Source organism: Copadichromis virginalis, linkage group LG7 (assembly GCF_057382275.1).
Source record: "Copadichromis virginalis isolate Kocher_CV1m ecotype Utaka linkage group LG7, C_Virginalis_male_GT1.1, whole genome shotgun sequence".
NCBI lineage: Eukaryota > Metazoa > Chordata > Actinopteri > Cichliformes > Cichlidae > Copadichromis > Copadichromis virginalis.
Genome location: NC_140624.1, coordinates 64,988,970 through 65,441,473, shown reverse-complemented (window position 1 = coordinate 65,441,473; position 452,504 = coordinate 64,988,970). Strand labels below are relative to the sequence as shown.

General features: G+C 41.0%; 22 protein-coding genes, 2 long non-coding RNA genes and 1 pseudogene across 41 annotated transcripts; 18 read left to right on the top strand and 7 right to left on the bottom strand.

Moving 5' to 3' along the window:
- Positions 1-10,606: 10,606 nt before the first annotated feature.
- Positions 10,607-23,249, top strand: LOC146706582 (carbohydrate sulfotransferase 6-like). Its single transcript, XM_085464785.1, has 2 exons — positions 10,607-10,837; positions 20,088-23,249. The coding sequence occupies exon 2, from the start codon at positions 20,167-20,169 to the stop codon at positions 21,361-21,363; it is 1,197 nt and encodes a 398-aa protein (XP_085320911.1). The 5' UTR covers positions 10,607-10,837; positions 20,088-20,166; the 3' UTR covers positions 21,364-23,249.
- Positions 23,250-31,711: 8,462 nt separating this feature from the next.
- LOC146706581 (carbohydrate sulfotransferase 6-like) lies at positions 31,712-34,337 on the top strand. 3 transcript variants are annotated; one of them, XM_085464782.1, is made up of 2 exons: positions 31,712-31,822; positions 32,208-34,337. In XM_085464782.1, the coding sequence occupies exon 2, from the start codon at positions 32,292-32,294 to the stop codon at positions 33,528-33,530; it is 1,239 nt and encodes a 412-aa protein (XP_085320908.1). In that variant the 5' UTR covers positions 31,712-31,822; positions 32,208-32,291; the 3' UTR covers positions 33,531-34,337. The 3 variants fall into 3 exon arrangements, with proteins under 3 accessions (XP_085320908.1, XP_085320909.1, XP_085320910.1); XM_085464783.1 differs by having other exon boundaries at positions 31,712-31,869; XM_085464784.1 differs by having other exon boundaries at positions 31,712-31,876.
- Positions 34,338-49,533: 15,196 nt separating this feature from the next.
- LOC146706580 (uncharacterized) lies at positions 49,534-50,815 on the top strand. Its single transcript, XR_014921771.1, has 2 exons — positions 49,534-49,931; positions 50,212-50,815. It is a non-coding gene; the product is annotated as an uncharacterized LOC146706580 (long non-coding RNA).
- A 7,882-nt stretch (positions 50,816-58,697) lies between these two features.
- Positions 58,698-113,727, top strand: spire2 (spire-type actin nucleation factor 2). The gene is made up of 15 exons (XM_085464781.1): positions 58,698-59,169; positions 88,656-88,699; positions 89,479-89,871; positions 92,022-92,102; positions 92,203-92,367; positions 93,041-93,127; positions 93,634-93,751; positions 97,146-97,312; positions 99,919-100,141; positions 105,254-105,381; positions 106,072-106,209; positions 106,297-106,364; positions 107,320-107,347; positions 109,061-109,158; positions 112,518-113,727. Exons 1-15 carry the CDS (start codon positions 58,872-58,874, stop codon positions 112,822-112,824), a joined length of 2,343 nt encoding a protein of 780 aa, XP_085320907.1. The 5' UTR covers positions 58,698-58,871; the 3' UTR covers positions 112,825-113,727.
- A 5,035-nt stretch (positions 113,728-118,762) lies between these two features.
- Positions 118,763-152,833, top strand: sntb2 (syntrophin, beta 2). The gene is made up of 7 exons (XM_085464780.1): positions 118,763-119,589; positions 135,506-135,728; positions 140,957-141,167; positions 144,561-144,703; positions 146,002-146,198; positions 148,402-148,592; positions 150,079-152,833. Exons 1-7 carry the CDS (start codon positions 118,860-118,862, stop codon positions 150,169-150,171), a joined length of 1,788 nt encoding a protein of 595 aa, XP_085320906.1. The 5' UTR covers positions 118,763-118,859; the 3' UTR covers positions 150,172-152,833.
- A 3,186-nt stretch (positions 152,834-156,019) lies between these two features.
- vps4a (vacuolar protein sorting 4 homolog A) lies at positions 156,020-166,842 on the top strand. Its single transcript, XM_085464778.1, has 11 exons — positions 156,020-156,275; positions 157,927-158,038; positions 158,122-158,266; positions 158,354-158,415; positions 158,579-158,698; positions 158,810-158,966; positions 159,572-159,720; positions 160,450-160,531; positions 164,232-164,451; positions 165,044-165,184; positions 165,713-166,842. The coding sequence occupies exons 1-11, from the start codon at positions 156,255-156,257 to the stop codon at positions 165,812-165,814; spliced, it is 1,311 nt and encodes a 436-aa protein (XP_085320904.1). The 5' UTR covers positions 156,020-156,254; the 3' UTR covers positions 165,815-166,842.
- A 1,883-nt stretch (positions 166,843-168,725) lies between these two features.
- cdk10 (cyclin dependent kinase 10) lies at positions 168,726-179,485 on the bottom strand. 2 transcript variants are annotated; one of them, XR_014921583.1, is made up of 14 exons: positions 179,278-179,485; positions 178,209-178,281; positions 178,042-178,113; positions 177,794-177,896; positions 176,045-176,126; positions 175,790-175,857; positions 175,308-175,360; positions 173,698-173,767; positions 173,448-173,507; positions 172,950-173,073; positions 172,421-172,560; positions 172,225-172,277; positions 169,151-172,128; positions 168,726-168,916 (listed from the first exon to the last, which is right to left on the bottom strand). XR_014921583.1 is itself a non-coding variant. In XM_085464779.1 (13 exons), the coding sequence occupies exons 1-13, from the start codon at positions 179,365-179,367 to the stop codon at positions 172,034-172,036; spliced, it is 1,083 nt and encodes a 360-aa protein (XP_085320905.1). In that variant the 5' UTR covers positions 179,368-179,485; the 3' UTR covers positions 168,726-172,033. The 2 variants fall into 2 exon arrangements, 1 of the variants encoding a protein (XP_085320905.1); XM_085464779.1 differs by having other exon boundaries at positions 168,726-172,128.
- A 6,891-nt stretch (positions 179,486-186,376) lies between these two features.
- On the bottom strand, positions 186,377-190,875 carry LOC146706575 (charged multivesicular body protein 4b-like). The gene is made up of 8 exons (XM_085464777.1): positions 190,813-190,875; positions 190,527-190,680; positions 189,508-189,604; positions 189,258-189,375; positions 189,019-189,145; positions 187,405-187,532; positions 187,038-187,164; positions 186,377-186,926 (listed from the first exon to the last, which is right to left on the bottom strand). The coding sequence occupies exons 1-8, from the start codon at positions 190,873-190,875 to the stop codon at positions 186,832-186,834; spliced, it is 909 nt and encodes a 302-aa protein (XP_085320903.1). The 3' UTR covers positions 186,377-186,831.
- Positions 190,876-191,616: 741 nt separating this feature from the next.
- Positions 191,617-200,318, top strand: chmp1a (charged multivesicular body protein 1A). The gene is made up of 7 exons (XM_085464776.1): positions 191,617-191,755; positions 193,101-193,120; positions 193,219-193,296; positions 195,922-196,068; positions 196,215-196,343; positions 196,498-196,691; positions 198,835-200,318. The coding sequence occupies exons 1-7, from the start codon at positions 191,749-191,751 to the stop codon at positions 198,854-198,856; spliced, it is 597 nt and encodes a 198-aa protein (XP_085320902.1). The 5' UTR covers positions 191,617-191,748; the 3' UTR covers positions 198,857-200,318.
- Positions 200,319-211,565: 11,247 nt separating this feature from the next.
- slc10a3 (solute carrier family 10 member 3) lies at positions 211,566-214,054 on the top strand. Its single transcript, XM_085464775.1, has one exon. The coding sequence runs from the start codon at positions 212,022-212,024 to the stop codon at positions 213,435-213,437; it is 1,416 nt and encodes a 471-aa protein (XP_085320901.1). The 5' UTR covers positions 211,566-212,021; the 3' UTR covers positions 213,438-214,054.
- Positions 214,055-222,513: 8,459 nt separating this feature from the next.
- On the top strand, positions 222,514-251,166 carry fanca (FA complementation group A). 2 transcript variants are annotated; one of them, XM_085464773.1, is made up of 42 exons: positions 222,514-222,742; positions 222,966-223,078; positions 223,349-223,445; positions 224,366-224,520; positions 225,010-225,105; positions 227,852-227,925; positions 228,089-228,198; positions 228,480-228,590; positions 228,790-228,853; positions 229,243-229,355; positions 230,100-230,176; positions 230,833-230,974; positions 231,183-231,316; positions 231,464-231,574; positions 232,574-232,669; positions 232,815-232,874; positions 233,132-233,220; positions 233,631-233,691; positions 233,794-233,843; positions 233,986-234,056; positions 235,722-235,820; positions 236,590-236,723; positions 236,812-236,882; positions 243,094-243,193; positions 243,312-243,499; positions 243,744-243,834; positions 245,111-245,308; positions 245,462-245,535; positions 245,974-246,102; positions 246,327-246,405; positions 247,254-247,423; positions 247,581-247,686; positions 247,800-247,859; positions 247,948-248,052; positions 248,239-248,354; positions 248,717-248,873; positions 249,451-249,513; positions 250,007-250,100; positions 250,205-250,280; positions 250,506-250,662; positions 250,750-250,848; positions 250,962-251,166. In XM_085464773.1, the coding sequence occupies exons 1-42, from the start codon at positions 222,682-222,684 to the stop codon at positions 251,052-251,054; spliced, it is 4,344 nt and encodes a 1,447-aa protein (XP_085320899.1). In that variant the 5' UTR covers positions 222,514-222,681; the 3' UTR covers positions 251,055-251,166. The 2 variants fall into 2 exon arrangements, with proteins under 2 accessions (XP_085320899.1, XP_085320898.1); XM_085464772.1 differs by having other exon boundaries at positions 246,324-246,405.
- Positions 239,038-242,764, bottom strand: LOC146706572 (uncharacterized). Its single transcript, XR_014921582.1, has 2 exons — positions 242,617-242,764; positions 239,038-239,664 (listed from the first exon to the last, which is right to left on the bottom strand). It is a non-coding gene; the product is annotated as an uncharacterized LOC146706572 (long non-coding RNA).
- Positions 251,167-251,825: 659 nt separating the features above from the next.
- znf276 (zinc finger protein 276) lies at positions 251,826-260,323 on the bottom strand. The gene is made up of 12 exons (XM_085464774.1): positions 260,187-260,323; positions 257,920-258,216; positions 257,317-257,632; positions 257,175-257,221; positions 256,664-257,086; positions 255,166-255,247; positions 255,000-255,080; positions 254,325-254,444; positions 254,133-254,208; positions 253,563-253,680; positions 253,153-253,252; positions 251,826-252,451 (listed from the first exon to the last, which is right to left on the bottom strand). The coding sequence occupies exons 2-12, from the start codon at positions 258,173-258,175 to the stop codon at positions 252,181-252,183; spliced, it is 1,890 nt and encodes a 629-aa protein (XP_085320900.1). The 5' UTR covers positions 258,176-258,216; positions 260,187-260,323; the 3' UTR covers positions 251,826-252,180.
- Positions 260,324-273,980: 13,657 nt separating this feature from the next.
- LOC146706569 (eotaxin-like) lies at positions 273,981-275,145 on the top strand. Its single transcript, XM_085465271.1, has 3 exons — positions 273,981-274,112; positions 274,672-274,795; positions 274,923-275,145. Exons 1-3 carry the CDS (start codon positions 274,052-274,054, stop codon positions 275,011-275,013), a joined length of 276 nt encoding a protein of 91 aa, XP_085321397.1. The 5' UTR covers positions 273,981-274,051; the 3' UTR covers positions 275,014-275,145.
- A 3,522-nt stretch (positions 275,146-278,667) lies between these two features.
- LOC146706568 (C-C motif chemokine 4-like) lies at positions 278,668-280,380 on the top strand. The gene is made up of 3 exons (XM_085465270.1): positions 278,668-278,834; positions 279,562-279,685; positions 280,126-280,380. The coding sequence occupies exons 1-3, from the start codon at positions 278,774-278,776 to the stop codon at positions 280,217-280,219; spliced, it is 279 nt and encodes a 92-aa protein (XP_085321396.1). The 5' UTR covers positions 278,668-278,773; the 3' UTR covers positions 280,220-280,380.
- Positions 280,381-283,144: 2,764 nt separating this feature from the next.
- LOC146706567 (C-C motif chemokine 4-like) lies at positions 283,145-285,586 on the top strand. 3 transcript variants are annotated; one of them, XM_085464769.1, is made up of 5 exons: positions 283,145-283,336; positions 283,463-283,490; positions 283,607-283,708; positions 284,892-285,015; positions 285,136-285,586. In XM_085464769.1, the coding sequence occupies exons 2-5, from the start codon at positions 283,481-283,483 to the stop codon at positions 285,236-285,238; spliced, it is 339 nt and encodes a 112-aa protein (XP_085320895.1). In that variant the 5' UTR covers positions 283,145-283,336; positions 283,463-283,480; the 3' UTR covers positions 285,239-285,586. The 3 variants fall into 3 exon arrangements, with proteins under 3 accessions (XP_085320895.1, XP_085320897.1, XP_085320896.1); XM_085464771.1 differs by lacking the exon at positions 283,463-283,490 and having other exon boundaries at positions 283,613-283,708; XM_085464770.1 differs by lacking the exon at positions 283,463-283,490.
- Positions 285,587-286,953: 1,367 nt separating this feature from the next.
- Positions 286,954-298,321, bottom strand: LOC146706566 (uncharacterized). 2 transcript variants are annotated; one of them, XM_085465269.1, is made up of 3 exons: positions 298,278-298,321; positions 290,659-292,018; positions 286,954-288,130 (listed from the first exon to the last, which is right to left on the bottom strand). In XM_085465269.1, the coding sequence occupies exons 2-3, from the start codon at positions 292,012-292,014 to the stop codon at positions 287,996-287,998; spliced, it is 1,491 nt and encodes a 496-aa protein (XP_085321395.1). In that variant the 5' UTR covers positions 292,015-292,018; positions 298,278-298,321; the 3' UTR covers positions 286,954-287,995. The 2 variants fall into 2 exon arrangements, with proteins under 2 accessions (XP_085321395.1, XP_085321394.1); XM_085465268.1 differs by having other exon boundaries at positions 298,045-298,315.
- A 10,817-nt stretch (positions 298,322-309,138) lies between these two features.
- Positions 309,139-309,599, top strand: LOC146706565 (parathyroid hormone-like). The gene is made up of 2 exons (XM_085465267.1): positions 309,139-309,221; positions 309,315-309,599. Exons 1-2 carry the CDS (start codon positions 309,139-309,141, stop codon positions 309,571-309,573), a joined length of 342 nt encoding a protein of 113 aa, XP_085321393.1. The 3' UTR covers positions 309,574-309,599.
- A 592-nt stretch (positions 309,600-310,191) lies between these two features.
- On the top strand, positions 310,192-333,311 carry LOC146706564 (BTB/POZ domain-containing protein 10-like). 2 transcript variants are annotated; one of them, XM_085464768.1, is made up of 8 exons: positions 310,192-310,358; positions 320,877-321,118; positions 321,205-321,508; positions 321,786-321,888; positions 324,897-325,017; positions 328,177-328,374; positions 328,694-328,804; positions 331,493-333,311. In XM_085464768.1, the coding sequence occupies exons 2-8, from the start codon at positions 320,938-320,940 to the stop codon at positions 331,945-331,947; spliced, it is 1,473 nt and encodes a 490-aa protein (XP_085320894.1). In that variant the 5' UTR covers positions 310,192-310,358; positions 320,877-320,937; the 3' UTR covers positions 331,948-333,311. The 2 variants fall into 2 exon arrangements, with proteins under 2 accessions (XP_085320894.1, XP_085320893.1); XM_085464767.1 differs by lacking the exon at positions 310,192-310,358 and adding an exon at positions 315,012-315,354.
- Positions 333,312-334,736: 1,425 nt separating this feature from the next.
- On the bottom strand, positions 334,737-365,683 carry LOC146706563 (basic helix-loop-helix ARNT-like protein 1). Of its 4 annotated transcripts, none has more exons than XM_085464763.1 (20): positions 365,532-365,683; positions 357,151-357,329; positions 353,794-353,857; positions 351,688-351,835; positions 351,236-351,256; positions 350,981-351,013; positions 349,646-349,675; positions 348,911-349,068; positions 348,462-348,541; positions 348,254-348,346; positions 347,867-347,984; positions 347,338-347,487; positions 343,153-343,399; positions 342,329-342,435; positions 342,075-342,225; positions 341,874-341,953; positions 341,646-341,754; positions 340,291-340,384; positions 338,993-339,086; positions 334,737-338,911 (listed from the first exon to the last, which is right to left on the bottom strand). In XM_085464763.1, the coding sequence occupies exons 3-20, from the start codon at positions 353,837-353,839 to the stop codon at positions 338,754-338,756; spliced, it is 1,917 nt and encodes a 638-aa protein (XP_085320889.1). In that variant the 5' UTR covers positions 353,840-353,857; positions 357,151-357,329; positions 365,532-365,683; the 3' UTR covers positions 334,737-338,753. The 4 variants fall into 4 exon arrangements, with proteins under 4 accessions (XP_085320889.1, XP_085320890.1, XP_085320891.1 ...); XM_085464764.1 differs by lacking the exon at positions 365,532-365,683 and adding an exon at positions 365,210-365,468; XM_085464765.1 differs by lacking the exon at positions 351,236-351,256.
- A 6,361-nt stretch (positions 365,684-372,044) lies between these two features.
- On the bottom strand, positions 372,045-379,370 carry dkk3b (dickkopf WNT signaling pathway inhibitor 3b). Its single transcript, XM_085464762.1, has 7 exons — positions 379,062-379,370; positions 378,335-378,460; positions 378,098-378,178; positions 374,634-374,726; positions 372,812-372,956; positions 372,381-372,531; positions 372,045-372,285 (listed from the first exon to the last, which is right to left on the bottom strand). The coding sequence occupies exons 1-7, from the start codon at positions 379,254-379,256 to the stop codon at positions 372,264-372,266; spliced, it is 813 nt and encodes a 270-aa protein (XP_085320888.1). The 5' UTR covers positions 379,257-379,370; the 3' UTR covers positions 372,045-372,263.
- A 5,247-nt stretch (positions 379,371-384,617) lies between these two features.
- On the top strand, positions 384,618-386,574 carry LOC146706561 (E3 ubiquitin-protein ligase CBL pseudogene; annotated as a pseudogene).
- Positions 386,575-392,547: 5,973 nt separating this feature from the next.
- Positions 392,548-421,906, top strand: far1 (fatty acyl CoA reductase 1). 2 transcript variants are annotated; one of them, XM_085464761.1, is made up of 13 exons: positions 392,548-392,673; positions 403,984-404,085; positions 405,237-405,353; positions 406,000-406,175; positions 407,875-408,054; positions 409,717-409,894; positions 410,236-410,280; positions 410,578-410,705; positions 410,796-410,863; positions 412,695-412,866; positions 415,821-415,950; positions 417,169-417,296; positions 418,054-421,906. In XM_085464761.1, exons 2-13 carry the CDS (start codon positions 404,014-404,016, stop codon positions 418,211-418,213), a joined length of 1,554 nt encoding a protein of 517 aa, XP_085320887.1. In that variant the 5' UTR covers positions 392,548-392,673; positions 403,984-404,013; the 3' UTR covers positions 418,214-421,906. The 2 variants fall into 2 exon arrangements, with proteins under 2 accessions (XP_085320887.1, XP_085320886.1); XM_085464760.1 differs by lacking the exon at positions 412,695-412,866 and adding an exon at positions 413,380-413,551 and having other exon boundaries at positions 392,549-392,673.
- Positions 421,907-425,463: 3,557 nt separating this feature from the next.
- ovch2 (ovochymase 2) lies at positions 425,464-441,230 on the top strand. Of its 5 annotated transcripts, XM_085464757.1 has the most exons (18): positions 425,464-425,958; positions 426,581-426,681; positions 426,799-426,896; positions 427,774-427,871; positions 427,973-428,145; positions 429,110-429,205; positions 429,290-429,468; positions 429,630-429,831; positions 431,308-431,340; positions 431,431-431,521; positions 432,013-432,146; positions 433,626-433,769; positions 434,130-434,254; positions 434,345-434,438; positions 434,517-434,648; positions 435,973-436,032; positions 436,889-436,943; positions 439,949-440,006. In XM_085464757.1, the coding sequence occupies exons 2-17, from the start codon at positions 426,582-426,584 to the stop codon at positions 436,921-436,923; spliced, it is 1,794 nt and encodes a 597-aa protein (XP_085320883.1). In that variant the 5' UTR covers positions 425,464-425,958; position 426,581; the 3' UTR covers positions 436,924-436,943; positions 439,949-440,006. The 5 variants fall into 5 exon arrangements, with proteins under 5 accessions (XP_085320883.1, XP_085320881.1, XP_085320882.1 ...); XM_085464756.1 differs by lacking the exon at positions 436,889-436,943 and having other exon boundaries at positions 425,470-425,958; positions 429,377-429,468; positions 439,949-441,230; XM_085464753.1 differs by lacking the exon at positions 436,889-436,943 and having other exon boundaries at positions 425,470-425,958; positions 439,949-441,230.
- Positions 441,231-441,804: 574 nt separating this feature from the next.
- On the top strand, positions 441,805-448,875 carry cyb5r2 (cytochrome b5 reductase 2). Of its 2 annotated transcripts, XM_085464759.1 has the most exons (9): positions 441,805-441,956; positions 442,096-442,242; positions 442,839-442,911; positions 443,288-443,394; positions 444,355-444,484; positions 444,606-444,689; positions 445,037-445,122; positions 445,229-445,328; positions 448,515-448,875. In XM_085464759.1, the coding sequence occupies exons 1-9, from the start codon at positions 441,942-441,944 to the stop codon at positions 448,685-448,687; spliced, it is 915 nt and encodes a 304-aa protein (XP_085320885.1). In that variant the 5' UTR covers positions 441,805-441,941; the 3' UTR covers positions 448,688-448,875. The 2 variants fall into 2 exon arrangements, with proteins under 2 accessions (XP_085320885.1, XP_085320884.1); XM_085464758.1 differs by lacking the exon at positions 441,805-441,956 and having other exon boundaries at positions 442,060-442,242.
- Positions 448,876-452,504: the final 3,629 nt, after the last annotated feature.

Below are 452,504 nucleotides of genomic sequence, written 5' to 3'. Positions count from 1 at the left end.
CTTTAAGCTTTGGTGCTTGGAGGAGAAGCAGTGTGTGTGTTGCTGGTTGGCTTGACCGATGTTTTTGTAGCAGTCCAAGCTCCTCTGTGTCTCTCCCCTTTTGGCCATTCAGGGCTTTGCACAAACAGCAGATGTTTTTATTCAGTGTGCGTACAACATGGACAGCCAGCAGACTGTGAGCAGAGTGGTTTAGAATGGCCAACTTCACTTTCAAGCCTTTTAATATGTCACCAAGTTCTCACTGTTAATTGCAAAATTCATGAAACACCCCCCATTTTTTTATTTGTTGATAAGATAATGGGAAATTGGAGCAGCGATTTATTGATACATCTGCAAACATACATGGAAATACAGATTATAAGGCAAAAATAGAGTCTGTATAAATCTAAGTTTGAAAGTCAATATTTAGTATGACAACTTTTTAAACCAATTATATAGATAGTTTGGCTTCTTGACAGCATTGAGAGAATTCCTGATCAGGCTTCAGTAAACAGTAGATGAATTGGATCAATTGACCTCTGATTACCTCTGTCTCTGATGTCTGTTATCCCCATTTTTTTTAAGGACAACATTTTCAGATAACCCTTGTGCACTTGTCCGGGTTCCTTAAAACTTTTAATGATACAGGTGCAGAAACACTGTTGTTATTTTGGGCATTTTTCATAGATTTAACTAAATAAAAGGCAACAAATGATGTTTTCTGAGATACACTGCTAGTAACAAAATGCCTAAAGATACAATTTAAAATTGGTTCTTTGCTAAGTTGTCTGTTATGTGTAGTAACCACACTGATTTCTACACACACTGATTTCTACACACTGGAAACCACACTGGTTTCCACACATCAAGAGACTGAGCTAGGAGCCTTTTGATGGTTGAATGATTTACAGATCGGTGTTCAGTGGATTTAAAAAAGTATTTCCTGAATGCTTAACTTAAGAACACTTTTACACATTACAGGAAAATCTGGCCCATTGGGAACAAAATATGCAGAAACAAAGGGTGGCTCGAGACATTTGCACAGTACTGTATCTTTCACACTATTAGCAGGCTCTGTAGTTACTTCATTTTGACTTTGGGCGTATAGGCTGCAGTACTGCACTCTCTTCCTCCCTGTGACTCATCCTCCAGGGAGAAGTTTTTTAATGTGTGCATGTGTGTTTATGTGGTTCTGTGCCTGTACCAGAGCATTAGCTCATTTAAACCAATCAGTCAAAGTTTGTGCTGGACGAAACGATTTAGTAACACCCAAGCAGCTCAGCAACTTCATCTCAGAAAGATCATGTCTTAACCATTCTGTGGGTACTACCTTTTATTCGTTCTCAAGGTCAGATTATCTGAACATATAAGTCTTGGCTCACTTCCTGTTGATGTCATTATCTTTATCATAAACGTGCTGCATGCTCTTAAACAAGAAAAGAAAAGGTGTTTTATTATCAACTAAACTTTACCCAAGAGACACAGAAAGGACACGCTGCTGCTATATTTGGTTAATGTTTCATATTAGTCAATTAGATTCATTATTATAAGGATGTTTTTGCATCACCACAACAGCACAAACATAAAGTAGAATATGTGACTGGAATATTATACCTGACGATCCTAACTTAAAGCCTTAAAAAAATCAAATGGGTGCGTTTTTCTGACTAGGATGCCTGTTTAGCTTAAGAGAGGTGGACTGCTGTCCTCACAGCCTCACAATTTTTGCTCTTTATTATTTCATTCATTATGCTGATGATTTGTGACTTTCTATGCACTGACAAAGTACAGGAACATATTTAAAGGAAGACGTTAGCAAAGAAAAGTGGGATAGTCAAGGAGATGAAGAAAGTTGGCAGGAATGCTGAGAGGGTAGGTGTACGGCAAAGAGAGAGGGTGCCAAAGGATAAAGGCTTATGGGCATTGCATGTGAGGCTGGGCACTGAGGAAAGGACTATAGGCACAGACACTGAGCTGGAAAGGATGTGTACTGAGTTAGGGTGGTTTCGGATAGAGATCATAATGTACTAACAAGTGAAGAGAGTGTGCTGAGAAGATGGAAGGAGTACTCTGAGGAGCTAATGAATGATGAAAATGAGAAAGAGAGGAGGATGGATGGAGGAAAGTGAGTCAGGAAGTGCAGATTTCACATATTACACTATGAAGAGTGGAAAGGTGGTTCAGATGGCATGTCTGTGAAATATGAAGATCTTTAGGAGAGATGGCTTCTTTTAAACAGATTGATTAACATAATTTTGGTCAGAGGATTCCTGAAGAATAGAGAAATCCAATTTCAAGTTCAAGGGTGACGTGCAGAGCTGCAGTAACTTTGGAGAGATAGGGGTAGAGTCCCAAGAGAGGAACTGCGGTGCTGCATGAGGAAGTCAAGACTGACAGAGAAGTCTGTAAGGACGGACCTGTAGGAAGAAAACGCACAAGTGTTGAGGCATGCAGTAGGAGTGACAGATGGATTCAAGGTCGGGGTGGAAGTACATCAGGGATCGGCTCTGAGCATCTTCTTGTTTGGAGTGGTGATGGACAAGGTAAATTTAAAATACCTGGGATCGACCAGCCAAAGCAACAGACAGTGCACGCAAGCGGTGATGAAGAGTGTTGGGTGATTTGTAACAGAAGAGGTGGTAGTGAGGCTGGTATGAGGTAGGGTTTGGAGACAGTGGTACTAACACAAAGACAGGAGTGGAGCTGAAGATGTTAAGATGGGAGTGATCAGGAGGGAGATTAGAAATGAGCACATCAGAAGGAAAGTTCAGGTTGAATGCTTTGGAGACAAAGTAAGTGAGGCTGGGATGGTTTGCACATGTGCAGAAGAGGAATAGCTGATTGGGCAAATGATGTTAAATATGGAGCTGCCAGGTCAGACAAAAAACGGGAAAATCCAAAGCAGGTTAATGGATGCAATGAAGGAGGATGTGTAAGGGTTGGTATGAGAGAGGAGGATCGTAGCGCTAGATTGAGATAGAGGCAGATGGTCCAGAATGGCGACCCCTAAAGGGAGAAGCTGAAATTAAGAAGTTTTGTTTCTACCTTAACTTTAATTTAATCTGTAATTTCTGGCTTTGTGCTTCAATATTGCAATCTGTTATTTTGCTTTTTATAAAGAGTCAACATAAATAAAGTTAGTATTGTGATCTTATTAGTAACAGTAGCTTAGTGTTTCTACAACCCTGTTAAATGCAATCTGTTTCCATGGGCGTATATGCAGCATCTTGTGGGAATCTCACCAATAGATGTTGAAATTACTAAGGATGGGCCAACAGGTCCATTCACAAAACAGGGTCGTAGACCATTGTTTTTTGGGAATGCAGGGACAAAGTAACAAAGAGCCATATAACCAATAACAGTGCTGGCTCACTTCAAACTGGAAGTCTCCTGTTTGAATGAAAGAGCACTCTTTTTAACACCTTATTGCAACTGTTACAACTAATTCCACATCATTGCCCAAAGTCCCTCCTCCGCCTCCATCCAGCTCTTACTGGTCACCAAAAAGCTTTTCTTTCAGCTGCAGAGAGAAGGAAAACAGGATATGAGATGGGTCATACAGGAAACAGGTGCATCCCTTGTTTGCATCTCTTTTTTCAGTGTTTCATTGCTTTTCCCAAGTTCCACTTTATTTTGCTCTAGAGACAGAGCATCAACATACAGATTTCTAATTCTTCATCCCAATGAAAACAATGCCAAAATAATCTCAAAGTTTTATGAAAACACTCCCAGCTATTAAAGTTTTATTATAATCAAGAAGAGAACATGTGGCAAATTTTGCTTATTTTTCACATTTTTGCTTTTTTTTTTTAAATTATTTTTATGTTATTACCATTTTTGTCAGAGCAGCAAAGTAAGAACTTCTGCTTCACTAAATGCCACAAGAAAGGAAGACACTGTGACAGCTGGCATAGCGTGAGAGGCCTATGACCGGTTGCCAGTGTGCTGCAGGGCTTGCAAAGAGAAACAGACAACCATTCACTCCTAAGGCCAGTATAAAGCAGCCAACTGACCTAACCAACACACATGTCTCTGGGAGGAAGAATGAGAACCTGGAGAAAATTCATGCATGCACAGGGAGAATGTGCAGAGTCATAAAGGTCCCCAGCCTGGAAGTGCAGCCTGTGCAGTGAGGCAACATTGGTGCCATTAAGGTACCAAGCAAGTTATTTTCATTATCAAAAGGAGGAAGTGGGGAATTAAAAATCAAAATCATTTGAAATGTGCAAATTTGCTATGATTTTCACTTTCTGTCTAGGTGATTTTTGTCATTATTTATGCTGTTAAAGTGGTGGATGTTCATGTTAAACATAACCACCAGACTGCTTTAAACAATCAGTTTTAGACCGTTTTTGTTGAAAGGGAGTAATGAGCTGAAAATGTACTAAAGTACCAAATCTGAGGAATCTACCTGGTTGGTTGGCAACAGGCAGGGTTTGAAGGTAAGCTCAATTTAGAAAGCAAACAAACAAAAAAACAAAAATGCAGGCATATTTGTTTTGGTTTTTTTTTTTTTAAATATTGTATTTCTGTTCACACATGTGTGCAGTGTTGGTTTAGCATAATGATTATGATCGACTCAGTGCTTTTATTTGGTTGACTTCCATTTGCAAACATTTCTGTCTTCTCAGGGTTTCTGAAAGGTTATGTAAGCATGAATCTTTTTAATGGATTCTTATTGCAATGGAAATATCGCTGCATTGTATACAGCTAACTCTGTGCTGCAAAAAAGCACACCAGAGACCTGTATTTGCGGGCAAGATATGCACTTGGTGAGGTTAATTTAGGTTAAACCCTGGTTTTCAGTGTTCCAAAGGTACTTCACTCTCTGCCATGGTAACTTTGACCTAGATCTTGCCAATAATATTCTTTTCATATGAACATGCTCATAGCTCATAGGGTGACTGGAAAATTCTACTAGTAGTTCTACACAAGCCCAGGGGAAGAAGAGGTTGGTTTGTGAGTCTGGAGGTGTGGGACAATCCAGATAGTTTGCCCGAAAAAGAAAACACAGAATTTTCCATCATTTCATAAAAACGAATAAAAAATCTGGAACATGTTACTCATGACAATTAAAAAAAAAAAAAAATCCAAGAATGCATATCAAAATATAGGCTCACCAACAGTAGATTTCTTAAATATCAGCAAATGATGAACAGCATAGAGAAAAGATTTAATCCCTGGCAACCAGAGATGGGCAGTAACGCGTTACTTGTAACGCGTTACTGTTATCCGATTACTTTTTCGAGTAACGAGTAAAGTAAGGGATTACTATTGCAAAAACGGTAATTAGATTACCGTTACTTTCCCGTAGGAACGCTGCATTACTGCGTTACTAAAATCGTGAATTTTTGCGAGAATGTCTCATGACAATGACGTAAGCGAGTGCGACGTTCGTGACAACAGCTGTGTGCAGATCAACAGTGAATAATATATGGAGTGCGGAGAGAGTATGAGCGTGCAGCGTTTAAAGCGTGGAAGTACTGACCTTACTTTGAGTTTGATTCCATATAAAGTGACAAAAACATTAGCGTCCGCTGTGCGTGGGAAGAAAACTTCTTTTTACAGCGAAAAAACCCTAAACCTCCGAGCAAGCACCGAGTGCGCAAAGACGTAATGGGAAACTCACAGAGAAACTCGCGGATTCTTCCACACCGCTGCGGCACACCTGCACCAGGGTAAACCTCCGCCTACCCCACTCCTGCTTTACAGGTGAAAATAGAGCAACAGGACCGCTAGTCTTTGACTTTATTTATTTTCTGCTGTGTTTTACTTGCATCTATTTGAAAGACTGAGTGTAAACACAAAAAAAATTATTTTATGTGCTGGAATGTGCAGAAAATAGGTTTAAATGTTAAACTAATTTCTTCCAGTCAGAGAATGTTGCATATAATTTAATGTTTGCTTCATGCGTAAAGTTAAAAGATTAAAACTGATAAAACAAGTTTTAAAAAGAGACTTTTCCATTTGATTACATTTTGTATGATGGATTATGCAGAAAAAGTAGAATTGGGCTGAAAGATCTATCACTTTATCACCTCTTCAGGTTGTAAATCGTGTTTTTAAAAAGTAACTAAGTAACTAAGTAATTAATTACTTTTGAAAATAAGTAATCAGTAAAGTAACGGGATTACCTTTGGGGGGGAAGTAATCAGTAATTAGTTACTGGTTACTTTTTTCAAGTAACTTGACCAACACTGCTGGCAACTGAACTGAACTGTTACCCACACAGGTAACAGAATTTTTAAATTGTTGAACCCCTAAATTATTAGCAACTTAAAGAAAGTCTAGTCACCTTCATTCCAAACTCCTTAGGCTATTTATAGAAATAATGATGGACATGAATAAATAAACAGATAAAAGAAAAACACAAACAAGAGAAGCATATAGACAATTTATGGAGCTCATCTTGGAAAAGCAAATATGTTTGGCACAATAATGCAAACCAGACATCACAAACTGCCAGGGTTTAAAATAACCCCAGCCGGTTTCAGATTAGCTAATGACAAGTCAGCTACATTGCTGTAGTAAATATTAACATAGCTCTACATGTTGAATTACTATTATGTCCAAGTTAAGAGACATATATGTCATGTTAAGTTGTGTGCGGCAGGCAGAGTTGCAAACTTCTATGCAGACTCACAGCAAATTACTGTAAATTCCAGTTACAGCAACTTTCATGTAAATGCAAGTGAGGCAGGATATTTTTACTGCAAATGTATTTACAGTAATGTAAATACATTTTGTTGGCAATAACATACTGGCATTCATTTGCCAGCAACCTGTGTACTGTCCTCAGTGTTTTCCATGCTTCCAGAAAAACAATGCACAGTATTTTCTAGTATTCATTTGTTGTTTTACACGATATTATCACAATCTGGGCAATCAAAACAATATGTGAAACATAACTTTACCCCACCAAGTAGCAATGGTACAGTATACATTAAAAGTGATTCAGAAACTGTAGCTGAAGATAAAGCACAGAATCAGTGACTTCTTTACTGGTCCCTGAATGGGACACGCAAAGAATTCACAAAAGCTCAGTGATCCGAACCTGTAAAATCTATGTAGGCCTACCTGCAAAACAAAAGGATGGTCAAACTTATAAGGTGCAACAAGCACAGATGCTGGACGAAACAGATGCTGCTTTACTGTGTGATGGTCCTGAGTCTGCCGACTCAGTGTTTTGTGTTTCTTTATGCTTTTGTTTATCCTGAGTATGTATTCTGTTATGATTTACCGTTTGTTAGGTTTCTGTTCTGTGCTTACCCTGGTCCCACTTCTGTGTTCTGTCTGTCTATGCTGTCACACTGTCTGTTTGTGAATCTGTCTGTTTAGTTAGTTCAGTGTCTTGTCTGCTTCTGTGTCTGAGTTTCCTGTTTTATTCTGAAGGTCCCTGTCTCGTGTGAGTGTGTTCAGTTTACGTTTCCCCTGTCCCGTCAGCTCTGACTTCTTCCAGGTGTGTTGCCCTCCTGTCTCGTCCCCTGATTACTGCTGTGTGTATTTAAGCCCTGTGTGTTCTCCTGCCTGTTGTCGGTTCATCTGTGTTCCACAGTGTCCTGTTCCCTGTCTGCGGCTCTCTGCCACTCTCCCCATTTCGTATGTTCTCAGGTTTGTTGTTTAGTTTTTCCAGTTTAGGTTTCTTTAGTTCCCTGTCATCCCTCACTGCTTGTTTGCCACTACACCACCCTGTAAATAAACATCAGTCATCGCCTGCATTTTGGGTCCTCCTTTCCTCCAACACCACACAGCTCGCCTCGGCAGCCGTGACATACTGGCTATTAAAATTGCTTTGGTTCTCCTATTATCGACTGATTAAACCAATGACTGTAGAAAATACATTTAGACAGTCGTTGGATTGAACTATATCAAAGTTTACTTTAAGGCACAATGCTCAACGACACCTTGGTTAAGTCCCTTATCAAAACGGAGGATGGACACTTGAAATTGTAGCCTGCTAGAAAAGTTATGATGAGGGGCCCTTGCAGACAGTGAGACATTGTAATGAAAACTTAAAACCCCCACATTAATGCAATGCGAGCTCAGCTGAATTATTCAGTAGTCTCCCACTGAAAACGCTACGTCCAGATGAACAGAATCAATGTTTGGAGATTCAGTAGAGTTCTGCAGCTTCGTGCTTCTGCAGCCATGATGATAACCAGCATAACTGGGGAGGACACTGAGCCGATGAGCCAGTGCAGAGGAGGAGCCCTCATTTATCTACCCGTCAGCTTGTGCAGCTAGTTTTAAAGCTTGACTGTACTGAAAATAGCAAAAACAAATAGGATGGAAATGTTCTGACGACAATGTCAACTTTCCTCACGCGTCCTTGAGTTTAGATCTAGTTTTGATCTAGTGTCTCTCCTGTTTGCAAAGTTATTTTTGAATAGGAAAGTGACTTGAAAGTGTGTATTTGCCAAAAACTGGACAAATGGACATCTGTTTTTGGTCTACATCTTTTGATTTATTCAAGCTACTGTAATAAGCCCTAAAGTGAGCTCAAACGGGGACATCTGTGCCTTTCCAATGATACCTCATGTTTTTGAGTCGCCTCTACGTTCAAATAGGCAGGGCATCACAAAAAACGTTAAACTGGAAGATACTTGTTTGCTGGTTCTCAGGAGGATATGTGAAATATATGTCAAATGTATCCCTCGTGAATGATATCAAAATCTCGTTCACATTAAAAATGTCTTTTTAAAGCGTAATCTGACCAAGAGGACAGCACAAATATAACAATATAAAACATAACAATAGTTCTGTAAACATGTTTTCAGTGGCCAAAAAAGATCGGATGGGTTAAAATGTAAGTAGGGGAGAGCGGGGTAAGTTGTCACACGGGTAAGTTGTCACACTGTTCATAACTCCAACACTAGAGGCTCTATCTCAAAAATGAAATAGCCACTTTGTGTGACTTCTTCTTCTATAGTCAACCTCCTGTTCACATGTGGTCAATACTGCTCTAATCTGAGGTGAGCACATCTTTTTTATTTTTTTGACCTAAAAGGAAAAATAAATCACTTTAAATTTTCTTCAGTACAACTTTGTTAGGTATAGATGTTACAGATTATTATTTTACACAAAATAGAGGAGACATTAACGTGTCTTTTGATACTTCAGCTGATGTGCTATGTTGAGCTAACCCTGACATTTAGCCAAAATTAGCATAAATGTCAGTTTGGGGCAAGTCGTCACATGTGACAACTTGCCCCAGTACAAATAAATGCTCCAAAAAATTGTGATATTGTAATTCATTTGTATTTGTAATAAGGTTTTTGAAGAAAGGAAGGAGAGGCAGGAATTAAGGAAGGAAGGAAGAAAGTAAGATGGTTCGAAATTATCAACGAAAGACAGAGCGTGGCAGAACACCACCTGACATTATGTTAAAGGCAGTCAGGCAGGTAAAGATGCAGAACAAATCAATCACAAGTACAGCAAAGGATTTTGACATAAATTACCGCACTGCAATTACTGACAGCGGACTACCAACTCCAGAGGACATCCAGCCATATCCAAAAGCTGGCCGCCGAAAACCATCCAGCAAAGGAAGAAAACGATGCAAATCAGCAATTCTAACCGACACGCCAGTGAAGCAGCAACTAGAAAAAGAAAAGAATAAGGCTGAATCTAGCAAAAAGCTGTTTCAAAAGAGGGACGCGAGGGGGGAAAACATCTGGACCTATGAAGAACAACGCAGCTAAAAGAAGAAAAATAATTCAAGAGTCATCATCAGATGATGAAGAGTGCTTCTGCCTTGTCTGTGTGGAGCCATTTTCAAACAGTCGTCCAAAAGAGACCTGGGTAAAATGCGTGAAATGCAACAAATGGGCCCATGATGCTTGCACCTCAGGCCAGGCAATTTATGTGTGCCAGAATTGTGACTATGAAGTTGAGTCTGATTAATCAGAAATAAGGCATCTGTTTTGTTCAGAGGATAAACATGTTAAGTAAAGCAAGTTATTTGCAGCATTCCATTCAGTTATGATGGATTTATGTGCAAGCCAGAGAACATTTGAGTTTAAAGGTCAAACTAAAGTTTTCTTTCTACTTAATGTTTTGATTAAAATGTGTATTGGATTGAAATAATTGTTTTTTTCCAAATTCTCTTGGCATAATTGTTCAAATTTCCAGTTTTGGTTTGAATTTAACAATTAAAATCAATAATCATAATTAAGTATTTGTGTTCATATTTTAAGATAATCTAGTGTGACAACTTACCTGCCGATGGGGCAAATTGTCACAAGTGCACATTCTCCATTCAACAGTCTACAACTCCGTAATGAGATAAGATATGAAAATGTAATGAATACATCATATGTGCCCGAGACTTCCGTCTTTCATTTGGTGAAACATTTATTACGTTGTGATGTATGGTGCTCAGTAAAAGTTAGTCAGTGTGAAGAGTGTGACAACTTACCCCGCTCTCCCCTACAATAAACACAGAGTTATAAAGGTAGTGGCTGCATTGCAGCTGGTAACGGAGATAAAACACTGGGACTGGACCACAGGGCAGTTCTGTAGCCTACTGCACCACACACACGAATAAATGTTGGGAAGGATGTCTGCCATCGATGCGCCGTAAATGTCGCCTTTATAACTGTTCCGTTACACCCATCCACGCACCCACCCACCTTCCACCACTCTCCTATCTCTGTGACCAGCAGCCCCCGCCCAGCCCTCTGCCAGCCCGTCAGCCCTGCACTGCCACCGGCCACGTCTCAAAACTGCGCCTTGTGCACGGCCACTACAAGAAAGTTCTCCGAGCAGCTGGTGACCGAGGGCGGCGGAGGAGAGGAGAGTTCAGAGGACTGTGGACCGGCTCCGTTGTCAGACAGCGCGACCGACAACAAAATAAAAGGTGAGACTTTTTTCTTTCTCTTTGGTGGAATAAGAGGTAAAAAAAAAAAAAAAGACGAATAAACTACAACCCGCTCGCTTCTCTACGGTTACGACCCTCTTTTCTGCCCATCTTGGCGATTCTTTTACAACCATGTCAATAAATTCGTCTTTAAGACCGAGCAACGCAACAATGTAACGAAACTCCAAAGATCAGAATCCGTGACCACCCAGGTAGGCGCAGGGGACTCCATTACCCCCCGTTTATCCCCTCAGAGTTAGTTTGGTCTGTGCCGTTACACAGTCTTCTGTAATGTGATTACAAGTGCCAGCTACAAACCTCTTCGGCCGTTTTTATTCTGTACAATATTTACCAGATTCCACGGGGTTCATTTGAAGGCAGTGAATGAATGAAGTAATTAAAAGCTGCCAATATTCATGTCACGTTTGTGCTTCACAGACAGACATTATACGGGCCACACGCTGAGCAGCAGTCTAAAATGTGAGACTCTATCTGTCGTACAGATGAATATATAGCTTTTTTTTTTTTTCAAAAACATCAGGTGTAAAGCTATTAAATTTGTCACACTGCCTTTCATTTAAAATTTTTCTCTTCCCCCCAATTTTGAAACAGAATTTGACATAATGTTTATATATATATAAAAGAAAGAATGGTGATGGGTACTCCTGAGGCTGAGTGTTTGAACTAACTGTAAACTTATAGAGGTAATATGAGGAAGCCTGCTCTGCTCAAGTGCCCGTGTCAATCATCCTTAAATGTGGGCTTTCCTCTATAGCGTTTCCAGTGGGTAGTTGATAAGATTACTTCAGCTGATCTGCAAACACACAAATCACTATTCAATGGAAGAGATAACAATAATAATAGTAAGTGGATTAAGAGCACTTTGTGATAGTGACAGTGTAGAAATCCACAGCAAAAATATAAAGTTACCAAATAATGTCTGAAAAAAAAAAAGATGCATCCCAGCTGACTGGTGCATGGGTGCCACTGACCATTACTTATGTGTGCTTTCGTATTAGTGTTAAACTGGTTAAATATTCAAAGGGAGTGGAGATAAAAGACAAAGCAGTATTGATAACACGAAAGGGGGAATCAGTAACGGCCAAGAACAAAGCAAACCAAGAACACTGGCTTTGTTATTACGTTGTTCGTACTCTAAAGGAAACTACAATTTAATTTTTGAGAAACACATCAAGGGACTGTGACATCAGAGGAAATACTGGATGTGTCTATGAGTGTTTCAGGTTATGAGAAGAAATATGAGTCATAATGTCAAAGGTGTTTCTGACGGAGGATAGCTGAGAGACTGTTTCTATATAAGCACATGCTTAAGGAACATTTACAGAAAATAAACAAATTTTATGAGCTGATTTATTTATGATTTAGTTCAGTTCATTTCATTTTTATTTCAAACGTGAATTCACAATCATTACAAAATATCATTCCATTCTTTTGTTTGAAACGGAGTAGGCAGAAGTATACACTTATTAGTCCCTACCGCCTCAAATTTTACCTCTCATTGATTTCATTTTGTTTTAGCCTTAAATTAAACAAACAACATATGAAGCAAAAGTAAATCAAAACAAACAAACAAACAAACAAAACAAATAAACAAGCCCCACCACAGTATAGTTACTTTCATATAAATAAGGACTGAGTGGCAACGTTTGCAGATTCACAAATGATGAGACAAACAAACTAAAACACTATTACGAACAACATTACCGCCCTGGGTTTACCCCGTTTTCTTCATTCTTATATTTGTTAAAAATCAGTTTTTTATATTTCACTTTAAACTGGTTTATGTTGTTACTTTCTTTAATTTCTTCTGTTAGACTGTTCCATAATTTAACTCCTGCTATTGAGATAGACATTTTTAAAAGTTGTTCTAACACTTTGTATTTTAAAATTCCATTTCCCTCTTTTGCAAACACTTTATTTCTTTCTTTTCTATCTTATTTGCGCTGTTTTAAACGCCACCAAGTCTTGAAATTTAATAGCTTGCAAAAAATTGGTGGCTGGTGATTTGCTGAATATCAGCATTTATAACAGCTGATAAATGTAAATGCAAAAAGAAAGAAGAGGTGGAAAGAAAACACACATGAATCATGTTTTCAGTGTCAATGTTTGTTTCAGGTCTGCTTACAGAAGAAAACGACCAGGTCTTTACTGCACCCTGCTGTCAGAGCAGGGGAAGGAGACTGGTGTAATAGGAGGCAGGTGAAATGAGAGATTATTTTAATATTAACCAAGATTATCAACACTTTATGTTACAGTGAGTATAGTAAAAGCCTCCCAGCATGTGTTAAAGTAAACAGAGCGAGAGAGAAACCAACAAAGAAAGCACTGTTGTTGGAGATTTTCAGTTGAGTCACCCCACTTGGCAACGCTTTGATAAGCAGTAAAAACCACTTCAAATATGTAAAGCTGTTGATGCAGTATGCTTGGAATACCTCCCGACTGTTGAACCTGTGCTGCCAGCTTCCTCCATGCTATATTAGCTGTGCTGCTGGTAACAGGAGCAACGCTTCTGCTATGTAGAGTTATAAATGCAGAGCAACAATGAACTGAATAGGACTGAACCTGTGTCCAGTATCAGATTGTGCATCCATAGAAGGTGAACGCAGAGTTTCATAGGAGAAAACCCCCATAAAATATCAAAATATACATTTTTGAAAGTACAGACAGGGACAACGGGCACTTTTCACGGTTTTTAACATTTGGCTTCATTTTAGCTGTTTGCACTTAAGAAGTTTACTCTTTTCCACGATTGGCTGATGGGCCAAGAGCACCCACAAACTCTCCTTCTCCTGGGAACAAACTAGGGATCTTTTGCTTGTTTGGCCAATGTGTGAACAACTACGTCAAAACTGAGCAAATGTTTATTTTTACTTTTCAGAAACAAGTACGGTTCAGGTTCACAAAGACTACAGAGTATGTGATAGGCCAGCTTGAAAGGCTCATTGATTTTGTTTATACACATATCGGCTCAAATCTTTTGTCATATGTTTAAGAAGCTTTTTAGAGTTGGATCTGTACACTTACAAGATACAGAGTGGTCTAAAGAGCACTCTGCAGCTCTTATATGCATTCCATTACCAACTACAAACATCAGAAAGTACAATTAAAGAATGGCCACCTTCAGGCAGACTTCATGAACAAAGCGAGTGATTTAATTTAAGTGGATTGTTGAGGTTTGGCTGACTCTGTGGTTTATTTATCCACTGATCAAGCAGCTGCAAGACACCCCGAAACAACCCTGAGAGCCTGTGTTCTTTCATGCACACAGAGCTGAGCAGGACGAGCAGCGAGTGTTTTCGAGTAGCCGCTTTGTCAGAAATGATAATCACAAGGAAAGGTTGCAGCTGGCGCAGCTCGCCATGCAGGTGCAATAATGTATGCTTCTTAGCAGACGAATATCTGGATCTCTTCGGTGTTGCAGCGCTGTAGTTCACGGTGCTGCTTGCCAGCACTGTTCTCCTCACAAAGACAGCAAAGTGTCTCCTGCACTTGGACTCACCACGTCTCTGCTGGCAAACAGAAAGAGACGCATCTGTTCCCAGACTCAGTCTCACTGCAAACAAACAGTGCACGAGCAGCTGCACGCAAGGCGTCGCACAATGTCTGCACACAAGACGCTGCAGATCCATGTTTACACAAGGTGCGTGTGTATAATATCACACAGTCATAAATTATATAAATCCAGATGAAGATTGGGGTATTAAAAGCATTTACCTTTTGTTTACTTCTCCATTGTTCAGTGTGCTGTCTAATCTGTTCAAGACATAAACAGGAGAGAAAGTCTTAACATGTCAGCACCTTCATGAGTAATTAAATCTAAGAGGCGGGGTAATACCTAATGTCAAGTATGTTCTTCATGCAGCCTGATCAGGGCACTGCATTCAGATCAATTTAAAGGCTGCGTGTGCAGGCTGCTGGGATTAGTTAGTGCTAGGGAACTGTGGCAACGTTTACAGTAATGAACTGTGCTGAACTTTTGCTCAACTGTGAGGTGCACATGGTTGAACCTCACAGTTGAGCATACATTTGAGACTGTCAAAAAAATGTCTGCTCAAAAATGTTTTAGCCACTTACTTTAGCACTTGTACTGAGCATGCATGTCTTTTACAAAGAACCAGAAGCAGTCAACCATCAAGCTCAGATTACACTGTCCCCGGTATCAGTTTTCCAACATTTTATTTGATCTTTTATCTTTTTCCACGCTCATCATTGACTTTGCCCAGGTTTGGGTGAACAAAAGTGCATCTTCAGTGACATTTTGCACTCGTTAGCTGATGTGATTTTAGCAAAATTCTCTGCTCTGTGATTCCAAAGTAAATTTTGGACAACCTGCACTAATGCTTCCCAGGCTACTGATTCACTTGGCTCCGGTTTCCATTCAAACTCATCGTCAAGTATCAGTTCACAGATTTTAGAACCAACAAAAAGACCTTCATTAATTTTGGGCTTACTTTTCTGCAGAGCACACTTACTTTCTTTAATTTTATAATGAGTCGCTGTTTCTGTCCAGTCCAGCTGTCCAATACTTGGAACATAACTAAAAAAACGGGAACTTGCAAGACGAAAACAGATTTAAAATCAGTAAATGAAATTTGTCAAAGCACAGGTGAAAGAATCCCAGCAGCAAAATGCCAGTGTCATTTATCATCCTCTTGTATGGAATCATATTTATAAACTTCATTTGACTAGTGCCCTGGTCAGCTGATTCGTCTCCCTACAAACAAAACAGTTCTACTGAAGTCACAGTACAAAAGAATTTGACAATTTTGAGAATAATCTTTTTTTCCCACTGCGCCATCACACCTGATCTGCTCCACCAACACACTTGTAGCTTCATATGTGGTTTGTCCCGCTTTAGTTTCTGTGATCCCAAACTTAAGACATATTGCCATCGCTCCTTTAATTGTGGGTTGAGAAATTCATCTCCAGTATAAATGTTCTTTATATTTCTAACAGAAATGATGTTGATCTTGGGCGGCATTCTGCAGGCTTGTCCCTGTTTATCCACTGTGTCTGTGACACTGCAGGCTCATGTTAGCATTTCAAATTAAAGGGCAGATTACAGCCTCAGGCAGTTTTGCATGTGATGGATCCGTGTCACCTTATGTCTGAGTGCACAGTGCTTGCTGTTTTCAGCAGTTAAATATCATTTAACAGCATCTTTGAAAGCCAATCGGGATTTTCGTTTTTTTGACGATTCAGCACTTCAGTCTTACAATGCTAAATTGTGCAGCATCACCTCGGGGAAAGTTTCCACTTTTCCAGCTGAGCAGCCTGTTGAAATTTAAGAGAGTACAAAGTGATCTGAAACTTGACATTACCTGGCATTATTGCCTCTACATCAGATCTGCGCCCACATGCAAGTATGTGGACGCGCATTACAGTTTAAGCAAGACATTCATCCAGATATTTTAGTATTTAGTGATAGCTCAGTTAGAAAATAATACAATAAAATCCTGCCTTTCAGTACAAGTGAGTAAATATGGTTTGAAAGATTTCTTTTGCCAGTTGTCACAAGTTGTTAATTTTAAGATTTTTTTTCTGCATTTATCTGAAAGTTTAAGAGGAAGGTTACTCAACAGGTAAGGGGTTCTTATAGGGAAAGGATCAGCAGCTAACAAGACTGTAACTTTCTCAGGTTTCATCTTCTGTTATTAGCTAAATGTCGAGCTTAGCGTGTGTTTTTCGGTGGATGAATAAGTGCTTGTCTGAAAATATTTGAGGATTGAATCTTTGACTGATACTTTCATGCACCAGGGGGGGCTGGAGCCTATCCCAGCTGTCATAGGGTTGAGAGGTAGGGCATACCCTGGAATCTGAAAGAGGGCTGACACAGAGAGACACACAGCAATTCATACCTATGGGAAATTTGGAATCACTAATTAATAATTAAATAATTAAATACTAATTCCCACGAACTTTGGACTGTGTGAGGAAGCCAGAGTACCCAGAGAAGACTCACACAAACATTGAGAAAATATGCAAACTCCACACAGAAAGGCCCCAGATACACGAGTCAAACTCAGGCCCTTCTATCTGTGAGTAGCAGGTGGCTAAATGCCCTGACACCTGATAGTTTCAATAAATGAAATAGATTTTTTAAATATATCACCAAATCCCAGCAACAATCACCTCGAGGCAATTTGTATGTAAGGTAATGACTCTACATTGATACAGAGGAAAATTCCCAACAGTCAGACGACCCAGAGAAACAGAGAGAGCAGGAATACAGTGGCGTGATTAATACCTGTGTAAAGTTTCAGTGGTTAATGTGTGAGAGTGAATGAATAGTGGCATTGTAAAGCGCTTTGGGTGCCTTGAAAAGCGCTAAATCCAATCCATTATTATTATTATTATTAATGTGTGATGTTTAGGTCTGATTTTTTCACCATGTTCAAAATCAGCCCATGTGATTCAAAATGTTTAAGAAGGGTGGTTCACATCAGTTACCAACTAACTAGGTAGTTATTGCCACACTAGGATTTCACTATCACTGTTTCACTATCTCGAGGATCAAAAGTTGATTAGCTCGTGTCCCAGCCTGTTCAGACATCTTATGACATACTACCATGATTTGCTTTATCATCAGGGATCTTGCTCTTCTTCCTTCTTCCTGCACTCGGCGAAAGAAGAATGCTGCCAGTATTTTCAACTGTCATCAGGTGACAGCATTCCTGTCATAAGCCGCCGGTGAGGTGACACGCCTCACATGTTAGCATGTTGCGTGACATTGGAACATTAGGGGAGAGATCAGAGTTTTGTATAGGGTTGGTTTAAAAGTATCTAAAAAGTATCAATAGAAAGTGTCGCATTTAAAAGTAGCCAAAAGTTATAACTTTACTAAAACCATCTCATATGCAATGAAGTAACAATAAAACTGGTCCCTTTATTTTCTATGAAAACACATTTAATGTAAATGAACTTTTTTTTTCTTCAATCCTTAAAAATGTACACTGAACAGCTACATAAAGGCCGCTTGCTACAGTGGCATGATGCAGGAAAAATCATTCAGTGAAGCCGTGCCAGTGTTTGCATTTTTCTCTCTGCACTAACCCGAGCTCTCTCTGCATTCCAAACCAGCATGAAGTTCTCCTGCAGCAGCGAGGGACACAAAGTCCAACAAATGTCTCAAAATCCACCAATTAAGATGCAATCATGCTTCTAACTTGTTCTCTGGATGACAGCTTTGCTTGTAAATGTCACTGAATTCTCAGCACAGTCTTTGTTTTTAACATGTTTAGTCCAGTGGAAATGCTTCAAAGATTTCAAGATAGGCAGGAAAAAGCACAAAAGTCATTTCCATATTCTGTCAGGTCTCTCATATATGAAAATTAATCTTGTATATGAGGATTGCCCTGCAAAATTGGTTAAATTGACAAATATTGTAGAACACATCATAAATAAATAATAATAATAAAAAGCAAGCAGAATGGGAGGTGGTTCTTTGGGATTCATGTGATTTTGTAATGGAAACTGAGTCACTTAAAATAGACTGTGACGATGGATGTATACTCGTGCGTATGTGTAGAAAGAATGAGGTAAAAATGCACTGAGCTAATTACAGACACAGAAGTACAACAGGAAAAATTTGCAAGAGCGTTTTGCAATCTTATCTGCTTATCTGTTTTATCTGCACTGAAAATGAAGGTGCGAACATGAATGGGTAAAAATAAACCTGAAAAGGTAATGAATGATTCAAATACCTTTTCACAGTTTTTGCTGAGATTGTGCCGGAAGGTCTGACTGTGCTGTGTGTAGCACGTGACTTTGTCAGGTACAGTCAGTGCATGATGTGTTCCAAGTGTGAGGAGTGTATCTATCAAATGAACCTATCTTTGGTTTATTAGCTGTCAGTACACTTAATAATATTAACAACACATTATTTACAAAGTTAGATATAAACATTATATGGGCTATAACAGATATAAGCTAGTGACTTAGTCTGACTGGCTGAGTGTCATTTGAATCCTTTTAAATTGTTGAAACTTGCTCAGCTTGTAATTTGACGCACTGACATTAGCCATAATCTTTGCAGACATCTCTATAAAATGTCTAAGGTGAGACTTTAGATGAAAACAAAACTGTAATAGAATAAGAACGCAATGGATTTCTAAGTAGTGCTCTTAAAGGATATTGCTCCACTTCTTTGACCTGAGTTCACTCTGCACTAGTTTATTGTTAGGTTCTTCATCTATGTAAAATGTTTCTTTACTCAGGGATTATGGGCTTAAAGCTCATTAAATCATCATTTCAGTATCTCAGATTATGTTTTGTCAGACACATGATAAAAGTATTTAAAATTTACTTAAACCATATTTACAAACTCATTACTTGGTTGGGACTTATTTGCCAAGAATTTCAGCACGTGTGGTGTGGCAGGGAGGCGATCACATTGTTGCACTGCTGGGGTGCCAGGTCAGGCCAGTCACACACAGTAATGATGTTTTTGAGCTGTGGGCAGGTGCTATGTCATGTTGGAAAAGGGAAGCAGCATGTCCATAAAGCTTGTCAGGAGATATAAGCATGAAGTGTTCACACATCTCCTGGGAAATGCTGTGTTGGCTTTGGACTCGATGAAACACAGCAGACCAACCACCACCACCAACATAGAGGACATAGTATCTCAAACCATTCAAAAACCTGGACTCCTGTACCTAGGCGCTATGAGCCTGAAATGAAATACAAAAATCTTTGTACAGGATGTCGATGATCATTTGGGTAACTGTTGCATCGGCAGTTGTCCCCATGATTGTGGTTTTAGTGCTAAAATAGACTGAGAAATACACGCCATTCATATGCAAACTTTGAATTAAATATGCTAACACTTTGAGATAATAGATTTCTGATTTTCATGAGCCATAATCATCAAAATTAAAACAGTTTAAAATACTTCCACTATACATGTAATTTTTTTTAGCATTTAAAGCTGCACAAGGCCTCATTTACTGGAGCAAGTATAACTAGTCTCTAAGTAAAATTAATCTAATTTATTTATTATTTGAGCTTTTCATCAGATAAAAAAACTGATAACAAAAGTCATATTTTCTTAATCAATGTTGTGTCACTATTAATGTCCCAAAGTCAGCTAATTTATAAGAGCGTATGGGCTCTCTCTTCTTGACACATGCTTGATAATAATTTGCAAGAGATTTTGAGTGCTGCATAAACATGATTGTCAAATCTTGAATATGAATTTCTCTCTCTCTGTCTGTCTTGCTTTTTCATGCAGCAAAGATAAACACCTCAACACAGGACCAAAGAGAGGATTCAAACAAAGGACGACTGTCTGACAGCAGCTCACAGCCACGATGCCGCGCTACAGAGTGAACTGCAGCACCATGATGTTTCTGGTGATTTTACAGGGGGCAGGAGTAGTGCTGTTCTTTAGCTGGTACACCCAACTCAGCCCCTGTGACCCACAACCCTCCAACGCCAAAGTCCATGTTCTGCTGCTGTCATCGTGGAGATCAGGCTCATCCTTCCTGGGCCAGGTGTTCAGTCAGCACCCGTCTGTCTTCTATCTTATGGAGCCTGGCTGGCATGTGTGGACCAAACTGCAGAAAAACGGTGCAAGGGCGCTTCGAATGGCAGTGAGGGATCTCTTACGGAGCGTGTTCCAGTGTGACTTCTCAGTGATGGAGTCCTACCTTCCAGAGTACCCCAATGTGTCGTCTTTGTTTATGTGGAGTCACAGTCGAGCTCTGTGCTCGCCACCAATCTGTTCTCTTACGCCACGTAATCAGTTCAGCAACCAGACTCTGTGCCTAGAGAAATGTGGTGCTGAGGGATTGCAGGGGGTAGAGCAGGCGTGTGACTCTTACTCTCACGTGGTGTACAAAGATGTGCGGCTCTTTGAACTGGAATCACTTTATCCACTTTTGCAGGACTCGAACTTAAATCTCCGCATCATCCACCTGGTCCGAGACCCACGGGCAGTTGTGCGGTCTAGGGAAGAGTCAGCCAAGGCCTTTATGAGTGATAACGCAATCGTCTTGGAACAGAAACGCATTAAGGAAGCAGAGGTACAGTATCAGGTCATGCAGGAGATTTGTCGCAGCCATGTGCGTATCAACGAGAGGGCGGTCCTGAAGCCCCCTCCGTTTCTAAAAGGCCGCTACAAATTGGTTCGCTACGAGGACATGGCACGCAATCCACTCGAGGAGATCAATGCCATGTATCAGTTTGTAGGTCTGGAGATGACCACAGAGCTGGCCACATGGATCTACAAGGTGACCCACGGAAAAGGCAAAGGCTCTATTAAAGAGGCCTTCAAGATCACGTCGAGGAGCGCTACCAACGTCTCCCAGGCTTGGCGCACCATGCTGCCATACAACAAGGTCAGACGAATCCAGGAAGTGTGTAAAGGGGCCATGTCGTTGCTCGGGTACAGGACGGTGAACAGTGAAAAGGAACAGAAGAGGCTTGACATAGATCTCCTGGTGCCACGGGAACCCTATCAGTTCAGCTGGTTGCCTGATAAAACACAGCACCCTAACAACAATTAGAACTGGAATGACAAAGACTTGTTAAAACAGGAATAAAAACAGACTTTTTAAAGAATGGACTACTCAAAGGACCGGATAACGGTACCACCCTGCCCTGGTTCTCCTGGTTTGGAGGCCGAAGTGGGGACACCAATAATACCAAAACTGAAACCATTAACTCTGGGGTAAACCAAGGTCAAAAGCAAGAAATCAAACTAATCAAAACTAGGTCTGGTGTCAGCTGCTGTCAGGGGATGTATGGAGACACAGTTTTTGAAGTGGCCAGTTGACAGTGGGGGCCAATCAGCAGATGCCATTTTGAAGCCAGCCCAAAACAGCTCACCCAATCAGACAAGGGACATGTATAGTCTCTTAAAGGCACAGACCACACACAAAAACAGTCCACAGACTCACTGACAAAACAATTTATGACAAAACGATGTAACATAACCAAAATCCTGATTTATGATGTGCCACATTAAACACACAGAGCCGGCCATTGGCCGTTGCATGCCACATTGTTTTAAGCATATGCATCAAACCATTGTCTCCTGAAGGCTTGATTCATGATGATGATGATGCTATTTGATGCTTTCTAGTGGCTACTCTTGCTCTTCAAATCCCTTATGTGCACCTCAAGGACAACCAAGACGCATAGAACAAATAAATACAAATGTTTCCTATGCAAAGTCTTTAATGGTGCAACACGATGCATAAATACTGACCAGCCTCCAAGTATCACCAGCACCTGATGTGTTAACGCACTAACAGCACTTAGAACTGAAGGGCTACTCATTTGGCACCTCACATACTTTTCTCATGCTGATAGTGTGAGAAAAGTTAAGAAGCTGCAGAGAGCCGTGAGAAAATGCATTAGCACAATGAAACGCACCTACCCTCTCTTAGCAATGTGCATGTTATTAATACGGTACAGCCAGGAAACTCACTAACTGGACTCAAGCTTAATTCATCCTGCAGTAAAAAGTAATGGGCGGAAATCACCAGACACCCTGCAGTATAAAAAAACAGGTATTGACAAAAAATCATGTTTTTTTTGCTCCAAAATGAGTCAAGCACGCCAACGCTGTTACTAAAACCTGCCATAAATGTTGCTTTAAGATGGAGTCAGTCTCCTGTTACTCTGCAAATGAATGTCTGACACATCAAAATATATTGATGTAACTGACAAAAGTCTCACAGCATGGGATAGATTATCTGTTCCTTCTCAGACCTGCTCTCAGCTCAGAACTAACAGCGTTATTTTGCATCCTGGCTCCATTTAAGTGCCTGAGAATTTAAACATTATTTTTTTTGCTCCCACTTGAAACTCCTCACTTCCACAGTGTATTGTAGCTATGAAGGTATACATTCATGAAGGAGTGGAATTAACATGTTTACTTAAACTGGATAAAAGTGCTCAGTGTCATTATTTACATTTGTTTACGGGATCTGTCTGTTTTATTGATTAATACTTGATTACACTGAAATGTCTTTTAATGAGTAGCAAATGTTAAATCACGTTGATTTATATCTTTACAGTAAGAGAAAAAGGATAAATGAACTACTGTTAATCGTGTTTAGGGTGCTTTGTAGTAAAAAATGTACATTAATTTTTTTTAATGCATAAAAAATTGTCATGGGTTTTTTTTTTTAAAGATGGACTTCAGCTATAACTTGGTGTGAGTTTTGTGTTTCATATATGACTTAGTGTTCTGATTGAAACAATATCTTCACTTGTACATTTTTGGAAACTTGCTATGAAGTACAGAAGTGTTTTACATCATGGAGTAAAATACATAACAAAATATTGTTTATTTGAGATGATATGTACTCTGATTTAAGGTTTATTTCATCAATGGGAACTTTAAATGGGTTATTCTACTCATTAAAACACTGGTTAGAATCTCTTTTGCACTGGTTTGGGTCTCTTTTCCATAAGCAAAGATAAAATCTTAAATACACAGACTCAAGATCTCAAAAGGAAACTAGTGCTCTCCAGTTTGAAGGGATGGGCGGTCCAGCAAGCTCAAAGCAGAGCAAAGAGTAGTGGAAAAATTAGAGGCATATTTTGACGTGAAACTGAACATGCGTTGGAGAATACCACCACTAATCATGTGACCATAGAGCCCTGTACTAGGAAGCATGTTCTCAGAAGAGTAAAGAATAAAAATAGTACCGTTCACAATACATAAACAACATAGTTAAAATAAAAGGTCACAGCCGGACACTGTCAGGGCCTAACATTTACTGTGAGATGCAAAAATTTACACATGGGTTACTCTGTTTCAAAACAGCCAACGTTCAGAACATTTGCTGTTCGACTGTCTCTGTTTTACGTTCGTGGTAGAAAATGTGAAATGGCTGTTTAAAATATTAAAAACAATTTCAAGCTGTCCTGGAAAGTTGCATATTTGAGCACAAATAATTAAAATATCTTTCTTATTTATTTAATATTTCATTACAATACAAAATTAAGGATATAGAATACTTTTCAACAAGAAAATGGCATTTATTGTAAATAAAATGCCATTTTCATTCACTTGTTGATTCTAGTAACCATGGCAGGTTATCTTTGACAGTCTTTGAGATATTCATGTTCAATCATTGTAGAAGATTTCACTATGCAAAAAAGGCCTGAAAGCGGCTCAGAAGACCCTTGAAAAACATATGGATCTGAGAGTATTTGATTTTGCAAGATTGTGCAAGAGAATGTGAGAATGCTAGTTGAATAAATGTACATTTCACCATATTGTTGTTCACATAGGAATCTGGTTTAACACGAGAACAACTGACAGGAGTCAGCAAAAGGTCCCCTGTCACTGGTGGGTGTCTTTTTGGGTTTTTAACACTTTGCCTGGAAACAGGTGTAACAAGTATATTCTGGCATGGTGACGGATGTACGTACCTGCTAAAGAAAGTGGAGTTGCATACAGTCTCACAGAGAATGGTTTCCTGAAGTGTTCTGAAACATTCTATGGCAGCAGGGTTTAAGTCTGAGGAAGAAGGAGCTCTGCTACCTCGGTACTGTGGAGTGGAGCGAGTGCAATCGATTGTCCATCATTCAGTGGTGCTCATCGACTCAAACCTCCAGATTCTGGCAAAAGAATGGTTCCAGCTTCGTTGATCCTGCTGATGCTGTCCACGAACTATTGAATGGATTTTGAAATTTGTTTCCATACCCTACCATCAGGGCAACACTTCACACTTTCATTTCACAACTTGATAACACAATGTCCTTACAAAACAGTTTTCATTGTCCTATAGCCTGAAATCTTACATCAAGCATCCGTACCAGGGGCGTCAAACTTCTGGCCCGCAATACCATTAAGCTCCTTTTCCATTAGTACCTACTTGGATTGACCCACCACGACTTGACTCGGATCCATTTGTTTTCCATTACAATCGAGTGCTACCTAATGTGTGTGGTCTTCGTCATAGCAATGCTGACGAGGGTCCTGTGACATAATTAGTATGTGACATGAATGCTACAACAAAGGTGGATGTCGAGGCAACGATGTAACTGTTGCTCAGTCTGTGGTTTTTTGTGAGACTGGATGAACAGAGCATTGTTTTTGTAGCCATTTTCCTCGTTGCTGGATTTCAGAAATAGCAGCTTTGATTTTTGTGAATAACCCACTGAGTGATACCACTGACCAGCCAATTGGTGGCACGCACTCTGGGTATGATGTCATATTTTAGTACCTGCTTGAATTGCTTGGAACCCCAGCTGAGCAGTTACTATTCTGTTATATATAACTGGTCTGCAAGATATTTTCATATGTCAGCTATAAATGACCCTTTGGTATTTGCATGTAACTGGCCTGCATGATATGCCCATGGAAGTAAAGTCCCACATGGATTCTCAGCAGGGCTGAAGATTCGGCTCCCACATACAGTTCAGTATTGAATATTACATAAAATAAACTCTATAAAAAGTGTCTTTGAATGGCAGATATGCAGAAATGTGTGCACTTCGCAAAGAGCCATGGCTTAGTGTCCGAGAGTCTAAATTAGTCTCACGGGCCTGAAAGTGCACTAGAAGCTAATTATAATTACAATTTATAATTCTTAACTTTGATCTGATGCTCACCACAAACAGACACCAGCAGAAATTTTGGACTTTGGACAGCAAATTTCAGGACAATTATGACATAATCTTTCAGAAAACGAGCTTAACAATGCCAAGTCACTTAAAATATTAATTGACTCAGATGACTCTCTGATTCTGAGAATCAACTTTGCTGCCCTTTGAAATCATTGGAGGATAACAGCACTGTGGTTGCAGATAAGTATTTCTAATAATCGCCAAACTGCCTATAATTATTATTTTTTATTATTTTAATTATTTGGTCTTTTGCAGAATGATACCTAGACTACCTAGACCTTTGTCATATCAGACAAAGAAAAGCAGATGTTGATAAGTCAGCATATCTGCTTGTAAAATAGCTGAAATAATTAAGTGATTATCAAAACATGCATTGTCTTCCACCAATCATCCCTCTTGATAAAAGACAGCACATTAAATGTTGTTACAGAAAGTATAACCGGTATAATGGGAAGCTTCAGAAAGTCAGGGGTGTTGAGTGTTTAAGTGTGTGCGGGTTGCAAAAACAATGAAAAACCTGTCAAATCCTCTCTTACAGTGACACGCAGCTTGTTCTGCTACATGCTCTTGTTTGGTGACGTACCACAAACTTGGACAGTCTTTCCAGTTGTTTTGCAATTTCGATGTGAGCTCATGCTTTAACGGTAACTGCAAAACCTGATGAATGACTTCTTTGTAGCTGCACACACGTATGATGGATATTTCCCAAACTCTGATTTCGACAGACTTACGCGCTCTAAGAATCAGTGTCCCACTGTGTCATGCTATCACGACTGCTGCAGATGCACTAGATATTGTTAAATTAATAGTTAACCTGACCTTGGTTCTTACTGCAGTAAGCCTTGATGTGGGTATTTACGTTTTCGTGATCAGACTGTATGACAGAACTGTATGGCTGTTGTACTCACTGCTGTACCTTTCTCAACTTCCTCCATGCATATTGACAACTATTTCAATCAGAAATTTCACATTTGGATGCATCACTCCATCAGACCTGTTGTCACTGATTTTTGAGTCCAGTTCTTTTGGCATCCCTCAGCCTTTCGTCCCTGTTCCACACAGTGACCGTTCGAGTGAAATCATTTCTGATGATGCGTCAGTGAAAAGTAGATGAATCAACCGAAGGGCCAGACACATCACTCAGGTCTGGCATCTAGATTTCTTCCCCCTGTGTCTTAAGGACTTAAAGACTACTAGGTGTCTTCTGTAGACAGGTTTTCTGCTATTAGCTCTTACTTGTTCAGTGTGTTTAAGAAAGCCAGTACTTGTCCTTAACTGTAAAATCAATAAAAAGTAGTAAGGTGTCCAAAGCAGCGGTTTCCAGCATATGTCGGATACATTTACATCCGTAAATGTTTGGAAAGTGACATGAAGTTGTGACTTTACTTCGTACACCATCACTGTGAATTTGAAATCAAACGATATGTTATTGAAGTCAGTTTCCACTCAAAAGTAATCGTACAAACTATGATTTAAGGCACAACAAAGAAGGGAAAAAAGTGTTTGTACATATGTTATGTGCTCCTGTTACGTGGGGTGGCTTTAGCTCAGGAGGTAGAGAAGGTAATCTACTGACTGGAACGTTGGCAGTTTGATCCGTTAGCTGCTTTGATCTATATGCCAAATATCATTGAGCAAGATCCTTTTAAGAGTAAAACAACTGAACACAAACAGACAATTCCTGGAAGTAGAAACACTGGCATAGAATAAATGTGTCATTCACTGTAATGACACACTGTGAGAGAATGAAGTGTGCTAGCTACTATTGCTACTACTATTTCACTTTGTAAAATGAGTCAATCAAAAATTGTATAGGCCTAATGACAGCAATAAATATTGAAATGGATCCCTGTCTGTTTTTAAGAACCTTGACAGCGTCACACTGTAAGAGGATGAGGTTTTCTTAACAGAGGATATCACTGGGATGCCATGGTTTGCTTGAGTCACTAATAAACATATCGTATTCTTATTTTCATGCTTTCTCTGAATATCCAGTCTACAAAGCTGTATCCACTAAGAGAGAACCTGGAATATGTGTTTCGTTTTGCAATATAATAAAAGAATTTCCCTAATACCCACATTCATGGGACTATATGTTTCTGTGCAATTTACTGATGTTCCCTATGCAGTCAATCATGAAGTTACTGTATGGAAAGCAAGACAGTAAATACATTCAATGACTGCATGTGAGTGTGTTTTAGTGTGTCTGTGTGTGCGAGATGATTTAAGGTTTATTTCATCAATGGGAACTTTAAATGGGTTATTCTACTCATTAAAACACTGGTTAGAATCTCTTTTGCACTGGTTTGGGTCTCTTTTCCATAAGCAAAGATAAAATCTTAAATACACAGACTCAAGATCTCAAAAGGAAACTAGTGCTCTCCAGTTTGAAGGGATGGGCGGTCCAGCAAGCTCAAAGCAGAGCAAAGAGTAGTGGAAAAATTAGAGGCATATTTTGACGTGAAACTGAACATGCATTGGAGAATACCACCACTAATCATGTGACCATAGAGCCCTGTACTAGGAAGCATGTTCTCAGAAGAGTAAAGAATAAAAATAGTACCGTTCACAATACATAAACAACATAGTTAAAATAAAAGGTCACAGCCGGACACTGTCAGGGCCTAACATTTACTGTGAGATGCAAAAATTTACACATGGGTTACTCTGTTTCAAAACAGCCAACGTTCAGAGCATTTGCTGTTCGACTGTCTCTGTTTTACGTTCATGGTAGAAAATGTGAAATGGCTGTTTAAAATATTAAAAACAATTTCAAGCTGTCCTGGAAAGTTGCATATTTGAGCACAAATAATTAAAATAACTTTCTTATTTATTTAATATTTCATTACAATACAAAATTAAGGATATAGAATACTTTTCAACAAGAAAATGGCATTTATTGTAAATAAAATGCCATTTTCATTCACTTGTTGATTCTAGTAACCATGGCAGGTTATCTTTGACAGTCTTTGAGATATTCATGTTCAATCATTGTAGAAGATTTCACTATGCAAAAAAGGCCTGAAAGCGGCTCAGAAGACCCTTGAAAAACATATGGATCTGAGAGTATTTGATTTTGCAAGATTGTGCAAGAGAATGTGAGAATGCTAGTTGAATAAATGTACATTTCACCATATTGTTGTTCACATAGGAATCTGGTTTAACACGAGAACAACTGACAGGAGTCAGCAAAAGGTCCCCTGTCACTGGTGGGTGTCTTTTTGGGTTTTTAACACTTTGCCTGGAAACAGGTGTAACAAGTATATTCTGGCATGGTGACGGATGTACGTACCTGCTAAAGAAAGTGGAGTTGCATACAGTCTCACAGAGAATGGTTTCCTGAAGTGTTCTGAAACATTCTATGGCAGCAGGGTTTAAGTCTGAGGAAGAAGGAGCTCTGCTACCTCGGTACTGTGGAGTGGAGCGAGTGCAATCGATTGTCCATCATTCAGTGGTGCTCATCGACTCAAACCTCCAGATTCTGGCAAAAGAATGGTTCCAGCTTCGTTGATCCTGCTGATGCTGTCCACGAACTATTGAATGGATTTTGAAATTTGTTTCCATACCCTACCATCAGGGCAACACTTCACACTTTCATTTCACAACTTGATAACACAATGTCCTTACAAAACAGTTTTCATTGTCCTATAGCCTGAAATCTTACATCAAGCATCCGTACCAGGGGCGTCAAACTTCTGGCCCGCAATACCATTAAGCTCCTTTTCCATTGGTACCTACTTGGATTGACCCACCACGACTTGACTCGGATCCATTTGTTTTCCATTACAATCGAGTGCTACCTAATGTGTGTGGTCTTCGTCATAGCAATGCTGACGAGGGTCCTGTGACATAATTAGTATGTGACATGAATGCTACAACAAAGGTGGATGTCGAGGCAACGATGTAACTGTTGCTCAGTCTGTGGTTTTTTGTGAGACTGGATGAACAGAGCATTGTTTTTGTAGCCATTTTCCTCGTTGCTGGATTTCAGAAATAGCAGCTTTGATTTTTGTGAATAACCCACTGAGTGATACCACTGACCAGCCAATTGGTGGCACGCACTCTGGGTATGATGTCATATTTTAGTACCTGCTTGAATTGCTTGGAACCCCAGCTGAGCAGTTACTATTCTGTTATATATAACTGGTCTGCAAGATAATTTCATATGTCAGCTATAAATGACCCTTTGGTATTTGCATGTAACTGGCCTGCATGATATGCCCATGGAAGTAAAGTCCCACATGGATTCTCAGCAGGGCTGAAGATTCGGCTCCCACATACAGTTCAGTATTGAATATTACATAAAATAAACTCTATAAAAAGTGTCTTTGAATGGCAGATATGCAGAAATGTGTGCACTTCGCAAAGAGCCATGGCTTAGTGTCCGAGAGTCTAAATTAGTCTCACGGGCCTGAAAGTGCACTAGAAGCTAATTATAATTACAATTTATAATTCTTAACTTTGATCTGATGCTCACCACAAACAGACACCAGCAGAAATTTTGGACTTTGGACAGCAAATTTCAGGACAATTATGACATAATCTTTCAGAAAACGAGCTTAACAATGCCAAGTCACTTAAAATATTAATTGACTCAGATGACTCTCTGATTCTGAGAATCAACTTTGCTGCCCTTTGAAATCATTGGAGGATAACAGCACTGTGGTTGCAGATAAGTATTTCTAATAATCGCCAAACTGCCTATAATTATTATTTTTTATTATTTTAATTATTTGGTCTTTTGCAGAATGATACCTAGACTACCTAGACCTTTGTCATATCAGACAAAGAAAAGCAGATGTTGATAAGTCAGCATATCTGCTTGTAAAATAGCTGAAATAATTAAGTGATTATCAAAACATGCATTGTCTTCCACCAATCATCCCTCTTGATAAAAGACAGCACATTAAATGTTGTTACAGAAAGTATAACCGGTATAATGGGAAGCTTCAGAAAGTCAGGGGTGTTGAGTGTTTAAGTGTGTGCGGGTTGCAAAAACAATGAAAAACCTGTCAAATCCTCTCTTACAGTGACACGCAGCTTGTTCTGCTACATGCTCTTGTTTGGTGACGTACCACAAACTTGGACAGTCTTTCCAGTTGTTTTGCAATTTCGATGTGAGCTCATGCTTTAACGGTAACTGCAAAACCTGATGAATGACTTCTTTGTAGCTGCACATGACGCATTGTTTCTTCACTCACCTTTTTCACTCGCTGCGTGTTTTTACGCCTCTCTTTACGCATTTAATCATTGGTTATTCACCTCTGCCTCTCTTTCACCGTGTCTTTGTCCTGTTTTCATCCACTCACCCCCAACGGCAGTAAGTGGCATTTTTGCTGGTCTAGTTCATAAGATCTGCTGCAGACCTCGGAGAAAATAATAATCATCGCTTATAAGAACTCACAAATGTCACCGAGTTCCTTAAGGGAAATTGCCAGAATTCTCGGAATGGACGTGAAAGTACAAAGAAATGGGGGGGCGAGGAAAATATAAATATATATATATATATATATATATATATATATATATTTGTTTTTTTGTGTTATCGTGGCTGCTACGTTTGCATGTCCAATGTCTTGTTTTGCGTGTGTGTGTGTGTGTGTGTGTGTGTGTGTGTGTGTGTGTAATGTCTTACTCATATTGTTAAATAACGAACAGGATTCACAAGGTTATATATAAATTAAAGACATTACCTGACCTGTTCTTTATCTTTATGACTTGTAGGCTATCTTTATGATATTGTACCTACAATTTAATCAATCCAGCCCTTTAGGCCAGTTAAAATATCTTTTTAACTCTTGAGCATATATAAAAGTTGCTGTGTTAAAAACTGATGCAGCCAGAATGTTGTTTGTAGCTCAAGATGAATTGATACCATTCGTGAGTGAGGCATTAGACACTTTTCATATATTATAATTCAACAAATAAGTATTTTACAGGTACGGGCAATCGCTTTTTGGGAACATCCGAAATTACTGTTTGGCAGATGATCATATTTTGGCACACCAGAAGATATAAAACACAGACAGAACCACAAGATAATTAACACATAAAGAGCAAATGTCTTAAACGATGTCGGCAGTTGGGTAAATGTAAATTACGGCTTTTTAACAGTTCTGTTCCAGCTTTCGAACATCCCCCAGCTGACCTGTTATGCCGGAAGGTGACGATAGCATCGGCTGTGGCAGTCCCCTGCCACACCGTCAACTCTGTACATGCAAGACTCCGCCCAAAATCTCCGCTTTTTACACGCCCGGGGACTAAAGAAAATAATTATCCGAGCAGCAGCATGTGACAGAGGAAGCGGAGAAGGAGAGGAGAGCTCCCCTGGGATACTCAAAGGACTGTGGACACGCTCTGTTCTGCGATGCTACGGTAGATTCTACAGCCCAGAATACTGGATAAACTTTAATTCCAACTGGGTACTGGGTACACACACACACACACACACACACACACACACACACACACACACACACACAGTGAGAGACAAACAAGGGAAACAGAAGGAGTATGCAAGATTTTTTAAGCTAAAATTCTGTGCTGATGAAATGACCCTTACAAAAAGTATCACTGGTTAATGTTTGCCGTTTCGGTTTAGTTTCTCCACCATATACAAAATTGTATCATGTGATTTAAAATGTTTAAGAAGGTGGTTCACAACCAGTGGCATGCCAGGTTTTCCAGCAAAGACAGGATTTGCAAACAAATTGGTATTTTATAAAAAATAATTAATATTATTTGTGTATTTTTTATGCAGCAAAAGAGACACGGCTTAAGACAAGATTGAAGAGAGAAGAATTCGCACAAAGCACCACTGACTGGACAGCAGCTCACAGCCATAATGTTGCACTACAGAGTGAACCACAACACCATGAAGTTCCAAGTGATCCTATGTGGGGCAGCATTGTTGCTGGTCAGCGGCTGGTACATGCAGCTCAGCCTCTATGACCCACAACCCTCCAATGACAAAGTCCACGTTCTATTGTTGTCATCATGGAGATCAGGCTCATCCTTCCTGGGCCAGGTATTCAGTCAGCACCCGTCTGTCTTCTATCTTATGGAGCCTGGCTGGCATGTGTGGACCCAGCTGAGGCAAAATGGTGCACGGGCACTTCGAATGGCCTTGAGGGATCTCTTACGGAGCCTGTTCCAGTGTGACTTCTCAGTGATGGAGTCCTACCTTCCAGAGAACCAGAAAGAGTTGTTTATGTGGAGTCACAGTCGAGCTCTGTGCTCACCCCCGGTCTGTCCTCTCATGCCACGTAATCAGCTCAGCAACAAGACACACTGCCAACAGAATTGTAAACCTCGGGACCTGAAGATTGTAGAGCAGGTGTGTGGCTTTTACTCTCATGTGGTGTACAAGGAAGTGCGCATCTTTGAGCTAGAATCCCTCTACCCACTATTGCTGGACCCAAACTTAAATCTCCGCATCATCCACCTGGTCCGAGACCCACGGGGAGTGATGCGGTCTAAGGAAAAGGTAGCTGAATACTTAGCGAGTGATAACGCGATCGTCTTGGAGCAGAAACCCATCAATGAAGCAGAGGTACAGTATCAGGTCATGCAGGATATCTGTCGAAGCCACTTGCTTATCAATAAGAGGGCGGTCCTGAAGCCTCCTCCGTTTCTAAAAGGCCGCTACAAACTGGTTCGCTACGAGGATGTGACGCGCAACCCAGTCAAGGAGATCAAATCCTTGTATCAGTTTGTAGGTCTGGAGATGACCACACAGCTGGCCACATGGATCTACCAGGTGACCCACGGAAAAGGCAAAGGCTCCATTAAAGAGGCTTTTGACATCACATCGCGAAGCGCCACTGACATCTCTCAGGCTTGGCGCACCATGCTGCCACACAACACGGTCAAACGAGTACAGGAAGTGTGTGAAGAGGCCATGTCTTATCTCGGGTACACGATGGTAAACAGTGAAATAGAGCAGAAGAATCTCTACGTAGATCTGCTGGTACCACAAGAACAGCTCAGCTGGTCACCTGATAAAACACAGCACCTGGACAACAGTTACAACAAGAATGACAAAGACTTTCTGACAGATGGACCGCACAAAAAACTACATTAGGGTACGACTATTAAAAACAGAGAACACTGTCATAATGTCCATTTTTAAAGCACGGACACTGTAAGAAGACTGAAATGTGAAAAGGCAGCACAGTATTCTGTTAATGTACATTTAGTGTTTGCGTGCCACGATCACATGACTTTTCCTGAAGTGTCTCTATAAGTAGACAAAACTTATAGTTATTTATTTATTCATTGCTGCAAAAAGAGATTGTAAAGTACACCAACCAACCTGCCATAAATGTTGCTCATCTGATATCAGTCTGAAAACAAATGAGTCAAGTTCACAGTTATACATCTTTTAATACAGCAACCAACTCTGAGAAATTAATGAAAATCAAATATCTCTTGCTGTCTGCACAGACAGAATAACATCACATATAAACATCATAGAACATTTAATCTGTGATGGTACATTTAGGCTTGACGTTGAAATGACTTGAATGAGTAGCAAATGTTAAATCATGTTGATTTATCTCTTCAGAGTAAGAGAAAGTGGGTAAATTAACTACTATTAATTGTGTTTAGGGTGATATCTGGGAAAATGTTGATAGTGATTTTTTTGAGCACATGAAAAATTGCCAAACACTTACGCTAAAGATGGACTTCAGTCACAACTTTGTGAGAGTTTTGGTTTTCCTAAATGACTGAGTGTTCTGAATAAAACAATATCTTCACTTGTACATTTTTGGAAATTTGCTATATTTTGCAATATTTTACATGATAAGCACTCAAATTTGAGGTTTATTCAATCAATGGAAACTTTAAATGGCTTATTCTACTCATTAAAACACTGGTTTTGAATCTCTTTTGCACTGGTTTGGGTCTCTTTTGTATCAGCAGAGTTGAGGTTTTAAATACACACACATAAGATCACAGCACTCTCCATTTCAGAGAGACTTAAATGGACAGGTAGTTCATGAAGCTCACAGTACACTGAAAAAAAGGCCATGTTGGATTGCCTTGATTCAATAGTGGACATTGGTTGCACACAAATGTTTTGCTTTGGCAGAAACTTAAACAACTGAGTTAAATCAACACAACTTTTTCATATTCAATAAACCTGTGCATTTTGTGTTCATAAAACGCGATTGAAACATGTTTAGATGAAGTAAGTTGAGCTCTTGGAATATTTTAATCCTTCACAATTTTGTCATTTTATTTCAACAGTATTCAATAACTTTTACCCCAATACTACTTGGTCACTTAAATACTACATGTTGTCTTCATATTACATAATGTTCAACAAAGTGTAGATCCTGGTTACCATAAAAATTGAATGGGTCTTCAACAACTATCCTTCTATCTTTATCCTGGTTGCAGGGGGGCTGGGAAATAACCCTGAAGCGATAGGTTACAAGGCAGGGTACACCCTGGATAGCTCACCAGTCTATCACATAGAAACAAACAACCATTTGCACTTACATTCACAGGTAATTTAGAATCACCAGTTAACCCTAATAACTGCATGACTTTTAATTGTGGGAGGAAACCAGAATACCCAGAGAGAAACCACTGCAAACTAGCCAGAATGTAGATTTGAACCCAGGACCTTCTTACTGTGAAGCAACAGCACTAACCACCATGCCAACAATCTAGGAAACACAGGAAAGCTATGATTTCCTGTATTTGATGCAGATTTTTTTTTTGTTTTTGTCCTTGACAGGTTAATCTACAATAAATAGCAATAGCATGCACGTGGTGTGTGTGTAGTTGTCTGCCTCTTTTAACTCCAGTGATTTTCCTGCAGTTTGAGATCTCGTTCGATCTTGTGAATTTTATGAGTTCAGCAACTAACCACTCTTACTAGACTGTATCATGTCATCTCAACAAGAACAAATTAAGTTGTTGAATTTCGTACAGATCCTTCATGATTTAATTACGTTCATAGAAACACGAAATTATTGCGTTCAAATTACAAGTTAGACTTTTTTAATGTAACAACCACCCAATTTACTTTTTCGGTATACCAGAAAAAGTAGAGGTGGCTGCTCGACTTGACTGACATGGATGCCTACCTGCTCTAATTAAATGGGTTGAAGAAAATAGTCATGCTGTGAGTGAGACAATGCAACGACGACAAAGGGCTACGCACTATATTGCGCGAAAACATTTTGAATGACCGTCCCATTACATTAATTGATGATCGCAACAAATATCCCACTTACGCCAAATCATTCTTTTACTGAAAGGAAAACCAGTTCTCCCACCAGGAGTTTTCAAAAGGATTGAGCAATATCTAAGAAGATGGAAACAAATTCAATAATTGGGCCATCTCTTCTGGAAAAGATGGACTTGAGAATATTTGCCATTGTTGCAAGAAAGGCAAGAATGGAACAAAGAAAGAAAAAGCCTTTCATCTGGAGACGATGTTGCGTAGTTCATCCCAAAGCACCACGTTGTCCCCACATTCCTTTGAAAAGTGCTTGAGGTGTATCCTGACAAAGGAGGACTCGTTTGATCTGGGGTCTAAAAAACTAAGACAAGGATCGTTGAAAGGCTCTTGACCAAAGTTCGCCACCTTTTTGAAGTCAATACAAATTACGATGATTAATTTGCAAAAGGTTTCGTTCTTTCTTCGTTAAGTATTTGATGCCTTTGTAATTATTGAAGTAATGGCTCTGTTATTTTTGTGAAATGTGAAATTGTTATGTGCTCTGCCAAAGAACAATTAGGGGCCGGTGTGTTAGAGCCATTTCATGTTTTTGGTGTTATTGCAACTTGTCAGCACAAGAGGGAGTAGTAACGCTACTTGCCACTTTATCATGACAGACTTTGCTGTAGACAGGTTTGCTGCTTTTGGCGTCACTTGTCATGTTTCCTCATATGTATCACACACTACAGCAAAATATGGCTCATCTATTAATCCTTACCGTGAAAAAAGAAAAACAAATTTAATGGAGTTACAGGAATATGCATGCTTGTCTTAGAAAGCCAGTACTTGTCATATACTGTAAAATCTATGTATATCTGTAGTAAGTTGTCCAAAGTGGGTGTTTCTAACATATGTAGGATACAGTTACATGCACAAGTGTTTAGACAGTGACATAATTATTGTAATTTTACTTCTGTACGCCATCACTATGGATTTTAAACTAAAGAATCCACTTGTGATTGAAACACAGACTTTCAGATAAAGGTGTTTAACAAAAGTATTGCATTAACTGATTCTGAATTTCAGCAACTTTTAACCTACATTCTCAGAGTCTCAAAAGTAATGATACAAAGTATCACTCAAGACAAAACAAAGAAGGTTTGGATTGAATAAATATGTTTCTATTATCAGGGGTGGCTGAAGCGCTGTAGCTCAGGACATAGCGCATGTTATCTACTGATTAGAACGTTGGCGGTTTGTTTGCTGGCTGCCCTTGGGCATGATGCTTCCCATACTGAAGAGTGAAACAACTGAACACAAGGCAGTTATTAGTATAGAATAAATGTCAGTCAGTACAGCGACTCACTGTGAGAGAATGAGGTTTACTGTAGAGTAATGTGTGCTATTATTAGTTATCTGGGAAGGTTTTTCAACTGCAGTAAAATATCTTTCTATACTGTGTGAAAGACTTGTCTGTGATTCTATATCTGAGCTTTTTGTTTCTATTTCACTTTGTAAGATGAATCAGTCAGAAACTGTTCCTGACTATTGGCAGCAATAAATAATGACAAGTACTCCTGTGTATTTTAGTCTATTGTTAGGAACCTTGTTGACTTCACATTTTAAGGGGGTGATAAGCAGCTTTTCTCATCAAAGGATAATTTGCATTGTAGTACCATCCACTGGCTGAGTCACTAATAAGTATCATCTTGTCATCCTTCCTCATCTTTGTTAGCTCGATATTCAGTGAAACTAAGGAAGAACCTGGAATAGTTGTTTAGTTTTGGAATACAATAAAACTACTTTTTTAATACTCATTGGACTGTAAATGCAACAGAAATAATCTTTCCTAACACACAGCAAAAAAAAACTAAACAAACAAACTTGGAAATACCATGCAAGGGATTTCCTTTCTGTCTTTTCTTTTACCCATTTTTTCTGTTTGAGCAGTTTACTGATGTTCCCTTAATATAGCATATGCATAATTTATTGGGTATTTTATTCACACCAGTTTAAGATTGTGATGTCAATTCAGAACAATGTGAGGGCTTGATGATCAGGATGAGTGCACCAAGTGCCCTCTGAATGCCAGCATCACCCCCAGGCTCTTCCAGCAGCCACCAGGCCCAGGATCCTCCAGCAGCCACCAGGCCCAGGATCCTCCAGCAGCCACCAGGCCCAGGATCCTCCAGCAGCCACCAGGCCCAGGCTCTTCCAGCAGCCACCAGGCCCAGGCTCTTCCAGCAGCCACTAGGCCCAGGATCCTCCTGCTCCACCAGGCCCAGGATCCTGCAGCAGCCACCAGGCCCAGGCTCTTCCAGCAGCCACTAGGCCCAGGATCCTCCTGCTCCACCAGGCCCAGGATCCTCCAGCAGCCACCAGGCCCAGGCTCTTCCAGCAGCCACCAGGCCCAGGATCCTCCAGCAGCCACCAGGCCCAGGATCCTGCAGCAGCCACCAGGCCCAGGCTCTTCCAGCAGCCACCAGGCCCAGGCTCTTCCAGCAGCCACTAGGCCCAGGATCCTCCTGCTCCACCAGGCCCAGGATCCTCCAGCAGCCACCAGGCCCAGGCTCTTCCAGCAGCCACTAGGCCCAGGATCCTCCTGCTCCACCAGGCCCAGGATCCTCCAGCAGCCACCAGGCCCAGGATCCTCCAGCAGCCACCAGGCCCAGGCTCTTCCAGCAGCCACTAGGCCCAGGATCCTCCTGCTCCACCAGGCCCAGGAGCGTTAAGATGCCGCCTAAGAGGAGCAACATTAATGAGGAGGAACTGGAGGACATAAAGAAATCCCTAAACTTTATGTCTGAAGAAATAACAACAATTTCAAAACAACAAAAACTGATACTCAATTTAATGGATGATATTAAAGAACTAAGAAGGCAGAGCGAGGAAAAGGACAAGAAGATTGCTATGCTGGAAGGACGGGTGTCAGATCTGGAACAATATTCAAGAGTAAATGATGTGATAGTGACAGGACTGGAAACCAAGCATCAGACATACGCACGGGTAGCAGCAGCAGAGAGAGGGGAGCCACCCGAGCAAGAGCTACGCTCTTTGGAAGAGCAGGTAATGGCCTTCTTTAAAAGCAAAGGTATAGAAATGGACAGTAAAAATATTGAGGGATGCCATCCTCTTCCGAGAAAAAATCAAATACCTGCCATTATCATTCGTTTTGTTAATAGAAAACAGAAAAAAGAACTGCTCAAGCAAGGAAGAAAGCTAAAAGGTACAAATGTTTATTTAAATGAACACCTAATCAAGAAAAATGCAGACATTGCAAGACAAGCAAGAATATTAAGAAAACAGAAGAAAATACAGTCAACTTGGACGTCAGACTGTAAAATATTCATTAAGTTAAATGGAACACCAGAGCAGGCTAAGGTTCTAGTCATCAAAGAGATGACGGAACTAGAAAAATATAACCGATAAATGCAAAGCAGTGCTAAATATGATGTGACCGTCCAAGTGCACAACCAACGCAGATGTCTGACAATTTTCAACTAACAACTCATATAGATATTGAAAATAAGACATTGATGTATGACAGCAACATAGATCCTGATTGTAATTTCTTTAACAATAAGACAAATGAATGCAATTATTATACAAATGAGCAACTTAAAAAGGAATTCAAGGTAGAACAGGGTATAACAATGGTTCACTTTAATAGTCGAAGCTTATATGCAAACTTTCAATCCATCAAAGACTACATAACACAGTTTGAACAGCCATTCAATGTGATAGCCATATCGGAGACCTGGATAACTCCTGGAAAAGAAGAAGACTTTAAAATAAATGGATATGAATTCCTTCATGTAGACAGGATCAACAAGAAAGGAGGTGGGGTGGCACTTTACATTGATAAAAACCTAAAGTACAAAAGAATGGGAAGAATGACAACTGTTATTGATGGAGTGATGGAATGTTTATCAGTGGAAATAATTATAGAAAAAAGGAAAAACCTAATTGTCAGTTGTATATATAGAACACCAGGATCTAAGATTGAGATATTTAAGGATAATATGGAGGACTTATTTACAAATATAAATCAGAAAAGAATGTTTATTTGTGGGGACTTTAATATTGACTTATTGAATCCAAATCATAATAAGAGTACAGAAGAATTTATTGATTCCATGTACAGCATAGGTTTATTTCCACTGATAACAAGACCGACCAGAATAACATCTCATTGTGCAACTCTATTAGATAATATATTTACAAATATAATAGAAGGAAAGATAAAAAGTGGGCTGTTAATCAATGATATAAGTGACCATTTACCAGTCTTTGCATCGTATAATTGCCATTATAAAGTGAACAACGATGGACATAAGATTATTTACAAAAGAATAAGAACAGAGAAGACCTTAAATTGTCTTAGAAATGAACTTTTAAAGCAAGATTGGAATATTGTATATGAACAAACAGAAGTTAATAAAGCTTACGAAGGATTTTTAAGAACATTTAACACATTACTTGATAAAAACTGCCCAGTAATTGAAATCAATAGGAAACACAACTATGCAGGAAGACCATGGATGACAAAAGGACTACAAAATGCCAGCAAAAAAAAGAATACCTTATATCGAGAATTCATAAAAAAGAGAACAATAGAAACTGAAATGAAGTATAAAACTTACAAAAATAAATTAACTAATATAATGAGATCCTGTAAAAGAGAGTATTACATTAAAAGGTTAGAACACAATAAAGATAACACAAGAGATATATGGAATGTATTAAACAGAATAATCAAAAATGAATCAAGGAATAATGATTACCCTGGGTACTTTATAGAAGGGACAAGAAGTATTAATAACATGGAGGAGATAGTAAATGGCTTTAATGAATTCTTCGTAAACATAGGGCCAAAACTGGCAGAAGAAATAAAGGTTGATGGAATAGAAAGGGACACTGGTGAAAATATTGAAAGGAATAGTAGCTCAATGTTTTTAAGAGCAGTGGAAGAGAAAGAGATTTATGACATGGTTAGAGGACTTAAGAACAAAACCAGTACAGACTGGAATGATATTGATATGGTAACGGTAAAGACAGTTATTGATGGTATCGTAAAACCATTAAAATATATATTCAACTTGTCGTTTCAAAAAGGAGTTTTTCCACAAAAAATGAAAGTTGCTAAAGTTATTCCCATTTACAAAACCGGTGAAAGACATCATTTTACAAACTATAGACCAGTGTCAATACTCTCCCAGTTCTCTAAGATACTGGAAAAACTCTTCATAAAAAGATTTGACAGTTTTGTGGAAAAATATGAATTAATGACAGATAGTCAGTATGGGTTCAGAAACAACAGATCAACAGCTTTGGCACTGATAGATTTAATGGAAAAGATAACGGAATGTATGGATAATAAGAGGTATGCGCTCGGAGTTTTCTTAGATCTAAAGAAGGCGTTTGATACTGTTAATCATGAAATTCTATTAAAAAAACTGGAAAAGTACGGGTTTAGGGGAGTGGTTTTGGAATGGTTAAAAAGCTATGTAGGGAATAGGCAACAATATGTACAAATAAATGAATATAAATCTAATTTGATGGATATAGCTTGTGGAGTACCTCAAGGTTCAGTACTGGGTCCAAAAATGTTTATTATGTACTTAAATGATATCTGCAGAGTATCGGAGATTTTAAAGTTTGTAATATTTGCAGATGACACAAATATACTGTGTGCAGGTGGGGAATTGCCACAGGTTTTGGAAATGATCACACAGGAATTAACGATATTAAAGAAGTGGTTTGATATAAATAAATTATCATTGAATCTCGATAAAACCAAATTTATGTTGTTTGGAAACCAAAAGAAAAACATCGAAGTAGAAATATGTGTTGACAATGTATATTTAGAAAGAGTAAATGAAATAAAATTTCTTGGGGTGATCATTGACCACAAGCTCTGTTGGAAGCCACACATTACTTATGTTCGGGGGAAATTGGCACGGGGCATTGCCGTCCTGGGAAAAGCAAAGCATATGTTGGATCAGAAAGCACTGCACATTTTATACTGTGCTTTACTACTGCCATATATGAGCTACTGTGTAGAGGTCTGGGGAAACACATACAAAAGTAACACACAAACAATAACTATAATACAGAAAAGGGCCATTAGATTAATAAATAATGTAGGGTACAGGGACCATACAAATGCACTCTTTGTCAAAATGCAAGCTATTAAATTCCAAGACTTGGTGAAGCTTAAAACAGCGCAAATAATGTATAAAGTCAGAAATAAATTGCTTCCCAAAGAAATCTGTAAATTGTTCATAGAAAGAGAAGGTGGGTATAACTTAAGAGGGAAATGGAATTTAAAAATACAAAGTGCTAGAACAACTTTAAGAACTATGTCAATCTCAATTGCAGGAGTTAAATTATGGAACAGTCTAACAGAAGAAATAAAAGACAGTCAAAACATAAAACAGTTTAAAGTAAAATATAAAAACCTAATTTTAAATAAGTATAAGAATGAAGAAAACGGGGTTAACCCAGGATGGTAATGTTGCTGGTAATGGTGTTGCGGTTCTTTTTTGGTTGTTTTTTTGTTTTTTTGTTTTGTTTTGGTTTGTTGTTTTTCCATAACTTGTGTATCTGCAAATATACACATTCTGTATTTTTCATATGAAAGAAACTATACTGTGGTGGGGCTTGCTAATTTCTTGTTTTTGATTTATGTATGTTATGTTTTGTTTTACTTCATATGTTTATATGTTTCATATGTTGTTTGTTTAATTTAAGACAAAAAAAAATTAAATGAATGAGAGGTAAAACTTGAGGGGGTAGGGACAAATAAGTAAATACTTCAGCCTACTCCTTTTCAAACAAATAATGGAATGATATTTTGTAATGATTGTGAAGGCACATGTTTGAAATGTTTGAAATAAAAATGAACTGAACTGAACTGAACTGAATTTGAGTAAAAAATGTTGTAAGATTTAGAGCTTTAATTTTACTCATGGTCTAGGGCTAAGGTTTTACGGTTCACGTTGGAATTAGGGGGGTAAGAAGAGAAAAATAGAAACACAGAAAGAAAGGAAGAAGAAACACAAGGGTAAAAAAAAAAGATTTATGAAGTGGGGCAAATTCTTGCAACACCACAGTCGCTGGATGATCTGCTAAGAATATGCTTTAATGCAGGAACAAATAACAAGCTTATGTTTCAACTAGGGTGCCTTCCTCTCTTTTGTGCTCGCGTTTATTAACATTTTTGCCAACCTAGGACTGTCTTGTCAAGGAGGGGTCCACTGGGGTGGTCAGCAAACTTGGTAGCGCCCCTGTGCAGAAGAACAACACAAGACATTATTTAGAATCAGAATCAGAATCAGAATGGGTTTTATTGCCAAATGTTGAGCAGGTTTACAACATTAGGAAATTGCTGCATGAGATCATGAGCCTTCCCAGTAACTATGTTAATGTGCCATGTGTGTAAATCTGTTCTTTTTTTAAATGGCGCATTGCAACATTCAGGCATTAATCTAACACACTAACATGGATTTATCAACGGCTGTATTTTCAGACATTTCAAGTTTCAAGACGTGAGTCTAACCATTGTATGGTCATCTTGATGCATGCTCTATCATCCAGGTAAGTAAATCTCTGAAAGTTGATTCTGTTCATCTGGATGTAGCGTTTTCTGTGGGAGAAACGTTTTTCCTGTGCAAGGCTCCAGATGCCTTCATTGTGAAGCAACTCCAGTCCGCCGACAGGTCTCGCACGCAACAGCTGCTGCTCCGACGTGCTAAGGTCACTAGCTGGGTTACGCCATGTCGGACGTTCTGTGAGGCGCTTTTGTGATATTTAATTGATTTTTTATTTCTCGCCGATATCTGATCCAGTAATTTAGGTCAGGATCGGACCGATACTGGATACTGTATATAGGATCAGCCCATCTTTCACCCAGACTGCAGGAAAGGCCCCCCAATCACTAGATCATACCAGAATGAAGACAGGTCTGAATTTGCTCATTGTGTTTCTGAAAGACGTTTTTGACTTTTATAAAATCATTGAAATGCACGACAGAAACAATCCCATTTTTAACAAAAGTACTGCATTAACTGCTTTATGATCAGATGTTTTGAGGCCTCAGACATAATGATCATGTCTGGAGAGATGTTTTTACAATGTACTGTGGGAACTTTAGCCGTTTACCCAGGTCAGCCTGTAGCTGCCAATCAGAGGCTGTGTTGAGGAGGCCAATTGTACAGACTAGGATTCAAGAATACGCTGAACCAGCACACTGAAGACAGCATAGATGGTTTGCACTAGATCTTCATATGTATTTTTTGTAAGTACGACAGAGAGAGTATGACAGAGATATGCTAATTGTTGGATGAATAATGATCCACACAGTCGATGTTCCCCATGATTTTAGATAACAAATGGTTGTCTGTCTCTGTGTTAGCCCTCCGACAGACCTGTACTCCGCTTTTCACCCTGTGACAGGCTTCAGCCTCCCACCGGTGACCTTGAATTGGATAAGCGGAAGAAGATGGATGGATGCCATGTTTTTTGTACTACAAATCAAACATTAAATAACAGTCATCTCATGATTTTCTTCAATATAGATACACCATAAATAATAGTAATAATAATAACACACACAAAGTTAAAAAGTAGCACTTTTTGAAGGAAAATTCCACAAGAGACTCGTGTCTAAATAATGTACCAAATTACTGTAATCATAAACCACCTACACAGAAAAATAGTACACCCACCACAGCACAGCAAACTAACCTGTTTATTCAGCACTGAACCGGTTTTCCTGCAACCTCGGAATATCACAAGCAACTATAAAGCTCAGTTTGTTTTGCAGGGTGTTTAACAAAAGGGAAAAAAAACATAACTGCATATCATACAGATCAAATATCTGATTTACAAAATGAGCAACTGATGTGTAATATTTAACTTTACAGTTTATTTAATGCTCTTGAGCAGTCCTTACCTTTAAATACAACCTGTCTTGTTCCTCTCCTGTTACATGGAGTAGAAGGCAGCCGAGAGATATTTGTGCAGAAATGTGGGAAGTAAAAAGTTGCCAGAAAAAGAAATGCTCAAGTAAAGTATAGATACCTGGAAATTCTGCTTAAGTACAGTAATGGAGTATTTGCCCTTTGTTACTTCCCACCTCTGGCTTTGGCATCTCTACGGGCGGTATTCCGGCACGGACAGTGAGAAATACATGTTGATTTGTTTTACTTGAGCTTGTTGGTCTGTATGTATGAATTTGCTGGAAAGTGTTGCAAAGGCTTTTTAAAATTGTATTTTATTTTCACGAGTTCATCAAAAGCTTATTGACAAAGAATGTTTCATTTGAGTGGAGGGAAAACATTTGAGTGAAGGACATTTTCCTTCAAAAAATATTGTGGATTGTTTTATAAAGTTTAATAAAATATGAATTATTTTCATCAAACTCTTGAATTTGGATATCATTTCCAAAAATTCACTAATTCAGATATTTCCCACCAGAAGTGACGCATCAAAACTTCTAGATGTGATCGACTAAAGTCTCCCAACATGGGTTAGTTTACCTGCCCTTTCTTAGACCAGCACTAAGCTCTTAATTGCATTGCATCCTGGCTCCATTTAAGTGTCTGAGGCTCTTAAATTGCTCTTAAAGTGCCCTTTGTGCAACACAAACATGTAATTTCTGTCTGTCAAGACACCAGCATTAATGAAATGTGTCAGTCAGTGTAATGATTCATTATGACAGAATAACAAGTACAGAATAACTCATTATTACATGTTTGCATTCTGTTTCTATTTCACTCTGTAAGACAAGTCAGTCAGAAACTGTATAGGAATAAGAAGGAAGATAAGATTAATTGATAGCTGTATTTACAGACATTTCACTTTTATTTGTTACACATTCAATAGAGCAAAGTCCCTCACTCTGTGCACACTTCTGTGAAAAAGAAGCTCGGTTCAGTTCATTTGTGCTCTGTTTTATGAAAATCCCAGTATTATTCTGGGACCTGAAGCACACAGTGTTGCAGACACGTGAATTCTATAATTTGTTTGAATATAGTCCAGACATTCATTTTCCTCCCTTTGGTAGTACTTTTTTTCTTTTTTGAGGTGACAGGGATTAGATATGGCACTTCTTACAGGTGACTCTTATTACCGGTTAAGATGTTATTTTTAAAGTTGAACTTCTTTTGTTATAAGTAAAAAACAGCGTTAATTCTGCAACAGTGTGAACAAAGCCAATTAATAATGCTGTCAATAAATATGCAGTAAAACATCCATCTATCCATTCGCTTCCGCTTATCCTTTTCAGGGTCGCGGGGGGCGCTGGAGCCTATCCCAGCTGTAAGAGGTGGGGTTCACCCTGGACAGAGGCAGGGCTAACACATAGACATAGACAACCATTCGCGCTCACATTCACTCCCGCATTCACACCTATGGGCAATTTAGAGTTTCCAGTTAACCTATCTCCACTAAGTGGATGTCTTTGGACTGTGGGAGGAAGCCAGAGTTCCTGGAGAGAACCCACACAAACACGGGGAGAACATGCAAACTCCACACAGAAAAACCTCTGCCTGCAGTAAAACATAATAGTATAAATGAAAATACAATCAGAGAATCAGAAAGGGTTTTATTGCCAAATGTTGAGCAGGTTTACAACATTAGGAAATTGCTGCGGTGCTTCAGTGCAAACATACTGTCATAAATTACGCTTAAATAGACATGAAAAAATAAAAATAAGAATAAGAATTAAAAGTGCTACGTAGAAAGATATATACATGAGTGCAGGTGGTGATCAGTGCCAAACATGGAATGATGCAGTGAACACAGCGTAGGGTTATGTGTTAGTGGTGGGAACAGTCGTACGTTTATTGTTCATGTGTCCAACAGCAGAGGGGAAGAAACTGTTCTTATGGCGAGAGGTTCTGGTGCGAATGGACCGGAGCCTCCTGCCTGAGGGGAGCAGGTCAAACAGACTGTGTCCAGGGTGAGAAGGGTCAGCTGAGATCCGAGCTGCACGCCCCAGTGTCCTGGAGGTGTACAGGTCCTGCAGAGATGGGAGTCTGCAGCCAATCACCTTCTCAGCAGAGCGCACAACACGCTGCAGTCTCTGTTTGTCACTGATAGTGGCTCCAGCGTACCACACGGTGATGGAGGAGGTGAGGATGGACTCGATGATTGCAGTGTAGAATGGACTACTTGCACTAGGGCATGTGACGTATTTCCGTTTCCAAATACTACCGCTTGGGCGTTTCCGGTATGTTTGTTTATCTGTCGGTAGCTATGCTAATGTCCCTTCAGAATGAGTATAAAAAGGAAAGTATTTAAAACAGAACATTTTCAAAAACAGGAGAAGAAATACTCCGAGCATTGCTGTGTCTTATTTTGTTCGGCTTCAGCCAAATTTAACGGCATACTAAGTTTTCATGGCTTTCCGACCCATTCCGACTTGAGAAGACAATGGCTGGTAAACATACGCCGGGATCATTTCACGATTACCTCTCACACCAGGCTCTGCTGCAGACACTTTGCCAGTGATCAACTCATAGAGCCAACAACCCTCGATGGTCGAAGGCGGCTTATTAAAGGTGCTGTACCAACACTTTTTGAGTGGAATGGCTATAAAGTTGAACCACCGCGGCGTAGTGTTTGGGAGAGAACGGAGCGACGCCCTGAACTAGTTCGTCTTACAAGAGATCATGACTACTGCTCAGTCCCCGAGCCGTCTGCATTGGACATACAGTGGGGCAAAAAAGTATTTAGTCAGCCACCGATTGTGCAAGTTCCCCCACTTAAAATGATGACAGAGGTCAGTAATTTGCACCAGAGGTACACTTCAACTGTGAGAGACAGAATGTGAAAAAAAAATCCATGAATCCACATGGTAGGATTTGTAAAGAATTTATTCGTAAATCAGGGTGGAAAATAAGTATTTGGTCACCTCAAACAAGGAAAATCTCTGGCTCTCACAGACCTGTAACGTCTTCTGTAAGAAGCTTTTCTGTCCCCCACGCGTTACCTGTATGAATGGCACCTGTTTGAACTCATCATCTGTATAAAAGACACCTGTCCACAGCCTCAAACAGTCAGACTCCAAACTCCGCCATGGCCAAGACCAAAGAGCTTTCGAAGGACACCAGGAAAAGTATTGTAGACCTGCACCAGACTGGGAAGAGTGAATCTACAATAGGCAAGCAGCTTGGTGTGAAAAAATCAACTGTGGGAGCAATCATCAGAAAATGGAAGACATACAAGACCACTGATAATCTCCCTCGATCTGGGGCTCCACGCAAGATCTCATCCCGTGGGGTCAAAATGATCATGAGAACGGTGAGCAAAGATCCCAGAACCACACGGGGGGACCTGGTGAATGACCTGCAGAGAGCTGGGACCAAAGTAACAAAGGTCACCATCAGTAACACACTACAACGGCAGGGAATCAAATCCCGCAGTGCCAGACGTGTTCCGCTGCTGAAGCCAGTGCATGTCCAGGCCCGTCTGAAGTTTGCCAGAGAGCACATGGATGATACAGCAGAGGATTGGGAGAATGTCATGTGGTCAGATGAAACCAAAGTAGAACTTTTTGGAACTCAACTCGTCGTGTTTGGAGGAAGAAGAATACTGAGTTGCATCCCAAGAACACCATACCTACTGTGAAGCATGGGGGTGGAAACATCATGCTATGGGGCTGTTTTTCTGCCAAGGGGACAGGACGACTGATCCGTGTTAAGGACAGAATGAATGGGGCCATGTATCGTGAGATTTTGAGCCAAAACCTCCTTCCATCAGTGAGAACTTTGAAGATGAAACGAGGCTGGGTCTTCCAACATGACAAAGATCCAAAACACACCGCCCGGGCAACAAAGGAGTGGCTCCGTAAGAAGCATTTGAAAGTCCTGGAGTGGCCTAGCCAGTCTCCAGACCTCAACCCCATAGAAAATCTGTGGCGGGAGTTGAAAGTCCGTGTTGCTCGGCGACAGCCCCAAAACATCACTGCTCTCGAGAAGATCTGCATGGAGGAATGGGCCAAAATACCAGCTACTGTGTGTGCAAACCTGGTAAAGACCTATAGTAAACGTTTGACCTCTGTTATTGCCAACAAAGGTTATGTTACAAAGTATTGAGTTGTATTTTTGTTATTGACCAAATACTTATTTTCCACCCTGATTTACGAATAAATTCTTTACAAATCCTACCATGTGGATTCATGGATTTTTTTTTTTCACATTCTGTCTCTCACAGTTGAAGTGTACCTCTGGTGCAAATTACTGACCTCTGTCATCATTTTAGGTGGGGGAACTTGCACAATCGGTGGCTGACTAAATACTTTTTTGCCCCACTGTATCTGCATCAGCTGCAGAAGACCTGTTCAAAGACGTGGAGACTCTGAGGAAGGAAATACAGGAGTTACGTGTCCAGCGAGAATTTGGGTTACAGCTTTTTGCTGGCTCCAACACTGACATCCGATTCTATACCAGGTACACCTAAGTTCTATTCAAGCTAACTGTTTAAAATATACCAAGGTCACCATCAGTTAAATTTCAAGTGTTTCCAGTCTGTTACGTTTCGGTGTTGTCAGTGTGTTGTTTTTGGCGTGACTGTTATGCGTTTCCTGTTTTACTTTGAAAGTCTGTGTTATCTTAGTGTTTTCAGTTTACGTTTCCCTGTCTCGTCAGTTCTGAGTTGCCCCAGCTGTGTTTCCCTCTTGTTGTCCATTTTCCTGATTGCTCCCTCTAGGTATTTAAACCCTGTGTTTCAGTGTGTCATGGTCGCGATCTCCCCCGTGTTGTAAATAGTTTGGTGTTTTGTTGTAAATAAATAGTTTGTTTTAAATAGCTATACTTTCGTTTTGGGATTTTGGTGGTGAGCTTTAGTGGGGGGGTTTTTTGTGTTTTTTTTTTTTCTTTATTTTTACTTTTTTCGTGTTGCACTCCGGTTGCCTAGGCCGGGGTGTAACAAGTCTTAATGAAACACAATAGAAATTTACTTTTTCTCTGCTGACTGTACGTTTCATGTAGATGCTTTAGTATTTAAACGATATCCTAATGCTACAGATAAAATACAACACCAAATAGACTCTTAATCAGACTATTTTATACAGCATACCATTAGCATATTTGTCACAGTTTATTTTATGCCAATGTTGGATGTTAATTAATGATTGACACGATGTATGTCTCTCTCGTGAATAGATTTCCAAGCTATGCTCATTTGATGGCATTTTGGTTTTTGATTGAGCCTTGCAGCTATAAAATGATCCGGGTTTCAAGAGCCAAGTCAGCTGCCAATCGGAACGAAGAAGTGTTGACACCTGCACGCACATCAACGGTAGGTTATGGGTTTGTTGGTAGTTAGAACTAGAGGTGTAATGTTATTGTATTTATGTACAATAACATTACATAATGTACAATAGCATACATACACAGGTGTATGTATGCTAGACTCAGTATCCTACATACATACACCTGTGTACTACAGCACCTCATTGTTTACCCCATGGTACAGTATGGTATGCATAACCATTACAAAACATTTAGCCAAGAAAAGCATAATTTTACTAGTTCATAGCTTAAGGAGTAACATTTTCCCTTTTGTTTTCACCTTCCAGAGGCAGCTGCTACAGCCAATTGATGAGTTTTTTCCTTTTCCTGGTTTTCCTGTCAGTTGGTTTGAAGGAGCGGGACCTGGCACACCGATTTAACATACACCAGTCCACAGTTAGCCGCATTATTGCAACATGGACTTCTTAGCTGACAATACTTAATTACAGAACTGGTACTTGAGTGCTGATAGTTGAGTTTAAGTTACTGATAATTCAAATTCATTGCAAATGTTGAATGTTAATACTTTTTAATTATACTATTATATTACTATTCAGATTCAACAAAATTGTTTATCAAAATTATAAAGTAAATCACTAAATCGTTTTAAAATCATAAGTGACTTTGTGCTTTTGTAACATCAAAAATACCATTTGTCATTTTCTTCATTCAGTTGTGTTATTGTCTAAATGTATATCAGTATGCTAGGCATGGAGTTTTAAATACCATGTAAATAAGTTCTACACAAATTCAATGTTTTGTGTGTTTTTAAAAAATGAAATTGATGCCATTGCTTAAATAACAGTTTATTGATTTCACATAAAAGTAACATGTAACAACAAAATAATTCATGAAATACATTGCAAATAAAACATCAGTTATTTTGTTCCAGCAAGCCTGAAGGATCTGTTTTTCTTTTTGCTATGTTTTCACTGTTCATTTTTCCAAACACAGGTATCTTGGCATATATATGTAAAAAAAGAAATAGTCTGCCTTTCCTCTGGTTGCATTGTGCACATCTGTATCCATGTATATTGTTTGCACTAGGTAGTCCTCTTGTGCCCACACAACAAAGTCACACCACTACATCCCACTGATGAGCAGTTGAACAACAACTAAACTAAAAACTAAAAGGTGTAAAACAGTGGTGCATAAGTTAGAGACTGGGATATATATGTACATGACTGAGTTAGCCGTCTTCAGAAAGTGTAATGTTGTATGTAAATTAATACCTATTGTGACTAGAGCTGGGCGATAGAACGATAACGATATGTATCGCGATATAACTTTTACTCGATAGAGAAATTAAGCTATCGCGATAGACCTCGCCGCTCTTGTCCTCTTAAAAAAAAAATTTAAAAAAAAAGGTCAGCCAATCTAAATTAAGTAGCGCAGAGCCGAACCAATCACAGCCGCAGCGTCACGTCGGTGACTTGTTACGTACAGCACAAGTGCCAAGCCGCACGTGTGTTTGTTTGGGAAGCAGCCAGCGGGTAATGGAGCCAGCGCGTAATGGAGGAAATGAGTGTGCCGACTAGAAAAATCAACCGAGCGTGACCGAAGAGAAAACAGATGATGGTTCCAATGCCGGAGAGATTGTCGAACGGAAGAGCCATAGAAGTTCCGTAGTGTGAAGGTATTTCGGCTATTTCAAGTCTGACAAAAAACAGAGTAGCGTGCACTGTAAATTGTGCCGAAAGCAAGTCTGGAAATACAATAAACTGGTGCATGAGTCACACTGTGCGCCACGTTATTGTTTCGGTGAAATGAATTTCTACAATACTGTTACTGTTAATTCTACTCTCTGCAGTGTTTAAATGCTTACATATACACACAGTTACTGTCCGTCCACACATACGACTCGGTTCTGCTTCTATGCCCCAGCTTTGTTTACTTTTTCCCACCGAGGCTTCTAGACTTCTGATTGGCCAACATTTCTGCACGGTTAGGAATCTAGCGCCACCTGCTGCTTTGGCATGTTCATAGCAGCGTTTTCCTTCATTTCTGCCTTTATGTGTGGACGGGATTATTTTTTAAAACGAAAACGGAAAATCTCCGTTTTCAAAAATACCCGTGTACGTGTGGACGTAGCCTCAGTCTCTGACTGGAAGCGCTAATTCGTCATTCGGCTTTTGTCAGACTAAAGTAACTGTTAAAACTGTTTGAAAAGCTCAGCTATACAACAAGGAGAGATTGAGAATTTCCTTTTAGTTCTCAGTTTATTTGATATTGACAAAAGTTAGTCAGTTTTGTCTGTTCTTCTGTAAAACAAACTAAGATTTATTTTTAGAATTAATATTTTGTTTCTAAGTGGAATTGACAATTTAGTAGTCTGTTTCGTTTGTTCTGTTTTGAAACTTAAACGCTTTAGCGGCTGCCTTTTGTGTAGTTTGCAATATTTGCCTTTATTTATCTGAAAAAGTCTCATGTTCCTTAAGTACATCTACCCTGTTGAACTTATTATGGGAAATAAATATTTAAATAAAAACAAGCTGCTGATTATTTCACATTTTACTTGTGAGCAACAGCACATTTAAATCTTACAAATATAGTTATTTGGCTTATATCGTGATAGATATCGTTATCGCCTGAAATGAAAAAAACATATCGTGATATGAAAAAATCTCATATCGCCCAGCTCTAATTGTGACACATGTATGTATGAACAAATAGCAACATGAAACCAAATTTTACAAATCTAATTACTGTACTCCAGTCTGGGCCATCCTATTTGGTACCGGCTTAGTGAAGATCATGGAGTTGATGGGTCCTGGCTTCACACCCTAACAGAAGACACATTTACTATGGATGGTGTTGCTGTTCATATGCAAACATGGACTAATTCAAAAACTTTAACCTCATTTAAATTATCACTGTCCGTGGCTTGTGCCATTGCTTTTCAGATTCCGTGCAGCTATGCACAGGGGGGACAACCGGCACGCTGAGTTGTGAGTAGTGTGCTGTTTGGAAGAGCAGTGCCACTGTGTGATTGCACATAACAGCGCCTGCCACACAGGAGCACTGACTATGTGTCAGTATCACCAGCGATGAATCCAGAAGCTTAATCTAAGAAGAAAGAACAAAAATTTAAAAATGTAACATCTTCATGGAAGAGCTGAACAGGAACATAGTTCAGTGTTATGGTTACTGACCCCTACAGGCTTACCCTCCTGAATGCTTAGTGTTTCCTTCTCTCCCTATTAAAACAACTTAACCATCCTTGATAACTGTAATAACTTTGATTGTGTATATTTGCAGTATTAACTTGGTGTCAAATGTTTCTGATCACCCAAACACATGATTTAACTATCTGACTAGTCAAATTAGGAGTGATAAAGCAGGGAGACAAGGAAAACATTCAAGCTGATGGGCCTTTAGGAATGAACTTAACTAATGCTTGTGAAGAAGAACTAATGCAGAAGGGCTGATGGCGCAGGGCAGCTTGTAGCTTGAATGTGGTGGATGACTGGGTATGTAAAGTGCTTTGGGGTCCCTAGGGGGGACTTAGTAAAAGCGCTATACAAATACAGGCTATTTACCACAGGCATCCAGTATCCGTAGTTTCAGGTGCTGCTCATCTTGTATAGACAATTGCCAAAGATAAAAGTCTAAGGGGGTCAGATCGGGAGACCTTGGGGCCCATTCAACTGGCCCACGACGACCAATCCACTTTCCAAGAAACTGTTCATCTAGGAATGCTCGGACCTGGCACCCATAATGTGGTGGTGCACCAGCTTGCTGGAAAAACTCAGGGAACGTGCCAGCTTCAGTGCATAAAGAGGGAAACACATCATCATGTAGATGAAGCATGGACCCACTATCGTTGTACTCCATATACCACACCAAACCATCACTTTTTTGTTCCAACAGTCTTGGAGGGATCCATCCAGTGTGGGTTAGTGTCAGACCAATAGCGGGAGTTTTGTTTGTTAACTTCACCATTCACATAAAAGTTTGCCTCATCACTGAACAAAATCTTCTGCATGAACTGAGGGTCCTGTTCCAGTTTTTGTTTTGCCCATTCTGCAAATTCTGTGTGCTGATCTGGGTCATCCTCGTTGAGATGCTGCAGTAGCTGGAGTTTGTAAGGGTGCCATTTGTGAGTAACTAATATCCACCGAAGGGATGTTCGACTAATGCCACTCTCCAGTGACATGCGGCGAGTGCTACGCTGAGGGCTCTTGCTGAATGAAGCTAGGACAGCCACTGATGTTTCTTCATTAGTGACAGTTTTCTTGCGTCCACATTTTGGCAAATCCAACACTGAACCAGTTTAACAAAACTTAGCAAGCAGTTTGCTAACTGTAGCATGGGAGATGGGTGGTCTCGTAGGCTGTCTTGCATTGAAATCTGCTGCAATGACCCGGTTACTGCGTTCACCAGATATCAACACAATTTCGATCCGCTCCTCACGTGTTAACCTCTTCGACATGTCAATAGCTGTCAACAAAGAGAAACTTGTAAATAACTCATGAAAGAATAAAGTTACGTTGAAACCGAGCACACCATTGTTTTTCTTGTGACATTACCAATAAGTTTGATGTGTCACATGGCCCTCTTCCTATTGAAAAAAACAGAAGTTGTATCCAAGATGGCCGACTTCTAAATGGCCACCATGGTCACCACCCATCTTGAGGAGTTTGCTCCCTCACATATACTAATGTGCCACAAACAGGACTTTAATATCACCAACCATTCCCGTGTTATTACGGTGTATCCATATAAATGGCCCACCCTGTACAGTTTCCCTATACAGATATAATTCTGACTAAATTAAAGCTCATAAATTGTTTACTCTCTTTTCAGACGTAAGAGTTGAATGCATCATAGCTGGAGTTCATTTCTTATCTAGCTTTTTCATTTCAATATTTTTTACTGTCCTTATTGTTAGTAGCAGTAGTAATAGTGGTACTATTAGTATTTTCCATTCAATTCACCTTCTTCAGACAGTCTTGGAGTTGTGACCAAAGAAAACCAGGATCAATCTATTTCTACAGGTCATGTGAGGAATTAAAAACAAAATCTTTTTATTCACTGATTCTTTTCTTTCTTTTCCTGTGTGACAAATTTAGGCCTACCTTCTTTACCCTTTAGTACTTCCCTCATCAGCCCCTTTCCTCATTCTTCACCTGGTTAGAGGTTGATAAGCAATTCCTGGCTAACGTCAGGGGCTTTCCTGTTCCATAATAATTGGTGTTGGCCCTGTATACTTCAGTGGCCTTTGTTTGTTGTCCTTTTGGTTGAGCCCTTGTGGCTGTGGGTTTTTCTTGTGTGCCGTGGTTTGTGATCACTTTGGTAATCACTTGCTGTGTGGTGGGTGAGTCCTGGGATTGGGGAAAGACCTGTAAATTATAGATTGCTTACTAAAGACTAGGTTGGAATGTATATAAGTACATTTAATGACAACTTATAATAAACCTGCTTTCAAATAAAGATTTTGTGTTTTAAAGTATCTGGTTGTTTGACCATTGTTGTCCTCTGAACACCGGACCAAACCAGTTTGACAGAGATCTTTTTGGAATATCTTATCAATGCGGATCTTCACCAAACTTTATGGCTTTTTCACTTGGACCAACCTCCACTAATTATAGGAACCAATCACAGCTGAGCATCTACCCACAAAAGTAATTGTACAAATATGATTCAAGGCACAGGAGGACCGGGTGCGGGGGGGTGCACATATTTTGTGGTTGTCATTGTGAAGAGTCAAACATCTGAGCACAAGCAGGAATGATCAAGTATTAAAAACACCAGGACAGATTACGTCACTGTTTTATTTTTTAGTGTCCTGACTCGTTTTGAGATAAAGTGTGGAACAATGTGTGTTATTCATTACATGTTAGTGAAAACTTGCTGTGTTTTCTGTTTTTATTTTACTTTGTAAGACGAGTCAGTCAGAAACTAAATGAGACTAATGACAGCAATAAATGTTGCCATACACTCCTGTGTGTTTGAGTCTGTTACTAAGAAGTTTGATGGCTTCACACTGTGAGAGGATGATAAGGGTGTCTCATTAGCCTTTAACGTACATTGCAGCGCCATCTGCTGGCTGAGTCACTAATAAATATAATTTTTATTTTGTATTCTTTTTCTGAATATCCAGTTAGCAAAGCTATATTCATTTAGAAAGAACCTGAAATATGTGCACAGATGTGCAATAAAATAAAACAACTTTCTTGATACCCACACTCACTGGACCATAAATGCAACAGAAATAATTTTTACTACAGAGCAGCAGTTAAAAGGAAAAAAAAAGGCCTGAAACATGTGCTGTCTGTACAATTTACTGATATTTAAATATGTCATTTGCAGGTTTTATAAAGAAAATTTTAAAAAGAAAAACTAAAAATAAATAAATGGTTCTTTGATCATTCGTCTTCTCTGAACACCAGCCAGATCCGTTTGACAAAGGTGATGCCAGCATTACCTGCTTTATATTACCAAGAAATCCAAGTTATATTACAATGGTATTAGCTGAATAATTAAACAGAACTCAGTGGTTTATTATTGGTAAATTTCGACTTATTCATTCCAAAATTCAATTCAATCCAATTTTATTTATACAACGCCAAATCATAACAACAGTCGCCTCGAGGTGCTTTATATTGTAACATAGACCCTACAATAATACATACAGAGAAAAACCAAGAATCATATGACCCTCTAAGAGCAAGCTCATTGGCGACAGTGGGAAGGAAAATTCACTTTTAACAGGAAGAAATCTCCACCAGAACCAGCCCTAACTATATGCTTTAGCAAAAAGGAAAGTTTTAAGCCTGATCTTAAACGTAGAGATAGTGTCTAACTTTTCACTGCTTTTCAAAAGACTTGACAGAGTCCGCTAAACAGAGCTGGAGTGGTAAACTGTTGTTGTCTTATGGAAGTTATTTAATAAATCAACATTTTCTCAATTTTGAGTTAGAAATTCAGTGATAATTACCTGAAATATTGTGTTGTGAAGGGCAAAAAATGATTTGTTTGTTTTTTGTACTTTAGTGGCTTGCAAGCTTCAATAATAGAAGAAGTAGAACTGTGGCAGCTACTTATTTTCTACAAGTGTTTGTTTTCACCACTCAAAAAAACATGATTTTCTTTCTGGTTTAAATCTAACATGATACATGAAAAACAACAACAAAAAATATGCATTTCAAAAGAAAAATATTTGAAAAATATTTATTTTATATTCCAAAGTGGTTAGCATTTGAATTTGTTTTATTAAAACTATTAAATGATATCAAGTTGCTTTCATGATGCCACTTGGGAGAACCCTACACCATTTATATTAGGTAAATACATGCAATGCCGATGAGCTGGCATATGAGAAGTTGGGAGAAAATCAAGTTATACTATTTTGAAAAAAAGGAATAAAAAGAGTCTATAATTTAGAATGGTGGGAAAATATTGAGCTAGCCTTCTTAATATATATATATTAAAAATTCCCCTCTCGCCCCTGCGTGTGGTCTATCCTTTAAGCTCGGGTCCTCTACAAGAGGCCTGGGAGCTTGAGGGTATCTTAGCTGTTGCTAGGACTGGGCTCTTCTGGACAGAGATCTCCGATGTTGCTCCGGGAATCTGCTGGAGCCACTCGAAGAGCTTGGGAGTCACTGCACCTAGTACTCCGATTACCACTGGGACCACCGTTACCTTCACCCTCCACATCTTCTCGAGCTCTTCTCTGAGCCCTTGGTATTTCTCGAGCTTCTCGTGTTTCTTCTTCCTGATCTTGCTGTTATTTGGAACCACTACATCATTATTTCATCTTCTTCTGTTTGTCTACCACCACTGTGCCCAGTTGGTTAGCCACCACCATTTTCTCCACCTGTATCTGGAAGTCCCACAGGATCTTAGCTTGGTCAGTCTCCACCAATCTTGGGGCATCTCACATTTTGACCTCAGGACTTCCAGGCCATATGTTTCTGTATACTATGCACTTGGTTATGGCATTCCATGTATGCCCTGCCTGCTAACAAACATTTGCAAACACACATGGAAATACTGTATAAAGTAATACATAAAGTTTAGCTGACTCTGTCAGGTTTGCAATTCTAACAAGCTTGAAAATCAGTTGAACATTATTCTTCATCACACTGTGGCGCTCAACTAACATGCCAAGTCCTGAGGAGGCCAATCCATGACTAAAGATGTTACATTGTGTGTTTTTCTATCTCGCATACCTTTGACTCCATTGCCATTGTGTTTGCTGTGTCATGCTGAAAAATGAAGCCATTACCAATTATTACCAATCTGCTTTCCACATGGAATTGCATGGGATATTAAAATCTAATGGTACATTTCTGTGTTCAAAATTCCATCAGTTTTAACAAGATCTCCAACACCATTGACTAAAATGCTGCCTCACAATTTCATCACTCCATCAGACCTGCCACTCATTTTTAGTCCAGTTCTGGGTAATCTGGAATACCTCAGCTATTTCCCTTCCTTAAGAAGAGCTTCTTGACTCCCACTTAGACTATTTCAGATGAGATTTCATTGAAGAGTAGATGGATCTGCTGAAGGGCCAGATGCAATGCATAGACATTCTTGGAAGCAAAATAAAACAAAATGAGATGTGACTATAGACGTTTATACAATATTGTACAGAAGAAAATAACTAAAAACTAACAGATCTTAATTGTATTGCTTATTTTCTTTTTACTTTATGCGCATAGGTCTTCTGATTGGCTTTTTACAAAACAAAACAAAAACCCTTTGAAACACCGGTTCCAAAATATTTTACTTTGAAAAGTTATTATTGTTTGAAAACGTGATCCGGAAACGCTGCGCTTCCGGTGGCGAAGTTGACGGCATCACTGCGATAACGAGGCGCAGCTGCGGTACTTGAAGACGTCTGAGCCGCGGACTGCACAGCAGACTGGGCCGTGAGACGGTCAGCATCAATGGCTCCGGTGCTTGCGGAGTAAAGAATGGGCTCCACGGCATCGCAGCCATGGCCAGATCCACTAACAGAAGCGGCGAGGATGGGGACCCACGGGTGACCGCCCCCACGGACCGCGACGCTTCCCGGGACCTGGCGGAGCCCCGGGAACTGTCTCTGGAGGAGGTGCTGAAGTCCTACGAGCAGCCCATCAACGAGGAGCAGGCATGGGCGGTGTGCTACCAGTGCTGCAGCGGGCTCAGGGTGCCCCGCCCGCCGGCAGGGAGAGTCAGCCGGGTGAAGGACCCGTCCTCCATCCTCCTCCACAGGGACGGAACCGTATCGTTACAGCGGGAGCAAGGATATGACGGTAGGAGAGGCGGCCGCGGTTACTCCCAACTTTCCGCTATCTTGATAACTAAAAGCAAGTGGGGAAAAAGTGCATTTTAACAGGATAGACCAGTTGCCAGAAGCAGCATGGCCTTTGCAGGTTTACCTGTCGTTAGTTTTAAATATTAAAACCCACTTTTGAATTCGGCGTAGTTTAATTTCCATTTTTGTAAAAAAATTAATAAATAAATAAATAACCGCTTTTTTTCATCCGCACCGCAATGATTTCTCCCAGTAAACTACTCCGCCTCAGTGAGCAGCGCTTGTGTTTATATCCAGAAGTGTACTAAAGTGCTCCATGCTTTGTTCACAATAATAACGCGGAACTGAAGAGTGTCTAATATTGTTTCATATAGTATCATTATGTCGTATTTTATCTACCAGGAACACAAATCTAAAGCATTTTGTCCTAAGTTATTCGCATTTAATACAGAGTTTGGCTCACAACGTCTTGCTCAGTAACGGACGCCGCGGTGCTAACCTGTCCCGTCTCAAACAGCATCAATCCCTACACTGCTGACCCTCAGCTGGATTATTTGGTCATTTGCGCAACCCCGAGCTTCACTTACTTAAACTGCCTTTGTGTTTTTATATTTTACACCATCTAGATTTTGTCGCACTACTCGTGCCAGCAAGGATGACTCGTATTATGCCGGTAAATGATAAATTATTCATGGAGCACCGCTTTCCCCTAGCATCTCCTTATGCAAAGACTGTTTTGGAGACATCAAAGGGTGGCTAGAAGCCCAGAGGATTTTAGGCAGCCTTCCTCTTGTCCCCTCCGTGCTGAAATTAGCCCGTACCTGCATACTATCCTGCTGCATGTAAAGTATTTATGTCCTCACTGCAGTTCAAGAGGAGGCTGCACGGAGACACTTAAGTCAAAACTCAATTTAATCCGAAATAGGCAAATTTGTGCTCAAACTTTTTTCACCTCTCACTCCAAAAATCTTATCTTAGGCAATGGCGACACAATATCTCCAGAAATTCATATTTTGTGCTTAAAGTCATGTCTGTAACCTGTTTATTTTGCAATTAGGCAAAATACAGCAAGGATATTTCTTGCCAGCAGCCCTGAGAGAAGATACTTTTACATTTTAACATATGACTGAGAAATGTGGGCAAAAGAAAAGAATATTGGATATCAAATCTCAGGAAAAACTGTGAAATGCTGAGTTCCTTTTTTGATAAAGTCTCCAGGTGAATATACAGTAGCAGCTGTTGTAACAGCTGTTCAGAGATCAAACAGGGAGGGTCTGTGTGCATGTTTGAGGATGGCACTTTACTTTTCTTTCTGCCATTTGTTCAAATGTCATATAACATGCTTATTAGTTAATCATGGGTCAGTCATGGTTCTGATGTTTACATGAGAAATGATCATAAAGAAAAAGTAAAGTTAATGTAACCTTTTTGAAAAACACAGCATTAATTTGCATAAAATGGTTACACTGTTTCAAGGAACACCTTTTAAATATGAGCTCATTACACCATCATCCTGAACTGTGACCTCAATAATAAACATAAAGTAGGATTATCGCTTTTTTTTATCAGATGTTATGGCAGTGCTGTTGGAGTGAACTGCTTTAGATTTAGAAGCTGTCATACAGGTGTGGGGAACGGGCAATCAGCGGAATGTGTCATAAATAATAAATAGCAAGCCAAACCCCTTGAACTGGTTGAAAATTGACTTCTAATGATTGTTACTGTGGACAGATCTTGATGACGAGGCATTAGAAGATGTGACTGCAGTAAAACAATAAGGGAGAAAACTTTTTAAGACAAGATTCCTCCTGTTGGTAATGGAGCTAACAAAATGCAGCGTGGTTACAACAGTAAAGAAGGGGGAAGGTAGAGTGTCTGACTAGGACTGGGCGATATATCGAGTTTTTAAAAAATATCGATATATTTTCATACGAGATATAAGATGTGACAATATCGTTTATATCGATATAGTCTATGTTACGTTATAATTATACTTGTGGAGCCGCAAGTTTGCCTCTCTTTTGTCCACTTTTGTCTCTATGCAACTTTACTCGGCCTCGCCTCTCCTTCACTGAACACAACTCCCCCTCCTCCCCCATCGCTTCACCTGCAGGCAACGACAAGATGGACACGGCAAATCTCTGTTAACGAGTTACCGCGAATCGCCCCCGTGCGTGGGGCTGGACTGCATCAACGTGTTAGCGAGCTAACCGCACTAACGACATGCATGGCCTAAAATCCTTTCATTTTCTCAAAAATCGACTGTTCGCCTTATGTATGAATTCTGGTTGTGCTTACTGACCGCGAACCGATTTTAGGTGGTACACGGCGCTCAGCAATCTGTCAGTGAATGTTTTAGTTAGACTTTGGTGAGCTACGGAGCTGCACCGCTTGATGGATTGTCAGAGCATTACGGCTACCGTAGTCCGGAGCGTCGCAGAGTAATACGTACAGTGCAATATTGTTATTTAGCAATACACAGTTATATTTACAATAGTTCACTGAGGAGGAAAACTATGTTTTTAATCAGAATAAGGGAATAAGGAGTCTTTTGGCCACCTCTCACTGCTTGACTCATATGACGGTGCAGCTTTTTGGCTTCAGGATAGACCAGCTAATCGAATCTCAAGGTGGGGCTGTTTTAGAAACTAAAGACGACCTGTGGCAACACTAGTGAGTCTAGAAGATTGTTAACTGTTGTTGTGATATGACGCTATATAAATACAAATAGATAAAATCTATGTCTGCAAAGGACAAAGCTGAAAATCAGTATTGGATATGATCCTTGAGGCCAACACTGCATCAAAAGCAGGCGTGATTCTGTCATGAAAATCACTGCATCGGCTCATGAACACTTACAGAAATCACTGACCATGAACATGGTTCACCAAGCTGTGTACAATGCAGGTTAGGTTTCTGCCATGCAAAGAAGAAGCCATATGGGAACATGAAGTGTCTTGTCTGGATCATGTTGTTTAAAATGGACATTCTGCGGTGAGACAAAATTTGAAATTCTCTTTGGAAAACATGGATACCACATTCTCCAGACTAAAGGGAGAAAGGCCATCCGGCTTGTTATCAACAATCATTTCAAAAGTGCATTAGTGCCTATAGAATTGTCAGCTTGCATATCTGGATAGCCATCATCAATCCTGAAAGATATAAACACATTTTAGAGCAACATGTGCTCCCATCTAGATGATGTCAGGTAGGGCTGCTCGATTATGGCAAAAATGATAATCACGATTATTTTCACTGAAATTGAGATCTCGATTATTTGACGATATTTATTTAACCCTTTAAGACCTACCATAGAACCAAGTCCGCCAGAGCTTATATTATTTTTTTTTACATGCTGTAGTGCCATTTTTGGGAGCATTTCAAGTTGTTATACATAAATACAACTGTTATAGCCCATATTTTAATAATATGTATGCATTAAGTCCAAAGTAACTACATTAATAGCAAAAAAGTGCAATAAATCGTTTTTGGGTTTTTTTTACATATATTTCTACTTGGAGAAATTTAAGAGGTTTATCCCTCAAAACTTTAAATACAAAAAAATTGCAAAAAATAGTTTACAACAACAGGAAATTTATTTTGAGTGTCTTCATAGTTTTATTTTGGAGATAGAGCAATTTTTATATACTGCAGGAAAAACGAAAAACAATCCTATGATACAAATTTGCAAAGAAAACAGCATGTGCATCAAAATAAACTATTTCCAGCAGTGCAATATGAGTCCTAAGCATCCCAGAAACTATTCAGAAAAGTCAAACATGACTTATAAAAACACCAGTATAGGATTTTAAGGCCTACAAGTAAAAAACTACATTTTCCGCGAAAATGACGTCACTTCCGGTTTCGGGCAGGAAATGGCGGACATGCGATAGTTCGCGTTGATGTCTTTTTCAATGTCGGAAGTGTTACGAACAGCTGATCAGATCGGCAAAGCGTGTTTCTGGAGTATTATGTTTTTGTTCCTGCAAGCGCTTTTTATGCAATTTTTGCAAAGCTTTATGTGGAAGGAAACCGTGACCAAGGACAAGCTGATGGCATAAGATGTAAGTACAACTCCTCTGGTTTCATATGCAAAAAAAATTATTGCGCTAGCTTACGCGGTTCAGGTTCTACAGGGATTTAAAAATAGTTACACAAAACGGAGCGTGCTGCTCTGACCGGCTTTAAAGGGTTAACAATAACAATGTATTGAATAACGACTTTAAAAAATAATATAAAATAGTGTGCAAATACTGATAACAGTGCAAATGTTTGCAGTATAAGGAATAAATGAAAAATGTAAAGATCTATGTTTAGTGAACTTTGCAGTGTTGCTCTGTGGTGCAGCTATGACACCGTAGCAAAGTTTACACTATGTCTACTTGATCCACGTCTGACTCCGCGAACCCATAATGTTTCCACACCACTGAAGTTTTTTTTACCTCTCTTTTCAACCAACGGCAGTCACTCTCCTCTCCAAATAACTTCTGCTTAGCTTTCCGAGCTTCCCTCGGGTCCTCTTAATTGTTGTGACGCGTGTTCGAAACGCAGAGAGGTGCGCTCGATTTGCTGCACAGTGGTAAACTTGACTTTTTAGAGTTTTTTCTTTTCTTTTCTTGAAATGGGGAATTTTTCGGTTTAAACTTATGTTTTCTATGTTCTGTTTCTTTTAATAAAAATATGAGTTTATGAGATCTGCACATCACTTTATTTTGTTTTTATTTTACACAACAGCAGTTCAAACTTTGGCATCATGAACCCTCAGATGTTTAGCTCCCATTAACTGAGAGCTGGCTATCCTTGCAGCCTGTGTTGGTTTACGCTCTGCTAGTCCATAAGTAAACGGTCCAAATCAAAGCAGTGATGCAAATCCCTAAACCAGCATGAGGTGGTGAGTTTATTATAGTCTGTCTGCATTATTAATGCAGTTCGTTGGCTACAGGGACATTTTCCTTTCTTTATGTGGCCGTATTCACCCAGAACAGCATACTACACCATCTGAAGTCCAAACTTTACTTTGTAATACTGCCCTTCAGACGTGGAAAGCTGCAGCAAAGCATCCTGACTACATTATAGTCCCATCTCCATGCTTGGCAATTACTGTCATGTTGTTGTTGCTGCTGCTTTTGTTTTACTCCAGATGTAATGAGGCCTCTGACATCTAATCTGTTCCACTATTAACTCTTCTGTCAAAATTTAGATGACAAAATTTACTTGATATTCTTTTTTTTTTCTTTCTGCAATATACAAGAAAATGTCAAAAACAAACTGCTTTGATTTCTGAGAGGTTTAGTTTGTTTTATGTATTTCAATAGTCACCTGATTCCTTGACTGTGAAAAGTGTTTGGTTTTAATTTGATGGGTAATTTATGTGGGCGTAATTTAAGTAATCTACCTCTTTGCTTTTAGCACTGTCAAATTGTTTCCATTTTATTTCTTTCGGGTAAATGTCAGCCTGTTATTTGCTCGTTGAGTAAGTTGTGTGTAAATGTCATTTTATACTTTGATATCAGATATTTGATATATTTGATATATACTTTGATATTCAGCTCTATATATCATTTACATTTATCTTTTGAAATACATTTTGAGAAGCAGTGACTGGGATGCCTCCTAGGTGAGGTGATTTGGGCATGCCCAGCTAAGAGCAGACTACAAGGGAGACAGAGGGTTCACTTGAGAGATTATGTCTCTGGCTGGCTTTTATGGCCTCGGTGTTCCCCAGAGGAACTACAGGCGGTGACTGGGGAGAGGAGAGGTGTGGACATCTCTGCTAAGACTGCAGCCCTCGCGAATTATACTTGGATAACCATGGATGGAACAGTGAAGAACACTGATCACTGAATGGTTTTCAGAGGCATTATTGTGCCTATGTGATGATTTCCTTGAAGAATTATGTATATTTTTTGTGCAGTGCTATCCGAGGGCCCAACCTTGTCTGCATTCCCTATAGTTGAATGGGACATAATTAAATAAATTATACAATCCTCAAATTGTTTGCAGTTGTACATTGAGACACATTACAACTAAAATGTGGCACTATTTACTCACACAGTCTTCCCGATCCCAAACCCTTCCTATTCCTTACCTGTCAAAGATGCAGTCTATCTGGAAACAACAAAGTTTGCTTGTTTGTCAGTTTCTTTTTCTAACATTAAACTACTTTTCCAGTGTTCTTTCCTTTCCTACCTTTTCTGAAACCTATCACTGGATTCAATTTATTATGAGTAGTGTATTTAGGAAGAAAAGAAACCAATAAAATACCTCTTTCAGCAGCTCATATGTGATCATCACCCCAACTTCTTGTAGTTTGTAGTTGAAATACTCTGCATTCCTTTCAACTAACCCCACACCCCACTCTGGGACCTAAAATTACACCTGGACTTAAGAACCACTGCCTTCAAATATTTGGCCCCAGTAAATGGAAATTGTGATTTTGTCATCTTCTCTGTGTTGCCTTGAAAACTTGAGGTTTGTTCTTGACCTTAAACTCAATCACTTAAAAACAGGAATGTCAGTTTAGTAGCTGTTCGGGAGATTTTTATCTTCATTAGTCAAACTCTCTTTCCAGAACGAGCTGATTCACCTTGAGACAGGGAAAACTGGTGAAATCCAATAGAAAGCTATTTGGATTTGATGAATCCGATGCCTGCCAGACACAAGAAAAAATAGTTGAGCTAAAGAACATTGTCTCTGAACTGATCTGCTTTGATAGTCTGACTGTTTTACCTGCTTCTGTGTGCTGGAAATATAAATGCACAGTAACGTTAGCATTCACGGCACATGGCCTCAGCTGTCTCAAATAACAATTTCCTGGAAATCTAAACCCCATCAGGTAGTGCGGCAATCTGCAGAGGAGGAGGTTAATGTGAATCCTGATATGAACTCAGACTGATGTTGTGCTACACAGCATTTTAATGTAAACACACACCTGATGTAAAAAAAAACCTGAGACAGTGAGACTGCAACGGAGGAAAACATCCTCGCTGATATGCTGCAAATTCACTCTGTTTATCAAATTCAGTTCTGACATCTGATACGAACAGTGAGAGGAAAATTAAAACCTGCTTCCCTCTCCTGACCTCGACCTTTAGTTGAAACGTCATTGATGGCTCCTGTTGGTGAGATGAGCTGTTGCACCTACTATCCCTGCAGAAGCACAAATCTAAAGTGAAACACCCAGAAGATGAACTGACTCATGGTACTGCAGCAAGCTGATGTCAGACTGAAATGTTCTTTTCCAAATGCATGAGGAGTGTTCATGAACCAGCTGCCATCTGGAACGCAGTTATTGCTGACATGTTGGGGAGAGCTCTGCAGTTTGGGTGGAAAATTCTTGTTTGGCTTATTATAATTGTGCTGGCAGATATCTTAGTTACAGCTTGAAGTTCTTTTGAATTGAGTAGCAAGAGTGTGAGATTGTAAGAATATAAGTATGTTTTTGGTAACTTCTGCATCTGATTCTGGTCAAAAGCTTCTGCACTCTCGTCATGGACTCGTAGTCCATATCCATTGCCCAATCGACAGGAATCAAATGGGCATAATTTCCTCTGGAGGCAACACAGCCCCAGAGCATGATGCTACCACCACTGTGCTTAACGGTTTAACGGTGTAGTTTTTTCTAAACACACAGTGTATTTTTAACATTTAAGGTAGTTTTAATGTCAATTTTAATTTTAATTGTAGTTTAACACACACACATGTATATTTATACAGAGATGGGCAGTAACGCGTTAAAAGTAACGCATTACTGTAATCCGATTACTTACTATTGCAAAAAAACTAATTAGATCACGGTTTCCCATAAGCAGGCTCCGTTACCGCTTCACTAAACTGTGATTTTGTTTGTTTGTGAGTGTCTCAAATAAGGCTGCCACGAATGATTATTTTGATAGTTGACTAGTCACCAATTATTTTTACGATTAGTCGACTAGTCAGATCATGCATCCATTGGACGTGAAACGTATCGCTTATTGCACCAGCATGCATCTGCCCTTATAGAGATAGAAAATGTGACGTCATTTCCGGGGTAAAACCGCAAAGGATTGTTGGTACAAGTGGCAGTGGTACTAGCGCGCATGGATTATTACAAGACAACAGTCACACAGAGATAAACAGAAACACAAAGAATGGCAATAAGTTGTTTTTTTATTTACTGCCATAGCCGGTAGCATGAGAGACGCGGGAAGCCGACGGGTAAAGAGATCGGTTTTTATCAGATTCCGTCGTGGAAGACAAATTGTTCAGGTCATGTTTCCGAAGTCACAAAGAGGTGATGGATGGCCTGGATTGCAACTATTCGAAGACCAAATATAATGTTCCAGAACACTCCAACTCACATGTTAGTCTGCTCCAAGCATTTCCACGAAGGTAAGTCTTTTGTTGTAATTAATACGTAATTTATCATAACATAATTGTTGCTGTAGGTTACAAATAAGTCTTGTATTGATTTGAACTGAATTCGTTGCGCTATGCTGCTTTGTTCACTGTGGCTTTGCGGGCTAATGTTTGTTGTGTTTTGTAGGCAAACCAGCCTACAAAATGCTGGAATGCAATCCAGACCGGGCACCCTCTATCAACCTGGGTCATACCGAGTTTAAAGCACTACCACAGCGAGATTTGATCGGTTAAGAAGCAATCAAGTGATGAATAACTGTTTTCCAGTATGTTGTTTTGAAATGGTTTTCTTTGTTTCTTTTGCAGTGCTGATTTGTTTTTCACCAAAGCAGCTAATAAAGCATAATGGAATACAATTTTGCCTCTTTCTTTTAAGATTCTATAATAAAATGAAACAATAATGCCAGTTATATATAAAGACAATAAATTTAATTAATTATTAATGTTGTATAATACTACAACCTGAAAAGACAAATAGATTGCGTTGGCCTGTACAGGAGACAAAGAAAAAATTTTAACAACAGCTGTGAAATGAAATAGTCTAAATCAGAAAATAGATACACCAAAGTAAACTGGACCTGGGCTCTTTGCAGGGAAGTTACTAAACATTTCGTGAGCCCAACACTCACACTTAGGACCATATCATTATAAATATGAGCGTGATGAAAGTTGGGCAGCACGCTAACGTCTTTAGTCCACTCTGTATGCTCGTATGGGTCTGACCCTTTCACTCCTTAGATTTTTTTCCTCGTACCTTTTTTTTTGCCTTTTTACGGACTTGCTGTGTTCTCCTTCGTTTTGTACAGAACTGTTTTGGGGGCAAATAAAATGCAAGTAGGGATTAAAACCGCAGAATTAATGATTACCGGTGCTGGAAATGCTAGCACTCGATGCAGTGTTTTGATTTTGCTGCCACTCGTACCTACAATGCAATGCACGAAAGTCACATGGTCTGTCGATCTCCATATAACTATCATTAGCTTACAACTCGAAGTGCTTAAGGTATGTGCCAACTAAAAATAAAGAGCAGATTATAGTTTATTGAACTTTTAATGAAATTTGCCGATTGTCTCGGTGGAATTTAATAAACGCAGCCGTCTGCTCTTTGCTATCTAAAATATAACAGGACACTGGAGTAAATTCTCGACCATCTCATACTTCTGTTTAATCAGTTTTCTGTTTGACGTTTATTCAGCTGTGTGAAAACAATAACTTTAATCTCAGCCAAATCGATTTACTCAGGAACAAATAAAATTCTGAAAAAAAGCCAAACTATAACATTTTTAAGTTATCTAAGTGACTTATATATCATGTTTAACCTGAGTAGTGAAAGACTGCAGGGGTTTTGAAAACAATGTGCCGGGTATTTGCTGTTCTCACGGGCTCTAGTGAGCCTTGACCACCTAGTCAGCTGTTGAGCTGGTGGGTAACAGACGTCTCCGTAAACGTTGAAGCACTTTTGCAAATATGTAATATCTTGATAAATCGAGCAGATATTTGAAGTTTACACAGCTACATTTTGCCTGAAAATACCTGAAAAGTTTATTTTGTGACCCAGAAAGAGTAATGTTAAAACTAAGTAGCAGTCGCCATTGTTGGAAACTGGAATTGGCTGGGTCGCACTCTGAATTCTAGGATAGGTTGGGCCATGAAGAACACACCCGACCCATCCTTCAAATCTGGGCAAATGAAGGATGCATTTGGAGGAGTCTTTGAATTTGGACAGCCTTTGTCGCGTCGCTCCTCCAAAGGATGCGAACCCTGAATTTGGACACAGCTATTATATCGGAGACTGCTTCTTCTACTTCTTCTTCTTCTTCTTTGGCGTTTAACGGCAGCTGGCATCCTTGTAGATGCATTGCTGCCATCTTCTGTTTCAGTCTGTTATTACACTCTTAAATCCTGCTACATATTCCTGGGTCTGGATCTTACGAAGCTTCAAACGACGCGTTGACTATTAAATTAGTCGTCTACGATTTTGATAGTCGACGTAATCGTGAGTAGTCGACTAATCGTGGCAGCCCTAATCTCATAACTATATATATGTGTATATATATATATATGTATATACAGTGGCTTGCAAAAGTATTCGGCCCCCTTGAACATTTCCACATTTTGTCACATTACTACGGTGGCCCCTAGAGACAAAACACTTGCAAACTCCAAAACACGTGCAAACTCCAAAACACGTGCAAACTCCAAAACACGTGCAAAATCCAAAACACATGCAAACCCCAAAACACATGCAAATTCCAAAACACGTACAAACTCCAAAACACGTACAAACTCCAAAACACTTGCAAAATCCAAAACACATGCAAACCCCAAAACACATGCAAATTCCAAAACACAACGGAAGTGCTCCAGGACGCTAGGGGCAGTGTTGAGCTTTTGTTACCTAGTAACTACACAAGCCAGGAAGTACCAATGACCGGATTTGGGGTCTGCAGCCTTAAAGGCTGCATTTTAAGGCCGATTACGTCACAGTGACACGACGAAGGCTGTCCCAATTCAAAGGCTGCTCGAAATGCGGCCCTCAAATGCGTCCTTAATTTCCCTGAATTTTAAGGATTGGTCGGTGTAGCCTTCATGGCCCAACATATCCCAGACTTCATAGCGCAGCGGTGGTGTGGATAATTTTGCCGAAAAAAAACGGCGGAAGCGGAGCGGACGAAGAGTAAACTTTCAGAAGTAAGTCGTGAATATTATGTCACTTATTTATGCGCAAATGTTTTTATAATGAAGAACATTAAAACATTAGTGTTGGCCACATGTCAGGAAAGTTATGTGACATTAGCGACGTTTGTACTAACTTGGTTTTAAAGCCTTTACTTCAAAATATACGCCGTTCAATAGTTGACTTTAATCTTACAGAGATTGTGATGATTTTATGGATAATTAAAGTCAGTCATATATCCACAAACACAACAAGCTGAAAGTCAGTGAATGCTGCTCGGTTTGCAGTCCTGAATATCACGGCACAAGCAGGATTCACTGCACTGTTAATGGTAGCTATGTTATATTGCTGCCTCTGTTCAGTGGTGTCGAGCCAAACGGACTTTAACGTGTGTTTGAACGAGCTGACAGTTCACTCGTTAAGCTGAAAGAAAGATGCTTTAATCACAGGAGTCACACATGTGTCCACTGTACCATCTGGGAACTCTTTTTGTTTCGTAATAACACAAACTAAATCCTCCTTCTTTTGTGCTGTTTTGTAGCAGTGTGTACACCTGAGACTGTCACCTGTCTGTCTGTCCTGCACTCTCTCTCTGTTGATTGTGTAAAAAAGGAAGAACATGTATTTATAAGTTACACTTGTGTTTGAATCCTGCAGCTTATCACACATTTGATTTCTATGTGTGACACCTGCAAGTGTCCAGAGTGAGGACAGACTGAGGGACCCACTGCTGCACATCATCTGTGAGGCTTTGCACCCCTGATGATCCACCAGGACAAACTCAGCAGTGTGTGAGGAAGAGGAGGAGGAAGAACCAGCAGCAGCTGACAGATGGAGAGAATAGACAGACTGTTCCCTGTTTGTGAAGGACTGATAGAAAAGTTTAACATAACTTATTGTCTGTCCTGAAACAGTCTTATTAGGTAATGTTCAAATAATTTTATCATTCCAGTGTTTTCAGTGTGGGAGAAAGTACTCAGGGCCTTTAAGTTACACACTATGAAAGGCAGCAACAAGTTTAATGTTCAGAAAAATAAAGTATGTATCAGCAGCAGAATAGAGCTAAAAATAAATGTTTGTTTCACTTCTATGAAGCTTTGAGTATTTTGGATTAGTAGCACTGCTGTGTTTGTTGCATCATATTGCTGTAATTGTTTATTTGCTTTATATATTCTGAGGTAAGTTGATCTGTAGTGTTACATCATATTCTATAAGGATGTTATGTGTTTGTATACCTTCTGCCCAGTTTGACCCATTTAGTAGAAGTCCGCCTGTTTAAGGCTCTGATATCTATTCTGTATGACTTAAAGCAGTTATGACATGGTCTGATTTTCTCACCCAATAAAGGAATATTTAATGTATCAGTCTACTCTTCATTTTATCAGAAACAGTTATCACAGCTTGTACATTTTCTTTTTACACATGTATGTAAGCATTGAGCCAAATTTAGTAATGCCAACATACTGAAGGAACAACATTTGTCTCTTATATATGATACACCTATATATGCACTGTCAATATACATTTTGAACCAGCTGCAGACGTCAGAGTAACACCTGACTGACCCCCACATAAAGTGCTTAACAGTAGTCCACAGGGGAAGAAATAAAAGCATGGATCACGGTTTCAAAGTGCTGCCTAGAAAGAAAAGATTTTACTCTTGCCAGTCGCCTTAAATGATAAAAACTGGACTGGTCCAACTTAAAACCAAGGGCAGTAACAACAGGTTTAAAATAAACTTCCAGGGGTTCCAAATCAAAAGAAGAGGACTCACAGGGGCCACTGGGTCCAAACACCAACAAATCTGTTTTCTTTTCATTCAAATTTAAAAAGTTTGGAGCCAACCAAGCTTTAATGTCATCTAGGCATGTCAAGAGAGGTTTTATTCAGATACCATCCTTCTGCTTCAGTGGCAAATAAATTTGGCAGTCATTCGTATATACTTGTCTTTGAGTGAAGATTTAAGGTGATAAGACATGTAAATAACTGCAACTTGAATCTGTACTGAAGCTCAGTATTTGACACAGAGTTCATGTTCACTGCTGTAATAGCTAATAATGACTAATATAATAACTATAATATTGGCCATATTATATTTACATTACCAAAGTGATATGACTTTAGTCTCATGAACAACATTAGCTAATTGTTATCCATCCATCCATCCATCCATCCATCCATCTTCATCCGCTTTGTCCGGGGCCGGGTCGCGGGGGCAGCAGCCTAAGCAAAGAGGCCCAGACCTCCCTCTCCCCAGCCACCTCCTCCAGCTTATCCGGGGGAATACCAAGGCGTTCCCAGGCCAGCCGAGAGATATAATCTCTCCAGCGTGTCCTGGGTCTGCCCCGGGGCCTCCTCCCGGTGGGACATGCCTGGAACACCTCACCCAGGAGGCGCCCAGGGGGCATCCTTGTCAGATGCCCGAACCACCTCAGCTGGCTCCTTTCGATGTGGAGCAGCAGCTGCTCTACTCTGAGCCCCTCCCGGATGGCCGAACTTCTCACCCTATCTCTAAGGGAGAGGCCAGCCACCCTTCGGAGGAAGCTCATTTCTGCCGCTTGTATCCGCGATCTCGTTCTTTCGGTCACTACCCACAGCTCGTGGCCATAGGTGAGGGTAGGGACGTAGATCGACCGGTAAATTGAGAGCTTCGCTTTTACACTCAGCTCCCTCTTCACCACGACGGACCGGTGCAGCGTCCGCATTACTGCAGCTGCAGCCCCAATCCGTCTGTCGATCTCCGGCTCCCTTCTCCCATCACTCGCGAACAAGACCCCGAGATACTTGAACTTCTCCACTTGGGGCAGGAACTCATCCCCGACCCGGAGTGGGCACTCCACCCTTTTCCGGCTGAGAACCATGGCCTCAGATTTGGAGGTGCTGATCCTCATTCCCGCTGCTTCACACTCGGCTGCGAACCGTTCCAGTGCGAGCTGGAGGCCCTCACCCGATGAAGCCAACAGAACCACATCATCTGCAAAAATCAGAGATGAGATTCTGAGGCCACCAAAGCGAAAGCCCTCCGCCACTTGGCTGCGCCTAGAAATCCTGTCCATAAAAATTATGAACAGAACCGGAGACAAAGGGCAGCCCTGGCGGAGCCCATCACCCACCAGGAACGAGTCCGACTTATTGCCGGCAATGCGAACCAAGCTCTTGCAACGGTTGTATAGGGATCGAATGGCCCGTAGCAATGGGCCAGACACCCCATATTCCCGCAACACCTCCCACAGGACACCCCGAGGGACACGGTCGAATGCCTTCTCCAAGTCCACAAAACACATGTAGACTGGTTGGGCAAACTCCCATGCACCCTCAAGTATCCTGGAGAGGATAAAGAGCTGGTCCAGTGTTCCGCGACCAGGACGAAAACCGCATTGTTCCTCCTGTATCCGAGGTTCGACTAACGGACGAACTCTCCTTTCCAGCACCCTGGCATAGACTTTCCCAGGGAGGCTGAGGAGTGTGATCCCCCTGTAGTTGGAACACACCCTCCGGTCCCCTTTCTTAAAGATGGGGACCACCACCCCGGTCTGCCAGTCCACAGGTACTGCCCCTGATCTCCACGCAACATTGCAGAGGCGTGTCAACCAGGACAGCCCTACAACGTCCAGAGCCTTCAGGAACTCGGGGCGGACCTCATCAACACCAGGGGCTCTGCCACCAAGGAGTTGTTTAACTGCCTCAGTGACCTCGCCCCCGGAAATTGGCGGGTCATTCCCCTCATCCCCAGACTCTGCTTCCTCCTCGGAAGACGTGTCAGTGGGATTAAGGAGGTCCTCGAAGTATTCCTTCCACCGCCTGACAATTTTCTCAGTCGACGTCAGCAGCGCTCCGCCAGCACTATACACAGTGCAGGTAGAGCACCGCTTTCCCCTCCTGAGACGTCTGACGGTTTGCCAGAATCTCTTCGAGGCAGTCCGAAAGTCTTTTTCCATGGCCTCTCCGAACTCCTCCCACACCCGAGTTTTTGCTTCAGCCACTGCCCGAGCCACATTCCGCTTGGCCTGTCGATACCTGTCGGCTGCCTCCGGAGTCCCACAGGCTAACCAAGCCCGATAGGACTCCTTCTTCAGCCTGGTGGCTCCCTTCACCTCTGGAGTCCACCATTTGGTTCGGGGATTACCACCACGGCAGGCACCAACCACCTTGCGGCCGCAGCTCAATGCAGCAGCTTCGGCAATGGAGATGCTGAACATGGTCCATTCGGACTCAATGTCCCCAGTCTCCCTCGGAATGCTGTTGAAGCTCTGCCGGAGGTGTGCGTTGAAGATCTCGCGGACTGGGGCCTCTGCTAGACGTTCCCAGCACACCCTCACTACGCGTTTAGGTGCACCAGGTCTGTCCAGCGTCCTCCCCCGCCACTTGATCCAACTCACCACCAGGTGGTGATCAGTTGACAGTTCAGCCCCTCTCTTTACCCGAGTGTCCAGAACATATGGTCGCAGGTCAGCTGATACGATTACAAAATCGATCATCGACCTACGGCCTAGAGCGTCCTGGTGCCACGTGCACTTATGGACACTCTTATGTTCGAACAGGGTGTTTGTTATGGCCAAACTGTGGTTAGCACAGAAGTCCAATAACAGAGCACCGCTCGGGTTCAGATCAGGGAGGCCGTTCCTCCCAATCACGCCCCTCCAGGTCTCGCTGTCGTTACCCACGTGAGCATTGAAGTCTCCCAGCAGGACAACAGAGTCTCCAGGTGGAGCACCCTCCAGCACCCCCCCCCCCCCCCCCCCAGGGACTCTAAGAAGGCTGGGTACTCTGAACTGCCACTCGGCGCATAAGCGCAGATGACAGTCAGGACCCGTTCCCCGACCCTAAGGCGCAGGGAACAAACCCTCTCGTCCACCGGGAAAAACCCCAACGTACCGGCAGCAAGCCGAGGGGATATTAGGATACCCACCCCAGCCCGCCGCCTCTCACCAGGGGCAACTCCAGACTGAGACAGAGTCCAGCCCCTCTCCAGGGGACTGGTTCCAGAGCCCAAGCCATGCGTAGAGGTGAACCCGACTATATCTAGCCGGTACCTCTCAACCTCACGCACTAACTCAGGCTCCTTCCCCACCAGAGAGGTGACATTCCATGTCCCTATTGCCAGTCTTGGCAGCCGGGGGTCAGTCCGCCAGGGCCTCCGCTCCTGGCCGCCACTCGGCACACAATGCACCCGACCCCTATGGCGCCTCCTGCGGGTGGTGGGCCTGCGGGAGGATGGGCCCATGTCTCCTCTTCGGGCTGTGCCCGGCCGGGCCCCATGGACTAAGGCCCGTCCACCAGACGCTCGCCCTCGGGCACCCTCCCCGGGCCTGGCTCCAGGGCGGGGCCCCGGTAACCCTATCCCGGGCAGGGTAAACTGTTCCCTCGGTGTCCTTTTCATAAGGGTCTTATGAATCGCTCTTTGTCTGGTCCCTCACCCAGGGCCAATTTGCCATGGGAGACCCTACCAGGGGGCAAAAGCCCCCAGACAACATAGCCCCTGGGATCCCTGTGACACACAAACCCCTCCACCACGATAAGGTAGCGATTCAAGGAGGGGAGCTAATTGTTATTTACTAGCTAATCTTAAATGACTGTTCAGTACAGAAATGAAGCCCAAAAATTATGTTTTACTGTCCTGTGGTCTCAGCCTCAGATACTTATCAAATCACACAAAGCTCTTGTAGAAACAAACAAACAAATGAAAAAAATATGTTCTCCTTCATTTCTGTCAAACAAAGTTGTATGACACGTTTGCAGCGGTTAGTATCATGGTTGCTAGGCAACCTGGAAAGCGCGACGGAGACTAGACCGTCCCATACAGCCCATGTGTTTGCAACAAACTTGCCGTTTATTTTGCAAATCGAGCTCAACACTGCCCCTAGCATCCTGGAGCACTTCCGTTGTGATTTGGAGTTTGCATGTGTTTTGGATTTTGCATGTGTTTTGGAGTTTGCATGTGTTTTGGAGTTTGTACGTGTTTTGGAGTTTGCATGTGTTTTGGAGTTTGTACGTGTTTTGGATTTTGCATGTGTTTTGGAGTTTGCATGTGTTTTGCAGTTTGCATGTGTTTTGCAGTTTGCATGTGTTTTGGAGTTTGCACATGTTTTGGAGTTTGCATGTGTTTTGGAGTTTGTACGTGTTTTGAAGTTTGTGCGTGCTATTTGGAATTTGTAAGTGTTTTGGAGTTTGTACATGCTTTGTCTCTAGGGGCCACCGTACATTACAGCCACAAACATGAATCAATTTTATTGGAATTCCACGTGAAAGACCAATACAAAGTGGTGTACACGTGAGAAGTGGAACGAAAATCATACATGATTCCAAACATTTTTTTACAAATAAATAACTGAAAAGTGGGGTGTGCATAATTATTCAGCCCCTGAGTCAATACTTTGTAGAACCACCTTTTGATGCAATTCCAGCTGCCAGTCTTTTAGGGTATGTCTCTACCAGCTTTGCACATCTAGAGACTGAAATTCTTGCCCATTCTTCTTTGCAAAACAGCTCCAGCTCAGTCAGATTAGATGGACAGCGTTTGTGAACAGCAGGATTCCAATAAAATTGATTCATGTTTATGGCTGTAATGTGACAAAATGTGGAAAAGTTCAAGGGGGCCGAATACTTTTGCAAGCCACTGTATATATGTGCGTGTGTGTGTGCATATGTGTGTGTGTGTGTGTGTGTGTGTGTGTGTGTGTGTGTGTGTGTATGTATATATATATAGTCAGAAGGTCTTCATATAATGGCTGCTGAAAGACATTCAAGGGTCAGGCTACAGGGTGAGATTAAGAGGGATTCACTAAGTGTACTTAAGGCCAGCTCATAGTCAAAGTCCGCATATTGCTCTTGTCAGATAAAAAGGTTGCACCACTCAAATGTTTAACTACACTTTTCAAGAAGTGAAACATAAGGCAGTTTTTCAGCTTTCTGACCATGCGCTGCTGAAACATGAAACACGCAGTCCTCCCATTATAGTGCTCACTCTGTTCTTCATGCTTTAGAGCATGCACCTGATATTACCTCAGTTCTTTGTACACATGTAGAGTTACTTCAGTGATTCATAAAGGGGCTTTATAAATAAAACAGAGTTGCACTGACGTGATTTTCCCGTGGTGGTTATTGTACTATAATAAATCCACTTTTAATGATTTGAAAAGTACAAAGGACAACCGAGTGCTACACCCTACCTGACAGCATTATAGTTGGTAGTCCTTGAAGACTGCTGGTCCTTATCAAAGTTAGGACTATACCATCTGGTTACCAGGCTCCGGGATGTAGTCGGTGTGTCTGGTCTTGCTCTGGAGTGGTTTCAGTTATACCTTTCCAATAGAAATTTTAGTGTTTTTGAAAATCAGTTTATGTCATACTCTAAGGACCTGGCATATGGGGTGCCGCAGGGTTCAGTTCTGGGACTTATTCTTTTTCTCTTGTACATGTTACCTCTAGGACTTATAATTAGGCAGTTCCCCTTATCACTTCTATGCTGATGATATTCAGCTCTACTGCTCTTTTAAGCCGATGGAAGTCCAAAAACTTTTCTCTTTAATAAAATGTTTAGCTTCCATTGAACAGTGGCTTGGAGACAACTACTTGCAGCTGAACTCTGAGAAGTCAGAAACATTCATTATTGCCCCCGACAGCCAAATAGCTATAATCAAACAGCATCTTGGTTCTCTTGGCTCCTCTGTCCAGCCGAGTCTCAGGTATTTTGGTGTTATTTTTTTATTCCGCCAAGTCCCTAGAGCAACACTCTCGTCAGTTAATTAGGAACTGCCTTTGTCAGCTAAGAACTATCTCCAAACTACGAACTTTGTTGTCTAAATCAGAGTTAGAAATGGTTATTCATGCTTTTATTTTATGCTTAGATTACTGTAACAGTCTTTTTGTCTCTTTGAGCAAAAATAATCTTGATCGTTTCCAGTCAGTCCAGAATGCTGCTGCAAAGTTGTAAACAAAGACACGAAAAAGAGAGTACATTACACCAGTTTTATGCCCATTACATTGGCTTCCAGTAGAGCTGGGCGATATGAGATTTTTTCATATCACGATATGTTTTTTTCATTTCAGGCGATAACGATATCTATCACGATATAAGCCAAATAACTATATTTGTAAGATTTAAATGTGCCGTTGCTCACAAGTAAAATGTGAAATAATCAGCAGCTTGTTTTTAAATATTTATTTCCCATAATAAGTTCAACAGGGTAGATGTACTTAAGGAACATGAGACTTTTTCAGATAAATAAAGGCAAATATTGCAAACTACACAAAAGGCAGCCGCTAAAGCGTTTAAGTTTCAAAATAGAACAAATGAAACAGACTAAATTGTCAATTCCACTTAGAAACAAAATATTAATTCTAAAAATAAATCTTAGTTTGTTTTACAGAAGAACAGACAAAACTGACTAACTTTTGTCAATATCAAATAAACTGAGAACTAAAAGGAAATTCTCAATCTCTCCTTGTTGTATAGCTTAGCTTTTCAAACAGTTTTAACAGTTACTTTAGTCTGACAAAAGCCGAATGACGAATTAGCGCTTCCAGTCAGAGACTGAGGCTACGTCCACACGTACACGGGTATTTTTGAAAACGGAGATTTTCCGTTTTCGTTTTAAAAAATAATCCCGTCCACACATAAAGGCAGAAATGAAGGAAAACGCTGCTATGAACATGCCAAAGCAGCAGGTGGCGCTAGATTCCTAACCGTGCAGAAATGTTGGCCAATCAGAAGTCTAGAAGCCTCGGTGGGAAAAAGTAAACAAAGCTGCGGCATAGAAGCAGAACCGAGTCGTATGTGTGGAGGGACAGTAACTGTGTGTATATGTAAGCATTTAAACACTGCAGAGAGTAGAATTAACAGTAACAGTATTGTAGAAATTCATTTCACCGAAACAATAACGCGGCGCACAGTGTGACGCATGCACCAGTTTATTGTATTTCCAGACTTGCTTTCGGCACAATTTACAGTGCACGCTACTCTGTTTTTTGTCAGACTTGAAATAGCCGAAATACCTTCACACTACGGAACTTCTATGGCTCTTCCGTTCGACAATCTCTCCGGCATTGGAACCATCATCTGTTTTCTCTTCGGTCACGCTCGGTTGATTTTTCTAGTCGGCACACTCATTTCCTCCATTATGCGCTGGCTCCATTACCCGCTGGCTGCTTCCCAAACAAACACACGTGCGGCTTGGCACTTGTGCTGTACGTAGCAAGTCACGCGACGTGACGCTGCGGCTGTGATTGGTTCAGCTCTGCGCTACTGAATTTGGATCGGCTGACCTTTTTTTTTTTTTTTTTTTTTTAAGAGGACAAGAGCGGCGAGGTCTATCGCGATAGCTTAATTTCTCTATCGAGTAAAAGTTATATCGCGATACATATCGTTATCGTTCTATCGCCCAGCTCTAGCTTCCAGTAAATTTTAGAATTCAAAATCTTAGCATTGACTTTTAAAGCTCTGAATCATGATGCTCCTGCCTACATTTCTGATCTTTTAGAACCCCACGCCCCTCTCTGGAACCATGAGAACATCTAAGGCTGTTGGTAGTCCCACGAACACATTTTAAGACCAGAGGAGATAGATCTTTTAGATAGTCTTTTAGTGGTCTTAAATGCCATAAATCTGTTAATCTAGGCCTCGTCTTTTAACAGTTAACACTGTTAGAATGAGATTGCGGATACAAGCAAAAGAAATGAGCTTAGTATGAGGGGTGGGCAGGCTTTTCCTTAGCGATAAGGTGAGGAATTCAGTGATTTGGGAGGGGCTCAGAGTAGAGACCGCTAGTCCTTCACATCAAAAGGAGACAGATGAGGCCGTCACCTTCTGGGTAAGGTGGTCCAGTCAGGTATGTCCTACTGGGAGGAGGCCTCAGTGTAGACCCAGGAGAGATTACATTTATCAGCTGGATGATTTATTATTTTTAATATTATATTTTAACTTTTATTGAAATCGTTTCATTCATTTTCAAGCAACGTGCATCATTCATAATGCAAGACACAATGCACCACACTTTTCAGTCACGATTTAGTCGTTTTTCTAAAGTTATTTTTTGTCATATTTTAGTTATGCGTGAACATCTTTTGTAGTGGCTTGTTTTGTTATGATATTTAACATCAGTTTATTTTAAGTGTTTTTCTTCTTCTTCGCTGTCTGTCTGGAGTATGTTCATAATGCACGATGCGAGGTGAGGCATGATTCATTATTGAAGAATGTAATTAATGGTTCCAGTGCCTTTGGTCAAAGTCAAAGTAAACTTTATTGTTATCTCCGCTATATCCAATGCAGCATATAGAGAGACAAGACGACGAGGCTCCGGTTACATCAGTGCAAAAAAACCTAATAAATAGATATAAAAGAAGTAAGAAAATAAATATATTTGTTATTACAGAGGTGTGTTATTAGTTTTTGATGTTGTTCATTAAGCGGTTCTCAAATTTAACTTGATATCTAAGTACTTCTTAGCTTTAGACTAGTCAGTTAGTCTATTTTCCCCCCCACTTATTTAGTTGAATAAGAAATTAGTCGCCAGGAATATCCCTATTTATGATATACAGTATAAAATCATCACCATAAAAAAGGGTGCAATGTTGGTCATAAAAGTTATAATCTAATAAAATTTGACAAGTGTTTTGGCGCTCCATAGTAGCCCTCCGTACAATACAGGAACCATGTACCGTATTTCCCAGACTACAAAGCGCACCTGAATATTAGCCGCACAAGCTAAAATCAGGGGAAAATCCTGTTTTGTACATACATTAGCCGCACCTGACTAAAAGCCGCAGGTGTTTCAATGTTGACTTATCATATATAAGAGAATATGCACAAAAGGAATTGTCAGGAAAGAGATGGCTGTTTGGAGACACACCCCTTTTATTAATATTTTGAAAAACAAGTTATGGGTACATATTTGCACAACTTTTTAGGTATATGTAAAAGTAGCAGTAATTACAAGTACGAAACATGTACTGTGCTTCATAAACGAGTAACAAATGTAGTACATAACAATAACCTACAGCACATCAGAAAAATAGATTCGGCCTACCTTTTAGGCTCAGGTGCAGTGACACGGCTTTAACAAGAAGAAAAGTCAGTCATTCACCACCATCTTCCTGCGCACTAAAACCACCAAAGTCCTCTTCTCCAGTGTCGAAACGAACAGGCTCAGGATGGCTTCGTCATCCACTCTCAGCTCCTTTCCTTCGTTGTCACTTTCAAAACCAAAGAAATCCTCGTTGTCAGTGTCAGAGTCGAACACCCTCAGAAGGGCCGTGGCGGTGTCCTCCTCTTCATCATGCAGCAGTCCAGCCCTTCGAAATCCGTTGGTGATCATGGATGTTTTCACACTTTTCCACGCTGTCAGATTCCACCGGTGGAGTTGAGCATAACTTGCTTTTCGCAAGTTTATCATCCACACCTCCCGCTGAACGCGTAGCGCTACTTTGAGTTTGTTTTTCGCGCTACTTGTACGGCACTATGTTGCCTGGCGGATGGACATGTGACCAACATACCACTCTTGAACCCCGATACTGTGTGTCTGATCACATGCCCTTCCGCCAGGCAACGTAGTGCCGTACAACAGCGGAACAAACAAAACAAATTGTCTTACGATATGACAAAAATCATGGACAATCCATAGAAAAGCCGCACCTGACTAAAAGCTGCAGGGTTCAAAGCTGGTGCAAAAAGTAGCGGCTTATAGCCCGACAATTACGGTAATAATTAAAATGTGAATAATCAAATGTGTCATTAATTAATTAAAATTTGAAATGCATAATTACCCAAGTTCTCCCCATGTTTGCATCGGTTCTCTCCAGGTACTCCGCCTTCCTCCCACAGTCCAAAGACATGCTGGTAGTGGGAGCCCACTACCCTGACAAAGATAAGCGGAAGAGAATGGATGAATAATTATCGAATTTATTTATATTTATTATTTATTTTGTTTTTCAATTTTAATTAACAAATGTCAGATTTAATTAATTATTCCAAATATGAAAAAACTGAAACTATGACAGTAAAACACTAACTCAGCTGATGTGTACAGAAACATTAGGTATTGGTGATGGCATCCGTCTTTAATATACAGTCTGTTTTATGTCTAGTAGCAATCTTGGAAAAGATTCACGTCTAACGTAAACAGTTCTACATTAAATATCTCGACAATGATTCAGAGCTGCATGAGGACCAGGTGATAAACATGTGAGGACTGGTCAATAAGCTAGCAGCTTTACTCCTGAGGTGACCAGCTGATCAGCGTCAGTTATCAGTTGTGCAAAAGATAAGATTTATTAATGCCAAACATGTGTATAGATATTGTAGTCTTTATGCAGTTTTGCTATATTATCTTTACACATTGGATAACAGGTATGTGGTGCGCGTAGTGTTGTTTTTTTGTTTTGGGTTTTTTTTTTTGCTGTCTGTTTTCCAAAAGCAAATTTTAGGCTGCATCTGTAAATTTCATATTTCAAATGTACTTTATGCATTTATAATAAGCCCTGCTCTTCCTAACCCAGCTGTCTTTCTGTCATTTTATGGTTTCTTTTGAATTTGGTCTCTCAGACCTTATTTCTATGGCAACAGATGGCAAAGTCCATCTTTGCAGAGTGTGTGTGTTTGTGTGTGAGTGCATGTCTCTGTTTGTATGTGACTGGGAGTGTGGGTATCAGGCCTTTTTTTTTTTTTTAGGAAACATTTTCCATCATTAGCTATGAGACCATGTGTGACTTACAGCTAATGAGAAGGAACACTGTGGGTTCACCTTATGGCAGTTAGACACCACAATAACATGATCTAATAGTTGTGGTAGTTAAATGGAAATGTCTAGGATGTTGTGTGTAAGTATATCTGTTTGTTTAACATCTAATTATTGATTTCATGTGCTTTCACTAACTATATTTAGCCTTTAATTTATCCAGGTAAAAATGTCATTGAGATGAAAAATCTCATTTCCGAGAGAGTGTGTGTGTATATATATATATATATATATATATATATATATATATATATATATATCAGTCATGTACTTGTTTTGAGGCTGTGGCTCAGGTGGTCGAGATGGTCTACGAAAGATTACCAGTGCCAAAGGAAAATCCCCAGCATCCCCCGATTCATCCATCAGAATGCGAGTGTGTGTGCATGAATCAAAGTTTGTTTTCCTTGACCACGAGCATTTGAACAAGCTTACAAATCCAGTAGCATTGCTGAAGACTGATGGTCTGAGTTTCAGCTGTCATGATGTGGCCATTAACTAACATGAACTTGTAGCTAAAGCTGTTCAGGTAAACATGGGAAGCAACTGGTTATTTGATTTGATTTGATTTAATATTCCTTTATTAGTCCCACAAGGGGAAATTTCATAAGGCTGCCGACCTATTGCACGCAATGGCGGCGCCATCTTACCCTCTGACCATACATACATTACACAAAAACGTCACATGGGGAAGACAGGTCAGAGAGGTATAACAATGGAAAATGCACCACATGAGGAAAGATAAGGAGAGAAAAAATAACTCCCCCCAGACTGAGCTCCAACAGGGAGATCAGTTTGAGAACAGAAAAAAACACCTCTGCACAAAGATCATGAAAAAACCCTTAATACACCAAAGAAACACATGACAAGCAACAGGGGTGGGTAAAGGGTGAGAGACAGCCCAATTAGACAGTACATGGCCCACAGCCTGTGTGCTGGTCTCCTTGATCCACCGCCAGCATCGGAAGGGAATAAGCGTCGAAGGCGTTTGGAGGGGGGATGAGTGTATGTCTGCATGTGTATATATGTCTGTGTGCGTGTGTGTGTGTGTATGTGTCCAGAGTTCAGCTGAGACAGTGTCCTTCGCCCTGCCAGGCTAAGTAAACAGTCTTCCAGCCAACCCAGGTGGCCTTGCATGGAATGGGAAGAACAGTCTAAACACAGTCGTTATCAGCAAGAACCCTGTAATCATGGTTCCGAATAGGTAGATATCTTCAGCACTCAGGCTCACCCAAGCCCAAACTTCTCATTGAGAAAGGGGTGTCAATTGCATTCAGAGACCAGTTGATCAAATCCATAATTCTCTTTTAGGTTTTAGAGAACAGACTGTGAGAGAGTGTTCCAGGGAAAAGTAATACAAAAAACACGAGACTAGACAAGGACATAGGCTAAGCAGGGAAGCTAAGGGAGAGGAAGAGGAGGAGAGGAGAGAAGTGCGACTGCCTTCATCAAGAGCAAGAACCTATTGCATAACATATTGTTATGGCTAAAGCTGATGCTAACCATAACCAAGCCCCAGAGCCAAGAATTTGTAATGCCCCGTCTCTGCTATATATGCATATGGCTAACTGGGTTATTGCATTTCCCTGAATCTAAGCTGGAGGGCTCTTGGAAGCGATTTCAATGCACAATTATCTCCCCTTTTGTGTTTATTGGGTTGTAACTGTGGGAAACAGATGAAGGTATCATTGGTTACACTGTGTGACCCCGGTCAAGTATTATGCAAACCTGTCTGACAGGTTTACTGGGCTTCGTGCTATCGTCTCACCCCTGCAGATAGGCGGTGGTGTGGGGTGTGCATCACAATGGAGAGTTTCTTTTGTCGCCAAATGGAAGCAGCATCTATGTCTGCTCAAAGGAACAGAGAAACTCTCTGTTTGTCTAAGGTTCACATCACGCTCTAAGGGCTCTTTGTTGTTGACATCAGTGAATGCTGTGGCATGCTGACTCGCCCCTCCCACGCATCGATACCAATACTGCAAAAACATCCCTGAAAGGAAACGGCACAACACATCCTGCTAACCAGGATGCGTCGTGCCATAAAATAAAAAGCTGAAAAGTTGGTTTTAATATTTTATAACAAAATAATAACTTGCAACCTTGACTTGAAACATGATTTAATAAACATTCACTGGGAAGAAAGCAGGGCTTGTTAAACCAGAAACAACAAAAACTATTGTGAGCACTACTACAATGTGCTCCTTTCAACCCTTTAGGTTAAGCAATGGCTAGGTGGTGTAGTGCTTTTGGTGGCAATTTGCCATCCGTTTCCTACTTAACCTGTTTACAATGCACTTTTGTTGCTTATTTTTATTTACATGTTGAAAATAAAGCCATCAAAAGACTTTGAAATAAAAAACATACAAGCCACTTTCTCCGACATTTAGGCTCATAAACATTTTTCTTTCAAAATTTTTTGGTGAACTTTAACCTAATTTTGCTCTTTAACAAAATATCTTCAGGTATAACATGCTCTCACTCACAGTTTAAAGAAAACCAGTGGAATTTATTCCTCAACCTGAGATGAATAAAAACAAGCTCCGTGGAAAGTAGTCTAACTGTAGTCTAACTGAATCCATTTGGATAATGGGAACTGTGGGTTCCATTACCAGCTTCATCATCTTTCATCTGCTCCATTTAGAAGTTACCACAGTGGCTCATTTGCTTCCACCTCACGCTATCTCCATCGTCCTCCTCTGTCACACCAGCCCTCTGCATGTCCTCCTTCACTACATCCATGAACCTCCTCTGTGGCCTTCCTCTTTTCCTCCTGCCTGGAAGCTTCATCTTCAGCATCTTCCTCTGCACGTGTCTAAAAAATCTCAGCTTTGTGTCTCCAAACTGCCCAGCCTGAGTGGTCCCAGTTATACTCTATCCTTATTGGTTCAGGAATCATTGGCGCTGGAAGCTAAAAAACCTTTCATGCTTTTGCCATCGTACCTGCATGGAAAACAAAAGCTTATTGGGAAGTGTTTACAGCTTTCAATTATTTTGTTACAAACTCAAAGTCTTCTTTGTTTGTAGTTTTCAAAAATTACTAATGTGCTCGACTATTATATCATTTTAGCACATTCACTCTTCATGCTGTCCTCAGCAGGGCCGAGGCACAAATAATGTTAGGGAACTCCAGTCACCTGCTCGAAAAGCTCTTGGGGTAAACTATTTTTGTATTTCCTAATCAGAAATGTGACGCTACAGTACTCTCAGTCAAACTGACCCTGCTTAAGAAAGCTCTTAACTGAATTTGTGTCTCTAAGTACTAAAGAAAGGTGCTTCAATGTTTCCTTTATTGCCTCCTTCAGCAAGGGGGGTGCTTCACCATCCTTTATCAGAGGAAAAGCAATAAAGCCATGCAATCTTTTATGCAGCTTTGTGGACTGGTGCCAGCTGAACTACCTCCAGATCAACGCCAGTAAAACCAAGGAGCTGGTGGTAGACTTCCGCAGGCACAAGCATTCTCCACTGCAACCACTGAACATCCAGGGTATGGACATTGAGGCTGTGGACAGCTACAGGTACCTTGGTGTTCATCTGAACAACAGACTGGACTGGACTCATAACTCAGATGCCCTCTACAGGAAAGGGCAGAGCAGGTTGTACCTGCTGCGGAGACTCAGGTCATTTGGGGTGGAGGGCCCACTCCTGAAGACCTTCTATGACTCTGTGGTGGCTTCTGCTATCTTTTATGGTGTGGTCTGCTGGGGCGGCAGCATCTCTGCTGGGGACAGGAAGAGACTGAACAGGGTGATCCGAAGGGCCAGCTCTGTTCTAGGATGCCCTCTGGACCCAGTGGAGGTGGTGAGTGACAGGAGAACGGCGGCTAAGCTGTCATCCCTGTTGGACAACGTCTCCCACCCCATGCAGCAGACTGTGACAGCACTGAGCAGCTCCTTCAGTGGGAGACTGCGGCACCCACGGTGTGGGACGGAGAGATTTCGCAGGTCTTTCCTCCCCACTGCTGTCAGACTCCACAACAAAGACTTTAACTGAACAAACACACACATCCACACATGTGCAATAACACTAAGTGCAATAATCTTTTCTGGCATCGTTGTATTTTTACTCAGTTGTATATAGCATTCGTATTCTATTTTTATCTTATTGTATATTTTTATTCTATTTTATTCTACTGTATATAGTATATTATTTTATTCTATTCTGTACAGCTGTGTACTGTATTTATTCTTATTGTATTCTAATTTTTGCGTCATAACTTTTGCACTGTCCACTTCCTGCTGTGACAAAACAAATTTCCCACGTGTGGGACTAATAAAGGTTATCTTATCTTATCTTATCTTATCTTAGCTCATCATGCAAACTGCTCTGCTGCTGTATTTCCCACCTTGTTTGAAACCATCACTAAACTTTGAAAAACTTGATAAACACACATGGTAATGTTTCCACTATGTTACTTGTTCCCTCGTGTGAAGAGTGGGAGTGGTCTTATGTATTTTCTGTAAATAAAGATCATTAGAAAAAAAAATCAAGCTCTAGTGGAAGTCAGATTTCATTTCTTGTCTTAATTTTTGTATTTCCAGATTTCAGAATCATTAATTTTACTCAAAGACACTGGATGCCTTGATAAATGCAGCAGTTAACAGCATCACCTCTTCAGTAGAAAGTGGACATTTCTTAATATTTTCATTCACATTTTTGATTAATATATAATTTTTTTAAACCTTGATAGATATTTTCTCAGGCTTCTCCACATTTATGTAGTCTGAGAAGCAGCTGGACCTTAAAATTGTGCTTTTTCGTAATCAATCTTTGTGACGTTGTAGTTTGAGCAAAGTGAAGCAGGGACAGGTGCAAATTGCTTCATGTGCCCATTAACCATGTCTCTGGTGTGTTATATGACAAGTGACGAGCATTAAATGGAAGTGAATCGGGGTGAAAAACGGCTGCTGCAGAAAAGAGTCCTATCCATCTCCATAATCGTACAGCAGAGTGCTTTTAAATATTTATACTGGAAAGGGAAAAACTCAAAAATTACAAATAATAAGTGAGACTGGTTTTGTCCTTTTTTCCTGCCTGAAGGATGTTCCAGAATACTCAAATTTATGTAAAACTAATTTAAATGATAAAATCTGTGCTTTGGGACATTTTAACGAGGCTACATCGGCAAGGGGGGGAACCTGAGGGGTGTATTAAAAAAGTGAGATGCGAACTGCTCAGAACAAATCTTAGTTTGGATTCAAGTTTCAAAAGTTAAGCTCAGTCATTAAAGCTAAATAATGGGGCAGCACCACAGAAGAGAGGTGGGGAAAAAAGTTTGTAATAGCATAAAATCAAATCAATAAATGAGCCAGATCCACGACGCAGAGGAGAATTAGGACAGAACGCCTTAATGTGGGTTTACTTGTTGAGAAAATCAACATCTCGTGTTTTGCACGTGGAGACTGCTTTATTTGTTTTACATTTAGGTGGTATATGAGGTGATATTTTTATTTAGTTTGCTGTATATTAAAATATTGTACAAAGGATTTACTTTATACAATTTATTAGCATTTTTTTTAATCATATTGGAAATGAAACTTTTTAGATGGGTGAAGTGTATAAATCAATATTGCATTTTTTCTCTGTTCTTTAGAGATTGAAAAGGAGTAGGTGTAAAATATTGCAAAATCTTAACCTTTGCAGATTGGTTTTATTGGTTTCATCTTTTTGTTTTTGTCTCTTTAGATGACACTGATGGGCCTCCTCGTTCTCCTGCTACAGAGTGCCAGGTGAGAAAGAAACTCTAGACATAAGTTACTGTCAGGCTTTTCAAAGGTGTGTAGTACTTTTTTGTCCCTTGTCCTTGGGGTCAAAGTTGCTGTTACTGAAAACAATGGTAGATTCAGTTCAAATCAGTTTTATTATATAGCGCCAAATCACAACAACAGTCACCTCAAGGCACTTTCATATTCCAAGGTAAAGACTCTACAAAGTTAAAAAGAAATCCTATCAGGCTGTCTGAATGTTATGGGCAAGCATTTGGCGACAGTGGAAGGGAAAAATCCCTTTCAACAGGAAGGCAGGGATTAGGACAGTGAGACAACATCGCCACCTTCAGGTTAAGTTGTAATCACAATTTTACAGTGGACCCACTGTAAAAATTAAATAAATAGATGATAATGATAATAATTACAAATCTATAGTAGTTGGTGGGGAAAAAAGGAAATTTTATTGTCATTAATTGTTTATTTAATACTAGTGGGGGATGTCTTTACCACGAAAACTGTAAAACTTTAAAAACTGTAAAAATTCAGTGAAAAGTCCAAAATTGACGTCCCTTTTCACATTTTCCAAAGTCATCCAGTGGGCCAGATTGAGTGTTTGCGGTGCTGCTTCTGGCCTCTGGGCCTTATGTTTGACATCCCAGCTTCGCAACAGCAACATGGGTGAAGAATGCTTAAAAGGGAGTCTTTTATGTGAATTAGATTATATTTATCTGGACCTGTAAAACAGTTATTAGCAATACTTTTAACTGACTTTCTGTGTTCCTCCTCATTCATCCCTCCAGCTGGTCCACCTGCTTGGCGTGGCTATCTACCGAGCCCTGGATTGGGGGCTGGATGACACTGAGGAGCGCGAGCTCAGCCCACAGCTGGAGCGCCTCATCGAACGCATGGCGGCAGGGGATCAAAGCGGAGGGGGCTACAGCACCGCCGGAAACGCAACAACAGATGAGGGGTACAGTGGACAGGAAGAGGAGGAGGAGGAGGTAGAGGAAGAGGAGGACCGGGAGGACATAATCAGGCCGGTGTGTACGTTCCGCCAGGTGATGGCGCTGTGTGCATCTCGACTGGCAAACCCAAGTCTGGCTCCGGAGCACTACCAGGCCGTCTGCAGGGCTCTGTTTGTTGAGACCCTGGAGCTGCAGACCTTCCTCGTCAAGATCAGAGATGCAAAGGAGGTACGCTGAGTTTGTTATCATCTCGTCATTTTATGTTTTGTTTTTTGTATTCATAGGATAGACTGGAATGTTAAAAAGAAGAAAAACAATAAAGAGTTGACTCAGCAGCGTAATGCAATCTCAGGTTTCAGCTGTCCTTGAAAGCATCAGGTGTGTGCCACCTGTAAACAGGTGTAAACAAGAATAACTGACACGCCACAGCTGCTGCTTCAGTGGTGTAGTGTTTGTGTGTGCCCTCTAAATGTGAAATTCTTACAGCCTTTCTCCATTAATATTCCTGTTTACATCCTGCAGACTGATAAATGACTGAAGAAGCCGCCTCCACAGTTTCCTCCAACTACTCAACCTTAAATCTGACTTGCGGCGTGTCACTGCAGTGTTTCTGCTTTTTGGTCGATATTTAGCAGAAACATGGTGCAGAAAGCTGTTTACATGAGTACATGCAGATGGTAGACTGACACTGTGTCATTCTAGCAGATCCAGATGAGGCAGAGAGCCTTCAGTCCAGAGTCGTTGTTAGTTAATACCTTTCTGTTTCAGCAGCTGTATCTCCGCCTGATTTTACCCTCCAACCCAACCCAAAAATTTTTAAAAAGGCAGGAGACAGGAGTCAGGCAGGAGTCTCCTTGAGCTGAGACTTTTGCAGATGACATTGTGATCTGTAGTGAGAGCAGGGTACAAGGCGCAGAGATGGTGAAGTTTAGATGAGTTTAAACACTTGAGGTCGACCATCCAAAGCAATGGACAGTGCACAAAAGAGGAGAAGAAGAGAGCATGAGACGGGTGGATTTGGTGGAGTGTCAGGGATGACTTGTGACAGAGGGATATGAGCAAGAGTGAAAATAAAATAATTTTAAAAGGGTGTTAAAATTGGAGCTTCCAGGCAGGGGGAAAATAAACCTCAGAGGAGATTCATGAATGTAGAGAAGGAGAACATGCAGAGGGTTGGTGTGCCCGAGGGCGATGTGAGCGATGCTAGAATAAGATGGAGGCAGATGTTGCAACCCCTAAAGGGAGCAGCCAAATGAAGAAGAAGAAGACAACTGTCTGAATAATTTACTCAGGCGGGGCAACAAAAATGATATGAATGGCTTCATATGTATTGTTAGCAACTAACATTAGTGATGGTTTATTAATTAGCATTCACCCAAAATGACACGCTCACAGCTGTCCCATCAAGAACATATGGGAAGACTAATGAATGTAGACTTTATTCCGAGTCAGTCAGTGCAATATGCTGTAATTCTGGTTTCCACAACTTGATATATTATCAAGTTTTTGACTTGCTTACATCTTGATAGGTTTTCTGAAAAATTCCCGAAGCATCTCTATCACAAATACTTCAATTGATACTTTCATGTACACTTATTAGGTGCTAAAACAGTTGAAGTATTAGTGGACTTGCAGATGTTGAAAGCAATTAAAATGTCACATCAGCAGCTGAAGTGTAAACACTTCTGACAAAACACTGACAAATTGATTTGTGGATGCTTTTAAAATAAGTTAAAGTTATTCAAAGAATTCAGGGGGGGAAGAAGCAGGATGAGCTGGAACGTTTGGTTTTCATGGCCTTTATAAATGAATTTCTGTAAATAAGCTTTGGGTAACTGGATTTGTCTCCAGTGTCATATTTAACCATTTTATACCTTTTCTAAATTTGTAAAGTCAACAGAATCTCTGCAGTAATTTATGTTAGGGCAGGGCTATATGGCCAAAAATATTTATCACGATATACATTTGAAAATTTGCAATAACAATATAACTGACAATATAATTGACGCGAGACAAAATACAACTCCACAACTTTATTAGTGCAAAAAAAACCCCATCAATGTATTTTCACTTAAACAAGCAGCTGTTTTTTATGTGCATTAAAGTTATATAAAAAATTAACAGTGCAAATGCAAATTCCTTGCTGACAGTTTAACCAAAAGGCATTTCCAGTGGAAACTCGTCGACATATCCTGAGCATAACCATGTATAATATCCACAAAACTTAAAAAGAGGTTATACACACACAATAAGGTAATATTATGTTGAAGCACAGACCTGCTTTACTTACTATAGGTGGATGTGGGCATGTTTTAGAGGTAAAAATCAGTCGTCATGGACAACTGCTGCTGTCTACAAAAAATGTTTTTGTTGCCCAGATGCTGAAGAAGATCTCATCAGAGGAATCTCTGGAAGACAGATCTACGGCTGAACTGGACACTCTGAAACACAGAGACTGGGTGAGGGGAGAATTCAGTCTGTGACAGGGAGGACAGCAGTGTTGTTGCTCTGACACATGCACATGAGTGGTGTTGTTGTTTGCGTATTGCTTAATGCCAGGCCCGTCTGTGGGTGCAGCTGATGAAGGAGCTCAGGCAGGGAGTGAAGCTGAAGAAGGTGCAGGAGCAGCCGTTCAACCCGCTGCCCACCGAGTTCAGCCTCACGCCGTTCGAGATGCTCATGCAGGACATACGAGCTCGCAAGTTCCAGCTACGCAAAGTTATGGTGAGAGTTCAGACATGATGTAAAGAAGCTGAAATCAGTGGAGCTGTTTTTGCAGAGTAAGCACTTAAAGCTCTGAAATGTTTTCACTGGAAACTTGATAGGAGTCATCTCAGGGCAGACAGGAATCAGACTAGAGGCCTTTTTCAGGCACCTTACTGCATCATGCATGTATTGTAAACTGGCTTCACTGCAGAAAGAAAATGTTGTATGGGAGGCATGCATGTGGCAGTGAATCATCTCGAGGCCTTCTCCACAGGCAGATGCATAATTCAGCTTTACAATGCAAATATTAATAAAGGCCTTTCTCAGCCTTCTGCTGTTTTGGCAGCAGCTGCAGTTTTTTGAAAATACCAGCAGATTACAGCATGTGCTGTGATTGTGATTACAATTTCTATTTAACTTCTATACATTATAATGAGTATAGTATGGTGAGAGAGTCGGATATTTCTAATGTTCTGTTATAGTTTATAGGCAGCTTTCGATTCCAGAATATGCTCCTGGATGTGTGGAGTCTGTTTTATCTGCTTTGACTATGTGATGTTTATAACATGTTGCAATGTACTTTGATCAAGAGGCCAAAAAAGAGTCGCTGCTATCCATCTTAGCCTTCTGTCTATCTTGACAAAAGTTAGACTTAGGAAGTAAGCTCTGCATTGTTTCCTGGCTTATTCAGGTGGACGGTGATATTCCTACTAGAGTGAAGAGAAATGCTCATGAACTGATCCTGGATTTCATCAGATCAAGACCTCCACTTAAACCAGTAAGTGGGTTTAGGGGTTTTTTCCTCTCTCTGCGTTCTTGGCTAGCTTAGTGTTAGCACGCTGTCTGTGCAGGTGCTTGCAGAGAGCTGAAGTTATGTTAGCAGTGTAATGCTTCTGTCATGGATGCAGTCTCCACTTTACCATCGTGCGCTCGTGTTTTTGTGCAATAAAAATAAAAACTACCTCCAGTGGACAATGTTTAGTTTAGGTTTTTTTTCTTAATGCTGCCCTCTTTGATACATGCTAATAAATAATACTTAGATGTCCAGTAAATGTCTTATTTTTGTTTGGAAGTTTATTAAGCCTCATTTCTAACATTCACTGATATCATAGCACAGTGCTGTTTTCTTCTGTGTGGTTGTGTCATAGTTTTTAAATTTCAACATCTGGACATGGACTGCATAACCTGTACTGAGTAATCAAAATCTCTCTTCAAAGTACAAAAGTAATAAACTTATATTTATTTCTCACTCGTGGATGTGACCTAATTGCCTCTCTTCTTTAGGTTTCAGAGCGCAGCCTCCCTCCTCCTCCCCCACAGCAGCAGTCCCTCCATGACCGGGTCCTGGCTGAGATCAAGCAGGAGAGGAAGCTTAGACCAGTAGTTCCACCCAGCTCGAGACGTAAGGGAACAATCTTTGATGTTGGTGTTGATAGATAAAACAAAATAAACAGAACAAAGAATGCCACTAATCAAAAGGAGGTTCAAAAGCTCTGCATAGATTTGCATTTAGAGATTGTTGTTAAGACACAAAGTGCCAAAGGAGACCTGCGAGTCCTGGTTCACAGGCTTAAAGCGTGTGACACAAGTAAACCTAATTTCTGCTGTTTGGTATCCCTCCACTCAGTTTGGATAAGCTGGGAAAAGAGAGTTTGGACAGGTTTCATATTGCACATTTCACCATAGCATTTGCTTTTGCCCAAAAGAGATACCAGGTACCAAGAACTGGGTGATTAAATAAACTTTTATTTTCAGTTTGATGTTTGGCGAAAACCAAACACACGCCATCAGCACAAATACCTCAAACCAACTTCAAGCACGGGATGATTTGTGCTCATTTTGCATCCACATTTTGCCCGGGTACTCTAAAAGTAAAGAATCAAAGTGCTGCGGTGACCCAGTCAAAGTCTAAACCTCGACCTGACTGAAATACCACAGAGAGCTGCGCATAAAAACCTCAGTGAGCAATGCTGTAAAGAAGATTGGGCCAAAATTCTCCCTCAATGGTGTAAGAGACTGATAGTCACAAAGACAGCAATTACAGTTATTTGAAGAGGGAAATCCATGTTGTTATAATTAAGACGTAAAAGTAGTGACTGAGGTCACAAACCGACCAGGAAAGTGCTTACAGGAAATAGGTCAATGATCAAGTGAGCATTTTTTCCTTTCCTCATGGACGCCTGCATATTCTCTAGTTCTTTTTATGGCCACATGAGTCGCCCCCTGCTGACCATTAGAAAGAATGCAGGTTTAAGGCACTCCTGCCAAAAATGCCTGTACCGACCCAAGGCCTTCTGCAGGTCTTTCCCAACTTTATATTTCACACTCCACCACTGCACTGTTTAATAAAGGCAAAAATATTTTTTTTTAAAATAACCCTTCTCCCACTCTGCAATCCATATCCCAGCAAACAAACACATGGTTTAATTTTTTAGACCATATTTTAGAAGCAGTACACTGCTAATAGTCTTTAACAAGAATGTAAATATCATGGAGAGAATGTACGGTCAGGTATTTTATTAGGCATCAGGGACCTGTGACTGGGTCATTCCAGCAGTAAAGATAAAACACAGATCGTTTTTACCATGTAAAGTGTGATCATTAAGTTAACTTTAACATTGAGTTAAAAAACAAACAAACATATTCATAGTCTCCTTGGACAGGGCTTTAATAACCTGCTGCTATTGTTGGGTCACTCCCTGAGTGTCACCATGAGCCTAAAACCAAGGCACCGAGCAAGTATCAGCTTCTCTGTCAAGCTGGCCCTATTTTCGTTATAAGGACCATCACAGGGGACGAGAGTTGGGACTCTGTAATGGTTTTTAAACCCTGTCAATGACCTAAAAACTGAGCTCGCTTGTGTAGAGTCCAGCTGTACCATGCAAGCTGCAAGCTGCTGGATAGAAAGACCTACAAAGTACTTCTTTGATAAAGTGGTTGCATATTGTGTTTTGTTGTTCTGACTGGATGCACTTGCAGAATAAAGCACTCACAAGTACATATTAAACTACTGCCTAATCTATTGTTTGTATATAGATTAAGTAATGAAAGTTTATTTATATTGTCAGAAACCTCATCAGTCCTTGCAAGTGCTCAATAATGTTCTCATTATAATGAATATTATATTTAAATTTAAGCCTGTCTACAGCGTGTGTTTGTTGATCTAGTTGGCTTGCAGCTGCATGCAGTTGCCCTTTCAGAGGTGAATACAGTTGCATTAAACTGATGAAATAATTGCATCATAGTGAGTCTGGACATTCTGTACTGTAGCTTTTGAGAGTCACAACAATACTTTTCTATTTAGAGCTGCAGTACACATGAAGGTCATCTCACGTTTCATAAATATTGACCTGCTATTTTCAGATCAAGGTCAGCGTGTTTTAGTGTGCGGACTGTTTATAAAGCAAGCTGCCTTGCAGAGACTGAAATTAGTCAACTGGGACTGGCATGCTTTTATTCAGAAAGAGGAATCGAATGTCTTGACTTGTATCTGAAGGGAGTTTTTTATGCTGATATGTCTGTGGGTAAAATACAATTTAAGAATTAAAGTCAATCACTTGCTTTGTGCTTTTAGAGGACTTCCAATTACTGCTGTGTAAATGCAGACTTTAGAGTTATTTTCGAAACCATCAACCATCAAACCAATGAATTTAGCAGGTTTTGGCTGATCCACACACATTTATTATTATTTTTTTCCTTTAGTTTTTACTTATACCACCTTAAAAGTTTATGGAAGCATGGATTGACTGGCTACTTGGAAAAGTCCAGTATTTGTGTTATTTTTATCCTTTTTTTTTGGTCTCCTCAAACTCCTACAGGATTTTTTCAGCCATTTAATAGTGGTCTGCTTCTGCAGGGACTTTATAAAGAAGTTGTACTCTCAGTTTTGTGACAGAAAGGTGTTGATGCTGTTAATTGTTTTAGCTTGCTTTATTGTATATTTACCTTAAATGGACCAAAGTGCTACGCATTAGACCTACCGGAGCTGTTTGGACATAAAATCCATGTCGTGAAGCTCCCAGTGGACAGCTTTTGTGCTGATGTTAATGCCACAGGAGGAATCTATGAGGGAATAAATCTGTTGCAAGTGTGACGTACTGTTATAGTATTCAGTGAACTCTTTTTAATAACCCATTCTTTCACAAATGTTATTCAAAGGCAGACTCCAGGTGAGGTGTTTGATCTTATATGCCTGTGCCAATGAGGCTGAAAACACCTGAATTTAAAGATTAAGAGGTGAGGTCCATATAGTGTATTTGTAGGAATTTCAGTGTGAATAAATTTGGATAGGGCTAAAATTTAAATTAATCACAGTTAACATGATTCACTGAGGTTTGTGGCAGGTGGTTTAGGACAAATTGAGCCATAATATTACATCAGAACAGCACGTCTCATGTCATTGTTTGTATCCACTGGCTGTTTTTTTTTTTTTTTTTTAAATTTTGTTGTTTTTTGGGTTTTTTTGTATTTTTAATGAAGGAAGAGCAATTTCAGAATTGGCTCAGGGGGACTGTCAAAGTTATGAGTTTGGTGCCAAGGCTTTTGCTCCGGCCTGGAGCTTTTCACTGAGTCCTCACCAAGAATTTGCTGTTCTTGGAAGGTCGTGATGCCTATGAGTATTAACCCTTTCTGACAATATGAACAAAACTGAAAACAGAACCTTTCTGCAACTTATGGAATAAGGCGGAGCTGCTTCATTGCACTGACTCCAAAGTGGTACACAGGGTGCATCTGATTACTCCCTTCTGATCTCAGCACACCTGAGATTTTCTGGTTTCTGGTTTCTCTTCCCTCAGCATTTGGCTCTCTGCCCTGTCTGGCTCAGACGTGTCCCTGCAATGTCAAATCCACTTCATGCATCGACCTATCCGTGTCGGAGCTCGGACCCCGGCCACCAACCCGTCCTCGCATCCTGCTCAAGGCCCCGACCCTGGCCGAGATGGAGGAGATGAACATATCAGAGGTGAGCTGGAACTCTGTGATCTTGAAGGGGAATAGGAAAGTGGGCTCAGTGTTGTTTTTAACAGCAGCACACGCTCTGTTTCCCAATCTAAGTGGGTTAAGATTCCTCTCTGAGGAGGAAAATGAAACAGTGACTGGGAAGAATCGCTTTCTCTTTTGCACAAAGACTCAGCAACTTGGGAAATTCTTTCTTTCTCTCTTCTTGCTCTTGCTGTGTTACATCAAACATTAAAGCTCCCCTACGCTTTAGCACTTTAAAAACTATCCTCACATGTGCATGGGGGGAGATATCTGCAGGTCAAAACTGACTGCTGCTTAATCCAGAGGGAATGACATGTTTACAGTCTGCCTCCTCAGTCCTTTCTTTCATTTTCACCTTGCTTTCACATTTCATATTATACTACTGCTACGTGCTGCAAGTTTTTGGTTAGGAAATGAGGCATTGGGTATATGTCACAATCTCTCTCCTGCTTCTTTCCTTGCACCGAGTACATCTGTGACGGTTTAACGAGTCTCTCAAGCGTTTTAAACCTCGTCTGTGGCCATCCTGTAAGGCACTGCAGACAGCAACTACTTACTGTAATATCTCAGCTGTTCCAAACTAATTTAAAGTAGATTATAGTTTAAGCTGTGCAAACATTTCCACAGGGGTGATGTTTTCAATGTTACTCTGTTTGAATTGACCAGGAAAATGAGTCAGTTTGGATGGGATTAACATTAGCCCGGGATTCTAGGATTCCTGGAAATTTGACTTTTTGTCCAAATAGGATTTTCATTTAAAACTACAGGATGTGCTTCAGAGGAGGGGCCTCCAGAGGTTCATGCAGCTATTTTGCTCATTTCCAGTTTCTCCCTGTGGCTCTGACAAATGAGTTGAACCTGAACAGAAATTCAGAACAAAGGGCCTCCACCAGCCCCCTGGTGGAGGCCACCAGTTTGAGCACCCTGCCCTTAGAGCAGGGGTGTCGGACTCCAGGCCTCGAGGGCCGGTGTCCTGCAGGTTTTAGATCTCACCCTGGGTCAACACACCTGAATAAAATGATTAGCTCATTACCAGGCCTCTGGAGAACTTCAAGACAAGTTGAGGAGCTCATTTAGCCATTAAATCAGCTGTGTTGGATCAAAGACGCATCTAAAACCTGCAGGACACCGGTCCTCGAGGCCTGGAGTTCGACACGTGTGCCTTAGAGGGAAGACTCACAAGTGTCCACACGATCTGCCAGTGCCACACATCCCATTTACTGTCTATTTAAGCAGTTGTGTTTAGAGCTCCTCCTTTAGCAGTGAGATCTAGTCTGCAATACCTCTACAAACGCATTTTTGTGGCATTGTTTTCCTAAAGTATCATGCTTGTTTGGCTTTAAAACCTGAGAGCAGAAATGTCCACATGACACTTCCATCCAATTACATCAATACATTCCATCATCCTATAATTAAATATTTTGTCCTGATGAAAGTGGAAGAGACCACTGACGCCCACAGGGTACAAGCACACGAGATCCTAACCCAATCAAAGCACCAACTGTCAGAATATGTTTTGTAATAATAGTAGTTTTCCCTCTTTAAGACTCCCATAGACTTATGGCATTGTAGGATTTTGCTTTAATTTATCAAGTGTGTGTATATAAGGTGTGTCAGCTCATACATTAATATCAGAATGCTTATTTAATCCCACAAAACTGGACCCAATGCTGGCAGGCTCTCTTATGGTCTGTAATTGATACTCAGATTCAGAGAGCAACACTATGTTATTAAATCTCCTTAAATATATTTAAAAACGTGTTTTTAGTAACCTGTTGTCAAACTTTAGGGTGCAGCTCTCCTCACATCTTTCTTCCCACTCTGGGGTAAATTTCCCAGACAGGCCTGCATAGTGGTGTTAAATTTCTGTTTGACAGGCAAAAACTAATTTTCACTTCCTCCATTTTCACTCAAAAGCTAAATGTCACACTGAACTGATAAAATGCAGGAGAATAAAGAGGGATCCTCCTGCTTAAAAAAAAAAAACAAAGAAAGAAAAAGAAGGTCATTTCAGGTGGAATTGCTACTGAGGAGTCTCCCATATTCCCATACAATATCCATCTGAGCTTAACGAATTGGTGAAGTAAACCAGTACTAAGTTAATAACCCGCCCTTGTGGTGCGTCTATAAAACTTCGCAGACTGTATATTGCTTGGACCCAAATGGGGTCCTGACCTTTAGGTTGAGAAGCTTTGAGGAAGACTAAAAGCTTCATAATTAAATTGAATGTTTGAAGGTTTTCGGAGTGAATCTGCTGTTCCTCCGTGTCAGCTGCTTCCTTTTTGGCGTTTTCCAGCCACATATCAAATTCAGTTTCCTAAAAACAGCAAATAACATATTAGTTAGCTTAGTTTTGCAAGGTACTGGATTTATTCTGTCCTGGGAACACACAGGATCCTGCAGGAAGAGCTGGAAAACACTGCTCAGGATAGATGCATCCTAAACTGTGAAGAAAATTGAGAATTAAAGCTGATAGATCATTATTATCTGGTGACTTCTCTTTACTTTCTTCCTGCTCATCTCCCTGGTCCCTCACTTTTCCTCCCCACCCCGAATCTTTCCTCACCCACCACCTTTCCACCAAAGGAGGAGGAGTCTCCAGATAATGGGGAGCTGCGGAGGACTGAGAGCTCCCCGATTCCTCTGAAAAGAGATCGGTCCTTCTCGGAGCACGACCTGGCTGTGCTCCGTGGGGAAATGCTTCCTTCGCTCTCTGAGTCGGCCCAGCTGATCGGGGTGGTCAAGCTGAGGGTCGACAGGCCTCGATCCAGGACTCTAACCAGCGCCGGTGCTCCTCCTCATCACAGAGGTCAGAATGTCCTCTATGCTAGTACTCAAATGCGTAATTCTTTATGTATCTAGGTGCTCTCTGGGTTTTTTTTTCCAAACTATGTTGGTTACACACTACTCTCTAGAAAAACACTAATTGAAATTAAACTTTAAATGAACAGGTGCGTCTGAGTTGACAGGTACTGAACTGTTACCATATAACGATAGACCCTGACGAGCTGTGCTGTCTCATTCAGAGGACTGAAAAGAAGCTGCAATCAGTTTTCAGTGCAGGACCACAGCTTGTTGTGTATTCAGCCTGCACTGAGCAGTGTGGCAGTGCTTCACAATCACCACCATTCAGAAGTTGTCTGTGAATTAATCCCAGCCAAGCACTGCAGCAGCTCATTTTAGGGGGTTAGAGCTTCCTGTTTGAAATAAAATCACTAGTGATATAAGCTGTTTTAAGAGTCTCCTTGTTATGAAAGTCTTCAGACTCTGACCCATAGGGGGAGACACAGGGCCAGTTTTTGAGCCTTCAAGGAGAAAAAAAAGTGGGATTAAGCAGCAAGTTTCTAAACGTGACAGAGGACAAGTCCTGGGGTCTCATTTATAAAAGAGTGAATTAGTATCCAGATTAAAAGCATACAAAAATCAGATACGTGGATACATTCAGGCAAATGTGTGCACGTGGATCAGCTTTGTATCCCACCCTCTAAACACCTACATTCAACCATAAACACCTCATGACTTTTAATACGTAAAAATGAGGCCGCTGATTGGTTCTTAAAATCACATTGACCTCTGGCACTCACCCACCCACGATATCATCTGATCAAAATCATCATTTGTAAATGTGATTTATTCATGTTTGGTTTAACTGTAAACTTAGCCTACGTTACTCATAATGAGGACGTGCAGTGTAATGATGTGCAAGAACTGCCACTGGCTTTATTTTCAGACTGTGCATATGTGACGTGCTGATGATGAGCCAGGTGAGGATGGCCAGTCTCCACTCGGTCCTGTGGGTCTGTGGGCAGTCACGTCGCCTGCAGAGTTTTGTTACTGAAGCTGAATGGAAAATCTTTGAGTCATTCTAAATCACTCTAAAATACTTTAAAGTTGCGCGATGTTATCTTGCATTTAACCAGTGAAGGTAATTGTTGACTTGAGGTGAAAAGCACTCTGTGTATTGACATGTCAAGCTGCCAGACTTCCCTGAATCCTGCCATCGTTTCACCTGCTGTGAGCTACATGATGTGGAGAGCATGCAGTCCGATCAGCTCCTTTTTTTGTGGGGTCCGTCATTAAGATGGAATATACGATATATCATAGTTTTAGTAGCAAAACATCACCAACTAAACTTCTAGGATTTTGAACTACAACAAGCACTGGTTACCTGGATCTTTTATCTGTTTTCTTATTGGCTAAACACTTAATGTCATCATGTGGGATAGGTAGCTCATCAAAACAGGTTATACTATATGAAATTCTCAAACTGAAAACATTTTTCTGCAGTGAATCATCAGGAAACAGAACGCGTCCAAGGAAGCTGTGTTTGTTTCTGTTACTCTTCGTCACCTGCATAAAATCTGTGCAGTCCTGCTGTTGAAAATGACAACAAATCCCATGATATTGATGCTCGGAAAAAAAGTTCTGACCAAAACCTTAACCGTGACACAAATCTGAAAGAGTTTATCAGCCCTGGAAACTTAATGTGGCTTTGTCTGCTCAATATCTGGCTCACCTCTCTGTATTATAACAATAATACTATATTCAACAATAGGGAACGTGTACACCATACAAGAAATATGAGTAAAGCAGTACAAAATAAGATGTAATATTGCGTAGTTCAGCGGTTAACAAGCACGACAGAGTTTAGCGCATTGCACAGTGTGGTTGAAACCTGAGATATATCAGGCCTGCCTAACGTATCTGTATACACACATTACAGGGAGTGCAGAATTATTAGGCAAATGAGTATTTTGTCCTCATCATCCTCTTCATGCATGTTGTCTTACTCCAAGCTGTATAGGCTCGAAAGCCTACTACCAATTAAACATATTAGGTGATGTGCATCTCTGTAATGAGAAGGGGTGTGGTCTAATGACATCAACACCCTATATCAGGTGTGCATAATTATTAGGCAACGTCCTTTCCTTTGGCAAAATGGGTCAAAAGAAGGACTTGACAGGCTCAGAAAAGTCAAAAATAGTGAGATATCTTGCAGAGGGATGCAGCAGTCTCAAAATTGCAAAGCTTCTGAAGCGTGATCATCGAACAATCAAGCGTTTCATTCAAAATAGTCAACAGGGTCGCAAGAAGCGTGTGGAAAAACCAAGGCGCAAAATAACTGCCCATGAACTGAGAAAAGTCAAGCGTGCAGCTGCCAAGATGCCACTTGCCACCAGTTTGGCCATATTTCAGAGCTGCAACATCACTGGAGTGCCCAAAAGCACAAGGTGTGCAATACTCAGAGACATGGCCAAGGTAAGAAAGGCTGAAAGACGACCACCACTGAACAAGACACACAAGCTGAAACGTCAAGACTGGGCCAAGAAATATCTCAAGACTGATTCTTCTAAGGTTTTATGGACTGATGAAATGAGAGTGAGTCTTGATGGGCCAGATGGATGGGCCCGTGGCTGGATTGGTAAAGGGCAGAGAGCTCCAGTCCCACTCAGACGCCAGCAAGGTGGAGGTGGAGTACTGGTTTGGGCTGGTATCATCAAAGATGAGCTTGTGGGGCCTTTTTGGGTTGAGGATGGAGTCAAGCTCAACTCCCAGTCCTACTGCCAGTTTCTGCAAGACACCTTCTTCAAGCAGTGGTACAGGAAGAAGTCTGCATCCTTCAAGAAAAACATGATTTTCATGCAGGACAATGCTCCATCACACGCGTCCAAGTACTCCACAGCGTGGCTGGCAAGAAAGGGTATAAAAGAAGAAAAACTAATGACATGGCCTCCTTGTTCACCTGATCTGAACCCCATTGAGAACCTGTGGTCCATCATCAAATGTGAGATTTACAAGGAGGGAAAACAGTACACCTGTCTGAACAGTGTCTGGGAGGCTGTGGTTGCTGCTGCACGCAATGTTGATGGTGAACAGATCAAAACACTGACAGAATCCATGGATGGCAGGCTTTTGAGTGTCCTTGCAAAGAAAGGTGGCTATATTGGTCGCTGATTTGTTTTTGTTTTGTTTTTGAATGTCAGAAATGTATATTTGTGAATGTGGAGATGTTATATTGGTTTCACTGGTAAAAATAAATAATTGAAATGGGTATATATTTGTTTTTTGTTAAGCTGCCTAATAATTATGCACAGTAATAGTCACCCGCACACACAGATATCCCCCTAAAATAGCTAAAACTAAAAACAAACTAAAAACTACTTCCAAAAACATTCAGCTTTGATATTAATGAGTTTTTTGGGTTCACTGAGAACATGGTTGTTGTTCAATAATAAAATTATTCCTCAAAAATACAACTTGCCTAATAATTCTGCACTCCCTGTAATTTATACATGGGCTCTACTGCTGTTGGTCACCGTAGAGTCTGTCCTTCTAAGTCTCTACTTCACATCGTGGGAGGATGTGTGTTGTCTGAAGTTAATATAAATGTATCAGATGGTATCGGATATATTGATAGCTTGTATTCAATTATTAGTTTGGCTTTGATTCACCGCCTCAACATCTGTGTCAGCAGGTTTCAAACGTCTCTGTGCATGGGTCAGATTTGTTGTACTGTACATTCTTACATCAAGTTTGTCTTTATAAAAGACCCCGAGACCCTGGTCTGTAATAGATATGTGAATTCAGAAGGACAAACCAAGCAAAAACCACAAACCTCCCTTGATCACCTTCTATCATTAAAAAAGTTTAAAACTTGGACATTTTTAATGTTTCTTTTAATGTGAATGTACAGACAGTAATAGCTGTCTGTACATTCACAGACATATGAAGAGCCACAAAGAGACGTGTGTTGATGAGCCTCCTGATGGCTTTCTCTTCATCACTGTATTTGAATGAAGAATGCCTCCAAACAGACATCAGACCCACCATACTGAGTGCAGGGGATACTGAAGTCTTTTTTTAAGTTTCCACCTCTTCTGCCTCGAGGCCTGGAAGGAAAGCAGCAGTAAACAGTCATGACAAAACTCAGCATCTACTAATTACCGTTACGGCTACAAAACCAAAACTCTAGGAAGAAATGTTTATTCGATTCCCAACCCTCGGGGTAATGAAATGATTTAATGGTTTGGGAGACATTATGTCACCACTGCTTCCAATCTCCAACCTCGCTGAACCACCGTTACCTCACAGAACAGCTGTGTCAGTTCACCGCGCTGCAGCCTTGACTTGGATTCATGGCTCAGAGATGGATTGTAATCAAATCAAGTGATTGGGTGAAGGAGGGTAGAAGCTAATGGCTTTGAATTGTGTGCTGCATGAAAGCCCCGGGAAGGATGTTATGTGTTTGATAGCCATGATTCGTGCATTAGCAGCCTCGGTGTCCATATCCAGAGGTAATTGTTTGAAAAACGATCCTGACTTTGATCCACTCTGCAAAGCCATCCACAGTGCTTATGTGCCATAAACATTACACTCAGCTGGACAATAGCAGGATTTTTAATTTGCAGTGCACAGCTCTGCCAATAGAGGACTCTCCAGCCTCAAGTGTGCCAGTGAGAGGAGGTAAGCCTATAAGCCGGCTGTCATCGGCAGCTGATCCAAATTATATGTGCTGATCATGTTTACTGGCCTGTTCCAGCCCTCCCATTGCCCTGTTTACTTTCCATTAGAGACAAATTGACACCTTCCATTTGCAGGATCGAAGAGGCACCCAGTTTAAACTGTGTGAGGTCTGCTGTGTTAAGAGCAGACCTCTCACCGTGATCTGAGTTACAGATGTAGCAGCATGGGCCAATCGCTCCACTGAAATCAGATTAATAATAGATGACGGCGTTCCAGTCGGATTGACAAACTCTCTGAAGGCCTGAGATCCGAGACGGGCCTGAATGAAAGAGGCTGATGTGTAATTCATGGATTCTTCAGACCGCGACTCGTGGCTTTCTCTCATTCACTTTCTACTGTCCTCAGCTCATCATTCCCTCTCTGTCTCATTCACTTTTCATTCATGTCCACGTGCCAGCCTCCTTCCCGGTTCACGGCTGGGTGCCGCCCTCTCCGGCCCGCCTGTCTCTGAGCTCAGTCGATGAGACTACAGAGGGATCCGAGACCGCGTTTGAGTCCAGAGCTGGAGACGAGCACCAGTGGATGGTGAGATGAAAACACTGGAGGATGGTCCTCGGCTTCATGTGACATCACTGCAGAAATATTCATCCTGTCAAGCCAATTTTATCTGTTACTGAGCTTAGATTGGCGGGGTTATATCTCCATTTTTTTACTGTATAAAGTGCTGCAGTATCGATAATATTGATCTAAATCAACAGCAATGACTTTATTTTGAAAGTTGCCATATTATTTTTCAAATGAAGGCTAATCCTTGCAGAAAAATGCCCGCCCCAAAAAACCTTTGCATGGGTGTGTACTGCTCCCTTCACAGATATGCACAACATGTATCCGTGCAGTAGAAAGGGAAGTTGGAGGCTCAGGTGCGAAACTGTGCAGGAGGACACGAGACTGGCAGATAGTTCAGTTTTGTAAAAGGAGTAGTACATACTGTTGTGTTGAAATGTTACATTTCTGGCAATTTCCTGCAAGGTTTAGTTAATCTTTTGAACACAAGTCTTTCATGTGTATGAAAAGACTTGTGTTCAGGAGCTTAAACTTTTCTTTGACTGTTTCACACAAACAAAACTGCAGATGATAACATTTTGGCTTTGACCTCAGCCGGTTTGTAGTTTTCCTCTGTAATCTCTTATCTATAGCTTTTTCTTTAAAATAAACCGTGGACAGGAGCTCAGAATGATGGGTTTCCTCTCTTTAACTGCTCTCGGTTGTGTTCAGGATGAGTTCAGCCACCCTGTTGAGAGCCTCGCCTTAACCGTGGACGAGGTCATCAACGTGCGGCGAGTACTGGTCAAAGCGGAGATGGAAAAGTTTCTCCAGAGCAAAGAGCTCTACAATAACCTGAAGCGGGGGAAGGTAACAGTGCAGAACTTCTCTCAGTGCAGTGTTTCTTTGTGCTGTTGACACTAACGGGATTCACTGACTGTGAGTGTGTGTTCTCAGGTTTGCTGCTGCTGCAGAGTGAAATTCCCCCTCTTCTCGTGGCCGTCTACCTGCTTACTGTGCAAAAGGTATGAAGGAAGTCTTTCATTCTCTTGTTGATGTTTAAACGTTTGTTCCAAGGTTGCAGCTGAAACATGAGTCTCCACAAATCAATACCCGGGCATATTTACAGTCCATGCGGAAAGTATTCACGGCACTTCACTTGTTCCACATTTTGTCAAATTACGGGCTTATTCCAAAGTGCGATTCATTTTTTACCTCAGAAATCTACTCACAATATCTCATAAAGACAAAGTGAACAAAGTTTGCTGTGATGTATGAAAATAAAAGAACTAAATATAACATGTGCATAAGCATTCAGCCTTTGTGGTACTCAGTTACACGCTTAGCAGACATATATGTGGGCAGTTTCTTCCATTCTGCTTTGCAGAGCCTCTCGTGCTCCATCAGGCTGGATGGGGCACGTCGGTGCGCAGCCATTTTCAGATCTTGCCAACGATGTTCAATTGGCTTCAAGCCTGGGCTCTGACCGGGTCACTCAAGGACATTCACACAGTGGCCCTGAGGCCACTTCTTTGTCTTGGCGGTGTGTTTAGGGTGGTTTTCCTGTCAGAACATGAAGCTTTGTCCCAGCCTGAGGTCCAGAGTGCTCTGGAGCTGCTCATTCTTGCATTCATTTTTCTCTACTCTCCCAGTTCCTGCTTCCTGCCACGATGGACACCACTGTGCTTACTACGACCTTCAGTGCCACTGATTTTTTTCTGTACCCTTCACATTTATGCTCCCACTAATCACTACTGAATTCAAAGGTTTTCATGCAAGAGATTGGAACCAGGGACCGTGCTGTGACTGTGCTGCACCTCCAAATGCTACAATTAAGGATTATTAGAACAAGTAGCATGAGAACAGGTCTTACCGGGGTGGGGGGTTTATAGCCATCAGAGCAGCCTGTTCCCGCTTAAGCAGTAGGAAAGTGTGCAGACATGTGTGCTGTAGTAGTAAAATCTTTTCTTTTTCTCCCAGATCTGTCTGCAGCTCCTGCAGTGCAAAGGTAACTTTCTAACTTTCAAATCTTTTCTTTTGGCTCTGTTTTTATTCAGCTGTGTATGACTTTGTACTCAGCCTTTTTAGCCTCGCTTTTCATGTCATTACTTTTACTGCTGTAGTTTTAAATTTTTCTGTTCATACATGTTATGTCATTTAATACCAGGTCTTTTTAATTAAAGTATATAAAGTTATATAATGTTTTCACATCTGAACTGTCATTCTTACACACTGTGAATTGTTAAGTTAAAAAATATTTCTACAAAAAATGAAAAACAAATTTTATTTTTAACATAAAACAGTGTAATAGATATAGATTTAACCGCTCTCTGCATCACTCTGGTGTGAGGACTCTGGCATCTGGACTCCCTTTAAAGCCGTTCTAGTCAACTTTCTTCTTATTGGCTGCTCCTCATAAACAGAAGGTTTTGGCACGGAGTGGGTGGAGCTTCTGCACTCACAGACAGAGCTGTGTGCAGTGAGTGTCACCATTATATTCATAATAAAATTTGTTGTAATTTTTTTTTCATATAAACACAAAAAGAAAGGCAATGTTAGTTTGGTCGATTACACTCTTGGTTGTATGCTTCTTCTTGGCAAATCTTATGTCTTAAGTCTTAAAACTGTTGGAAACACGATTGTAGGTCGAGTAGCAGAGTAGAGTATGTGCGTTGGACCTATGAGAAACTCGCTAAATCTTCTCTGCCAATGCCAAACTGCTTATTCTGCCATTAGCTCTTGTTTTGAGCTTCTGGAGACCGTCAGATGTCTGACTGGCGCCTGATTAGCTTCGTTCAGCATTGAGTTCAGACTCTGCCTACGGCCACTGGATCATCAGAGTGTGGAGTGGACTGATAGAGTAACAGCTTTTAATGGAGGCAGCGCACTGCTGTGGGGTGGTATCTCCCTCACTGGAAATACAAGGCTTGTCATCACTGCAGGCGATCTCAGTTCACAGAGATATCTAGATGAGATTCTGCAACGTCTATGATGTCTGGGACTCTATGCTCTACAGAGCGGGGTTCATCAGAGGCTACCTCTGTTAGGGGAGTGGAGAGGATGAAAAGGCCATTTAAGGGGAAATAAGCAGGCTTTGGTAATGGTATAAGATTTATTGCCAAGAAGCATTGTTACAACAAAGAACTTGCATTTAAAGGGCTACATTTTAATGAGAATAAACATATGAAGTCATTTATGCTTCAGGTTGACCTGTTAAGTAAAGCTATGTGGAGCTTTTACATGTAAAAAGAGAAAGAAAGAGGCTGCTGGAGCTGCTGCAGAAAGGGGTTAAATGACATGTTTTAGTGCTTATTAACGCATTATTTGAGCCTGGTTGTCATTTCTATTGACGTCACTTCTTCTTCTTTTGTTCGTTTGCTGGTTTTGATTTGTTGCCTCAGTCCCGGGCCGTGTTGGATGTGTGGTTCTGTGCTCTGTAGGTTTGGATTTTGTGTGATTTGTGTGCTGTGGCTAATTTGTGTGTGTTGTTTTTTACAGTTGTGGTTCGTTTTTATTGAAATATGTGCATTTGCTTATTGTTGCTCTGTGACTGTACGGCTCGTGGCCTTGATGTTCATGTGTTTTGAATCTCTATTGTCGTAGAGGCTAGAAATACTTGTAATGTGAAAGTCATCTGCAGTGCCTCCCACCACAGGCTCTCTCGGTTCTCTTTCCTCTGCCTGATTGTTTTTCCTCTTGGTCTGCCTCTTCTGTGCTCCAGATGAAGATTCCCTCAAAGAAGATGGCCCACATTCCTGTGTACACTGTGGGCTTTCACAGCACTCCAAAGAGCCATGGACAAAAAAGCCAAGTCTACAAGTGAGTCTGTGTTTGTCTTCAATAGCTGAGTCTGTTTATTGTAGAGAAGATTATAAAGCTGGCTGAAAATAAAACGACAGTTTTCTTCTGAAGTATGCACTGAGGACCAGGAGAAAGATCAAAAGAAATGTGAAAAGCATACCTAACATACCTTCCTTTCCAAATCTAACTGATGAGTTTCCTATGGAGGCTGTGCCTGTTGCAGAGCTCTTAAAAAAGGGGTGCAGTTTGCACCGGCGACAACCACTATCCCCTAAAATCTACATGAGAGGGGGATTTGGGAACGGCTATGATAGCCAAGCAGTAGAGGCCTGGCAGGGGCACACACCGCCTCGATCTCTGCCAGACATGGCCTTTTTTAATTAAAAGCTTCGTTTTTCTAACATCAAACTCTCTAAAATGTCCCTAGATGTCGATCTCACATCTTTGGTGTCTGGCACCTTTCACTGGCAGTGCCCTGATCTGCTCTTTTATTATTTTATTATATATATATATATTTTTTTTTGGAATGGCAGTTCAGACAGACCCGCTGACAGTCACACCATGTGGGGAGAAGAACCACAGGAACCTCTCAGGAACTTAAAATACTCAAAATAGCAAGTCACTGTTTCTCCTTTGTTAGCACAGAGGCTTATTCTCTTCAAACACTTTTGTGTTTTAGAAAGCAACTAAAATATGTTTGAGTGGTGTGGCTCAAAATAAGCAGGTGTTAAACGTAAAGTTCCTGTTGGAGTGTCTGCTGCTGCAGATGTTTGCAGCTGCTGCAGATGTTTGCAGCTGCTGCAGATGTTTGCAGCTGCTGCAGATGTTTGCAGCTGCTGCAGATGTTTGCAGCTGCTGCAGATGTTTGCAGCTGCTGCAGATGTTTGCAGCTGTCACAGCCTTCCACATCTTTCATTTCAAAAAGTAGCATCAAGATGATTTCAGTAAACAAAAAATAAACCAAAAACTAAAACTGGATGTGAAAAACAAAAATAAAAAATAAAAACTAGACTTAACAAGATCATTCCAGTTTGTTTTATTTTGTTAACTTTGAAAACTGACTAAACTCAAATAAAAAAATATACCAAGGAAATGTTTTAGTATCTGTCTGATGATCAATGTGTTAATATAGACTCTGGATGTCTATACATGATTATATATATTATATATATGCTCTTTGTTTTGATTGTGATACCTGCACTGATTTGCCCTCTATACATGTATAATTAAAAAGACTAAAACTAACTGAAACAAGAAAATCTGCTGTGGCAGACAAACTGAACTTAACCCTCTCAGGCTCAAATTAAACTTTGTGTTGCTAATGCACAACCAAGTCCTGCAGTAACATGCAGTCCTTCTGAGTAAAAAAAACTCATAAAATATGTATGTGGGGTAATCAGGTTGTTAGTTTTTAACTGGTGCAAATCGGCAACGCCTGCCTCGAGAGGGTTAAAACAAAAATTCTAAATAAAAACTAATGAGAAAACTATAATAACTCTGGTTGCCATTTTCTGATAACATTAACTTAGAATTGGAACTTCAAGGCTCCCACTCTCCCAGGCAATGCCTGCTGCCCCTCTGCAGGCTTCAGGAAAGAAAGGAAAGAAAGCCCAGATTCAAATGAGGAGCTGGCAGAAGAGAAAAATTTTTCAGGTTTTGTTTTATTTTTAAATGTGAATAATGCAGTGCTACATAGAATACTAAAGAAGCAGAACAGGTCCTTTTTAACATGTTTACAGCCTTAGTTTAAGCTCGTCAAAGCTGATAAGGAAGTTCAAAGGTTTAATCCCTGTAAGGCCTGGACCCTGAAACAATTGCCCCAAAATTCAAATTTTTAAAAAATAAATTAAATATTAATTTAAATATCTGAGGTTTAATTTGTATCATATCTGCTACTTCTGGCATTTTTGTGCAACTTATTGCACAGACAGATACATGGGTCTCAAAAAGCCATGTAGCAAATATGAAACACCTGGCGTAGCTAAGCTAGGTTAAGTACTACCTTCTGAGCTGCACACCTTTTTGTTTCCAAACCTGAGGCCAACCTGACATTTGGACTCCAACACACCAGTTTCCCCACAGTGTTGTCATCCGCTCACTGCTCAGGTTCAATCCCGAGACAGTGGACACCTAGACGGAAAAACAGGTCAAATCTATTTAAGTCTGCCTCTAACTCAAGCCAATGACTGCTAACCTTCTCGAGCCTAAGCAGCACCAGCCTCTGTGCTTACCTCAACCAATCGCAGATTGCCTACTCAATCCAATCACCAACTTCCACCTACCTCCCCCTCTCTCTCTCTCTCTCTTTAGTTATGTAATCAGTGCAGTGCCTCTTCCAGGGCCTCTAAGCAGCCATTATGTAATAATTACCCAGCTGTCATCAAAATCCTCGCTGTTTTTGGCCCTGTGAAGACAGAAGTGGAAGAGAGAGTGGACAGAGAGAGCCAAACAGCGAGCTGACGAGAGAAATGGGCCACTGGCGTGGTGCTGTGCTGAGCCGCTCTCTAACACCTGTCACCAAGACCCGACCATGCGGCTCCGTGCACAGAAACACACAGAGTTTTGTAACAGCGAGTTGTTTTGTTTTGTTTTTTTTCAATCAGAGAAGCTGACCTTAATCTCCTCGTTAGTGACTGTGATGCCCCAGCGCTGCTGCATGTCTGTGTTTATATTTCAGCCACTTTGGGTAAGCTTGGAAAGATCTAGTGTAGCTCCGTCTTTCCAGATGTTCAGCTGATGTGTCTCTGCTGAGCAGTCATTGTTGTCAGTTTGGTTTTAAAAGTGCTGCCAATAAATAGATAAATAAAAAGAGAAATAAATTAGTGGCTTTTTCTGAAGAAGAAAAACTTAAAGTAGTACTGTAGCTTTTCCACAACATGTGTGGTTTATTAAATATCTAAAAAAGCATTTTATTTTTGTAAGTCATAAGGGAGGGGGGGTCAGCCCTCAGTTTTTTATGGCTTGTGAACTAAAACATTTTTGTTTTGGGGGTGTGAGGGATGGCCCTGAGTGCTTATTGGATGTGCAGTTAAATCAGGGGTGTCCAACTCCAGGCCTCGAGGACCGGTGTCCTGCAGGTTTTAGGTGTCCTTGATCCACCACAGCTGATTTAAATGGCTAAATTACCTCCTCAACATGTCTTGAAGTTCTCCAGAGGCCTGGTAATGAACCAATCATGTGATTCAGGTGTGTTGATCCAGGGTGAGATCTAAAACCTGCAGGACACCGGCCCTCGAGGCCTGGAGTTGGACACCCCTGAGTTAAATTATTGTTAAAGAACCATGTAGTCATTATGGAAATCTCCCTTAGTTTTATATTCGGCTTTCTTTGAATGCCTCACGTCTGCTCTAATAAAACTGTTCCACCCTTTTCTGCAGGTCGCTGCGCAGCTTATCCCGCCGCTCAGTGGAGGAGGAGTTCCCCCACCTGTACGCTCACGGCTGCACACTGCGGGACGTCTGTGCTGAATGCACCAAATTCGTCGCCGATGTCATTTCCTCCAGTCGCCGGAGCCTGGACATCCTCAACAATACTCCCAAGAGGGAGGCCAAAGCTGCTGCTGCTGCTGCTGCTCAGAGACCACAGCTGCAACGCCAGTCCCAAGTCGAGGCGTTCCCTCAAGCAAACTCTCACCCTCCACCTTTCCCTCAGCCACAGTGTCTCCCTCCCCACTCCCAACATTAAGAGCAGCTCCACCACGCCGAGACGATCAACAATGCAAGCCAATGAGCAGACTGATGGACACTGTGCACACATTCACAGACAAACTAGGCTTCTAGTGGGTTCATGCACAGCAGTAACGACTCAGCGAGCCATCTGATTGGCTCCAATAAATCGTAATGAGAACACTCGATCCAGTGAGGTGCTTCAAGGTTCTTTAAATATTACTGGGTTGAATGGTTGTGCTATGATATATAAAGCTTAAAAAACAAATTTTCTCGGGCTGCATCTCGAGCCTTTTTAGTAAGAAACTAGAGACTCCAACACACCACCGCCTCACCCGTCACACAGCTGCATTATCTTCCTTATCTTACCCATCACAAATGCACACATGCACAGAGCTCTTGACCTTTTAAGGTTTGAGTGAGTAGCTCTCTCTGTTTCTGCCTTATCAACAGCACTACGACACTCCCCGACGCTCACAGCTGCAGACTGAGGAGAGGGCAGATCGGGAGAGTGCCGGGGGGAGGGGGGTGCTGTAAGAGAGAAGAGAGAGGGTGGAGGTGAGGTTGAAAGCTGCACAGCAGAGAGTCAGCATCTCATTTTAGCGCTCTGTGGTTGCCTTGTTTTTTGTTTTGAATGTAACTTAGAGAAACAGAATTGTAAATTTAAAGCTTGTACACGACCCTCAGCGTTTATGTATAATCATCCAAAAAGTTCCCGTTCCAGCTGGATGAGGCTTCGACAGCGGCGACACTGTGAATGTAACGGGGTGAAGCTGCAGGCTGCACCCTTAACTGACGCAGCGTGACGATGCTCATGTGAAACTCCCGCCCCCCTTCACTCCCCGTGGACGCTTGCAATCTGCTCTGGTTTTGTAAACACTAAGAAAACCTCGGCTGCAATAAAATCTAACGACAAACACGACCAGCTCCGAGTTTTTCTGTTTGACGTGTTCAGTAGACCCGAGCTTCACGAATAAACACAACACGCTGCTTCATAATTCAGGAGTAAAGTGCCTGTTCTTGAGCAGCAGGTGGGTAAAAGACCTTGTTGACGGATCATTTATACTTTAAAAAATTAAAAATTGACACATCTGTGGTTCTAATGCAGTACGTGAAAGGAATAAGCAGGCAGGTAGAGATTATTTCACTACAAGTTAACGGAAGATTCTGAATAAATGAGTGGGACCACAGATACACACTACATTTATGTAATAGAGAGAATACACACACTCTGCTGAGGCGCAGGTACTCAGGACTGCATCACCAGCTTGTAAACGCATCCAAACACACATCGTCAGTGTGAACTAACCCTTTTATGTTCAAGTAGTGCTTTCAAGAAATTTAATTTGAACCCATTTAGTGGACTAAAATTGCTACTCTGAGGAATTAATAAAGATCACAGAATCACAGAAATCGTGTGAGCAACTTCACCGTCCTGTCATGTGACCTGAACATGTCCCTGTAAAGCAGTAAACGTCACATGGATGGAGTTACTTTGATAATACTTAAGTATCAATTTATCTAACCGGTCATCCACTTCAATCCATTCACAGTCACATCCACACCATGAGTGTTTTGAGACTGTGGGAAGAAACCAGCGCAGATGCAGGCAGACTGGCTGGCAGATGTGCTCCAAAGTTAAACTCTACAACAAACAAATGCCAGCTACAAAGGAAAGAAAAAAAATAAGGGTTCCATTGTGGCAGGTAGTTTTCCATTTTTTCTCACAGTTTTCTTTCACCTGCTCATGATGCTCAGCTGTTTACAGTACATACATGTAAATGCTGGCCTTAAAGTGCACCAACTCTCAGACTGCAGTGCATTTGTCTGATTATTCTCTCAGAAGTCACGAGGAAAAGCTGGAATTGTGGCAGAAGAATCACTGTTGGGGTAACAGAGGACGAGTGAAGCAGTTTGATGCGGTTTCAATAGGACAATGTGAATAATGTGACACGGCCGTGTGGATCTATGGGACAGAAATGAGGAAACAGCTTGTTTCACGACTTTGACGCTCCAGCTTGGAACATGTAAGGGAAAACAGATGGGCGGCTCTTCCTCAGATGCTGTAGAACAATCACTGCTCTTTACAGATGTGGAAAAACGGACAGAGTCAGCTGAGTTATCCTTCGCTATATTCTAAACAAGCGGGCAAGTGCATGTGAGGTGTACTTCCTGAGGACAGCACAGGCCAGATCCGGTGACTGTCATGCTGTGGGAGGATTGTTCTGGCATGGTTTGGATCCAGCTTTGGGATTGGACAACCTGGGACTTCACCTTCAAACCTTCAGTCCACAGGTGGAGTGTCTCGGGAAAGTTGCAGAGACTCGAAGCTCTAAAAACCTTACCAGAAAACATTTTCTATGTAAGACAAAAGTAAATCCAAAATTCAAATTAACAACTTTAGTATTACTTAAAGACTGGAACCGCTGAACAACCCACCTGCTAACTGCGGAGATCTCACTTGAATAGAATAACATGCCTGAAGGCAGTCGGTGCAGCAGTCCTACAATAAACCCTGCCTTCATGACGGTTATAATGTTGAACCCTTTTTTGAAAGCGAGCGTATTGTTGTTTTATCTACACACAGAAAGATCTATGGAAACATGACTGATGTAGCAGCTGAGCTTCTTTCATTCAAAATTGATGAAGGTAAATCAAGTCACAGATGTGACTCTGCCGGTGGCAAAGAGCACAGACACAAGGGTGGAGAAGTCATGTTGTGACACTGTAGGTCTCACCAACACAAATATTTTTGTATTTACCTACACTTAGTCCAGCCTCTGCTAACAACTCGGAAACCTCATGTAATTTGTGATTATCTTAATAACCAGGAACATCTGATTACAGTAACCGGATTAGCTGCTGTAAAAGGAAAATGTCTTTAATGTACAAACGTTAAGAATCCTGTCATACTATCACTGATCTCCATCAGGCCAGAGGGTAATAATGAGAACAGTTAAAATAATAATGATGACTTATCATACTGTGATCACAAGTGATGTGGATATGGAACATGAGGAACAAAAGGTTTTTCCTCCACAGCGCATTAAAAATGTCTTTATAATGGAAACTAATGATGCTCTAATGTGGAACCCACTTTGGTTCAGATTACGGATAAAACAGCAGATTATAAATGACAAAAGTAGCTATCAAGATAAAATGATGATCTTACCACAGTCTAATTTTAATAATAATAAACAGAGTGCTTTTTAAAAAATAATTAAATTAATGGATTAATAAAGTATTCTGAATCTGTGGGAACCGTAGCCTCAGTTTCCTGTTCTCAGCTGACAGGAGAGGAACCTGGTGTGGTCTTCTGTTTCTGTAGCCATCTCCTATCAAGGTTTGACATGTTGTGTCTTCGGGGATGCTCTTCTGCATACCTTGGTTGTAACAAGTAGTTATTTGACTCACTGTTGCCTTCCTGTGTGGACATTCTCCTCTGACCATTGCATCAACGTGAACTGCTGCTCACTGGATATTTTCTCTTTTTTAGACCATTCTCTGTAAACTCCAGAGATGGTGAAGTGGAAAAATCTCTGGCATCAACACCCATGCCACATTCATAGTGAACAGAGAGACATTCCTGTATTTTATTAATCAAATATAAATAAAAACATATATCAGGTTTTGATGCATATTATTTATTGGTGTTGGAGTTTATATAACTTAGCTATATTTTTGCTCCTGTAGTTACGGCTATCTGACTATGTGAGGTAGTACTGGGACTATCAAAGTAGACATTAGGCAGCAGGATCCATTAATAGAGTCACTGCAGTGAGTGAACTTAAGAAGGCTTTGTCCCCACTACTCAGTGGATCCATAATGGCTTTATGGACTCCCCGCCTCTGCCATCATGAATAAATAATCTACAGGTCTACGTGTCCATTGGCTGCGTGTGCCTGTCATCCAGCTCTGAGTTTACTCTGACAAGCCGCATGAGTCCAAGCTGCTTTATGGGGACTAAAAGAGGAAGGTGGGTGATTATACTTTCAGAATAAAAGCGTTCAAGTATGTGGTCCACCTAATGAAGGCTCTGGGTTTCAGGACACCTTTATTATCACGACAAGTTTAAACTGTTTTACAAGTTTTGTCTTCAGTGGCTTATATTTTTTTTATATTTACATAATTCATGCAATTAATTTAAATATTTTTATCTTTCATATTGGCTCCAAATGCTCCCAAACAATAACTGAAAACTGACTTTGGACTTTTCAAAGTGAAAATATTAACTATCTTATATTCTGTACTTCTAGTAAAATTTTGAATTTTTTGTCAGATGTTTCTCTCACACAAACTTAAGCTGTAATTTTGACCTAGTAAGTCAGAAATTAGACTGCAAATGACTGGTAACTAAATTTGGATTTTAAAAAGTAAAACTTTTTTTTAATTCTTGGTTATTTATTATTTAATTATTTGTCATGAATAATAAATAAATAATGATATTGTGTAGTAAGTCATGTGTTGATGTTCTCCTGCAGTTGTAAGACCTGGTGAGGATTATTATTATTATTATTATTATTATTATTATTATTATTTAACATTTCCTGATATGCAAAATCTTAAAATTGTCAGTTGGTGTACTTTCTTCTAAATTTGGACTTAATTTGGCGCGTCACTGCAACCCCCCCTGGCTTCTGCTCCGCGGCTGCTGAGTGAACCCTCATCTGGGACTCTCCTCAGCTCTTACTGGGACAGTGGCGCGGCTGCCCCTTTGTTGGTCTTCCATGGTCTCTTGTGTTCTGGGGGCCTCTGGATGTCTGGAGTTTTGATCAGCTCCATACCTGCTTCATGCCCTGGAGGACGGGGCTGTGGCCCCCCCACACCCTCTAGCAGATCATTACATGAAGGAACCTTTTAAAAAACAAAAAACAAGCGCGTCCATGCTCACAGGTGTACACACGGTTGATCACACCCACAAACTACACCCTTTTTGGCTCCTACCTCAAAGCACACTATGTTCTGTTGATCTTATGTGCTGCACAATAATGTTTAATATTTAGTATTTACTGTCATATTCCCATATATCATTGTGATGTTGTTTATTCTATTACTCTTGTTCTCTTCTGCTTGTTTTCTTTTTTCTTTCTCAGCAGGTGACCCAGGTGATTGATATATGCATTTTTTTTCTTTTTTTCTTCTTTTTCTGCTCATTCTGTTGGTTTTTGGTTTTTGCCCTTCTCCCCCGTCCCTCTTCTCAGCTGTTTCTCTTTCCCTCGTTCTTTCTCCCCTTCTTTCCCCCAGTCAAGTCTGTCCCATGTTCAGTAAGTGAAAATAAAATAAACAATAAAAGGTGAATCAAATGGACCATTATGGCAAGGCTGGGATGGTCAATTTGGTAAAGTAAATCCGTTGGGCATCTTTCTTTGCCTTTAGACAACAATTCTGATGGCAAAAGAGCCAAACGGGACAGGCAAAATAAATAAATAAATAAATAAAAATAAATAAATAAATAAATAAATAAATAAAAAAAAAATAAATTTGGACTTAATATGTAAATCGTTTTGACTTCAATTTGTTATGTTTTCACTTGGGGTCTTAATTGTGTGATTTATTTTTATGTTTTATATATTTTCTTTAAAGAAATATGATGAATTTTAATCTTAATTCCTTGCTTTTTCTTGTGGACTTTTGCCCTTTTTCTTTTATGTCAGTGGTTTTAGTCCATATTTTGAGCCTCGTCTTCTCTTTCTTGGTTTCCTGCACTGGCAGGAGCCGTCTACTCTGACCGCTTTTTTTATTTTGAAAGGGTTGACAGGAAGCTTTCTCGTTTCAGTCGCTCTAACTTCCAGTGGAAGTTGGACATCCTCAGAGCCTGAACTCAACAACAAGCTGGCACATCACAGCCAGTTGTGCTTTTCCTCTTCTCTCTCTGTGTTCTGGGAGTCCTTCTGTCTCCCCCCACCTCTGCCTGCAGTCACGGCGGGAGTGGGTGTGTCAATGCGGGCCCGTGGAGCCTAGTCGCTGCTTGTGCGCGCTCTGAAAAAGAGGAAAAAGTTGATGATGAGTTTAGTGTGAAAGCGGCCCGCCTCGGAGCAGGCTAACCGTCCCGGAATGGCAGTTTGGACCCGAGCAGACAAAAACGGACAGCTGGACCTTCTGCTCCGTGACCGCTGGATCCGAGTGACCGCCGAGCTCACCCGAGAAACGCTCACTTTGACGGCCGACGCGGAGGCAACCGGCCCCGGGACCAATCACTGGGACTACAGCAACTCTTCGGCGGGCCTGCGAAATGGCATGTCAAACGGAAACGACCCGGGAACAAGTCCCGGGAACCCCGGCCGCGGTCATTCCTCGGGTCAGGACCAACTCCAGAACCAGAGCCACGGGGGTCGGGGGCGCAGTGGCAGCCCGGGGCGCGGGGGGGTCAGTCGGGGTCAGTACGACGGCGGTTACAGCATGAACAGCCCTGGAAAGTACCCGAATAACGGCACTAACTCAGACTTCGGGAGCCCCGGCTCCAGCTACGGCAGCCCCGGGTCCAGTTTCGGGTCGAGACCAGGCGACTTCCACGTCAGCCTGGACGGGTCTTCGGAAGCTGTGCGCAAAGTCCGGGTTGTCAAACAGGAGTCTGGCGGGCTGGGGATCAGCATTAAGGGGGGGCGCGAGAACAGGATGCCCATCCTCATCTCAAAGATCTTCCCGGGGCTCGCCGCAGACCAGAGCCGGGCTCTCCGGGTGGGCGACGCGATCCTGTCGGTGAACGGCAACGACCTCCGGGAGGCAACGCACGACCAGGCGGTCCAGGCGCTCAAGAAGGCAGGCAAAGAAGTCACGCTGGAGGGTAAGTTGGCCCACGCGAGAGCGGGGATTTGAAAGGGCCGAGATTAGAGTCCTGTGGTCAGGCTGCACACCTCTATCACATCTCCAGGAACTTTCACAGGTTTCAGTTCAGCTCCGGGTCTTCGTATTCCAGCACGTGTTCGAAAGGTGAGCGCAGTTTCCATACTTGGATTAATAGCTTCAAACCATTTGTGGAAACACGTCACATGTTGGAGCACGCAAGTAAAAAGAAAACTGCACAAGTCGCCAGTTACACAGCAGGACTGAGTTTTAAAAAAGCACTTCTGGAGTAATACTTTTAATTTAATCTGCACACCACATCGCTCCCTCATGGCACTGCGTGGTGCAGAGTGCCATAAACTCTTTTTGGATCGCTCCACACACGTCCTGTGGGTTTGTAACTTTCACCACACATAATTGTTTGCATAACACATTATAATATAGACATAAACACACACAATCCCAGTTGATCTATGACTAGGAGGCGTGGAGGAGGAGGAGGCTGTGGAGGAGCAGGGCTTAAGTAATATCAACAGAACAGAGAGTCTTTGATTAGTGTAAACAGGAATGTAACCACAGCTGTGGTCACAGTCAGAGTTGGATACATTGTACTCTGTGTCTGAACAGTTGTGGATTACTAAAGGATGAGAAGTCAGAGTAAACACGAGCAGAGATTTGTCTGTGGTTGAAGGTGCTGGTCGGCAGAAAGTGATAAACAGACTTGATCTATATTATTATTGTAATGTATCTGCCTTACAATGTAAACTGGCTTAAGTCGACTGCTGTTGCGATTTAGCGATATAAAAATAAAATTAAAAATAAATCAATATTCTATCTCATATGAATGAAAAAATGCATAAATGTAAAGTCTCAGAAAGTGCACACACGTCCTCAAATTGGAACACTGAGGAATTTCTCAGTCTAATTCCTGTTTTCCACATTTAAAATGTGGAAAGTCATTTTCTTTCTCATGCCTTGAGAAAGAAAATGACTAAAACACCATCTGCACCTGTACGAACATGTTATCTCTGCACACGTGTCAGTTAGAAAAGAAAAGGCAAGTACTAGAAATAACATTTCGTGCACCTAAAATAAATACGAAGCTATAATGTATAGGTCAATTTTGATAGATTTGGAAAAAGGTAAGTAATGTGATGAATAAAATTATGGCAAAATAAATTAAAGGGTAGAAAAAATAAACTATGTATACATATATTAAAAATAAATATATATTTGTAGAAGTTTGAATTAAAACATAAAACGTGCGTGGATTTTTGGTTTGTCTTAGAAATTTAAATATTTGCATGTACTGTACTTTGCAAAAGTCTTGAGCCACCGTTCAGTTCTTTGTGTTTTGCTGGGAAAATAGGAAATACATGCAAACATGCACAGTAACACAGTCTATAAGGCTGTGTTATACAATCCTAACAAGCTTGAAAGTCACCATTTTGTGTGACCACCTTTATTTTTCAGCACAGCCTGAACTCTCAGCCAAGCTTTCTTGTAATTTCTTTAAGTAGTCTTCAGGAATAGTTCTCCAGGGGTCTCGAAGGACATTCAAAGTCTTCTTTGGATGTTTGCTTCCTTTTGATTCTTCCGTTCTCCGTTAAGATGATACCACATTGGTTGCCATGCTGAAAAATGAAGCCGTTACCAATCAAATGCCTTCCAGGTCATATTGAATGGTTCTTCAAAATTTGACAATGCTTTTTTCTTTTCAGCTGAAGGGTGTGATGCATCGTTTGGGTGCTGTGATAAGTGTTTGCAGGAAGTTATCCCCTATTTCTTTAAGAACATCTGGTGTAAATTGTTTTTTAGAACTACCACTTCTTCTTTTGTCCTTCACTTGTCCAGTTTCTTCAAAATCTTTGAGAACAGACTGCACACCATGTTGAGCTATACCAAGTTTTCAGCTTGTAGCTCTTTGGGAATCACCTCGTTGGTGCAAAAGTACAATTTTATGCGTGTCAGACTGTTATCTTGAAATGTTTTTCATAGAGTCAACTAAACAAATGTCACCAAACGATATGGTTTGTGACGAATGACAAAGTGTCTAAACATACTATTTCAAATTAGTTCTGTGCTAAATAATCTCCCATGTCATTATTCTATCCACAGTTTACTAGGGATGGGTACCGGTGTCCGGTGCCATAATGGCACCGGTTCTGACATAAACGGTAGTAACCAGACCGAAAAGCAGCGCACATTTCGGTGCTTTCTTTTCCTGAGATGTCATACACTTTGGATTCTAGCCAATCATTTTACCTTTGCAATCGTAGTAGGCGGGTCCAGGTACGTACGTTCTTTTAGAGCAAAGCTACAGATTAAAAACGCCCAAGGCGAAGCGGTCAAAAGTCTGGCTGTACTTCACAGCAAAAGATGCAAACTCAGCAGCCTGCAACAAGTGCTTTAAGGTGATACTGTGATACTGTGCAAAGGAGGTAACTCCTCGAATCTGATGAAACACCTGGCGACGTATAGCATTTTGTTAAAAGCCGAGAAATGCACCGTATTTGATAGCTTGCTGCGAGACCTCACACCGTGCACATCTACTGCGGGTGTGGTGTCTGTAATCGGACGCAGAGTTAGCAACATCCCCCAAAAACCGGAGGAGTACAGTCCTGGCCCCTAGCCCTGCCAGTGTAGCAGAAATGATGATGATGGCAGCAGCCGTTCTTCTCTGAGTGAGTCGCTTAATGTTGTTCGTGTGTAATTTACGTTGAGTAGGCTAACCACGTTATTACATTAATGCATGTAAGGTGAACTAGCAAACATCATCATAGCTACATGCGGCTGTCTTCTTGTTTGATGGCAGATACTCCCTTCATCCTGGCCAAAAAGGCTAAAATGACCAAAGAAAAAGTGGAAAACAGCTAAAAATGAGAGGTTTTTGGACAAAGTTTGTTTTTGTTTTTTTTGTTTTTTTTTCTCCCATTGATTAAGCACTGCTTCCAGCCAAGAGTGATGCCATAAATCCCCTCTAGCTGCAGAAAAGGCTAACATTGTTATCTTTTTACAAAAAAACCAGCTAAACATGAGAGGTTTTTGTACAAATTGTGTGTTCTCCATTCTTTAAGCACCGGTTTGAGCACCGTTTAAGCACTGGCACCGTTTCAAAAGTACCGGTTTGGTACTGGTATCGGATAAAACCTAAATGATACCCATCCCTACAGTTTACATACTTTATGTAATTTAATAGGCTGTTATTTTTATTTATATAGTGCACCAGAACAAAAAAAAATGTTTTTATTAAAAAAAAATGGTCTGAACCAGTTTCAAACTGCTCTGGCTTTGACTCAAAAGACTGTGTATTGTGACGTGCTGACCGCTGTGTCAGAATTAGAGAGAATTATCAGCTAACACTACAGCTCTGAGCAGCTTTTGTGTCTTTAATCTTTAATGCTTGTTTTAGATTGACAGCCCATTTGGTGTGTTCACTCGTCAGCCTCTGGCAGACAGCCAAAGGCTATAGAAGCTGCACAGCCAGATGTTTCTCCAAGTAGTAGGTGGAGACCAAAACAAAGCTAAAAGAAGAGTAAATGACATTCATTTACATTTGGCGGTCTACTAGAACAATGACTTCAAAGGTGTCAGGCTGCTAGGTGTATATTACGGCTGTGCAATTAATAGAAATGTTTATTCGGTTACAATCATGGCTTCCAGAAATTAAAAAAATGACATAAGCAGAACAAAACAATCACTGTGCAGGCTTCCTTTTCACAGGGGGGGTCTCTTTTCGTTTTGTACTGCAAATCCAGCACACCCAAACTGACTTCCTAACAAGTTTTGGCAACAAGAGGAAGCACTTTAGTTTAGGAGTTAAGCGAGGATCAACAAATACAATTTCAACAAGCACACCAAAATTTTACATTACACTGATCTTAATATTGACCAAGATGATCGAGCTCATTGTCTTTACCATCAAAAAAAATATAGGGGTCAGGGAATCTTCAGCAGGGTGTCAAGAGAAACGAGAGTTGCATGTAAAATTCTTCTGGTAGTCATGTGACACACAACTCACATGATGTGTGATTTCTGCTATTTGAAAATGCGCTCCCAAGACCAGACTGCAGGAAATAGAAGCATAAACATAGGTATTTGAGTGCTTTCATGAAATATGGCATAAAATCACAATTTGGTTATAAAGAGGATCTAAAAATCATCATGGTGTAGATGGACACCACTAAAATAGTGTCCTCTGGTGCTGATAAGCTAACAAGGAATAAACACCTGTGGAGGAAAACCTAAAGCAGAGTTATTTTAACAAAGAAGTCCATGGTACTTGCAGTATTGGGAATCTAAATGGCTTTTAATTTGCAGCACGTCAAAACACGCAGATTTTGTGTCCAAGCGCTCATTGAAATTAAACTTCATTTACGTTTCAAACTAAGCGCCTAAAGGTGCTTCGAAGTTGCTCGACGCGCAGCAGCACTTGTAGTTTTCTTTTATTTTCGAATTTAATTAAGTTTGAAAACCGCACTTATTTAAAGACTAACTGGTGCCGTCTGATGTGGGAAACAGGTGGTTGAAAAGTTTTTGTATTTATAAGAATGCTTATCACACCTACAGTTCCACAAAAGGTAGGTCTGCTAAAGGTTAGGTGTGCAGACACGCTTTCCTAAAACCTACGCACTTTTCAGCAAGCCTGAACACCCACTAAACTCCAGATAAAAGAGCCTGAACGCACACTGTAGGTAAATGAGAGCTGAGTCAGTGAAACCAACTGACAGGAAATTAGTCTACAGCAATCATATTTGCCAGCTGCAATAGTCTTCAGTGACTCCTGGTTAGACTTCGTAAAACCTTAAAAACATAATTTGTGTAGATGGGGTTATGGTGTGGGCTGAGAATGTGTTGTTTACTGGCTCATTATGTGGCTCCACAGAGCTTCATTGAGATGCATTCAGAGCCTAAAAGTGCACTGACGTTGAACTGTTCAATCTTTAGAAAAAATGGAAAAAGAATGGATTGCTGGCCACAGAGCCCTTGGGATACGGAAACTTCAAGTTGGGAATGGCTAAATGCAGTGTTTAATGGTTTGGAATGAACGCCGGGTGAATACTGACGAGCAGTGATTGTAGGAACTGATCAATGAGTGACACATTTCCACTAAAGTCAGAATGAGGCCTGTTTTTAAGCTCTCCGTTGTGCCAAATAAAAGCTTAGGCGTCTTTGTGAATGTGGTATCGGGATTTTCTGGTAACACAGAAATAATTATCACTTCGAAACCTCTGGTGGAAACCAGCCTTTTGGATCTGATATCAACATAAAAAGCATTTGCAGTCACCCTCGGGTGCACACAGGAAGATGTGCCGGATGCATCTACAGTCCAGACTGAGAGGTCTTTTTCTAGGAATGTGTCAGCTGCCTGTCACTGTTTGCCAGTTTGACGGCAGTGAGCTGTGTTGTTTGTGGCTCTGCCGCTGCAGCAGTGAGCCAGAATGAGGCTCGAGTTTCCAGACTCTTTCTGCCATGTACACATTACACAAACCTCCAAAATGTTCAGACAATTAGCACGGGAGCCCCACATTCCTGACCTCCGCTCGCATGTTTTTATGTAGGGCAAAGGTCAAAACTGGTGGGTCCGGCTTGCATGATTCGTGCTGCTCCACATGTTCCACCACACTTTATGTAAGTTTTATCATCTGCACTACAGGGGAGGATGTCCAACTGCATCAATTAGTCAATCAATGAGTAGTTAAATGATCATTTGGGCAATTTTTAAACAAAAATGCAGCACATTTAATGGCTTCCGGTTCTTCAAACATATGGATTTGATGCTTTTCTTTGAACTCTAATGGTTTTGTGTTTTAGACTTACTTTTTAGACAAAATAAGACATCTGATGTAAAACACAAAGTAATTATAACAGAACTATTCTCAATGACAAGAACTTATAGTTGAAGTGGCAATAGCAACCATGGCATTTATTTAACTGTACAAAGTATGCCATCCATCCATTTTTCCACTTATCCAGATTAGGCGGCCTTTCCCAGCCATCATAGGACAGGTAACCAGACTATCACAGGACTCTTGGGCTGTTCTTCTTGGAAAAATCTTGTTTGGTTACTTAGTAACCCCAGCATCCATGATGGAGAAGCTGATGGGACATCCACACAACACCTTAACATGAACTCAGTATACGCTTTCGGACACTCTTTTTGGATCACACTAAATATTTTGTCATTTTTTAGCATTCTAAGTGTCAGAATTGAGGATTATCCAGGGTGTACTCATGAGCGGCATCTTCACAGTCAGATCCATCCCTCACTTGCCACACCTGGTTTCAAAACACCAAGCTGGCAACAGTGCAAACATTCAGCTTGTGGCTTCAAAACATGACTTGACAAACCTGTGGGTGGTGTCACAGTGGCTACATCCACTTTTTATAGTTTTTTTCAGACACTCTTTTTCTACTCTTGGATCTGTGACATCATAGACAGCAGATATGCCTGGTATGGTCTTATGCTGCTGTAGCCCAAGGCTCAATGTGATATGGGTTCAGAGATGCCCTTCGGCATACCTTGATTGTAATGTGGTTATCTCAGTTACTATCTTCCCATTCTCCTCCAATGCCTGACATCAAAAAGATATTTTCACCCAGAGAACTGGCACTCGCTGGATATTTTTCTCTTTTTTTGACCATTCTCTGTAAACCTCAGAGATGCTTGTGGTGGGAAAGCTCAGGAGATCAGCAGTTTCTAAAACTTTCAGATCGGCCTGTCTGACACCAACAACCATGCCACATTCAACGTCTTTTAAAGCAATTCTTCTTCCCCATTCTGATGCTCAGTTTGTCTTGGCCATGTCTGCATGCCTAAATGCATTGAGTCGGTGCCATGCAATATGTGTGCTGTTGATCTGTTGAACGAGTGTTCCTTATAAAGCTCTAGACTACTTGTTCGTTTCTGAGTTTTTGGAAATTCTACTTTGCTTGCATTATTGAGGTCTAAGTGGATCGCAGTGAATTGGACTCCACTGTCACTGAAAATATTAAAGCTTTGTAAAGTAGAATTTATGGAAGAATTTACATTAAATCCTAAGCATCCTGCTTTTTCTTGCACTGTAGTAACACAGGCTGCGTGTGAGTACGAGTTGAGGCCATTTGCTGCACGAGGTTGAATTCACCCTCCAAGGCCACACAGGTAGGGAGGTCTCGATAAGCACACTGAAGTTGCCTGACCTTTTAATGCATGACATACATAATCCAGATATGACACGCTGCTGATTAATCCCCCTCCCCTCAGCAGCTGACTGGAAGACACAACATCCCGTATGTCCAAATGATTAGTTGAAGCTTGCTGCAGCAGCCCTTTCTATCTTATTGGGTTAGCCTTCTGCTCGGTGGAAGGAGACACGAGATGAGCCTTTTGTGAGTAATTGAATGGAATAAAAAAAAAACAGACACAAAGGGCATTGATAAAACGGGGACAGCCTTGATGAGGAACGGTTCTTTTCTTTTCAGCCGACGGTGCGTTTACTGTCCTCTGCCACGGAGCATGAGTCTGCACTGCCTGAAATAGGCCACCGCCACTTTCTCAGCTCTGAACTCTGTTGCCTTTGATACCAATCTGAGGATAAGTCTCTGGTTTCCAGCTGCCAAGGGAATTATAAATGACCTTAAAATGAAATTAGGAAGACATGTTTGTATTAGCACTGACAGAGCGACATTGTAAGACATGTTTGAGGCCCCTCACCCTTCCAAGACCCCCAGAGTGACACTAAATTACTACGCATAGGGCAGACATGGTTTCTATCTCTTTGTAGTCGTTTTGCATTTATTTGTGTTTAATTTGTGTCCCTGTTTCTAGATGTTCTGTTTAGCATCCTTTTGAGTCTCACCAAGTGTTTTGGGTGCATTTGGATTGTATTATTTTGAGTCTTTGCAGGTGTTCTGAGTTTATTTGCAGCTCTTTGAATCTCTTTATAGTTGTTTCAAGTCACTTTGTAGCGATTTGTTTCTTTTTGCAATTGATCAGAGTTTGTAGTTGTTCAGTCTTTGTTTCTTTGTTGTTGTTTAGTGTATTTGTTTTGCATTAATTTGCTTTAAAGTCTATTCTCTTGGCTGTGCAACAACCTGAATCTCTTGGTAACCACTTTTGATTGCAACTACTGATTTGTGTTTTTTGATATACATACATGTAAGTCCCAACTTGGTCCCATTCAATTGTGAACTGGTAGCAGACTGACTAAGTCTTAACATCTCTTTATTGCAAAGCCCCTTAGAAGATAATGTGGTTGCGAGTGATCACAGACATGTCTCCGTCTTCAGAGCAGCCATTTGAGCAGCAATAGGCTCCCAAGTGACACACGGCCACAGTAACTTTGGTCATGCTGCAGCGTGACTGTGGCATTAGGACATAAGAGAGCAGCATTTGGTCTGAATACTGAATGCTGAGCTTCTAACCATAAGCTCTGGTGTGTCTGGTCTCATTGCCCTGCCATTGTGGTTTTCATGCAATTACATCTGCTTTGACAGGTGTTCAATTTTTAGAAAGGTTGGACTTTTTTTTTCTCATGTGTGACTGACTTGCATAGCCTAATGCTCCACTACACCAGAAAGCATCCTGCTTGTCCTCTGTAAGAACCTACTACAGCTAAACCAGCATCACTCTGTGCCCCGCTGCAGCAATGACAGGTAGACATTTGTAATCTTTAGTAGTCGCAAACAATGGTGAATGTGATTATTTTTGTCCATAATCTGCTTTATCCTTGGTAGAAAGTTGACACAGATAAAAATACACTTTCATGCCATACACTGAATGCACTGACCTTTGGGTATGCCAAATAAATTGGAAAACCATTTATAGATAAAATGCCTTAATGGAATGTATTTTGGGATAATCCAGTGTGTTAAATATCCTGCGAATCACGTGATGGATAACACTGCTTTAAAAGAAAAATGCTGTAAATCCAGCATTAGCATAAATGATTGCTGTGTACTGACAGCATTGCCTCCAATAGCTAAAGGCAACCTTAAATGTTAAAGCAGTACCTATCATCACTGTGGAAATGGCAAATTGAAATCAAAGACTCAAATGTTTAAAATAAACACTAATTCAAATGATTTATGATATAAAATATTTTTCTACTATAACATTTATTATGAGTTTGACTCTTTCATTGGCAAGAATGTGAGTAGGACATCAGCACTTTTGGGACTTTGTTGATATTACATTTTGGAACTCGCTCATCATGACTCTGTTTTTTTTTTTTATATTTTACTTGGGGCGATTTGTTGGTCCTGACTTTGGGTATTTTGAGCCTGACTTGGAGTTTTTGGACTAAATTCGCGATGTGATTTGGGCTTTATAGTTCCCCAAGGACTAAACTTGTGACCTGTTGGTCTTGACTTCACTTTATTTAACTTTTGGTTTGATCATAGGTTTGAATGGCTCTTTGAACTGTTGGTTTTAACTGTTACTTGACGTGGCACTCTTTCGTATTAGCTGAAGTTTTGGCACTTTTGTAGTGGGAGTTGACTTGGAGCTTACTGGTTCTTAGCTTGATTTTTAAACTTGGATTGTACTCTGAATATACAACTTGACTTCATACTGTTGAGTTTTTGATGCTTTGAAAGAATACTTGCTCTTGACTTGTTTTTTGACTCTGGACTTGACCGTAGATTTAGCTACAATCTTGTTGGTATTGACTTGTTCTTTTAACCCTTTGTACATAACCATCAGCAACTAGTTAAAAAATAGAATTATTCATACATGTTAGTGTAACTGCAGCTGTGTGTTCTGGAGACATGACTGCACGAGAACATCGTACACAGAAACACGCGTGTGCGCACACTCTTTGTTGGATCTGCTTTCTGACACATTGTTCTCATTATGTTTCTGGCAGAAACACTCGAGGGAAGAAATTGAGAGAGAGAGGGTGAAAAACTAGAGGTGGGACTGTGAAAGATGTGTGGAAAGAAGAATAAGATTGAGAAAGACTGAGGAAAACAGGACATACAGAAAGGCAACTTAGCAGCGGAGTTTAGAGAGTAAGAGTGAGTGAGACAAAAGCGAGTGTGGAGAGGTTTGCTGGCCAAAACACAGGAGAATTTCTGGGCAGTTTGGGGGGAAAATCCAGAGGCTGGGGTCTGACTGAGTGACTTGCTGCTCTGTAAGCTATTATTTCAGCCATACCATGAGATGATTACTTCTGTGTGTGTGTGTGTGTGTGGTAAAGAAGAGTAGTTCTCTGGTAGCTTTGTACCACAACTATTGCCACAACCAAATATGTGTCGAGTCAGACTCTTTCTCTTCTACATGTTATTTTTTCCCGTGCATCCTCTTTCCTTGCAGGCAGTGAGGTATGAAGAGAGGCAGATGAGCCAGACTCACGGGGATGTTGGTCGGCATCTCCGGGGAATTTCCTTCACACACGTTAGTGTAGAAACATACAGACGCACCGATACATGAACAGAGGCGAGAGTCCTCTGTGCATAGGCCTAATTAAAAGCAGAAGTGGAGCTGAGCAACAGGTCTACAGAACTAATGAGTTCATCCAACAGCACCGAAGCAGAGGCAGACAGCACTGAATCTGCCTGCCACGATAGAAAAGGAAGACAGTGTTTTATCACAAAGTTGCAGACTGTGAAGAGGAAGAGTGATTATTTCTGGCAGAAAAACGGAAGGAGGGGAAAATCTTTTTAACCAATCTATAACAGATACTTGGAAAACCCACCTGTCTCCGCCAAGAGTTTGTACTAGGTGGTCTTGACTTGGAACGTTGATTTAGGAGTTGCTGGTCTTTAATTGGTCTTGGCCATGGACTCTATATAAGGGGTGGAGGTAGCCAGGCTGACATCACCCATCGGTTAGTGAAGTCACAGAAGGTTCGAGCTGAGTGTTTTTGCAGTCACCATCTTAATATTTTGTAACTGGACTTGCAGAGGTGGTTCACGCGCGCATATTGCAGTGACCTGTTAAAAGCACCATAATTTACAACACAACATTATCAGGACTTGTAATGCACGAGCTTCCACATACACAGTGTGCTGCAGAAAGCTCTCAAAAGATCTCTGAATCTGCTGTCATGCCTCATGTTCAGCTGTATAGTGGATTGCATAATTAGTAGTTCAGAGAAATATGTATCTGCCAGTAGGCTACAGCCAAGAGTAACAATGTGGTGACATCGCAGCAGCTGGAAACTGCACAAGAGGTAAAGCTTGTTTGTGGCATCTCAGCTTTAAAGAGAGACCACAACCAGCGATGATGGCTACATCAAAGAGTGCAGCCACTGCAAGGCCTTTCATTTCGGCCAAAAACACACACACACACAAGGAAAACTGAATAGAAGCAGATGTACAGTGGCCCACAGTGCCAATGTATTACACAACAGAGCATTCACAAGCTTCACTGCAGCCGGACAACAACTTAATTACACACAATGGAGATGGAGATCAGCATTTCAGGTCTATTCCATCGTCATCTATTCGTCCCTTAATATTTGCATGTTTTTCTTTTTAATTTCAAAAGTGCATGGAGATTAGAGCTGCAACCATTAGTCAAAACAGAATTAAACCACAACTATTTTGGGAATTTGCTGCTTAACTGAATATCTCCGGCTTTGGGAGAGATGGTTGGTCAAAACCAGCATTTTAAGGATGTTGGATTGGGTTCTGGAAAGATATGTGGGGCTTAATGTCTCTTTTTTTTGGATTAAACAAAAGTACAGATTAATTAAGACAAATTATTATTATTATCTATATAGTGGTTTGTTGCAGCTGAAACATAAGTATGGCTGGACTTTTCAACCTTGTTATTATATCTGTTAGTTCATAAGAGAATTATAATAGTTCTATCTCAGTTGCATTGCTATAATTTTGATCCTTTTTTCTGTCTGAGAGTGTATCAGATACTCTCAAGTTTATTCCAATATAAAAAATTGTTAAATTCCTGAAAACATTGGTTATCCTATCCCATCCTACCCTGTCCTGTTACGGCCAATGATCCATGCCCAACACAAGAAGTCTGTCAGAGTGGACTATCTTCAAGTATGACTTTTGGCCCCTGATTTAGTTTTGGATTTTTGGTCATTTGAGAAATTTTAGTCTCTTTTCAGCTTCGGTGTAATTTAGGTCTTCTAAACATTTTGGCCGTAGCTGTTGCCATCTTTGTTTGAGGTTCCTGTGGGTAGAGAGTTCGGGTTTCAGGGTGTGTGCCAGCTATTACAAACCCAGCGGTCCGCCAGGCCTCTGCTTACGCACCATCAGCAACATCATTCGTTGCTGAATGGGAATGCCACATACATATACAGATGTAATATTTATATGGCATATGTCACTAAGTTCTTCAGTCGTTACCCCAGGAATCCACCGGGCACAGCTGCTCTATGCACTGCGTGGCTTAAATTAAAGGTCTATATTTCATGGAAGTTTTATCAAGCTGCAGGGACAGGCTAGGAGAACAGGAGGGCAGACACACCAATGAGAATCTGGTCAGATTTTTAAAATGGAGACCTCAAGCAGATTACACACTGTGGATCTAAAATGATTCTGATGGGGTTTTTTGTTGTTGTCGTTTTGTTTTTAAGCTGTGCTTAAGACAGAACAATGCACTGGGCTTCAGCTATCCTAATGTTATGCATTAGCATTTATTTAGTCTTTTTCTAATCTTACCGGACACTCAAAGGGCTTTAGACTACAAGCCTCATATCATACTGACTGTATAATACACTGATTTTTACCAAGGATGTCAGTAATTGTTATTGTTTGTTGTTCATGAAAACAAATAAAAACTCAAAAAAATAATTAATAAGGGAAAATGTATCTGATTTGCAGAAGCTGGCCATCAGACACCTTAAATCCACTGAAAAGATCAATATTTAGAAGTTCAAGAAAAGGAAAAATGTGTACAGATCTATTACGTGAACCTTGCTGGTTCTCATGCATAAAGAAGATAAAGATGAACCCTTTAACACAGAGCTGACATCATTGTGAAACACTCTGATATTGCAAAGGAAACATTTGCTTTCATGTCCCCCATTTTCTTTGTTTGTTTAAAGAGCCAAGAGCAAGATTTTTTTATTACTGACAGGGAAAATGGTCTCTACTGGTCCACAGTACCTTAAACAAATATTGATAAATGAAATGAACTGATCTGAAGGACACTTGAGATGCTCTGGTCTCGACTTGTTCTGGTCTCGTCTGGTCAACGTGTAGCCTGCAGTTCAGGTAGGCTGAGTTGACATGACTGACTCGGACAGTTGAAGATATTCTGCCTGTTCAGGATGAAAAGCTCTTTGGTGACTTTGCAAGTTCCATTGGCAGGAAGAAGCAGCACCATTTAATTGATGAGATGGGACTTTGGCTTATAAGATTTTCCTCCTCCCGTCACAGAGATCGATGGAGCTGGACGTGAATATTTGCTGTTTGTTGATTAGGTAGTGTCCACCGGTTCATTCTCTGTTGATTATCTGAGCCTGATTCATGGTGGCTGCAGTCTAAACAGAGATCCAGCACCTCCAGCTCTTCTGGGCTGAGACATGATCTCTCTGGTATGTCCTGGAGCCTTTTCTCTATTGGATATGCCTGAAACGCTTCACCTGGGACGATTCCAGGAGACATCGGGGTTAGATGATCAAACCTTCTGCACTGGCTCTGTTTGATGTGGATGAGAAGAGGCTACCAAATGACTGCGGTAGCAGCACCCAAAAAAAAAGCCAATTTCCACAGCTTGCATGCTTTCTGTCGCTGTCTACAGTTCAAGAAAGAAAGCTGCTGTTAGGAAACAGAGACGTTCACACAGACAATCACAGCCCGGTGATCCACAGTGAGATGTTCACATGCAGAGATATAAACATGCAGAACCACAAAGAGACCAGGGTCTGCTGACGGAAAATATCTTGGCTGAACATCTCTGCACCAAATCTGATTATTAGTGTGAGAGTGGGGCTTTGCAGCAGAGACATGCATTTCTCTAGAACTCTCACACATAAACACTGGCATTCAGGAATGCTTTCACACTCTCCTACTTAGTCCAAACCACTTAGGTTTGCAGAAATGGCCCCAGACCGTGTTGGTGTGGGTGGTGTGGTTAGGATGGCTGGTCTTTGCTCTTGCCTTAGCATTACTCCCCACTCCACCCTTCCCTCTGACTCATACGTGTAATGTACACAGTCACCGTGCAGCATGCTTTGCACCTACATATCAGTCAATCTGTATCTCACTGAGTGATTCAGGGTCACACACAGGCACTCTAGTGGTTTTCCACCTTCAAGCTTCCGGTACCCCACCACTCTGAAACATGCAGTTTCACTGACACTGTAAGATCATATCTGTGTTGTCATTTTATTTATTTATGTATTTATTTAGTTTGCAATAGCAGTGAGAGAAGCTGGACATTTTAGCCAGACGTCGAGAACAACTGAAACGACAACTTTAATGATTATTTATACACAGCTTTAGCTTTTTCTTGAACATTTTAAGTACTTATTCATTACTTTTAACTTTTTCATAATGCATCCATAAATTTCAGTCATGTATTGCTTTTTAATCTGCAGTCAAACTGTATAACTTATTATTTAAGGTCTTTTGTGTTTATTCTTCAACATTTAAATGCTTTTATTTGAATTTCAGCTGCCACATCCATTTTTTAGCCAGCTTATTTAAATATCTGTCATGCAGTTTTTGCTGCTCGTTTTCTCTTTCAGTTTCTTTTAAATTTAAATTTTTAACAACCCATATCTTTAAGCCCATCAACAGTTTATACTTTTAGATAACCAAGTCAGCTGATTACTCTTTACATTTCCTAAAAATCTGACTCATTTATAAAGCTTAAATCTTTGGATGCCTTTCTTAGATGATTGCTAAATAGGTTTACCAGCTTCTCACTGTCAGTGTGTACTGTTCAAGTATTAAAGCTGTCATGAATATTTATTCATACCTCAGTTCATAATTTTGAGCCATTGGATTCACATTCTCTTGAACCATTGTAGGTCTCTCTTGCGCATGCATACCTTCACAATCCTAATATCCTGGTCTACATTCAAGAATGACCTCACCTCCCGAGAGCCTCGTCTCAGGTTTCATGCAGAGCAGACCGACTCATTGTCCAACATACACTCCAGACTCTCTCTTTTAGCTCCCATACTCACTTATTTTGCACACAAATGGACTACGAGAGCATGCACAGGACTGAACACGGAGCAAATGTAGTGTTCATTCGCACAGGAGGATAAAACGGATGAAGAAGAATAAGTGAAGGCAAGGTGGGGGTGAGAAGGCGGCAAAAGTCCAAATTTGGAAAGTGAATCCATCACATCGGAGCAAAAGTGATTTTTATTACAAACAGCTGACCTCGAAGCCGTACGGCCGAGTCAGGTCCTGTTTTTCTAAGATAATTTCACGCAGGAGACCACTTTAAAGAATAAAGACGGCCTCTGGGTTCTCGGCCAAAATATGATGTTATTATGTTCAAAACATCAGGTTGGATATCAGGTTGGATAAATACAGGACCAAACCTGAGGCTGAAAGAAGTGCTCTCCACGCGTGTTTTCAGAAGCAGGTTAAAAGCTGACTTCTTTCAGAAAACATCCCAGAGATTCCTTATGGTTTGGGTTAAAGATGGCCACTCCAAATATCGCAACCAAGCATCTGTCTTATTTTAGCTTATTTTACATTCAGCTTCTCAAAAACAGCAACATGATTGGTTTATTCGATGATGAAAAAGAAGGGGTAAATGTCCATCTCATATATTTGATTTTCTCTTGATTAATGGTGCCACAGTTTGCACTAAGATCAAGATGAAATAAATAAAATATAAGTAAATAAAACTTAAAGCATAATTAAATCTACCTTAGATAACATAAAAATATAAATATGCTGAAATAATGTAATAAAAGGGTAAAAAAAATATAACAACTACGCAAAATAAAAACAACCTCATTGGTTGATGTGCTTCTTCTATTGTTACTCCACAGTGAAGTACATCCGTGAGGTTTCTCCACTGTTCAAGAAGCCATCCCTGGTGGCTGACCTGCCGTGGGACGGCGTCCGCCCACAGTCACCCAGCTACAGCGGCAGCGATGACTCAGGGTCGCCCAAACACAGCAGCAGCTCCTCTTCATCCAAAGACAGAAAGGTCATCAGTCTGAAGATGTGCTTCATCTGCAGAAACCTCACCATGCCAGACCTGGAGAACAGGTGTGTGTGTGTGTGAGGGAAATACCTGTGTATGTGGGAGGTTGGGTGTGGTTGGGTGTGTAATCGTTTTCAGTGCCTAACCTCTGTTCATTAGATTGGAATGTTTGTTTTATAAAGAGATAAAAAGCACGACAGACACACTCCTGTGTCTTTGTGAATATTTAAGTGGGCCTGCAATGCTTTTCCTTAGTTTTTGTCATATATTTAGCGAAAGGATTCACCACTGTTCAGATATATATCAACAGCGGCGAATGCTTTCACCAAACATGGCCAAAGTTTCAAATAAGGAGACCTGTGTATATACAGAATGCTCCCAACACTGGCCAACAAGTTCTGTTTTTCTTTGTTGTGCTCCTGGGCCTGGTTAATGTCAAACAGAGGGCATTTCCTTTAGATGGTTATAGAAGGAGCTCAGCTCTCAGCACAGCGGCCTCCATCCACCTGCTCCGTGCGTCTCCGAATGCTTTCTACTCTGTTTGCAAATAGAAGGAAAGTGAAAAGTGAAGAAAAGTTCTAACTATGGATTTGCTGCAGTTTTGGCTGAGCTAATCCTAACACAGGGCTGTTCCATGTAATAAGGCCATTGTTGAGTCAGGTTGGGCAAGTTTAAAAACTAGAAGCCGCCAATATATGCGTGCATGCAGTGCCCCACCCCTGACACTCTTTACTGTATCTACTGAATTGTAAGAAATACATGTGTAAAATTTCAGAATTAGTTCTGATAGCTGTCCTGTAATTATAAACCGTTTTATTTAATTCACATAAAGTATGGTTGGCAATGGGGGAGGTCTTATCAGTAAGAAAAGCTGTAAAATAGGGGAGGGTCTGTGCTGACGGACGTGGGTTACTGACCTGGTAGCCTGGCTGCCCCTGGGTGGGTCCGGGATGGGCGTGAGGTTCTGGGGGCGCTCCGTCTCTGGGCTGGGACCCGGACCGGGCCTCGGGGGCTTGGGTCCTGGTTGGTGTTTTGCCGGGGTTGTGGGCGGGTGGGTGCATGGGGGCCCAGCCCTGGAGCAGGGTGCCGCCGGTGCGTCGAGCCACCTGGGGGGCTCTTCAACTGGTGGGGGAGATTGTCACATCTTGCAGGAGCTTTCCTCTCCTCAGGAACTCTCTCTGCAGGAGGGGGAGATACAGGAGAGGTGGAGGAAGATCTCAGCCTGGGCGTTTACTGTCTTATGTAGTCTGGAAGATGAGTGGATGGTGGGGTGGGTGCAGTTTTCTCTGTGGTGGGGTTGGGTGGACTGTCCCGGGCTCTGTGGGGCCGGGGGGCGCTGCTGCACTGGGCCCCGGTCTGGATGGGCCTGGGCCCCCTTTCCCTGGCGGGTCGCGGAGTATGGGGGTGCCTACTGGGGTCAGCGGGGGAGCTGGCCCCAGGGAGGGGTCACTTGCCCCTCCCTTCCTTCCCTCCCCATCTCCAGCTGCCTCCCTCTTCCCGCTCCACCACAACCACCCACACATGCAGGGCCTTGGAGTAGGGGTATGTCACCAGGGTGCAGAGGAGGCTACCCCCCCCTCTGTCCCCTTCTGGCTGCCTCTGCCTCAATTTTATCCCACAACTTAGACATTCACATTACTCACACTCTCATTACACATACATATAGGATCTTGGGGGTGGGCACGATACACGGAGTCCAAAGTACCATCAGGGTGTACACCTCACCCCTGGCATCGTTGCCCACCTCTCAATTTTAAATACACGTAGACATTGAGGGCTAGCAGGAGGGACTATGCGCTTACCTGCTGCTCTCTGGCAGGTAGCTCCATGCCCTCCTGGGTTTTAAATGCACCTTAGAACACACATGCATCAACACTACAATGAGCGGGTGGAGGGAGGTTTGGAGTCTTCTCTCACCCCCGTTCTCTGCGACCTGCTGGAGCAGGGGGGCTAGGAGGAGGAGTTGGCCGTCCGACTGCGGTCTGGAGTGTGGAGCCTTCCTGCTGCTGCGGAGTCGGGGCGGTCTGCCTCCCCCCACCGCAGGGAAAAGGGAAACACCACCTGGGTCTGGGTGCAGTTCCCCCCTCCAGGGGCGAGGGCACCTAGACCCGGTTTGTAGAGTACGCTTGGGGAGTGTGATCGTGTGTACAACGTCTCTTTATGTCTGTCTCCACGTTGGTTGAGTGTGGAGTAAGTGCATATGAGAGCATGAGGGTGGGAATGGATGTTTGTATCTGTGTGTGCCTGTATGTCTGTGTCTATATGTCAGGTTGGGTGTCAGGTGCCACCTCTCTGGGGACATCTCAGGCCCTCCAAGGTTTGGAGGCCTATCTCCCCCTACCACCACTTCCCCTGCCAGTGGCGGACCCCCTCAGACATCGGTGCGTTGGTGGTTCTTTGTGTCCGGGGATGGGCGTCCAGGTACACACCGGCTCACTCCTTGGCGGCCGCTTATCGGGGCCTGGAGCCTGGGGCTCGCTCGGGCCACTTCGGAGGTGGGGTGCCCCCGGCCTCTCGGCCTGGGGCTCGGTCACTCAGGCGCAGCTGGCTGCCGGCGGAGCTCACGGGCGCGTCACTGCAACTCCCCCTGGCTTCTGCTCCGCGGCTGCTGAGTGAGCCCTCATCTGGGACTCTCCTCAGCTCTTTCTGGGACAGTGGCGCAGCTGCCCCTCTGTTGGTCTTCCTTGGTCTCTTGTGTTCTGGGGGCCTCTGGATGTCTGGAGTTTTGATCTCCTCCACACCTGCTTCACGCCCTGGAGGACGGGGCTGTGGCCCCCCCACACCCTCTAGCAGATTATTACATGAAGGAACCTTTTAAAAAACAAAAAACAAGCGCGTCCATGCTCACAGGTGTACACACGGGTGATCACACCCACAAACTACACCCTTTTTGGCTCCTACCTCAAAGCACACTGTGTTCTGTTGATCTTATGTGCTGCACAATAATGTTTAACATTTAGTATTTACTGTCATATTCCCATATATCATTGTGATGTTGTTTATTCTATTACTCTTGTTCTCTTCTGCTTGCTTTCTTTTTTCTTTCTCAGCAGGTGATCCAGGTGATCGATATATGCATTTTTTTTCTCTGCCCGTTCTGTTGGTTTTTGTCTTTTGCCCTTCTCCCCCGTCCCTCTTCTCAGCTGTTTCTCTTTCCCTCTTTCTTTCTCCCCTTCTTTCCCCCAGTCAAGTCTGTCCCATGTTCAGTAAGTGAAAATAAAATAAACAATAAAAGGTGAATCAAATGGACCATTACGGCAAGGCTGGGATGGTCAATTTGGTAAAGTAAATCCATTGGGCATCTTTCTTTGCCTTTAGACAACAATTCTGATGGCAAAAGAGCCAAACGGGACAGGCAAAAAAAAAAAAAAAAAAAGAAAAGCTGTAAAATTAATGAGTTAAAAGTCCAGAATTTAGTCTTTGATGGGCCAATTATGGCTGCCCAACTGTTTGACAGCAACACTTGGGGATGAAGTTGTCATTATATATGGGTAGGCGTCCTGCAGTGTGCAGCTACTTCAGCGCGGGCTCTGGGATAGCTCGTTAGTTCAGAAAGTTCTCGGACATGGGAACAAGACTTGCACACTGGCTGTTTGTTCTGCATGACTTAGCATCCACCGTATAGTGCCAGTTCTCTGTGTCGCTGCATTCACTATTCATGCTGATGAGAATCTCCCGTGTCTCTCTAGTGCAACGCAACAAAAACTGAGGAGAGACTCTTCCCCGGTGCTGTTCAGCAATTACAATAATAATTATTACCAGAGTTTAATTCCATAAAATTAGCGAAATAAAAAGTGACAAATCAAGTAATGGACTCACCTAATTGTCCAAGAAAGAATGCAGAAGTACAAATGTTTCTCTGTGTTTATCGCGCAATAAATAGGAGAATGGTGGAAAATGTCCAAGTAAAGCAGCACCTGCAGAAAAGGCCTATTCCCTTTAAGCCGGTGGGTTATAGTTTAAAAATTGCACCTTAAAAAACATGCCCAGATTCAGCCGGTTACAGCTGCAAATCTGCAGGGCGAATGAAAAACGTCTGGCTGTTTGGATAACAGACACTTGGGAGAAATTTGAAACACAATGAGCCTTCTTGGCCGCGTCACCAGGTCAGAGTGAGATCTGAAAACTGCCAAAGTAAAACCACACTGAGTCACTCACACTGATGTTATCGTAGCAGTTCTATAAAGCTCTACCACTACAGCTCCAAAGCGTAACACAATGAGTGCTGCGTCCATTTGATTAGTTTGATATTTCAGAAGGACAGACAGGTCTGAGGAAATGGCACACAAGAGAGGCACTGAGGTATATGCACCTGTTACCAAATACTAAAGGGTATTAGCAATGATACAGCAATGATAGCTGATTGATTACAAAAGGATTTTAGAGGTTAATGTAGTATCACCTTTCACTAAACGGAGTCACCAAAATAAGTTAATAAAGCATTAAAAAAAAAAGTCAAATTCACAAGCGATATCTTCCAAAGAGGACTGTTATCTTCATCTGTCATTTATATTTGGTGGCAGCACAAACAGAACAGCGAGAACAAAGCAAAAACAGACATCCCCTTGATTAGGTATGAAAAGGAGGAACTGAGGCGGAGGTGCATTGCAAAGCAGCTTGCACATGTGCAGCTGTGCAGCAACGGTGGGCAGGCTATAAGAAAGTGCCCAACCAATGGGGGATGGCATTGAGATGCACTCATTCTCTGGGATTCCTGCTGATCTGTCACCTTCAGCCACATTATGATTCTGTTCAACGCTGTTTTTTAAGTTTGAACTATTCCTGCCACAAAGGTCTTAGCAGGCAAACATACAGGGGGAAGAATTATAATCTGAGTTTTAACAGTTAGTTTCCATAAAGATGATGCAAATCCTAATTGTTGCTCAGATAAACAGTGAGTCGCCCTTTTGCAAATCGAGTCTGCGGGAATCGATCGAAGCGTGTTTGTGAATATAACTGCTGAGTGGGTGGAATTTTATAGCGAGGAGTGAGCTGGATTTCTGAATCATCAGCTTGAAACACAAAACTAAGGAATGCCAGCTGCAGTTAAAAGCTCTAAACTGCAGCATGCAGCAGTTAAATGATTATTTACTGAGGAAATTAGATTTAACTTCATCATGAATAACCCACTAGAAGGTACTTGGTTTTAGTGGCTACCATCACTTCCTCCATTTCCAAACTGCACTATTCTTTTACGGCTCATTGTTAGGTAATTTTAAAGAAAGTGACCTTTAATCGTTATCATAATTATTGAAGTCTGATCTAGTTGATGATTCCCTTTTCTCTCATCCAGACTGTTAGAGCTCCATTCCCCAGACGGCCAGCACACGGTGGTGCTGCGATGTAAAGACGGCCCCACCGCCAACACCTGGTTCACTGCCATCCACACCAACATTGCCGCCCTGCTGCCACAGACCTTGGCTCACATCAGCGCCTACCTGGGGGCCTCGACCTCAGCCTCCACACACCCCCATCTCAAACACATCGGCTGGCTGGCTGAACAGGTATTTTTACCTGCGTGCTGTACTGTACATGAGTTACTACATTAAAAAAAGACCAAAAAGCCCCAAAACAACGACACACATGACCAGATGACTTTGAGCTGGAAGACAAGCGGAGAAAAAGTTTTCGTTGCCAGGTTTTGTTGCTTAATGGATGAACTGTTTGTTTTGAACCCTCTCTTGCTCTGTCTCTACTGAGGCTTTACTTTCACTTTCTATCACCCTCTCTTTTTGCCCGATGTGCAGCAGCATGGCTCTTTAACAGGGCAGAATTTCCATAGTTACCCCAACTGTTTCACCACCCACCTTTTAGGTACCTGTGAAAAGCTACCAAAGGCCACTGTGTTGGGGGAAAAAAAATACACTGTCACCCGAGCCTTAGTTTTCCTGGGATATTTTTGTATCCAGCAGCAAAATTGCATCAAAGCTTAAGGAGACCCAGTGTAAACACAGATCCACCTCTACGCACTTTGTATTGTAAGTAAATGCACTTATAAAAAAACAGAAGAACATACAATGAATGCGCAAAACACAGACTGCATGAGAGGGTAGACAATAGAGGCATGTAAGGAAGAAGAGGTGCTCATTGCATGATGGGAAGTCCCCCTGCAGTGGGAAACTATGCTAGCATAGCTGAAGGGGTCGTTCAGAGTGACAAGAACCAGTCCAAACTAGAAGATTTATCCAAAAAGAAATCATCCAGAGAGGGTGCCTGTCTCCTAAATCCAAATTGAGAGCTGGGTCCTCAGAAGAGGTACCTAATAGCTGAAGGCTCTGCCTCCTACTCTATGTTTAGAAACTCTAGAAATTCCAAATAAGCCTGCATCCTGAAAGCAAAGTGCTCCACAGGGGTAACATTATGCTGTGAAGTCTTTAAGAGCGTTCAGGACTTTTTATGCAAGGATCAAAAATGTAATTTAAATTCTGGAATTAACAGGAAGCCAATCTAACTGAAATATTTTTGTATTCATCATCAGTATGTCTACATGGTAGAAAGTGGAAATCCAGGGTATTATTAGTACTGATGAATAGAGTTGAAGCACAAGCTGCCCTCAAGAGGAAATTGCATCTGTGGTTTTCTTTGTTGCTCGTATGTCACTAAACAAACCTGACGCTCAGACGTGGAGGCTGGCACTTCTGTATGTGAAGCATATTAGCCTCAGTCCTAACCTCTCCACGTGGCCTCTGAAAGCAGGGCTATACTTTTATCGCACACAGGAACAGTGACTTCACTTTGAAGTGTCTAGTTCTGTATATTTTGACCAGGCTGGAACAGGAAGCACAGATAGAAGTTTCCCTTGTTACGTTATATCCTGCAGAGCCCACCTCTGCACCGCAGACACACTCTGTGTTTTAGTGTTGCTGCTTTTCACTGAAAAAACTCCAGTCTCGCAGTAATGACTCGGATGAACACATTGCCCTATTTTTACCACGTAGCTAGAAGAAAAATCAGGTCAGGTTGTCACGATGACCTGATTAACTCCTCTGCTACACCTGTACTCTGTAAAAACTACATCATTACATTAGCAAACTGCACCACAGCATCCATATCCTGTCAGACTACACCCCCTGTTATACTCTACGGCAGCACGGTGATGTAATGGCTGTAGCACTGTTGCCTCACAGCAAGAGGTTCCTGATTTGAACCCTGACTGGTGTAATTGATCTAATTGGCCAGATTTTTATCTACAGAAGCATCATGAAACCTTTTCTCCCTTCATAATTAACATGATTAAAATTTATCAACCAAAGCCTGCTTTGTTTTATAATCTGTTCACCCATACCTGTGTAAACAGCAGGATTGGAGAAAAGTCAGTGGAAGTGAAAAACAAAAAATGTCGGCTCTACCATCTCTACTCATCATCATCATCATCAACTTTATTTATAAAGCACTTTAAAACAACCACAGCTGACACAAAGTGCTGTACATTGGAACTGTAAAATAAAATTACATGAGATATAAATAAAAACCAAATAAAAGAAGAGTGAAATCATTAATTAAATAACTACTGCATTAAAAAAAGAAACTAAGTCTCACTGAGGTTAAAAGCCAAGGAATAAAAGTGGGTTTTAAGACGTGATTTAAAAGTGGACAGTGAAGGGGCCTCTCTAACGTGAATGGGCAAATTATTCCATAATTTTGGAGCCACAATAGAGAAGGCCCCGTCCCCTCTGAGCTTCCTCCTGGATCTCGGTACCTCCAGGAGCAGCTGGTCAGCTGACCTGAGAGACCGACAGGGTATGTGGGGATGAAGAAGCTCAGAGAGGTAAGGCGGGGCAAGACTGTGAAGGCATTTAAAAACAAACATAAGAATTTTAAAATTAACTCTAAAAGACACAGGCAGCCAGTGCAGAGAGGCTAGCACGGGGGTTATACGCTCTCTTTTTCGAGTTCCTGTTGAACCAGCTGCAGACGTGAGAGCAACGACTGACTGACCCCCACATAAAGTGAGTTACAGTAGTCCAGGCGGGAAGAAATAAAAGCATGGATCACTGTTTCAAGGTGCTGCCTCGAAAGAAAAGATTTTACTCTTGCCAGTCGCCTTAAATGATAAAAACTGGACTTCACCACTGCTCTGATTAGGTTGTCCAATTTAAAATCACTGTCCAACTTAAAACCAAGGTCAGTAACAACAGGTTTAAAATAGACTTCCAGGGGTCCTAAAACAACAGAGGAGGACTCACAGGGACCACTGGGTCCAAACACCAACAGCTCTGTTTTCTTTTCATTAAAATTTAAAAAGTTTAGAGCCAACCAAGCTTTAATGTCATCTAGGCATGTCAAGAGAGGTTTTATGGAGATGCCATCCCTGTGCTTTAGTGGCAAATAAATTTGGCAGTCATCGGCATAACAATGAAATGAGATCCGATGCCTTCTAAGGATAGAACCCAGAGACAATGGATACAGTGAAAAGAGCAGTGGCCCTAAAATTGAGCCCTGTGGGACGCCGCATGACAGAGGAGCAGAAGACGGTTCATAACCGAGAAGGCTGACAGAGAAAGTTCTATCTGACAAATAAGACCTAAACCAATTAAGTGCAGTGCCACCAATATCCACTACATCATGTAATCGAGAAATTAGAATATTGTGGTCTACGGTGTCAAAGGCAGCAGTTAGCTCAAGCAAGACAAGAACAACATGGTTACCAGAATCACATGCCAGAAGGATGTCATTCAAAACCCTTAATAATGCAGATTCTGTGCTGTGAAGGGTTTTAAAACCTGATTGAAAAACCTCAAAGATTCCATTTTCATCTAGAAAATCTTTCAGTTGACTAAAAACAATTTTCTCTAAAACCTTGGAGACTAAAGGCAGCTTGGAAATAGGCCTATAGTTCGCTAAAACTGTGTGATCAAGGCCAGGTTTCTTAAGCAGTACTCAACGTTCTTCTTCAGGTCCAGCTAGAAGGTGGACGCCAGCAGTTTAGACCAGTGGTCATGGCGCTGACCGAGAAGGACATCCTGCTATTTGAATCGGTGCCGTGGAGCCGAGAGTCCTGGTCCATGCCTGTGCTCACACACCCGCTGCTCGCCACCAGGTAAACACACCAGCAGTTACATTCAGTCTTTATTCACATCTTTACTGACAGCTCTGCTTTCAGATTTTTAGTTTTGTGACATTTTTTTCTTTGTCATATTTTATCAGATGTTTCAGGTTTTTAAAAGTCTTAAATCCTTAAAAAGAGCTTTATGCCATTGACAGTAATAAGTATATATATGCTCTGTAATGTATTATATATAATAAATAAACCTTTGTTATCATACGATTTTGGTAAAATTGGTTTAAAAAAAATTGTTTTTGAAAAGAGTCTGGCTGCTGAACAGAAACATTTATGATATTTAACCTCCGAGGACCTGGCGTCCACATATGGGGACATCACATTTTGGGTTGTCTAGACCAAAGCACCAAATTTTGCTCTACAACGGCCTGATGTCCACTTACGAGGATGTTATACTGCCACTGTTCTATCGAAATTTAAAACGAATGTCCACACGTGTGGATTTTTTTTTTTTTTTTTTTTTAGAAACAAAAATCAGGTAAAAATCAGGTTTTTACCTTCATCAGGTCCTAATCAGCCCAAATAGCAAAGAGAAATTGAAAGTGCATGCCGTGAAAGACTTCGGGTCTTAGGAGGTTAAAGGTCCTTACATTCTGTTTGTTATTACATTTGTATTCGTAAAGTGGGTTTCATTTTCACTTTCATTGTGCAGATGTTTCTGCTTTTGCTAAAAATGAGAACTGTTGGCCTTTGAGCCTGAGCGTGAGTAAATATTCAACAGCAGATCAGCTGAGTGTCAAAAGAAACTTTCCTGGAACTGCTGACGAGCTGTAATTTTTGTGGTAAGTACCTGGAAATTTCTAGTTGCCGGCATCAAAGGAACTCCTCTCAACAGCAGCAACTAATCTTTTCCAAATCTCTACCGATGGGAGGGGGCAGTGACCCACAGAAACATCATAGATATGTTAACTGGAAGAACGGCAGGTTGGAAGAAAGCAGAATTATCTTTGATTGCAATTACAGCAGAATACATTGTGCCTTTTTTCTTTATAATCAGGAACTGCAACGTAATGACGTTAATGCTGCATTTAGTTGGGTTAAACGGACAAACACAGGCCTGACATGTTGGGAGACAAGCTGAAGATTTTTGCATGCTCTTGCAACATTACAGATATTGTGGTTTCCACATGTTGACCAGAAGAAGAAGTATATAGCACAGGGATGAGTTGGAGAATCATTAAATATGTAGTTTGGGTTATGGGGAAGTAAAATGAACCCTCCTCTGTCTTTCTTCCTTCAATAATGTTCTCTTTGCCTGTATCGTCATGTCTCCCCAGACTGGTTCACTCAGGCAGCGCCCGCAGTTCTCCCGCCCAGGGTTCAGACCTGGTGTTTGCCACTCGGACTGGAACGGGCCGGGGCATCGAGTCCCACATCTTCCGAGTGGAGACCCACTGGGATCTGTCATCATGGACGCGAGCCCTCGTGCAGGGGACGCACACGGCCGCTGAGATCATCAAAGAAGTCTCCATTGGTGAGTGGGTGTCATTTATAGTCTTTAGTTTGGAGATCATGAGCAAAGCTGAAAACACATCAAGCAAAACTCACAAGCTGTGGCCCACACCAACTGTGAGCATAACAGTTTTAGGGTCTGAATGATTGCCTGTTTTGTTTTTCTTAACATCCACTTGCTATTTTAAATAATTAGCTCACAGTTTCAGGTGCAGCTGAATTAAGTGCTTCATGGAAACCTAAATGTGTCGTCATAACTGGCATTAAGATAAGTGTGAACCTGCAGCCACCATCTTAGCATGTAGCAGAAAGAGACGCCCACACGATAAAGTACTGACAGGGGTATCTGAGGTCAGGTGTGCTAGCAGTATCTGCAGCTTTAAATGCTAACTCTGCTAGCAGCAATGGCTGATGAATAACAGGTGACGCACTGCTGTAACAGGTGGCAATATAATACAATCACAATAGTCTCTTGAAAATACTCTATTGATAATATAAAATTAGTTTGGCTTTCTGATTCATTTACCGCACGGTCAGCCTAAATGGTTATAAAAAAAAATCATAGGCCACTTTGTTAGGTACAAGTGTACATCACAGCTTTTTGACATGTGGATATGGCCAAGACCTGCTGAAGCTCAAACTGAGCATCAGACTGGAGAAGAGGGAGAGAAACTGCTGATCAACTGGATCGTGACCTCCACATGTCATGCTGTCGTGACACAGTCATGTCATATGGACCAAAACCTCTGCGTTCTTAACCTCCTAAAACCCGAACTCTTTCATGGCATGCATTTTTAATTTCTCTTTGCTATTTTGATTTATTCTTTAGTATTTGGTGTCTGAACACAGCAGCATTTTTCCTGAGTACAAAAACAAAATGAGAAACAACAATTGTGCCCCTTTGAGCACTGTGGCTCATTTGAAAGAGCAAAACTTAGTAGTGTGGTCCAGACCAGCAGTCGCCAACATTTTTTGTGCTACGGAGCGGTTTATGTCTGACAATATTTTCACGGACCGTCTCGCGGATAAATACAACAAAATAAAACCAGTACCAAAAAAAAAGAACATTTAATTACAACACACGTGAAAAGACCCAGGTGACCCAAGTCACCTGGGTCTTTTCTGACAGTGTATCTTATTCCAAGTTTACAATAGGTTGATGGTTTTGTGCCCACAGGAGGCACTTTATTATTCTGTACAAACACAGTGGATTACGTCACTGTGGCATGTGTACGTGTTTCGATGTGTGTGCTCTGTGTTGGTACACACATGTTAGCAGAAGCGTGTTGTAAGCAGACCTTGAACCAGAGGATGTGGGTTCACCTTTACCTCCTTCCAAGTAAATGTTAAGTGGAAATCAAGAAATATTAGTCAGTGAACTAAACAGTCTATGCCACTTGAAGAAGAGCAATAGAATAAAGAGATAAAATATTTCCTGTCTATAGGCCTGTGTACTTTGGACTGTGACAGGAAGCTTCTGACAGCAGCTGACTCACAACAGTGTGCCATCGCTCAGAAAGAGCAGCTCTGTGTAGGAAAGGCAGAAATGGGAGGCAGCAAAGGGGAATGTTTCCACTCTGTGCAGAACAATAGTTGGCTGCCGGAACAGCACTGGAAAGCCTCAGCCTTTTTTTTTTCCTATTCTCCTTCCCTGTCCCGCTGCTACACAAACACACAGTTGTGCGGAAACATTTGGGCCATTCAGGTTACAGTAATGCGCATGGAAATGCTTTCAGATCAGATGACCTCACGGTCACGTTGCGGCAGGCTGCCTGGATTTTTATATAAAACACAAACTTGTCTTTGGACTGCAACTGTTAATCAGCACTGTTATTGTAAGAGTGGATTTGTTACAATAATAAATCTGACTTCATACTCAGTTTGATACAAAAGCTCGATGTTCATTTATGTGTAAACAAATCAGTTTCAGTTGTTTATCACTCTTTGTGTTTTCCTTAAATATTTTACTGCATTAAACTTTTTGATTTGTTGTGTTTTGAAAAGTTTAATGAAAAAAATTCATTTGAACATAGAACTGTTTAGTTTTAGAAAACTTCACATAATTGAGAAACTGGGAAAGTAATAATAGAATGAAAAACATTTTAGTTTCAGCCCAACGTTTTCCAGAACCAGCCTCTGCACATCGGCACTGTTACACTTCTCCCTGTGACTCACCTGTGCACTAGTTTTTCTTGAGCGCTTTCCCCTGTCGCCCTCTCCGCTAGGTTGCACATTGAACAGACAGGAAGTTAGGCTGACTCTACACTATGAAAAAGGCTTCACTGTGACGAGGGAGCCAGCCGACCCGAGCGGGGGGGCTGTGCTGTACAGATACCCCTACGAGAAGCTTAAAATGTCTGCCGATGATGGAATACGCAACCTGTACCTTGACTTCGGAGGTCCAGAGGGAGAAATGGTAAATTGTAGTAAAGCAACTTGTCAGTTTATGAATGTATTGTGAGTGGAAAATCTTTTTAAACCTAAGAATGTCAAAAATATTCCTAAATCTCAGTTTTATTAAAACTTTTGCGTCATGCTGAAATATTTATGTACCAAATATACCATGTGTGTATATAAGAGATGGTCGTAGCTGCCATGTCGTCTCCGGTTAGTTTCTGAAGTCTGTTCTAAATCCACAACATTTCTGCTGTTTTGATTGTGACAAGCACTGTTTCCTCTAAGCTGAGCGCGCTGAGTGCTGACACAGTCTCCCCACACAGATAATCTGCGCTGTGCACAAAAAAAAAGTCCAGCCTGAATTGGAATTAAAGTAAGACTGTGTCAGCAGTGCACGATTGCTCACGCGCTCAGCTTAGAGGGAACAGTGGTGAGAAGGCAGGCGGGTCCAACCAATGACTTGTCTATCACAAGTGGTTAGCCAACTTTTGACCAATATTTAAATAACTGAATTTAATAGTTTAAAAAAATGACCCAAAGCACGTGACTGAGTCCATAAAGTCCTCAGCAAGATTGCTGTTTTCCGTAGACTTCAGTAGGATTGAAAGTGTGTTTGCAGCCCCTGCTATCGCCATCTGGTGGCTTTCAGGTAGAATGCAGGTTTAGGACTGGCTTCATTTTTTCAACACAGAATCTCCATCAATGTTTTTTTACCGTCTGCGTGTTGAAACGCTAAACCAGCCGAAATCATGTTGAGTTTTTCATTATGGGGAAAAAAGAGAAAAGAATGTCAACAAGAAGGCGAACTGAAGCTAATGGTACATGAATAATTACAGTTCATTTATCATAAAGATGTGAAAGCTCACTTACCCGTGCATTACAAACAGTAATTTACATTACAGCAGTCAAACTGACCGGAAGCCCACTTGCATATTTTAGTTTTCCGTCTACCAACTAGCCTGAGAGAGCTGGTATGCCTAAAGAACCTCCACCACATAGCTGTTCCAGCTGTGCCACACAGTATGCAGTAGTGGATAGTGTGCCGTTAATTCTGTTTTTCAATTGTATTATGATGTCAGACTTTTTGAGATACTGTCACTGGTTGTAACATATTGTGATTACGATTTTATTTATTTATTGTGGACTACATTCCTTAGATTAAGAAATTACATTTCCATCCACAGAAGGCAAGTCAAAGTGCAAATAAAGATCAGTAAAATTAAATAATATGAAATAAAATTAAGGTAAAATGCAACCTGTCAGGGATCTGTAGAACAGGAATAAAGATATTTCTGGTCAGTGTTATACAGTAAAATACTAAAATGTATTTTTTTAACTGGAAAACTGTTTCTATTCAGCCCATTTCATTAAAGCTGGAATATTTTCCATTTTCCATAAAAGTGTTGAGGAACAAATAAAACAATAATCTGCATTTGAATAAGGGAATATCTTGGATATCTTGAATTTTTCTTTTCTTCAACTTCCTCCCTCCCTCCACCCTACAGGTGTTTGATCTCCACTCGGGTCCAAAGCCAGTGGTGTTCGTCCTGCACTCCTTCCTGTCAGCCAAACTCACTCGCATGGGTCTTCTGACGTGAAGCCTGCCAAATGCTGACAGCGTGGATGAGAGGATTCTTTTTTCTTTCTCGTTTTCATTTCTTTTTAATATCTTGTTCGTTTTTCCAACTTGTCCGCTCACAGCTGAAGTCAGGCCTGGCGTGGTGCTGCAGGGGGAACCTTAACCCAAGGAGGTGCTTTGTCTGATTGTCTCAAAAATGTGCCTTCTCTTCCAGCTTCTCCTCGGCCCCTTGTGGTCAGCTGCGTTGCGAGGCGAGGTACAAGGAAGGGGCACTTTGTTTTAAGTCACGAGGTGAAGGGAGACTGTTTTCACAGAAAACAAAAAGTGTGTACATATATATAGCAGTTAACAGTCTCATAACATTCCACGTGATTGTGGGGCTTTTTCTTTTTAAATATATTTCATTATAAATATCCGATGAGATGTTGATGCAGCCGATGTGCTTATGAGATTGCAGCACTTGTGCGCTCTAAGAAACGTGTTAGTGAAGTGCATCGAACTAAAGGAAGGCTTTTTTAACTGACCAAGCGCAGATTGGTAAACGCTCCCAGTTTTTACTCTGCCTATCATTCCACGACAGCCTTCCGGTGTATTTTGGGCTCTTTTTAAAGCGTGCGTGTTTGTCTTTGTGAGAGGAAGACGCTGCTTTAGAGTCGTGATGCAGTTACCCGAGCGGAGGTTGTGCGCGTGAAAGATTTCTGCGGACGAGTGTGTCTTTCCTCGCTGCACGCTGCCGTTGGCTTGATAGTGTGCCTCATAGTTTTAGCACATTATCCCAAACTACTGTTGTAATCAGGATCACCAACTGTGCCTTGTTACTTGTAGTCAGAGACACTCTTTATAGTGTTCCCTTTTTTTTTAAATTCACACAATAAGAGAATTTTACGCTTCAGTCATGCACAAGCAATAGTATTACTCTTATAGTGTAAACAATGTTACGATTTTTTTAGTGTGTATCTCCTGAAAGCATGACTTCCTGATGTTTATATATGACGATTATATATGACATGACCGTGCGTTACCTCCCCCACCCGCGACTCAGACACCTACACTACCACATCGTCTCATCTCATTCTGCTTCGCTTGTGATTACACCTCTCTGGTTGCCATGCCCACATCAGCATTTGTGTGGTCAAATACCTTTTAACAGGAGCGTCACATGACAGTGAGCTGACAGTGAACTGACAGTGAATGTTAAAACTGCCTCACCTCCTAAAACAAAAACAAAAAACAGATTCAGGAAAGTTGTAATATCTTATTTCTGGGTGATTGAATGTTCAAAGATCAGTGTTCCTCTGGAGTACCATGAATGGCCGAGTTTACCCAACAAGTTCTACAGTGAATTTTTCTCATTTTAAGCACCCAAAGTGAAAAATATTAAACCTTAACAGAAGTTTAAAAAAAGTCTCTCATATTAGGTGGACCTGTTGCGCTCGCTTCCAGCTCTTTATTTGTCCTCTAGCACAGCTCAGTTTAGGAATTATTGTCTCATAAACCTGTGATCCCAGTTTGAACCTAAAGCAGAGAGCAGTTTGAAGTCTCAGCCAAATTATGTGAAAATCTTTATTTTTTGCCTTGAAGTCAGATTATTATTAAACTAAAAGTTCGGCACTCTGTTTGGTCAAGTTAATGAGCACAGAGGAAATGATGGGTCCAAGAATAGAAAGTGTCAGTCCTTCCTCAGCTTCCTTGTTTGCTCGAAATAATCAGCCAGCTTAATGACTCATTCTGTAAAAACAGTTTCTTCATTTAACAAATATTGTGACTCTGCTGCCAAAGACCAACAAAGCCGACAAACGTCATTTCGATATTTCCAGTTTATCAGACTGACAGACTTCGTGTTAAGCAGCCAGGTGCACATGTGGTGACCACATTTAAATTTCATTTTCACTCACTCATGGGTTGAGTTCAAGGAACAAAAAAAAAAACAGGATGCAAGGTTAAGAAAAGAGTATATGTACACATGTAAAAAGCTCTAGTTTGATATTCACCTAACAGAAACCTTCTGCTATAACCTGCTGCAGATGTTTGTCCTCCCCACTCTTTTTTTTTTTTCCAGATTAGATTTGATTGAGAGTTATGATTCTCAAACTTAAGCCCCCCCCTCAGCAACCTTTCAGAAATCAACCAATCAGAATAAAGTTAGCCTTTACTGAAAGGGTGGTGGTGTCTTTTAAGGGCCTGTGGCTAAAATTATACATTTAAAGCAGATCAAGACTCATCTGAGGGTCTAGTAGATAAATTATCTTTTTTTTAAACTGTAAATCAAGCAGAGCTACTCTTGTGGAGTCCCAGAATAAAAATATCGAGTTGGAAAAGAGCAGCAGGTGTTCCCTTTAACATCAACAATACTGATTATAATGCAAAGTTAGCACAGGGAAAAAGAATGCCAGCCATTCATTCTTGTTCATCCCTCCGATGTGCTAAAATTGTGTTAAATGTTGAGAAATGATGAGCGCTTGTAAGTCGTATTGGTCACTCGCAGCAGTGTTGGTGTTCATGTAGTCAGTGTGCTGACAGACACAATGTGATGCACGTGATATTTAACTGACTGAACCAGATTTTTTTTTTTTTTTTTCCCAATATATGCAAGTTGACCCTTCTTCCCCCTTCAGTTCATTTTGCCTGCGTTGGCTGGTTAATGAGTTCAACGTGACTGTAATAAACACATTTTAATCACTGTCAGCTTATTCATGGTACATGTAGCTAAAGTTACCCTTCAGTAGAGCCTCTGTCTGAGGTCCAAAAGAACACAATGTGCCATTGTGCGCACTGACTGCAACATAGGAAAACAAGATAACCCCGGTTCTCTGATACGGAGCACAGTCACCCGCCTGAATGACCTCTGTCCCATTTGGGACATCGTGTCCTTGTGATGCTTTTTTCTTTTTCTTTTAATGAATGTGAAAATTCATCACAGTACACTCACTTCCTGTTTAGCGATTTAAGCCTTTTCAAGCTACAGTTAATGTTGGCTGTATTACAGCTGAAGTAAGCTTTGCTTCTCTTAAAACGTTACAGTTTGAGCTATGCTCAGCCTGGCATGAAGTCAGTTTCTGCAACATTTGAAGCAGTAGTGAAAGGGATACGCTTTTACACCACACTTTTGCTTTCTTGTCACTCTAACTGCTCCTACCTGATCTGATTATGTGAAGTTTAAGAAGCTTCGAGGCCGTCCTGTTCCTCTCTGAGCTTGATGCACTAACCTGTCAAACCCCTTTTAAACCTGTGAATGTACACCTTTTATCTCCTTCCTCTCTTTGTTCTCAAATCGTGGCTGTTCTGTCTATGCAACGCTTCAAAGAAGGGGTTTGTGGAACCAAAGGTATTATCTGTGGCAGCTTGCGTCCAACACAATCATGAAACTGAAAAGTCGCGAGGATAAATGCTGCTGCGACAACCTGTCATATGCAGAGTATTTTAGATTTCCTTCCAAGAGACGGTATACAATGTATGATAACAATGTAGTAATCTCAAATGTACATACCTACCAATAAAACTGTTGTAAGTTACAGAAACCAAGGTGTTGTTTTTCAGTGGTTTTCTGTGTGACTTGTGGCCCACAGCTCAGTCAGATGAACCAGAGCATCTTTGTGTTTATGATAACTGAACCTTTTTAATACTAAACACGCTATAAACATTTTTTTTGTTTCCATTCTAGTGAACTTTGACTAGACATCCAGATATTAGTGGCAGGTTAGTCTGAATGGCACAATTACATTGACTGGCTGGACTTTTGGACAGTTACTGATTACTTTTAGTACTTTTTTCAATACTTTTTTTTCCTTTATCATTTATTTATTATTTATAATGTGTTATTTATAATTTTTCAAAATTGCTGCTCAAAGAAGTACCCATAGATCTTTCAACGTGTTTGTGGAGGAAAAGCGTCAGGAAGATTTTTGGTGGGGGTCATAATTCGGTGCGTCTGTCAGGGATGACTGTGGATCAGGTGGAAGATCAACTGAAGGCCGGTGCATCGATTCCTGACTCCTCCAGGCTGCTTGCTGAAAAGCATCTTTGGGTAAGACACTGAAGCCCGAGTTGCCCCTGATGCATCCATCAGAGTGTGAGTGAACATTACACTCAAAATCCAATTTTATATTGCTGTGTTCTGGGTTTATATAATACAGTCACAATATATGTACAGATTAAAACACACCACACACAAACATAATTTAACTATCCCATAATTTTTTTTTCTCGCATGGTTCAGTTGGGTACTCTACAACGTTCCCAAATACTTGATTTCACATGAGCGCAGTGTTTCTCCAACTACTCCTGCCTTTAAAGAAAGGCTTGTGGCTGTGGCCGCTAGGTGGCAGTAGTTGCAGGCCATTGAACATTTGCTAAGGTCCCTGACGTTTGTCAAGTTTATTAGTTTAGCTACAAAACCGGAAGTTGTTTTCCAAGTTAAATGGTCTCTATAGTCTCGGAAAAATATTACATTTATATATAAATGTAATTCTGAGAATATAATAACCTTGGTGTATTATTAATTCATGTGGTGACTACATGTTTGCTGATTTTTATTTGTTTATTTATTTTTTTTACGGCACGGCCCTTTGGAAGTCTTCGCCGGAAGCTGTCACGTATGAGCTCCCCTGTTCAGTGTTGCCAACTTAGCGACTTTGTCGCTATATTTAGCGAGTTTTCAGACCCCTTAGCGACTTTTTTTCTAAAAAAAAAAAAAAAAGTCGCTAAAAAACGACGTGAAAGCGCGTATCACTTTTACTCTCAACAAGCAGCGGGTGCTGTAACGCAGTCAGTTCTTCTTTTACTCTTTTACTCTTATGCTGTTTTGTGGATCACAAGGTTTAAAACTACTTATAAACACACACACACAAAGGCTACGTTCACACTGCAGGCGAAAGCGCATCAAATCCGATTTTTTTGACCCTATGCGACCCATATCCGATAATGGTATGACAGTGTGAACGGCACAAATCCGATATTTTCACATCCGATCTGGGTCACTTTCGTATGTGGTACTGAATTCGATACATATCCGATGTTTCAGAAAGCGACTGCTGTGTGAATGGTCATGTCGCATTAAATCCGTCTTTTACGTCACTGACACAAGACAGACGCCAATTATCAGCGCCGGAGAAGACATCGCGAACGCTTCCTGGCCATCCAGTGTAGATGTCAGTGAAACTGTTGGGAAGACAACGTTGGAGAAACGTGAACATTTTATTTGTTCTGTATAATCTGTAGATTCTGACAGAAATCTGCAACTATCCTTTGAAGCACTGCTCCTCTAAAACAGCAATAAGGATAATTATTAGGTTATTTACATTATTATGTAAATAACAAAATAACTTAAAGCAAAAATTGGGAAACGTAAAGTCGGAAGTCTTTATATTAACGGTCATCAGTCAAACAATATTGTTTGCTCAGGGTATAAACGGAGTTCGTTGTGTGTGACGTCTTCTTTTGCGCATGCGGGCCGCTTTGAGCGTTCACACTAGAGCGCGTTTGCTGTCGCATTTTATTTATAGTGTGAACAAGCAGACAAAAAAATCGGATTTGATCAAAAAATCGGAATTGAGCATTAAGACCTGCAATGTGAACGTAGCCAAAATAACTCCACCAGAGTGCCTAATTTGGGTCACTTTTGCCGGCCCAAAACCGGGTAAAGGAGCAGGGTTGGAATTGTGACATTAAAAAAAAAACAATAATTGCTAAAAGAAATTTAATTTGTAGTTCTAAATAAACTCTAAATGCATTTAGGACGTTTTTTACTCACTTTATGTCTCTTCCACGATGTTATTTCTCTCTCCAACAACATAGGTTACGATTAGATTAGCATGACCAATTATGCAAATTAGGCGATGACGTCATTTAGCGACTTCTAGGACAACCAATAGCGATTTTCCTTACTGAGGAGTTGGCAACACTGCCCCTGTTGGTTGACGTCTTGTTGGGTCGAGCTGTCATCTTTGCTAGCCGCCGCATTAGCCACTGTTTTGTTTTGTCATGACAGGAGCGTGCAGTCCTCGTACAGAACAGGGCTGGTAAAGACATCACTTCTTCGGGTGTCCACCTTTGGGGAGGAACAGAGGACAGAAATCTGCGCGTGTCACATTAAAGTGAGATGAAATGACAACGTCAACATTACAGGTAGGCTGTTGTTAGCTGGCTAACGTTAGCCCGCTTCAGTTTGGTCACAGAGCTAGCCTTTGATTTGTGTATAATTGGAGCAAAAAGCGGGTTTTTTTACAACTCTGAATACACTGGGTTGCGTGCGGAAGAATTTTCTGGAAGCTACGAAGACTCTTCGAGCCATTTGGTAGATAATTTATTTTTTTTCCACTGAACAATTAAAGAAAGATTCTAATTCAAAACACAGTTTCTAGCCTGTCGGCTACCTTCATACAAAATAACGGTTAGCTCCTAAACCCTAAGGTGGCTGGATGTACTGCAAGCTAAATTGCTAACAAAACAGCTGATAGTAAGATTGCCTTGGTTTGGTGTTACAATAAATATGTCGTCTAGATTACATATTATAGAAACGATAGGCTTTGTTGCGGGTACTACTGGCTGTGCCTCGCCTGTAGGGTGTTTCTAACGGTATCTGCTGTCACCGTTAGCCGGCCTGTGTGGCCCTGCTCGCTCAGTTAAAAGGACAGAAAACAAAGCGTTGCTGTTTTGGGGGGACTATTTTAGTCTGACGACTGGCTTTATAAGCAGCACAGTGAATATTTGTCTTAAGGAATAGCTTGTTCTTTGTTTTAATAATAATAACAACTTTTATTTGTTTATCACTTTTAAATAAATAGAGTTACAAAGTGTTTCACAGTTTAAATAAAACCACACATTAAAGACAAGTGAATATGTTCCAGCACATGGTCTTGCATTTATCGCAATATATATACGCAACTTTTATACATACATCAGATGTAAACCTATAGCCAAAAATAATAGGAGAAAGATTGTTTTTCTTTTCTTTGCTTTTCGTTTCTTTTTTTTAAAGTAACTTATATAAAGTTCTCAGTAATCCTATAAAACAAACCACAGGTTCAGCTGACCTGAATTACTGAGAAATGCTGTTCCAGACTTTAGGAGGTGTAACCTGAAAGCGTGGGCTCCTCTGTTTTTAACAGTTAAGAGCGTGATTAGATGATCTGAGATTCTTAAAGATGTTGTAAATTCTCAGTAGCTCTCCATGTTTATGCGAGAGCTAAGCCATGTAGGACTTTATGCTATTAATACAATTTTGAATTTCACTGGAAGCCAGTGAAGGGATGCAAAAGTAAGTGGGAGACAGTTACAGTGTGAACTAAAAGTTCTGGATGATTGGGTGAAGAAAAAAAAAAGGTTTCATGTTTGCAATGTTTCTTTAATGAAAGAAAGCTGGGCGAGCTTTGAAATGTGAGATTTAAATATACTAGATAATAACGAATGATGCTAAGGTTCTTAGCAGATGATTTGATATTATCAGCGAGCAGGCTGACTGGCTAACTTCCTCGGTGAATCAGTCAGGGCCGGACACAAGAGCCTTGGTTTTGTCAGGACTGAGATGAAAGAAATATTTTAAAGTTAGTATGGCAGTGAAGCATTCCCTCGGGTACCAAAGGCTGTTGAGCTTGAACTAACAGAAAGGTACAGCTGTGTATTGTGTGCATATCAATGATAGCAGGTGCATTTAAAGCTATTAAGCAGATGGCCCAGGTATAATATACACAGTGAAAACAAAACTGTGTTTATGACATGTGTTTATTGCCTGTTTTTGACTCCATGGTTTAACATTATATCTCTGCATCTGCTACAGAAAGCCATTGATCTTGTCACTAAAGCCACAGAGGAGGACAAGGCGAAAAATTATGAGGAGGCTCTGCGCCTGTACCAGCATGCTGTGGAATATTTCCTACATGCCATAAAATGTAAGTATCTTATCTTGACAGGTAGCTGAGCTCTTTGTGTTTTGCATACACCTTGCTGATGGCAACATCTTCTCTTACTCCAGATGAGGCCCACAGCGACAAGGCGAAGGAGAGTATACGAGCAAAATGTATGCAGTACCTGGACAGAGCAGAGAAACTGAAGGACTATCTGAAGAATAAAGACAAACAGGGCAAGAAGCCTGTCAAAGAAGCACAGAGCAATGACAAGTACGATGTCCTTTTTTTGTATGTTTAAATGTAAAAAAAAAATCCAACATTTTAGGCTTTATTGGATTTTTATGTTCCGTGTTCTAGGAGTGACAGTGACAGTGAGGGTGAAAACCCTGAGAAGAAAAAACTGCAGGAACAGCTTATGGGTGAGTGGCCTTGGGGGGGATTTAACCCCATCATGTGGAGCTAAATATTTATTTATGATATTATTTCTTACAATTTTCTTTGGTTTTGTCATAATCAAACAGCTGTGTCTATTAATTGCATCCCAGTAGGTGTGTCATCATTACTTTTTTTTTGTGTGTGTAGGTGCTATTGTAATGGAGAAACCCAATGTGAGGTGGAATGATGTTGCTGGGCTGGAAGGAGCTAAGGAAGCTTTGAAGGAAGCAGTCATCCTGCCCATCAAATTTCCTCACCTTTTCACAGGTACTGTAGGTCTCAAGTCTCTTCATTCTGTTTAAACCCAGTAAGCAGTCATACACTGATATCAACACTACTTTAAAGACAAACTTTTCTTCTGTGTCTTTTGTTTCTCAGGCAAACGGACCCCATGGAGAGGCATCCTGCTCTTCGGTCCTCCGGGAACAGGGAAGTCATACCTGGCCAAGGCGGTGGCCACCGAGGCCAACAACTCCACCTTCTTCTCTGTCTCCTCCTCAGACCTCATGTCGAAGTGGCTGGGAGAGAGTGAGAAGTATGTTTTCAATGCGTCATTTCAATTCAGTGTAATTTACATAGAGCCAATTCCCAACAACTCTCATCTCAACGTGCTATAAATTGTCATGTAAAGGCCGTACAATATTGGAGAGGGAAAATGGATGAACTAGTTTTTCAGCATCACTCTGAGTCAGGAGTGTTTCTAATTTTTAGTATTGTACACTTGTTTAAGCGAGGTAAAAAGGAAATATCAGAAATGCTTCTAAAGTTCCTCACAGCCTTGGGGACAGCTGTTTTGTTATCCTAGCAGAATATCAATTAAACAGCTCCATAAATATTCAACTGTACCAGAGTAGAAACCTGAACTTATAAAGCTGAAACAGTTTTGTAAGTATATTTTTAATAAACAGATTGATATGTGATTTAGCAAGTAGAAATACTGGAAAAAAACAACTTTGATAACTGAGTATTTTGGAATTTTAATCTTTAAAGGTCTCATCTTAAATTGCATAAAGGTGATGAGCAATAATTACAACATTTGTTACTTCAAAGACTAAATCGATTTCTTAGTAATAAAAAACTAATGGTCTAATATTGCTATCCCTCAGACATATTTACTCCGTCTCTGCCCGTCTCTCTCAGGCTGGTGAAAAACCTGTTTGATCTAGCTCGCCAGCACAAACCTTCAATCATCTTCATCGACGAGGTGGACTCTCTGTGCGGCTCGAGGAACGAGAATGAAAGCGAGGCTGCCCGCCGCATCAAGACAGAGTTTCTGGTCCAGATGCAGGGTGAGTCACACGAGTGCTATCGGATATATGAAGTGTGAGGAATATGCAGTATTAAATAATATTGTTGAAACCTGAGGCACAGCCATTTGGAAAAACATGGCGTCTGCAGTGTTTCAAGTCAGATTGATGATGTGAGCAAAGAGGGGCTTTTTTCAGCCTCACATCTGTGTCAGACTGAATGTGCGAATCTTGTTAACACTTTGTGGAACCTGGATCACATCACCGTGATGGATTGAAATAAGGGACCTTAAGACCACAGCAGCCTTTTCAGAGTTCATAGAACCATACAGAACCACAGAACTTCACTGTGCTTGCTCTGCACCACAAGAGGAACTTCTAAAAAACACAAATGTTTGGTGATTTTTCTGGATGTAAGTGTATGTGGTGGCAGCACTGGTAACCATCATATGTGAAAAATCCTTTTAAACAGTTTTCTGATTGTTTTCAACACATTTCTCAGTTGAAGACTTAGTTATTTGTCACTTATTTGTCTTTAGGTTGAACGATCTGTGGTGATGTCAGGCATGTTCTGTTTTCATAACTTTTCTTGTTAGTACGGTATTCATTCCACAGAATATAAACAATTTTATTGTGTGGCATCAGTAGCTCATCATTGTTTATATTGTATAAATAAATTACACTGACCGTTATTCCTGCTACAGTCAGTTAAGAGAGTTTTCCAGAGTTTCAAAAGAAGTGCTTGTGTAGATTGACACTCTGCTTTTGTAGGTGTCGGAAACAACAATGATGGCATTCTGGTGCTCGGAGCCACCAACATCCCCTGGGTGCTGGACGCCGCCATCCGCAGAAGGTCAGAGGTCATCTCAGATGTTTGTGTGTGTGTGTGTGTGTGTGTGTGTGTGTGTGTTTTGTTTATATTCTGTGGGGCTTTTTATTCCAAAAAATGTACTTTTGCTGCACTGTTATTATTCATCACAATGGTAATTCTGTCATGTTCAGTGTTGGGTAAGTTACTTTAAATTAGTAACGTAGTTACTTTACTAGTTGCTTCTATCAAAAGTAACTCAGTTACTTCAAGTTACTCGTTACTTTCAAAGTAACTAGTTACTAGGGAAAGTAACTTTGGTTTTACTCAGAATGCTCTTGTTAATGTGTTTCTTCCATAACTGGATACCCAGCAAGAGTGCCAGTCTTCTAGCTTGCTTACTTGCCACAAGTGCACTGTGCCACCTACCAATAGCAAGGAAAAGATAATGTGCATATTTCCATGAGAGAAATCCCACGCCTCGACCGTCGTTGACCGCCGCCGTGATTCTAGCCTACGTCACAGCGTTATGTGCGCTTTTTACATCCAACACAAAAACTGCAGTCGTGGTGCTTTCGATTGTACTCAGAACTCAGAAATTCTGCCTTCTGAGTAGGAAGATGTAGGTAACACCAGACTACAGATGAGCTGCATACAGAGCTGGACTGGGACAAAAAATCGTCACGGGCATTTTGATTGACCGGCCCACCATTATAGGAAAAATCATAAAGCCTTTGAATGAAAACAAACACTGTTGTGACAGTGATGTTCACTGTTTTGATGGTATATATGTATCAATCTATCAATGGTTTCCTCTTTCTGGCGCAAAGTGGGCTGATCATTGATCAGTTTCATGATTGAAGTAGAAACGGGAGAGGGAGGGGAGAGAATGAGAGAAGAAGAGGCAGCTGTGCAGCAAAGAAGTGCAGCACAGAATAACTCCAGCTTTGTGTCTTTTTCGTTGTAGCTGAAGTCCGGAACAAACTGTGTTCCTTTTCAGCTCAATATGAAATATTTTCTCTGAATACGGAACGATTCCGTTTTTTACAGGATGGTTGGCAACTCTACTAACTAACCTTATGAACAAAATAAAGTTCAACATCAGTAACATCATAGCACCCACCCAGCTGTATAGAAACTCCGTCATGCTAGCTAGCACGCAGTACAAAAAAGTCAGCATAACGAAAATAAACTCCACCTAAACTTGGTTTATATCTGACCCAGATGGACTGCAGGTCATAACTTCTTACCTGAAGTTCAGTTCACCTGACACTCGGACCGGCGGCCGCTTCGGGTCTCTCCTCTTGCCTCCCCTTTCCCTCATCCACCTGCTGGCCTCCATCACTTGCTAATGTTACTGAATCTGTGGAAGCTCCGTGATAGCCACCACATGAAGTAACAAATAACGAGCCTATCTAAATCCCAGTAACGACTAACGCGTTCCTGATTTTGGCATAATAACTAGTTACCGTGCTCGTTACCACAGTAATAACGTAGTTACTGTAACACGTTACTTAATAACGCGTTAGTCCCAACACTGGTCATGTTACTTCTAATTCTGGTGTGTTAAGAAAACACAAACCTTTGAACTCGGGTAGATTCTGATGCTGTTAGTTTGAACCCAAATGGAGAAACCACAGGGCTTGAAGTGTTGTTGTTTTAGGATGAATCTGAAATCTAAATTCTTATTAAATCCTCCTGCATTTGGGGAATATTTCAGAAAGTGATTTTCTAATCTGTTTGTCTAAACGCATGTTAATGTTAAGATTCATACTGCTTTTTGACTGCTGACCATGGTGTCACAGTCTGATGTCGTTTTTTCTCCTCCTTTAAACTACTCAGCTGTTAACAAAGCATTTGTGTGGACACACACACCTGAGCTCCAGCTCTCATTTTGAATGCTGACCATGTAAAACATTGTCCAAACTTCTTGTGAGTTGTTCTCTATGACGTTTAGAATTTAATGTTGGCTCCAGATATTTTTGGACAGTGGCATCATTATTGTCTTTTTACCTTTGTATCAAAACATACTTGGGTTACTGCTAAATGCTTTAAGCTTCAAGTGCAAACATTCAATTCTAAGTTGAGGGGTTAACCCATCATATTGCATTGACCACTGAAGTGTTGCATCTGTACTTTAACACTTTGGTCAGGAAGTGATTTCAAGTGTGCTGTGGCTGTTAATACAGAAAAAGAATTTAGTATGGATATTATTAAGATCGTGAGTGGCTAACTATTTTGTACATACTGAGGAAAACACACATGGAAGCACATGGGAAGACCTGGAAAACCACAGACATGGGTGATGACAGGATCTTTTCTATAGTAAAGAAAAGCCCCTACAGATCATCCAGCAAAGAGTAGAGACCAACCTCCATGAGGTATTTATATAAAGTGTTAAATGAAGAAAAGATTTCAGGAGACCTGCCACAGGGAAAACAGGAAGGGCCAGAGCTTGCTCGTTGACAGCGACTGAATTTTCAAAATAAGTGCGCATTACCTCGGCTAGATGAACAATTATGAAAAAAAGTCTGTGCTTTGGAAACAGTGCACTGTGTGTGTGATCTGTTAGAAGACGTTGGCTGAGGCTCATCATGTTGTTACGTTACCATGGGCACATTACAAACACAAGCTGCTGGGGGATAGTTCAGCTTATTTAGATGGCCACTTGGAGAAACCAGCAGTACCCAACAACACGTTCATCAGCAGCTACATTTTGCCTCATTTAAGCACAAAAGCTGAATTCAATGTTAAATTAAAATGTGGAAAAAAGAAACGTTTCACTTGAAACGAGAAGGATGTGGCTTCAAACAGGAAGTAGTTCCTTCTGTAATTGTTACTGAACAGAGTGAAAGATCGCTCTGATCGACAGCTCTCACCTCACTGAGGAGGGCAGGCAGTATAAAAATCATCCTGCCTCCTCTTGGGAAATAGAGTTAAAGAGTTCCCAGCAGCTATCAGCTTTTCTGTCAGATCTGTACAGGCTTGCATTTTTGGTGAATAGTGCTGGGAATGCAAAAAGAAGACAGCTCCTGTAAGAAGTGGCACTGAAATCCACAGCTGATTAATAACATCTTAAACTTGTAATCCACTCGGTGTCTTGTGGAAGCATAATCTTAAATGTATACCCAGTTAGAAGCATATGTAATACAAATGATGTATTATAGAATTATTAAACAAATCAGAGATGCGGCTCTTGAACGCCACTAAACGAGCTTTGTAGGATTCAGAGCTCGATATACTCGCCTTGCAACAGCCCATCGAATTATCATCTGCCTGAAATAAAACATTTTAGCTCCTGTGTCTATAAGGCTACCCACATTTTAAGCCAACTTTGGTTATTATTCATCTGACTGGCTGCTATTTGCGTGCCTGAGACCTTATTAGGGATATCCATTCTTGATGATATCATATCGAGCCAAGCATATAAAAAATGTCTAAAACTAATTCTATATATAATCCTGAAGTCTGAGCTACATAGACTGATTATTTAAAACTTTGGTCGTGTTTAATATAAGCATCGACCAGTGGAGTGGGATTTATGGCAGAAATAAGGAAAAGCGGTCAATCTACAGCCAGTGAACCCAGTATCCGACTCCTGCTTCACTTCCTCTAAACTTTAATAGTAACGAGTTGATTTTAGAGCTACGCTTTGCTTTGTTATACCTTTTCTTGTGTGCTGTTTAAGTGTACGTGTGTTGAGGAGCATCCGTAAGACGGGCTTGTTATTTTTGTTGTGCGTCAGATTTGAGAAGCGTATCTACATCCCTCTGCCAGAGGAGCCGGCTCGGGCTCAAATGTTTCGCCTCCATCTGGGCAACACACCGCACAGCCTGAGCGAGGCCGACCTGCGGCAGCTCGCCCGCAAAACAGAAGGCTACTCCGGTGCCGACATCAGCATCATCGTCCGGGATGCTCTCATGCAGCCCGTTAGGAAGGTCCAATCTGCCACACATTTCAAAAAGGTAAGAGAAAGAAACCTGTGAAATCTTCAATCTTGGATCTTTGTGATATAAATGAACTATTGAAAGGGGCCCTGTTACCTGGACTTATAAGGTCTTTATAAGTCTTGATTAAAGTTCAGTTCATCCTCTGTTAAAAATTAGCTGTTTTAAGCTTGTTTGTAAAAGAAATCACCCCAAAAAACCAAGCCTGTGAGCTCCAGTACCTGTGATCAGCTGCCCTGTGCTTCTGCTGACTGTCAGGTTTTAGTCAAATCTGTCCATGGTATGTAAGCAGATGTTGAGGAATGAGGAATTAGAGCTGCTTTTCAGCTACTAGACAGTATATTACTATTAAAGAGCATCATCACTCAGGCGTGCAGCAGTCTAACAGACTCCGTTACTGTAAATGTTATCAGAATACTGCAAACTAACCAGTTTAACATGAATTTAATTAAGTTATTGTGTTTAGTATGTAGTTGAGATTGAGTTACTAATGTCTCAAAGATCGCCCATAGACTCAGCGGGGTTCGATGAAGCCTTCACGTGGAGGCTGCAGTGTTTGGTGTGATTAATCGGTGCTGCACAGGAGCTTTTTTCCCCCTTACTCCTGCAGGTCCGCGGTCCATCCCGAAGCAACAACCAGGTGATGGTGGATGACCTCTTGACGCCATGTTCCCCTGGCGATCCTGGGGCTATAGAGATGACCTGGATGGACGTGCCTAGTGATAAGCTACTGGAGCCCATAGTCTGCATGGTAAGATGCAGGAACGTGAAGGAAAATCTGTTGTTTCACTAACAGCAGCTTTGATTTTCTTTTAAACTGTGACATATTACCATCTTCCTTTCCACCACCAATGAACAACAATGACATAGATTATCAGCCAGATTCATTATACATGTAAAACTGCTGAAGGAAGGTTTATAAGATAAGACCTCCTGTGATGTTTGGTTTCAAGATGAGGCTAAGGTGGAGGTGGTGGAGATGAAGATACTAAGATTTTCATTGGGATTATTAATGAGTAATATTACTATTAACCAGTAATATCATAAGGACGGCTCATTGAGCAGTTTGGAGACAAAGTTGGAGAGGTGAGGCTGAGATGATTAGGCTGTGTGCAGAGAAGGGATAAAGGATATGTTGGACAGTTTTTCTGCATAAAGAAAGCTTCTGTTGGATTGAAAGGACCTCACAGTGATATACAGTATTTAAATATGCAGTATAACAGTAATGAAATAACAATAATGAACTGTGTGTGTGTGTGTCCGTGTCCCTACTTTGCAGTCGGACATGCTGCGCTCTCTGTCCACCACCCGCCCCACAGTTAACACCGAAGACCTTCTCAAAGTCAAGAAGTTCACAGAGGACTTTGGGATGGAGGGCTGAGAGACAGAGCCCCACGTCTCCCGCTCCATCCCCAAGTCCAGCAGAAGGGTCAGACTGCTCCCAGTACCAACACTCCACCCCTCTCCTCTGCACCATCCTGTAGGCTTTCATCTTCAGCTGAGCACTTGGTTCACTGCCTCTCCTGGATTTATAACATGGCGCCAGTCTGCATCTTCGTGTCTCGTCCAGGCCCGGATGTTTGAATCCCTGGAGGACATTGACCAAATGCAGAAGTAGAAAATCTCAGTGTGATTTGGTAGCTGGACTGTAGACTTCCTCCCCTGTCGCCTCTGCGTTTTTCCCCACCCTTTACAGACTGTGCTCCGTTACAGCATATTCACTACAAGAACTGTTCATCTGCGCCGCATTTAATGTGAGGAAATGCATAAAGTTTGTCCCACTGTGAGCCTGTCTCGTCTCCGACCGAAGGGCCATACATTCTGCTGCCGTCATGCAACTCCCTTTGGTATCGCCATGAAGGACAGTGAAGAGAAGACATTAGTTGTTCTGCCAGGCATGCGGAAGTGTGAAAGCATTTAAGTGTTTTTATTAAACTTGTTTCTGTTTAATGTTTCTGTCTAAATGTTATTTTGATATTTAATGCAGTTAAACCAAGTGAGCGTGTCTGGTTGAGGCCTGTAGCTCCGTGCTCGCAACAGTCTGAGTGAAGCATTTACATTACCAGAGATGTGCTTGACTGGGAGCCAAGTGCAGCAGTTCCTCAATCTGAAAATACTAAGAGTGATAATTTAAATGAGATGGGGGGGAAAAATCAGTATTTCCTGCTTTTCTCTGTTTTCTGTAACTTGAATGTCTTTTATTTTGAAAAGGATGTACACTCTGGGAGATGGATGATTGTCATTGAAAAGCCATTTGTTAACACAGCATTTAATCAACATGAACAAAAAAGCAACGAATACTTTAAAAAAATAGATTTTTAAGAAAGCCCAAGTGCTGATCAATGGCTCTATTTTTTTTCCTTATTTTTTCTTTTCGAAGCGAATAAACTGATAGACGATGCATCAACACTTCCTGTTTTGAAGCAGCAGTTGGTGGGATTGGTAGCTTTTCTGGAGCATTGGCTGTACATAAATGATGGACATGGCCACGGTGATGTCATTCATTGGCTTCAGTCTTCACATATTGAAGCCCAAGTATTAGCTGCTAAAAGTTTGTGGTGTTTTTGAAGACACAGCTGCAGCACCCATAAGTTAAAATCCAATCAGGTGAATAAAAAAAATTTCACCTGCTATAGAAACCAAAGCTTGTTCTCTGTAACTGGCCATACTGGCGGTGCATTTAGAGCGTGGCTCAAGTGGCCATTAGTAATGCAGTTTTTGGATCTTTGCCATTGGCTTCCTTTTTTTCAGCTGTGGTCAGTGAGGCTTGTTCTGGAGTTTTCAAACTAAAACAGCTACCGTGGGGCAAACAGTCACACTTTCGCTTCATGTTTAGGAGGCCGTTACGTGTGGAAGAAAGCGTCCTTTTGGTCTTTTCACTACATTTCCTAGAATACACCTAGTCTTATTTAAACTGCGAAGTCCTTTTATGGATGTTCTGTTTTTGATGTTTGAGTTCGTGTTCTGGGTGTTTTCCACTCTTCATTGAAAATATTCAAACTGAGCGGATACATGAGTGGGAGAAATATGCCACAAAGTGCAGTGGAAAATAAACAGTCTCATTAAACATGAAAATTGAAGACATCGTGTCTGTGGCACTTTAAGGAAACTAACCTCCCTCACTTGGTTTAACAGCACAAGCTAATTAACGCCGACTGCAATTAATCCACTAATATTCACATGTTAGTGGATTAAGAATCAGTCAAGCACATCTTTGTGTTGCCCTGCATTCATGGTCAATCAGTGTTATGGAACATTATTTATATAAATTACTGGTCACGTGTGATGTGTAACTAATCCAGCTACAGTATGTTTATTCTTTATGTATTAATTTTCTGTGATTCATGATGGAGCACCAGTGAGAGGCCTGACCCCCCCCACCCCCACCCCCCTTTATTGGAGGCAAATGTACAGAGTTCTCCTCCAGGGGCGATGCTGCTGAACGTTTCATTGCTGTTGTCCTAATTTCAGCAGGGAGTTTAAGGAAAGCTGTCCTGCACAGACTCTGACCTCCTGCTGTTATGGCAGGATTGCAGGCGTGCCTGGTGGACTCACTGATGGACTTCTGGAAGCTACAGTAGAATCGCTGCGTGTTTGTGGAGGTACCTGTTGTTCAGGGGAGCTCAGTTATTAACGTCCCTGTACGGGGATTTAACCTGACGCTGGCCATGTTACCATTACTACTAATTTAACCTGAATAAATAAAAACTGAAATTTCAAATGGAAAAAAAGACACTACTGCTGCTTTGACATGGTTTATTATTCTTGTGCATTTCACGTATTTGGAATTTAACACTTCCACCACCATCACACAGTTAAGTGCACACCAATAAGAGTTTCCACAAAACCTGAGATCTCAAATATTTAGAAACAATCTGTCAAAGTGAAGCCTGAGAGGAGTTCACCACAATTAAAAGATTACGCAAACAAAATGTTCAACAATATACACTCACCAGACACTTTATTAGGTACACTCTCCGTGTACTGGGTTGGATCACCCTTTGCTTTCTTCAGAGATTTAGGCCCATATTGAAATGACGGCATCACACTGCGTTCATGATGCAAATCTCCTGTTTGCTGTATTGAATTGAGATCTTGTGACTTTGGAGGGCATTTGAGTGAACTCATGTTGATTGAACCAGTTTGAAGTGATCTGAGCTTTGTGACATGGGTTAGACTGCTGGAAGGAGTTGCAAACAGGTTCTTAACGGACCTGCCCGCAGCCCCATCCTGTCACACATTTCAAAGAATTTGCAGCACGATGAAACAAAAAAATACCAGAAGTGGAGCAGTCAGTTTTCTGATTTTATTTAAATTTACACAGAGTCAACTTTGAGGCCACTGTTCATTTACTGCAGTCATTTGAGCTGTTCCTTCTAAGGAAAATCTTCAAGATTCTGATAAAAACTCCTTCCTTTTACATTTACATCAATCTCATATCTATACAGCAAATGTCAAGCTATAATCACAAGACTGGAAAGACCTAGAGCACAGGTGTCGAACTCCAGGCCTCGAGAGCCGGTGTCCTGCAGGTTTTAGATGTGTCCTTGACACAACACAGCTGATTTAAATGGCCAAATTACTTCCTTAACATGTGTTGAAGTTCTCCAGAAGCCTGGTAATGAACTAATCATGTGATTCAGGTGTGTTGACCCAGGGTGACATATAAAACCTGCAAGACACCGGCTCTCGAGGCCTGGAGTTCGACACCCCTGACCTAGAGCAACCACCTCATTAGCTAAAAGTAGCTTGGAAATGAAGTCCAGTCCTAATCAGCTCCATACAACAAACATCATATGCACTGACAAATTTCATGAAGCAAAACACTGTCTTAATGGCTCAGTCACACTAGATTAAAAATAGTGCAGAATGTTTTCAGAAGACCAGGAAGCTCTGGATAACCACTTTCGATTGCAGTGCTTGCATGGATTGCCTTGTGGGAGGCAACTTATGCAATCTGTTTATGTAGATGATTCACCAGTTTGCTGCAGTTTATTATTGATGTTTTATTGCCATCTTGACGTATGAAGTCGCTTTGAAGACGCGGTTGACTGCGAGTGGTTACCATCTTGAAGCAACTTTTGAAATAGTTGCAAGTTCACTGTGTATGGTTGTGCGGTGGTCTCCAGCCCACTGTTTTCCTTGGTGTGACTCAGGGCTGATCAGGTAACTTAGCAGTCCATTTTCTTTTTTTTTTTTACTTCATCAGCCACTATTACCAACCAACCATCACCAGAGTCCTGTATCACAGCTAAATTACAGCTAGCTAGCTAACTATATCTTCCTTGTCAGTATAGTCCAACTATAATTCATATAAGTAGAAAAGCTATTTGACTAGCTTTACAATTTATTCCACAGCTTAAGTGATTGATGTATAATGTAAAATAGCACCAAGTATGTAATAGCACAAAGCAGCCTACATGGGGTAAACTGTGCTTATTGCACATACTAAGACAAGCGGTACAGCTGCTACATCATATCACAGTTTTGGCCCTGCTGGCCCGTGCTGCATGCTAACACAGAGCTCCTTAATGTCTACCAAGCAAAATCAAGCATTCAATATTTTACTCAAGGACACTTGGACAGGACACACTGTCTTTGTCAATGGAAAATTGTATTTAGTAGTCAGTATAATCTTTTAGTGATATAAGTTTGCTTATGGTAGGATGCTGTTTGTAGTTATTTGTATTAGGAAATGTTTAACCATGTATACTTAGAAGCATATAATTAATTGTGTAGTGACAGGATGTGTGCACCCCAGGAATGCACCCCCACGTCCTGGGAGCATGAGAGCTCGTACCTTGTCTTATTGCTTTACGGTAGGATTAACGTAGCTATGTCTGTTTTAGTTTAAGTGCTTCTTTACATATAGATGAACTGTTGGACTTTCCAGACCAGCAGGTTAAGGGAAGTTGTTTATGGGGCCACACTCTGACCCCACACACACACATACACACACATACGCTCAATGGAGTATAAAATAAAGACCGGGGCAGTTCTCTCACTGGAGTCTCTTAGAGTGGAGGCTGCCCTTGCTAGCAAGAAGTTCTGTGTGTTTCTCTTCTCTGAGTCTTTACTGAAGAAGTGTTTTAGAACATTTTCCCTAACAGTCTTCCAGCTGTGAGGATCAAACCTGAGATGATCTTTATTGTGCATCAAAGACTTTAAAGGCAGATATTCTTAAATTAATCCTAAATTCATCAACAAGAACAACATGGAGGCTATAAAGCTGTAGACAGCACTCAAGCAAAGACCCCAAAGCTCCTGGTCACAGAGCTGCAGAGATAATTATAACAGCACATCCACAGACTGATGTGTAATGTGTCAGGGTGTACACTATAGCACTACATTCACTGCTGGCAAAAATAGGAAAGCGAGGCCTCATGCTTAATCTCATAATTACAAGAAAAGGTCACCACTATCTGAGAAGACAAAGTGTTACACAGTCACAACATCCAGCTTTTATCTCCTTGGTTTGATAGAGTGAGGGATATTATTGATGTCAGTGAGCAAAAGGACATTATTATAACAAGACAGCTTTTGTCCATCACAGGACCATTGCTGTCTGTGAGCATATATAAAATAGTGGCTAATGCTGTATGGATTATTTTGTCATTTTTAGATCGTGTTCACATATTCATGAGATCAGAATGGATTAAATGGCTATTCTGTCTTATTTTTATATTTTTATACACTGTTCCTGTTCCAGACATTTATTAAACTTTATTAGATTCAAATTAAACATTGTCAAAGTTTTCAATAAGAATATGCCAAAAGCTCAGGCTTCAAGCTGCTCTCAAAAGGGATATTTAAGATGTCAGAGAGGGACTATCCCCTATATGTTAGTCTAAGGCACAGCCAGCTTTTCAGGCCGTCTGTTAATGAAGGAAAGGCCAATCAGAGGACAGCTGCCTTAACTCTTTCCTCCTTGGATGCCTACTATGGGTAAACACTTGTTTTTTCTTTTTTGAACTCAGTGCTTTCTGTCATATTTTAAGGGCTGTGTGTGAATCAGAAGTTAATGAGGTTGATCGCCACCTATATAGCTTACTAAGGCTACTCACACCACATATTATATATATTGAGGTGTCATTAACGGTACAGAGAAGGTTGTCAAATGTTTTTACAGGTGAAAGAGTTAAAAGGCAGAGGAATTAAAACAGCTTGTTTCTGATAGAGGATGAACTGAGAGGATACACAAGGATGATTTTGAACTGTGAACCATGCAAAGCTACTCTAGAATTTGCGATTATGAAGTTTCTTCTCGTAACTGTAGCATCTTACTTGCCGTTGGAAATGATAACTCAGACACAAAATCTAAAATGGGGCCGTTTCTCTTTCTTTGATGAATGTGCTGTGCTCTCAGACCACACCGTTGGATCCACAGAGCAGGTTGTACTTCCAGCCTTTTCTTGACTGCTTGCTGTAGACTCTGTGTTCCTGTTTTTAACAGTCCAGCAATAAGTTTGTCTGACTTTGTTTCACTACAGCTGTGCTGAAGCTGATTCTGGTTTGGACTAGCTCAAAGCTCCACAGTAAAAGCTCTTCATGACTGTGGCCATTTTCCCACCAGAGATGTGCCTGTAAGTTCAGTGTTTCTTCACACTTTGCTCCTCTTCGAGTGGCTCTCTGCTGGAGGAGCCGCTCGCTTGTTGCGATGGTGAGGGAATGTTGGCATCAGCTCTGGTTCGCAGGCTGGAAAGAGAAGCACAGAGGCACACAGAATGACTCACGGCAGGTCGGAGTACAGACAGACGTCAGCTTGTGCATATCCGCAATCTTTATACTCACGTAGAGGTTTCTCTTTGAAGTACGAACTCTCCAAGCAATCTTTAGCAGTAGCTCTGAGAATCAGGAAAAATACAAGAAGTTAGTGATGCCTCGTATGCAAATTCATGAGACTCCTTCATTTTTCCCACAAAAAAAGCTTAGCTTTATCAGAGCTGTAGTCTAGATTCCAGCCAGAAACCAGTAGAGCTAAATGTACCTGCGCTGGGGGTTGTACATGAAGAGCAGGTTAAGCAGTCTGTGTCCAGCATCAGACAGCCAGGTGAATTTGTTCTTCAGGTTGTTGTATGGCTGCTTCCTCAGGCTGTACTGACCGATGAGGGGAAGCTGAGAGAAACCCTGTAACACACACAACAGATCTCATTTCTCAGCTTTGTGCAGACTGCAACCTATTTTAGACTAAACGAATAACTGAGGATTTGTATCAATGTCACATGTCTAGATATTAGAGTATTAGATGGAAAGTCGGTTCTTGTAGTTGGAGGCAGAAGAAGGAAAGACCTGAGTGATTTTACCAAGAACCAAACACTGAGACAGTAAGGCTTTTGAGTTGTGCCAATCATCGGCTGCTTTTACCTTGTTTTCCCTTAATGGGTTTAATGTTGCTGAACTTGTTGATGGCATACAAAAAAGTAGAAATATATCAGTTTAAGACTGCTTTAGCAATAAAAGCTAAATGCATCCAATTCAATAGTTTAACATCAGACAGTGTGAAAGCTGAGTCTTACCGGCCAGATGTTTTCATTGGGTGTTCCCAGCAGCTGAACGATCAGGTCGACCTGCTGGATCTCAGAGGTTCCAGGCAGCAGAGGTTTGTGGGCAAGCAGCTCAGCCAGGATACAGCCCACTGCCCTGTAAAGGAAACACCACGTCTGGATTTAATTTCCTGACGGATCCTCAAGGGATATGAGGCCTTTTCCCTTTGGCGCAGAATTTATTAACTTAGGACAATTATACATATCATATTCTGTTTAATTTTGTTTCTTCTACTGGCAGACCACGTTTTTTAGTATGAGGGTAAACAAAGCTTCAACAAAAATAAGCACAGCCTCCATAAAGAGAGTGCTTTGATAGTACAGCTGTAATTACTATCCTATAATTAAAGTTTCCTAAAGAGATTATGATAAGAACGCAGTGTAGGTAGAGTGGTTAAAAGCTGGTTATTAGATGCTTCCTTGTGCAGTATACTGATCCTAAGCGTATAGATTTCACATGTATTTCCTCACCACATGTCCAGAGCCGTAGTCTGAGTCTTCGTCCCTAGGAGGAGCTCTGGTGCTCTATACCTGCACGAAGGAGAGCATATTAGGATAGCGGCCTGAGGTAATGGAGCTAATAAGGGAGGATTATTTTGAGGGGATTACAAGGGAGTTTCCACTGAGGCTGCACCAGCACAGCAACACAAGGGTTATATGCAGGGCACAACACCCACACAGAATACCTCAAATGAGTTAGACTAACTGGGTAAACACTCACCACAGCGTAACTACTCGTGGTGTCATGGGTTGCTGAGGAATGCCGTACATCCGGGCCAGACCAAAATCAGCTGTGTGCAGAAAATAACGAGTACTGATCAGTTCAACATCAAGTAATCTGATTTTATCTGATTTCAATTTATTTTTTATGGGTAATCAAAGGTAGAATGTCTAAATATCACTTCTCCTGATTACAGTGGGATTAAACAGCAGAAAAGTGCACAATGTTAGGGAGGCAGTTTTAATGTTGTGTCTGAGAGTCCAACACCATTCGGGAACAAGTCTGGCTTATGCTAGGCTATGCGAGCCAAGCTATGGCAACGGTTGTATAAGGATCGAATGTGTCGTAGCAATGGGCCAGACACCCCATACTTCTGAAGCACCTCCCACAGGACACTCCGAGGGACACAGTCGAATGCCTTCTCCAAGTCCATAAAACAGATGTAGGCTGGCTGGGCAAACTCCCATGACCCATCAAGTATCCTTGAGAGGATAAAGAGCTGGTCCAGTGTTCAACAACTGGGACGGAAACCTCATTGTTCCTGTATCTGAGGCTCGACTAACGGATGGACTCTCCATCCCAGCACCCTGGTATAGACTTTCCTGGGGATGCTGAGGAACTATAGGGGGATGAAGACCCCCCTATAGTTGGAGCACACACTCCGTTCTCTCTTCTTGAAGATGGGAACCACCACCCCGATTTGCTAATCTAGAGGTAATGCCCCTGATCTCCACACAACATTATAGAGGCGTGTCAACCAAGACCGCCGTACAACATCCAGAGTCGCCTGACGTTTTGCTAGAATCTCTTTTTGGAGTCCGTAAGCCATTTCAGGTTTGTTTATTTATTTAGTATGTATTTAGAGTACCAAATCACATCAGAAGTTCCCTCAAGGGACCTATTATTATATGGTAAAGAAACCTGCAATAATAATATATTTAGATAATGTCTATATTAGAAAAATGTTTTCTACCATCAGTTCATTAATCAACAGTTAAAACTTTGTTGTCTAGTAAAATTTAGATAAATAAAATAATCTGACATTTGAGTCGGCAAATACACTTAGAGGCCACTTTTTTAAGAACACCTTGTTATTACTGGGTTGGACCCCCTATTTCCCTTCAGAGCTGACATAAATCTAGCTGTGTGATGGAACTAGAATTAATTCCTTAATTCTAGTTCTCTTCTTCATTCTCTGTAAACTCCACAGATGGTTGTGTGGGAAATTCCCAGTAGATCACCAGTTTCTGAAAAATACCCAGACCAGCATGGCACCAACAACAATACATCATTAAAATTGTCTTTCTTCCCCATTATGGTGCCTGATTTTAACCCAGCAGGCCATCTTAAACTTGTCTACACGATTTTTAAAAAAAGACCTGTTATTACAGTTTTCCTTAAAACTGACAATGAAAAAAGTGTGTGTGTGTTTCTTTTTTAAATCATGGTGGCAACAACACTGATAGATAAAAAAAAACACTTCAGCCATCACTGTCAATGTGTGACAGGTCAAAGTTCAGCAGTGGCAGGGTTTGGGAGGCATGTCAGTAGGAGTATAAGGTGATTACAGTAAAAGCTGCAGAAGAGATATGATAACAGAGGTGACTCACCAATCTTTACGCAGCCTTTGTCTGTCATCAGCAGATTAGACACCTTCAGGTCTCTAATAACAAGATTAGAGGAAGATCATTATGCAGCACAGCTCTGCTCTAACTCAGACACCTCAGACTATGATCCCAACACTCTAACTCTGGTAAAGGAAGGCTCAACAACAAGGTACAACAAAAATGTTAAATTCTCTGATTTCATTTACAAAACCCAAAAACTTGTTGGATGATCTGAACCTCGTAGCAAACCAGATTATTTGTCAGATAATTGTGTTAAAATACTCTAAAAGGCACCAACAGCACAAACACAGCCCAGTGGACAGAAGGGGAACTGCAGTCACTGGCAGTTCTGCATTAGAGTAATCTTACGTGTAAGGTCCACTACTTTACACTTAAGATTATTTAATTAAAATGTCAAATTTTAAACAATTATGATAATAACAAATTAAAACTTCAGCTGGTCCTCGTAATGGTGTGAGACCAACCTGTGAATAATGAAGTTGTGGTGGAGATACTCCAAACCTCTAAGCAACTGGAGAACGATGCACTTAACCTGGAACACAACAAAACAGAAAAAAAAAAAATGGAATAACTGGTTGCATCAACTTCTACTGTACATGAATATGGAGGCCATGTAAAAAGCAAAACATCCATTTTTACACTCACATGCAGACACAAGAAAATAATAGCAATCACTTTAGGTAGAAATGAACTTGCAGGAATGTATGAGTTTGATTTACCTGCGCCTCTGAGAATGGCGTCTGCATGTTTTCCAGCAGACTGGCCAGATCTTGTTCACAGTAACTCATCACCAGAAATAGGCTGAAAAGATCCAAAAAGATTAAGAAAGTTTATGTTAGACAGTAAAACAATTAAATTAAATCCAATTTTATGTATACAGCGCCAAATCACAACCACAGTCGATTCAGGCGACTAAGGTCACAAAAACTGGGGAAACAAACAATGAGGATAATTCCTTATCTATATTATACCGGCTACACACCAGTTTAACCACCTGAGCTTAAGTCGAAGTTTTAGTTAAATCAGTGGCATCTTTCAGACATGAGTCTTCTTTTTACAGGGACCTGATACAAAGTGAACATAAACTCAAACTGTACCAATGTCGTAGACCCTTCAAAAACAAGCAGACTTTTAGGATGAAATGTGCTGGACGCACAACGTGACTTTCTTTGGACTGCTGGTTTGTGTGTGTGACCACAGTCCAGCAGATTTCTATACCACCGCTCTGAAGTACGAAGCAGGATTTGGTAATCAGCAAGTTAACATCAGATTTAACCCTGGGTGTTCATTTATACTAAGGTGGTTTCCTTCTTACCTGGTTACATTGCCATGATAACTTATTCTGCAAGATCTTCATATACAAAACCAGAGCCTACCGACCAATCTCTTTTCGTCACCATCTTAGAGAGCTAGACTTTTTTGCACAAATAATAAAGGTGTCCAAAGTGTTTAGAGCAGGGGTGCCCAATCCCGGTCCTCGAGAGCTACCGTCCTGCAGCTTTTAGATGCATCCTTGTTCCCACACACCCAAATCAAATGAATGGCTTGTTATCAGGCCTTTGCCAAACACGATGGCATGCTGAAGAGGTAATCAAACCATTTGATTCAGCTGTGTTGGAGTTGGGATGCATCTAAAAGCTGCAGGATAGTAGCTCTCGAGGACTGGGATTGGGCAGCCCTGGTTTAGAGACTGTCTAATGTTTTTGTCTTTCCTTGAAGAGCAACAATAAGAAAAACAGACCGTTCACAAGAAAACGTATTACTCATTTTTATTCTTTTAGACTTTTTTAAAGCTATTTTGTTATTCTGTGTAAGCCTTAACACAGAAAGAAAATCCCAAAACAGGCAACTAAGTCTTGTGCTTGATAAAATTATATTAAATTTGTAAGTAAAGCTTCTTACTGGTTTTAACTCATTGACACAGAATCTATAAAGTGACACAGTTAATGAATCCTGCGTAACTAAGTCCTAATGGTCACTCAAAGCAATTTCCCCTGGAAGCCAGATTCACACATTAATATAATGATTTTTCTGTCATACCCACTCACAGCCCTTCCTGAGTGGGTCCTGGGTATTTCCATCTCTTTCTGGTGTTATAGTTTCTCTTTGTTTGTAAGATAGTTCATTCTGCTGCCAGCAGTCATGTCCATGTTTGTTATTTGTTACATGCCACGACACTACTCCCTTTCATGTGACTGTGAAAATGAGAAACATTGAATTCATCAGCTTAGCCTCATTAAAAAAGTCAAAGTAAGTGAAACATGATTTTTTTTTTTTTTAAATTGCTGGCTATGCTGAACTGGTTTGGCACCACAGGGCCCAGGCATAGTTAAAAATATGAGTAAAGAGCAGCTGATGCAACTGGCCCCAAAGGCCACACATTGCAAGATCAACAGAAGCAACAATAAGACTAGTATCAGATCAATCTATATACTAAAGCATTTATTGTGGGTGTGTCCGTGCAGTACCTTTCTAGCTGAGTGCCGACAACCACCTCTTTCAGCTCCACTATGTTGGGATGTCTCAGCCTCAGCAGCAGTGTGATCTCTCTGAGGCTGCTGATGGGGACCCCTGACAGATGAGGAACAGATGTCACCGATCTTTTCAGTTGATGGTGGTGCAAAAATGTGATTTTTTAAAATTACATCTAGTTGTATGAATAAAGCTCTCGATCAGAGATACCCATAAAAAAAAATAAAGCATGCGATGGTCTCACCATCTTTCTCTGCGTCCATTCGCACCTTTTTCAGGGCAACAATCTCATCTGACTTGGTGTCGCGGGCACGATCTGCATTGAGAAAAGGGAATTGATTATTTACAGAGCATGTCACGTGGACAAACTGAAGTGTTAGTCCTCAGTATTTCCTCTGCTGTCTAACTTACACACAATGCCATATGTTCCTTCTCCTATTCGGTTGAGTTTCTCAAACTCTCTGACACTTCTGCAGCTCCCAAACTGAAGAGAGAAAAACAAGATAAAGAAACTGGGACTCAGTGAACACGTCACAGCCTTCAGTCCTGTCAAAAGAAGCAGTTTTTACGGTTTTTAACGGATAAATGGATTGGTACTTCTCTACTCTGTCTTTGTGCTTTCTTGCTACAAGCCTCATTCAACCATTCACCTAACCATTCATTCACACATTCACACTCTGATGAATGCATCAGGAGCAATTGAGGTTCAGTATTTTGCCCAAGGATATTTCTACAACCATTCATGAAGTGTGAAAATCCTTTAGATTTAATGATGCTCAACTAAAATAATTAACAAGAGACAAGTCAAGGGAGCTCCCACTGACTATCAAACCACACTGAGTCAACAAAAAGAATTGACTTTCAGGGCACTTTACCATTATCTATATGGGACAGGACGTTAAACAAAACAAAACCCCCACAAATTAACTAAAAGCCAACAGGCATTAGACGGCCATTCTTGGATGTCTTGTGATCACTTTTTCAACCAGACTCGAGCTCCTAAAAGGCATCCTGGATGCCGGGGGAATCACTGGAGGAGGTGGATTTGGGTGCTTGAACTTGGAGGCTTATGTGCCATTTGAACTAAGTAATGAGATTGGCTACTGCTGGAGACAAACAAGGCAACAATGTGCGCAGACTTCACCTTTAAAGGCGCCTCGCTAATTAATCAATTACGTCTATGCACACATAAGCGGTTTATTTACCGATAAAGTCTAGATGGGGAGCATGCTGCATGCAGCTAGCGTTTAGTTAGCATTATTCAGTTTCAGGGCTAAAGTATCGTAAATACTGACTGAAAGAAAGCTCTACAGTGAACTTTATTATTTTAAATGTATGCCGGTTTTTTTAACAGAAGAGTTAGACTTGTAAAGTTGTGTCAGTTGGTATTCTGTATGTAAAATATCGTGGCTGATGGCAGAGTATAATTAAACAACCACGGTCATGAACGGACCCACACGGAAGGAGCTCGTTCTCTTACCCTGTAATTTTGAGGCACTGTGAAAGTTTTATTGTCCTTAAGAGACTTCAGCTTTATGGGGTCCGGTTCGTCCTCTCCAGCCGCGTCCATTGTTTTATTTAAATGCAGTTTTTGGACTAAAATAAGTCCCGAAGAGAGCACATCTACAAACAGCAGCACCTCATTCAGCCGCCATTGAGGTTTGTTTTGGTAAGGGGAGGACAACCAACAGCTTTCCCGGAGTTTGTGAACGGCTTCTGCGTCCCATACCTGGACCGATACCTGTCAATTCCGGAAAAAAATCATTTTTGGAAAACTGTAAAACAAGGGGAAAAATGATATAATTGACATTTAAAGAAAAACAGGCCACATACAGCCATCAAGAAACGTACAAAATATTAGTGAATTAAATATGCTATTTATCACATTTCTATTACTGTAAACTCAACATTTTTGCTAAATGTTACTTTGATAAAGCGGCAATACTATCTGATGATTGCCCTTTTATTATAATATATAGTTTTAAAACTATATTTTATATTTAAAAAAATATCTACATTGAAATATATTTATATAGAAAAACTGACTGAATGCTGTATTTCAGGACAGTGAACAATGCCGAAAATAGGCCTTTGGAGGTAGACTACACTTTATGACTGGACAACATACAGAGGTCTTTTAAAAACTATATTATTTTTTGTGGTGGATGCCCAGAAATGTTTTATACACTCAACAAAAATATAAACGCAACACCTTTGTTACTGCTCCCATTCCCCATGGGATGGACGTAGAGACCTAAAATTCATTCCAGATACACAATATAACCATCCCTCCCAAACAGTGGTCACAAATCAGTCCAAATGTGTGGTAGTGGGCACATCTGCTATATTGAGATAATCCATCCCACCTCACAGGTGTGCCACATCAGGATGCTGATCTGACATCATGAGTAGTGCACAGGTGTACCTCAGACTGCCCACAACAAAAGGCCACCCTGGAATGTGCAGTTTTTTGCGCTATTGGGGGTCTGGGGACCCAGAACCGGTCAGTATCTGGTGTGACCACCATTTGCCTCATGCAGTGCAACACATTGTCGCATGGAGTCTATCAGATTGTCAATTGTGGCGTGTGGAATGTTGGTCCACTCCACTTCAATGGCTGTGCGAGGTTGTTGGATATTCGTGGGAACTGGTACACGCTGTCGTATACGCCGGTCAAGCACATCCCGAACATGCTCAATGGGTGACATGTCCGGTGAGTATGCTGGCCATGCAAGAACTGGGACATTCTCAGCTGCCATCTGCCCTGAACAATGTGAACCATGATCCATCCGTGAAGCGCACACCTCTCCAACGTGCCAGACGCCATCGAATGTGAGCATTTGCCCACACAAGTCTGTTACGGCGACGAGCTGGAGTCAGGTCAAGACCCCAATGAGGACGATGGGCATGCAGTTGAGCGTCCCTGAGACGGTTTCTGACAGTTTGTGCAGAAATTGTTTGGTTGTGCAAACCAATTGTTCCAGCAGCTGTCTGGGTGGCTGGTCTCAGACGATCTTGGAGGTGAACCTGCTGGATGTGGAGGTCCTGGGCTGGTGTGGTTACACGAGGTCTGCGGTTGTGAGGCCGGTTGGATGTGCTGCCATATTCTCTGAAACGCCTGTGGAGACGGCTTATGGTTGAGAAATGAACATTCAATGCACGGGCGACAGATCTGGTTGACATTCCTGCTGTCAGCATGCCAATTGCACGCTCCCTCATTGCTTGTGGCATCTGTGGCATTTTGCTGTGAGACAAAACTGCACATTCCAGGGTGGCCTTTTGTTGTGGGCAGTCTGAGGTACACCTGTGCACTACTCATGATGTCAGATCAGCATCCTGATGTGGCACACCTGTGAGGTGGGATGGGTTATCTCAATATAGCAGATGTGCCCACTACCACACATTTGGACTGATTTGTGACCACTGTTTGGGAGGGATGGTTATATTGTGTATCTGGAATGAATTTTAGGTCTCTATGTCCATCCCATGGGGAATGGGAGCAAAAACAAAAGTGTTGAGTTTATATTTTTGTTGAGTGTACATACAGGGAAAAACAATTGATTAATAAATATTTTGGGATGTGAATGAATGAATTATAAATTATTACAGAATAAACAGATTAACTCTCCTTCACAACAACAGTGTCACAAGATGAGGATGGGGGACCCATGGATACACAATCTAATATCATCATGTTGGTATTGTTCCTGGATCAATAAAACTAATGTTGGCCCATGTTCAATACTGCAGGTGGCCAATCATATTGTAATGATATCATATTTTTTACGTTGTGGAAACACAATCACACCACACACCAATCCGTAACTCTAACCCTATCAGATAGACCAAGCCCAGACACCCTGCAGAGGAAGATAATTTCCTCCACAGGTTAAAAATAAGCCTATTATATCCAGTAAACTTTGAACTGTTGGGAGTTTCCAGTCCCTGGCCAGTTGCGTATGTTGGTAGTAATCCAATCTTCTCAAGCTTGGCATGAGTAGCAGATTCCAAGATATCCTGGCCTTTAGTCCTTTGTCTAGGTCAAGACTTTTTCCACTTTCAATTAACAAACCAATTGTGTCTTTTTCCATTACACACTGTATTGTAAATACCCATATCTCTACTTCTACAACAAGATAACCCAGAAGTGCATCAGCAATAAGGAGCTCATAAGATCAGTTCCCTTTTGAGTCCAGTCTGTTGTAGATTGATAATAATAATAGTAATAGAACACTGTAAAACTCGCACAAAGGACAGTGGACTAAAGTCACCCTCTTTTGTCATTAACCTAATTACTGGATATGTTCACCTGACTGAATGTGACCACTACAATCAACCAGAGAATAAGCTGCAAACACACAAAATGCCCATAAAATCAGAGTGCAACAAAGGAGCTGCAAAGAGTCTCAAAACGACTGTGAAGCATCAAAAATAACCAAAGACCTACAAAATTGCTGCAATGGGAGGATAAAAATGACTTCAAAGAGAACAAATTTGTACAAAAAGATACAAAATGGCTCAACATAGGTCAAACATGCACTAAACCATCTCTTGCCCTCACAATTCTTCAAATAAGCACATCATTTAAGAAGTAAAAGTAAGTTGGGCTAGTGTAAAAGATTTGCAGGTAAAAATGATAAGCTCAATACTGTTCAGCACTTCATAGCTGCTCTCACACGCACACCAGTGTCATGATTCAGTTTCGGGGTGATTCTTCATCACGCTCAGCAAATAATCAGTCATCTCTCCTTCCAGTTTACCTCTTGTGATAGACATTTGGAGTTACTGTCTGGTTGGTAGTTTCTTCCCCACTACGAAGGGTGCAGACCCAGGCCGCTGCTCTTTTATGGCATCGGCTATCGTGATTTTGGATGGCGCGGCGTAGATGTCGTCCCGTGATGGAGCTGTGATGAGTATGATGGGCGTTCGCTGTGAGGAGTCAGGCGATTCTGTCTCAGTGTTTGGTTTTAAACTGGGGGGGCTCTCTGAAACTGGTAGGTAGAAAACCATTAACTTAGCCTCCTACCCTCATAAATGCTCAAGTGAAGTGAGAGAATATTACTATAAAGCCTGGTAAACAGTCACTAACAGTTTACATTTAAGTTATGCAATGTCTCCAAAGAGGCCCATTTAAGTCATATTTTCAGTCCTTGTCTTTGGATTTAAAGATGTCCAGATATTTCCAGGAGCTTCAGGAGTTGCTGATTTAGGTCTGTTTTCTTTGAAATGACAATTGCAGTAATTACACTTTGGTTATACAGTTGAGTTTTGTTTTTATTGGACATCCAAGTGAAACCTTTAAAGATAAAACATCATTATTGGCTGTCATTGGCCTACTACCAGTCAGACCTGGTAATGACCTGTTCAGGTGACGTATGCCCGCTGCCTAGAAGATATCCAGTGCGTTTGTTTGTATATATATGTCACACAGTGGAAATTTGTATTTGTCTTGTATATTGTTTTTATTCTGATTTTTTGTGTTTATTTATGAGTGTCGTTTTATTTGCATGGTTTTATTCTGTTTCTATTGCATGGTTTTTATCCACTGTGGACTGGCTGCACATGGGACAAATTAGCTGATAGGGACCACCTGCTGAGGCAGGGTGTGTCCAGAGGTGGCCTATCAGCTGTGTAAAGACCTTTTAAAAGCAGGCTAGCTGAGCACTGAAGGAGAGAGGCCCCAGACTGGAAGGTTAATGCTAGATGGCCAGCGTGACACGGCGACCCAGTCCTGACCTCATGGAACGGCAACAGTAGGAGACAACGCGTGTGATTGGCAGCAGGGCAGAGGTTTAAGCTGGGCTGGGATGTGATGGGCCAGTGGAAGGACAAGAAGATGGGAGGCTCTTCCTTGGCTGCCGAAGACGAGGCTGGCCTGGACTCTGCTCTAAAGAAGGAATTCCTGGCCCGCTGATGGACCCATAATGAACATGTGGCATAATTATAGCAGGGGGGGGGGGGTTAGTGAATGTAGAAAATGGTAGTTTTACGGGTTTTAGAATTGTTTTATTTAGTTTTAGTGGATTGACAAACATTTTATTACATACATTTTAAGGGTGTTTTTATTTGTGCTCCCTGGCCTAGTAATAAACTGTTTCTGATCAGACCTGCTTCCTCTCTGTGCCTGTGGTATCTGACTCGCTTGCTCCCCCTTGTATTTTAAAGAGTCTTTCTTTTTAGCGTGACATTCTGGCGCGACTGCTTTAATGTTGTCAGTTTGTTACATTATATAAACTTACGCTAATAGCACCTTTTAAATTGGATTGTAAATATGGTACTTAGAGTTGGGTCTATGCCAGAAATTCAATTCAGTTGTATTAATATCGCTCCAAATCAAAACAATAGTCACCTCAAGGTGCTAAAGATCATACAAATATAACACACAAGAACCACAATTAAAACTACTGATGATCATCAACAAATATGTGGTACAAAACACCTTTGTCTCAACTCTTCTTTAACAATCTGTACATACACAGTCTTGTTAGATTAATCTAAGTACAAATACTTGAGCCACCTGCCGCTGTTTGTGTTTATTTGAAGAGTTTTTTGAACTGGATGTTTTTTAACACCACAGATTAGATCAAAGCGGAAGTATTATAACTGTTTCTTTCAGTCAACCTGTCATAACTAAACTGTTATCACAGCTATCATAGACTTCTGACCACTGCACACAAAGACAGGTGATTTCACATTAAATACTACTGTCTACACATTCATCATACATTTGGAGAACATGGCTCCATAAATTTATCAGTCCTAACGCTGATGAGATGATCATGTCCCTTACCTGAATCTTGCCTCTGGCTTGCTCCAGACCCCATCAGTCTTCAGTCAGCTGAGGCACTGTTCGTCTACATCCACCGACATGACGCTTACAATTTAGTGAGTCCACACAAAAGCACATAAAGCACCAAAGCGCATTTACGTAGAGTCTACACCCGCGTGGCTTGGCTAATCAGCTTCTTTTCTTCTCCGTCATTCCCTCTGTCTGGTTGAGTGACACTAATCCTGTGCACCAGCTCAGAGCAGCAGTAAGGAGGGCTGGATTTAAAGGGAGCACAGGATTAAGGCTTTATAAACTCTTATTTAATTATAATAAACAATGACAAAATTGTGCATTTAATTTAGGCTGTTATGAACAAGCCAGTACTAGCACTTTGATAAAAAAAATACTCAACAAGAAAATGGAAGAAGCCGCTTTGATCCATTTTTTTCCAGCTTTGCATGACCTTTTATCTTGAAATTCTTTATTTTATTTTATTTTTTTATATATGTTTAACTATAGTGCTGCTATACTACTTTTGATCAAGGTCTATTGCGCACTATCATGGCTCTATTATCTTTATTTATTTATAGTATACAGTAGAGTACACAAGAAGGAGAGCAGGTGGGAAATGGGCTCTTCCAAGGACAGACTCAAACCCAGACCTTTGCTGTGGCCTTTGGATAAATGGGTCGCCTTCTTTTTTTTTTGTGTGTGTGTAGTTTCTTGCACACCTTTTCTGTTATGTATCTTCTTTTTTTTTTAATGGGTTGCCTTCTTAACCCAGCACCCCACTTTCCCTTTCTGAACCAAACAGGAAAATAATGTGGACATCGACATTGGTTGTGTTGTGCTAGAATCTACTGTATTAAATATTACTGTGAAGCCGCTAATGGACCAGGAGAAGACAGCCCAATTATGCTATTAGCCTAGACCGTATGATAGATGGACATGATTGGTTTGTAAAGCCCTTTTTTTAAAGCCTCAAGTTGGGCATTTCTGCTGTTGCCATGTTTGTTACAAAAAACCCACATGAAACGAAGAAGGGTGAGTCTGACAGGCAACTTATTAACCAATCACTGTGTTTTCAAACCACAGATAAGCCTATATTTGGAAACATGGTAAGACCAAGACTAACAAAGCGGTCGTAAGTTTTTATCCACAACAGCCAAAATGACTGTATGACATCATAAATTCAGCAGAGGTCAAGACTGAAACCTGTTTTTTCATAGATTTCTATATACTGGGAAGACTTTTTGCAGACTGCAACTATCGCCATCTGGTGGCCTGCAGATAGAGGTTTTTAGGCATTTCTGTTTTGGCTTAATTTTGTCTTGGAGGCTACCTCCATGTTTTGAGTGAATCTTCCGATCAATACTTTGATGCGATAAAAGGATATAAACAAATCAAGGCAGTAAGATTTTGAAAATACTGGCAGCCATCCTCGTAGATACACCAATGGTATCGATTCCAAAATCCAACTTTGCCTTGTTCTCGATTTATCGCATTCAGAAAGCTTGACCTCTGACCTTGAGGTCAAGGTCGCCGGGATTCGACCTCGTCCAAGGTTTTTAGTAGATGACTTTGAAACTCCTACATCGTTTTGTTCTTGAGTTATTGCATTCGCAAACTTGGGTGATGACAATACACCATCAGCCTATTATGCCTGAGGGGTAAAAATTAATGCTATTGGCTATAATGTTTTTAAGTCTTAAACCATAGGCAAATTTAATTTGGACTGTTAGCCTCCTTGAGCTTAATTTTCCATTGTCTTAAGATCTTTTTAAGGGCCTGTGGAAAAAAAGCCCCTCCCTATTAGTGAAGTGTTTTATTTTTGAAACAGTCTTCGAAGAAGAGAACACAACAGGTAACAGAGGTAACAGGGTGAGACTCAAAGACAGCAAACACATGCAACACTTATGTGCTGGGAGTCATTGGTGAGTTTTGTTTTGTGTTTAAAGAAAGCAAAAGTAGCTTAGTTTCAGTGAGTTCAGATAACATCAAAGTCATAACATCAATTAGTTATCAAGCCAGTAGTGTTGTACTAATGATGGTACTATAAGGATGTGTTCATAATACTTAATTTTACAATTTGAATTCTGAAGTCTCTGTAGTGTCCTGTGTATAAACATCAACATGTTCACTGGCATCTCTGGAGTAGGTAGAAAGTCAAATGTCCATGAAAATTAAATTAAAAAAACAAACACTCATGAACAAATACAATAAACTGCTGCCCATTTATTCCTTTCTGTGCTTCCCTCGCCTCTTCTAAATGTTGTAACTGATGGTGCGTTCACAAGGTGCAGTCGCCCAACGTCGAAGATACTCTAAATCATCTTCAATGTTTTCTTCGTCCGTGTTGACTTTGAGGAAGAAAAAACAAAACAAAACAAAACCCTGAGCAACCTGCGTGAATTTGTAGACACCACAGCAAACCGCAGGAATCATGAAAAAGCTCTCCTGGGAATTCTTACCGGGATGGGAATGTGATCCAGTGGTCAACACTTTGGGACAAAGGACCCCAGCTTCTTCTCCATCCGAATCATTGAAGCTTTCATCCAGATTCTTTTGGAGCTTCTCCAGCTCTTCCATCAGCTCATCCTGAGACAGACAGAGAGAGAGAGACAGCAATAGGCACACAGCAGCTCAGCAAGTGTCAAGAAGTGTCACAGAAGCGGAAAACCTGACTTATACCATGTTTCATTAAATAATAATGATTCAGCAAATCACACTGAGCCACATCAGGCAAATGCCAATAATGTAAGCAGACTCTAGATATCAGACAAACCAAGAATCACTGCAAAAACAAAAGCTCCAAAAAAACATTAAAATCATCCTTACCTCATTAAATTCCACTTCAAATCTCACAGCTGTGTAGAGGCTGTCTAGCAAGTCTTCGGTCACGTCTTGTTCCTCAATAATGTCCTTGATCGGGTCATTGACCTTGGTGATGATTTCTCTGCAAAACCCTGAAGACAGTAGTGGTCAACACATTCATCTATTCGCCTGAAACATCCACAGTTTGACAAAGGAGCTTGCAAAGAAAAGCGTCTGGACTTCTTTAAGTTACTTGAAGACGTTTCACCTCTCATCTGAGAAGCTTCTTCAGTTCTAAGGTCAAATGGTGGAGAGTCCCAAATATAAACCTAGTGGGAGTGACCCCCCACAGAGGGACAAAAGGACCCCCTGATGATCCTCTAATCCCCTGAGCCAAGGTGGAAAACTGGGCGTGGGTCCCAATCAGCCAGAGTTTCGGGTGAGATCATTGTGAAACCTGGCCCCACCTTCTCATGCGAATTCCTGAGGTCAGATGGCCCAGGATGTGAGTGGGCGTTAAGGCGTCTGGGGAGGGATCTCAAAACTGGATTATAGATGGCAGAGAGTTGGTGTCATAAACCCCCGCCTCTGTTCAAAGATGGTCGCTCACAGTGGACATAGATGGCTTCTTTCACTCCTCTTTCAAACCATCTGTCCTCTCTGTCCAAAATGTGAACATTGGCATCCTCGAAAGAGTGTCCTTTATCCTTAAGATGCAGATGGACTGCTGAGTCTTGTCCTGTGGAGGTGGCTCTTCTGTGTTGTGCCATGCACTTGTGAAGTGGCTGTTTGGTCTCTCCGATGTAGAGCTCTGGGCATTCCTCGCTGCACTGTACAGCATACACCACATTGTTAAGTCTGTATTTTGGCGTTTTGTCTTTCGGGTGAACCAGTTTTTGTCTGGGGACAAGACTCAGCAGTCCATCTGCATCTTAAGGATAAAGGACACTCTTTCGAGGATGCCAATGTTCACATTTTGGACAGAGAGGACAGATGGTTTGAAAGAGGAGTGAAAGAAGCCATCTATGTCCACTGTGAACGACCATCTTTGAACAGAGGCGGTGGTTTATGACACCAACTCTCTGCCATCTATAATCCAGTTTTGAGATCCCTCCCCAGACGCCTTAACGCCCACTCACATCCTGGGCCATCTGATCTCAGGAATTCGCATGAGAAGGTGGGGCCAGGTTTCACAATGAGCTCACCCGAAACTCTGGCTGATTGGGACCCACACCCAGTTTCACACCTTGGCTCAGGGGATTAGAGGATCATCAGGGGGTCCTTTTGTCCCTCTGTGGGGGGTCACTCCCACTAGGTTTATATCTGGGACTCTCCACCATTTGACCTTAGAACTGAAGAAGCTTCTCGGATGAGAGGTGAAACGTCTTCAAGTAACTTAAAGAAGTCCAGACGCTTTTCTTTGCAAGCTCCTTTGACTACGATGACCTGGATGACTGAGAACATTCACAGACATCCACAGTTTGAGTTTGAGGTAAAACACCTTTCCTGACAGGTTTGTGTTATTTTTGTTCATCTTGGCTTTGGGGAAGAAAATAAATCCCTGCACAACCTCCATGAATTCACAGACACCACAGCCAACTGCAAGAATAAAGTCGAAGCTCTCCCAACAAGTCTTACCACGATGGGAAGGCAAAGTAGTGGTCAGCACTTTGGGACAAGGGTTCCCGTCCTCTGCTTCATCCGCCTCAAAGAGGTTTTCGTCCACATTCTTTTCCAGTTTCTCCAGCTCTGCCAGCAGCTCACCCTGAGAAAAAAAACATACAGAGACACAGCAACAGGCACACAACAAGTGACAACTCTGGTACACAGAATCAGTGCAATCGCAGAAGTCTTCAAAAAATTAAGATCATTCTTACCTCATTAAATTCCCCTTCAAAGCCCACAGGTGTGCAGAGGCTCTCTAGCATGCCTCCAGTCTCACCCTCCTCCTCTGCAATATCCTTCATCAGGTCACTCACCTTGTTAATGATTTCTCTGCAACAGCCAGCAGACAGTTTCTTTGTTTTTTTAAATTATCTTAGTACTCAGCATTCAAAGGCCATGACAGACTTCTTTCTCATTCATACATAGCTTTATTTCACACATTCCTGTAGTGTTTCTCCTCACATGTGTTCGTAAATGGCTCTCATGGCTTTTAAAGCGCAGTCAATGTAATTGATGTGTTTCTCGTAGAACTTCTTTCTTCTTAGCGCCTGCAGAGCCGCTGGTAGGAGAGCACGGTGAAACAAAAACAGCACATGAGCAGGAATAGATTTAACTTTGCTTTTTCAGTATTTTTTTAAACAGAAAATCCCCAAAATAGAGACTGTAAAACTGTGAGGTTTAGTTAATAGATGGATCTATGGTTCATAAACATTTTGCTCAAAGAAGTCCTACCATTAATTAATGCTTCAATCTTAAATATGATGAACCTAGCTCTAATAATCAGCTATGTACTACAGACCTTCAAGCTGGCAGTAGTTAAACCATTACTTTAAAAGCCAAACCCAGCAGTCTTAACTAATTATAGGCCAATAGCACAGACACTAACTCTGGATGGCATTACCTTGGCCTCCACTAACACTTTGAGTAATCTTGGAGTCATTTCTGACCAGGATATGTCTTTCAATGCAACACATATGTAGGACTGCTTTCTAACATTTGCACAATATCTCTAACATCCTGCATCCTGATGATGAAAAACTAGTTCATGCATTTATTAATTCTAGGCTGGACTACTGTAATTCAGGATGTTCTAAAAACTCCATGAAAAGCCTTCAGTTGAGCCAAAATGTTGCAGCAAGACAGCAATAGTTCTGACAGGGACTAGAAAGAGTAGAAAGAGTAGAAAGAGTAGAGTATGACTCAAGTATATGTGTTGAGGTATCTGCACAAACATATAATTCATTTGAACCTTTCCAGTACTTTTTTTACTACGTTCATCTTCTTTTACATTACTTTTAACAAGTCAAAATAAATGTATAACCAGTTTTAGTTCTTGTTTCATAGTTGTGTGGCTAACGATAGTTAGTTTAATACCTAGCTAATTAGCTTTTAGCTAGCTAAGACTGATGTTTTATTGCTTGCCTACCCGTTTCTTTTCTTTCTTTATTTAAAGAAATATATTTTTCTGTAAAATAGCTCACCTCTTCTGTTTATTGTGCTGTTTTTCTTGGCAAAAAACTCTAGGTGGTCAATTTTCTTCTTCATAAATTCTTTCTTCTTCACCAGCAGCTCTCCTCTGGCTGGAAGCTTCTCCATCCACTCATTAACACAGGGCTCCTTCTCCACCTTTTCCCGCTATTGAAATCAAACAGAGATGTGCCTGTGAGCTTGACAGACGTGCAAAACAGCTTCAGGCTTTGACTCTGCAGTTCTTCGTGTCTTGATTATCTGCAATTTGAAACTGTAGTCAACTGAGTCCTTGTGTACCAAGTTGGAGACCTCTTTCAAAAGAAAACACATCCCTGTGCTGCAGAAACAGGTGATCACCATTGAATATCACTGTAGAAAAATATAAAGAAAATTAGGGGTGATACAATACATAATTATCATTAGTTTTCTCAGTTATTTTTATCTTTTAATTTCAAATGTTCATCTTTGACTTTGAGTTTAGCCACCATTTGTCTGCTATTTATTTATTAATTTTTTATTTATCGACTTCTAGATAGCTATTTCACCTATCCATAACTTGTTAGGAAAACTGATTTCCAGTGTAGATCACCTATTTACCTATTTCAACTGTATTTTAAATTTCTTTTAGCTTTGTATCCACTACCTTAAACTATTTGTTTTGTTGTTGTTTATTGGAGAGAACACATTTGATAAAACATATAACCATATACTTTTGAAATATGCAGATAGACAGATAGATTGTAGATAGATTTTGTTCTTTGAAATTGGTTCTTTGCTAAGTTATCTGATATGTGACAACAATGATTCATCTCTTGAGTCAGGTGCATTTTTATGACTGAATGACTCACAGGTCAGTGTTAATATATTTTTATGTATATTATATAAAAATATATAAAATATATAATATGAAGATCTTCAGGTACAAGAACTGAAGTGAAAATGAGTGAAAAAGCAGAAAAGAAATGTAGAGAAACGAAGTGTGGCTAAAAACCTTTGCTCTATGCTATGCAGTTTGCTGTATCTAGTTATGATAATAGGTGGCAGCATTTCACTTGAGGCAAGATGCCACCTTCGAAGAATGGGCGAGGAAGGAGAAGAAGAAGAAGAATTCGAATCACGTGACTACTGTTGAACCAGGAAGATCCACGGTGTTACCAAAACAACTCAGGACTACCTTGTAGAGGCGCTACAAATAACTTCTTAGACGTCTCCTGGTATCATTTTCACTTGGACATGGATGGTATGTCGTGTGTTAACTTCTGAATTGTCTGTCTGAGTAGCCTTTGGTTCTTTATTTTAGCCAAAGCGACAGACTACGTTAGATAGCTAAAATTAGCGCTTTAGCTTGGGTGTGTGGTTAGCCGGGTTAGCTGTCTGACCTGTTTTTTGTTGGGGGTTTTTCCGTTTATCACATTTGACGTCCACTGAGTTTACGGACTCATTATTAAATGGGCCTTTGGTTTTATTGGGCTGTGCCAGAGTCTTTTCTTAGCAGTGACTTCTACAGTAGGAATGTGATACAGCAGCCAGAATTTGATTGGAACAACTTTGACAGACGGAGACACATTTCATCGTTCTCCCCCGATCCTGTTAGATACAAGTCATCGCTATAAAAGTTTAAAAAAACAAAAACAAAAGAGCTTCCTCTTGCCTGCTTAAACGCTCAAGATGTGTTTCTTTAACTTATATTTATGCATGTACCTGTTCTTACAGATATAAATATAACTCAGACATTTGGTTCAGTTGGCTTGATTTGGGAAAAAATGAACTTAAAATAAATATATAAATGTATTTCCGGTATCTACAACCGTCCGCTGTTTTCTACATTATCATTGTTGTTAAAGTAGACTTGTTATACTTGATACTTACTATACTTACTATGATTTATTATGTGACATCGGTTAAATAAAACTGCAGGCTGTTCTCGATGACATCATACAGATCCAAAGGTCGGGAAAAAAAAAACCTGCCTGAATTTGAGTGTTTAATTAAAGCAATATGAAGCCTGAGCTTTTGGTTCATAGTGTGTAGCTGGACATATACTTACACTTATTTAAAACTTTGATCTTGTTTAATGTGAACTTTTGATAATTTATATAATATATGATAAGCACAATACCTATTGTGGTGCTAAGCCAGAGACAGAAACTGCCCAACGTGATCGTTCTAAATAGCTCACTGAATTCGAGTGCGTACTTTAACACAATGCTAGTTTGTGAAATTTCTTCTCTCTTAGATATTCCACGATCTGCTTGAAGTGGTATTTTTGTAAAATTGGAGTTTAGGAATCACAACCACTCAGTGGCAGACCACATAAATAATGGGTTTGCAGAGGGCTGTGGCCCATTGATGTAAAAGTCGTCAACGCTCTGCTAACTAAATAACTATCTCCAGTGTCCCTCTGGCATTAACATTAGCACATAAACTGTTTTGGGAACTGCATGGTATGGGGTTCAATGGCAAGCAGCTCCTGTAGATGTAATGTGTAGTAAGGTGCCCAGCACGTTTGTCCATATAGTCTATGTGACAGTTTATGTTATATACACTCCAAATGTCTGACTCTGTCTCTCACCATCTCTTCACAGAAACACTCTTTCAGTTAAAGGTATGTTCCAGTGAAAATCTTAAACCTATATCAGACAACAGATAACTTAAAGTGGGATATTTATTAATGTATTCACATTTTTTCTCTGTGGATCACAGTTCACTTCCAAGCAGCTGGAGAGGCTGGCCAAGAAGGCAGAGAAGGATTCTGAAAAAGAGCAGGCAAAGGTCAAGAAGGTAAGCAGGCCAATTAGCTGGGGTGACGTAAGGGCCAAACGGTCCCACAGTACACTGTATACATCTTTCTTGCTCCACACATGTCATCATTCTAATACAGACAAAATGAAATGTCTGTATGTCTGCTCTTTACTTTTATTGGCATCCGTTTACTAGTTCTAAGTCATCATAAGGTGCTTTATTGTATTGTAAAGTAAACCCTGTACAGTATTAGAGGGAGAACCCCAGCAGTCAGATTATTGCCTGTGAGCACCACTTGGTAAGGGTGGTGATGAAGAACTCCCTTTCAATAGCAAGTGACTTCCAGCAGACAACAATGTCAGTGTAAGTGGAAATTTGGATAGCACAGACAAAACAAACAGGAGCCTGTTTTAATGTTAGATTTGAAGTACAATAATCGGAAACACCATCTCTTCGTCATCAGCTCTAAGTTTAGCAGATGTGAGCAATGTAAAACATCCAGTCTGTTATCATCAACATTAAGGGAGCCTATCTGCATTTTTCTGCTTTCTTTTTTTGACATGATATGAGGTAATGCTTGTGACGTAATGCTTTGTGCTTTGTGATCTGTGCAGTTGTGCAGTAGCGTCTGCTAATAAGCTTTGGGTGTGGCTGTGTGTTGTAGTAAATGGAAGATGATGAGTCAGTGAGTAGAAAGACTACTCCATGGAGGAGATTTTTTTTTTAAATTTATTTTAACTGGACATCATTAGCACTTAACAAAAATGCAAATGATCCAGAAAATACTCACCAAGCTCTTTTTAGCAACCTGTGTACAGCGGCCTATTCATGCAGCAAATATCCAGCGACTTTTCATGCAATAAATAAAAATCTTCTGGTAAAGAATCAGCGCTTTAGTTAGTGTTTGCATCAAATGTGTGAGTTAAGAACTATGTGATCACTCACTTTTAGTGTCAGATGAACTGATTTGTGTGTTTCTAAACTCGTTACTCTCCTAGATTTTTACCACAATGTTTGTGAGAACTTACTCAAAATCAATGAATTTAATATCAATTTCTGCACAAGTGAAATCCTCACTAATTACTGAAGACAGAGACCAAGTTATTTGCTGCCATTTCCAGTGGTTCAATTTAAGTGAAACTGCTTTGATTGATGGGTGACCCAGCAAAAGGAACTGTAGTTCGTAGCCTTTTGCTCAGGTGGTAAAACAGCTGGCAGACAGTGATGACAGGGTCCAATAAAAAGTATGAAAGTATAAAAAGCTTTTTTTTTTTTTTTTTTTTTTTTTTTTTTTTTTTTTACCTTTTTGAAATATTTATTAGTAATTTTATTTTGTGACTCAGTATTGAGGCCATTATTATTAAAGCAATAACTGAAGATGTGAAGTGAGTTTAACTATAGACCTAAAGACAAGACTCAAGGGAAAAAAATAAAAAGTAAACATATTGTAGGTTCTTCTGATTATTAGTCAATGTAAATACATGCAGTTAATAAATATAAATACAAATGATATTGAACTGAATAAAATAACATTCAACACTTACTAACTACTACTAACTACCTGACCTAATGAGTACTTTTTACTCCCTAACAACACCCCTAATCTAATAACAATCCAACAAAAAGAAACCTCCGACTCAGTCAAGAAAACTCAGTGAAATTAAACTGAAACTGGAAAAAACAGAAACACAATCTTACAATTCAGTGATCGTGGTGTAGTTATGCTGATCATTTTACCAGTCTGCTGACACGTGGAGTGGCACACATGAACCAGCAGGTGGCAGTACAACACTAGCTCAGCTAGTTTTAGGTATTGGGCAGGTCTGTCCCAATTAGAATGTATGTTTGCCGTAGAGAATACAGAAGTGCTATTCAAACGCATTCTCGAGCAACGGGGTTCTGACATGACAAAGCTTTTATTATCTGAAACGTCAGAAATATTTCACTGTTCAGTCATGACAGGTTTCCCTCCTGCTTTGCTTTGTTGAAAAGCTGACATGCATTTGAAATGAGGAAAGATGGAAGTTTGCTCTTTGATGCTGCTGCTGTTTCCTGTTACCACTGCTGAAAGAAATATGATTATTGCCAACTTCATGCAATCTGTTCTGCTGTAAATTATTTGTGTTTTAAATGAGGTGGATCACGTGTAAGGTTGGGTCACTCTAATCACAACAGAGATGGTTGCTGTTTATTATACATTTCATAATTATACAACCAGGATCACAGTAACATCATAAACATTTGGACTTTTAACAGACATTGGTGTGAATTGAGCACATTCCAAAGAAAAACAAATGCTAATTTATTGAGTTGTTAGTTATGGTGTATGAGGAAGAACACAGGAATACACAGTAAAGATGCAAGGTTATTGCTGATTATGTCTTTGATATTATTGAACCTGCAGCGTCTATGCTGTGCTAACACTGAGCCAAACTTGCAAAGCTAAGTATATTTTTAGTAAACAATTGTTTAGTTACATTTATGGCTGTAATTCCTGTAATTGTTCTAGTTCATTTGTCGCTTGTATGTGGAGTGTCTACAGTAAAATTTACCTAGTGATGTTCTGTGTATCAGTCTTAGGATGTATCCACCCTGTCTGTGCACATAAACAAAGGATTATTCTGAAGCTGAAAAGTGTTAACAGCATCTTTGTCTCATCAACAGGCTTTGCAACAGAAAAATGTGGAATGTGCCAGAGTTTACGCGGAGAATGCCATCAGGAAAAAGAACGAAGGCCTTAACTGGCTGCGCATGGCGTCTCGAGTCGATGCCGTGGCCTCTAAAGTCCAGACCGCTGTTACCATGAAAGGCGTAAGTTAGTGTTCAGTCAGCTCAACAGTTTGAATCAAAGACATATTTTTCTATGTTGAAATGAAAGATTCTAAATCAACTATTTTCATATCACAAAGTGTGTATGAGACGTATGTTACAAATGCCTTTTCTTTACTTTCCAACAGGTGACCAAAAGCATGGGTCAGGTCACCAAGGCGCTGGACAAAGCTCTGAACTCCATGGATCTCCAGAAGGTCTCTGCAGTCATGGATAAGTTTGAAAGCCAAGTCCAGAACCTCGATGTCCACACCTCAGTGAGTGCCTTCACTCTTTGTTTGTAGAGCACTTTTTCATGCTTTTTAAAATTCCACAGTAGCGCTAGAGGATGTAATAAGTCAAACCCAGCTTTGCACTCTCTGACCTCACATTCCCTTTGTTCTCTCCTCACCTCTTTTTTTTGTGCACCAGGTCATGGAGGATTCCATGAGCTCAGCAATGACGCTGACCACGCCTCAGGAGCAGGTGGATGACCTGATCCACCAAATAGCAGAACAGAACGGCCTGGAGGTGATGGACCAGCTCAACCAGCTGCCTGCCGGGGCTACCTCAGTGGGCGCAGAGAGCTCACGGAGCCAGGATAAGGAGGACCAGCTGTCTCGACGGTAGGAACCAGATTCTATAAGTTAAACATGTCCCCAGTAGCTATGGCTCTATGTACAAACCTCAAACAATTATCTGTTTAAATACCAAAAAACACCACAGCAATGACTGCTTATTAAATGTAAACAACACACACGGTGCAAATATCTTTTTGCAGTATTTCCTCTGCACTGTGATAGCACCATTTTAGCTCTTTTTATATTCTGTGACAAAATGGTGTCAGTCATCTGCAGACAGGTAGCTGGGCTGCCAGTTTCTCCTAACCCATGCATCCTCCCATTAACCCACACACCTGATGCGTCTGGAACAAATCGTAGCATTATACAACAAATTAGAACCATATTTGTGCAGGAGCTGGGTATGGAGCTGTGCAACACCTGTTTGAGTCTGGCGTAAATTAAAAAAAGACATTACATCTGTCTTATTTCAGCCCCTGCAGCTGTGTTATAACTTCTGATAAGAAGAAACTTCAAAGTGTCCTCCGCGTTTCCCTTACTCACTGAATCCTCCCCCTCCTCACCTGGTTTTCATACTCTGGCAAAAACTTAATAAGTTACACACAATCCCGCGCTTCTGTGTTGACAACAGAGCACGAGATCAGGAAATCAGATTACTCCACAAGTCCCTGCCCCCACACTGAACACTGCTGTTGCGGTTGCAAAGTCATGAGGGAACAAGAAAGGCACAGTATGTTCAGTTCAGATATGACTCATCAGAATAATCAAATCAGCTTTTGAAAGAAAATGGAATTCTGCTTTAAAGCTTCCAAGTGTAGAAAATTGTTGTCTCCTTGTTTTTAGTACTAGTTAGTTACTTAGTCATTACTGTAGGTCTGCAGATGGGCGATAATGTGGGCTGAAAAGTAAAAAAACAAGCAGATTTTTCTATTAAATGAACCAAAAGTGACCAGTAGTTGAACAGAGCAAGCAATTCAACATCGCTTCAACCTTTTAGATTGCATCTTTTTCTTTTTGTATAGGCGTTAACTGTATCTCCCAGCCCAGTAAACGCTGCATAAAATAATTTGTTGACTTGAGTTTAAATGATTTCTCTGCGTGCTGTTGTGGCAGTCCTTGTATCTGACATCAAGTTATTCCGAGACAGCATGATTAGGACACAACAGGAATAGTTTCACACACCAGCCAGGCATTAAGTAGGTGTTATAAACATATAAAGGTGTTGCTGTCGTCCTGTGAGCGACAGGTTTCTGGCAGGAAAACGTGCAGCCAGGATGAAACACTGTTTGTGCATCTTGTTAGTGAGAGTTGATTTAATGTTTGATTGTGGTATCATCCAAGTAATTGTTTCTGGAAAAAAAATTTAGTCTTTTACAAGTGCTAACGCTCATTTTATCAGCTTTAACACAACGTTAGGTTTGATTTTCTAAGAAAAAATCATAAATTTCCAGAATTTAAGGTCAATTTTAAAGAAAATGTTTTCTGATGTTAGAAAACTTTGTCACACCACTTCATAAACAAGGAACCGCACACGAACATAACAATGAGAAGATGAAACTGTAATAATAAAAACACAATCTTTATCATTTCTTTACAAGTGTGTAACTTCTCATGTTTTATTCCTGGTCAATATTTATTTTGTATGCCACCATTATTTTAACCACTTATCCAGTTCTGCATTGCCCACCAGCCCATCACATTGCACGCACAGCCATTCACTTTAATATTCAGGATCCTGTGACCTGAACATCATCATCTCCACACAGAGAGGCCTCAACTGACGGGTCAATTCACACCCAGAACCTTCCTCCATGCTGTACTGTGCAAATCATAAAAGCACACCTGGCGGTGGTTACACGAGTTACTGCAGGCACCTGTTGGACGCAGCTAATTGTTTCACTCTCTGTTTGTTCACAGCAGAAGTCTCAGAACTTTCTGACTGGATATGATAAAAAGTATGCTGGGAAACGTTTGCCAAGCAGAACTGATATTTAAAGGTGTTACGGTGAAATAATGAGTGACCTGCAATGCACAATGAAAATAATTGTGCATTCCAGCATTACTTATAGTATATCTGTAGGTTTTTCCCTGTCAATGGTGCGAGCGCTGAAACACTGACAGGGAAACATGTTTTTAAGGCTTCTATATGTTACAAAGACCTTTAACTTTCCTCATATTTTTCTTCCAGGTTGGCGGCTCTACGGAACTAAAAGCTGCTGCAGGAGAGGCGACGGGGCTGCGTGGAAACAGACAACTTCAAAGATGGCGGCAACGAGAGCTGTGTGTGTTTCTATTGAACTGTTCCTACTGGGAGGACTTAATGAGCCTATTGATTTACCAACCTTCCCCCGTCTGCTCTATAAATAAGTACACACAAACACACAGCAGAAGAAGCAGCACCTGAGAAGGCACGGGCGTCTCTCTCTGGCTCACCTTCCCTTTTCGATCCATCTTCCTCTGTTATTCCCCGCTGGAATCTCATTTTACCTTCACCCTTCTTCCTTCCCCTTTTCATCCCCTTTGTCGAATCACGGGCTTTCAGGTTGAAGATTTATAAAAAAAACAAAAACACCTTTTACAAAATGATGAGTTTTAAAGAGTAGTTGTATTGATTATATGGGGGTTGGGTGGGGGTCAGAAAGGGTTTAAATTCTTTGGAAGTGGTAGGAAAGGAAATATCAGTTGACAATAGACTTTGGAAACACTACCCCACTGAACTCCTTCCTTTGTCAGATTTTCCAATCTTCATTTGTGTAACACTGCAAACAACAAAGGACAATCTTTGTTTCAGGGTGATATTTTCCTATTTTATTTTTATTCAGGATTTATTTTGGATTGTTTCTCATGCCTGTATTCAGACTTTTTTTGCTTTGAACGCCTTATTTGGAATGCAGATGCTTGCATAGGTGCTTCTCCGCCAGTGCCTGATGGACAGTCTGTTGTTTAGAAGGCGAGAGAGGAATTTTCCGTTGCTCTTCCTGCCAGCAGAGCCTGAGATTCTTTTGTCCTGTTCCAGCCAACTTCTACGCTGTCTGTGAACAGCAGGGCCTCAGGTTTACATTTATTATCTGCGTCTCTGTAGCCAGATCTCTTTTGTGGTTTTTAAGGCTGAGCTTTTGATTTTTAGTGGCATTGAGATATTTTCGTACGCTTCTGTATTTCAAAATAACACGATCGTCCCCCATCTGTCTCCGTTCCACCCTGAATGGTTTCAGGAGAGTAGTCACATCAGATGTGCAGGCATGTGATGAACTCCTAATTTGCCTTGCAAACCACACATTTGCTTTTTGGTTACGCAGGAAATGAACTGGAGGAGGGTTTAGATTAGGAGCCGTTTTAAAATAAAATGTACAACAGCGTCAGAATGTGTTAACAAGATATCAGGAGACTGCTTCCCATTTTTTGTTTTGAACGCTCGTAGCTCAGCGTTGACTTGTTGAGGGCTTTGGCTTGTTTTGGTGTTTCCTTCTTTGAGTGTAGACATCACGCGGGCGAACTGGAAGAAGCAAGACCTCCACCTATAACAGAGAAGCTTCACCCTCGGTATAATGTTTTCAGTTTCTTCTCCATTTTAACAGGAGGGTTTATTTATACTCTGGTTCCTCATACTCTGCAGCACTTTTGTTTTGTATATTTATCTTGTGAAAATAAAGTCATACCCTATTACGCCGACCCATGCTTGTTGTTTGTGGTTTGTGGTGATGCGTTAGCATGAAGGTCAGAGGTTTCTTTCCACTGCACAAACTTTACTCATCTGCCTGCTTATCGAGGGACATACTTTGAACCTCAAAGTTGATTGTGAAAATGTTTATCATTCTGTGTCAGCGCACCAAACTGCAAAATTGGGAACTGTAGTGATGAGGGCATGACGTCAGCATTACTCAAGTCTTCTCTTCCAAACGCAGCCACTGATAAAGGTTTGCTGCGTGCCGACGTGTAAAAACCAACAGTGAAACGGCAGCTATGTCCCTCTTTTATGTGGTGTCTGCGGTTTAAAAAAATAAAGAAGATATGTTTTCAGATATTTATTTTTAACTTAAAGAAAATTATTCCAAAATCATGAGCATGCCTAGTCTGTAATGAAGCAAAAATACTGAATTTCTAGTGAGATGTGTGAAAACCTTTTCACAAGGCACTGAGGATTTAAGGAGCTTGGAAAGAAAAGCGACTGGACTTGTTTAAGTTTCTGGAGGACGTTTCACCTGTCATCTGAGAAGCTTTTTAAGTTCTAGGATCAAATTGATCAAATACAATCCTAGGTATTTAAACACAAGTGGGAGTTGTCCCGTTTGAGGGTTGCTGACCTATTATTGATCGTGAGCCAAGGTGTGAAAAGGGGTGTTGGTCATTAGCAGCAGAGGTTTCGTGTGAAACCATTGTGAGATTTTGCCTCACCCTGTGACCTATAAAGCTCAACTGAGGCAAGTTGTGAGTGGGCGTTAAGGCCTCTGGGAAGGGATCTTAAAACGGGATTATAGATGGCAGACCGTTTATGTTGTAAGCCCCGCCCTCTGTTCAAAGATGGTCGTTCACAATGTACATAGATGGCTTCTTTCATTCCTCTTTCAAACATTTGTCTTCTTGGTCCAAAATGTGAGCATTGGCATCCTTGAAAGAGTGACCTTTGACCTTTAGGTGCAGATGTACAGCTGTTGTTGGCTCTGCAGTACACTGGGATGTTGTGCTTGGTGAAGAATCACCTGAGTTTCTCTGATAAACCTACATAAAGGATGACAGTGTTGTTTTGTTTGAATTCAATTCAATTTTATTTATATAGCACCAAATCACAACAAAAGTCGCCTCAAGGCGCTTCATAGGTACAGAGAAAAACCCAACAATCATATGACCCCCTATGAGCAAGCACTTTGGTGACAGTGGGAAGGAAAAACTCCCTTTTAACAGGAAGAAACCTCTGGCAGAACCAGGCTCAGGGAGGGGCGGGGCCATCTGCTGTGACCGGTTGGGGTGAGAGAAGGAAAACAGGATAAAGACATGTTGTGGAAGAGAGACAGAGGTTAATAACAGATATGATTAAATGCAGAGAGGTCTATTAACACATTATGATTCTCCCTGGTTGGTGTCTGATCTTCTGTACAGTGATGAAAGCCCAGTTAGGATAACTACGTGTTTTAAGAGCTTTCTTTACATGTGCGTGTTCCTTTTCTTTCTCTTTCGGGAACACTTTCTTCCCGGTCAAACAGTAGGTACTGGGCTGTGTGTGTGGGCTCCTGATAAACTTCAGTGTTGAGGTTTCATTCTCCTCACTGCACACAGCACAGTCCAGAAATTTCAAACTATTACCTTTTGTATCCTCCCTGGTTAAAGTTTCTACTTCTTGGGTTTGGATTTTGACCCAGGTGTCATTCATGTATCTGTGACAGTAGCTGGGTGCTGTCACTTTGAAAGATTCAAGCGCCTTACTTTCCATTTCCTCCATGTAAAGGTTGGCTACAATATGCAACACCGGGAGGCCCGTGGCACATACATGTTTTTGTCTGTATAAGACCCTTAAAATATATGGTGTTAAGGCAGAGGTCCGACAGTGTGCAAATGGGATCGGGAGTAAAGCTGCAGGGCTTGCAAAATCGCTAGCCCGACGTCCCGGGGCTAGCGATTTTTCCAGTCGGGCTACCAAAATCTATCTCTGCCCTGCCCGTTGGGCTATTGTAGGAAGGAAAAATATATGTCAATGCTTTTGCATTCTTTCGGAAATGTAGCTGGGTAATTATGTCATTGGCATCGGTGAGCCACTGTCAATATGTGACATATTGAAATCGCGTTTGAATTTGCGCTTGTTCTTTGCTTTCACTTTGCAAATGTCCAGGTGCCTTCTTTTGGCGCACCGGCCAGTCACGACTGGCGGGGGAAAAGTCACTCGGGTCAGAACATGGGGTGCCACCATCATCCCACTTCTGACACCAATGTGGCGAGCTCAGACAACGAGGAGACGGAGGTGTCGTTTGGTCTTGTGTTCTTGTGCAGTTTGCCACAAACGAAATCATAGACCCCCTATACTTGCTTCCCGTTAGCTAGCCAGGGAGCACAGCCGTTTATTGACATCTGCAGAAGAACACTGCCGCTAGCTAACTGCTCAGCGCGGCAACCGCACAGCAACAACAACTACAACACACAGGGCGCCCTCTGACCCCGGAAGGACACACCGTCGCAGCGAGAAGGCGTCACCCGTCACTATGGCAACATAAACAAAACATAACTGTACAAACAGAACCCCGAACAGCCCTGACCCGCTACAATATGCTGCTGAGAATATAGCCCAGAAGAAGCTTATAGTATAGCTTTTATTTCGGAAAGAGCCATTTCTCTGTAATAAACTCTCTTTTCCAAAGATGAGTGATTCCTCAATCAGATACAGGGCTCACGAAATCGCTAGCCCGACTTCCCGGGGCTAGCGATTTTTCCAGTCGGGCTACAAAAATCTATCTCTGCCCTGCCCGTCGGGCTATTGTAGGAAGGAAAAATATATGTCAATGCTTTTGCATTCTTTCGGAAATGTAGCTGGGTAATTATGTCATTGGCATCGGTGAGCCACTGTCAATATGTGACATATTGAAATCGCGTTTGAATTTGCGCTTGTTTTTTGCTTTCACTTTGCAATCACGCGAACTGTGTATGTCACACAGTGGAAATTTGTATTTATCTTGTATATTGTTTTTATTCTGATTTTTAGTGTTTATTTGTGAGTGTTTTATTTGCATGGTTTTATTCTGTTTCTATTGCATGGTTTTTAGTGTTTTATGTGACATGGTTTTTATCCACTGTGGACTGGCTGCACATGGGACAAATTAGCTGATAGGGACCACCTGCTGAGGCAGGGGTGTGTCCAGAGGTGGCCTATCAGCTGTGTAAAGACCTTTTAAAAACAGGCTAGCTGAGCACTGAAGAGAGAGGCTGGAAGGTTAATGCGAGATGGCCAGTGTGATGCGGCGACCAAGTCCTGACCTCATGAAACGGCAACAGTAAGAGACAACGCGTGTGATTGGCAGCAGGGCAGAGGTTTACCTCTTCCTGCATTTGTGAGTAGGGTCTCTACTGTTGTTTACTGGGTGCAGCTGGATTGGGAGAGGGTCACCATGGCCATGAGCCAGGGCCGCTTCTGGGACCATTGTTCTGGCCCCTATTTGTTATGTTGCAGGACACCGACGCAAGGGGAGCTGTGGCGGTGGTCACATTATGGATTCGGGTGCAGAACGCAAGCCGGGCTGGGAAGTGATGGGCCAGCGGAAGGACAAGAAGATGGGTGGCTCTTTCTTGTCTGCTGAAGACGGGGCTGGCGTGGACTCTGCTCTAAAGGAGGAATTCCTGGCCTGCTGATGGACCCATAATGAACATGTGGCCTAATTATAGCAAGGGGGGTTTTAGTGAATGTAGAAAATGGTAGTTTTACGGGTTTTAGAATTGTTTTTAGTAGAGAGCAAACATTTTATTACATACATTTTAAGGGTGTTTTTATTTGTGCTCCCTGGCCTAGTAATAAACTGTTTCTGATCAGACCTGCTTCCTCTCTGTGCCCGTGGTATCTGACTCGCTTGCTCCCCCTTGTATTTTAAAGAATCTTTCTTTTTAGCGTGACATTCTGGCGCGACTGCTTTAGTGTTCGCCACGCGCTACATGTATAGAGAGCGAAAGCACTGATTGGTGAGTGATGATAATTTGCGCACAAATTCCTCTGACATCGTCTTATCAATCGTTAGCTTACTATGCAAACATGACAAGTGAAATCTCCCGCAGCAAGCTTAAACATATGAGAGGTTGATCGCGCAGAGAATCGCTGACCGTTATGTGTGTGTGTGTAAAAGCAGCAGGATATATATTTCAGTTCTGCTGAGCCAAATAAGACAGGTCAGGGTGAAGAAGTGACAGCCAAAGAAAAGCTTACCACAAAACGGAAAAGTTATGACAAATCAGACTATAAGGCAAAAAGAAAGTGCAGCTTTATGGTTTCATGGACAAAAGAATTTCTGTGGCTGCAATATGACGAGCTATATAACCGGGGCTGCACATAAGTGGTCCGCAGGTGCGCATTCGCTGTCAAAAAAAAAAAAAAAAAAAACACGCACAAGATATGAAGTTGCAACGCGTGTTTGCATACATAAGATTTTCTGGAGGAGGACAGACATTTGTTTAGAACTCTTAAAGATGTCGAAGCTCCTTTAAGCAATTACTTTGGTGTTCCTCCACCTCCAAACAAATGTCAGAAGGAGTCCGAACCACAAAAGAAGCACGTATTCTCGGAAAAGTGGTTGCAGGAGGTGAGCTGGCTTCAAACAAATGATGAACGCACAGAGATGTGGTGTGGAATGTGCCGTGAAAATCCCACTCTAGCGGACAACAACAGTGCTTTTTATATGGACGCAAACGTGCGTTGCAACTTCTTATCTGGTGCGCGTCTTTTATTTTGACAGCGAATGCGCACATGCGACCACTTATGTGCACCCGTGTAAATAACAATGTTCTGCCGGGTGTGTTGTTGGTTTTCTCTCGATTTCTGAGTCGACAAGCGCCTTTGTTACTGGGACCAGTCATTTTAAGAAAGGCCCCCATTAGAACCCATGAGAAATGCAAGAAATGCATTATTGCTCAGTCTGCAATATCTTTCCCAGAACAAACACCAATTGCAAATAACATACTAAAAATAAACCTGAAAAATCTGTTTAGAACAGCGTACTATGTTGCAAAGAGTGAACTACCACTGGCAAAATTTAGCAGTCTTTGCAAACTTCAAAAAGCAAATGGCCTCGATCTTGGTTCCACTTGTCTCTTGACTTCAGCGGAAATTTCAAATTCAGGATCTGACACAGACTGATTCATGTCCTACACAGTTCTTACAAGTTCATAGAAGTTTCTGTTCAATTAGAACCAAGTATTTGAGTTGATGATTGTAATTTTTATACAATGTTGTAATTTGTTTTTCAACAATTTTTTGATTAATGTTTTGTTTCCTTTACAATATTATACTTTAATGTATAATATTGTAAAGGAAACAAAACAGGAAACAAAACATCAATCAAAAAATTGCTCTCTTTTTTATTCGGGCTACTTATATTTATTTTGGGCTACCAAAAACTGAAGAGTCCCTGCCCGAAGGGCTACCAGGGATTTTGAAATTTTGAGAGCCCTGAGCTGGTTCTGTTTTCCAAGCAGCTGTTTTGCTGTAGTCGTTTTCTGACAGTCTCCACTGCTTTTCTTTGCAAGCTCCTTAGATTACCATGACCTGGATGACTGAGAACCTACACAGACACACTGAGGCTTTCTTCTTTTGAAGTCGCCATTCATGATGTTCAAAGATGCACTCGAGTGGGATCTCAGTCCTCGATTTGATGTATCCATTTTTCTTGTATCCCACCTCTGCCCTCACGGTTTCCTTTGATACCATTGGCTTTATGCACCAGCTGTCCTGCAACATACTGGCTGCTTTTTCCCAGTTGTTTCTGTCTTTACTTGATTTTCACTTTACTTTAAAAAGTAATTGGTTAGCTTTAGATACCCAAAACTGCTTGGATTTGTTTAGGCAATACAAACAACTTGATTAGTTTTAGGTATTAAAAAGTACTTTTAGGCACTACAAAATACTACAACTATTAAATTAGGTTCAAATAACATGTATGATTATCTAGAGACTGGTGGTGGATCACCTTACCCCGTTGTCCTCTACTTGATAACCATCAAGTAACCTTGCACAGAGAAAAATGATGAGTTTGAAAGGACAGTGTGTGTGCAGCCTAACCACCAAAGGACACCTTAGAAAAGCCAGATTGAAACTTATTAGCCAAAGGACACGTCTACTTCTTTGGATGAAAATCTGATAGCTCACCTCCACCTGACCTCTATGGGTTCTGAATATACAGTGCAGGAGGTGACTCTCTTAGTTCATAACGGTGGGGAGGTACTTAGAATGTCCACCGAAGCTAAAAGGAGAGAAAACTGGGACTAAAACATCACAGAGGAAGGTGACTTCATTCTCTGCTAAGGATGCATTACCCCTCCGTAATAACAGCAAATGGTTACTTGCTGCTAGGAAAATGAATAATGGCTGCATTTCACTTAGACAAAGTGCTGGTATTTTACATACAGAGAAAACCTCTTTCTATCACTATTGCAGGAAACCTCATGTTAAAGTTCATTTTTGTTGTACCTCTCTGCCTGCCGTAGGTCAAAATACTGAATATAACTTGTACTTCATGCTCAGCATCCAATCATTTCTTCGCACTTTACATGCTTTTTGCATTGAGGTTACCTTAGGAGAACTGTTCTGCTAGCATAAGAACAAGTTCGTGATGTTAATGGGACAGACAGCTTCAGATGTTGATAAACCCACTGACACAAAAGCGTTATTGTTAAAGAGATGAAGTAACAGAGCAGCGCAGTAAAACATCACCTGTAACGGATATGATAACATGTAAATGATATCAGGCTGTAAATTCTGCAGCAACCTCAACACTCGAAGATGCTGTTTTAACTGGGTTAAATGAGAGTTTATAGTCAGACAGCCTTACCCAGGCATTTACCAACCAGAGGTTATCAAATCTGGGCAATGTGAAATCCAATCAAGTACATCTACATGAAGTGCTCTGAGAGTACCTTAAGGATGGGTTCAGTCAAACAGTTGGAGTGTAAAGCACTGTACACTTTGTACTGTACACTCTGTACACTGAGCTACAACGATGGAAAGACAATTACAATTATCTGGTGACAATAAAACAATGTAAAGCCAGTAAATAGAGGACAGGCATGTAGGCACTGCAAGTCAAACTGCATGCCATAGTGTTGGTTGGTGTTTGTGTGTGTTTGTCACAGAAGAAGAATGTACTGTGTTATTATAATACCAATAGCCCAAGCAAGACAAATACAGGCTCAATGTTATAAGAATGTATAAAATTATTATTATATACCTTAAATATAAGAGGAAACAGTAAAACCTTAAACCTAAAATGAACATCCACATTTTTCCAGATGATTTTTTTTAATGTCCTGATATGTAAAGGAAAGAGAGTGTACTTTATGCTTTATACTTTTATACAGTTACCTTGATGTCCAATATTTAGGCCTCTGTGCATTAAAGGCTTGAAAAGCAAAATTAAAGTGCTGTAACTTCTGCTGGCAGTACGTTGCTCGTAGTAGGATTACTGTTGTGTTGCCTGGTGCAAATTTGGCATTTCAGGACAATGCTTTTCGATTAGTCATCATGGCTGCTTGTGATCTAATTTGCAGCACAAGGCAGATCACGACAGTGGCTTTATGAATATTCATACACTGTGCAAATACAGGCGTCTGTGCTCTCTGGGTAAACCGATGAAACCACATCAGGAACAGAAAATGCAATTTCCCTCTGAAGAGTAAAGATGGGTGGCGTTTTTCAATTCCTCTTCCTTTATTTCCTCCTACTCTCCCTGGCTGTCTCCTTCTCTGTGTTTGTGAAATAAAGTAATGAGGTAAGTGATCATACCATGGATAAATAATTCGACAGCTCGGGGGAGCGGCACAAATGCCAGGCAGGAAATGTGCGTGCCTGGCAGCTCTATAACAAACTGGCTGTCACTCCATGAAATGTCAAAGTGTAGGCCACGGTGATCACCCCAGCAGGTTGTCTGGGCGTACGCCGCGTGTTCTGCTGAGGACTCCCCCGCCTTTTCTTTTTTTGGAAGCCTTGACTTAGCCGTGGTGACAGAAGGAGGACGCACAGCTCATGAAAACACAATAGATGATGAGCAAGCCCTCCCAGAAGTGACTTGACCACAGTGAGAGAGATGAGCCTGTGGTGAGAGAGATGAGCCTGCGGTGACATTGCTCACCTTCCACAGGGAAGCAAAACTGGAGGTTATGAATTGAAAATGGCTTTTAAATATGTGAGTGAGTCCCAGCAGAAGCCGGTTACTATAAAAAGACATGCGGGCAGGGTTATGTCGACAGCAGGGATTTCCTCTTTCATGCCAGAGTCCTGCAATGTGCGCCCGTGTCAGGTTTCTGCCGTATGTGTAGGACAAATAAGCACTAACCTGTTTGACAGCAGGTTTGAATGAGCATAATTGATCACTGTCACAATATACTCCTGGAATAAAAGGTGAGGAGGCAGCCTTGAATGAAACTCTGGGTGAAAGTTTAGAATAGAAGAATCGCCCTTTATTGTTAGTTTGGATTAGACCCAAGCCGATCAAAGGTTTACAGTAAACTAAGAGCATTACAGGGGAGTGGGGCACTTCAGCATGACTCCCTTGTTATGAAAAAAATGAGAGAGGCGTTGACGTGTGAAATGTCACTGTTTTGGTCAGTTTTTTTTCTTCCAGCAAACCTCATGGTGAACTGGGCAGCAACTAAACCTTCTGCTCGAATGGCAAACAACAGAATGTATTCCACTTTTCAACAATTTTTTAATTTTAGTGCATTAAAGTATGCAAAAGCATTGTCCCATCTCAACACAGGGGGGATTGTGACACAGATCTCAGCAGCACAGACTTCCTACGCCAGGAACCATAATTCAAAGAGAGATAGCAGATTTTCTTCATTATTTGTATCTGCCGTTTGTATCTTTTTAATACATTTTGTGCATATTTGCAATCAAATTAAATGCCTTTAGTAGTCTTTTTGTATCTCTTTCTTTAATGTTTTGTATGTCATTTTGCATCCCTTTGTGGTTGTTTATTATAATTCCGCTGTTTTTGACCAGTTTTGGTAATTTTATAATTGTTTAGCAAATTTATCTAGTTATTTTGTGCCTATTTAGTCATTTTGCATCCCTTTGTAGTCCTTTTTTGTATCCATTTTCATTTTGTATTGCTTTGAAGCTGTTTTATGTGTCATGGATATTTTTGGGAGTGTTTTGTCTTTTCTTTGTAGACATTTTGCACCTCATGAGTTGCTTTGTGTCTCTTTGTTTCTTTTTCATGCATTTGTAGATACGTCGCATCTATTTTTTTTGTCACTTTGCTGCACTCTGTTTTTCAACTCTTTGTAGTCCTTTTTTGCCACAAGCCAATTACTTAAAATGCAGAATGGGAGAAGTTTCTTCTTAATAATCGAATCGATTTTAAATTTCTTATTGTTGACTTATAAAATCCTAAATAATATGGCCCCCGATTACTTAGCGGATCTCCTCTGTCTGTGTAGCCCTAAGAGAGCTCTAAGATCATCGGGTCAACTGCTCGGCTGAAGACCAGAGGAGACCGTGCCTTTGCCACTGCCGCACCCAAATTATGGAATAATCTTCCTCTTGACATTCGCGCATCAGATTCTATCCAATCTTTTAAATCACGTTTAAAAACGTTCTTGTTTAATCTGGCATTTAAGGCTAATTAGTGTGGTTTTTATCTGGCTCTGCATTTATATTATGTAATTATTTTATATCTGTAATTTAGATTTTATATTCAGATTTTATCTGTATCATGGTTTTACTGGAAAGCACTTTGGTGTACTTAGGTCTTTAAATGTGCTATACAAATAAATTTGATATGATATGACGATAATAAAAGAAGCTTGTACTAAAATTCATTATATTTACTACCTTGATTGCTGAAAAGCATGATTGAGTTCAATAAATGCATCAATAATGTGTGAATTAAATAATATAGTATATTTGTATGATTGCTTCCATCATAAGTTGTTAATATTAATACCTGGATTTCAAGATGTTTTCTTAATTTGATTTGACTGGAGGATCCGGTTGCCTGAATACAGATACCAGCAGGTCAGCTGTTTTGGTCTGAATGCCTCCTTTGCTTGTGTTTAGTGGGTAATCCCTGGCTGCCCCTCCTGTGGATACAAATCACGATGTTCTCTTTCCCATGTGACCGCCCCTGTTTGTCTGAGCAGGGAGAGCTGAAGCCGAAGACCGCTCTGATTGGCTTAATGAAGGACTGCGCTAAGGTAAACACACTCACCCAAACACTAACAGGAAGTGCTGGGATTTTTCTTTACAAAATAAATGCATGTGTTAAATGGGCCGATTACTACAGCAACACCTATTACAAACAACAATTCAATTCAGTTTTCAATTCAGTTTTATTTATATAGCGCAAAATCACAACAACAGTCACCTCAAGGTGCTTTATATTATAACACACCTGTGAACTGGCAGAATTTGGTGAGTATGTTTTATGTTGTTGTGTTATCATTGTTAATTATTCATTTTTCATTTTTTAAGTTGCTGATTAACTAATATTTTCAGATGACAAAGAATTTTAAACATGTAACATAAAGCAATTTAACAGGCACACAAAATTCTGTTTTTCAGTAGGAAAATTTCTCAGCAAGTCTTTCACCCAAAATCAAACTGCTCAACCTGAGCTGTGCCACTGATGTACTGTACTCATTTCTAACCCTATCCATCCTGGTCGCTCCTAATGGAAATCTTATCATTTTTATCTGTTCGTCCCACCATACATCATAGCAGGTTTGACCGTCATCTCGTAAACCTTCCTTTTCACTCTTGCTGCCATCCTTCTGTCACAAATCCCCCCTGATACTTGTCTCCACCTGCCTACACTTTCTTCTTCACGTCTCGTGTGGACTGTGCACTGCTTTGGATGGTTGATACTCAACTATGTTCACTGCCTCTGCTCCTTGCAGCTTCACTGCTACACACCTGTATTCTGTCTTGCATTCATCTACCTCCATTTCTCCTGGCTCTCTTCCACCTGCTCCCTACTCCCACTATGAAGAACAATGTCATCTGCGAACATCATAGTCAGCAGAAATGTCTGCCTGGCCTCCTCTGTCAGTCTGTCGTTAACATTATAAACAAAAAGGGGGTCAGAACAGATCCCTAATACACCCCAACTTTAACAGTAGTGTGTTTATTAGATATAATTCAGATGGATTTTAATTCCAAATTTTTTGCTTTATGTTTACTAAGGGTGAAAGTGAAGTTTTCTTTTTTAGCTTTTATTTTGACATCCCTTGCCCGGAAGTACACCCTGTTCGTGCACGTTCGCTTCACCAAAACATCATCGAGCAGCAAACAAACGGCTGCGAAGCTACGATGTTTTCTGTTTTCACCAACCGGAGAGACAAAAAGGACGGAAGAAAACGGTGCGGGTGTGCCTCAGCGTGACCGACATCTTAGCAGCGAGTAGCCAAAAGGAGACCTGTGCGAGTGTTTTCTTCCCGGGGCTGCCGCCGGAGAGCTGTGCCTCGACAAGGCTGGGCGGGGTGATGTTTAGGTTCCGGTATAAAGGCAGCGACAAAATGGGAACCAGACGAGATGTGAAGCCGGCAGCCCGCGCTGTGCTCTTATCTCGGAGACTAGAATGAGAAGTTGGTCGCCCGGGTGTGAAAGGGCGGCGGTATAACCGTCTGGGGAGGCCACTGGCGGGGGAGAAGCGTGTCGCTGCCGCGTCCCTCCGCCCCTCATCCGCCAGTACCATGAGGACGATCTTTACATTCTGCTGTCTTTTCCTTATTACCGGCGGATCGGACCGGGCGTGGGCCACCGGAAACCTCACTGTCGATGGCAGCAACAGGACCAACGCGACGGCCGACAGCAGCAGCAGGTATATCACAATCGGGGACGGGTCATTGCAGGAGTTCGAGTTCCCTGAATACACCAACGGCGTGATTGTAATCTCCAGCCGATACCGGAGCGCCGCGGCCGCCAGGACCGGCCGCCAGAGCTTAAAGCAGACTCTGAGAGTTCACTCCTTGGAACCAGAGGTGCTCTCGATAATCAACGTGACGGACGGCGGCCACGGAGGACAGGCTCAGAGCTACATCATCAACATCCGCTCTGGGCTGCCGGGCAGGGCTCAGCTGCAGATCCAGCTGCTGGACCTGGACCAGGGCTCGGTGCCGGTTCTGATTGAGGAGAGGACAGATTACTGCATCAAAGTGGAGCCCAGTGAGGATGACCCGGCCACCCGGCTCATCCAGTCGGGTGGTCTGTCCCATTTCTCTGAGAACCCCGTTCTTTTTGCCTTGCTGCCCCTCATCTTTGTCAACAAGTGTGCCTTTGGGTGCAAGGTGGAGGTGGAGGTGCTGCGGGGCCTGCTGAAGAGCCCCATGCCGTTGCTCCTAGGCGCACTGGGTCAGTTCCTGGTGATGCCTTTATATGCCTACTGTGTGTCCCAGTTGGCCTCACTGCCCAAGGCACTCGCTCTGGGGTTGGTCATCACCTGTTCTGCCCCAGGTGGAGGGGGAGGATACCTGTACAGCCTGCTGCTCGGAGGCGACGTCACCCTAGCCATCTCCATGACGCTGGTCTCCACAGTGGTGGCGGCGGCAGCCATGCCTTTGTCGTCAGCCCTGTACGGTTGGCTTCTGGGTGTCCATGCTGCCCTGCACGTGCCCTTTGTGAAGATCTTGGGCACCTTGCTGTTCATCGCTATCCCCATCTCACTGGGCATGCTGGTGAAGCTGCGGCTGCCTGCCCTCACTCGCGTCCTGCTGGCGCTCATCCAACCCTTCAGCTTCGTGCTCATTGTGGGCGGCATCTTCATGGCCTACCAAATGGGAGCGTCCATCCTGGCTAACGTCCAGCCCCAAATCGTGGTCGTTGGGATTACGGTGCCTTTGCTGGGCCTGGTGGTCGGGGCTGTCCTGGCCAAGCTGGCGGGCCTTTCTCCGCCACAGAGGAAGACGGTCAGCATCGAGGTGGGCGTCCAGAACAGTCTGCTGGCTCTCGCGGTCATGCAGCTGTCTTTCCGGCGACTGGAGGCAGACTTTGCGTCGCAGGCGCCCTTCATCGTGGCCCTCAGCAGCACCTCGGAGATGCTGCTCATCGTGCTGGGATACGTCACCCAGCGGAGGCTGTGCGGCTCGGCCGTCCCCAGGAGCGACGCCTGATTGTAGCTGCAGTTTTGCTCTTAACGTTTTTTGAAGAATGAACCGTTTGAATCCTGTGGAAAGCTGGTGTCCCTCTGTCTCAGCCTCAAGACGCCCAACAATCACCAACCCAACATCACTGTTGTTGTACACAGGACAGTGAATGGACTTTTTATGGGACTTTTGTTGTCGTTTTGGTATTTTTTTTCATGAAAACCAAAGGCCTTTTACCCCTTTTTGTGTTTATTTTCCAGTACGTACTTTTTCAGATAAGATTATACTGTGAGGTAAATGTAAATATTCTTAAGAAGACAAATCCCTATTAAAAGAAAAGATATTTTTCTACCAGATTACTTTTTTTTTTTTTTTTTTTTTTTTTTTTGTGATCAAAAAGCAAAGACTGATATTTGTATCATGTTTACAAGCGGTCCATGTGTCTTAGCCTGTGGAGGGGGACGTTTTGTGGGGTGGGGTTAAAGTGGAAACTTTTGTGACTCAAACAGGAACATGGTGAAATTATTTTGAAAGTATTTGCCTCTGATTGTGTGTCCGGGATCTTTAAATCCATGTACTTGAATATTTGCAAGGAGAAATTCAGAAAAAGTCAATAAAAAAAAAAAATTCTTGTTAAAGCAGAACTTGGCTTGTTGAGTGTGTGTGTGTATGCATGCATGTGAGCATGTGCCAGAGAAAACCTACCAAACAGGTCAGTGCCCTCTGAGGCCCAACAGGCTGTTTGTTGAAGTTAACGGAAGCCAGGCTGCTTTCACACAGTCACGACCTTTATAAATGTTTGGTTTCGCTTTGACGTGAAGATGGTGAAACTGACTGTTGAGTGTTTTAATACTGAAACTTTCGTTTTTGCCTCTTTCAAATTGTGTAATCAACCACACAGTTAGTGAGGGGCTTTCTTTGGGCTAAGCCATTCATATGTAATTAGGACAAAGTGTGGTACATCGATGTGCTTAGAGGAAGCAAATATATTTGAAACCACTGAACAGTTCACCAGATGGCTCCAGTAGCACCTTGGTGTTAGTGCACCAGGATTTCACAGGCACTGTAACTCACCTTCAAGCACATATGAGTGATATTCTTCATATAAGTGCAACTGTGACAGTAAGATTTTTACTTTTGCAAACAGTGTTTACTTATATTCAGTTTGATTGCTACAGTGGGGTCAACAGGGTTTAGTTTGTCTTGCTTTTAGTGTTAAGACAATTTAATCATCTACTATAATAAGAGATTGATCAAATCGAGGAATCGGTGACCGTGTTACATTATCTAAAAACATCAAGTTTTAAGTTTATGAGGTCCCAGCTGTGCCAAAATTCACATTCACTCCATGTCGACTGCATAAGCGACCAAACATTTGTCTGTATTTCACCTTTGATGAAACGGCTTCGACAAATATACCGTCGTGCTATGATTTTGGTTTCCTAAAAAAGTATTTGTGTGTGTCAATCCATCATGTTACACTTCCTCTAATTTCCCCGTGTTGTTTGTCCAGTGAAGTTCCACATAGCCAGGCTTTCTTTGTCACAGCTGAAGCGAACCGAAGCTGAAAAGACGACACGCGTTTGCCACGTCTGTACATAATTTTGACACAATTGCAACATCATATAAAAAGCTTTAGTGTTTACCCTACGGGTGGCTGTCTCTGAAAAACGTGCTGCTGGGAGGTTTTCCAAATGATTGTGTTTTTTTAGTGCTTGAAGCATAACACGCCTCACTTGGGCTGATGATAAAAGTGTAAAAAAAGGAAACAAAACCAGTTTTCTGAACTGTCGTAGTGTTACAGGTGAGCTTGGATTTTTTTGTGTGTGACTTCCCGAAACCTCAAAAAACTCACTCTGGCTGACTGAAGTATTGAATGCAAGCTCGAAATTCAGAGTTTGCACAGCACCACAGAAACTCCCCTTCCTGCAGCTCTCTTGCAAAACATGCAAGTTTAGATGTGCATTTCCTGTTTACAGCACCAGGCTTTTATGTGCCTTCATTAGGAAACTCTCTGGGAGTGATTTGTGGTGGAAAAACAAAGGCCTGGCCTGCTGCAGATTTCAGAGAGCTCTCAGGAGGGAGGTGCAGCTGTAAAACTGCCAGACCTCTGCTTCAACTTGCAGAGGAGCACGAGGCCAAGAGATCCACGTTTCTTACAGAACAACCACCAAAAGAAGAAGAAGAGAAACATGGGATGTCTGAGTCACGACTGCTTTTTTCTTCCCTCTAATATTAAAACATGTGTCGTTTAGCCAGCAGAGGCCAAATGTGACCCAGATAAGTGTAAATGCAATAATGCGGTCAATGAAAATGAACCTTTGTCACAATATAAGCTTCTTTGACTGTTACGCATTCAGAGAATGGAGAGGGGGGTTTGCCTTTAACTGATTTGTAAACATTCATAAATTCTTTTTTAAAAGTAATATTTGTTTTGAAAAATATTAAATTAAAAGTATATAAGGAAATAATAATTATTAATATAATTAAATATTTAATGTGTTTTTATTTATTTTTATTATTTAATTGATTTATATTTTTACTTTTGTATTGCTTTTGAGTAACATCAATAAAACTTTTACCACTACTACGACTAATAATAATACGTAGGAGAAGAATTAGTTTTTTAAAAATAGGCTACCTGATTAATAATAGTAAATTTTATTTCTGTAGAACAATTAGCAAAAATTGCTGCATGTATAGTAGCACAAGGATAATTTCATTTTATTAAAATTAATAAATTAAATCTCATTTCAAGAACAGTTTAATTTAATTATTACTGAACTGAATAATAATTCATACCTTATAATTAATTAATATAATTTGTCAGCTCTAAAGGACTGATTATCTTAACTGTAGTTGCGTGCACAACTGCATTTTGAGACAAAAAGCAAATACTAAATACGTAATAGAACTGCAAATAAATCTAGTAAAAAGTAAAGTATTGTTTCCTGAAATGTTTTAGTGTAAAGGTGTTATAGTACTGGATTACTTCAGTAAAGTACAAGTATGCCAAAAAGTGTTAATTTACTTCTCACTTAGCTTAACATGTGAGCCAAAAAGCAAAACCGGGAAAAAATACAATGTAAGTACATTAAAATGCAGGTAATCCTGACACGGGAACACACAGCGTCATGTTACTAAGATGATAACAAAACCAAGTGGATCAGGTCAACAGATTTATTTACAAATAGAGTGATTTCAGCAGTTTACCAAGTTTGTATATGTAACACTTTTACTCTGATGCAGGCAGGTAAATATACAAAAGTACTGGCAGTAAGTAAGTGCAGGTTAAAGCAACAAATGTTTTTCCAAGAGCATGAAGTTACCACAAACAGGTGAAATAAACTGACAAAAGTGAAGAAGAAAAAACACGTTTCTGCACTGCAGGAGAGCTGGAATGATGTTAGACAGGTATTTAACGAGATCACAGGTGCAGCAGGTGACCACACCTCCACAGTATTCAGAGAGAGATAGCATCAAATATGTATGTCACAATCATCTGTGACAGATGTGGTGTTTTTGTGGTGTGTTGTCACCTTTGTTTCAAATTGATAAGAGTAACTGATTCTCAGAGCTGAGGGGACTGGGCAGCATAAGGTGTTAGGACATTTGATTAGGAATTTGAAATATAAAGTGGAACTATAGCATGAAGTGATCTGAAAATAATGAGTATAATGTTTAACTGGATTCTGTAGCAAATGGGCTGGAGTGATGCATTTCCTGCGCTGAGTGTGGACAGGAAACGGCTGCGTCATTCAGGCCTGTACACAATGAATTGCAATAATCTAATGAGGAGCAAATGAGGGTGTGGATACGTGTTCAGTTGTATTATTCTGAAGCATTGATCGTACACTGGTAGTATTTCTAATCTGTATAAAGCAGGACTGCACGAGATCTGACATGCTGGTTGAAACTGAGATGGTGATAGGAAATAATGCTCAGATTTCTAGCTAACTCATTTGTGTTGGGTATCTAAAGGGAATCTGGATTTGTGTTTTTCTAAAAAAATGCAGCTGGCAATAATTAACATAACAATATCAGGACGCTTGTAATGTGCATAAAACAGGTCAAAAGACTGAGCCTGGTAGGACCCCACACGAGGTCATGAGGGCAGCTGATGAGGTAAGTGATCACTCTGATAAGTAGGAGCAGCAAATAGAGCTTCTGTGCTCAGAGCTGGATCTCTTTGCCTGAAATGGCAATTTTAGGGATATCTATTCTTGATACAGATCATAGGTAGGAAGTTTTAGCTCACAGGGATATTGATACATATGCTGAAACTTTGAGCATGCTTAACATGGGTATCTAATATCGACAGAAAATAATAAAAATCAGAATAGGTTGATTCTAAGGTGAGCTTTAGGTGTGTGGTATATTAAGGTCAGCTTCGGGTCAGGAAAGCTTTAGGTTCAGGTTAGGATTTAGCTGTGACTGACAGGCCTAGTGCTGCGTGTGTGTTTGTGCCCTGAGGTATCAGTTGGGGCTGTTCTTAAGGAGGCTGACAGGTGATGACGCTCAGTCTTGCTGCCTTGCTGCTGCTGTTGCAGATAAACTCCTCTCTGAACATCAGCACTACTGTTTATATTCCTATCCTGCACATTAGCGCCACAATGGGAAGAGAGGGCTCTTAAAAATTCATGAGGAACCACTGCATTAAGTTTTCATGAGTTCCTTTCACCGGCTCCCATGGGATGGTTTTCCTGCTGCCTGCTCTGCAGCAATAAAACTGGGAAATCCAGAAAACACATGAGTGGCTGAGGGGAAAGGAAGTGAGGTAGATCTAAACCGAAGATGGAGCCTGCTGCTGTACAGTCATTGTTACAGCGCGATTTGGTAAGGTGTGGCACTCAGCAGGCCACTCCTGATGTGAGTGAAAATCATATTTGTTCAACTATTAACCCTGTGGAGTCTCTGCCATTTTAATCTTCCCCTTCCCTCTCGTGCCTCCCCCCCCCCCCCCCCCCCCTTGAACTAAATTGTGTTCTGTGTATTCAAAAATGTAACTGATGTCATGTTTATGGTTTATGGTATCTGTTTTTAGACCATAGTGTGAAAAATGTTCCAGAATAAAACTGTGTTGAGAATGAACTGGACCTCTCAGCTGTGTTTACAAAGTTAAAACGTTATAATGAAGTTATGACATGGCCTGCTGTGGGGTACAGGTCAACCTGTCAGTTTTAAAGTGACACTCGATTACAGGATTGAGACCATAGAGTCATTGGGTAAGTAAATACTGAGGTCACAGATCAAGGGTCATTCCCTGATACACTTCCAAATAATTAGAGCTCATTTTAAAGTAACAAGAGTTGCCCCCTGCTGGCCATTACAAAAACTTAAGCACTGGCTTCCCATTTTTAGACCTTGGCAGTAAATCAATTTTTTTATATACAGCCTATGAGAGAAACCAGGAAACATACACATTGGAGAAGCATGCCACCTTTGACTGATCTGGACAGGGACCGATCAGTCCCTACATCTAGCTGGTGTTGCCCAAAAGCAGGTTGCAGCATTATTTGGAGTGAGCCATGGTACCATCTCCAGAGTAAATGCCAAGTTCTTTATAAAGGGGGATCCCTGACAGGCCTCTCAAGAAGGCAACACCACAAGAAGACAGTTTCTTCGCCCTGTCAGCACTTAGGACCTGTAGGCTTCTTCGACATATTTACAATCGAGGTTTGCAGAACGATATGGCTGACCGCTCTACACCCAGACAATCCGGAAAGGACTGCATGCAGCCAGTCTCCAGCCTTACAGGGCTACTAGGATCCCACTGAACACTTGTGGGATCAGCTTGAACATGCTCTTTGTGGTAGAGTGACCAACACAACCGCATTGGTTGACTTGAGAAAAATGCTGGTTGAAAAAATGGGATGCACCCAATGGCAGTGTGTGAACAAGCAGGTGACCAGCAGGCTGTTCTAGCAGTGTATGGTTCTTCCACATGCCTCTGTGGTCCTTGTCTGTTAAATTAAGAACTTGTTAAATGACCTGTATGTATTGTTTGTTCAGACTTTAATCATCCAAATCAATAAACAATAACAAATAAAGATCAATAGCAGAATAAGGTGTTTGGGACTGGTAGAGAAGTTTTGGCAGAGTTTTTCATGGGCGCAACCTGCATACTCAACTCTGCTTCTCAACTCTGCTTCTCAACTCTGCTTCTCAACCCACAAATGCATTTTTCTTATTAATGTGGCACCACTGACGGGGAAATAAACAGGCTTTCCAACACCATAAGGTCAGTACAACAAAGAAATAACTGCTAAGCTTATATTGAACGGTATTGCAGTACCTTGGGAAATATTGAACATGTAACTCTCACAGTACACTGACAAAAATGCTGTATGAAAACAAAGATACTTACATTACAGTAACGCCTCTCCTTTTACGCTGTATGCCCTGATTATTGTAAATACCAGTCTGGTAATAGTATAACTGTAGAGCTTCATCAAGCATAAACATGCAAAAAGAGTTTTCTTTACTTAAGTCACATTTTTATGCTTTCAATAAATGAAATACTTTCAGTTTTTTTTTGTTTTTTTTTTTACCTCTTTAATTCATCATCCTGAAATAGAATAATTGTTTTATTCTGGAGAATTTTCTGTTTTAAAGTTCTCTGTGAAGAAGAAAAATGTAACACCTGACAGATCAGAATAGAATAGAATGGAATAGCCCTTTATTTTCATTCTACAAATACAATTAAAATGTGTATATGTATACTTTAAATGTGGAGTACTTTTACTCAAGTACAGCCTTTGAACATTTCTTCAAGTACTGAACTTCGCAGCTGAAATCTGGCAAAGAGGAAATGGAGGAAAAGTCAATGCTTTGTGACATGTTGTATTCACTTCACTTCTGCTGCTTTGTGCACGAGTGGATTAAACTCATTGGAAAAAAAATACAGAGTTTGTAACCATATCATTAGAAGGTGCAGGTGAAGTGAGATTTACAATGCACAGTCAGAAGTTATTGGAAAATAGCATCATAATAAGATTAAGCATTTCCCTTATTTTCTACCATATATACAGTTCCAGCAATGTATGTTCATATTAAACCTGGGTAAAGCTTCAAATAATGAGGTCAGTTTATGTGTAAGTGATAGTATAGCCTCAGATTGGCTGGATTTAGACAGCTTTTTAAAAAACTTGTGGCTCTGTCATGTCAGAGATAGCAGATATCCCACAGAAGAAGCTAGATAGCATCTAAATACTCAAGAACGCTCAGTGCTTCCAGGGGGGCTCCTGAGATCACCCAGAATAAATGATGCCTGAAAATGTAAAGTCTGTGGCAGTTTTTTAAACACAATTTTTATTGAAGACGTAGCGCCGCTTTACAAAACAAACAGTAATAGACAAGAAGGCGGGAGGTGGCCTTATGGAAAGAGAAGCTATAACAGCCTATTTCAGACAGAGAAAAAAGCTCAAGGACTGAACCAAGGACCAGTGGAAGGATTATTTTAAACCGCTCTAGTATATGCCAAGCGTTAATAGCCTGATGAAAACTTGTTAACATTTATGCAGAAGAACCCATAAAATTTAAAAATAGCATTCATAAAGAGTACAGAATAACAATACATTATTCTGACTATTACAGAATAATAATACAGATACTGTCATGAAATCAATATCCTTAGTATCCTTATTTTCTTATTATATTGTTTTATGTACTTTAATAATGAAGGCTTGTAGAGCAAGGCCACTTTTGACTCACAAACTAAGTGCTCAGCCAGACTAAAAAACAGGAAGTTTTAGTGCACAGGCATATTAATAGATAAGACACAGAAAAGAGGAACTTTCCATATAAGCAATGTTTGAAACTGTGTGTGACGTGTGTGACGTCTGAAGTACAGAAATAACACCATATAAGACACATGTTGAGCTAAAAATGTTAGAGCTCTTGCAACTGGCGTTTGAGCTGTGCAGGGGTCTCTCTCTTCCGGAAGATGATTGAATAAAAAGAAATATAGATGTTTTAACACACTATGAGTCGGTTTTCTCTGTTCTATCATGGGGACAAAAGAATCGGGGTTAATAATACAGAGCGCTATGATAAATTGGAGCCACTCCTGCATGGTAAACATCACGAGGCCAAGAAGCGAGAGCAATGACCTGCGCTCTGTGTCAATTATTTATTGTATTCTTATCCCACCACTAACAGCTCTCCTAAATGGCAAGAAAAGTTCCTTGCTTAGAGTTCTCCGTTGAAAGCTTTGGGCAAATAGTGATAATAGTAAATGGCAGTACTGCTGTGCTGTCTCTGATTGAAAACTTAAATGGAAAAGAAGGTTGCATGGCTATTTGAATGTTTGTGGTCATGATACATGGTAGCAGGCAGGTTTCAAGAGACCTGCCTGCTACCTTTAAAAGACCTTTAAAAACCCTTTTTGTTTAAAATTTAGGTTTTGTTTAATTTCCAACAGATGAAAATATCAGAGGGACAACTCAGGGTGAGCCATATGGAGAGGCAAGGTTTGGATGGTTTGGGAATGTGCAGAGGAGGGAGGGTGGTAAATATTAATTAATATTTTTTGTAATGAAAAAATATACCTCAAACGTTCTTTATGAAATGAGTGACTCTTTTGTACTGACTGTCATTTCTTTTTTATTCACAGCCTATAGAACATTTAAACAACAGAAGCAGACCCAAAGTGCTTTAGAGACAAGAACATTATCATTCCAGGTTTGCACCCCCGCCTCTAGAGGTCAAAAGTATTGATAATGGTATTTGTAATACTGGCCCTGTATTTACTTCGTATCAGATCTATACAATAATTTGTGGTATTGCACAGCACCAGTTCATGGATGTTGTGAACGAGGACATACAGGAGGGTGAAATTGAGGAGACACTGCTCCTCAGTGGAGACACCTATAGGAAGCAACTGAAAGAAAAAGACACAGTAATATGTACACAGTTCAACCTTTTGGTTTTCATATTATTTATATCTTTAAAAAATAATAATGATAAATAAAATAACGAAACAAAACCATTAAAATAAACGAAAAGACTAAAGAAATAAAGCAAACCTTTATGAACTCACTCCGGCATATTTTCTGTTTGGCCCACAGTTGGAGGGATCTGATTGGCTGCAGTCCGGGCCAATGAGAGAGAAGAGCGGCAGGCGCGTGAAACATGGAGGAAAGCTTGAACCAAAACAGAGATTTTGCCTACTGTAAAAGCTAAAAAATGCGATTTAAGACGATTTATTTTGCCCGCTATTACTGAGTGAAGGTTCTGTGAAGGCGTTTTGTGAGCGGACAGTGAGAGTGAAATGTCTCTGAGTGCTACGTGTGAGTCGGTGTCTCAGAAAAGGACTCTGTCGAGCCTCCTCGGTGAGTTTGACAGCTGCACCCACCGTCAACACTGAACACGAAGATAATAAAAACGTTCATTCATTTCATTCATTCATTTCATTTATTTATTCATTTTCAGGCACAACAAATACCTATATTGAACATAAAATACACAAAACAAAAAACAAAACTTGCCTGAAACGTTTTGAAACAAGCCTTTCGTGCAGTATTATTATTATTTTTTTTATTGTTGTCTTCCTAGCTGGTCGTGAGCTGAAGAGGCCTAAGCTGACAGATGCCCAGAGGCTGCAGGAGGCAGCGATCCAGCTGTTGGAGCAGCAGCAGAACATCTGCAGCCTGTTCAGAGAGGTCGGGGTGAGTGAGGGGAGAGAAGCTAAGCGCCTACACTGAGTCATTTCATTAAGATTTTATTTAGGCCATTCTGTAGACTGAACATGTAACAACGCACAATGTCACGACTGTCAGGAGTTTAAAAGAGAAACGATAACCTTCAACTTGGAAACACAAGCACAGAATGATTGCAGGAAGTGCATGAAATGCTTTTAGAGATAAAAAAAAAAGAAGCAGTATCACTCTGCACTATTTCGCAAATATCACATATATGTTTTTTCACACTTTTTGTAGCAATCTGAGACATGCAACCTGTCCTCTCATCAGGATGGAGAGAAGAATCAAGTGGCGTCCGAAGGTCTCTTATCCACCATCACTGGGTCACTGCTGGGTGAGACGAGCACTCTGAAATGCTCTCTGAGCTGTACGCCGCTTTTGTTAAATGTGTGGAAAGCTGCTGCTTTCTACAATTTCACTCTCCAAAACTGAAGCACTAACCTTTTTGGATGGCCTGTACACGACAATAAGCCATAATACCAGTCAGATAATTCATTTAAAAGTTCTCCGGTGAGCACCAACAGCATAAACATAATGAAGAGGTCTTATTCACTGACTCCAGGTATTACAGGTGATCCCAGGTTGTAGTGCTTAATATATTGTCTTGGCAAGCTGAAGGATGCTGGTTTGATTCCAGCTGGAGGCATAAATCCCCTCTGGGGTTGCGTCAGTTCAGTGTAAAAAACTGACAAATCAAACATGCATTTTCCTGCTGGGGTGACCCCTCGTGACACCTTACTAGGTAAAGTGTTTTTATTGCTCTAATACAACTATTGTCACTTTAATCAGTTATGTTTGTGTCTGCTGAAAGCAAAACATCTGAATTTTTCTTGATTATACTGTACTGTAGTGCACAGCTCTCATCAATGATGGGATTCAATGGCTGAAATAAGCTCATTGCTGCAGTTACCAGTGAATCTGTCTTGAAACATTTGCGCAAACAGATGAAGTGATGTGACGCACCCAAAATTTCTTTGTACATGTACAATGACTATAAAGGGCTATTCTATACCTCTATTCCACGGAAGGGCAAAAATGCCAAAATGCTTTTGCATGAAAGTGATTATTATGAATGGAATCTGTGGTCCTTCAGTTGTGTGAAAAAATATCAGAAATGTTGTTGTCTTCTTCAGATGTCTCTTTTTTGTTTTGTGCTTTCATATCCCTTAATGTGACTTGTGGAATTTGAGTGCCACCTAAAACCAACGTAATTGTGGCATAAAGTTAATGTTTTGTGTTCCACTGTGTGGATAGCGAGTGAGCTGAGGCGTCAAGCTGTGCAGCTGGGTGTCCCAGTGGCAGTGCTGTCGGTGAAGACGGTGTTGGAGAGACTGAAGGAGATCACAGAGGAAACCAGCGAAAGGGAGGAAGAGGAGACAAAGAGAGAGATGCTCACTTCCTCTCAGAGAGTGAGTAACTGCCAGAGCATCTGACCATCTAATGCACAGGTGTCGAACTCCAGGCCTTGAGGGCCGCTGTCCTGCTTGTTTTCCAACTAACCTGCCCTTGTAGCTTCTTATTGGCAAAGCACACCTGATCCAGGTAATCAGCAGCAGGTAGGGCAGGGATATCTCAAAAACAAGCACGAGGCTGGCCCTCAAGGAATGGAGTTTGACACCCCTGATCTAATGTGATTATGGTGGGGAAGCATCTGTTGCAGTGGTGGATTCATCTGTTAATAGCTGCCAAACTTTCATATCTACATGGTGATCTCCACGGTTTGCTCAAAAACAAGCAACAAAAAAGACAAATATTGTTGTATATGATGTCTGGAACTTTCTGGCTAAAGAAGCAACAGTCTGTTCCTTCTTGTTTTAAATTTTGAAATTTCTCTTTATCACGCCCAGTCCAGCTATCCCTTTTTCCCCGAATTAAGTCCGTTCCGGTCCTCCTTCCAGGTCCAGCTGTGTGTTCTGTTGGAATCCAGCAGAGAATTGCTGTCACAAGGAGCCATCTGCCCCAAACTGCTTTGGCAGGAGTACATGAGAGATCAGGTGTGTGTACACACAGGAGCTTGTATACTGTAAATAAGCAGCTGTCTGTGAAGGTTCTCAGTCATCCAGGTCATCGTAGTCAAAGGAGCTTGCAAAGAAAAGCGTCTGGACTTCTTTAAGTTGCTTGAAGACGTTTCACCTCTCATCCGAGAAGCTTCTTCAGTTCTAAGGTCAAATGGTGGAGAGTCCCAGATATAAACCTAGTGGGAGTTTCCCCCCACAGAGGGACAAAAGGACCCCCTGATGATCCTCTAATCGCCTGAGCCAAGGTGGAAAACTGGGCGTGGGTCCCAATCAGCCAGAGTTTCGGGTGAGCTCATTGTGAAACCTGGGCCCACCTTATCATGCGAATTCCTGAGGTCAGATGGCCCAGGATGTGAGTGGGCGTTAAGGCGTCTGGGAAGGGATCTCAAAACTGGATTATAGATGGCAGAGAGTTGGTGTCGTAAACCCCCGCCTCTGTTCAAAGATGGTCGCTCACAGTGGACATAGATGGCTTCTTTCACTCCTCTTTCAAACCATCTGTCCTCTCTGTCCAAAATGTGAACATTGGCATCCTCGAAAGAGTGTCCTTTATCCTTAAGATGCAGATGGACTGCTGAGTCTTGTCCTGTGGAGGTGGCTCTTCTGTGTTGTGCCATGCGCTTGTGAAGTGGCTGTTTGGTCTCTCCAATGTAGAGGTCTGGGCATTCCTCGCTGCACTGTACAGCATACACCACATTGTTAAGTTTGTGTTTTGGCGTTTTGTCTTTCGGGTGAACCAGTTTTTGTCTGAGCGTGTTGCTGGGTCTGAAATACACCGGGATGTCATGCTTGGAGAAAACTCTCCTGAGTTTCTCTGATACACCGGCTACATAGGGGATGACAATGTTGTTGCGTCTGTCCTTCTTATCCTCCCTCGCTGGTGTCTGATCTTCTTTTCTGTGCCTCTTTGCTGACTTTAAAAACGCCCATTTAGGATAGCCGCACGTTTTGAGTGCTTCCTTTACATGTGTGTGTTCCTTCTTTTTTCCTTCAGGCTTAGAGGGAACATGTTCTGCCCGATGGTGTAGGGTCCTAATTACTCCAAGTTTGTGTTCCAAAGGGTGATGGGAGTCAAAGAGGAGGTACTGGTCCGTGTGTGTGGGCTTCCGGTAAACTTCGATGTTGAGGTTGCCGTTCTCTTCAATGTGCACAGCGCAGTCCAGGAAAGGCAAACAGTTATCCTTTGTGTCTTCCCTGGTGAACTTGATGTTTTTATCCACAGCGTTAATGTGCGCAGTGAAGGATTCCACTTCTTGTGTCTTGATTTTGACCCAGGTGTCGTCCACATATCTGTACCAGTGGCTGGGTACTCTTCCTTTGAAAGAGCCAAGAGCCTTCCTTTCCACTTCCTCCATGTAAAGGTTGGCTACAATAGGTGACACGGGGGAGCCCATGGCACAGCCATGCTTTTGTCTGTAAAAGCCTTCGTTGTACTTGAAATATGTAGTGGTGAGGCAGAGGTCTAACAGTGTGCAGATCTGATCGGGTGTGAAGTTGGTCCTGTCCTCCAAGGAGCTGTCTTCTTGTAGTCGTTTTCTGACAGTCTCCACGGCCTCCGTGGTGGGTATGCAAGTGAAGAGAGAGACTACATCAAAGCAACTTAAAGAAGTCCAGACGCTTTTCTTTGCAAGCTCCTTTGACTAAATAAGCAGCTGTATCACCCATTGAGAAGATAGGTGTAGCTCTTTGAAACCACATACTCACAATCCCTGGACAGGTTGTGTGATCAAGGGACTCTGCAGCTTGATAAAGTCATATGACTTCTTTTTGAGCGGAGAGTTGCTGCCATCTATGCAGTCAGTCAGTCAGTCACACTTTGGACCCCTTAGGACCAACTGGGCATCATTTAAAAACACCACAGCTTACCTGTGTCTTGTAGTTGAACTTGTCCATCCCTTTATAACCACGGTGTACCCATCTTCTGACGGCTGCTTCCAGCAGGACAACACACCATGTCACAAAGCTCAAATGATCTCAAACTGGTTTTTTAAACATGTCAATGACTTCACTGTACTCAAATCGCTTCCAGAGTCACCGGATCTCCATTAGAGCACCTTTGGGATGTGTTGGAATGGGAGAATAAAATTAAAATGTCTGAGAAATGTTTCCAGCACATTGTTGAATTTGTGGCACAAAGAATTAAAGAAGTTCTGAGAGACAAAGGGGGTCTAACCCGATACGACCAAGGTGAACCTGAAAAAGAGTCGGGTGAGTGTAGTTTGAATGAAGCAGTGAGATAGTGAGAAAAGAGAAACGAAACTTTGACTTTGACACAGAACAACCGTCCTCATATGTTTAATTTATTTTGCTTTTCTAGACTTTGCCCAGCGTTGCTGGTGGAATATTAACCAACTTTCTGTTGGACTCAAAAAAAGAATCAATATTTGGATCCATCCCTTTCTGCTTTCTGGGTCCAAGCCACAGTAGTTTATTTAGCTGTATCTCTGTATCAGAAAGTTAAAAAACAAGTTGGAGAGTTACATGAAACTTGGTGGAGAGGCCTCTGTGGAGAAGCTCTGTCTGTAACCTTCTAGGTGTTGCACACAGCTGCAAAAGCGAGATGATGTAGTTCATGATAACCTTCCTGGTTTCCATTAATATTTCTACACTCAGGACTGAATTATATTTAATAAAGATTGAAACTGTGCTCTTGTTTTTTGTAAAAAAAAGTCTTTCACTTGGTGAACGTTGCTAAAATAAAGAATTTGTTGGGGTTTTTCAGAGGCTACCCAAACTGGAGATGGTCTACTATCTTCACTCTTACAACATCCTCAATCTGAAGTACATTTTAGAGAGGTAAGAAATATCAGTTAATGATTTTCTTTCTGCGCAGTCTCACAGAGATGAAGATCAAAACAGGGTGTAACTGTCTGATTATTTATGATCTGGGCTGTTCTGACAGATTAAATACCCCCACTCCTCACACACAGTCATTGTTTTGTTTTTTACCTTTGTTTAGTGATGAAGAGGTGAGATCATGGCTGGTGTCCCAGTTGAGGCTCCTGTGTGGATGGAGGCCTCCACAGGAAGAAGAGGAGACCAAACAGCTTCAGCAGAAAGTGTTGTCAAGTAGGAGACGCTCATATGTTTGTAGCTTTCACTCAAGAAATCGTTCAGTTCTTAATGCTGCTTCAGGTTTTAGAGATTTGGTCTTTGGTCCTGTCAGTTATTAGCTTTTCCTTACATGGCATTCGTGCAGCCCCTCAGTTCATCCACTGTCTGAAATAAAATGTTCTGATTGGCAGCCCCTCATAAACAAAAGGTTTGAACAGCAGGTGGGTGGGGCTTCTTTGCTCACAGCCAGAGCTATATGCATGAAATGAGAGCACTAGGGACATCTCCTGTTTCAGGTGTGGTTGGCGTCTTAGTGGGAGCAGGCTTTGAGCTGAGGCGCGATCCGGCGGCTGCAGACAGAAGGCTCTCCCTGCTCTGCTGCTCGATTCTAGACGACCTGCTCTTCTGTGAGTCTGCGTGTCCTTGTCCCACTTAGCCTGTCCTGTGTCGATAAAATATTAACTAAAGCACTTTGATTCACACTTCTGCATGCGGAAAACATCTTTTTTGACTTCTTCGATTGTTAATTGTTGTCTTGGTGTAAAGGTAGTACTTTCTTTTCTTTATTTTTAGCCACACTTTTTATTGCTTTCTGTCGTCTTTCAGGGGTTCTCGATATTGTGGACGAGAGTCTGATGCTGGAGTCTGCTGAAGCAGGAGCTGAGCTTTGGTTCTGGGTTTTTAAAAATTTATTTCTTATTTACCTTTCCTGCAATCAGACAGCACTGTTGAGGTCTCTGTCTGAGAAAGGAGACCTGCGTTTATATATATGTCACTGCAAGATCAGAGAAGAAAACTAAATTTTAGATTTTCCTACAAAACTCAGGAATCAAAGGCAGGAGAGCGGGCAAAGGGATTTATACTTACCTACAAATAGTCACACTAACATAACCTCTAGGTTTCGGCTCATTTTTTTATATGCAGGAGAAATGGTGATCTTCTGGATGTCAAATGCTGAGCTTGATTTATATAAACTTTATTGAAACCACGGTGCCTGACACCAGTTTTAGTCTTGCTGTTACATGCAGTGTGTAATTTCTCGCTCGGTGTCTTCTGCAGGATTCAGATTTTTGATGCCTCACTGTGTGGAGTTTCAGTGTCAGCCGACTGCCTTCAGCGTTTCTTCAAACACTCCCTCACGCAGACTCTCACCTACAAGCCCCGACTGAAAGGTAAAGACTTGTCACAGGCCCTTTCAAACAGACTGAGGCTTTAGTTTTTTTTTAATGTTGAAGATTAGCTGGAACCTATCCACCTCTATTCATCTGGCAAGACCTTTAAGAGGGAACTGAGAGTTCAGTTTCAGAAAGATTTTCTTGATCTACAGTACGCAGTAAAAAAATCGTTACTGAGATTTGATCACAATGTAAAAATCTGTGTTTTTGTCTGTTGATGCCTTTTGTGCAGGTGACGTTTAAACTGTCATCAATAGTACTAAGGAAGGTGATTAAATCATCAAGTTTCCAAAACTTTAATGGGTTAATCAATACCCATTTAGCTACCAGTTTATATTATTTAGCTATAAATGATCAATGACTATTTAAAGGTCACACCACCCTGAGCGCGCCCGATCTCGTCTGATTTTGGAAGCTAAGCAGGATCAAGCCTGGTTACCTGGAGCAGGTCATCTACTCACTGGAAGATTGATGGTTCAATCCCTGGCTGCTTCAGACATGACAGATCTGCAAACATCTATAACACATCTGTCTTTGCAAGAATTATTTAACTCTCCATGTGGTATAAATATTGCACAATAAGTTTAATAAAAACTCTTTTAGGAAACATCACAAAAAGCATCAAATTAAGGTCTAAGTAACTCAAATCACTTGTAGGTCCAGCGATATTTGATGTGGTGTAAATAAATCTTTAAAAGTCATTTTTATGCTGCAGAAATGACATAACTGATATGTTCTCAGTGTCAGATGCAATCACCCTGCAGAATGAGTGGACCTTTGCAAAAGCCAGCCGCTTGCTGACTTCTCTCTTCCGTCAGGTAAATGTGTAACTGTAACTGGGTTTGTCAGTTTGTCACATGTAATTAAGATTAAGAAGAAGAAAACATGTTCTGTATTATATCTGTTTTCTTTCTGTGTCTGAATTGAAGCTAAATGTGAATTTCTTATTATTAATTTCTTAACTAAAAATAGGTGGAAATACTTTTGAACTTTTTGTCAACTTTATGTGAGACTGTAAACTATTCCCGAGGTTGGGGGAACAACCGAGAACGATCAGCCACATTTGGTTTTTAAGTGAGGAGGCGGAGTAAAGAAACTACTGATTTGATTGTTAGAAGTCAAGTTTTAGCTCCTTTCCTTCTCTCTTTAAGCGCACTTTCTTCAGATCGATCTCCTCATCACAAGTTAAAACAAAGCTTTGCACTGCAATATGATCAATTATAAAGGTGCGGCAGGATGCTGGTTTCACTATGACTTTTAGGTATTAAGTTGCTTTTAACTTTGAGACCTTCATTTGTATGATATTGTCTCTTTCACATTTTGCCAGCTCACAAGCGCTTATCTACCAACATCAGTGGTTTCCTCTTCAGGATTAACGCTTTCACTAAAAAGCTGAAAAGACCCACAGTTTACAAATCAGTGGTCAGCAGGGACTGCTGAGTAACTGTTCTGTGCTGTTTTGTTCCTCTAACAGCTGGCTGTGGTCTTCAGCGTGGAGCAGCTGCTGCGTCACCTGCAGCAGGTTTTGGAAACCCATGAAGTCAACTGGAAACATGTCCTGTGCTTCCTCTCTACCCTGCTGGTGTACTACCAATGTGCCCAGCCCAGCCTCAAAGGTAGGCGTGCTGATGGTCTATCAGCACAGGTGGAAGTCTTATGTGTGAAAGGAAAAAGAAAAACCAAATTTAAAGAAAAATCATGCACAACCTTTATTCCAAACCAGCGTAGTGATATTGAAATAAACTCGAGTTTCTGTAGCAGTAAACTAGTATTTCAGAGAGAGAGGAGCACAGTGATATCTGTCCTGTTCTGTGTCTCCGATAGAGCTGCTGTCCAGACTGCTGAACTCTGCATTCGAAGGTTATGACCTTGAGAACCTCATAACCGCCTTCTTATTGGCTCGACAGGGTGGACTGGAAGGACCCGGCATCTTCCCCTCGTACAGCGACTGGTTCAAGGTTTCGCCTTTTAACATCCATTAATAGTTTCTAGTTTATTAATAGTTTTGGGAATTACCTTTTCTGCCATAGACTGAAACACTGAGAGCTTTATACCTTTTATTTGAATATTTTTAATACCAGCAGAATCTTTTTCTACCTTTCCAGATGTCGTTCGGTGGTGGCAGTAGCTATCATGCAAGCAGTAAGAAGTCGCTGGTGTTCCTGCTGAAGTTCCTCTCTGACCTCGTGCCTTTTGAACCTCCACAGTACCTCAAGGTGACATCCACGCGTCTCTGAGTTTACACTTAGTAGGAATGCACAGGGTATTAATATGCTTATATTCCCTTATTTGTTTTGCTAGTGCAGACTGCTTTGATTTGCAGTAGCACTAATGTTGCCGGTTTTGTTACTGTGAGTGCATCTTCTCAGTCTTTTCAACTCACTTGACTTGTCTGAATCCTGAGCGCTGTAGCTGCAGTGTTTGTTAAACCTGAAGCTACTTCAGTCGCTGTTGCACTGAAATCTTAATGCTTATCGGAGTGCATTAATGCAGCAGTGTTTTGCTTATGGAAAATAAGATTATTCATCATTTGTTTACACACGGCAAATGTATTAATTCTTAGATTTAAGACTTCAATTCTACTCAAGGTTAAGCAGAAGCAGGTCCGACCACATATTTTGAGGAATTATTGAAGTTGAAACATTAAATTCAATGGACACGGTGATATGAAAACTTCATGTACAGAAGATAAAAGCTTTTATTTGCCATTTGTAGAAATACACTAGTTTAAAAAATCCGATTAAAAAACAATATGTCAAAACATTTATAGAATATTTATGACTACTAAAGAATAACCACTTAAATATCTTAAATATTAAAAAAGTCTTAAGTTTTACTTATTTAAACCTCTCGACAAAGCATTTCCATTTCCACGTGAAAGTCCCCTCTGGTTCTGGGGATGCTAATCGCTCCAGGAGGTTTTCTGTGTTGCCTGCTCGTTGCTGTCAACAGCCGCTCTCCTGAGCTCTCATGCTGCTTGCTTGTTTTGCTTGTTAATGATCATTTTCAGCTGCTATTTTCTACTTTTTGTAACATATCTGCTATGAAAAATGGATCGCCCATGAATACTTTTATATATTCATAACTACATGTCTGCTGGGAACAAATGCTAGCAGAATTATGGCATTTCCTGGAGAGCGTACACTATAAGAAAACGCTAGAAACTGAGAGGAATAGCCCAGCTCTGACACCTCACTGTCATTTTCCCCTGCTAGGTTCACATCCTCCACCCTCCATATGTGCCTGTGAAACACCGCAGCCTGCTGATGGAGTACGTCTCACTGGCTAAGACCAGACTGGCTGACCTCAAGGTAAGAAGAAAAGGGAAAGAAGAAGGTCGTTATCACCGTGTTACTTTGATTTTTCCATATAATACAATAAAAACAACACTGTGAGTGGATTGTGGTTAATAGTGTAGCACACATGAATTAAATATCATGGTGTGTGTGTGTGCAGGAGTCAGTGGAGGACATGGGTTTATATGAGGATGTTTCGGCTGCAGGTACATCGGTGCAGGTAACAGTGACACACAGTGGATATTCTATTATAATTTTAATTTTTGATACATATTCTATTCCATGCTGTGCCCTCCTTCTGTTTTCTATGCTCTGTTATTCTATTCTGCAACCCACAAACTGGCATCAGAACCCAAACTATCTTCTACGTCTTAAGTAACAAGCAACACAAAACTTTGTGTGGACACGGGTGTAATTAGGGATCGCTGAGTCCTGGGTTGACATAAGACTAATAGTCCAATGTTTGTGTGTCTGCAGCCTCAGTGTCAGGCTGCCCAGGATGTGGACAAAGCTGTGTCTCTGTTTGAGAGCACAGGCAGAATCTCTGCCACAGTCATGGAGGCCAGGTAAACTACAGCACATTTATACCAGACACAGGGCTGAGGAGCCAGGGCCCCCAACCCTCAGCTTAAGAGAGCTTTAAGGTGTTTTCTTTAAAAGAATTTAGCAGCTACAGAAAGGTGTTATTCGAAAGCAGGACAACCACGAAGAGACTTTAATGGTCTGAAAGTGACACAAGACATTAAAGGGATAGAAAATACAAAAGTATGAGAACAGACTTCACAGAATGATCTGGATTACTTTGTGATATTTTCTTGAGAAGATCTGAATGGTATAACTCAATTTTACATGTATTTTTAATATACATGAAGCAACCAACCAGTCAGCCTGTCAGTGCTCAGGAGGCCCTTTTCTCATAATCTGTTTTAAATATAAAATACATGTTATTTGAAAGTCCTCTCTGGTCTTCTCACAGTATTTTCCGGAGGCCGTATTTCCTGACTCGGTTCCTTCCCGCGCTGCTCACTCCGAGAGTGGTAAGCGCTTCCTGTTATCCCTCCCGATATTCTTCTGTGCATTCTCATGTGTGAGGTTGTGTTTTTGTTGCATGACATGCATGAACTGTCATTTATTTGCAGCTTCCTGTGAAAGTCGATGCTCGAATGAGTTTCATCGAAGCGTTGAAAAAGTGAGTTTCTATCAGAGAGATGAAAATGTCAGCAGGTTGTTCCCAGAGTTTCTTCTTTAATTAAGTTTCTAGTTGTTTTAAGTGATAACATTGATCATCATCACCACAATATGATTATTTGTTACTTTTTGTGTGTGTTTAGAGCTGATAAGATCCCTGCTGCACAGTATTCATCCTACATGGAGTCCTGCCAGAAGCAGAGACAACAGAATAGTGGGTATTCTTTTAAAGGACCGCTGACATTATTTATTATTATTTATTTTAAAGATGGACATTATTTGTTTGATTATTAGCACAGTGCAGTGAAAAAGTATTCAAGGCCTCCTGATTTCTTCTGTTCTGTGTGCATCTCAAAATTGAAAGTTAAAACAAACCCTGATTAAACACAAAGTTCATATTGTCAGGTCATGGTGGTCTTGAGTGCTCAGATCATACAGCATACATACATGCTGCAACAGTTTGAAAGATGAGAGGTCAAACATCTTCACACATTGCTGTGGTGGAAGTTTGACCCAGTGATCTTTGAAATACTTGTACGTTGGAGGTCCTGCCTCAGCATCTCACTGGGATGCATGTCTGAGCTCTTTGACAGTCTAAAATGTTTCCTTTAAAGTCATTCAGACATGGATTTATCCTTGTTCTGGCACTAGATTTCCAACTCTATTTGACAATCCGATAACTTGATGTTCTCCTTTTGGGATTTCTGTCAGAAGCCAGAATCCAAGTTTCTCCGACAGGTCACCCTGTCCCTGAAGCAGCAAAGCACCTCTGTAAGATAAAAATAGTGCATAATAGATATAATTTGGAATTCTATTTGGTTTAGCAGACAGAGAGACATTCAACAGATGTACTTCTTAGTAGAAAGTAAGAGAGCACAGAATGACTGGTAATGTCTTTCAAGGGAAGTGATCAGTGATTAGAGTTTATAAGTGGAGATATATCAGCAACAACTACAGGTAAATTGGATTAATGCAGTGCATTCTGCCTGCTATAGCTCTACTTGCTATTGGTGTGCTGGCTCAGACAGAACGGCAGGGTTGCTGATCTGCACGTCCAAACCAGAGACAGACGCTGGAGACTTTCTTCATTTCCCAATTTAAGCATGAAGACAAACAGCTGGGCTAGTCTTGTGGAAACTTTGTTGCCTCTGACTTTAAAAAAATAATCCCCAACCTGTAACGAATGGTCAAGCATAAGTTACAAGATATGGTGACTTATCTTTTATTTGACTACAATATAATAAAAAAATCAATAACATCAATGAAAACATACTTTCATGACAGCAAGTGTAGTCTCCCTCTGCTGGGCATTCGGAGAATGCACGTTTTAAACGCTGCTTCATCAGCTTTCGTCTCCAGACCCTGAAGGGTTTGGGTGTGCATGTACACCTCTGTGTTGAGTCGATTTTATCCCTGCAGCCTCCTGAAGGAAGCAAAGCACTCATGATCTGAGAAGTGCTGCATCAGAGAGGCGTGTCATCACACATGATCATTCAGCACTGCACTCATCACACTGACTCACTGATGTCTCAGTGTGATGAGTTTATGTGGGGAAAGTCAGATTAGATGTAAGATGAGGTTTCACTCTATGATGAGTGAAAACCGGTGCGATAAATTCTGTCACCTTTTGACAGATTTGTGTTTTTCAGTCTACGCGTGGGTATAATTTTGCAGAGACTCTGTTAGTTGAGCTGCTGTGCTTGAGAGTGACAGGTTAGACTGATTGCTGATTATATTTAATTGTCTCCACACTCTCAGCCCTGAGAGCCCTGTACATATAAATAATAAGCAGCTGACCTGTGCAGCCTCAGCTTTGCACTTATTTCATATAATACAACAATCTCATAGTCAGAAACTGATCCTCATCTCCTGTTTTCAGTGAATGCTACGTGTTCAGACGGCAATGATGACCCCCTGGAGGTCCTGAAGGTTCAGCTGCAGGAGTTTGCAGAACTTGTCGTTGATGGAAATGATGGAGGTGGGAAGGTGTTCATGCGCTCACTCACACGTTTTATATTCTGTCAAGGAAAACCCTTCACCAGTGTATAATAGAGATTCACACAGAGACCAGTTTCTTAGGTCTTTCTGATCTTATCTCTATTTATTTATTTATATATACTTTTCATTTGTGGCATTTAAACTTAAGCAACATGCGTACAAACCTCACTTTCAGGTCTGTACTTTCATTTGGTTAGTAATATTTTAGCTGATAGTTTAAACTCCTTGATGTAGTTGCTAAACATCAAATTAAACTAATTTGAGCCTAATTATAGGGTTCCTCATATATAATACTTCGGATTTACAAAAAGAAGAGGGCTAAACAACAAGTACACATTCTGTACATAAGAAATGGGCATAGCCAAAATAATGTTGCCCACTGGTTAATAATGTCCCACTGTGAAGCCTCCAGATGCCTCACCGTGCAAAGGGCCCCGACTTGTCAGTCAGAAGGCAGGCCTGTCCTAAAGCCTGTCCTAAAGCATACCCCACGTTATTCCACCTTTTTCACTCTAATAAAGAGTTTTTTTGTTTTGTTTGCTGCTTTTGGCTTGTTGTGTTGTGAACCACAAGATGGCGCCACAGTATGTGAATCAAAGACCCTCAGGAAGTGAGTGTCTGTTATAAAGGCTCAGCTACTGAATGATGTGTACGTTTGAAAAAGTATACAAAATAGTTTTGATGAAGGCTTAGCCTGTGTTAGGCCTTCAGGTTCCTCCACAGTTTGTTCAACACTCACGTGTCCTCAGACATGTCGGCCCAGCTGTCCAGGATCTCACACACGCTCAGTGTCATCTTCCCTGGTCGTCCCGACGATCCGATTGGACAAAAGGTCATCAGTCTTCACACTGACGCTCCTCCATCCTCCGAGCTCCATGTCAAAGTACGCACTGATGAAAGTCTATAAATCAGCAGCCCTCTTGCTGTATGTGTGTGCTAACTAGTATGCATTTTTATTGACTCTCTCTCAGGTTGTCAATATGATCCTAAGAAACTTCTGCCAGTGCTTGCTAAATTCTTCCAAATCAAACCCTCCGAATAAGTGAGTAGGAACTTTCAGGAAAAGTTGCAAATCGTATATTTAAATAATCCTGAGCTCTTTTTAAATGCCTTGCCAGACTCAAAGCCTTTAATAGAGCTTTGCAATAACAGATAGCAAGTTTCTAAATAGGTTCTAATCATTAACACCGAATCTGGAATCCTGATTCTGACTGATTTGAAGGTGTGATAAAACCAACATGTGTCTCCTTTGTGTTGTCCAATTAAAAGGCCAAAATATTAACTAGTGCCTGTAAAATGAAAGTTGACCTCTGCAAGATGTAAATAAAACCTTGTCCAGGGTACCTTCAGAGTCTTCTTATATAAAGAGTAGGGGTGCAACGATACACAAAATTCACGGTTCGGTTCGGTTCGATACTTTGGTGTCACGGTTCGATATTTTTTCGATACAAAAAAAATGTTCATGCCTTTTTAATTTGTCATTTATTAAAATTATAAATATATATTTTAACTCAAAAGTACAGTTTTTAAATTTAATGTTGCTGAAACAAAAGTAATTAAAAAAATAAATATATCTCAGGGCTCTCAAAATTTCAAAATCCCTGGTAGCCCTTCGGGCAGGGACTCTTCAGTTTTTGGTAGCCCAAAATAAATATAAGTAGCCCGAATAAAAAAGAGAGCAATTTTTTGATAGATGTTTTGTTTCCTGTTTTGTTTCCTTTACAATATTATACATTAAAGTATAATATTGTAAAGGAAACAAAACATTAATCAAAAAATTGTTGAAAAACAAATTACAACATTGTATAAAAATTACAATCATCAACTCAAATACTTGGTTCTAATTGAACAGAAATTTCTATGAACTTGTAAGAACTGTGTAGGACATGAATCAGTCTGAATTTGAAATTTCCGCTGAAGTCAAGAGACAAGTGGAACCAAGATCGAGGCCATTTGCTTTTTGAAGTTTGCAAAGACTGCTAAATTTTGCCAGTGGTAGTTCACTCTTTGCAACATAGTACGCTGTTCTAAACTGATTTTTCAGGTTTATTTTTAGTATGTTATTTTGCAATTGGTGTTTGTTCTGGGAAAGATATTGCAGACTGAGCAATAATGCATTTCTTGCATTTCTCATGGGTTCTAATGGGGGGCTTTCTTAAAATGACTGGTCCCAGTAACAAAGGCGCTTGTCGACACAGAAATCGAGAGAAAACCAACAACACACCCGGCAGAACATTATGTTATTTACACGGGTGCACATAAGTGGTCGCATGTGCGCATTCGCTGTCAAAATAAAAGACGCGCACCAGATAAGAAGTTGCAACGCACGTTTGCGTCCATATAAAAAGCACTGTTTTTGTCCGCTAGAGTGGGATTTTCACGGCACATTCCGCACCACATCTCTGTGCGTTCATCATTTGTTTGAAGCCAGCTCACCTCCTGCAACCACTTTTCCGAGAATACGCGCTTCTTTTGTGGTTCGGACTCCTTCTGACATTTGTTTGGAGGTGGAGGAACACCAAAGTAATTGCTTAAAGGAGCTTCTTCGACATCTTCAAGAGTTCTAAACAAATGTCTGTCCTCCTCCAGAAAATCTTATGTATGCAAACACGCGTTGCAACTTCATATCTTGTGCGTGTTTGTTTTTTTTGTTTTTTTTGACAGCGAATGCGCACCTGCGGACCACTTATGTGCAGCCCCGGTTATTTCGCTTGTCATATTGCTGCCACAGAAATTCTTTTGTCCATGAAACCATAAAGCTGCACTTTCTTTTTGCCTTATAGTCTGATTTATCATAACTTTTCCGTTTTGTGGTAAGCTTTTCTTTGGCTGTCACTTCTTCACCCTGACCTGTCTTATTTGGCTCAGCAGAACTAAAATATATATCCTGCTACTTTTACACACACACATAACGGTCAGCGATTCTCTGCGCGATCAACCTCTCATATGTTTAAGCTTGCTGCGGGAGATTTCACTTGTCATGTTTGCATAGTAAGCTAACGATTGATAAGACTATGTCAGAGGAATTGGTGCGCAAATTATCATCACTCACCAATCAGTGCTTTCGCTCTCTATACATGTAGCGCGTGGCGAACACTAAAGCGGTCGCGCCAGAATGTCACGCTAAAAAGAAAGATTCTTTAAAATACAAGGGGGAGCAAGCGAGTCAGATACCACGGGCACAGAGAGGAAGCAGGTCTGATCAGAAACAGTTTATTACTAGGCCAGGGAGCACAAATAAAAACACCCTTAAAATGTATGTAATAAAATGTTTGCTCTCTACTAAAAACAATTCTAAAACCCGTAAAACTACCATTTTCTACATTCACTAAAACCCCCCTTGCTATAATTAGGCCACATGTTCATTATGGGTCCATCAGCAGGCCAGGAATTCCTCCTTTAGAGCAGAGTCCACGCCAGCCCCGTCTTCAGCAGACAAGAAAGAGCCACCCATCTTCTTGTCCTTCCGCTGGCCCATCACTTCCCAGCCCGGCTTGCGTTCTGCACCCGAATCCATAATGTGACCACCGCCACAGCTCCCCTTGCGTCGGTGTCCTGCAACATAACAAATAGGGGCCAGAACAATGGTCCCAGAAGCGGCCCTGGCTCATGGCCATGGTGACCCTCTCCCAATCCAGCTGCACCCAGTAAACAACAGTAGAGACCCTACTCACAAATGCAGGCAGAGGTAAACCTCTGCCCTGCTGCCAATCACACGCGTTGTCTCTTACTGTTGCCGTTCCATGAGGTCAGGACTTGGTCGCCGCATCACACTGGCCATCTCGCATTAACCTTCCAGCCTCTCTCTCCAGTGCTCAGCTAGCCTGTTTTTAAAAGGTCTTTACACAGCTGATAGGCCACCTCTGGACACACCCCTGCCTCAGCAGGTGGTCCCTATCAGCTAATTTGTCCCATGTGCAGCCAGTCCACAGTGGATAAAAACCATGTCACATAAAACACTAAAAACCATGCAATAGAAACAGAATAAAACCATGCAAATAAAACACTCATAAATAAACACTAAAAATCAGAATAAAAACAATATACAAGATAAATACAAATTTCCACTGTGTGACATACACAGTTCACGTGATTGCAAAGTGAAAGCAAAAAGCAAATTCAAACGCGATTTCAATATGTCACATATTGACAGTGGCTCACCGATGCCAATGACATAATTACCCAGCTACATTTCCGAAAGAATGCAAAAGCATTGACATATATTTTTTCTTCCTACAATAGCCCGACGGGCAGGGCAGAGATAGATTTTTGTAGCCCGACTGGAAAAATCGCTAGCCCCGGGACGTCGGGCTAGCGATTTCGTGAGCCCTGTATCTGATTGAGGAATCACTCATCTTTGGAAAAGAGAGTTTATTACAGAGAAATGGCTCTTTCCGAAATAAAAGCTATACTATAAGCTTCTTCTGGGCTATATTCTCAGCAGCATATTGTAGCGGGTCAGGGCTGTTCGGGGTTCTGTTTGTACAGTTATGTTTTGTTTATGTTGCCATAGTGACGGGTGACGCCTTCTCGCTGCGACGGTGTGTCCTTCCGGGGTCAGAGGGCGCCCTGTGTGTTGTTGTTGTTGTTGCTGTGCGGTTGCCGCGCTAAGCAGTTAGCTAGCGGCAGTGTTCTTCTGCAGATGTCAATAAACGGCTGTGCTCCCTGGCTAGCTAACGGGAAGCAAGTATAGGGGGTCTATGATTTCGTTTGTGGCAAACTGCACAAGAACACAAGACCAAACGACACCTCCGTCTCCTCGTCGTCTGAGCTCGCCACATTGGTGTCAGAAGTGGGATGATGGTGGCACCCCATGTTCTGACCCGAGTGACTTTTCCCCCGCCAGTCGTGACTGGCGGTGCGCCAAAAGAAGGCACCTGGACATTTGCAAAGTGAAAGCAAAGAACAAGCGCAAATTCAAACGCGATTTCAACATGTCACATATTGACAGTGGCTCACCGATGCCAATGACATAATTACCCAGCTACATTTCCGAAAGAATGCAAAAGCATTGACATATATTTTTCCTTCCTACAATAGCCCAACGGGCAGGGCAGAGATAGATTTTGGTAGCCCGACTGGAAAAATCGCTAGCCCCGGGACGTCGGGCTAGCGATTTTGCGAGCCCTGCCGTTACAGGCATGGCCCTTTAAGGATGAAGCCTGATGGGAAATGTATTCGGGATGTGTGTAGCGGGACTGCCTGGTGTGTGTGTGAAGAGAGAGAGCGGAGAAGGGGAAAAAGTAACGGTTAGCTACAGAAGAGACGAAAAGAAAATAAATAAAAGGAATATAACAACTCCCTCGACAGCCAGAGTTGTGTCGGCGATGCTCGCTGTGAGTAAACTGTTTCAGCCCACTGTACGCGGTGTTCGTGCCTTAGAGAAGAAATAAAGTTCGGTGAAGCAGTTTCCTACGCCTCCTTCGATCTTTTTGCTAGCGGAGTTGACCTGTATAGTAAGCTGTTGCCGGCTACGAGTCAGTTACGGAACCTTCAAGTAACTGCCAGAGGTTTCCTTACTACGGTTCGGGGCCGCGGATCTGGCGCGGTAACACCTGTATCTGATTGAGGAATCACTCATCTTTGGAAAAGAGAGTTTATTACAGAGAAATGGCTCTTTCCGAAATAAAAGCTATACTATCCGCTTCTTCTGGGCTATATTCTCAGCAGCATATTGTAGCGGGTCAGGGCTGTTCGGGGTTCTGTTTGTACAGTTATGTTTTGTTTATGTTGCCATAGTGACGGGTGACGCCTTCTCGCTGCGACGGTGTGTCCTTCCGGGGTCAGAGGGCGCCCTGTGTGTTGTTGTTGTTGCTGTGCGGTTGCCGCGCTAAGCAGTTAGCTAGCGGCAGTGTTCTTCTGCAGATGTCAATAAACGGCTGTGCTCCCTGGCTAGCTAACGGGAAGCAAGACCAAACGACACCTCCGTCTCCTCGTTGTCTGAGCTCGCCACATTGGTGTCAGAAGTGGGATGATGGTGGCACCCCATGTTCTGACCCGAGTGACTTTTCCCCCGCCAGTCGTGTCCGGCCGGTGCGCCAAAAGAAGGCACCTGGACATTTGCAGGACTTTGTGTGGGGTAATGGGGTCGTCGGGGACGACTGACCCCTTAGGTGGGGGCTATGTAGCGGGTCAGGGCTGTTCGGGGTTCTGTTTGTACAGTTATGTTTTGTTTATGTTGCCATAGTGACGGGTGACGCCTTCTCGCTGCGACGGTGTGTCTTTCCGGGGTCAGAGGGCGCCCTGTGTGGTGTTGTTGTTGCTGCTGTGCGGTTGCCGCGCTGAGCAGTTAGCTAGCGGCAGTGTTCTTCTGCAGATGTCAATAAACGGCTGTGCTTCCTGGCTGGCTCACGGGAAGCAAGACCAAACGATACCTCCGTCTCCTCCTTGTCTGAGCTCGCCACAATATTAAACATAGCAGGTCCCCATAAGGAGAATCATGTGCTAACGGCTGTCTAAATGACTCGGGTAAAGTTTGTAGCATGCACGCTTGTTGTTTTTGTCTGCTTCCACTTGTCTTTGTACTAGGATGATGTCGGCGTAAATGTGCAGTCATATTCGTTGTGTTCCCACTAGTGCTGTCAGCGTTAATCTCGTTGAAATGATGTTAACGCCACAACACGGCAAATCTCCGTTAACGAGCTACCCCTGCGTGGGGCTAGACGGCCAACACATTAACGAGCTAACTGCGCTAACACACTAGTTCCCACCCATGTAATTGAGCATTGCGTGGTACACCCAACATACTGTTTTACTTTAGTCCATGACGCGCTTACCTTCAGGGTCATATGTCACATGAAAACCAAAATAATTCCAAATGCCAGATCTGAATGAGGGTGGGGTAGGTTCAATTTGCCATGTTGCAAGGAGAGCTTAACTTCTGTCTCGCTAGCTTGCCCTGTGCTCTTCCTTCTGATGATGCTGTCTGTGTTGAACGCTCAGTGGATCTGCGCTCGACAGTGCAGCCTAGGCGGAGTAGTCGAACGCAGATTCACTGAGCGCTCAACACAGACAGCATCGTCAGAAGGAAAGTTGATAAAATAAATTACAACTTTTGTATTGTTCGATACATATGCGTACCGAACCGAAAGCACTGTATCGAACGGTTCAATATCGATACGAGTATCGTTGCACCCCTAATAAAGAGCTATAGAAAACAATAAATTAAAGTTATATTTGGTCGTCAAATTACATCCTAACCAGTTTCCTTTCAGTCGACTAATTGCTGCTGCTCTAATTGTTTGCATCTTTAGACAAAGCCCATGGGCCTCGAGGTTTGTGAGCGCTCTGCTTGGTAACACACAGCTCCTCTCCAGCCTCATACACAGACTCTGGGACCTGCTTCACAACCAGGTGCATAAACCCACATTTATTCCCTCTATTTATATCTGACTTTCACTTTGTGTCGTGGACTTTTAATTTTATTCTCATGCTTAAGAAAAAAAAAGTTTTTTTATTCTTCTATGTGAAGTGGCTGTCGCTGAATGCTGCCCATATACTCGGCCTGGCAGCATTCCTGGTCCACCTGTATTCCTTGGTGTCTCGTGGTCCTCTGGTTCAGTTGGTGCTGCCCATTCGGCTTGAGCCAGTGCCGGCTGAAGAGGCTCTGAGCTTGGCGCTGTCCTGCAGCACACACGCCAACATGCTGTTCTGTGCCAGGTGAGGCTTTCCATGCATGGATGTTGACTTTTAATGGAGCGTTTTAATGATTGCATGCTCTCTTTATGTGCCTACAGCAGAGAAAGTTGACTGGTTAATGTATGTGGATATCATATTTAATTCCTTTGTTAATGATAATGTCCTGCACCTGTAACTAACAAGGATTGGCCATGCATACAATCCACATCTTTACATCTACAATATATGTTCAGTAATAGTGATTTGGCTCATTGTGGATGTCCAGGTTGTGTGTAGCAGCTGTCTGTTATGGGATCTGCAGAGAGGACTCACTGCCTCAACAGCAGGACTGTATCCCCCATAGTCTCTATAAGAAGGTAACCTTTTTTATTTGACATGTGATTAAGTAATGAGGTTTGCTTATTGCTTTTCTTTCCAGAATTTATGCAAACCTTTCCAGAATAATTTCTTGGTGGCCGTTTGTTTGTCTTATGCTTTTTCTTATTTCCTGTCATATACATACTGTGACAAATATGGATGCTCATATTCTTGGAAACTTTTAATTAAAGATTTCTGTGTATGTAAAGTAATCTATGTGAACTTTTACTGTTAAATATTAGATATCCCTAATTTGCCCATTTTAGACTCACAGCTCTGACTGTGAGCACAGAAGCCCCACCCACTGAGCCAATCAGACGAAAGCTGTCTTAACTCTTTCCCCCATAAAGATGACATTTGATGACTTTGCCCAGTAGCCTTAATGACAAGTTTTGACACCTCAGTATATATCAACAAAGATGTGGTTTGAGGGCTATTAGAATAAAGTACTCGCTCTAATTTCTGATGCAAACCCGAACATTTTGTTCTATAAGCAGGTATGAAATATGACAGAAATCACTCTTTTCAGAAAAAGAGCTTTGATGATAATTCATTATAGGCTGTCACTGGGTAAAGAGTCAAAGGTGGCCTTAATGGATGTAAAGCAGCTGGTTTCTGGCAGAGTGTGACCTAAGGGGCTGCACAAAGTCACAGAAAAGAGACAAATAAGGAATTTTTCTTTTAACTGTAACCAACACAAAGCAATTCTAGTGCAGCACAGGAATAAAAACATGGAGCTGGTAATGAGCATAATGGGTCACCTTTAAGCACAGGGTTAAATTTGAGGGCTAAATCTAGAAAACAGATGTGTCCAAAACTGAGACTTGCAATAAAATAAAACAGAAACGCAGAACTACCTCGCACCCTGCCTTTGAGAAGCTGAAATAAAAGCATGTGATCAAATAGTTTATAATGAGCTTATGTTTCCTCCACACTTGCTTGGCCTTGGCTATGAAATGAGGGCGGTGCAAAGTTTTGATTTTATTGTGTAAAAAGAAGCGGAACAAATGCAAATATCATGACAGACGCTGCACAGTCACAGTGCAAACCACTTCTTTGCTCAGTGCTTGCATTTGTACCTTTTATTTAATCAATAAAGCCAAACAAACAGCCCGAATAAACAAAGTGCGATATAGAATAAAGTCTTAAAACTCATTAAAAACACCTCCTGCCTTTATTACATCATTCTGTGTATCGTCAGTCTTAACCAGCTTTCTGGGCCTTCCCTCCTTTCATTACTTAAACCTACTTATACTATTCTGTGTTTGTGTTTAGCTTCTGTACCTCATCCCACGACTGTTACCTGAAGCCAGAGGAACTGTAGCTGATGCTGGGCTAAGTGAACAACTGGAGGAGAAACAGACCGGGCTGTGGAGCAGCATCACTGACTCCAACAACACCTGGAGGAAGACGGCCTGGCATCTGTGGAGGAACGCTGCCTTCCAGCAGCTCAGACAGATACCACAGTATCAGGTCTGTGCTGGGTCCCCTGTTTCTCCATTAAACACACACCTGTGCAAACATTGTTTGCATTAATGAGCACAGGTGTTTGAGTGCATGTAGAAAATGATTCATGGAGTAGCTGTATTGATGTAATAATCATGAAGTCTCCTTATGTCTGTCTAGTTATTGTTCTCAGAATGGTTAGCTAATGAGCTGAGAGTACTGAGGAGTGAGGACGCCCTGCCTGACGCTGAACGGTAAGACGGCAAACACACCGTGTGAGTTTAGAAAATAAAATCTATGCCATAAAAAGCAATAGGAAGTTTAATCTAAAGTTTAGAAACTCTGCACTTAAAATGAAACAAAAGGCAAAAAAACATGCCCTACTGGCCCAGCCTCCACTTCCAGGATGAATCCTTATGCACGTACAGATCGGTTGAAGCGGTGCTGCTAATTTTATGATCCTGTTGCAAATCAGCTGTTTCACCGCAGACCTCAAACTTGTGCAGAGGACTTTCAAGCAAAAATACTGAAGCTGTGGTGGTCTAGAGGTGCAGAAGAGGACTTTGAAGGAGAGATTGGTCAACTTAAAATCTGAAATACTTCTTTCTGTGATGAAATTTCTTCCCCTGCACCTCTAAAGGAAAAAAAAGTTGTTTGGGTTCCTGCTTTTATTTATTTGTTCCTCTCTGCAGTCAGGAGTATCAGCAGTGGGCCTGCATGGAGCTCTATCTGACTCGTCCAGAGAAGCAGGGAGGCTGCGGAGGAGACATGAAAAACCTCTGTTCTCATTTGCTTAATGCCATCATGGACCAGCAGTTAAGGTACTAGTAGTTAACATTAATGTGCGAAGTCCTTAAAATGAACCTGTCAGATATTTGACAAGAACCCAAATAAAAATGTTTCGTCAAGTCAGGAAGGGCACGGTGGGAGAGGCAAAGTGCTTGTGGTAACTTAAAAACCTCTTTTAGAGCTTGGAAAAGTTCAGTTAACCTGACAAACAGTGTTTATGGATTTGTGTCCATGTGTGCATGTTTGATGTCAGCAGTTGGCAGAGCCTGGAAGCACAACAGCACAGAGTGCCAGGAAGAGGAACCTGCTTACCAGACATCCTGTCCCGACTCCAGGTGCGTGTACACTAACTGCACCACTCGGAAAAGCTTGTTTATTATAAACCTGGTAAAAACAAAGAATCTAATGTAATATTTAAGAAATTATTACATATGGAAAAAAAGAAGGCAGTTTTGCTTTGTTTCTGTATAACAGTCAAACTGCTGTGTATCAGTAACACCATCTGGACTTTTATATGCTAATGTTTATCACTGTTTCTGCAGTTTTATCAATTGGTGAAACAGGTAGTAAAATTTTAAAAAAGTATTCATGACTATAAAAAATGATACGTAACTTTGAAAAGTTCCTTTCCCCCCCATTTCTGCAGCAATAACATATGGATGGGCTGTGTAGACATTATAGTTAATAAAGTGTGGTAAAAATAATGTTTATATTGAGGTATATTGTATTAAAGCTAGCAACTTCACACAAAACATTTTGTGATCAAGAAAAATATTTTAGTGAAGTGATCTTCTTACATATATATTCTTATAATAAAATAATATAATCTTAGCCTTTTATTTGATTTAAAAAACATGCAACAAAAATTCTGAATGCTCAATGAATAAAAAATAAAAGCCCTGAAAATTAAAGAGCGTGGATTTGTGAAAAATGGCTACAGAATGGGTAAAAATTCCTTAAGTGTCACACTTCACTCTGCAGAACAAGCAGAAATATCAGTAGTAGTAAAGTTTGTCTTTTTTTAGACGTAAAAACAGAAAAAATAAAAGCCCTCGTACACAGAAGTTGCACAGCAGCTTCTGGAGCGTCATCAGCTTCCATGTTGTGTTTTACTCATTAGTGTACAGTCTGTGTGACTTCAGTTAAACTAGTGAATAACACTTACGTGCTTGTGTATGTGCAGGAGCTTGTCTATGAGATGGACATGATGGAGCGGTCTGGCAGCCATGGCAGCAGAGCTGGTGTGGGTGACTTCCTGTTTGAGGTGTTGTTTCAGAGATGCTCCTCTACAGTGACCTCACAGAGCATCAGCACTGACGTCAGCCTGCAGCGCTTGCTGCATACATGGAACAGGTACGCTGTTAAATATGAGAAGGGAGGCATTGCAGGGGCGTGGCCAAAGGGGGGGCTGTATAAGGCTGATGGGGTATTGTTGGCACACTCGTTCTGCGATACGTGTCGGCTCATTGCGATTGTTAATCCACTGAATTACTGTTTGTGTGTGTGTCAGAGTGCTCCTGGCTCTTCCAGCTGTGTTGTTGATTAAAGTAAACACTGATGGAGGGGGAACAACACTGAGCTGCAACAGGCTAATAGAACACATCAACCAGCATCAGGTGAGCAGCTCATTTAATGTCTCTTATTAATCTGATTTAAATGTTTGGCTGGAAAAAGTACTTTTTATGCTCACCTCTTTCTTCACCTGCACTCCCCTCTGTTCATGCACTAGAGGAAAGCGTGTTCTCCAGCAGGCGTGCTGTCCTGCAAGATAACTGCACACTTCCTGAGAGTAAGAATCTTTCTGAAATCTAAAGTTCATACAGGTTGTACCTTTAGGTGAGCTTGTGAGATTATTGAGAGGTGTGCTTCCTCTCCAGGGTCTGTTAGGTGCCAGTGTACGTTGTGGACAACCAACATATGAAGTCAACAAAGCCTGGTCTCAGATCAGCGTGCAATGTCCTGTTTTGTTGATCTCCACAGTGGTACTGTCTGTTCATTCTGACTAAAATGCCTTTGAACACATTTGGCACCTTCAATATTTAGAAAGTCCTAAAATCTTTTATCACTGGAATCACAGATCAGTGATCTATTAGAGCCTGTGTGAAGCCTGCGATGTTGTGTAGAGACATGACAGGAATATAGCGTCTTTGTTGTGTGTCCGTGTGCAGCACTGGTGGCAGCGTCTCCGTCCGGTCCTGTTGTCACTGTGGCGTCGTCTGTGTGATGAACAGACGCTGCCGGAGCAGCTGCAGCTCCTCACGGAATGTCAGCACTGGGCCTGCAGGTAACGCCTCCTTCATGAACCACTGTCAGCAAATTATGTACACCTCCTCACAGCTGCTCACACCTGAACAAGTCACATGAAATATGTTCACATCTTAGACTGCCTTGATGTCTGTAACAGCTTTGCACACTTTTCTTCGTATCAGCCACCTTCATGAGCTTCATGGGGTTTGTTGTGGCTGCATTAGTGCAGCGTAGTCCTTTAAATGTGATGCAGACATAAATGCTTGTTGCTTTTCACTTATGGTGAAACATATTAAATGAATCCTCCTTTGGTTATAATAGTTCTCAAAAGTGTCTAATTATCTTGGTGAACCCTACAGAAACCCCATGTTAAAGTTCTTCTTTCTATCTGCTCTGCAGTTTGGAGAAAGGCCAGCTGCTGCAGATGCCTCCAGCTGCAGCTCTGCTGCTGGCGGCCAGCCTTCATCGTGTCTGGCGAGGCTGTGAGGCAAACAAGCCGAGCTTCAAAGCTGCTTTGAATTTCCTGCGACCAGACAGAGACTCCAAATACAGACAGGTAAGAGCATAAAACTAATTCTGCATGCTGTCCATTTTTTCACAGTTAGTGCACCATCTAATTCTATCTAATGGGCAAAAGACTGTGAATTCTTCAGAAGCCCCACCCACCACCAGCCACTCAGACGAAAGCTGGCTTAAAAGAAGTGAGAGGAGCTGAAAGGGTTTGTTTAATAAGACAAATCCACTGTGCTCTTTTGAACAGAGCATCCAAAGTTAGCCAATCAACAGCAACAAAAGACTTGCAGCTGCTGCCCTTTTCTGACGTTGGGTGGTTTTATGAAGTCATTCTCAGCAGCTGTTAATTCGGCTGCTATATTTAAATTTATTATATACAATTCACATACAGGCAGTTTGATTACAACATAATAGAACCAGTTTTACAGTGGGTAAAGGTAAAAAGTCTAATAATGTGGATGAAAGTTATATAAATCTAAACTTCTGATTAAGGGAAGAGTAGAACAAAAGTATCACACTGAGAGGTTCACTGTCTGACTGAGCCCATCTCCATCCTGCTTATTTGGTCTCCAAAGCTTTCAGTCACTTTTTCAAAAATGCTGTTGTGTTTCTGCTTCCAGGTGCTCGTTTTCCTTCTTTTCCTGTGCGTTAACGACCACCTGAATACACTGCTATATCCTCAGGTAACTGACCACCTAAACAACAATGCTGGAATTTAGAACTGTGCAACATTCACACTCATAAACAAGTTCTCAGAGTGGAAACAGGTCTTTCCAATGCATTTGTCTAGTCTGTTTTTGTTCCACGAATCCTACACCGAAACAGTCCAGGAACACAGGAACTGACTGTGAAGACATGCACAACTTATATGAACATAACATTAGCAATTTAAATATGATAATTGCTTATTTTATTTCAATTTGTAGGATAACAATATTTTATTAGCAGTATGGTCTTGACCCCAACCTCTGGACCCTGGTGCTGCTTTTGATATTCTGCGTGTATAGAAGTCCTTTTTATGGATTTGTGTCCATGTGAGCACCTGCCCGTCAACCAATGAGAGCTGGGATAGGAGGGAAACGGATATGAATGGAAAATAAATTGAAGAGGAAAAGACAAGACTGTATTGTTATTTCTGTCTGTGTTTTATAACGTGCATGGTTTTTTTTCCTCTAGGAGAGGAGCTATGAAGAAGGCCGGGCTTTATGCACAGAGCTCCTGGCTGTGTTGATGGACTCTCCTGATTGGCTGCTCATCTTTAAGTCCAGCGGTAAAGTGAACAGCAGCTCGGTGCTCCGGTCATCTTTTAAATCTGATTTGAATTTGATGTGGTTGAACTGATGTGCTGCGTTTTTATTTTTCACTCAATTCTAGAGCAAAGCATTTATCAGTCGGTTACCATGGTGACGTCAGATGACTTTACAAAACTAATGCCGTGGGCTTTCTGCAGGTGAGTGTTGCAGCTGCTTAGTGGAGGTGGGGCCTTGCAAACAGCTAGGTTGATTCATGAATGCCACATAAATTAAATGCTGCTCTGCACTAAAGCTGACACACCATCGCATTAGGAACGACAACAGGCCAAAACACACAAACGTGACAAGATGGAAGTTCCAACCTCACCTCTTATTTGTACCTGTTGTACCTTCTAAATTTCCTTGTGTTCGTGGCCGATCAGTTTGCTGCTCCTGCAAAGCGCCGAGCTCCTACAGAGAGCTGTGCGTTGTCCAGGGTTCCTCCATACTGCCATCGTCTGCTACCTGAGCATGCTGCAGCTCTTCCTGGAAGGAAACACTCAATCACTGGACACTGAATCCTCTAAGAAGCAGCTGGTGGTTTGTACTCTAACTTCTAACTGGTCATATGGCAGTATTGGAGTTGGCACACTGCTCTGGACTCACGTTCATCATCTGTTTTGGTAGGCGGAGCCTTCCCACATCCTTGGCCGCACCAAGCAGTTTCTTCTGAGAGCCATCTCGCAAACGCCTCTGACTTTACTCTCTTCGGGGCAGCTCCGACAGGTGAGCAGAAGGTGCATCAGCATGTATATTACCCGTTGCCCCTTTCACACCTGTCTCACACCTTCATATCTCCTTCCTGTCCCGCCTATCTGCTTGTGGTTTTCTCGGTCCAGCTGGAATCCTTGAGTGCAGAACTGGACCCGGAGCTGGCAGCGGCGCTGTCTGTGCAGCTCGAGCCTTCCAGCCCAGAGATGGACTTCCTCTAATCGACCGAGATCTCTCCACGCTAATATTCCAACCCTCCCTCCAACAGAAACACGTGGAAACACTGCACTGTTCAGACTCAGCTTTGTAAAAAGAAAACCTGTTTTATTCACACTGGGGGTTTTTTTTCTTCTTTTTTTACACATTACACGCTTTCTTACACACATGTACATCTGAAGCCCTTTCAATGCTACAATTCAAAAGAAGACTTTGATTTGTAATAACTTAATAAAAGCAGTGAGCCGATAAGAAAACTTTCTGGAATTGCAGCACATACAGACGCTTTACTTGGATCAGGCAAAGAGAAGGTCTCAGTATTACAGCTGCATTTAAGCCGGTTACACAGTCAGTAATGTGAATGTCAGATATTAAATGAAGGTATTCAAGATTAACAACACGGTGGTCTTAACAGCTGATTACTCACAAAGCCTACGAAATCAGTTATTGTCAGACTGTGAGCAGCAGTGTAAAACATCTGATTTAACTTACTGTAAAATTTTATTTTAGTTCATATTCTAATATTTCTGTCTGGTCTACTTGGCAGCATCTTTTTCAGTATTTGGAATTTTTGGTTGTTTTATCTTTCAAGAGTCAGCGTGATGAGTGCATTGAGGTCTCAGGGCCACCGTACTGTTCTCTTTTCAAGTTATTATCCTCAGATTTCACAGAGTCATAATTGTACTAGCTTTTAATATGATATATGGTGAACCACTCCATATACTCATCCTGACTGCCAGCCTCACATTTCCTACTGCTGCTCTTTCACAATAAAAGCAAATAAACAATCCGTTTTATTCTGGAAACAGTTACAGGAAGCAATGTGTTTGTTGCAGAAGATGGATGATTTGAATATCAGGTAATTGATATAACTCATGAATCGTTATATTAATTGCACAATGTAAAGAAACATTGCTTTGACACTGAACTCTTACCTAATGTCTTTTCTGCTGTGTCGTCAACAAATCGGCTGAAAAGTCTTAAGAAGGTCATGAGCGTCAGTGTGAAGGAACACTGGATGAAAACTCAACTGCTGATGCTAAAATGAAACTCCGTGCTACATTGCTGTTTTGTTTCTGGGTCCTGTGCCACAGTTCAAGTATCTCTGCCTTGAATCAAGACTTCCTTCTGTCATCTGTCTTGCTCTTGCTGAACCACCTCCCCGGTCAGCGTGATGGTGTGTAGGTCCGGGTATGTCTGCTGCTGCTGCCCGCTGCCCCTCTGAGCCTCAGCCTGTGTCAGCGGGTGCACCATGGACATGTGCACGTTCAGGTTGTGGGCCTTCTCGAAACGCTTGCTGCACATCAAGCACTCAAACTCCAGGTCGGCCTCGGCTTTGTGTTTGGTCATGTGGTATTTCAGTGATGCTCGCTGGCGACACTGGAAGCCACAAACCTCACATCTGATAGGAGGAAAAAACAAAAGCATTTATCATTTCTCCTGATGGGGTTCTGGCTTTTAAACTGGGAAACATGGGTTTCATTCCTCTCGCTCTCTCAAAAAAGTGAATTTCTGTTTGTCCTCTTATCAGTTCACTTATGGAATTCCTCAGGGCTCAGTTCTTGTGCCACTATTTTTCTCTATTTTATTTTGACTTTTGAAAGTCTCGTTTCAAAGATTTATTTCCAATAACAGAAGACGACTTTAGTCTCTAGGCTCCGAGCTCATCACTTTCCATATAAAATTGTAGTGACTAAACATTTGAAATACTGTAAAAACAGTTCCAGAAAAACGATGATGAGGCCCGTTTTCTGATATCAGTCAAAAAGGGCATTTACTGATCTCGTTGTTCTATCAATGTTTTCCAAATCCCTGAATTTGAGGGGGAGAGATAAATAGGCTGAAACTTTGACTTGGCTATCAAACTCTTGATCCCAGTATGACCGTCTGTCAGCAGGATGCACCAGAGCAAGATGATCTCCCAACTTGGAGATACATAAATCTATGTGCATACATTTGATGGTATATATGACTTGTTCAGTTGAAAGCATATTCTGTGGTTCTGTGATGAAAACAGGAAGCAATTAAAGGTTTGTAAAATCAATCTGAAGCCACCAAAAGAGCTTGACGGCTCATGAGCTACAAAAATGTTAAAGGACTTACTGTAGTGGCTTGGCCCCCGAATGCCTCATCTGGTGAACTGATAGGTGTTTTCTTTGTTTGAAGGTTTGACCGCACTGGTCACAAATGTAATTCCTCTCCTCTGGAAGCACACAGACACGACGAGCATGAGCCACAAATTCAGACATTAAAGTAAGGTAAAAAAAACATCTTTATAAACATTAATTTATGCAATGCTAACAATAAATGCTTAGAAATGGAAATGATTGATTTAGTAACATCAGTACTGCGTTCCACGTGTCTGAGGAAGCTTTTAGATTCGTGTATCATTCTTCAGAAACAGCCTAAATGTGAAAAGCATGCATAAAAACAGCTATAACGAATTATTTCTCACTCAAAGCTGGATGACTAAAGCTGGAAAGCCAGAAAGTCAGTCAAACCTGACATCTCACCTGTGTGGATGAGCTTGACATGCCGCTGCAGGTAGCGGTCGATCATGAAAACCTTGTTGCAGCCAGGGTGAGGGCACGGTCGCTCCCTCACCTCCTCGTGATGTTCCTTGATGTGTTTCTAAAAAGTCAGCAAACAGGAACACAATCAGTCGTATATACAGATGAAGGCAGAGCACGTTTGCTCTCATTCATTTTAACTGCCTTCAGTCAAGGACAATTCATTTTAAATGGAAATAACTCATTATTAATCTTTAATCTCTGATACTATTACCAATCTGCAACAATCAATCTCATCTGTTTTTATTTCATTCATACATATTTAATTCATTTCACTTTATAGTTAGCAGTAAACAGACCTCTGACAGCGCTATGCTCAGGAATTGTTTCACCTTGCTGAAAACAGTTAAACAATATTTAATAAAGAAGCATTTCTCCAGTCACATGAGACCGCTATCCCAAATTTTTAAAGAAAAGCAAGCCAAGATTATTCATACAGGAGATCAAAACTAGTGCACGGAAACATGCACAACTGAAGGTGGCTTCATTTAACAGTGAGCAGTGAATTCTGACCTTGAGACCATCGGGAGCTCTGTAGACAGCTGTACAACCCTGATATGGACACTTGTAGATGTTGGGGAGCTCCTCCCTTTGAAAAAGAAACACACAGATTGTTAATCTGCATTTCTTCTAAAAAAAAAACTGAAGCAAAGAATAAACTACACCCAAGCTGAAAATGACCTTAATGGAAGCTGCATCACGTACCCCTTAGGTTTGAACTTATTCTTCCAGCCTGGCTTGGGTCCAGGCTTCTTTCTGATTTTGGGCTCCTCTGGGGCCTTTGAGCTTTTTCTTCTCTTGTTTGGGACGTTGACCCTGTGGGCTCTAGAAGGATAAGGGGAAAATAAATTCAGTGAGAGCTTATGAGAGAAAGACATGGAACATATTCTGTAACTGCAAAGGTGGTCACTGTCCCATCCAAAGAGCAAATTAACAGCTCAACCAGGAAACATGAGCCTGTTGCCCTGATGTATGTGCACAGCTGAGGTTCATTATAGAGCAGCTGTGTGGTAGCAGGCACAGGCTTCTCATTTTTACTGTAGTAAAGGTTTTTTCTTTCTTTTACCCTTTATTGTCAGAGTGTAACTGTGACTGTGGCCAGTCAGCAAACCTTTTAAAGACTTGTGATTCTTTACATGCTGCTTGTATATCAATGGAGACCCAAACTTAGAGGCTTCATAATAACAGCCTGCACAGCTGCTGACTGGCAAGACTTAACACTAAACTAATCAAATCTACATCGGCCGTTATCGTGTTACATTCACAGGCTGATCTACACTAAAGGCCCCGTAGACCGGTGATAACAGATAGTGAGATAAGGCGGTGTTTCCACTCCCTTTACTTCACCATAGCAGGCCCATCTTTTCTATTTGCACCCACCTCTTCTCCGAGTATGGCTCAAACTCCTCATCAGACAGCCCTCCTTTTCTACCCTCATCAAACTCATCTTCAGAGATGACCCTGGACACACACAAACACAAAATTAGAAAAATTTCAATTTCTAATAATTGCCAAACCACCAGTAAATATGAACTGTGGGACCAACCTGTCAGAAAGATCACTGCCAGCAGTTCTGTCCTCCAGCTGACCCGGAGCAGGAGACAAGGCCTCCTCGTGACCTGTGTAATCTGAAGGAGAGAGGAGGAGAAAATGTTAATATGAGCAATGATGAGGTCTTAACATGGGTTTCAGTATGTGCAGAAGAAGAAAAAGTATTTTCTATATTTCAGCTGGAATGTCTGTGCACATCAGTCTCGAGTCTCCAAAAATGAATACACATCTTTAATATTTTATCTTCCTGGAAACACTCATTCTCATTTCTTCAAAATGAACTGATATTCAGACACGCTGATGTGAGTCAATCATATATTTTTATTTGATGAAAATAAAAAATATGAACATTTAAGTGCAGATGGTCTGCAAGATCTTCAACAGCATCCCGAGGGAGACTGGGGACACTGAGTCCAAATGCGCCTCGAGGCAACTGTTGGTATGATTTGGTGCTATATGAATAAAATAAAATTGAATTGAATGAACCATGTTCAGCACGTCTATTGCCGAAGCCGTTGCACTCAGCTGCGGCTGCAAGGTGGTTGGTGCCTGTTGTGGTGGTAATCCCCCAACCAAATGGTGGACACCAGAGGTGAAGGGAGCCATGAGGCTGAAGAAGGAGTCCTATCAGGCTTGGTTAGCCTGTGGGATATGTACCGACAGGCCAAGCGGAACACAGCTCGAGCAGTGGATAAAGGAAAAATCTGAGTGTGGAAGGAGTTCAGCGAGGCCATGGAAAAAGACTTCTGGACTGCCTCGAAGAGATTGTGGTGAACAGTCAGGCGACTCAGGAGGGGAAAGCGGTGCTCTACCTGCGCTGTGTATAGTGCTGGTGGAGCGCTGCTGACTTTGACTGAGAAGATTGTCGAGTGCTGGAAGGAATACTTCTAGGACCTCCTTAATCCATGGAGGAAGCAGAGTCTTGGGACAAGGGGGACGACTCACCTATCTCCGGGGGCGAGGTCACTGAGGGAGTTAAAAAAAAAAACTCCTCTTAAAGCTGGGACTCCTGGTCCCAGTTTTAAGAAGGGGGACCGGAGGTCGTGTTCCAACTATAGGGGGATCATACTCCTCAGCCTCTTCAGCCTTGTGGTGAAGAGAGAGCTGAATGTAAAAACGAAGCTCTCAATTATCGGTCGATCTACCTCCCACCCTCACCTATGGTCACGAGCTGTGGGTAGTGACCGAAAGAATGAGATCGCGGATACAAGCAGCAGAAATGAGCTTCCCCTGAAGGGAGACTGGCCTCTCCCTTAGAGACAGGGTGAGAAGTTCAGCCACCCGGGAGGTGCTCAGAGTAAAGCTGCTGCTCCTACACATCGAAAGGAGGTGGCTGCCCATCACTGAGCACAGTGATTATCTGATTGTTGGGGTTTTATCTCTGATCTTGTGCGAGTCTTTTATTGTACAACATAAAACATCTTGAAAGAACTGAAGAGGGCTGATACACCGGTAGTCTCAGTGTTAGTCTGAACGACTGTAAGCATTCCCACCTTCGTTGTCGCCCGTCCAGTCATCAGGCGCTGAGCTCTGCGTCTGAGCCGTTGCTGCAGGTGGACTGCGCTGAACCACAGTACTAGTACTTCTCGATGAGGTCATTCCGTTCCCACCAGATTGCTCCTCTTCGTCTTCCTCGCCATCTTGTTCTTGTTCCTCCTCCTCTGACATTGCTCCATCACCCCTCCCACTCCCTAATGCTCTGTTGCTGGAGCACTGGTTGGAGGTAGTGCTGCGGTGAGTGTCCATGATGTATCTGTGACCATTGACGCAACCCCAAACAGCCTTAATGGCGCCCAGGCACTGGCCCTCCAGCACCTCCTTCAGGTCGGGGCAGGAGCGGCAGGCCTCTCCGTGGTGATGAGCCCAGGACACCAGACTGTGGAGGCACTTTGTGTCTGAGGTAAAGGATGAGGGAGCTGAAGAAAACAGAAGAGCCTGTTAAAACAGTTCAACTTATGGAACTTCAGCAAGATGGAGTGAGGAAGGAAGTAATGTTTTACTTACTTGATGAGCAATGGTTTACAGAGGACTCTGGACCCTTTGCATTCTTCCTGAAACAGACACAAACACTTCCCCATGTTTTTCTGCAGTAAAAACACTTTACAGTCACCCTCAGGTAGATATATTTGTTTTTTTATTGACTCACTGATTTTTCAGGTTCTCCTTCCCCACAGGCGGGAGATTGACTCTCTGCAGAAACCGGATCAGGATGCTTTGGCACTTATAAAACTTTGCATGGCATTTCTTGCAAATAAATTCCGAAAGCCGAGGGTCACGGTCCACCTGGACCCCGACCAGCCTTTGGAAGTCTGTGTGGAACAGAAGCGGTGACTGGGCCACGGCGTCTGACTCCTCGTCTACAATACTGAGGGAATCCCGAGGCCATTTGTTGAAGGCGTGCCGCAAGCTGCGCGGAGAAAACTTCCCGTGACAAAGCCGGCAGACAGCAGCAGAGAGTCTACCTGAGGGGGCATCACAACTTGATTTCATCTTACAGTGCTCCAATAATACAATTTACTAGTGTCCACATTAACAGAGAAATATACAGTATACTCTATTTTACTTGGTTTGTGCCAAACACACAGGATCTACCTCTGACTAGAGGCCCGTAACATTGTTTTTTCTGCACTCGATGTCAGCACTGGCTTTGCCAAGTTAAATAGTTTGAGAATCACATGACAAATATCCCACAATAGCTTACACTAACATCAACTTTCTGTGTTTAAAACGGGCGTAGTGAGCCACTAACCTGAAGATCTGGACTTAGTCTCTGGATGTTTCTGGGCGTCTTCGACTGTCGTCACATTGAAGTCTGCATCGGTGGTCTTTTCTGTTGCACAGTCATTCAGGTAGAAACTGTCTGTGGTTACAGCGGCAGTCTTCCGAGGTCGCCCTCTGTTTCCAGGTGACCTCTTCTCACTGGTGACATCCACTGGCATCGGCGTCCTGCTGAGTTTTTGCGGCGTCTCAGAAGACCTTGTATGTCTACTTTTCTTCTTCATCATTTACTGTTATTTTTGTCAGCAGCTGATTTCGTGAAGGCTGCCTGTGTCAGTGTAATAAACAATAAAATATTTAAAATATTTAGCATTTCTGAGTTTTAGTTCCATTTAAACACAACCACAGGTACATATCAGGGTTTTTTGTGCATATTTTGTGCTCACCAAAGAGTTTTGGCTTTCTAAAAAAGCAAAATCATCAGGAAATATAGAAATATTTAACCCATTTCCTATTTTTAATGAGATTTCATTTACTAAAGATTAAATTACATTTTGTTATGGCCAACAACAGAAAAATTTATATGTTCTGTCAAGCAAGGTACCGCAGACTATTTACTTTAACTACAAATTGATCAATCCTGTTTATTATGTTGCTCCAAAGTTTCATTTAGAACCAGAACCAGTTGTAAAATGTAAAAACTTATGAAATGTTGTCATCATTCAAACAAGGAGGAAGGAGGCAGGAAGCGTGGATCAACGTGTACATACACTCACCAAGCACTTTATTTTTTTATTATTATTATTAAGTACACCATGTTAGTAGCAGGTTGGACCTCTTTGTCCTTCAGTTGCCATAATTCTTCTTGCTATAGATTCAACAAGGTGCTGGAAACTTTACTCAGAGATTTTGGTTCATACTGACATGAAACCATCACACAGTTGCTGCAGACTGTTGGCTACATACCCATCATGTGAATCTACTGTTCCACCACACCCCAAAAGTACTCTGTGACTGTGGATGTAATTTTAGTCCAGTTCAAGAAACTAGTTTGAGATCGTTTGAGCTTTGTGACATGGTGCATTATCCTATTAGAAGCAGGCATCAGAAGATGCATTCACTATGGTCATAAAGAAATGGACATGGTCAGCAGAAATACTCAGGTAGGCTGTGGTATTTCAGTGATATTCAGCTGCTATTAAGGAGCACAAAGTGTGCCAAGAAAATATCTCCTACACCTTTACTCCATCACCAGCAGCCGGAACTTTTGATACAAAGTAGGACAGAGCCATGATTTTCATGTTTTTTTTTTATGTCAAATTCAGACCAGGAAATGTTTTTCACTCCTCTATTGTCCAGTTCTAGTGAGCCTGTGCAAATTGTAGCCTCATTTTCCTGTTCTTTGCTGACAGGAGTGACAATCCGTGCGGTCTTCTGCTGCTATAGCCCATCTGCTTCAACGTTCAGAGATGCTTTTCTGCATACCTTGGCTGTAGCGAGTGGGTGTTTGAGTTGCCATCGTCTTACTATCTGCCTGAAGCAGTCTGGCCAAACTCTTCTGACATCTGACATCAATAAGGTGTTTTCACCTGGAGAACTGCTGTTCACTTAATATTTTCACTTTTTTGAACTATTCTCTGTAAACTTTAGCAATGGTTCTGTGGAAAAATCCAACAATTTCTGAAATACTCAGACCAGCAGATCTGCCGCCAACAGCCATGTCACTGATGCTCAGTTTGAACGTCCTCTTGGCTATGTCTACATGCCTAAATGTACTATGTTGCTGCCACGCGATTGGCTGATTAGATATCTGTCAACGACCAGCTATACCTAATGAAGTGGTCGGTGAGTCCATGGGGCAGAATGAGGTTTTTTCCCTCATAAAAAAACAGCTGTATAATAAATACAACATTTTTTTAACCTCATTTAATATTCTCTGAAACCTTCGTCTTACTTTAAAGAACATAATCAGTCCATCTGTACATCTTCTGGGATACGTTTAATCTTTTTTTCTAAGAAATCTTTAACATTGATGACACAGGAACTCCATCCATGGATAAAGTTAACAGGACACTAATGCCAATCAAGCCGTAGCACCTTTGATTTAAGCCCCCGATAAAACAAAAACCGTGACAATGGTCCCGGATAGTTTTTACACTCCAACATGATTTTGTTTACAGATTAATTCAACTAGCGTTAGCTGGTTAGCATGAATGAGCCTGCTACATTTGTTAGCTGACGTGTTAAAACACAACACACGTGACATAATAATTACAGCACTCGTCATGGAGGGCCTACCGTGACTGTGCACAGGTCCTAGCACTTGGAAAACATGCTGTTCTTAACGTGCAAGAAGGTTTTCATTAGCCTGGAAAACAAACTGTGTGCTTTGTAGCTGCTCCCAGATGTAAACATTAGAACCCGGAAGCGCTACCGGAACAAAACACAGAGTGGCGATACCCGAGAGCGCCACCTGCCGTCCACAGAGAAGAGTCCGGAGGTAGAATTCTACATCTTTTTTTTTAAGAAAAAAATATATTTTGTCTGTTTCTTTTTTCGCCTCAAAAGTTAAAATTTTTTTCCAGAAAGTGTGGCTCAGTTTCTCAAAACAAAAACTGCTTTGTCAAAACTCCACACACAAACCTCCACACACAGACTCACTGCCAAAATGAAAAACAGCACTCAAAACATGTTCTCTTTTTTCAAAACTGACTCCTTCCACACATCAGTACACACGGCTGTTATACCGTTTACAGGACTTCCACGTCAGAGTAAAACTGTAACTGGCCCCTGAACCTAATAACTGCTTGTGCCACCCTTGGAAACAAGAACTGCAGTCAAGTGTTTGCAATAACTAGCAACGAGTCTTTCACATCACTGTGGAGGACTTTTGGTCAACTCCTCTTTGCATAATTATTTTAATTCAGCCACATTGGGGGGGTTTTCAAGCATGAACAGCACTCACTTCCAACTGGTGCCTGTTTAAGGTCTCTCTGAGTAAGACGATCACATAAAAAATTGTGAAATAGAGTGGTCTTCATCCTCAAATATACACTAGGAAAGACTCTGCATGAAACATAATAAAGACAGTGCCAGAGCCCAATAGAACGGCAGTGACTCTGTGATAGACATTAAGTCCGCTTTAAAGCTGCCCAGGCTGTCTGCAATCACATATTTTAAAGTGGCAAGGAAGCCTCATCCTGATAGTCTATTGTATATAATTGCATTGTTTCCAGAGGTGGTAAGTAACAAAGCACAAATATTTTGGTACTGTACTTAAGTACAATTTTCAGATATCTGTCCTTTACTTGAGTATTTTCTTTTTACTACTTTTTACTTTTACTCCTACTTTTACTTACTGTACTTTCTGCTCCTTACATTTTCAAAACAGGCACGTAACGCATTTGGGGGGAGGTACTATTTCCTCACTGCGAACATCCAAACTTTAAACCGATTTGAGCCTGAACAGAAACACATAAAAGGCGGTCCTGTTCATTTATTAATCACCAGAGGATGTGGCATAAAAACAGATGATGTGTCTACCAAACTCAGGGGTTAAAAGTGTGAAGGTGCTTTTTGTTGTTGTTGTTGTTGTTATTGCCACAACACTTAGCCCTACTGAACAGGAGCGAGTATAAATAAAGACAGTGACTTTTTTAAGCGTTAGGTCTTTCAAATGAACTTTTCTATCAGTGACAGCAACATACAAACTGTTTGTGTGGCGTTTGTCTCACAGTGTGTTGCTGGCTAAAGGTCCAGCTGCTCTGTTTAACAGGGAGAGAAAAAAAAGAGCTAAAGTCACTCAGAGATGGAGAAAGATAAGGAAGACAGGATGGGAGAGAAAGAAGAGAGCTTAGCTTTCAAGGTACGGACTGCTCCAGTGGGGTTTAATAAACTGGTAATTTAAAGTCTTTATGTTTTTAAATCAGATATTAGCTCTGTAGGAAACAGAAAACAAAGATTTTTTTCTTTTGGTTCAAGCTGAGGATAAGTAGAATTAAAAATAGCCTAAAGTTTGTATTCCCATCTATTTTATCTATCTATCCTAATCTATTTTATTTAATCATTATGTTAATAAAGCACAAAGTTCAGCCAATCCTCCAAAGAGCAACTTTTTACTTTCTTACTTTTAGTACATTTGAGAGCCTGTACGTTTTTGCTTTTACTTGAGTAAAGACGTTGAATCAGTACTTCAGCTTTTACTGAAGTACGTTTTACTAATAGCATTTGTACTTCTACTTAAGTACAGGATGTCTGCACTTTTGCCAACTCTGGTTATTTCTCTTCATTTGCTCCCTGTTAAATCCAGAATCAAATTTAAAGTCTTTCTCACATATAAGCTTGAATAATAAGCTCATCTTATGTCACAGACCTCAGAGGACCTTATCACTCCAGCAGAACACTTTGGTCACAGACTGCGGGGTTAGTTGTGGTCCCTAGGGTTTTTAACTTTTTTTTTTTTTAGCTTTTTTTCCCCAGCTTTCAGGCCCCTCTTCTGTGGAAGCAGCTCCCAGTTTGGATTCAGGAGACACACACTATCTCTACCTTTAAGATTAAGCTTAAAAGTTTCCTTTTTGACAACACATATAGTTAGGGCTGCATCAGGTGACCCTGAATCCTTCCTTAGTTGTGCTGCAATAGGTGTAGGCTGCTGGGGGATTCCCATGATGCACTGTGTGTTTATACACCACTCTGCATTTAATTATTTGTTAATAATACTTATCTCTGACTTTCTCTTTTCAAACTACTTTCTCAAAACCTCTGACTCATCAGACAAAACCTCATGATTGCATGGGAACAGTTTTATCAGCAATAAAAACCACACAGTGTCTTCAGATCACATACACAACCAGTCAAGATAATAACTCTACTGAGCATCCGTTTCACACCGCAGCAAGTGATGTACCAAAACACGAGTATAGTGTAAAGATTCAAGATTATGTTAGCATTGTACTTCCCTCATTTACAGGTGATACGTGCTGTATATAGCTCCAGTCTTAGACTAATGAATGTGGACAGTTTCACATTCTCTCATCCTGCTTGGTTTTGAGACGCATAAGTCAAGGAAACATTATAGTAAACAATGAATTATGTAGATTACTTTTATAAGTAAAATTATGGTGTTCTACTTTCTTTCATTTGGGTTGTTACAGTTTTATCACAGAGAATCAAATTTCATCATGATTATTAGAAGTGATTTATTGTGGTAGATCTCACTCCTCCTCATCTGCTTCCTCTCTGATTGTTTCCTCCCGTTCTTGGTATCAAACCTTCAGCTCACTGGAACTCGCCGGTCGCTTTATTAGCAATCAGTGTGAACGATTTTGAGTTGTCGCGTTCACGGAATGACAACAGAGCTGTAGTCGTGTTGTGTTTCCTGTTGTTACCATTGAGTGAGAATTTGTTTCGAGCTTTTTGAAAAGAATTTAAATAAGAATTGAAAATTGTGTCTAACTAGATGACAACAATTTAAGGTTTTGCCAAAAGAGTGATTGATTCAGGGAGTTAGTTTTGGAGAACCAGAGTTTGTGTTTTAGCAATACAAAAAAAATAAATAAAAAAATGCTGAACACACAGGACGAGAAAATGTGTGAAGCTGCCCTTTTTCATAAGCAAACTGCAGTATGAGACATAGACTTTGTGTATATGTAAATATATCTCTGAAGGTAGTGTACATTGATGTTTTTATACATTGATTTCTGATTTTCCTGCACATTTTTGGAGATGACAACACGCCACGTGAAGCTGGAAAGGCTTGATTTACATGTCCCGACTCTGTTTTTGTAACCAGTGCTGAGCTCTGGTATTATCCTGACGTTTTATGAGTGCAATCTGATAACATGCGGTTCTCAGCACTGATAAAATTGTTTTGATGTGATTGTGCGGTGTAGCCATGAGACTCAGAGGTGAATGTAGTTCGTGTTCAAAGTGTAAAAGAATTAATATTTAGTTTAGTCTTGCACTCAAAGAAATAATTCATTTTTATCTAGCCACGTATATTCCATCTAAACAAATCATGTTATGTTAATCTATCTTGATTGTGTTGTTTCAACACGATATATGTTTGTAGGTTTAACATAATATTAAAACATATTAATATTAATAACATAATATCTAGGGCTGCCACAAACGATTATTTTGATAGTCGACTAGTCACCGATTATTTTTGCGATTAGTCGACTAATCAGATCATCATCCATTGGACGTAAAACGTACAGCTTATTGCACCAGCAGCATCTGCTCTTATATAACTATCATTAGCTTACAGCTTTAAGTGTTTAAGGTGCTAACTAAAAATAAAGACAAGATGATAGTTTATTACATTTTAATGAAGTTTGCAGATTGTTTCGGTGAAGTTTAATAAACTCCTTGCTATCTAAGTAAATTCTCGAGCATCTCACACTTCTGATAATCAGCTGTCTGATGTTTATTCAGCTGTGTAAAAACTATAACTTTAATCTCAGCCAAACCGATTTACTCAGGAACAAATAAAATACTGAAAAAGCCAAACAATAACATTTTTAAGTTATCTAAGTGACTTATATATCATGTTTAACCTGAGTCGCGAAAGACGGCGGTGGGTTTGAAAACGATTTGCCGGGAGTCCGGTGTTCTCACGGCTCTAGCGAGACTTGCTCCCGGCTCGCTATTGAGCTAGTGGGTAACAGACGTCTCTGAAAACGTCGGAGCGCTTTTGAAAATATGTGGTGTCTTGAAAAACTGAGCAGATATTTGAGGTTTACACAGCTACATTCTCGCCTGAAAATATGTTAAACGTTTATTTTGTGACCCAGAAAGAATAATAAGAGTAATATTAAAACTAACTAGCTGCCGCCATTGTTGGAAACTGAGCTGGGCCGTGCTATGAATTCTGGGACACAGTTTCTTCTTCTTCGGGGTTTAACGGCAGCTGGCCTCCTTGTAGATGCAGTGCTGCCATCTTCTTTTTCAGTCCGTTATTACACTCTTAAATCCTTCTACTTATTCCTGCGTCTTCTGGGATCTTACAAAGCTTCAAACGACGCGTCGACTATTAAATTTGTCGTCGACGATTTTGATAGTCGACGTAATCGTGACTAGTCGACTAATCGTGGCAGCCCTAATAATATCTCACCAGGAGGCTCACGCCTCTTGGGTTGATGCCCTTCTACAGCCGTGTCTGGCTCTCCTTCTTTGACAGTGGTGGGAGACATAGTAAACATTCCAGTGGACTACCTCTGCGACCTGAATGAGCTCTTTTCTGGGGAATTAAAAGAAAAGGTTGCAAGAGTCATCAAGATGCACAGCACCATGTAAGTTTGTACGTCATTCTTTAGAATTTCGTGAGTCAACTCAAAAAAATGAAATTGAGTGGTTGCTACATGCACAAGATCCAAACTTGTAATTTGAGCTAAATAATTCCATATTTCTATCATGTAGCATCTGTCAGCCTGTATCATGTCATCTTGTTGAGATCTAGTAAGAGCGGTTAGTTGCCTGGATCCAGCCACTCTTACTAGATTGTATCATGTCATCTCAACAAGAACAAATTAAGTTGCTGAATTTCATGCAGATGCTACATGATTTAATTCCGTTCACCATAGAAACATTGAATTATTTAGCTCAAATTACAAGTTTGGATCTTGTGCATGTAGCAACCACCCAATTTCATTTTTTGAGTGATTTGGTCACATTATAAGAAGTGGGTAGCTTCTGAGAAAATAAATAGGCCTTAGCAAGTGTGAAAAACTGTAAAGAACTTGAGGAAATAATGTAATAATAATGTTTTTTTCATGTGTTTTTATCTATTATCACACACACACACACACACACACACACACACACACACACAAAACTAAATAAAAAACTAAATCAAGGTGACAGAATGATCATGAAGAAAAGGTTGCAGATGCAAGCACGGAAGTGATTTAGATGCACACTTGCTCCTTTACACCACTGAACACAGATAAGATCTTGTGTGCATGAAGTTACAATTACTTCACTTCACCACACATACATTTTCATTAAAATGGGGGAATGACTCATGACAAACATGTTTTTGTGGTTTTGTTTGTGCATTTATAATGCAATAGTCATTATACAGTCTAAAGCACCTCTTTATCTTTGAATACTGGTTTTTACAATAATATAAAGAATAAACAACACATACAGTCAAAACTATTCCTTTAGCGAACAGTCAAACTGACTAGAATGTGAACATCCAAATGTGAGGAACACTACTGAAAACTACACATGAGGCTGAAATGAAAAGAAAATATTCAGTTGTGGAAATCAGCAAAAATGTATGAACGACTATATAAAGTTCTATAAACAGTGTAAACTGTATGTAGAAAGATAGACATGTGCTTTTTGTAAGATGCTGTGTTCCTGTAGACTGTGTTCCTCATCATTGTTAGTAATCAGTCCACGACTGTTGTGTCATCTCCATCTAATGGAGTTTTTCACATGGACGGTTTCGTGGTTGAAGACAGCATACAGGCGAGGGAACAGCATACATCCATGGGGAATGCCAAGGTTCAGGGTGACAGGGTGTAAACATGACACTCAGGGGACATTTCATGTGGACCAGAGTCATCCTTTCACTATGGCCAAAGTGAGTGAAACTGGCCTGTGGTCATTTAGACTACTCACATGTTTCTGCTCAGGTATGGGCTCAGTGGTTTTAGATTTGAGGCAGGAAGGCATGATTGCTTCGGTCAGGCTGAGGTTGAAGAGTTCCCTGAATACCTCAGCTAGCTGGTCTGCACATGCCTCAAGCCCTAATGCTTTCCAGTTTCTGACTACACACAGTGCACTCCTTGCTTTCCTTCTGTTCGGTCTCAGCTCCAGGTGATTTGGCTCCAACTGAGCCGTGTGTCTAGTGCCAGTGTTAAAATGAGCAAAGAACATGGTTAAGGTCCTCAGCCTGCGTGTAATTTGTTGTTGCAGTGCTGCATATTTTTATCTGTGTGAACCTCCAAGTATCTGCTTCCCCAGATCATCACTAACACATGGTCACACTGGTCAGAAATGCACACATAAGTAACCTGCTGTAGCAGCATTCCTGTTGTTTCTTCCTCTCACCAGGAGGCTCACACCTCTTGGGTTGATGCCCTTCTACAGCCGTGTCTGGCTCTCCTTCTTTGACAGTGGTGGGAGACATAGAAAACATTCCAGTGGACTACCTCTGCGACCTGAATGAGCTCTTTTCTGGGGATTTAAGCTCCTAATTAAAAGAAAAGGTTGCAAGAGTCATCAAGATGCACAGCACCATGTAAGTTTGTACTTCATTCTTTAGATACTTTTTAAATGAAACCGATGACAAAATGAAAGATGAATAATTTATGACCCACAGAAAACTAAAGAAAGAAGTGAGTAAACAGATTTGTACTTTTTATTTTTTCCGTCTGCATGTTTATCAGAGTCCACGCAGGAAAAGATCTGCTGCAAACAAACTTTCCCGTGGGCTCAGGAGCTCTATCAGCGCTACAAAACTGAAGGCAGCTGCTAGCCACCATGAAGATACATGTCTTTTAACCCATAACAACTTAATATACTATTAGTACATAATTGTTATAAAATATATTATTGTGTACATCTAACTTGCCTTTTCTTCCTGACCCTTGTGCTGCTGTAACAAGCAAATTTCCCCAATGTGGTATTAACCTCCTAAGACCCAAACTCTTCCACGGCATGCATTTTTAATTTCTCTTTGATAGTTGGGCATATTGGGGCCCGATGAATGTAAATACAAAGAATTACCAGATCTTTTGTTTTACCTTATTTTTGTCTTTAAGAAAAATAAGAGCTACATATGAGGATATTCGTTTAAAAATTTGATAGAACAGTAGCAGTATAATGTCCTCGTAGGTGGATATCAGGCCCTTGTAGAGCAAAATTGAGTATTTTGATCTAAATAACCCAAAATGTGATGTCCACATATGTGGACGCCAGGTCCTAGGAGGTTAATAACGTTTATATCAGTCTTTGTGTTAAAGCTCTTTTACTACATAATAATTTGATAAGCTGCTGTCTGGTTTTAGAATCTCAAAGGTGTGAAGATTTGTTTGTTGTCAGTTATTGGTTATGAGCACGGGACATTTACGTTTCATTGGACCTATTTTCACTAAAGGAGACTCCTTACACTGAGGGGTTTATGTCTAGTTCTTTTGTGTATGATGTGACTTTTTCTCCTGCCTAATATGTTTTTATTTTCTTATAACACACATTTAAACACAGCCGAGTTCTTCCTAATGGTCAGAAAGTACAAAAGTCTGAGGTAACTAGTAAACATATCTGTATTCCATCTGTTTAAATAAAAGACTTTAAGGCAGTCATCATGCACAGTGATTTCTATTTTTTTACATATCCATCATTGTCAAACATCTGGATGTTTGAAACTCCACCAGTCCCCCAACCTGACCTAAATAATCACTTTCCTGATGAGTTTATGGGCTCAATCTCTTTTTTGGGACATGCTGAATAAAACATTAAAAGTATTTTCTATTTCTTTTTTTCTTTCTAAGTCCAAAGAAGAATTACCCAGGGTATGCTCAGTGAGCATGCAGTCCTCCACCTTTTCTTAAGTCGTTTGGTTTCAGAAAACCAAGATGACGACTTTGGAAACACAGACTTCAAGGCTTCAAAACGAGACTTCACACAACAGGGAACAATCAGAGGATGAACTGTACATCATCCTCTGATTCTGGACTGTATTTTATGAATATGTTAATGACATACAGTGAAGAGGTCCAGTATTGTGCAGAGATGAGACCACCGATTGGCTCCAGCTGCCTGTCAGAACAAGCCATTCAGGCTTGTTATGAGGGGGAAACTACCCACAGAGGCCCAAACTGTGTTATATACCAAGCTATAAATAAGCTTTTTAATGCTGTAAAGTAATGAGTCTGTGGGGATTAGCTCCCTTTTTGGAAGCCGCCTCATGTGTTGCTGAAAGTAACTGTAACTTTTGTCACTTCCATGCTGGCATCATATTTCAGCTTGAGTCAATCATGACCCAGGCTAGCCACTTATCAATCAAAGGGTAGTTACACCCTAAAGCTTGTTATTTCTTTTTTTACATTAAAAAAGAGCCATAATTTACAAACACACTTTATTAAAGACTGAAGTTTGTTGACTGATGACATCAGCTCATCAGGAAAGTTTTTTCTGAGTCATTTCCTCATCAGCTTCCAGACACCAACTTGCCTCCTGCTGATCATTAGAAAAAAACCTAGAGACTAACTTTTACTTACAGTCTATGTTGCAGACATTTCCATCTAATGGCATGTTCCCAACCATCACAGCACAGTGTTACTGTATCATCAATGTTCTGCTGGAAACTTTCACTGGAACAGATTCAAGCATGTTATCTGATTGTTGAGGTTCTTTGACTAATACTAGAAAATCTTTATTCAAATCAATAAAAAGCACCTTGAGGTGAACCGATGCTATTTTCTGTAAACCTGAATTGAACCAAGTGTCACATGACCAATTTTAAACATGATCAGTGCATCAAATCTGCTGGAGTTCCACCGCTGAGTGAGAAACAGTTGGCACGTAAAAACATCTTGTAATTCAATATTTCTGATTCATTTGGGGTTCACATGGAAACATGAATCAAATGATGAGACAAAATAGAACAAAAAGCTGCTACTAATATTTTACTAATATTTTTTTACAGATTAATTTGCTAAACATTACTAAACATTTACAAATCAGAAAAAATGCTCTCATAGTTATCCAGAGACAAAAGCTGCTTTTCTTTGTGACATGTCTTTACAACCATTAAGAATGTGTTAAAAATAATTCATAGAAAATTTAAAAAATAGTGATTTTTTTTCATGTGTCATATTGCAACTACTAAAAAACCTAAAATGAATCATTGCAGTCTTGTTTCATGTTCATTAAGTGCTTGGTATTAGCTGTATTTAAGCATTAATAGTGATTTCTTACTATAGGCTTCATTCACTCAGGCTCTTTTTCAAACACACATTTACACACTCTGATGGGCGCATCGGGGTCGGCCTCGGGGTCAGCTTCGTCACCATGTTTGGAGTGCAAAACTATTTATAAACAAAATGAAGAAATGTTGTCTGGCAAATTTTGTGAGGTGAGAAAGTGCAGCGCTTCCTGTTGAGACGCTCGGTGGACTTGATGCTGGAACCAAAAAGTTCCTGAATCTGGCAAACATGACATTAAACGTTATCACCATGCATAGACTGTGCAACTGTTGACTGATAAATGTCAGCTGAAACCACAGAATCACTGCTAATTTCACAGAACTACAGCACATTGTCTCTAAAAACAGATTCTCATGTGAGAACATGCAGCTCTGAGTCAGCTTGCAAAGGGCACATAGTTCATGCAGTTTATATCGACACTGTACGATCAGGGCACAGGACTGCACATGAGCCCGAAATAATTGGACTAATTGGTTTAGAGACACTGAGCAAGTCAGAGCTGCACTGAGGGGGCAAAGTGCTTTGCATGTGTAAGAACTCTGACTGCTGATGATTTGGACAATCCTCCAAATAGAGCGTTACGCCAAGAGCCGAGGCTCGAGGAACCCCTGACTGATTTTTTGCTTGTGCCGATCTAAAGCTACTGATTGAAACTGAATAATGAAGCCTTTGAATTAAAATATTATGACACGCAGTCAAAGGAAATGGCGATCGAGCTCAGACTGAAACTCCGTGTGAGTCACTGTTGATCTACAGGTTACTTTTATCTTTAGTAAGAGCTATTTCTGTGCTATGATTGGTTAGAAACCTGATTGGTACTTATCACAAAGACCATGAGATAAAAGGTATTCCTTCAGCTGATTAAAAATAAAAATGTTTTCAAATATTTTGCTGATATAAAGAAAAAATCTATAATTATTCAAAACTGAAAGATACAGCGCATTTGAGAGAAAGACGGAAAACTCCTGTCTGTTGATAATATTTATTACTTGATTTATAAAACACACACACAACCACACACACGCAGAGGTAACATAAAGAAAATGCATAAATAAATATAAATATATAAATAATATTATAAATACAAATAAATGAAATAAATAACAGCAGTCCATCCACGTGAGCCTTTTCCCTCACTTTGCTGAAGCAACATGTTCAACAATGATTATGTGAAACCAAAGGCCAATCCGGTCTCATGATCAAATACAAAGAAAAAACACAATAAATAATTTCACTCTGAATTATGCTAAAAAAAAAGACAGATATGTGTATTTGTGTATTAAAGTTGGAGGCTTTTACTTTGAATAACCTTTAGCTTTACTTTTTAGTTAAAACTGTGTAGGTGAGACCAGAGCTGAGAATCATAGCTGTAATTTTATGCTGATCTGTGGAATTTCACACACGCAAATGTGTGAAATTACAGACGCACCACGCACATGTACCCAGACCCATGCGTTGCGTAATGGGTATTATATTTTACAATTTTACAATACCCAGACATGCAGTCGTTGTGTGGATTCCTCTCTGAACCACAAGCTGCTTCCTTGTGATAAGATCAGGGGCAACAGGCTTACAATGGAACACACAAATAGCAATCTCACACAATCTTTTCTGTTTGTCGCTGTCATCTATATCAGTCGAGATGGTATCACGAAAGGTGCTGGGCTGTGGTTAAAAGAGTACATTCTAATTTCTCAGATCTGCCTCTCATTTACTGGGGCTGCTAAAAGGTTAGAGACATTTTACTGCAACTTTTTACTTCATCATTGTTTCAGTTTTCTCGTAATAATGATTCACTGCTTTCTTTCAAGGAAACGCCTCCTCAGAGTGCACTTCAGTCACCTCGTTGACCACTCTACTGTTTTAATCACAATTCCAACATTTTGAGGCACTGACTTCTTTTTTTTTCTTAAAGTTACATTAAATATATATATTTAAGACTTTTCTGAAGTGGGGGAATGGGATGGGGTGATGACACACTGTTTTTTGTGGCTCTATAATTCCAAAATCGTTACAGATAAGGAGGAAAGTGCAAACTCCTATTCAAATTTCATGGTGAAATTAGTGTATAAATGCAGTTTTTTTGTTTCTGGCTTCACTTACAGCTGAACTTCAGAAAATGGTGATGGAATATTTTTCTGGGGCGTCAACCACAAAGCAGCACGGAGGCCAGCGACAGGGTTAAGGTATCTGCTTTTTGTGTTTTACTTAAGTCTCTTCTGGTGCAGAGCAACCCAAATGATGTTTGATGCAAAAGAGAGAAAATTTGTTCCTGTGATAACAGTTGCAGTGGTTACGGTCTGACCGACTAATGCTCGTCACACCAACACATGAACAGGAACTAAAGGTTGTGGTTAAACATTTGTCTGCGCCTGTTCATCTCTGAACTGTCCTTCACTTGTGAATAAAACAGTTTTGACTGGTGTTTGTTTCTGTTTGTTTTGCATGACTTTCCCATAGCTACTCTGTTCTGTGGAATTCATTAAATAATGCTTTCAGAAATAAATCCACACCACATGCAACCACGTTGACTAAGGCTCAGCTGTCAGTGAAGCACCAGTAAGAGCACACGTGCATGCTGGAATATAAAAATGGATAATCTGTTTTTCACAATTGAATTCAAATTCAAAGTTGCAAAGACTTATAAAAGAGTGCACTACCCACTTTATTACGTATGCCTGTTCAACTGCTTATTAATACTAATCAGCCAATCATATTGCGGTACTTTGGTGCATTTAGGGGTGTGCACGTGGTCAAGACAATTTGACGAAAATTAAACTGGGCGTCTAAATGACAAAAGAAGGTGAATTAAGGTGGCTTTGAACTTTGGCTGTTGGTGCCAGATGGGCTGGGAGCTTCTCCACACAGCCATGTCTAGAGTTCACATAGATTAGTCACAGTCTAAATAATACAAAATATCTTCTAAGCGGTTCTTTGGGTAAAAATACACTTTTGATGTGAGAGGTCAGAGGAGAGAGGCCAAACTAGCTTTCGTTGCAGTTGTCACGTTTGCTTGGCTGGAAAAAAAAAATGCTGGTTTGATTCGAGCTCAAATGCTGTTTGAGGTTGTGTCAGGAAAGGCATCCTGTGTAAAACCAAATCAAACTACTAACAACTAAACTAGTTGTGGTGGCCCCTTGTGTCAAGGAAGAAGCTAAAAGCAGCCTCTTCATCTTCGAGCTGATAGAAAGGCAATGGCAGATACAGAAGAGTATCTCTGAACACACAACATATCAAAGCATGAAGAAGATGGGCTTTGTCTGGTTAGTCTGCCTGATGGTGGATTAAGAATTTGGTTCAAATAACATGAGATCCATCCTACCTTGTCTGCTGGTGGTGGTGTCATGGGGTGTGGGATATTTTATTGGGCCTCTTAGTGACCACATCCATTACTTTTTAACCACAGTTTACCCATTGACTGACAGCTGCATCCAGCAGGATGGTTGTCGTGGTCCCAGGCTTGCCCATAAAAAACTCACAACCCTGGGTCCACACCCATGTGCCATGTCATGAAGCTCAAATCATCTGAAACTGGTTTCTTGAAGATGACAGCGCACTCACGTTACTCAAATGGCCTTCACATTCAGATGGAGAACCTTTGGGGCTTGATGGATGTGCAACCAACAAATCTGCAGCAAATATTTGATGTCAACATGGACCAAAACCTCTGGGGAATGTTTCCAGTATCTCGTTGAACCTGAGGCATGAGTGCTTGAGTCAGTTCATAAGCCAGATTGATTCAACCTGGTGTGATCAAGGTATAGCTGATAAAGTGTCAGGTGACTGTGATGTTGAGGGGGTCTGGAACCTCATACCAGCAGCTGTTTATCATTTCAGTTTTTAGAAATAGAAAATTTCCATTTTGCTTCCATTGCTTCTGAGTGAAGCAGGTGCCTATGAGTACTGTAGAGTCATGTGACTCGAGAACATATGGTAGTGAAAATGGAGTGATCGTTGTTAGTTGAGTTGAATCCATGTTACATCCTTGATGTTATCTATTTCTATACTCAAGGTGGAGGAGCTGCAGAGGTGTTGCTTGATGGGTGATTTTTAATCTACGTGTTTAAGTGACAAAGACACTTCCTTTTACCCAAAAAGGCAAGTCACTACGACAGATCTGTTAAGACTGCCCTATTTATGAGTGTGGCAAAGCATTAAACTTTCAGATCACTTTTTAGAACGACAGCCAAAGAACATCATCACATCCAGAGTGAAGTCACCATGAAGGCCACAGTGGGACTGCTGCTTCTGCTGCTCACTGTTTATTGCTGCGCTGCTGGACGTAAGTCTGTCAGTCTGCATGTGGCTAAGGATAAATTACACCTGAGGCACTTTGATGTTTTTATTTCAATTTTCATCTAATTTAATAGTAATCATCATAAATTGCATGACTTACAAGGTTTGCATTTGACTAAATTAACCTCAGATTAGTTATGGTTTTTGGTGTGCTGTTATTTTGAGTAAATACATTTAAAAAGGTTGTTGTTTGGCTTTGGTTATAAAATATGCATGCGTAACAAAGATGCATTTGTACCACAGACATGATATTAGGTTTTCAGATGTCATGTTACAGAGTTAAAGTGACATCTGAAAACCTAATATCATGGATGAGGACCTCAAGGATGAGGTTTTGCATGGTGTCAACTAAGATGGATTTTGCAGGGTTAGCTTGTTATCATGAGTTGTACACTCATAACTAAGGCTGTGTTTAATCACTCATAGAGTCAGAAGGCCTCTGGCTATTTTTTGTCCAGAGGCTTCTTAGCAGGTTGATTCACGTAATTTTAACATGAAGGATGCTGAGGTCACTGAACTGATGTGGCTCTTTTTCTTTCTTCCAGCTGAAGCATTGGATGAGACAGCTCCTGGAGAATGCTGTTTCCATTTCTTTACAGAACGCATACCAGTGAAGAACATAGTCTCTGTCACCAAGACTCACAGCAGCTGTCTGGAAAAAGCATTTGTGTATGTCACCACAATGAGTAATTAGATTAATAATAACAGTTTCTGAACACAAAACAAATTGCACGAACATTTTACTGAGACACAGCGTAATATTTTCAGTACTAACTCTTTTGTAATATCCCTGCAGGATCCATACAGCCAAAGGAAGACGCTTCTGCGTGGGCCACAGTGTCACCTGGGCTCAAGATGCTTTTAAGAAAGAGCAGAGCAGTGACTAACAATGCTCTTCAGTGTCCACGATCAAGCATAATAACAGGCTCTGTTATGTTACTCTTCACTGCCAGCATTTTTATAATGACTGTATTTTACAAGACGCTTTGCAAAGCATAAATAAACCCATGTTCTCTTGATTTGCTTGCGATCCTCTCCAAGAATGTTTCAATTAAAAAAAACAAAAAAACAAGCATCTGCAGTTGTGGTCAGAAGTTTCATGTCGATGATGAGTGTATGTAGTGTCACATTAATTTTGGGACTTTTAATTATTTTTTTTGAACTCAGGAATCTCAGGACGAGTGTACATGAACTTGTGTACTGTAAGAACATGCATGGATGTTTTTAACTTAGTGAAAGAGGTTTCATCGTGGGTAATTAAACATTAAGAAAGTTAGTGAATAGTTAATGAAGCATTAAAACCGCACAGGTCAGCCGTTTGTCCCGGGTATGAAGTGAGAAAACATTTGAAAAGTTTGTCACAACATAGACAGACAGGCACTGATGTCAGGATATCCAGCTCCTACAATGAAGCCTGCCTTCCTCACAATTTTGTACAGGTGTGAAATGCCCCTCTTCTTCGTGCCGATAGAAAATCTGCAGCAGCGTTTTGCAGATGTTGAAGGAGTCTGTGCTGACTCCTGCAAGGCTTCTCTGCCTCCCTCAGCTAGACTCTGAGTACCTTCTGCATGCACTTGAGCTCCTGCTGATCACCAACTTTCACATTACCTGTGATCCAGGGCTTGTTGTTAGCATAGCAATATACAGTCCTTACTGGAACAACAACATCCATACAGAAGTTCATGTTGCAATAATAATGTATACTTTATTGATCCCCGTGGGGAAATTAATCTCTCTGCATTTAACCCATTCACTCAGTGAAGCAGTGTGCAGCCACTAATCAGGTGCCCAGGGAGCCGTGTGTAGGGACGATACCTTGCTCAGGTGCTTCTGGGTAGCCATTCAGTGGATTCGAACCCTGACCTTCCAACTACCTACTGAGCACAACAAAACCTGATATGGGGTCACAAGTTTTTCACTCCTGGAACAGTACATGCTACATTTTGACATTTATTTTTTTTTACCATATATTTTTGCAATTTCACCATTGGATTTTAACTGAAACAGTGAAGGGCATCAACAGATGTATAATATTAATTAAGAATTGTAGGCATTTTTATTCACAGTCCTCCATTTTCAGAGGCTTAAAGAAACTGAATAATTGAGTGAGAGCAGTTTCATGGCCAAGTGAGGCCTGTTCCTGGTATTACGTGACAAATAAGCAGTTTAATGTCTAACTTGTCTTAGAGAAGACAGAAGATTTTTTAAAAAGTGGATGATTGCAGAAAATCTTCCCTCACATCTTGAGGAGAAACGTGTATCATTCTCAAACTCGACAATCAAGAGAAACGTTCATGAATGGGAATACAGAGTTTACTGATGGCGGCTGCAGTCAAAGAAGAAGATCTCAGGAAAGAAATTCTTTTTGTTGTGACTTTTATGGAGTAAATTACAAAAATGAACAGGAACGACTAGAAAAAGTGTCTTCCAGATTTATGAGACAGACCATCTGCCCATTCCCAGCATGATCCCTCAGGAGGCCAGCTTTTTTTATGGTCAACCATAATAAAGCTCTAGTTATTTTAATCTGTGAACAGATTAAACAGCAATTTTATAATGACTGTATTTTCTAAGATGTTTTGCAAAGCATAAGTAAACCCACGATTGTTTTGCTTTCGATGCCCTCCAGGAATCTCTCTAATACTGTGGTCAGAAATTTACATACACTCATTATGGCCAGATTGGGTGTACATAAACCACAACTATATGAACACACGGAAATTTTGAATGAAAAGGATACGCTTTAATTGCAGGGTGTTTTTGAACAAATGACATTGCTCACTGGGCACATGTAGACTCTCACGGTCTAAAACTGAATCTGCCTGCACTCTGACAGTATAAACACTAGGGAGAGTAGTGTTTGTGCGGTGTTATAAAAGGGGCGCTGCAAGGTTAGAACACTCATTGCTATGAACCTGTTATGTTTTGATGTGTGTGTGTGACCTCCTGCGTGCAGTAATAAATAGCTTGATCACAGCTCCTACCGTGTTGCAGACTTTAAGTTCCACGACAGCTGGAGCAGAAGATTCAAATTAATAAATAATATCAATAAATCTGCAGAAAGTGTGTGATGTTATCATGTCAACATGGATAAAAAATCTCTCCAAATGTTTTCAGCACCTTTTTGAATCTATACAATGAAAAACGTGATACAATAAATATGGTCCAACTCAGTACAGTGTGCATAACTGTGTTCACTGAATGCATATATGTGTGCACATATGCAACCTGTTACCCTCCGAGTGACGAGTTACTGTCATTGCTGATTGTAGCGGGTGCCCACTACTGCAGAGTCATTTGGCTGGAGAATAAGTAGTAACCGTGCTGTCCAGTGTAGCGAGTGATGTATTCACCATTTTTGTGACCAAACAATATTTACAAAAATAAATAAGAAAGTCAACTTCATAGTTAACTCAGTAAAAATAAACATAACTGAACTTAAATCAGCAGAAATTTTGGTCACATGCACACAGCTATACTGACCTGGTCCTTTCTCCCACTAACACCAGAGTTCTGCTATCCAAACAATTTCTCCTCTGAATTATTCCATGCAGTAGGTAAGACAAATATTACCATTCTCATAAACGTATAATGCTACTCTTTATTAGCTATAAAAACTAAGGTATAGTCAATACATATTACAACAATAAATCCATTTCTCAACAAACACAAAGTCAAATTACAAGACTTTATCAAATTACAAGAATTCTCCCCCTTCTTGACCTGGTCTCTTCCTGTGATCTCAGACTAACCTGGACACTATAAATACGGGGAATTGAAACTACATTTCCTCCTATTGTTCCTGGCACACAGGTAGGTTAGGTGAGTTCAAACTAGACAATTAACAAACTTGTCAGAGTTGATTTAAACCAAGATGTTACATTAAATAATCTGTAACAGTGCGAAACATAAACAAACCCGGGATAGTACACGTTTGCCTACTACAGAATACATATGAGATATGGCTAAATCAAAACAAGAATGTTAACTAAGAATATCCAGCTTTTAACTCTGAACAAAAGGTGTTCTCACCCACTTTGTCACATAAACATTATAAAGGAGGTCATGATAGCTGGCATATTAATGATCATGAAACTGACCTCATGGCCCATTATTAGTCAGTGGTGCTAGTTTCAGTCATTATGCAAATGTACTGGTTATAAGGTTGGGGAACCCTGCAGTCGAGCTGAGACTAAACAAGTAATTGAATAAGCGACAAAATGTTTCTTGCACTGAAGACGCTATGTCCAGATGAACAGAATCAGCTTTGGGGGATTATAAAGAATCATATGGCAGAAATAAACAGACATTATGCTGTTACGCATGTCTTCTCAAACAAAATTACTTTAATTAAAAAAATAAAAAATGTGGTCATCGTTCTCAGCTGACTTGAATAGATGGAACATGATGTTATCTGTTTCCATAATCGATGTGGAGAAGCTGCAGAGGTGTTGCTTGGTGAGTGATCTTTAATCTACATGTTTAAGTGGTGGTGTGTCTCTTACACTTCCTTTTACCCAAAAAGGCAACTCACTATAATAGATCTGTTAAGACTGCCCTTTGTATCAGTGTGACAAAGCATTAAGTATTCAGTTAACTTTCTAGAGCGACAGCTGAAGGACATCATCACATCAGAGTGAAGTCAACATGAAGGCCACAGTGGGACTGCTGCTTCTGCTGCTCACGGTTTATTGCTGCGCTGCTGGACGTAAGTCTGTCAGTCTGCTTTTAACTGGGGATAAATGCCCTCTTGAATGTTTTTATTAGATTTTTATCTGATTTTATTAGTAATCGTCATAACTTAAATGAGTTACAAGTTAAAAACTTTTACTGTTTATTGTGAATGAACTTCACATTACGTGGGTGAGGTTATTACAAAACTTCAAAAGGGCGATGAGTTATTTTAAAAATTCATTTTCAAATGTTTTGAGTTTGATGACAAAACACGTTAAAATGTTACAAAGACAAACTTTTGCTTTTATCACATACATGACGTGAGGTTATGTATGTGTTTACTTTATGACCGTTTGATCCAGATAAAAAAAATAAGCTGTGGCGTTTTTAGAAACGAAGTGACAGTTTGACCTGAACAACCGGTCGAAAGATAATAATCAGAGGAAGAAAGAGTTTATTTGTGTTCTAAAGAAAGCATATATATATATATATATATATATATATATATATATATATATATATATATATATATATTATATGTACAACACTACTGGGTCACTAACAAATTACACATATAGCTCAGCCATGGAGAGCAATGCCATGAAGCTCCCAGCACACAGTTTTGTGACCTGAGCGCTCTGACAGTGTTAATGTCATTGCCTTTCTATTTAAAGACTGAGTTCCAGGCTGAGTGCTCAACACCTTTGACACATGCTGCTATGAAACTGAATTTTTTACTGTCTTTTTATTTTTTCTTTCAGCTCAAGGAGTGCTTGAAATGTCTCCTGGACAATGCTGTTTCAAATTCTTTACTGGAAGGATACCACCGAAGAAAATAGTCTCTGTCATCAAGACTCACAGCGCCTGTCTGGAAAAAGCATTTGTGTATGTCACCACAATGAGTAATTACAGTAATCGTAATTTCTGAACACAAAACAGTGTGCATGCTTTTTTAGGGTCTTCTCTCACTGTCCCTCTTCACCTGTTTTTCTTTCCCTTCTTTACCTAATAATAATAATAATAATAATAATAATAATAATAATTTTATTATTAAGATCTATCAAGTGGAGCAATTTGGCAAAGCCATGACCAAAAATAAATGGAAAAATAAATCAGTTGGGCATCTTTCTTGTCCTTCAGACAATAATCCCGGTAATAATAATTATTGTTAAGTACCGAATGGGACAGGCAAAAAAACAGAAGAAGAAGAAACCCGAAAAAAACCCCCCACCAACAGCAACAAAAACAAAAAAACTCCGAATCCATAAACACGCGAGTCACAGCGTGGTATCTTCTGTTCTAACTCTTTTGTAATCTTCCTGCAGGATCGGTACAGCCACCGGGAGGCGCATCTGTGTGAGTCAGAGTGTCACCTGGGCTCAAGAAGCTTTTAAGCAAAAGCAGATCGGTGATGAATGAATGCTCTTCAGAGTTCATGATCAGCCATAATAAAGCTCTGTGTTATGTTAACCCATGCTAGCAGCAATTTTATAATGACTGTATTTTCCAAAATGCTTTGTGTATATATATTAAAAAAACAACCCACGCATGTTTTTTCAATAAAAATGTTCGGCTTTGAATCGGGCGTTTACTTTTTTGTTTTGTTTTTTAAGGAGAAATTTCCACACTTCATCTTTACCCTGCCAAAAAAAAAAAAAAAAATCCAGTAGCCTATCATACTGGTAGCGGACACAGGGCCTTCTGATTAGGAGTGAGGCCGAAAACAGTGGTTGTTTCGTGTAACCTGAACATGAACTCTCGCGTTCTGATTAACCTTTCAACACCGTTTCAGCTTAAAGCTATTAAAACTGAACGGTGTTCCAGACGTTTCGCTGTGTGCTACAGAAGTTTAAGATAGCTGCGGTTATAAAGTTCTGGGTCCAAATCAACGTGTGAAATTACATTTTTTATTTTTTATTTTTTTAGTGTTCTTTGTTTGTTTGTGTTTTAATAATTTCATTAAATTGTTCGAGGAAAGAAAAATATCTAGTATAAAATTTTTAAAGGCTTTCAGATTAAATTTTGAACATTTAGTCAGCACCAAATTGATATGATTTAACAGATAAATATTGACTACTCACATTAAAATATGCCATCTTATTTGCTGATATGTCGATATCGGCCAGCAGGGCTAATATCACCCCATAATAATAATTTAAAAAATATAGATATATATATATCTTTGCATGAACTGCAGTTTAGCAACCAGTCACCTCAGCGGCTCTTCCTGCTTTTAATGCTTTTAATTTATCTGCCTGAGAGAGTTTCATCAGCGGTGATATTTCCTTTGTTGAACATGAGTCGCCCCCTGCTGGCTGCTAAAAGAATGCGACTTCAACCATTTGTAAAGGTGACAAAAGAAATCTGACAGATTGCGAGATGTATGGCGCTGTATTAATAAAATTGAATTTAACTCGAGGAGTGAAAGGTGAATGAAACTTCGTGTGTTTTTTTTAAAATATTTTTTAATAGTTGTTATGGGCCCTGTTAAAAACTCAGACATCTTTGTGACATCCATACTTATTTTTGTGACCTGGTAACAAAGTCCTAAGTAAAATTACTTACTTGCATTACTGTCTTTATCCTTATTTCCTGTTACATGTGTATTTTTTGATTTTTGATTTGATTTGATTTTATTGATTAGCATTCAAATTCAAATCTCAGTGAAAACAGTGAGAAAAAAAAAAACAAAAAACAGTGAAAACAGAACAAAAATCTACCATAAAGAAAGAAAGCATGAGACAAGGCTAATCAAAAGGTATTGGCTGAAGCATTTGCTTATTACGCCAACCCTTTTCACAAAATATCTTTTTGTATGCAGCTCCTGTACACAGGGCTTGAAGAAAATAATAAAACAAAGCAAAAACCAAACAAAACAAACAAACAAACAAACAAACAAACAAACAAACAAACAAACAAAACAAAGAAAAAAAAACTTTCCACCTTAGATAAGTAACTACATCAAAGTAAAGAATCAAGAGGTTGTTGTTTTTTTTCTCCTTTTTGTTCTTTTCATTCTTGATTTATATATTTTTCTAATACTCTATTTTTAAACATGTTTTTAAACAAGGAAAATGAACTACACCTTTTTAAATCACTGTCATAACTATTCCACAGGTTAACTCCTCTAACAGAAACACATCTCTGCTTTATATTTGTCCTCATCTTGTTTTTCTTAAAGAAATCTGTTCCCCTTAAGTCATATTGACTCTCTCTGACTTTGAACAGCTTCTGAGAGACTTACATTAAACATGGCCAGAGTTTCAAATAATGAGGTCAGCGTATATTCATGTAATCTCTATGACTGCTCTGCAGGACACTCCATATCAGACACCTGGACCTCCATTACTGACAAACAGCTCCCGTGGGCCTTTCTCACCCTGTGTGGAAGGCTCGGGTCTAAAGGTTTCAGGTCCTCTAATCAAGCTGGTCTATTTTTCTAGCAGAAGCTGAGATAGGAGGAGAGCTCAGTGGTGAAAAAGTTTTCTGTCTGTGTGGAAAGGCTCACTGTGGACCTGGAGTAATGACTTCTTATAGAGAAGGCTCATGACAGTGAGGTCAGTGTACTCAAATGAGCTCCACGTCACCCCTCAATCCAAAGGAGGACCTTTGGGATGTGCTGGAACAGGAGAGACACATCATGGATGTACAGCACACAATTTGCTCACCAAATTCTGAAATGTTTTCAGCATCTTTTTGAATCTGTGCCATGAAGAACTGAGACAGCTCTGATGGTAAAATGGGGAAAACCTGATAAAGGCACGTTGTACCAGAGAAAGTGTCAAGTGAGTGTAATTTTGGGACATATGGAACCACCCAGCTTCTGATTGGAGCAGGTGCCCATGACTGCTGTGAAGTCATTTGACTCTGCTAAATGTTTGTTATGTTGTTTCCTAGTGAAGCCCATATGGATTGTAAGGGTTAATAGAGGCGTGTTAGAAAAAAGAAATACACGTGGAAGAAAAAAACTGGAATTATTCTTTCACTCCTTTCTTTTCGTGTCACGTTCATGTTTTTTCCATCATGGGAGTTTGTGGATTTTAGGATTATTTAGAGCTTTTCTCTCAATTACTTCCATTTTTAGTTTTCCATTGTAATCTCTTGATTAACTTTTGTTTCCTGTTTATTTTCTGTTTAGTATTTTGCCTTCGGGTTTATTCGTTGTAGTTCTTTGTGTTAGTTTCAAAGCCTTTTCCAGTGTTTCCCAGAGTCTATTTTCTGTGTCCTGGCTTCAGTGTTTACTTACTTCCTGTTTTAATGTGTTAGCTTGTTTCTTTTGTGTCTTGTGTCAAGTTTTACTTCCTCTGTGTTGTTTTTCTTCTTTCCCATTTGCTCTCCTTAGTTTCCCTCCCATTTCCTATTGTTACATAATCCTGTTTTGACAGCCATCTCCCTTTAATCTTTGAGGTGGCATTTCTTTAACTCCTCAGTGATCTGCCTTTGTGTGCTTCTTGTCTGTTTCTTGGACTTATTTTGCTTTTTTTGCACTGTCTGGACTTGTTGCATCTTTTGGACTTTGGACTGTCCTCATAAAAGGTGCGTTTTCTCCTTGTACAGTATGCATTTGGGTCATCTCATTTCAGATTAATATATTTTAAATGTAACTACTTAGTTGAGTCGCATACATTTATATCTCTTGATGTTATCTGTCTCTGTATGCAGTGTGGAGTAGCTGCAGAGATGTCGCTTGGTTGGTGATTTCTAATCTTTGTGTTTAAGTGACAGTAAAAACTCACCATGACAAACATATAACGGCCCTTTAAGTGAGCGTGAGACTGCATTAAACATTCAGATCACTTCTTACAGCAACAGCAGAAGGACATCATCACATCCAGAGAGGAGTAAACATGAAGGCCACAGTGGGACTGCTGCTTCTGCTGCTCACGGTTTATTACTGCGCTGCTGCACGTAAGTCTGTCAGTCTGCTTCACAGTCTGAAGATAAATGTAATCTGAGGCCCTTTAATGTTTTTATTTGATTGGTCGTAACTTTTACAAGTTACACTGAGAAAATGAGTGAACATTATACCTCAGATTAATTAACTGGGACCACATCTGCAAAAAGGTTTGACAGCATTTCTAGTAGATAATGGCAGATGGTTTGAGCATGAATTGAGGCTGGGGTTTGAGGAAGGCTTCAGAGGGGACTGGTGGCGGCTCCTGGGCCAGTCAGATAGTAGTGCAGGGGAGTGTTTGGAGGAACGCTCCTGCTCCTGAAATTTAGACGAATTATTTCCAATTATACCTGTTTTTATCTGGTTTTAAATAAACTTATTGTTGTTAATCAGTTCTATATGCTGCATTTTAATCTGTTATGAAACTTTTTGGAGGGATTTATTATGATTTTTTATTTTATTTTGTGCAACTGCATTTTAGAAATGTCAATTTCAAGATTCTGAATCACCTTTTTCTCTTAGTTTACAAAACATGTTGAAAATAATATCATCCTCACAGCTGCGTTACCAGCTGGTTAAATGAGCCCCAAATGGATATTTGCATCACTAAAGAACAGCGTCAACTAAGAGGAATTCTGCAGTATTAGCTAGTTATCTTGCCATGAGTCATTTAGGACCATTATAATGATCATGACTAAGGTTGTGTTTATTTTAATCAATACAGATTACTGTCACATGAGTTCTGGTTGAAGGGTTTAATGGGAGCTGATAGTTCATGTTCAGTGAGTGTTAGTAGAGTCAGAAGGGAACAAAGGTTCTGCTGGCTTTAAGAAATCCCTAAATAGCTGTGGTGTTTAAAAATCTTTTTTATTGTCTTTCAGTTCAATCAATGTTCAGATCAGCTGAACCTCAGATTATATTTGGTTGTTAACTTTAACTTATTATTGTTAATGCATTTTACATTTTACAAAACTTGAAAGCAACTCCACTCTGTTTAAATTTTAATCTTGGGCTGATGGGTTATTTTAAAACATCATCAGTGTATATCATAAAGGACCTGAGCGCTCTGACAGTGTTAATGTCACTGCCTTTCTATTTAAAGACTGTCAGTTTCAGCAACAATGCTCAACACCTTTGACACATGCTGCTATGAAACTGAATTTTTTACTGTCTTTTTATTATTTTTTTTCCTTTTAGCTCAACAATTGCTTGAAATGTCTCATGGACAATGCTGTTTCAAATTCTTTACTGGAAGGATACCACCGAAGAAAATAGTCTCTGTCTTCAAGTCTCACAGCGCCTGTCTGGAAAAAGCATTTGTGTATGTCACCACAATGAGTAATTTCAGTAATCGTAATTTCTGAACACAAAACAGAATGCATGAAAACACGAGGCACAGCGTGGTATCTTCTATCCTAACCCTCTTGTAATCTTCCTGCAGGATCGGTACAGCCACCGGGAGGCGCATCTGTGTGAGCCAGAGCGTCACCTGGGCTCAAGAAGCTTTTGCATCAATGACCAATCTGCAGAACGATGATGAATAAAGCTCTTCAGAGTTCACGATCAAGCATAATAAAGCTTTGTGTTATGTTAACCCATGCTAGCAATTTTATAAGACAGCTGCAGCCTGGGTTTTGTACCGGGCATACCCAGTTTCCTGTTTTATATTCTCCTTTTTATATTTTTGGAGTTTTCAGTTTGGATGTTACCTTTGCCTAGGTTATGTTTTTATTCTGATATTGTTAGGTGTTAAGCTTTTCCTGTCCTCCTATGTTCCCCATGCCTAGTTCTGTTTTGCTGTAGTACTTCCTTGATTTAGTTCATCTCTGTCTTCATTTGTACTATGGATTTGCAGCTGCCAACTAAATAAAGGTCAGTCTTTGGTTATTCAAGGTTGCCTCCAAGTCTGCATCTTTGGGTCCATTTCCTGCCTCACCATTAAAGAACGACACGGCTGCAGAATGGAACCAGCAGACCACGCCATGCTTTTGGATGGGAGCTTACTGGAGAGTTTTCATGGCTTCTCAGGATTTAGGCCCAGATATCTGATTCAAAAGATATCAAGGTACTAACAATTGCACTTTCAGATATGAAAAGCATAACCAACTAGCATCCTCAGCTGCTTCCATTCCCAACTATTTTGAACATGCACTCCACAAACACCCACAACGGAGAACAAAAATGAAAAACATTCACACCTCTCTCCTCCATATTCCCCGGTTCCTAGTTGCAGCAACGGCAGCAAACCCGCGCCGAAGCCCTGTCGCATCAGCTGCAGTTAGGGAAGCGAGCGGGAAGCTGGCTATCACAAAAAAAGGGAGCAATGTTTTGCAACAATAAGGTTGTGAAGGTCTTGAGACAGCTCATTGGTTTTACACATAGTGAAATGTTTCTTGCGTGACACCTTGGTAAAATACCTTTTTATAGGCCATTAGTTGGGACGGGACCAGTGGATATTTAAAGTGACACTAGTTGTGTTGTTTTCATGCTGTTAAGCCCATCTTGTAAAGGCAACAGCTGACCCCTGGTGGCCACTTTGATTTGGACTGAATTACACTGATTTTGGGGGATTTTAGGGAAACGTGAAAACACAAGCGGAGAAGAAAGAGGTGTGTTTCAACAAAGTAACTTTTTTATCTTTTTTTTAATCTTGTTTCCAGAATGATTAAAAGTAAGAATTGAAATAAAATTGGTTTCAGAAGAATAATTAGGAAAAAGAGAGCTCTGAATTCAATCTTCCATATCTGATTGCTGTGAGATGTGAGGCTGAGACCAGTGAGGAGTGAAGCTTTCCCAGGATCAGACTCTAGGATGCTTTAGACACATTTAAGCAATAACAGCTTGACCAAAGTGAAAACCGACTGGACTCTGACCAAAAGCTTTTTGTCCAATGAGACGGAGGTGCTGGATTACCTCTGCACCACTGCTGTTCGGCTCTGATGTTCAAAGAGTATGTTTCATTTGTGCAAGCAAAACACATGTAATACATCAGCTGGCATTTATTCAGTAGTTTGTGCATCAGAACTTATCTGCAAGCATGTTCTCCTTGTCTGTGATGGTGGGTCTGGCCCACCTCTGGATCTGTACTCTCACTAATCCATCTGAAAACACTGAGATCATTTTAAAACATCTGTTGCTCATGTAGCTTGCCTTTTGTAGCACTTGGTTGAATATAAGGTCTTAATTCATCTTCACATATTCTCCATGTTTCATAGCAGAACACACAAACTCTGCTGGCAGACAGACTTAAATAATAAAGATCTTTATTTAGCACCGTTTAAGAACTTGGTAAATACTGCATCAACACTCAACAGAAAGTGAACTTCTACTACGTCACAATAAATAAACTTTAACAACAGATTATTTGTTATGATGTTATGAACTACGACATGCTGTCATAGCGACATGGCATCAAAAAACTGCCACTGCCGGACAAACTTACAGAGCAATTTAAAAAAACATGACAGAATACTAAAAACTTTAGAACAACAGGTCAAAAGACAGTAATCAGTCATTTCTATCCCAGAAGTTTATTTTTCTTTTAATGGAAGCATGTTTCTTCTGTTCATGTTCCTAACATATAGTATTTGGATAAACGTACAGCTACACGTTACACGTACAGGAGCTGCTCAGCCACGAAGCTCCCAGCACACAGTGTTTGTGCTGATGTTGCAGGACCATGTTCATACTTGTAAAGGCAGACTGCACATCTGGGTGTATGATGTTTTAACCTTATGATAATGGGGCTGAAAACACCTGAACTGAGGCGTGTGGCCCAATACTGTTGTCCATATAATGTAGATCAGAACTTTACAGCATATATAATAAAATACCTGAGCTCACTGATAGTGTTAATGTAGCTGTCCTTCTACTTAAAGACCCTCAGGCACAGGCTGAGTTTCAGCAGGAATGCTCGACACTTGACACACGCTGCTTCTCAGCTGAAGCTCATAAAATTGAACAGTTTTCCAGACGTTAGATGGTGTCTGCTAGGAAAGTTTAAGCGTGCTCCAATTGTGAAGTTCTAGGTCCATATTAATGTGTTAAATAATTTTTTTTAAAGTCTTCTTTGTTTGTTCGTGTGGCAGTAACGATTTCATTTAATTGTTCCAGGGAAGCAAAAAAATCTTATATAAAAGTTTTTAAAGGCTTTCAGATGAAATTCTGAACATTTAGTCAGCACGAAATTGATATGACTGAACAGATAAATATTGGCCACTAACGTCAACACAAACGTCACATCTTATTTGTTGACGTCAGCCAACAGGGCTAATAGCAGCCTATATTAAAACCTTGTGACCTCAGCGACTCTTCCTCCTTTTAGTGTCTCTGCCCTGAGAGAGTTTCATCAGCGGTGACTCAGGCCTGGGTGACCGTCCCTCTCCTTTGGGTTTGAAAAAGAAGGATTCGTTGAGTTTCATCTGGACCGCTCTGACCTGAGGACCAAAAAAAGTCACAGTGTTACTGAACAGTGGAAGAAACTTCAGTTACTCCTTTTCTCCTGAGAAACATTTCTTACTGCTCAGCAAAAACAGAAATTCTTAAGTGTTTATAATGTCAAAATACACGAACCAACTGAAATGGACAGCCCTGGATAATTTTCTTTCTTGAACATGAGTTGCCCCCAATAAGATGCCTAAATTTGATACCCTCAGCCTCCTAGTAGTGTGTCTACTAGGAGGCTGAGGGGTAGCACTGCTGGTCACCAGTATTTTTAAGGGTGATAAGAGAAATCTGACAGATTGAGAGATGTTTAAAAAAGTGAATGAATCTTCATGCATTGTCCGGGATTGTAACATCTAGTCCTTACTGAATTAATACTTTTTATCGGCCCTGCCAACAACTCGGACATCTACGTGACACTAATTTTTGCAACTTGTCAAAAGAGTCCTAAACAAAAGCATTAAAGGTGACCATATTATCTTTATCCTTATTTTGTGTTATATATGTACTTTTACAAGGTGTTACTCATAATCAACATGGCCTCAAATATTGAAGTCAGCGTACATGCACGTAATCCTTATTAGTGCTCTGGACATACGATATCAACAATGGTTTTCTAGTCTTGGTTATTGGAACTAGTCAAAGAACGTCTGTCACTGATTGAAAGATAATAATAATAATAATATATACATTATTGATCCCTGTGGGGAAATTCCTCTCTGCATTTAACCAATTCACTCAGCCATTGGGCGCCTGGGGAGCAGCGTGTAGGGACGGTACCTTGCTCAGGTACCTTCCAATCATGGGGCCACCACGCTACCTACTGAGCAACCCCTGCTCCTAAAACTTTGAACAACACAATGGTCGCTACTAGGGCTGGGTATCGTCACTGATTTCTAGAATAGATTCGATTCTGATCCACAAGGTCCCGAATCGATTCGATCCACGATTCGATTCAATCCGATTCGATTTTAATCGGGGAAATTTTGCCTCAGTCAGAAATACTATAATTCTGATCACGCATCAGTACATTTCCATATTTTTATATCTATAAAAAGAAAGCTGACACTTGCGAGACTTTATCAAAGGTGTAAGCATCACAGCAGATGCCTTTGTGTCAAAGTAACACAGAAAAACATGAAGGAGATTTTCCTGGCCTGGGATTTTATAGCAGATGACCTTAAAAATATTCTGCAGTAGATCAAAACGAAAGAAAACCATTAATCAACACATGAACATTACCTGATGCTGCTGAAGTGAAGCAGAGCAAAGTTACAGAATTGCAACACAGCTAAGTGTTTTGCAATTTTGCATAATTTTAAAAAGTTTAAATTTGTTCATAATTGAACAGCAGAAATGAGGCTTTCTTTTCAGAAGCGAGTAAAAGGGGGGAAAAAACAGCGGCCGACAGCGCTGTAAACAACGGCAGACTTGTGTGTAATAAGCAAGCGAGAGAGAGAGAGAGAGAGCGAGCGAGCTCTGCATGAAGTGTGATTTTATTGTGGTGGAAGCAAAACAGCAAAACTGGGAGGGAATTCATGACGATGTTTAGTGTGAAGTGTAGTTTGGATCTTCTTTTGCTGCTGGTTCAGTCAATATTGTTTGGAGAGAGATAAAAACCTACAGCTTCTGAATCTAGCGCAAAAAGGGCGTAAACACAAAGCGCGGACTCGCCGAAACATCAGAATCAGCGAGCTGTCGGCTTCCAGCCCCGACCGTGTCCGTGCCGTCGGGTGAGAAAGCCACATCTCCGCGCTTTGTGTTTACGTCTTTGTGCAGAATCCGTGTACCTGCTCTTATTTACTGCTTTAGCTGTTTGGTGGTTGCTGAAATTTTGTGAGGTTTAACCCGAGATTCTTGCATTTCGGGCAAAATAAATTTATATTCAAAAATCGATTCAGCATTTTAATAAATCGATATCACGTTATCCAAGCTAGAATCGATTTTAATCGATAAATCGATAATCAAAACCCACCTGTAGTCGCTACTAGCGTGAGAGTGTCCTTAGAGCTGGTTAACTGACCCTGCCGCCACTCTGCTGGTGAGTGTGTGTTTATATTGAATACTTTTAGTAAAAAATAGGATACAGGATAGGCTTTGAGTGGCAAAGAATGGGAAAATAAATATCAATAATTTGTAACTGTTAAATCTGTTTTTCATATTTTATCATGGTTCTTACACCTAAATCTTCCACAAACTAATCTTTACAGTCATACTTTTATTTTTTTTAAATCTCCCAGTAATCTCCTAAAAGAGCTGTACATTACATTTTTTTTCCACAAACAGGATAAAACAGCAGAATTCCCAGTGGGAATTCAGTGGGACATCTTACGCCAGTATTTTCAGTATTTTTGTGAAAAAAAAGAGAGAACTGCGATTTCAAGAGGCTTGAAGCTGAAAAACACGTAAAAAGATATCTGGTGTTAGCTCTGAAGTTTGTAATATAAAGTTCAATATGTAAGATGAATTAATTTATCATCTGTTGCTCTGTAACTACACAAATAGGATCATGTGGTATCACCTGAATCAGGTCCAGCTTGTCAGCGCGGCACGGCTGCTCGCTGTCCTCGCTGGATGTCGTTGTATCAGCAGACTTTTGATCAGATTCTGACAACTGCGGACTGGGAGTTGTTTCTCCTCGACCCAAAAGCACCTGATTTTCTTTCACAAGTGAAGACCCAGATGGACCCATGCCTCCTTCTCCTTCACGGTTGACCTCCATTACTGACAAACAGCTCCTGTGGTCTTTTCTCACCCTGTGTGGAAGGCTCAGGTCTAAAGGTTTCACGTCATCGAAACAAACAGCTGGTCTACTTTTCTGGCAGAAGCTGAGGTAGGAGGAGAGCTCAGTGGTGAAGAAGTTTTCTGTCTGTGTGGAAGAGCTCACTGTGGACCTGGCAGGAAGTAATGACTTATTAATATGTGGCAGGCATGAAGGGGAACGCTCTCCAAGATCCAGGGAGGAGTCGACAATGATTGGCTCCTCCAGGAAAGGATGCCCCTCACTGAGCTTTAAATGCACTGAACGTGAGACTCTTTGCTCTCCAGATAAGTTTGTGTTTTCTTGTTTCAGAAGGGACTTTTTTCTCTGCTTATGTATCTTAGGATGTCCTTTACCTTCTTCAGGTTCTTCTGGGTTTGGCTGCACAAAGAGCTGATGAGGCTGTGAGTCATGTGGCCATTTTTCTGATTCTTCATGAAATTGTTTAAGCTGTTGGCACTCGCCTTGCTGTGTTCGCACCTGAGGAGATAGCATAAGGGCATTGACTTCCCCGCTGGAGGGTTCGGAGAGCGATGTTCTGAAAGTCTTCTGGGTAATAAACAAGTCCTGGCTGTTGATGTCATCACTGGTGCCCTGAGAGTCCTGATCGCGGCTGTTCCCCGTCACTGCGTCCTGTGAACAGCTCTCAGCGCCTTTCACAGCCGCCTCCTCTTTGGTGGAGGATGACACAAGTTTAGGCCGTTTGACACGGATGTAACAGGGTGACACTTCAAACACCACTTTTTTTTTTCTTTTGCATTTCTTTTTGGAGTCTTGAGTCAGACGATCAGGCTTCAGCTTTTCATTTTGTTGCGGCTTTGATGCTTCAGGCTTCTCAAAAGGTTTTTCCTGGGCACTACCGCACTGTTTAAATACAACACTGCTGCCTAGCTCTAAGGCCAGTCTCCTTCTTTGCCTTTCTTTCTTCTTTTCCTTTTTCTTTTGTTTCCTTTCCTTCTTTTCTTCTTTGAGCTGGGAGTTTTTCTTTTTCTTCTGGATGCTCTCTTGTGGTTTCACAGTCATGTTGGTTTTGTCTTTTTTGTCTTTTTTGAGATCTTTTTTTCTTTTTCTTTTCTGATTTTCCAAAATGAAGTCTGTCTCCTCAAAGTCAATCATGATTCTGTTTAACAGGAAAAGGAAAGTAGATTATTCTCAAATACACCAAGTTTATGGTTCTTTTTTGTATAACGAATTAATTTTATTACAGCAAAGACAAACATACCATTCAATAATATTGATGTCATATCACTAAGTGTGCTATGTTTTTGTTTAGAGCCTTACCAAGAGCCTAAAGCATTACACAAACTCTCCCACACTTTACATTATATCAGAAAGAGACACGACACTCAAAGAATCCTGAATACTTTGCATTACATAATTTGATGAGAAGATTAATAGGTAACAACAGTCATTGGAAACCAAAATCAGCAATGCTTTGAGGACTGTTTTCAAAATCATACCAACAACATTAAAAATTGAAATCCGAGGCTGATCAAACTTGTGCCATAATGTGGATGAGTCATGTTTATGGACCCCATGTCCATAAGACCCTCCGGGACACTGTCGAAAGATCAGGCTCCTCTCAGAGCTAAATCAGGTCACTGATGGGCTCCTGGAACTCTGTGGTGCTTTTTGGCAGCTTTGGATGCTCGTAACATCCCAGATTCTCAATTTGATTCAAATCTGGGGAACATGAGGGCCATCAGTGAAATGAATACCTTCATTATACAAGAACTGCCTTTACCCTTTTGCCACATGAGGCTGGGAATTGTCCTGTTTTGGTCCTGCTGGAGGTCCTTTTCTAGGCCTCCAGCAGTGCTCCTTGGGCAGATACTGGTCCTGCTGCTAGTTTGATGTCATTTTGTAGCCCTGACCAGCTCCTCTCACGTAACATCACTTCTCCTGGTATCTCTTGAGATTGTAGTGGGAGACACAGCAAACCTTCTTGCAACAAGATGCGTGGATGTGGTATCAGGGAGGAGCGGGACTACTTGTGCAACGTGAATGGCTGCAGGCGCAGTCTCATTGTGCCAGCAGTGATAAAAACACATAAAAAACTAAACTAAACTAAAACATATCTCAGAAGGGATAAGAAGCAATGATGTGTGGCCACCATCTCATGTTCTACTAGTGACTCAAGCAGAAGACATTTATGAGATTAAAAATTTAGACTGAAATGAAGTTTTTCTTTTACTTTTACAACACCGGTGAACATCCAAGGGAAAGACATTGAGATAGTGGACTCTTATAAGTACCTGGGTGTTCACCTCAACAATAAACTGGACTGGACTACAAATACAGACATCCTGTATAAGAAGGGCCAGAGTCGACTCCACCTGCTGAGGAGACTGAGGTCATTCGGAGTCTGCAGGACTCTGTTAAGGACATTCTATGACACTGTGGTAGCATCTGCCCTTTTCTATGCAGTGGCCTGCTGGGGTAGTGGATGCACGGACAGGGACAGGAGCAGGATTGACAAATTGGTGCGGAGGTCTAGCTCCGTGCTGGGATGTCCCCTGGAGTCTGTGGAGGTGGTTGGCAAGAGGAGGATGTTAGTAAAGCTGACATCCATCATGAACAACCCACATCACCCACTGCATGAGTATGTGAGTGGGCTGAGCAGCTCCTTTAGTCAGAGACTGAAACACCCTCGCTGCAGGAAGGAGCGCTTTCGCAGATCATTCATCCCAACAGCAGTTAGACTCTATAACTCCTCAATCACGATGTCATAAGTCACTGGACACTGAACATCCACGGTCACCACTTCATGCATAATGGACCTTCCATGTGTACGGACATGTGCAGGTATATATGTATGTATATGTATGCATTTGTATATTTAGTGTGTACATGTGTGTGTGTACATGTCTATACATAGGAATAGTAGTGGTACAATAGTTATGTCAAGCTATATAGTTTATGTCTTCCATATTTCCAACCATATCCATAATCACATACTGTGTATGCTACCATTGTATATAGTGTATTATCTTACTTTTTTTCATTGATTGTACTTATTTGTATTTCCTTCTGATGTCTGTACCTGAGCTGAGGTGACGCAAAAATTTCCCCGTTGTGGAATCAATAAAGTCTTATCTTATCTTATCTCTTTCTTACTTTGAGTACATTTCAGAACCTGTACTTTTTCACTTTTACTTGAGAAAAGAATTTGAATCTGTACCTTTTTCAGCGCTTTTATTTAAGTACATAATGTGTATACTTTTGCCACCTCTGCCTCTATGTGAGTGAAGTTGCCCCCCCCCCCCCCCCCCTTCTTCAAATCCAACAAAAGTGGTATCAAACGTTTGTGCTAATTTGTGCTGCAAAAATTTTCTTTTGTGCTGCTATCATTTTAAAGATATTAATAAAAATTTCTAGAGGTCATCAGAGGTCAACCAGCCCCCCCACATGAATTAAATCAAACAAAATGGGTGTCAATCAACTGTGCTACGTTTGTGCTGGTTTGTGCTGCTAAAATTGTTGTTTGTGCTGCTTCTGTTTTAAAGATATTAATGAAAATGTAAAGGTCAAAAGGTCAACCAGCCCCCCCCACAATACCCAAATCAAACAAAATTCATGTCAAACGTTTGTGCTGGTTTGTGCTTCAAAAATTTTCGTGTGTGCTGCTATTATTTTAAAAATCTTAATAAAATAACGTCTTGATGCGTGCCTAATCATCCAGGTAAGTAAATCCCAAAGGGTTGATACTGTTCATCTGGACATTTTCAGTGGGAGAAACATTTCATCACTCATCCAAGTGACTTCTTCAGTCTCAGCTGACTGCAGGAGAACCTTCCAGATGAGGCAGGTGCAGTAGATCTCCTGGGGAGGGAGGCAAGAGAGGTCCCCACAATGCTCTCGGCTGCTCTCACTACCCGTTGTCATTTTTTCCTGCAGAACCCAATGCAGGAGTCATACCACACAGTGATGCAGCTGGTGAGGATACTCTTAACTGTGCCTCTGTAGAAGGTGCTCATAATGGGGGTTGAATCTCTTGTGCTTCTCAGTTTGCAGAGGAAGTAGAGTCGCTGTTGGTCTTCTCCACATTCAGGGACAGGTTTTTGTTGCTGTACCACTCTGCAAGATGGTTAACTTCACCCCTGTAGTAGATCTCGTTGTGGGTCAGCAGAATGAAGAGAAGGGGGCTCAACACACATCCTTGGGGAGCCCCCGTATTCAGTGTTCTTGGGCTGCAGGTGTTGCTGTCGACCCGTACTGTCTGCTGTCTTCCTGTCAAGAAATCTAGCAGCCCGTTATACAGCAAGGTGCTGATCCCCAGCAGATCCAGTTTGTGAATGAGTTGCTGAGTTCGGTATGCGAACTCAAATGGATCCAGGTTGGGCGAAAGCGATAATTTGATTTGATGCATGACTAACCGTTCAAAGCACTTAATAAGGGTTAGGGTGAGCAGCACCAAGTTCCTGGGGGTCCACATCAGTGAGGACCTCTCCTGGACCACTAACACAGCATCACTGGCCAAGAAAGCACAACAGCGCCTCTACTTCCTGCGCAAACTCAAGCGGGCAAGTGCTCCACCACCCATCCTGACCACATTCTACAGAGGAACTATTGAAAGTATCCTCTCCAGCTGCATCACTGTGTGGGGCGGTAGCTGCACTGACTATAACAGGAAAGCTCTACAACGCATTGTGAGAACAGCTGAGAGGATAGTTGGTGTACCACTCCCCTCCCTGCAAAACATTTACACCACTCGCCTCGCCCGCAAAGCCATCACAATTGTCAACGATGCAACCCACCCCGCGCACTGTCTGTTCAGCCTCCTGCCCTCTGGAAAGAGATACAGAAGTCTCCGCTCCCGCACTACTAGGCTCACCAACAGCTTCATCCACCAGGCTGTGAGACTGCTGAACTCTCTTCCCTCCTGGCTCCCAGCCAGCAGAATCACCAGATTGGCAGAAGTATAGGAAGACAGACTGGACTCTACCCCTCCCACCCACCCCCACCCCCATCCACGCACACTCTCCAACAAGGAAACACTCTCTGAACTAAGAACTGGAAAACATTCCTGACTGGAAACAACTACCTCTGCATTGCAATTGCACACACCTGCTGCTATATATTTTTAGTATTTCTTTTAGCACTATTTGTATTATTATATTACTATTACTGCTGCTATAGTCTTATGCTGCATTAAAACAAAATACCCCTACCAACCACAACCTGGGACTACCTCAAGTAGACTAGTATACTATTTTCCAGGGAACACTGTTGGAACACTTTTATTTATTTTTTTGTCTATCCTGTTACCTATTTAATATTACCTTATTGTTAGGGCTGTTTTTTGTTGTGCATCTGCACTTTATTGTTGTCAATGTCTACGCATGGGACAGTGTGAAACGTAATTTTAATTCCTTTGTATGGCAAGTACATTTGAAGAAATTGACAAATAAAGTTTTCTATTCTATTCTATTCTATTCTATAATGATGGAGGTGAGTTTGACAGGACAGTAGTCCTTAAAGCAGGAGGTAGATGACTTCTTGGGTACAGTAATGATGGTGGAGGCTTTGAGGCATGTGGGAACGACGGCCTGACCCTAGTGATGTGTTAAAGATGTCTGTGAAGACATTTGGGAGTTCCACAGCATAGTCCATCAGTGCTCGTCCAAGGATGTTATCAGGACCTGGAGCTTTGCGTGTATTGATTTTGGCAAGGGATCTCTGTGACATCATCGATGCATTTTGGGATGTAAGCAATGACAGTTTCTGTATATTCCTGAAAGTCTGTGGTGTTGTCATGTGTGGCAGCCTGTGGTGGAAAAGCAGTCTTGCAGTGCCTCTGAGGACCCTTCTGGCCACACCTGTACCTGCTTATGAACTGGTTTGGTGACTTTGACCAGGGGACTTTGAAGAAGGTAGGGGGGCCAACTTCACTCACATGTGTTTATAAAGTTGGGAAAACCTGCAGTCAGCTGAGACTGAAGAAGTCACTTGGATGAGTGACGTTTCTCCAACTGAAAATGTCCAGATGAACAGTATCAACCTTTTGGGATTTACTTACCTGGATGATTAAGCACACATCAAGACGTTATTTTATTAATATTTTTAAAATGATAGCAGCACAAACAAAAATGTTTGCAGCACAAACCAGCACAAACATAGCACAAACGTTTGACATAAATTTTGTTTGATTTGGGTAATGTGGTGGTGGGGGGCTGGTTGACCCTTTGACCTTTACATTTTCATTAATATCTTTAAAACAGAAGCAGCACAAACAACAATTTTAGCAGCACAAACGTAGCACAGTTGATTGACACCCATTTTGTTTGATTTAACCTCCTAGGACCTGGCGTCCACATATGTGGACATCACATTTTCGGTTATTTAGACCAAAATACTCAATCTTGCTCTAGAAGGGCCTGATATCCACCTACGAGGACATTATACTGCTACAGTTCTATCAAAATTTTAAACGAATATCCTCATATGTGGCTCTTATTTTTCTTAAAAATAAAAATAAGGTAAAAAAAATAAAATCTGGTAATTCTTTGTTTTTACATTCATCGGGCCCCAATATGCCCAAATATCAAAGAGAAATTAAAAATGAATGCCGTGGAAGAGTTCGGCTCATAGGAGGTTAATTAACGTGGGGGGGCTGGTTGACCTCTGATGACCTCTAGAAATTTTTATTAATATCTTTAAAATGATAGCAGCACAAAAGAAAATTTTTGCAGCACAAACCAGCACAAACGTAGCACAAACGTTTGATACCACTTTTGTTGGATTTGAAGAAGGGGGGGGGGGGCAACTTTACTCACATCCTCTAGCCTGGCTTTAACACTTCACTCCATCCTAAAAGGTGAGGGGAATGATACGAATCAGCGACTGAAACCTACTGAATGGAAGTATTTCGTGTGCTTCTCCACACGTTTCTTCCCCTTTCTGTACCTTATTATAAATTATGGTGCCTAAATCAGTAAGCTCCTATATAACTGGTTACTACTGACGTTTCAAACTAAACTGTTTAATGGTTGTAGGACCAAGCAAGGTTATGCTATCTTTACTTTTATTTGAAGATTCTAAGTACAAGTGGAGTGTGTAACATTGTAGCGATCAGTGTAACTGAATCTGGGGATTAGCAACACGAGTTAAAATGACTATATTACAGGGTAATGGATGTTCACTCACTTTTTTTCCAGTTCAAGGTGGCGGCGGGTGGGGGTGGGAGCTTTAGCCTATCCCAGGTTAAGAAGGGGAAAAAACCCGTGGCGAATTATCAGAAGAATAGACTGAAAGTTGAGGTTTTAAAAGTCAATTTCGTAGGTCAACTATTCCGGAGGGCGCTATTACCTGTTTAGAGCCTGAAAATTATAATATCATTATACAGAAACCTTTTTTTTTTAACATAAGCTAATTGTTACCTCCGAGGGCAGCTTCAGCTCCAGCCACAAACAGCACTTCAAAGGGACCGCCGAGAGTTCATGCGGCGTTCACGGACTTCTGTTAAATCCCGACTCTTGAGAGTTAGTGGAACGCGTATTAAAATATTTAGACATAATGCATTAGAAAAGCTAAGTGTATAAAATGGGGTTTTGTTTTTTATTGCTTGTAAATAGTTTACATTTCCCTGCTGTCACAGGTTACCAGTCCATCACAAAGAAAGACAGAGAGGTGTTTAGACTCATACTGGCTGATTTATTTCCATCAGACTTTATGAACATGTTTCTGGACTGTGAGAGAACAATACAAACTCCACAGAAGGACCCAACAAGTAAGCAATTTTCTTGTTTCCCACTAAGGGCAAGCACACTAACACTTTCACCTAGTGAAACACTGTCACCTAGTGGTAGACCAAATACTTTTACCAATAGTATTTTAAACTACAGTTTAAGACATGTACTCATAACAACGTATTAAAAAAAAATTAAGGGGCATGGCGTTGGTGGGTATAAAAATCCATGAAAAAATAACGTTTTTTCACATTAAAGTGGCAAATTTTGGAGAAAAAAAGCGTGAAAACTTGGTGAGAAAATGACTAAATATATCTATAATTATATATTTAGATATATAATATATAAATCTCCCTCTACCATTGCTTTTTCTAAAGAAATTACTGTACTGTGATTCTATTATAACTTATGGGCAGATTTGGGGCTCAACATAGCAATATACAGTGCAGAAGTCTTGAGCCGCCAAACAACACAGCTTGAACTGTCTTAGCAAAGCGCTCCTGTAATTTCTTTCAATAGTCTTCAGGAATATATATATATATGTGTGTGTGTGTGTGTGTGTGTGTGTGTGTGTGTGTGTGTGTGTGTGTGTGTGTGTAGGGAGAGAAGGGAGAGAAAGATGTATGTATGTATGTATGTATATATATATATATATGTATATATATATATATATATATATATATATATATGTATGTATGTATGTATAAAACCCTTTCCCTGGGAACTTTGCACATATACCAGAAGTATGTTTTGTGTTGCCATGCAGACTCCCAAAATTGTCAGCTATTTTTGGTCTGCCTGGGAGTTTGAAGGATGCTATGAGTAAGACTTTTGCTGCCCTGCAGCTCTAAATGACCGCAGTCTGTGGGGGCTGATGGGGGTGATTAACACGTATGACTCAGACGATACTTTGCCTCAGGGTGAGATTTCTACTCTTTTCACTCTGTTGTGGGTTTACAAAAGAATTTAGATACTAAAACAGCAACAATAAGCTCTGACACATGTGGAATAATCATTGTTTTTCGGTGGGGTCTAACATGTGGACTGATTTAAATCTCCTCATGTGAAGACTGACAATGAAGACCTATCAAAGGCATTAGCATGTTGGATGTTATTCCTATAATTCCTCATCTTAATGTTCCCATTGTGCTCCCACGTGAATCGTATTGGGGGCATCTCATTTTCATCCGGGGGGAGTTTTTCTGTTTCCATGCCAACCACATGGAGCTAGGCATCGAAGCTCAGAGAGAAGGGGTATGTGTGTATGTGCGAGTATGTGTGTGTCTACGTGTGTGTGTGTGGAGGTATATTTCCCTTCAGGTGTTTTGGTCTTAAATTGCTTCCCTCCCAATCTACCACTGTTGCACTCCAGATGACAGTTCACAGCATTACTGTGTGTGTGTGTCTCTGTGTCCTGAAAGAAGCTTTTAGGTGTGAGGTCTATATTTAATGCCATGCTGCACAGTCCTTATATACAGGGAGTGCAGAATTATTAGGCAAGTTGTATTTTTGAGGAATAATTTTATTATTGAACAACAACCATGTTCTCAATGAACCCAAAAAACTCATTAATATCAAAGCTGAATGTTTTTGGAAGTAGTTTTTAGTTTTAGCTATTTTAGGGGGATATCTGTGTGTGCAGGTGACTATTACTGTGCATAATTATTAGGCAACTTAACAAAAAACAAATATATACCCATTTCAATTATTTATTTTTACCAGTGAAACCAATATAACATCTCCACATTCACAAATATACATTTCTGACATTCAAAAACAAAACAAAAACAAATCAGCGACCAATATAGCCACCTTTCTTTGCAAGGACACTCAAAAGCCTGCCATCCATGGATTCTGTCAGTGTTTGGATCTGTTCACCATCAACATTGCGTGCAGCAGCAACCACAGCCTCCCAGACACTGTTCAGAGAGGTGTACTGTTTTCCCTCCTTGTAAATCTCACATTTGATGATGGACCACAGGTTCTCAATGGGGTTCAGATCAGGTGAACAAGGAGGCCATGTCATTAGTTTTTCTTCTTTTATACCCTTTCTTGCCAGCCACGCTGTGGAGTACTTGGACGCGTGTGATGGAGCATTGTCCTGCATGAAAATCATGTTTTTCTTGAAGGATGCAGACTTCTTCCTGTACCACTGCTTGAAGAAGGTGTCTTCCAGAAACTGGCAGTAGGACTGGGAGTTGAGCTTGACTCCATCCTCAACCCGAAAAGGCCCCACAAGCTCATCTTTGATGATACCAGCCCAAACCAGTACTCCACCTCCACCTTGCTGGCGTCTGAGTCGGACTGGAGCTCTCTGCCCTTTACCAATCCAGCCACGGGCCCATCCATCTGGCCCATCAAGACTCACTCTCATTTCATCAGTCCATAAAACCTTAGAAAAACCAGTCTTGAGATATTTCTTGGCCCAGTCTTGACGTTTCAGCTTGTGTGTCTTGTTCAGTGGTGGTCGTCTTTCAGCCTTTCTTACCTTGGCCATGTCTCTGAGTATTGCACACCTTGTGCTTTTGGGCACTCCAGTGATGTTGCAGCTCTGAAATATGGCCAAACTGGTGGCAAGTGGCATCTTGGCAGCTGCACGCTTGACTTTTCTCAGTTCATGGGCAGTTATTTTGCACCTTGGTTTTTCCACACGCTTCTTGCGACCCTGTTGACTATTTTGAATGAAACGCTTGATTGTTTGATGATCACGCTTCAGAAGCTTTGCAATTTTGAGACTGCTGCATCCCTCTGCAAGATATCTCACTATTTTCGACTTTTCTGAGCCTGTCAAGTCCTTCTTTTGACCCATTTTGCCAAAGGAAAGGACGTTGCCTAATAATTATGCACACCTGATATAGGGTGTTTACAGAGTTGCACATCACCTAATATGCTTAATTGGTAGTAGGCTTTCGAGCCTATACAGCTTGGAGTAAGACAACATGCATGAAGAGGATGATGTGGACAAAATACTCATTTGCCTACTAATTCTGCACTCCCTGTAAAAAAGTCTCCAACATCCACATTTACACATCACATATTTCTTCATTATTATTCATTCATTCCTTCAAACTGACTGAAAATCTGACTTTGAAGCCAGACATATTTTTTTTCTTGTTTCCTTAAAGCTCACGATGGACTACTTAAAAACTTTCACTTTTTATCTTTGGCACTCATGGTGATTATTAAGTGTGTTTGGTTTCACTGCTTTTTGAGAGCCTTAAGATTTTTATTATTGTTAGGTTGAGGTTTTGAATTAATTCAATTATAATTTGAGTAATTTTAAGCATTTATTCTTGTTGTAGTTAAGCTCTAGTTATAGGTTTGTTTGTTTTTTAGACTTTTGGATGCGGATTTAGATGGTTTACAGTTCTGGTGCTGTCTTTGAATTCAGTCCCTGTGTTTTCCCTTCACTGTCTCGTCTTTCTGTATTTTTTCCCTTGTCCTCCCTCCAGAGTCTCTTTGTCTCGGTCTTTTGTTCGACTTTGTATTCAGTAATATGTCTTTTGGATTGTTTCCTGTTTGCCTTGATAGTGTATTATGGGATTTACTTCCTATTTACTCTGTTCTCTTGATTACTTTCACATGTTTCTTGTCCCCTTCCTTATTGATATTTGTAGTTTTGTGTAATATCCCTGTATACTGTTGTGTACTCAGACTCCTACATGCAGCTACTAGAGTCAGGTTAACTGGCTATTTCAAATTGCCCATAGGTGTGAATGTGAGTATAAATGGTGCTCTCCATTAGCCTTGTAACAGATTGCCGACCTGCCCAGTGTGTGTGCCCCGCTTCTCACTCTATAGCAGCTGGGACAGGCTCCAGTTCCTCTACAACCCTAAAGTGGGTAAGCAGAAGAAGATAGATGGACTTTATGTCTTTCATATACATTCAAACTACCGTCACAGTGGTTTGAGTGTGTATGAAATATTTGCCAGATTTACTACTACTCATGTTTGTAACATATTTTGCTGTCAGTTTGGGCTCTTTTGCCATTAGTCAAGTTAATTTATTCATAAGCAAATTTAAAAACAACAGAGGAAGACCAAAGTGCGGAACACACTGAAAAAAAAAGATGACAAGACACAAAAACAAAGAAAAGTGGGGGAAAAAAAGCTTTAGAGTGTTAAAGTAACCAAAGAATTATTCCAGAGTGTTCTAGCTTAAAAGACAGGTCTTCCTGTCGTGTCCGATTTGGACTCAATGCAGAACTCATAAAATAGGTTTCATGTACAGGAAGGAACAGGAAAACAAACGCCAAATCAGACAAACGTAAGAATTCATAAGAGACAATTCCACTAACTGTTTGCAATTCAACAATCAACAATCAAATCCTCCACCTTAGGTAGAGAGCAGCCGAGTCATCCCAGGTGTGGGAGCTGAAGAGCGAGAAAAAAGGAGGACCCGCCTCTGAAACACAAGGCGTGGTTAACTTGCACACACTCAAACACCATACACACACTGACAGGGAGAAGGGGATAGAAAGATAGTTTAATAATAAAATAAAACAACTGCCTTCTCATCCCAGTCAGTACTCTAAGTGTTGACTTCTTGGCATCACTACAGCACCAATAAGGGCATCACCAAAGTCAATATAATTTATTTACTCAGAGCATCCACATAAATCAATTTAACTGATTTCTGACAGATACCAACACTTTGGCATTTTTAAAAGCCTTACTTTGGTTTGATTCAGTTTTATAGCTACGTGTTCTAGTTTGAAAGCCTTCGACAGATGTCAGGTTCACATTGTGTGGTAGTCACTGCTGGCCTTAACCGCCCAGTCCATGTTGGATTGATAACATTCAAAACTGGTGCCTTGACTTAGCTTTTAAAAATTGGTTTCAGGATTCCTTAGCAAGAGTGTTAGCTTGTAACAGCTTTCCCAAGATATTTTTTATCCATCAGTTTGGCTGTTTTCACAATCAGAGAGCTGAGTGCAGCAGAATAAAGTGAATTTATTAAAAGAAAACTGTATGAAGCTGAAAGCCAGAATCTGATGAATCGTAATAACCTACTTTTCAGCAGTTAGACTGCTTCAAATTGTCAGACAAACACTTTCTCTTTCAGCATTAAATGATGCACTCTGGCAAAATCGCAGAGATTGGTGGAATGTGAAAATGCCTTATCAAAGCAATCAGTCCAGCTACGTGTAGGGAATTCTGACTGTAGTAACAGTGCAGTGTGGTAGTAAAACCACGCCTCAGGTGGCAGTGTGCATCTCTGGGAGAAGAAGCGAGAGGCATGAACAGCTTGTAACCCCTACATCATAAATCCCACCTCCTCACCATTCTGTGTGCATACATGGAAAGGAGGAGGTGAGAAGAGCAACAGCAAGACCCTCAGCCCCAAATAGAGCAGGCATCAGTGGCAGCAGACGGCTTAAGTGGAGGTGGTGCAAAGTGGCCCACAGATGCACAGCAGTTTCAGTTTCAGATTAGGCATTAGTCAGTGTGGGATAACATTTCACCTAACTAATGCAATCCTCAGTATTTTGTGAAAGCCTTACATTAGTGAAAACCTGTAACTGTCACAATCTTTTATACTAAACTGCATATTTCTAGCAGACTTACTCACAGGACATCTGACCTTTTTGTTACTATTTTCATCTGCAGCAAAAGCCCTTATATATGTGTGCAACATTACAGTAAACTGTTATAGATATCATCATTTCATGTTTCATGAGTTTTGCTCAAATCCCATCATATTTTTTATTCTTGCACTCTTCTAATGTTGCATGATTTACAGTTGGAAATAATCTTGTTATTGGGCTTTGGTGCTGCCCTTCAGTTTACTGATGATCTGAAACAAGTGTTTACAGCTTCCTACGGGGAATACGTTGGTTGTCCTACGTCCCCGTAGACAGAAATATGATTGTAACCCATGTGAAGTCAGGAAAGTGTTTACTGAGATTACAGAGAAAGAAAACCATTTCTTCATAGACTTCTAAATAACTGCCCATGGCAACTGTTTTCAGTGTAAAACATCTGATGATATGAATTGACTGGACTGATGAGCTGTGGAAACACAGTAGCCAGCTGGTGATGGTGTTTGCTAAGGTGATAATGTCAGACGCTGTGTTTTCACTGTATTCCATTTTCCACAAATGGTCAAAATGATCCATAACTCAAGATTTTAGTATTTAAATCACATGTGTGACAATCCACAGCCTTTAATCACACCCTACGTCTCAGTTGGAAAGAGCCACTCCTGCACTCCGTCGTTTGTCAATGTCAGCCGTCATCTTGGGACCTTCTAAAAGCCAAAACATCAACTGAAATAGGAATCCCCTTATTTACACCCCTTTACCTAGTTTTAATGCTTATGTTATTTAGCATTAATGCTGTTCACTTCTTTGTTTATAGCCTCACTTGCCCTTCTGGTGATACAGAGAGAAAGTCTTTTCCTTGTCTTTCAGAAATAAACCATCTTCTTACTTGGAGACAGAAATAAGGATTAAAAGAATACATCCGTCTCAGACAGTTTCTCCTGTCCAGTTTGAGAATATCAGGAGAAACACAGAAAAGCAGAAGGTAAAATACAACACTGTCAGTTTCCTTGTCTTTTTGGCTTTGCGTGCCATAAGAAAGTCTCTACACATTGAATGAGCATGAGGCAATAAGAATGACAAGGTCCTAAGCTAAGGTCAGAGGTCGCTGTAGTAGTGTCAAGGCGAGTGGAGGTCAGCCCGTCTGAGAAGACCCCATAAATCTTACAGGGCTGGTATGCAAACAACTTTAATCACTGAACACGAGACCTGTTTGTTGGATCAACGGGTTCAACAGCAGACTTCAGAGTAAAGCCAATATTTATGAATTAACATGTTTGCTTTGCATGATGGTTAAACACAAAAGGCTCTGCAGGTAAATCTAAAACCAATGATTTGGCTTTGTTGTCTCTGTGTGGATTTATAAATAAGACACATTTACTTCTTCTCTCACGTTTTAGTTATGAATGCTTGAGCTGCTTGGCATAACTAGTGATGCCGTCATTCCCGTTTTTACTCGTTCAAAAAGAGGTCAAACAATTGTCAGTATATCCACCGGGGATGATCACATTTCACGAGAGATGATTTTTTCTGCACTTTGTGAAGCGTTGCAATAAGACACTTGTTGTTTTTTGTTTAATTTACAGTAAGGAACAGCTCTCAGATTACAGTAGGTGTAGTGTGAAATATCAGTTTAATGCTGGCAAATTTAGCTGCCAGTACTTTACTGTAATTCGACAGCGTGTCATGACATAGACATCCCCGGCTCCTCCACATTTAGAAAACTCATACCTTTGTGCTTACCTAATATGCAGCGTATGTGCCCGTAATAAGGCCTAGACTTCTTCTTTCAAGTATAAGCTATTTGGTCCCGTGGCTCAATTACCCTTGGGACACCTGTGACTGAAAACTAACCCAGACGTCTAAATGACAGAGCTGCACTGAGTGAGACAGGGAAGGGATGAATTAGGATTATTCAGATTTTGTAAAGATAAAAAAAAAACGATATTGCTTTTTGTCTAATATAGTTTAAAACATTTACCTTCTGAATGCTGCAAAACTGTTATCAAAGCTTATGGGAGGTATGCCTGAGAGCCAAGAGAAGCAATAAATAAGGTTAAGGAAATACATAGTACAGTTACATGTTCCAGTCAGAGTCTGACGCTTTACAAAGAGAGAAATGATCATTTTGATTGTAATAAGAGTATTTTTTTTTAAATGTCTTCATACAGTACAAAGGGAACAACAAGCATCCAGCAAGTAATGCAACTTTTAGACATCATTAAACAATGCAACAATAAATGGAACTGGGCTATTTGGTTTAAACTAACAGGACAACTCAAAAAATATATATTATACATATTTGTATATTATAATATAGTTTAAAAGATAAACTAATGTAAAAGAAGAGAAATGTGTAGTGTGTTCATTCTTGTGTTACAGCAGTTGAAAAGCTCAAGAGAAATTGTTTTACTCAAAACAAAAGTGCATATTTAAGAAGTAAAAATACAATAAAGGAGCTCTTATTAAAAAGCCAAATATTCCAAGTAAAACAACTGTAAAGTAAACAATACTAAAAAAAAATTAAATGTATTAAACAAAACAAGCACAGCAAATATCAGACAACATTATAGTGGTTCAGTATTAACACTGTAAAGTGGAAACAATGAAAAACTAATCAAGCTACAAATTGACCCGTTTACTTATAAGTGTCAAAAAGTAGACCAGGGAATAAAAGCTTGCGTCTTTGAGGTGTTTGTCTTTTTCTTGCCACACTTCTGTTCAGTTTGTGAAAACAGCTCTATCGTGTGTTTCTTCATATTTCTTCATGTAAACCCTGAGTGTCTGGATGATACTGAGACCATGAACTCTATGAGGGACGAGGTGTCCTTTTCCATCCATCCATCCATCCATTCGCTTCCGCTTATCCTTTTCAGGGTCGCGGGGGGCGCTGGAGCCTATCCCAGCTGTCATAGGGCGAGAGGCAGGGTACACCCTGGACAGGTCGCCAGTCTGTCGCAGGGCGTCCTTTTCCTTTAATAGGAAATAAATAAATAAAATGAATGTTTATTCATGTTGGTATGCTGGATGATACAATAGTTCAACAACAGTGCAAAAATTCCGTATTCATTCAGTGTTATTAATATTGCACCAACCTACTATGGCAGTCACCTCGAGGCACAGCTGACATCCCATCTTTTTCTGTGACACTTGATCTTGATTAAGACAACGAAAGGTAACAGGCTCATCTTTTAAGCACTGTAACTAAAGTAACATCTGCATTTAGATCAATGGGAAATACATCAGTTTTGGCTGATAGAGAAATTTAATGAGTGTGAAGCTCATAGGATACAAGCAACTCCTTTGATACTGGGAAATCAAGCTCCTGAGATTTGCCATTGCAGAACCACTTTTTAGTTGTTGTTTTTGTTTGTTTGTTTGTTTTGTTTTTTTTAAGAATGGTTAGGATTTGTTATGCTGTTGGGGGGTGGGGGGGGGGCATTTTGCTGGCATGGTTCAGATGCACATGTCCCCTTAGAGGGAACAGGACACTGCAAATCAATACACAGATTTTCTGAACTATTGCCTTTCTCCTGTAATGCAACATTTTTATGGTTTGGATGGTATATAAATGGTCAGTCACCAGTTCTTAACACTGATCACCTACAGGGTGTTACAGAGCACTCCGTAACACATAATCAAAATGCTGAATAAGGGAAAATCTTTTAGAGGATCGAAGCAGCAGATTTATGGTTCACTGATGGTGTTATTGTACGCGATCACCAAGAAATCTTTATGAAAATGATGTTTTGTTTTGTTTTTTAATAAAAATCGCCACTATTTAAATGTTTTTTAACTTAATAAAAAAGAAAAATGTGTAACTCTCCATGTATGCTTGCCAGTCATGGTGAAGACGGTGACGGCAGTGGCATCACCCAGCCATGCACCTCCTGAACTACTGCTTACTCTTTGATTCAGGATGTTTCCTCTGACGTCAACTTGGTGCAAAAGCTCTTTTTTTGGGAGACAAACTCATTAAGATAATGTTAATTCTTGGGTAAGAAGTCGGCGTAACCAGGGCGACTCCCTATAAGTCAATGAGGGTCATAAACCCATCCAAATGTTGCTGCTATTGTTGTGAGGCGCACGGGAGTCAGACAAAAAAGGTCACTTCAGATGTGAACTAATAGATCTGGATGGCTCACAGAAATAAAGAAAAAACAAAAGAGAAGCATGCTAAATTGAGAATGTGGAGAGAAGTTTGAACTGAAGCTTGGGAATGTGTAGTTTTGGACCCTGAAACAAGACCCTCTGTGTAGTCCCACTACCATCATCTTATTACAATAAGTAACTTCATAACACGATTCTGTGCCAGTTAGAAAAACTGCACTGTCACAGTCACATAGATAAAATGTCTCCAGGCGCAAAATCCCTGTGCATAAAAGTAGTTAATGGATCTGCAATATACCAACAATGCATTCATTCTGACAAAAGTTTGTGCGTGTAAAATAAGTGTGTGTGGGTATTTGGGGTCAAAAGCATTTATTTGCTCTCATATGACAAAAGTGAAAGCCTGGAGTTCAGAGGCGGTGTTGTCATTCCTCTTCTGCCCCCTCCACGAGCTAGAGGTGTGACATCAACAGCAATAATGAAGGCAGCTCATCAATGGCAGGAGCCCGAGGATATAAAAAGGAACTTGGGGAGTCCTGGTCTAATCATAACTGATAGGAGCGGACCACCAAAGCAGGCTGACTCACTTTACAACACAGGTAAGTTCATCTTGGGCTATACTTGGGCTAAAACGGAGGCCCACTAAGGCTTGAATCTAATTGAAGTTATTAGTTGTGTAAGCTTTATTGTAATATATTAGCATTTTTATACATTAATACATTAATAAAATTAATATATGTTGAGATAAAGGATGCAGTGGTTTCAAGGTAGATTAAATTTAAAAATAAATTGACACTTTTAAGACTAAAGGTCAAATATTTTTTTCATTTCAGGCAGTTTTAAAAAAAATATTGAAGTTTTGTTCTTTTTGTATTTTTTGTTTTTAACAGGTAATCAAAATGGGAAAAACTGACTATAAGATTCTACTTATTTCACTCTGCCTTTTACACTTCTCCGTTCACTGTCAAGGACGACCACTAAGGTAATCCTCACAGACCATTTAAGATGATTTTTTTTTTCACCATAACAAGTTCATCACTATTAGATCCTAGCTATATCACATATCTGTGCACAGTAAAAGGACAGTGAGTGAGGTCCAGTTCATGCACAACCTCGGAGAGCACAAGCAGGTGCAGGAGCGCCGGGAGTGGCTACAGATGAGACTCCGGGGTATCCACACGGCAGGGGCCCGGAACAGCAGTCGGGAGACGGCGAGCCGGAGGAGGAGAAGGTGGCCGCTGCGTCTGGAGGAGCTGGACGAGCTGAGCGATCTGACTTCTGATGAGATCCAGCACGCTTTGAACGTTTTGGACGAGCTCCTCAAGTCAGAATGAGTTTAGATTTTTTTTTAATTGTTATTATTATATGACCGCAGCAACATTTCCAGAACCTTCACGGTGCAAAACTTGAGGCTACTTTGTAGATTCTTGTTTCTTTTATAAGTGTTAGCCTGCCTTTACTGTCAGTGTGCATTTTTACTCTATTTATTTAGACTGATTTTATTTATTAAACTGATATTTATGAATTTTTTTTGGATTAGGCAAAGCTTCCCTGTTGTGCGTGCACTTTTATATGACAGGTGGTGTGTAGGCCACTCATAAAAACGACTTCTACATCTTGAAGGAGATAAAATTTTGGACCAAATGTGTCGTGTTTTTAATTTCATATATTTTTACATGTATAAATTAATTTATATGATTGCATTGCAGGTTTGCGCGCTGTTTACTTTACTTTTGACTGCAAAGCCAAAATAAATAAGTAGGCTGCAATGCACTTCAAAAATATAAAAAATATAGTTTAAATGACTTTAGTAAGAAGTATGACACTAATGAAGTGGAATAAACGGAATAAAATATTTAAATGTCATGTCATTGTTGTAATTCTTATTATGTGCAGTGTGCGCCTGTGTCAGCACGCTGAACTGTTTTCTCGCGATATTCCACGCTAACTCCGCTCACCCAAACCAAAACAAAGAGTCCTCAAGCTAACAGTAGTTTGTCTACAGAGGGTTTTCTTACAAAAACGCTCGTCTTTTTCTGCCTCTCCAATCTTCGGTTAAAGGTGCAGCGGGCTGTTTAAGCAACTGTCACGACTACAAATCGGAATGTAACGCAAAAAGGTAACAGGGAGCTTTTATAAACTCCTTTTTCTGGTAGCAGTTAGCTCCTAGCAGTCAGGAGATGCTGTAAGCGCTAACTTAATAGGCTAACCTGGTTTCTTATAATTTTATCAGATTACGCAGCTCAACTAAAGTTAACCAACTTAATTTGATATTAACTCAACTCTTTGCTGAGCTGGAGCTGCACTTTGTGTTTAGTGTAGTTCTGTTAAGTGTCAAAACTCTGTAGTGGGTGGTTGTTTGTAGTTGCTGTAAAATAAGAAGCTAATGTGATAATTCACCATTATGCGATATGAAAGCAGGGTACATTGCAATCCATATGGACAGACAGGTGATGTAATGGTTAATCCCAGCTTGAGTGAGTGAATATTTGTGAAATAGTTTGATGGCTCCACTACTTCTGGATCCATAAATTTATTACTGAGCTGGGAGTTGACCTTTGCAAAAACAGCTAATTTTCCCGTAGATGAGGAGGCGGTAGTGCTGTTGTTAATGCAAGGAAGGCTGTCTGTATTGATTTTTGCTGTTGTCTAGATCTTTGAGGAATGGTCTTATCAGTGCATGATGGTGAGAGTTATTATAAGTGCGCTTTGAAGCTTATCTTGGAGGTTAATGAACTGTCTTGTTGCCGTGACAGCAGAATTGGATGCTAAGGATAGGGGTGAGATAGAATAAGTAGTAAGAAGAGTCTTGTTGCAGGCTAAAACCTTTATGGATTAGCTATATACACTGCTCCAAAAAAATTAAGGGAACACTGGATCATCACAGCATAACACAAAGTCAGCTCATGGATCACATAAATCATTGTGAAACTATTTAACCTGCTTTTTTGTGCAGATGAAAGTGACAACAGGTCAAACAGGAGAGGCAACAACAAGACAACCCCTGTTAAAGGGAATAGCCACAGACCTTTGCTCCCTTCATATCGTTCCTGACTGTTTTTTTTTCCTCGAGTTTTGATTTTTGCTAGTGTCCTTGTCAGTGCTAAGACCGTGAGAGTATACCGAGGTATACTGATGAAACGGTCGATATAAAAATTTAACACGGTGTCAAACACAAACATGCATCATCATCCGTTCAGTCTCATATGTACCGATTTGTGTGCATGTAGACTGAATTTAGTATTTACGCCCACATTTGGAGGATGCAGGAATTAATTATTTTGTTGCTCATATCAGAGAACACAGTTCAGCTAAGACCGGTGATTTTTTTTAAATAAAATGTAGTTAATTTTATTAATTGACATTACAGACAACTTGGTTTGGGGTTTGTCGGTAAGTGTCCAGGACTAGGTTTCAAAAAGATTTCTCCTGACCACTACTCATGCGAGGGCCTTCAGCTGGGTCCGAATTTTCTCCAGGACACATGTCAGATTGACTACTTTTTCTTTTTAAATATTTATCTATTGCTATTACACACTGCGTCGTCTCACAGCATCACTATTATGTAATTAGTGTTGATGTTTCTGTGATCTTGCACTTTTCCAGCTTGAAAGCTGCTGAGAGACAACAAGGTTTTGTCCCCCTTTGCTACTCATGTCAATGCAGCGGTAACTCTTAGAGACCCGGGTCTTGTCTTTGTTTGAATGGTGTCCGTAGGTGAGTATGTGGAAGTAGTTAAAGTTGAAAGATGTGTAAGTTGAATGAAGATTTGAAGATTCTCCCACTGAAATACATAATAAATTATTGTTGAATAAAGTTTAATAATTGAAAAAGTATAAAAGTTAAAAGTAAGACAAATACAAGCACACGTGTCCAAAAGAAGTTCACAGGCTAGAGTCAAATGTCAATTATAAATATTCCACCCCTGTAATATTCTCAGCTTTGTAATTCTTTGTCAATATTCTTGATATTTATAATTGAGCGATTTTTATATATTAGTACTATTTCTTAAATTTGTAAACTCTGTAACATATTGTATTATTTAAATAGTTTAGTCTGTTACTGTTACTGTCTCGGAGCAACTGTAACCCACATAATTTCCGTAGGGATTAATAAAGTATTCTGATTCTGATTTATTTAGAGCAGGTAGTTGTACTGCCCTCTAGTGGAAGAGAATGTAATTGTTCTGCCCCTTCCTCACTCCGATGGCTTAGAGCAGCGGTCCCCAACCCCACTCCGCGAGAGTTGAGGCTCGGGTGTGAAATTAATGGTTTCCGGGTTTTATCGGTTTTTATCATTTTTTTTTAATAGTTTTTATCGTTAACTCGCTTTCCCTGGGTCTTTTCCCGTGTGTTATGAGTAAATCTTTTTTGGGGGGTACCGGTACTGGTTTTATTTTGTTGTATTTATCCACGACACCTTAAAGGCCGGTCCATGAAAATATTGTCGGACATAAACCGGTCCGTGGCGCAAAAAGGGTTGGAGACCGCTGTTATAGAGTACTAATCAGGTGGAACCAGATAACCTTCCACGGCACGCCTGATCATTTCTCACTGCACACCTATGTGCCGCTGCACAGTGTTTGAGAAACACTGCTTTAAAACTCAGCTTTCTTGGTTGCGATGGTGACGTGTTGAACTTTCTGCACAAAATATCTGCTGACTCGCAGAACAAACATGGCAAGTTGTGTTCACAAACATGAGCAAATAATTTTAAGTAGTGCAGCTGGCAAGTCAATGTACAAGGTACATGTTGTTGACATTTAGTCTTCTCCACCTTAATTCTTCATGCTACAGATTCAACAAAGTACTGGAAACATTCCTCAGACTTTGATAAATGCTGTCATATCATACACTCTAGGAAGCTTGGAAAGAAAAGCGAATGGACTTCTTTATGTTTTTTAAAGACTTAGATTACCATGACCTGGGTGACTCTTTACAGACATGTCATATTTACAGTTGTTGCAGATTTGTCAGTTGTGCTTCACTGACCATGGAGGCCATTTGTGTACAGTGAACTCACTGTCATGTTTAAGAAACCCCTTTGATGAATTTCATGAACATGGTCAGCAACAGTACTCAGGTAAGCTGCGGTATTTTAACAATACACGGGACTATGGTCCCCAAAGTGTGCCAAGAAAATATCCCAGCAGAGGCCTGATCCACTGATACAAGGCAGATTGGATCCATGCTTTAATTTTGTTTACGTCAAATTTTGACTATGCTGCCCAAATCCTGCAGCAAAAATTAAGCCTCAGTTTGCTGTCTTAGCTGACAGGAGTGGCACACATTGTGATCCTCTACCACTCTATCCCATCTGCTTTAAGGTTTGACGTGTAGTGCATTCAGAGATGCTTTTTAGCATACCTGGGCTGTAATGAGTGATTATTTGAATTACCGTTGCCTTCACTGGAAGGTTTCTCTTTTTCAGTCCATTCTCCGTTAAACCTGGAGCTGGTTGGGTGAAAAAATCCCAGTAGATCAACAGCTTTTGAAATACTCAGACCAGCCCGTCTGGCACTGATAACCTCTAAATCAACACCAACAAAGTCTTAATCACCTTTCTTACCATTCTCATTCTTGGTTTCAAGTTTAACTGTTTTTTACCATGTCTACACGTGATTGGATGATTAGATGTTTGTGTTAACGAGCAGCTAAACAGGTGTACCAAATGAAATGGCCAGTGAGTGTATGTTTTCTTGACATTTCTTCAACTCAAATATTATCTGACCACCGTGTTAAGAATATTTAAAAAGGCTATGCAAGACTCAAAAAAAAGATTTGTTGCCAGGTTGCTGAAAGTTCAAGAGTTACGAATTGGGTATAAAGAATTTAGCATTTGTAGTATGCAGCACTTAAGTAGGTGTAATGCCTTAGACATCTAGCTGAAGATAGAAGTAGGCTGTGTTGAACAGTCAGTGCCCATGAAATGCAATATTAAAAAAATGTATGTGTAAAATGTAGTAATAATTACAAAAGTAGCTCCATGTCTTAGTGGTCCTATCTAAAGAGATTTTTAACCCATTTACAAGGCACAATAAACAAGTTTTCCCCCACAGGAAATATATTAGGCAAAAAGAAATGGAGGAATAAGAGATAAAAAGACAACAATAAATAAGCAAAATACAAGAATATCCAGTTATAAAACGCCTGGGGACTAAACTTACCAAATTAAGAAACAAAGCAAGGAGATAAAATATATTGCTTTCAGATGCAAGTCCAGGGTTTCTGCTGTTTCAGTAGTTCAGCATTCAGCACAGTGAGGGAGATTCTGCTAATGATATTGTTATCCAGGAATTCATCCTGTTTGTTCTTCAGTCACTTCAAACTGGAAGTTGTTGAAGGCACAAACAAAAAGAAAAAGAAAAAAAAAGCGTATTAATGCATTTTTATTTCATGCGAAGGGTTAAGTATAAAAGAGGCTGTGTTATCTCTGCATTTCATCTTCATCAAACTAGGATCCAGAGCCTATGAAATTTGAAGAATTAATCTCATTTGCGGTTTTTCAAATATATTTATGAGGAATGGGAAACTGGAGGATTTCCGTTTTATTAGATAATATCACAGTTTTGAAAATAATTTTTAAAGTTCAGTAACCTTCTGGATAAGCCAGGGTAAATTTTCTTTACGATATAATGTCAAACAAATAAATCGTTATAATTGTTGTGCGCAAAGAAAGAACGACTTAAAAGCAAACCAAAAAAAAAATAAAAAATTAAAAAATACACGGAGCCCTGAGAAGTGGCAACTTACGAGGATCACGTGAAGGCAGCACCGCTCTGATTCAGCGAAGCACGCGGCCATTCACAGTTTAAGGTCCCTCCGGTGACTCTGAATGACTAGCCCGAGCGAGTCTTCCCCCCCTCGCCATCCAGACACGTTAAACGCTTTTGGTGGATTTTTATTTGTGTTTTTCTTTTTTAAACCAGCGAGTTAAGTCTGGCCTGAGTGTGTGTGTGTGAAACGATGCTGATGAAGTTGGAAAGTAATGAGCGAGGATGCTGAAGCTGCCGGCAAGCCCGCTTTGTTCGGAGGAGCGCAAGGCTTTTGTGCCGCTGTCATCCCGCAGCTCGTTCCCTGCTGCTTTGTCTTCACTTGGCCCTCTGATACCGAGCGGTAGGTGCACGTCGGCTTTCAAAGCACCGAGGCTTTTCAGCTCTGTCATTGTGTTACATGTGTTAGTGCTCTGCTCTCGGTATGCCTCCCTGTCATGAAAAGAATTATAATAGTGGTCCAAAAAGGAAGAGCAGTGACAGGAGGTTTATCCTTGATGGGACTCTGTGGAGTGTGTGATGATATAATGATATTTATGGTAGTCTCACATCCACTCATCCTGGGCAAGGGGTGGCATTTATATCCTTGTTATGAATGGTAATTCCCATTTTTATGCCTTTTTAATTAATTGTCCTTTTGTTGGATTTATTTTGTACAGGGCAGCTTCCCTGCCTTCGCCCATCAGTAGTGTCAGCTGCCCCTAAATAATAGATTGGACCCTCACCACTTGGGGCTCTCACCTCATGCTTTTAATAGACTGCCAGGACGCCATGCATCGTTGCCTGTCTTACTGTGTCTTAGATGGGTTGCTGACTTGCATTAAAACTGCACACACAGAACCAATGTACCTCTTGAGATGAATAAGAAAGTAGAAATGGTGGTATAGGAGGGGGGAGGGAGGGGTGTCCAGTAGCAGGAAATTAGACAAGTGAAATGTTAGCCCTGTCTGTGTGAAATCGTGGCTTCTGTAGACTTGCATCGCCATGTGAAAGATGAGAGGATCTGCCTGCCCTGAGTGAAGTATTGCCTTCTCAGTTCCTTTGTTCCCTCCACTCTGCTGGTGTGGCTGCTGGCTGGCAGCCTGTTTGGCTGCAAGACCCGCTTTTATTCTTAATTTCCCATTTCGGCCAAGCATTAGAATCCCATTGGAGATTCATGCTGTGTCAGGCACTGGTGTAAATACATATATTACATAATCAGCCACATCTTGCCAGAACTCTTAACTGTGGTGTTTTTGAAAAGGAGACTTCATTATTAATGAGCGTGTCATGAGTCGAGGTATGCTGTGTTGGATAACGGGCCGGGCTGTTGCTCTCTGTATGAATAATGGTGTTTTTCACATTTCAGCAATGGTCAGTGCCCGCTTTGTGTGTCCGCCTGTCGTACAGTTCACCTGAAGACACTGAACCTGAAGCAGACATTGGTGTTTTTGTGTGTGTCTGCACCCGTTTCTCCTTTTGCTCAGCTACTATGGTGACCCTTCCCTTCAAGGACACTGGCGGAGTCTGCAGCTCTGTATTAATACGGAAATTATTATTAATTTTTGTTTCCACTTTGATGTCTGAGAGGTTATCCTGCTTGAGAAGTTAACTATCTCCATGTGCATGGCTTTAAATTTTTATTTTTATTTTAGACACGCTAAATTTGTAGAAATTTGTGCGCAAACAGTTGAGCTTTTTGCTTCACAAGACTGATGGGTTGCCGTCTGGTAAAATGAATAAATGACCTTGAATCGCCATAGAGGCAAGTCATTGCTGCATTGCTTTTGCGGAGAATTCTTTTTTTTTTTTTTTAATTTATCAGTTTGCTTGTCTTCTGACATTATGGTCTACCTTCCCGCTGACCCAGCCAGACAGTTAACCAATTAACCACTCAATCAGTCTGTCAGCCAGCCGGTCAACCCGTCTGACCAGCAGCAGCAAGCCGGCTGTCCGGCACGCTGAGATCTCAGCCGGCATCCAGGGAGCCTTTTCTAATTACCAGCCTTTGAAGCTCTGCCAAAACATGCAAAACCTGTTTAGTGGGCATGGTGCAGGGAAATAAAATTCAGTTCTGCTGTGTTATTGAACAGCTTACTTAACCCTTGGTTCTAGAATAAACCCCAGTGATTTTCCTCACTTAGTGTCTTGTTAAAAACACAAAGTGCTGTCATTATTTGAATTATCCTAGATGTATATAAAACCATCCAAAGGGCGACAGTACTTGGAGTGTGCAGTCCTCCACTCTGGGTTGATGACAAATCCCTGGTGGCACTCCCGAGTTATAGTTATAGAGTTGCTATATCTAACAGTCTGGGGTATACAAAGTATCCAGAAATGCCACAGTGCACTTTTTAAAGGTTGTAATTTCAGGTGGAAAGGAAACGAGGCAAGAGACGTTACTATTCACAGCTTTCCTGTGGAGAAAACTTCCAAAAGATGGATTTCTCTCCTGGTGTATTCACTCGACTAAAAGAGCTCACGCCACAAATGCTGTTGTTTGTTTTGTTTTACGCAAAGACTAAAACCAAATAAAGCACAGATATTGAAGTACTGCTGCCTGTGACCACAAATCAAAACTATTGTAATGTAAAGTTTGGATGGGTTTTAATAGCAAAAATACTGTAGACATTTATTCCAAAATTTGATTTCTTTTTCCTTTTTTTGTGCTTTACTGCCACCTTTTCATGGTTGTAGTGTGTTATGTCACATCAAGAGTGAAAAAATGTCCCCACAAACAATTTCATTTAAGAATAATGATTATTTGAATGTTCAAACACATTCACATCCTAAATAAAAGTATCCCACATTGTGGCAGTGGATGCTAGTTACTATAAGTAGACACTCTCACCTCTTCTCTGTTATCATCTTTATTTTGATGTACAGTTTGAGTGATGCCCTAAATGTTGTCCTCCTCGATGATCATGTTCAAGTTCAAATTGAAAAGACTGAACAGAATACATGTTAGAAATCCAGACCAGACGCTTTTTACTGTATGTTAATGTAACAACTTATATGTGTTGTCATTGTCAGAGTTGAAGCCACTTTTACAGGACCTTGTCTTTTTTATGGAAGAAGTCAGCCTGTTTCTTCCATTTTATGTCTCTCTGATGATATCACCTCCAGTAGACGGTCATCATCATATTTCATAGCGACTCCTCTCGGGAGACCCAGCTCTCTTCATTACTGAGACCTGGATTTGTTTCTGCCTTATAAGCTCAGTGCTATTGATCAAAGAGCCAGCTGTACTGTCGCAGTGGATCTATAATGGGTGCATTCATCAACACATCTAACAGAGTTATCAATCAGTAATAACTAAATAATGATTTAATTATCAGAACCTTTGGTAGTACAGTACTGTGTTAGTAACTGTTTGGTTACATTTTTGTACACTTCAGTGATTTGTCAACCTTTAGGTTCTGGACTGTTATTAGGCTAAAGACATTCATGTATTTTATAGTCCTTTTCAAGTTTTCTTTCAAACAAATAAATAATTGAGTCAGATTAATCAATACTGTCATTAACCGTTTGGTACAGACCTGTGTTAATAGTAAATGCAGTGATATAATTATCACACAGCTATCCAAGCAGATTTTATGTTCCCTATTCATCCTATTCGTCTGCTTGTAACTACATTATATGACTTCAGTGTACTGCACCTGTATTCTGTGTAAGCTCATTTTAGCTCCATCTTTTTATTTTGGGAATCTCCTAAGGCAGCTTTGTATGATTCACAGTTCAAACAAATCCATATTTGTTGATCCTGGGTTAAAATTAACAGAATGTACTGACGGCATCTGAATTTTAGTATTTTTTTGGGGAAGAATGTGGAGAAAATTGATGTTCACATCTCTAAGATCTGGTTGAAGGGGACATGTTAAGCTAGTGTCCAGCTCATATAATAGCTTTGCATGATTAACAGTTCAAAATAATGATAGAGTGAGAAATCCCTGCTCTGTGACATCACAAAGATTCACGAGCAGATAAAATGTCTGAAACAGTGTTTAGAACAATCTGAACCTGAGCTTTGGGCTCCTGGGGATTGTTTTGTACCTTTTTGAAACTTTGTCAGTGTTTAATATGAGCACCTATATATGTAAAAGTATAGATAATGCTTTACATTTGGTATTTGTCATGTAGTTTAACATGACTGAAGATCCGTTTTTGCAAGTATTTCTCTTTCAGTCTTAAAACAATGAAAGCCTGAAGCCAATAATGGAAGCGAGTTGCTTTTCGCTTGAGTGTGCGTGCCTGCTTCTGCATTTCTCGAGTGCATTAATGCACGCAGGAGCTTGTGTGTTTAACTCCTTTCTGAAATGGAGGGCAGATATTGTAAGAGCTCTCTCAGGGCTGCTTGTCTGTCTCTGGAAAAAACACTCAAGGAAGCATCGCTCACTCCGAAGCAAGGTGGATCGGTCGTTACCTATCTGTCAAAAACCTGTGAAAAACCAGCTTGTGGAGCAAATAAACAATCAAGACGATTTCTCTTTGTTGTCCTGTAGCCAAGTGAGTTCGTCTCACTCAGATTGTTTCACATGGATGCACCCTCTAATTGATGCTGATGTAGTGTGTGCCTGTAGCTGAAGGCTGAGGTCGGTGGTGCTCACAGTTTGGTGCAGTTGTGTTTCTGCAGCACTTAGGGCCTGTTGGGGTTCACGCGAGTTGACTGCAGACTTTTCTCGTCCCGCGGCTCGGCATGTAAAAAAACGACTCTTTTGCTCCTCGAGCGATTTCTGCACGACAGTGTGAATGAGTCTAGAGAGGATGCAGTCGACGCACAGAGTAATGTGCCTCGCCGCTCCATGAAGTCACGCATCAGTACTTTGGGTTTCTGTGCGATCATTAGTGCCGTCCCACTTGGACTCGAAGCTTTGAGCACATCAAACCTGAATGGCTGCTTTGAATGAGTTTCTAAAGGGATGCTTTAAATATAAAAACCTTTATGGAGTTGCTCGATTATCTACTCACTGTTCAGCTCCATGAAGTATAAGACGATGAGAAGCTGTCAGATATGAGGTGTTTTTCTAGAGCTACAGACACAGTTAATGAAACGCTTAATATATGTATATATATGGGATAAACATTTTAGAGATTGGTATACTTTAAAGTTTTGCGACCTAATAATTAATACCAAATCTTCTTATATTTTCCGTTTTGCTCTAATGAAATGATGCTAGTTGCTCTAAATATTAAGGAATAAATGAGAAGGGCAGATGAAGGTCATCATTGCAGCGGACAAACAAAGTAATGCAATTTCTGACTTGTATTGATTCCACTCTTAATTTATGAGAACCAGTATTTGGCAGTTGCTCTCATTAAATTAAAAAAACCTGTTTAATCTTTGCAATCATGGATTTCCATAAGACAGTAAAGAAATGCAGGATTATGCTGTTTTTATGTATATAAAAGCCACAGAAGTGATAGAGATAAATATACGGAGCCAAACAATAATAGCCTTAATTAGTCTAAAAGTATGTGGGCATTTATTGGCTTCACCTGGAGAAGGTCGTAGGTCTTAATCTGAAACTGGCTTATATTAGAGTCAGGACTCGAGGTCTAATCTCACCTGGTTAATTAGTGTACGAGTCAGTCTTTGTGTTGATGCACTTTCGCGGTCATTTACATGTTACTGCATTACACTATTAGCGCATAACTCGACATGTTCTGCATCCATTTCATAATAAAAGCATTGCAGGGTTTTATGTACCTTACACAGCTGTAGCTAGTTGACCTGACATGTATAACTGTAGGAGGCATCAAGTGTTCCTAAAAAAACTCTGTTAATCTTCTCTAGTTTTATTCTACTGCATCCTATTACTATTTATTTTTAATAATCGAACTTTACGAGATGTGCGTCATTGTGATTTCCTCCCATCTCTTCACAAGTGAGCAGTGTGGTGTGTCAGCGTTGGACTGCAACCACCAGCAGCGGCCGGAGGTCAGGACCATGAGTCTGTACGGGGGCGGTGCCAGTGGCGGTGCGAGAGAAAGAGGAGGAGGAGCAGAACATTACCGGGAACAGCAGCGGCGGCGCTCCAGCGATCGTTCACGCGACTCCTCCCATGAGCGGGGAGAGAGCCAGTTGACGCCTTGCATCAGGAATGTTACCTCTCCCACTCGGCAGCACGGTGAGGAGGATAAAGGTGCTTGTTGTAGATGGTAAAAGCAGGCCAAATATTCTCTGCATTAATTGTCCACATTTCTCCATCCATAGACCGTGAACGTGGCGAAGGAGGCTCATCATCCAGGTCCTCCAGCCCACGTCCACCCAGGGTTTCTCTTCCCCATTCCCACGTAGGACACATACCTCGTTCCCTGGCTTCCCCTGGAGGTGACCACCACTCCAAAACTTTGAGCCAAGGATCCTCTGATATGATCTACATCTATGACCTGAGCAGTAAAGAAGGACATCGCAGTGGGCTGAGACTGGGAGAAAGAGTAACACTCATTGTGGACAACACACGATTTGTGGTGGATCCTGCTATTTTCACAGCTCAGCCTAACACCATGCTGGGCAGGTAATTGTCCAGACCACATCAGAGCACATTAACTTTTAAGTTTTATTATTTTACCAACAAAAATAAGTATTGAGGTAGTCACTCTGAAAATCAGACGACGGGCAAAAAAAGAAGTTCTCTGTTAGATTATAACTGCATAGAGATAACACAGGCCAGGTATATCATCAGCAGCTTATGCATTTTAATGAACACAAAGCATGGCAGTACAGATAGATGGTCATTTATCTGTTCAGCCGTTGTTTGCAGTCATTAAAAAAAACCTGCCGTGTATTTTCAGGATGTTCGGTTCTGGGCGGGACAACAATTTCACTCGGCCCAATGAAAAAGGAGAGTTTGAGGTGGCAGATGGTATCAGCTCCACTGTCTTCAGAGCCATCCTGGTGAGAAAGGATGTACACGGTGTCTGTGTGTCGGTCACTTTCTGTGTAATCCTCTCATTAGTGTTCGCTTCACTGTCATTTCTTTCCCTGACTTTGTCTCAGACTTTTCCATTTCCCCTCTATTAACCACAGACCCAATGAGTGTCTTCTCTTGTATTCTCTGTGTGATTATTTCGGCATATTCATTCTTTTTTGTAACCTTTCTCTCTCTTTTTCCATCCTGTGTTTGGGGCCCAGAACCTCTCTGAAAACGTTGGATTATTTGCATGATCTAAACTCTCATTTATTATGGTTATCATAGGTCCTAAAATAAATATGTAGTTCCCCACACAGGGATTGCAATTACAGAAGCAGCAAAGTACCTCAAACAAGCTGATGTTGTATCCTAAAGACACAACATCAGCTCTTTTTATTCTAAGAAGCACGGCTCATTGAGGAAAGTTGGGGTCGTATATCTGCTGAGAATATTTGCAGTCTCAGTAAAGTGTCTGTTTCTGGTGGGATCCTATAGTTACAGTCAGACCTGTATGCCACATGCTGGCATATTCTAGTGGGTTGCAGAGGATAAGAAGCTGATGGGAGTTTATTTAAAATTGAAGCTATTCTTCCATCTGTTCATATGATGTGGGCTAAATAGAAGCACCCGTACATTGCAGTGCAGTTCAGTCATATCCACCTATCCTGGTATAGTCTTGCTAAGATTTTGGGGGCTTTTGCTGCAATTCAGCAACTCTTGCGAATGATTTATGGTCCTACATTTGTGTCCCTTTTAGAGAGGGATTGTGTGACGGAGACATTCAGTCCTCCAAAATGCTAGAAGCGGGTGGCCTGACAGCAGGGACTTTATCCACAGGTAGAATGCTGGTTGGCTTAAAATTGACTTGAATAGTAGAGAGTAGAGTAGAAGAAGAAGAAGTAGCATTAAAAATCGCCACAGTGGACATTTTCATCTGTTTTAACACTCCGCTTCACTACAAAGAATTTCTTTGTATATTATTTTTATAGTCACCACATACATGAACAAGAATATTACCATATTACTGCTTGTTCCACGTATTTTTCACACACTGCACCTATAAACTACCAGCACAATACCACACCATGCACTTTAGTCCCCACACTAGCTGTCTGCTTCTTCATTCTGTAGCCCATCACCAGGTAACAGGGATAACAGTTTAACACGCTCACACTCAGAGGTAGATTCATGTGAAAGTCCTATGTGCAGTTGTACTAGGTGAGTTTTAGTATCACTAAAATGTCAATTTGTGCCGTCTAAAGACGTCTAATACAAATTAAAGTTGAGGCATTGCAGTTAAATGTAGAGAGAGGAACTAAATGCTTCCTGCTCTTTCCTCTAACATAGATTATTACTCTTTTGTCATTTGTTTTGCCCGAAGAAAGAAAGAATCACTTTAATTAAATACTGCAGAATTTAAATTGTGCCAGGTGCAGCAGAGTACTTCCGGTGAGGATGCAAAAATACATCAGCCAAGTGTCTTGTCGCGTATCAGCTGCTAAGCAACTAGTAAATAAGGTGACATTTACCGGTGTCACTGTCCCTCATTTATCTGCTTTTGTCATGAAAGTTTTGCAGTGGCTAAGTGTAGAAAAATAACACATATCAGTTTTTAGGTATTTATCAAGTCAGATTTTATACCCTTAAATTCTTTTCTGCTAAAAGAAAACTGAAGGGGAGAATTATTACAGCGTGACACGTCGACGGCCGTAATTAAAAGCAAAACTGATAAAGAAGGAGCGGGAGGTAGGGATTTTTTTGTATGCACCAATTGACAACTAACCCCCAACATGAAAAAAAAAAACTGTCAGTATAAACTATTTGCAAAAGCACTCAACACGTCGAGAACCCACAGCCCCTTGGGGCATGCTTTGATGGGAGAAGCTGGCTTATAATGCTAATACTGTGCGAACAAGCTGAAAACAAAGATCCCTTCTGAAAGAAACTTGGCCAGCTTTAAAAGGTGAATCTGACCCAGAGGCTGCAGGACTGTCTGGTTTGCTGGATCGTGTAAAAGTGTCTCGTAAGGCCGCGAAGGAAACTTTTATGTTAGTGGAGCTTTTTACAGAGGGGAAAAAACTGCAGGTGTCACGTTGCATGTTTTTATCTGAGAGTACAACGGAAAGAGGAACTGCTGGTGAAAATAATGTGAGATAACGTAAAGACTGTTATGCACAGATATGAATACAGTTGTGGTTTGAAATGTTTGGTATGTGTTACAGCATACTGCTGCTTCTTTTTCCTGGACTATTTACTGTCCAGCTGAAAGAGCACCCAGTGCACAGACCGCAGTGAACATGCTCATTCATTAATGCTGATTTCATCTGTTCATAGCAAAATAATCATTAGCACAACAGCAGCCTGAGGAGAGGAAATATTCTGAAAGCCGTCCAAGTTGTCTGCTTCCAAAAGTGTTTGTGGCAGGTGTAAAATGTTATGTGTTTGCCTCTTCTCTTTGGGAGAGCATTAGTAACAACAGGCGAAAAGCTGCTCGATTGTGGTCGTGGTATAATGGATTTTGGCAAAAGCCTGCATGTCTGTGGGAATTACACAAGGAGACATGAGGCAGAGCAGGAAATGAGATGTGCCAGAACTTTCTGTCCTGTGTGCCCCGAGTGTCTCCACTCTTTCTTTTTCTCCCCATCAGTAGAAAGTCTCCTGGGTAACAGCCACCATGAGGGTGCACAGGGACAGACAGAGGATGGAAAGTGGGGCAGGGAGGGAGGCTGACGTCGGAAGCTTTTACTTTCATCACCCTTCACCCTTTCTCCTCTAAGCCTCTCTCTCCTCTGTGACGTTGCTTTTTACTTTCATCTCCACTCGCTCGCTCTCCATCCCTCCCTCCCCCCTCTCCTCATCCTCTCTTTCGCTCTCTCTCAGCAGCAGCAGCATTAATAATGGCGCCTTGTTTTTTCTCCCTTGCTCATGTGCGTGCACGAACATCCACCGCTCCGTCCATTTATGTGTGCGATCGCGCCGCTGAAAATGGCAGGATTACTACAAGTCGGGGATAATCCGCTGCCCTGACGGCGTTTCCATTCCCGAGCTGAGGGAGGCATGTGACTACCTCTGTATCTCCTTCAACTACAGCACCATCAAGTGCAGAGACCTCAGTGAGTATCTAAATGGCTAGCTGTTGATTTACTGCATGCACACTGATGTAGTTCCTCCTTCTGTCAGTGCACAGTTTGGTGAGTGTGTTGGTTTTTTACTTCTTTTGTTTTTTAATGGGAAAAAGTACACGTCTCTGCATGTTGCATGGGTACAGGCAGTTACTTCAGGAATAGGAAAGCAATAATTTCACACTAACAGGCTGGATATTGTTCACTGTCCTTTACTGAAGCCATCAGTTGAATGTGGAGCAGATTATGCGATTGATTTATTGTGAAAAAGAAAGAGCTGAAATAACATTGTTTGCTTAAATTTATTGCACAGCTACATTGTACTGGTTTGTGACAATGCTGCGTGTGATGGACGTTTGTTGTTGTTGTCGTTGTGCATGGCTGTGCCTCTTGTTTGTGTGTCTGAGTGTGTGGGAGGAGTGGCTTCAGCGCGCAGCCTGCTGCTTGCTGCTGCTCTATGCTGAGCTCTAAAGTAGGTCATGATTAGCTGTGAGATTCAGTGCTTGTTATGCAGGCACATAACAAGCCAAAGCTGGTAAAGTTAATTAATCCACAACAGGATGGGATTTTTTTTTAATTCTGCTTTTTAGAGTTCTTTTTTTCAGTCAGCATGTCTCTGATTTCAATTGATTGCTGTTCCAGGTAGAAACACCAGGGATGTACTGATATATCAGCTCAGTATCAGAATACCCTGTTCAGTGATACTGGCAAATAAGATTACATTTACCGATGTCACTGGCTGATATTTATCTTTTGTGTCACAGTACAGCTTACAAATATTAATTAATAAACCTTAAATCTTAATAAACATTAAGTAAATACAACCACAGGTGAGCAACAACACATGACAAGATGATTGGCTGGTGTGAGGGGGAGGAGTCAGAGATTAATAATAACTAATGATTAAATGCAGAGTGGTGCATGAACACATGGTGAGTGAAAGGGGACACCCGATCCAGCCCTGACGGTATACTTTATCAAAAAGGAAAGTTTGGATTAAAAGTAAAAAGGGTGCCTGTCTCTTGAATCCAAACTGGGAGCTGGTTCCACAAAAGGAAGCTGACGGCTCTGCCTCCCATTCTACTGGTATACACGCTAGGATCCACAAGTAAGCCCACAGTCTGAGAGAGACTTAATTAGTTAACTAAGAAGGTAAGCAGCAGCCAGGTGCTGCTAATCAAATGCACTTGATTAACTGACCATCAGCAAGTGTGAGCACTTTTGAAAAGTTAGAAGTAAATCATCATCAAAGATCTTAGAACAGCAACTGTTGCTGCCATGATGTCAGTCTGGGAAAGGTTATAAGGCCATTTCTAATGATTTCAAAGTCCACCGTTATACACTGAGAAAGATTATCCTCAAGTGGAAAACATTCAGGACAGTTGCAGTTCTTCCCAGGAGTGGATGCCACAGGAAATACATCCCAAGGTCAGATGGCACAATGCTTAGAGAAACTGCAAAAATCCCAAGAGCTCAGGCTCTACAAGCCTCAGTTAGCTTGTTAAATGTTAAATGTTAAAGTTCATGACAGTATAATAAAAAAGACTGAACAAGGAAAGGTTGTTAGGAGAAAGCCTCTCCCCTCTGAAAAGAAAAGGGCTGCACAGTTTAGATAAAGTTGCATCTGAGCAAACCTCTACTGGAACAATCTCCTTCAAAGCGACGACACCAAAGTTGAGATGTTCAGCATTAATGCACCGTGCCACATGTGGTGAAAATCAAACACGGCATATCAGCACAAACATCTCGTATCAACTCGCAGCACAGCGTTGGAGGTCTATGCTTTGGGCCTGTTTTGCAGCCACACTGAGGCGTATTTTATAGTCAAATGTGAGGGCATCTGTCTGAGAGCTAAAGCTTGCGGTGGAACCTTAAGAAAGCCGTGCATAAACAAATGCCCACAAACCTCAATGAACTGAAGCAGCATTGTAACGAAGAGTGAGCCACAATTCCTCCACAACACTCTGAGAGACTGATAAAGACATTCAATGAACGATTAAATCAAATTAGAGCAGGGCGATATGACCAAAAATATTTATCACGATATACATTTGAAAATTTGTGATAACGACATAACTGACGATATAATTGACACGAGACAAAATACTTTACAATTCCACAACTTTATTAGTGCAAAAAAAAAAATCAGTATATTTTCACTTAAACAAGCAGCTGGTTTTTTTTATGTGCATTAAAGTTGTAAAAAAATATAAAAGTGCAAATGCAAATTCCTTGCTGGCAGTTTAACCAAAACGCATTTCCAGTGGAAATTGGCCGACATATCCTCAGCATAACCATGTATAATATCCACAAAACTTAAAAAGAGGTTATACACACACAATAAGGTAATATTATGTTGAAGCACAGCACGTATCACTCCGCAAGGAGTACATAAGGCACACGGGATTATAAGGGGCACTGTCGATTTTCAGAAAATCAAAGGATTGATTTTAAGTGTGCCGTATTTTCTAAAAAACATGATAATAACAACGGCCCGCTAGCATGCGCTACCAAAAATAGTGCTTTGTTGTGTATCTGACGGACGAAAGTTAAACCAGTTCCACACCACTGAAGTTGCAGCATTTTTACAAACCAGTTCTGGTTCATCCGTTTCGTTCAACGATCCGCTTTCGCTCTTCTCATTCTCCGTTGCCGCCATGTGCGTATGAAAGCAAAGGCACTGCGCATGCGCGTTTTACCCATATTCTATCGCGATATTTCATTTTCTTATCGTTGCCGAACATTATACCGGTATTACCGTGAACGGTATGATATGGTCCAGCCCGATTTCCAATTATTCCTGCTAAAGGTTGAATCATGTGGTGCCTCCACCACCACCTAAAGCTTCTAGTCTTCCTTAGAAATAACTTCTGTGGACACAAACTGCATTTTCAGAACTGTTAGTCAAATTTGATTAAAAAAACAACCCACAGTTAAAAGGCTCCTCCATATGCTTCTATTCAGGATTATCTGAGTGTCTCGACTGTTTCTATTATTAATCCAATACAATAACAAGTTTGATACAGATAGTCGTTCATGTGGGGTAATTAAAGTCTTCTACTTGCTTTGATTAGAGCAAGAATCACAGCTCAGTATCGTTTCTGGCTTCTGCTTTCTGTCCACAATGACGTCTGGTCTGTTCGTCCTCAGGCGCCCTCATGCACGAGCTGTCCAACGACGGAGCCCGGCATCAGTTTGAGTGTTACCTGGAGGAGATGGTGCTGCCGCTGATGGTGGCCAGCGCCCAGAGCGGAGAGAGGGAGTGTCACGTGGTGGTGCTGACTGACGACGATGTGGTGGACTGGGACGAAGAGTACCCACCGCAGATGGGAGAGGAGTACTCGCAGAGTAAGATTTCATAGTGAACCCTGCTGCTCCACTGATCTGGTTTGTTAGCCTCATAACTGGGTGACATTAATCTGATGGAGGCCGTGCTCCACTTTATAGAAACCAGGCTAAGGTGCCTCGGTGTGTGAAAGCAGGCCACAGTGGCACGAACACTTCCTGCAGCTCCCGCTTACTTTCTGTTTGTGTGGCTTTTTCTTGTTCACCTTTTAAATGTCTCAGATAGGGCAGGAAAGTCGTGCATTCGGAGAGTTGTCGGTTTTGCTTCATATTTTAATGCGCTCACTAGTTCGATTTTGAATGTATCTCTTGTCTTCCGCAGTCATCTACAGCACCAAACTTTACCGCTTCTTCAAGTACATCGAGAACAGAGACGTGGCCAAGTCGGTGCTGAAGGACAGAGGACTGAAAAAGATCCGACTGGGAATTGAAGGTACACCACAAAGGGGTTTTTTTGTTACTCGTGGCTTTCAGAATAGTTTTTGTCTTCAAATGCAGTCTGGTCCTTGAATGTCTAAAGCCAATGTAAAATATTTTGTAAAAGTAATTGCTTTCAAAGATGATGTCACAAAGAGTCCTTATCAGCTTACCAGCCAGGCTGGCACAGGCACAGCCACAGTTGTCAGTGGAGTTCCTCAGGGGCCTATGATGGGCCCAGTATTTTTCACCCTATACCTGTTTCCCTTGAGTTTCAAAATAAAATTAAATTGGTGAGCTCTTGTCCTAGTTCAGGGGTCGGCAACCTGCGGCTCTGGAGCCGAATGCGGCTCTTTTGTCCTTATACTGCGGCTCCGGGTGGTTTGGGAAAATAAATTAGAAGTATTTAGCTGAAGTGTATTTTATTTGTGTTTAGTTCTTTTTTTTAACTTTTAAGATTATTGTGATTTTGAAATATAAAAATAAAATTACATCTTATTATTTTTTCATCGCTCAAAATAAGCGCCACACTCGCGGAAACCGGTGTACCCACCGAAACGCCGTGCATTTATCGAGACTTTTGACCCCAGACCCCAGTTATGCATCTTCGAATCCACATTATGTCGGCAGCTGTTCTCCACCGTGAACTATGTTAAAAACAAACGCCGCTCACGCCTCACAGATTACAGCTTACAGTCCTGCATAAAGATGAAAGCCCCGATTTGCAGACGCTCTGTGCGCAGAGGTTCGGGACCATAAGTCTTATTGTAAACATGTCACGGCAGACCCGACGATGTTTCCATGAACACGCTTTTCAGCATCTCTTTATTGACCACTTTTCACACACGGTTGCTGTACGCACACAGCCGGCTGTAGCTTTTCCACTCACAGCCCGACACACCAACACAACAGCAGAGAGAGCACAGACTTTAAGGCGGCGAGGCGTGATTGCGGGTGCTGCTCAGGTGCGTCCGCCTCCCCTGCAGCGGCGCTGCAGACCACGCCCCCCCACACACATTAACCAGGTAAAATACATATTTGTAATGTAATGTAATTTTCTCTGTAGCACTTCATGGATTTCTTAAGCAACACACCTTAGTTGCTCTGTGGATTCTTTTAAAAAGCAGTTAAAAACTTTTCTGTTCAAACAAGCCTTTTGTTGATCTACGTATTTTATATTCTTTACATTATTTACATTTGATCTTTTACATTGTGTATAATGTCTATTGATTGTATTGTTTATTTTAATTTTGTGTACAGCGCTTTGTGTTAATAAATAAACTTTACTTACTTACTTTAGTTGTTCACACAAAGCATAAAGGTAAAAAAACCAATATATACAGTGTTATCTTCATTTTAGATTTCAAAAAGTATTTGCGGCTCCCAGTGTTTTCTTTTGCGTGGAAACCGGGTCCAAGTGGCTCTTTGGGTGTAAAAGGTTGCAGACCCCTGCCCTAGTTCTTCTCTATGTTTAGACCACATTGGTATCTACCGTCTCCTAATACAAGTGACTTGGTGAGGTCATGTCTGTGTGAGGAGAGGATGGAATGAATTCATTTAGGAGACATCAGTCACCTTCTTGATGATGCTTTATGATGGACCGCTATCTAATCGTCATAAGCAGCATAAAAGTCTGCAGAGTACTTCAGCTCACATTACAGTACTTGTCATGATGGCTTGTTATGCCTGCTCTACCTCCTGTAGTTCAGGAGGAAGTTGCTCTCCGATGCATCCTTTGGAGTATAAATGTTAGCTAGTACTCCGCTATGTAAGAATCACTCCATTTACCAAGCTAAAAAACACAACAGCAAACCTGGAAGGAAAAACAGTTGTAGGTCATGGAAACAGTTTCACAGGAACAAACGGGAGCGTTCCTGCGGGCCTGCAGAGGGACGTTTTTACCCACACTACACACAGTAAATGATGTTGTTTAACAGGTTGTTAAAATCTAAAAGGCCAAATCTGAGGCAAGAATTTCCACAACAACAGTAAAATGCCAGTAAATGTGGCTTTCATTACATGACTTTTAGGAAAATGTTAAATACAAGCTCTAGCTTCATGCTAAAACTCTCAGTAACATTCGCCTCTATGCGTGAAGCCAAGTAACACTTTCTTCTGGCATGTCTCAAAGCTGGAGCTCGAAAAGAATCAGGGCCACACATCCCACATTTTTTCAATTATCAGTAATTAACAATATCCAAGTTGAATTTTTTTTTTTTAAATATAGGTTAGTTTGATGCCATCAGCAGAGTCTTGTTGGTTTATTTTCCCATCATATTATATTAACTCAAACACCATTTGACTCAAACAGTGTTTGAGTCAAATGGTGAATCTCACAGAGTCATTAGTTATAGTTCAGCTGCTTAGTTTGGATTCGGGAGGCAGACAGCCTCTACTTTTAAGATTTGGCTTAAAACGTAACTTTTTGATAAAACATAGTTGGGGTTGGATCGGGTGACTCTGAATCCTCACTTAGTTACACTGCTCTAAGCTCAGACTGCTGGAGGAGGCTACCCATGATGGTTTTATACCAATAACAGTATGTCATTAACTTGTGTGCACTCGCACCTGTAGTGAGTAGTTGTTTCTCCTCATCCTCCAACCAATAGATGCTGTTAGTGCGTATCTGTCTGCAAGCTATTTTGCAACCCAGCTCCACTCGAGCTTGTTTTGTCCCGATTACATATTGTTCCTTCCTTCCCAGGATACCCGACCTACAAAGAGAAGGTGAAGCGACGACCTGGAGGCCGTCCGGAAGTCATCTACAACTACGTGCAGCGCCCCTTCATCAGGATGTCCTGGGAGAAGGAGGAAGGCAAGAGTCGGCATGTGGACTTTCAGTGCGTCAAGTCCAAGTCGACCACCAACCTGGCAGCGGCGGCCGCAGACATTCCGCAGGACCAGCTGGTGGTCATGCACCCTCCCGGGCCGCAGGTGGACGAGCTGGACACTCTCCCCCAGCAGGTGGTGCTGGGGCCGGCGTCTGAGAGCAGTGCAGCCCCCCAGCCAGCACAGGCCTACGAGGGCCTGAACCAGCAGGCTCAGGACGGCTCGGGCCCGGCCGCACACAGCAACCAGCAGCAGCATAGCAGCGGCAGCCAGACTCAGGCCACTTACCGCTACGAGCCGGACCCCGACATGCCGTCACCCTCTGCATGAGACGGTTTGCTACACACTCCCCCCCTCCACCTCTGTGTTCACACCTCCAGCAACAAATGCTTTCACCTTCACCAACAAGGCTTCTTGCATTCTCATCACAGCTGCACACATGTTGCCACCTAATGAAGCACACACACGTGTGATTGGCCTTTAGCAGTCAGCAAGCGCACAAAGTTGTAGAGTTTAAGCGGCGTGTTGCTTTCAGTGTGAGCACAGACTTTTCCAGTGTCTCCTCCACCACCACCTCTTCCTCCTGAGTGGCAAAACACCAGTTTGCCTTGTGTTGCACCTCTGCTGCAGCTGCTTTCAGTCCACACGGCGTCCGAATGAATGAGAACTAGAAGCACATCAGCAAACCTCCCCTCCCAGCTCTGTTTACTCTTTGATTTGTCAACCAAAGGAGAGTTTAGTGGACCTTTGTGTACACGTGAGGAAAGATCTGTTTTACATGTGTGAATGCTGAGTGCTGTGTGTGTGTTGTAGAATACTGTACCTCACTGGGAAAGTGGATTTCAGTGCCTCTGCATATTTCTGTGGGGGGGGGGGGGGCAATAATTTGATGTGAAGATGGACTCTTTTTCTTGTGTCACAACGTTTCACACAACATACATGTGTTTACTTCAGAGGGGTGCACTACAGAGCGGGTTCAGCATTGCCAGACTTTGAGTTAGCTGATTCGACAGTAATTAAAACCCCCAGTATCCCAGAGATGACGGTAATAATGGTGGTTATAAGTTTTCTCTGTCAACACAGATTTTCTGCACGCTTCCATAAAACCAGGTGTTTGATGTGGCTTTTTACTCTTCTTCCTCACAAATCTGATCGAGTGCCATATATCTCACTCTGAGATATTATAAAGAGGGGATAAATAGTGTGTGTGTATAAGTAATATAAATAAAACAGCAGAAGGCAACACTGCTGTGGATTAATAAATTAGAACTCGGCATGCTCGATGTGCTGCTGTTTATTTGGACAGCTGGATATCAGAGCTATGAAACTGTGTCATGCACAGTTTGCAGAGCTGTAGCTTTACGGCAGGACTTGATGGTATGCTCTGCAAACAGAAATGTGCCACTTGCAACAGATTTTAAACCAAAACTCTGAATATAATTTGCTCCGGATCAGATTATATGATCATCACCTGTTAACTGAAGACTGATTTTCGTTTTGCAGTACACCCCTCTGATAAGTTAGGTGTTAGTTTAAGTCTTGTTTATTTTCTGCTCCACTCCTGAGCCTTGACCGCGGTGCTCTGAAACTCTGCACAGATCCATCATCACTGCTGCGAGCACACAGGATGTCAGAAAAGATGCTGAACACGTTTTTTGGTTTGTTTTTTTTAAATAAATGCTATTTACAACACCTTCAAGAATCACAGTCGCTTTCTTATTTAAGCTGTTTTCTTCATGTCTCAGAATTAATGAGGTCTTGGAAACATTCCTCAGATTTTGGAGGTGGGCAACTCCAGGCCTCGAGGGCCGGTGTCCCTGCAGGTTTTATATGTGTCCTTGAACCAACACAGCTGATTTAAATGGCTAAATTACCTCCTCAACATGTCCTGAAGTTCTCCAGAGGCCTGGTTACGAACTAATCATGTGATTCAGGTGTGTTGACCTAAGGTGAGATCTAAAACCTGCAGGACACCGGCCCTCGAGGCCTGGAATTGCCCACCCCTGTCATAAAGGGGTAGACATGGTCAGCAGCAATACTTGAGACCACTGGAACCTCTAAACCTGAAAGATGGTTGTTTGGGGAAATCCCAGCAGATCAGCTGTTTCTGAAATACTCAAATTAGCCCATCTGGCAGCAACAACATTAAAAGTCACCTTTCTTTTTATTCTGATGCTTGGTTTGAGCTTCAGCAGGTCACCTTGAATGCATCGAGTTGCTGCCATGTGATTGGCTGATTATAGATTTACTTAGATTAGGTATATATTAACAATTAGCTGAAAAGGTGTACCTAATAAAGTGGCTATAAGTATATACATGGCAGAAAATGAGTCCTCTCGAACCCTAAGGTGCTTATGGTGATTAAAATCTCCACCTCAGATGTTTCCAACACTGGCTGTTTACATGTTAATCACTCATTAATAAGTCAAACATTGTGTCATTTGAATGCAAGCCGTCCTGCTGAAGCCTTCTGCTGTTATAACAGCTTCACGTCCAGGTCTTGGCGCCGCACACTGATCCAGGCTGCGTGATTAGTGATGTTTGAAGCCTGCAGATGTGATCGGCGTGCAGTGACTCAGCTTTAGAAGACATCCCTCCAGATGCAGCAGCACTGAAAGTTTTGAAATATTAAAATTCAGATGCCTTCGCATAACACGCAGAGTCTCAAGAAGAAACTTTACTTTCAATTTTTAAAGCGGCATCTGAGGTGTTGTGAAGCTTTGGCAGAGGATGAAAGAAATGCTCAGTAACAGGAAAACGACCCAACCTCGGCTGGACAGATCAAATATAGATACGCTGCTTCCACTGTAACCATGATTATTTAATGTGCGTCCACAGTGTCTGCTCATGCTTTGAGCAACTTTACAGGGCCGCGGGAAGCAAACCACGACGAACCTCTCGGGTTAACCTACAAGCTCTTTGTCCCGCTGAAGTGTGCTTTAACCGCTCAGCTCTATTCAGCTGCATGTGGCGGTGGAGAAGCAGCAGCAGCGTTTCTCTGTTGCAGATTCTGCCCGAGCTGGATGGCAACACCATATAAAAATACCAGCGGGCTTCACCGATTGGCTGAGAGTTGTGAATGAAGCCAGCAAGCGACTGTAAACACGGGCGAATCTCGATGACAGAAACAAATAATTTTATTTGAAAAATATTTCACTGCTGATACATACAATACACTCATCATACTCATATATATTTGCATAAAGTATACTCTTAACATGATAATATTTAAAGATTTGATACATTATCGTCAGGTGGGGCAGGGAGATATCAACAAGGAGAACACTTTATTGTAGTGTGTAGAGTAGAAACACTTAAAACAGAAATAAACCCACTAGAACAGATACAGAGGGGACCTTGCCAGCTGCTGCCTGATTGGAGGAGGACGGCGGAGGCGGAGTCTGAGCCCGGCTTAAACTTAAGCGGCTGAGGTCCAAACAGCAGCTGGTGCTGCAGCTGCCACTCTCGCAGCATTCAGCCTCCTCAAATAAGGATTTCTTTTAAAAGCTGCTGCCACAGTTGGTCGATGTTAACATTGTCTGCCCACGTGGAAATAAAAAAGGGGACTTGTATTAGCCCAGCTTGTGTCTCACATGTATTTTCTTTGAAAGTTAAAAACAGAAAACCCATCATGAAAAAGTATTTTCCTCAAGTGTTAGCCCCGCCCACATCAAAAGTGTTCTAAGTTTGACAGGAAGCCTCGTGTTTGTATAAGAACGTGCTGGTCACTGTGAGAAGCTGAGAAGTTATACATCAGCCCTTTAAAGACCTTTTTCATGTTATACACAAGAACACCGTTTACTTTTGTTTATGCTTTGCAAATAGAGCGATGAAGAAAACTTCTTTTGTTTCTGTGTTTTTTATTCATTTACTTTTTTTAAATACATCTCTGGGATTTCGTCTTTCAGACTCAAATCCAGGCTTTATCGCTGCGCCTCCAAACCGGAGCCTTCATAATGTATTTATAATGCAGCGCCATTAAAAAAATATTTCCAAACATCTAATTAGATTTTTTTTTTGTTTCCAAAACTGATTTCAGAAAGTTAAAAGGCAAATCTGATTGTGTCTTTGCTTCTTTTGGTTTTTGTCATGTCTGCCTCTAATTTATCGGACAACACAAAGGCCTGGGGCTGTGACAGCAGAGAGGTGAAGAGGTCAAATTAGGGATCATCTTCATCATCGAGGGAAAAAAAAGTCTATTAAAAATCTCTCGTGACCCCCAGAAACTGTTGCAGGAAGTGATTAGAGATGTTGGTGAGCTCCATCTTCGTTACAAAGTCCTCTTTGTTCACCAGCAGTTAGTAAGGTAGTTTGAATTAACAGTTGGGTGAAACGGGCAAAAAAAAAAAAGAAGACCAAATTTAAGAGTAAATGCAGTCTGGCAAGTCTGCAAATAAATCAGCTGAGAGGTTTTTTGGGGGGTTTTTCAGCTTCTTTTAGCCCCACCCAGGCTGGTTAAAAAAGGGGGTGGATCCTTCTGTGGGTGGTGTAAAGTAAAGCCCAAAGAGCCCATCCAGTCCCCTCTGCTGAGAACACAGTTCAACACAAGACTGAGAGGCTGAAGGATCAGTGAGGGGGTGAGCAGGTGGAGACCCTGTAACCCAAGCTTATTGGTTTTTATGTTAGCAGGCTGACGCCGCGTCGCCTCCCGCATTGTCAATAAAATGGCAGTGAAGAACATTTCCTCATGGAGGAGCACTTGAACAGTCCTGGTTTGCTGTCGAGCACACCGAGTGTGCCCGCCCATACAGCTGCTGCTCCCACCGGACTCAATTAACCACCTTTTCCCCCCATTAAAGCCTCGTTCTTTGTTCTGACAGCTGTCAGAGCTTCACTCCAGCTGTTCGCTCCTCTCCTGCGGAGCGCTCGCTGCAAACGCTCAGAAGCCCACCAGAGATAAACGAGCAGGAGGCCGTCCACGAGGAGGAACAGATCTTCGCTGATGGTCTTTTTTTTTTATTATTATTCCTTTGACCTACAATGCTGGAGTCTTTCAATCTATGCACCAAGACTGTCTTATATTCAGAGCTGGTTTATGGGTCTCCCTGTGGGACTGTGCTGCTCGATTAGGTTCAGTGCAGTTTCACCCGTGTTTATAGGCCTTGTTTTTGAAATAATGAATGGTGGGAGTAGATTTACACTTTTTAGCCTTTTTGGTCCAATAGAAATCAAAACGTTTATGACAGATTGGAGATTTTCAGTTGGCTAAGCTGATTAAGGACTGAGCTTGACTCTCATGCAGCACGTCGGAGCTGCAGACGCTGCCGACATTCTCTCAAGGTTTGGGTCTTGGATCGGTTGGGTTTTTCCCTCCTCTTTCTTCTTCGGGGAGAAACTTAACGCAAATAAAAGATTTGGCACTTTTTTTCTTTTTTTAAATAGATGGCTTCAGTAGTTTGGACTTAAGATCACTACTGAGCACCAGTCATTTAAAAAGCTTCAGTGGTGAAAGGAAAAAGCTTAACGTTGGTTAATAAAGCATCACTTGCCAATAATGCAAAGATTTAAAACTGCAAGTGCAGCAGGCGAGCTGGGAACTCAGTAAAGATGACGCTGAAAAAATACGATTCTGGAGTCTGCTCGAGTCTGAGTGATGCAAATTTGTCACAAATTACGAACCAAACGGACCTTCGAGGCTTTGCAATCAGTGAGTGTGAGGATCTGTGTGGATGTCTGCTCGCCTGCCTGTTCTCTGTGACCACATGGACTCATCTGTGGAGAATCTACACTACACTGCGTCCACGCCCGTCTACCTGCAGAGAGCATTTGGATTGGTATGAGGAAGAACCGCTCTGTGGGCTGAAGAGAAAGACTAAGTTCTAAAACAAGAACCAGAGTATTAAAACCACTGCAGCCACTGTCCGCTTTTATTCTGCATCTTTTATGTTCATACGCAAGCAGACAGTGGCAGTACCATCGACTACGTCATGTTATTACTGCAGCCGTGTGGCGTTTGGTCCTTGGTGTGTGAGTTTAGACCCGTGGCTGTGTTTAGTCCCTCTTAAATCTATCCACGATCCCGAGGCTGTTCTAATCGCCTGCTTTATTTCACCAGCGCCTTTTAAATAGACGGGAACACGTGACGCAGGGAACCCCGACCTAACGGAGCTCTGCACACCCGTCTCGCTTACTGCTGGGATTTTTATTATATTTGCAATGTTTCAACTTATCCCTCCTTCTTCCGTATAGGAAGCATGTCTGCATTCACTAGAAAATAACAGTAAAAAGATCAGTTTGATTTATAAGCAAGGCCACACAGGCCAACCTGTTAAACCTTACTGGTCTGTTTCTCAACACACACACACAGGCACACGCACAGGGATCCTCAACCCAACAACCCCCCCCTCAATTCCAGCGCTTTCGCCTTTTTTTTCTAGCTTCCTAATGCCTCTCTCAGAAGCACTGCAGGCTGTTTGAGTGAACACAGAAGGAAACTGAGAAGTTCAGTATTTCTGAGGAAACAGACGAGGATGAGCAGCTTGGAGTAAAAGTTTGCGTAAACTCTGGAAACAGCAGCTGGGCGGTGCCTTCCAAAACAATTCAGTCTTTACAAAAAAGAAGGAAGAAGTTAAATACATGAGATACACCTGGTAGTGGAATTTTGGGAATAAAGGTCCTCTGAGTATCTTCTGTTGTGTGTTCACGTCCTCGTGCTTGTACAGTATCCTACAGGGAAACCTCAGAGACAGGGGGCTCACCACCCAACACAACACCATTAAACTTCTGCCACCGTCTCGAGTGTCTTGGGGGAGGGGAGGGGGGCCTTCTGTTAATTTGCGTTGATGGGGTAGAGAGTGAAGGAGCATTGACATGTCAGCACCGCCGTTGTTAGAGAAATGGTTTCTCACCGTGGCAACGTTAGAAAACCAGCACTGGAAAAATTAGCATCTTAACAGGATCTCAGCTCCACCTGCAGGGAATGACGAACCAAAAACTTGGGGGTGAAACCTAACGGCCATCCAGTCTGATGGACACCTAAAGAGAGAGGATCTCCTCTGTATCTACAGAGCGTTTTTTTCTTCCTTTTTTTGTTAAGATGGACATTTTTGCGGTGCCGTCATGCACACAGGTTGGAAAACGTGGCAACCAGACGTCGACCCCACGTCAGCAGCTCCGGCTCGTCCCTCCCAGCTTCCTCACAACGGCCAGGGTAGGTCGCTGAAGTCGACGGGCCCCCCGAGGCCAGCGTCCGCCTCCAGCAAGGACATAATGACAGCCATGGCCGCCTCGTCGTTGCTGGGGCTGCTGGAACCGGGCTCATCCATGATGTCTATGCTCAGGTGGGAGTTGTCACCTTTACAGAGAGCAACTTGTTAAGAAGATGACTGATGAAGAGGTCATAATCATAAAATGACAGATTTACTCAGTGACTTACTCATGATGGACTGGTTGGAGTAGGGGTAGCCAACAGAGTCGGGTCCAGGAAGCATCCCCGTGCTTTGCAGCTCGGGCGTCCCGCCGTTCTGAATCTGCAGAGACGACATGAGTAAACATCAGTTCAACGTAAAAACATTGAACTTGTTCAGTGAGAGCGAACACTGAGGTTCGCGGAAGCATGAACTTGTATACACATGTTAAACTGTTAAGCAGCATTTTTATCATTATTAAAACAGGATAAAATAATTTTGTACATTTTGATCTTCTGGGTTTGTTCTAGGGGCATTTTTTTCAGGTTTTAGACAGACCCATGAAGTTCCTGCACTATAAATACTAAGATTAGACCAGACGAGTTTGGTGTTTCAACAATGCAATTATGTCTAAAGTAGAGACGAGGACAGTTATTCTGTTAGGGTAGTGCAGGAGCTAGAGCAGTGGTGTCAAACATGAAGCCTGGGGCCCAGAGTTGGCCTCTGAAAGACTCCAGCCCACTGGATGGCTCTGAAAAATGTGAAAGAGTGCATAGATTTGAAGTTTTAACAGTTTTTACAACTTCTCCTAATGATAAAGAACCCCGATTAATTGCCATTCACACAGCAAAGTAATTAGGTAATAGATAAACACTTAAATGACATAAAGTTCCTGGTTTTTCCGTATTTACTATATAAAATTATGATTTTTACATTAAGTACACAGGACATTTTCTCTGAATTAACAAAAATGTAATATTTTACAATTTCAGGACCATCTGGGCAAAGAACTACCAGAACCTTTTCTGTAATTATACACATTTATCGTGTAGTCTAAGGAGCTTCTTGAAGATGATTCACCTCTCATCTGAGAAGTGAATCATCTTCAAGAAACTCAGACTACGATGACCTGAATGACTAAGAACCATCACAGACATTCATCGTGTAGTTTCACTGATTCAGCTCACTCAGAGTCAGAGTCTGGATTTGGCCCACATTGTAAAAGGAGTCTGACATCCCTGCCCTGGAGGGTCAAACTGTTTAATTTTATCCTAAAATAAATAAATGTGCATGACAACAGAGAGATGACAATACCGAGCAAGTGATTTACAGAATTATTTTATTAGTAGTGACTTTTAAAGACACCATCTCAAAATAAAGGACATCTAAAGACTTTATTTTTCACGTTTTATTTACAGATATATGAATATTTTTTTTAAATGTCCTGCAGGAACCCCGAGCACGTGGCCCTCACCACAGTGCACGTTCACAGAGAAGCACACAAATTCAACTGCTTTCAGGTCAATTAGGTGTGTGTGTGTGTTACCTTCTTGCCCCCTGGGGAGCAGGTGTCGGGTGGAGGTGTGCTGGTAATATTCAGAGGGCTGGAGCCACAGCTGGAGGGGGAGGAGCCTCGAATCCTGATAGGGAGAAACAGATAACAGCAGTGTTTCTGAATCAGATCTAGGCTGTCTCCAATCATCTATTCCTGTATTCACACTCGCCATTTTGAATGAACTGAAAAGTACAAGTACATGAAACACAACAAGTACACCATTCCAGGTACTCGTAGAGTCAATATCAAGTACCAACACGATGCTAGTGCTACAATAAGCCTATTTATTTTGTGACTATGTTAATTGCTCTCAAACACTTAAAGAAAGGTTTTTCCATTGCATGTATGCTGATCCTTTGTGGTTTCTTCTCCTAGCAACCAGTGCAGCGCTGAGGTATCACACACTAAATACAAGGGAACTGAACAGATTATACCTGAAACAGCTCTGTGAGTCCAGATCAAACATACTTCAGATTTAAATATCAGGTCGGTAAATCCCTCGTCATGGTTGGAGAGACTCTACGAGGTTTGCAGCTGGCAACAATAATTTGTTTTCCTGCCTCAGAACCTGCACCAGGTGGAGAATGTCTTCATGCTGCTCTCTTATGTGACATGCCAGAGCAGAACAAGGACGACTAATCCTCTGTGTATTTGCTAAAGAGGCAGCCAATTATTGCCTTGTTATTTTTTTGTCCTAAAGGATAAAAGAAAATGTGCATGTTCACACGTACTGCATGAGTAATTACACACACGCGTGTATGTATCGCTGCATCAGGCATGAATTCATGTGGTCTGCAAATTTGACCAGTCTCAGAAGGTCAAACAGCATCTTTCCCTAAAATGCCAAAAAATCTTCCAGCACATGAAAACCCCAAATAAAAAAAGTCCCTCTTCTATCAGCCTCACTGAACACAATCATTTTTCAGAACTGCCATAACAATCGGGCGATCATTTATCAGCAGAGACAGTCTGTGGTATTTTGGCTGGGTTTCATCATCAGCCTTGAAGTTTCACAAAGCGAGGAGAAGAGCCTGCAGCGCGAACACACTGTCCTACTTTAGACAGCACAGAACATGTGCCTATTCTCCATTTTATTGTAACCTGACATTTGAAATGATTCAGTGCAGAAAAATGAGGTAAAATCCTGCATATGGTTTGTCATATACTCACCTGCCAGTGTGTACAGCTGGCTTGTAATACCTGATAATTCATTCTCTGTGTCACCTCTATCAGCATGATCTGAGTAAGAAACTAGGCCACGGTGATTTTCCATTAGAGCACTAACGCTGGTTTTCTGCTCGACTGGTTTGAGATTGTAAAAACCACAGAAATTCTCCTATTCTCACCTCTGGATCTCCATCACTTCCTCAGCAATCATGCGTCCAATCTTCCCAGCTCCCGCTCTTGTGCCGCCGGGGATACCAGGCACCGTCTGCAGCGCCCGCCTCCCCCCACCTACCAATCAGCAGCAATCAAGAGAAGAAGAATGTATGCACTGTGAAGAATAACTGTGGACATGGGCTGATGTTTTTGATAAATAAGCAGGGAGTGAAAGAATGAAGGAAGTCATTTACCCTCTGAGGTCAGGACGCTGTCCATACTCTGTGGAGAGGCAGCAGACTGAGGGTAATCTGATCCCTCCATCATAGGACACCTGAAGAAGGGGGGGAAAGCGCACAGGTGATGTACCCGAGTCTTCAAAGAGCCAAAATATTTTTGTTTATAGCTTAAAAACTTCCAGGTAAAGCAAATAAAATGCGTTTTCAGATACTTACGACACCACAGTGTTGGTAGACACGATGTACTCCACCTCCTTGGTCCAGGGGTTCATAAAGCTGAACCATCTGCTTCTTAACGTGATGAAGGAGCCATCTTTGATCTTGAACTTGTAACAGTTGGTGTTGATCTTCTCCCTCATCTGTAGCACTGTGGACATTTGCGATACATTCGCAGTGAGCACACGCATTCATTCATTCACATCTTCTCTATTAAACTCTAACAAGGATTCTAGAGGTTTCTCAGAAGGCACCTTGTCTATGACATTCTGCCAGGTGGCTGATGTCGTCCTGGTGGAAATACTCATAGAAGGAAGTTCCCAGCAGCTCCTGGGGTAGGTAGGCTAGGATGGCTGTGGCTCTGGAAGAACACACAGACACAAAGAGGATTGTTCGCTTGCAGCTGCTGGTGAGAGTCTTAATTATGGGCAACAAAGGTTTTCTAAGATAGTGAATCACCCAAAAACAGATCACTGTGTCCTGAAACCTCACTGCACTTAATGCACTGAGCAAGAATAAAACTCATTTAACTGAAAAGCTTTTCATCTGTACTAAAGGCCGGTTGTAACACAGCACCAAGGTAAAACAGTGTGTACTGAAACATAATGTGTTCATCTAAACAGCTAAAATTAAAAACTCAAAAATCACCGCATCCTAAACAGGGGTGTATTTGACTCCATCGTGTTTGTTGCTAACAAAGGCTGTGCTAAATGACACAGCGCTGCAGGTAAAAGCAGACTATTTGTGGCTCTACTCTGACATTTTATGCACTACAAGTTATTTCGATTTCTCTGAATCCATATTTCCTCACAGCTCTCACCCCTCCATCCTTCAGGAGGCAATTTCATATCAAACTCTCATATCAAAATTACAGTCTGTTCAATTTTTGGCCATTTTATCCTTTTATTATCCAATCTTTTGCTCTCTAAATATATCAACAAGCAGGCGGACTCTGAGGATAAGCTGAGGGAAATGAGACCTTGAAAATCATGTGAGTATGCAAGCAGCTGAACTTTACTGTCCTGTCACATAAATCAAGACGAGGTGACCTATTCGGCTCTCCCCTTTTGCCTCTCACCTCTGGTCAACGAAGACGAACTTGCCGTCGATGGCGTGCCGGGAGACGTACTCTGTCGGCTTCACCCTGATGTCTGCCAGGCTGGGCTGGGGGACGATGTGGGGGTGCAGGCGGCCGATGGCCACCAGGCAGCTCAGGTTGCAGCCCTCGTTGTCGGGTTCATTGTCTTCGTCGAGACCCATCTTGGTAGGTGGCCAGCTCTTCAAGTAGCCTGTGCTGTGGATAGTGCAGAAGCTCTTACGGTCCGCTGTAATGAGAGTGAAGAGACGCGAGAGAGAGGCGTTAAAATTTGAAATAAGCAGGGCCATCTTAGTGGGATACCGTCACCATGCTGTGGGGTATGATGGAGCATTTTTTACAGTTCACTGAACTGAATGTGATGGGGATTTATTTTTGATTATGAACCCACATCTGAACAGTTTGGCTGATTGATTCAAAATCTCTTACAAAACGCTGAGGAAGCCACAGCAGTGATGCAGTTACAGCTAATTATCAAATACAAATCAAAACACTAGGCTGAACCCTTGAAGACAAATCATACGGTCGTCCCTGCAGGATTAAAGGATCACAGTTAATCAGCTAGTGCTGTGTGGACTTTGGCCTGTACCCTCTTTAAACTATTTTTGACAAATGAGCCCATCTGTGATTTTCAGGGCTGTTTATTTCTTGCTCTTTGCCATAAAACTACAAGATTAGAAACTACAAGAACCTCCTGCCTGGCAACTTCATCTTCAACAGCCTTTGTCCAGTATATCTGCCATCCTTCCTCTGCAAACGCCCAAACCATCTGGAACACCTTTCCACTCTCTATGAAGACGGGAGTACTTCTCCCATCTCCTCAACACATGTTACACAAGTAAAATACCTTCTTGGCGGTTTCACTTCTGTAGCTGTACTGAACTTTGCAGCCCCCCCCCCATGTAACACAGAGAAGTGTGTCTCCATGAACGTTAACTGCTAACATTTTTTAACATGAACTGTGACAATCAGCTGCATGTATGTGCCTGCAAATGTTCCTCTGATTATAAAAGACGTTTTACACTCCAGTTCCTCAATAAGCTACTAAGTAGCTCCAAACGCAGCCAGCCATGTTTTCATTTGCTCTTAGACCAGTGGAGCAGATGCTGCAATGTATTCCAGGAAAATCTTCTTATATTGACTGATCGAAGTGCAAATGTCCCGTGCGTCACTTTCCGACGAGGAAAATTGAGCGACCCAGGCTCCGTTCGTGTCTTGTTCTAAACCTTTGATTTTTAATCTTAAAAACTCGAGTCCAGGCGTGATGTTACACTGCACTCCAATGTGTTCCAGCTAATTCACCACGGCTGAAACCACCGTCTGCCAAGCTGACTCAGACTGCTTTCAGCCCTGACCTGCTTGGCACACAGCTAATGAAGTGTGATATAGAGGTTGCCAGAACAGCCCAGGTGCAACTTCCAAATAAGATTCACACAAATCAGAATTTGGTCAGTTAAATGTGATTCAGCAGGTCCCATGTGTTGTTGTCGTTCATATTTTTTTACTTGATTAATGGGCCATCACGTGTTTCTGTTCAAATTAAACTACCTCAGTGCTTCTTAATTGCAACATAACATTTTCTTGTAGTTTGTGATGTTGTTAAATGATAGTCTGGTTCTTGCTCAGAGTTCAAATTCATTTTTGGCTTTAGCCGTTTTTGTGTTAACTTTTACTGTTTGGACCAACTCTGCAGAAATGAGCCGGAGGCAGAGCGTGACACCAGCAGAACCAAACTGTTTTCTGTATGATTTAATCAGCCTTACACACTGTTGCGGATCAATTTTGGCCCGCCCACTCTACCTTACAGTGTTACTTCATTGAGATTTTTAGGCATTTGCTCAGCACAGCTGAATCTTAAGGTCCAACCACATCATTACATTCAGGGTGAGGTCTGGACTTTTACTGGCCCATTGCAACTGTTCATCAACAACAAAGCAAACTGTTAAGGTAGTTAGGCCAAAGTTCACTTTAATGAGAACGTTGTCATCTTGCGAGAATAAAAATCCATCTTCACATTTTCACTCTGTGGATCTCTTCACAATAAAAGTCCAACTGAAGTAATCGTAAGAGTGAAGAAACAGCTTGATACTTTTCTTTCCAGCCACCCAGCTGTAGATTTGCTGCTGTGCAGGGGATCGCTGTCGTGTCACACGACCCAACTTCGTCATTTCCAAGCTTTATTAAGGGGCAGACGGCCTCAGATATGTCTCTAGAATACCTATGTATACAGCTGAGTTCATGATCTTTTTCTAAATATAATGTTATGAACTTTAACAGTTAACATGTTAACTGAGGCCTGTAGAGCCGGAGATGTAGCTCCTGGGTTATTTGTAGTGCCTTTGAGCATTGCACAGTCTGACCTTGGGGTGAATTCTGGAAAGATTATAGCGTTATGTTATCACCCTCCTGAATGCTCCATAGAAGCAAACTGCACAACTTCTGCTTTTACAGAGGTAGTCATTCTTGCTCATCAGTTTGTCAAGTGCATTTGATTATCAGCACCTGGCTTCTTCTTCCCCTTTAAATTATAGAAGCAGTTAATAAAGATCATAAAGATTCCGGCAAAAATCTTCATCTGACTTTACCGAGCAACCGCCTATCAGGAAAAAAAGGCCCTGCGCCTCAGGTTTCAGCTCCTCTCATCTACAAGTGCAGCGCATGTTGTTTGCAGATAAGCGCTCGCAGTCTCACTCAACTGAAAGCATCTTTGATTGATGCTTCATAGCTCTGACTTTCAGAGGCAGCCCTATTTTCAAAGATTATCACTGGTGAGATTCTTTTATGGCGTGTAAGCTTTGCTGATTAATTAAAAGGTTTTCAAATGAATAAATAAACTCTGTCCTCTCATCGGGTAATAGGATGCATTCATACACAGAAAACACATCATTCAAATAACTACTTAAACACAAAAGAAATACCTGAAACATGAATAAATAATCACTGCTCCATCATTACTGTTATAGCTTCCCCACCTGAGCCCTCATGCATTACCGAAATAGGATGCATCTATTTTAGCCAGTTCTAGTATAAAAGACAAGAAAAAAGCTGATAACTGTCAAATGTATCGTTTTCATTATAATATGAAAAATTTGAATAGTTAAACTAACAAAAGCCGACCAAAAATTTAACCTTTTCAAGCACTAAAATCTAAGCAGACAGGTCTTTCTCTAGAATTTGTTTTTGACAATATAGAGCGGGTAAATAAAGGTTAAATAAACACCATGCTCTCATGCCAACTGAGGTGCAATTCCTTGTTATGAAAAGGATGTGAACCTAAAAATAGAAGAACAGGAACACCAGGAAATGAGGGCTTTTGGTTTCATAAGGAGGTGATGGAGATATTTACAAAGCACTGTGTGAGATGTAAATAGAGAGGAGAGAGAAGCCGCTCCAAAGGTCTCTTAAGACACGGGATGCAAAACACTGCTGGCTTCATCGAGCTGATATAGTGGAAGCTCTCCGCAATTCAGACGTGGCTTATTTTTATGTTAATGCTCCTCACCCGTTCTGTCAGACGATGTGGGAGAAACGAGCCACAGCAGCAATACCTTTTACCCTTTAGGCCTGACAGTGATGTAAAATGCTTGAAATTAGAGTTTGTTTAATACGACGATACTTTGGTAATTACAGATGCTACATCCTACATGTAGTCATGATGGTGCATCTACACCCTTAGATAATTGTTAAGGGAAAAACACACCATGTCATTTATTGTTAGATCCTGACCAGTCCTATCTCTGTGTCAAGGGTAATTAAGTTCTTGCTGTAGTGCTGCGTGCATAAATGAGTGCATCCTTCTTTATTTAGAGATGCTTGCACACGGACCCTGCAGGTATGTCATTAACTTAGAATAAAGAGTTTTAGAAGCAACTGGGAACAACAAACTAACTTCAGCTGTTACTTTTTGTCAGATCTAGACACCAATCTCCAAAAGAGTAAGTGGTAACTTGACTGCACGTGCTTCATAAGATTGCTGTCACAGCTTTTCACAAGGCTGTGATCAGTCCACCCATACAGAAACAGCACTGACAAGCAGAGACATCAGATTTACAGAAATGAGTGGATGTCAGAAAGGGACCAGAGAGCTGATAAGCACAGAGCTTTTTCAGGTGGTGCTCTGACAGAGAGGAAGGTTGTCAGGTTTTAATGAAGACGATGGCACGCTACCTTTTTTCTTAGAGCAGGTGGAGGGAAAGTCTTTATCTTCTACTTTGACAGACTGCCTGTTGCACTTCATCCTGCAGAAAAATGACCGCCTAGCTCCAGAACAGAGTCTAGAAGGACCGGGGGTGATGTCCGTCTTCACAGGAAGACCAGCTGCAAAAATAAAGGAAAGAAAATAATCAGTCAACAGAAAACGACTATTCTTTCAAGCCTCAGCAATTTTAGAAAGAAGGACTTGCACACAAATAACAAAGGAAACGCACATGTGGAAAATAAATCCATTTGGAGCTCTTGGTTGCATTTTCTATTCTTAGTGCCTTGAATGATGCACACTTCCCCTGTTTTACCTCCAGCTGTGTTTGCCATCGTTAAATCAACAGGCTTTTCCTTTGAGAAAATGCACTGACTGTTTCTAGCCTTCAGTTCCCTATATGGGGTTCCTTTTTCACACCATTTGGTGTGACAGATTTTAACGGCATTGACCAAACTCTTGGCTCTACAAAACAGATTACACACGTCCATTTTTGCTTACTTTTAGCATCGATGAGTCTCTCTCGTGGGGCTGTATCAGAGGACGACAGCTGCTCTTTGACCTTGGCGATGTCCTTGGGGTGAAGGTAGTCAAACAGGCTCTGACCTATCAGGTCATTCTTGAGAGGAGAGAGAAAGATGAATAAATTTGAATTGTTTAATTTGTGGAATTTCAAATTAGGATGGATAGACAGATGTTTGCTGGCTATGAATTGTCCACTTGTTTGTGTAGTAATAGTGATTGAGCAGATTCACAGCATCCTTCTTTTGCTTTGTAAAGGACCTAACGCATGCCTGTCGCAGATCCACAGTAAAGCCTTTTAAGGTGGCTTAAAAATCATCCACCATTAACAAAAAGATCCCTTCATTCCTCAGGCTGTCAGCGTACCTGGCTGTAGTTGAGAATCTTGTACACGGATTCAGAAACAAACAGGATCTTGCCACGATCGCATCCGACCACAAACAGGAAGCCATCAGCAGCCTGCATTATTAAACAGAACGTTAAAAACTGGATTAAAAGTTCATTTCTGGAGGTTTTTCCCCCCCTTTGTATAGTTATAAAAAGAACCTTAATTATTTTTGATTTTTCCACTCACCCTTAGTATCAAGTGCTTCAGTTCATCATCTGAGAGGAAGGAAGGCTTGTAGTTTGCCTCTGTGTACGGGTTGGCTGCACCTGCACACAACATTAAAACACACGCAGGTCACACCTGTGACTATTCAGACTGCACATGCACACATAAGAGCATTTTTAGAAAGCTGTATGCTCCCACTTAATCTTATTTGCTTTGAGCTGCCCGTTCCCCGATTAGGGATCCATCATCAATTATCTTCTTTATTTGTCACCTGATCAGTAAAAACCTCTCACGTTTCCCATGTTTATGAATATGTTTCGTTGTTTAATCTTTATTTAACTGGGATGGAAACCCTCAGGTCCTCAACAGCGCATATTTCACATGTTAGTACAAAAACTGATGCGAGCAAGTGTTTGAATGAGAAGACTTTTCACTTCGTTGCCTCCCCAACCCTCCCAGTTGATTCTAACCTCTGAGCGTCTTCATGTGTTGGACAGCCATCCGGAGGACTGTCAGTTTATCCAGCTTGCGGGACATGGCATTGCAGGTGGGCACCAGTGACGCCAGCTCATCGATGAAGCTGTTCATCTTGTCTCTGCGACGTTTCTCAATCTGGCTATGGGCCTCTCTGTGCAGGAGAAGACATCAGACATCAAAAAAGTGTCAATGAACAAAGTCATTTTCCACCCATCTTGCTGGCAGAAATCCACAGTAAATAATAATAAACCAGCTTGGCTGAACTTTACCTGCTCTACAAAATACAAACTCCTAGCACCTTATCCAACAGATTCCACTGTCTACGCATTCATAGTCCTGTCTAACATGATATAAATCAGCTAGCAAGACGCAAAGAAAACAGCCTCAAGAGACATGAAGAAATCCAGTTTTTGTTGTTCTGCCGATCCTCCACGACTATAAGGTTATATCCTTCCTGCTTGTCTGCTCTCGCTTTGCACAGAAGCAGCTATAAAAGAGAATTCTTTCCATGTAAGAGAAAGACAGCTTGGCTTTAGCAATTAGGTTTGCTTTTACAGTCCCCTTCCACATAATGCTTGGATCTATACACTTCAATGTATAAAGTTTCTTATTATCAGTGTGCACAAAGATCTCTCTGTCCCCATCCACAGAGTGACATTTAATTCATGCAAGGGAGCTTAGCAGGTAAGGGGGAATGGGAGAGAGAGAAAGAAAAGGAGTGTTTATACCTGGCATTCTTAATCCTGCCCTGTTGGTCACTGAAAAGACAAAACAGAGAAAGAATTAGAGAGAGAAATTAGAGAGGACTGAAGGGTTTGATTGTTAAATTAATGCGATAGCACATACTTTAAAAGGGCAGCAAGAGGGCAAATCTGATGACTAATGCAGTACAAACATGACACATCTCTTTATCTCATATTTACAGTTAGGAAAAAAGAGCAACAACAAGGAAAATGTCCACTCCACTCTACAGACACACCCAGACGATGACTTCATAGTACATGCAAATGATTCCTTGACTTTCCAAAAACAATTAGGACGAGTTAAACTCGTCTAAAAAGTCAGGAGACTGACTTTATTTTGAGATAAAGCATCTCTCCAAACTCGGCGTTGTCTGTGTCTTTTTTGGGTTATTTCTGCTAGTGGAAGATTTGTCTAATCCAGTGTGTGGCGAGCACTTAGTTCAGTAAAACCAAAGGGTTAAGTAATACATCCAAAGCCCCTTAAGTTGCTATGTAACGTGACTACGTCATTCACTCTCCTTCAGGCAGCACTCCCTACTGCACCCCCAGCTGAACTGCAGACATGTCTGTACAGTAGTGAAATGGTTCTCCTCGATTGGCTTTGGTGTCACAGTGCAGTGTGCAAGAGATTTTCCCCTGGAGAGTAACATGCATTACAGCAGCTGTAGTAGTTTATGATACTTTTCCTGTGCAGCTTATTACATTCATTCAACTTTGCTTTAACTTTATGAACATTTCTGCGAAAAATTATTTTAATACACCCATCACTGCCTTTCTTTCCCTGTTAAGTGAAATTAAATTGCACTGATGACGTCCGATGCAATAAAATGATCGAACATGCAGTCCTAACATGGTGAAAAACTCTGACGTGTCAGATTTGGTCATATAGATCATGGCAAAAGTCCTCGTGGCGGAAAACTTAAACATCTTTACTGGGTGTTTATTACCCGATCGTTCTCTACTGTGCTCTAAAGGACAAACCTTGGAATCTGTGTAATATTCAGAGCAACATGGATTTTTATTCTAGTAAGAGCTGCTGTTGTTAAAAATAACATCTCTCAATACTCTGAGCAGCATCCAGTGTAAAACCTCCATTCACCTCCTCTGTGTTTATGTGGGCACTGAAACATCCAAATACAGATCTCTGAGATTCACAAATGTGAGTGTGAAAACACGAACGTTATGATTTGGCTCAACGGACCCTTTAAGTTGAAATCAACAGGGAACCCAATCGTGCCAGAAGCAGGATATTTCAAGAGCAATAAACAGACACATCCAGCAGATTAAAGCTCTATCACCATGGCAATAATGGCGCCTTACCTGCCCAGTTTATCTTTATCTGGGTCCATGTCACTGAGAAGGAGAAAACAGGAGATATAAGTTTCAGCAAGACCACAGGAACACATTCAAATAACCAGAGCACTTCACAAAGGGTTCACTGGGTTGAGTAGGTTTGCTTTTCAGTCTGTTCAATATTTCATGGTGCAAAAGATTATGTGTGAGGGTTCAGTGGCATTTCAGGCTGATTAATTGAGTTTGCTAGATCTACTAACATCGAGTCAGGTTTGAACTTACTCAAATGAGAAGCCATCAATTCTGCAAAGAAACACAAATTTATCAATCAATTTTTTGTCACTGAATGATTCAGATCATTATGTTTTTTTTAAACAACGTGTAAAGTGTTAGCAACATTGGCTAACAGTGTTTAAGGACACAAATGTTATGAATATTGTAGCACACCTGCACTAATGAATGCAAAAGACTTTGTGTCTCCATAATCAGACATGGTTAATAGGACCAGAAACACTCTGTCTATCTAGTCATTTCACTTTATCACTTCTTCCCATAATTCTCAGTCTGTATATTTTTCCCCTTTCTCTGTGCACCTTATTGCCAAGAATAAATTCAAGGTCTATTTATGTGATGTTACAGTTACCACTGCTGGTAAGTCAAGCAGTAGTAGCAAATATGTTTATATTACCAATAAAGTGAGCATTTGAGCTTCTCTTTCTTCCTTGTCTACTTACTGGTAGTCGGTGGTGCTGCCTTTCCTTTTGCGGGTGTAGTCCATGCCAGGCGTGCTGATGGAACTGGAGATGAGGTCAGTGGAGCTGGGGGACATGAAGTCGGTCATTGTAGACGAGATGTCCATCCTTTGGTCTGCCATCAGGTCATCTGCACAGCACAATGAGACACTGAGCTTAAAAACAGACATCTCTCTGTGTGCGGATTTAAGGCCTTTATACACAGTGTCACAAAAAAATAAATAAAAAAATAAATAAAAATAAATAAATAAAAACCCCCAAGATTCCATTCTTTTGTTGGTTTGTTTTTGGGGTTTTTTGTAGGTACGAACTGGTCGTGTAAAGCGTATACACACTGAAAGCAGTCTGTTTTTGTGAAAAATGCACTGCAAAAGTTGGTGTTTTTCCTTCATTTATTTGTCACCACATTTGTGGCTTTACCAGTGCACAAGTGTTTCACCAAATTTAAAAAAAATACTACATACACATTTTTAGTAACCATTTTTATTTCACCGGCTGCTGAAGCTACATAATCTTAAGACAAACTGGCAACCTAGTAAACCACACTGCCAAACCAGAATAACAATAGTTGACAACTTTCTTTGTTGTGACTCTTTCTGGGTGACTCTGCAGTGGTTATCAAGCCGCCTGCCTGCACAGGGCTCCAGATGAGGAGGAGTGACTGCTGTGCCACTGCTGACTGAGATCACAACACTCTGCGTGGTTGGAATAATTACATTTGCCCCAAACGAGTTGGTGGCTGTGTGAGTCTATAACTCATATTCATAGCAAAAAGTAAAACAAAAGCTCCCACTCCTGTATGAGACATCATTGCGGCTATATAAAGCTCTTGCAGTTTGACCAAGTACGGTAAATGTTATTTTATTCACTTATTTATTTTTTTTAAATTGAAGGACAAATGCACATATTTAAAGGGGACCTATATATTGTTTTATTGGTGTAAAGATTCTTAAACCACAGTCTGTTGTTGTAGACAGCAAACCAGATGGATGATGCCTCTGGCACACATTTCAAAAATCCAAAAGGACTATCCAGCAGTTTCAAATACAGCACAATAAACCAGCAACTGTCATGATTAGTTCAACAGCTAAACAAACGTATCAGCTGCTGTTTTGACAATGTAGCACAATTACATGAATAACCGAGCTGACGCTAATCTGACACGTAAATGTATAAACCAGGGGGCGTTAAACAAGCTGCTCAGAGGACAGAACCGGCCAGCAAAAACATCCACTATGGTTCCCTGGATGGCACTGCAAAGTGTGAAAATTTCACCTCATTAATATCCAGAATTGTTCATTAAATGTAAATCATGGCGAGGTAACGTCAGCGTAACAGCACTGACAAACGCTGAGAAATTGCTTCAATCGTAGGAGGAAGAAAAAATGTTTATTCATAGACGAAGGCAGGTAATTATGAAACAGGTTTGCTGCCTTAAAGATGTTTTCTGTGGTTCGTGAACTAAATTTTTAAATATTTTTAAGACAGGTCTACTTTACTAATAGAAAATGAATGGATCCTACGGTTCATACACAAACACATTCTTGCTAAATGACAGCTGCAACATAAGGACGAATATTTCCCCAGAAATATAAAAATCCATTTGCAAATCTAAAAAGGCTCTTGTGCCAGATTTCAACAGACCCGTGTGCAACCTTGTTATTCAGTCTTTTGGTGATTAAACCCTCTCTTTTAAGAAATAGCTGCAATGCAGGCATCTGTGTGTATTAGAAGCTAAAATAAAAGAAACAATCCACTGTTTCTTTGCAGAAGAAAATAAGCAACACAGAGCAGACAGTCACACAAATGTCGCATGCATATGCATGCATAGACCGAAACTACTGGGTCTAAGTATGTAAATGAACTGACAAATAATAAGCGCGACATGTGCGGGATTACTCATATTATCCGTGCTGACAAGAAATCACTATAAAAGGTCTGAGGTCAAGATCAAAGCGGAAATACTGTAGTTGTGAGAAACGGAGGTGACTATCTGCACAGACCTTTTTTTCAATAAAGCGTGCACACTTAATTGAGAGATGCACAGAGGGAAATACTAATTTATTTTTTAGGAAGGGCCAAACTCACCACAGATGTTCATCACAGCCTGTGTGTTAAAATCATCTCCTTCCATCCACTCTGGAGCCCTCAACTGTGAACACACAAAAGCAACACTTTAAGATGGAATCATTCTGAGAATCTGCAAAGACAAAAACAAAGAAATCCCAAAACAAAGAAAATACAGACAGAGTAACTGTTGCCTGGACACATGCAGCAAACATCGTGTCATCTGGGTCAAGTGTGCAGGCGCAATAAACAGGAAGCCACTATTACAACTGCATGTATTGAAATACTGTAAGCTATTTAGGTCGCACCGTATCAGTTACATGACACATAAATCAGACTGGTTGAGATGTGCCATGTGCATTCCAATTCGCCAACTACAACCCTGGCAAGTGTTTAAACTTCAGAGATGATGAAACCTTCCCAAGTGACTCTGAGCTGACTGAAGAAGGCCTGTCGTTAACAAGAGTTCTTGCTTAATTATTCAGTCATTTTCTGTAAAGGTTTCGATTAGAGTTTTCGAGCACATGCATGCGCAAACAGGTGGCATGACTCATCAAGAGCCACACTAATGTTTCAGAGGAATGGGTGAACCCCCCCCCCCCCCCCAAAAAAAAAAAACCAATATAAGCAAATGTATTTACTGTGAAGCCTCTAAACCAGGGGTGTCAAACTCAATTGCAGAGGGGGCCAAAACTCAAGGCACACTTTAGGTCGCGGGCCAAACAAGATAAACATTTATTGAACATGTTTATGTTTTTTTAAACATAAATATGAATAAAAACAGACAGGAATATTATTCCAGATTAAATAAACTTAAAAAAAAAAAAACTTTAACTTTAAATATTTTGCTCTTCATAAAAATATATCCTGTCAAAATTATGCAAGTTAGAAATATGAACATGCTGCCAAAAACCCCAGAAAAAATAAATGAAAGCATACACAAGGTTGGAGCCGCATGTAGACGGAGCTGAGGCATTGCTTCAGGAATGGAAATAATAAACTGTGCGGGCCATTCAGTGTCGTACTTTCCCTTGAGTGTATCATTACACTGCAGCTCCATCTGAATCTGCACAGGTGCAGTTCAGCAAAGTCCGCTGACTTGGTTCAACATTACTTGGCAACAGGGAAAGTGAGGCAGGTTGCACTGGTGCATTTGTGACAGCTTCACTTGAAATGCCTTCACCGCATCATACATGCCATGTCCATGAACTGACAGATTTCCTTGCTGAGCTCAAAAACTCTATTGAGAATTTTTATCCCAACTCAGCCAACCGACCTCTGTATGATGGCATGTCGGCAAACTCTGAATCTATTTCCCACATAAAAGACTGACATTGACGGTGATTTAAACTTTTAGCTCAGATAAAATTTACGGTTTACGTTACGGTGATCATTACATGCTCCATTTTTAGGACTTTACCACACAGCGTTTCCTGGTGTATGATGCAGTGATATGCTGTTAACTCACCGGTACAGTTCTCCTCCTGCATCTTTACTCACAACCTGCTGACTAGTTGCTTTTTTCACCGCACAACACCGGCGCACCATCTGTTGTAAGTCCAACAAGTTTGTCCCAGGGCAGTTTCATGTCGGTTACACTTTAACATACGTTTTAAAAAATGTCTTTCCCTGTCGTTGTCCTGTGCATCGATTTAATGTTCAATATTTCCTCTCCAAGGATGAAGATGGCCAGCTGTGCAATCAGCTGTGCAATGTCCATCATGTCTGTACTTTCATCCACAGCAAGAGAGTATGCGATAAAGTTTTTGCTTCTTTCACACAACTGTGTTCTTAAATCAGTGGCCATCTCACAAACCCGATCAGCAATCGTATTTCTCCTCAGGCTCACATTTGCCAAAAATCTGCGTTTTGTCTGGACACAAGACGTCGCACAGCTTCATCATGCAGCTCTTCAGAGTGGTACCGGGCTAATTTGGCTCCTCTGCTACAATAAAACTTGCTTTCACAACAGCTTCACTTTGTGATTTTGCTCTGGTGAAAAACGTCTGCTGAAATGTCAGATTCTTCTTTAGCTCTTCTACTTTCTGTAGTTTCTGCTCTGCGTTTAGGTTTTTCAGCTATCCTGACGTTTTGTCTCGTAGTGCCGTCTTAAATTAAATTCCTTAATTACAGCCACATTAGCTCCACTAATAAGACACACGGGTTTACCAGCATGTCTGTAAACATATATTCAGTCACCCACTGGCGCTGAAAGGCTCTGCTTTCAGAATCAACTTTTCTCTCCACCATTGTGAGCGGCTAGCTTCGCAATAACAGAAGTTTGACTTGTTTGAGGCGGGAATGTTCCCAGTTAGCCTAGCGTTCAGCAAGGAGGCTGCAGTGCTGCATTATGGAATCTGTAGTTTGTATATCATTAGCACCTCATATTGCCGGGCCATGCATAACAATAATAGTACATCTATAAAAAATATTCTCACGGGACACGTGCTCTAAACGAACAAACCTTTGCTATTGAATGAGTTTGCCAAGTAAATGCACTATTCATACAGCTCCAGGTCAAAACAATATTTGCCTCGAAGAGCTTTATACTGTAAGCTAAAGACTAGAGAAAAGCAAAGAGAAACCCAAAGATCAGATCATCCCGTACGGTTAAAGAACGCCTGTCAAAGAACTCCTTTGACAGGAAGAGACCTCCAGCACAACCAGGCTCAGGGAGTGGAGAGGTCAGGTGAAATAGAGGACAGAAAAGAGAAGTAAAGAGGAATCTCTATCTCTCACTGCAACTCAACACCACAAAAAAAAAAGGAAGTAGGCATCACCTCGTCATTCAGGAGTTCAGGATACGAAACAAGAACAAAACAAAGACAAAAAAACTAGATATTCGATGCCATTATCTATTCACTCAACCGCAAGCAGGTGTGTGCACTAAACCACTTGTTCAAGGCCAAGCATACCATTTAAATGTTTTGCAATGGGAGTGCTGTGTTTTTATAAGATGCTAAAAATGTCAGCAGCATGTGGAGGCGGTGAGCCTTTTTTCTGGGGTGAATGCTGATAAAGTTAAACAGCAGTCAGCCAGAATCAGATGCATGCAACATGTCACTGCTCTGAAAACATGACTCCTTTAAAACCAGATTTAGTCCTTAAATTGTGTAAGCAAATATAACAGAGGTGTATTAATACATAAGTTCACTGATAACTTAAATTGAACCAAACACTACAAATATTACATGGAAATAAAAATACATAAATATCACATTTTTAATGTCACACTTATTCCAAAGCAAATGCTGGCCTAGTTTTCAAATATGTTAATTATTTCTCGCACTGTGAAGGAGGACTCCTTGGTTCAAATTCACATCTCTGAAATATGAGTAGGCACCTCCTACAGATGGCGTGCAGAGCGGCTTCAGTTACCTGGACAGGAAACTGGAACAGGCTTCCTGGACGGGCCTGGTATCGTCTGAATCAATCTGGTCTGCTCGGTTGTGATCTGGTCTGAGTCTGGTTTGATTCAGCCTGACCTAGTTTCATCCACTTTGAAGTGGTCTCCCCTCATATGATCAGATCCTTAAGCAGCTGGGGCCCGTCTACATCTGCAGGGGGATGAAGAGAAATCTGTGAGTCAGGTGCAAAATCAATCTGTCGCCAATCTCTAAATGTAAGCAAAATGTATTCAAGTAACACACTCAAAATCCAGGGCTAAACATTCATTCTGGTACGAGATAAAAGCCAACTACAAGTCACATTCTGCAAAATATTTACTCATTAGTCCCAGCAAATTAATGAATCACTTTTTGGAGTATATCTCCTGCACAGATTCAAGCTCAGTTTCATTGTCAGTAGCTTTATATTAACTGGATACATTGCTTCAGAAAATGCCTGAGTGATGGAGATGGGAGAAGCGCAGCACATCAAGGTGGCAACACGGCTGCCAACATAGATCTGTATGAGATTTAAGAAAAAGTATTTTCCAACACGGTGAGCTACCCAGCTGTTCCCACTGTGCTATAGAAATGTGAGGAGTAACTGGGTAAAGATTCTACTTTACATTTATGAAAATGTCAAAATGACGTCTGTGTGCAGAGACAAGTTATGGAGAAAGATCTTTTCAGCTTTAGTTAACAGGTGTATCCATCAATTCCAATCTTAAGAGTGTAATATTAATGAACCTTTATTAGAAAAAGTAGATGAAGATAGATGTAGAATGAGTGCCGATCGGGTTCATAAAACAACTATCTAATTTTCAGTAACAACACAATGTGAAACTCAAGATGCAGGCAGGAGAGTACTAGGTCAGGACGAGTTTGGTGAGCTCTTTTATTGGGACAAAGCCCTGGGCTAGAAGGGGAAAACCACTATGTCATGATTGAGCACTGAAAGGAACTGGTGCTGGAGTAAAAAGTGGGTCAGCCAATCTCTATGGTCTCTAACCAGCCAGCCTCGATTTCCATCCACCACCTACTTCTACTTCATCAGTGAGTCAGCAAGGCATTCTGCTTTGATTCCCTGTTGAACAGGGAAACACCCACTCAGACAGGCAGGAAGCAGGCAGAAAGCCCGTTCATACACGAAAGACGCATCCAGCCGGCAAGTCAGCTGCCAAATCTCCCAAATACTTCCACCATGGCCAGTGATGGAACGTTTTTGTAAAGATGTGAAAAGATTTTACAAATATCAAATACACTACAAATTAATACTCGATGCTTCAAACAGGGATGAACCGAAACCCTTGCACTCTCATCTTCTCTTACCCAGAAATATCAAAACTGTACACTGGCTTGTGCAAAGACCTCTGGTCAGTGAAATAAAATGGAATATTTTAACGACTGCTATTATATCCAGCTTCCTGTGAGATTTAATAGTTTCAACCCCAACATGAGTCATTTAAAAAAAAAATTTTAAAAATTATTACAGCTTTCAGAGCTCCACAGATGGAATCTGCAAGCATGACATAATTCTGTGGGTACTTGTAATGTGATTTCACTCAGCATTAACTCTTAACTGGTGACTTTTAAACTCATAAAGCTTTAAATGTGCCCCTTTTGAATGACTAATTTAATTAAAAAATTAAAAATAAAACTCACAGTACAATGCAAACCTTTTGGACAAACATCACAATACAGGCAATTCTGAAATATGCAAGAGACTACAATAAGTTGACCTGTAAAACAACCTGATATACAGGTACAACTATGTCAGCCTTAAAGTCCCTGCACACTCACACAGGTGTTTTCTTTTAATTCTATTCGTGGGTGGAGCTATTCTGGGAATTTCTCTACGTGAGGTCACCAAATCTTACGTGCATAGTTGGGGTTTGTATTGTTGCAGCAGTCAGGGTGTAGCAGCCTGTCTGCAAGGATGTGAAAGGGTTTACTGCATAGATTGAGTGCAGTGTGCTCACATTCAGCTTTTTACAGCCAAGAACTAACTGTGTGCCGAGTTTGAGTTTTTCATCATCACTGGGCAGGTCTTGCCAAACGATAACAATCCCAGCTACATTTCTAAACAAATGATAAACAACCGATTTAAATTTAAGCACTGACAAGGAAGTAAAGTCTGGTTGTCAAGTCTCAGGGCTCAACATTGCTGACCCAAGAAGACCCTAGCAGCTGAAAAAAAAAGCACAGGTCAAGGTGCTGCTACAAAAATGGCCCGAGTACAGGTTGGAGCATTTCCATTGCGAACAATCAGATCACAGATTGTGCTCTCATGGATATGCATGGCTGCTGATCCAGCTGGGACACTCATGCAGGCATCCGGCATGCCAACAAGTCCAACCTCGGTTGATGGCGGGACTCATGACAATGCTGTGCACACACTGCTTTTTGTGTTCTGAGACGAGTGGCTAGAAAATGCAGAAATGTATATATTCTGTTCTTGTGCTGAGTAACATAGCAGTCATTACTGCTGTTATTCAAATACAAAGGCATAAGCTTATGATGGAAAAAGTAATGAATTAATACTCTACAGCTGGAGAGTGTTCAACAGGGAAAACGTCACATAGTGCCCAGTCTGTTGTTACATAGAGCGAGTGTCAATAACTGCACCTTAACTGAGAGACATCTCAAATGGCAAAGAGATTATGCAATCACTCAAGCCAGTGCTGGTGGCGACAAACAACATGTGCAGCGACAAGAGCGAAACCAACTTTCACTTTTGAGTGACACAATAAGCACCGATCCTCTTTCCTCATAGTAATAATAGACCCCATCCATCAAGACCCATCACAATGATATGACAGCACCAGCAGCCCCAGACACCAGTTTTAAATCTTTGCTTTTCTTGTTGCCATGATATCTGAAATCTACTTTGACAGAAGGCAGGTAATTATTACAGATGGCCATGACATTATATTTATTTATTACAATACAAAGTAATAAATAGAAAGGCCATTACTAAACAACAGGACTGCCACGATTACGTCGACTATTAAAATCGTGGATGTGTCGTTTGAAGCTTTGTAAGATCCTGAAAGACGCAGGAATAAGTAGTAGGATTTAAGAGTGTAATAACAGACTGAAACAGCAGATGGCAGCACTGCATGTCCAGGGATGCCAGCTGCCGTTAAACCCCAAAGAAGAAGCAGCAGTGTCTGGTTTCATAGCTGTGTCCAAATTTAGCGGCCGCATCCTTCGGAGGCCGCATTTGTAGGCCAATTACGTTACAGCGACGTGGCGAAGCCTGTCCAAATTTGAAGATTTCCCCAAACGTGGCTGAAAAATGCATCCTTCATTTCCCCAGATTTGAAGGATGGGTCGGGTGTATCCTTCGTGGCCCAAACTATTCCAGAATTCATAGCGTGGCCCAGCCAATTCCAGTTTTCAACAATGGCGGCAGCTACTTAGTTTTAATATTACTCTTATTACTATTTCTGGGTCACAAAATAAACTTTTAACATATTTTCAGGCGAGAATGTAGCTGTGTAGCTTCAAATATCTGCTCGGTTTATCAAGACATCACACTTTTGCAAAAGTGCTCCGACGTTTTCGGAGACGTCTGTTACCCACCAGCTCGATAACTAGAGGGTTCAAGGCTCACTAGAGCCGGTGAGAACGGCAAACTCCCGGGACATCATTTTCAAACCCGCCGCAGTCTTTCGCTACTCAGGTTAAACATGATATAAAAGCCACTCAGATCATTTAAAAATGTTATTGTTTGGCTTTTTTTTTTATGTTTTATTTGTTCCTCAGTAAATCGGTTTGGCTGAGATTAAAGTTATAGTTTTTACACAGCTGAATAAACGTCAAACAGAGAACTGATTAAACAGAAGTGTGAAATGGTAGAGAATTTACTCCAGTGTCCTGTTATATTTCACATAGAAAGAAGAGATGGCCGAGTTTATTAAACTCCACCGAGACAATCTGAAAAATTCATTAAAAGTTTAATAAACTGTCATCTTGTCTTTATTTTTAGTTATCACATACATTAAACACTTCAAGCTGTCAGCTAATGATAGTTATATAAGAGCAGACGCATGCTGGTGCAATAAGCTGTACGTTTTACGTCCAATGGATGCATGATCTGATTAGTCGACTAATCGCAAAAATAATCGGTGACTAGTCGACTATCAAAATAATCGTTTGTGGCAGCCCTACTAAACAATACAGTGTCCATCATTTTATTTGACAAAGTTATTCACAAGAGGAAAACATTCATAAAATCTTCACAAAAGTGGTCGTCCAAGCCAATTCACCCCAAAGTCAGAGAAACTTCTCAGTTAACAGTTAAATGTTAAAATTCATAACAGTAAAATTAGAAAGACTGAACAAATACAGCTTATTTTAAAGGGTTTTCAAACACCTAATCTCTCTAAGAAGAACATGGCAAATGACTTAGATTAGCAAAATTACATCTGAGCAAACCACATGACTTCTGGAACAATGTTCATTGGACATTGAAAATGTCTGGGCAAAATCCACAGCACCACGTTTGTCAAAACCAAACCACAGCATATCGGCACAAACACCTCATACCTGAAGGGGTGATGATGTGGGCACCTTGCAGTAATTAAGGCAACCACGAGCTCCTTTGTAAGCAAAGTATTCTTGAGCCCAATGTGAGGCCATCTGTCCCAACAAGCTACTGAACCATGGGGTATACTCAGTTTTTACTTTAGTTTTTGTTAAACAAATGACAGTGCAATATGTTGTGAGTTGTTCCTCAACACAAACTGTATTTAAAAATTTTTAGAAGTTGATGAGGACCAGATGATTGTTTATTATCTCCCTAACTTGAGAATTGAAAAGAGGGTGTACTTTATTTTTTCCACTTGTGACTGTAAGTCAATTTTGAGTACAAAAGCAGTAAATAATTTCCATCCACCTAGCAACCCCTTCTTGTATACCTCAATTTCACAGTTGTACTCAACGGCCTGTTTAAGGTGGTAAACACGTTTCTTGTTTCCACATGTAGTGGAAACTGTTTTCTTGCTTATTGTTTTGCATATTTATAAGCTGGCATTTTTGGTGGAGCTTGTTGAAGTAGCTCCCTTTATAAACACTAAATACATGTCCCACTTTGTGTTGTGTATGCCAGCAGAATAAATGTATGGTGTATAGAATAGGACAGCTGGGTTAGACTTCCAACACCCTTGTGATTCTGATCTGGACAAGCATAAGAAGATCGATGCGTGGATGGATGCTTCGAATCCCTTATGCAATCTATATGCAATGGGGAATAATGAGCAATATGTGCAGAAAGAATCCTTGGGATTTCAGGAAAATTGACCAATCAGGCCTGATAATATACAGGCCTGAAAAACCTGCATATTTGGAGACCAAAATTAGTCCAGCCAAGGATAAGGTTAAGTTTCCTTTTAAACATACTTAAACATACACCTGAGAACATTTTGTTTTTAGAGAAATTAGATTTTAATTTATTTAATATCAGGAAAAAATTACATTAAAATGCATTATTTGAAGTACAATGGAAAAAATTGTTTTTTTATTTATTTATTGTATTTACACGAGTTAAAATCTTTTGGCTTGTTATCTCTACTTGTGTCTTTTTATTTAGATAAACACATTTATTGATCAATTTTCCTTTCAACCCCAACAATTCTTTACCTTTTCCCTTTTTTAAACCACAGAAGCTTACAGGGGAGAAATAAGTAAGTGTCAAGCATCGTATCTTCTTAGTTACATGCAAGGGTTTCCTGATGGATGTGGAACCTCTCTGTTTAGTCAATGGCATGGCTCGTTAGGTTTGTCCGGCCAAAGCATATGGCCAGTCACTGTGGCCAACATCTCCTATTGGGAATTAGACAGGAGGCATCTTTATTAAACTTGGCAGGGTGCCTTGGTTACATCCATCCATTTTCTTAACTGCTTATCCTACTTAGGGAAATGCGGTGGAGCTATCATAAGATCAGAGGCCGGGTACACACACTGGACAGATTGCCAGACCATCACAGGGCCGACACAGAGATAGACAACCACACAATCTCTCACCTGCAGTCACAAGTAAACTCAACATGCATATCTTTGGACTTTGGGAAGAAGTGGGAGTACCCAGAAGAAGCCCATGTAGGCACATAAAGAATGTGTAAACTCCACAAAGAAAGACCTCAGCAGATCAGAAGATCCAAACTTTGTTGTGAGGCATCAGCGCTACAAACTACACCTCCATGCCATGTCCTTTATTTATTATTATTCATTACTGACAATGCTATTCACCCCTTAAGAAGGACATTTTCAGTAGCTCTCATACATTCACCTCTAAATAAACTGTGTCCCGTAATCTCATTTAAGCAAGCCTCACCAATTGGAAATTTCCTTGAGCACTTGTGGGCTCTTATGTTGAAGAATTATCCAAATGAATATTCATTACAATGGTTAACAGGAAATAACAGCTACATGTGTAGGATCACAACTTAAATCTCATTAAAAAAAATATGTTTAATAAGTTTACTAAGGTTGCCCTAAAATAAGGTTTTAAAAAGCTTTTCCCCCACTAACGTTATACTTCTACCACAATATTAGGCATTGAAGAATTTTCCACATACATTTTAATACAAGAAACTTTTAGTGTGACAGTCTCTCTCACATAATTACTTAGAATGATCTCTAGTTAATCTAAATTAGCATCCACATAGTCATGACAAGGATCTTTTTCTCTATAACGTTTTATATCATACAGTTTCCTCATAGAAACCAGAAGTTTGTCATCTGGCCTTCATGATCAACAGGATGGTTAACTGCAACCCTTCTGAGTCATCACAACAAATGTCTGCTGTAAAAATGTCTTTGTGGCTACATAGATCCATACTGATAAGATCTGATATAGGTTGCTACCTGGCTAGAAACAAAAACAAAGACACAGTCTGAAGTTCACAGCAAGTGCCTTTCATGTGGTGAAACAGTTAATGGATAATCTACTCAAGGCAGGCATGAGAAACTACAAAAACACAAGGTGCACCTGTCAAACTAACACACGAGACAGTAATCCAACAAAAAAAAAAGATTAACAGCAAACTGCCTTTAACACAACGTCCAAAGGTTTAATATGATGTATCCCCAAATAGATCCATAAACCCTGTGTACTAAAAAAAGGCTTCAGTGTGGTGAGAGTGACTCAGATGATGAATCAACAGTGACAACCAACTGTTTCCTATCCTGCTCAAGACCATTTCATATCCTCCCAGTCAAAACCAGCTGGTCCTCAGCAGGACCCGCCTGAAACCAGGTATGACATGCAAGGAGACCTGCATGCTCATTGGCTAACACCTAATCCTCCTGTCTGTCTCTAATAATGACAGTACATTAGAAAATGTATTTGACGTCTTACTCAATGTGACCTGAAATTAGTTGCTGTGCCCATAAACACATAAGGAAAGTGTTTATTGATGCCAGGGCAGAGGGCTGTTTTCCCATAGACTTATACAGGACAGGAAGGCTTTTCTACAACCACAGGTATCGCCCTCTGGTGCTCATTAGCCTTGCCAGCTGACATCCCTGGGTATTAGGCCTTCTGCACTTGTTTCACTTTTAAGCCACGTCCACCCTTTATGATGCCCAAGATGTGTAACAACAAACAACTAAAATCGTCACTCACTCAGCTTTCGAGCGGTTTGGTTAGGTTTTGTTTCGGATTTTATATTATCTATCACACCCCATATCCTCCTGCTTCAATAATACACTAATTACATGCACAGTATAACCACAACCCAATCAAATAGTCTTTGATCAACCACAGCAGAGACACCTAGCGGTGGCCACATTTCCACAGCAAGTGCATACACCGTCGCGATACTTAAGACAAGCACAGGTCTCCAAATAAATAGAAGAATAGCACAGTACCGTTGAGGCCTTTTAAAGAGACAAGCAATGGAGGCTTTGAAGTTACCGGAGCAGGATAGATGCTGCTGAGTATACCCACCAAGGCCCGTTTTACACAGCTAATGCGCTAGCACTGGAGCTTTACTCACTTGGGTCACGGTCAGTTAATAAACTGAAAGCCACTGACCGGCACTTACCCACGCCCGAGCTTCCTCTAAGTCCCGGCGATTCCTGGCACCACTTAAACCAACCCCGCCAAACTAAAGGCGTTTTCCGCACTTTTTGACCATAACGGCATTTCTCCCCCGTCTGCTAACATTAGCATACAGCTCACTGCTAGCTACTGACTGTCAAGACTTGGCCAGCAAAGCTAAAGTCCCTCCTCCTGCTCTAGAAAACCACACTGACATGACCACAGCGCTGGGAAAACATCGACGATATCCATCACAGACTGAAGCCCAGCAAAGTCACACAGACGCGGCGTCAACAAACATATCCTCGTTCTTGTGTTATACTTACAAAAGATCCAGGGGGACTAATCCATCCATTGAACGCCGCTGGTAATATGTAATAGCAACACACAGAAGTGTGACATAAACGATTTTCAATCGGTGACCCAGTTTCTCTTCACCGTCATGCCTGTCGGACCACTAACCTAGTTTTTCAACCAATAGCGTTTGCCCTACCGTCGTAGGTGTCCTGTCAGCCAATCAGACGCGAGTTCAGGCTGGGAAACAATGACCGACGTGCTCATTAGCCAATGACGGTCGGAGATGAAGGGAACGCAGACGCTAGCCGTGTGTGAGCCGTAGGCCCGAGTCCAATCCGTCCACTGCGCCCTCCCACTTCGTGACGAACCTAACCTCTCTTCTCATTTCACAGGTTGTCCTGGAGGTTATTCTGCTCCGTAACTAGTGTTCAGAAAAAAATCCCATTTAATTGAATAATTTTTCATCATTTTAGAAAAAGCATTAATGTACTTTTTATTAATTTTTTTTCTCTGAAATTTTCATTTACTACAGAAATATTTGCTTAAGACGGTGGCTTAACTTGATGTGACATATCAAGTCCTTCTCAAGTTCCACAACCACAAATGTAAATTTATGACTCAATTTTTCTTGTTTGTTTATCACGAAGCTTCATTTCAATTATTTGATTCTGTTTTGTTATGTTTGGTCTTTCTTAACAGCCTGAAATAAATTTTATTGAAACAAAGTTTGTAGATCCTGGAGTCCAGACACCACACCAAAATGCAGATGTAAAAAGGTGAGCAAGAGACACCAAAAGAGGGGAACAGAACAAAAGGAATTACTTAACCTAAGGGATTTTCCTATTTCTCTCATTTCTGCCTCCTCTCTCCTCCGTTCTTCTCACCGTAATCCGAAAACACATTTCATTACACATTTTGAAGGACATTTCAATTCCTAAAGTGCATTTGGTCCAGTAACGAATTGGGGAATGACATGGGACTCTATATACCACTGATTGTTCCTCTTACTCTAAATCACAGACATTAAGTTGGTGCAGTATTGTTACTTGTGTGAGTACAAGAAAATAATTATTATAATATGATGTGTTAAATTTGTTTAGATCACAGGAATAAGGAAGGTCTGTGTTTTAGTTTGGCTTAGCTGTAGGCCTGAGAGTGTGTGAAATTGTTTAGAGAGAAAGGAATTTATGGACACTGGGGGTCTGGTGTCATAAAAGGAGACAGGAAGCTACAGTTGGGGGTTGCTGATGCTGATGCTTGTACCTTTAATAAAAATGCATAATTGTTATAACTTAGAAGTAGGTTTGCAGGAGACTCTCCACATGCTTATCTGTAAATGTAAAACAACAAGAGGCCAATGGCCCAGTGGAGGCAGAGTGGGGGTCTCAGTGTTTGTAATATGTTAACTTGTTTTGTTTGTTGTCTAAAGGAACCTGGTGTAGCTTGGGTGAGGAGATTACTTTTGACCGGCAGGAAGTCACACACACACACACACACACACACACACACACACACACACACACACACACACACACACACAGTGCTTTAACTGTTACGCACCCACACCCACATGCACACTCACTCACGTGCACACACATACACACGGGTACGCGCACACACAGGCACTCACGTGCTCGTGCATACACACAGACACACAGAGTTTGCAGCACATCATGGGGGTTTTATGATGGGGTCACTTCTATAAAGCTGGCTGTAACTAACAAAGAGGTGGAAGATTTGCAGAGGGACACTGGCCTTGCACGTCTTCCCTTCTAGAAGATGCATGCTTAAATGAAGATGAATAAAGATGAATAAAGGTTTTGTGAAATAATTACTGAGTTCCGGTGCCGTCTCTGGATGCCTGAGGAATAAAAAGAACCGGGGTAAAACTGATTTCGTAACACTTGAAACTATGATAATGAAACTAATTGTGCAAAAGAAGATTGTGGCTTTTTTCAGGTGGGTGTCTCCTGTACTTCAAAAGTTATGAAGGTAAAAAAAAAAGAAAGAGCTGGACCCATTTATATAATATACTATATACACTATACAACCCACCTTTCAGAAGTAGTTAATTTAATATGGAGTAACTATTTTCTGGAATTGAGACATTCTTGAAGATGACGTTCAAGTAGTACAGAGGGTGCAGGAAACACAGGTTGTATCCCAATTCAGGGTCTGCAGCCTTAAAGGCCGCATTTTAAGGCCGATTACGTCACTGCGACGCGACGAAGGCTGCTCGAAATGCAGCCCTCAAATGTATCCTTCATTTCCCTGAATTTTAAGGATGTGGCGGTGTAGACTTCATGGCCCAACATATCCCAGACTTCATAGCGCTGCGGTGGGTGTGGATAATTTTGCCGAAAAAAACGGCTGAATCGGAGAGGCCAAAGAGTAAACTTTTAAAAGTAAGTACTGAATATTATGTAACTTATTTATGTGCTAGTGATGGTAAATTCGATTCTTTTTACTGAATCGCGTTTTAATGAGTCACTCACCAAAGTGAATCGGATTTCCTTGAGTCATTTGAGTCAATGAGTCAGTTGACCAGAGAGTGCAAAAATGTATATTTTCACTCAAACTTAATTTGTTTCTCTTTTAATGTAAATCCTACTGCTAAGATGAATGATTGTAAAAGAAAACAACTATTTTATAGAGCAAAAAAAATCTAAAGGGAACATTTTTATTTTATTTCATTAGTATTTTCCTTAAATGTGTCAAATATATATTTTCTCATCTAAATGTGCACTGAGCTGTGAGCCAGGGGGCGGTAATGCGCCTTAACATTGGTTGCCAACCAAGAAGAAGAAGAAGAAGAAGAAGAAGAAGAAGCTGCGTGCCAGGAGGGAGGAGGTGATACACCAAAAGGACACCGAGGCTCCGAGAAAGAATGCAGTCTATTATACTTGCTTTCTTTTTTATGGCCAGCAGAGGGCGACTTGTGGAGTTACAAAAAGAAAGCTGTATAGAAGCTGAAACACTTTCCTGATGACGTCATAAGCTCAATCACTAGTGTTAAGTTAAATTTAAATTTAAGATGTTCATTTTTTAAATGAAGAGGGCTTTACTGTATAATTCCCATGCTGGTAACCTTTGAGTGTGCAGTATACTTGTAATTGAGTTTCTCAGTCAGATCTGCCTCTTGCTCGTCACCTCAGTTTTAAAACATTACCTTTTGACTTCATAACAGAACTGCACTAAAAGAATCATAGCATAATTAATAAATACATCAAAAATACTTGGAAAAGTGAGAATCAGAAAGGCTGGAGAAACAGCCTGCAGAGGTAAACTACAGAGACACAGACATATAGACTGATGGAGACAGCCAGTCTAACAACGGGTTGTCTTGACTGTGAAGAAGGAGTCAGTAATTACACTCTTACACTGCTGTGTGTTGATGGCATGGATGATTTATTTATTGTCTACTTATTTTTCCTGTATAGAATGAACTGTATGCTCTGGGGTATTAGTGACAGCAGACACATGCACCAATTTAGACAATAATGCATGTTAGTAATAAATTACTGTTGCAAAACTATGTTTATATTTTCTACCAAAAACAGTTTGAATGGAATGAGAAACATTAACTTTCATGAATTCTTCCACTCCCGGAGACCCCTCAGACATGATCTCAAATGCCTGTTTATGCCATCCGATCCGTCAAACACCTTCATACAGTTCATCAACAGCAGATGACAGAGGCTTCCACACTACAAACATTAGAAACAGGATATAAACTTAAAGGGGAAATTAAAGTGATATATAGTACTGAGAGTGGTATGAAATCAATTTAAGGTGAAAAGCTGTGACACATTCTAACTTGTTTGTTTTTTTTTAAAGGAATAAACAAGGCTATTTTCAGATATTACTGGATATCTTCATTTTCTTTTTTTAACAGCCAAAACAGGGAACAAACCAGGGGCCAGCTATGCAGCTACTGCTTCTGCTGCCATGCAGTTTGTGCTATCTCCTCTGCTTGGTTCAGTGACTGCCAAATCCTGATGGAAAAAAAAAAAATCAACGAAAAACAGGGAGACCAAAACATCAAAACTGGTCTGACACTACTAACTATATTTAAAAATTCTGGAGGATGATTTCAATATTCTTCTGGATTTAAAAAAGCAATGCTCAAGTAGAAGTGAAATTCTTGTGTTGCAGATGTAAATGTAACTGTTGTACATATGAGCTAGAGTTTAGACTAAAATCAACATGAGCTAAAGATAAATAGCTGCAAACAGAGGTGGGCTCAGGTTTGAGTCAAAATGACTTTTTAAAAAAATTTTTTTTATTAATCAACGCTTCTCTTCTTCACGATTAGATTTGTAGTTGTATTTTTGATCATGTAGCACTGCTTAGCTTTATTTTTTCAGCACGTTTGTAATCTTGGTGATCCTTAAATAACAAACAGTGTTATTTTTCCCTTTTTGTAATATTATGATTTGGCATGGGCAATCAAAGAAGTTTTCACCAGTAAGTCTTTTGGGATTCAAGTCATTGGATTTTAAAACAGTTTAACAATATAATGTAAGGAAACGGGTGAATTAAAAGACTATATTTCCGGATGACTGACATAAATGCACTTTTTTCCTAATTAAAATATTGCCTTATTTAGCGATTTTACTTCATTTTGAATTTATTAAATACAGGACGAAGATTAAAAAAAACAAAAAACGGTCCGTGAGTCGTTTGGTACCGCTGTTATTTGGCGTTGGTGTTGTGCGCATGCGCCGCGTCTGCGCAGAAACATTGGGTAGAATGTTTTTCCAGGTAGGATGGATTCCCAGAACTCCGGCCTGCGATAACTTAAGCTCGGGTGTGAAATTTATGATTTTCCTGTGTGATATGAATAAACATTCTTTGGTTTTGGTACCGGTTTTATTTTGTTATATTTATCCGCGACACCTTAAACGCCGGTCAGTGAAAAAACTGTCGGACATAAACAGGTCCGTGGCGGAAAAAAGGTTGGGGATCGCTGTTCTAGTGTTTCTGTAATGAGGTCAGAGGAAAAGTGTGTGTCTGACTGTGAGCACCAGCAGGTGGTGATATTGCTCTACTTACAGATGAAGTGCTCAGACACTCATAAATGGAAAGCGTGACATCTTTCTTTGTAAGTGTTTTGCCCATGTTGCACCGTTACAACCTATGTTTTTAGGTGTGCATGCAGAGTCACCGCTCTACAATGTAGGCAACAGAAAATATAGATATATCTTTTTAAATTCCCTTTATTTTCTTTGGTCGAGTTTTATATAACAGATGTTTAAGTTGAATGTTTTATTAATTTAAAATACACTTTTTCCCTTGAAGAAGTTGAATTAGTACTCCCAGTTTTGCCAGAGTATTTTTAACACATCTTTTCTGCTACGTACGTGACAAATGTCTGCGCTTTTGCCCCCTCTGCTGTATTATATCTTGTCACATTGACAATTTATTACACTATTATATCTTGTTCATACAAATTCATTGCAACAGTTGGAATTTTCTAAATCCATAATTTATAGCAACACACCATCAGCCCTTTAATGAAAACAAACTATCAAAAGGACTGACAAATCATGTAAATGTTGATTAAAATTACATTTAATATTTTATGTCATAACCTGATCAACAGCCTGTTGATTATGCGGCTGTAATAACATCTGCTTCATATCCAGGTATTGTGTTGCATGAAGAACATAGATTTATATCCAGATTATGAGCTATATAACTGTTTAAAGTTAACTATAGTTTAATTTGCATTTTTATGCACATTTGTTTGTTTTGCCAGCATTTAGGATAGTCATCATTTTTAATTTTTTACTTTGGGTAATATGAGACAGCCTCCAGCCTGAACTCGATAAGAGATGAGTGGAAGAAATTTTTCTTCAGTCACAGAAAGGATCCCCTTCCCAGCAAAAAACACAAAAACAAACGAAAAAACAAACAAACCAGGATCTATTTTATTTGTTTGCGTGGCTCTCCCCCGGCTTCCTCCCACAGTCCAAAGACATGCAGTTAGTGGGGACAGGTTAACTGGAAAACATAAAATTGCCCATAGGATTGAATGCAGGAGTGAATGTGAGTATGATTGGTCGCCTGCGACAGACTGGTGACCTGACCAGGGTGTACCCTGCCTCTCGCCCTAAGACAGCTGGGATAGGCTCCAGCGCCCCCCAGGACCCTGAAAAGGATAAGTGGATAGATGGATCCAACTTTTTGAATTTGTAAGTGATATTTTTCACCTCTGGTTCTTTTTTTATGTGACCTGCATGAAATAATATGAGTCAGAAAGTCAGGCTGAAGTACGATGTGCATTTTGTAGTCCAGCAGATATCACAAGGTTAAGGAGCCGAGTGCACATGCAGTCTGATTCACTGATTCTCCTCCTTATTAATTCTCCTTCACACATTTTCTTGACATTTAATAGTTTCCAGTAATGTCAATGAAAGGTCATTACAAAAAGAGATACCCACCAAGTTTTTAAATGTGTAAAAGTTCGCCCTCTAGTGTTCACTGCTGACAAACCAAAAATAAGATCACCAGTAAATAACAGAACGTGCTTTCCTTGGTTCTCAAAGCTGAAAACAAGTCATTTATTGTTGTTGTTGTTGTTTTTAATATATATATAATATACACTGGCAGTAAGGCATAAATAATACAGTGAGTGCAAGTTCAGTCCTGAAGCAACAGCCTGTACTTTCAGCAGCTGTTGATCAGCAGAGGCGTCCGTCTTTGGATCGTTAAGGTCATTTAATCTAACTCTGCTGCACTGTAAATCTCTAGTACTGTTATCCACACACAGACCCACGGCTGCAAGAAAAGAGAAAAATGTGAATTTCAAGCAAAAAAAAAATTACACTTGCTCTTTTTTCACTGTAAACGTGTGCTGCTGTGTTTGGTCTCACCCATGAGGCTGGCACTGAAGGTCATCGGCACAGGGGCAGTGGTCACGGGGACCCTCCTGGTCCCAGGCTAGCATATCCATCAGCAGGTTGGGGTGGCTTAGACAGGACTCCCCCTTGCCCGGTTTGGGGTTACATACTGGAAACAAAAGCTCTGATGGAAGCAGCAGTGAAAAAAATACATGAAGTTTAAAATTGCCTTTATTGAATCTTCTAAGTCATTGACTGGTCAGTCCAAATCACAATGTCTCACTTAGACTATCCCCGTTTGTTAGTCTTGGACTATGTTTGATTCCTAAATTCTGTCACCAAGCATTTAGAACTGGTTACAGGTTGAGATAATAACATATTACAGATTGCTTGAAAATAGCAAACAGATCCAATTAGGCACTTTAAGGTAGTCTCTCTGGTGTTCCAACCCAGATGAAACTTACCTGGTTGGAAAGCACAGCAGAGGTGTGGCCTGCAGTCACTCTGACTCTGACAGATGGTTCCCTCTGTTCCACTGGTGGCGTTCACTGTGCACTGGCCCCAAACACACATCTGATCAGAGCAGCACTCCTCATCCTTGATGCAGGGCTATGTGAGGACACGCAATCAGATATGTTAAAAAAAAGTATGTCAAGTGCATCCTTTTGGATTCATGTAGATAGCATTACATCACGGCATAAAGGGCACTTTTTTTTTTTTGCTTGATGCATTTTTATGTCACTTATGTTACTTTTGAACATTTTCAAGTCCAGGGGTGTGTGGAGAGGGGGGCATGGGGTGGTATTTCTATGTTATGCTACATTCCGCTTCTAATCTGCTATTTAGGAGCAAATATTGCACATATTGTAGTATACATCATTTATTTCAGAAACGTTGGTACCATTAATTAACCAAGATTATGGATTGTATTATGTAAACGATCTAAATACTTGTTTCTGCCACTTTACAATAGAAAATGTTTTATTCAAAACAAACATTCAACACAAATTATCTTTAAACTCAAGTTCAGTGCTACTTTTTGTCTACTGCACATAACATTAAAACTATGTCCAATATTTTCTATGCTGTATATTTCTAATAAAAAAAAACTGCAGAAATTGCAGTTCCTCTATTGGCCACGTGAGGCTTCAAATATATAAGTCCCCATATTGTCATGGTTTGCAAGGGCAGACTGTGTGGAGATGAGAGGTGCAGACACAAGTGCAGACAAGTAGAGAAACAGGTGGAGGTTTAAACTGAAAGTGAGCCTTTCATTGGTGGCTGTAAAAAACACTGTAAAGCATTTAACGGAAGGGGAACTGAAAACACTAACAAAACCTAAACTGGGAGAAGCTAAACAAAAGAACATGAAGAACAAGCAGATGATCCAATGAGGAACAGCGGGAAACATATATACACACAGAGGGAAAGGAGGAAATGGCAAACAGGTGAGGAACACAGCTGTGACTAATCAGACAAGACCAGACAGGGAGGAAGGAAAACAGAATACACTGACACAGGACACAGACTGTCAAAGTAAAACAGGAAATACACAAACGTAGAGTCAAGGATTATCAATACGTAGCACAATGGACACAAGGGAGGCACAGTAACACAGTAACAATGCTGTCCAACTTATCAGCATTATAAAGGATGTTTACAGCTTAGAACAGAATTAGCTTCTGTGGACGTTTCTCCTAGATAACAACTGTTTGTTTGTGATTTTTCAATTTTAATTTTTTCCCCTGTATGTATTATGTTGAGACAAAGTTAGCCATGTTGTCTCTGTGACTGACAGGTTTTAGCCAAGCACTGCTAATCTGAGTGACTGAACTGAACCTCTCAACGGCAGAGCTCCTATCAGTGAGTGAAATTCCAGTATTTTATTAGTCTGTTAGCACTTATCATCCAAACCATTTATGGATGCATCCACTACTCAAACTTTCAAGCATAACTGATAAACTTGTACTCCACTCTTTTTGCCCAAATTCCTTTGTAGCTCAACAAAAACAACATGGAGGCTATAGCTGAGCTTTCAGACCGATGGGACTGACAGTCCAGAAACCACCAGGTTAAGTTATGGTGATTACTTTTACATGCAGCCAGTCACACTGTACTGTAGCTGGAAGGTTGTTCCCTCGAAAGCTGAAAGGCAATACAACGATTAGAGGGGAAGTGTGAATCGTCTGTGGGTTCATCGTGACTAGTGATGCTGTACTTGAAGCAAAGACACTGATTATAGTAGCTCATTGCAACCACAAAAGACAACACTAACTGTCTCCCCACCATGTCTGTTGGGATACAGGGGAGGCATTTGGAGTTCTCAATCTCATACAGGCAGTATTTCAGGTTGCCACAGTCCTCGTCCACCATGCATTCCTGTGGGATGAGAAAAATGAATTACAAATATATGAAGTGATGAAGAACCTAACAGAAGTATTTATATAGTTTTAGATAAGAAATACATGCATCTTGAAAATAATCTCATCTCACAATGGATATCATTATCAAGAAGCACTCAGCCAAACAGAATTCAGTGTAGCTGAGTGCTATTTGCCTGTATCACAATAACAGTCGTACGTTATTCCACTGCACCCCCACATAATGACTTCCCGGTATCTGCTGGGTCCATCTCCATGCAAACTGCATTAAGGATAACATCAGTGGCATCCGAATGCAACAGAAGGGCTGGGTCTCTAGAGTATCCCCTCCTTCTGTCCTCTACACTTGATTTGCACTCCAGCATGTTGAAGGTAAAGAAATTATCTTCAAATATGTGCCCTTTCTAGGATGACTCACAGAAAGAAACGGTGCTTAAAAGAAAACACAATTTTTTTTAATGCCTGAAACAATCTGGGCTTTTAACACCAAGCTGGAAATATTATAAACTTGTTGTTAAATGATGCTAACTGTGAGTTTGTTGCAGGAACACCGTGTACACCATGCAACAAAGCGACAAATATTGTGCATGCTGAAAAATGCGCTTTTAAGGGTGGATTTTCCAGCAGAGGAAGTCAACAAGTCTTTATGCTAATGAGATATTTGAGATTTAGTTTGACTTGTTTCCAGTGGTGAGAGGAAACAGTGCATGCCAAAAACCATCCCAGCCACATGGGTGGATTTCTCTGATTTATCTTTGAAAGTGTGGCCTGTGAAAGTTTAACACAGGAAGCAAACAAAGAACATCTTTAAACCAGACCTCCTTTCCCACTGTAAATTTAGATTTCAGTTTTCTTGCCCGAAAGCGTTATTACTGTCTGCGTTTCTACCTCATCAATACAGGAAAACAGGTCAAATGAAGCTAAAAGGTTAGATATTAATCACACATTACAGAGTCCTGGTTTTATTTGTGAGGAATGGATGACTTAAAGTTCCTCTATGATCCTTTTTTGGGGGTTTCTTCTTTATATTTTTCTGAGGAAATGTAACATGACAAAGTTGCAAAGCTTGGAAATCAACTGTTATTTTTTGCAGGTCGGGGAGTCAAGTTCAGCAGATTTCAGATGCCAGCTCTCATCAGCTGGCGGCTTAGCAGATTCTATTCTGCTCATCCTATTAGCAAGTCTTATAGGAGCGTGCTATTTTTCTGCAAGCTGCTTTGTCACCCACCACCACCCCATATTGTTCAACCTGTTTGCGCTATTTGTCGGTTGTCTGCTTTGTTCTGTGGGCAATCCTTGCTTGCCTGCAGTGTTGACCTTTCTCTCCCTGCATTTGTGTACATTTGTGTGTTTCCCAGAGCCATGGCTACACAACTGTTATCACTGGTTCCCTGGATTGTGCACTTGTCCCATCCACCATGGCGCCAGCTCTTCCGCCTACACTCTACAGATTGTTTATAATATAATTCATACTCTTTAGTGTTAATTTTTTTGTGTTTTCAAGTTAACACCTTAGAATTGTGCTGTGCTCCAGATTTCCTCCTTGTGTGCCAGGAATTCCACACAGTATTTTATTGTTTTGCTCTCTAGTCTGCTTGTTTGTTTTCACCACTCTCCTACAATGTCTCTCCTCTCTGGCTTTGCCTCTGAAAATTCCACTTCACATTATGAATTGGTGAATAAACCTTGTCAACTGCTTTTCTTGTGTCCCGTCCTGCTTCGGTTAAATCATAACAGTAGGAGGATCTTGTTGCTGTTCCCCCTCCTCTTAGGCTTTCTACGTATGATTTTCAAATGGCGGGGAGGTCCCAGAAATGCCACCAAATATAAATGTCTGAAAATGGAGAAACAATCCTAGGTTTGTCTGAAGTGCTCCTGGCAGAAGCTCAGTTATTCTCTCACACAGCTTAATACAATTTGTCTTCTCATTACTTATCTATCTTACAAGTTGACACAAAGGCACGGTTTCTGCCTAGTAGCTCTTTCAGCACACTCACAAGCAAAGAGGGAGCGCATGCCTTGCAGTTTTATTGGCAACTGACATTTTCTAAGAATGCTGCACTGCTACTTAACGAGTTAGGTAGAGAACTCATGCCAACGCAGTGTCTTAGCTGGGCTAGGTAACCCATCAGAAAATTCAGCAGCAGAAATGGAGGTATGCAGAATCAGGGTAAAAAGAGCACAGACCAGAGTTATGAAACCACAAAGGAGCAAAATACGGGACATTTAACGCAACAGCAGAAATGTAGTAGCCACAGTTGTCTGCAACGCTTTGTAGCAACAATAAGGCATTTGACTGACAATTGTTATGGACAGCAGTGCTGTAGGAAATTATCTAGACCCTCTATTCACTTAAATCACATTAATCGCAGACTGCCTCTACTCATCCAAAAAGCATCCACATTTTAACCAAATGTTTCCACATTTTAGCTTACATGTGCTTTTCTTCAACTCCCCATGCGCTGACTAATTTTTTTTTTTGAAGCAGCAACAGTGCCATGCGATTAACTGACTCTACTGTGACTTAACAAATAAGGTTAAAGACATATGTCGTTAGTTGTTTAATTTGTTTGTTTTAGTATTTTCTTTACAAAAGTACAGCTTTTTGGCTTACAATCTTCCTTGCTTCCTTGGCATTTTTTCCTCTATTAACATAACCACCATCTGTACAGCTGCCAGGAAAGAAAAAGATCAAAACCACCACCGTAAAGTAAAGAGCAGGCAGCAAGCAGCAGCAGCAACCTCAATCCAAACTGGCCTCCTCTTGGTGAAAACTATGAAAAGTATATGGTAGGTTTCTTTGCTGGATGAGATCATTCTTTTTTTTGAAAAAACGTATTAATACAATGGTCCCATGGTTTCAAAAACCTCTCTTTCTCTCTGTCTCGTCTTACAAATGTGGAATATTTCCCAAACTGAAGGAAAATGCATCTGAAATCAAGCACTCTAAAAGCTGATAAATATTTAAAATAATACTGACAGATTCTCATTGGAATGTAATAAAAAAAGAGGCTTGAGCTTTTATCTGTTTCCAAAAGGCAGCCTGTAAACTTTCCATCGCTTTGAAAAGAGGTCTGAAACTAAGTGAGTTGGATTTTGTGTTTCTCCAAAATATTTCCAGAATCCCAACTTGATACAAGCCAAAATGTTAAACTATTAATCTCAGTACAAAATACTGACTCACCATAAGCAAACTTATATCACTAAAAGATTATACTGACTACTAAATACAATTTTCCATTGACACATAAAAATAGCAGCTTCATGGCAACATCGGGAAAATGTGGACACAGAAGAAAAAGACAAAACCTTGTTTAAAACTTGGTTTAGGTTTAGGTCTGGATCAAGGACAAGAGGTAAAAGACTCACATGATTCATGTTGTTCCACTGGCTGGAGATCTCCATATGAACATGGGACAAATGAGTCTCCCCAGTGTTGTTGTTAGTGTCCTATAAAAACAGTAAGGGGGTGAAATACTGTATCAGACCTGGGGAAGAAAAACAACTTTTCTTTTCTTACCAATTAATCCTAAACCCACTCAGACACTGTAGACTGAAGTGAATGGCTTGTGTGCGAAAGTTACACGGTAATGAGTGAATCCCTACCTTGTCAGTTCTGTCTAGCACCTTAACTGCTTTGTCTCCGTTCTTTATCACCATCGTAGTCTCATTGTGGTAGTTAGGACCCAGCTCCAGTGAGCCTGAAGAGGATTTTGCACTCTCTGTAGTGATCTGTTGGAAGGAAAATTAGGGTAAATCTTAAATAAAGAGCAGCATATGTTATACTGTACATCTGTTGTTCATATTTTGGAAAATATGGATCCTTAAGGGGGCTATAAAAATGGATAGTTTGCATTCTCTGCTTGATGCAACAGGGAAACCTCCCAGTAGCCCAGAAATGATTAAAACCAGACGCTCACTGACATCAGGAAATGTATCGGACCTGCTGAAATTCAATTCTTGGGAAGGAAAATAACAAACACAAGGTACTGAAGGCTGTCTAGAAAAAGCTGTTTGTATGAAGTTCTTGCAGGAGCTCTTCCGTATTGCCTTTTCTTTCATTGAACTGAGTGTCTGGCCGGGAAATCTCTATTTTAAGCAAATACTATCATGATGAGTGACGGTGGTACTCAGCACGGCGTGGGTCAGATTTAAAGCAGACACGGAAACTATGTGTCTGCTAAAAGTAACTGAGCATTAAAATAATTTGAAACACTTTTTTATCCCCCTGCTTTCTAATAAAACTGTCGCGTATTTACTTTAATATGGACACATTGGATTTCTCTGCCAGTCAGCACTAGCTTTATATGAATGGATAAAATATGACGCCAACCTGGTCCACTGCCTCCTCCAGTATGTGCTGAGTGTCCTCCATCAACTCCTCTACCTCTCGGAACATATCGGTCAAGCTGACCGGCCCCCGCTCCAGGCTCTCCCGCGGGAACAAGGTCCCGCTCCTCGCCGTGCCGACGGCTGCCCACAGAAAGCACAAACCCCGGAACACCGACAGCTGCGCGATGCCGGACATCTTTCCTTCTCTTCCACCTAGTCTGTCTACCGAGCAGCACACGGGTGTGACGCACGCAGGGCACACAGCTGGACACAGCTGGATCCGTTTTATTTGGAAAGTATGAGGAGCGCAGCAGCAGCGGTGGTGAGGGGGAGGCGGAGGAGGGGAGGAAGGTGGGGGGGGGGGGGGGTATTAGCAGGATCAGGTTTAATGGGGTGGAAAAAGTTCACGCTGCATTTCGTGATTTAAACGTCAAACACAGGGGAGTGGCCTTTATAAAGACATAAATGTGAACCGGGCTGTAAAACAAACAGAAGTAAAGGCTGACAAACGAATGCCAGATGTGATCTGTAGAGGCAAGTTCCCACGTAGGCCTGCGCTTAATCACCGGTCACTTCAGTGGAGCTGACAGCAAGAAATACACATCATGTCAGACAGCTTTAGTGAAGGTCTGCCCGTTCTTTTGAAAATCGAGACAAAGTTTGGACTCTTTTGCACAATCCTACAGAAAAAAAGATTTGATTTTAGTTATATTTATGTGATGAAGAGCAACTCGATGTTTCATTACTGATACTGTGTAGCTTGGATACTTAGTCTCCTCAGTTTATGAGGCTTAATTTGAGGTTTTTCGTTCATTTCTGAGTGTTGGTTCTGGTTTGATCTTATTACCCTGATGATGAGTTTTAGTATTATAATTTTGGGTTAATGTCTTTATTATTATTATTATTATTATTATTATTATTATTATTATTATTAGTAGTAGTAGTAGTAGTAGTATTAATAATATAATAGTATAATATTATATTACATTATTATAGTAGTATAACAATATAATAGAGTAGTAGTAGTAGAGGTCGGCTCTCCAGTGCCTCCCTCCGTCTGGTTTTAGTCCCTTTGTGTTCTTTTGTCTGTAACTTTTTATGTCTTTTATTATGTTTTGGTTATTTCCTGTTTTATGTTGAAGGTTAGTTTTACTTCCGGTCTCTTTCTTCCTATGTTTCCTTGACTGTTATCGTCTGCTGTCAGGTGATTCCTCCCGTGTCCTGTTGTCTAATCAGTCCTGTTTGTGTATATAGTCTTGTGTTACTCCTGCATGTCTAAGTCTCTTGTTTGTGGGTTTTAGATTTCACCTGTTGGACTTTGTATTTTAAGAAACGCTTACCTTTTCTTAAAATATCCCTCGCTGTTCTCCTATATGTTTCACATATTCAGATGGTTATGGCATCTTTTAGTTACATTTGTTTCAGTCTTGCCTTGTATTTTTGACTGTGTTTCCTCCTGCTGGAGTCTTTGTTCTTACTGCTTTTAGATCAGTCTGTATTCTGGGTTACCTACCTTAGCCACCTGAGCTGATTGCACCCACTCAAAATGATGCTTGGGGTTCCCCCAGAGAAGCAAGTTTCACAACTTGGCAACCATCTTGGATCAACTCCAGGTGTCTGAGAGCTTTATTTTTTGTCCGGAGGTTAAATATTTGGTGATTCTGCCCCCAAAATGAGATTTAAAAGAACAACTTCCTGGTCAGATTATTCTTTTGCACATTACACATGAGGTTTCACAACTTTACACGTCCTGAAACAACTGTGAACCTCAGTACATTGTGCACATATGTCAGTACAATAAAGTGACTGTCTGATTGTACAGGGTGTATTAAAAAAGCATCATCCGATTTCAAAGTGCTTTGATTCCACAGCCGTTCACCAATAAAGACCAAACACGTTCTGTTGGAAGGAGTACTGTTTGTGAGTTTCACATGGTTACCGGTAGGTAGCATAACAACAGCTGCGGCTACAGTGACTCCAATCTTACTTGCAGAAATACGAAACAAGTTTGAATATAGTACAGACATATGCTGTGTGGTCTGTTTCTATGTGTTAGCCCTGCGACAGACTGGGTGTATCCTGCCTCTTTCTCTCCGACAGCCAGTATAGGCTCCAGCCCCCCAACTACCCTGAATTGGAGAAGTGGAAGAGAATGGATGGACATACTGTGTATCCAGAGGGGTACGGCATACATCACGTGTGAACACTGTAAGTTTTTTGTATGTAAAAATATAGTCAAGTATTTTAAAGTTTACTGCAAGCTTCACTCTTTCATAAAGTTCTTTGTATGTGTAACACTTTTACCACCGGCTCGTGTGACAAGACTCCCCCCTTATGCCCTCGGGTGCAGTCTTGACTCTACTTAAACATTCTGTGATAAAAGATACATCTCGAAAAATAAATATCAGTCTAAGGTTCATATGATTCTCGTGTCTACACAGACAAGCGGAGGCTAAGGAAATACACTTAACCGATTAAGGCTAATACATGTGAATACTCAAATGATAAGACACCATGCAATAAACCCAACACAGGATCTCAGGGTTAGAAAATGTATTAAACAATTGCAGGAAATTCACATCCAACCCTTTTTTTCTTCATGAAAAAAACACATATACAAAACATACAATAAACCCCCGGGGGATAGATTTTAGTATTTTTTCCCTTAACCTGTCCAATGTTATTCTTTCCCCAGAGTGCACTCTTAGTTTATTTTTGTTGTTGGCGCGCTTTAGTTGGAGCTCTTAATAATAACAACAATACCTCAGAGTATCCGTGATGTCTCCACCTCCTCCAATGAATAACTCGCTCGTTGTGGTAGCAACCGTCTCCACTCGCGGCAGCGAGCAACGAATCTCCGGTTCCTTAGATAGCAGCAAATCATCCACGGTTAGCGACTCTCTGCCGAGACAACTCTCAAACTCCGTCTCTTCGCTCCGGCGGAATCTCCGTTAGCCAGGACCGTGGCGTTAGCCTAGCTCCAGCTAGCCAACGTAGCCAAACGTGCCTCGTGCTTAGCCAAGCACAAAAGATACGGGAAGCCCGGCTCAAACGCTCCGAATGATTACCGGGAAGTCCGCAGACGGGTGATATGTTGTTGCCGAACAACTTTGGTGACATAAGCAGTCCCGAAGTCCGTGCTTCGTCTATGCCATTTTAGTAATCCTCCTTTTTCTCCTCTCTTCCTCCCGAGTCTCTTTCCCCCGGAAGTCATCTGCAAGTCATGACCTCTCGTGACGTAGCATATAAGACAAGTTACACCTCCTCTCTTTTAACAGACATTCACATTCCATGAAATTATGTTTTTTTAACATAACTGATTTTTTTCACACACGATTTATGCATTTTAATACAAACATTTATATCACATATTTATACCACTCTTAACCTCACCATGAACAATTATTTTCTCTTTAACTTATTCTCATGAAAACAAAATAAATACCACTGATATTTATCAGAGTATTACACTCTCCCCCCACCAAAGAAAAGCATGCCCTCATGACTTTGTACCTTGAAAACATAAACCATTATGGCACAACAGGTGAGTAAAACACACAACTAAGCAAAGATGGATGTACCTATCCACTTATAAAAACAAGAGACATATTTCACTGTAGTGGCGGCTACCACACTGGGATGACCTGGTTCATTATAAGTTAACCTCAAAGGAGCCCTCTTTAACCTCTGAGGTCTGGTCTTAATGTCAAAGTCAGGATTAGTCTCAGAGTTAAATCCAGTATCATCTTCTTGCGAAATAAGGTCTGCATTCAGTGTTTTCTCTTTCCCTGCCTCCTCAGGATTCTCGCAAGTATCAGGTGATTCGGCTTCGGTGATCTCAACAGACTCAGATTCATTTACACTGTCCGTCTCAGGTTCCTCTACACATTCCTGTGTTACTCCCAGCCCAACTGTTTTTGGTTGTTCAGCTACGTCGCTTAAGGAAATACCCAAATCCAGACTGAATGGTTCCAGAGTATCACTATCCATGTTGCACCTGAGAGGTTCAACAGTCAGATCACACCAAAGGCCAAAATCTTCATCTTCGGAGTCAGTGTACTCTTTCTAGACATATCCTCTCCCCAAGAGGCAGTAAGTGATTTCGATGGAGGATCTTGATTGGTCCATCACCATCTTCAGGTTTCAACCGGAACACTGGTAGGTTCGGCATCTTGCTTTCCACAACATATGGTTTTGACGCCCAGCGATCGGCCAGTTTATGCTTCCCCTGTAACCCGAGGTTTCGTAGCAAGACTCTGTCTCCAGGTAACAACTGTGCGAACCTGATTCTTTTGTCATACCGCTGCTTATTGTTCTCATTCTGTTTGGCCGCGACGGACTCTGCTAGTTCATAGGCAGCCTTCAACTCCTTCCTCAGGTCAGAAACGTACTTGAGGTAAGTTTTCTGTGGTGTGCCATCACTAGAAGTCTCGAAACACAAATCCAGAGGTAACCTAGCTTCACGCCCAAACATAAGGAAATAAGGAGAGAAACCTGTAGCTTCATTTGGAGTGCAATTATAAGCATGAACCAAATGAACGACGTGCTGACTCCATTTTTTCTTTCTGTTCGGTTCCAGGGTCCCCAACATGTCCAACAACGTCCTATTAAATCTCTCGGGTTGAGGGTCTCCTTGAGGATGATAGGGCGTCGTTCTTGACTTTTCAACTCCAAGCGAACTCAACACTTCATGAACAAGACGACTTTCAAAATCTCTGCCCTGATCACTGTGCATCCTCCGTGGCAGTCCGTAATGAACGAAATACTTCTCCAGCAACACCTTTGCAACCGTAGAGGCTCTCTGGTCTTTTGTTGGAAAAGCTTGAGCATAACGAGTGAAGTTTTCTCTCTGCATGAGTTTGATGTCGGATGCAGTAAGAGCACCCAGCACACTATTAAAACCACAGAGGACAAACCATTTCGGGAGAGGTCTCGTCGGTTGCCACCTGCTGACGTAGAGGCATTGAGACAGCATCTAGCGCAGCTAAAAACTGCTGGTGTTATTACAGAGTCACGCAGTCCTTATGCCTCACCCATTGTGGTCGTGAGAAAGAAGAATGGGAAAATAAGGATGTGTGTGGATTTTCGGACCCTAAACCGCTGCACCACTCCCGACCAATACACGGTGCCAAGAATTGAAGATGCTTTGGCATGTCTCAGTGGAAGCAAGTGGTTCAGTGTGCTTGACCTTCGGAGTGGATACTATCAAGTGCCCATGGCAGACTCCGACAAGGAAAAGACAGCTTTCATTTGCCCGGCTGGATTCTTCCAATTTGAAAGAATGCCACAGGGAGTGACAGGGGCTCCCGCTACATTTCAGCGGGTAATGGAACAAACTGTTGGAGACATGAACTTGCTTGAGGTGTTGGTCTATCTCGACGATCTCATTGTGTTTGGAGCCACGCTTGAGGAGCATGAGATCCGGTTGCTGAAGGTGCTTGACCGTCTAAAGGACGAAGGACTGAAGCTGTCACTGGATAAATGTCAGTTTTGTCAGGTTGTCAGCCACCCACCCCCAGAAGAGCCCCGGGCTAACCCCCTGTCACCAACCGAATTAATGGCCGGAAATCCGAGAAGGGGCGCCGGTCTCATCGGCTTGATGAAGGACGCCTTTCAGCCTCACCAGCAAGCTCTCCAGCCTCACCAGCCCGCAGTGGTTGACAAGAAAATGGTGGAAAAATGCTGGAAACTCATGGATAAGGTGGTGCATCTGTGCGAGAACCCCAAGGTGGCGTTGAAGAGCAATCTGCCCTACATCCCGGATCTTTTGCCGAATACCTACCAGCATTTACGCACCATTCTGTCCAGGTATGAGGGCAAAATAGAGATCCTCGGCGAGAACGAGTATTTCCGCGTGGTCATCGACAACTTGACGAACAAGACGAAGCAGACCATGAGTCTTTTTAAGGAGGCCAAGAAGAGGATGTACGAGGAGAACTCCCAGCCCAGGCAAAACCGTACCAAGCTATCTCTGATCTTCAGTCACATGCTAGCGGAGTTAAAAGCCATCTTCCCCAATGGCCTATTTCAGGGCGACAACTTCAGGATTACCAAAGCTGATGCTGCTGAATTCTGGAGAAGGTCATTCGGGGACAAGACCATAGTGCCATGGAGGACATTTCGGCAGGCTCTTCATGAGTTTCACCCTATTAGCTCAGGTCTGGAGGCCATGGCGCTCAAATCCACTATCGACCTCACCTGTAACGACTACATCTCCGTCTTCGAGTTTGACATCTTTACAAGGCTCTTTCAGCCATGGTCATCTCTTCTAAGGAACTGGAACAGCCTGGCTGTTACACACCCTGGTTATATAGCCTTCTTAACCTATGATGAGATGAAGGCTCGACTGCACAGGTTCATCCGCATACCTGGCAGCTATATCTTCAGGCTGAGCTGCACTCGGCTGGGCCAGTGGGTAATTGGCTATGTGACAGATGATGGGAACATCCTGCAGACCATCCCGCATAACAAACCACTCTTCCAAGCACTCATTGATGGATACAGAGAGGGATTCTATCTTTTCCCAGATGGCCGTGTACGGAACCCAGACCTTACAGGGTTGTGTGAACCGTCTCCACAGGACCACATCAAAGTTACTCAGGAATCGGAGGGTCAGGGCTGCCCGTTTAGCCGATGTGAGATTAAAGGCACAGAGCCTATTGTAGTGGACCCCTTTCACCCGAAGGCCACTGGGGCTTCCTTTGCTGGTTTCCAGGGGTCGAGCAGAGCAGAAGCCGCAGGCAAGGAAGAGGAAAAGGATGATCGGCTGGAAGACCAGCAACTTGTCATGATCAGGCTGGCCTGCACCAAAGTGGAGCGCCCTCCGTCTCCAGTGTCTCAGCTGCCTCTGCGACTGGACCTCTTACAGCAGAGGTCCTCCACCTCCCATAGTGCACTGAGTCAGGGAGCCACAGTCAAAATGGTAGCCACTCACAGGGACAAGCCTCTACCTCTGCCTCCAGCACTGAGAGAGCCTCCCCCTCCTCCCCCACCGGAGCGCCCCTCCCTGGTCGGCCAGGAATCCAGACTCGAAAGGAGACCCCTCCCCTCCACCCTGGACCAGCCAGCCTGGGCAGCAAACTACATGGTGCCACGCCCTGCAACGAAGGCCCCACCACAACAGGGCTATATGGCGCTGTCTTTAAGGGAAAAATATAGATCTTGGGTTGTTAGAAATACCGGCAGATCAACAAACATGCTCAGACCTTCCGGCAGTGAGGTGGGGGACAGAGACTCTGAGGACCCCCAGGATTACGAATCCATGTGTAACATCCAGGCCCAGGCCGGCTTGTCGGAGACGACGCAGAACTCTGAGCTACCATCCTCAGCATTCAGCTGTTCCGCAGGACAAAAAGGAGGAGGCCAGTGTGGAGGATGTTTACGAGTATGACTTTCCCAGACCAGTGGTCCCTCCTGCCCCCGCCAGAAGAGCCTTGTCAGATATCGGCGGCCCTTCTGCAGCCTTCAGCAATCTCAACATAGACTCTGCAGTAGATCCCAGTATGTTTGTAGCAGGCGGCGATCCCGGACGAGCCCCCAAAAATGTAACACTTTTACCACCGGCTCGTGTGACAAGACTCCCCCCTTATGCCCTCGGGTGCAGTCTTGACTCTACTTAAACATTCTGTGATAAAAGATACATCTCGAAAAATAAATATCAGTCTAAGGTTCATATGATTCTCGTGTCTACACAGACAAGCGGAGGCTAAGGAAATACACTTAACCGATTAAGGCTAATACATGTGAATACTCAAATGATAAGACACCATGCAATAAACCCAACACAGGATCTCAGGGTTAGAAAATGTATTAAACAATTGCAGGAAATTCACATCCAACCCTTTTTTTCTTCATGAAAAAAACACATATACAAAACATACAATAAACCCCCGGGGGATAGATTTTAGTATTTTTTCCCTTAACCTGTCCAATGTTATTCTTTCCCCAGAGTGCACTCTTAGTTTATTTTTGTTGTTGGCGCGCTTTAGTTGGAGATCTTAATAATAACAACAATACCTCCGAGTATCCGTGATGTCTCCACCTCCTCCGATGAATAACTCGCTCGTTGTGGTAGCAACCGTCTCCACTCGCGGCAGCGAGCAACGAATCTCCGGTTCCTTAGATAGCAGCAAATCATCCACGGTTAGCGACTCTCTCCCGAGACAACTCTCAAACTCCGTCTCTTCGCTCCGGCGGAATCTCCGTTAGCCAGGACCGTGGCGTTAGCCTAGCTCCAGCTAGCCAACGTAGCCAAACGTGCCTCGTGCTTAGCCAAGCACAAAAGATACGGGAAGCCCGGCTCAAACGCTCCGAATGATTACCGGGAAGTCCGCAGACGGGTGATATGTTGTTGCCGAACAACTTTGGTGACATAAGCAGTCCCGAAGTCCGTGCTTCGTCTATGCCATTTTAGTAATCCTCCTTTTTCTCCTCTCTTCCTCCCGAGTCTCTTTCCCCCGGAAGTCATCTGCAAGTCATGACCTCTCGTGACGTAGCATATAAGACAAGTTACACCTCCTCTCTTTTAACAGACATTCACATTCCATGAAATTATGTTTTTTTAACATAACTGATTTTTTCACACACGATTTATGCATTTTAATACAAACATTTATATCACATATTTATACCACTCTTAACCTCACCATGAACAATTATTTTCTCTTTAACTTATTCTCATGAAAACAAAATAAATACCACTGATATTTATCAGAGTATTACATATGCTACGACTTCTGTTTTCTCTGGGGCAAGAGCTAAGCTAGAGCCAATAAAAACAGAAACAGGTGGCTGGAAATATTGTCTGATACTGTCCCCTGGTGACAGTTCATAGCTACAACATGAAGTCATGGCTCAGTAACACTGCGTAGAAATAGAAAGCTTCATCTTAACTCTATACACTACAGCATAGCCTAAGCAATAATGAGCAGAACTAAGTTCAGCGTATTGGTGCAGCCCTCCACAACAGTCCTAGTGTCTCATGTGGCCCCTTTGGAGAATGAATTGCCCACCCATGGAAGCCTCAGCCTAGCATACACTTTCTCAGAAATGTAGCTTCATGCTACAGGGACACGTACCTCAGCAGATCTGATAGGTCTGTTTGGCAGCAATATACTGTGTTGGCACAGTAATACAGTTAACGATAAGATAATATCTCTATGAATCTAAAGTAATTGAGCTAAGAGTCGGCGCCACGTATAGCTCAATTCTGAAGTCATCGCTTCATCCTAGTTTTTAACTTCCAGTAAAAGTAACTGTTGTTCAAGATTTATTAGCTACAGTTCCAAGGGGGAATCACCATTTGATCCAAAAGTAATTAAGTGTATGAAGTCAGTAATTTAAAAAGATCTGAACATGATTTTCAAGCACATCTTGAACCCTGTCCCCTCATACATGAAACTGGCTCTATGATTACAGATTTTTGTCATAACAGAGAAAGAGTAAAAACTGCTACATATGATACTAAAGATATACCTGCTTTGATCCAATTGTTGTCCCGCCCTCTAACTTTAGCTCATCTACATGGGTTGCAAATTCAAATATAAAGCACTGTGTAATTGTATTCAAAAGAGAGATACCAGTGTAACACAAAAGAACAGAGAAACACCTGTTTTGTGCAATGACAGTGGCATAAAAATGGATTAGCAGCATCACCATGCCGAAATGTGAATACAACAACTGTGTGTTTGATATACACGTTCAGATATGTAAATAAGCGTGAAGTATACATATTGTTTAGTGATATCAAACAAGTAAATGGTTATATGTTTGTTAAAATAATCAGGGGTTTTAGGTCTGCTAGTTTTATTGCACATGCATGCATTTATGCTATATGTTTTGTATATGTTTACACTATAACACTATGTAATACAAAGAGAATCCAAATATTTAAGTTTAAAAAATCCCAAAAAATCACAAGTACCTTAATACTTTGTGACCTTTTCTCATCTATCTATGTACTTTTCATTGAGCAGCACTCAGTTATTTGCACGTTGGAATCAAGTCCAAACACAGCCGTGAACACTAGAGGGCGAAATGTTGCCTGCTTTGTGTTTGGCAGCACATAACACTCTTTCACACACATGCACCCACCAAACCACCCACACTGGGAAAATGCTAAGAGGCTGATCCCCACATGATCATACCGTGGACTGATGCTGATTTTTTTTCTTTCTTTGATTTCCACATTAAGAGCCCGTGTTTTTCCACAAATAAATGTGATATCTCCAAACCTCTCCACACATACACACCAGACTCCCATATGTTCTACTTAGATTTTGATTCTTTCATGAATATGGATATTGCAGATGTAAGCCTTTCTGTAAACTCTTGGCTTATATTGTGTAAAGTATGGAAAAAAATTTCAGATCCTTCTCTTTCGTTAGGACTGCTCATGCCCTGCTCTTGCATCTGGAGCCTGCTGCCTGTGATTCTGTACATTTAGCTTCTAATTTTTGTACTATAAGTATACAAGGTATATCTTTAATAATGTAGTCTATGAGTAATATTGGAGCTGGAACACTACTCTTTCAGTATTCATCCAGAATGAAACAAGTCTCTGTTAAACTAATTGTCCACCCAGCTAAACAAAAGCACAGTCTCTTGCTTCTGATGATCTACTATTATGTCCTTGTTAACTTAACATGGGGCCATTTTGTATTATTTCAGCGTAAGAGTGCTAGTTTAGCTCTGGGTTTCAGTAGATACAACTAAGCTAACCTGTTTTCTCTGCAGCGTGCAGGCAGAATAGGGAAGAATGAGCGTAGCTTTTGGATGTTCCCCAGGAAACTTTGACCTTCAAACACTTCATTTCCTGAATTCTGATGATATTTGTTTTCCTTGTGCACTGATTTGTGCCTTCTCTGCAATCATTTACAGTGCACATTTATTTATGTAAAAGAAAAACACAAAAATCAGGTAACACAGTGGCATATTTTACTGTTTCGTCCTCCTTTCTTGTTTCCTTGGTCGAAGTATAAAAGTCAAAGTGTATTCAGATGGCTACTCTGTCTGATATCAGCCCATTTTTGTACATTTTGTTTAGGGAAAAGTTGCGAAACTTGTTTGCATTTCTCTTTTACTTAAAATCTGTTTGATCAGATTCACCAAATTTTTATATTTAGAAATATAAAGCTATCTGATGATTGGTGTATTATTTAACAATGACCACATATGACAGAGGTTAGTGTCCAAATGTCTCAAGACATCCCTCTTTTTTTCATATTGTGCTTCCAAGGAGTAATTTTTTTAAGTGGTGCTGCGCAACAGTTCTCAAGTCTTTCTGCAGAGCTTTAAAAGTTTCAGAAAACTGTCTGCTTTAAGAGGAGAAAAGAGGGAGAGAGATGAGAGTCCACAGTGTCACCAGCTCCAGCACACTGCACTCTGCATACATGACTAATGGAAAATCTCAATTTTACTGCACACACACAAGACTCTCAGCTTCATAGGAAATACACAGTATCTGTGTTGGTGTTGCAGTTCAGTCAGTTGTTAATGTGGAGGCCCCAGTGCTTGTACTCAAACATTACATCAGCATCCTGTGTCAGGATAGACACGGGTCATAGAGCTGTCCTCTTCCTGTTGAAGTCAGTCATCGTTTCTGTTCTTATTCACACACATAACCAGATGATTCCTTTCAGGCCACTCCACAAATTACCTACTAATGCTCTGTATTCTTTCTTATGCTCATCACTAATACTTCCAAGCACTCCAACACTTTGTCATATTATCTCGTTAGTTGGCATGACCAGGCGTTGTACTGAAAGTCTGAGGTTTACAGGGTGAACAGGAATGGAGACAGTACAGACTCCTGCACTGCACATCAGACAGACCACCGTCCAGTCCAGAGTATACACACAAGTCCTGGAGGATGAAGGAATTACTACCACTGAGTGGCCCTCAGACGCCTGTCCTAAATCCAACAGAACACTCTGGAACAATATGTTTCGTAGTATCCAACCCCACCAGGTCGCACCTCAGACTGTCCAAGAGTTCAGTGATGCTGGTCCAGATCTGGGAGAGGATCCCCAGGACATCATCTATCGTCTCATTAGAAGCATGCCCTGACATTGTCACACATGCATACAAACACCTGGGGGACATACAATCTATTGAGTACCATTTTTAGCTGCTACTATAAAATTTTGGCAAAATGGATTAGCCTGCCACATCATTTTTTCTCTTTGATTTCAGCCCTTTATAGGCTGATCATTTTCTTTTCCATCAAACGATGTGGTATCCTTTCATTCATATCACATTACCCAGTACATATCAGTATAGATATGCAGAATAATTTTTTTTTCTTTATCCAGTTGTGATCTGATGTGTTTTCAGAGCATTCTTTTAATTTTCTGAGCAGTGTACTTATACACTGGTGTGAGTTTTGCATTTACATTAGGAATAAGAGGCTCGATGAAATCGACAGCCTACGACAGCATAATGTTACTTTTCCTCACTTTTAGAACAACTTCCATGGCTTTTTAATGGCCCTGCTTCCTTCCTCACTGGGCAGGGTGAGGAATTTCAAAGTACCTGCCTTTGTTAGGTGTGCCATGTGACCCAGAGTGGAGACATGTAACTACATGTAGCTAGTATAGTGTTTGCAGTCTGGGAACCACCCATCTACATGCCACTTTTTTTTTTTTTAATTATCTAATCCTTTTAAAACCATCCTATCCACCTCATCACTGGTTCAGTGAATGGGACCAATTAAACCCATTTCCAAAAATAGAAATATGATTGCACACTTTTGCCGTTTTTGTTGCAGCAGTACATCATATTTCAGTTTCTATCAAGGAACTAATTTTCCCAAGGGGCCAGATGAGAAATAGGACTGCTGTGGAGGGCCTCAGCAATGAGCTCATACAGTAAGGAGGATAACATTAATATGAGCTGAACTGGGCTCTGTGTTTTGATGCAGCCCTCCACAACAGTCCCAGTTTCTCACGAGGCCCCTTGGGGAAATTAACTGCCCACGCCTGAGAAATGCGCTAGTTACAAAAATGTTATGACCTGATTGTGTCTCCTTTTCCTCAGCCCATGCTTTTCAGGGTGAACTGTTTGATGCTTACTCCGCCCACTTTTGCTATGTTAAAGATGCAAATTTGATGAAGTGGTTTCACACCAACGGTGCTGAAACAACAAAAGGTTTTGCACAGAAAACTTATTTAGTCCTAGCTACTGCCATTTTTCTTCATCTAACGTACCACGAGGATACTTCCAGTTTCTACGAAAGTGTTACTGTGAACGTGATGTCCTAATAAATTGATGATTTAAGGCTTAGAAAGCCTTGCAGGTTTTGCCTCAGGTAATAATGACCTCTGTCTCATAATTAAACGATAGTAAGTCATAATTAGGAGAAAAGTCTCAGTCGAAAGTCTTTTCGTGTCTCCGTAGGCCGAGTAGTTGAAACAGGTAGGAGTGAGACCTCATCTTCTTCCTATCTGTGCGCGAGACCGCTGTCCCTGACGTCACGGGGTTCATTTATTCCGCTGGCTTCCTGCTGGGGCTCCACTCAGTCTTTCGTAGCGGTACTCGCTACTTTTCGCTTCCCGCCTCACTTCAACACTCTCTCCTAAGTTTTCACGCCGGGAGGAAAAGCGCCGACATTTCTGGTACGTACACGCTTCAAATCGCCTTGTGGAGACACGCGCGCGCCCCTGTGTGCGTCTCTGTCCGTGTATGCTCGTGCTCCTGTAACTGTAAGCGGGGGTTCAGAGCTTCAAGTGCCCGTGCGACAGGCTGTCAACGTGTAGGCAGAGATGCGACACAGAGAAGGGAGGGGTGGCTCGAGGCTTCTGTAGCGCAACTCCAACAAATTACGCAGATATGAGGACCAGCTGCGACTCTGCTGGCATTTCTCGCACATCGCGCACAAACGTGGCAGCCAGCCACCGCGAAACTCGTGCAGCATTCCTTGTGGGGTGGCCACTCTTCCTCGTTTTTACTACTTAAACGAGGAAGGGGGAACTACTTCAGCAGCACAGGAGACTCTTAATTTGTGGCGAGGCTCTAGCTGAGGCGCACACCTTCTAATTTCCTCGCAGATTCTGCTACTAATCACATTAAAGGCAGTCACAGCCAAACATTAGTCTGCGTGGTCTGTTTAATCGTCGCCTACTGTGGAAATGGAGAGTGAGTGGTGACCGTGATAATGATTTGAGGCAGCTGTGTGTAATGAGAATCACGGGCTCCACTGCTCACTCTACCTAATGGAGTCTGCCTTTTTTTATTCCCCCTCCTCTTTCACGCTTTTTCTAATTACACACACTGGCTTAGGTAAAATCTCAAAGAATTACTTCATCACGATGATTATGGTGACATGCTGACTGAAAGAAAATGGAATTGTTGCAATCATCAGAGGGTTTATTGAATTTTTTCCCCTCAGAGATATTTCTGAGGTCTCCTACAAATATAAACTTTCAGAAGAGGTTTGTCTCTCAATGATTAACACACAAATGTGTAAAATGTTTATTAAGTGCTCTAGGATTTGGCTCTGTTCCCACTTGGTTGGCATACTTAGTTTGAAACTAAGTTAACCTGCAATGCTAGTACATAGATGGCTGTGCTTTGTCAACAATTACAGGCAGGAAGTTGATTTTGACTGGAATAAGCACGTTGTTGGCATTTGCACCTGCAGGACTTTAAGTCAACGCATGCTTGTTGGCCTCCCCAGAGAGCGAGCAAGTGATTCATGATTCCCCCCCCGGTAGTTGCACTACCTCTACGAACACATTCTTAAAAAACCTGCCTAGCAGCAACAAAATGGCAAGGCAAACCTCTTTATCGCAACATCTGTGTTCAGTATAAATCACTGAAAGTTGCAATTAAGCACATTTAGTAGAATCTTCATTTAAAAACGGGACCAGGATGGTGTCAGTTGGAGATATTGATGCTACTACACAATCAAAAAGTCAGATGGAAAAAACAAAATGGGTTTCTATCAGTTAAGCTTCATTCAGCATCTCTGCAGTCTCACCCTCTTGCAAGATAACTTGTGCAACATCATAAAATCAAGTATGTTTGTTAGCAAACAAACTTCTGCTAAATCTTTACTTGCCTTTGTTTTACTTCTCTTTTTCAAAAGGGGAAGCCAGCTATCCTCTTTCTTTCTTTTTTTTTTTTTCTTTTTTTTTTTTGTTTGTTTGTTTGTTTGTGGTTGCTCATTTGTTGGCTAGCTAAGGAAAAATGCACTGCCAAGGAGCACCAGAAATGTTGTCCATGTAATAAAACGATGTTAACCCCAGTTGTCCATCTTCAAGTGTAAAAACATGCAGTCAGAAATGCAAACACATAAACCAGTTAACTAATCGGAAGACTGGACGTTAAACTGGTGCTTTCAAGATGTTGTAAAGGGCTTTAAAAAATGTACGCACAGGATTAAAGTTGTCGTCACACTGGCCTGAGATATTGTTTTTATTTCAGTTGTCTTCTGCAAACACCAGGCTATGAATTGCATGTGTCCAGGTTTCGCTTAAGCCTGGAGACTCCGGGGAATGGGGGGGTCCTCACCGAAGATGTTTTGCACATGAGATGTGTGTTTGTTTTGTTACTTTTTGCATCAGTTTATGATTCTGTCTTTAGTGTGGGGAAGTATCCTACTTAAATCTTAAGTCTTCACTCATTACTACTTTCAAGAAGAGGGAGCATCAGCTTTCAGGCCATTCAGAAACCCTCTGTTTTTAAGATTAGCTTTTTAACTTTCCTTTTTTGATAAAGATCATAGGGCTGGATCAGATGACCGTCCCTTAGATAAGTTGCAGAAGGCTTAGGCCTCTGGGGGCTTCCCATGATGCACTTTCTTTTCTTTAATTTGCATCTTTTTGCTCACAGTGTTTATACACCACACTGCATTTAATCATTAGTTATTATTCTCTGGCTCTCTTCTACAGTGTGACTTTTGTTCTGTCTTCCTCCCCTCACCACTAACCAGTCACAATAGATGCCCCACCCCACCCCCTGAGCCTGGTTCTGCTGGAGGTTTTTTCCTGTTAAAGGGGAATTCTTCCTTCCCCCTGTTGCCAAGTGCGTGCTCATAGGTGATCCTGTGATGGTTGGGGTTTTCTCTGTATTATTGTTGGAACTACCTTACAATATAAAGTGCCTTGAGGCAACTCTTGCTGTTATTTGGTGTTATATAAATGAATTCAATTGAATTAATTTAAATGTATTACTCTAAATTTTATTTAGCACATTCAAAAATGAGAGCTAACTGAAAGTACTTTCCGTTTGAAACAAATGTATTAACGTTTAAGTGTGTGAAACAAAATTGAACCGCAAAATCTACATAAAATGTGGTAAATAGAACAGTTACAGGGAAATCAAGTGCAACTGAAATGGAAAAAGAGAATCTCTAATCAGAATTAAATGAATAAATTACAAAGAAAATGTTAACATTACAAAAGGAGAACAAATATATGAAAAATTCCACAAATGGAGAATAAGAGAGAAAAGACACACAAAGGACTCTTTGGGTGATTACCTCAGTGACCTTTAGTCATAATACAAAGTTAACAGACTTGTAATATAAGTGCTATATAGTCTGATGCACAGAGCGTTGAAAACACAATTTTTAACTTTACCAGTGCAGCTGAGCTTAAACGGGAGCGAAGTGTTGTCTTCTCTTTGTACCAGTTAAGTTTTGTAGTTGCCACAGACTTGCATTACAGCATCCTAAAGCAAAACTCAATAACTTAAGCCCAGTGTAATGTAGGTAGATCTGTCCTCGTCTGGATATTTGATTGCATCACATCAACATAAGACAGAAAGCACACAATATACAAATACTTTGACTATCATTGCATCGCATGGATAATTTTAACCAGAACCAATTGGACAAATTACGTGTTTCATTTGTTAAGAAATTTGATGGCCTGAGGATTAAGCCTCCCATCAATCACAATATTATTTGCCTTGCTGCTTTATAAATGCTTTTTAAGCTTGGTAATCCAATTCCCAACAACCTACCAGCTATTGTTACCATCTTTTTAATTGCCTTTTTCTGTGCCTCAGAGGCTGTTACAAACCCAAAGATAATACAGTCAACACACTTTCAATAAAAGCATGATCAAACGTGTGAAACATGTATTAAACTATAGCGTTTGTTGGCTACCCATCGCAACGCTAAAGGATTTTCTCATTAAATTTAAAGCAAGGATCTTTAAGGATTCAAGCATGAATAAAGTGAATTACCATTTCATATCATGACATTTTTATTATTATCATCTCTAATATCTTTGAGTTTGGTTAGATTAGTGTTGTGAATATATACATTTTAGTGTCTGTAACGCTTTATCATTTAATTCAAAGATCTATCGCTCTCCCACTTGTTTGGTATTAGGTGGGGTTTCACATCAGTCAGGTGTGGATTGTTCCTCTGAGAGCATTTGTCAAAAGCTTAGACTTCCTCTGTCTGTAAACAATTAAACCTCAGCCACAGGTGCCCAGTTGGGGCATTATAATGCATTTGATCAATTATTTAGAGTGAAGCATCAGGGATCAACTTGCTGTCTGCCTGCCTGCCTGTAGGCTTCAGTAGCTCTTTCACAAACATTTGATCAAACGCCTTAGCAGGCCCTGCAAGGCTACATCCAGGGACAGAGCTTTCTGTTCATTCACATGAAGACACACGATTTGAGGGAGTATTTCAGTGTAGGCTGATGAGTTTTCAAGGGCAGCTGTATGTGGGATGCTAGATATGTTCGGGGAGAGAAAGCTTTTACAGTCTTTTGTTCCAGGGTCTTTTTTTTTTTTTTTCCTGTGATGTGCACACTTTCTCTGCAGCTTTAAAGGGGTTAATGCATGCATGATCCTTTTTTGTTTGTTTGTTTTTTGGTCAGGCTAAGAGACATGCCTCCCCTCTCTCCCCTGCACTCCCGTTTTTCTTCACAATCACATCTTGTTTGTTTTTCTCAATTATCTCATCTCTATAATCATAGACCAGGCACCACAAGGAAACATGAGCATTACTAGATTCCTGCCTGTGAAGCAGCTTCACAGCAATTCTTGCTATTAGCCAAAAAAGTTTGTCCTCCTCCAACCCTGGATATATTGGCCAAAAGAGGCATGCAGTGCTTCCAGGTAGGCTCTGGTGGGGTTTTTATCCTTATAAATACCATTTATAAGTGGGCACATGCTGGTATTTGTCTATATTTTGGTCTATCATTCTATACTGCCACTTTGATAATGTTTTTTCAATAGAGCTGGGTGAACTAAAAAAGAAATAAAATTAAAAAAAAAAAAAAATGACAGTTTTAGTATAGTGGATGGGGATTTGCGTCTTTATTTTTGAGAAACCAACAGGTTGGATGCCAAAAAGTGACTGTAAAATTACACCTCAATTACTCCTCAACCACTTGGGGAGTGGTTGCTGGAGGTTGGTGTCTAATGCTAGGTGGAATCGCTCACAAAGAGCACCATAAACCTTGTGATTGTTGATTCTGACTCTTCTGAAAACACTTACAAAAGTGCAAAGCAAACCAGAATATGAGACAACCACTGGCAGGTGGTCACTGAGCAGTGCCTAGGCCCGTGTGGTTTGCCCTTTACTTGCAGTGGACGGTGGCAGGCATGCCCCCAAGCAGACAGGACCTATTAGTAGCAGCAAGGACTTAAGCCACTTACAAGAATCATTGTTTTATATTTATGTGGCATATAGAACATGTTCTATGTAGTTTTATTTGTATAGCACCAAAACAACAGTCACCTGACTTTGTAATATGAAACTCTTCAAAGTGTTGGCGTCACCAGCATTGGTGAGAGAACTCCACACAACAATGACCTGTTTTACCGGCTGTCAGGTTATGTTTCACGAGGAAGTGAAGCTACACTCCACCACACTCAACAATCGACTTCTTTGCCAACTGCTGCTTTGAGTGGTTAGTCTGTGCTGGTTGACTTTAGAGTTTGAAGGTGCTTTGAAGGTCAGACTTCGACATAAAAATTTTTTAATCCCCCCCCCCCCTCCTACAAACTGTCGGCTACCATGCAAAATGTATACAAAAACTGGCTGCTGGATATACTGCTAAATTCAAATGATAATTTAGGCATGTAGTGAATCAGTGAGTGCAGTAACTAGCTGCAGATTGCACTACATGAGTGATCGATTCAATGATCAGCATGGTCATTTGTGTTCATCTTTCAGGAGGTGCTTTGCATTGACCATTTACAGTTAAATGTGGAATAGCCCACATTTACTGGTTTGTAAAATCACTTGGTTTTACTCAGGCACTTAAACACTCTTTAGTTTTTATGTTGCAGATCCTTCAAGGGCCCTAAACACAAAGCAAGAAAAACTAGAAGGATGGTTATTCGCACACAGACACAAACAAGGGGCAAATCTACAGCTACAGCAGAATTAATAAATGCTTGCAGAAGGCACCTGGGGGTTTAATACAGCTGGCTTGTTGTTCTAGTCTTGGTTATTAAAGCACCATAACACAGCAGCGTGATGTGAATAATTGTCTTGCATGTTTGTGGTTTAAATGCCAGGATGAGTAGGCTGACACACCTCCTGACTTTCTAAACTCTGTGGCCTGTATAACCTTTGCATGATTGAATACTGATCCTGTTGGCTCCTGTTCTTTAGCTGGTACTTTGTTTTTCTGGCCACTGGTTTGACCCATCTTAGTGTTATGTAATACATTTTACACACACTTTAATTCATATGATAATCCAGTTTAAGCATATGTACGTCCTCCTTAGTTTAGCTGTGACACTGCTGTTTTCGAAGTTGCTCTGCAGTGTGAGTTTGAAGAGTTTGTTCTGCTGGACACCTGCAGTTATGTTGTCCCCATTACCTCTGCTCTTTTGATCCAAAATAATCCTCTCACAGATATGTGTGTTCTTAACTTGATGCAGATACTTGATACTTTGACCCTCTCCAAAACAGAAAAAAGAAATCTGGCGTAGGAAGCCAGCAGTTGGCTGTTCTGTGACCATTTTAAATAACTTGACATTCTGGTGCTCGTTTTCTTCAAAAGGCAGACTTAGCTTTGTGGGGTAAGCCAACTACTGTCAGCAACAAGTGAAAGATGACAACAGTAGCTGGCCGGTCAAATAGCTTCACATTTGTGTCATCCACTTTTACTGCCAGTGGGTTTAGGTGTGTCACGGACATCGTGCACACGCTCCAGCCTCTCGAGCCCAACTTCCTCCCCAAATGACCTCATGCATTGACAGCTTTTGTGGGTGTTTTTTGTTTTGGTTTTCTTCCTTGAAACATGTTTAAGCTAATTTTTTTTTTCTTAATATTAATGTGTAAACTGAAGTTTGTGCAAATTGTTAAACTGCTCAGCAAGAGCACAGCCCACTTGCATATTTGGAACCTTGTGGATCAGCTCAGAAAGAAGACGGATCCTAAAAGTAGATAAATGACAGAAATGCACACAAAGCGACGGTGCCTCTTCTGCTTGTGTTTTCCGTATCGTAAGATTCATCGTGGGAATGATCGGATAACCTTATCAATAAAATCTTACGTAGAGTTTGAGACGGTGGGAGAATAATAGTCTAGAGTGCAGACTAAAGGTTTAATAAACTACACCTGATGTTTGGGTTTGCTGAATAGAAGATAAGAGACAAGCGGCTTCAATTTTCCATATTGAAACCGAAAATTTAATTTAACCTTGGTTCTGAAAGTTCATGGAGTTCACGAAGTCCTGATAGGCTGATTGTAACATCAGCTGATGGCTCAGCTGAGACCCTTTTGTGTATCCCGTTGGCAAATTTCCCCAGCTTCTCCATTTCATGCTATTTCTGACTTAATGTGCTCCCGCTTGCCTTACCCTGACAGTTGGTCACTACAATAGATAATCAAGCTCGGTTCATGTCAAATAGTGTTGTCATTTACTCCCATTAGTGGGCCTTTCAATGTGGCATTTTTAATATTCTGTACAGTTTTCCTTACTAATAACGTATTAGTAAGGAATAAATTTCTTATTCTTGCATGTTTAAATCCTAGTTTGGTTTTTTTTGTATTTTACTGTTATTAAAACGTATTTTCCCTGTTATTGCTTCAAGCTGCTGAATTTCATGGACGTTACATGGTGTGAATGCCCCTTTCAGCTTTCCACTTATCACTTGGGGTCAGAGCAATACCATGCTATAGAAATGATTGCAGATGCAGTAACAATACTTTTGACCAAATTGGTCCTGACAGAACTAGTTTTTGAACCATGCTTCCTGTCAGCGTTTAGTCTAAGCTAGTCTTTCTCTCCCCTTTCAGTTGAGTTTGGAGGCCAGTCACATTATGGGCATTGTGTGATGTTTTTAATAAGGTCAGTCTCAGGCCCAGTATAACCCACAAGCTATATCAGACTAAAATATCTGTTTTTATAATATAGATATTTATAATAAAGATCTTTTATAATCTCTTTCTGGTGTGAGTGCTGTTTTGCGCTCACACAGTGAAACTTGGTCCTAGTTGCAGCAGGGATCAGACAGATGTACAGCTGGAGCTTGGCACTTGGCACAAGATGTGATGCAGCAAACTGTGCATCTGCAGCACTGGCCAGGGATCCACAGAGCGTCTACAGCAGTGGGACCTGGGGAGTTGTTCCTCACATCAGTCCATATGAGCTCCAGAGCCCAGCAGCTGCAGTACCGTGTTAGCAAAAGTTATGCAATCAGTGTCCAGAGTTAATGTTTGTTTGATATTTTTAATCATCTGCTGTGTATGAGCTATTACTCTGCATCGCAGCAGAATTCACTGACAGTTTAAGTCTTCAGGCTGGTGGCAGTGGCTCTTTGCATTCAGTGAGCGTTGTGCCCACCAGGATTTTTCCACCAGCTGACAATGAAAATAAGGTGTCAATGTAGCCCTTGACTTGGTGTCTAGTTTTCAAGTAATAAATCAGTTTATGCTGCATGTCGTGATGTGCTGTTTTCTCAAGCAACCAGCCATCTGGTTTAGAAATGAGACTCCTGTAAAGCGATCTGTAATGTTTACCAGATGCTTGGAGTATAATTTAAACCTTTTATATAACAACTGAAAGGAAACTAAGATAGGAGAGTGTAGAGCTACAATTTCTCCTCGGGCAACACCGAGATAGAGGAGGATGTTGCCCACCCCCGTCCTAGTCTGACAGTGCAAACCTGAATAACCAGTTTAACTGTAACTACGTGTGTGGCGATTAGGGATGGGTACCAGTAGATTAGGGATGGGTAAACGGTAGTAACCAGACCGAAAAGCAGCGCACATTTCGGTGCTTTTTAAAAAAAATTTCCCTTAGATGTCATACAATTTGGATTCCAGCCAATCATTTTACCTTTGCGAGCGTAGTAGGCGGGCCCAGGTACGTATGTTCTTTTAGAGCAGAGCTACAGATTAAAAATGCCCGAAGCGGTCAAAGTCTGGCTGTACTTCACAGCAAAATATGCAAACTCAGCAGCCTGCAACAAGTGCTTTAAGGTGATACTGTGATACTGTGCAAAGGAGGTAACACCTCGAATCTGATTAAACATATGGCGACGTATAGCATTTTGTTAAAAGCTGAGAAATGCGCCGTATTTGATAGCTTGCTGCGAGACCTCACACCGGGCACATCTACTGCGGGTGTGGTGCCTGTTATCGGACCCGGAGTTAGCAACATCCCCCAAGAACCCGAAGAGTAGAGTCCTGGCCCCTAGCCCTGCCAGTGTAGCAGAAATGATGACGGATGATGATGGCAGCAGCCGTTCTTCTCTGGGCGAGTAGCTTAATGTTGTTCGTGTGTAATTTACGTTGAGTAGGCTAACCACGTTATTAAATTAATGCATGTAAGGTGAACTAGCAAACACCGTCGTAGTTACATGCGGCTGTCTTCTTGTTTGATGGCAGATACTCCCTTCATCCTGGCCAAAAAGGCTAAAATGACCAAAGAAAAAGTGGAAAACAGCTAAACATGAGAGGTTTTTGGACAAAGTTTGTTTTTTCCATTGATTAAGCACTGCTTCCAGCCAAGAGTGATACCATATATGCCCCATAGCTGCAGAAAAGTCTAACATCGTTATCTTTTTACTAAAAACAGCTGGACATGGTTTTTGGACCAATTTTGTGTTCTCCATTCTTTAAGCACCGGTTCGAGCACCGTTTAAGCACCAGCACCGTTTCAAAAGTACCAGTTTGGTACTGGTATCGGATAAAACCTAAACGATACCCATCCCTAGTGGCGATAGCGCCAAAATGCAAACATGAATGACCACGGAATCGCCCTTTAACACTGTCAATGTGAACAAAAGAGCTGGATAGCTAACATGGAATCTTAGTTTACCCCCTTTTTTTAAAACTTTATACACTTTAATCTACAGTGGTTAAACAACCTGAGATAATCTGAAACCTGCAGTTTATATTTGCAGCTATGTGTATTTTTGTAATAATTTTAGAAAGCCATTTAATGCAAAGAAATAACTCTGGATCTGGCGGAAACTGCTCAGAGGAAAGGATAAAAGATAAAGTCAGTACGAGCAGACCATGATAACGATTTGCATGGTTGTTGTTCCTGTAAGGATGGATGAATGGCTTAGAGTATACATAAGTCTAATAGAAAATTGTAATAGCTTTCCAAACATTAGTTTCTTATATTTTGTGTGTTTATTGGTTGAATGGACCTATCATCACTCTAAATATATCATTTTCCCAGTGGAAATTAGGGAAGCTTGCGGTGTTGACCTTCTGATCTCATTTAAAGCCAGCTACTGTGTGTTATCACACAGGCAGACCGATGCACACAACTAAAAATGCTTCATAATAAATAAAATCATATGAATTATATTCACAATAATGCAGTTTGTTCTGAAAGCCACTTTCAGACACGCTGCACGGTATAAAGTTCTAGCAGTACAACACCCTAATAGTAAAACTGGAGAAGGATTTGGATTTCTGTAACGGTGCCGTACAATAATCGGCTCCAGTCAGCCGACGGGAGAAAACCACCTGCGTTAATGATTATGTGAAATATCTATCCTAGTGGCCAGCTATCAGCTGGACGGTGTCATTCTTCATAAAAGCCAATAATGCGACTGATAAAGTTGACACACATCAAAGTGCTTTGTCTACTGCAGTGTTTGCAGACTTGGGTTTAGAGCTGCAATCGACAGCTGATTTGATTTTGTGTGCGTTTGTGTTTTATAAGCCAGGCCACAGAACACTTGTTTCATATTTGGATTATCATTTAATAATTTGGTGCATTTAAAAAATGAGTAAATACATAAAATAACATGCAGTTATCAATTCATTATTTTGTCAGAAACTCACTGTGAACCATTATGTTCTTGGGGAAATCCTTGTTAGTGGTATTACAGCACTATTCTAAAAATAAACAATACTATTCCTATACTTCATGGAAATTATTCAGCTTGTTAAAGTTATATTTGCATATTTGGAGGTCTTTCAAGGACAGCAAAGTTGTGCGCTTTGGACTTTTGTTTTCCTAATATATAAAATTGTCCAGGTCCAACTACTTCCTTTTGATTTATAGTAAGAAAACCATTTAATTGGTCTCTACTTTAAAGAGTTGTATAATTGATGAAGCCACCATGTTCTTATTTTTAGCATTAAATAATCAAAACATACTAAAATAACTGGGAAACCCTCCCAGTCAAGCTGTGGATACAGACTGGTTCAGTTACAGCTGCCGTTCTCCAGCTAAACCTACTTCAAACCAGTTTAGAAAAGCACAGGCATGTTTAAAAACTTTACACATTGCTATGTTGGAGACTTTAAAATGAAGTTAGATTTTAAAGTGCAGAATCACTTTCATGTTTGCAGCATTTCCTGGTGTGGTGTGTTTTCAGAAGGAAGCGGATGTTACAGGCTGATTTAAAATTTTGCACAAAACAGGTTTGGCAACCTTGAAGTTCCTCAAATGTGAGTCTGTGTAGGACTTCACTGTCCTTGTAACACAGCTTTATTTTATTTTACTCATCTTTTTCTTATCTTGTCTGTGCAGGTCGTGTGGTATTGAGAGACTGCAGACATCATGGTGAACATCCCAGAATACTATGCAGGAAAAAACGTGCTGATCTCCGGAGCGACCGGCTTCATGGGCAAGGTACAGTTGTGGTTTTCATCATCTAGCAGCAGGGCTGAGCCCAGCAATATGAACTTTGGTAATCTTTAAAGTGGCTATCTGGAGAGTTTCCAGTCTGAAGCATGTTACACACACTTGACTTGAGTTGTATGTTAAAGTGAAGTGGCACACACGATGACTCTCCATCAGCTGGAACGTCTCTGCACAACTGCAGCCATCCAGTGAACTGCAGTGTTGCAGTTTTGTGATGATGCAAACACATCGAATTCTATTGTCAGCTACTATTTTGCAATATAGAGCTCAGCAGTGACCACTCATTTTAAAAGGCTCTGGTTCCAGAAGTGAGTTTCTCATTAATTTCCTCCAGTGACGCATCGCAACTTTTATATAAAAGATTTAAGCGTCAAACCAAGCCGAGCAGCTGTGAGTCAAAAATATTTGATTTGGGTCCTCAAAATAAAGGGAACCGGAAGAAGGCAAAAGTGCAAGAATGTGTACAGAACTAATTTTTGGCAAGAGGAAAATGATTACTCAACCCATAATGCATTGCAAATCTCAAGTTCCAACTTCAAACATCTTTCAGCGTTTTCGAATGTGATCTTTTTATTATCACTGTGTTTTTATATGGTTAATAAAAATGTTGCACATTAGTAGTGTATATATATGTTTGGAATGATATACAGTGTTTGAGTTTTTTGGTTTGTTAGGGCTTATTGGATTCAATTTCTAAGCTGCTTTTGGTTTGTGACTGTATAGCAGTCATGGTGATGATAAGAGTCATGTCCTGAATTTCTTACTTCCACTTTACTTAAGCTGTTAGAGGAGAGTCAGAAGGCCTCTTAGTCAACCACCATGTAGTGGTTAACACATTCAACTTGCATGTGACAGACCCCAGTTTGAGATGGGGATGGGACACGAAGTCAGCCTCACTGTGTTCACAAGCTAGTGTACTCCTTGTGCCAGTACCAAGCGCACATAAGTGGGAGTTGTATAAGGAGGACTCTTGTGCAAAATCTTTGCCTAATAAAATATGCAACCTCTTTGAAACAAGAGAGAAGCTAAAAAAACTTTTTTGTTCTGTATCAGTTTGTCTTTTGTGAAGATTTAGCAGGACTGACCAGTTGTAACAATCTCAGTCCAAACTGAGTCATTTTGCTTGCTTGTTATTGAAGGTGCTGCTGGAGAAGCTGCTGAGGTCCTGTCCAGAAGTCAGATCAGTCTATGTGCTGGTCAGATCGAAAGCTGGTCAAAGCCCTAAAGCCCGCATCTCCGAAATCGTCAACAGCAAGGTGAGTAATGGGCAAAGAGAGGATGGTGTGATGTGATGAATGGTTTTGAGGCTCTTCTGTAGCTGGCAGGTGGAACAAAAATGGCGCACAGAAATGTTATACTGCATATTTTTGCCACATTGACAACAAACACCCTCTGGATGGACTACCTTTGCACTTTTGCAAAGTCCAGCAGTTTCTCATTTTGCTCTAGTTTGGTCTTTTTCTCCCCTCTTACTTCATCACTTCCACAGTTTGGAGACTGTAGTGGCTTGCGTGTGCCAAAATTTGTCCTCGGTCATCTTCAGAGTCTCAGTGGGGTTCAGATCAGGCTCTGGGATCGCAGTGTCATTATTTTAGTTTCAGCCAATTTTGCAGAGTGACAAGCAGCAACATGTTGGTGAAGCAGCTTCTGATAAAGATTGTGCAGAAACCCCCCACACCGTGATACTACCACATTCTTTGGGAACAGTTTTCCAGTTTGATGCCAAATGCAATGTTTAAAAACAAGGAAAAACAGGCTGGTCTGAGAAGTGACGACTCTTCATCCTAAATTGTGACTAGGTCAAAAAAAAGGGGTCTTCTACAGCATGACAGTCATCTGTATTTGGTTATGGTCTTCTGTAATTTCCATGTCGTACTGACTTTACTTTTTTCACTATTTTAGCTGTTTGAAAAATTGCAACAAGATCAGCCGGACTTTGCAGAGAAGATCATTGCAGTGAACTCTGACCTCACACAACCGGAGCTGAATCTGAGTAAAGCGGACCAGAGCATCCTTGCTGAAAACATTGACATCGTCTTCCACTGTGCTGCCACTGTCCGCTTTAGTGAGCCACTCAAGTGAGTTATTTTTTTCCTCTTTTTAACCCTTTAAAACTAGTCGGAGCGGGCACGCTCTGTTTTGCATAACTATTTTTAAATCCCGGTAGCACTGCAACCACGTAAGCTAGCGCAATAATTTTTTTTTGCATATGAAACCGGAGAAGTTGTACTTACATCTTGTGCCATCAGCTTGTCCTAGGTCACGGTTTCCTTCCACATAAAGCTTTGCAAAAACTGCATAAAAAGCGCTTGCAGGAACAAAAACATAATATTCCAGAAACACGCTTTGCCGATCCGATCAGCTGTTCATAACACTTCCTACGTTGGAATAGACGTCAGAGCGAACTTTCGCATGTCCGCTATTACCTGCCTGAAACCGGAAGTGACGTAATTTTCGCGGAAATGTAGTTTTTTACCATCAGGGCCTCATGAGCCTGTACTGGTGTTTTTAAAAGTTATGTTTGACTTTATGACTTTCTGTGTCGTTTCTGGGATGCTTAGGACTCATATTGCACTGCTGGAAATAGTTTATTTTGATGCATATGCTGCTTTTTTGCATATTTGCATTATAATATTTATTTTCGTTTTTCCTGCAGTATATAAAAATTTGTGTATTTCAAAAATAAAACTGTGAAGACACTCAAAATAAATTTCCTGTGGTGGGAAACTATTTTTAACTTTTTTGTAGTTACAATTTTGAGGGATAAACCTCTTAAATTTCTCTAACTAGAAATATATGTTAAAAAAAACAAACTATTTTCAATTTCTTTTGTAGTTTATTGCACTTTTTTGCAATTTATGTAATTGCTATGCACTTAATGCATCCATATTATTAAAATTTGGGCTATAATGGTTGTATTGATGTATAGCAACTTGAAATGCTCCCAAAAATGGCACTACAGCATGTAAAAATATAATATAAGCTCTGGCGGACTTGGTTCTATGGTAGGTCTTAAAGGGTTAAATTTCTATATTAGTTTTAAGCTGTATGGTCTTATGTTTGGGGCTCCTGATTGTAGCTTTGCTCATTTATATTCTGACCTTGCACCTTCCTTCGTTCTTTGCCTAAAACTTGCTGCTTTTAGCTTCTCCTAAAAGCTTAGTTTCTTCTTATTAAATTCTGTGAGCCTGGTAAAGGGCAGCACCTTAGTGTGTGCGATCTACTGCCTTTTTTAAAAATAGCTGTTATTTATTCAAATGAATGGTGATGGAGTCAGTGTTTGCTTGGTGCGGCACGAGAAAAAAACAGCAATGTTGACGGACTGCCCACTGTTGTTTTGAACCACACAGACTGATGACACCTGACCCGGCATGCAAAGGGCACGCCTGGAGCTGCTTTGAGATTTAACTCTTGCAGCCTTTTGGAGATGGTACATTATGCTTGGAGGAAATTATTTGTGCTAAATGGGTGGAATTGGATGTTGTTTATAATTAGTATTGTGGACATTTGTGTTCTTGTTCAAAGTTTTCGGGCAGTGTGCAAGCAGGAAATTGTGCACATCAGTGTAGTGTAGATTTTGAGTCAGACTAGGAGTCAGGTAAACATTTGATAAGGAACTTTTGTTTGTGGAAGCTTAAATGATACTTCTGTGTTTTGCGACGACAGATATGTGAACCTTATGTAATCAAAACGGAAGTAAGCATTTTTAGGTGGAGCTGCAATCACGTCTTGCTTTCCTGACATGTACTATCCTGTCTTTTACCCTCTTTCACTCAGGGATGCAGTGCAGCTGAATGTCCTGGCCACTCAGATGATGCTGGCCCTGGCTCACAGGATGAAGCACCTGGAGGTTTTTATTCACATCTCCACAGCCTATGCCAACTGTAACCGAGAGCTCATCGAGGAAGTTGTCTACTCTCCCTCCGTAGACTACCGAAAACTCATCGATACTCTGGAGTAAGCTGATCTGGAATGTGATCAAACAGCACTGACACCAAATGTCTGCTTCACGTGTGCAGATATGAGGACGTAGCAGTCATTGCTAAATGGCAGCATTAAGTTTAATAGTTTTTTTTTTTTTTTTTTCCCAGACTTTGATGGATTTAAAAGCAAGTAGGAAGTGCATTTCAAGATTAATGCCAGTGAAATAAAGCGAAGCACTTCAGCTTAACTCTGGCTTTACAGTAAATGGCTCAAGATAGATTAGTAAAGTCTGTGGAGTAGAGATTAGTGCTATGATTCTGGGGGATTTTATGTACAGAGCTGTTCAGTGAACGTTTGAGTGCGTGTGCAAAGAGACGGCATGCAGAGTTTGTTGTGTACAGTACACACTGATCTTCTGGATGGGCAGAGTTGCTCGAGGTTGTTGTGTAGCGGTTGAATAGTGATGAGTGAAACGACCTAATGAGCTGGAATATAATTTTTCCTTTTGCCCAACTCTGGATTTTATATGGAAGGTGGAGCAGATGGGCATTGTTGGCACACGTAATTCGCTCTTCAGGTTTCTCTTTTTACCTTGTTCCAGTTATGTAATCATGACAACTGTGTTGTTCGTGTTTGCATTTCTTTGTTCTGAGCACATTTTTAGGAGTGTAATCACATGTGGTTTGCATGGAAGAGAGGGTTAAACTCTTTTCCCACCTGGTCTGTTGGAGACTTTTTTCCTTTTCTTTTTCTCTCACGCTTGAGAACAGTCCAAAAGAGCAAATTGTATTGCTTAGCAGACTTTCTGCAGACTGAATAAATTAATAAAACTGTGGGCACTGGTAATGAAATGAGGTATTTTGGTCCATTTAATGAACTTGTGCATCAAACAGCAGTTATTCTCTTTACACGCATTATCTATAGACTGTATATAAAAAATGGATATGTATACATGTCCATTTATTTATTATTTTTTTTATTAAAAAAAGCAAAAATATGGAAGTTGCCATTTTGAGATGCCTACAACTTTCTGAATTCCACATTGTAGAGATTTTTGGATGTTTTTGGTGTTGACGGCCGTCCCAAAATCCCTTCTTTGTTCATTGTAGTTTTAGAGTAATCTTTGATGAGTGAACGCTGTTGGTTTGGCTTTAATTTGAGCTTAATGTAGCTCATTACTACTTGTTTGCCCTTTCCCCTGGTGTGTTTGTTAGTGAAATGTTGTGTGTAATGAGAGCGTGGGAGAGACGATGACATTTTACACAAACGGGTTTAAGCAGTTGGTGAATTCTAAGTCTAAAGGAAAATAAAGTGAAAAGAAGGACATGAATATTGTTTTGGCTGTTATACTTTTGTCCTGTAATTACAGCTGGTTTGATTTTTTTGTGTGAGTAAGGCTCCCCTGGAGGTGTGGCTTCCTAACACTTGAAGAGAGTTTTTCTGAACAGCAGCAGTAGTGCTAGTGACAGATGTGACAACCTACAATACCTACGTATTGCAAAGTGTTGAGGGGAATGTGCCATTGCTTTTTGGATATTCTCTGGGTTTAAATATTGTTGGGGCAGTCACCCACACAGTGATTAGTACTGGAGAATGAGCAATATTTCTGTTTACTTCAGACTGGAAAGCCCTGCAGGTCATAAAATTAAATGAAGCAAATACAGGGCTAATCTCTCTCTGTCTCTCTCGGTCCAGCTGGATGGATGACGATCTGGTATCTACACTGACTCCCAAGCTAATTGGAGAACATCCCAACACTTACACCTTCACCAAATCTCTGGCCGAATATATGGTGCAGCAGGAGGCTGGAGACCTCAACGTAGGCATTGTCAGACCCTCCATAGTTGGAGCCAGCTGGAAAGAGCCCTTCCCAGTGAGTAATTCCAGATGCTGGTGTTACGCTGCGTTTTCATTATTACTGTAGAACCTTAAATTGGTAAAGAACAATGCATAATCGTGTCTTTTATATATTATTTGGATTTGTTCCCCCCCAAATTTGGTCTTCTTCACCTCTCCTTTTTGCCAAGCACAATTGTGGGAATTCTCCTAAAGTTTAAGCAGCAGTGTGATTGATTTATTTTTTTTATTAAGTCAGTTGAACATCTGCCTGAAAGTTATATTTCAGCTTTAATATTTTCATTGCTTTTGTTAAACTTTGTCATTCAGCTTTGGTGAGTAAGCGCATTGTTTCAACATTAATATTCTATCTTTCAGGGCTGGATTGATAACTTCAATGGACCCAGTGGGATTTTCATTGCAGTAAGTACACAGGAAAAATAACTGTAGGTGGGGTCTAGAAGCCTAAACTGTTTTATGATTGCTCGTATTTACAGCACAATCAGAGAGCTTTGAGTGGTATTGAAGTATTTAAGATTCTGGTGGTAATTTACTGTTATTCATGATGATTGGTTACATAAACAACTGTGCCGTATGTTTGCTTTGAAGAGCTAGTTGTGGTTTATTAATTGTTATAAAGTCTGTGGTGTGATTTGTGATTGTGGTGTGTTTTCCACAAATCGGTTGCATTAATACTTCCTCTACGCCACCCCCTCTTAGGCTGGTAAAGGGATCCTCCGAACAATGAGAGCATCTAATAATGCTGTGGCTGACCTGGTTCCTGTAGATGTGGTCATCAACACTACGCTGGCTGCAGGCTGGTACTCAGGATCACAGGTGCTTAACAGGTGAGAGACCCACACATTAACACAACTTTAGTCAATATTTGTTTTTTAATTCATCTTAGTTCCTCTGACATCTTTCCCTTTTTACGGCAGGCCTAAAAGCATACCCGTGTACAATTGTACAACTGGTGGGATTAACCCGTTTCGCTGGGGAGAAGTCGGTAAGACAATTTCTTGCCTAAACGCAGCCTATGAGGGGGAAGCCCCTGACAGTGGAAGCTTATGCGCTTTAACGTGGCGTCTAATGATATACCCTCACTGTAACTTGATTCCCGACCTGCCACACCCAAAGCAGAAGCTTTTGTTTACCTGTCCCTTATGGATATTGATTTAGGGCAGTAAAGTATCCCAAGCGCATCTTTCCCCAGTATAGAAGTTGCACATTTTGGAAAACTGTTCATAATCTCATCATGTCCTGTATTTGTGCTGAATTCTCTTAATGCTTTGCATTTAAATTTCATGGTTTAAACTGTAGCTCCTGCTCTAAGTGCAGTGTTTTAAGCTTTTAAATGTAAAACCGCTATGTCCTAAAACTTGAATTCTGGTGTGCTGGCAGTTAAATTACTGAGCCAGGTGCAGGGCTTGCATATATAAAATTAGGGTGGCAGCGACCGTGACAGAACGAGCTTGAGAGTCACTCCCCTTTGTTTAAAGTTGCACTGTGCATTAAAAAGGTGACAGATAACAGCATGACACAGTTTCAAATAGGAACTGAGAACGAAATGACTTTATCCAGATCATGTAGAGGCTCGCCTCAGGGTTTAAATGATATTACACAATTTCTCAGTTTGCAGATCTTGACAACTCCTGCTGCATACAGTGCTGTGCAAAAGTCTTGAGCCACCCCTCATTTAATTAGTTTGCTTCCAAGTTGCCAGATTTCTTTAGTATTATTATTGGTGGCCGTGAGTAACAGTTCTCCAGGCTTTCTAAAGGTCCTTTAAAGTTTTTTTTGTTAGCTGCTTTTTTCACTTATAAAAGAAGTGAGACAGGGACACTGCACAAAAACTAGAGCAAAAACCAGCGGCAACAGGTCTGATGGAGCGATTCATCCAAATGTGAAATTATTGTTCAAATCATTAGTATGTACAGAGCTGGTCAAAGGTTCACAGTGAGTGTCTACACCCATCTATAGAGCAGGGTGGAGGCTCTCTCATGGTTTGTGGCTACATTTCACCCAGTGTTGTTGGATATCTTGTCAAAATTGGAACTGTGAACACAAACGTGCCTCTGTAGACTGATCCACTATGCAGTACCATCTGCTTGGCAACAGTTTCATTTTTCAGCATGACGATGATCCTGAACACACAGTAAACCTGGATGGAAAAGTGTAGGATCATCTCGACAGAGAATGGAACAAAGGGCACCCAAAATTCAAAGAAGAGCTTTAAATGCCCTTAAAGAACCCTGGAGAACAGTTCCTGAGGACTAATAAAAGAAATTACAAATTTTTTCTCCACATGGAGCATGCATTCACATCCATTTTGATAGTTTGGACAGGTTGCTGAGTTCTCATATTGAGGTGAAGTGTGATTATTCTCACACTGAGCCATTCAACAGCGGTAACGAGTAGCTCAAATGTAGAGGAGGAGTCAACAGGACTGAACAGGCCAATCGCAGCAGTTGCAGGCTGATCGCCACACAGGTGGTGGAGGTGCACATTTGGTTGCATCAGTTGCTGTTATGACACACCTCATCCCCTGTAATGCTGCCATTTTTAGATGCCTGATGTTATTCACCTTACATTATTTGTTATTGTATTAGCACCCTTTTGTCTAGCTAGTTTCCTAACAGCTAAGGCAGTTGAAAACTAGGAAATCTAACTTTTTCTAGTTCCGGTACAAACCTTGTGGCTTTGTATATCTGCAGAACATATAGTATAGTTTTCCCACATGGCTCAACCTTCTAGCCAGTCATAAAGGCAAAACAATGTAACGGCAATCTTAAAGCTGCTCATTGATGACTTGTGTTGAACAACCTTCTGTTTCTTAGAGTACCATGTAATATCCACATTCAAGAGGAACCCCCTTGAGCAGGCCTTCCGTCGGCCCAATGTTAATCTCACATCCAATCACCTAATCAATCAGTACTGGATCGCCGTGAGCCACAAAGCTCCGGCCTTCCTCTATGATCTGTACCTCAGGCTGATTGGACGAGAACCCAGGTAACCTCGTCATTGCCGTTTCGGATGTGCCGTGCCGCTGCTGTTCTAACAGAACCCCCTACCCCAAACACACACACACTCGCATTTCCGCCGGCTTACACTGTCACCCTTCCTTTATCGAAGTAGCCTAACGTCATAGCTGCAGTGCTGCTGTGTTAAAGATGCTTGTGTGCAGTTTTGCAGGTGAAGAATGTATAACCCAGCTGTTCTCCTGAACATGCTGGATTCTGCACTCTTTGCGTCTTTCTAATGTTTGTATTTTCAGTTAGATTTCCAAAACCTCGGCACCAAGTTCACTTCAGTCCAGCTCATAAATGGACTGAAGTGGACTCAAACTGTCTTGTTTTGTTTCCAAAGACTAGATCCAGTGTTCTGTTGTGCTGCTAATTAGACGATTACAGTGGGCCTGCGTCTTTCCTTGTATCAAAAGGAGGAGAAAATGAACGTGCATTCCTTTTCTTCTCGTCCTCTGTGTCCTTCCTGTTCCGTCATATGTGATTCTCTCTCCTACAGAGTACTGTATAAACATGTCCTTCAAGACCAATCCCTTAGAGCAGGCTTTCAGAAGGCCCAATGTCAATCTACGCTCCAACCCCTTTACTAATCAGTACTGGACCACTGTCAGCCACACGCTGCCAGCCCTGCTCTATGATGGCTATCTCACGCTGATGGGCCGGAAGCCCCGGTAAGGTTGCAACTGCCCCTCAACCCTCTCCTGTCTGCCAGTCTGCCCCCTGCCTCTCCCAATTTCCCCACACTCCACTCCTCCCTGAATGTGTCTTTTTTTTTTTTTTTTTTTTTCCCTGGGAAGGTGGAAACAAGGGCAGAAGGAACAATGTTTGCAGTGTCTTTTCTTGACGTCAGCTGTTAATGTAGGCAGTATCCGAGCATGTGTTTTCAATTCAAAGAAGATGCCACGTGCCTTTTTTTTTTTTTTTTTTTTTTTTTTCTTTCGTGAACAAGCCATGCTGTGAACATGACATCCATTATCCGCCGGTCTTCACCCAATCATGGAAAATGCTGAGGCACCACGAGACTTCTTGACCAATCGAGAAAGTTGTGCTCAGTTGGACATCTTGTGTCTCACTGAAAACAACACTACTGCATGCAAACTGATTGGTAATTCATTCTTAGTCTAAATTCTAAAGCCACAAATATTTCAGACGGCAAAAGTGACACCTTTATAGTTTTAAAATCAGCAGTGCTGATTCTAAATAAATAAATAAATAATAAAAATAAATGAAAAATGAATTGGACAAAACTTGCTGTGCTTAACTGTCTGAAATACTCATGGATGGCTGAATGGGTAATTTGTATTGAACCTAACTGGCTTTGTCACCAGCTACAAGAAATGATTATCCCTGCTTCTGTATGCTGATCAACCATGCATGTTTGTCACATCTTTGAATCATTTGTGTTCGCAGAAGGAATCTGAGTCATATCAATCTGCCTTCATTAGTGTAGCAGTTTAAAAGGACAGCATTACAGGCCTCGCGTTGCAGCCTGCCATTTCTGTTCATGACAAATTGAAACGTCTGAAGTAATTTGATCCAAAAGTGGTTAACATTTACAATTTACTGGATGACAAAAAAGGTGGCATTTGAAGACTCGGATCCCTTTTATCCTGCTAACAATATTGGCTGCTTCTTTGCACACTGATCACAACATCACCTTGAATCATTCCTACTAAAAATTTGATTATCTCCATCTGAACTAACACAAAAATTAAGTATCCTAACTGGATTCATCTGTGTTACCAGGAGGACAATATCACCTCCACTGTAAGTTTATTTTCTGAGGAACCTAAGCTGATTTAGTTCATTTTTGTGTTGAGCTTTTAATTATTTTGGGTAAAATATTGACCTAGACTGGGTCATGGGTTCATTTGAGTGAACTGTCTGTCCTCCTGGCCTATAAACAGATTAAATCCAGTTGATTTGTTTGCTGATTTGTGTGACTCACTTTGCCGCAGGGGAGAAATTGCCACCTTGACTTGCAGTGCTATGAAAAAGCTTGGAAAATACTCCTATCTTTCAGGCAAGCTATAACCTTACCAAAAACTGTGAAAAAAGTATGACCTCCAAATGTCCTAATCTGGGGTTTAATAAAATTATTACACGATTGAATTTAAATTGTCTGGAAAAACTACAACATGCTTCCTTTGTTCTCTCCAGGAGTAAGAAAGTTTTAAAAAGTGCTGGCAAAAGAAAATGATGTGGAGTAGCTGACAAATCTGTTTTCCACAAAGCTTAAAACTTTTTCTTGGCACTTTTTAAGATTTTGACAGGATGGGAACAATAAAAGTTCAAAGTTTAGATCAATAAATCAGCCACAGCATTAACTCCACCTACCTAATAGTTTCAGATTGCTTCATTTGAGTTTTCTAACCAATCTGGTCATGGGCAAACATCAGCTGAGATGTACCTTTGGTTTCTGGCACTAGTTTGAGAATGTGGTTTGTAACACTGAGTGTTCACTTCTTCTGTCATTTGCGTTAACGCTGTGGCTGATGGCTACCGTATGCAATCTCATAGCACTGTACAGCTCAAATGATCACTTTTTTAAATCAAGATCAGCTTAATCAAATGTGCAAATCAGTGAAGTCATGCCCATAGCGTAATCGGAGAGGTCAAATCGATCTGAGATATACAGGAATAACAAATTTGACTGCAAACGGTTAATTTATATGCATACATATATATACATTGCTCTCTCTGGTACCTGTCTTTTATAGCCTAATATTTCTCTAGACTGTCTAACCTCTGCCCCTGCTCCCAAACACTTTGGCATACTCTTCTCCTTTCCTTCTCATCCTGCCTCTTTATCCCACCACTTTTTATCTGTCCTGTCCTCTTCCTCATCTTCCTTCTGGTCCTACTCTGCAAACACTATTTATCCACAACACTGCTGTCTTTTCCTTACACTGCCCCTCCGCTACATGCCGTTTGCCATAGGATGATGAAGACGATCACTCGCCTCCACAAAGCCATGATGGTACTGGAGTATTTCACCAGTCACTCCTGGGTGTGGAACACTGACAACATGGCCATGCTGTTGGCCCAGATGAGCCCTGAGGATAAAAAGGTAGGGAGGGTCGCGATGATTAAACAATGTTTAATCATCGCTCCGCACACTGCTTCATTCACACTCCGTGCCTCAGTTACCCGTGCCTGCCCCGCCCACGCTGCAGTCGTTTACACGCTGTGGCAGAGTGGAGTGCCAGAGTGATAATGTCTAGTAGTCGGCTGGTAAGGCAGAGCGTGATTCATTCACTGCTGACGTCAGTTTGTTGTGAACGGGATCATTGTTCTGCGTTGCAACTGTCTGGAGGAATCTGGACTCAACATTACGACACTGACGTCTTGTGGAGTCTTTTCGAGAAAATAATCAGATGCTTTCAATCCGGGGCGTCAAATTCATGTTACACTGGCCACATACAGCATACTTTCATCTCAGAACTTTAGCTACACATTTAATCCCTGATGTCTTAGTAATTTAAGAAAGAAGGGCAAATTCAACAGTTTTTCTAATGTTGCTGTAGCAAAGAAGGAAATCTCCTGGGATGCCTCTTTGAGCTTAAAGTAATAAATAAATGTGCAAGTTCACAGAAAGTTCTGGTAGCTCACTGCCCAGACTAATTATGAAAATTATTAAATGAATTCACTACTTTTTCTACGGCAGTTCTGTTGCAAAGAACAGAAATTTCTATAGTGGATGGGTTACTCCGTTATTTAGGTGTAGCATGAATGGCCATCCGAGATGTTTTTATGTAGGAGAAGCTGTAACGGTTATGAAAATACAGTTAACTTAAAAATACTGGGCTTGTTCCAAGCTGTCCAGTGGTTTGATTCTGGCCCCCGGGCCTTATGTTTGACACCTCTGCTTTACATTATATTAGCAAAGTTAAACTTTTAATTTCACAGAATTTATTTTTTATTTATTTATTTTTTTAGTGCATTTGTCTCGCCTAACGAGGATACAGGCTCCTTAGACGGAGGATTCAAGGGCTTGAATTTCCTTACTGAAGCAGAGACTCTGTTCCCACGTCCCCCAACAGTTGACCACACAGTGCCTCGCTTGTATTATTTCCTAGAAGGCACCACGGGGGGGAACTGCCACAGTAAGCTGGAACACTGTCAGATCCACAATGCAGCCTTCTTACCATGAAAGCGTCCCCTGTTGAGAGTTGATTTAAATGTTTGTTAATTCAGAATCGATAAAGGTTTGTCATGAGTACATCTCTCATAAACAAATGTTGCTGCTGAGGCATACTGAGGGTGTTTCTTGTTTCTCTTGCTGCAGATATTTAACTTTGACGTGCGTCAGCTGCACTGGGCAGAGTACATGGAAAATTACTGTATGGGCACCAAAAAATATGTCCTCAACGAAGAGCTGTCGGGGCTGCCTGCTGCACGCAAACACCTCAACAAGTAAGAAGTCTATGAAATTAAATCTGTCATCCTTTCCTCCAACACAGAGACACAGGAAGTAGTAGCATTCAAAGTGATGGGCTCTGGCAGGCTCTTTAAAGTTCACCACACAAAATATGCTTTTCTGCATCGCCAGTTAAATGTGCTGTATGCAACTTTTCGTTAATGGGTTTGAAAACTTTTTATTGACAATATTTAAAAATTTTTTTTTAAATATTTTAAATATTTTTTTTAATATTTAATTTTTTAATATTTGCACAAAAGATGCAGAATTGTTGCTCACAAATCCAAATACTGTATTGGCTGATTAAAGTAAAAATGCAGGGTGGTTTGTTTTTTGTTTTTTTTGTTTTTTCCTCTTTGGGGAGGGGGTGTTTATGCAAGACCCACACTGGGGTAGATGGCCAACTAGTTATAACTTGGCTACACAATATTTGTCTAGTATTACTTTGGCACATCCAACTCACTCTTATTATACTGATACAAGAGTACACAGGGTATATGCACCAGTGTCCTAGTTCGTGTACAGTGTACAGGACTTTGGTACATTCTGCACTCGACCATTGCAGGACAGTGTGATGTATATGGTATTACTGTTTGGTTGGTCGCTTATACACAGTTTACAAGCATGTCTTAACGCCTGTGAGTCTTATTAATTAGGTTATTATTAGAGAGCATTCATTGGAAATGACACATTATCAATATGAAACAGTCTAAGGTGGTGTATCGCATGTCTCACAATCTGTTTTATTTCCAGGCTGAGGAACATTCGTTACACCTTCAACACCATCCTGGTGGTGTTTATTTGGCGCATATTCATTGCCCGATCCCAGATGGCCAGAAACATCTGGTACTTTGTGGTGAGCCTCTGCTTCAAATTCCTGTCCTACTTCCGAGCTTCTTCGACCATGAGATAGTGACCGAGGGACGTGGTGGCGGGTTGCGAGGCGGAGCGACAAAAGAAATTAAGAAAAGACTGGCTGTGGATGGTGAAAGGTGCTTGTGTTCAAAGTGCTTGGAAAAGAAAAAAAAAACAATAAAAACATCAGTCTCTGGTCTCTTTTTCATTGACACCACCAAACCATTTAACAACTCAAATACAGATGGAACTACCTGACAAGCCTGGAGTTCACAGGGGTCTGTTGGCTATCTGGATCTCTGGCATTTCATAGAAACTCAGTGCATGGATTTATTGCACCATACAGCTCCGATTCATAGCACTTGGACTAGTTGGAACAAGCCTCGTTCTGTTTATTCCCAGCATGTCCGGTCCTCCTCCTCGGCGCCAGCTTTGCTCAAGAGCAACCTTCTCTAAACCTGCTCATCTCGCATCTTTGTGCTCGCCTGGCTGTCTTCCTGCAAAACGAAGCTATGCATTGGATGATGCTGCTGCAAAAATCCCCAGCTGGTTTTGAATCAGTCCAGGCTTCAGTCGCGTCAGATGTTTTAAGTTGCAAGTGTAAGTTGTATATCTGTCATCTGAAAAGATAACTGGTTTTGCTGTTTTTCTTCCGGATTGTCTGTGGTTTGTGTCATTTTTATGCTATGGAACGTTTTTTTTTAAAAGCAGTCTGTAAGAATCAGGGTTGTTTTGTTTTGTGTTTTTGTTTTGTTTTTTTTGTTTTTTTTTTTTTCACCTGACAGCAGCGTTGGCTAGATGCTTAAACAGTTGGTTGATTTGACATTTTAAGAGGCTTATTCAGGGACCGGCTGACCTAGGGATCACTGTTTAACTCTGTCATGACCTAACACCAAGAGCGAAGCCATTTTAGCTAACATGTGACATTTGCAGCGATGGCTTGTGGAAACTGAAGTATAAACACGGGAGGGGCTTGCTTATGCTGATTTTTATGTCCCACAAAAAGAATGGCCTTTAGCCCCTCTCGCTGCTTGTGAGAAAGAAACTGTCAGCAATGATGCACCTCTGCATGTTCCTCCAGTGGACTACGGTGGCAGACTCCCTAATTACAGCAAAGCACAATGTAGATTGTACTGTAGTGGCTTTACCCAGTGCCTACAAACCAACGGTTCTTGCATCAGCAGATATCCAGCTTCTTCTTCAGTTTCCTTTTTTGTTTTAAATCACGTCTGAAAGTTATTAAGCTACACTTTTGCCAAAATGCATCTTGGCTAACATGCTCGTACCTCTGTGAAACGGTGGGGGTGAGATGGTTATTTCTTTCTTCTCGAATGCTTTGAAATTAAACGCTCTTGTACCGGTACAAATCTTGAGTTCCACACTGTTCTTTTAGTACACTACTTTTCAGGTAGCACTAATTGTAGCTCGCCAACATTGTGAAGGGTTTAAGTCGTTTTTCTTTGCAAGTGCTTGTGTGTGCATGTGTTAGAGTAACTTCGCGGGACATACTGTATTCTATTGCTGCTGTTTATAACCTCTTGGACCATTCGTTGCCATGTTAAGTCTTAAATTGTTGGAACTGAGCTAATCTGCGCACTATGTTATGTTTGTCTTTTCCCCGAGCTTTAATGAAGCAGGGTGTGACTGCGTGCTGTTTGCTTGCATCTTAGGCCATAGAGATTTCAAGCACCTACATGTTTGTCGTGCCAGAGTCACTGAGGAGTGTGATTTATTTATTTTTTCTCCCCTTCTCCCAAATCTCACAGCATGAGTCATTTTGCATAGATCGTATGAAAGTCCAAGACTCAAACCTGAATTGTGCCTGAACTTTTGTCAAGATAATGTGAAAAGAAAGCAATCAAATCTGTTTTCTAGTTATTTTCTGTATAACTCTATTTAGGTAGACGACATATAACACAACAGATGTATTTTTATGCTGATAACATTGTGACTAGTTTACTGATAAAGAGCTAACTGAACCAACTTCAGCTGCTGTATATTTTAAAAAAAGAAAAAAAAGAATTTAACCTGTTAAAAAAATGTAAATGCAGTAGATTAAATACTGAATTTGGCTGTTACAAGTTGCTCGTCATATCACTTTGTATATACATGCACATTTTAACTTTTTCCATCACGGAATGTAGTAGACATTCAACAGCCTGACTTCATTGCTCAGCCAGATTCTCCCTGACTGAGCTCTGAAAAATTCTGTAATTGCCTGTGATTTTAATATGGGAAAAGCTGAGGGACCATGTGACGAATTCTTGCTTAACTCTGTTTCCTTGCGAGGGTGTGAAGTCTCTGGTGTGATTATGACTGTTCTTGTGTAGTGTGGTGGGGGGAGGGAGGGGAAATAAAGCGCCGCCATGTCTAATTCAGGGTTTTCTCACTTCTGATGTCAGGAACTACTGAATCCTACCAGTGGATTGTTAAAACGGGGCATTGCACACAAGCATTGAAATGATTGTAAACCTCTGAAATCACAGCTTTGAACAGTTTAGGAATTGCATTGCGTTATAGCATTATTTTGCAACAACCAGTTTTTCTTTGGCACATTTACATTTTTGTGATATAAGCTTGCTTGCAAGAATTTTATTTTTTATTTTTTTTTATTTTTTGGTACATGTTAGAGGAATTTAATGTCATACAAGCAGCTTACGGAAAAATGTTTGGTGTGCCTCTGTCCAAAACGAAATCCAGCCACCAGAGTAGTTTCTGCAGGGCCAAACCTGATTGCAGCAGAAATTTGGCAAAGAAATAATGTAACACAATGCATAACAGACGTTTGTACGTTTTGATAGAGTAGGTGATGCCAGTTTCCTTTAAGCTAAATTACATTTTGGGACTTGAGAGGTATCCATAGACTGTAGATAAAAGATGTACCCACAGTGCCAACATCCACTGACTTCTTTGAAACAGGATGTGACCATATTTGGATAAAAGGTTGAGCGGGAAAAGTGATGCTACTGCTACTAATGGCTAGATAACTTGGTAAAGTGCCAAAGGTCAAATGTTATGCTAATGTTTGGCTAGCTTAAAAACTTGGCAGAAAACTGAACACAAAAGAACGGCCACTTAAGTGCATATCTTTAAACATGATTGCAGTTTTAAAAAGTATTTTCTTCATAAGATGCCAAGTTTGGATATTGCGTTGAGCCGGCCTCAAGTGGCCATTCAAGGAACTGCAATTATTGCCATTTCTACTGTGGTTTCATTTTCCTAGCAATCTATTTCCAACAGACTCGAGATCAAAATCTCTTACGTGAAACAACTTTAGCTCTCGTAACCTGGCAGAAAAAAAAATGCAATCAAGCAGAACCCTACTTTTCATAGAGGGAAGGGACAAAAAGATTAAAATGTGTTTTCAGGGGTTTTAAAAAGACTCGATGTCCTGAGTATTTATCCCCTGCATCAAAGGAGGAGCGGTAGTTTTATTTGGCCTTTTTAAATGATCAGTTGATCGCAGGGCACGTTTAAGGTGCAGAATAAAGCTTTCATCAGTGGTTGTGAATGCATTTAAAATGATTTAGTTTCAGTGTTTGATTTTTAAAATGTGAGGTTCTTGAGGGGAGGCCTGTTTAATCGCTCCTACTTTGAGTGCAGTGATGAATATCGGCCCCACTCTACTCTCAGAAGTTGGGAAAGGGATTCTTGTCATTCATTTTAATGTGACACTCCTCAAAATATATCAATGGGTGCCTTTTGTTTGTAAACCAAAAAGAAGGAATAAACAATGTTTAATCTTCTCCTAGTTCAGAAGTTATGTTTTTCTTTTGTAGTTGAGTCATTCTGGCACACAGCTGTAAATCACATGACTGAAGCATTAGTCTCAATCTGTCCAGCTGACCTGTTTTCCTGTTTCCTGTAGTGCATTACAGATCAGCACTCCACCTCACGCGCTGTATCTGGAAGCCAGATTAAAGTGGAAGCTATTAGACGGCTCCATTAAGATTCAATATGATCAGGATTATACTTCAGGGATGAGAGGATTGGCCTGTCATCATTTTTGATGGCTGTTTTCATTTTCTAGAAACCACGACTGGAAGGGCTGCATTTCTAATAAAGCTCAGAAGCCAATCATTGACGCTGCACTGTGTTAACCTTTACTTTGGTTTTAGACTTAAAAGTGTGCAGTCTTGCCACAGTTCTGAAAGCTCAGTCACACTGTGTGAGCCCGGACAGGAGCGGGTAACATGATTAATGTAAGTAAAAAGCACCTCCAGAAGAGAGGTTGTGGATGCTGGAGTCTGCATTCCAACAAGACTGCAGTCATGAGAGATTCCATCTTACCAGGTTTTATCAACATGCAGTTTGTTGCGCCACAGTTGGTGTGTATGCTTCACTAATGTCCTTTCATCAACGCTATTTCAGACCTGGTGGCGTATTGCTGGAGACCTGAGTAAGTGCAGTTATTTGGATAAGTAGTTGTCTAATTTTCTGACTCCGATTTATGATCTCAGATGTTCACACAGTTCCGTCACACTCTTTGTATTGATAAAATTGGAGCACTGTAAATCTGTGGACTGGCCTAAATCCACAAGTGTTGGGACAATGACACAATGGCTTCCTTCGCTTGCATCAACTTCTCTTTGGACCTTATATTGAGTTCCCGTAAACGGCTCCCAAATTCACTTGGATCAATCCCAGATCTTTTCTGTTTTGTCTGTCCTTGAATAAAAAAGGAAAAGGTGCTGTTTGTCATATAGTTGTCAAATTAGTGTTTGAGCCTCTGAAAATGGGCCATTGTGTATAAAAATGGCTGTAATTCCTAAACATTTAATGGTGTACTTTGTTAAATCACTTGAATTAAAACTGAAAGTCTGCACTTCAATCAAAGATTGAAATGTCATTCATGACATTAGCAAGCTACTGTGACCATAAACTGTATTTTAAAGATGGATGTTGCCATCGTTATATCAGCTTTACCAACCTCAATGTTGGTGTTTTGGAGCCAATAGTGATCTCTGAGCAAGAGGATGGAGTTATCAGCTAATTCTGCAAAGTTTGATTTGCAAGCTAAATACTGCTAAGCAAGAGAATTATAAAATACTAGAAGTTTTCTCACCAAAAGTGTAGCAAAAAACTTCTTGGATGGGTTGTACAGCATCGCAGCTCCTATGTTTTTGCCAGATAATTCGGTTACAAAAGCTCAAAGTGGTCGAGGGGTTTGGTTCTTGAATTTGTGGAGGTGAGTTCAAGTAGACGGTGTCAAACATGGCCTTAATTAGGGAGTCTTACCCTTAATTTCAAGTATCTGACTGGGAGAGTAATAAAACAAATATTACATGCATACCATTATGTGGAAGAACCAGCATGGTTTCTAATTTGATTGGAATTTTTAACACTGCACATTTGCTCACATTAGTTTTGGTTATTTGCAGGTACTTAGTTAATATAGAATTCTGATATAAAGAGAACAAAGTTATATGTTTTAACTTAGTAAATGCTCTTAGAAACTGGATCCAGAATCCCACTAACAAGGCTGGGATAAACGTACACAGTGAGTTCGGGGAAAAAGCAGATGTAAACATGCAACATAGTTTGGTTTGAAAGTAGATGTACAATCCTTGTGTGAAGAATTGGCTTAATATTTGGAACACAACATTAATTTTTATTGTACTCAAGACCTGTAAACTTTACCTGTATAATCAGGCTTCTTTAAGCACAACATTTCAGGTTGGAAACAATATTAGTCTGATTGAGGTTAAAGTTTGTTTACTGAAGTGCTAAGCCTTCTGTGCCCGCATGTTAATGCTTCCTCTTTTACATAAAGAATTTATAAAGACTGAATTGCTTCCTACCAATCGGATGCTATTGTGTACAGCTACTACATATTGCTCAGACATTGATCTGGATTTATGTGTGAGGAGGGAACCTTTCATCGCTCCTCTTGTCCAGCTTTACACAAACAAGAGAAATGAAGACAATGATCCGTTGAAGGCTGACCTCGTTTCACGCTTCCATTTATTGTTTATGCCAATTGTTACCGACAGCACGGTATTTTACGCGTCTCTCTGCAACACCTGGCAACAGCAGCCCCGGCAACTGTGGCCAAGCAACTATGCCAAGCACTGAGTCACATCCAGCCATGTACACCCTGTGGGGTCTGGGCCACTGGGCTGCATAAACAGGAAGCAGGGGGCTTATAAGGCTTAGAGTGGGAGCCCCGAGGCAGAAAACACTCACATAAATACACACTAAACGTCTATTCCATTTTTTAATTCAGGGAATGCTGATGTGCAGGCTTTTAAACACTCGTGGTCAATAGCTGCTCATTTGTGTACTTGTTAACAAAATGGCGATTCAATCTATAAGTACTTTATGAAAGCTTTTGGAAGTGTTTTCATGTGAGTTACTTGGAAAACCCTCCGTGGGATTGCTGAGTAAAGCCGGGAAATGAGAATGTGGAAAGTTGATAGCAGGGATACTTGTGGCTATGGTTGTGCCTGTCGTCGTTGTCATGTAATTTATTGAGTTGTCATGTAATAATATGAGAAATTTGTAATCTGCAGTTCACCTCAAATCTGTGGAGCTTTTTAACGTCTTTCAGCTCGTCGTCGTGGTTCCGTGGCCTGCAATGCTACTTTTTATGATTTAGGCCATGGACCGTACAAAAGATGGACGTCGCTACCCACTGGTTTGTGAACTCCTGTTTAAAAACCCTGAGATGAGTGTCGCCATCTTGGTGTGATGAGTGAGGGTCGATTCTGATGGTGATATCCTGCACAATCCACCTTTTTTCACTCTCAAGGCCTTCAGGACACGTAAAATCCATGTGAATCTTTCGTGCATTAAAAATGTTTTTCGGATTATTCATAATGCAGCCACTCACACCAAAAGTATACTCAGAACCAAGCTCGATTCTTCTGATTTTTCAGATACAACAGATCTAACTAATCGGATCACTGAATTTGGCAACAAGCGAGCTCGTACCTCAAATCGCACAGCGGTAGAGATTACACAGCGAGATGGAAATAGTAACCTCAGACACAACAAAACAGGATGTTGCTTGATGTTGACATAATTTTATTTTTACAGTGCATTTGGTGTGTGTACACATTACACAACGAGGTCAGATATGGAAGATTCAACATGTTATGTCATTTTTTCATCACACATACGATGTGTAACGGCCTTTAGAATGATCAAAACTTGCAAAATGGATTTAATGTTTTATTCAGTATAAGTAATTTACTACATCAATAAACTCACTCTGTAGAAACCACAATTCTTTTTGCAACCACAGACATCAACCTCTGGTGGAGTTCAAAGAGATGCAGCTTTAATGCACTTACGCTTCACTTTAGGATCTGAGAATTAAGTGGATCTTTTATGCCGTCTGTGCTTTATATGGTCAGCAAATCTGGTTACAAAGTTAGCATGAAGCTGGACTTGGTGGAGCCCAAAGCAGAGCCAGAAGAGAGGATATATAAATATATTAACCTAATAGATTATTATGCTCATACCTGCACACTCATGTCTTCCTGGCTGTTAATGAAACAATATGAGCAGCTTTTGATGAAAATCTGTTTTTACTTGTAACCCACTGGTTTTAGTTGGAACAATGTATTTCTTAAAATATCTACAGTACACTTTCCTTTTGGGAATACTCTACTGATACTGCTACTTTGCTGATATGCCACACTCGGTGTGTATCTAATTTCCACCTCTCAGAGCAGAATACTCCTCCGCACTTCTCAGTCATTTGCAAATGTAACTGGGAGAGGAAACTCTCATGTTGAGGTATTTTTTTTGTAGCACAGGTTAAGAAAAAGAGAAACGTTCTCACAGTGCTGCTTTCTGGTAAGTAAAATAACTTTTCAGCTGCCTGTTGTCGTTTTTGTTATCACAAAGTGACAAATGCGATCAGGACTTGTTATTTTTAAGCTTTTACAACACATTTCTTGACCAAGCAATACAGTAAGTGGTGTTAATCTAATATCCAATAAAGCAAACATCTCTGAAAATGAGATTTGTGTGAAATTTTAAAAATGTAAATATTTTTCTGAATGTCAGATGATTCAGAGGACTCCTTCACAGAGGCTGCAGCTTTGGAAGATTTTGTCGTTTTATTTCTCTGCTTTCCCCGTTTTCCTCCCTTTCTGGCTGCTTTTACGTCAGCACTTCTTTTCACACAGGCTGTGCGGCAGTAAGTGTGCTCTCTGTCCTTTTGTGCGTGTTTTATGACTGTTTCTCCCCCTTGAAGGCTTTACAGCTGCTGCCCTGTTTTTGAGGCACCAATAACACTCTGCACACCTCACCACAGCTGACCTTGAGATGATAAACACTTTCACCACTTTTCTCCAACTAATTTTTACTGCGACATTTGAACTCACCAATCACCATCACGGCCAGCCTTTACTGGTTTGTTTGTGAGTATACCCTCACATCACACTAGTCCTTATAAACCTTTTGGTCTGCCCAGTATGAGACCTTTTCTCCATGCTCGGGTTATGATGAGGACCACCGCCGCTCTGCTCTCTCTGTATTTTTGGGTAAACACTGACATCCATGCTGCTCAAACAGGTGAGTAATAGGATGGGTGCTGAAAAAAGGAACACACAACCTTTCATGTCTTAAAATGACACAGAGCTGAGGGAAAATGTTGTCAGTGGTCTCAAAAGTATTGATGCTTTCTGTTAGGTTCGAAATGTGGAATTTCTCAAGTGTGGAACCCGACGGTTTCCTCTCTGAGGGTGGTAGGAGGAACTGAAGCCATGTACGGATCACACCCGTGGTTGGTCAGTTATTTAGTTCTTCTTTCAGGTTTCTCTCTTTCTTTCTTTTCTTTAGCTTAGCTGTCTGATCTGACTGCTATTTTGCTTATCTTTAAAGATGCATATCAGTGGTTAAAGTTATTGTTGAACTTTCCTTTCTTGTTCACCCCTGATGGTTATCAGCGGCCATGCAGGCTCACCACGTATTCTGTCCTCCACAAACATGACATGGTTGCTCATGCTGGTATTTCCTGAGGATCACTCAATGACAAAGAGATGGGAGTAACCTTTTACACTATGAACCAAAAAGGACAGCTCCGTGGAATTTTGTGGATAAATTGCTTCGTTGCTCAATTGCTTGGTTTAACCCCTTTAATGCCTAGTATATCATATTTGACACATACAAACTTTTGAAAGTTTTTTTTAAAACTTCTAAATCATCCGTGTGTTTTTCCCCTAGAAAAATGTAAATAAATTACACACACAAAAATATAAAGTATGTAGCAAACAAAATACGAATTGAAACTTGTTTCTTTTTTTTAATTATCAAAAGGTTCAATAAATGCTTCACTTTCAAAAATATATATATTTCTCTGGTTATTATTTAATGTTTCAGGCTTTAAAGGGTTGCTATTTAAAAAAAAAAAAAAAACCTTATTCAGCACCGCAGTCCTGCAATATGAGAGACTGCAACTTTGCTCATCATTTTAAACATTTAAACTTCACACATCTGCTGCATTTTACATGAATCTTGCATTCATGGGTCTGCATGAAAAAAGTGTCATTTTTAAGGCTGGCATAGCAAACACAAAGAAAAGGGTAAACCAGCCTTTTCTTTTAGTGACAAACTGACTCATGCTGTTGGCTCTGCTTAATCTTCTTATGGATCGTCTGTCCTCAGGTTTCCCTCCAGAACAGGGGCTCTCATTTCTGTGGAGGATCCATCTTGAGTGACTGCTGGATAATGACTGCTGCACACTGCTTCACATCTTTGTCAAAGTATAAAGCGTTATGTCGCTGACACGACTTATAATTGAGCAGAATTGAATTAACATTTTATCTAACGGGAATAAATGATAAGCTTTGAATGTTCTCTCTAGAGAGTTTCTCAGTGGTGTGAGAGTCCTTGTTGGAGAGTTTGACCAGAGAGCACACGATGAGGAGGAGCAAGTCTTTCTGGTCAAGTCTGTCTCAGTCCATGAAAAGTACAACCCTGCTCTGCCGATGAACTATGACATAGCTCTCATAGAGCTGAACCAACGCATCCAGATGGGCAAGTTTTCTGTTCGCATTGGTTCAAAATCAAATAACGTGTCATACTGATCACTGTGTTCGACTCAGAGACTCAAACAAGTGCCTTAAACCTGCATTTTGGGTCATATTGAGTAAAAAATCAAGTCTACTGTGTGAATTCCAGTCCAGTTCCGCTCATTTGCCGATGATTTGCAATTGAGTCGATCAGCATGTTTTCTCGGATCCACACCTCATCTGTCACATCTGGTTTCAAGACATCAATATGGTAAAGGAGAAAATGTTATTACAGAAAGCTATGTGGCTACAAATGGAGCAAATCAACTATAAAAATAGAATTATATCTTTTGTATCAACTCTTTCTATCAAATTTAAAAAAAAAACAAACCAATTGCTTCTGGATTATTTCACAAGAACCGGGTATCTGAATCTAGGTGGGAGGTCTCTGTTACATTAGAAGTTTTCTGACTGCACTGAATTTTTAAGCTTGAAATGCTGGGATGGTGTGGCTACATGGTGCATGGTTAACACATTCACTTAACATGTGACTACTCGTTGTTTGAGACAAATTCCTCAAGAGTTGTGAGGAAGATCGTCCGACCAATCAGATATGCAGATTTGCTGCGGTGACCCTTTGCAAAGAAGGGAGCAGCAGACTGAAGGTCAGTGCAGTTTTAACATGTAATGGCTCTAAGATGTTCCTTCAGATCCTCAGAGCACAGTGATGTGTATGCAGTCTGCATGCTTGCTTGAAGCATCATAGCTCGTCACAGGACACACATAGCTCACATGCAAGCAAGTACAACTTACAGATTCTTTGTCAGGTTCAACAATGACAAAAGTCACACAAGGACACTGCTGAGAATAACATTCAAGCATGATGCAATGATGTGAAAACAGAAACAAGGAATGTTGTGTTTCTGTTGTGTTTTGTACTTTCGGGCCACCATGGTTTTTAATTTGACCTGATGTGACTTTTTCAACAGGAGCTCGTGTCCAGCCGATATGTCTGCCTTTACCTAATGACAATATCCTTCCTCAGACCGCTTGCATGACGGCTGGATGGGGGAGGATAAAGGAACGTATGTCGTTTTTCTGACTTTTAAATATTGTTAAATTAGACTGGAGCTTTTTAATCTATTCCAATCTATGTAACTGTTTCTTAGGGGGTCATCTTCCTATGGTTCTGAGAGAGGTGCATTTGGATTTGGTTGACCGAGCCAAATGTAAATATGTCCTCCAAACTCTTAAAGGTTCTATGATGAACCAGAGACTCGTCCGGCCTCAGCCGAGCATGACAGTTCTGTGTGCCGGCCCAGAGACAGGAGGGAGGGATGCCTGTCAGGTATTAAAAATCTTTTCATTATCTATAACTTCAGATTTTTTCTCCATCCTCACAGATGCTCTATTTACAGCACAATTCAGTGCCGTAAATCAGTCATTCTATCCCACTGAGCTTTAAATAATTGACTCATCCCTTGACCCACGACTTCATCCTCTGTCCAGGGAGACTCAGGAGGTCCTTTGGTGTGTCCAGCAGGGTCAGAAGGTCATCGCTGGGTGGCGCTGGGCGTGACTTCCTGGGGTAAAGGATGTGGTAGGAGCTGGGGAAACAACAGCAGCCGCCCCCCTTCCAAACGAGGTTCTCCGGGGATTTTCACTGACGTCAGGCTGCTGCTGCCTTGGATCAAGCGTAAATTGAGAGAGGGTAGGTTTTGATACAGCATATACAGCATATTTGCTTCTAAAGAGTGTGATAGACATGGTGTGTCACATGATAACCATATATGGAGGTAGTACAGTGCTGCTACAAAGTGCCTATTACACCCTGAGATCCATCTGATAACATCTGAATGTCACTTTGTAGTTTAGTCAGGGACAAACTTAAAAAGTAGCTAAAGCTTGTAGAAACATATTGCAGTAAATATGCCTCCACCCACATATCAAGGTGGTGAGAAACCTGTTTTCCTAACCTTTAAAGTGCTGCTTGACCATCAAAATGTGATGTAACAGACAGGAATGTAAACAATGTCTGTTTGTTGAAATATCAGGAGATGAAGGTAAAGATTCTTTGTTTCCTCATCAGCAATCGATTCAAATATGTTCTTAAAAAACAGACCTTCATGACGTAATATACAAACACACTTGCCTTTGTGACATTCCTTTAACTAATCGCCCAGCTTTCTAAGTGTTGTGAGTACAGTACTGTGAAAAAGCATTGAGTCACCTTTCCTTTCTTTATACTTTGCTTCCAAGGAGCCCGACTTACTTGTAACTGTTTTTAAAGAGCAGTCTTAATAGCTGTCCCGGCTCTCTGAAGGCCTTTCCAAGTCTTCCTTTTATACAGTGACTTCTTTGTCACTCATTTTCATTCCGGCCCTCGTATCGGACCCTTATCAGAGCAGTGCTTCTTTCCTCTGAAGAAAACCACTTAACACTGTCTAAACACAACAGATAACTCAAATAAACAATAAACAAAAGTTAAGATGTATCTGATACTTTGTTACTACTGTTTGTCACAAAAATGTCTCATTTCTTGCCTTTCTGTAGTTGGATCTATGAAAACAATAACATATTATTCCTATTTTCCAAGCAGAATATGAAGAAATGAGGGTTTCCTCAGGACTTTTGTACAGTAGACGCATAGCATCTTGTATGTGTCATCCCTGTATGATGACGTTAGCTTTCACACAGTGTGTGACGCACAAACATGAGCAGCAGATTGTTGTCTGCAGTTCATTTAGCAGCTGCTGCTGTTATTAATATTTAACGTGATACAATTTAAAGCTGTTGCTTCTCCATATGGGGCCACTTTGTGGATCCCAACAAAGACAACTTTTGAGGCTGAGCTTTATCAAAGCATGCTGGACTTAATCTGATGCTGTCATCATGGTTAGAACAGATTTTTATTATTATTTTTATGAGAAGAAAAGGTTACAAAAACCAAGTCTGTAGGCATTTTTGAATTGTTTAAACTCAGCAGTGTCATTCTGAAAATTAGGAGAAAAAACATTTTGTATTGAATAAATAAATGAACTAATTAGAACATTTTAGATTACGTTAATCTGCGGTTTAACTCTGTGGATTTTTGTCCACAGTTCCTCCAGAAACAAATATTCTGATGACAGATGAAGTTCTTCCATCTATATTTATGTTCTCTCTTTCATCTTTCTACTTCTTTCAGCTGAGCACCAGCAGCAGACAACGGTTTCATCAAGTGAGTTGTCTTTCCACTCATTACACCAACTCTTGTTCATCTATATTTCATAATGTGCTCATGCTTCTTTGATGTTTGCGTGTGTCTCAGGACTCTGCAGTGTGAGAGATGGGCCTGTGTCTGACATTAACGGGGTAATCAAAAATCCCAGGCTCCATGGCGATCGCTATGACAACAACCAGTGAGTGACACGTCAGAGAAGAACTAAGCGGCGGTGCTAACTGCCTGCTCAGTCAGAATCAGTGTAGTCAAGAGAACACTGTAAATCCATCTGTAGTGATTTATATTTGAGGCCATTTACGTGCATAAATTTAAAAGATGGCAGAGAGCGCAACAACCAGTCCATGCAACAGATGCGATATCAATTGATTTCGATGCAGACTGAATGGACAAGCTGGGGTGGAGGTGGGTTATGAGGTGGCTTACAGATGTGCAGCCTAAAGCAAATGAATCAGATGTGCTGATATGAGCAGTCACTGAGATCAGCCGATGTGCCAGAAGCTGCCTGAGCTAACGCCATGCTTAATAAGATAACTGGCAATCAATATTTCCTATAATTCTGTGAGGATGAGAAACTCTAAAAAACTAACATTTGACTTTTAGCTCAGGATTATATGGATGTAAAGAAGGGAAATACAGTGCCCTGGTTAAACTGTTCATGCCTTCCCACAGGTTGTGTTTGTGGAGCATCAGCGTTCCTCCAGGTTATAGTATTCTGCTGGAGTTCGATCTTTTTGACTTGGAGAACGACTCGTACTGTCGGTATGATCGACTCACTGTTTCAGTAGGAAGCCATCGGCCTGTTGGTGAGTTTCAAACACCTTCATTTCAGCTTACAGTGCACTGACTCACAATCATTTCCTGGCTAACCTCAACAATAACAACTAGTTTGTATGTTGTGGGAATCGCAGAGTCTCACAATACTATCATTATATGTAGTCTATTGTAGTAATGTAATGAAAAATATCAATATATGTGCAACTGAAAAAGAAAAAGCCAGTTATTGAGCTTCTGTTCAGTTCACCTTCATTCATTTAATACGAGCAACCATGGGGGTCATGAAGTAATGACTCTCCTAACTCTTTCCCACTTGGAGCCCGATTGGAGGAGTTGTGAAATGTCATCTTTATGGGTGAAAGAATTCAGATACTGTAAGGGAAAGGAATCCAATACACCAGCTTATACTGTACTAAAGATGCATCAGAGCCAGCCTGGACCTCTGGGGATGGCTGTGTTAAAGGACATGTGAAACATTTCTAAAAATACATTCTTATATATCACGTCTTTGAAATGAGAAGTAATATTTCTGATATGTCTGGGCTTCATGCAGAAGTGCCCACAATGGCAACCTCAAACCGCGATGTTAAAATACCTTTAGAAAACATGTTGGTGAACAAAATAATGTGGTCTCCCCTTTTGTAACAACTCTGTTTTTACACCTCATCCATTTGGATGCAGGTGAGGCTTAAAATTAGAAGCGCAGCCACACTGAGTGACATGTGATGACACATGCAGCTGTAGCTCATGGCTCTCTGCTGGGCTTCAGTTTCACTAAGTCACTTATTGGATTTTTTTTTTTTTTTTTAAATTATCTTCCAAATAACATGACCTGCTATTTGGCACAGACCTAAGAAAATTGTGCGTCTGTTCTGGTAAGTTAGCCTGTTACAAATACTAAGTAGCAGATGTGGATGTTGCACCCATTGCCAGTAGGAGCTGATAACTCAGCACTCCACCCTCTCCACTTCAAATGTGGTCACTTGTGGCTTAAAAAGAAGTGAATATGGTTGCTAAACCACTATGAGGCTTCAAACAGAGCCCACCAACCCAGTGATTGGTATTGTGGAGGCTATGCCCATCTTTTATATACAGGGTATGTTCCTATTGCCAGTTCAAATAATTTACAAATGGCTGTAAGAGGTAGCAGTTTTTCTGTGTCTTGGCTGTGAGTTAAAACTGTGCCGGGGTCAGGATGTGGTTGGCCTACATAATATATCTTATCGTAAACAGCTTGGCTGAAAACATGAAGCTTCCCACAGCTTTGACGGTGTATCTAATTCTTTCTTTCACATGAATTGATGAATGTAGGATTAGGATTTTCTGTAGGATTTTTTTTGATGACCATGCAGCTAAATGTTGCTGGTAAGCACAGGTTTAGTCTTTGCAAAACACTGAATGACACCCCGAACGCACACACTGACAACGAGAGAATCTTGTTCATGGAATACATATCAAGAAAAGTGTGTGTAAATATCTAAACGTCTTCATGTGCCTCTGTGTTTCAGGGATATTCTGTGGAAGTGTGCTGCCCGGCCCAGTTCTTCTAAATAATTCCCACAATGCCACACTTCTCTTTTCCTCTGATGTTAGCAGAGCAGGAAGTGGCTTTGTAATTAGGCACCATGCGGTCAAAGGACACTCTCATCCTGGTGGGAAATACAACATACACTGCAAACATACACGAGCGCATTGTGCAATCCAGATTATACACTATACAGCTGGCAGAGTGATGCACGCACTGCGTACTCAGCTCATACACAATTTTAGCTTCTGCTGTGTCTGTGGGTTGTGGTTTTTGTAACAAACAGCAAATTATGCAGGTGGATGCTGCTTGAGACACCAACAGGCTAACTGAGGACTCTAAAAAATACACACACACTCTAGGTTTAAAAACAGCACATTTGTGCATTTGTGTGCAGATGAGTGTTTTTAAATGTTTTAAACTGAACTGTCTAATGTAAGCGTGTGTGTGTGTGTGTGTGTGTGTGTGTGTGTGTGTGCGCACTCAGGATGTGGAACACTTGTTCTGGTTGACGATAAGGCTTCTATACACAGTCCAAATCACCCACAAGCCTACAGTAATGACTGTGTCCTCCACTGGGTAATCCATGCTCCTCTGGGTCATGTGGTTAAGGTGAGCTGCACAACTTACCTACCTGGTATTCTTCTTAAGGTATTATTAGGACATGTGTGATTAGAAGCTGGTTGATTTCTATATTTTCAGCTGGAGTTTACTGATTTTGACCTGGAGGAGTCGGAGAGATGCTTGTATGATTCCCTCACTGTCCTGGGAGATGTTGAAGGAACAGAGGAGATTGGTAGGATGGATACATCAAATCAGAATTCATCTTTTTATACCTGTATCACTCAGTATCTTGTTGCATTTCTTTGTTTAGCCTTGCTGTGTGGCGGCAGTATCCCTCCTCCTGTCCTTTCCTACCACAGCACCATGGTGCTTCGGTTTACGTCGGACAGCAGCATCGCTCGTAGGGGTTTCAGGGCTACACTGACATTCATCAGCATTACAGGTACCCCACTGCACGTGTGTTTCCCACCACTGAGTAACTACTAACATACCAAAGGTCTAGCGATATGGGTTTAGCGGATTAGTGATGGGTTAAATGTAGCCGGCCCGCAGACCATATCAGTGCCCCATCTTATTTCCCTGTAAAAGTAAAAGATGTTATGAACTCTGTCCCACTGGAGGCCACTCCACTTACATGTGCAGACTAACATGTTACAGTTATTGTCTGTGAATATGATTTTTTTCCTTCATTCAGTAATATGAGTCTATTAGTAAATAGTAATACCAATGATTGTAAGCCAGCCCAATAATCTGTTGTCTTTACAAAATTTGTGGAGCTTTGTTTAATTTAATACTTTAAATGTTGTGTAATTATCTTCATCTACCGTATCCTAGTGAGCATGAGCCTCTGAAAAATGCTGGCCAACAAGAATAAACAAACCTTTACTTTTAAAACAATATATATCACACGTTCCCTTATATTCTTTTATGCCTGCACACTTGAGTTGATGATGGCTGCACTTAAAAATTACCTTTCATTAAATCCAAGTCTGGCAGGTCAGCTGATGAGCTCAGTGCCATCTCCCACCCTTTCATTACACATGAAACTTTATCAGTTGTTATATTTCTCGTCTGTTCGGTGCTCGAGTCCTGTTGCCCTGCTCTCTGACGTCTCAGGCCAAGAGTAGAGCCATGTCCCCAAATACAAATATCAAAATTACAAATTGGAGACATTATTTTCTAACTATGGTGTTCCAAATGTAACTGGAATGAAGTTTCATGACTGTGTGAAGGCAGGAATTGTGGACCCAAGAGCAAACTTGTGGAGGCAAAAGTGAACTTAAAACTACTCAGCTTTATTGCTCGACAGCAGGCAAAACAGAAAACTGGCAAAGTAACTAAACTAAACAAGCAAACAGGCGGGCAGACAAAACGCACAGTGGGGAATGACGCGACAACGAGCAGGGAGAGACGCAGACACTAAATACAAGAAGTGAACAGGACTGAGAGGAAACAGCTGGGAGACAGGGCTGACACTCATTACACAGACGAGAAGGAGGAACACAGACCTTCAAAGTAAAACAGGAAACTCAACACATATGCAGAGACAGACTCAGAACAGGAACAGAGGGAGTACAGAACCGAAACCTACCAAACAGCAAATCTTAACAAAAGACATAACCAGAATAAACGAGAACAAAAGTTAATATAAACAAACACAAAACACAGAGTCATCAGACTCAGGACATAAAGTTAAAAAGTAAAACCTATAAAGGTAATAACTACCCATGAAAGTATGATACAAATCTTGTTGCATTTTTCTGCAGACCTTCAGAACCAAAAGAGGACAGATGTTGAGGATCTGCCAGATGTTTTGACAACTTTTGGTTGGTGCTTTGCTCTTTTTTTTTTTTTTGTCTTTAATGTGTTTTTTCTTTGTTAATTAAGAAATAAGGAACAGTGACAGTGGCCGGTCTGTCCGTGCTGCTCAGGAGTTCCTGAGCAAGGCATTAAATATTGAGCTGCTGCAGTGGAGCTGCTCGCTGGTCAGGAGTGGAATGAGTGAATAAATGAGTGAATGAATTAATGAATGAATGGTATTTGCCAACTCCAAGTGTTGAGCTTATCCACCGGTGGTGTTATGGGCCCAGCAAAGCTGTGTCATTGGCATTTAGAATGGCAGTAAGACATTTAACACTGGCGTCACCGCTTACAATGTGAGAAACAACAGTTTGTATAAAGCAGGCTGATGAACACAAAAGACTGTTCAGCTTTATATGTTATCTGTTTCATGAATTTGTCAAACACAGTATTACTTTTTTTCAAACAGTCTTCTTGTAGGGCCGAGATAACTGAACTATTTTTTAAATCTTTGTAACAGATGATATTGTTTCATGAATTCCCTCCTTTGTTTTTGTCATGGTATTTTCTGAGAAATACTCTGTAAAAACTAAATATCTGAGTGCAAGCTGTTCCAAAAATGATACAGAAATGGCTTTCAGTTTCTGACTGAGTTCATACCCTGTAGAGCTCTGAGGGTTTCCTGTGAGCTGCTGTTAAAGAGCATTAGACCTTTGGCATTACTACTAGTATGTGGGTGCAACATATCAGTTTTCAGAATCAAATCCACTAGTCTTGATGTAATGCGTCCTCTGAGAAGAGACACGTGCATTCATCACATACAGTATATGCTAGTCATTTAGTCGAGCTTTCCATGTTTAATGACTCTACTGTGCACTGCAGAGAGACAGAGTCCCTTGGCAGGCTGCCCCTCATGACAACAGCACCTGAGAAACAGGTAGTTCCACCTGTGTCTGTGTGTGCATGCGTGTGTGTGTGTGTGTGTGTGTGTGCGTGTGTGGTTCCACCTTCACCTCTCTCACTGTCTCGCTTCTCAGTGTTTTTTTTAATCCTTTGAATTGGGATTCAGATCTGTTATGACCTTTTATTTTAATTGAAAACATTTTGTAATTTTTTTCTGATCTGTTCTGTTTTTCATCAGCTCTCTGTCTAAACCTGTTAGTTGTCTTTGCATGTCTGCCGGGTTAACTGCCAACCACACCCAGTACCTGTGAGACCATGGTGTTGCTTTGCTGTTGCTTTTTCCCAACTGAACCTCATCTTCCCAGTTCTGAGAAAGTAGAAGCTCCACCCCGTTTCAAAGACTTTGATTAAATGAAATGACTCAGGATGAATGTAGGTGGCAGGTGTGTTTGAATGTTTGACGGTTTTCAACGATGCACATGAAGCAAGAAGTAAAAACTGATCAGTCACATTTTCAGGTTTTAGCCTCTAAAATTTTATGAAATTTATATTTTCTGTGATTTACCATCACTTCTCAAAGCATGTTGTTTATTTAATGATGTCAGGACTGAAGCCCGACTACTAATGGATGGAGATCTGGCGGCTGTTGAGGCCAGTTTGATGCTAGTTTGATTTGTCATGTTCAAGAAACCAGTTTGAGCTCATTTAAGCTTCTGACATGTTATTGTTGGACGTCCTCATCAGAAGATGGTCACACTTTGGTCATAAAGGGATGGACACGGTCAGCAGCAATGCTCGGGTAGGCTGTGGAGTTTGAACGACACTCAGTTGGTACCAAGGGTCCCTCGCACTATTACACCACCACCAACGTGAACTGTTGATACAGTTTGCAGGTGGATCAATGTTTCCACATTTTTATGCCAAATTCTGATGCAAACAGCCAAACGTTGCAGCAGAAATCGATACTCATCAGACCAGTGAAAGTTTTTCTTTTATTACAATCTTGTATTGTCTAGATTTGGTGAGCTTGTGTTAATTATAGCCTCAGTTTCCTTTTCTTAGTTAGGTACAGGAGAGGTACCAGGTGGTCTTCTGCTGCTGCAGCCCATCTGCTTCAAAGTTTGTGTTCAGAAGTGCTCTTCTGCATGCCTTGGTTGTAACAAGTGGTTATTTGAGCTATCATCAATACATCATTTTAGCTGAGAGAACTCCCACTCGCTGGATTTTTACTTTGTTCCTGTATTTTTCAGACTATCCTGTGTAAACCCTACAGATGATTATGTCAGAAAATCCCAGTAGGTCAGCAGTTTGTGAAATACTCAGACCAGCCAGTCTGGAATCACCAGCTGTGCCACATTCAGACTCACTTGAATCACCTCTCTTCCCCATTCTGATGCTCAGTTTGTGCTTCAGCAGGTCGTCTTGATCACGTCTATATGCCTAAATGCATTTAGTGATTGGCTGATTAGATATTTGTGTTGATGTGCAGCTGACCTAACAAAATGAGGGGCGGGTGTATATTTTACCAAAAAAAAAGGTCATAGCTATTTGTCTTTCAATCACAAATCCATTAATTACATTAAGAAAATTAGACCGGTTCAGGGCTTTCTCTTTTACCAGGCTGTCTGGGTGCTTGTAAACACAACAGGCGCTGGGCAGAGATAAACATCACATGATCCAACAGCACACCACTGTTATGGCCTCATAGCCTCCCTGTTTCCCCCAAAGATTATTTTTAGATTCATTTCACAATATTTAACTGATTTGATATTAAAAGAGGGTGATGAGTAACCTGCAGTGATAACCTGCAGTGATAGCGTTTGACTTTAAAATGTTAAGCATTTGAGATGCATCTTTTGGTTTTCATGCTTCTCTTTGTGCTGCTTTGTGTTTTATATATATATTTTCACATGCTGAGTATTGAGAGTACCTAAAATATTTTTAGTTAACCCATCATCAACCATCGTCCTCAACAGGAAGCATGAAAAGGATTCACGTGATCAGCGAATCAAACTTTTTTTCTAGACACAAGTCTTGGTTCAGACCGCCTGACTGAGGCGGCTGTGCAAATGTGTGGGTACAGAGCGCCCTCTAGTGATATTTTATGGGTACTGAAGGTAAAGCAGTTTTTAAAAAAGTTGCTGTTGCTAAATACCATTTCTGATTCGGCATTTGCCATTTAAATTGCTTTAATATTTGCAAATGTAAACAAACAAACAAACAAAAAAACATCTCTAGTACTTTTTTATTTTCTGTGCACACAGGCGCAGTTTTCAGGAAACGTGCAGATCATCTCAAACAAACCCGTTTTGCTGGCGTTTCTTGATAACTGTGAAGGTTATTATCCTCCTTGGTATATACTGTAAAATAAGCTGCAGTGAGTCAAGCTTTTATTAGTGATTATTATCAGGTGTTAGCCAAAACTTTTTTTAAGACATGAACACAACTGATACAACAAGAGTTATATCAGTTCCATTTCAAAATATAATGCACAGATTTATTAATGCAGGATCTATTGTTTAGACGAGGGGTGTCAAACATGAGGCTCCTGAATCAAAGACTCCAATCCAGCCCGAAGGGTGGCTTTGGAAAATGTGAGTTAGGACTTTTAACTGTATTTTCACAACAATTTTACAAGTTTAACAGCGTTTCCTATTGATAACGATCTCGTCATGGCCATTCACAATACACCAGAGTAATTAAACAATAGATTTGTGTAATTTTACACATTTTCTTCTTACAAATTAGGCCCAGAGTCATGCTGACAGATTTCTTTCATTTATTACTGCACTGTTTCATTATCTATAGAAAAACTGAGACATAATGTCAAAATTGTGTTTCTGTGTCTCAGAAACTGAATGTGTAGTTTAACTTCTTTACAGTGATGGAAACTCGAGTCCAAAATTGGAGTAAAATGGTTTGACATTCCAGGCTTAGTTATATTCATGTAGTATTTTGCTTTCACATTATCCCACAATTACATAATGAGATTACGACTGGTTCACATAAATCTTTTTTAATTTAACATCTGTGTTGCAGAACTAGTTGTGCAGCAGTACAGAACCAGAGTCCTGCCTCACCGGGCCGATGTGGACCATGACGCCTCAGAGGATGTTACCTTAAATGTGGACCGGAGTGTAGATGAAGATTACAGTAGGGAATCATCAGAGCTGGCACAGTAACCTGCAGGAAGGAGGCTACCTGTTAAATTCTGCTGTCTTTAAGTCTGCTGCTGCTGCTGCTTGGGAATGCAAAAACGGGAGTTTTCAATCGCTTGTCTGTTACTTGTTGCTGTTTCCTAGAATGCTTGCTCTCCAGTTTTCAACATACTGATAGTTCAAGAACCACACTGGTAGTTTAGTTTAGTCATTTTTGTTACAGAAACCTCAGGATATTCCTCGCACCATTTTGTCATCTTGCTATTTTCTTACCCTGAAGTTATGCTCAAGTATTAAAGACTGTATTAAAAATCTGCCTCATAATTTTTTGCAGCGATTTGGTCAACATTTGTTGCTTTTAAATCATTTGACTTGACACAGAGACACAGAGTGCATTATTCTACCCCGTGCTATGTTTTTATCAGTGTTGGTGACTGTGACTAAACAAAATGATTAAAATGCTGCAACTGTTACTGGGTACAAATAAAATTGGCTCATCTTTTTTAGGATACTCCCAAAGACACGCAGTTGGATGTTACATTGATTTTTAGCAATTCCAACTGCCAAAAACATGATTTTTGTAAAGAATAAAATATAGTATCTAATAAAAGGAATATAGTGGCGTATAACAAAAGACCACAAAGCCAAACTCAGCTTCAATCCCAGGAGATCAACTGGACACCAGCTCAGTGCAACACCACATGAGGTGACGGGTCAGCTGGTAAAGTCTACACTCCCAACCAGCTAATCTCATACAGGATGCAGTATTTGAGCAAACCACTTTGCAACCCACCTCCACCCAGCCCAATATCATAAATGCCTGCTTTGTTTTCCCAAATATAATTTTTGTGATTGTCAATAAATATAGTCCTGACTGAGCTATACTTAAGCACAAATTCAATGAACTTGCAGCTTACGCATGCATTGCCATAATATGCTCTTGTGTACTTTGCATTTGTAAAAATTCTTAAATGATAGAATAAGATACATTAATCCATGCAACATAGTACAACATTAAAATACTATTGTTTTAATGCATTCAGTGATTATAATGATAGTGTGTTATTGCAATAGATTCACAGTGACTTTTGCTGCATTGAGCGCTTTTACTTTTTACTGTTCTTCAAACACAAATGCATTAAAAACAATGTAAGGATTCATAATATTTGCCCCACTTTTTCTTTCATTAGTATAAAAAAACAAGTTTTTGAACATTGTTCTCTAATTTCTCAGATTTTTTTAACCAAACTAAGTTTGATCATGAGATATGGTGGAAAGGCTGATTTTTGTTTTTCTTGCCTTTTTGTATTTCGGTTACTTTGTACCGAAAAAGAAAGAAAGAACTTGCTTCACAGTGATTCATTAAGACTGGGCTCACAGTTAAAGATTACTAGTTAACTCAAGGACATATTTAATGCCAGCTAAAACTTTTATCACTGTTGTGTTTAACTTGAATAAATTAATGAATTAGATGCCTTTTTGTGGAAATATTCATACATGAGTTCATTATTTTCTGAAAAGCATGTTTTTCTCTGAAGTGAGTAAAGTATTTTGTGCCCCTGTACAGAGCAGTGAAGGTCTTTGTTATATAATCTGATATGCCTGTCTCTCCTCCCCTCTGTCAGTGGTGTGATTTCAAGGCTCTGCTCCTCACTGTCTGAATACCACCTCTGTACTATATAGCGTCATGATGAAATCTGTCTTCCTATTGGTGCTTCGGGCCCCGTGTCACCTTTCACCTCAGTGGGAAGCCAAGCCCCTTTTGAGATTTGTGTGTAGAGTGAATGCGGCAAGGCTGTCACTGCCTTAACTGTGTGGACTCTGGTCTGTGGGAGGAGAGGGAGGCTCTGACTGACTAATTTGTCACGTTAAACATGGACGAGACCTTGGTGAGAAAAAAATGAGCTTTATTTCTCCTTTCAGTTATTGAATGTAAACTGTTTCTCTATCTTAACTGTTGTGCAAGTCGCTATGCGTGCTACAAACGGCTGAATGCAGCATGTTCACACTTTGATCTTTGTCCTGCAGGTGATCCCTGGATTGGTGGCTGTCTTTGTGTTGGTAGGAACAGTTTTCTACTTCCTGCTAGGTTCTTCAGGTGAGAAGACGAAGAAGCTGCCCGTCACTCTCCAAGATCCCACAGTGAAATATCCTCTCCCACTTATACGCAAAGAGGTGGGCTGCATACAAACTTACAGGCTTAACAAAATCCAGTGTGTGTTTAGACCTGCATCTATGTTTATGATAAATAAGCACGTACATTTTTAAATGACTGCAAAAAAAAAACAAGATTTGCATATTTGTAGTCACAAGATTTCTGTTCAGTAATCTTTGAAATTCACTCAAAGACCCTAAAAAAGAACAGTTCAGATTTAGTGTACCAAGAGCCCGTGTAAATCCTTTCACACACCACATTTTAAACATTAAGGTCTGTTGAGTTGCATTGTGGGCAATGTAGGACTCATTCTTTCATCAAAAATTCCCATCATAAGAAAGTATTATTGGGGGTGCAGTGATAGATTTGCTGCTCTCACTGAGTTAGCTGTAACAGCTCTGTTTTTGTGCAGTGCACCGGTTTGCAGGCCTGGAACGGTCTTTATGTTTTAAATACCCTTAAGATGCAGTTACATAATAGGACTAATATCTGTTAATGTATTGCATAAACATAAAGCTTCAAACAGAAGCCATGGGAGATTTATTTAGCCAGCCCAGAAGGATAATATTATATGTATTTTCTCTTTTTATGGTACTGTGGCTGTGTCCTTGTGCAGGAAATCAGTCATGACACAAAGAAATTTCGGTTTGGCCTTCCATCTGCAAGTCACATCCTTGGGCTGCCAGTAGGTACTGTACCAGCTCGTTTCTTTCTCTCTTCTGATAAAATCCTAGTAGAAAAAGCAAGCATGCAGATTTTCTTATCTGAGCACTCAGCACTTTTAGCACTTCCTCATACTTATGCTGCGGTATAACCAGACAAAAAAACAAGAAGGCAAGCTCACTTGCCGATTACACCGGTTAAACATCAAAAATAAAAAATTATTGGACTTTGATTAGAATAGATAAGTATTAGCACTTGACAGTGATGCTCACGATTCCTTGCTGCAGCCGTAGAACTGCCCTCATTTCCTGTATCAACATTTTCCCCACCGTCCTGTTTCACTTTAACCCAACACTACACCAAACCTGCCACTTCTCTTCCCCGTCTCTGTCCGCTGTGCAGGCCAGCACGTGTACTTGTCAGCAAAGGTGAACGGCGTTCTGGCGGTTAGAGCCTACACTCCAGTCTCCAGTGATGAGCACCAAGGATATGTTGACCTCGTGGTTAAGGTGGTTAACCTTAACATGTTCACATTTGATCTGTAGAGCAATTATTAAGAAATTTGGTAAAGATCTGAGTGTCTGTATTGCATCCTGAGCTACTATCATCAGTGAGATTATCAGTTGGACAGTCAGTCATTGCTTAATAAACACTTTTATCACTTTTATTACACTATAAGCCATTTGTACAAAGCCCTAGAAACTGATGAAAGGCCATGAGTTTGTTTTTAATAGGCAACCAAGTCTGAAGCAATAATACCTTAAAAAAAACTGAGCCTGTTGGAGCAGGAGCGTAAGTTCCAGGGGGGTTAGGGGGGTTATGACCCCTCCAATAATCAGACCCAACCAATATATAACCCCCCCCCCCCCCCCCCCAATAAAATTGTGAATTATCTTGCATAAATAGGCTGTTGATTTTCTTTACTCATTTCAGTTATTACCAACAAAACAGTTGCATGTTTAATCATCTGTGAATTTACCCAGATTTATTTATTTAGACAGAGATCTTGACCCTCCCCAATGTCTAGCACAGAGTTACGTCGATGTTCTGGAGTAATTTTATATGTATATAAAATTACTGAGTGCTAAGCTAACAGCTAACACTAGAATATCATTCATACAGAAAACTGAAGCACAATGTTGTGAGATGCTTTGTACCGCACAGGTTTTATCATTTGTCACATAACTGTGATCGTGATGCTTTCTCCAAAAGCATAAATAAAATTTTGAATATTGGTTTTACATACTCTTTTTCTGTTTTCTGGATTATAGGGAAGCTTTTCCAGTAAGAGAAAAAGGCCATATCAATAGTAATATTAGACAATATGTCTAAAGTTTGACATTTGATTATTACCGGCTGAGTGGATCATTTGAGAGCCTGGAAGTCATTTTTATTGCACTGTTGTGGAAAATGAGACTGCATAAGAAGGTGAAAATAAAAATGTGATGTCCTTCTGTAAACTCCTCCAGGTCTACTACAAGAACACCCACCCGTCTTTCCCTGATGGAGGGAAGATGTCGCAGTACCTGGATGGCATGACCATTGGAGACACTATTGACTTCAGAGGGCCCAATGGACTCCTGGTGTATAAGGGCAATGGTGTGGTGATGGTGTTTTTTATGAAAAGAACCAAAAAAAGAAGTTTCTACATTAACCTGCTGACACCAGCAGGAGGCGCTGTGTGATCTGCTTTGGTTGAGACTTTGTGTCATCCACTCAGGTCAGTTTGCCATCAGACCAGATAAGAAGTCGGAGCCAAAGGTTCGGAAGTTTAAGCACGTGGGAATGATCGCTGGCGGAACAGGTCCATTTTCAGATCACTCTAATAACTTTAACTATACACGCACTTCATTCAGAGGAACATCACAGAGGACAAAAATCTGCAGAAGTGTTATTTACCTTAAAGTGATTCTAAGGCCTGCGTGTAATCACACTTTTCAAGTGCTTTACTGCATCATGTTATTATTTTAGTGTGTTTTAGACGACTGGGATGTAATACAGAGCGTTTGGTCCTCAAATCTGTGACATGCTTTAACTTTTAGAAAGTTTTGATATTTGCTTTGCACTGCTGACACATTCAGTTCACTGGAAAAATGAGAAAAGTCTGTATTTCACCTCTGAGACTAACTCCAGTGTCTTTCACCCTCCCAGGTATCACTCCTATGCTGCAGTTAATTCGCAGTATCTCATCAGACTCCACTGACAACACCAAGTGCTCTCTCATATTCGCCAACCAGGTCAGCTGTGTGCGGGATATTGCGTTGTCTCAGTTGAATTCTATAACTGCATATAAAGGGAAAGTGTTGTGGTCAAACCGCTTTACTGGGTTTTACTTTATCTTAGACTGAGAAAGACATCTTACTGAGGGAGGAGCTGGAGGAGGTGAAGAAGAACCATCCTGAGAGACTTCAGCTGTGGTTCACACTGGACAAACCTCCACAGAGTAAGAGGAAATGTCTTCATCTATGGATCTAAAATTCACTCTGTGTAATGTTCACTCCAGAATAGAGTGGGAGGCTCAGTTTAAGCACTAATTCATAGTCTGAATGTGGAAAAAAGCAGCATTGAGACAAATGCTTCCACGATTACAATACACTTAATGCATATATAAAACAGTATATTCAATAAGATAAAGCTATATCACTACAGTTATTTCTTTTATCATTTATTTTTGCTGCAAAATGCAATTATCAAGCTTACCAGCACTGTCGCTAAAACCTGCCAGACTATAAATGTTGCCAGACTAATATCAGCCTGAATCGGAGTTTCTGATAATACAGCAACTAACTGTGATAAATCAGCAAAAATCACATATCTGTTGGAGTCTGCATAGACAGAAAGTTCAATTTCATAGAAGTTCAATTTTAACCGTGCTATAGTAAATTAACCAGAATACAACCAGATTCAAATCCTGTTGATCTGTGCTCACTGACAAAGACTCAGACTGATGACAACTTATTGGTAATTTGTCTGCATTTATAACTAGACATCAACTATTTGCAAACCTTCAACAATCTCTGAGAAAATGATTGCAGTCAAAGTCAGACGGCGACTGTTTGCAGAAATGTTTCTTCCTATCAGGCAACTTGTGCAATCAAAAGCAGCTGTGGATGTGCAACATCCTTAAGGGGAACTATTTAGTCACCACAAGTTGCAATCGCTCACAGAATGTGAAATAATTCAGTACGACAAACGCAGGCAGCCGATGATATTTTTCAGTTGCAAAGAGGCTGCTGTCCTATTTTTCCTTGTGTGACTGAACCATTAACCATGAGCTCTCAGGTAGAAGGGAAAAGCTGGGTGTGTTCAAATACTGAATGTTTTTCAGTTGAGACAGTTCAAGTAATATATTGCAAATATCATAATCACCACACAGAATATTCCAATATTATTCTGTATGGATTGTTTTTCCCCACGCTTACCAACACTGGCTCTAAAACCTGCCATAAATGTTGCCACAAGATGGAGTCAAGTCGATATCAGTCTGCATATGAATGGGGTCAAGTTGGCAGCTTCAGTTCATCAGGTGCCTAGAAGCACAACTCTGACAAAATTCTCATGCTGCTCCGTCTGCAGAGACAACACTTCCTTTGTGTTGCAAATTCCCAGCCAGTGTTGTTTTTTACTCCCTCACTCGTGACTGCCATGTAGCAGTGCACCTGTGTGACTCACCTGTGATGTGTGAGTGCACGAGTTGTACAGAAGAAGTTCTGCAAAAAGAAAAGGAAGATGTTTGTAAATCCATAATGAGTTTCACCATTTGTTTTATGAATATATGTGAATATGGACCTTCTTATCTTCACCTAGTCTTTCATTTCATTTCTATTTATGTTACTCTGAAGATGTCTTTGTTGTCTTAGAAAACCAACAGGGAATGAAGATAAATCATTACTAGTATTTTTCCCTTTTTCTTGTGAAGTAAACCAGATATGAGTAATATTTTCTTGGCTTTAAAAATACGCCTGATATCAGGAAATAGCAAATGAAGAAGATGATGATGAGATGTCAGTCGCAGGTCTTTTGCCCACAACCGAGATGACAGACCTTGCCGACCGTACATACAATACACAAACATCACATTGGGGAGACAGGTCAGGCCAGGTAGTGAGGAAAAAAACATTGAAATGTGTAACACAAAAGGATAATACAGGAATGCAAAGATATCAACACACCATAGCACAATAAACACAGACAAGCAACATGGGAAAGAGTTCCAGTGTGTACATCTGATCTGGGACCGCTGCAATCTTTCGACTGCGCCTCCAACTGACCCGATGTCCACATCAGAGGGGAGGTAAGCGTTGGAGGTGGCGTTGGATCCGGAGCACTCAGGCTCACCCAAGCCCAAACTTCTCGTTGAGAAAGGGGTGTCAATTGCATTTAGGGACCAGTTGATCCAATCCATAATTCCTCTTTTAGGTTTTAGAGAACAGACTGAGATGCAGGTCGCATGAACAAGCTGACCCTGACCTTAACCCTAACCTTTTGGAGCCCCAGATGAAGCTTAAAATGCTTAGAGATGATAAAATTGCTGTGACCACAGCCTTACTCAGATTATCCATTAAGGAAAACCTTTATTGTTAAAAATGACCAATAGTGACTTCAAACTGATACTTGTAACCTTTCCAAACATATTGGCCAGACAGCATCCAAACATACATACAAATTAAGTCCTACAGTGGCTTTATAACTTTGTAACTACATTCAAGTTGATGCTGAGAAACATTTTCTGTGACTAATTTGATCATTTTACCACACAGGATATACGGCAGGCCTGTATGTGAGTATTAGAGACTCTCCAGGCTACATGCAGCAGGATAAATCTTGATACTCAGGCGTTTGGTTTCACTGCTGACACCAAACAAAGACGCCTCAGCTGAAGGAAAATCCCTGCGGGCTGAGGAGGGAGATACTTCCCACGAGGTGTTACAGTAGCTTAGCAAAACATTCCCGTTTTCTCTCGTATAATCCTTAAAGCCAGCTTGAATTAACAAGCATATTATTGTTACATAATCTCTGTTGTGGAGACCTTTTATTTTGTCGTGTCACGTCTTCATTAGCTCCCCTCAGAAAGGGGACACATCAGCCCTTGATCATTATTTATTTGAAGAGCTCTTCATTAGCAGTGCCATTATTTGCTGGCCTTTGATGGAGAGATGACTGTTGTTGAACAAGCATCTTCAGCAAATGGCTTCATTGACACTAAAATCTTCGTCTCACCAAAAACCGCAGCAGACAGTGTCATCTTTCTTTGAATGTCTCCTGTTTTATCTGTTAATGGAGGTTGTCTTTTAGTTCTGCCTGCCTTTCACCAAAAGGCCTCCCTTCCTTCCTCTGAGGCCTTGAGGACAGAGACAGATTCAAAATGAGAGAAAGAAGAAGTGTTTAATATTCAGCGTTTAGAGAAGGAGTAAAAAGCAGAATAAAAGACACGCTTCTATGTTGAATAAGCCATATATAGATCGGCTGTACTGTTTTTTCTTGTGGCTGTTTGGTACAATAAACCCTATGACATCATGCACGACTGAAACGCTTTCACATTTCAGTAAGCCTGTGCTAAAAACACGACCCGAATTGTGCACATACTGGTGAAAATTCAGCTTTGTGGTTCTTTGATCTTATTCTCCAGACTGGAGCTACAGCTCAGGATTTGTGACCTATGACATGATCAAGGACCACCTCCCCGCTGCATCCAACGATGCCCTCATCGTCCTCTGCGGCCCTGCGCCTATGATCCAGAATGCCTGTCTGCCAAATCTGGAAAAGCTGGGACACAGAACGGAAAACATCTTTACATACTAGTATCTCGTCGTTTAGCAGTCGCTGCAGATGTTCCTTCCATTCAAAATCACAAACGACTGTCATTTAAATGACCTGTTTGTAATTTTCTGTATTTCATTCAGGTTATGTGTGAGTTTTGATATCAGTGACACTACCACGTGTAAAAGATGCAAAATAAAGACGAAAAACAAGTGTTGATTTTGTGTATACATCATGCTGCATTAGTGTTTTTGTTATTCTTCACATTACCACTTAATTGCTCAAGTGCTAATCAGTGAGCAAAGGTGAACAGAAAAGGTGCAGAACATAACATGCAGCTGAAGCAATATACAAACGTCTGCTTTTGTTAGAAATGTGAAAATTAAAATGTATTCACAGTTTATTCACATCACTTTTTAAAAAATTTATTGCAAATGTATTTACCATATAAGTTTTTTAAAATCTGATTATTTTCTTCCAATAGATTGAACAGGAAACCATCCATCCATGCATTTTTCACATATCCAATCAAATATGCAAAAACTGTTGAATGAACTGATTCATAACTGAAATTGTTTAATGACAGACCTGACAATTATTTACATTTTCTATTTTGTTGCCACACGATGCATGATTCATAACCCTGTTATTTTGTTTATTGAGTGAATGTTGTAGGCATCCACACTTTCCTGTTTCTCTTTATTCTTTCTCTTTATTATTCTTCTTGCCTTCGTATGTTTTTTCAAATTTTAGAATATTTCTGCTCTTTACAACTATATCTTTGGTTTGTATATTTTTTATACTTTTTAAAAAGGCTAGCCATCCTATCGAAAGCTGTTCAGTTCAACTTGGAGGAGGTGAAAGAATGTAGACAGAAGGTTAAAGAGTTGGAGAGAAGATATGAGCAGCTGACCAAAGACAACTACGATCTGAAGGAGTCGGTTCGGCTGTCTGTTCACTTTGCTGAGGTACTGCCGCGGGAGGATTTGGAAGAGAGGAAGCAGATGTGGCCTCAAATTGAACAAGCAAGCAAGACTGACCTTTTTCCGAGGTCCTCGTGGATACATTGAAGGACGGAGGATTGGCGACGCTAAATGAAAGGCTCAGACTGTTATACGGTGGATTATTATTAATGGGACAACAGAGCTCAGCTGAAAATGAGAGGTTACTAGTCACTGAGTGGGTGACAAGAGTTATGGGTTAAACTCATACCTCTTTATTTTTTTCCATTTCATTTTTTCTTTACTTGTTATGGTTCACTCACAAATTATATTTAGTTCATTAAACATTCAGGGTTTGAAGGACCTTGTTAAGAAAAAATGCACTCTTTTATTTTGCAAGGGGCAAAAATGTCACTCTTTATTTCTACAAGACACTCACTCTGTAGATGCTGATGTTACATTTTGGACTAATCGGTGGGGAGACCAGATTCTTTTCAGCCATGGATCTAATCCATCTGGAGGTGTGGCGATTTGTTTTAATAAATTCCCAGGGTAAATTATAACTTACAAAGCTGACAGAGAGGGCCACTGGTTAACTGTAGTGTTGAAATGCGAAGGTTTATTCCTTATTGTCACAAGGCTTTATGGACATAAATAATCAGGGTCAAAATAAAAGTCTATTGGAAAATTTAACAAATGTGATTTCAGAGTTAAAGTTATGTACCCCACAGATTATATTGTCGTTGGAGGCGATGGGAACGTGACACCAGATGAATGGATGGACAGATGGGCGCCTCGCTTAGGAAGGAGGCAGCAGAATAACATTATTGAGAACTTTGCTTGTGATAATAATTTCACAGACATTTGGAGATGTATGAATCCTGGACTTAAGAAATATTCGTGGTTTAAACCTAATGGAGAAAGCAGGTCAGGAATTGATTATTGGTTGGTGAGCGATGCCATTTTTTGGTGTACCTCACAATCTAAAATCTCTAAAGCCAAAACCAACAAGGAAGAAACTTAGTAGCAGGGGATATTAATATTGGGAATTCAATGCCAGCCTTTTAAATAGGGATGAATATCGTGATAAAATTAGACATATAATCAGAGATACTGAAAATAAGGAATCAATAGTGTGTATTATACAGAAATTGGAATTTGTTCAATTCAAGATCAAAGAATTTACTATAAAATTCTGCAAATAACTGAATATGGAAAAATGAGAATATGAAAGTAATTTACTTCGAGAAATAACTCAGTGCTGTAGTAAAGAAAAACCAAACAGAAAAACAGGGAAAACAACAGAAAAATAAATTGATGGAGTACCAGACTAAATTAGATGATCTTTACCTTGAGAAAGCCCAGGGTGCTTTCATAAGATGAAGAGCCAAATGGATTGAGGCGGGTGAAAAAAATTCATTGTATTTTAGTAAGCTGGAGAAATGTAGACAGCTGAGAAATTTAATTACAAGCCTGCTGATAAATGGGACTGAATGCAAAGATTTCATAGAGATTGAAAGAGAAGTCTTTACTTTCTATTCCGAGTTGTACTCCTCAGAATATTTGGCAGCTGCGTTTATTAAGGCTGTTGTTATTTTAACATGTTTTAACGCTTTGTATCTTGTTCTATTTAATCTCAACAAGCCCCTAAAAAGTCGGTGATCACTGTCAGTCTCTCTTGGTTATTATTACCACTATTCATTTTAAAGTTCAGTTTTACAATGTAACTACATGCAGCAGTATATTAATGGCTAACCTGGTATTGTGGATGGATTCTCTCAGTTGTTCTCCTGACTGAGGTTTGGGCCGTTTACAGCACCCTGCAGTGCATTTGCATTTGTCCCTAACCATCAGGAACCCTCACATTAACTTATGGAGTGGAAAGGCAGGCATCACTGAAGTGTTTGAAGGCCACCATGGTCCGGTTACTGGACTGAGCTGCCACAGTGCTGGAGGACCTGTTGATTTCTCTCACCTCTTCATCTCGTCCTCGTTTGACTGAACCGTCAAACTCTGGAGCACTAAGAGTACCCGTCCACTATACTCTTTTGAGGACAGTTGTGACTACGTCTACGATGTGATGTGGTCTCCAACACACCCTGCCCTGTTTGCTTGTGTGGACTTAGCTGGACGTCTGGACTTGTGGAACCTCAACAATGATACCGAAGTTCCAACTGCTAGTGTGTATGTGGATGGGGCTCCGGCACTGAACCGTGTCAGATGGTCTCACACTGGAAAGGAGATTGCCACTGGGGAGTCAGAGGGACAGGTTCAGGTCTATGATGTTGGCGAGCAAATCTGTGTTCCCAAAGCGGATGAGTGGACCCGCTTCGTCAGGACGCTGGCTGAGATCAATGAAAACAGAGATGAAGCTGAGGAACTGGCCAATGCATGATGTTGCAAACCCCACCCACCCTCACACACAACCACTCATACAATTCTCTCCAGTCCGCTACACCTATAGTACATTACACAGTACTGCCAGAGGAGCTGCGCTCGCCTCTCTCTGGTTGCCAGCTTCTCCACATTCTACATTTGGCCTGAGGAGATGTGCAGAGCTAGAATGGATAGAAGTGGCAGCTTTAGATGTGTTTTTGAATGTCTCTTTCGAGTTTTAGAGTACATTTGTAGGAGCAATGAATGTCAGGTGTAGTAGTAGCACAAAAACCAGAGTAAGTTGTTGAAAGCTTAGAGGAATAGAGGAAAGTGATTTTCAGCGTAGATGTGGCTGTCCACTCTGAACTTCTAGCTTTGATAACATCCTCAGGGCTCCAGAAACTGCTCTTCTCCTGAGGCCTCAGACTCGGCTCTTTTTTTTAAATATGCAAACCTTTGTACTTGCACCTTTTTATTACCACTTGAGTGTTTTTACATGTTTTCCCAGACACGCTTGTGCACAGCTGGCAAATTTTGAAAAG

Coding starts and splice junctions, on each gene's coding strand:
- dkk3b (XM_085464762.1), bottom strand. CDS start 379,256: ATGTCCGGCATCGCGCAGCTGTCGGTGTTCCGGGGTTTGTGCTTTCTG. Junction 378,179..378,334: donor TGCTAGACAGAACTGACAAG/GTAGGGATTCAC, acceptor CTGTTTTTATAG/GACACTAACAACAACACTGG. Junction 372,286..372,380: donor CTTCAGTGCCAGCCTCATGG/GTGAGACCAAAC, acceptor CTTTTCTTGCAG/CCGTGGGTCTGTGTGTGGAT.
- vps4a (XM_085464778.1), top strand. CDS start 156,255: ATGACAACGTCAACATTACAG. Junction 158,699..158,809: donor ATTTCCTCACCTTTTCACAG/GTACTGTAGGTC, acceptor TTTGTTTCTCAG/GCAAACGGACCCCATGGAGA. Junction 158,967..159,571: donor TGGCTGGGAGAGAGTGAGAA/GTATGTTTTCAA, acceptor CGTCTCTCTCAG/GCTGGTGAAAAACCTGTTTG.
- LOC146706575 (XM_085464777.1), bottom strand. CDS start 190,875: ATGGTGATCACCTGTTTCTGCAGCACAGGGATGTGTTTTCTTTTGAAA. Junction 189,376..189,507: donor AGAGCCATTTACGAACACAT/GTGAGGAGAAAC, acceptor TGGCTGTTGCAG/AGAAATCATTAACAAGGTGA. Junction 186,927..187,037: donor TGGATCACATTCCCATCCCG/GTAAGAATTCCC, acceptor TCTTCCTCAAAG/TCAACACGGACGAAGAAAAC.
- spire2 (XM_085464781.1), top strand. CDS start 58,872: ATGGCCAGATCCACTAACAGAAGCGGCGAGGATGGGGACCCACGGGTG. Junction 88,700..89,478: donor CTCCTGCTACAGAGTGCCAG/GTGAGAAAGAAA, acceptor TCATCCCTCCAG/CTGGTCCACCTGCTTGGCGT. Junction 107,348..109,060: donor GCAGCTCCTGCAGTGCAAAG/GTAACTTTCTAA, acceptor TCTGTGCTCCAG/ATGAAGATTCCCTCAAAGAA.
- LOC146706582 (XM_085464785.1), top strand. CDS start 20,167: ATGCCGCGCTACAGAGTGAACTGCAGCACCATGATGTTTCTGGTGATT.
- sntb2 (XM_085464780.1), top strand. CDS start 118,860: ATGGCAGTTTGGACCCGAGCAGACAAAAACGGACAGCTGGACCTTCTG. Junction 135,729..140,956: donor ATGCCAGACCTGGAGAACAG/GTGTGTGTGTGT, acceptor TCTCTCATCCAG/ACTGTTAGAGCTCCATTCCC. Junction 141,168..144,560: donor TCGGCTGGCTGGCTGAACAG/GTATTTTTACCT, acceptor GTTCTTCTTCAG/GTCCAGCTAGAAGGTGGACG.
- LOC146706569 (XM_085465271.1), top strand. CDS start 274,052: ATGAAGGCCACAGTGGGACTGCTGCTTCTGCTGCTCACTGTTTATTGC. Junction 274,113..274,671: donor TTATTGCTGCGCTGCTGGAC/GTAAGTCTGTCA, acceptor TCTTTCTTCCAG/CTGAAGCATTGGATGAGACA. Junction 274,796..274,922: donor TGTCTGGAAAAAGCATTTGT/GTATGTCACCAC, acceptor ATATCCCTGCAG/GATCCATACAGCCAAAGGAA.
- fanca (XM_085464772.1), top strand. CDS start 222,682: ATGTCTCTGAGTGCTACGTGTGAGTCGGTGTCTCAGAAAAGGACTCTG. Junction 233,692..233,793: donor CGCTGCTCACTCCGAGAGTG/GTAAGCGCTTCC, acceptor ATTTATTTGCAG/CTTCCTGTGAAAGTCGATGC. Junction 250,849..250,961: donor CTTCGGGGCAGCTCCGACAG/GTGAGCAGAAGG, acceptor TTCTCGGTCCAG/CTGGAATCCTTGAGTGCAGA.
- LOC146706566 (XM_085465269.1), bottom strand. CDS start 292,014: ATGATTGACTTTGAGGAGACAGACTTCATTTTGGAAAATCAGAAAAGA. Junction 288,131..290,658: donor ACAAGCTGGACCTGATTCAG/GTGATACCACAT, acceptor TTTGGTCCTCAG/GTCAGAGCGGTCCAGATGAA.
- LOC146706568 (XM_085465270.1), top strand. CDS start 278,774: ATGAAGGCCACAGTGGGACTGCTGCTTCTGCTGCTCACGGTTTATTGC. Junction 278,835..279,561: donor TTATTGCTGCGCTGCTGGAC/GTAAGTCTGTCA, acceptor TTTTTCTTTCAG/CTCAAGGAGTGCTTGAAATG. Junction 279,686..280,125: donor TGTCTGGAAAAAGCATTTGT/GTATGTCACCAC, acceptor ATCTTCCTGCAG/GATCGGTACAGCCACCGGGA.
- LOC146706564 (XM_085464767.1), top strand. CDS start 315,227: ATGAGCGAGGATGCTGAAGCTGCCGGCAAGCCCGCTTTGTTCGGAGGA. Junction 321,509..321,785: donor CCTAACACCATGCTGGGCAG/GTAATTGTCCAG, acceptor GTGTATTTTCAG/GATGTTCGGTTCTGGGCGGG. Junction 321,889..324,896: donor CTGTCTTCAGAGCCATCCTG/GTGAGAAAGGAT, acceptor TGAAAATGGCAG/GATTACTACAAGTCGGGGAT.
- LOC146706563 (XM_085464763.1), bottom strand. CDS start 353,839: ATGGAAGGAGATGATTTTAACACACAGGCTGTGATGAACATCTGTG. Junction 347,488..347,866: donor GAGACTCATCGATGCTAAAA/GTAAGCAAAAAT, acceptor TTATTTTTGCAG/CTGGTCTTCCTGTGAAGACG. Junction 341,954..342,074: donor TCTACCAACACTGTGGTGTC/GTAAGTATCTGA, acceptor CCCCTTCTTCAG/GTGTCCTATGATGGAGGGAT.
- cdk10 (XM_085464779.1), bottom strand. CDS start 179,367: ATGGACGCGGCTGGAGAGGACGAACCGGACCCCATAAAGCTGAAGTCT. Junction 173,768..175,307: donor CAAAGGCTGCGTAAAGATTG/GTGAGTCACCTC, acceptor TTCTGCACACAG/CTGATTTTGGTCTGGCCCGG. Junction 172,129..172,224: donor CTTCAAAGAGAAACCTCTAC/GTGAGTATAAAG, acceptor TTCTCTTTCCAG/CCTGCGAACCAGAGCTGATG.
- slc10a3 (XM_085464775.1), top strand. CDS start 212,022: ATGAGGACGATCTTTACATTCTGCTGTCTTTTCCTTATTACCGGCGGA.
- cyb5r2 (XM_085464758.1), top strand. CDS start 442,060: ATGCAGCATGTTCACACTTTGATCTTTGTCCTGCAGGTGATCCCTGGA. Junction 443,395..444,354: donor ATGTTGACCTCGTGGTTAAG/GTGGTTAACCTT, acceptor AAACTCCTCCAG/GTCTACTACAAGAACACCCA. Junction 445,123..445,228: donor CTCTCATATTCGCCAACCAG/GTCAGCTGTGTG, acceptor ACTTTATCTTAG/ACTGAGAAAGACATCTTACT.
- far1 (XM_085464761.1), top strand. CDS start 404,014: ATGGTGAACATCCCAGAATACTATGCAGGAAAAAACGTGCTGATCTCC. Junction 410,281..410,577: donor CCAGTGGGATTTTCATTGCA/GTAAGTACACAG, acceptor ACCCCCTCTTAG/GCTGGTAAAGGGATCCTCCG. Junction 410,864..412,694: donor GTTTCGCTGGGGAGAAGTCG/GTAAGACAATTT, acceptor TCTGTTTCTTAG/AGTACCATGTAATATCCACA.
- ovch2 (XM_085464753.1), top strand. CDS start 426,582: ATGAGACCTTTTCTCCATGCTCGGGTTATGATGAGGACCACCGCCGCT. Junction 426,897..427,773: donor ACGGATCACACCCGTGGTTG/GTCAGTTATTTA, acceptor GTCTGTCCTCAG/GTTTCCCTCCAGAACAGGGG. Junction 429,469..429,629: donor GAGGGAGGGATGCCTGTCAG/GTATTAAAAATC, acceptor TCCTCTGTCCAG/GGAGACTCAGGAGGTCCTTT.
- LOC146706581 (XM_085464782.1), top strand. CDS start 32,292: ATGTTGCACTACAGAGTGAACCACAACACCATGAAGTTCCAAGTGATC.
- LOC146706565 (XM_085465267.1), top strand. CDS start 309,139: ATGGGAAAAACTGACTATAAGATTCTACTTATTTCACTCTGCCTTTTA. Junction 309,222..309,314: donor TGTCAAGGACGACCACTAAG/GTAATCCTCACA, acceptor ATCTGTGCACAG/TAAAAGGACAGTGAGTGAGG.
- chmp1a (XM_085464776.1), top strand. Junction 193,297..195,921: donor AGCAGGCAAAGGTCAAGAAG/GTAAGCAGGCCA, acceptor TCTCATCAACAG/GCTTTGCAACAGAAAAATGT. Junction 196,692..198,834: donor GAGGACCAGCTGTCTCGACG/GTAGGAACCAGA, acceptor TTTTTCTTCCAG/GTTGGCGGCTCTACGGAACT.
- znf276 (XM_085464774.1), bottom strand. CDS start 258,175: ATGATGAAGAAGAAAAGTAGACATACAAGGTCTTCTGAGACGCCGCAA. Junction 257,633..257,919: donor GACTAAGTCCAGATCTTCAG/GTTAGTGGCTCA, acceptor ATGCCCCCTCAG/GTAGACTCTCTGCTGCTGTC. Junction 252,452..253,152: donor TCGGGGGCCAAGCCACTACA/GTAAGTCCTTTA, acceptor TCCTCCTATCAG/ATGTGAGGTTTGTGGCTTCC.
- LOC146706567 (XM_085464769.1), top strand. Junction 283,709..284,891: donor TTATTACTGCGCTGCTGCAC/GTAAGTCTGTCA, acceptor TTTTCCTTTTAG/CTCAACAATTGCTTGAAATG. Junction 285,016..285,135: donor TGTCTGGAAAAAGCATTTGT/GTATGTCACCAC, acceptor ATCTTCCTGCAG/GATCGGTACAGCCACCGGGA.